Raw genomic sequence first — 558,991 nt, 5'->3', positions numbered from 1 at the left:
TGCAATGAAATCCAGGCCGGATTGGAAGCTGAGAGATGCTAGGAGCGATCTAAAGTACCAAATGTACTGGAAATTTATAGTTATTGTCATTTATAGTTATAGTGACTAATATAGTTAACATTATAATACTATATATAGTTACACGATACTATATAGTGTAAATAACTAATCTAGTTATTTGTGGTTATATAAAATTATAGTTATATATATATATCTGACAAAGTTCCAAAAGCTTCAGCATCTCCTTTCCATGATGGGCCTTTCTAATGTTTGAATAGAAGTCATACTCCACCATCCTCAGAACCTAACGAAGATGATTAATATTGGTGCTGCACTAGACCTGCTTTCATCCCTTGTGTCGTTTGATAGTGACACCCTCCCTTGAGCACTAGTATTATAATTATTAGCCTTTCACAGATGAGGAGGTGAGTTTCGGAGAGGTTAAATGATTTCCCAAAGACTATGAAACTTCAGATCAAAGGAGCAGGAAACACAAGGCTATTATTTCATGCCTTCAGATTTGGGGTGTTCTTACCAGGATACTAGGTGGCCTCCAGAAAACCATTGCAGTATAGAGCAGACAGGGAGCTAGCACTCAGGGAACATCTGCAGATCCCTGATGGGAGAGATGTAACCAGGAAGGCAGTTTCCAGGGCCAGTGCTGACCTGGGAAGCCACTGCTCTCAGAGTCAAGGGCCAGACTGAATGAAGATGCTGCATGGTGGCACAGGTAGGAATTGCCTAGCTGTTCAGGTGTCATCCTCCCAATCCTTTGAGAATGCACAAATGTTTTATCTTCAATGACTTTCGTGACTATGAATCTGTTTCCTCTCCACAACCCACACCTGGATAGGAAGAGCCAGTTTTGTGTCCTGTAGCCTGTTATCTGTCCTCATGTGTGCATTGTGTTCGTTTTTATTTGCCTGCTCCATTAAACCTGAACTTCCTCGGCATCCCTGGGTGGCGCAGCGGTTTGGCGCCTGCCTTTGGCCCAGGGCGCGATCCTGGAGACCGGGGATCGAATCCCACTCAGGCTCCCGGTGCATGGAGCCTGCTTCTCCCTCTGCCTGTGTCTCTGCCTGTGTCTCTGCCTCTCTCTCTCTCTCTCTCTCTCTGACTCTCTCTATCATGAATAAATAAATAAAATCTTAAAAAAAAAAAAAAACCTGAACTTCCTGAATGTTGGGATCTATTGTATGTATCTCAGTATTTCCAGCCTCTACCATTGCGCCTGGTGCATAATGAATATTCAAGAGACAAGATGTTGAGTGAATGAAAGAAAAGAACCAGTTGTGAGAGGATAGGCTTGATTTTTCTTACATACAGAATTCAGAATGGAATAGCCAGTAAGGAGTTGAATGCCTAATGGGTCTGAAGTTTGGGAAAGAGGCCTGAGACAGAGATTTCATCATCTGGGCATACAGGAGGTCTTTGAAGTCTGGGATGTGGAAAGAATTGTCTAGGTAGATGATACAGAATTTTAAGAGATTCAATTACACAGAATCTTATGGCATTTGTGTTCGGATATAACATGTTACCTTCTTCCCCTATCAAGTTCTGTATTTCTGAATATTTATATTTATTTCTACCAACTTAAGTTGAAATGAACCCTCAGCCCCTCTTACCTAATTGGAGTTATTTAAAAGTCCCCAAACCAGGCCTTTCTTGAAGCAGTTCTTTGGGATCTTGTCTATGGACACTGTTTCCCTCCATTTTCCCCCTCAGTCAATATGGGCCAGCACTCCTCTGTCAACTAAGGAAGCTTTTGCAGCCATGTTTCCAGTTCTTGATGTACCACACCAAGAGAAATTAAGTAGCTGTATCAGAACTTTAATCCATTGTGTTATATCTTCAGCACATATCCTATATTCAATGGGAGTGTTTCCTTTGTCTCAAAAGCAGCAAAATGGAGCCACTCCCAATGAAGGCGCCTGCTTCAGGGATCAGTAAGAAAGACAGAAGACACTTTGCATTTAATGCTCCTCAATACTTACCTTACTGGGCAGAAATTCCCCTGGGGAAAGATCTTATCATACTTAAATCCCTTAGACTGGCTGCAGGCTTAAGCTAAAACATCTAACATAAAACTAGTAAGTTGTCAGTATAACCCCCAAACACACAAAAAACTGAAATTGTGTGTGTGTTGTGTAGGTGCTAATCATGCTCATTGCAGATTAATTAAATAGTAGAAAAAATACAAAGAAATAGAATGTCACCCCCAAAGTCACACTATCCAGAAATAACTGCTGTTTCCTCAAGAGGGCCATCATTGTTACCATAATAGAACAGAGATGAATGAATATATGTGTTAAATGTCATTACAGCCATGCCAAATGCTATTATGCTATTTTAACAAAAAAATAAATGCCATTTTAATTTAAAAGTACACTTAATAAAGCAGAAGATAAAGAAATTAAAGTGAACCTTAAAAGATGGCTGAACTTTAGATGTTTCCTCACCTCACAAGATATTTTATCTTAGGGATTCTTCTGAGGTTAAAATTACTACACAAAATGAGATCTGAATTCATTGTTTAACCATATATTCATTTCTACTTTTATTTATATGGCTTATTTTTTTTTAAGATTTTATTTATTTATTCATGAGAGACACAGAGACAGAGGCAGAAACACAGGCAAAGGGAGGAGCAGGCTCCATGCAGGGGGCCTGATGTAGGACTTGATCCCAGGACCCAGGATCATGACCTGAGTGGAAGGCAGAGGCTCAACCACTGAGCCATCCTGGTGCCATGTAATATAAACTTATATAGTTTATATTTAACCATTTATTTGTTTTAGTCAGTATCATTACTGTTTAAAAAGGAGGAAATTAAACATAAATTTAAAAAAATTAAAAGGAGGAAATTAGCTCTCCTATTATGTCTCTCAATTCCCCTTCCTTCTTCCTATATTTTTACTTCTGTATTATTTTTTATTTTCAAGATTTATAATATTTACCCTTATCCTGCAATTCTAATTCCCAGAGTGATCTCAACTTAGTTCTATATTTAAATGGGAATAAACTTATTTAATTATTTTACCAGTTTTTCTACTACATACTTTTTATTTTGATTAATCCCTTCATTTCTTCATTAAGTAATATTTTTAAGAAGGTCATAGATGCTGTAGCATGTAATTGAGCATAGCCATCTCTTCCTTTCCTTGTTTTCAACTTATTTTGTAATTACCCTGCATTTGTTTACCATGATCTTTTCCTCTTTTTCTTCCTGTGCAAAGTACTTTTATATTTATTGTATGTTTGTTTTCTTAAATCAAATATCATATTGTCTGCGATACATAATAAATGAATTCTAATTCTGTACCTACCTTACCTGAGACCTGTTTTTTTTTTCTCTATGGAGCAATGGTTTGAGTACTGAGCATTCCATTTCATCCGCCATCCTAAGATGACAACATCAAGCTAAGAGGAGAGGTCTGAGTTTCTGTGCAGCCTCTGTCAAAGGCTACACGCTCTGCTTTATTAAAGACCCCGTACCAAGATTTAGTGCAGGCAGTCAGGATCGGATATCATTCCAAAGAAAAGATTCCCTCAGGCTTGAAATGGCTTGCCTATTCATTCTTAGAGCCCCTTACTCTCTCCCCTAAGCCATTTCAATGATAAGTGCTCACTCTGTCCCCTCCTCTTGTCAGAAAAGAAAGGATAGTTCTTTAGTTCATTTCACTCCAAATTTAGAGCTGTTCATTCTTGGTGAAAATGATTACCCAGGATTTGATGACTGACCATTACTGCTTCTGGAGAAAGGGCAGTCTATACCATGATCTTTTATTTTTTTAGACAATTCATTTCAAAGTTTTATGGCAGGAAATCACAACCCTCTCCTTGTTTTGTTGCTGCTAATTATTTTTTAGTTAAGGGGGTATTTTATAATTGTTATTGTTTATTTAGCAAGATGTTTGTCAAGGGCAAGTCTGATTGTAGCCACAACTAGACTTTCCCTCTGACTGAGAACTCTAAAAGCTAACCAAAATGTACAAAATAGCTATTTAGAAGCATTGAAAAACAATGAAGGCTGAGTACCAATCCTGGACAGAGGGAATACACTTGGGTCTAGCCCCACATTCATCCAAGCTTTCTCCTTGAGGGCATTGGAAGGGTCCTCATGAAAGCAGAATCCAGACCACAGTGAGATCAGAGTCTATGGCTTCTAATGTAGCTGGATTCAAGGTAAAGTGCCACAGAGGATAGCCCATAGAAAGAGAATTCCAGATATTTGCACAGAAATACCTTGGCCATTTCCTGGGCTGTGCATTGTTTGGTTAGTGTCTTGGAGACCTAGTAGAAAAGCAGATGCCTGGGGTCTGAAAGTCCTTGGAAGACACTGAAGTTGAGGCTAATCAGAGTTTAGAGTCTTTTCTGAACATCCTAGATTTTCAACTGAGGACTCAGAAAGATTATAGGACCACACTTGGGAATAAGGGCAATAATCTAAGGGTAACAGCAAATCTGACCCTCCCCTGAACCAAGATTAAAATGAAGTCTTGACATGGACAAGCTAACATACAAATAAATGTACTGCCTGCCATAACAAAACTCAACACTGTTAAGAAAGATAATATAATCCAGAGCCTCTACAACTATCATCTATAATGTCAGATGCTCTGTATTAGTCTGCTGGGGCTGCCATAACAAAATACCACAGACTGCATAACTTAAACAACAGAAATTTATTTCTCACAGTTCTGGAAGCTGGGAAATCCAGGATCAAGATTCTGGCAAAATAGATTTCATTCTAAGGTCTTTTCTTTTTGGCTTGTAGGCAGCTGTCATTTTACTGTGTGCTCACATGACATCCTGTTTGCACCTGCAGAAACATATTAAGAGCTCTCTGGTATCTCTTCTTATGAAGACACTAATCCTATCAGATTAGGGCCCCATCCTTATGACCTCATTTAACTTTCATTACTTCTATAAGGGCCCTATTTCCATATACAATCACATTAAAGGTTATGGTTTCAACATATTAACTGTGGAGGGACAGAAACATTCAGCCCATAACATCTACAATAACAATTACTAGATAGGCAAGAAAAAATTACCAATAATAAAGAGCTAAAAGTCAATAGTAATACAACACTGGACCACCTAAAGTGAATAGACAAGAAGTTTATAATTTCTAAAATTCTGCACTAAAACCAATAGAGGGAATTATGGATAAAAGATGAAAATATAAAGTATTTTCATTCATTTGTGTATTTCAACAAAACAATAGAAACTATAAAAATGATTTTTTAAAAAAAACCTTTGGAACTATACAATATAATACCTGAAATTAAATTAATTAAATCATTCAATGGGCTAAAAGGTAAATGGAAAAATCAGAAGACAGGATTACTAAATTCAAAGATATGTTATTAGAAAACATTCAAAATGAACCACGGAGAGAAAAATAAATGGAAAGACCATACAGACCATAACAGAATAGGTCTAACACACATGTAATTACAAGTCTAGAAAAAGAGGAAATAATGAGATACAAACAATTGCTGAAGCAATAATGCCTAAAAATTTTGCAAATCTGATGAAAAACAGTAATCTTCCAATTCAGGGCTTCATGAACCTTACTCAAAATAAAAAGAAAACTATACCTAACCATACTACAGCAACTTACTGAAAAACCAGGTTGCAGAGAGAACATTATGAACAGCCAGCAAGGCAAAAAAAGACATTGCTTTAAAGGAAAAAAAGGGGGTGCCTGGGTGGCTTAGTCAGTTAAGCATCTACCTTCGGTTCAGGTCATGATCTCAGGGTAGCCCCTCATCGGGCTCCCTGTTCAGTGGAGAGTTGGTTCACCTTTTGCTCCTTGCCTCCCCTCCCCTGTCCATTTGGGCTCTTGCTGTCTGTCAAATAAATAGATAAAATCATTTCAAAAAAATAAAGGAAAAAAACAAGAATGAGCAGTAACCTCAGCATAAACTAACAGACATGAGACGATGAAATGGCATCCTTAAGGTGCCAAACTAGAATCCTATATTTACTGAAATAAATCATTCTCAAACACAATTTAAAAGAGTTCATTGCCAGCAAAACAATGGGGAAAAAAGATTCCAGATGGAAGCATAAAAATTAAGTAGTAATCAGTAACTTCAAATAGGGTAAGCATATAGGTTAAAAAAAAAAGTGAATATTGGCCTATAAAGCTACAAGCATTAAGATTTCTTGTGGGAGGTATTCTTGGGTGACACAGCAATTTAGCTCCTGCCTTTTGCCCAGGGTGTGATCCTGGAATCCCGGGATGGAGTCCCACATCAGCTCCCTACATGGAGCCTGCTTCTCCCTCTGCCTGTGTTTCTGCCTCTCTCTCTGTATCTCTCATGAACAAATACATAAAATCTTAAAAAAAAAAAAAAGATTTATTGTGGGGATAAAATAATATCTAGGAGAAAAATATATGACAATAGCAAACAGATGGGAGAGTAAAAATGAAGTTAGGCTGTTATGAAGTTCTTCCATAGTTTGAGATGTGGCAGAATTACTAATTTAAGATAGACTACTAATTTAAGAATGCATTTTGCAGTTCCTGGGAAAACACTAAAAGATTCCAAAAGTATAGTGATAGGATAAAAGGAAATTAAAATAATTAATAGTAAATAAGGCAGGAAAAAAGGAATAAAGGAACAAATAGATGGTACAAACTGACAGCAAATGATTAGTTGTAGTCTTAAATCCAGCTATCTCCATAATTATATTAAATGTAAATGTATTACGTACTCTAATCAAATGACAAAATTTGTCAGATTGAATTAAAATGATGAGACTATATCGTTTTTACAAAAAAAAAAAAAAAAAAAAAACCACACACCTAAAGACATAGGTGGACTGAGAGTTTAAAAAAAAAAAAAAAAAAGGAAAATGTGTGCCATGTAAACACTAATCAGAGGTAAAGGGCAATTTTGCAATTGAGCTTCATTCTATACCATTACTTACATGAATGTCAACCAAAGTCCATGTTCTTAATCATTATGCTTTACCACTTTGAGAATACTACTGGGCTCATCTCTCTGGGTAAGATTTCCCTGCTTTGGCCAAGATGGATTCCCTCCGTTCTTTTTTACCACTCTTGGTTCTCCAGCTGGTGCTATTCTGAGCTTGATGACAAATATTTGGAATGAACATGTTTAGAGGCATATAAGTTATGGGTAATGTTCTCTATCTCTTTTGTATAGGATTCTTACCCTGAATCCCCCTCCCTGCCATGGTGGACCGGGATGTTGTAACCTAATAAAAGGAAAGAGAACAGACAGTGAATGCCCATATGAGGCTACAAAAGCAAGCTTCTAATTTAGCAGATTTTTGAACCATAACCCCTGAACTAAATTTAGCTTTCAGGGTCCATTTCTGTTAACTATTTTTCCAGATCACTGGAGATTAAATTGTCTAGCAGAATTGAAATTCTTATTGAATTCTTATTGCCTTTGCCTTTACTGATATCTGGCTGGGCAGTAATGCAAGAGAAAAAGAGAGAAAAAGAAAGGTTGCAGAGGGCGAGGGGATAAGTGGCAGGAGACTATCTGTTCATTGTGAATGCAATTTAATCACCACTACATTTATATAAGCTGGACTCAAAGAATTTGATACATTCACATGGAATAGTAAAAGATTTTACTGGAAGTTAATACTGCTTAGATGATATCAGATGATCTTTACTTCATAAACTAGCAGGAAATTAGAAACATATTCATGGAGTTCTGACAATTTGTAGGAACTAAACTGACATATTAATAATAAAAATCAGCCTACCACGGAGTTAATATGAAAAGTTAAATTTATTTACATAGGAAAGTCCATGTAGTTTTTCACTCTCTAACTTTTTGCCTTGATGATACATGAAAACAATTCTGAACTGGAACATTTTTTGAAACCTCACAAACTAGGATGGAATAATCAGACATATGATCTGTGATTAAAAATAACATTAAAAAACCCATACACACTAGGGGCATTTTCCTAGCTTCTCTATCTCCTAGACAGAGTTGAAAGCAGACACTATTCTTAAATGAAATAATAATGTTATGAATCCAGTTGATAAGATGGTTGTGGACTGGAATGAGAAAACAGTGAAATAGGAAAATAGGTGAATACGGGTTGAAGGCCTAAGAATATTTCCCTAGCTACTAAAAATTCTGAAGTTTAACAGTCATTAACTGATTCAGATGAGGAGCTAACTCAAGAGAACACTGCAGAAGATGAAAAATAGTACAATTTTTTCCATCATTTCTCCGTGGCTTTTCCCACAGTTCCAGCACTGAGATGGAATTCAACTCATTTTTGTAATTGCTGAATAAAATAAATGGAATAAAAGAAAGTAGATGTTTAGTCTGAAAATAATCAAACATAAAATAAATATATAGTCATTTCTAGTTTAATATTTCATCTGGGTATTCATTTCCTGGCTAAGTAGCTCTAAAATTCTAACTAAAACATGTAACATAAGAATTAATAAACATGAAAACTTATACCAAGAGCAAACCCTAAAGCAACGCTATTGAATATCATTTACATATTTAACTACCTAAAGAATACATTGTAAAATAAGAAATATTGTCTATCATCTTTTTTAAATGCCATAAATCTATATATACTGATATAGAGATATTTCCACCAAAAAAACAAGGTGCAATATATAAACTACAATAACATTTACATAAATAAAGTCAATCAATATAATTTCTATGTGGACACACACACATATACACAAGACTTTATAGCAAATGTGTGAAGGATATAAGGCCAACAGGTGAAAACAATTAGTTACCTCTGGGAGGTATCTAGGGTTGATGTGGATAGGTAAAGGCCGTGTTGAGCTTGTCCTAAGGTTTTAGTTTGTTTTATTTAGCTTATCTTATAATAAAAACACAGGTGTGGGGCAGCCCCAGTGGCCCAGTGGTTTAGCGCCGCCTTCAGCCCAGAGCATGATCCTGGAGACCCGGGATGGAGTCCGCATTGGGCTCCCTGCATGGAGCCTGCTTCTCCCTCTGCCTATGTCTTTGCCTCTCTCTCTCTTTCTCTGTGTCTCTCATGAATAAATAAATAAAATCTTAAAAAAATAAAAATAAAAACACAAGTGTGGTATTAAAAAATAAAAATTATATTTTCCCTTAAAAATAAATAAAATATTAACTCAAAGTTAGTGCACATATCTTCAACATGGTTGGGAAAGCTTGTCCAAGAAAATTGGTTCATCTGCAGTGCAAATCATCAATGCAAAACTGAATAAGTAGGTTTACTCTATAGAGTTAGATGTCTTACATGGATGCTGCCAAGATTCCTCATACACTTTTCTCCAGTGTTGGTGGATGATATTTTAGCCAGTTTTTTTCATGAAGGGTGATGACGGGAAAGCACTAGAGAAGTCAAAAGATGCTGCCATTCACGTCAGATGCTGACACTGGGAAACGCAAGGCTCGCTGCCTTCAATCTGGCGGGTTTGGGGTGCATCTGTGCTACCACGGGGCTGAGATCATGGACGAAGGGCTCACTTTTATCAAGGCCTGCTTCTAGCCAGTCACCTTTCGGTTGCCTTGCTAATGGTATGCTCTTCTAAATTTCACACAGAGTTAGCCTTTGCTCCCCCCACCCATTTAGCTAGATGGTAATAATATCAGGAGATAATAATGCTGAAGCTTATAGAAAAGCAAACACCAAAATTCACAATTTACTTTTTAATAGACACAGAACTGAGAATTTCAAAGACACATATAAAAATCTATTTCTAGACATTTACCACAAATGTTAGAAGAAAGCAATTTCCTTTACATTTTAGTAACTTAAAGATCTGTAATTAAACTGGGCTTTTAACTAATACAAGAACTGAGAATTCTTTCATTCTGATACAAAGAAGCGATTGTCACAGCTTTGAATGGAACAAGAATAACCTAAGATTGGCAGAAGAACTTCAATAGAATCTGGGTTATGTAATGAAATGAATCTGGAACCACCGAGCAGGGAGCTCTTTCTCTGAGCTGCCCCCAAAGCTTTTACTGGTCTTCTAACAGGGATGAATTGTAATGCCAAATGAGTATTGTGTAGTATGGACAAATGTATGTAATTATTCCTGAGTTCACAACATAAAACAATCATTCTCAGATTATGTATGCTTGTCTTTGTCATAAAGTCTTAAGTTAAAGTTAACCTCCTCAGAAATTCTAGGCTGGGATCTTACCTAGTCATTTCATTAAGATTCTGCAAATCAAGCAAGCAGACCTCCTATCAAAACTATGTTTAATTTTAACTTAAAAAACAGTTGCATTCTGAATCATTTAGTCTTTTCTTTTTAATTTTTCTTTTTTTTTTTTTTATTTATGATAGTCACAGAGAGAGAGAGGCAGAGACACAGGCAGAGGGAGAAGCAGACTCCATGAACCGGGAGCCTGATGTGGGATTCGATCCCAGGTCTCCAGGATCGCGCCCCGGGCCAAAGGCAGGCGCCAAACCGCTGCGCCACCCAGGGATCCCTCATTTAGTCTGATTAATACACAGCAAGAGAGGACAAATTATTTAGAGGCTTTCGGGTGTGCTGAACCTGGCTGATACAAGAGGAGAGATTCAGTATCTGAAAGTTCGTATGTTATAACGTGAATCTATTATATTCTTACAGCATTCTGCAAAAAGCTCCAGAATCACTTGCTTAGCATTAACTGATTTGCCATCTGAGGACCTTGGCAAGGTTTGGGGTTATGAAGCCCTGGCAGGACAAGCCCCAGTAGAAATATGCAAACGTTAAAGCCTAGGAAGTTGTCGAATGAAAGAGGCACAGAGAGGCAGTTTCATCAAAGTCAAAATACAGAAGTAAGAATCTGGGGTCAGGTGACAAGCAAAACCAAAAGCTGATAGGAACTGACTAAATAAATAAATACATCGGTTTTGACAACTGTTTGTTTAGGAATTCCATCCTGTTTTCCACCGTCTCCCAGATGCCCAAGCCCACCAGGCTCTCAGCAGCAATGATACCATGAGCCTGTATTCTCCAAGTGGGAAATGTGGTCACACTCAGCTCCATCTGTCCTCCTTCCTTCACTGTATGCCTCTACCAAGTGTACCTGTCTGATGACTCATTCCTCTAGGTTCTGTCTGGGTGACAGAACCAGTTTGATAAATTAATTCCTGCCAGATATTCATGGAGGTAATAGCATCATGGAAGAGATCAGGAGCAGGATAGGCTGGAATGGGTAAGTATTGTCACTTACTGATAGATGTGCATCTGGGCAGTAGGTGGTCATGCCTGTAACATGAGGATAATAAGGCTTGTTTTATAAGGTGTCTTGGGAGGGTTGCATTAGATCAGTTATGACATGAGGTCCTCTGGATGGTGATAGTATTCAATTGCTTTTTGGAGGAGTAGAAACCAGAGCTAACATTTGAAGTTGTTAAGTTTTCTGTTTCTAGAGGTGGAGACATCCGTGGGGAAGATCCCTTCTGCTCTAGGATGAACCGCGTAAGAGTCCTTTTGGATCATGTAGATAGAAAACAAGGCATTGTTGTAGGGAAAGAATATAAGGAGAGAAGTTTGTTTGTTTGTTTGTTGTTTGTTTTTGCTAGTCAGGGGCCTGATGTTTAGCCACTGTCCTTAGGGAACAGAAAGAATCATCCCCCTACAGGTCTCTTTGCATCCACAAATTTAAGATAGAGGCAGATGGGGCCTTTAGAGAAGAATGGCATAATGATCTAGACCTCATCCTTTTTGAAGTTGAAAGTTATCAAGTCTGACTGATGGATTGGAGTGACCTCACAGAGGCTAACAGCTTCCAAGGTAAATAAAGGGATCATCAGGTTCTTGAGGAAAAACACCATACAGAATGAGAAAGTCTGGACTAACTCCCTGAACTCAAAACCAGCACCTCACTTATGAGATGGAGATACTGCCTCAAGGCAGAGCGTCTGCTGAATTCCTATAGACTGGGAACTAGGCAAGAAGTAAAATCTCAAATGGTGAGGTGAGGGTTCCCAATCTGGAGAAGCTGTTAATAAGCTAGTGAGACAGTGGAATTGGGCAGGGATTGATAGAGGTGGTTTCACATTATTCAATAGTCTGTGGGCAGAGTGAATATAAACTAGAAGCCATCTCTTGTCACTTAGCTTTTAATGGGCCCTAGGGAAACTGGGAATATTTCCCAAACCAGATTTCTCTAGGGAAGAATAGAGCAGGGGTCTCAGTTCAGTTTGGTGATTTTTTTATATGACTTTGAAGATTTGTGGTAGCTATTTGGTGCAGGTAATAGAAGCTGAATAACTCTCGTGTGTTTATAAAGGTAAAAGGGGGGCAATGAGTTTGGGATGTTATCAAAAGAACTCCAGCTATCTGCTTGGGAAGAGGCCTTTTGATTTATAGTAAACCACAGTCTGGCTTTCAGGTGTCAGTTCTCAGTATTGACTGAGCCCATCTGACTCAAGTTATTCAAACTTAATAAGGGATTAAAGTATACACATCAGGTGACAAATTAAATTATAACAATGTACATCAATTTCTTGTGACCACGAAGTCTGTGTTCCCCATTCTGGTCACCCTCTTTCTCACATATCTGGGAAGTACATAGTATTCACTAGGACTTTAAATAATATAAAATTGGCACAAAGGAGCATTTAATCTGGAGTAGATCATGGGAAGTTGTATTCATTCTTTTTAATTTTCAGTTATGTTTTTATATTATTATTAAATCTCAAAATAGGTACCAGTTGTGTATATGCATTGGGAGGAATTTTTCTAGATATCTAAAATCCACCCTACACACAGAAAAAAAGGACCTGTCTTCTCTTTTCCTTTCCTATACTCATTTGTTGTCTTTTTCTGGAGAGGATGAAATTAATTAGTTAGGCATTTTGGCACTAAATTATAATCAACGTCCACACCCAGTTTGGAGTTAAAATATTTTTCAAAATCCACCCTTCAACCAACTATAGAAACTCTGTTGGTGTCTTCTCATAGCCATTAATTTACTCATATAGATTTCACTAATTTAGCTCTCAGAGGGCAAAACTATTTCCCTCATTCCTAAATTTTCCCTGGGACATCTTGGTGGTGCTTACATAGAAGATTTTCTGTGATCAATCCATCTTTATGTCACGTCATTTCTATGGTATATTTCACTAAGCCTACCTTTATTATGTGGAGGCACTATTAATATAGGATTAATGACTTATTTAAGAAAATCTCTGCACATATTAAATAATTGTTGACTCTATAAATGGTATAAAGTTGTATATTCTATAAATAAGCTGCGTCCTTCTTCTCTGTGTTAAAGTCACGGATTCTGGTGCCCCTGGCTTCTATCCAGAGCCAGTTTGCTGCCTATAGCTGCCGTGTGAAACTGTGTTTCTAAATCTTCAGCTTTCAAGGTTTCTTGAAAACCTTTGGAGAATTTGGCTTTCATCATTCTCCAATACTTAGAAGCATTCCACATGGAATTACTTCTAGTTTTAGGAGACTAGGGTGTTCTTTCTCCACAAAGCTTTCATCTGTATGGTGAAGGAGGTCTTCCATTGTCCCTTCCATTGTTATGGTGAAGGGAGGCTTTCACTGATAAGAAATTCTCTAGGGGTGGTGGAAGGGGAGGAGGGCGGGGGGGGGGGGGTGGGGGTGAATGGGTGACGGGCTCTGAGGGGGGCACTTGACGGGATGAGCACTGGGTGTTATTCTGTATGTTGGTAAATTGAACACCAATAAAAAATTAATGTATTAAAAAAAAAAGAAATTCTCTTGCAACCTTGGGGAGAGAAGAAAAGTCAGATTTGGCTGCCTCCTGGAAGACAATCTCTATTACTGATCCTAAACCTTCACTTGAGAGTGAAGTGACCTTTACTTTAGAGCTGCTATAAAGTTATGGATGTATCCTCAAGCCCATCCTATATAGATAAAAACTATCACTTGATGCTTTACAAGATTTTGCTTTTAATATATTATGACAACATATTTATGTTACTTTTGGTTCATAAGGGAATAGTTCATGAGTTAATTACAAGGATTTATTAACAGCAAGAACAGAATATGAAACTATTTATATTTAAATTTTCATCCCTGCATTAGATAAACCCCATAAAATTTTTAACAGTTGTTTGCTTCTACATTTTGATGTTAAACAGCAGGCTTAGAATCTGAAATACTGTTAACAGTTTAAAATAATTGCCTGTTTCTTTAAATCATGGATACTCTCTTGTTCATGAATAAGAAAAATGTTAGGATAGATGAACTGATAAACAGTAAATTAGAAGCATTTAAATTAATATATGCAGCCCAACCAGGAGGCAGATATGCATTATTCTCATTTTAAAGATAAAGGAAAAATTTAAGTTATTTGCCTGTTGTGCCCATCAAATCAGAGCAGCAAGCCGGGAGATGAGTTCCTATAAAGTCACTGAGACACATTACTTTTTTTATAATGCAATAGGCTTCCAGGTGATTAATATCCTCAGACTGTAGCAACTAGATTATCAACTTCATATTGCCCATATGAGTAAAAACAATAATCTCCAACATTCAGATAGAACTTCTATGACATTTTCATTTCTTTCATACTATCTTGGCTTCATTGTAAAGTTAACCAAGGTGAAACCCAAAGAATATCTTGTCTACGTTTACAAAGTTAGATATTACTTAGTGTCATATATATTAGAATATGAATTTTGTTTTATAATATATGTATTTGATATTTGACCATTTAATCTTTTATTTCTGGGTTATCTGTATCATTTATTTATTTAACAAACATTATTGAGTCCCTAATATCGCCAAGGTACTTTGCTGGATTCTGAGGATATTTTAGGGAATAATATCAATACAGTTTATATTTCCTATAGAATTTACATAATTTATAGAATTTATGTTGGAGGTAGGCAATTATTAAATAAGTTTTAATTTTTATGAAATGTTTTTGAGGAGTTTTATTTACACTTGTACTTTCATTATTCAGAAGTATGGTATATATCTTTCTACTTGCCAGTTGTGTTCTACAACATACTGGTAGACTCAGATACTTTGGGCATTGATTGGGTGGTAACTTCTCAGAAAAAAACAAACTCATCAATTGCACATAAAGATTGCTGGTGGAGAGACACCTGGGTGGCTCAGTGGTTGAGTCTGCCTTTGGCTCAGGGTATGATCCTGGGGTCCTATGATAAGAGTCCTGCATAGGTCTCTCCACAGGGAACCTGCTTCTCCATCTGCCTATGTCTCTGCCTCTGTGTGTGTGTCTCTCATGAATAAATGAATAAGTAAATCTTTAAGGAACAAAAAGAGGGCTGGTGGTGTTCAGGGGGCAGGGATTAAAATCAAATATTCCAAAGGTGCAGTGAAATGTATAGGTTCTGGGGCTGAACTCCTAAGCAAGGCCTAGAGGGGTGAACATGCACAAGAATACAAAGGTGGAATTAACCAAAGCAGGAGAGGGAGGAGGAATACATTGTTGGGATGAAATTTAGCAAGTGAGGGGCCAGGTCTGTAAGTTATATTCAGTAGAAGAAGGTGAGGGGTGGCAAGAAGAGAGTCAGAAGCAAAGGCCATAGTAAATCTCAAAAGCATAGGTTTGGCACAGAAGGTGAGCTGGCTGGCAGATCCTGCCTTCAGTCAGGTGCCTCAAGGCTTCCCTAGAGAACTTTCTATGGGATTATCTATTCTAGTCTAAAAGAGAAGAGTATTTCTTAATAGTGCCTATCTCTTGAATGTAACTAGGGAGTCAAATGAGAAATTCTTTTTTTTTAAATAATAAATTTATTTTTTATTGGTGTTCAATTTGCCAACATACAGAATAACACCCAGAGCTCATCCCATCAAGTGCCCCCCTCAGTGCCCGTCACCCATTCACCCCCACCCCCCGCCCTCCTCCCCTTCCACCACCCCTAGTTCATTTCCCAGAGTTAGGAATCTTCATGTTCTGTCTCCCTTTCTGATATTTCCTACCCATTTCTTCTCCCTTCCCTTCTATTCCCTTTCACTATTATTTATATTCCCCAAATGAATGGCACCATATAATGTTTGTCCTTCTCTGATTGACTTGGTGGAGGGACACCTCTGCCTATGTCTCAGCATAATACCCTCCAGTTCCATCCACATTGAAGCAAATGGTGGGTATTTGTCATTTCTAATGGCTGAGTAATATTCCATTGTATACATAGACCACATCTTCTTTATCTATTCTTTTATAATTTCAATAAAATAAGAAAGGGAAGAGGCAAGTTTTGTTTTTCTTAGCAGAAAAATCCTCTCCTAGGTAAATATTCACGTTTGTTGAGTAAATATTTTACTAATATTGTTGGAGAAAAGGCAAGAGTCTCAAAAGACAAATTGGGTAACAATAGGTTGTTGATAGGTTGACTTTTATGGAGAATAGGAATGGGTATGAGCAAAATGAGTAAAAGTGGTCAAAAGATGCAAAATTCCAGTTACAAAATAAGTCCTGGGATATAATGCACATCATGGCGACTATGTTTAATAATACGTGCATTGTATATTTGAAATTGCTAAGAGAGTAGATCTTAAAAGTTCTTATTACAAGAAATGTCATGGTGATGAATGTTAACTTACTGTGGTGATAATTTTGCAAAATATACAAAGATCAAATCATCATATTGTACACCTAAAACTAATATGATGTTATATGTCAATTATATTTCAATTAAAAAAAAGGAGGATAGGTCCATTTATTCTGAGTAATTCTTTAAGAGAAGTCATTTAAGTTTGGGTTAAAATTTGAATGTGTTGGAACAGTACAAAATAATTTAGAAATGTATGGGGAAAATATCAAAAAAGAAAGACATCTATTGGACAATAGCTTAAAAATAATTCTTGGAGAAAAAAATAAATCTAATGGTGACTATCAAGTTGTTTGCTATAAGGTATGTTAGTAAATTCTCTCTTTTATTTCCTCCAATTAAAACTTTCATTGCTCCTAATGCTTCTCTGAAGTGTATTTGCCTTTGGAGCACATGACCAAGGACTGAGTCTTTATTAGAGTTGGTACAGTAAAAAACTATGAGTTATTCCTTTTTTTTTTTTAAAGATTTTATTTATTCATGAGAGACGCAGAGAGAGAAAGAGAGCAGAGACACAGACAGAGGGAGAAGCAGGCTCCATGCAGGGGGCCTGATGTGGGACTTGATCCTGGGACACTAGGATCACGCCCTGGGCCAAAGGCAGGCACTAAACTGCTGAGCCACCTGGGGATCCCACTATGAGTTATTCCTATGGAAAGTCATATACAGGTGTCAATATTAATAATGATAGATGCTACTATACCTTAATGCTTTCCTTATGTTACCTTACTGAATTTACTCTTTACCCTGACTATATGATTTAGGGTATAGTTACAGTTTTAATTGACTTGGCCTTTAATTGACACATATTACTACTTCTCATCTTCCATTAGCAAAACTCAGTTACATGGTAACATCAGATGTGAAGGGAGAAATGCAGGCCACACCTACCCTGCCTCTTCCTAGTAATAGCCCTGTTGTTTGAAAGAGCACACATTTGATAGATAACCAGCCACACTGGCCATACCAGCTAATAGTATCCCCTCACTCAGCAGAGAAAGTTGAGCCATTTCCTTAATGCCACACAAATAGGAGTGGAAGAGCCTACTCCACGCCAGATATTTTTGTAGATGCTTAATGCATATGTTTTCCAGTTAAATTTAAGGCAAAGACTCTGTAAGTGAAATGAGTTAGAGGATATAAAGTGAAGCAGGCTGCCCAGCTAATTACCAGAATTAAAAGATAACAGAAAGCCATTAAAAGGAAGAACCTGTTTATGTACAGACAAGCAATAAACTCCAAGCCAGGTTGTTTCATGAAAAAGAAACTAAAAGAATACGATACATTTTGTATTTTTAAAAATTGTCTTTATACACATTAGTGAGTTCTCATACATGCCTTGTCTATCTCTAGAAGGAGGATGCTGGTAGAGTGTTTCCTCTGGGGAAGGGAACTGAAGACTTGGAGAGATATTTACCTTTCCTTATGTACCCATTTATACCTTTTGAATATTTTATTATGCCCGCATAATTACCTACAAAAATTTTAGGGAAACCACAAAAAGTATCAGACGATAACACAGCCTTTTGAGAATTGCTGTTCTTTTGCCAGATTGGAGAAAACTCAGTGCCGACCTTCCACCCACACTCTTGGCAGCCATTAGTAGCCTGCAAGTATATCATTCCTGACTCCCTTTGACTTGAAAATGTAGTGACTCCTGGCAACCTTAGGGAACATTGCCCCTGGTACCATTGCCAATAAACAACTCTTTGACATAGTTCTGCTTCCCCATGTCCTGGAAATTGAGCCATCCAGGTTGACTAAGCACCAACCAACCCCCCCCCCCCCCTCAACTTACCACTTGTGCCTGGATCTGCTCTCCCGAGACGGAAAGTCTGGCCAGCCTTTCTGGATGACTGGTCCCAGTGCAGCGCACATGTAAGAAATCAGAAGTAAGCCAAGATGTATGGTTGGCAAATGAGTGATTTGAGAACAAAGGATAATGAAATTTCAAATGTGAATTTCTATGATTAAGGATTTTAAAGAAAACAGGAATCACTGTTTTTCCCCTCAATTCATGTTTATTGGAGAAAATTATTAGTGATTTTTATGCCAATTTATCTAGTTAGGGCAAGCTTTCCCGGGGCCAGAGCTGATTTTCACAAACATGAAAGCAGGTGCAAACAACTTAAAAATAACCTTGAATGGCAATGATTACTGCTTTATATGATCAAGAAAGCATATTTTTGTGCCAGAAAGCCCCTTTCCTACTTGACAAAGTCCTAATTATCACTGCTCACAAAAAGAGTTGATACATGAGCTGAAATTTCTAGATTCCAACGCTTCAAGTTGCTTATTAAAGTTTGGAAAATGCTAAAAATGATCTTTCAGTCCAAGATGGCTTCACAGACAATAATTGTTGTTCCAGTGATACATAAAATATTGTTCAAATCCTTTTGGTTTACTTCTGAGTCTCTCTTTTTTTTTTCCAAGGAGAGAATGCAACTAAACAAGTTAGACATTAATCCTTAGTCCTAACAGCTAAATCTCCCTTTAAAATTATATAAACAAGTGTTGTCTCCACTAGAAGTTAAAATAATTTGAACTACACAGTCAAAACAAAACTTATAATTGAAAAGTTTTTAGAGCATGGGCTATATTAGGATAAGTTATACCACATTCCTCAACTAGAACATGATGCTCTGCTTGGAAAGCAAATGGAGAACATATTAATTTGACTTTTCATACATTCTCAAATGTTTCATGTTGCTTATGGTATGGTCCATTTAACATATATTCTTTAATTCAGTTATATATTCACTCATGCCAGACAAAAAACTTTTTGACTATTGATTTTAAATGTATTTGGACAATTAAAAAATGCAATATACATGTTTATTCTTTTTCAGTCTAAAAATAGATACCTCAGCTCAAATGTCAACTCTTTAAACTAAATAAAAGATCCAACAATTATGTTCTAGCATTTAGATATCAGTATGAACATGAATACTAGCTACTTTCCTAATAGGTTTTTGGTTGGTTGGTTAGTTGGTTGATTGTTGTTTGTTTTTGTTTTTGTTTTCATTTTTTATTTTTTTTATTGGTATTCTCTTCTCTACCCCACAAAACTTGAAGACAGAAATGTGCTCCCTGGTGCTTTCCATTTACTAGGTTTACTAGACTTTGTTACTGATCAAACAAACTGAAAGCAAATTACTTCTATTTAAAAGGTCATTTCATGATATTTTGGTTCACCAATGCTTTTAATCTTATTACAAATTACAGTACATCCCAACCTTAGCTAATGGATTTATGTCCGTCAAAGAACAACAGCAAAAGCAAATTTCATCTCTGGTAGAGAAGGATCCACGTGGTAACACTTTGCCTTTGGCTCTTCAAAATGCTGTCATACCAGTATCTATTTTTTTCCTCTCATCTCTGTCTTCTTCCCTCCTTAAACTCCATTGCAAGTTCTTTCTCTCTCTTACTTCTGAACTTTGAAACTCCTTAGAGCCATTAGGTGAGCCCCTCTTTCTCTTCTCTCTTTCTTCCTAAATTTTCTCAGGCATCCTACAGTATAAATGGTATCTCTGTGCAGATGATGACTACATTTTCATAACTGTCTAGCAATTGAAGTTTCTTGCGTCTGAGGCAGAGGCCAAAAGTCTGAGAGCGACATATATGCAAGGACCTCCTCACATCGGGAGGCCATGCTGAGGGACTGGGAAACCAGCACAAGCAGCCCTGGCCTGTCATCTGCCTTCGGGATCTAAAAGGAAGGCAGCAGATCCACAGGGAGTTTCCAGGAGTCAATAAAATGGGTTTCCTTAGAGGAAATTGTCAATGTAGTCTGTCTGTCCCCCATGTTCTCCACCCAGCTGTGAAGGAGGCGAAAACATCCTTCTCCTCTTTCCCCCAATAAGTTTAGTTAACATCCATCATCTCATATAGATGAAAGGAGGGAAGAAGGAAGGAAGGAGAAAGAAGAAAGAAAGAAAGAAAGAAGAAAAAGAAAAAGAAAGAAAGAAAGAAAGAAAGAAAGAAAGAAAGAAAGAAAGAAAGAAAGAAAGAAAGAAAGAAAGAAAGAATTGATATGTGCATTGCAGAATGTTTTGTGCGGCCCAGGCCTTACCCATGAGATGACAGTTGCATCCTTTCTCCTCTCCCCCCCCCCCCCCCCCCCATGATTGTGCCATCCCAAAGTATCTCCAGCCATTGACAGATATCCCTGGGGTCAAAATTTCCCCCACTGGAGACCATGCCATACTTTATTCATACCAGTTATTCTGTCCTCCAAGTCCTGCAATGATGCAGACGATATAAGCCATTAGAAGAGTTGAAGGCACAGCCCACTGTGCGACTCAGAGAGCAAATATGGGACAGCTGGGGGGGAGCAGAGATTTTTTTTAATTGATGAATATCTGGAACCTTAATAGTTTGGAAATTATACTAGATTTTCATGTTTCCTGGTACTGAGCTGAAAGGCGAGATTTCCTCACTCAAGGAGAGAGAAAGAACAAGGCGGCAGAAGGGAGTTAAAAAGACAGGGTAAGGGGGATCCCTGGGGGTGGCTCAGCGGTTTGGCGCCTGTCTTTGGCCCAGGGTGGGATCCTGGAGCCCCGGGATAGGGTCCCACGTCGGGCTGCCTGCATGGAGCCTGTCTCTACCTCTCTCTCTCTATGTCTATCATGAATAAATAAAATATTTTTAAAAAAAGACAGGTTAAGGAAAGTACACAAAGCTGCCTTCTGCTTTCAATTTAATGGCATACAGATTCTTCCAAACAATGGTTGCAGTTTTATATTACCCGTGGAGGTGAAAGCCTCTGAGCCCCAAGATTAAATACCTCGCCTAACACATGACATCTATATGTAGATGCTTTGTAGGCATCCGTAACTTAGCAGGTCCAAAACTTGGTTGAAGACCCTCTCAAGCTGAATTTGATTCTTTCTCCAGCGTTTTCCATCTCCTTATAAGGCTTTATCACCCATCCACTTGCCCAAGCCAGAAAACCAGGAGAGATCCCTCCTTCTTTCTGCCATGGCATCTAAATTTTAGCAAGTCCTGTTGATTCTGTCGGCAAATGCATAACAAACCCGTCCTCACTGACCCATAACTATTGCTATAACTATCATCCACGGCATAATAACCCCTCACTGGGCCACACAAAGGTAGCCCCTGTCTGGTCTCTCTGTATCTATGGTTATTCTCTCTCAATCTATCAACATAGCAGCCACAGTAACTAATCATGGAGGCATGTTATTAAGGTGTCTCAACTCCTATGGTATAAACATAAAACAGGCTTTTCTTTTTCTGATGCTTGCTGACCAACAGGCTCCCTCTAGGTAGCATCTTCTTGGTAAATGTCTCATCCCAATTTCCTAACTTTCCACTCACTTGTGATCAGTTGGTCTCATTCAGATTCTAAGATTCAGACCTGTTTATCTGAACACTTTACATTTTTTAAAAGATTTTATTTATTTATTCATGAGAGACACAGAGAGGCAGAGACACAGGCAGAGGGAGAAGCAGGCTCCCTGTGGGGAGCCTGATATGGGACTTGATCCCAGGACCCCGGGATCACGACCTGGGCCAAAGGCAGATGCTCAACCATTGAGCCACCCAGGGGCCCCTCTCTGATCATTTTAATCCCAAAGCCAACTCAGCTATTCTCCTCACCCTGGCTGCCTGCACTGCCTGCCCTTGCAGTTCAGTGGCTCCGAGTGGAGGGGCTCTGCTTTCCTCAACTGTTTACCTTTCCGGAGCTGGGGTAAGGAGAATAGACCAGGGTGGCAGAGTGCTCTCCTCTGGGGCTACCTTTGCAAGGTCGCAGCCACCTTGTTGTTCGCTTGGTAACTACTGTTCTAGTTCATTGTCCATGACCTGCAGTGGCAGATGCTAGCACTCTCCTGGCCATCGGCGGTCCCTTGGAATGCTCAGCCATGTCTTCTGCCCATTGTCCTGCCACAGGAGCCCCATATGCATTTGTTATGGTACACACAGCTCTTGCTCCACATGAAAGCCCTGACAAACCTGCAGTTCCATCCTTTCTCCAAAACCTCTGTCACCTCCACAGGGAGATGTGGGATCTGGGCTCCTCACATCTCAGAAACTGGGAACCTTTAAGGGGTCAGGAGCTTGTTTAGGAAGGATGAGGAAAACCAAATGGGGCTATCCAATAACTACATTGCCAGGTTCCAAGAATCTCTGAAATCGGTTCTAACTCTTCTCCCTAGAACAGAACTCTTCTCCTGTATTAGTTTATGTAAATGAATGCATTTCCAACTGAAGCCAATTTAGTTTGGTTTCTATCACTTACAGACCAGAAAATAGTGACGACTACATATAATAGAGCATGGAGATTTATATACATACAAATGAAGCCAAGGACTAATGCTAGAGCATGCTCAGCAGGAGCACCTCCTATTCTTTTTTTATTTTTAAAGATTTTATTTATTTATTCATGAGAGAGAGAGAGAGAGAGAGAGAGAGAGGCAGGCAGAAGGAGAAGCAGGCTCCATGCAGGGAGCCCGATGTGGGACTCAATCCTGGGTCTCCAGGATCACACCCTGGGCTGAAGGCAGTGCTAAACCGCTTAGCCACCCGGGCTGCCCAGCATCTCCTATTCTAACAGGTGGCTTTCTGGGTGCTGCGGTGTTATTGTTTGCTTGTTTTGTTATAATTTACGTGTAAATAGTGCAGTGTTACAACAAACATACCTATGGCAGAATAAGTATAGACATTGAGAATAAACATTTAGAATTGGGAAAAATTTGACTTCCAGGCCTGTGATCAGTAAACTCATATTGCTGCAAAAGGAAGAGGCCAGTGTGGGTGTTTTCTTCATATTTCATTTTGCTAATGACTCATTCTTATGTTTTTATCAAAAGTACCAGTCTGTGTTGGGGGGAAAGGAAAGAAAGAAGAAAGCAAGCAAGAAAGAAAGGAGGGGAGGAAGGAATAAAAGGGAGGGAGGGAGGAAAGAAAGGAGGAAAAAAGAAAGGAAGGGAAAAAAGCTGGCTCTTTATCACAAATAGTTTAAGAATTACAGTACCAGGGGCGCATGGGTGGCTTAATCAGTTAAGTGTCCAACTCTTGGTTTCAGCTCAGGTCATGATCTCAGAGTTGTGAGATCGAGCCCTAAGTCAGGATGGCATGGAATCTGCCTATGATTCTCTCTCTCCCTCTCCCTCCGCACCCCCCACCATCATCAACAACAACAAAACCCCAAAACCAAAAAACTAGAAACAACTCAAATGTCCCACAATATTAAAGTAAGTAAAATATAGTCAAATTTTTTAAAAAAAATTTTAGAAATTTTTAAAATTACTACACCAATGTCTATGATATATTCTCTGTAAACTACCTGAAGTTCCTTATGTAAAGTGGTAGAGGAGAAAGTAAATACATATATAACCACTTAACTCCACAATTTTGATTCTCTGAACTGATAATTCACCCTCCCTCCCACAGATGTTCTCTTTCCCACCCCATCCAGCTATATGCACTTATTCTCTTCCCCACCTACCTGGCCAATTTCCTCATCACCACACTGCCAACCACAACAGCTTTCTTCAATTGTGTTGCTTCAAATGCTGTTTAAACTAAAATGAATATACATTATGGTTCCTAAATGAAAACGCCCTCGTTTGCCACAATGGATCCTGATCCTCAATAGCTTTTTTATACCCTATTGACTTTGGCCTAAATTTCTTTCCAGTTCATGAAATCGCATTCCCACCTTTTCATGTGAAACATTTTACAGGTTATATAAGACCTCTTTTAAAAAAAATTCAGCATGATTAGTGAATCAGTTTGCATTAGAAACCCAAGCACTAAGAGACACAAAGAATTAGATGTTTATATAATGGCACCGTTACACATTTTTCTGAGGGCAATCTGCTGGAAACCCTCCCAATCAAATAATAAAGATAAGTAAATTAAAATCAGCCAGGTTTATCTCAGTCTGATTGTAATGACTCAACACATGCCAACAAGAAAATGCTTCATTAAGGATCAACTGAAGGGTTGCCTTTTCTCCAACACATTTGGCTTTTCATCAATGTTAGTTTGGGGCTAGTTTTCTCTTCCACCTAGAGAAAATATGCCAGTTTTCAAGATAATAAAACAAAATCTAGAACTATGTGGGTTTACAAGATAATAAAACAAAATCCAGAACTATTTGGGTTTCTCATCCACTTGGTTAAAGATTTGGTTAAAACAAAAGCATAGAAAAAGTGTTTGGAATTCTATTATTTAATTTAAAAAAAATAGTTTAGTGTTCAGAAACACATTACAATAAAATTATGGGTACTTCATACAGTTGAAAGATTCCAGAAATCAGAGAAGATAAAGGCAAGCAGCAATGCAACAGGAAAGGTAAGAGCAAAGAGAGATTGTGTGTGTGTAGGAAGAGAAGAAAAAGGAAGAATCTAGAAGCAGAAGGAGGAAGAGGAAGGCTACAGAGAAATAGCTCACGGCAATTTTCTTTCAAAAGATTTAGATTAAAACGTTTATCATCTCCTCATCCTCTAATTTTGTAACTTCTTCAATTTTCTCCACTCCCCTTTGCTCCTTAACATTTATCATCTGAAAAATCATTGCTAAAGGAAGAAATGCAAGCTAGCTTTTCAGTCTCACTGTTATAATAGCAGCCTTCTGGATTTCAGTAGCAGATAACTGAATACATAAACTCTCTAAACCTTTCCATTCCCTCTGCTATGCTCACTTTCTATCTCCTTGGAGTCTTTCCTCTTCTTCTCCCCATGCTCTATAACCCCAAAAGAAAAGGAAAGAAAACAAGCAAACATGCAGTGTGAATTCATACAAATATTTGTTTTGCAAGAAACCTCAGGACCTTTGCATAATCCTGGAGGACTGTTCAGGGTTTAGCAAACGAGATTGGTGGCATTGGAGTTTAGAGTTGGATTTAAATTAATTACAGGAAAAGAAATAAGACATTTCTTGCACATGAAACTCATGTCCACTTTACAAGTATTGTGAATATTATAAAGAGATTCACATAATGGAAGAAATACATAATCATACCTATGAATAAGTATATGATTATATAACTATTGTAAACATTGCATGTGAATTGCATGTGGAAATTAGGAACTCTTTCAAGTAAATGTCTGTCTTCACTTTAAGTGTTATGAGCATCATTCATGGTTACGAATTCTTCCCAAACTTATATGCTTGCAGAATCCTATGCTCTTCAATGTCCACCTAATTAAAAACTAAGGAGAATTTTTTGCTTTGAGCTCTCTGACCTGTCATGTAGTGTGATTCCATCTGAAATATTTGCTACCTTGATTCTCTGAGATACACTAGAAGCCTATATCATATTGTAAGATCCGAGTTCCTAAATCCCAGCAACTGTGAACCTATAGGGTCATGGCAGGATCTGAACATGTATTCTAATACTTTATTCCCCTCATTTAGTAGTGTGTGTGTGTCTGTGTGTCTGATTGCAGAGTAATTCTATTTGTTTTTTTTACAGCATCATCATTTATCATTTTTTAGACACTTTTTCCTGTGTTACTGACCCCTTCCATTCCAGGAATATATTGTTTCTCCTGTCCATGCTGGAGTATAGCAACATAAAAATTTGTAATCTGATAGAATCTCATAAATACCTTGTTTATAGCATAAGAATATAAATTCATATTTATGTACATCTCTGGAAAAATATCCTTTCCAAATCTGGTAGCTATTAATTTGGACTTAAATAGCAGTTATCTATAAAAATATATTGTATAAGGCCAAGAAAGAATATTATGTGTTTGAATAATTTCCTCTGCCTGCTGTAAACATTAGATCAAATTTATATGCAAATTATGACAATGATGGCCCTTTGGATGATTCTATATTACAAGCATCAACTGAAATGAGTTCCCCAGTTGTCACTGAGAAAATCAAACGGATCTTAGTTTGAGGAGTAAATATCTGATTATAGTGATTATGTGTGAATTGTGATTATATTCTTCAATAAAGAAAAAATGCTGGGATTTACAGCTTTCCTCTGAGAATCAATCAATGAATTAACACCTACTGAACACCCACAGGGTCCTTGGAGCTAAACAAACAAATTACTTCATCAACCTGAAAAATGTCGACTAGTGGACTGAGCCATAATGAACCAGCTGAGCAAGGCCCCAGGCAGAACCATTAGGCAGGCGGCATTTATTTTCATTATGGGTAGCATCTGCATTGTGCATTCTAGAAAAGTTTGAGCTAGAAGTTAGAACTGGATTCCGTTCACAGCTCCATCACCTGCTAGCTCCATAATATCTAAGAAACTTTACTTCTCTGAGTTTTCATTTCCTAATTATAAAATGGAAAATCATTGCCCTGCCTTATGGAGAGTTTCAAAGGAAATCAGAAGTGGGAAATTACTTTGAAAATTATTTAATGCACTCTAATCCTAAAATATTATTTCTCTGCTACTTTTTTTTTTCTCTCGAGACTTCCCCAGGGGGTTGTTTGTTCTCATTAAGTCTATTTCCTCACTTCCTTTTTCTTCTAAATCCTCTCTCCAATTACTTCTACATTGCTGAATTAAAACAATGGCTGATTCTCAGCTTTCAGCTTAAGTTATGAACAGTATTTGAAATAATTCATAGATTAGTCCATCTTCCTTGAAGTACTCTCTTCATTTGGCCTCCAGGACACACGTTCTTGCTTTTCTTCCTGGATCACTGGCCATATTTTCTCTGGTGTTCTTCCTCTTATCCTTAATCTTTATTCTTAGACTACCTAAAGATTTAAGTTCTTAGGCTTTTTTTCTTCTCTATCCTATTCTCTTCTTTCTACATTCATTTAGTGTCATGACTTTAAAATAGCATCTGTATTCTGATAATTCCCACAGCAGTCTTGACCTCTGTTGCAAATTCTGGACTTTTATATTCTACTTCTAGCTCCACTGGGATAGCTCATAAATTCTTTTCTGAGAGGAAGAGAGAGAGAGTACAGTGAGGGGAGAGAGGGCAGAGGAAGAAGAGAGAGAATCCTAAGCAGGCTCCATGCTCAGCACTGAGCCCTGTGAGGGGTTGGATCTCATGACTCTGAGATCATGACCTGAGCTGAAATCAAGAGTTGGACAGTTAATGAACTGAGCCACTCAGGTACCCCTCTCATAAAATTTTTAATAAAAACTAGTTCAGTGCCTAACTGCATGTCTTCTTCCCTATATCTATTCCACCCACAATCTTTGTTATCTCAGTTAATGACAAATTCATCTTTCTATTTGCATTAGACAAAATTCTAGCCTTGAATTCTTTTTTCTTTCGCCCCATCACCCATTCCCCTGTTCCATACCCCATATCAAATCCTGTTGATACAGCAATCTATCCACTGACCACTTCCATTTTCTTTCTTTTTAAAAAAAAAAAGATTTCGTTTACTTATTAGAGAGAAGTAGAGCAAGTTAGGGGAGGGGCAGAGGCAGGGAGGGAATCCCAAGTAGATTCCATGCTGAGCATGGAGCCTAACATAGGTCCCAAGACCCTGAGATCATGATCTGAGCCAAAATCAAGAGCTGGTCCATTAGCCAATTGAGCCACCCAGGTGCCCCTGATCACTTTCACTTTCTGTGTAATCACCATCACTCTGGGATAAGCCACCTCCATCTCTCTCTAGATTATTGCATAGCCTCCTAAGAATTCTCCCTAGCCCTCCAAAATTTGTTCTCTTCTTTTTTAACACAGCATTTTATTTATTTATTCATGAGAGATACAAAGAGAGAGAGAGAGGTAGAGACACAGGCAGAGGGAGAAACAGACTCCATCCAGGGAGCCCGACATGGGACCAAAGGCAGACACTAAACGGCTGAGCCACCCAGGCTGCCCCCAAAATTTGTTCTCAATAAAGTAGTCAGACCAACCCCCTTAAAACTTATCTCAGGTCATGTCACTCCTTTGTCAGTACCTTCTAATGGCTCCTCATCGAATGAGGGTAAAATCCAAGACCCTTATAGAGAACTATCAAGTCTTACTGGGTCTTTCACACATGCAGACACACACACACACACACACACACACACACACACACCACCATCCTTGGGATACAGCAATTTCCAAACATACAAACATGCCTTTCTTCAAGGAACAAACATTCTAAAGATAAAAGATAGGCAATAAAAAATACATAACTACTTAACTTATTAAGTGATTGACAGTATTCGAAAAATGAAACATGGAAGAAGAAGACAGACTCAGGAGCAGGGTAGTTTGCAGTTATGAAGGGTTAGGGAATATCTCAGTGAGAAAGTAAAATTTGAGTGAAGGACCTGAAATAGTGAAAGAAGCAAGTCATGTCTATACTGGGAAATAGTATCCCAAGCAATGAGAACAGTGCCTGGCACAAAATAGGCAGACGATGAATTTTTAAATGACTTTTAAATGAATGCATTTTTAAATGCATGAATAAATGAGTATTGTTGTTAGTGAACCTGTCTGTAAATTATTTTAGTTTTTATTATAGGTGATTTTATACTAACTGGAAGTAGGTTTTGATTATTGGTGCCTAGATTTATTTATTAAGCTGAATGCAGCTAGCATACCAGCTTGGACAACTTGAAGACTCAGACAAAAGAGGAATTTTTACACATTTGCTAACTCTTTTCCATGGCCCTCCACTACATGCTCATGACAAAGATTAGGGGGGAGAGAAGAAAATGAAAAAAGCCCACCCCCCTTAACCACTTAATGGTGCAGTCATGGAGGAAGTAATTGGTTGCTTCTGGGATCAAGCACAGATCACCCACTTCCCTGGAATCTTTTCTCCTATGAGATAAAAGAGCTAAGCCTCTGGGGCAGGTAGAAACCCCTTTCATCCCTGACACAGGAAGAGATCCTTGCACTTATTGTAATTGCTTTAATATTGTTATGTTTAAATAAAGCAAAAGCCATGTTTCTAGAAATCCTTTATGCTTATTTCCTTTTCATAAAAGTTACTTTGCTTTTTTGGAGATCCATGGATAGTTTTTTTTAATTTAAATTCTTATCAAAGTAGGAAGATTTCAGACAATTTTGTTCAGCATTTCCGCAACTGCATGTAGACATTATCATGATGGCCATTTTAAAATATCAAGCAAGAGAGATGGAAGCTCTAAGAAATAATCAAATAAAACTGCTAGAAACTTAAAAAAATCATGATGTCAGAACTAAAGAATTCCTTTTGTGTAGCCCATCAATAGACTTGATACAGCAGAAGAAGTAATCAGTGAACATGATGATACATCAATAAAAATTCTTAAAACAAAGGTGCCTGAGTGGCTCAGTTAAGTGACCAGCTCTTGATTCGGGCTCAGGTCATGCTCTCAAGGTCATGAGGTGCAGCCATGGTCTCAGGGTTATGAGGTGGAGCCCTTGATTGAGAGCCTCCATAAGATCAGGGCTGCTTGAGATTCTTCTTATGCCCCATCCACTTGTGTTTTCTCTTTCTCTCTAAAATAAATAAATAAATAAATTTAAAAAAAGAATTTTAGCAGGAGTCTCACAAGAAGCTATCTTGTGAGGATTCTATACTATGCTATATGCCAGAACACAGTCTTTAAAATACTGTTGACTCAGGAAACTATACCCACCTAAAATATAAAATAAAATAATAAATGTCAAAAGATGACATAAACATGTTCTTTGAAAAATAAATCTGAGAAAACTCATTGTCAGAACAGTGTGTTCAAAACAAAAAACTTCTCATAGTAGATCTTCAAGGCATAAAGAGTATGAGACCAGATCAAAAAGGAAATGCAAACATGAGGATGATTAAAAGAGATATTTTAATCTCATTTTCAATTACCTTAATAGGTAACTGAATGTCTAAGGTAAAAACACTAAATATATTGATACATTGTGGGATTTAAAATGCATACAAGACTAAATTGTTCATCCAATTATTCTGTTCCCTGTAATTGGATGGACAGCAATAGCACAAAGGATGGAGAAAGAAACTGAAAGTATGCTGCTATATAGTTCTTACATAGTTTAAATGAAATGGTATAGTACTATTTCAAGGTAGCTCATAGTAGGTTAATGGTACCTTTTTAAATGTATAGAACACACACACACAAAGATGTGTAACTAATCAGCCAATAGTGAAGATAAAGTGAAACCAGCTTAAAAAGTATTCAGTTAATCCAAAAAGAACCCCCCCCCCCAAAAAAAAGAAAGAAGAAAAATGGAATAGAAAAAAACAAATGGCTCAGGGCACCTGGATGGCTCAGATGGTTAAGTGTCTGCCTTCAGCCCAGGTCATGATCTCCAGGGTCTGGAATCAAGCCCCACATCGGGCTCCCAGCTCAGTGGGGAATCTGTTTCTCCCTCTCCCTCTGCCTCTCACCTGCCTGTGCTCTCTCTGTCTCTCTCTCTCAAATGAATAAATAAAATATAAAAAAATAAAAGAACAGATGGTTCAAATAAAACATAACTTGTAAGACTGTCAATACAAACATAATTGTATTAAGAAGCACAGCAAATGTAAATGGTCTTTAAAAACCCAAATCAAATGACTATAATGGACAGATTGGTTAAAACATTCCAACTACTAGCTATCTAGAAGAAATTTAACTTAATTATAAATATATGCAGAGATTAAAAGTTAAAGGATAGAAAAGGATAGAGTATATGGAAACATGAATCAAAGAAAGATTGAGTCATTATGTTGTATCAGATGAAGTAGATTTCCAAACAGAATAGTGCTAAGGCGAAGGAGGATATTAAATAGCGATAAAAGAATTAGTTCATAAGTTAGTTAGTTCATCATAAATAATTCTGTGTATATGTATCAAGCCACACAGTTTCAAAGTGCACAAAGCAAAGACTGATAGAATTATAAAGAAAAATCGAAAAATTCATAATTATTTTTGGAGGTCTCAACACTCCTATTTTAGTAACATAGAGAATAACTAGACAATAACTGAGTAATGACATAAAACCAAAACAGCACCATCAATGATTTGACCTAATTAATACTTACAGACCACTCTACCCAACATCACCTAAATACTTATTCTTTGCAAATACCCATAAAGCTCTTGCCAAGAAAGACTATGTTCTGAGGCATACTATAAACACAAACACATTTAAGATAATTGAAATCAGGTTAGGTTTCCTGACATGTTATCTGACTAAATAGAATTACCATAGAAATCAGTAACAGAAAGAAACCTGATAATGCTCAAATATGTGGAGCTAAAGAATACACTTCTAAACAACCCATTGGTGAAAGAGCAAGCAGCAATGGAATTTTAAAAATATTTTGCCATGAATGAAAATGAAAACATAACATATGAGACACTCCTAAAGCAGTGATTAAATGGAAATTTATATAACATTAAATGTCTATTTTAGAAAACAAGAACGTTTTTGAAATAGCAGTATAAGCTTTTAAGAAACAAGAAAGAAAGAAGATAAAATTAAACCAAAAGCAAAATACAGAAGGGAATAATAAAAATAAGAGCAGAACGCAATGAAATTTTAAAGAGAAAAATAATAGAACTGGAAGTTCTTTGAAGAAAAACAATTAGAAGTGTATCACGGTTTCCCAAGATCACCACCAGGTGGTAGTAGTGAGTAGTAGTACCCTGCATCTACCTCCTTGATTCCTGGATCCATGAATTCAGGCTATCTGGGAAACAGCATTACCTATAGAATACTGATTTCAGAGCACATACAACCCTACTGTACCCCAGCCCTGCAAGGAATTTCCATGTATTTTACACAATAAATGAGTTTCAAAAGATCATTCCACATTCTATCAAGCTTGCTGCTTCCAGATGGTGGAGAATATGGAATATGGTAAGAATAGTCAATTCTACAAGCATGAGCCCATTATAGCGCTTCTTTCTCTGTGAAGTGAGTTACTTAGAGGCAATGCTGTGTGGAATACTATGATAGTGAATAATGCATTCTATAAGTCCATGAATGGTAGTTTTGGCAGAAGCATCATATGCAAGGAAGGCAAATCCATATCTAGAAGAAATGTCTATTCCAGTAAGAAGAAAATGCTGTCCCTTCCACTATGGAATCAGTCTAATGTAAGTAATCTGCCACCAGTAGCTGGCTCGTCACCCTGAGGAATTGTGTTATATTGGCAGTTGTGCTGGTCTTTGCTGTTGGCAGATTGGGCACTCAGTGGCAGCTATAGTGAGGCTTTGGTGAGTGGAAGTCCATACTGCTGAGCCCATGTATAGCCTTTATCCCTGCCACCATGGCCACATTGTTCATAAGATCACCATGTGATAAGGAGAGGTGCTGGGGAAAGAAGTTGACTGGTATTCACAAAATAGATGATTAAAATCATCCTCTTGATTATTAAAATCCTCCTATCCTGAGGTCACCCTTTGGTGAACATTCCCATGAGACACAAATATCTCCACATTTTTTTGCCCATTCAGAAAGATCTATCCCCACACCTCTCTTCATTTTTTTTTTAAATTAATTTTTATTGGTGTTCAATTTACCAACATACAGAAAAACACCCAGTGCTCATCCCGTCAAGTGTCCACCTCAGTGCCCGTCACCCATTCCCCTCCAACACCCGCCCTCCTCCCCCCTTCCACCACCCCTAGTTCGTTTCCCCGAGTTAGGAGTCTTTATGTTCTGTCTCCCTTCCTGATATTTCCCAACATTTCTTCTCCCTTCCTTTATATTCCCTTTCACTATTATTTATATTCCCCAAATGAATGAGAACATACATTGCTTGTCCTTCTCCGATTGACTTATTTCACTCAGCATAATACCCTCCAGTTCCATCCACGTTGAAGCAAATGGTGGGTATTTGTCGTTTCTAATCGCTGAGTAATATTCCATTGTATACATAAACCACATCTTCTTTATCCATTCATCTTTCGATGGACACCGAGGCTCCTTCCACAGTTTGGCTATTGTGGCCATTGCTGATAGAAACATTGGGGTGCAGGTGTCCCGACGTTTCGTTGCATCTGAATCTTTGGGGTAAATCCCCAACAGTGCAATTGCTGGGTCGTAGGGCAGGTCTATTTTTAACTCTTTGAGGAACCTCCACACAGTTTTCCAGAGTGGCTGCACCAGTTCACATTCCCACCAACAGTGTAAGAGGGTTCCCTTTTCTCCGCATCCTCTCCAACATTTGTTGTTTCCTGCCTTGTTAATTTTCCCCATTCTCACTGGTGTGAGGTGGTATCTCATTGTGGTTTTGATTTGTATTTCCCTGATGGCAAGTGATGCAGAGCATTTTCTCATGTGCATGTTGGCCATGTCCATGTCTTCCTCTGTGAGATTTCTCTTCATGTCTTTTGCCCATTTCATGATTGGATTGTTTGTTTCTTTGCTGGTGAGTTTAATAAGTTCTTTATAGATTTTGGAAACTAGCCCTTTATCTGATATGTCGTTTGCAAATATCCTCTCCCATTCTGTAGGTTGTCTTTTAGTTTTTTTGACTGTATCCTTTGCTGTGCAAAAGCTTCTTATCTTGATGAAGTCCCAATAGTTCATTTTTGCTTTTGTTTCTTTTGCCTTTGTGGATGTATCTTGCAAGAAGTTACTGTGGCCGAGTTCAAAAAGGGTGTTGCCTGTGTTCTCCTCTAGGATTTTGATGGACTCTTGTCTCACATTTAGATCTCTCATCCATTTTGAGTTTATCTTTGTGTATGGTGAAAGAGAGTGGTCCAGTTTCATTCTTCTGCATGTGGATGTCCAATTTTCCCAACACCATTTATTGAAGAGACTGTCTTTCTTCCAATGGATAGTCTTTCCTCCTTTATCGAATATTAGATGACCATACATTTCAGGGTCCACTTCTGGGTTCTCTATTCTGTTCCATTGATCTATGTGTCTATTTTTGTGCCAGTACCACACTGTCTTGATGACCACAGCTTTGTAGTACAACCTGAAATCTGGCATTGTGATGCCCCCAGCTATGGTTTTCTTTTTTAAAATTCCCCTGGCTATTCGGGGTCTTTTCTGATTCCACACAAATCTTAAAATAATTTGTTCTAACTCTCTGAAGAAAGTCCATGGTATTTTGATAGGGATTGCATTAAACGTGTAAATTGCCCTGGGTAACATTGGCATTTTCACAATATTAATTCTGCCAATCCATGAGCATGGAATATTTTTCCATCTCTTTGTGTCTTCCTCAATTTCTTTCAGAAGTGTTCTATAGTTTTTAGGGTATAGATCCTTCACCTCTTTGGTAAGGTTTATTCCTAGGTATCTTATGCTTTTGGGTGCAATTGTAAATGGGATTGACTCCTTAATTTCTCTTTCTTCAGTCTCATTGTTAGTGTATAGAAATGCCATTGATTTCTGGGCATTGATTTTGTATCCTGCCACGCTACCAAATTGCTGTATGAGTTCTAGCAATCTTGGGGTGGAGGCTTTTGGGTTTTCTATGTAGAGTATCATGTCATCGGCGAAGAGGGAGAGTTTGACTTCTTCTTTGCCAATTTGAATGCCTTTAATGTCTTTTTGTTGTCTGATTGCTGAGGCGAGGACTTCCAGAACTATGTTGAACAGCAGTGGTGAGAGTGGACATCCCTGTCTTGTTCCTGATCTTAGGGGAAAGGCTCCCAGTGCTTCCCCATTGAGAATGATATTTGCTGTGGGCTTTTCGTAAATGGCTTTTAAGATGTCGAGGAAAGTTCCCTCTATCCCAACACTCTGAAGTGTTTTGATCAGGAATGGATGCTGTATTTTGTCAAATGCTTTCTCTGCATCCAATGAGAGGATCATATGGTTCTTGGTTTTTCTCTTGCTGATATGATGAATCACATTGATGGTTTTACGAGTGTTGCACCAGCCTTGTGTCCCAGGGATAAATCCTACTTGGTCATGGTGAATAATTTTCTTAATGTGTTGTTGGATCCTATTGGCTAGTATCTTGTTGAGAATTTTTGCATCCATGTTCATCAGGGATATTGGTCTGTAATTCTCCTTTTTGGTGGGGTCTTTGTCTGGTTTCGGAATTAAGGTGATGCTGGCCTCATAGAACGAATTTGGCAGTACTCCATCTCTTTCTATCTTTCCAAACAGCTTTAGTAGAATAGGTATGATTTCTTCTTTAAACGTTTGATAGAATTCCCCTGGGAAGCCATCTGGCCCTGGAGTCTTGTGTCTCGGGAGGTTTTTGATGACTGCTTCAATTTCCTCCCTGGTTATTGGCCTGTTCAGGTTTTCTATTTCTTCCTGCTCCAGTTTTGGTAGTTTGTGGCTTTCCAGGAATGCATCCATTTCTTCTAGATTTCCTAATTTATTGGCATACAGCTGTTCATAATATGTTTTTAGAATCGTTTGTATTTCCTTGGTGTTGGTAGTGATCTCTCCTTTCTCATTCATGATTTTATTAATTTGAGTCTTCTCTCTCTTCTTTTTAATAAGGTTCGCTAATGGTTTATCTATCTTATTAATTCTTTCAAAGAACCAACTCCTGGTTCTGTTGATCTGTTCCACAGTTCTTTTGGTCTCGATATCATTTAGTTCTGCTGGAATTTTAATTAACTGTCTTCTTCTGCTGGGGGTGGGGTCCATTTGTTGCTTTTTCTCTAGTTCCTTTATGTGTAAGGTGAGCTTTTGAATTTGAGTTCTTTCCAGTTTCTGAATGGATGCTTGTATTGCGATGTATTTCCCCCTCAGGACTGCTTTTGCTGCGTCCCAAAGATTTTGAACGGTTGTATCTTCATTCTCATTAGTTTCCATGAATCTTCTCAATTCTTCCTTAATTTCCTGGTTGACCTTTTCATCTTTTAGCAGGATGGTCCTTAACCTCCATGTGTTTGTGGTCCTTCCAAACTTCTTGTTGTGATTAAGTTCTAATTTCAAGGCATTATGGTCTGAGAATATACAGGGGACTATCCCGATCTTTTGGTATCGGTTCAGACCCGATTTGTGACCCAGTATGTGGTCTATTCTGGAGAAAGTTCCATGTGCACTTGAGAAGAATGTGTATTCAGTTGAGTTTGGATGTAAAGTTCTGTAGATATCTGTGAAATCCATCTGGTCCAGTGTATCATTTAAAGCTCTCGTTTCTTTGGATATGTTGTGCTTAGAAGACCTATCTAGTATAGAAAGAGCTAGATTGAAATCACCAAGTATAAGTGTATTATTATCAAAGTATTTCTTCAGTTTGGTTATTAATTGGTTTAAATATTTGGCAGCTCCCACATTTGGGGCATATATATTGAGAATTGTTAAGTCTTCTTGTTGGATAGATCCTTTGAGTATGAGATAGTGTCCCTCTTCATCTCTCACTATAGTCTTCAGGGTAAATTTTAATTTATCTGATATAAGGATGGCTACCCCTGCTTTCTTTTGAGGACCATTTGAATGGTAAATGGTTCTCCAACCTTTTATTTTCAGGTTGTAGGTGTCCTTCTGTCTAAAATGAGTCTCTTGTAGACAGCAAATAGATGGGTCCTGCTTTTTAATCCAGTCTGAAACCCTGCGCCTTTTGATGGGGTCATTAAGCCCATTCACGTTCAGAGTTACTATTGATAGATATGAGTTTAGTGTCATCATATCTATTCAGTCCTTGTTTTTGTGGATTGTTCCACTGAACTTCTTCTTAAAGGGGAGTTTTAAGAGTCCCCCTTAAAATTTCTTGCAGAGCTGGTTTGGAGGTTACATATTCTTTCAGTTCCTGCCTGTCTTGGAAGCTCTTTATCTCTCCTTCCATTTTGAATGAAAGCCTTGCTGGATAGAGTATTCTTTGTTGCATGTTCTTCTCATTTAGGACCCTGAATATATCCTGCCAGCCCTTTCTGGCCTGCCAGGTCTCTGTGGAGAGGTCTGCTGTTACCCTAATATTCCTCCCCATAAAAGTCAGGGACTTTTTTTCTCTTGCTGCTTTAAGGATCTTCTCCTTATCTTTGAAATTTGCAAGCTTCACTATTAAATGTCGAGGTGTTGATCGGGTTTTGTTGATTTTAGGGGGGGATCTCTCTATTTCCTGGATCTGAATGCCTCTTTCCCTTCCCAGATTCGGAAAGTTTTCAGCTAGGATTTGTTCAAATACATATTCTGGCCCTCTGTCCCTTTCGGCGCCCTCAGGAACCCCAATTAAACGTAGGTTTTTCTTCCTCAGGCTGTCATTTATTTCCCTTAATCTATCCTCATGGTCTTTTAATTGCCTGTCTCTTTTTTCCTCAGTTTCCCTCTTTGCCATCAGCTTGTCTTCTATGTCACTCACTCGTTCTTCCACCTCGTCAAGCCTCGTCGTTAGGACTTCTAGCTTGGATTGTATCTCATTTAATTGATTTTTAATTTCTGCCTGATTGGATCTCAATTCTGCAGTCATGAAGTCTCTTGAGTCCTTTATGGTTTTTTCTAGAGCCACCAGGAGCTGTATAATAGTGCTTCTGAATTGGCTTTCTGACATTGAATTGTAATCCATATTTTGTAACTCTGTGGGAGAGAGGGCTGTTTCTGATTCTTTTTTTTGAGGTGAGGTTTTCCTTCTAGTCATTTTGCTCAGTGCAGAGTGGCCAAAAACAAGTTGTATTGGGAAAAGGAGAAAAAGAGAGAGAAGGAAAGAAAAGAGAAAAAGAAAAAAGAGAAAGCAGAAAAAAAAGGGGGAAAAAGAGAAGAAAAAGAAAGAAAGGAGAAAAAAGAAAAAAAAGGGGGGGGGTGGGGGACGCAATCAGAAATCAAGAAGAAAGAGAGAAAAGAAAAAAAAAAGCACAAAACAAAACAAAAAAAAAACCAAAAAAACAAAAACAAAACAAAACAAAACAAAAAAAACACGGGGGAGTATCTTCCGATTCTGTGTTCTTTAAGTCCCTTGACTTCCCTTGGGACTTGTCCCTCTAGCTGGTCTTCTGGGGGAGGGGCCTGCTGTGCTGATTCTCAGGTGTTAGCACTTGGGGGAGCTGCTCTGCCCCTGCCTGGTGCAGGGCTCAGTGGGGGGTGTTCACCCCGTGAGGCCCCGGGAGGAAGCCACAGTGGCGGGGGCAGCTCTGGGACCCTGAAGTCAGCCCCCGCAGTAGCTCCGGGGCTCTCCGTCTGCAGGGCCTGGAGGCTCCCAGGCGGGGCCGCTGATCTGCTCAGTTCCAGGCAGGAGCGTCCTCGCTGTCCTGGGCCCTCCCGGCCTCTGCCTGTCCCGGGGGGAGGCCGGATCCTGGGCTGTGTCCCGGCGCCCTGTGCTCCGGGGCCTGCGCTGTTGGATTCGCGCTCCCGGCGGTGCAGCCTCCTCCGCGGAGCCGCCGCCCGAGCCCCTCCGAGCTGTTCCCGGAGCCGCGCCGCCCCCTCCGCGGAGCTTCTTCCTCCGCCCGAGCCGCCGCCGCTGAGCTGTTCCCGGAGCCGCGCAGCCCCCTCCGCGGAGCCGCCGCCCGAGCCCCTCCGAGCTGTTCCCGGAGCCGCGCCGCCCCCTCCGCGGAGCTTCTTCCTCCGCCCGAGCCGCCGCCGCTGAGCTGTTCCCGGAGCCGCGCAGCCCCCTCCGCGGAGCCGCCGCCCGAGCCCCTCCGAGCTGCTCCGGGTCCCGCCGAGCGCTGCAGCCCTTAGGGAGCTCGGCGCACTCTCCGGGGCGCAGTTCCTCTGTTACTGTCCCAGGGAGCCCGAGGGCATCCCCGCCTTTCTGGGGATCCTGCTCCAATTCCCCAGGAGGCCTTTCCCCCGGGAAGGTCGGTGCAGCTCCTGCTCCTCCGGGACGGGGCTCTCCTGTCCTGGGGACACTCGCCCCGGCCTCAGCCCGGCTCCTCGCGGGGCCCCTCCCCCTTGGAGGCCTTTTGTGTCTTTATTTCTTTTTCCCCGTCTTCCTACCTTGATAGAAGCGCGAACTCTTCTCACTGTAGCGTTCCAGCTGGTCTCTCTTTAAATCTCAGGCTGAATTCGTAGATTTTCAGGATGATTGGATGGTTTTCTAGGTAATTTGTTGAGGACAGGTGACCTGGGGACCCTACTCCGCCGCCATCTTGCCCCTCCCCTCTCCCCACACCTCTCTTCAAATTTCTTTGTTACCAATTTTCCAATTCATCTTCCTTCCAAGTCCCAAATCCAGCCAAATTATTGGCCAAAATTCATAAATTAGTTTATAATTGCATATCTGGCCATTTTTCCTTCTAAACAAAGTGAATAACCAGGTGCGCTGCTTGAAAATCTGCCCACTGGGGAGATTTCTCCTTACGGTTGTCTTTTAGGGATGTCCCAGACTGGAATTTGAGGGCTGGCACATCATGCAGAACCATCTGTAAGCCAGACTGAGGTCTTCTCTTCCTCTGTCATCTGGTGGTAGGGAACCCCCTATGAAGTATGAAGCCACAGGTGCAGGCTGGGAGAGAGAAGGCAATGGAGCGTGAATAGAGACCACAGGCATTTGAGCCACTTCTTCATGTGGCTTACTCGTGCCTTTACAGCCTACTCAGGCCCAATCATACATTCAGCACTTCCATTTGATGATGGAGCCTAACTCTGCAGCCCAACTTTATGACTTGGTAGGTCAAATAATACCCATTCATGAAGGACAGCTCAGGTCACACTGTAACTTGGTGGCTCATAGTTAAATGTGATTTGTTTGCTGAAAATGAAAAAATATGGATGAGAGAAATTAATGATCTACATAAATAGGGAGGTATAGGGTGTTCAAGGATTAAAGGACTGTATGTTGTTATAATGTTTATTCTCCTTAAATTGTTATATGAATTCAATACAATCAAAATCCAAATCCAAACAGACGCAAAAATCCCTTTGGGTAAGCGAAGAACCAAGAATAGTTTAAATAACATTTGAAAAGAAATGTATTTGAAGAACCCCTGCTAACTAATTTCAATACTTAATATAAAAATCTGCAGTAATCAAGACAGAATGATATTGTTCAAAGGACAGATGTATGGAAAAATGAAACAATTAGAAAGCCCAGAATATACCCACACATATGTATTCAAATGATTTTCAACAAGTGTCAAGATAATTCAATAAATGTCACTGAATCACCTGAAAATAGAATGCAAAAATATCAGCTGTGATCCTTATATTGAATACAAAAACTATTTTGAAAAGGATCATGGACTGAAATGGAGAACTTGAAAGTATAAAATTTCTAGAAATACAGGAGAAAATATTTGTAACCTGGAATTAGGCAATGTTTTCTTAGAACACAGAAAGACCAAGCCATTTTAAAAATGTGAAAATAAGGGTGCCTGGGTGGCTGAGTTGGTTAAGTATCTGCTTTCATCCCAGGACTCTGGGGATCCAGCCCTGCATAGAGTTCCCTGCTCAGTGGGGAGCCTGCCCCTCTCCCTGCTTTTGCTCTCTCTGCTCTCTCTCTCTCTCTCAAATAAATAAATAAAAGATCTTTTTAAAAAAGTGTGCAGGAACCTGATTATGGACTTGATACCAGGACCCTGGGATCATGACCTGAGCCGAAGGCAGACACTTAACTGACTGAGCCACCCAGGTGCCTGAGATATTTTAAAAAACCAAAATGCAAAGAGAGATATGCTAGATTTATGGACACAATATTTTACAGATATAAATTTTATCAAAATTGATCCATACATTCCTTGTAATTCTATTCTAAAATCTGTATGAAAAGAACCCAGAATAGGCAAGACACTCTAAAAAAAAAAAAAAAAAAAAAGAAAGGAAAAATATTGAACAAGAAAGAACCTCTACCAGAAACCATGATTTATTCGAACCTATAGTAATAAAGATCATGTTCCTTTAGCACAGAGATAAACAACATAGACCAGTGAAACAGATCAGAGATCAGGAGTTCATAACAGGCCCACATACATATGGATGTGATCCATGATGGGGATGGCATAATGTCAATGGGGAATTGGTAAGCATTTCAACAAATGGAACTGGGATAGATAGCTGGCCACATAAATTAAAAAAAAATATAAAAGACATCCAGGTAGATAAAGAACCTAAAAGTAAAAGGCAAACCTATAAGTTTTTAGGAGATAATGTAACAAAATATCTTCATTAAGACAGGGTAGGGGAATATTTCTTAAACAATATACAAAAGTCACGAAGTATAAAGGAAAGATCTATAAGTTCAACCACATGCAAATTAAAAATATGCTGTCCATTAAAAATTCTAGAGAGAGTTAAAAGATAATTCACAGAAAGGGAAGTTATGTTCACAACACATTTTGATCTTCCATACTCACACAAATTCCACAAATCAATAATAAGTAGAAGACCACTTAAAAGAAAAATGATCAAGGGAGACTTAAATAGTTTTTTACACAAGAGGAAGTCCAAGTGGCCTGTTGTGTGTTGAATCATGTCTCCCCAAAATTCACACGTTGAAGTACAAACCTTTATTACTTCAGAATGCGACTTTATTGGGAAATAAGGTTGTTGCATACGTAATTAGTTAAGAGGAGATCGTACTGTAGTAGGGTGGGAAATGTGGAGACAGAGACACACAAGGAGAATGCGATGTGAACATCAAGGCAGATGGTGTGTGATTCATCCTCATGAAGGAATGTAAGGTAAGGAATGCCAAAGATTTGCCAGCAAACCACTAGAAGAAGAGAGATAGTCATGGAACAGATTCTCTTTCAGGACTCTCAGAAAGAATCAACCCTGCTGATCCTTGATCTCAGACTTCTAGCCTCCAGAACCATGAGACAATAAATTTCTCCTTAACCTATTAAGGTTGTGGAACTTTACTGGAGTAACCCTAGCAAACAAATATGTGCTCAGAAAACCTAGGAAAATGTGATGGAATTAACAATTAAGAAAATTAAAATAATGCTGATCTATTTCTATGAATCGACTAGACTGGCAATAACACAACAGTGCCAGTTGACATTAAGAATATAGATCAATAGGACTATCTTACAATATTGCTGACAACCGCTTTTAAAACAGTTTGGGACAATGATTTGATATCATCTAATAAAATTAAGTGTACATAACTCCTTAACCTGGCAATTCCACTGTATATACCAAAGTGGTTAATCAGTGCGTATAATGATTTTCATGTACCGGGATACACACAAAAAAATGAGTAACAAGGAAAATGAGAAACAAGCCAGATATAGATAAGGACAGAAAAATAAATAAACACATCAGGGTATATTCATATAATGGAATACCTTGCAACAATGAAAAGAAATAAACTACATTTCTTTTAGCCTTATACAAGAACATGAATGACTATTCCAGACAAAATGTTAAAAATCAGATAGATGTGGTCACCCAGATAGTTGCTTCATAATCACTTATTATACTGAATATGTGTACTGTGTATTTTTTCTAATTCTATTACACACATTAAAAATCTGGGTTTTTTTCCATTGGGGGGGAGTTCCACTGAATGGCTTCAGTATTTAGGCAGGAAGAAGTCACTTGGCCTCCCCTAATTGCATAGCCTGAGAACATATAAATACAATGACAGTAGCAATGAGATTCCGTGTAAGGAGAAAGAAGAAAACTGGTATCTGGTAAGGAGTTAGAAGTGTCTGCTGCACATGTGCTATTCGTCATTTGAAATACTTGAGTGCAATTGTAATTTTAAAGGTATGTAATTTTTTTGTAAAACAATGTGCAGAAATGAAAGTCAACTATTCCATCTGGGGATCCATCAAAAAATGGAGGTCTGTCCCCTAACTTGAAGGAGAGATTTGCTACATTGGAGTTACTGAGAATCAATATATCAGTCATTAATTCATTTCTAAAGGATTTTCAGGGGAAAGTTTGCATACTTTAGAACTAATTCCTATGTGAGACAGATGTAGACTATCCCACTTTGTGGGTTTAGCTCTTCACCCAACTTGGCGTACTGCTTGCTCTGAAGGATGGGAGCCCCTGAAGTATTTCCTGGCTCTGCTGAAATCCTGCGGATAGAAACAGGCTTATGTTTTTCAAGACTTGTCATTGGATTTTCATCCCTTGCCACTCTTCCTCTAAATTCCAGTGGGTTTTTTTTTGGTATTCACCTTCAGTGGGTCATCTGAGACAATACTTAGCCACAATCCTCTTCTCCCTAATATCATTCTGCCTAAGGGTGACCTCCTGTGAGTGGAGAGAGACATAAGTGGAAGTCTGCTGGGTGGGGAATCCTTGGAGCACTTTTGTTTTCTTGATACATAGGGACCCTCTCCTTGTATGGAGTGCAGTTGAGATGCTGGCAGGTGTTGCCTTCCACTCTGAACCGTAAGCTTGAGGACAAATGCAAACATACCATGGACTGCTGCATGAGCCTGGGACCATCTATCTCTGGGCTCCTGACATAACACACTGTCAATTGCAGAGGCTGAATCCCTAAGACAAAGGATTTCCAGAAGTATTAGGACCCCCCCAATTATTCCACACTCTGTCTATAAGGAGATAAACAGAAACCATTTTTGTAGGGTTCCATATAGAACCCTTGTCCTACAACTTACTGAGCAACAGTTATTTGAAATTCGAGTTAAAATCAGTAATACACTTAAATAAAAAGCAATTTTGAAATTAACTCTTACTGAACTCTAAAATCCTAGTAAGTTACATATTTTCTTAAAAAGCAGGTGAAAGCTAAACCTAAACAAAAATGCTAGCAGTGAAGAAGTCTTCCAGTGCCAAAGAAGTAACCCTGGTTTGGTAGCAAGTGTTTCTAAAATTCATTCCCTACTTTTTTTTTTTTAAATCTTCAAGAATCTGTTTCATATCTTAGTCTTGGTTGTCTCGTCTGTTAACTTAGTTAGCAATACCTTCCTTACAAGACTCTTGGTTTACATGGAAGAATGGCAATTTCAGTCCCCACACGTGGCCCTTATTCAAAAAAAGTAGCTGTCACTGAAGTCTATAAAATAAGACTGGCTAGTCTTATTATCTCTTATCTCTAAGACCTTATCTCTAAGGTCACTAGTTTTGTGATCTTGGGGTCACAAATTCTTCTCTAAAGTAAGTGGATTGAATGAAATGACTCCCTACATTCTACAACTCACAAGACAAAGGTTTCCTCATAAACCACATCAAATGCAGTGGAACTCCAAAGAAAGAAGAAGATCTTGGGTTCTTCTCTCTGCTCTGCTCTTGCCCAGCTTCTTGACCTTGGACAAGTCAACAGAAAAACCTCAGAATTCCTTCTGTGTAAAACTAGAGAACTGAGCCTGTCAGTATCTGGTACTTTTGGTGTCAGATAAAACTCTCTGACACTTATGGTTATGGTGGGCAAATAGACAACTTGGAAGTGAAAGAAATGAGTCATAAATTAGAGGAATTCATTTGGCTGTCCTCATATTCCATGACCAATTGCTGAGACTTGATGTCTGGCACAAGTTTCATCAAAGACTCAAACTTACATATCTTAAGTCCAGTGTCTAGTGTTGGGAACTCTACTGGAGTGTTGGGAAAAAGGTGCTTTCTTTTTCTCTCCAAGAAACAGAGGTACCAAGTTGGTATCAATGGAAAGTGGGGAATTGAGGCACATAAATTATGAAAGCAAAAGGGTTTTAATCCCAATCCCAGCGTAAGGAAGAGGTTCTCAATTCCATCAGGACGTACTAGACCTCATTAGGATATTGCATAATACTTTTTTTTTTTGGATATTGCATAATACTTATAGAGAAGGCTTATAAATATGAGGACCCAAAAATCCCATTTCAATTTAAAGGACCAGCTACTTAGGGCAAAGGATGAGGTGGCAATCATATAAATTTAAGTAACTAGTTATTTTCAAAGGAAAAAAGATTTTTTTTTATTTTTTAAATATTTTATTTATTTATTCATGAAAGACAGAGAGAGAGAGAGAGAGAGAGAGAGGCAGAGCACAGGCAGAGGGAAAAGCAGACTTCTAGCAGAGAGCCTGATGCAGGACTTGATCCCAGGACCCCAGGATCATGACCTGAGGCAAAGGCAGATGCTCAACCACTGACCCAGCCAGGTCCCCTGAAAAAATAGTTTTAGAAAGCTCTTGCTCACACGAAAGCCAGAACTGTGACCATACAAAGGAGCCCACAACAACTTTACTTGGCTTGCTCCATTTAGGAGGGAATCATTATGATGCTGTGTGTGTGGTCCAGGTCTCAAGCTATTTTGACATGCTTAGAATTTGATCTATGATGTTTGTAAGTCTGATTTATTTGATTTACAAGTTCAGTGATTAGCAAGATGTTGCTAGATCTATATTTGGGTATTTAAAATAAAATCTGTTTGTGTCTTAGGAGATGAAATATTTGAGTTAATCCAGATATATTAAAATTGTCATTGTAGTTTAGCATGCCCAAGGCAATTTGATTAAATATATAATGATGTTAGATGTTTTAAAAATAGTTTTGTCTGATATTTAAATTCAAAATAGCATTTTCCCTAAACTACTCTATGTTAAAAATAAATCTATAAAGTTAATTTAAAGTCTTAAGAAAATTTAATTTTCAAATGGTAACTTGAACCAAAGAAATATTGATTAAAGCCCAAGTATTAGATAGAACTTCTATTCTTGTACAATTCCCCACCTGTGTTACTCCCTTCGGTAATTTCCTTCCTCTAGCTCAGGCTAACTGGGATAAAGTCCCAAGGAATAGGAAATTAATGCCATTCTAAATGGGTAGGCGCCAATCGGAAAAGTATGCCAATGCCTGCATTTGTAGTGTCACCTAGTGTTAAGGATGGGTAATAACACTTCGAGAAGTGAAGCAAGGATGGAGGCATGAGACCCCATTTAATGACGCTATTGTCTATCTTAAATATTAAGGTAGGAAACTTATGGAAATCATGGCATCTAAAGCCCTTCCCCTTTTACCTTTATGTTTTATGAAATTTTATTTTCCTTGTGTATGTTCCCATAGTACATTCTTTTCAAATTACAGAGCATAGTTTTTGGCTTTGGAGTTGAAACTTCTGCCTTCATAGATCTTGTGTTCTAGTGGAATTTTTATTTCTGTCACAGTATTTATCACAGGTGGTGGTTCATATCAAAATTATTTATGTATGTCTGCCTCACCTACTATCTGTGAGCTTTGTTTCCTCTAAAGTGCTTCCTTACCAAAAGACTGCATAGAGTCAAGTGTTCAAAATGTGTGTAGAGTTAAATGGAAGTGCAAAAAAGAATGTTGAGCACAATTTATAAATCAAAAATTTTTGTAGCTTGAATAAGATGATTTTCTCCTTGGATCTTTGATCAACAATGATTCTGTTTGTCTATTCTATGCTGGAAGCCACCCTGCTGTGTACTCTGACTAGAATAAGAAATAAGGTAATGGAATTTCCCTTCTTTTGCATGAGAATGATTATATACTTATAAAAGAGAATTTTTAAAGTCTATTTTTTTTTTAAATTTGTTGTTAACTTTTCTATTTTATCCTATTCCTTAACTTGTCAAATGTTATGTCAGATGAGAAAAAATATTCAGGCACTATGTTTTTAAAATATCATCTTCCACAAACATTATATTGTGTATTTTATAAATGTAATTTAAGATTTTTGATCTTGGGGCACCTAGGTGGCTCAGTGGTTGAGCTTCTACCTTTGGCTCAGAATGTGATCCTGGGGTCCTGGGATCAAACCAGCATCGGGCTCCCCTCAGGAAGCCTTCTTCTCTCTCTGCCTATGTCTCTGCCTCTCTCATGAATAAATAAAATCTTTAAAAAAAATCTTGATCTTGTGTATAATTAACTAAAACAAACTATATTTTCTAAAAAGATAATTAACATTGGGTGAGCTGGGGTACAAATAAAGAGGCAATAGAATCCTTTACTTGATCTCCAGAGTCCTGCCATCATATCTGCCATTTTAAGGAATGTCACCTATTAATCTTAAAAATACGAAAACAAAAAAATCCCAACTACATTCAGAATGAAGAAGCTGGTCTGTATAATTTTCACATATTTGAAGCTCATGCAAATATAAAATGTAAAAACACATTATGGCATTTTGGTTCCCAAATTAATGTCTGCATCCTAACTCCTGGAATCTGTGAATATAGCATATTACATGGCAAAGGGGAATTAAGGTGGCTCATCAATTGACCTTAAAATAGGAAGATTATCCTGGATTATCCAGGTGGACTTAATGTAATCGCATTGTCCTTAAAAATGGAAGAGAGAATTAGAAGAGAAAACCAGAGAGATGTTAACATGAGCAGGACTCAGCCTAGCTTTGCCAGCTTTGAAGAAGGAGGAAGGAGACCAGGAGTGAGGTCAGCTTCTAAACAGTGGAAAAGGCAAGAAAACAGATTATCCCAAGAGTTCTCAGAAAGGAACATAGTACCCTGCAGACACCTTGATTTGAGTCCAGTGAGACCTATGTCAGCCTTCTAATCTGGAAAATGGTAAGATAATCAATCATATTGTTTTATGCCACCGAGTTTGTGGTAAATTGCTGCAGCAGCAAAACAAAACTAATACATACCTAAATCCTCACCTAGGATATAAGCTTTGCTCTATGAATATATTCCATTAGATGTTAATTTCATGGATGCTGGTATTAGAGCTAGATTTTAATAGTGGAGCAAAGAGTAAACAGTCCAGCATATATGTGTTTTCACTCTCCTACTTCTGCAAGTTCTGCTTTTTTCAAAGGGCCTCATTACTAAAAGGCTTTTCATGGAGTCAGTGTTAAAAAAATGCACATTGACTTAATTATGTTATATTAATGGCTAAACTATAAATATATTAATGATATATATATAGTGATGTTCTGAAATAGTCTGTTCCTAATAATTCAGAAATGAGTAAAAATATAATGAGGCAGAGAGAAAATCTCAGTTAATTCCTCAGTAATTTGACTTTTTTCCTTTGCTCTCTGAGTGATACTGAATTTCTTCAGGTTTCTTATGCCATCTTCATCTGGTCTGTGTTGTGATGCCATTTTCTTGTATCAGAACCTTTGTCACACTTCGTAAAAGGCTCTCAGTATATAAAATTTTAATTGCTTCAAGACTTCATCATTAAGAGTTTGCTAAGGCTTTGCTTCCTCCAGGAGACTCCAGGAAGTGCTGACCTCTTGCTTCGCCTATTGCCTTAGAAAGTTTGCTTTCAGCTCTCTCAATGCTTCAGCTCTCTGACGCATTCTGATCTCTGTATTTGCCACGTGTGTCCACCTGCACTCACTATGCAGTTGGAAAAGCCAAGTTAAGTCCTTCAATATAATGTCAGGTCAGAAGCATAATCTCTAGATTTCTGTTTTCATGTGATCTGGAACTCTTTGATGTTACTGCAAGTGTGCAGGGTCTTAAAACTTTATATACAAAACCTTTTCCTCTACTTCACCATTTAAAAGACTTGTCTAGGGTATGGGTAACAAATAAGATTCATTGCATTCATCAATATCACTGTATGTGTTATGGCTGATGAAGAAGGGATTTTCAGATTTGTCAATAACTCTGCATTCAAAGAAGTAGGATATTAGCATTTTCCATTCTGTTCACCAACTCCTGAGTAGGAAAAGGTATTGAGATCTAGCTGTCTTTTAGGAGCTCTCACTTCGCTGGCAGGAGGATGGTAGTCATAACAGTTTATGTCCCTCTAAAATTGTCCCATAGGCTTGTCTTAACTGAGATTAATATAAATAAATATCCCTCCTCTACATCTTTATTATCTTTTGGGTAGCAAGCATGTCCTTTGCTTTAGAAGAGTGACCCCAAAGATAATACTTTTGAAAAAGTAGGGCACTTTGGTGCTACTCAAATCATATTTTAGATGTAAACATTTTTATTTGAATATATGTTGAATTCCCAACAAATGGCGAGCACTCTGCGGGTCACTGGGGCATACAAAGATGAATTAGACAAGTTCCTCAATGTGTTTCCAGTCTCTTCTGGGAAACAAACATGTACCTAGATAAAATCTCAATAAATTCAGTCAGTGCTACCATAGAAGTATGTGTTAAGAGTCTCTTTTCTCTTATGCTTTTTGTCTGCATTGTAGCAAGATGACTACCAATAGAGTACTCCTTTTAGTACACCAGGCAAAATTCTGGGATTCTTTCTATTCTGATGGCCCTAGGTTAGCATAGTGCTTCATCCCTCAACCAATCACTGTGTCCAAGGAATATAAGGCCCTTATTGGCGAGTCTGGTTCACATCTCCCTGTGGTCAGGGATAGAGTCAGCTCCATCATAAATGCCACGTGGACTTAGAGAAATATCACTGGAAAGATATGCTGAGTGAATGTTATTGTCATCCGTTTTCTTCTGAGGAGAGGACCACCCCCAACACCATCACAATTCAGTGAGGAGAATTACTGTAGAGAGGGGGATAATTAAGTCTCCAACTGCAAAAATTTCAGGCTTGTTTCTTTTAACACGAGCGTGGACCTTAGTGAGAGAGCTCTTGGGATAAATTGGCACATCACCCCTCAGTTACTGGTGAACAAAGAATGATGCCTATATCTTACCTAGAGAAGTCTGAAGGCAGGACGTCAGTGGACACTTTGTGAAGACAGGAAATACAAGAGGGGTGGTAGATGGTCAAACTTCCCTTCAACCATTTGTCAAGACAAGAAGGTCATATTTTCCCATGGACCAATGAGATATCTTGGAGGATAAAGAGGATCCCAGTCAAAAGAGCATCCTGCTTCAATGAGACAATACCAAAGAGAGGCAGAGAGCATCCTGCTGCAGCCTAGGACCTACAGAGTGTGCATCACCTCAGTGAGATTCCTTAGGGACTGTGTACTTGGAATTGTGTATGAGGGGCACAGAGTCTTCAAAACATTCATCAAAGCAACTCTTAGATATTTGAGACACAGAGGGCATCAATAGTTGAAGACACTAGTTGCCTTTTTCTGGAAACACACCACTCACTTTCCCTTCTACTCAGAGGAGCTGGAAGCAAAAGGGAAAGTGAAGGAGGAATGAAAGAGCCAGACAAATAATGAAGGTGTACTTTACAGTTTGGTTCATTCATTAAGCCATTACTTGTAGGCATTATGGTTTCTTTACACCATTGCTGGATTTACAAATTTGTATAAATAATATATTCATCATTAGATACCCACCAGGAAAAAAAAAGAGTTTCATTTCTCTGAAAAACTGAAAAAAAGAGGCCTAAGCTAATAATTATGACTATGTACACATATCTTCTGTGTTCTTTTTAATGCTCACAGTAATCCTAAGGCATTTCATTATTTTACAGCTGAGGAAGCAGAAGATTCAAGATGGTGAGCAACTCGGCCCAAGTCAAAGCAATAGTAAATGGCAGAGGAAGAGTTCAAGTAATTATCCTATTTTGACTAAAAGGTCCTTTCATGTCTATACTCCATCCTGTGCAAGTCAGAGCAGTTGTAAGACAGGCCCCACCTAAATCTGAACATTTGGCCCGAAGCTTGGAGCACACATGTTGGTTCTTCAAACCTTACTCTGCCTGGAATCACCACACAGCCTTGACCTAGGTCAAAATAAACTAAAACTGAAAGGCGTGTTGTGTAGTCTGGTTTCTAATCCAAACAGTTGAAGAGCAGGGAATGTGCTTGCTTACGGAGCCATAAATCAATGAACTTCATAACAGTTATCCTTTAATGTGGAAGCAGTGGATTTCTTTCATATTTGAGGGGGGAAAAACATCCTTTTTAAAGTTAAATTAATGCATTCAAATTCCATCTTTATTTCTGGGGAATGTGTACTTTCACCTATATATACATTTTCCTCTTCTCTTTGATCCATTTATTTTTTATTTTTTTTTAATTTTTTTTTTTTAATTTATGATACAGAGAGAGAGAGACAGGCAGAGGGAGAAGCAGGCTCCATGCCCCGGGAACCTGACGTGGGATTCGATCCCGGGTCTCCAGGATCGCGCCCTGGGCCAAAGGCAGGCGCTAAACCGCTGCGCCACCCAGGGATCCCTCTTTGATCCATTTAAATATTAAATAGCTCTTTTTTGATATTTAAAAAAAAATGACTTCAATCCTCTTTTATTTCCTTCCTGTCAGACAAGTGTCATTTTCTAGGAGATCGGAGTTATACTTCGCCTTCTATTCCAAACATTCTAATTTCCCCTGATATTCCACTAGAATACTTAAATAATATCTTCTGGCTTCTATTTCAACTAGTTTAAATTTTTTTTTGTTAATTTTGTCAATTATTTATTCCATATTTAATAAGAATTATAGAACATTGCAGGGGGAAAGAGCTTAGAAATTTTCTAGACTTTCTCATTTACTAGATGAAAAAACAGGAAAATTAACTGCCATGTCCCATATTATGTAGCTGATAAGTGATACTGCTTGGAATATTGTGTTAAGAATGATTCTGAAGTCATCTGTAGACATTACTGAAGAGGGTGCCATGACTTGTTAAAATACTTGCCATGACTGTGGTACAGGGTGTGACCACCATATCCTCACTACACCATGTCGTTTTCCAAAGCAGTGCTTCCCAAACTTTAATGTACATGCAGATGATAAAATGTATAGTCTGATCAGTAGGCTTGAGCTGGGTCCCAAGCGTATGCTTTAAGTTCACACCAGTGGTCAGTGAACTCCAGCTGGCAGGCTAAATCCAGCCCACCCCCTGTTATTGTAAATAACATTTTACTGGAACACAATCCACACCCATTTGTTTACATATGATCTATGGCTGTTTTCAAGCTGCAGCAGCAGAGTGGAATAGCTATAGTAGAGACTTTATGGCCTGCAAAGCCTAAAATATTTACTATCTGACAGAACATTGCCAGTCTCTGTCCTGGAGCATGGGTTGTCTATCTTGGTTGCATGTTACAATCATTGGGGAACTTTAAAAAATCTGGATATCTATGCCATATTCCAGGCCAATTAATTCAGAATCTCAGGGGGGTAGGACCAGGCATCATTTTAAAAAACATATATATTTTTAACAATCTCTAGAAAGTTTATATCTACTATTCTAGAGCGTGGGTTCACAAATATTGGTGAGCAAAAGAATCACCTGACCTGATTTTTTAAAGTGCAGCATCCAGGGCTACATTCCAAGTTCTGATCCCAGAGGTCTGGCTTCTGGGACCCAGGAATCCATCTACACAAGAACACCAATATGCTTGACACAGAGGCCCCAGGGCCTCACTTCAGAAGTAACAAAATATATTCTTTCTAATGCTGTAAACACTTTTTTTTCTTGAAAGTTTTACATCAACTCAGGTGTTTACAGAATTATGATTCACAAGAGTGAGTCATTATTATAAAGTACATCCAGTACCAGCAATTAGACTTCTTACCAAGAAAAACGATCCTGCATACAAAATATGTTTCACTGGTGTTCTGATTTTGCCTAACTTCTGAATGTTTTTATTGCTATAAATTATAAAAGAAGAAGACAACAATTTCCCCCTAAACAATTGTCTCTAATTGCGTTTAGGACTTTGTTTTTAAGAGCATGGAAAAGACACATGAAAAACTGCTACTAAATCATTTGAAACACCTGGGAAGATTTTGATTCCTTTGACCAGGTATAAGGTTGTTTTTAAAATTAGCAGGATTGGGGTACTTGGGTGGCTCAGTTGATTAAGCATCTGCCTTTGGCTCAGGTCCTGATCCCAGGATCCTAGTATCCAGCCCCATGTCTGGCTCCCTGCTCAGTGGGGAGTCTGCTTGTCTCTCTCTCTCTCTCTCTCAATCTCTCTCTTTCTCTCTGTTCTTCCCCCATCTCATGCTGTCTCTTCAAATAAGTAAAATCTTAAAAAAAGAATTTAGCAGAGGTGCCTGGGTGCCTCAGTCAGTTAGGCATCTGCCTTCGGCTTGGCTCTTGAGCCTGGGGTCCTGAGATCAAGCTCCACGTCAGGCTCCCTGCTTAGTGGGGAGTCTGCTTCTCTCTCTTCTTCTGCTGCTCCCTCTGCTGCTTGTGCTCCCGATCTCTGTCAAATAAATAAATAAATAAGTAAATAAACAAACAAACAAAGAAACTTTTTTAAAAATAGGATAAATAGCTCATTTTCATTTCCAGTTTCTAGGGTATCAGTGTAAGTGACCCAAATCTCTAATTAAATGATGATAAATATATGCCCGACCCACTGTATTTGCTGGAACCTGGTTACTTATACTCTGCCTCCTGGCAGGGATGTTTTATTAGCAGGTCCCTCTTCACTTTCTCCATGTGCATGGCAGTGGCTTGCAGGGAGAAGTTCTTCCTATTTAGGGGCAGAGCTGGAACAAACAAGGAGATTAAAACAGCAGGAAGATTCCTACTAAGCCTGGCTTTCCCATCTGCTGAGATCCAGGAGTGTGGTCCCATCTGGCTCTTCTGCACCCTGCCATCTTATCACTTAATCTTTTGTTTACTTTCAAGTCTACTAGAGGTATTAGGATCCTGCCTAATATTTGTGTGTTTGGAAATATGTTCAAATGAGAGTGCAACCAGACCCTGAGGTAGGGGAGAGAGTGAAGGAAAACACATATGAGATAATGATTGCCTGCTTTTGTTTCCTAAGATTCAGAGAAACCAACTACCTCATGTGTTTCTGGGGAAATAAAAGGCCTACCATATCCCTTCTAGCTGTAAAATGTACTATGTAGATTGAGGATCTCGCCTTCCATGGAAGAAATATATATTTGGAAAGAGTAAAATCTTTTTTTTTTTCCCAGAAGAGATGCTGGACATCAAAGGACAGAGGTGGAAGGAAGCAGACCCGTTTACCCTGCACAGTGGTGAAGAAGAAGGATTCTAAAGGCCACGTGTGAAATTTTTCCACACTCAAGAGTTTTAGTTTAGAACAAACGCCATGTCTCTGTTGGCCACAAGATGGCAGGATTTCAGCACATTCCTGCCAGCTGGCCAGCGTCCTCTCCCTATCAGGGTTAATGGATGCTGGTAATTTTGGCTTGACTAGATCCTCTCAAGAGATTTCACACTCTCATAAATGAAATATACAAATATGGTTCAACGACTTATGTTTTATAGCTTCAAAATGTCAAGAGTCAGCTCTTCACGTAATATAGTTGGCATCCACAAGTGGAAAGCTATGGAAAAGGCTCTAGTTTTATTTATTCATGGTTTCCCCACTCTTTTGTTGGATTGGGTTTGGGAACTACCTGGATGCCGTGCTCCTTCGCTAAGGCTTTCTCAGAAGGAGGAAGGAATGCTGCCAGTGTGGACATGCAGCTTTTGCAGCAACCAGGGGATCACATGGGGAGAACAGAATGGGAGGGAGGCAAGCTTGGGTGGTAGAAACAAAGGCTGTGCTAGAGGGGCGTGTTTGCCCTACCTGGCAGGGTGGACAAAGTAGAGGGTCCGGCTGGGCACAAAAACATGAGCTCTGCTACAGATCTGCCACATAAATCCACTCATTTACCCGTACTGTCCAACTTCAAAACATTTGATTTCGAGGCAGTGTGAAATTCGCCAGGAATGGAAGGATTAACAAGGCATGGTACTACCCTCTGAGAGCTAGACTATTGGACTATATGTAGAGATACTGAGAAAAGGAAAACCTCCCGGTAAAAACAAACAAACAAACAAACAAGCAAACAAACAAACAAAAAACTACAGAACAATTGGGAAAATTGCAAGTGGGTAGAGAATAAAGAGGATAGCAGCCAGAGGTTAACAAAAAAAAAGGGGGGGGAGGGTCTGTAGGATAGGCTAGAGGACTAGAAAGCATGTCATGCTGGGGATTTGGGGATCTAGCATGGGTAAACTGATGGAGGGCTCCCTGTAAAGAGAAGGGCACTGGAGCTGGAACAAGAAACCAACAACATAACAACAATAACAACCCAACACTTGGGTGTCCACAGTGGCCCGGGGCTGGCTAGCTGTGTGATCTTTAGCAATCAGTCAAATCTCTCTGGGCCCCCTTTCTCGTCTGCGAAATGAAGTCTGCAAAGACTAACCTAGGAAGTAGGTAGGAACACTGAGGGTGAATTGTGAGTGTGCATGGCTCAGAATTATTGACTTCAGGACTTCAGTGGCTTTGTTTCTCCATCAGATCTTTTACAAAACTCAGCAGGAGGCACAAGGAGAGCAAGGGACACCCATGCTAGGCACCCAGAGCAGACATACACTCACCCCAAGCCCTCGGCTCCTCCTCTGCACTGGTAGCTGCCGCATGGGTGGCAGTGATGCCCGGCCATCCTGAGAAAGGCAGAGCGTTTCACTAATGCGGCAAAGAAGCTACTGTTTAGTTTGCTGGTTGGCTTCTTGGGAGAGATGGGGACGAAGGGAGGCAGAGAGGGAGTGGGGACTGCTAACTCTCCTTCCCCCACAGTCTTATGCTCCTCTCCCATCAGTGAACACTTGGAGGTTTGGGCTGTGTCCTTCCAGCGTCGGGGATCTCACTGTGTGTGTGGTGTGTGTCCCCCAATAGGTACATCTCCCCATGCCTCTGGACATGCAATTCAGATGCTGGCTGTCTCCAAGGAAAGATCCTGTCTTCTCCCCTCTCTGATCCGGAGGCTGAATGTAGCCTTTGGCAATAGTTTACACAAAGCAAATTCACACTAAGAGGTATTGGGGATTTATTGATAGTTTCTTCTCCAGGGAGCCTTTAGGTTTTCTTCCACCACCACGCTACCACCAGTTGGGGGTTTGCTTCTTTTTGACCTTCCCGCCCACTTTCTCATCTCTACTGTACTACACCTCTGCTCCCATCCTCATGAACTTTGAACCCCAGCCTAAGGCACTTTCTTAAAGTACATGAATCTTCTCAAAACCACTTTTCAACAAAGATGGTCTCTTCCTATAAAATGGTTCCTGTGCCAGTTATTATAAAGATTAATCATTTTCTCCATATTATAGTATCTATATGAACGCAATCATGTGCATAATTTTATATGTATTAATTTGTTTTTCTAATGTAAAATAGGATCATAGGGTCATACTATACATACTGCTTTGTGACTTTCAGTTACTCCTCAATTTTGTCTTGTTTATCTTTCCAAATCATTATAAATAAATCAACCTCATTCTTCTTAATTACTGCATAAAATTAATACTTCAGTATGAGCTGAGGTAGATTTCTTTGTGCTCTACTTCATTAATGGCAAGATACAACATAATTCAGGGCTATGATGAAAATTCATCAGCCAAGCTATTAGAGGCCTCTGGTTGCTTAGAACAGCAAAGCTATACAAACAATATAAATTATATTAGCAATGTAAATAATACTAATAGTGAAAATTGCTAATACTTAATCAGCCTGTGTCTATGAACCAGGAACCATGGCTAGTCATTTGAAGTCATAGTAGGAGTAATCCCCGATGAAGCAGGTTATCCCCAGTCCATAGATGATCATTCTGAGGCACAGGAAAGTAAGTAAACTGTTCAAGGTAACGCAGCCAATAAGTGACATTGTCAAAATGCACCGAGTCTGGCTCTAGAGTCTATGTTGTTAACCACTAAACCACGGATCGTTATGTCCCACAGGAAATACCTTGTGCAGGCTTGCTTGCCAGGGACCCAAACTGGCTGTCATTGACCAAATTCACTACACATTCCCACTCTGAGTGAGCTCCAGCTGATCCTGGTATGGAACATTCTGTGCTGCTCTGAATTAGACAGCCAAGCCAAAAGAAAAGTGGCATCCAAGAACAGGGTGGTGCAAGGTCTGTAGCGCAAGGCCTGGCATGGAGGGTAAAGAGGGGAAGAAAACAAGAAGACGAAGAAGCTAAGTGGAAGAGAATGAAAGAATGCAGTGGAATACCGCCAGGCACCTGGCCCAGCTGAGAGGGCCTCTGGAGTGAGCATGCCAAACCTCGGCAGCTCCAAGCCCTGCGCCCAGAATAGCTGCAGGGAGGCACACTGCCAGTGAGTCACTTATTACAGCCAGAGCTGGGAGCACTTAATCAGAGGCATCCGGTTTATGTTCATGGGATATTAGGTGGAAATATACGGTCAACTGCAATGAATTGGCATGCCCCGAAGTGGGCCAACCATTGCCGGAAGCCAGGTCTCTTGCAAGTTGAAACCTCATTTTTCTCTCCTCTGAGAGCCTGCCACACATCTAATTGATTCTGCACATTTTATCCCTATATAATAGACTCTCTAACAAAGAGGAAATATTTCTTTCTTGTGATGACTGAACAGAAATTCAAAGTAGAAGCTGGCAGGACCACATCCATGGAATACTCAAGCCAGGTACCCATCACACAAGGCCAGTCCCTGGCATCTGGCAGTTGCAGCGCTGCTAATGTCATCCGTTGCCCTCAGGCCCAAGGGGGCTAGCAGAGAAAACAGAGGCCAGTATGGAGGGGCTCAAGATGACCCTGAAAGTTGATGAGCTTCCTTTTCTGCTGGAACAGCCCACAAATGATGCAGAGCCATTGCTGCTAGTTGCTTCAAGATCTCAAGATGGATTGTAATCTATCAGGGATCTCAGTGTACCTCAGGTCTTTACTGTTGTTTTGAGTATTGTTTTCATCCTGAGATTTTGAGGCTGACGCTCTCAGTATCCCAGGTTCCCCTCACCAGGTTAGAGCACCTGTCTTCCCATTTCTGTGACTGTCACTTTCCTCTCCAGAAGATTACCACCTTGCCAGCTGATGCCTCGGAAATTGTACTGTTCCCCCAAACAGAAGTGGGGTTACAACAGCTCAATCTCCTTGCCTTTGGGCAGGACAACCCTTCTGTTGCATTTACACAACAAAATTCCTTGTAGGGTCAGATCGAAGCCAATATTCTCCTAAAATCGCAATTGGCCTAGCTTCTTTTCCCTCCCTACCTAGACTGTTTCCTTCCCTCCCCTCCAGATTTTTCCTGAAAGCATCCCCTCAGTAAATCACCTGTATAAAAATCCCTGCCTCAGGCTCTCCTTCTAGGAACACAGCCTGAAACAGCCTGTAAAATATTTTGTCAACAAAAACCAGAAGTTATGCACATGGCACCATAAGCTACCCAGTGCCGTGTTTCTCAAACCCTCAGTGATTCACATACCACCTGGACTATTTTACCATATTTGCATATTACTTATGCAATTATTTACCTAATGGTTTGTTTTATTTATTTATTTATTTAATTATTTTAAAAGATTCTATTTATTTATTCATGAGAGACACACAGAGAGAGGCAGAGACATAGGCAGAGGGAGAAGCAGGTTCCCTGTGGGGAAACCAATGCGGGACTCAATCCCAGCACCCCAGGATCATACCCTGAGCTGAAGGTAGACACTCAACCACTAAACCACCCACATGCCCCTTAATCGTTGTTTTTAAATAGTTTTCAGAGCTACAACTTAAAAAAAAACTAACCTCATCCTTAAAAATACCTCTGAAACTCTAACTTTGAAGTGCTAATTAAAATTTTAATACATAGAAAAATACATATATTTATCTAAATATCATTTCATCAACCATTATGCATCATTTGTAGCTGGACCACATCTTTAAAAATATGATAAAATGAAAAGTATGTTTCTGTTTGGTTTATAATTGTTACTTTTTTTGTTGTTGTTGTTACTTGTTTATAGTACTACTCCAGAGCTGTGCTTATATAGGACACGGAATAATTTATTATTGATTTTTAAAAATTCAATACTTTTTAATTTCCTCTTAACCCCTGATTTTGCCAGTCATCCTAAGAGAGGTGTTCATAATATGGAATAAAAGAAGGGTCTGTTTTTAAGAAGCAGAAGTAATTAAAAAATCCTTTGGTATCTGCATTCCCTCTACAATGTCTGAATTTTTCTGACAACATGTTACTGTCACATAGAAACATCTCACTTAATGATTAAATTAAAGTCGACTTACAAGGAAAGGAGAGCTGCCAGGAACTTGGAACACTTTTTGCCAGGAAGATTATCTGACATCATGAAGCTCAGATGCTTTTGTCAGAGGAGGAAGTGGCATTGGTGGCCACCTGCTCAAGTTACTGGTAGCACAGTGCAGACTCTTGATATCATTCACCTTTTCCTCTGAGCTGTAGAAATGCACTGAGAGCCATGGCTCCTCAAAACAGAAGCTGATGTCAAGGATACAATCTTCAGAGACATGCAGTATGGACCACTTTATCACAGGTGTGGGTAACCAAAGGCATACAGAGAACAGGGCCAGAGATGATGGCTCTTTCTCCTGACTTCTCCCATCTTAACTGCATTGGCTTTGGGTTTGTGAATGGCTCCTCTTAGAAACACGGAGTATTTCCATATGGAAGGTGATAAACCAGTTGCTAACAAAATACACTGGGGTCAGGATTTTGGATCTCATCTCCAGCATAATGGTTTTTCTCCACTATTTATTCTTCACACTTTGCTTCTGGAACAATCTAGTACTGAGGAGATAGAAGCTAAAGTCTACAACATCTTGAAAACAAGCTTTGTACACTTGCAAGGATTACCAAAGTCACACATCTTGAACCTGGTGGGAAAAGTTTAAATTTAGAGACTGGGATGCCTGGGTGGCTCAGCGCTTGAGCGCCTGCCCTCAGCCCAGGGCATGTGTGATCCTGAATTCCGGGGATCGAGTCCTGCATTGGGCTCCCTGCATGGAGCCTGCTTCTCTCTCTACTTGTGTCTCTGCCTCTCTCTCTCTCTATGTCTCTCATGAATAAATAAATAAAATATTTTTAAAAACTTGGTCTAAACATGATACCAACAATTCACAGGCAAACAACAAAAATTGGCAGTTATTTCTATTCCTAGTTTGAGCTCTTTATCAAGTACATCAAGGACTAAAAACAATGAAGATGTAATCAGATATGATGAGAGGGAAGCCAAAATAATTCAGAATTATTCAGGCTATTTAAGTCTCACATTAGGTATGTTTTCTGCCTTGAAATGTTAGCTAATGAGAATGTGGAACAATCACAATTAGTAGTATCTCTACAATCTAAGTATCCAGAAAATGCAGATAAACCTTTAGATTTTTTTCCCACTGATGTTTCAAGCAACATGAAAGCCAATTTACTGACCTCTTCAGTGAGAACAAGTGACAATTAGTAATATGCTACCCAGAAGATATGTTGCCCAAAATAAACAGATCTCATCTGTTCTGTCAAGGGAAAGGTGAGATTTTTAACAGTGAAAACCTACCCGTGATGTAGGCCAGGTCTGAGGACCTGATGGGGTTCCTATAGGACCAGCCAAGAGGGTCCTTGGCTTTATGCAGGATGGAAATAAAATGTGAGCCAATGGGAGGTAAAAGCAGCATTTATTGAGGATATATATGTAGAGAGGTACAGATTGGGTGTCCTAGAGATTTGGAAAGGAAAAGAGAGAATCTCATCTTTGTTCAGGGTCTGGGGGTTTTTACTGAGAATGGTGGTCTGGTAGATACGTCCTCTTAGGCATCCAGAAACCGGGCCTTGACATTGAGATGAATAGTGCTGTGGTCTAGAATATGCATATGATAGCTCCCTGTGGTCATTCTCATCTTGTTGTTTCTTAGATGTTATCTATTCTGGAGAAATCATTCCTTACATGGAGGACATATGCTAGTTGCATTATAAGGCACGTGTGGAGTGGGGTGGGGTTGCAGGTCCTAGTAAGAATAAGAAGCAGAAAAAGAAGGAAAAAGCAGATGTTTATACAGTCTTTTAGTTTCTCTACCTTATCTGCTCTTAAAAAGAACTCCTTGTCATGCAGAACACATTTTGAGAACTGCTACTTGCTAATGTTTGCATCACTATTTGATTTTGTTGCTGAAAATGATGTCGGTGTGTCATTCACGAAAACTCTCGTATCTGTGCATGTAAGAATATGATCATAGATTTATTTAAGCTCTCCAAAATATTTCCAAATAGTTGTAATGGATTTTGAATCTTTTCTTAAAATATAAAAATGTAACATATTTCCACTTATTTTCAAGAACAATGATTGGCATCTTGGAAGACAGAAATATAATAGGTACATTTTAACAAAAAAAAAAAACCCTTTTGTGTAATTGATCGATAAAATAGAAAAAGCAATATCATGAGATAATAAACACAGACAACCTTGCTACTTCATTCATTTGGATCTATATGTATATTCGAAGGTGTCTTTTTCAGAGATGACAGCACCATTCAAATCAAATTTTTAAAATAAAGTGAATTTAGGAATTTCCATTCTTGCCAAAGATTGAGTAATAGTAACCAAATTTGCTCTCTAACCTAATTTTTAAAAATAGATATAAAACAATGTTTTTTTTAGAACGCAAGAATTTAGGCATAAATGAACAGCTATTCAGGGGCACCTGGGTGGTTCAGTAGGTTAAGTGTCTGCCTTAGGGCTCAGGTCAGGATCTGGGCTTCCTAGGATGGAGCCGAAGTTGGGTTCCCTGCTCAGCGAGGAGTCTGCTTCATCCTCTGCCCCTCCTCCCACTCGTGTTCTCCCTCTTTCTTTCTCTCTCAAATAAATAAATAAAATCTTAAAAAAAAGAACAGTGAGGGATGCCTGGGTGGCTCAGCAGTTGAGCATCGGCCTTCAGCTCAGGGCATGATCCCAGGGCCCCTGGATCGAGTCCCATATCAGGCTCCCTACATGGAGCCTGCTTCTCTCTCTGCCTATGTCTTTGCCTCTCTCTGTGTGTGTCTCTCATGAATAAATAAATAAAATCTTAAAAAGAAAGAACAGTGATTCATGACAAATGGGAAACAAACAGATAAGCTTATGATTGTCTCAGCTTGCGGCCTTAAGAGAGTTTCCTGGCAGCAGCTCAAGGAGGGTAAACCTCCATGTGGAGCCCAGTGAACTCACCAAGTTGAGGAAGCGAGATAAGAGGCTGATATAACCCAAAGGGCTAGTTTCCCTGACAGAGAACCAGAGAAGAGAGAGCTGCAAAGGGAGAGAATCCCAGAGATCTGGAAAGATACATCCTCAAGTGATCTGAACACTTATTAGAGCATGCATGTGAGGTCACTGCCTTCTTCCAGGAAAGAACCACCTGAAGGTATTAAAAGGAACAGTCAATGCTCATAGAGTTGGAAAGAGTGCACAATGCTCCTAAAATTCTTGTAAATTCTTAAGTGATAAGAGTACCAGGAGCATCTTTGTTCTTATATAACTTCTAGGAGGCAGTAAGTCTGACCATTTAACTTGCTTGTTTGGCTAGTGCAGAAGACATGTTCTGAGAGAATAACGATGAATTATAACAGCCTTATTTAGGAAGTGATGCCAATCACAGCTGTGCTTAGAATGTGGTATCTTTATTAGAGAAAATCAGCATAATCTTTGGATCTTGGCATGCAGCTATTCTGGATATGGAAATGCCTTTCCTGTCCTCAAGGCTTCTATCAAATAACCATTTGTTGATTTAAAGAAACTGTTATTCACTGCTCCAATATCCTATCCAACATCACATCCAACTGGGATACCTTTATTGCCTAGGAAAGGCACCAATGGACTCCCATATTTCACTGGTGTTTCATCACCTAGAAGAATGATGCAGCAGCTAAGGACTCATTGTGGCATCAGTTGGCATGTAGCTCCTTAGATGTTGGGATGCTGTCTTATTGGAATATAGTATGTCTCTTCAACCAACCATTGAACAACATATGGAACTCTTTCCACAATATTCATCAGGGATGTGACTTATGCATGGACTCAACAACCCAGCGGTCCTTTCACCAAGACTGATTTGGCTCCTGTCCCACTGCTGAGTGCCCAACCTGCCAACCACATGAGATCAGTGCTCAGTCCCTCAAATGGCACCATAATCCACATGTATGTATGCATGTGTGTATATATATATATTCTCTTTATGTCATTATCAACATATTCTCTATTCTCCGCAGGATGAGTTTTTTGTTATACTAAGGTGAGGCAGAAAGAAATGCCTTTCACTTCCTCTGGTGGAAAGGGTTACTTCTTTGTTGGAGATCAAGCTGAAAATGGATCCACTTCAGCTGTGTGGTTTTGTGTCTTGTCCTGTGTATTCTCATTATCTAGCTTTCTAGCTGCTGTAGTTCAGGAATTCTCTTACTTCACCTTCATTATATGGTAGCCATAAAAGTAACTTGGAAAGAGTAGCAGGCGGAAATATTTTAAGAAAAAAATAATGGATAAAGATCTAAAATTAAGACCACTCTTTGCATTAATTAAAGTTGTAGTGATTTCATTACTCAACTTAATTAAGAAATGCCCTTGCTAAGGCTCAGTACCACTTAGCCTTCTCTTGCAATAAATAACCATTTGCCATGTATTCACAGAACAGGTTATAGTAAGTATATGCCACATACAAGCACACATAGTAGGACATGCTTGACTACAGTAGTGGAAGTGATATACTCTGTGGAGTTCTGATGAATGCCACCTGGATTTTTTTTTTTTTTTTTTTTTTTTTTTTTTTTGCCACCTGGATTTTTAAATGATGGTTGAGAAGAGTCCTGGGGGAAAAAATCACCTGTGATCCTGCACCCCACCCATTGTGCCCTTGCTTATAATTACTATTGATCTTACCAACATCTTTTTTAGAAAACTGAACTGGGGAGGGTCCATAGCCCAAGAGTATATTAGGGAGCTACAGGAAGGCTTTGTTGTAGGTTGCCAGCCTGCTCCCATCCATGGTGAAGGAAGGAAAAGCAGTTGGCTGACTACATGCACAGAGTCTCTGGCAGAGTCTACAAAGCCAACAAAACTTGAGATCCAAGGCCACTTCTAAAACTCTGGGATGGGTCCTATCAACATGTCATAGTCACATGTTCTTATAAATTTCATAAAATATTTTGAAATGTATTTAGTTATAACACCTGTCTCTTCACACCCTGACTTCCCTCTGACTTGCCCTCTGTCGTACGTATCTGCTACCTCTTGGATGGCTTGGAGCCTCAGGCATTTTTGAGCTCTAGCTAAAGGAAAAGTTAAGCTGGAGAGAATTTAGTTTGAAACAGATTTACAGAGGTGCCTGGGTGGCTCAGTGGGTTGAGCATCTGACTTTGGTTCGGGTCATGGTCCCAGGGTCCTGGGATCGAGCGCCACAGAGGGCTCCCTGTTCAGCAGGAAGCCTGCTTCTCCTCTTCCCTCCCCCTGCTCATTTTCCCTCTTTCTCTCATTCTCTCTCTCTCAAATAAATAAATGAATATCTTAAAAAAAAAGAAACATTTACATAGGTCAGAGCCACTGCTATCAAATATAAAGCTGTTGTCAGTATAGGAATGGCCTCTAAGAATACCTCTAATGTCTACTGTTCTGAGAGTCAGCATCACGACACAAAGATGCAGCACCAGAAAGAAATATTACATAGTGCTCAGCACTAAATATATGAGTACATGTGCAATCTGAAGAATTCTTTCAATCATCAGACAGTAAAATTGCAAGGGGAGGATTTTATCTTCAGTATCTTGTTAATATAGATGTTCTCTCCTGTCAGAAATATTCTTAAAATGTAGCATGTACAATTTGTAAGTATCATATTTTTTTTCCTTTTTTGATGGGAATTAAGCAAAATGGAATCAGGATTTCTGTGTTTTTAGGATCCAAACAAAACCACACACACATGGAGTGAATATGTGTGGGAAGCAAAAGTTTAATGTATGTCAAATATTAATACTAAATATAAACTTTGGGACGCCTGGGTAGCTCAGTGGTTGAGCATCTCCCTTTGGCTCAGGGTGTGATCCTGGGGTCCCAGGATCAATCTTGCTTCGGGCTCCCTGCAGGGAGCCTGCTTCTCCTTCTGCCTATGTCTCTGTCTTTCTCTCTGTGTCTCTCACGAACAAATTATATATGCATATATATAATTTATAATATATATTATATATATTATACATATACATATATGTATATACATATACATACATATATGCATGTATATTACACATATGTATATGTATGTATGTGTACGTATATTGTATAATATATAATATATCATTTATATATATATAAATTTTGATCAACCACATTCGAAGAGAAACTGAATTTTTTTTTTTGAGAAACTGAATTATATTCCCATTCTTAAGTCAAAAACAATATTGCAACAGTATTTTCAAAGGGGCAACCAGAATTAGCACCAAAATCTCAGGAAAAAAATTATAATAAAGATATAGCAGATGAAAGTGTAAGTTATTTTTCTGGATTTTGATGATTGTGACAATTATTAGCTTGAAATTTTGTCATTTGTTAATCTCTTCTCATCCTAAGTATTTAAACACCTAGTTTTGTATTTTCAGTTTTTTATTATTTTTCCTTAAAAAGACTCCTTAAATGGTTTCAACTTTGAAGCCTTGGATCTACCCTGGACACTGACATTGCTTCCCTTCAGATATCAGGATCAATTCTTCCACACTCAGCACATGCTGCCCGCCTGTCATCATATAAAAGGCCTAGTATGGCCATTCTACTTAGTTCTATTGTTAAAGTCACTTGGGAGTTGGATTGTAGTTACTTCTAGAGGACCAGAAACAGAATTGTTCAGCGACAAGCTTCCAAGACCCACAATATAACCAAGTGCTAGAATATGATGCATCACTCACAAGTAAAACTGAGTCCCTTTCAATATAATGTCTAAAGCAATGCATGAGGAGTTTTTGAATTTTATTTATTTTTAAAGATAAAAACCTTGTCTCCATCTCATTTATTTCCTTGTCTGCTTTCAGTCTTCAGCACCGATTTCTCAGAATCTTTTATTAATTATTTAGAACATTTCACATAAAATATGGAAATGCCAAAGTGCTTCGAATTCGCTTTGAATTCTCTCTGATATGATTTGAGACTAGATATAAATGAATAACTTTTTCCCTTTGTGATGGAATAAATTATCATGTTCTGAGATTTAGAATATCAGAAAGGATAAGTGACAAAAAAATGCCCTGGAGTAAAAATTTGTGCTTACTTGAATCAGAAATATAAAAGATGTTTTACGCCTGTATATTTTGGAATAAAATCATGTAAAGATTAGGATGTGTGTGTGTGAAGAGAAATGACCAAGATGTATTTCTTTTTTTCCTATCATCTTCATCTCTGCTAACCAAGGTAGAATAATGGAGAGACATCTTCCTGGCTCCATTATTTCGATACAGATGTCACTAACTTCTCTCAAACATATTTTTTTTTTCTCAAACATATTTTAATTGCTGTTGGTTCCTAATGAAATTCATAATCCTGAGGGAAAGTTAAACTCATTGAAGGATCTTCTTGACTCACTGCAGAATACAAAGCAGCACAAATGTCTGATATTGATATAATTAATAATATTGCATGTAAGGACATTTATTCCAAAGGACCAGTGAAGAATTAGATGTATTAGATACTATACATAATAACACATTTTCTGACCTCTCATCGCTCCAATGTAATATGCCAGAATAATATTGATTTTTTTCAGTATATGGACTGAGAACACAGCTTATTTGCAACTTGAAAATACAATCACTGCAAAAAAAAAAAAAGAAAAGAAAATACAATCATTGCTATAAGTGTATTTTATCATAGCTGCTGAAGTGGAATTGGCCATTGAATATCATGGCATTGTTCGTAGTAATCCAGATCTGGTTTGATAGACTTTTTTCTACAGACATTTATTCTGATAAAATATTATACTCCTGCTATACCCATTTTAGATACATTCATTATGTTCCACTCATATCTCAAATATTTCCATGTCTTTTTTTTTAAAAAAAGATTTTATTTATTTATTCATGAGAGACACAGAGAGAGGCAGAGACATAGGCAGAGGGAGGAGAAGCAGGCTCCATGCAGGAACCCCATGCAGGACTCGATCCCAGGACTCCGTGATCACGTCCTGAGCTGAAGGCAGATGCTCAACCACTGAGCCACTCACGTGTCCCTTTCCACTTCTTTAGTAAGTAATTCATTCATCAATTTTTAAGTTAATCTGTATTGTTTCAATCTTTCCTTCTAATATGCAGGCTTTTCTGCATACTACTACTTTGGGTAAATTTTTTATGTACTATGAAGCCAATGGCTCATCAAACATACACTCAATGTAAATGTTTTAAGAATTATTAAACTATGTACAATAAAATATAAAAACTTCATTTTTATATATATTCTGTACATTGAACTGTCTCCTTCAGAAATCAATAGTCCTGGCAGTTTTTCCTATCCACTTATATGTATGCATATTTTTGTAGATGAGTGAGATGACATCATATGTATTGTCCTCCAAATTGCTTCTTTTCCTTAACAGTATCTTGGATGTCTTTACATTCAGGATATTTAAGAGCACATCATCTTTTAAAACAGATTATCATAGTATGTCATATGTGAGCTATTCCCCTAAGTATTTGATCATTTCCTTAAGACGGAAACTGAGTTGTTTTCCATAATTTACTATCACAAGCAACACTCCTGAGACCTTTCCTTTCTATCCCTCTTGTGTACATGTAGAGAATCTTTAGGATAGATTCATAGCTATGGATTAACTGAGGCAGAGTATGGACACTTAACATTTTGGTTTATTCTTCCAAATCTATACTACAACCAATAGTTTATGACTTTTTTACACCATTAGAGACACTGTATAATATTTTAAATTAGTAAGATATATAATGTATATCCAATACATACATTATAGTTAGCATTTTCCTTAGGTTAAATATCTTACCATTTTTCACTTCTTTTATGAATTGCCTACTTATATCCATTTTCACTTTTCTTATTTGATTGCCTCTTCTCTTATTTTATTTGAAAAACTCTATATATTTTCATAATTTAATGTATTGTTATATATATTACCAATATATCCTCTCAGTTTGCAATTTGCCATTAAATATTTTTAAGTGTGGGTGAGAGACACTTATGCATTAATAATAAGACATCAAAAATCCAGATACATGACACAACATTTTTAAAAACAGAATATTATTATTACCTTTGAAATCCCTTGTATGACCTACCTCAATGTCAATCACTTGCTATCCCAATCACTTGTTCTTTTGCCAGGGAACAACTATTCTGAATTTGTGTCTACTATTCCCTTGATTATGCTCATAGTTTTATAAAATATATTCATATCCTTAAATAATACTAAAGTTTTGTTTAGTTTTAGCTTCATATGAAATCACACTAGTGTACTTTTTAGCCACATGCATTTTCTATTCAAAATTTTATTGCTGAGATTCAGTAATGTTGCTATCATTCATTCATTTTCACCACAGTACAACAAAATTAACATTTGGCATGAACATGCCTATCAATTTATTTATCTAAGATGTTGTTGGTGGACATTTGGTTTGTTAACAGGTTTTTAACTTTTACCAACAGGGTTGTGTTGAACATTTTTGTCCAATGACACTAATATGGGTATTTTCCGAGACTAGTGGTTCTCAAGCTTTCTGATCTCAGGTTTCCTTAATATTCTGAAAATAATTGGAGATCTCAAAGAACTTTGGTCCATGTAGGCTATATCCATCAGCAGTTATCAAATTAGAAATTTAAACAGAGGAAAACTTAAAATATTCATTTGTTAATTCATTTAAAGGTAGTAAATATATTACATGCTAATGTCAATAACATGTTTAAAGAAAAATAACTATGTTTCAAAACAAAAAAATTGCTGAGAAGTGTGGCATTATTTCATATTATTGTATATCTCTTTAATGTTTGGCTTAACAGTCATTGCCTGCATTATTGTTACTGATTCTGCATTTGATCTGATGAAATATGTTGTTTTGGTTGCAATAAGTGAAGAAAATCCAGTCTTATACAGATGTATGCTTAGAAAAGGGAGAGATCTGTAATACCTTTCTCAGATAATTGTAAAATCTTTCTTTGATACCATACCAAAACTTGACAAGCCAAAGGTTTTTTAAAAGTTAGTCCTGGGGGCCCTGGTGGCACAGACCACTTAATGTCCTGCTTCTGATTTCAGTTCAGGTCATGATCTCAGAGTTGTGAGATATAGCCCTCAGCTGGGCTCCACACTCAGCGAGGAATCCGCTAATGTTTCTCTCTGCTCCTCCCTGTGCTCTCTCTCTCTAAAATAAGTAAATAAATATTTTTTTAAAAGTTAGTTGTAATGTGGAACATGAAACTATAACTGGACTTTCATACTCTACTACACTAAAATATGTAGGCCCATCATATATTTTTTCATTAATCCTGATCCACATATGATTTTGTAATATTTTCATTGATCATTTAGAACATATTGGCTCATTAAAACATGCAGATCTTCCAGACATTGAATATATCTTCATATAACATCAAAAAGTTAACGTTTAATATCATCACTAAATTTACCAGAAGCCCTTTCAGTACTGAAAAGCTTTCTAGCTTACAGTGACAAATGCAAATTTCCACCATTTTGGGTGGGGGTAAAATTGGAAAAGCTTATTCTAATACTCTTTTATTTATACTTTTAATGGCAGTAACATCCCTGCTTCCTTCCTCATTTTGGTTATTTATGTCTTCCAAATACCTGTTTTTATGAGAGCCTGATTCTTGGCTTTCTATTCTGTTCCACTAGTCTATTTGTCTATACCTTTTTCAATAACATCTTCTTAATTCTTATAGCCTCATGGACATTTAAAATATAAGATAAGAAAAAAAAAATAAAAAAAATAAAATATAAGATAAGAAACTTCCTTTTTCTTCTTCCTCTCCTTTCTCCTATTTTTCTTCTCCTTTTTCTCCTTTTCTTCTTCTTCTCCTTCCTCTTCCTCCTTCATCTTAGGTATTTTGTCTATTCTCAGTCCTATGATTCTCCATAAAAATGTAGAATAAACTTCTCAAGTTCTACAACAAAAACAACCAAAATGAAGACAAAAACAGAGATGACCCAAGAGAAATGAATATTTATGTCCACAAAAAGATTTATACAAGAATATTTAAAACTTTTTCATAAAGTCATATGCTGAAAGTAACCCGAATGTTTATAAACAAGAGAATGAATAAACAAATCAAGATATATTCATTAAATAGAATTTAATACTAATAACTATAAAAATATGAACTATTGATACACAAACAAAACAGCTGAAATTCAAAAAATGATTTGGAACAAAAATAGTTGGATTAAAAAACCATATACCTTCTAATCCATTTATACTTTGGCAGTGATTGCTACTAGGAGAAAGGTGAGATTTTTAACTGCAGGTGAGCATAGGAGAAATTAGTAGGGTGTTGGAGACATATAATGAACAGAATGGTAGCTCATGAGTGCCAAAAATTACATCGTATCCTTAAAATCTGGCATTTTATTGTTTGTAAATTATTTATTAGCCCAAACTCAATCTACTTCCATGTCATTTAATAGATCCAAATATCATAGAGAAAATGACAAATTATTTTGAACTTAATGACACAATCATAATTTGTGAGGCACATCTAAATTAGAGGGAAAGTCATATTATAAAAAATATACTATACAGAAGGCAGATAACTGAATATTGCATACGTTTTCAAACAAGCTATTTCTTATAACAACCCTTTTAAAACAAAATTTGGGCCTCAAGAATGATGCCTCATTTTTTATTTTCAATGTTTTTGCCTTTATTCATTTTTACTCATAGTCCATTTTACAAAAAGTTGGCTCTTTTATTAGTCTTCTCAAAAAAAATCAACTCGCATCTTGTTAAGCCATGCTATTTTAATATGACTTTTATACATCATTTGAATAACTTTTTAGTTTGTATTTGCTTGTTTATCTGTTACAGTCTGCTTTAACTTTCGTTGGTATCATTTTATTTCATGTTTGCTAACCTTTAAAGGTGCACATGTTGCCTATTGATTTTTTAATGTTTGTGAACACCAAAATTCAGACCAGCAAATTTTAAGACATTTGTTATTTTCTACAGATCAGTTAATAGATGCAACTTTCATGAACAATTTGTGGAAAGTCTTGCTTTGAATTATTGATCTCTTGGCATTTCTAAATATGTCTTATTCATTGAGTGTAAGCAGTGGCATTTGGAATTTTTTTTTCTGGATTGATTTGCATTCTCTGCAGAAGAAATTTCCTATGTTAGTTATTTTTAAATTCCATTGCCTAGACGCATAAAGTTTCTGACTGACTATTCACAATTTGGGGGCTTTTTCAGGGCCTGGCATGTGTTGAAGATTTTCTTTGCACATCTGTAAGTAGACAAATGTTCTTCATGTTCATATGGATCTTCACTTTTAGTTTATGTTCCAGTACCATTTTGTGACTCGGAAACAGGAGGTGGTTTCATGCTTTATGAAGAACTTTGAATGGTTTTTAGATAATTTATTTTTAATAAATGAAAATGCGGATTGTTTAGTCACTGTTGGTATGGGTATTTTGTAAAAATGGTAATTCAGTATCAACTCAATTTTGTTACTATTTTAAGGTTCAAAGGGACATGTGAGTAATGCAAAGGAACCACCTTTCACTGAATTATGATCAATATGGTAACTGAATCTGTGAGACCCTGGAAGTCTAGAAATGATCTGGAATGTAATTCTAAAATCTAGAATTTATCAGAATAAATCTTCTGCAGTTTTTTTTTAAGTTGACTTTACCTTACAGTTATAAAAAAAATTGACTTAAGTAACATTGAGCTTTTTTATTTAAGCAAGTGAAAAATGAAAGGATTTTTTACATCAAAGAGAGGCCTATTTATTTATTTATTTATTTATTTATTTGAGAGAGAGAAAGGGAGCAGGGGGAAAGACAGCAGGAAAGGGAGAGAGAGCCAACTCCCCGCTGAACACAGAGCCCCACATGGGGCTCCATGCTGGGTGTGATCCCAGGACCTTGAGATCATGACCTGAGTCAAAATCAAGAGCCACCCAGGCGCCCCAAGGGGAGGACCATTTATTTAGTTTAGGACCAGGAGCCTAACAGTAGTTCATATGGTTCAGTGGAGACCTATGACGAGTGAGTAACTTCAAAAGTCAGTGAGATTCCCAAGACATTTTTTAGTTCTTCAAGGTCCTTGCCAAAGGACCCATGACTGCAATATTTAATTGGTTTCTCAAACCAAAAGTAGTTTAAAGCACTTGACTTTATAAAATCTTTGGATGTACCAGTAGTGGGATTTTTCTACATCATTTTTTATAACAAAGTTTCTGAACATGAAATTTTGCTGATATTGCTGTCGTTGTAAAACAGAGGGGATGCATATATATTTGATTTTTGCATATCTATTTTCAACTCTCTAAAAATAACAATATTCACACTTGCTTTCTGCTAAAAATCCAAATGCAAGTTTTTCAAAACATAAGGGGTAGAAAAATGATTAAAAGTAACAATGTTTATAATCATAGGATATAGCCAAAAACGCTTCATACATTGTAGACACAGTGAATACCTATTAAATAAAGGGATAGATGAGTGAAACATTTTGCCTAATTAAGAATTAGGTAGTCACAAAATATATACTAAGCCAAAGAAGGATAAAAATACTATTGGGAAAATGTTTAACAAAGCATATACACACTTATAAATTTTTATTTCGGTGCTTATTTCTATGTACATATTCAGGTTGCTCCATTTAGTTTATGATATTTACTTTATCCACTGCTTATACTATCACATAGCTATTGAAGAGGAGCTCTCCACACAGACCTATGTACAGGAGGACAATTTGTGTCTATCTTGATGAAGGAGGACAAGGAGGATGTCCTCTTCATCTGTTTCTAGAGAGCCTACTGCTGCATCCTGTCAAGCCAGAAGATGAAAATCCGACATTTCAGTCCTTGGATTTCTTCTTTCTGTAATGTGCCATCCTCCTTGGTGATCTTAGATGCTTTCAAAGGTTTAAATACCATTTTATATATAGAAGAGGTTTAAATGTATTATCTCAATCCAGACCTAACCCCTCACTTGTAGAATGGTTTGTTTAATTCCTATTCAAGATGTCTAATTAGATATCTAATAAATACTCAAAATTAACAAGTCTAAAACTGAACTCCTAATCTTCCCTCAACACCCACACCACTCCAATCTTCTCTCTTCCAAAAACCTGGGTGTCATCCCAGATTCCCCTCTTTTTCTCCTTCTTTCTAATTCATATCTAATTCCTGAGCACATCTAGTTATCCTTGTGTACAAAAGCCTATGTACACTCAGGAATTCTTAGCATGTCTACTATATATTATTTCTTATCAGCTTTATCTAATAAACTGCCTAACTGATCTTCTAACCATGCTTTCATGAGTGTATTTTCAGCACAGATACTAAGTGTACATGTAAGTTAGATAACGCCACTCCACTGCACAAGCCTCTGAACTGGTTTCATATCTCTCACATTAAAATCCAAAGTCCTTAGGCTGATCTTTATCGTTCTACACAACCTTCCCCCAACATCTCCACACTCCTCTGCCAGTCATGTTCCCCTACACGTTACACTTCAAGCACACTGGCCTCCTTGCTACTCCTTGAGCGCATCAGAAATATCAATACTTCAGGGTGTTTCAGAGCATGAAGGCAGAGCTTGATACATATTAAGTGCACAATAAATATTTGTCAAATAATTTAATGAATATAATTTAAGACCCATGTTCATTTGTTTTATCAAAAGGACAGATTTTTAAATTGTTCATATAGTACCAGAAAGTAAGAATATGCTTAAAGATCAGTGGGTTCCTATGAAAATGACCCAGAAATAATGTCGAAGGGGCCCATATAATTGAAATTACAACATTCGGAACTTCAAAAGTAGTAATTACCATAATTAATGGTAACATATTGAGTGGAAAAAATCTAGAAGCTCTTCAGATGTTTAGCTTTCGATATAACACAAAAAGCATGCCCATGGGAAAAAATTATAAGTTAGACTTTATTAAAATAAAAACTGCTCTGTGAGACAGGCTGTTCAGAGAATGAAAAGACAAGTCACAGACTGGGAGAGAATAATTGCAAAACACCTGTTTTACAAAGGACTTGTTTCCAAAATATACAAAGAATTCTAAAAGCTCAACAATAAGAATGCAAATAACCCATTTTTAAAAGGGACCAAATATTTTTTTGTGTATATTTTTTTATTGGAGTTCGATTTGCCAACATACACTATAACACCCAGCGCTCATCCCGTCAAGTGACCCCCTCAGTGCTCATCACCCAGTCACCCCGTCCCTCTGCCCACCTCCCCTTCCAGTACCCCTTGTTTGTTTCCCAGAGTTAGGGACAAAATATTTTAAAAGATACTTCAATAAAGAAGATATACAAATGGTTAATAAGTATATAGAAGGATAATCAACAACATCTATTATTAGAGAATTGCAAGTTAAAACAATGATACCACTACACACCAAGTACAATGGTCAAAATCCCAAAAATGACAACACGAAATGCTGGCGAGGATGTGGAGCAAAAGGAATTCTCTCATTGCTGGTGGGAACTTCAAATGGTACAACCACTTTTAACATACAATCCAGAAATCTTGCTCATAGATATTCACCCAATTGGGCTAAAATCATGGCCACACAAAGAATGTTTACACATGAATGTATAGAGCAGCTTTATTTGTAATTGACAAAGTCTAGAAAGAATCAAGATGCCTTTCAATAGTTAATGGATAATAAACAGTGGTGCATCTGCAGAATGGAGTATTATTCAGGGATAAAAAGAAATGAGTTATCAAACCACAAAATGACGTGGAGGAAACTTACTAAAGTAAATGCACATTACTAAATAAAAACTTAGTAAATAAATGCACATTACTAAATGAAAGAAGCCCAACTGAAAGGGCACATACTGTGTGATTCCAACTATATTACATTCTGGAAAAGGCAAAACTATAGAAATAGTTAAAGGATCACTGGTTGTGGGTTTGGGTAAAATGGGAAGAATGAAGATGTGGAGCACAGGGGAATTTTTAGGGCAGTGAAACTATTCTATAAAATACTATAATAGAGGATACAAAATATACAAATAGAGGATACAAAATGTGTATACAAATACACATTTGTCAAAACCCATAGAACTTTATAGCACCAAGAGTGAACTTCAATGAAAGCCATAGACTTTAGTTAATATTGAGATATCAGTATTGGTTTATTAATTGTAACAAATGTACCATGCTAATACAAGATGTTAACAAAAGAGAGAGGAGATGGGGAGAGGGATAGGATATATGGGATCTCTCTGTATTGTCTGCTCAACTTTTCTGGTAATCTAAAACTATTCTTAAAAAAGAATTCATTGCTTAAAAATAGTCATATGCTCTTATGATATGACTGAGGAAACCTCAAGAGGCTATCAGATGTTGACCAAGAACTCATGGTTGGTTAATGAGAAACCTATGTCCAGAAACTTGATATTTTGGTTTTACAGCCAGGTACCCTGGCAACCATACCAATGTTATTGGGGCAGGTTTTATTTATTTATTTATTTATTTATTTATTTATTTATTTATTTATTGCCTTGCCAATGGCCAATTCATTATCTCTGCCTTTCTTTCTTCACCTTTGTTAGGAGAATTTTAAGTTTGATTGGCTGGTAGGGAAAGATCCCTTGATCTCAGGGAAGATGGGTCCCTCTACTAGCAGGTAGCAAACCTGATTGGTTGCAGTCCAAACCCTTTGGCTAGATGCTCACTTTCCCAGGCTCTTTTGAAACAAGGAGCCCATGTGACAAGTTCTGGCCAATAAAACATAAGGCAGTCAACTTCAGGCTTCTGGAAAAGATTTTCTTCCTGATGAAATAACAAAGCCTCATGCTCATGTAAAATAGAAATAGCCCTTTCAGAGGTGCCTTTGTACCCAGTGAGAAGATATGCTGGAGATTTGGCAGCCAATTTTTATCTGGGAGATGACAAGCATGAAGTCAAAAAACTACTACATTAGTGTTAAGGTTGGGAAGAGCCTGAGTTTCTGATGATCAGCATTGAAACTTTGCATCTCCAGACTTCTTGTCAAATAAATAATAAAGGTCCTGATAGTCTACATTTTAAAAAATCTAGAACACAGAAATACTAAGAAAGAATAGAGAAGGAGGCAAGAAGAAATGCCTTGTAGAGGACAATACTAGCTAATACAAAAAAAAGAGAGAGAGAGAAACGACAGAATTTTTAAACTCATCATATTGTAAACTCTAGTACAAAAATTCAGGCAAGGATCATCAATGAATGCTGAAAATAATTGAGCAGAAATTTATGAGAAATGGGATACAGTTTTGAAATACCAACCTGCAAGTTGCCTACTAATTATGAAAGAAAAAATGTACTTGTACAGTGGAGAGATTTGCCAAGTGATTGTTCTTAGCAACACTAATAGTGATACAACCTGACACTTTGAGTCCCCTAATGTGATCCAATGTGAAGTATACAGCACATATGAAGTATTTTTGCCAAATATGTTTAGCATCAGTCTATCTAACTTTTATTTTTTTTTTAAATTAATTAATTAATTTATTTATGATAGGCACACAGTGAGAGAGAGAGAGAGGCAGAGACACAGGCAGAGGGAGAAGCAGGCTCCATGCACCGGGAGCCCGATGTGGGATTCGATCCCCGGTCTCCAGGATCGCGCCCTGGGCCAAAGGCAGGCGCCAAACCGCTGCGCCACCCAGGGATCCCTATCTAACTTTTAGATATAACTTATAATCTACAGCAAACAAAGGGTATATTGAAATAAATTGACTCCATGTGGAAACAAATAAATCTAGAATATGAAACATCCTATATGGCAATTGGCTTAGAACTGGGGGAGGGGAAACTTTAACCAAGCAAGTGGATTCCAGAAGTATGAAGTAGAACCTGGAGAATTTCTCTTGGTGCCAACATGTGGCCAGAGCATTGTCTATGGCACAGCTTTTAGGTGAATAGAAAGTTAAGAGTTTAGAGAAGGTTTGAGCTTGTCCTACCTTCAATTTTTTTTTCTGTACTCACTTGCTTCCTTTCCTAGAGTTCAGCAACTACCATTTTAATTAGATTTTTACTAGAAGATATAATCCCTTGATCTTTTCTGTTTCCCAATCCACCTCACTAAAAAAATGTACTCAGGCCAGTTTTCTTAAAGGATCCACCTCTGATCATGTCACTCCTGTTTCAAACACTTCAATAGCCCCATTAAGATTCCTTAACCGGCTTTGGATGATCTCCTGGTCTAAATACACCTTTCCAATTTTTAGATCATGGCCCAGAGTGGAATCTATAACTATCCAACTATCCTAGAAGTATTTGGAAGCTGTATGCTCTCTCTCTGCTTTTTTTTTTTAATTTCCAGATGCCCAAGGATCAAGAGTCCTTCCATCTTAGGTTCCTCTATTCTCTAGGTCTTTAGAATACTCTAAGGATGAGAAAAAGAAAGTGAAGGTAGTCATGGAAGTTTTTATGGATCAGGCCTGAAGGTGTATATGCCTCTGCCACATTTCATGGACCATGACTTAGACTTAACACTTAACCATAAGGGAAACTAGGAAATGAAAGTCTGCCCTATCCTCCCAGGAAGAAAGGATAGACATGGGTATTGGTAAGCAAAGGACTTGCTGCCTGTCAATCTTATCACCTCAGTTCCCCAAACTGTACTCATATTTCAGGGAATACCCAGGCTCTTCAGCTTCATGGATTGTTTCCTGTGTAAATTATTTCTCCCTTCCTTGAATGCATTTAACATTTGTCTCTATTTTTGCTTCTATTTACTACATTTTATCCTGTTTGCAGTTCTTGTAGTATACCACCTTTCCTACAAGATTGTAAGCTCCCACAAGTCAATAGCTGTATCTTAGCTGTGCCCAACATGGCAACGGTTGAAAAATATATGTTTGCTGAGTGACTTAATGAATAATCCATATAAACCTCTCAGCTGAAAGGAGACAAAAGGAAGGATAATTAAGCAATTTTATAAGCTTGATTCTGAGTTTTTATCATGAGATAATCTGGGAAAGCCAATCACATATCAGAATTTGTCCTAAATTACTGTTATTATTAATCACTTAGAAATGCTTTGAAAAATGTTGATGCTTACATATATAAACACAAAGTAATATTGTCTTTTTTAAAAAATATTTTTTTATAGGACAGAATGCTTTGACCATACTTAATTCTTGCCTGGAATATTTTTTACTTGTTTTTTTTTTTTTATAGTTAAAAAACAGTAAAATTTGTCCTTTTTAGGATACATTTTGATGGGTTTTGACAAATACATAAGTCATGTGACTGCCAACAAACTCAAATTTTAAGAACATTTTCATTCCCCTAAAGTTCCCTTGTGTTCTCTTTTAGTCAACCCTACCATCCTCTCTAGCTCTTAGAAACCTTGATCATTTTTCCTCCTAATGGTTGTGCCAGTTCTACAATGACAAATAAAGGACATCATATAGTGTGTGGCTTTTTGAGTCTTTTTTGCACTTAGCATAATACATTTGAGATTCATTCATGTTGCATCACTTATCAGTGGTTCATTCATTTTTTTTCCTGAGTAATATTTTATTAGGTATATAGACCATGATTTGTCTATCCATTCAAACGTTTAAGGATTGCCTGAATTTGAGTCAAATTGTTATCCTAATAAAAATTATTTGTTGTTTTATGTTCCTCTCTTTGATCACTTGCCAATCACCAATCATAGTTGCCACACAAGGTTTTCTAGGGAAATTTATGTGTGAATGTGTTGTTACCTTGCAGCCTGCTATTTGTCATTTCCTAAAAAAAAAGGCGGGGGTGAGCCTGGAATAGTTTCCTATTTTGAACAATGAAACCAAAAAATTAATAAAAATATTTCACATTTTAATTTTTGATAGTATAATTATCATTGGCAATTATACTACTTTATCCATTAAACCAATAGTTCCTGAGTACCTACTTTATTCCTGGAACTGACTTAAGTGCTCTGAAGAAAATGGTAAGTAAATACTTGACATACTGTGCTTGTAAAGTTTACAGTCTAATGAAGGATATATTCATTAAATAAATGACCATAAAAATTAAAATAGAATACCAGTAATAAAAATACTAGATGGGCTATGACACTTTAAACTGTGGGATAGGGCTTAGGAAGTGAAGTTTGAATGGAGATCAGATTAAAAAGAGGAGAACGCTCCAGGAACAGAGAACAGACAAATAAATGTCTCCATGTCTGGAGGGAACGTGGTATGTATGAATTTTAGAAGTTCAAAGACCAAAGGAAATGAAGGTATGACAAGAGACTTGAGATGCAGATAAGGGACAGCTGGCCTTGTGGGCCAGGCTGAGGAATTTATCACTATCCTAGAAGTATTTGGAAGTCATTGGTTGGATTTATGTAAGAGAGTCAGAGTGATCAGATTTAAGTTTCGAGAACTAGTTGCAGCTGGCTACAGATGGAGATATTTTTCCGTTATGTATCAAGGTGAAGTAGAGGGAGTCCCAGAGACCAAAGGTAGGTTCTTGCAATTAATGAAGTATTGTAACAATTCAGGCAAGAAATAATGGCAATTTGAATTGGGATGAAGATGGTTGGATAGAGAAAAGTGAATTGACTTAAGAAATATTTCAGAAGTAAAATGACAAGAATCTGAATCAAACTGGATATGGTGCTTTTGGAGAAGAGAGAGAAGCATCAAGGGTAACTCAGTTTCTGACTTGTGTGGATGGTTTGATGTTCGTATCATCTATGAAGATAGAAAATTTTGAGGTAATTGTATGAGTTCAGTTTCAGACTTTTTAAGTTTGGGGTGTTTTAAACATTCAAAAGGAGTTCGAAACATGAAGTTAGCTGCGTGGATCTGCATGAGTCAAAAGAGTGTTCTATGGGATCCTGTGGCTCATCTGTATAGGTGAGGATTGAAGACATGGCTATAGATTACATTAGCTAGTGCAAGTATATCCTCTGTAAGGTAGAAAGTGAAGCCAAAGCGTCTGTAGGGCAGAGGGTTAGATGATTGAGCTGAGTATAAAGGGCTAGAAATGACTGTTGTTTGTGTAAGATAGTGAGTTAACAGAGAATGGCCATAGGTTTGACATATATTGATCCCTGATTGGATTTCATGAAAAACATCCTATCTATCTATCATCTATCTATCTATCTATCTATCTATCTATCTATCTATCTATCATCTATCTTCACTGCTTACCCTTATAATTTCTCATTATCAGATTGCCAAACAAAACAGATATAATCTGTACATTCAACCCCCTCTCCCAAATTTTTCCTTTTGCAATGTTCATTCAAGTGTACCTAGAAATGCACAGCTTCACAATTATACTTTTTTTGTGTGCCCCCTTATGAGGAGGATATTCTTCCTCTGGATATTGGAAGTTTCCCCACCACATTTATGCCTTCTTCAGAAATTTTCCTCTAGACCCTTCTGCCAAGACAGATAATGATACCAATCCATCAGTGGCTTCCTCTACCCTTCTTTGAACTGTATAAACTTTACCCTTTCTCTTACAGTTAGATTTGAGAATATTATTACAGTTGTATTTTTTGTAGAAAAATTGATTTGGTGTGATTGATTTAAAGTATAATTGTCAAAGCAATATTATTATGCCTCTTGGTAAAATCCCCAGCAGTCAAGGCAGTGCATTTTCAAAATGTGTGATTAATGTTTTCATAGTTTCTACACAACACCTGAAGTCACTATGACCAAATCTTCCATAATTATATATTTGCAACCAAGTGACACATATGTAGACAGTATGTGTGATACATAGTTCACAGTCAATGTTGCATTACATCTTTTATTGGAAGGGAAGTAAAGAATGAAAGGAAGAAAATATCAGTAGACACCATTTCCACTTAACAAATAATGTAACTTGCTTTATCTGTAAAATATATTCAGGTTTTAGCCATGCTTTTTTGCCAAGCTAAAATGAATCCTCCCATGAAGGATCTTAATGCTTTAAATTATTACTAGTAAGGAAACCCACTTATAAAGTAAGGTTAGGTGAACAGATTATAACATCTGGGATGCTCAGAAAACAAATATTATAAAAGTTTATTAGCCAGTGCATCACATGTAAACAAAATATAGGATAAAAATGCCTAACTTATGGTTGCTTAATATATTCTACTTTTTTAAAATTCGAGGGCAATTAAAGGAAATGTTAACAGCACACAATAATCCTAGAATATAATTGAAAGAAATGATGGTATTTAAAAATGACAATCTCCCTTCTTAATTTAAGATCCTTCATTCTATAGCTTGCAGTTTGTGTCAAATGATAAATATCTGCTCATGTTTCTATATAAGTTTTCTTATTTCTTTGAGCAGATGATCTTGTGTCATAAAGCCTAACCCCTGTAACACAGTATTTTTATTTGATTTTTCTTAAAACCATGTAAGAATCAAGTAAAAGAAAAATCCCCGAATAGGACCTATTGAAGAAGGAAAAAAGGCAGTGAGAAAAAAATTCTACATGTAGAAGCAAAAATGACCTTCTGTGGTGAGTTTCACTGTTTTTCAAGTGTGGCAAGAGTAATAAGTCTGGCAGTTGGAACATGCTATTCACCTGAGGGCTGTCAATCATTCTCACTTTGAAAGACAGAATTTATGAATTGTCAACATACCTTTTACGTGAGAAACCAGTGCTCATCAGGAGAAAAACTAAAATAAACGCTCAAATATACTGAAAATCAGAATGTTGCCTGGTTACCTGATCTTAAGAACACCTTACACATCATCTCCAGTCTACATGTTATAACAATGGTTATATGTGTGGTATGCATGACAAACCACATGGCTATTACTGTGATTTTCAAGCAGAATATAGTCTGGAGATCAATGGCTTGAGTTTTTTTTTCCCCTGGATTCTATATAAAGTAAACTATTTGTCATCGAACAACTCCCATAAATACAACTCTAATACCAAAACTGCTGACAGCCTTGTAGGAGATTTCAGGAGTGGAGGCCAGAACTGAACACACTGAACTGCATTAGAGTTGGTCCCTGGAGAGCAGAATTGAACTTCATTGGCAAGAGTACTGTAAGGGTTCCATTTGACTCCTCATTAAACCTCTCATAGGGATTACAGCTCTTTCTCTGTGGCCACTACTGCTTCTCTTTCTATAGAAGAGATAGATGTGAACACACAGGCATTGGCACGTTTTCACATTGTTTGGAAAAGATTGACTTTCTTAACAAAAACGAAGCCTCTTACAGAAATTTAAAAAGATCTTCCAGTCTCTTGTTCATTAACGACTTCATTATCACTTCCAAAGGCAGTAGAGAGCTTTATTTCAATTGGTGCGGATTCATCTTTTAACACCTGCCTTAGAGTACAGAAGAGAGTCTGTTTTGTCCATTTATCTTTTCTCCAGGAAAAGTAGCACCAGGGGTAAAATAGTTGGTGATAACGATCTCTGTCTTCTTTACCTAACAGTATGCTTGTGATAATGAAATCAGAGCATTTTGAAACAATTGGTGAAACACACATGGCTATTTGCACTATATGTTGCCCATGACTATTCTTGCTGATTTGGAGTCTTGAAAGTAGCATAGTAAGATTTACCATACATTGGAAGTATTGCGCTGGGAGATTAGTCAAAAGTTAAAAGAAACAAGGGCATGCTCTGTGGATTGAAAACCCCACACTGCTGATGATCTAGCCCTTACATTCTTTTTGGGAACCTCTCCTAGGAAGATTCCCAAGATTGTTACTGTTTTAAGTGCAATAAAAACAAATGAAACTTGTTTTTCAGCAACAGCTAAGTAAAATACTTTTCTCTGGAGAGAAAATCTTCTGTGGTTGTGAAATAATACTGTCGGTCTTCAGGACATTTAATCACTATGTTACTTAATGGAATATTAATAATGCTAATTACAAATACTTTAATGGGGAATGTTTTACCACTTACTTTTCACTGTTATTGTTCTCCAGAAGTGTATGCATGTATGATGGCATTAAGGGAGAAGCACATTGTGGTACACGTGATGATTTAAAAACAGAAAGACAATATAGCAAGTACGATTATATAAAACTTTACATCAAACATGAAAGTTCTTTTGACATTTACCAGTAGAATTTCCTTCTACTGCCCTACATACATCAGCTAAGCCTGTATCTATTTCTCTACACACAAACTCACATGCATGTACACATACACATAAATATCTTTATATCTACAAAAAACTACACCATGGACACTTTAAAATCAAACTCAGTTCAGAAGAGGAGTTGTTAGTTAGCAACTTGTGATTATGTTTTTGCCACTGACCTAAACATATCTTTAGTTCTAGATGTTCAGTTACTTTAATGCCACTTTCAAGAGTGTGTGGGAATAAAACGTTGCTTTCAGGAGCTTCAAACTAAACGGTAAATATATCAAAACAAAGCCCCTGTAAGTATAGTTCCAAGAATAAAATTTTCAGAGAGCTTATGAGTCTGGCCCAGAGGGAGGGAGAAGCAGCTAATATTATCCCAAGAGAAAGAAAGGTCCAGGCCAACAGAGAGAGGGTATAAAAGCATAAGGGGGAAGAGCAAAACAACAAAAGATGCTTCTAAAGGAAGACACCAAAGAGAGTGTTTTCACATAAATTCAGACCATTATTCTATATTTCTGTTTATGAGCATTTAGTACACATACACATATAAATATATTCAATCTAAACCTTTCTCGGACACGCATATGCATACCAAGCAAGTGATTTGTGTTTGGTCATTAGTTATCTAGCAAAAGGTCAAGTAAACATAGCCCTGGATCCTTTCTCATGCCACTATTCCCTAACTGTGGATCTGAGACAAACTCCTACATTCATAACCAAGGTCACCTTGCCTGTCTCTTGGTGCCCAAGCATGTCTCAAAGACAAATAGGAAGTTCCATTATGAGCAAGGCAGAGCAAGGGTCATTTACATGATAATAAGGAGTGATTTATATTTGAATAGAGTATTCTATAGTTCATTTTGACAGACATCTTTCAAAAACTACACATAAAAACCAAAGGCACATAAATAGTTTAAAAATACACAGTGTGGAAGTAGTTGCCTGAGCTTCTTAAAAGTCACAGATTAGTTACTCATGAATAATGAGTAATTCACACTCCTTAAAAAGTATAGGAGTGAAGGGGGTCAAAGTTACAAATTTTCAGTTACAAACTAAAGAAGTCATGGGAATGTAATGTACAGGACGGTGACTGTGGTTAATACTGCATATCTGAAAGGGGCTAGAAGAGTAGATCTTAGTTCTCATCACAAGAAAAAACATTGTAACTATGTGTAATGATGGATGTCAACTAGTTTTGTTTTGGTGATCATTTCACAATACATACAAATACTGAATCACGTTATACACCTGAAACTAATATAACTAATTTACTGCTATATGACAATGGTATCTCAATAAAAAAATAATTCAGGAAGGTCCTATTTATTCCCCTCGCTTTCTCCAAAGGTAATGTATATATAACTATATTATATAGCTATAGTATGTCTCAAAGCCAGGAAAGTGATATTGGTACAGTTCACAGATCTCATTCAAATTTCACCAGTTTTACAGACACTTGTATGTGTGTGCGCTGGCCCACAAGAACGCTTTTGTGATTCCATGCAGGTTTATCATCTAGGCAGATTTGAGTAACCACCACCACAACCAAGGTATGGAACTGTTTCATCACCACAAAGATTCCTAACATTACCACTTTTTAATTACACGCCTCGCCCCCTCCCGCACTTCCCACCCATTGCTGGTGAGAATAAAACAGTACAACCACTCTGGAAAGGCTCAACAGTTTCCTTAATAATTACACATTTTAAAAAGTGTAGGTTTATAAATGTATGTAATGTACTGTGATCCCCCTCCTCCCTGACTTCTACATTCCACTGCAGGCATCCTGACAGATTTTGGTATCCAAAGACAGCCCTTGAAATGCCTAAGAACTGATTTCAAACGGAAAGTGTATATAGTGGTACTATTTCCTCCTGGGTAGGAGTAGGCTGGAGAGACTGGAATCCTCCCCACCAAACACATGTGCCTGCACCACGCGCTCCATCACTACAATCACAACCACCACTTCCCTCCAAGTGTTTCTGGACTTTTACAACCGCAAGTGAGAGCAGATGTAGGAAGATTGAGAGGAGACTGGGATTCGGTCCCCAAGTTGCTCAAGGGAAACCCCCCCGCACAACTCCTGAGTCCCAGAGACTGTGGAAAGGGCTGGGGCGGAGCCTGGAGAGGGGCTCTCCAGCGGTAAGAGGCGGCAGCAAACCCTGGTGGGAGGGCTGCAGGCTGCTGTCACTTTAGGAGTCCGCAGCGCAGAGCGCGGGTACGGTGCTGCGGGAGCACCGCGGCGGGCCCGGCGCACGGCCCCGCGGACCCCGCATCTCGGCGGGCAGAGCCTCGCCCACCCCGACCCCCAGCCTCTCCAGCCCGAGCTGTGGAGGAACAGCAGCGCCTGGCACGTCTCTGGAGGACCCCGGGCGCAGAAGAGGAAAGAGAGCAGGCGCCAGGGGGACTGGAACGGCAGCATGCGCCCGCCGGGAGCAGCCTCGGCGCCCACGGTCTGAGGCTGCAGCCTCAGTTCGCCATTGTGAGCTGCGGCCGGGGAGCTCGCACGCGCCTCGGTCCCCCCGGGGCCCGGTCCGCACCGCGATGGGGCACCTGCCCACGAGAACGCGCGGCGGCCGCCGCCTCCTGCCTCTGCTCTGGCTCTTTGTGCTGCTCAAGGTAGGGGAGCCCCCCCCCGCGCCCCAGCGGTCCCGCCCGCGTCCGCGCTCTGCCGGGGGAGCGGCGCGCCCCGGGGCGCGAGGGCCCGGCCGCGGGGGCGCCGGCTGTGCAGCCTGGGCGCAAGCTTTGTTGTCCTTGCATGTGCGTGCTCCGGGCGTTTTTGAGGGATGGGGTGGAAGAACGGGGAAGTTTGCTCCCTCCAGCTTTGCACCTTTGTGCTCTTTTACCACAGCTGGTATCCACATCAAAGGTGGGCTTGTTAGATAGCGTTCCACTAGGCGGAATGAGGTCACTTTTCCTTCTGGTCACTACTGCACCCCAATGCTGCTTAACCTTACCTCTCTCTCCCCAGTGGTGTGTGTGCGGCTGCTTTGTCTTAATTTACTTTCTGCTGGAATTAGACACCTGGGGCTGAGCTCCCAGTTTGCAAAAAAAAAAAAAAAAAAAAAAAGACTGCCAGGGTGGGTCGTGAGCATGGGTTGCTTTGAATAAGGAGCGTGAGCTTGAACCTGGAGAGGACCCTTCTCCCCAAGTCTTCATCTTCAACCTGATAATTCCCTTTGCAAAGTCGTTAGACTTTCCCCCACCTTATCTACAAAGGCTGGTACCTCTAAATTCAAATGACAGAAAAATCTGTAAAATTAACTTTTTTTGAGTTCTCTTTGGATCATGGTGCTTTAGGCTGTTATTTTGAGAAAAGTGAAAGGGAAGGGAGCTGCTTAAAAAAAAATCCTAGTTTGAGAACGGTACGGCACATAAAATCTTTAAAATAAATTTCAGCTAGATGTTTGGTTGGAAAGTAGTGTGAAGTTGTGAGATCATTGTCTACCACTTGTGTCTTCAGTGTGTCTAGTTTTGTCATACTCCTTCCTCTCCTGGCAAAGTAGAGTGTCGACAGGTGCCTGGGAGCTATCCTTTCAGCACCACCGTGATAGCTACCTTAGAAATAGATGAAACACTAATGGATGCGAATGTTTCCTTACCAAAGGGTCGCTTTCTGCTTACATGCACCATTAATTATGAATGCTTGACAAGGAGATAGTGGAACGGGACCAATGGGTTGAGAACAAGATCAATTTTAATTATTCCATATTTTTATTTATCTTAATGGAAAACAGGAAAATGGTTGCAAGGAACAAGAGCAACTGAATGCATAAATAAAATTCTATATTACACTTAATATGTTTTTACCTTTTTTCTTAAGTTGTAAATAATAATTTTATTTAAAATCTGGTAAATAATAAGCTTGGCCCTGTGTTTTCATTATAGGAGATTGCTCTTTTATTTTTTAAAAATTTTTTGAAGATTTTATTAATTTATTCATGAAAGACACACACACACACACACACACACAGAGGCAGAGACACAGGCAGAGGGAGAAGCAGCCTCCATGCAGGGAGCCTGACGTGGGACTCGATCCCCGGTCTCCAGGATCACGCCCTGGGCTGACGGCGGAGCTAAACCTCTGATCCACTCGGGCTGCCCGAGATTGCTCTTTTAGCACACACCACAATTATATTACTTATTGAAGCTTTCTATTAATTTTTTTATTTGTTAAATTCTGTCATAACTATTATGTCTATGCAATACTTGTCATGAATCCAAAGTGGGGAACTGCATCACCACACATTTTTCTAAGTAGCAGTTCAGACTTAACATGCATGATATCTGATCCAAACCCAACCTCTAGCACAAACGCAGGTTTTTATCTGAATTCTTAATAATGAAAGACAAATTCAGAAATGGTCAAATTATGAATTTGACAGTGGAGATAGAGTGTTGCAATTAAAATGCAATAACTGTGGCAAAACTTCTAACCAGAACTGGATATAGATGTGAGAAATTGCAATCTGTATTGGCAAAATGGTATTTTCAAGACTGTAATAGAGATTCACCCTGTTCCACCATAATAGGTGTATTTTTGCACACTTGCAGATTGGTGTCAATTATGGTTAACTGCATCACATAGTAAATACATTGACAAAGCTTGCCATTTAAATAAATATTGTAATGGACAACTAATTTTGCAGAGCAAGTCTTTACCCTTTATTTTTGTAAATGCAGTGTTTGTGTCACCAGGATATAAACTATATCACAGGAAAAAATTATATGTATATATACTTAATACCCATGCGCCAGTCTTCCAGGTATTTCACATATGCTATTTCATTAATTTTATTTTGTTACCATTGACAAGGGATATTCAAAGTGTCAAATTAAGCACAAGAGTTAATGCATTTACATTTAGAAATAGTATATTACATGATAAATTGGGTACATTGTATAATCTCTTTATAATTTGGAAATACGTTTGCATTCAATGTATTGAATAGGTATTGGTAAAGTAGACCTAAAAACAATTCCATTATTAAATAGCACATTGTTGATTGGTTCTCAGTGATAAGATCTCTGCGCTGAGTCAGAAATAAACCATTTATCCAACCTCCCCAAAATCTCTGTAGCTCTCATTATGTCAACAAAACTTTCACTGCTCCATATGAAATATCTCCCATATAAAAATGAAAATTCCTAAGGGCCATACAGTTAGATAAACCAACATGGGAGGCTTGATTTATAGTTTTATCTTTTCCACAAATCAGGAGCAAGTAGCTGGGTAAAAGTGATAGGAAAGTCTGAAAAATTGAATCTGTGTAATTGGCTATAATCAATTTCATTGAGATAGCCTAAATGTGCCTGGCAATGGAAGTCTTTATGTATCATTCCCTATGCATAGCTAAGTGATAGCAACATTGGATCAAGCATCTCAGATTGTCTAAACCATCCACTGTATGTTATGAGGCTAATATCTTCACAATTGATGCTGCATAAGCACAATGTTGATTATGAAATTTTAAAATTTCATATCAATATTGATGGCATATGTAAAAAGAGAAAACAAAAGTAGAACTCTATTATCAAGTAGACTGGGAGCCTACTAATCTGAAAGTCCTCTACTCACATATGAATGTGAATGAAGTAATTATCTGATGAGCCTCCCTCTTGTGCATCTTTCCATCCTTCCCAATGAAAACATGTAATTTCTCTCACCTGGCCTATCTTTAATAAACCTCTTCCTGAAAATCGCTTCCTGTCTCAGTTCACTTGATATCAGTATTTTGTCAACTAAGATGCAAATTGTAGAATATGACATCATAGGAATTTAAATTCTGCCTTCCCTGAAATGGTGCTCATTAGTAGTCAAGTGGAATGTTTCACTAAACTCATAGGCTTGGCATGAATCCTTCTTTCTTTCCTTAACCTCCTCTCTATATTTTCTTCTGGGTCTGCTCTTACCTGATATGTAATGAAAGAACATTAAATTTGAAAAAGGCCTTATATTATCTGAAAAGAAGTTTGTGTTTAATTTTATAAAGCATGAGTGTTATGATGTTGGCCATAGTACTCCTATTTAGGAGAAATATCCACTCTCCAAGGTCTGTATGCCTTTCTCCACTTCCCTGTCTCTCTCTCTGTCTTTCCCTCTCTCCTTCTCCCTCACCTCCTCTCTTTCACACTTGTGTGTGCACATGCACACCAGCACACACAGAAGTTTCACTTCTTTGTGGAGGTTTCATTCACAGTCTATATTATACAATATTGGCCAATGAACCATAACGTTTTCAACTTTCTGAAGCAGCCTAAACCACTCCCCTCGCAATGAAGTTTGCTGTCATTAACTCCTCTGTCAACCGAATCCTTTGATAAATGTTGTTTCAACCTTTAATTTTTATCTTATTTTATTTTCTTTTGTTGCCAACCTTTTAGAGAAACCCTTTCACATATGACATCCCCAGCAAGCTGAAGAAGGTTCACTGGGCTGGGCTCCTACTGGGGATTGGCTAATAGGCCTTCCCACTATACTCATGTTTACATTTATTCTTTGTTGTGTGAGAGATTGTTTTTATATCAAAGAATAAAAAATTCACACCATACTTCTGCCTCATTTTGGTCCACAAGAAAATACACATCTATATGCATAAGTAATTTAAAATGACGTCAGGGTGGTACTTTATTTTTAAATGTAGCACTATTTCTAGCATCTAAATAACCAACCTAAAGGTGTTTTAACTTATAAGCACATTGACTCCTGAGCTTTATGAATATACTTCCAGCTTGAGTCTTGGGAATTTGCAAAGGACCTTTGGTGTTGGTTACAGCTGGTGTACTTATTCAAACCATTGTGATTGCTAGCAGTGTAGTTCAGTAGAAGGTTTAACAGGGATATTTATTTATTAATTAATATTAATATTATTAATATTTATTTCTAATTTTCTTCTTAATACCTTCTGGTACACAGTTCCAGTGCTGTTGCATTTCCAGAAGCATAGCCCCTACTGCAATGATGAGCTTTACTAAAAAGCACCTGGTATGCTCATTTTATTACTCCAAATAAATGTATTTTTAAAATAAAGGAAAATATATTATAATTTTTGTCTTCCACTGTGCATAGTATGTTAAATTAGGCAAATAATAGAAGCTTCATAAAAGATTAAAATTTGCAGCATTATATAGTTTCTGACTGAGAAGTGTTAAATACCTTAATATTGACTTGTGAACATGTTTTTAAGGAAAACATTATAAAATTATCATTATGTGAATTAAATCATAATTACAATGCAGTCATTACACTTAAAAATAACAAAGTGCTACCAATTCCTTATATAAAGAACTTATTAAAATCATAAATCAAAATACCAGTGTGCTATTTTTCTTCCAAAAATGTAGCACTCTTGGTTGCTCGTTTATTCACCAGTGTTACCTCAGCCTAGGGGAATTGCTTTCGTTACCTCTATATGTGACCTGCAACTTCACCCAATGCCCAGCTTATGCAGATCATGTTCTTGCTTCCTCTTCCATATCATCATTCTTCTGTGACCACCACAACTACAACTGACAAAGATTTTTGCATGCTTCTAATAGAATCCCCCTCTAATTTTTGCCATAACTTGACCCTTGAGGAGGTCTTTTCTGTTCCCTAGTCTTGGTTCTATCCATAGTAGTGTTTAATCTAGGAGCATAAGTCAAAGCCTTAAAGAACTCTTCTTTTTTTTTTTTTTAAGATTTTATTTATTTATTCATGAGAGAAACAGAAAGAGAGAGAGAGAGAGGCAGAGACACAGGCAGAGGGAGAATCAGGCTCCATGCAAGGAGCACGAGTGGGACTCCATCCTGGGTCTCCAGGATCATGCCCTGGGCTGAAGGCGTGGCTAAACCGCTGACCACCTGGGCTATCCTCTTCTATGATGGCCTCAAAGACCCATTGGTATCAGCTCTTTCTGCTGAAATAAATATGTGAGAGAGTTCTTTGTGCTTGTGCCCTTGGTTTGAGGAGCCAAAACAAAGTTAATATGGCACAAGTAGAATGAGCAAGAAGGTGAATGGGGTAGGATGAACCTAACAGCAGAATACAGAGACTCATCCTCCTCTCTCCTGCTGCTCCAACAGGTTCAAAACTGTTTCTACCAACATTCAGAACAATATGTAAATAACTTTATTAAGCACCTCTGGTGTAATTTACAATCACTAATTACTCCTAATTAGTAACTTAGTCCTTTCACAAGCTTGTCCTAGATCTCTAGAGTGCTGATTGTTAGTTGTTTTTTCCCTTCTGAACATGGCACTTTCAAATTTATTTCTATAAGTACAACTGTATTTTATCCCAGTGTCAGAAAATCATTCTCAACTCTTTCATTTAGAATCTAATTCTCCAGTGAAAGGTATCTACTTTCCTAGACATTTCAGTTACCTAAAAGGCCAACTCCTTTTACTTCTGAATATATTAAAACTACCTAACAAACAGAGGGTATTTGAAACAAGGTTGTGGTGGTTTCTTGATAAGAAAGGTTTCTCCTGGGACGCCTGGGTGGCTTATAGTTGAGCATCTGCCTTTAGCTCAGGGCGTGATGGATCCTGGGATCGAGTTCCGAATTGTGCTCCCCAAAAGGAACCTGCTTATCCCTCTGCCTATGTCTCTGCCTCTCTCTCTGTGTCTCTGGAGAATAAATGAATAAAATCTTTAAAAAAAAAAAGAGAGAAAAGTTTGTTCTTACCTTTTTGTCAGGAAATTGAGATGAAAGAGGAAAAAATGATACAAGTTTAGGAAAATGCTTCAGAAACAGTTGGAAATAGGACTCTGAGTTTCAGGATTGTCTTACAAATTATAAATATGCATAGTAATTTCTGTAACAAAATGAATATAGGGAAATTAGGGAATCAAATGAAAAAGGTTTGATGAAAACAAATGTATTGCCATCCTTCTATTTATATGCAAATAAATGTGTTTCCTTATTTTTGAGTACTCTTCCTTTATTTGGTTTCTCACTCTTCCTGAATAGGAATGCTGTGTAACTCATTTTTCTAACAAAACTGGTCCTATCATAAAGTGAACTAAAACCAAATGAACCTGGTAATTTTTGTACCCTAGCTAGCAAATAAAAAGAATTTCTTTACAATGTGAAGGTCCAAAATCAGAATTGTATTTTGTAATACTAATGTATACGTGATTTAAATGATGAATCTGTGCCTTTTTCTGAAGCACCTCATTTAACTGTTTTTCAGATAAATGACACTTGCATTTAACTGTTTTTCAGATAAATGAGACTTTGTTTTGTTTTTTCTCTTTCTGCCTGCCTATTTTTTTATAATAGATTATTTATGTGTGAGAAATTATCATGGGTCTACCAGGCCCTTAATTCTGTTCCTTCATTATGGCCCTTCTAGCGACCAAGTGAAATGCAGAGAAAATTCTGTCTCTTGTTCCCTTTGCCCTTAACCTGTGTCAGAGGCCACCTATAGTCTTGTGTCCTAATCTAGATTGTGATTCCCTCTTGGGTCCTCCCACAGGAGCTTGTGATCGGCATGTACAAAACCTGATGTTAGAGAATTCATAGAATCTGCAGTGCCCTTTGTATATTTGGTCAGATCTGAGATCTGGTTTCTAACTCCTTTTCCCTTATTTTCCGAAACAGGTTTCTATTTTGAAACTCTAGCATTACTACCTTTTGGTTCTGGATTTAACTTCTGGTTAATCCCTCCCTAGTGTTTAGTTTCCTTGAAAGAGAATCCTGTAAACTTTTTTAGTTGACGAGTCTTTCCCCAAAGCCAGAACTGTCCCATTGAGACATTACTTTTCTTCTTCCACACGAAATCTGTCTTTCAGATTCCAGGGTAGTGATTGATTGTCCAATTCCATTCAGTTAATCAAACATTGATTGCATATGCATTGTGTGTCATGAATTGTACTACATGTTATAGGTACAGGAATGGTTAATAGTCAGTTGAATTCTCACAAGTGACATAGTAGGAAAAATGGAAAAAGTCATTAAAATGTAGTGAGATTTTGTTTGTTTAATGGAGGGAACTATGGTAATATGTTAGAGGAGAGACTCGATTTCATGGTTTAGGAAATGATATCTTAAAAGATGATACCCGAGCTGAGCCTGAGTTAGAAATATGGACATAAAGACAGAGAAAACTGCATGAGCAAAGGACTCAGTTTGCCAAAAGTAAGGCAGAGTTTAGGAAAATACAAGTGTGTACAAAAGGAAAAGGGAGTGATAGATGCCAGATCAGAGAGACTCCTATATGTGCCAAAAACCAGGATCTTTATTTTCTAGGTGAAAAGGATCATTGAAGGGTTAGTCAAGACTTAGTGGGGTAAGATTTGCATTTCAGAGAGGGCTTTTGGCCTCCTGAAGGTGGAGTGGGCCTGGAAACAGTTCAGCTGCTAGGAGGGTATTATAATGGTCCAATTAAGAGATGACAAATGTTGACCCTAGGGTGATAGGAAAAGAAACTAAAAGAAGAGAGACAATGGCTGTTTTTTGTTTTTTGTTTTTTGTTTTTTTTGTTTTTTTAAGATTAAAACTAGCTAAATTGACAAGACTGGCTAGATGTGGGGAGCTGAAAAGGGAATTTTCATGCTAATTTCCAGGTAACTGACACCTTTACCTGAAATATTGCAGTTTTAACAATGTGTACTGGGTAGTGTCCATTCTCTTCCAGCTCAGTTTACCACCTTCTCTGTCAGGCTTCTCTATCTCTACTACTATCCCTGCTCTACACCTTGATTAACAGTCCCTTGATTAAACTTTCTAGGATTCCCTTAAGTGTCCTACTAGGACCTTGACTGATACAGGACAGGATGAATTTAGTGTTGAAGTGCCAACATCTTGAGTTTGAAGTGCCAAAAAAAAATGATACGCAAGTTAATAGATATGCGTCTGATGTCCAAGGGAGATGGCAGGCCTGGAGATGTGAATGAAGATGTCCCAGCAGAGGGTAAGGTTGAGGAAGGGCCACGAGCCAGGATGGACCTTAGGTATTACTAACATTTAATAAGGAACCTAAGAAGATGAAGAAGAAACAGCCAGAGGTGTAAGACGAAAGCAGAATCACGGAAATCTTGGGTCTAGGAAATTCCAAGTGGGAAGGGTTGGCCAATAGCATCAAACACAAGAGAAAGATCTTGTAACCTAGATCTGGAAAATATCTTTGGACTGAAAGAAAGATAGATAGGCTGTTGGTCTCTGTGGCGCTTGGGAGAAGCTGAGGAGAAGAGAACCAGTCACTTCATAGCTAAGAAGAGCATAGGCATCAGGGCAGAGACACTTCATTTGAATCTTGGCTCTCTCAGTTGTGCCATTTATCAACAAGCAGGATGTGGAGAGTTATTTCACTTGAGCGGGGGCCCCTTCGGCAGTCTGTTGTATTTATCTCAGAGGATAATTGTTAGGCAGGAATAAGTGAGATAATGATGTAAAGTACTTAAAACAGAGCCTAGAATACAGTAAGCACTCAATAAGTGCTATGTACAAAATTTTTTTAAAAAGAAAGCAAGAAATAGGATGATAAAAATAGCTAAAGCAAAATCAAAGAGTTAGAAAAATAAAAATGTGTTTAGAGCAGCATCTTCCAAAATATGCTCCATAGAACAGGAGAGACTTGCAATGTCAACAGATGTTATTAAAAATAAACACTTCTGTGGTAACATGAATTTGGGTAGTAATCAATTTAACTTTGTGTAAACTGCTATTAGTTAATTAATTATTGTTATTTTTGTACCAGGGCTTCTCAGAGCCCCTATTACGTTTTTATTTTAGAACCTCTATTATGTTAATATGCATTGTGTTTTCGAGAAGGGAGATCTAGCATGTAGCATATCCCAAGTTTGACTTGTAGAATTCATTTTCTAAAAATAATTAACAGGAATAGTGATTACACTCTAAGAAACAGTATCTGTGCTTGTACACTAGACACTTCCTTTTTTCCTTTATTATGTTTTTTTTTTTTAAATGAGAAATGTAACCTTAATGATAAGAAAAGCATAGCAGCAAGATCAATTATAATTTAAATCTCAGAGTCAGAAGAATTTGCATCAAGAAAAGCAACCATTCTCAACTTTCCTATCAGGGATGTTCAAGAAACTCTTAGAAGAAAAAAAATGTACATATTCTCCTTATTTTATGGATCGTGTTAGCTCTAGTTTTGGTAACTGTATATACAAAAAGGTTCTTTGGTTTTTGGTTATTAAAAAATTGAAAATTTGGGGCATGTGGGTGGCTTAGCTGGTTAAGCAGCTGCCTTCTTTCAGCTGCCATCAGGTCATTATCCCCAGATCCTGGGATCCAGCGCTGCATCAGGCTCCCTGCTTCAGGCTCCCTGCTTATTGGGGAGTCTGCTTCGGCCTCTGCCCCTCCCCTCTACTCATACTCTTTCTATGGCTGGCTCTCTCTCTCTTATAAATAAATAAAATCTTTTTAAAAAACTAAAAAATGGAAAATTCATTTTAACCCTATTCTTCAATATGATTATCTTAATATATAACTTGGGAGAACAATATATTTTGTTCAGCATTTTTTGTCTTTAATATTATTGCCAGTTGGTTATAAATGGTGGAATCACTATCAGCAAAGAGGCAGCTATTCCACTTTTAGACATCTGTTTCATTGTTTGGTTGGTTTGGCTTTGAGATGAACTATTTCTGGTTGTAGCCTTCACACATTACTACTATCTCTGTTTTACTTTAGTTGAGCACTATGTTGTGACTGTTCTTGCTTTCTTGCATGTTCTGAGTAACTGCTTGCTAAAGGACCTGACAGGTTATAAAGATAAAATGTGAGAATCTTGTCATCTCTCTCTGTCCTGTCCTCAGCCGCCCATCATATCACTTTTAGTTTATACCAGCCCCAATTTTCTGCCTGCTACCCTTTCTTCTCTTTCGTGGCCACAATGGCCAGTTGGGTAGAAGGCAGTTCTCATTCTTCCAGTAGAGTCCTGTGGGGAAGGGTTTGAGAATGCTAGCATGAGAAAAATGTACATAATAAGTATTTTATAAATATGGATTTTATTTTATTCCAATCTCTGTTCAAAAGATATTTTCTCAACATGTCATTCATAAACAACCAATCTAAAACCTCCCCATCAGGGGTGCTTGCATGGCTCCGTTGGTTAGGAGTTGGACCCTTGATCTCAGCTCAGGTCTTGATCTCAGAGTCATGAGTTCAAACTCTGCATTGGGCTCCATGCTGGGTGTGAGACCTACTTAAAAAAAAATCTTAAATTTTACCACTTTTACCCAAGTTTATTTTCTTTAAAGAATGTATCACTCACCACGTGATATTGTACTGGATCTTTATTATTACTTGCTTCTCTACTGGATTTCTGGTAGGTTCCATGACAGTAAGGACTTTATCCATTTTGTTCACTGCTATATCCCAGCTTCTAGAAGAGCACCTGGACCTTGATAGATATGTAGTAAATACTTGTTGAATAGATGAACAAATGTTGAATGAGAACGTGGGGTGGGAAAGGTCAAGCAGAAGTTATGGGACAGACTAGAGGAAGAGTAGGATGTGAGCATGCCAAGAAAAGGGAGCTGCTACATAGCAGAGACGAAGTAGGAAGGAGGGTCTATCAGGGGAGTGGTGCTGACTGGGGCTTGGGAAGAAGGGGAGTCAGAAGGAAGAGATGGTCTGGAAATGTTGCTTTGTTGATCTCGTGGAGGGAGCAAAGGCTTTATTATAAATGAAAATGAACTCTTTTAGGCACCAAGATAAGGTTCCTCACATATTTTTTTCTTGCAATTTCATTAGGTTAGAATACACCACTAAGTATAAATGATATATGTGGCCAAGCAACAGATGGGTTATCTTGTGTGATGAATTCTCAAATGCAGTAAAGTTAAAATTTGGATTTAAAAAAATATTTTACTTATTTATTCATGAGAGACACACAGAGAGAGGCAGAGACATAGGCAGAGGGAGAAGCAGGCTCCCTGCAGGGAGCCTGATGCAGGTCTTGATCCCGGGACCCCAGGATCATGAATTGAGCCAAAGGCATACACTCAACCACTGAGCCACCCAGGTGCCCCCAAAACTTGGATTTTTTTGGATCACTTATTCTCTGTCTTATTCACTATGTGCATAATATACTTTAACTTCTAAAACAAAGAAGCTTCTGAGTTTTTAAAATCTGACAGTGTGCTCTTTTCTTGGCTTTACAATTTGAAAATATCAAAATGAAAATAATTTTATAAATAATGTTCTCCCTAATTTTTCTCTTACCTTGCATGTTGATGTACTCAGATTGCCTCTCGACCTCTAAACTCATTTTTTGAAACTCACATAACTAACTGAAGCTAGATGATAAATTATTACTTTTCTATAATACCTAAAACTTATGATTTTCTTTACTCCTAAAAATGATGTTTTTAAATGCAGAGGAGTACTTTATAGAAAAAAATTTAAGTGGATTTTAGAAAATGGATGTCCTTTCGTGTATAGGGTCCCAATAGGTAATTTTATACAGAAATAAATGGTAGTTTTCATACTCAGGTGAAATACTAGGTAATAAATATTTTATTATCCAGAGCATCTGGGTGGTATAGTTGGTTAAGCATCTGACTTAGGCTCAGATCATGATCTCAGGGTCATGAGATTAAGCCCCACCTAGGCTCTGTGCTCAGCTGGGAGTCTGCTTATCCCTCTCCCTCTCCTTCTGACCCTCCCCTGACTCATGAGCATGCATCCACTCCCAAATAAATAAATAAAATCTTTAATATAAGTAAGTAAATAAATAAATACTTCATTATCCATTATAGGCAGTTAAATGGGATCATTAGTGTTGTAGTCCTTAAAATGTTAGTTAGTATATATATACCAAAAACCTGCATTGTCAAGATTTTCAAATGACAAAAACACAAAAGTATGATTAAAACAAATGTTATTACTTATGTAAACCAGTATTTCACAAGAGAATTGAAAGGCATTACATCAGTTTGTAATGTACCAGTCTACATCTATAGTCTACTACTGTGCTAGTAGAGTGGGGAAGTTTGGGTTAGTTGGAATTTTTTTCTATTACTTTAAATTTGGTTATATTTGTCAATAAATTAATATATCCTTTATAACTGAGGAAAATTGTGGTCAGATGTGTACTCACATACATGGCTATAAATCACAATTCTGTGATTAATAAATTTCCTTAAGAGTGATAATCTGCTTTTTAAAATATCAAACCAAGGTTTCTGGAAACCTTTAAGAACACATTTATATGAGTCTCTTTCTGTCTTGCATGGTGATGTCAGAATTAGACTACATCATCCTTTCTCTTAGATAAACCAGGAATTTCTTATTTAAGTCAAGTTGGTGGCCCATAAAATAGACATTCTAGTGATATTGCTATGGCATTTTTATTTACTTTGACTTTGTGTTGAAACCTAAAGTATAGTCATAAAATCGGAGTGTTCTTGCCAAATACTGCAAAGTAAAAACATCATTTTTACAATAAATGCCAATACCATTATCATAAGAAATGCATTATTACTTGGATGCACTTAAAATTCCTAGATTTTATCTAGGAAGAAAAATTGGCTTCTTAAGTTTCTGAATAAGTTGATTAATAAGGTGAATAATAAAAAGCCAAGGGAGTTCTATATTGTCTGTAATGTATTATTAAAAAGTGAGTCATGTGGTCCTCCCTTAAAGGATTATAGAAAAATCCTATATATACATATGAAACGTATCGGTACAATAGAGTTATTTACATATAGACATAGTGATGCGATGTGGCCAGATTCATTTTTTCATCATCACAGAGAAATTCCTCTGCAGTTTCCCCTAATTTATACTTTTTAATTAGTCTCTCGGTAATGAGTACAGACCTCCCTCAAAATTGTTAGGTACTTGGGATTTGTAATATGGAAATTCTAGTGTTATCAAAACTGTGTTAAAATGATTGCAAAGGCTTAGAATTAAGTATTATGGACTTAATCCTAAAAACAGCTTATCACTTGCTTCTTTTTAATTAGCTGAAACTGTTAAATCTGCTAAAAATCAGCCATTCTTTAGTGGTGCTCCATGTTGCTTCCTTGAATTCGTTTTTGTTTTTGTTTTTGTTTTTGTTTTGCATTTTTGCAACTAACAAAGGACATCTGTATCTTTAAGTCTGTTTTCATCTGAGTGATGCACCATCTTCTTATTTATTTATTTTTTTGAAGGCTAATTGGGAACCTAATGAGAATCTTTCTATTGAAATTCTTGTTGCTGTGCTGAGGCCTTCAATTAGCCTTTTACTCCGTGGCTTCTGGAGGTTCTAAAGAAAGGAGTTCTTAATCTGAAATCTCTAAGTAAGTATGAATTCACGTTTGCATCGTCATACACAAGAATTTTATAATAATGGATTAAGAATTCGGAAATTAATACATGTTCACTGAGGAAACTGTGTCAAGTACAACATGCAGAAAAAGAAGAAAGCAGTCATTCCTACACTCTATTCCAAAATAACCACCATCTGGGGATATAGCATTCCAAATTTTTCCCAATGTCTGTGCATCTAAGTATGTTAAAAAAAGTATCAAGTTATCCTACTATTTTAGCATACTCTTTTCACCTAAATGTGTTATGATAATTTTTTCAAGCATTTCAGTGCTCTGCAATTTAAGAAATTAGTCCATAGGTCTTTGGGTCATTTGTGTTCAATTCCCAATTATATTTGATTTAGTTAAGGATGTAGATAATTATACATGTTGATTATGACCACAAAGTGTTGGGGAGTGTCACCTATATGTATGTCTCTCACCACTGTGACTATTTAAGAATTAATCACATAGAGGAGTGCCTGGATGGTGCAGTCCATTAATTGTCTTGACCCTAAGTTTAGGCTCAGGTCATGATCTTGGGGTCTTGAGATTGAAGCCCTGCATGGAGCTCCACATTAGACTCAGAGTCTGCTTGAAATCCTCTTCGCCCTCTGTGCTTCCCCACCACACTCTCTCTCTCAAATAAATAAATCTTAAAAAAAAAATAATTAATCACATGGAAAAACTTTGGACGCTATATTTATTATCCACTTATCCATAGCTAAATACTATGCATAAAAAATTTTAAGAATATAGACTTTTTAGTCAAAAAAATGTAGAATTTCTGATCTTTTTATAGCAGACACAAATTACAGTAACTGCCCAGATCACCATTCTTTCCATGGCCAAGTCTGCCATCTTCTGCACCACCTGTCCTCCTTAGAGGAAACCTCCTTCTTTCTGATCCATATGTGCTAAAGGTAATACCATCCTCCTACTTGGCTTCAATGCCCTGAATAGGGTGCTCTGTCAAGAGGATGAACACCTGACTGAAGATAAGCTCATTTGGGGATGTGCCTCACTAACCATCACCTTTGAGATTAGCATTGATCTAAGCCAAACCTATCAGAATATATCCCTGTAAGTATTTTCAAACTGGCAATGGTAGGGAAGAGTCCTCCCCTCTCAGTTGTGGGGCTATGACAGGAGCTAAAACACACGCTGCTAAGACATGAGCTTGGAAGCTGTCCCCAACCATAAAACTGACTCACAAGAAGACATTTTCTATTTTTATTTTTTTTTTTACAATGTAATTTCTTTTTTTCCCTAAGTTTTTATTTAAATTCCAGCTAGTTAACATACAGTGCAGTATTAGTTTCAGGAGCATAATGCACAGTAATTCAACACTTCCATACATCACCCTGCACTCATCAGGACAAGTGCCCTCCTTAATCCCCTTCACCTATTTCACCCAACCCCCACCCCACCCCTCTGGTAACTATAAGTTTGTTCTCTATGATTAAAAGTCTGGTTCTTTCTCTCTCTCTCTCTCTCTCTCTTGTTTTTTCCTTTGCTTGTTTCATTTCTTTATTTTAAAGTTTTTTTAAAAAATTTACTTATTCGGGATCCCTGGGTGGCGCAGCGGTTTGGCGCCTGCCTTTGACCCAGGGCGCGATCCTGGAGACCCGGGATCGAATCCCACGTCGGGCTCCCGGTGCATGGAGCCTGCTTCTCCCTCTGCCTGTGTCTCTGCCTCTCTCTCTCTCTCTGTGACTATCATAAAAAAATAAATAAATAAAAAAAATTTAAAAATTTACTTATTCCTTTGAAAGAGAGGGAGAGAACAACCAAGCATGAGTGGTGGGGAGAACAGAGGGAGAGGGAGAAGCGGACTCCTCACTGAGCAGGGATTCCCAAGATCTGGAGATCATGACCTGAGCTGAAGGCAGACACTTAACCATCTGAGCTGCCCAGGAGCCCTGTTTGTTTCATTTCTTACACTCCACAAATGAGTGACATTTTTTGACTGAAAAGGAGGGAGGAATAGTAGAGACTTCAGCAAGACTATCTTTCTTTGCGAGACTATTTCATTTCTCAGACTCCAAAGAGTCAATCCACAGGTACTCAAAAAGATTATTAAACAGCAATCTACTAACACACTCATGGTTGCCAAGGGTTAAAGATTAGGGGTAGTGAGGGGAGAGGTATAAATGGCTATTAAGGGTTAGCATGAGGGAGCCTTGTGATAATGGAGATTTGTATATCTTGATCGTGGTGGTAGTTACATTAAGTTATACTTGATAAAAGTGTATAGGTCTATACATACTCATATACAAATAAACACATAGTAACTGGTGAAATATGACTAAATTCTATGGATTGTACCAATGTCAATTTCACCATTTGAATATTTTCTTCTTTGGATATGCAAAACGTCAACATTGGAGGGGGCAGGGTGAAAAGTGCCTGAGATCTTCATGTACATTTCTTTGTGACATTCTATAAATCTGTAATTTTCTCAAACAAAAAAGTTTTTAAAACTTAGTAAGTTCCTTCCTTCCTTCCTTCCTTCCTTCCTTCCTTCCTTCCTTCCTTCCTCCCTCCCTCCCTTTCCTGTGCCTGGCACTTTGTTAAGTATTTCAACTGACTAGTTGACAGATAGAGCCTCTTTCTTATGAGGACTGTCTCAGAAATACAATCATTATACTTGCTAGGAAAGTAAAGATATCTAAGCAAACATGAAAAAGTCAAGAAAATACCCAAGGACCTCTACAAAGGGACATTAGCCACAGACTCAAATGCATTACAAGAAAGGTTCAGTATTGAGCTACATTCTTACAAGATTTATCTATTGAGTTCTCTAAAGGATTACAGATTATTGGCCCTTTTGTAATTCCCAGAACACCAATGTAAGAGACAATATTTTAATGGTTCATCAGAAAACAGTTAAAATGGAGTGATGGAAATTACCATTTGGGGAAGTAAGGACAAAATACTTTTCTTGATTGCTAAAGCTATAGCATTCTTCCTTTCCTTTAGTTGTTATTAAGTAATGTATCTGGAAATAATATACACAAGTTAAAATGAAATAGAAAGTGTAAGACAAGCTTAGGAGGCTTAAGATAAGGGGGGATGAATGAAGGAATAGAAAGGTGAGTAGGTTTTTCACTCTTTCAACCAATCAATCACCAAACATATTAAACTGGACATGTAAGAAAGGTGCTGTGCTCATCGTTTTTAAGAATATAGAACAAAGTTATGCCCTCAGGAAGTCTGTAATGTAAAGGGAAATAATATAAACATATAGCAAATTGAAAGGCAATATGTGACTTACTCTTGTAAGAGACTCCTGAAGTAGTCATACATTTATTTGCAAATGAATGAGACAGAGGACCATATGCAGCAAAGTACACTTGCATTCAGATAAGGGACAGAGTACTTAGGCTTGCAGGAGCACTAGGTTCATGAAGAAGACAGATTTTAATCTGAATCTGGTCAGATAGAGTTAGATAAATAGACGAGGGTAAGGAAAACATTCCTTACCAGGTTGGAGAACCTTTGGAACAAAAGTAGAAATGTGAGAAAATGTAGGCTCTGTTTAGGGGCTTGGGTAAAATAGGGTGATTGGATTAAGGTCCTAAGGAGGCTGAGTGGCTGGAGGTGAGGTGGAAAAGGTAGCTGCGCCCAGCCTACGAGCTGCCTATTCATAACCTCCGTACAATAGTGCTACAAAGGCAAACATTAAAATGAGCTTTAGCTCAGCAGTGGTGTGCAGGAAAAAAATTATCATACCTCATTTTAGCTTTAATTGCTTTTATAACTCTGAATTTGCTGGTAAATGCAAATGCTTAATTCTAAATACGTGTGCTCTGTCTTAATTAGATAAAATAATCCTCTGTTGGTTGGGTAGTTCAGTAAATTAGTCCCTAGACTTAAACTCCCCTGGATCATGTTGTTTATGCATTAATCTGTATGCACTCTTAGAGATAAATGGAAAATAAGTGGATTTTTTCAGAGACAAGTTGTAACTGTCAGCATACTTTTTTCAACCTTAGAAATAAAATAGCCAGTTGGTTTACCAACAAAATGAGTTTATTCAGGAATAGCAGAGGAATTGCAATTTGGGATACGCACACTATGCCAAACCACAGGCAAGTATGGAGAACAAAGGAGAGAAGTATTCTTTTATAGAGGAAAGAGGAATTTGGGAGGGGCTTCTGAAAGAGAAGGTAAGATTTTGGGGTTGTGGAGGCTTCTCATTGGCTGAAATGTGGTGGTTCTCATTGGCTGGGTGTTGCTGAGTGAGAAGAAGATCTTCCCTCCTCCTCCTGGGGTAGTAAAGTAAGCTGCTTCTTATCAAGTTATGTAAAGTTAGCCTAAAGGAGCGCTACATGCATCAGGGCTCCCCCTTCAGGACCTCCATTTTGAATGAGATTTTCTTTTACTTAGTTTCACACTTTCAAATTTATATACTCTGCATGTGACTAAAAATTGCCATGTTTATTATAAAAATTATAATTCATATACATAGTCTGTCATACTTGTAGACTCTCTTCTACAGTTTTAAAACTACAAGTAAAAACTACATTCTGCTAGACACAACTGAGTAAATCTCTCTACCACATATATACAAACATCCTACCAACTAAGCAATCAAGGTCCTACCAACAGTGCCACCCACATTTGTTTGTAAGGTGTATCCAAAAAGAAGCAACCTGTGCAGGTATCTCTGGCAGAAACGAAAAGATATGTTTTCAGAAAGCTCACCGTCTTACTGGAAATGATGGCGGTGATGCTGACAATCACTCTGACTTATTCAGGGGCTGCTGATTATTGGGGACGGTTGCAGGGACTTTACATGCATGATCTCATTGCATCCTTAGATAATCCTGTAATCAGCAGCAACATTTTAATAATGAGTCAGCTGAGTTTCAGAGAAGTATTTAAGGAGGTAGGAATGAAACCATAAGACCTACAGCTGCATCATACCAATTTGTGTGAAAGCTCTGACATGGCTTCTGTTTCTTCGTTCACTAACTTATACCTTCTGTCTCTTCCTCTTAAGAGAGCAATATCCTGAGACATGGGAGACTGAATCAGTTTCTAAGTCATTGGTGGGGATTCCCATTTGGAAAGAAGTGGGGTACAGGTTACTGCTGGAGACAGTTGGTTCCTGCTCACCCAGAAATCTTTCTTGCAGTTTCTCCTTTATGTCGGTCAGCCTGTCAGTCATATGTTCCACCTTCAGTTTAATGGACCAGGGGCTTCTTCACTTTGTTAGATAATTGGACAGGGCCAAATATAATGCAAATGTTAATGTGGAGAGCTCATACCTTCAATTTTTGTACTGACCATTTAAAATCAATGATATAAGCACCCAGGAAGATTTATGCCCTGACTTTGGAAGCCTACAGGAGCTTCTGTGGCTTACTGGCTTTGTGTAGCATCTACACCTCAGACAGGCCTTTCCCTCCAAGAAAGATACCACCTGGACAAAAACAATTTTAACACTAATGTCTTCCTTTTGATTGCATTAGATTTGCAAATTAAACAGATTAATGGTGGTATTCTGTGTTCCTCTCAGCTCTTCTGTTTAATGCTCTTATCTGACAAAGTGTAAATAGAAGACATAATTAATTACTCATGACTTGCGTGTCAAGTTGCATAAAAAATTACATCCCCAAGACACCCATTATTACATATCTGACTGTTCTGTGAAATTGGTTTTGTAAAGAAAAAGCATACCTGATGATAAGAGTTTTGTTTATTTTTAGCTTTCTATTTAATTTACTAGAGTATCTGAAAAAGGAAAAAGGATTTTTTTTCTCCAAAAAAAAAAAAAATAAAACATTATTTTAAGGAGCTTACTTCATTTGTCCAAGTATGTGTTATTTTTGCTTTTTTATATTTTTCTGTCTGGTTATGAGATACTAAGCTCTGTATATGAAAATTATAAAAATGATGATGCTGGGGTGTCTCAGCCCGTTAAGTGTCTGCCTTCGGCTCAGGTTATGATCCCAGGGTCCTGGGATTGAATACCATGTCTGGCACCCTGCTCAGTGGGGAGTCAGCTTCTCCCTCTGCCCCTCCGCTCATGCTCTCTCTCTCAAATAAATAAAATCTTAAAAAAAAATGATGATGCTTGCATAGAAGGACCCAGACTATTAATGCTTTAGAATATGTCCTGCTGAGAAATTATTAACCAAGTACACTGAGCCATACCATCCCCTCCGTAAATTATCAGAACCTTGAGCTGAGAAGTGTACTACCGTAGCTGAAAATAAACTAGAATAATTGTTCAGCCATTTCTTCTGTCTCATCTGTTTGAGTTGATCTGAATGAAATGAGGTCTGTGCTTTAACTGGAGAGCTCAGCATTTCAGATTTAGCTCTCAATCTGTTTTATGATAATTTCTGAAGGAACAGACTGCTCATGACAAAATGTGCTGTACTATTATTAAAGGTGTCCTGCCTTTAGAGATTTCTACCACTTTGAAGCAAAATGATGGGAAGATTTTTGAATGAGCATATTTTCTAAAGTTTTTAATATTTAATAAAATGTAATAGGTATCTCAAGTTGGAGAAAACCAAGTACCTGATGGAAAAAAATGTTAGGGTTATCAGTGAAACAAGGCAGCATAGAGGAAAGATTACTTGCTCACAATCACTTACTCACTTTACCCCTCTGTAAAAATGAAAATTATAATCTCCTCTACCTCACGGGATTACAATGCAATCCAAATGAGATAATCTCTGAAAGGACTTTGTAAATTGTAAAGTACAATTTACATATGTGATATTATTATATTAAAAATGATTATATCTCCTGTTTCATTTGCTCTGATACACGTTTTCTGCTTTCACATTTATGTGTATCTGTCCATGTGGTTAGTGGGTGTCATGGAGGGCTATACTTAATACTGTAGTATGTTCTTTTGCTTTTAAAAAAATAAAATTTGTCCTATCCAAGTTAATTTGGGGGCATCTATAATCACAGCTTGATTATATGACTGGTATAATTTAATACATAAAATTTATTAAATATATATGTCTAATAGCAAGACATTTTCATGTCAGCTCTGCCTCTTGTCTACTGATCAGATCATTCAATAAAAAAAGGATTGTTTTTATCTTACTTTGTACAGGTAATACTGTCAAGCATTCTATTCATAGAGTATTTATGTATATGATCACTACTCATCTTTCATATGTTATATTCCAACTTCATTCATTCATTCTTTGCATGAACATTTATTGAGCAACAATTATATGCTAAATCCTTTGGAATCATTCATTGTTTCTTTAGGTTTCACTCATCTGTAGGTATAAATTGGTACATATTTACAGTAACTCTTAGTATAAAGCAGTTGGCCACATCAGCACACATGAGGCAACAGTCTTCTTCCTCTGAAGTGCCCACTTGGATATTTCTCAGACTATCTAGTGGGGCATTTGCTACAGAACCCCAGTTCCTCTGGCTGCTACCTCCGCCCTTCCAGGCCCTCTGTCCCCTATTAGATGCACCCCCACCAACTCCACTAGGTGCTTACTATTCCTGCATCCTCAACACCTTCCCTGCCTCACTCAACATTTTCTGTCTCCTTGATAACGAATTTTTTACTTGGTCAAGCTTGTGTTTGGTTTTGGTTTTTCCCCTCAGAGCTTGTTAGCTGTGAGCCTGTGGATTTCTGGAATTCTTGTGTCACTAATTCTTCAAGCATGTGTGGATTCCATTTAGACAGAAACTGAGATCTGATGACCCTTCCATCCCATAACACTACAGGAGCAAAAATTAATTATCTAATTTGATCTGCCTCTCATTTACCTCATCTACTTTCTAGTCAAGTCAAATAAACTGGTGGACAGTGAAATAATCAAATGCTTAATAGCATGCAGAAAGATAAACAAACAAACATGAAGACAACCTAACTACAAAGAAAGAAGAAAAGTCGTGTTAAGTACGTTCTGCATTATGGTCTTTATAAAAATATGGGCTCTTAAATTGAATGTGAAAATAGATACAAAGTCAAAATTTAACTCATATTTGATACTCTGCCCCCGGTATTTATTTCTCAATTCCTCTATAGTTGGGATATTACAAATTATTAAAATCCCTATTTATCTCAAAAGTATTTGCAATTTACACTAATTATCCCAAATAAATAACCATTCTACGTGAATTCAAAATTAAAATTTAAAAATAAGCTCTATTGTCCACATGAATATACCCTAAATTGAAGAAGAATTTTATGTGAATCTATATAATCATTATCATGTTCTCACTAGAATAGAATAAAATAAATAAAACATGAAAACCAGACTCTATTTCTTGAAAAAAATAAGAAATTTACACCATTTTGAAGTTACTACTTCTAATTATTATTAATGTTAAAAAATCCCAGAGTTATGGAAATATTGGGAATATGTTATACTTTAAATGTAATACTTGCTGATGACATCATTTTAAGAATCATTAGTGAGCATAACCCAAATGGTTCTAAAATACATTTATTTGAAAATTTAAATTTAAACAGCAGATCATCTTCAAGTATTTCACAAACATGGCACTGATTTATTAGAGCATGCTTGTCCAAAGGAATAAATCAGGATAACCAAGCTCTACTGGACCTCCCTCTATAGAAGTCTTATAAAACTTGGATATGTGCAAATAAATCAATGAAAATAATATCAGTTTCTTCCTTTTAACTCAGTAAGTTAAGATTAATAAGACACTTATTAAAAGAGACAAAAGCAAATGTAGGAAATATTATTGAAGTGGTTTCATATTACAAATTAAAAATATATGATCTTTCAGATCATACAAAATCCATATAACATTTTCTTAATGAAGTTTTCAAAATACAATGTGAAAAAATGGGTTTTAAGTTTGTGATTTCATGGCTCTTTTCATATGCTGATCTCAGTTCAATATCAAGTCTCTCTCTTTTCACAAACCATCTGGGAGATTGACAAGTTGCATCTCACCAGATGGCCTAGCATACCAACCTCTCACTTCCATGGCACCATACCTTCACGATAAATCCTGGAATGCTTTGATACAACATTTCTACTCAGGAAGGATTCCACAGCTCATGGCGTTAAGGGCCAGTTCACCACTACCCACCTCATTTCTCAAGGTTGAGACTGGATATGATTTCCACCAGTGCTAAGGTGTTCTAGGACACAGAAGAATTGATTCCAACCGTATACACCCACCAGCCTCCTATTTTCCTATCTTTCTACAATTTCTTTTCCTGCCCCATCTTTCCCTCTCTACTCCTTGCCCTATACTTTTAGGATTTACACTTTATATAGAGAGAGCCTCCCTCTTTCTTCCTCTTTTCTTTTATATAAATCATTGGGGGATATACATTAAAGCATCAGAAAATAACTACACAGTTTTCAGTTCTGGAAGCGAGGGGCACAGGTCATATCTTTCTGAATCTAGCATGCAGTCTGTTTATATTTTGTAGTAAGAAATTTAATTGCCTGTGTCATTTTATAGAATAACTTCATGTTGCAAAGTTATTGGCTGTGACGAGGCTTTCAAGGTCTTTCTACCTTTCTTTTGTCTTTATAAATAATAGGGAGGCTCTAGAGAAGTCAGGAAGGACAAGGAGGTGGAAAGGGCTTTTTTTCCCCCCTTACAACTTAGAGATCAAATCTGACTTCAATTTTCCCCGCATTCCCTTCCCTCTTTCTTCTGAACCCTTCTCACAAGTTTTATAAGTTCTTCTATCCCCTTAGTATTAAAGAGTATGTGTGAATCACAAATGTCTACACACGGACTCCTGGGTGGCTCGCTCAGTGGTTGAACATCTGCCTTCAGCTCAGGGCATGATCCAGGGATCCCAGGGTCGAGTCCCCTCTGTCTATGTCTGTGTTTCTCATTAATAAATAAATAAATAAATAAATAAATAAATAAATAATCTAAAAAAGAAAAAGAAATGTCCACACATATGATAGGTCTTATTTCTCTGGTGCCTTGAACACCTTTTTTAAAAAACATAATCGATTTCAGCTTTCATTTTCTTGACTCTCTTTTTTCTTTCTTGACTTTCAGGCTTTCGTGCCTCTGTATTCTCTGACAAACATAGAAACTCCTCATATCCTCAGGTCCATGATTTCAATAATGAGCCTAAGTGCCTGCCACGTTACTCTTCTCACTAAGCAGTAGCTGATGGCCATAGATGGGCTGCCAGTATAAGCACAAACCACAGTACATTAGAAGTATATTAGAATAGTACATTAGAACTTGCATCTAGGAACTTTCTTTCAAATCTCCTTTTCTACTTAAGTTTTCAAAATGCTATCTTATGTGTTATTTTGTTTCTCCCGTTTCATCCCCAGCACAGCTATGACGAGAGCATGCTCCCAATCATTTTTATCTGTGAAGGTTTGTTTCTTTTTTTCTCAGATGCAGAGCCATAGAAAATTGTCCACACCTTGCTAGAGATGGGAACAGCCTTTGCTCAACCCAATGGAATATTGATTCCAGGCAAGTTTAGCGGTCCCCTCAGGTGTGATTTTGTAGACTAGAAGAACATTAGCTAATCTTTCCCAGGAATCCTGCATGTTCTGTTTGTTGTGGAGAAGGAAATAAATGAGATAATCAATGAGCGAGGAACTTCTTGTTAGTTTCAGCAGGCTGTGGGAGAACTATTAACTAACTCAGTCAGTCAGAGGTAACGGAATTGGGCAAGATGAAAATCTGTCATGTCACTTTTCTGTTGAAAACACATAAATAGCTTTCTATGGTTCTTTGGATATAATCCACATTCCTTCATGGGCTCAAAGTCCCTTCTTTTTTATTTAAGACTTTATTTGAGAATGAGTGTGACACACAGAGAGAGAGAGCATACACACATGCACAAGTTGGGGAAGGGGAGAGGGAGAGGGAGAAGCAAACTCCCCCACATCCCCCCCCTCCCCCCCACCCCCCGCAGTGCCTCCATGGAGCAGGGAGTCCAATGTGGAACTCAATCCCAGGACCCCGAAGGCAGATGCTTAACCAACTGAGCCACCTAGGCCCCCCTCAAAGTCCCTTCTTGATGTAGTTTATGACGACTTCTCTAGTATCATTTCTTCAAATTCCTCATTTTTTTATGCTGTGTCATTCTGAATTTTTCTCAGTTCCTCACACTTGACACTCATTCTCACCATCCTCCAGTCCTTTGAATGTGCCATTCTCTCTGCCTAGAAAATTCTCTTATCTCACACTCTTCCCCTTAACCCAAGAAGCACGTACTCATCCTCTGGATCCCAACTAAGATGATCATTTATCCACCAATCCATTCCTGACTCTCTCTCTCCTCTAACTGTGAGAAAAGCCTAAGTTTTTCCCTTCTCCCTAAAATTCCTCCCCACTCCATCCCTCTATGTCCATCTGGAAAAGTCTTGCTTTTTTTCTTCAAGACACAGCTTAAAATTTTCACTTCTTTGAAACCATTCCAGCCGCATTCCAAGTGTGATGGGTCCCTTCCTCTTTAATGCATCACTGTAACATGAAGCTATGTCTATCATTGGTTTAGTTGTATCATGGCAATATTTGTCCATGTATTTGTATTTCTGACTGGGCTGTGATATTAACTTTTTGAGGAAAGGGATTATCTTAGAGCATAATAGATCTTTTTTAAAACTTTAATTCCAGTTTAGTTAATATGTCTTTATTATCTTTGCATCCCCCCCAAAATGTTCTTTCCTTATCTCTTCATCCTAGACATATAATTACTTTTTAATTATCTGTCTCCAATTACTCAGTAAGCCCTGGAAGGGAGGAATCGTGTTTTGTTCACCATTCTACCTTTCACAAAGCTTGGCACATACAGACCCTCAAATAATTTTAGAATAAATGTGTGCATTTATATTAATTGCATATAATAGATACATCTTTTTGTAAGTAGTCACAAAAAAGGACAAGACAGGAGACTCTTGATGGCTCTTGATTAGCTTTTACTAATAATATTTATAATTTATGGTAAATCCGAGGTTATAGAAAAACTCATTTGACCTATTTGGGTGTAATTCATTTGCCATGGTCCTATGAAAGGCAAAGATCTAGAAAACTTAATATCTAGCATTCTTATAAAAAGCTATAGCAAGTCAATCAGATAAGAATATCCAATTGTCTAATTTATCTATGATCCTATAAAATCAGCTAATATAATCAAAAGACCTACATACTTCTTGTCATCTGCATACATTTATTTTGTCATTGAACAAGTTATACTAATCATCTAAAATACATTAGAGGCTTCTTTGATAGGAAGAATAATGGTCTCTCAGAGTTGTCTACACCTTAACCTTGGAGCCTATAAATATGTTACCTTGTGTGACAAAGGAAGCTTTGCCGATGTGATTAAGATTGAAGATGTTACCAAGAATGAAATTATCCTGGAATTTCCAATTTGGCTCAATCTAATCACAGGAGGCCTTATAAACAAGGAAAAAGCAGAATGATCAGGATGTACTCAGAGAGACTCAGCCCTTGCTGGCTTTGAAGATGAAGGAAGGAGGGCACAAGCCAGGGTATGCAGGCACTTTCTAGAATTTGGGAACAGTCCTTAGCTGACAACCAGTAAGGAAATGGAACCTTAGTCCTACAAATGCAAAGGAACTGAATTCTGCCAATGACCTGAATGAGCAAAAAGATTCTCTTAGGACTTCCAGAAAGGGAACGCCTGGGTGGCTCAGTGGTTGAGCATCTGCCTTCAGCTCTGGGTGTGGTCCCGGTGTCTAGGATCGAGCCCTGTATCGGGATTTTTTTTTAAAGCATTTGCCATTTTTTAAAAAGATGTATTTATTTATGATAGACAGAGAGAGAGGCAGAGACACAGGAGGAGGGAGAAGCAGGCTCCATGCCGGGAGCCTGACAAGGGATTCGATCCCAAGTCTCCAGGATCACACCCTGGGCTGAAGGCAGGTGCTAAACTGCTTAGCCACCCAGGGATCCCTGTATCAGGCTTTATGCAGGGAGCCTACTTCTTCCTCTCCTTTTGCCTATGTCTCTGACTCTCTCTTTCTCTCTTTGTCTCAGAATAAATAAATAAATCTTAAAAAAAGAACTTCCAGAAAAGAAGCCCTGCTAACAACCTTGATTTTAGCCCAGTGAGATGTATATACCAGATTTCTTATCTGTAGAATTGTACATAATGAATTTGTGTTATTCTAAATTGCTCTATTTGTAGAAATTGGCTATGGCAGCAAGAGAAAACTAATATAGCACTGGACTAACCTCTTAGGAGAGAACAATAATCAAGATATTTTCTTAATTATAGTCTCTTTTTCAAGGTAATCTTGAAGACCACATGACAGTTGGTCAGAAAAACAGATACATGGATGAATAATGCCACTACAGTGTAGTTAAATCTATAGTAGAAATATGTGAGTTTTATACATCAAAAACAGTGATGGAATTAAGGAAGGAGTCAACTCTATTTGGAGTAGGATCAGGGAAACTTTCAGAAAAGAGGAAATTTTAATATGGGTTTGTAAGTGATAAATACTAGTTTTCTAATTGGATGGGTGGATAAAAGATGCGGCACCAATTGGTAAAATGTTCTACTAAGAAGGCGTACACTTTGAGCTGGGGTAAATAGATGGGTGTCACAAGGACTTCTTTATTATACGACATTTTTTTGGATAAATAAGATGGGAGGCTTTGCATTTTAGAAAGTATGATCTAGCCTCAGTGTAGAGAATAGAGAAGAGGCAAGATTGTATGCAGGGCACCTGCTATAGTATTCTTAGCAAGAAAGGATGAAATGTCTACCATTTACCAGAACTTTATTATGTGTCAGCAAGTATCCCAACACTTTACATATATAATCTCATTTAATCCTTGTTCATCAGTCCTGTGGAGTAGATCTTACCTGTCTCACAGATGAGGAAACTAAGACTCTCTTCAAAAAGATGTGTCCCCCCCAAGGGGTAACAGAAATAGAACTCAAACCCTGATGTTAGTGGAGTTAAAACTTGCACTCTAACCCATTTTTCATGGCAGGAATAGGGGCCTAAAATAAGAAGATGGGGAGAAATTTCATAGGTAAGATCAACTGCGCTTGAACTAATTAGATGCGGTGACAAGGAAGAGAGAAGTTAGGGCAACTACCAGTTTTCTGACTTGAATTATTAAAGATGGCACTGTTAACTAAGGCAGAAGCCAGAGTAGAAATGTTCTGGGACAGGGATGGGGTGAGATAAAAGTTAAGTTTTGGATGAATTTAAGAGGTGAACGGGATATCCAAATAGAAATCTCAAGAAGCCAGTTCGATACAAGCTTGGAATTTAGGATTAGGACATGGTCTGAAGGTGACATTTGAAAATTATCTACTGGTAGCTAACTTTAATAAACAAGAATATTTCATTTAAAAATCTTGGAGGAAAAAAAATAAAAAAATGAAAATCTTGGAGAAATCTCCTATTTCTAACGGACAGGATATAAGTCTATCTTTATGTCTTTGAGGGTTGCATGTTCTATCAACTGAGCCAGCCAGGCTCTCATGGACAGAGTACAAATCTATCTTTAACTATTTTCTGAAAGAAATTCTCACTAAGGCTAGGAGATGGCTCTGCCTAACATCAATGTGCTTAATGTCAGACTGGAGTTGATAACCGAATGGCAGATGACCAGCGGTCCACGGATCCTACCCATGTGTCCCGCCTGATGGGGTCAGAGCCCTGTTCCCATGAAAGACCCTCTATGCTGTACAGCTCTGACCTCTGTGCCTTGGCAGCCAGTGTGAATGTAAGCACTTTGCTTTTTTTTTTTTTTTTTTTTTTTTTTTTTATGATAGTCACAGAGAGAGAGAGAGAGAGGCAGAGACACAGGCGGAGGGAGAAGCAGGCTCCATGCACCGGGAGCCTGACGTGGGATTCGATCCCGGGTCTCCAGGATCGCGCCCTGGGCCAAAGGCAGGCGCCAAACCGCTGCGCGACCCAGGGATCCCAGCACTTTGCTTTAGATAGCTTTTTAACCCCATGGTGACCATTTTTACTTCCACCCAACCCCCCAGTTAGTTGCCCATCAGTCAATTAACAGATTGGCAGCTCAGCCAAAGGAATAGCGAAGGCCGGTTTTGCAAAGAATTGTTCAATCTGGCTTGGGCTTGCTAGCGGAAAATGAGAGAAATTTAAGACAAATACTGCTCCCTGTTCTCTGACTAAAATCTTTTAAATGAAATAATCCCCATCAAATATTCTGGTATGGGATTTCTTGAAACTGCCTGGTTACTTTATTAGAGGGGGAAGCAGGCGCTAACTGCAAAAGACTACCTCTGTTGTACCAGACACACAAGAAGAGATTTTCACCATTGCAGAGCTATTTATACACAGCCAGCTTCTGTGCTCAGTTCACACACACACACAACTCCCATTGATACCCGTGGAAGCTCCAGACATGTGGCTGGAACAGAACTTGGCCCACTGAGCTGCTTGGCATTCTTTTGCTCACTATGACAACTTCAGAACTGGATCTCTCAGCATATGAGCTCTCAGAGAAGAGTTCTTGATTTCTTTTTTTCTTTCTTCCTCATTATCTTAGCCTGGAAATACAAAATGGAGATGGGGGAGGCACTACAGGCCCCAGTGACCCCTCACCGTATGAGGGAGAAACGGAAACCTTCCAGGTTTGGGATTCAAAAACTTGATAAAATGCTAGAAGTCCTCAGGGTACAGGCTAGCAGTTTGACTTTGCAGTCACCTTGGAAATAAAGGCAAAAAGATGCCTTGAAACAACCCTTGGATCCATAAAATTTCCACGACCAAAATTTAATTTACAAATGACACGTTCTAATAGATATTTGAAGTCTGTCACTAATATGTCCCTTATATTCTTTCTTATAGAAATTGTTCCTTCTCTAGTCCAAGTGATTCTGGTGGGGAGGTGCAAGACTCCTGTCCCCCACCCCCACCCCCACCATATGGTTACATGTCAGACTAGGGAATCAGGGTATCCAATTCCCTTGGATAGAAATATTGGTCCGGAGGTGAGCGCATTAGCCAAAGAAAGATAATCAGTGTATGCTACTTCAGAGATTATAGGAGTACAGGGAAACTGAGACTCCTGAGATTAGGAATTGAAAGGCTACAACACTTTCAACTCTTTGAAGTCAGTTTTCTACCACATAGAGAAAACTTGACAAGTAATGCAGCTGAGAGGAAAGCAAAAGATATTAAGGGGAAAAAATATTTTTGATCATATCAGTTCAGTACCTGGATCCAGTCATGCCTGGCTGGATTTCCCCAATACTAGAGAAAAAAAATTCTTTTTTATTCTTAAACTGGTTTGAGTCCAGTCTCCATATTTAACAACAAGATTTAACAACAAAAACAAAACAACAACGAAAGACCAACTGTTCACTGTAGAGATTATCTCCCCTAAAATGTAGTTTTTCCATCTCATTCAAACACTCATACTCTATCTGCTCTATACATACTAAAACTTTCCTAAATAACCTCAGGGGAAATATGTAATTTGCAAATCACTGTGGATGTTCCACGCACTAAAAATGAACGTGAAGCACGGCATCTCCATGTCTCTTCTCTATAGGGAAAGAGGCAGCCTTGTGGATGAGCTTTGGGGAATCATTTCATTGTCTTGGCTCTTGCCCAAGGCAGCACCTGATGGAAGCCGAACCCAGCACGGAGCCTCAGGAATGGATCTGGCAACAGGGGGAGCATGTTACAGGGCTCATTCCACTTGACCAGCTACCATCACTAAATCAGTTCTCTCCAAATTATTTGAATGCCACTTTTAGAGAAAGGAACTGTTCACGTTTGGTAGCTACAGAAGCCATGATTTTCCGAGGAGCAAATACCAAGGATAGTGGCATCAAGGATGGGATTTTTCAAAATGTGAAAGCCCAGAGGGATGATGGTGTCTTCTGCCATTGTGAAGTGGTACTGCCCAAGTCATCCCAAAAACAGAGGAAATGTAACTCAGCCTTAATACACGTGAATTGAAAAAAGAGCTTATTCACAAACAGGTTTAGTTATCTTCATGTAGCATAGCAATGAGTCCACACAGGACCTTAATAGTTTCTCTGTGCAGTAGATTGCCAGCAGTCATCTAGAAAAATGTGTTAGGAATAAATATCTCTTATCTACTTCCTGAGGAATCTGATTATTGAAGAAATTGCTTTCAGCAGGGCCTGATTCCTGGCATCATTATCAATGTGTGTTTTCTCACATATAATAACTTATTTTCCAGAAACTCACCTTAATACTACCATTCATACGCAGGTTACAGTATCTATCAGACGTAGAAGCCTCTCTCACCATACACACACAAACATCCAGCGTAAAGCTAAAAAAATGTTAAAGTTTAAGGAGTTTCACTCATCTAAGGGAATTGCAAACATTTATAGAGCTGTAAGGGTAACAATATCAAGCAAGTCTTGAGTCACAACTTACACTTGTCATTTCCTGTGATTAAATCATATTTATGCATTATGTTTCTCTTCTATTTTAAAGTGCACATTTATTACTGAGTAATTATAAGAGGGACCATTTAAAGAGGGCTTGCTATGTGCTATAATAAGCACCTTATATACTTTGTCTTACTGAATACTCACGACAGTAGGAGACAAGTAAAGTGACTCCTATTTTGCAAATGAGAAAAAGAGTCCTCAGAGATGCAAAATAACCCAGCAAGTCAGATTAACTGCAAAGCCCATTCACATATCCACTAAGTAAATTTCAGTTAAGTTGCTGTATATTTTCATGGAACTTTATATAAAAGGATCTCTAAAGACCAAAATCCTCTCTGCATATAGTTACAAGCGCAGCCGTCCCACTGTTGTGCGTGTTTTTCTCAATACATTTTCCTTGAGTCTATACTGATTTACTCAATTCTATTATTTTGAAATTCGTTTTTTATAAAGATTTTATTTATTCATGACAGACAGAGAGAGGCAGAGATGTAGGCAGAGGGATAAACAGGCTCCCTATGGGGAGTCCGATGCAGAACTCGATCCCAGGACCCTGGGATCAGGACTTGAGCCAAAGGCAGACGCTCAACCACTGAGCCACCCAGGTGCCCCTATTTTTGAAATTCTTAGCAGTAAAAGAATGTAGGAGAGGGAAGATGAAGGGGAAGAAAAAGGAAGAGAGAAGCACACAGATTACAATGCATTTAAAAATCCAGGCAACTGTGACCAGTGTTGCAGATTGGGTTGAGTGTTTGTTCCACAGTCTCACTACTTTATCCCCAGCACGCTTTTCCTACAAAGGACTGAAGACAGGGACCAGAAATGATCTTTCCCATCCTTAGTCATAGGTCGGTTTGAGCTTCATGTAATCAACTGTAATCCTTCTCCCACTGATTTCTATGTTTACTTTGCCATCTTAGGCAGATGACTCACTGGCAAACCTCCTTTCTCTGCCCAGGAACAGCCCATTTCTTGCTGGGCAATTTTAGTTCCCACTATTAAGAACACACTTCCAGGGATGCCTGGGTGACTCAGTGGTTGAGCATCTGCCGGGGACCCTGGGATCGAGTCCTGCATTGGGCTCCCTACAGGGAGCCTGCTTCTCCCTCTACCTATGTCTCTGCCTCTCTCTCTGTGTCTCTCATGAATAAATAAATAAAATCTTAAACACACACACACACACACACACACACACACACACACTTCCAGTAAGGAAATGTATTGCCTGGTGAGGCTTCCTGAGAAGCAGCATGGCCCTCATATGCAGGACGAAGGATGTAGCAATGTATTTGTCATCTCTAATGTATTACAAAGGCGAAACCAAATCCTATTCTCATCTTTCTCCCTATCTGATATTAAAAAAAAAAATGCTTGAAATCTAGCCCCACAAAAGAACATTTGAGTCAGATCTGCTTAACCTGATAATCATATATCTTCATTGAAAGTTACCAGTAGTTTAATGTGTGTTAGACTGAAGTGTTAGGATTAAAACTCCTTGTAAGTATAGACTGAAGTTTTCCATGGCTATTCATATTATTATATAAAAGAAAAATAACAAAAAATGCTTTTATTCTTTGGGGAGGTAGCTGGTATTTGCTAGCAAAGGAGAACTGCCATATAATTAACTGTGTCAAAATGTTTTCTTTGTTCACGGTTAATCTAACTGCAGCTGCTAGGAGGCAGAATGCATAAATATGACTGTGTACTTTTAATTACAGAAAATGACAGGCGTAAGTTGTGACTGGAGCCTTGCCTGATACTGTTATAGGCGAAAATGTTGCTCAGAGACTCATTGAATTAATAAGTAACCTTTTGTTTATTGGGCGTCAAAATTGTATAGATGTTAATGGTGGCTAAAATAAAACAAAAATTCAGAATTTTAATCAGCCACTGGAAATGTAAATAAAATCCATGTATCGTATATAGAGAAATCATGGCACACAATAACTAATTTTATGCCAAATACTATTTCACACATGGGACTTTGTCTTGGAGAAAGAAATGTTCTATGTACCTGAAGTCTCTGAAGATACCTTCAAGAAATTATTTTTTTCCAATTTTCCACTCCTTTCCTTGCAAAGAAGTCACTCCCAATTTAAATGTTTATCCAGGGTGTTCTATTAATAATGAAAAAAATGTTTTATATTTGATGATTTTTTAAAAGATTTTATTTATTTATTCATGTGAGACATAGGGAGAGAGGCAGAGACATAGGCAGAGGGAGAAGAAGGCTCCCCATGGTGGGAGCCCAATGTGGGACTCGATCCGAGGATTCTGAGATCATGCCCCAAACCAAAAGCAGATGCTCAATCACTGAGCCACCCACATATCCCTATTTGATGATTTTTTTGGTCCAACACTATATAGCAATGCCCATGCATGGAAAGGTTCATATCCCTGGGCCCTGAGTTCATTCCCCTCTACATGTTTATGCCTACAAGACAGTATGACCAGGAATGAAGTAGAATTTCATTCTTTGGGACATTGTTCCCCTCATCTACCTTTAATAGCTAAATTGTATCGTGGAATGTTCACTAGGCTTTACATTAAACAACATGTTGTATCTTCTTTGTAACCCTGAGCAAATATTTAAAATGTCTCTGAAAGTCAGTCCATTTTTCTACAAGGATGAGATGGGATAATTCATGTTTAAATCTTAAATACAGTAGCTGCTTAAACTATTATTTATAAAAATCTCTTTCCTGTGATTTTTTTTAAAGCATCCTTTTCTTATCTTTTTTTTCTGTACAGTGTTAGGTGGATAAGGGATGCAGTTGTGGTTAGAGAAGTTTCGGGAGTCATGGTCAAGGCTGTGGATAAGTGTTGTTTTCAGGCCTTCTTGTTGTCTTCATTCCACTGTTTATCCCTCTATTCAGTCACTGTGGGGGTGGCTGTCACCTTGGTGACAGCAGTTTTGTGCAGCGCATGTGGTGTGAACACTGGCCTAGCACAGAGTCTAAACAGGTTCTGCTGTCACAAGTAATTCACTCTAAGCAGATAAGCTTTGCCTTTGTTCTCTTGGAGCTCTGCTGTTGAAATACACTAATAATAGAACATGTTCGTTGAAATTGTGCCTCTCCATCTCTAATTACTGGATGCCAACGTATTCTGACTGCTACTGTCAACAACTGATGGCTGTGGGTGATTGTTTCAGACTGTGCTCCGGGGATTGGGGGGGTATGTGTTCCTTCCACTCAGCCTGCCTTCGCCCCCCTGCCTGGTGTGTGCAGTTACTTGACTGATTCATTTCAATATGCCAAATGGTTTCAATGAAATAAAAATGAACATTAAGAAAATATTTTCAAATCCACAGATGCTCATTATGGATTGACTCAAAGGGAACATGGAACAGTCACAGAACTTGCTTAGTTAGGACAGTCTATTCATTCTTGAGTTCAACTTACCTGATGTTGGTGAGGACAACTGTTCCACTCCATCCTCACTCCTTCCGACTCCTCGAAGTCTCTACATATTTCAAACCAGGTCTGAAATCCTGACCTGGCCTCTTTCCTGCTGGAGGTGGTCAACTCTGCTGTTAGGCTTGAGGTCTTAGAGAATCTCTAATCTGGCTTGCACGTTGCATCAATGAAAGGAACTCCACGCAAAATGAATTATCCAAGTTCTCACAGTAGCCAGAGCAAAGGCAGAACGAAAATCCAGGTCTCCCATCTGTTGATCTAATATGCTTTCTGCCTCGCTTTGTTGTCTGTATCTTTTACTGCTTAGTTCATGTCACTGATAAAATGTGAACAGAAGTTGTCGGTGGAGGTACAAATCCCAGGCCGACGTGGAAAGTTTATCACTGTCAGAACTTCTGTTCAGTTTTAGTTACATCTGCTTGGGATTTTGTGCTCAGTTTATACAAATCTTCTAAAAGACCGTTGGTATTTTTGCATCGCTTTCATTTACTGATACATTTTATGGGATGAGATCAAAATGATCATGTACACTGCATGTACTTGTACACTCAAAGTTGAATTTTAGGTGCCCTCAGAATTTGCTCAAATTCTGTATTATAAAACCTCAGTTGAAACTAGACTGTCCTCCAGAGCAAGTAAGTTTTCTATAATGAGGTGGACAAACATGTATTTTACAGAAGATCCAACCTGTTATTTCTGAAAGAAAGAGTATATTACCCCTAGTATATTTATTAGAGGCAAATTGTTTTTTAACAGATAGATTGAGAAGGCGGTAATTGACACTTATTATAATACTGATTCTTATCCCTGGATGAACATAGATGTATTTTCCCGCTAATTTAGGCATTCTTTCAGTGATTCAGGCAATCTTTCATGATTGTTTCATTAATTTTCAGTGCCTTTGTTTGATTCACTCTCAAGTATTAAAATGTTTTGGCTGCTGTTGATCGTGTTTTTCTAACTTGTTTTTGTTGACTTATTGGAACAGTGTTGATTTTTATGTTGATCCTGCATCCAGCATCATGGCAGAGCTCTAATTGGCCCGAAGAGTTTTTCTTCCCATTTCCTGACCTCATTTTGTACCCCCAGCTTTGCTTTAACCATATTGATCTTAAATAGTTCCTAGAATTCTTCAAGCATTTTTCCTTCCTCAGAGCCTTTGTTCTTCCTATTTTCCTGTACAAGTGTCTTCAGCTATTCCAGTGATTAGCTCATTTGTCTTTATCTTTCAAGACTCCATTTTAAATATCAACATATTCCAAGAGGTTGTTTCTGACCACACCATCAAAAGTGGGCTCTCCCTCCATTTCACTTTTCTGAAATCACCAGCATCATGTTTGCTGCATCCTTTGAAAAATGTATCACAAGCTGGAAGTATTTTTATTTGTTTACCTATTTACTTCATAATATGAGTTTCAGTGGGGAAGGAACTTACCAGTGTGGCTCACTATTGTATTCTCTGCACCTAGAATAGAATCTGTCTGACAAATAGTAGCTTCTCTGAACATGTAAGAATACAGAAACAGAGAGCTGAGGTTAACAATAAAAGATTTCTGGTTATAGCATGGAAGATAACATTTCTGAGCATATAATGATACACTTTGTATCCATTGCCCAAGGACACAGATAATATAAAATCATACTGAATATTCATGACAAAGAAAAATTATAAAATTTTCTGTTCCAAGTACTGTCTCAAGGTAATATGCAGGAACAGCAAAAAAAAAAAAAAAAATCAACATGTTATTGTCCACATGGATTTAAACAGTTTGTCATTTTTTGAAAAAAAATATATATCAAACTTTTCAAACTTTTCTTTGGAGAATAATTCCCCCTTCATTATCCCTATTCTCATACCAAACTCTCCTCTAGAACAGCATAACTTATAAGCACAAACTATCCCATGGACCCCATTTATAGGAACATTTCCTTGTGTGTTGCTATTACTGGAAAATGCATTACCATTACATCTCATTCTCCAAGCTTCTGAAGCAGCCATGAAAGTCACTGAGGACTCCAGATTCACCAGCAACTGTGAAAGACATCAGCAACTATTGAGAAAACAATACAAAATGGCATGTAACCCTTGTTAGACAATAAATAAGGAATTGAGTGTTGAGTCTATAGGCGTCATTCTTGGTCAGGCCTCAGAGCTGACTGCCAGGCTTTGTACAATAATATTTACTTATATTTTATAAATGCAATGCAATTCCAATTACAAAACCTCAACTTTCCTTAAAAGTTTCTAAATATATCTTTTTTAAATATTTTATGTGAGATTTACTCAATATATCAGGTTTTTAGAGAGAAAACAGGAAATAGGAAATAACCTGATATTTGCAAAGTATTTTCAAGGATTACTATATCTCATTATCATATGCCTTTTCTTCTATGATATAGCTGATAAAGTTTTAAAAGATCACTGGAAAATGTATTGAGAACTAGAAGTGAGGTCTAGTAAATTAGGAACCAATACACCAAAAGAAGTGATCTCTTAATCCAGAAGTGGCTCCAACTATATTATAAATTCTAGTTCCAAAAAATTGAAATTATGACATGCATGTTCAACAGATATTAACAAACTACATGAAAACGTTTTAAAAAGTAAATCTGAGTTAGGTATTCTCATTATTATAGACAAATACATATAGAATGTTCTAATTCCAAATTGGAAAAGCTAAACTTATTTACCAAAATATTTTCAATGAAAATATTTTAAAATATATGTGTTTTTTAATCATTACTTGAGCTTTGCACAGTTAATTATTTAAACTAATCTTGGGACGCTTTACAAAATGTGATAGAAATGAAACTTACTCGAAGGGATAGCTATAAATTCAAGATGGTGGAAATTTCATTTCCGTGCTGACCTTGAGCATGTCCAGGAGGAAAACTGGAATTCTCTTAACAAAATAAACCAGAGTTTAGTTTCTGTATGGAGTGAGGTTTGAAATGAATATGGAGTGGAAGTAAATATTTAGAAGATTAATTCCTTGAGCTTCCTCAATATCTTAGTTTTGCAAGACTTTGAAACTATCTTCTCCAGGGACAAAAGAAAGTAATTACCTCTCCTCCACATGGTGTTTAATCATGCTCTATTTTTCGAAGAACAGCTGTGCAACCCTGGCCAGGCTACAAATTAAACACACCTCCTTCAACTTGCCTAGATTTAAAAGATAATGAATATGTTGGGTTACAGAATCTGAATTCCAAAATATTTTAATAGGCTGGAGCTGTAGGCTGAAAATAAGATGAAAGTTATCAAGGATAAGGGTAAGCTCTTATACCTGGGACCAAGAAGCCAAATGAGCAAACTCAGTGTTGGGAAGATATGGCTTAATAGCAATGGAATAGCAGAGTGGACCAGGAAACACAAAATTTGGAAGCTTATTTGACAAGAAGCTAAATACGAGTCCGTAGTTTGATCTGATTAACAACAACAACAAAATTAATGTGACTCATACTACATAAGTAAAGGGATTCACAGTTTAAGACCTAAGTTAGGCTGACAAAAGAAAAAAGAGTGTGATATACTTAAGACTCTATGCAGGCAAATGTGATTACTGTTCATTTAAAGTTTCTTCAAACTGAGACCAAAAGATCTGCACTGACATAATGTTCATTTCACTAGTTTCACTAAAATGTGAAGAGTTCCTCTTCTGACAGAATTCATAAACTTGTAGACACTTGGTGGCACCAGAATATTATGTATATGAAGATATTAGCATATATACCATACATAAATCAGTGGAACCAGGTGCAGCAAAAATGAGATTACACTGGAGAACCATCCATTTAACCTATGCCACACTTATTAAATCTACTTCACTTTCATAATTCTGGAAAACACTGACAATTGACCCTTGTACAATACAGAAGGAAAAATATGATATACACAAAAATCACAAAAAGATCTGGAAATATGACATATGAGACACTTTTGAGGCTTCACTCCAGATCATAAAGAGTGCAACATCATGCATGTGCCAGGAGATAAAATAAACCTCTAAGTGTATATGGAAGAGCAAGGTTATTAGTATCTATGTGAATATTCATTATTACAGAATTGGTACATTTCCCAGGTGGAAAAAAGTGTTTTCTTGGCTCCTCTCTCTACAAATAAATCACTACAGTAAAAACTCTCAAAGGAATGTCAGGTGGGCTTTCTGGAAATATTTACCATAATTGATTTCTGTGGGTTCCTAAATGGTTTGGTCCAAAACCTCATTTATCAACTTTCTGTCTATTTCATTGTAATTGCAGAGTTTTCTATTACTATATCCTGACAGGTCAAGGCAGTGCTGACACAGGAGCTTTCATGTTAGATGGAGGAGCACATTCCACTACACCAGCCCAGCAATCCAGGTTCTTGAGTATAATTAAATTTACAGGGGAGTTATCCTTGTTTGACAGGGAAGGAGTGAGATGATTTGCAGGACTCATTAAATCTTAGCGAACATACTGAACCTGCACCAAAACTTTCTTAGAATTTTTACACATTTGACTGAATAAGAAAAGATTAAATAATTTGGTTCTGCAACAGTGGTACAGATGCTATTGCTGAGCCATAGACTTGAATCTTAGAATCACTGGTCCTATTAACTGAACAATTTGAACATGTTGTTTGCAGAGATGGATATACCAAATTTTGCCATTCTAACACCAATTCATTGCAGTTAGAGATGCCTGGCCTGGAATCCAGAGACAGTAACATTTTCAATGCATTGATTACTAAATCTCTTGACTTCTGCATTTTCACCTTTCCTTTACATTTGCCTTTTCTCAGACTTGATTTATTTTCCTTTCTAAAATTAGGCTTTGCCCCTGCTCTGCATAACTTCCCCAGTTTTGACCATTTGCTTCTATCTTTGCCAAGAATTTCAAATCTAATTTTGACTATACTGCTTTTTCTACACTGGACACATCTCCTTACCATTCAGTGGTAGTCTTGAGAAACCCTAGATTCTGGATCTCTTACCCTTCCTCCATTCATCTATCCCTCCCTCCAAACTTGGCCAAGTCACATGATCATTTAATTTATGTATAAATGTATGTATAATTTATGAAATTAAAAGTATAGAAAACTTTGCTTTCAAAAAGTAAAAACCATTCAGACTTTTGAATACTACTATTTGAAATGCATTCAGATCCTTTGGGACTCAAAACTATGCTTCTAGTCACATGGTTTTCCCTTTGCTTGATGAGAGAATCTGGCTTTAGAATCACTGATTTTCTAAAAGAGTCAGACTTTACATTCAGTAAATGGGGATGGGTAGAAGTTGTGTTTTATCTAAATAATACATTTACATTAAAGAAAAAGATTGTTTATTTATTTTTTAAAAGATTTTACATATTTATTCGTGAGAGACACAGAGAGGCAGATATAGACAAAGGGAGAAGCAGGCTCCTCGCAGGAAGCCCGATGCTAGACTCAATTCCAGGACTCTGGGATCACGCCCTGAGCCAAAGGCAGACGCTCAACCAGTGAGCCACCCGGGTAGCCCAGAAAAAGACTGTTTAAGGATAATTTATTAAGCAAGATACAACCGCAAATAGTTTCAAGTAGCTGAGCAAATCCCTAGATGGTGAAATTCACTTTATGCTCATTCTCTTAAGTCCAAGTTCCACCAGATAGGAGGCAAAGACACAAGCTCCACTTGCTAACTGGTACTCTCTCTCCACTCTCTTAAGCTTTCATGGCTACTGCAGAAAGTGAAAAGCCCTCTCTATGAAAAATGGCAAGTGCCAAAATTTTGGCCATTGGGTGTATTATGTGGTGACTACTACTTTTGTCCTTTCAGTAAAAGGAATTGGAAGATTTCAGCATAGAGTCTGAGCTTGAGACAAAGTCAAGAGAAGGGTAGGAAAAGAAACAGGGTCCTCAGGGTAAGATTTAAGGGGAATTAGACTTTCATTGCCTTTCCCACTTCTACTTCTCTTTGATCTCTGTGCTGCTACAATAATTGGACTTCCCGTCCCTTCTTACATCTTCTTTATTATTTCTTGTGTTTTGTTGACTCTTAACTCAAAAAGCATCTTTTAAATGCCCAAATTTTATCTTTATTATTATCCTCATTTTAGAGAGGAAGAAATTGAGGAGTCAAAAGATAAGGTCACACAGTTAATAAGTGATGGAGCAGACCATTAAGTTATACTACCTCCAAAGAAACGTAAAGATAGTGATCTGAACTGGAGTTCATGGTGGTGGTAAACGAAATTAGTAAGTGTGTTAATTTTTTGTGACTTTTCTTATTTCAGGCTATGTAAGACGGCCAGTAAACTAATGTTATTTAAACCCAGAACACAGAAGAGGTTGAAATACTTGTCTCATTTAGACCCAGACTCTGTTTTCTGGATTTTTCTGTAGCTATAGAGTCTTTACTGTAGAGTATTCTTTGGTTGTATAAAACATCTATTTATTTATCTGAAATATTTTATTAAAAATTAACAAAATGGGACTGTTCCTTTTTCCCCATTCTATCAACAAAGAACAACCTCTTCAACATAATTAGCTTTTTTTTTTTAAAAAAAGATTTTATTTATTTATTTTAGAGAGAGAGAGAGTGCACACAAACAGGGGGAGGAGCAGAGGCAGGTTCCCAAATGAGCAGCAGGATGCTGGATGAGGGCTCCATCCCAGGATCCCAGGATCATGGCCTGAGCTGAAGGAGGATGCTTACCCGCTTAATGGACTGAGCCACTCAAGCACCCCTTAACTTGCACACAAATACATGTGCTCAGTATAAAAAGGTTGAAGCAGAATTGGGGGATGAATCAATGTGTATATATCCAGTCATCCCACCAAATGGCTGTGAAGGACAGTGCTTGTTGTTATTAGATAATGGCAATATTTAAGTATGTTAGGAATAGTGCAAATCCTGCATCCTGACCCATCAGACATTGTCTGTAAGCAGACAAGAGTTGCTTACAGACATAATTCCTACCTTCAGCTAACTCATTGCTAGTTGATAGAGTGTGTAAAACTACCCTTAGGTACATCTGCAAAGTCACTTTAGTGATACAGCACTACCAAAACCGGCCAGATGCAGCATAGAACAAGATCATAATGAGGATATCAGGGGCATACTCAAAGCAAAGTCACAAATATCAGGTGACAAATATCATACAAAACATGCTCATATTGTTTTGTTTTGTAATGTTGTGCTTTGTTCCTCTTGAGTTATTTAGTGTGGTGTCTGTAAAGATAAATTACATCTGATCAGAGTGCAGAAAGACTTGGGACTGCTAATTCTTAGCATGATATTTACTGAGAAGGTTGTCACTGATATTTTTCTGGGATTATATAATGGTATTTCACAGGTAAGTTACCAGTGGTAACTAGTGTCCCTTACAGAGTGAGGAGGAAGAAATTAAAATTACTGTTAGACTCTGAGTTAAAATTTTGATTCATGGGGATCCCTGGGTGGCACAGCGGTTTAGCGCCTGCCTTTGGCCCGGGGCGCGATCCTGGAGACGGGGATCGAATCCCACATCGGGCTCCCGGTGCATGGAGCCTGCTTCTCCCTCTGCCTGTGTCTCTGCCTCTCTCTCTCTCTCTGTGTGACTATCATAAATAAATAAAAATTTTAAAAAATTTGATTCATAATGTTTCATCCCTGACATCTAATACTGATACTTTTACCCTAAGAATTTTGAATGGCCATTGGAAAGCATAGTTGTAACTCAGAAGTCCCATTTTTCTTAATATGTAAAAATACTTAATATCTATTAGGGTTTAAGTGAAGATTTTAGTTAGACGAAAGCTGCATGTAAAGATCTTTTTGTTAAAAATGTGTGTGTAACTTAGTTGAGATGGCATCTAATCCATATTAATGCTTACAGAAAAGTCCTTAATCGACTGAAATGTTTCCTTTTTTACCTGCTGGAATGTGTGTGTGTGTGTGTGTGTGTGTGCGCGTCTATGTGTGTGTGTCTGTCTGTGTGTCCATATCTATGTGTCTGTGTTGGTTCTACAAATACTATTCAGTGACCTATAAGCTGATTAGGAAGATGGCAAAAACTAACAAATGTCAAGGTGAGGTCAGGTATTAAACTACACACTTATTTCAGATAATGTCATTTGCATATTTTATTTAACCAATTCACCATTTTTTTCCAATCAACAAATGATTTTGCAGTTAAAAAATTAAAGACATCAAGTAAAACATGAAAAATTACTCATTAGGAACAAAATTTAATGAAGGAAGTTATAAAATAACTCCACTCTTCAGTGCACACAAGGTAAACTTTATTACTGTAAACAAAAGGAAGTTGCAATGGTTTATTTATTCAGAATGGCACAATGTTATCTCAGCTAAATTAAGTCAATACATATTTTCTGACTGTAGACAAGCAATGTTCTAGGCTCCTTAAGGTTCTGGATATTTACAACCTTTGGTATCATTCCTCTAAGAGGAAAATTTATAAAAGACACAATTATGAAGCAGGAATCAAATTATAGTGCAAGATAATAAGAATCATTGCAAACAAGGCAGCAAGCAAATGGTACAAACCACCAGTCTACAGTGACTGAAGGATATTTTATGTAGAAGGAAGGAACTTAAAAACGGGTAGATGGGGCTCCAGGGTGGCTCAGTTGGTTAAGCATCTGACTCTTGATTTTGGCTCAGGTCATGATCTGGGTATGGAGCCTGCTTAAGATTCTCTTTCTCTCCATCTGTCCCTTCCCTGCGTCTCCCCCTGCCACCCATGCATGTGTGATCTATCTCCCTTTCTCTTAAAATAAATAAATAAATAAATTGGCAGGCATCTCATGGATAGAAAGAAGAAGGAGAGATACTCAAGAATACTGTGACCAATTTTATCATTTTTAATTGAAGTATAATTGACATACAACATTATATTGGTTTTAGGGGTACAGCATAATGATTCAATACTTGTATACACCATGAAATGGCCACTGTAATAGATCAAGTTATAATCTGTCACAATACATAGATGCAGCAAAACAGTCTTGACAATAGTAAATAAAGCAATTTGACTAGTAGAGCCACATTGGGGGGCAATATCAGTTTTCTTTTGAAGGCCTATGAGGCGTTTTACAGATTATTGGGGGAAGGTAGTTAAACAGCTGTTGTGACTGATTTTCCCATAAACCATTCCATAACTTTGTAACTGAGGTACCATCAGTCTAATTGACAATCCATTACTAGCAGGCTCAGCTAATAGTGACTATGCCGTAGGTTTTCAATCCCATCTCTAAATTGAAGACCTGTAGGACTCCACCTAGGTCTCCCCCCAGAACTTCAGATCCATGCATAAAACTGTGTACCTACTACCTCCACTTGGATGTCTAATAGGCTTCTCAAATTTAACATGCTGTTCATATTGTCCTGACAAACCTGCTCTTTTGCATTCTTATGCATCTCAGTTAGTGGCAGTTGGTAAGGTCAGACATTTTGAATCTTCCTTGACACCTTCCATGCCCTCTAACACCACGGTGCCCAATCCCATCTCAAATGAGATGAAGCAGACAAAAAGAATTTTTGCTTGGTGGACAGACAGCTGTGTTTCTAACTACATGCTCTGAGCTAAGCCTGCGGTGGCTAGATCCATAACTCTACACTTCCCCAAGCAGCATCACCTGTCCTTCCTCCATTTCTGGCTCTAAGAGTGATGGAGGAGACAATAAAGACTGCTCACTTTACTCATGGAGTCGATCAATCAATGGATCCATCATCTGAGCATGTCTCAGTTAAACACATCAGAGACAAAGTGTTTATAATCAGCTATGAGACCCTTCATGATCTGGAAACCTCTTTCCTTTCTGACCCTATGTGCCCTACTCAACACCTGGTATGCCCCCTTGCACCTCCTTTTTGCTCAGCATTGATCCTTCAACCATATTTGGTAATTTATTAAAAGTCAAACCTTCTCAGTGAGCCTCTCCTGTTCACTTTATATAAAGGCCTACTCTAATATATCTTCCCATCCCTTTCTAGCCCTGTTCCTTCCTTGCTTTACTTTCCCCCTTGCTGCTGAAACACTACATAACTTATTTCTTGGTCTTGTATGTTGATTTGTATTTCTACAATGTAAGCAGATATTTCTGTCTGCTTTAAAAATTGCTGCATTGTCAGCACCTAGAACAGTACAAAATCCCAGAGTAGAACTCAAAAACATATTGGTGAATGAATATATTGTTGAAAATGAAGGAATAAATGTCAAGAGGTGTAGATAAATATGAAGTTTATTCATGAGCCTGGATTTATCCTCTAGGTGAATTTCTCCATCACATGTTTCTCTGAATGTGTCTCCCAAGATTAAGCATTGGAGGATGTCCCAAGTCATGGAATTCTTGCTTACCACTACACCTTTAATTCTTAGAAGTAGTTAAGTAGCCTGTTATGGTTCTGAGATGACAGAGAGGGTTGTCCCTTGGTTGAAAATGAAGTATACCTGCTGTGGGAGGACAGAGATAAGAACTTCTCATTCTCCTCTATGGGCAACCCTCTTGGAAGCCGTGAAATCCTGGGGAGGAGAAACCCTGCGGTGGTAAATTCTATCTCACTAAAGCCTGTAAGACAGATGAAGCTTAGTTTGTCAATGTACTGCCTCATTAATTCTCTAATCATCCTGTGGGTGTGAGGGGGACTGCCGTACACCTGGAAAGGAGTTTTAATTGGGTTTTCAGTCAATACAGTTTTATAAAACGAAAATTAAGAGGAAAAATCCCTCATTGGAAGGATTCAGTGAACATGTAAACTGAAATGAGAAGGAAGATTTCTTTGAGTTGATGTGTATTAAGGAGATACACCCTATAATTAAAAACATCTCACAAATGAAAAGGTGCGACAGGGAAGAAAGTTGTCATTTTTTTTCCTCTTTGACCTTAAAGTCTTCACCTTCACCTTTCCCATTTACCGCTTTTACAGATACTCCAGCAATCAAAGGTACAGAGCTTTAGTGTAAACCTTCCAGGTAAGATGTGAAATCTAAGTACATCCCTATGGCTTATTTAAACAATTCACCCAATTTTATCTCCTTTGAAAGACTTCCTAAATTGGAAAAATATGATGGGTTAGTTAGTTAAAATGTTCCATTGGAATTACTACATTATTAACTAGATACCTAACATAGACTATAAGCTTCACATTGTATTAGCTCATGCCTCTTTCCTCAGCTTACTGGATGCAACAAAGCTACTTATGCAATGAAAGGAGATTTTCAGCCTCTATAGCTTCCTTCAATATGTATTGATAATATAATCTAGAATAGCTACACAGAATATGGAGATTTTTGACAAGTGAAAACTGAGGTATATCAATCAATAATAAAAAATTTAAGTTTATTTTCTCCTCAAAGATTAGTATAAGTATCTATGCTACTTCAATTACTTAACACATATTTTAACAGAAGTCCTTTGAGTAAAATTCTTGTGGACAAAGCCTTTGTATAAACTGAGATCTTAACAAAAACTAGTACAAGCATTTAAAATATTTTAAAGAAAAATTGGAATGTTTCTCACTCTGCTTATCTGCATTCTTAAAATCCCAGCTTCTTTTATGTTTGAATCCATCAGTGATTAAAAATAAAAATAATAGGGGATCCCTGGGTGGCTCAGCAGTTTAGCGCCTGCCTTTGGCCCAGGGTGTGATCCTGGAGTCCCGGGGTCAAGTCCCACATCAGGCTCTCTGCGTATAGCATGCTTCTCCTTCTGCCTGTGTCTCTGCCTCTCTCTCTCTCTCTCTGTCTCTCATGAATAAGTAAATAAAATCTTAAATAATAATAATAATAATAATAATATTTAGTAGTAGCAGTGGTAGTAATAAACAACTCTTTGAACAGCAACTTCAGGTCTGTCATAAAAAATTCAGTGAAAAAAATCTGTAATGCCCAAATAAATCTGGAAGTGGTTGGAGCTTTAAATGCCAATTAAAGCCATAAAATCACTTTTAAAAATAATATTGAATATTAATTTAATTATCATGTAGAGAACTTCTCAAAGCATAATTCTAAAGGCATAAATTTTTAACTTTCTGAATGTCTGATTTGATTATAAATAAATTTAAAAGCAAAGCTATATATGAATGACAAGAGTCTTAATATTTTATATTCTTGTTACTTGTAATACATAAAGTATTTTTTGCAAATCAGTTCAAAAGAGGAATACTTCAATAACAAAATAGGCAAAGGAATTAATAAATGATTCCAAAATAGAGGGACACCTGGGTGGCTCAGCGGTTGAGCATCTGCCTTTGGCTTACGGCGTGATCTCGGAATCCCGGGATGGAGTCCCATATCAGGCTCCCTGCATGGGGCCTGCCTCTCCCTCTGCCATGTCTCTGCCTCTCTGTTTGTATCTCTCATGAATAAATAAATAAAATCTTTAAAAAAGTTATTCCAAAATAGAAAGTATAAATGGAAAAAAAAAGGCATGAAAAAACATTAATGAATATTACAGAAATGTATAAAGAAACTCAAAAGTTTCTTTAGAATACACAAATGTGTATTTTACTTTTCTTGGATAGAATGTTTTATATATATCTTTTAGAGGCATGCATTTCGAAGTATGCTTTAAATAAAAAATGTTCTTGTTGAAAAAAAACTTTAACTGAGGGTACTCATTTAAAATAAATATCAAAGGGAAAGTGGGTGAGGGGATGGATGAAATAGGTGAAGGGGATTAAGAGTACACTTACCATGATGAGCACTGAGTAATGTTGTATAGAGTTGTTGAATCACTATTATTGTACACCTGAAACTAATATAACACTGTATGTTAACCATATTGGAATTAAAATTTAAAATCTAATTTAAAAAATCAGGCACAAATTTAAAAAAAACTTACAATTTTGCCTTTCAGAGTCACAAAAAGATAAAAATAAATTATAATTCTCTATATTGGCAGTGAAACAGGAAAAAATTCTTTAAACTTCTTAAGAACAAATGGCTTTAAAAATCAAAAGCCAAAAAAACATGCATACATTTAATCCAGTAATTCCATTTAGGATTCTGTCCTATGGAATTAATCAAAGATGACACAAAGCCTTTGTCAAAGATGAATGCAATGATACAAATGAAGAATGTTCATTGAAACACTTCTTAGAATATTAAAAAACTGAAGAAGCCTACATTTCCAACAACCAGAGATTGTAAATTGTGACATATTCATGCTAGGCAAACAAAAACGAAAATGTTGCATAAGATACCATTAACCTGAAAAATGTTGATGATGTATTATTAAATAAAAAGTAAATGGACTACTTATTGTGACAAAGATTATAATATGGACATATCTTCACCAAACTATTCATATTAGCTTTTTCAAGTTGGTGTAATAATGATTTTTCAAGTTTTATGCAGTGAGTATTGTATTTATAATTAGAAAGAAATGATATTTTATAAAAGTCGTAATACTTTACAACCACCGAGTAATCTTTTAATGTAAAATAAGTAGCAAAACCTACAAGCTTACATTGTTTTAAATGCTAATTATAGGAGAAAAATAATCCTCAGGCATTATATTATATGTATGTGTGCTTGTGATTTTATAATGAATTAATATATAATAAACATTGAATAATTTATTTAATTATTGATTATTATTTTATTTATTATAATAAATTAACTAAAAACAAATGTTATTGGTTGATATTGTTAACAGACTATATTATTAATTAACATTATCAATTAATGGCTTAATTGTGAATAAATAATAACAAATGTATTAATTTATAATAAATTTAAATAGTCTTTTCAGGAACTTTCACTTTGCAAAATTGTTTAAATTGTGAGCTCTTACAGACATTCTGTACACTAAACGTTCTTTAAAAGTTCTTCTGTGTGGGATGCCTGGGTGGCTCAGCGGTTGTTTCTGCCTTCAGCCCAGGGCCTGATCCCAGAGTCCTGGGATTGAGTCCCACATCAGGCTCCCTGCATGGAGCCTGCTTCTCCCTCTGTCTCTCTCTGTGTCTCTCATGAATAAATAAATAAAATCTTCTCTTTTTTTAAAGAATTTTGTGTGCCAAATATCTGTGATATATTAGTGTTGGTATATATTCCCAATGAACCACTCAATCATGTGTGCTGGGAATGGTTTCTGCCTTCTTAGCTGTTGGGATGTAATTTAAAAATTGAAATCCCTGATTAACATGAATCTTGGGGCCTAACGAGAATTAGACAGAACTTCACTTTTTTCTGTCTATAGCAACACCCATTTATACAGTAATACCCGTTTCTAGTTCCATAATGCCTTTCATGGAATAGACTCTAAAGTCCATTATGAAACTAATTGGGAGATTCCTTGTTATTGTGAAACCCAGCCCCTCTGGTTTGACCACAACTGCTGTATGGCAGTGGAAATACAATTTGATAGTTCCTTATCTGTCTTAAAAGAGGAAATCACAAGTAACTTCTCTAATTAAAACCACTATGATTCGGTGGGATTTTATTTTCCTTTAAGAGGGAGGACAGTATAATTACACAGATTGGAATGCAGCCAAAACAGTGAAGCTAACTACTTGAAAGTGAAACACCCTGCAAGGATTTAGCTACATTAATAAGCTGTTGGGCATGGGGGATGGGCATGAGACGAATACACAGGACTGTCCCTAGTGGTTTGTGAATAGAACCTACCTCTGAAGATAACTTAGATACTGATTTCAAAATATGAAAATAGTCCCTTTTCCTCAGTAATTTAGCCTGGAGGAAAAAAATGGACCGTCTTATCAGTCTCCAGGATTTTCATAGGTAATTCTGCAAAGGATATTATTTTGTGCCAAATTCAGAGTAAGACTGGTACAAGTAGGTGGACCATCTATATTTGTCAGTTGATTAATTAGAGTTGGTTCTGAAGCAGTTAATGACATGACTGCCACAGGGGCAAATCGGAGTGTAAATTTATAGAATAAGCAGTAATTAGTGTCTCCAGATGTTTTACATGGAATCTAGTTAAAACGCATGGAAAAAATGAAAACAGAAGTAATTACAGTACCTATGAGAAGCAGTTACCACATTCAGATTCATATCTAAAATGCTAAATGGGCACAGGGGCTTCATAGAAACAAACATAATTATAGAGCGTGAAGTTGAACATAGGGTTTGCTGCCTTGGACTGTGAATACTAGCATGGTGATGGCAAATCGTCCTGTGAGAAATACACAATGGGACAGGAGAAGAAAGTAAGATTGACTAAGATGCTAAGCTTGGCGCCATAATTGAAGTCCACAAGAGCAAATCTTCATCAGTTGTTTTATATTGTTTCACACCAAAGAATATTTTGGAGAAGCAGATAGTAGGAGAGGTAGAAATTGAGAGGTTTCTAAAGTTTCTCAAAGTCTGTATTGAACCTATCCTCAATTTCAGCAGTATTTTTTCCATCTTTTTTTCCTACCCACTTTACTATTTTATGAGTATAACATTATCGAATTTTTCTAGTTCCTTATTGAGAGCAATGTGTATCTGTCAAAAATTGAGCAGTTAAGGAAGCTAAAATAAAAATAGATGAAGTAGTATTTATTCAAAGTGTAATTATTAAACATCTATTATGCATAAATCATTTATGTAATTTAGTAACTGACATATTTAATCAGCACTCAATAAATGTTGATTTCATCTTTTTATTTACTTTCAAGGATTAAATTCTCTCAGATACAAAGATGTTAGAAAAGATAGAAACAATAATATAACCAAATGTATGAAATTCTAAGACAGGAATTTTTTATCTGTGTTCCAGAGCAATCTTAGGGATTTAGGCCTGTGAATATATTAGAAAAAGTGTATATTTTTGTACTCACATGTACATACATTTTAGGGAATGAGAATCCATATTATATATGATTTTTTTCCTCAAGATTCTATCACTACAAAAATGTAAGGAATTATCAGTTGAAGAAAAAGAATAAGGATACCAAATAAGTTAAAGAATGTGCTGATTGGTACAGATATTTTTATAATTGCAATCTAAAAATGTTTTAAAATACTGTACATTTACATTTATTTCATAGTTTTGGAATGACACAGAACAATTCCAAGACAAGACTAATATGCTTTGGGAGGACTTTCTTTTCCCAATAGAAACTGGGTCGTTAAAATATTGGGAAGAGAATAGGTAAACAGAAGAGTTAATGAAGGGACTTTGAATGTCCAGGATATTATTAGAGCAAAAACTTCCATCAGTCCACCCCTTCATAAAAACAACGAAGATATGGGGGAAATTTATCCAAATCAAATTTTTCAGAACTCTGAAATTAGCCAAAGACTGGCAAAAATCTGAGGTTTATTAAAAAAAAAATTCCTGAACCTCAGAAAGAATAACAATATTTATGGCTTTTGAACTTGATCTACCCCATGCTCATTTCCTAGTTCTTCAATAGCCTTGTAAAACAATAGCCTTAAAGCCATGGAACATGGGGGCAGGCCAAATTTGGAATTCCTCAAATGGTTCCATCCCCAGAGCATCATCACCATTTGATTTGTCTCAATGCTTCGTAGAAAATCCCTGTTCAAAAGACACTGTCATTATTTGACTTGATCAGAGCTCAAAAGCCCTACCTCCAGAGTATGTGTGGAAAACAACCAACAGAAATTGTTAAATATCACAGATACTTACAGCATCTGTTGGGACAAACAAAAGCCTGGACAGGAAAATAAAAGAAAGACCTGGCAAGGAGATGTCCATAGGGGGTCTTTGAAAAGGTCTGACATATTGTCAGGGATTTAGAAGCCACATATAAAAGCAGGACTGTATGCATGTGAGGAAAGACATGAGTGCCCCAATCTCTCATCTCTGGTTAGTCTTGAGGTTCTGTCCAAGCAGGAAGTAAAGGTGAAAGCAGAGCTATCCATTGCCTGAGCATTCCTGGAATTTCTCAATAAAGCATTCCTTGACAAAGGGTAGAAGAAGACTTACTGGTTCAAGGCATTTAAGAAAATATCTGGCTATCTGGCTAATCATTTTCTGACCATTTAGCTAATAAGAGACTTCAATGGCTGACCACCACAGGCAATACAGACTTTTCAGAATCAGTTCCAGAAAGTCACTAAACAAACAAATATATAAACCCAGCAGCTGTAATAACAAAAACCAACAATAACAAATCATGGAGAAGGGATCTGAATTCCAGATTTGCCATATGTATTATCTCAAATATCCACTTTCTAACATGAAAATTATGGCTCAAATGCAGGAAAAAAGTTATCAATTAGAAACTGTCCTTGTTAGGAGGCAGATTTTAGATTTACTAGACAAGGACTTTAAATCAGGTATTATTAATGTATTCAGAGAACTTAAAGGAAATCATATCTAAAGAATTAGAGTATGACAATGATGCTTCACCAAATAAATAATATCAATAAGGAGACAGAAGTTTTTTTTTTTAAAGAACCAAATAGAAATTTTAGAATTGAGGGGTACCTGGCTGGCTCAGCTGGCTAGTGCCAGTTGGTAGACTAGGAATCTTTTGATCTTGGAGGTGTGAGTTCAAGCCCCATGTTGGATGTGGAGCCTACTTTAAAAAATAAAGAAAATGTTTAAAAAAGAAATTCTAGAATTAAAAGTGTCATGACTGACATGAAAAATTTACTAGAGGAGTTCACAGCATATTTGAGATTGCAAAAGAAAGAATTGGTAAACTTAAACGTAAGTTAATTATGACATGAAAAATTTACTAGAGGAGTTCACAGCATATTTGAGATTGCAAAAGAAAGAATTGGTAAACTTAAATGTAGGTTAATTGAGATTGCCCAGTTTAAGGAACGGAAAGAAAAATGAAGATAAATGAACAGGATATCAAAGAGCTGTGGGACATCATTAAACATATCAACATATGCGTAATGGGAGTCCCAGAGCAGAAGAGAGAGAGGGAGGAATAGAAGCAATATTGGAATAAATGGTAGCAACAAACTTCCCAAATGTGATGAAAAACATCAATCTATACATCCAAAAGTCTTAACAAGTTCTAAGCAGAGAAAGTCAAGGATATCCGCACTTATTCAAATTGCCAAAAGACAAAGAATCTTAAAATCAGCAAGAGAAAAATGATTCACCAAGTATAAGAGATTCTTAATAAAGTTAATAAGTGACTGTTAATCAGAGCCCAGGGGGACAAAAAACAATGTTATCAAAATTCAAAATGCTGAAGGAAAGAGTCAACCATGAATTCTTTTTAAAAAGATTTTATTTATTTATTCATGAAAGACACAGAGGAGAGAGAGAGAGAGGCAGAGACACAGGCAGAGGGAGAAGCAGGCTCCATGCAGGGAGCCTGACACGGGACTTGATCCCGGGACTCCAGGATCACACCCTGGGCAGAAGGCGGCACTAAACCACTGAGCCACCCAGGGATTCCCCTCAACCATGAATTCTATATTCTGTATGATCATTTTTCAAAAATGAAGGTTTAGAAACATAAAAACTGAGAGAACTTATTATTAGCAGACTTGCCCTACAAGATTTACCAAAGCAAGTCTTTTAAGCTGAAATGAAAGAATACTAGGTGTTCAATCCACATAAAGAAATAAAGAGCATCTATAAGGGTAACTATACAAGTAAATATAAAAAGCAGTATAATTTAATTTTCTGTAAATCTTTTCTTCTCCTGTATGATTTAAAAGACAACTACATAAAACAATTATAAAACTGAGCCAGTGGGCATATAATATATAAAGATATCATCTGTCCAAAATAGTAGTACCACAAAGAGAAGTAGAAAACAGCTATAATGGAACAAGGTTTTGATATTATTATTCTGAATTAATTATTTTATTTTTATTTTTTTAAGATTTTATTTATTTAAGAGACAGAGTGAGCAAGAGAGAGAACACATGAGCAGGGGCAGAGGAAGAGGGATAAGCTCAGCAGGGACCCTAATGAGGGACTCAATCCCAGAACCCTAGGATCAATGACTTGACGTAAAGCCAGATGCTTAGCTGACTGCCACCCAGGTGGCCCTGAATTAGATTATTTTAAGTTAAGATGTCAAATATAATCTCAGGGTGGCCACTAAGAAAATAACTCAAAACTTATAGTTAAAAAATAATTAAAACAGTACACTAGAAATTATCTACTTAACACAAAAGAAGGTAGTAAATGACAGAATATAGGAATTGTAAAAAAAATGTAAAGAATAATTAGCATAATGGTCTATGTAAATCCTACCTTAAACTCCCTAATAAAAAGGCAGGTATTAACAGAATAGATTTTTTTAAATGACCCCACTATCTGCTGTCCAGAAGAGAGACACTTTAAACTCTAAGACATGTATAGGTTGAAAGTTAAAAAGATCCAGGGGAAAAAATATGAACAGTAGGCAAAAGCTGATAAAATTCAAAGGAAATAGACAATTCAAAATAGTGGTTGGAGAATTCAATATTTCACCTTCAAAAATGGACAGGACACCTAAGCAGGAGGTCAACTAGAAAACAGAAGACCTGAACAATATTAAAATGAACTAGACCTAAAATAAACTTATAGAATACTCCATCCAAAAACAGCAGAATACACATTCTTCTTAGATGCACATAGAATATTCTGCAAGATAGACAATATGTTAGCTTATTTTTTTAAAAACTTTATTTATTCATGAGACACACAACACACACACAGAGAAAGAGAGAGAGAGAGAGAGAGAGAGAGAGAAGCAGAGACACAGGCAGAGGGAGAAGCAGGCTCCATGCAGGGAGCCCGATGTGGGACTCGATCCCGGGTCTCCAGGGTCACACCCTGGGCTAAAAGCAGGCGCTGAACCGCTGAGCCACCCAGGGATCCCCATATGTTAGGTTATTAAACGAGCCTCAGTAAACTCAGAAGAATGGAAATCACATAAAGTATATTCATTAACCACAACAGAATTAAATTTGAGATCAATAAGAGGGGAAATTTGAGGAATTCACAAAAGTGTGGAAATTAAACATCATACATCCATATAACCAATGGGTCAAATAATAAATAACAAGTAAAATTTGGTATATAGAATGGAACACCATATTTGCAATTGTTTGCATTATTCTTTAAATATGGAAAACATAGAAAACTTAAGAAAAAGTCTTGCTTTTTAGCATTGATGTTCAAACTTAATAAAGGTTTTCTTTCAATGCCCTGTTTTCTCAATGCCCTACTCAGGACTTAATCTAAGTAACATCCCTTCCAGAAACCTGTCTTTGTAGCTGTTTTCTATATCCTTAACACAACAGTATGAAGCCATTAATGTTCATCATGTTGTTTATTTTCAGCCAGCAGTGGTCAAATGATCTTTCTAAGGTTGTGCAATAGTGTGTTCTCACCATTAATCCCGATAGTTGCAAACCCCAATTGTTGCTTTACAGATAACCAAGAAGTCAAGAAGACAACAACAAACCTCCCATGATATCCTGCTGCTGCTTCATGGTAGAAAATGATCATGTCTATTGGAACATTTTTTTCCCTGCTTTGATTGGCGCATATTTCCTCTTTCTCTGAGTTCCCATGGAACATATGATAACAGACATACTTGCCTTTGTTAATGGCAAAAATATACTCAATATGTTTAACTGTCTTCTACCTTTCCCTCCCATAAAAGGAAAAGATCTCTCAGGTAGTGTGCAAGCTTCAAAGTCTAAGCTGGAAAAATGTAAACTTCACATTTAGTGAAGTTACATGGTTTTCTAACTTATATGATTTTTAAACTGAACTTAAAATTCCTTCATCTCTAAAATAGCTAATAATAGTTTTTTTTGTGGAAGATAAACTGAGAAAAATAAATTAGAAACATCTAAAAATATTTCTTATCATTTCTACAATCAGCTTTCTGAGCCCAGATTCTCAAGCAAAACAGAGCGAGTGACAAAAGCTCATGTGTGATTATTTTATTAGACAGTGCAATCCCAGGAAAGCAGGAGGAAAGAAAAAGGCAGAAGTAACAACAATAGATGTGTGATTACAAAGCCTGTCACCACTTAGTACCAGCAAACTGCACACATTTTTGACAATCTTAAGACTGGATAAATCACTGAGACTCAGGAGAGCCTGTTTGGGAAGAAGAACAGAGGATAATTTAACTGCTAGCTCCCATCTCCCAAAGCTCAAAGATTCATTCTGAGGGACATTAAGTTGCCTACACTTGCAAGTAAAAGTGCTTGGGCTCTGAGGAAACCCTGATATCACATGTCTCAGCACCAACAGGGAAGCTCCAGGGCAGGAGGGAAGAATCCCACAGCACACATTGTAGAGAGAGAAAGGCCATTCTGAAGCCCATCGGAGCTCTTGTAGAGCTGGTGGCTGTGGCAGCAGGGGCCTCAGAGGCAGGTGATGCAGAAGGGGAAGAGAAGAAGCATAGAAGGTTTGGATTTGCCATCCTTCAAACCAAAGCCTCTGTATAGAAATGTAGCATTATCTTCATTTTCCAGTGACAAATAGGAACAAATATGCTATTGCTCTGTTCTTGGGGAAAAGAGTACACAGGTTTGATTATAAACACTTTGAAAGGACAAAAACATAAAAAAACTTTAGGACATTGCAACTAACCACAGCTTTTGGCTTTCATTATACACATTTGTGTGTGTTCTAATTCTCATTAACCAGCTCACTGTAGTAGTCATCTCAGGCTGACAAAATATCAAAGACTGGGTGGCTTAAACACCAAAAATCTGTTTTGTTACAGTACTGGAGGCTGGAAAGTCCAAGATTAGGGTTCTGGCCAATTCTGGTTCCTGGTAAGCACTTTATTCCTGGTTTATGGACAGCCGTCTTCTTAGAATCTACAATAGAAATAGATGACATGTTTAAATAAATTAAAGCAGAAATAGGGCAAGAGATTATTAAAACTGGTCACTCATTTTTTGAAAAAGAACCAAAACCATTTCTACATATGAGAAAATTTAATGAATATTATTAAAAATTAAATGGAGGACTTGACTAGCAGAATACATTCAACTGACAAAAAGATTATAAAATGGACCTGAACAAATCACAAAGAATGTAGTACAGAGAGCACAGCTATGGGAAGCACAAAAGGATACAGTGAGACAGTTCAATATATATTGAATTAAATTCACATAAGGAGTCGATTTTGAAATAGAATATTTGTCATTATAAACATACTTCTGTTCCACTATTCTTAAAATGTAAGAATCATTTTGTTAGGAGTTAGAAAAATTTAATAATTATTACATCTGGATTTATTATTATAAAACACACTTGATTTTCAGAATAAAAAGCATTGTCACAGTAAACACTCAAGCCAATTTTTTTGTGCTTTCCTATTTATGTTTCTCTACCTCTGTGTCTCTCATTGTCTCTCTGTCTTTCTATATATAAAGATTAGATAGATAGGTAGTTAGACACCTGATCACATAACCTGATATGCATGAATAAGATGATATATATCACCTTATGTGTATGTGCGTGTTTATTATTTTTAATAATATAAAATTGCCATTTGGAGTGTCAAAAACAGTTGCATATGGGCAATTTTATATGGATAAACCTATATCTAGACATATTAGACTGAAGATGTCCTATATGTTACAGCCTTTCCATATAAGGGCTGAAAAAATTCTGTTTCTGTAAGGATTCTCAAAATTCTGTCTCACATTCAGTAACCGTATGACAGTAACATTTAGTCAGAATTGTGGAACCCCCGTATAAGTTATAGAGCTTAGCTCTGCTCATGATAGTGATGCATAGTACTTACCTGACTTTGCCCAGCACTCCCCTCCATCTTCCCATCTTCCCCCACACAGGTAAGTATCTAGATCTAAGGCTCTTATATCTCCATAATCTGCTTGTAGAAATAGCTCTGGCCTCCTTGCCATTTATTTTTGCTGCCAAGTATTAGTAACATCTGATAGTAGATTTATCTAAGATGAAAATTGGAGACGGGCTTGAAATAATCAGAAAACTCTTCAAATTGCATAGTCTATGAAACTCTTGTAAACCAAATCTATTTCAGAACAAAAAGAACGTGAGCAATCTAGAGGAAAATTATTCCATGTATACGCTGCTTTCATCAGGCCACCGCACCTCAAAAGCTTTTAAAGGTCTTCATTGCTTACGTGCTGGATTCCACTTTCCTTTATTCAATGTTCAGATTCTCCTGAAACTTGCCTTCAGCCCTCATTCCCAATCTTACACTCCAGTAACCTAAGCATCTAGCACCTGGCCATCAGTTATCACCTCCAAAGTAAGTTGAATCTTTAGCCTACTCCAAGCAAAATATTACTGCTCCAGGAAAAAAGCCCAAACTCCTTAATATGTTGTTAGCAAAAGGTAGAGCAAGGGGGATGTTCTTACTCCACAGAAATCCTAATTTCCCACACATGGTTACTTGCTGTAGAACATGTCTTTTATCATGCTGTGCCTTTACCTATAAGCTTTTCTCATCTGTTCTTCCTTCCAAATGTTAGTTCCCCAGTGAAACCCTCCCTGAAATCCTTGGCAGAGTTTGATGCCTTTTGCTTTATGCTTTCCTAGTACTTTTTTTTATATCTCTGCCTGCCTTTCCCTCTACAAATTCACTTTATTGGGGGGATGGGAGAGGAGTCATGTTATCTGAATATGTCAATGTCCACAACATACCTGGTACTGTGTTATTTCTGTTGAATGAATGAATGAACTAACAAAGGAATAAAAGGTCAATAACGCAAGTTACTTAGTTAAAGGAAATAATGATGGAATACTGATATTTTACTGCGTAACCAGAAAAATCATAAATAGTGTTTTTCAAACTCAAAAGCATATCCCCCTGATGATACTAGTCTTAGGAGAACAGTTTCTGTTACTATTATTCCAGAATTTAAAGGCTTTTTCTGGTTCCTCCAGAGATGATAGTTGAACATCTACAGGACTGATTAGTCCCCTGATCTCACAGTTTGATTTATGTGAATCATCGCACTCCATAAGGAAAGCCAAAGGAGATCCACTTAGCTGTAAACAGTGCTCATTATAAAACAACCTCCAGCTAGGCCAGTGCAGAAGACCCCAGGGAATGCTAAAGGAAATTGTGGATTTTTTTCTTATAAGGACAAAATATTTTTTAACTATAAAAAGCAAAGTGCATGTCTGTCTTCTTAGTGGAAGTATGATTAATTTTCATCATGTGAGAAAATAATATGTGGATTACCGAAGAAAGTTTTAAATCTTAAAAAGAATTCCAGGAGAAATATAAACACAAAAATAAATATTACACATAAATTTTTTACACTTCTTTTGGATAATATAGAAGAGATATCCGCCTACGCATGCCCCAGTTTTGTCATAAAAATCTGGTTTTTAATTAAAAACACATTGAGGTCCTTTTTCTTTCCATTTTTAAAACCGTTCAGAAATTGTAAGATTTGAAAGGCCTTTGGTAATAGCCAGCGAGTTCTGCCATTAACAAATGCCAAAAGAATAATGAAACACCTAAAATGATAAGGTACTAGTGTCTGAGCTGAATAGCCCTTTAATTAGAAAAAGTTCATGTATTAGGATTCAACATTAAGCAGTGATTAATAGATACACCATGTGCTTTTTTCAGTAGGATAGATAACAACATGTCCAATTTTAATGTAAATTTCATGGCAATATTAGCGTGTTACTCTAAAGTGTTCTGTCTGATTAGTTTCAGAGGAGTAAAAAAAAAAAAAGTCTTGATCTTTATGGTGAACACACCCATAAAGTATTAATAATAAAATTGCTTAAATAATGCTATTCTCTGGAATTGTTGTCATGGCTGACTGGAAGGTTTTCATGCTTAATAAGCACATATTATATCCTTTTAAAAAATGAAATCCAAATGAAGGTCTCGTTCTTTTTTTCCATCCTAGAAGACCATCTTCTCTTGTTGACCTCATTCTTTACTCTTTTTATATCTCTGCCTGCCTTTCCCTCTACAAATTCACTTTTTTGGGGGGATGGGAGAGGAGTCATGTTATCTGAATATGTCAATGTCCACAACATACCTGGTACCGTGTTATTTCTGCTGAATGAATGAATGAACTAACAAAGGAATAAAAGGTCAATAACGCAAGTTACTTAGTTAAAGGACTGACTGATCAAAGAAAATAAAAAGCCTATTTTTTTTCCTGTCTTCTTAAAGTAAGCTCTATTTTGACAGTATTTTTTTTCCTCCAGGGAATCTTTAAATAGCCAGTAACAAGAATTCTCAGAGTGAAAGGTATAGTGAACGTGAAAGCAGAAAATGACATTTGAGACAACTTTTTCTCAAGTTTCACATTCAGGGAGCTCAATTTATTAATGAAAATACTGTGTTTCCCAAATATTGCTGTCACACTTACGAAATTGCTCTTATCTATATTTATCCTTTCTCACAGCTTTATCTATTATCTAGTTCCATCCATTCACCTTAGACCCATGTTTCAATACCAAATGCTTTGTGGATTAATTCCATTTTCAATTCCACAATCCAAGATTAAACTTTTCATCTCCTCATCCCCTAAAGTACCTTTCCTCCCAGGGTTGCCTGTTTCCCAGTGACACCACCAGTTGGCTTCCAGGTTCAAGAAATTTACAAGACTCAACTGTCCCTTCACTTTGGATTTCTAGAGAGTATCCTAATAAAAGTTACCTTCAAAAATTTCTTTTCAGGTTCTGTTTTAATCTAGCTTTCCCCCAAAAGCAGAGCCATAGACCAAAGCTTGTATAAAGGTCATTTACTTTATTTTGGAATATAATCTTAGAGAACAAGCATATATGCAGTGGTTTTGAACAGAGAAAGAGGAAAAACCAATTATTTGAAAATGTGCTTTGTGAGCTGCCACTAGAGCAACCATTGGTTAGTCTTACAAGATTTTCTAAGGAGCCTTATGAAATATGCTTGAGAACTAATGGCCTAGGGCAATAGAGGAAGCAATTCATTCATTGAGCAATTCATTCATTCACTGCTCACTACTCAACGTTACAATTTAATTAATACATCTCTGATTCTGCATGCATGAGGGCCAAGTAGGGTCCCATGGGTATCCCACACCATTGTGCCAGGAAGTCCCATGGTAGGAAGAGTTACATGTTCTTGGCCCAAAATGAGGTACTATGAGGCTGAACCGAGGTGAAGCTGATTAAACACTTAATGGAACTGGTCAGCAAAGCAGGAGTTGAGGTAAGAGATGAACTAAGAGAATAGGAAATGACCAGCCTATCCTTTGCACCACTCAGGTCCGCCAAATTTTCCATCACATAAAACCCGTCACCTAGTCCCCTTCAGGGTAGTGATCACTTGTAATCTCGGGAAAGGCTTAATTCCTGTGATTATTGAGGTGAATTCTAGTCCACATTGTTGCAGCCACTGCCAAGATCATAATCAATATTTATCATCTCATTCTTTACCATTCATTCCCCTCATCCTTAGCTAACACTGGCCTAGTTTTTTGTTTACTGGGATGACCCTGAATTTCATACCTGAGAGATCTGTACCCTTAGTTGTCTTTCCTTTTTTGGACTATATCTACTATAATTATCCATTCACATTATCCGTTGGATCAGAAACACAAATAGTCATTCCTCATGAATGTTGTGGTTGCACATGTACTCCTTCCTATTCCCATTATATATCATCAATCCCAGAACTTCCTAGAAATTAGAATCAACAACCTCTACTAGAATAGAAATTCTTCATCTTGGCTGCTGCAATGGCATGGGCAATCCAAAATGACCAAGTTAGTAGCTATAGTTTCAATTTAAAGAGGAATATAGTGGGCAGCCCAGGTGGCTCAGCAGTTTAGCGCTGCCTTCAGCCCAGGGCCTGATCCTAGAGACCGAGAGTCGAGTCCCACGTCAGGCTCCCTGTATGGAGCCTGCTTCTCCCTCTGCCTGTGTCTCTGCCTCTATCTCTCTCTCTGTCTCTCTCTGGTCTCTCATGAATAAATAAAATCTTTTTTAAAAAAAGAGGAATATAGTAAGAGTTCTACTCTTTTCTGGTGGAAACAATCTGTTTCCACAAACCGAGACCACTGCAGAACCCATATTTGTGGAGATGAAGATCACACAAATTCCACAAGTGGGTTTCTGAAAGGAATGATGAGATAAACCAATGCTACTTTCCCCCTTTAGTTCTGGGACCCATGTATTTGAGCCCCTGGAGAGAGTACCATTTATCAGCCATCCATTTAATGCATACATGGCATCCTAGAGGACAGCACCCCAACCAGACAGTACCTAAGTTTGTGTTCCTTGGGCCTTTAACTGGCCATTCCATTGTCCAGCTCTTAGGTGAGAAGATATATGGTAGAACAAGTGGATTCTGTGTTTGAATGCCCATTATTCGATCCTCTATGTTGTAAAACTGAGATAACTGTGAGAAACCATGAAAATATACATCAGATATTGTACAAGCCCTTGGATGATGGTGTCAGTGGTGCCTTGAGGCATAGAATGCAAATTCATACCCAGAGAAGGTGTCAATTCATTAAAGAATGTATTTTTGTCTCTTCTAATGATATAATTAACCTACTGCCAAGTGGCTGTTTTCCCTAAAGGATGTTACTGAGCCTGCATTGCTATATCCCTGCCACTGTGCTCACTGTCTTCACGGTCCCATTCTGCTAGCACCAAGGTTGCCAAAGAAAGAGGCTTCCTAGCATCTATAGAACAAGTTTTCTTTTCTTTTTTTAAAAGATATTTTATTTATTTATTCATGAGAGACACAGAGAGAGTAGCAGAGACACAAGCAGAGGGAAAAGCAGGCTCTCTGCAGGGAGCCTGACGTGGGACTCGATCCTGGATCTCCAGGATCAGGCTCTGGTCTGAAGGCGGCGCCAAACCCCTGAGCCACTGGGGCTGTCCTAGAACAAGTTTTCTACTTGGTTATTGAATTCCCCTTCTGAGGTAATGCTCCCTAGTGGTCATTAGTATGAGACAGATAAATACATGCTTTGCGCCCGCTTCTAGAGATCCGATTGAACACAACTTTCTAAGATTTCAATGTCTCTTATCCTCTCATTGTCTTTCTTCGGAGTCCTGACCAACTAGCCAAACCACTCTGCCCAGGTACCCCAAACTCCATGAAAAGTGAACTTCCAAATGTTATCTTTGAGGGTCTACTCCATTCTCATATCCTTTGGAGCCAGACCTTTGTAAGCCTCAAGTGTAAGAGTTGTCCAGTAAAGCTAACATGAACAAATCATACTAATTTATCTGTGAATCAGGCCTCAGTTTTTCCTTTGCCGTTAGTCATAGGGAAACCTAAGATGCCACAGCTGTGAGTTGTGACACAGAAACTAATACCACACAGATGGTTTAGGTGTTTTGCCACCTGTTTATTGTAATTTGCTTGTGTCTTCTGGAACTCCTGTTCAGTCCTGAATGGTGCATTCATTACAAATCACTACTCTTCCTGTTCAAACTTATGATTCAATGGATTAAATACACAGCTCTAAGAATCTAGAAACATGGCATGAATTATTTTTTCCAAATGTTGCATGATTCTTTCCTGCAGAAGGAATGGCCTTGTTCTAATACCCTAGGAGTTTTTGTTGTGAGTCTTCTATTGAAGTTTTCCCTCTGGCACATAGGCAGCTTAGGATGCCTAGAATACTTGGCCATTTTCTACTAGTCATGTTAAATTACCATTTATGTCACCAATATAGCAAACCAACATGATGTGTTGTGGAGTATAAAAATGATCAAGGTCCCTGCAGACTATCTAATGACAGAGAGCAGGAGATTTAATGTAGCTCTGAAGCAAGACTATGAATGTATATTGTTGTCCTTTCCATGTAAAAGTGACCTGCTTTTGATTTCTCTTACCATGGGGAATTGAGGAGAACATATTCACCAAATTAGTTGTAGCCAAGTATCAATTACGAGAGGCTGTTACTGAAAAGGGACCACCTCCAACATGGGGTAATTAGTACTACCACTTAGTTAATTTTTGATAGTTTACTGTCATATACTCTGATCCTTCTGGTTTATTCAAGGGCCAGCCAGATTAGTTAAATGGCATTATTAGGTAGGTGAATCTCCACTATTGTAACTTAAGTTTTTAAGCTAGATGGTGGTGTTAATGTGTGAAAATCTTTTTGGCATAAAGTATGATTTCTGATGGTTTTCTTTGCTGGAGGTGGTGACAGATATGCAATTTCAAGGCTTTTACTTTGCCTTTCCTACCATACTGACTGGAACTCCCTAATCAGGTTGCCAATGTGAAAATTCTTCCAAGTACAGAGTAGAGCTACCCATATTACACACCCAGGAGCCTGGGTATAACCATAGGGTTTGTTTAGGTTCCCATTAGATTCATTTCAGATGGCCTTGAACCCAAAATCTCTCACCTGGAGAAGACACCCACAGAAGTAGAAGAAACCACACATAATAGGACAGATGAGAATTCTAATAATGCTAATATTTAAAAGAGAGGCAGGGCAGCCTCAGTGGGCTCAGTTGTTTAGCACTGCCTTCAGCCCAGGACGTGATCCTGGGGTCTCTGGATCAAGTCCCACATCAGGTTCTCTGCATGGAGCCTGTTTCTCCCTCTGCCTGTGTCTCTGCCTCTCTCTCTCTCTCTCTCTCTCTCTCTCTCTGTGTGTGTGTGTGTGTGTGTGTGTGTCTCATGAATAAATAAATAAAATCTTTAAAAAAGAGAGAGACAGAGGAAAATCATGAAGCAAAACAGACAGAGACGGGATCAGAGAGAAGAATGAAGTGACAGCAATATGCAACAAACTAAGGAAGAAAATATTTTGAGGAGCAAGAAGTGGTCATCAATGTGAAATATTGCTGAGCATCACAAAGGAATTAAGAATGAAATGGGGCCAATAGATGAAGAAAATAAGACAACATTCTTTGCCTTTGCTTGAGCAATTTAGGCAGAAAACAGAAGCAGATGTCAGATGGTGGGGGCTTTAGAAGTACAGGGAAACTAAGGAAATTGAGGCATTGAGTTTAAAGTGTTTCGGTAACTTGGCCCTTGAAAAAAAGCAGAAGTGATAGAAAAAAGAAAAAGTGATAGAATGATGGCTTGGAGGAGAGGAAGAAGCAGAATGAGGTGGCAGCTGTTGTCACTGTTGTTTAGGATTGGGACAGCATGATGACGTTTTAGTCAAGATGACAGATAGAAAGCAAAGATACAAGAGAGTGAAAAAAGAATCTTCTTTTCCCTAAATGCCTTCATTCGTTCAGGCCATGGATAATAACAAATCTCATACCCAGATCCCTCTTGGAATAAAATCTTTAGTCTCCTATATTGGCTAATTTTATGACCAACATTTTAATTTTATTTCCTTATTGCTTGTAGCTTAGTACAGTAAGATTTACAAAACCATTAAATGTTTGCAGCATAGAGAAGGAAGGGAATATTTCCACAATTACCTTGCCCAAATTGAAGCTGTCCAAATTTAAATTACTAGTGCTTTTTAAAAGATAACAACCTATGCCCAAATTGAAGCTGTCCAAATTTGAATTACTAGTGCTTTTTAAGAGATAACAGCCTATTTCATTTTATTGTCTCTTAATATATGACAGCACTGCAGAATTAAAGATCACACACGCTGATGATGAAAGCCCTTGTATCGGAAAATGGGATATTCTGGTGTGCCTGAAAAGATTGATTAAGCAATGAACCAAGACAAGTGTATGGTTGTTTCAAAGTAATCTGGCCTTTGGGACTACTTAAGGTTATAAACAGAAGCAGGTGTCTAATTCCTCATGAGTCCTTTTACCATTGAGAACACAGATCACCGCCGATGTGTGTGTATAATACACTATTTTTAGAGGTTCCTATAGTCTATAAAAGTTCATTTCTTTAATTTCTCATTATAAGTTGGGTGCCTCTATGGATGTGTTCCCATAGAAATGTATCTGAATATATGTGATGTCGTTATAAATGTATGTGTGAATTTGCACATAAATACACAGGTTCATATATGTAAATGTATATATTTGGGTGTATATATTTGCATATTTGCATGTGCAATTAAGGCTTCATCATACATGCTGGGCTCATTTGAATCACACTTGGGTCTTCTACTGTGACTTTAAAATTAAACTGTGGGAAAACAATTCAGTTAGGAGTTTATGATTAATTTTGAGAACACATATATCCTAAGTAATACTGTTGCCTTAAACATTACTGAATTACTATTTATTTTAATTGAAGTTACTGGAAAGATTGCTTTGAGTCAGCACTCCTTTTATAGTTAAGAGCTAACTATAAAATTCTGGAACCAAAGTATGGTTCTTAACATGATGTGATAATAATGTCTAATTAGAAGGGTGAAAAAACAAAAAAGGAAACTCTTTATTGAAAAAAGAATCCAGAAACAGAAATACATAGGGCTGGTCAAGTATCTCCAGGCTCACTTACTGCTAAATTTTTCATCTGACACAGGCTCACTCTATAATATTGTATAGACTTTTATGATTCTGTTGAGGAAGAAAATAAAATGGTAGTCAAGGAAGCATTTTTATTAGGTCATTTACGCCTCTTAACACAGTGTCTCCCTTCAAACATTTACAATAAAGCAGATTTAATCCTTTGCCTTCCCATGAGAAGTCTCACAAAAGAAAATAGAATTGTAGAAGGATCACACACAATGTAAGACAAAGTATTTTTAGAGAGTACCCTCCCAGGAAGTGTCTGAGTTACATGATGTAATTAAGGCAATCTCTAGGAGTGGCTCCATTTTGGGATGTGCAGGAACTTGACATTCACATGAGTTATTAGATATTTTTCCTTTGCTTATAATCCATCATTAAATTCTAAGACCATACAATATTTTGTCCTCAATAGAGAAGCACTGTGATATGCTGAAATAATATAATATTTTAGTCACTGGCTTAGCATCCAACTGTGTAATTCAGAGATTACATTTCTTTCTAATTAGATTTGCTTTCCTTAGCCACCAAGATCTAAGCTACTGATAATATTTATATCTCTAACAACTGTGTTTTATTTATACAAAGGAAGAACAGAACTAAACTTTCATTAAGCAACAACTATGTGCCAATTACTGTGAAATATGCTTTCCCATGTGTTGTTTACTCCTTGTAATAACCCTAAGAGATTAATATCATTATTTCCATTTAACTGACAATACAAGCCAGATCTTCCTGATTGAAAGAAAAGCTTTTGCCTCAGGCTGACAGAAAGAATGAGGACTTCCTTCGGTTGGAGTGTTTTAATTGTCCTGTTACCCAGTGTTCAAAATAACCATACTTCTGAACTTGGATTTTAGAATCTTGTGTCGCCTTTAAAAGAGAACTCAAATATGAACAACCTTCAGGGCGGTTCCTTGGGAAGGCCACATGGCCCAGAGGAGATAAGATTTGTGGCTTTGTTCTGAGTTATTTATCCGTCAATAGATCTTTATTGAACACTATTTTAGGAGCTAGAATCTACTATTTTAGGAGCTGGAAACAGAACATAAATCTCTGGACCTCAGGAATCTTACATACTATTGTGTACTATAGGGGGAAAGGTGGTGAAGGATAATGCGGATAATATACCAGAAAGCTCTAAATACTAATTGACCAATATAACCCAAAACATACCTAATTGACAACTTAAATTCTCCCAAGGTAGGCCTTGTGGAAGTTGGGGATATGCATTATTATGGCAATGGACTACCATCCCGAACCCACACTCTGTGTTTAGTTACCCTGAGGAATTAAGGGTAAAAGGAATAAACCCCAAATTAAAACCAGTATCCACAAAACAGGCAGCATGGGGGCAAGGCAAGGGTTAACTGATGCTCCCAACATAGTTTCCTGTCCATCTTTCACTGTGAAGAGAAATAGGAGAGGAATACAGAGAAATCTAAAGTGGCCCCATGGGATGGATGGAGGTGAATGGAGAGCCACTTTAAAAACTAACACCATTCGCAGCACGGAGATAGGCTACTTGTGGTATGGGTAGAATTGGTTGTTCATAGATGTACAGCTTTGTTCAAATGTTAAGAAATCTCTTAATATAATACCTCCTCCCTTTTCTGGCCTACTGTTTTTAAATAATGGTCCTCTGGTACCCTGAAATAATATTCTTTTTTCCGTGTGCATTTTTACTTTCTCTTACTACTTTGAGTCTTTGATCCTCTGGATACAGCAGAAAAAAATGGACAAGAGATAGGTTCTAGTTCCAGGTCTGCTATTTATATACTAGCTGTAGCTATATTTCTTCAGAAAAAAATAACTCTCTGAATCTTGGTTTCTCATTACTGTAAAACTAGTAACACCTACCATAGAGGGCTTTGAGAATTAAATAAGGTTTAAATAGTTTGCCCCATCAGTAGGCATTTAGTAAATTTAGTTAAATCCTAAAATAGGTAATCCTTTGCAGAAACCTTATTTTTTTCATCATGTGCCTGATTCAAACTGGGATCTCAATACATACTTGTGGACTGAATGTTCACATTTTGTATTTCAAATATTTTCAATATAACACAATTAATGTCACTATGTACAACTCAGTAGTGATCATGCATTAGGCATATCAAATTAGTGGCTAAAACTATTGCAAGTTATTTATTGGCATATCAAATTAGTATATTAATTGGAGATGGAAACCCAGTCTTTTTTTTTTTCTTCAGAGTTTGGCTCAACCCTCCGAAGGCTTTCTAACCATTACAGCTGACCCACAATGAAATGGATTGGATTGTTCAGGGGTAGGTGCTACATTTCCACAAATGCTAACAAAGTGACTGAATGGGCATCAATCAGGAAAGTGGCAGGGATTTTTAAATTGTCCAAGATGAATCCCAAAGTCTCTTTTTCTCAATGATGTCATAATTCTAAACAGTATATAGTGCTTTATTTAGAAACAAGTCAGAAAAAGGAACTTTTGGTTTTCCATTATATATTTCACAGGGACATTGAAGCATTATTTCATCCCAAATTCTCTTTATAGGTAATAAAACCATCTAACAATAAGATAACCCTGTCAGGCACAATTCTGAGTTTTTTACACACATTAACTCATTTAATCTTTTTTTTTTTTTTAAGATTTTATTTATTTATTCACGAGAGACACAGAGAGAGAGGAGAGGCAGAGATATAGGCAGAGGGAGAAGCAGGCTCCATGCAGGGAGCCCGATGTAGAACTCGATCCAGGACTGCGGGATCATGCCAAGTCAAAGGCAGACACTCAACTGCTGAATCACCCAGGCATCCCAACTCATTTAATTCTTACAGTAATCCTATGCAGTAGGTACTATTGCTATCACTATATTACATATAAAGAAACTAAGGCATAGAAAAGTTAAAGAACTTGCTCAAGGTCAGATAAATAAGTTAACAGAGCTGGAACTCAAACCCAGGCAGCTCAGCCCAAATCCTCCCGGTATGTAGTGTAAGGGCCACACATACAATACAATCCCTTTTTTTCACAGATCCAGAATTTATCCCATTAACCCAGAAGGCCCACAAAGGCACAGACCATGTATGTTTATACTCATCCTTGGACCAACAGTCCCTGACACATAATAGATAACCAGTGAATGGTTTTTTGTAATATATGGAGATTGATCTGGCTATTTTATATGTTTTGTAGAATGTATACCACAAAGGGATGCCTGGGTGGCTCAATAGGCTCAGGTCTGCCTTTAGCTCAGGTCATGATCCTGGAGTCCCAGGATCCAGCCCCAAGTCAGTCTTCCTGCTCAGTGAAGAGCTTGCTTCTCCCACTCCCTCTGTTCCATCCCTACTCCCCTGCTCTTTCTCAAATAAATAAATAAAATCTTAAAAAAAAAAAAGTATACCACAGAAAAGCGTGCTGCTAACTTTTATATCCAGACCTTATTTATTTGATTAGAGGTAGTGGTTGCTAAATGCTTATTTATACTATAATTAGTACCAAAAAACCTTTAAGATGACATAACATGAAAATATAAATATTCACGGTAGGATGACCTAAATTAGAAATCAGTAAAATCAAAAAGCAAAACCAAGGGCAGAAACGTATCATAGAGATAAGTTAATATAAATACACATACAATTCTATACAGTCATTTCAAATGGGTCACACATTTGACCTAAGCTTTTCCAAGGCACAGGAGAAAGGGAAATTGATCAATTTAAAATTTTACCTGTCTTTAAGACATAAAAAGAGTATTTCTAAGGAGAAGCAAATCTATTCTTAGTCTTAAACCAGGAAGAAATCTCTTCCAAGGATCTTCAAAAGAGACCCCAGTAAGGAAATGAACAATGTTATCCAGAACATTCTGTGTGCATTCTTTTTTATACTGCTTCTTAACATGAAACCAAGGCATCGCAGGAGCCTCATTACTGAGGAAGGAGCTGTGCAAACAGCAGGTCGTCCCTCTGTAACCAGCTGGTGCTTAGTTTTAGTAAGAAGCTTGAGGTAAGTTGCTAAATTCCAAATGATTGTATGTAGCTCTGAGTTGAAGGTAGCGATAAGTTGAAATAATACCTCCCCTAAATTCTTCTCAGTCTGTTTCCCTCACAGCTACCTGAGTGTCACTTTGAATCCCTTTACATACTATCTCCCTGTTTTTAGGCTAAAGTCTATAATCTTTAACAAGAGCCCCAAAGCCTTGTGTAATCTACTCTCCCTTCGCCTCCCAGGGGTCTCACCCACCACACCTTGCACTCCCATGCTAATTGTTCTCTGCCTTTTGGCTAAATCACCTTCGTTTCTCCAGTGGCTCTGCATAGGCCATTCCTTTTGCCTGGAATGTGCTTTCCTCTCCCACCCCCATCCTTTATCTCATTTATTCCTGCTTCTCAAAAGCCTTCTGATTAGATTGTCCCCTCTCCTCCGTGTAGGCTGGGCACCTTGCACCATTACAGATTGTCATCACACTTGGAATATTTCCATTGTGCAAAGTATCAATATTTTTAGTAGCTCATTCCACTTCTTCTCCAGCTGTTTATCAAGTATTTTAGATGAGCATCTACTTTGCACTGGGTACTTTTCGAGCCCTAAAAAACAGCCAGGAACAAAATATGCAAACCCCCCTACCCTTTCCATTCTAGTGTGCAAGGCTAAGTTTCTTCAATAAAATAATAGTGCCATGTGGTCACTCACTCTTTCTCTCGTTACTGATACATCCCCTGTACCAAGTTCAGCATGTTGTGTGGAGTTTGTATTAGAGTAGCCTGAATAATGGCATAGAGACAAAGGACTCTAAGATTTTGGTAGCTTAAAGCAATACAGGTTTTTTATTATTCTGTATGACTAGGATCTCATCACATTCAGGGACAGCTCAGTGGAACAGTCATCATCTTAAATGTTGCCAGTCATTATGCCAGAGATAGAGAAAAAAAACTCTTCAGGGTTTCAACTAGCAGTTAAATGACTCCCCAAGGTTTTAACCAAGAGTTAAATACTCTAGCCCAGAAGTGCACAAAACACTTTCACTACAACTCATTGTCCAAGATTAGCCACCTGGCCATATCTATCTTAAAAAAGCCAAAGGGAAGAACCATAATTATTTGGCAGATGTCACTACTGACTATCACAGAGAGAATTTAATCAATATTTGAGGAAAATATGACTTAATAACAATGGAGAATAGCTATGATGTACATAAAAGCCATGTGTGAATTTCTCTGTGAGATACATATGTGAGGTACATACATAGATACACTATGTGCACTGTAGGGACAAATTAAACTAATGATAAAATGAGTTTGCTTTGCTTCCTCTCACATCACCTACTTATAGTTTGATTAAAGTCAACAAGGAATGATGAAACTGCTCTGCACAAAGTATAAAGTAGGTATCCTATAGGCAAATAGCTGAGAATTCACTATATATTAAAAATTGATTCTTCAAATGAACTATAAAGTATTTAATAGGTTGGATTTTGTTAGACTGGTTCACATGGCTGTTTTCTCTGCAAGGCTTTGCAAGTCAGACTTAGACACATCCTGCAGGGTTGGCTGAAAAGCAAGATCTATTGCACATTTTGTTCTCCTTGCCAACTTTAATTTTGTATTTTGCCTGAACATTCAATTTTCTCTATTTAATTAAAAATTAATTAAAATTCATTAGAGTATAAATTGTATCTCATAATTTCATTGAATTCTAGCCATGGGTCATGCTTCTTAAACACAGAAATGGCCTAGCATTTTATTTCAATATGAAGTGGAAGAATTGTTAGGATTATTTCAATGCCCAGATGGGGATTTGGTATTTGTTTGACTGAATTCTGTCTTTAATTTAGAGCAAGAAAGGAGTTTAGGGAACTTAAATTAGAAAGGTTAGCCAGAGCAATAAGAAAATCCAGTAGGAGTTCTTTCTTAAGATGTAAGATTTTTGTGAAATTTGTTTGCCCCTTTCACAAATTTTTGTGAAATTTGTTTGCTTCATGGGATTTTTCAGCTACTAAATTCTGAGGGTTATGAGCCCCTCCCTGAAAGAACAGGCCACATACTATGTTTTAGAGAAGTAATTCCAGCCTGGAGTCATTGGACATACTTTTGGAGGACTGAGAGTTTCCTATGTAAATGGTTAAATGTTATCCTATTTGATAATAATTCATATGTGTAAAAATAAATATACATACATATAAAAATGTTTTAGAAAATATGAATGATACATGGCTGATGTTTCTTTTAGATCTGACTTGTATTTATTTTTAAAATTGTAGTTGAGAACACAACATGCAATCCATCTTCTTACTATTTATTATTGTTGACTATAAGTGTGGCGATACACAGCACACCACCAGAGCTTATTCATCTTGCCGAACGGGAGTTTTATGCTGTGATTAAAAATGTCCCATTTCACCCTCTACCCAGGTCTTGAAACTACCTTTTTAGTCTTTGATTTTATGAATCTGACCATTCCAGATGCCTCATAGTAGTGAAATTATACAGTCCTTATCTTTCTGGGTCTGGTTTATTTCACTTAGCATAATGTACGCAAAGTCCATCCATGCTGTTGCATGTGGCAAGATTGCCTTCTTTTTAAAGGCTGAATAGTATACCATTATGTGTATATATCAAATTTTCTTTTTTTTTTATAACAAATTTTCTTTATCGGTTCACCTTTCAATGGGCATTCAGGTTGTTTCTACATCTTTGCCATGGTGAATAGTACTGCAATGACCATAGGTATGCTAATCTCTCCTAGAGAACTTGATGTCTGCTATTTCTCTGATACCAAGCAGTACTAGTCTAGTTATTCTATGTATTGATAGATGGAATAAAGAAAATTGTTAGGGATAAGAAAATAGTGGAGTCAAGCCAACTGAAACATAAATGATAAGCAAAGTGAAGGATAGTTTTAAAATAACCAAAATAAGATTGGGGTTAATATAAGTATGTGTTACTAAAAAGAACCTACATGTCACACTTAGTATTAAATACATGTATCCAATGCAACAGTAGAGTCAGCAAAAAACATCTGCCACATTAAATCAATATTGACACTTTAAAACTAATAGGTTTGTAGTTTTATTTCTAGTTGATTGGTAAGCTTTTATTTTATATTCTATATGCACTGTAAACTTTTAGTTTCTTTTTTTTTTAAGATTTTATTTATTTATTCATGAGAGACACACAGAGAGAAGCAGAGACATAGGCAGAGGGAGAAGTGGGCTCCTCGTAGAGACCCCGATGTGGAACTCGATCCTGGGACTCCAGGACCACACCCTGGGCTGAAGGCAGGCACTCAACCGCTGATCCAACCGGTGTCCCAACATTCAGTTTCTTATTAGAGTTTATATCTATTTAGACTTTACAACTAAGAGCAAAATTCAAACCGTTTACCATGACCTGTAATGCCCCGAGGGAGCTAGCTTCTTCCCACCTGGTCCCTTCCCATTTTGCTACGTTATGTTTGGACTACACTACACTTAACCACACTACACTTGACTACTATGCTCTAACCCCTTTGGCATTTCTGACCATTCTTAAAGCACACTCAACCCTCTCTTATCTCATGACTTTTACACTTGGCATTTCCCTGCCTGGATGCCTTTTTAGGCTTGTAATAGAGCTATTTACTTCTAATCTCTCCAATTTTAGCTTAATATACCATTTTTGGAGGGTCTTTGCCTCACCTTCCTTCCTCCTCTACCATAGTTTTCTATCAGAATTCCCTATTCATTCCCTTTATTGTACTGAGCTCATTTTATAACTTTATTTACCTGATAAGAGCTTGACTCCTCTAAACACCAAATATACCCACACATACAAACACACTCCAGAATGTAAGGTGCATAGGTACAATGATCTCATTATCTTAATTTTCATTTTATCCCCATGTCTTAATAAAAGAGTGCCTGGTACATACAATAAATTATATTTGACTGAATAACAAAATTCATCCCCCACTAGTCTCCAGTACTATCTTTCTAAAAATCTTTGCTAATTTTATCAGCAAAAATTGACATGCTATTATTTTAATTTGTCTCTGATTACTTGTGGCATTGGACATTTTTATATGCTTATTGGCTATATGTATACTTTGTTAGTGAAAATTCATATATTTTCCCCAGTTTTCTTTTAGGGAAGCTTTTGATGTATTTGTGTTATTTATATCATCAGGACATTGATCTCTTAACCATTTTGTGTATTAAAAAATGTGACTTTCATTATTTTGTGCGTTTTTGTACCTAATACTTTATGACATGAAAGTTGTTAGTGCTTTTCAGGTGAATTTTAGTAATCATATTTTGTAGGTAAATAATACAAGACTAAGAAAAAAATTTAGAAATAACTCATGTTTCATAAGACCTATGCTGTATGATTTCACTTGTGTATGGAATCTAGGAAACAAAACAAATGAATTTAAGGGATAAACAAGAGAGAGGAAAAACAAGAAACATAGTCTTAATTTTAGAGAGCAAACTGATGTTTACCAGAGGGGAGGTGGGTAGGAGGATGGGTGAAATGGGTGATGGGGATTAAGGAAGTCACTTGTGATGAACATCGGGTGTTGTATATAAGTGTTCCATCACTAAAGTCTACACCTGAAACTAACATTATACTTATGTTAACTAACTGGAATTTAAATAAAAACGTGGAAGAAAAAAAGATCTATCTAACTCAAAATTCATGTTTTTTTTTCTACTTTCTGACCTCTGCACACTTAGAGAGTCAGTATGTCTCAATGCTTGGCAGCAGATAGCTAAATCTGTTTCTGTGCACATGTTTAAGGGAAGAAATAAGTCTAATTGCTTTATTGTCACATTCACATGAATATATAATGAGTGCAATCTAGCAGAAGATCTAAAGACCCAAGGATTCTCAATTTTAGAAAGACTGTTGTGGTATTTCTAATGGAAATTGCTCATTTGCCTGCATTAAGACTGGTTGGGCCAACTGAGATGTTCTGTTTCTGAGCTTTGGACCAATTTTTTTTTGTTGTTGTTACCTAAGAGTGGTATTTCATATTAATTAAAAACTCTAATTGATTGTCCTACATGTATGTTTAACATGAATGGGAAAGTGCATTTGTTCTTAATTAGCTATTAGATAGACAAAAATGTTTAATGATACAGAATCTATGAAGAGAGAAGAAAATCAGTGTATTCTTTTTAGTGAAAAAGTTTGTAAGCCATTATCCAGGATTATCTTTATTTTCATTTGACTATACAGAGTTTTGTACTTTAAGAGGAAGGATTCTGAAGTTACTGTTTCTCATTTTTAATCTATTGGGAGATGATTCATTATTATAATTTTAAATAATATATGTTGAGTGACACGCTTTCTTCATACTAGAAGATAAATTGATAATAAACAGTTCCATTTTATTAAGATTGATGGAAGTATACAGTCTTATCAATGGAGCAGAACAAAAGGAGCAAGCCATGAAGTACAGTGGGGGAAAAAATGTAGAAAAAGATGTGAATATGATGCCTACAATTGTGGGATCAAGTAAAAATTCTAAATATTTTTGTGTAGTTGCTACAGGAAACTTTACTTCAAATTAAGATATTAAAGTCATTCCATTTAAATTTTTATTGTACAATTTATTTTATTTTTTTCTGTAGTTCAGTCAAGGAGTCTTTTGCCCACTGTGCCCTAGGAAGCTAGTGGCAGTGTTGGGACCAGAATTCAGGAGTCTTCTGAGTCCCCTACAATATTCTTGTAACCATATCACTATTTCTAACTCTGACGTGGTTTGACTTGTAATTATCACATATCACAATAACATATGCAATTCATCTTCTGCCGGCCACTGTGCACGCAGTCATTGTACAAGGCTACTATTAAAATAAATCGCATTACACATGTAGAGATATGTGCAGGGAAATGGTTTCTGTAAGCCCAGCAAAGATATAAACAGCCATGAAACTTCAAATGAAATTCTTGTTTCTGGAACAGCTAAATCAATCATAAACCCTGAAACTTCAGTCCAATAACATGTTTTAATCGACATCAATTTCTCTTATGGTCTTATGTACAATATCTGCCTTGAAATACTGTCATTTTTGAAAGTGATTTAGATACTGATTTTTAATCTTCTTCCTTTGGTATTATAGCCCTTCTGTTTGCTCATTTTCTGATTAGGCTGTTTTATATGCATTTCTCCTCCAGTGAGCCTCCTTGGTTAAACAAAGGTAATGATGATATGATCTTAGATTAAGTTTAGTTTTGAATGTCTTCTCAAGGGTTTGAAATCAGGTCAGAGGAAAAAATAAGTGGTGTAAAATCAAAGCGTCCTGATATAATTGTGTTTATAGAGAGTGCACAAAATGCCACATAAATGATAAGACTCAGAAAAGATCATACAATATTTTGTTAACTTTCTAACTCTTAGTTACATTTGACACAGTAAGATAATAACTAAAAAGAAATCATAGTAGGAGAACAATTTTGCACCAATATAAAGTAAAACGCACCATATTTTGCTTTTTAAAAATTTTTTCCTAGTCACAAAAACAGTATGGGCTTAAACATTAAAAAGTATATCATAAATAGTAAATAGACTCTCCTGATTAGAAATAGAAACTCAGGGACACCTGGGTGGCTCTGTCAGTTAAGCATCTGAGTGCAGTTCAGGTCATGATCTCAGGGTCCTAGGGGCCTGTCCTGTGTCAGGCTCCCTACTCAGTAGAGAGTCTGCTTCTCCTTCTCTCACTGTCCCTCTCCCCCTATCTCTCTCAAATGAATAAATGAAATCTTGAAGAAGAAGAAGAAGAAGAAGAAGAAGAAGAAGAAGAAGAAGAAGAAGAAGGAGGAGGAGGAGGAGGAGGAAGAGGATAGAAACTAAAACAAAGATATAGAAATACTGGTTTTGGTACATAAAGTATTTTGCAGTTATTTGTTATTTCTACTATCTAAGTCTGAGTGATTTCCCTGCCTTTTGGAATATAAGAATAAGAATGCCACAGTTCCCTTATCTACCACAGGCCTCTGATCCCCTCATCATTTGCCTTAAAATAAGCTTCATTTCTCAGTGCCAAAATTATACTCTGACGTCCACTCTGGTCTTTTGTTGTTTTGTTTTGACTGGGCATAATTTAGAAAAATCTAAGAACAAATGTCAGTCTAGACCCTCATAGAGCCTCTGATCATAGTCCAATTTGTTTAAAGGCTCATGGAAATTCATTTTGTTCGTAAACAGAAAATTACCAGTTTCTTTTCCTAATTCAGTTGATTTGCAAATCTGAAAGTATTGATTGAATCCCTCCCTAGAACTTAGTATGGTTCCAAAAGGCACTTCAAAATATCAGCCTTTGAGTATTCTGGGTCCTGGGAAAGAAACAGAAAGATCATCAGATGAATTTCTTCCCTTCAGGTAGCTTACCATATGCTCAGAGTGCTAAAGAAGAACAGCTAAAGAACACAAGCTATATGTCCATTGGATAGCTTATAACTCTAATTATTACCATAACCCATGGTGAACTTCCAATCCTTCAATTACAACTGGAATTTCTAATTTCTCTCTTGCAATAATTCAAAACCTTTTTACTTTCTTTTCCTTTTTTATTTTGATTATGTTCATCAGATATGAAAATTAGATCCTATGGGATTTCAAAAAAAAAAAAGAGGAGAAAATGAAAACTAAAAAGAATAAGCATATAGATGACCATTTCTTCACATTTTTCTTTGATCTTTATGTAAGAGACTTGCCACAATCTATTTATTTATCAGGCTCATTCTCTTTGCCCTCCTACCAATTTCAAAGTTGACTGCTCCTACAAAATGAGGAAATTAAATGATGAGAGTGAACAGGTACTGCCAGAACAGTATGGGGGATTTGCTAGAAAGGACTCACTTGATTTCCTTAAAATCCCAGACTCTAGCTCAAGATTATTCTCTTAAATATCCTCTTCTCTTAAGTATTGTTTTCTTAAGTACCCTCTATTATCATTATTTAATTTTGGTCTCTAGGATTAAGATTCTATTGTTCCAAGAGAGATTACAGATTTTATATTAATCATTTGAATATTTTCCTCCTTTAGATATGCCTGGATGCTTCCCTATGGGGGAGCAAGGCCTGGAGGATGGGGAGGGGTGGGATGGATTTTCAATGCTTTTTATAATTACTGATCTGTGCTATAATTATATTACTGTTCTTTTTTCATTATCTGACACTAGAAAAAGACAGATACATTTAGTCATTTTAACTCTAATACTGTATAGAAAGCTATATTATCAAGTATCTCTCCCCAAATAAAATCAATGACATTCTACATCTGACGAAACTGCCACAGTATTGGAGAATAGATCTGTCATGAGAGGTTCCATTTTTAATTTGTCATGTGAAAAAGTTTTTTTTTTAACGTTGATGCTAGTCAGACTTTCTATGTAGGTTTTCTTTTGTCCACAAACATTACCTTTGAGGTGTGAAAATTTTTAGAAATGCACCTTATTTTCCAGTTTAGAAGTGATATAATACAGTGTAATTTCTCTTAGCCCCAGTTTCTTTACCTGAAAATGGTAATATTAATTATCAATTTCCTTGGGCTGTTAGAAGTGGTAGATTTTTAGGAAACATCAAGTTTGACACAAAGGGGTCCAATAAATGGTACCTGCTGCTAATGTTAATATTTAGTCTTATTGGCTTTGAAGTCGAATTCAAGTTCTAGTTCCCTTTAGAACATCTTACCTGAAAATTTGAACTTTTGTGATTATTAACTACTCTAAACACTTTTATCTTTTGATATATGCTACTTTGTACTTATGTTCGTCTTTTTTATGTTTGTCCATCTCCAGCTAGATTGTAAGCCTCAGGAGATAAGGACAACATCACTGTATATCTCTAGGATCCTTTTAACAGCATGCCTTATGGCTAGTAGACACAATAAAAGTTAGGGATAATTCAATTATATTTCCACATTCTTGCTTTCTTGAATAAATGAGATTTCTATATTAACCTCCTAGAGTTATTACTTTTTAAAATAATATTTTAAAAATAATATTTAAAAATAATAATTTTAAAAATAATATTTTATAGTGATAACTAACTTGATCTAAGTCATCCACTTACCAGATTCTAGAAAAAGGGTATTTATCCCAAAGATACAGATGTAATGAAATGATGGCACACTTGCACCCTATTGTTCATAGCAGCAACGTGCCTGAAGCCAAACCGTGGAAGGAACTGAGATGTCCTTTGACAGATGAATGGATAAGGAAGGTGTGGTATATACATACAATGGAATATTACTCAGCCATCAGAAAGGATGAATACCTGCCATTTACTTTGACATGGATGGAACTAGAGAGTATTATGCTGAATAAAATAAATCAATTGAAGAAAGACAATTATGTGGTTTCAGTCATAAATGGAATATAAGAACTAGTTTAAAGGACCAGAAGAGAAGGAGGGGAAACTGAATGGGGAAAAATCCGAGAGGAAGAAAAATCATGACAGATTCTATTTTGTAACGAGTTTATTTATTTATTTGAGAGAGAGAGAAAGAGAAGGAGAGAAAGCAGAATGGCAGGCAGAGGGAGAGGGAGAAGCAGACTCCCTGCTGAGCAGGGAGCCCAACGACCTAGGACTGGATCCCAGGACTCTGGGATCATGACCTGAGCCAATGTCAGATGCTTAACTGACTGAATCACCCAGGCGCCCCTCTAAAATCTAGGAAACAAACTGAGGATTGTTGAAGGGGAGGTGGGTGGGAGGATTACTGGGTGGGTAACTGGGGTAACTGGGTTATGGGCATTAAGGAGAGCAGGTGATGTGATGAGCATGTGTTATAATATATGTTGAATTTAAATTGAATTTAATTTTTTTAAAAAAGGGGAAAAAAAGGATCTCATGGAAGTCAGCCAATGAATATCACAACTGTGTCAAAACACTGTAGCTGATTTCAAAACCTTGCCTTGTCTCTCACTGTGCCAATTTACTTTCCCCAAGATATTCCAAATTTTGAGAGGCCTGACAACAAAGGGCTCAGAGGTATTGCCGTAGACCCATGGTGTGTTGGTTGCTTCTCTGAGAAACATGGGTTTACATAGGAGTTTTTCCCTGGCACTTAGAGAGAGCACAAGCCAAGAGAATATTTTGCTTTCGTTTGTTAAAGCAACATCAACACTTCTTATAAGCAGTAGGCAAGAGTGTAAAAGTAATATTTATTGTAGTGACAACCCACAGAAAGTGTCCTTTCATCAGCTCCTAAGAATCTGTTCCTGTCCCCCTTACTCCCAGAGTAGGGACCCCTGGATTCAACAAGCTTAATGTAGTAAAACAGAGAACCTCATGGTAATCATCCCTGACTCATGAAGGCCTAACAAAGAGTTACTACCTGAAGGATAATGGGGGGAAAAAAGAGATGGACAGATAGATGAGTAGAAAGAAGGGGGAAGATTTACCAATGAAAGGAAAAGCAATACAAGTTTGCATGAAAAGGACACCAGAAGTACAGATTCAATAGACCCAACTAGTGAAACACAGAAGAAAAATAATTCTCTAAATGCAACATGATCTTTGGTCTTTTATGATGTGAGGGCAAATGTTAATCAGATATAGCACAAAACAGTTAAACTCCATGACCATTCTTTTCCTCACTGGTGCATAATTATAACAATAGGATTTTCATTGAATAAATCACCATCAAAAATCAGTCAGGGGAAGAAAAATGACAAAGTATGTGAATAATGTTGGTCCTGAATTGTTAAGCCTCAGTATCCTAATACTGGAGATTCTTGGAGTTTTTTAGTTTTTAATTTTGGAGATTTTTAATTTTTTCACTAATGGCTGAGAATATTTCTGAGTAAATGTGCAGTGTTTGACATTCAAGACAGTGCCTTATGTTATGTTTGTATAGAAGTTTTGGACTTAAAGAATGGTAATCACATTTAGCATTTTATAGATTTGATTATTATTTGAGAGCTGGCAAATAATATCTGATGTGGTGGTGAGCTGGGCTAGTTCTCTGAGGGACAGCTCCAGAGTTGAAGAGCTATCAAGGGAACTTACTCTAGGAGGGTGTCAGAAAGGAGAATCTTGAAAAGTGTGGGAAGAAAGAAGACGTGATATTGGGTATGGCAAGTGGAAGGCCTTGCTGATGGTATATCACTAGGGGATGGCAAAAGATTACTGGTGTCCGCAATGGGCTGAGGCTAGTGGATGGTGCTTTGTGAGCAGTTAGACCAGGCCTTTGGGGCAAAGAGAGTGGGACTGCCAGGCAGTGGGATTAAGCTGGATTTCTCAGCGATGAGGGGATCATCCTCTCCTGGAGGACACTTTACACCAAGCAAGGACAAAGCTGAAAACCTGCATATTTAGAACCTATCCTTTACAGGAATCTGACAGTATCTGAAATGCAAGGACTACCTTCCTTGAAGGTAAGCAATGGGGGATGTGGCATCCCAAACCCCAGGTCCAGACTTGTCCCTATCTGCCTTCTAGTTTGGAGCATGCATGGTATACCCAAGGAACAAAGCCTTGTGGATCCCAAGAAGGATGGTTTAGGAAAAAATTTAAATTATACATCTAAATTACAGGAAAAAATAGCAATGGTCAACATCAGAACCAAAATATAGTACCTGAAGACTTTCTTTAAAAAAAAAAAAAAAGATTTTATTTATTTATTCATGAGAGATACAGAGATAGAGAGAGAGAGAAGCAGATACATAGGCAGAGGGAGAAGCAGGCTCCATACAGGGAGCCCAATATGGGACTTGATCCTGGGACTCTGGGATCAAACCCTGGGCAGAAGGCAGACACTCAACCACTGAACCATCCAGGCAACCCATGAAGACTTTGATCAAGCAAACAAGTTAGGTCTTGGGAGAGGCTATGGGGAAGGGGGAATGATAATGTTTTTGAAAAAATGAATAATAAATAAATAACATTGTATTATTAAATATTCCTTAATGTAATCATATTTGTTTAGTTTCATTTCCTTTTTTTTTTCATTTCCAATGTAAGCATCAGGTATCAGTATCTACCCACTAATTAAACTGAGGTATTATCAAAATAATAATAGTATGTATTGTTTATTAAATATCATTTATATCATATGGGTTCATGGACTTCCCATAGATACTCAATGTATATTCATGACCCAAATATGCAAAAGTGATTCTATGTAAATCACTCCTTTGTAATTCATAAGGATAGTTGTTTTTAGATCCTTTTTACCAACAGAAAAAAAACTGAGAGTGAGAGAAGCAAAAAATATGCTAGAAACCAAATGGAAGTTGAAAGTGATCCTGCCAACAAGTACATGAGAAAATGCTCCGCATCACTTGCCATCAGGGAAATACAAATCAAAACCACAATGAGATACCACCTCACACCAGTGAGAATGGGGAAAATTAACAAGGCAGGAAACCACAAATGTTGGAGAGGATGCAGAGAAAGGGGAACCCTCCTGCACTCTTCATGGGAATGTGAACTGGTGCAGCCACTCTGGAAAACTGTGTGGAGGTTCCTCAGAGTTAAAAATAGATCTGCCTTAGGACCCAGCAATTTCACTGCTGGGGATTTACCCCAAAGATACAGATGCAGTGAAACGCCGGGACACCTGCACCCCGATGTTTCTAGCAGCAATGTCCACAATAGCCAAACTGTGGAAGGAGCCTCGGTGTCCATCGAAAGATGAATGAATAGAGAAGATGTGGTTTATGTGTACAATGGAATATTACTCAGCCATTAGAAACGACAAATACCCACCATTTGCTTCGACGTGGATGGAACTGGAGGGTATTATGCTGAGTGAAATAAGTCAATCGGAGAAGGACAAACATTGTATGGTCTCATTCATTTGGGGAATATAAAAAATAATGAAAGGGAATAAAGGGGAAAGGAGGAAAAAATGAGTGGGAAATATCAGAAAGGGGACAGAACATGAGAGACTCCTAACTCTGGGAAACGAACTAGGGGTGGTGGAAGGGGAGGTAGGTGGAGGGTGGGGGTGACTAGGTGACGGGCACTGAGGGGGGCACTTGATGGGATGAGCACTGGGTGTTATGCTATATGTTGGCAAATTGAACACCAATAAAAAATAAATTTATATATAAAAAAAGAAAGTGATCCTGCATATTCTATATGAATTACCTATATTTCCTTTTTTTTAAGATTTTTTTTTTAAAGATTTGATTTATTCATTCAAGAGAGACACACACAGAGAGAGGCAGAGACAGAGGCTGAGAGAGAAGCAGGCTCCATGCAGGGAGCCCGATGTGGGACTCGATCCTGGGACTCCAGGATCACGCCCTGGGCCGAAGACAGACGCCCAACCACTGAGCCACCCAGGTGTCCCTGAATTACCTATATCTCTGATGAAAATTGGTATCATTAATAATTTCCAGGTATAATTGCTAAGATTAGCATATTCACACAAATAATTGTAGTTTGTAAATTAGATTCATATCTGTTTTTCATCATCAGTTAATGGAAAATCCTGCCAATAGTAAAGATATTATTGCATCCTAATAGAAATGTAAGCAGTATGACAGAGAATACTATAGGTGGGATTGAAATGTAGGGTAATTCGTGGTGGGGACACCATAGGCTCCTTCCTGAAGGGGTGATTTATTACTGACTCCTACATCAAATAGAGCTCGTCGTATTTGACAATAACATTGGAAGGATAGTGGTTTAAATCTTAGCACATAGAAATTATCTGTCCCTGACAGCTAATTTTCCAAGCTGAGATCAGGATGCTATGTAATTATCTTCCTAAAGAAATTGCATGGACAATTATGAAGTATTTTTGGTAATGAGGAAATGTTAGCTCACTAAATTAAAGTCTGAAGAAGTAAACTGCTATGAAAAAAGTAAAGTTATTATAAAAAATTATATTTGAACTGTATCTTAAAGATAATGGTCATTCAGTAATTTTTGATTACTTAATTTAAAAAGAAGGATGTTTTTTCATTCAGAAGATTCTTTTACTTCCAGAGTCAATTAAAACAACTATTCTTATTTTTAATCCCACCATCTCCTAATTTGTTTTATTCAGAAAATTTATATATATGGTCCAAGTTAATTATTTGTCTAAGTGTTTCTAGGTATTTGTTTCCATTGTGAAGCAAAATATAGGCTATCATTTCATATGAACATGAAATAAAGAGTTATGTGCAAGTCTTTTTCCTGGTGACTGAAGTAGGTTTTCTTCAAAGGAAGAAATTTTTAACTTTCTAAAAAAAAATTTGTTTTTCATTTCTTTTTCATTTAAGTGTAATTAATATACAGTGTATATTAGTTTCAGGTGTACAATATAGTAATTTAACAATTCTACACATTACTCAGTGCTCATAGTGAAGAGTGCATTCCTAATCCCCTTCACCTATTTCACCCATCCCCCCACCTCCCTCTGGTCACCATATATTTGTTCTCTAGATTATGAGTCTGCTTTTTTTAACTTCTTTAATCTCCTTTGCTTGCTCCTCCCGGGTTTATGTCACCCTTGCAAAAGGAACAGAAAGGGTCTCAGTGTTGATGGAGAAGCTAAAAGCAAAGTAGCGGGGCTTTAGGATCTCAACATAATCAACAGTGACTGTGGATTCAAAACAGAATGTTCCAATGCAACCTCTCTACCAGTCTAAAGTCTGAACAGAACACTTGAGTACGTTCAACCTTGACCTAAGAGCTTGGTGGACACATTTGATATTTAACATGGAGATTCTAAGAGACAATGCTAAATTCTACCATGGTACTTAACTTAGGCAGTCGGAATATAGCCCCTTTGGAAAGTGATTTCATGTCATTCCATTGATTAAAAACGCTTAATCCTCAAATAGTCTGTGATTTACCCAAAGACTCAGAGCACTATTTGGGGTCATTTTACTATATTTAACCTAGCCCTGTTACAATTTGTGGGAAAATAAATTATCTTGGCTAAGCAGCAAGCAGTCTAAATGAAATCTAAATAATTATCACTGAATAAGGAAAAGGAGAGCCATCAAGACTCCTTGAGAGAGGCATGCTGGAAATTCTGCCAAGATCATTTACTACCATGTTTATTGTTTTCACTCCCTGGGCTCAGAGTCACATGTCAGCAAAATTACAAAATATCTTTGGGGTCACTCACGCATGGTTGACACTATGAATCCTTAACCTGGAAATGCCAGATTTTCTGGTGAGAATAGCATCTGAAAAAATGTCTTACAATATTTTAAAACACACAGAGTTATTATTTCCTGCCCTAAGGGATACTGTTCCTTTAGAAAACCAATTCTTAGAAATTAGATTTTTCCCGATATTTTGTACATTCTTAAATCAATGTACAATGTCAGCTACAACATTTTATATATATTTCAAGAGAAGTAAGACTTTTTTTTTTATTAACAGTTCTATACTCTGGCTGTTAAATCAAATGTTTCACTGTGAGAGGGGCTATAATGGCTTCATTGGATAAGTCACCAAAAATAAGTTTGTTAAGACATGAGTTTAGCTGCTCCTAATGAAGAAAATCCTTATTCAATATTCCTGTAATTCTTTTTTTTTTTTTTTAACTCCAGTTTGGAACTAGTTGAGTCATTGTAAGAAAGTGACTTAATAAACAAACCTAAGTAATTGTCTTGGATAATGTGTTCTGTATCTTCTTATAAATGAATGGTTGGCAAATCTTTACATTCTCCTGAAAGATTTATACTACCAAGTGCTAGCCACTAGTTACTAGAAACAGTATTACATTTTATAAAACACTGTACATGGAGCTTCTTGACTGATACACGCGTGGAGATTTGGGGAGAGCATCATTCTTGGAAAGGGCATGGAAGCTCCAAGCCCATTCCCCATACCTTACCCTATGCATCTATTCCACCTGGCTGTTCCTGAGTTATATGCTTTCAAAGTAAACTAGTGTCACTATGAGAAAGGGACAGAGATTTGACCACAGAACGAAGGAGGAAGACAACTGAAGCCAGATGTTGTGCCGCAGACTTTGAAGATGGAGGAAGTGGCCTAGAGCCACAGAATGCACCTAATCAAGCTCTAGAAGCTGGAAAAGGCAAAGAAACAGACTGTTCCCTGGAGCCCCTGGAAGGAGCATGGCCCTAGGGACATCTTGATGTTGGCTCAGTGAAACTGATTTCAAATTCTGACCTCCAGAACTATATGACAATAAATGGGTGTTGTAAGCCAAAAACAAAAACAAACAAAAAAAAGACACACACATACAAACCCACTTGTTTTAATAGAAAAATACAAGTCAATGAATAGATGTCTTTGATATAATTATGATTGGGTATAGTTTTTATAATGCATGACTGTATGCTTTGAATAAAAATGCACTAATATATTTTAAAATTGCATTCTTTTTGAGATTTCGAAAATATTTTAAAAGATTTTAAATAATTAAAAGATTTTTTTTTAAGATTTTTTTTTTTTTTTTAAAGAGGGAAGAATACTTCATTGGAACAAAGTGCTCCACAACTGAAAAAAACAAAGTTTAAAATTACCATCTTGGGATCAAGAAATATTGAAAATTAAAGTTTAAGTGTCAGTATGCTAAATACATTTTTCCATGAATTTTGAAGTAATTATAAAGGAAACAACCTTTCCATTCATCTACCTTTGTATAGACTTGCATTCATTTATCACAGGCTCCCAAATAATACTAATGCCATGGTTCTGCAGGCCACACACAAAGCATTCCAGCAGCATGCAAATCCTAGCATATGGTCTCTCAATAAATGTTTATTTCTCAATCAGAAGCTAGCTAGGTGTATTGGCATAACAACCTCTCCTTTTCTTTCCTCCTTTATTATTTCTTGCCCTAACTCAATCCTCTGCACAGAAGCTATTTAATTTTTTTCCTGGTAAATCGGGGACTTATGCTTGTTTTACTGAAGGCGTGGCCTTTCTGTATAGTATCCTTCTAAGAGTTAAAAAGGTCTAGTTCAGACTTTCAACAATATTGATTTCAAATTTTAATTTATTTAGCTGCTTCAATTATAATCATACATTATCTTTTAGGATGGCTTCTCTTACTCACAGATACTTTGGCCAGAAACTCAATTATCTGAACACCTGTAAAAGAAGCAAGGAAGTTTTGACTAACAGTTTTAAAAACATCAAAAAGGGGGGTGGTGGTGGTGGTGGCTGTGATTATTTTTTTCTTGAAAAGGGAAATTTAGTCATCTATTAGAGCCATTTGGAAAAATGCCATTTCCAAATCTGTACTTGATTTTGCATGCAAAATTGATCTAAATCTACTCAATTATTTCTTAAGCCTACAATGTTACCACGGAGAGTGCAAGGCCAATACTGCCCATTAATTTCTTCAAGAATAATCTCAAAAGCTGACTCCACCAAGGTGTTATGGAGTCTAGAAGACATTTCATGCATGAGAAGTTCTAATAAGAAAAATTGTGAAAACCTGGCATAGCTAAGGTGGAGAGGCTAAGAAAGAACACAAGGACAGAATCCAGAAGCAGCAGCAATGCACACTTCATAGAAAAATATTCAAATTTTGGAAAATCTGTAAATAACCTAAATTGTTTCCCTTGCTGATCCATCCAATGGCCCAAGGACAAAATACCCTACATAGCTGCTTTGAAATCTCCCAGCTAATCAGCAGCTTGCTCAAGAAAAAGTAAGCAAAACTTGCTGTTCCAAATTGTCCCCAGATTTTCCTTCTTTCTCTCTACTTTTTCTAATATAAATCAGCATTTTTATTAGATGAAATCAATTTATTATACACTCTATTGATATAAATAAAACAACATGCTGAGAATGAACTATATGTCTATTACTTTTTTCTATTATTCTTTGAATTTGAAATAAGTGTTTAGTTTGAAGAAGTATCTACATATACTTATGACAACCAGCCTCAGATATCAAAAGGCTCTCATGAAGAAGAGAGCAAAAGCTTCCTTTTGGCTATAGAATACAAAAATTATATCAATAGGAACTATATCACATGATAAAGAGCTTTATTAAAATCAGAATACCAATAAAGTCTCCCATTTAAGTTCAGGGATCATATGAGAGACATGGGACAAATAGCACTTAGTATTTTAGTCTATAATTTATTTGTCTGTAAGTCCCATAACAGCAGACCACTTGAAGAAAGGGACTATACCTTATTCATTTTTGTATCTTCTGTACTTAGTACGGTGTCTAGTTCACATTGATTGGACAAGTTTTGTTGAGAAGTACTAAAAGGCACAGACTTAAATTTTAGAACCATTTCCAATGCCATGTCCTTGTCAGGTTGAATGAATGATTGGATCATGAGTCTCAAGCTTACTTAATATTTCCTACATGCCATGATTAATGGTCAAGCTAAATCTCGGCTCTTCTCTGTTAAGCCAATTTCCCAGATCCTTATTGACAGCCCTCTGTTAGGAAATTAGTGGGTTTTTTATATCCTGGCAGGGGTTTTACCACTTCCTCTTTTCTTGGCAACTGACATACTCTTTACCGTGACTAAGTGGGGTTGTGCAATTTTTCTCCAAGTTGTGAACAACACTTGAGCTCCCTAGCTTTATCTTCATTTCCTTTATGAATTTGACCTTGTTTCAGTGGTTGACCAGAGACAAATAGTAATAGAAAATCAATACACCATATGAGGAGAAGTAGAAAAGTGGCTTGGATACAAATTTTATATTAATTCCCTGTCTCTACAGGAACTTATACAGATTGGATATAATTGAAAGTTTCTCTTATTTATTATTTACCCCAGCCCTATTTGTACCTTCCTGAGAGCCACAGGACTCTAGATTCCCATGCTTTCTGGAACTATCTGAACAACTTTCTGGAAATGGTCAGATCCTTTATTCCTACACAGACCAACTATATGCAAAGGTAGCAAGTATAGGTTAAAAAACTAATTAACAATACCTATGCATATATAGATATTAAAAAAAGAAATGAGTGAATTCTATGCACATTACTTACAAGTTTTTAATAACACTCGAATATGACATAAGATAGAGGATCTTTCATTCATGTCTGTATAAAAACAGCAAGAGAATACACTGAGAATGACTAAGTCCAGGTTTCTGTAATGATTGTGCAATGAACTCTAAATACTGCAAACACCAAGACTTCCTACTCAATGTGACCCACTGTCCCAACAGCATTGGAGTTGCCTGGAAGCTTGTCAAAAATGTAGAAACTAAGGCCTACCCCAGACTTATTAAATAAGAATTATATTCTTAACTAGTTCCCCAAGAGATTGTATGCACATTAGGTTTGAGAAGCTACTTTAATGAGTACACAGTAAGTACTGATCATTCTACAATTTCTTCTTATAAAGGAACTGATGGTGGAATCTTAACCAGAGCAATTAAAGGAATGTATTGGAAGGACAGGAACATTGGTCTGTTCTACATTCTCATTTGTATCTGTGTTGTCCTCTCCCCCCCAAATCTCCTTCTGAACTGGAATTCTTCAGGACCTAAGATTTAGTTTTTCCTTAAACATGCACTCAAATTACAGCCTTTGTAAACTGAGTCTACAGTTGGTAACTCAACAAAGCAGGAATATAGTCTAGAGCAATCCAATCCAAAGTGAAATGAGAAGACTGACTGACCATCTGTGACTTATTTCTTCCTAGTCTGCAGCAAGATGAGGACCTTGGGAGAATGTGCATGATGAGATAAGCAGCTTGTGCCAGAATGTAAATTACCTACATCACTAGGCACACTGTTCATTTCAGCTATTTTCTTCCTAGAAAGACTTTCAATGAAGGCAGCTGTGTGCTGACTTCCATTCAGGTCAGGCTCATGGTCCTCCTTGTGGACAAGAACACTGAGTAGCACAGGCAAAGAAATTAAATGCTGAGGACCCCTCTACTTGCTAAACGTGCACATGTTTAATCAGTCCATGTTTTTCATGTTATACCATAAATTCATTGCTAATATAGATTAACTTCTACATGACTCTATTGTGTTCACTGGTAGATTCTCAGTACTTGACCCAGATATGGCCTTCAATAAAGCTCTGTTGGATGAATGAACTACTCAGTTCAACTCCTGTAATTCTTGTTGATGTTTTCTTTTTTCTGGCTTGTCTTAAGAGCTTCCTGAGATACAGAAGTTTGGTGTAGATATGGTTAGTCTTGCATAAAGGGTCTTCAGCAGACGTGATTGTGGGGCCCAGTCACATTAGACACACACAAAAATCTTAAATATTTCAATAAAACTAGAAAAAATGTGATACTTTTGGAAGCTTCAAGAGTAAAATCTTGCATGGCAGATGGTACATTTTCTACGATGTAAAACTTAGAGCATTACTAATGCATATTAAATCAGACTTTTGAGCTAGAGTACCCAGAAGACCAAAATAGATGCAGTTTTGAAAGAATAAAGGTGAGTTCAAGGCATAGACCAAATAAGCACAGATCAGCTATGATTTTTTTTAGCAGATATTCCTTTGCTTCTTAGGAAAAATTTCCTTTCCCTTCATTTGTGCCAACAAGTAATTTATCATTTTAAGATGCTCCAGGGAGGCTAATTGATGTGATATAATTTTTTTCAGACCCAGGAGTTTTAGAGAAAGGTCAATGTGGTAGTAAAGCTCCCTCTTAAAAATAGCATCTATAAACTGTCAGAAAAGAGTACATGCCAGGTGATGAAGCAGTTTAGATTGCTTTCCTCCTTTTTCAGGATCCCTGGAAATAAATATTTTTATTACACATGAGAAATGTAACCACATACTTAACTGAAGCTAAAGCAAAATCAGGTTTTTAATAGTTAGAATGAACTTCAAGCCATCTAAGCCACATAATAAAGAGTAGTGACCACAAAGATTGACCTATGGGAATTTTTTTCTCTTTTAATTAAAAAGAAACAGACTATAGTTAGAAAATGACTTGGTGCACCACATTTATTTAATGCCCTTAATGCATTCAAAGCACCCATTAAACAAACCATTTGAGTCAGTTACATATTGGACATGTCCCTTCTGATTCACACCCCTCAGGGCCCCATAGTTGACTTTTACAAAACTAAGTCTGATACTGTTACTTTCTTGTTTATAACTTGATAATATCTCTTTCATAACTTTTGGAATGGTGCTGCAGTTGCCTACCATGTCATGAGAACTTCCAGACCCCATTTCTGCCTGGTTCTCCAACCTTACCCAACTCTTGTACCACTCACTTCACACTTAATTCTCCTCCACTGCAGGCACCAGTGTCTGAACCATCATAGCTTTGTGGAGCTAGGATTCTCCACTGCCTGGAATAGGATCACGTTCTTTCCATCCTAAAAGATAGCCTTTCAGTTATAGATACTCAACTCAGGCATCACTTCCTGCCCATTTTACTAATTCATGCCACCATAATAAAGACCCTTGAGACTTAAGTATTTATATTTTTTCAGAGATCAAGTATTTATCACAGTGCCTAAAAATGCTAAATAATTATAATTATATAGTATAATAGTTACCATATGCTGAGATATGATATAACATGGAGAGATCTCCCAGCTCCACTATTTACCAGTTCTGCGAACCTAGGCAACTTAGTAAACCACTGTCAGTTTCCTCACCTATGAAACACATACAATAATAACTCCTACTTCACAGGGTAGTTGTGAGACTTGAAAAAGTTTGTACAGGAAGAGCACTTAGTACCTTGCACTTAGTAAGTATTCAGTAAATGTTAATTATGCTGATGATGTATTTTTAAACATTTTTAAGATAAATGTAAAATATATACAGAATTGGAGACAATTATATAACAATTGCACACAGATTGAGTATCCAGTTTTAGCTATTATCCAAAGCTTGCCATTATTATTTCATTTACTTACTCCTCTTTTGTCTAAATATTGTTCATGGAGTATGCCAAAGCAAGTTTCCAGACATCATATCAGTTTCCCTTCAAACGCTTCTCTAAAAAATGAAGACTTCTTAAACAGAACTATAGTACCCTTTATACTCCTATCTTCCATATACATCTTGGTAGTACCTACAATCTTTCATTGAACTTATTTATTTTCCTGTCTTTCCATCTAGGCTCTGAATCTTTGAGAACAGTGGTTCTGTTTGATTCACCTTAGTCTCTAGCTCACTGACTAGAATGTGGGAGGAGCTCAATAAATGTACTTTTTTTAAAAAAAGGGAAAGAAGGAAGGATAGGAGGAAGGATAGAAATAAGGGAGAAAAGTGGGTCATATAGCAATGTAAGACAGTTGACATTAAAAGATGCAAGTACAGTTAGTGTCTGATGAACAGTAAGAATCAAAAGAGAAGATTCAAAAAGCCTTTGTATAGGAAGGTAAGTTGTTTCATTGCTTGGGCCAGGAAGGGAGGAAGAAAACAAAAACAAAAGAGTGGGGCAGCACTTGTGGCGCAGTGGTTTAGCGCCGCCTGCAGCCCGGGGTGTGATCTTGGAGACCCGGGATTGAGTCCCACATGGGGCTGCTTCTCTCTCAGCCTGTGTCTCTCTCGCTCTCTCTGACTGAATAAATAAATAAATCTTTAAAAAAAAACAAAAAAAAAGAGTGTGCTATTCTGTATCACCATGGTGTCAAAGTGTTTATTCTGGAATTGTATCTGTTCCCCCTTCCAATAATTTGTATTATTTATTATTATAGAAGGACTACTATATTTAAAGCTTTGTGATATCTAGTGTCAAGCAAAAGTGTGTGCAAAGTTAAAATATCAGATTGCCTCAGGTCAAATTCTAGTTTAGGCTCTACTAATTCAGTAATCTTGGCAAGTCACTCTCTGTCAGAAGATGGAGGAGGGTCAGTAAAGTATCCTCCAAAATGAAAAGGCACTTTAAGAGCAGAAAATTAAGCAGGCCACCCCACACAGTTTACACAGTTTTATTTAGGGTATTGCTAACAGGGAATTCAGCAGATAACAATGCTGAGTAGCTCTTCTCCATAAAGTCCAGACCTCAGTCCACAGATTTTATAGCCTGAGAGATGTGCAGAGGGCACCATGGTGAGGTCAAAGTGTCTACCACTTAAGAGATCTGTGGGGCCACCTGTGTGCCAGGAAGGTGGCTGGAGAAACTATGTTATCTCTACTAATTATCTAAACAACTTTTAAAAAGACCAGAACAAGCCTTCCTAAATTCTGCTCGGGACATACATTAACCTCCAAGAGGCCTGGAAGGCATAACTCTGAGGGAAGTCATCACACAGACATGAACAAGATGGAAGGCCAAAGACGGAGTCAGTATTGTCAGCACTCCTACACCCTTTGTGCCTCAGTTCATTTTTGAAGTGGGGCAGTATTAGCACCTACCTCATGGGATTGTTGAGAGTACATGATATATTTAGGACCATACCTGATTCATGACAATTTTTTTTTAATTTGGCTTGTATAATTACTATCTGGCTATAAGAAAACAATGAAATAAATGTGAAGCTTTCCATTTAAGGAAAAAAAAAAGAATGATTCAATTTAAGATACTTTCTGTGCTGCAGAATTGCTAAACAAATCTTTGCAGCAATTCCAAAATAACTTACCCCAGGGAGCAGGATTTGGATATTGCCAAATCAAGAATTAAAATACTTTTGGGTTGTCATTCATTCTCACTTCTGTTTAACATGATTGCAAAGAGGAAAAAAAAAAAAGAAAGAAAAAGAAATTACCACCAGATGAAATGGATTTTCACTTAAAAAAAAAAAAACTAATTGTTTTTAAGGCATTTGAGGTAATCGACAACTTACATATGGTACCCACCACATAACTATTAAGGTGATGGGTTGGTGCAATATGGCTTTATAATGAATGAAATAGTAAAAAGAATACCTTGAAAAAGAAATTATACTAATTGTATTAGCTATAATTGAGTGTCTACTATGATCCAACTATTTTATACATTAGGTTGAACTAAGTTACACTGTCATATTTGGCATGTTTCACCTAAGAAAATGGCCATGGAATAAGGCTCAGACTAAAAACATTTTTTCCATTCCTCCAAATCAAAGCATTCTAATTTTTTTCAGGAAGGAAAACAGGGCTTAGAAAGATTGGGTGACTTGCCTAAACCACATGGTTACAAAGTGACAGCATGGGGATCTGGGCCCAGGCTTTGGGGTGCATCTCATTAGTGGCTAATTCCAACATCCTTTGCATATTTCTCGGTCATGTCAATAAAAGATGTAAGAAATGTTTGTTATAGTAAATGAGAAACTGGGCAATAAGATATTAAATATTTAAAAGAGGGTAAATATTTAGTGATTAATCAAAGGTGGCTCAAAGATTGCCACTGTGTTAGCAGAAGGTATGGATTAAAGATGTGAATCCCGTGTTGCATAAAACCAAAGAACATTTCTCCTCCATGTAATAATGAGATAATTACCATCTATTGATTTGTGTATCCTATTGTACAACCTCTCTCCCTAAATTCTAAAAGGTTATGATCATACTGAAATGCAAAGGGAATTTATTTTTTGTTTGCTTAACTTTTTAAGATAGAGGATTCACATTCAGGGAGAGGATTATTTTAAAGAAATCGAAGCAAAGACTGGGTGGAAGAGGGGTCACTTGGTGGAAAGTGCCCCTGGCTGGGACACAGGAGAGCAGAGCTCCTGACCTACTTCTAATTGCTGTGAACCTCGGGTAAATCCCTCTTTTTTTCAAGGCCTCTGATTCTGCTTATCTGAAATAAGATGGCTGGACTAGATGCTCTTGAAGTTTCCTAGATTTGCTATAATTTATTGATCCTATAAAAGTAGACCATTAACCATCTTTTTTTTTTCCATTAACCATTTTTTGAGTTTATGCTTTGCAAAGTGCTACGATGGAAGAAATAAAACAGTTAAATATGAATTAGCTTGTGATTGGAAAAATTGTCCATATTTAATTATAGTTTATCTCTTGTAGAAGTGGAAACTGAGGTGGGTTACATACAGTAAACCAATATTGGACTAGTGCGTAAAAAAAAAGAGCTGGAAATTACTAAATACTTAAATAATTTTGGAAAATCAAAGATTATTCGCTATTCTCTGTGTAAACCGAATTTTACTACTTGCTCAAACTTTAAGATGAATGCAAAAATTTTGATTCATTCAGATATATAACATAATTTGGGGGACCTGAAAGGGGTTTTTTTTGTTTTATTTTGTTTTACATATGCACAATGACATCTCAGATTTATTTGGTTTTAGAGTTGCTTCTTTGCTTTCAACATCATGCCAGTAAAGGCAAGTAATAGGATAATCATAGGTTCACTCATATCCTTTGCTTCTGCCTGTCAATATCCTAATTACTTCTCTAACCCACTTAGATGACTCAGAGCCAGTGCCATGAATACTGATAAGAGATGATGCCAGGGAGACAACTTATTGTAGTTTCATCCTGTCTTTCTACTTTTACCCTTCCTCCAACTGAGAATTTAAGGGCACAGTTAGAGAAGCCTAATCATCAAAAGGGAATTCATTAGCCTTTTAAAATATGACAGCCTCGTAGAACAGGCAACCTACAAAAGGACGCACCTCTGACTTGCTGGACAGCATTTCCAATTATTGGTATTTTTTTCTGACACATTAAGTGGTAACTATTCATTCTTAAATAAATACTGCGGGAATATGGGATGTAACATATGAAATCTATCCGTATTTATTTACATACAGCACGTTCTATTTTAAATTTTATATTTAAAGAACATCATAATTCACATATTTGACAGGGTAGTTTTGTCTTGTTTTGTTTTGTTTTTTCTTTCTGAAAAGGCTTTTCCAAACCAGAGTATAAGAATGGAAATATAAAAAAGTGACATTGATTGATGGTGAAAATATCCTATTTTCATTTAACATTTAGCTTTTTTTACATTATATGATTACAGTTGAAGTAGGAATGAATTTGTTAAAGACTGTGGAATCAGTTTATAATTACCCATGAAAACAGAAAGGAAGTATTTTAAGATAAATATTCACTCATCATTAACAAAGATATTATTAAGTCTCTGCTAGGTGCTGGGCTCTATTATGTGCAGATAAATAAACTAGGAATAGCCTTGGTCCTTAAGGAGTTTGCAATCTTTGGAGAGATCTGCACACAGAAGGATAAAACAATCAGAGGATAGTGATCAACTCATAGTTGTTAAATAAACAACAAGAAAATAATGAGTGTGTAGAAGAGGCAACTCTATTGTGAGAGCCAAGGAAAGTATTCCAGAAGGGAAAATATCTGAGCTGAATATTAAAAGATACAGAGAATATTCCCAGATGAAGGTAGAGAAACAGGGCATTTCCACCAGAGGAGATACCAACAGATGTTAAGTCATGTGGAGTGTATAGGGAATGGCGGCCAAGCCAGGGCAGCCCAGTTGTAATGGTGAAGATGAGCCAGGGCCCCGCTTTGTGCGCCATTCCTTGCATATGATTGTGACTCCACAGGTCAGCTGGTCTCATCTGGGAGACTAGATAGGTGTCCCTCTCCTCCCTCAGGCATCAGGGGCTTCCTTCTAAAGCTGCAATCATTTCACTAATGTTTAAGTTTGTGTTTTCCCAATTACTAGAGATTATAATAAGATTGGACCACTTGGCTTTCATTTTTCTTTGATTTTATGTCTTTCATCTATTTTTCCCATCATTCTCCGCCATTGGCTTTTTGACTTATAGAAGCTCTTTACAAATCCAGAGGGCCATCCTTTGTCATTTTTATTTTTCCTTGTGCTTCTGCAGCATTTTGCTTCTTTGTTGTTTTGTCCATAATTTTACCCGCAAATTGCAAGTGGGGAGGCTGAGCCATGGCATGAAACATTATGCAACTTGTTATGTGTAAGTCCAGGAAATGTTCCAGAACCCAGGTTTTGAGCCTATGCTATACTGCTTTCTTTAAAATTTGATCGATTTGCAATTTATTTTGTGCACAAATTGAGTTAGAAATCTTTTCCCCTCTAATGTTACATCATTTGCTGTACTAAGTACTATTTCCCTAGTTGATTTGAAATGCTAAATTTATTCTAAAATAGATATTGATATGCATGTGGGTTTCTTTATAGCTCCTTGATTCTGCTTTATTTTTTATTTTGTTCATTCCTTCACTAATACCATATTGTTCTAATGATAACTTTATGGCATTGGTGCTGATAAATGTTTAAGGTCTCCTTTTTTTTTCAAAATATTTGTCACTCTTCCCATGCATTTACCCCTCCAAAGAAGTATAGAGAATCAGCTTCTTAAATTCTATAAACTTTTTTTGGAGGGGGTGGATTTTGACTTGTCATATAATGTACTTCTAAATTCCTTTAAGAAAACTGACATCACCAGAATGATTATCTTTTTCTTGCTAGAATATGGTGGCTTCCCATTTATTGAAGTTTTTCTTATGCTTCACAGGAGTTTTACTATTTTCTTCTTAAAGGTCTTATACAATATTTGCTAGGCTTATTGCTGAGTTTTTTTTTCCCCACTGTTTTTCACTTTTAATGAGATCTCAAATTCCATTAAAATTTCTAATTGGATCCTGCTGATGTGTTGAAAAACTATTAATATTTACATGTCTTTCTTGTATATAATCACGGTATTAAATTCTTATCTTAGTTCTAGTAGTTTCTTAATTAGTTATCTTAGAATTTTTCTTAGTCATACCTATGAAAATTGTTACCTTTATCTCTTCCTCTGCAGTATTTACACTTTTTAATTATATTGTCTCCTTTTGTATGTATATGATGAGAACTATTGGTGATGATATTCTTAATTTTCTAGTTCCTGGTTTTAATTGAAATGCTTAGAGTGTTTCATCATTAAGATGTTCTTACAAAAAAATTTGGTTATTTCTAGAGTACTTTATTCACACTCACATTTAAATGACTCTTTGGCCAGTACAGGATTTTAGGCTCCCAATCCTTTGTCTCAACTTTCTAGATCTTTCCAAACAGAATCCTGTGTTACAGAGGAGAAGTCTGATACCAATGTGAGAGTCATTACTTTGTGGTGATTCATTAGAGTTCTCCACACCTTTTGGTGCTGGTTTCTAGAAATGTTTCATCCTTGGAGTTCAAAGATTTTACCTCAGTTTCATCTAAATGTATATAGATTGGGAGTTAAGGTGGCTAGACAAGGTACCATGCACCCAGTCTAATTTAATTTCAGGTAAACAATGAATTAAAACTCGGTCTCTCTGTCTCAAATGTGTGTATTTTTATTTGCTAAATCTAATCATCTTTACAGAATACTTATTGTTATTATTATTATTATTATTATTATTATTATTATTATTTTATTCTTTGGCACTTTGAGCGCTTTTTTGAACTAAAGTCTTTTTCAGCTCAGAGAAATATTTTCTATTATTTCTTTGACTTTGTACTGTGTGTGAAAACTGGTTCTTAAAGTCATTGTGTATATTGAATATAGTGTTACCTTTACCCCCCAGACAAGCTATCCTTAATTTAACTGTGTCTTTTGGGATCACAGATGTTTGCATAATAGAATAAAATGAAACTGGTAGGGGTTTTTTCCTCCTTTATTCTCTCTATTCATATTTTCTGGAAAAATGGATACTGAATATCCTGAATTTATTCTCTATTTCTCATAACTTTTCTGCTAAATTTATATATTTTTCTGTTTCATGTGTTGTTTTGGAGATGTTGTCAGCCATAATTCTATTATTTATACCTTTCATTAAAGTGTTAAATTTTAGCTATCATGGTTTTAATTTCTAAGAATTTTTTCTTGATCTCAGATTATTCCTTTTTCATAGCGAATTGTTCTTCCACTATGACTTTTTAAATTCTCTTTTGTCGCATTATTCTGGATTCCTCTAGGAATAGTTCTGCTTAATCACCTTTCTCCTTATACATGAAGATACTGGTTATCCTCAAATTCTGGTGGCCCTTGGTTATCCATTCCTGTTTATAAATGAAGGTTTGGGCTTATCAATAAAGGTAACTAGAGTAGTTCTCACAATAGCTGTAAAAATCTGTTTTACAATAAACTTCTCCCCTGAATAGGAAAGAGACATTTAGGGTTTCTGAGAATGGAATCTGGGCATGGTGGATTTCTTGTGTTATACAAGACAGAGGAGGCAGAAAAATTGGACTCTGTCATTACTGTCAAAGCAAGTGTTCCTCTGGATAGCAGTTTTAAGATCAAGCACTTTAACAAAAGACCATGTGAAATTTAAGACAACAGCAACACTGTTTTTAGAACAAGTTGATCAGAGCCATTACTACAAATGATTGTGTTGGAAGGGTACATGATACTTAAAATAACATAGTGATCCTTAGCATACTCATTGTGTGCTCAGCATTGTCTACAAAAGGCAGGGGAAGTTAAAATGTATCATGCATGGTACTGTTTTTCATCTGTGGGAGTAAAATCTCTTTTCTTATTTTGATACTCAATATAGAAAATAATTAGTAGTCAAATTGAAAATACAGAAACTTATACAGTTCAATTTCTTATAAAAGGAAAGTAGAGCCAAAGTTCTGATAAGATGTTTTTGTGCTTTCAAATATTTTGCTATCAAAGTGTAGGATTACCCCACCCTTTTAAACTACATGGTGCAATTTCCCTGCTATAAAGATTAAAACACACACAGAATATTTTAAGGTTAAATTTTATTTATTTTATGCAACTGCTTTCCTTCTTCATTTTTGTTTTCTTTTAAAACAAAATTTTCAATTTTGAAACACATTCTGAGTATTTCGAGGTGAGATAGTGCTTTGGAATGTCAAAGATGAGAAACCTTGCATCTTTCTACTTGCTGTCTTCAGCAAGTATAAGATCCACCTATTTTTGGTTCAAAATGAAGCTCTAGCCATCACTCTACATTCTAAGCACTAAAGTGGAGAAGAAGATAGGAAAAGATGAAGGGCTCATGCTGCTTATATTTTAAGGAAATTTCTCAATACTTACATTGAACTTACTATCATTAAACGGAATTTGGTCACATGACACACCTTGCTGCGAGGAAAGCTGGGAAATGTAGTCTATTCCAGGTGTCTATGTGCCTAGTTCCAGATTCATGGAATCTATGAAGATATGACAACTAAATGCATGTGTGATTCTGAATAAGATTCTAGACAGGAAAAATAACTTACTATAGAAAACAGTATTGGGACAGTGACTGAAACTGAAATATGGGCTGAGATTTACATAATAGGATTGTGTTAATATTAAATATCCTAAACTTGTTAACTATGTTATGGTGATATAAGAGATTGTCTTTGTTAATAGGTAAATATGCACATGTTAAGAAGTACAGTCATAATTTATGGAACTTACTTTCAAATGGTTTGTTTTTTAAAAATGTATTTTATAATAAAATTATATATATATGAATGGATAATAAAAATTTTATATAGTAAGATTATATATATGAATGAATAGATAGATAAAGAGGTAGATGGACAGACAGAACAAATAAAGCAAAATGCAAAATGTTAACAATTGGTGAATTTGAGTAAACAGTCTCTGGGATTCCTTTGTGCTATGCTTGTAGCTTTCCTATAAGTTAAAATTATCATTAAAAAAGTCTTTTAAAATCAAGGGTTCTAAGAAAAACCTAATTAGATTCAGGTTTGACTTAATGCCACAGAAAATGCAAAGTGCTAGTGTTTCAAATCAGAAAGATTTCATCTTGTTCATCTTGTTCATATAGGTGTGCTCATCTAAGACTGGAATGGTGCCTTCTGGTGCCAGGAATGCAGACTCCTTCGATCTCGTTTCTCTATTCATGGCCTCTATTTTCCCAATCACCTCATGATCCAAGATAAATGCTGGAATTTTGGCATTTCCATCCACATTTCAGCCAGAAGGAAGAAGATAACAGAAAAAAAAAAAAAAAAAAGAAAGAAAGAAAAAGCACATTCCTTTAAGAACACTTTCTAAGAGTTGCACTTTTATCTTGCATCTCAGTAAATAGGAATTGGTCCTATAACCATATATTATTGTAATATATATATATATATATATATATATATATATATATATATATACAAGGTGCATTGCCTCACAGTTCCTGAGGCTGGGGCTTGGGTTTCATTGTATGTTTGTTCCCTGGGGTTCAAAGGGCCCTATTTCTTCCATGGTGGGGCTTTTCCAGGGCTGAGCCCCGAACATTTATAGGGACCTGTTTCTGGACCTCTTTTTGGTTAGATGGGAAACCTGCCCCCCAACGCCATCCCCACCCCATGCACCATCAGGCCTCCACTACCCCCAGGAAGTAGCCTAAACCATAAAATATATATATATTTGTTTGTATGTATATATATATATATATATATATATATATATATATATATATATATACAACCTTACTTCTTCACATTCATATATCCACTAAAAATCAGAGGTTATTGTAGAAATTGGATATTGAGGATAATGAAGAGTATCTGACACACTATCTGAACAGGTCAGTTCAGATTTTTTCAAGTTTTTATTTTAATCTCATAAACCTCTCATTCGTTCATCCATTCATCCATTTCAAAGAAATCTCTTGAGTGCTTACCTTGTACCAGCACTGCACTAGGATTTGTGATCAACATGATGAGTGTATACACATATTCTGGACTAAAGAATGGATGAGGATAAATTATTCAAATTAAATTATTCAAAGTGGTCTTCTGACTCTGGAGTCAGAAGACCACTAAGAGAAGAAAGCATATGCATAAGTCTCAAGGTGGGAGGGAGAATAATCTAGTTAAGAAACCAAAAGTATTCCTGTTGGAGTACAGAAAGCAAGATGGTAAGTGAAAGGAGATGAAGTTGGAAAAATAATCAAGGTTAAAATAATGTGGCATCTAAGGCAGGCCACATAAAGTTATTTCTGTCTTTATTATAGATGTAATAGGAATTCTCTGAAGGATTTGAGGCAGAAAGCAATATGACTAGGTTGGGTTTTTTATTTATTTATTTTAGTTTAGTTTAGTTTCAGTTTGCCAACATTTAGTACATCGTTAGTTTCAGATGTAGTTTTCAGTAATTCATCAGTTGCTTCTAACACCCAGTGCTCATCAAATCACATGCCCTCCTTCCTGTCATTCACCAAGTAACCCTACCCCTTCACCCCCTCCCCTTCAGCAGCCCTCAGTTGTTTCCCAGAGTTAATAGTCAACATGACCAGTTTTATATATTGGAAAGATTTTCTGAATACAGTGTAGAGAATAGTTGGAAGAGTGTAAGAAGATAATACACTCTAGAAATCCATGCAAAATAAGAGAAGGAAATTTGGACAGAGTCAAGACATGTTCAGGAAATAAAAACCTCAGGACATGATAATTTACATTTGGTAAGAGATGATGAGGGGAAAAGAAGTTGAAGGTGACCCCATATTTCCAGAGTATACATTTCTAGATGGATGGTGAGACATTTTCTGAAACAGGGGAATACCAAATAAAAATTAGGTTTAGGGGCAGGTATTTCAGGGAGGCAGTTAAATATACAGGATACAGGTCTAGAGCTCAAAGAAAATGTCAGATTCTAGAGTGTGTGGCACACAGATAGTTGGTAACTAAATCACAGTCCCAGATGAGATCACCTACAGAGATAACAGGAGAGAAAAATGAGAATTTAGGACTTGAATATCTAAAAAAAAAAAAAAAAAAAAAAGGCAAAGCAGGATGGCAAGGGGAGGCAAGGAAGACAGAGGAGTGGCTGAGCAGGTGGCAGCCAAATCTGAAGTTTGTAGTGTAACAAAAGCCAAGGGAGGAGCACTAAACAAAATCACATTCTGCAGGGCTCCTGGGTGGCTCAGTAGGTTAAGTGTCTACATTCAGCTCAGGTCATGATCCCAGGGTCCTGGGATTGAGCCCTGCATCGGGGTCCCTGCTTCACAGGGAGCTTCTCCCCCCTCTGCCTGCCACTCTCCCTGCTTGTGCACACTTTCTCTCTTACATGTGCGCTCTCTTTTTCTCTCTATCAAATAAATAAATGAAATCTTTTAAAAAATCATCACATTCTGCAGAGCAGTCAAGGAAGACAAGTATAGAAAGAGGGTTTTAAAGTGTTATTGCAAGGGCTAAGGTGTAACCTCTTCAAGTCAATGGTGTGTGGGGTGGTGTGTGGGTGTTATGCATTAATACTGGGACCATTCCAAAACTGATTCTCTGATGATCCTAGTAGATTTAGCTTTGTTGAAGACAGCATTTCCATAGAATAAATGGAAATAGTAAAGTCATTTGTTTCTTAAAACTACTCAGTATTTTGATGTTGGCTTCAATAGACTTCAAAATAGGTCTTTTTTCCTTTTTAAAAAATATTTTTGTTTTGAGACACCTGGGGGGCCTAGTTGGTTATGCTCCTGACTCTTGGCTTTGGCTCACATAGTGATCTCAGGTTCTGAGATCAAGCCCCATGTGGGGCTCTCCACTCAGCATGGAATCTGTTGGAGATTCTCTCTCCCTCCTCTTCTGCCCCTCCCTCTCATGCTTTCTCTCTCTCTCTGAAATAAACAAATAAATCTTTTTAAAAAGTATTTTATGTATTTATTTTATTTGAGAGAGAGAGAGAGAGCTCATGTGTGCTCATGAGTAGGAAGAAGAGCAGTGGAAGAAGGAGAGGGAAGGAATCTCAAGCAGACTCTACACAAAGCAGGAAGCCTGACTTGGGACTCCATCTCACAACCCTGAGATTTTGACCTGAGCCAAAATCAAGAGTCAGACACTTAACCAACTGCACCATCCAGATATCCCTGAAATAGATCTTATATGGATGCAACTATCAAAACAAATGAAAAAAAAAAAAAAACAATAAGAAACTCATGGTTTTATTTTTTTTTCATGGTTTTACTATATTGTTACAAACTCAGATAATTTCCAAAGGAATTTGGCTTTTTACTTTAGAAAAAGATATTAATATTAGAAAAACTTTGGGTGAGGGGTTGTATTCTTCCCCAGAATCACCCCATATATTATTTCAATAACTGTTTGCTAGTGTTTAATCATTTCTTTTAAACCTGCTTTCTCAGGGCACCTGGGTGGCTCAGTTGGTTGAGCATCTGACTCTTGATCTCAGCCCAGGTCTTGATCTCCAGGTTGTAAGTTCAAGCCCCTGGAGGAACTTATTTAAAAAATAAGTAAATAACAAATAAATAAACAAATAGAAACAAACCTGCTTTCTCAACCTAGAGGAGCATGTACAGTTTCTCTCCATATTAGTGCTGCATATTAACACATGGCAATGTGTTCTGTGACCACACAAGCACCTCTAATGTGTTCATTTTTTATTTTTTTTAAGATTTCATTTATTTATTCATGAGAGACACAGAGAAAGAGGCAGAGACATAGGCAGAGGGAGAAACAGGCTCACCACAGGGAGCCTGATGGGGGACTCCATCCCTCGACTCTGGGATCGCAATCTGAGCCGAAGACAGACATTCAACCACTGAACCACCCAGGTGTCCCTCTAGCGTGTTTAAATTAATGTTTGTGGTGATCTTGAGCACATTTTTTTTTCAAGACTAAATGTTGTCCTGTATATTAAGTTTCAAAATCCTCCACAACTCTCTGTCCATTTGCTGAATATAGAGCTGGTCTTCGGGTCCAGGGAAGCCACTGAATTCCTTCTGTGTTCCTATACCACGGGTCCTTCTTTTTATCCAGTTTGTACAATGGCTTCTTATTTGAAAATGAGCACTTCAGTAAAAATGTCCCTCACAGAACTATTTCCTTTATTTCTATTATAAATCCTATCAAATTTTAGCATAACTGCTAGAGACCACAAACAATTTAAAAATTACTGCCTTATCGGGTGAAAACAGACATAGACTCAGATGAAATATCTTGTATTCAAATACATGAATTTCCTATGTTCCATCAAATTTCAAAATACATGTTGGTCTCTATTCACCATTGGGGTTTTAATCCAGAAGCAACAAAGTACACTAAATGTAAATTGATTTTGGTGGCAATAAGTAACGGTAAAGCAACTGAGGGCAAGTGCTTTATTTTCTCTCAGGTAAATAGTAAAGTAACAAAGATCGATATTTCCTGGAAGAGGGGGAAACCTTTTGCAAGGGGTCTGCAAATACATTTGAGCATAAAGCACTGTTCGCAGAAACATAAAAGCTATTACTGGTATCCTCTGCTTTTCAAAAGTTCATGTTTTGTCACTTTGCTTTTACAAGAGACCTACATTAGTACCCATTTTCGCTAAGCAAAAGAAATTTAAAGAGAATGTTCACTTTGACAGAAAAAGCCGAAACATAAAAATAGCATTCAGTATTTGTTTTGCAGCATTCTGCTATAGAGGAAGTGCACACTCCGAATTATCTAGAGGGGACCTGCCAACTTTCCTTCCCAAGAGCCACACTCAGCATAGCATCTCAACCTCTTAGCATCAAACCAACAGAGTTTTGAACTGTGTCTGTGAGCATCTGCACTTTATCTCCATTTATTTTGTGCATCCGTTAGCAAGATGGGTCTTGAGGTATCAGAAAAGCCTAAGAAAGGTTATTTTGGGGATCTGGGAATGCTTAAAAAAATTCCATATAAATTATTGCTAATTGCTTCTTCACTTTATGCTATTTCAGATTGCAAAAGATTTCATAGACATGCACTACTTTTGGATAGCCAGGAAACCAGTGTCCCTTGGTTCTAAGTCACCTGCCATAAGCGGAGATCTGATCAGCTTATTCAACCGCTACCATATATGGAGCATCCCCCATAATCATAACTTGTAGGGGCACCTGGGTGGCTCAGTGGTTGAGCGTCTGCCTTTGACTCGGGACATGATCCCAGGGTTCTGGGACTGAGTCCTGCATTGGGCTCCCGCAGGGAGTCTGCTTCTCCCTTTTATTGTGTCTCTGCCTCTCTCTCTGTGTTTCTCATGAATAAATAAATAAATAAATCTTTAAAAAATAATCATAACTTGTAGCTAGAAAATTGAAATGAGGTTATTGACTTCAACTATCACAGAATAAAAGTAATTGTAACCATCAAAAATATAACAAACCTTTCACAAGTATGTAAACTTAGCCATTCAAATAATGGCTCATAAAACATGATTTTATATGATTTGGGATAGTTTTACAAAACACAATTTTGTTCCTATCTTAAAGACTAAAGTGAAGAAAAACTATGAAAATTTTTGTGTAATTGAACTGACATGACACATGCAATTCTGTTTGGTTAGTATTTTGTTATTCTTTAAAAATATGTTTATTAATGTTAACAGCAATGCAGCTTTACATTGCATGGGATTTGCATTTGTTATTCTTTTGAAATTTCAGCTAAGGTTGACTGTAGTTTTTTAGTAAATGAATTAGCAAAGCACCTCTTTTCTTCTTGGCAATCTCTCCATATCATTCCTCTTTACCTCTATCAATTTTTCTCTTTTCCTTATATTCCCTACTTTTATATCACCACTACTGCTTCTGAGAAAGTCTGATTTGGAGTAAACCAGGAAATAAACAGGTTTACTAGTTAGAAGAAATAACCAGGCCCTAGTGAGAAAAAATGGCTCAGCAACATGAATAGCATGATACCTCTTTCCTGAATACTAACCCTTATAATCCCAAATCTTAATTGCTGTATCACTGAAAACATTCCTATCAACCAGCCATTAGCTCAAATTATGATTTCTGAGCCAAGAAGTTCTAGTAAGATTAGCTAGATTGATTTCAGTTTTTTGAACTCTGATAAAAGACCAGGGTTATCTTATCTCCTTCTCTGCCCCCAATCTACACAAACCAATACTTTCATCAAAAATAAGTGTATGAGAGATGCCTGGGTGGCCCAATGGTTAAGCATCTGCCTTTGGCTCTGGTCATGATCCTTGCGTCCTGGATGGAGTCCTGCATTGGGCTCCCCACAGGGAGTATGCTTCACCCTCTGCCTATATCTCTGCCTCTCTCTCTGTGTCTCTCATGAATAAATAAATAAAATATTTAAAAAAAAATAAGTGTATGAAAAATTACATTAAAGCAAACATAAAATGCAAGCCCCATTTTTTTAATTACATGTTAGCAGACATACCACACCTGTGCCACAAACTTCAGTGCTTACTCTCAACTGATGTGCTTTCTTTGTCACAGATTATTAGTACATAGTTTCAGACTGGCATTCTTCTACAGACCACTCTTTGAGAGGTCATGACTACAACGCATAGGACAGCTTGTTTCACTATAGTGTCTGTAATTGGCAAACACTATAAAGTTTCAAACACTCAAAAGTGGGATACTCTACAGTCACTTAAGATAAATGTAAACAGAAAATATTTACTGGTGTGCAGAGATTTTCCTATATATTATTAATTCAGGAGACATGTCATAAAGCAGTATGATCTCATTTTTGTTAAATAACAATAGCACAGTTAGAGAGTCAGCAAGTGGTTACCTCAGGGTGATAGACTTATGACAGTTTTTTTCCCTTTGTTGTTAATGTTTTCTTAGGTATTTGACATAATTTTGGTATCATGATCATGTATTTCTTTTATTAAAATAATATGACTCATGGAACTGATTACTTTTTTATTTATCATTTGAATTTCATTTTTTTTGAATTTTTGAATTTCAGTTCAGGCCTATTACAATGTCACAATATGCTATGCTAAGTGGCTGACTTAAGGCCCCCATAAATACAGTACCCAACCATAGAATGTGACAAAATATAGTTACCCAAATAGAAGGGCTGAAGTTTTTTTGTTTTGTTTTGTTTTAATTTTTAAAGAGTCTAGTTTCAAAAATGTATTTGGTTGAATATTAGCGGTTACATATAGCTCAAGCTAATACTAAATGGAAGTATATCTAAGGATTTCCTCTCACCCTGTTCTAATTTACAATTAATCACATGCCAAACACAAATGGATAATCATGACTTTTCTTTATTTCACAAAAAAAAATTTGGTATCTCCATTTAGGGGAAAAAAAAATGCTTCACTAAAATGAACCAGCTTGAACTGACATGAACAACAAGTTTTGCAAATTTCTGCTTGGTTTCTGCATTATAGGTTTTCTTCAATAAATTAATCCTTATCTCCCAAGGGCAGGCTTTTGACATGCCTGGAACAAAACTCAGCCACATGTCAAAATAGGAGGGACAGAAACAGCTCAACTGAAAACTATCAGCCAAATCCAACTTAGAAGAATTTATTTATCTGGGACAGAGAGCACTTATGAAATTGATATTGGTCAAGTAGAACTTGTAGCATATTAATAAAAATACTAAGCACATAGGTTTTTAAAATAGTGAATCATCTGGCACTCTAATGCCTCATAAATATGGTGTCAGCCTATCTAGAACAATGCATGAGATCAGTACACTTCCTCAGTAGATTATTCTAGTGTTCTTCAACTTGAAAAGGAATAAATTATCCCAAACTTTATCCTTAAACTTTGGGGTTTTGTATTTTAAATTATATAATTTTATGTTACTTGAGGCTTAAAATTTATGAATATGCCCATATCTCTAATTAAAGCCCTCTGGTCAGGGTAAAGGGCATTATAAAGAAAGCAGAATAAAATATAATATAATATATAGATATATATAAAATATATGCTTTATCCATATTATATAACATTCAAAGCAGAATAAATATATGTATATTATATACATATGCTTTATCTATATTATATAACATTCAAAACATTCTATTCTTCTCCCCTGTCCACCAAAGAAATGAGGGGCAAAGAGGTCCCACAAGGTTCTCAAAGCAGCAAGTACTGAAATAGATAAAATAGTGGTAGAATCATTCAGGCCCCTTTGATTTAACTGGGGCCCAAAAGCAAAGTAAGTAAAGACCCCCTCAGGTGCCACCAAGACATCTATATACCAGAAAGCAGTATTGAGGAAGGGAATCCCTGTGTAAACCAAGTTTGGAAAGAGCAGGCTAAGTTGCACTTGCCTTTTTTTTTTTCTCTCTCTCTTTCTTACCACCAAAAAATAGAAATAACAATAACACCCCAGAAAATAACACCCACAAGGATCTCACAGTACTCATGCTTGGCATAATAACCATGTATCATTTGGCTCTGACTTTCCCACGTGCTGACACCCAGGCCCAACCTCCAGTGACTCCTTTGGTATTTGCTTCTTGCAGCCTGTATTCAGCATATGCATCATCAAGTCCCCAGCAGAAGGCTGCACATAAAGCATAAGATTTTAGTTAGAGAACCAGCCTTATGGACTGATGGTTGGTTCTTACCCCACAACTCTTAATGGGAAGTGAAATGGAATAATAACAAATGGCCATGCTTTTCTCTTTGTTAATGGATTTCAGGGGAGAAAGGCAGTAGAAAGTATAAATGTCATAAAAGAATGAACATTCAGATCCAAAATTGTGCTTAAGTAAATAAAAAAAAAAAATCACAGCGGGTTCTTACTGCTCAATTCCAGCCCATTTGCGAAGAATAAAAAGACAAAGCAATGTGAGTGAAAGGCAAGATAGCAAGCTCAGCTGGAATTTGCCACCTTAGCTTTAAATGCTACTACTGAATTTACCATTGGCCTTCCTGCACCTCACTTGACCTCCATCAAGAAAGATGATGACACTTTGGATGAGCAAGACAGCACTGACACAGAATTCACTACAGGAAGAAGATAACACCACCCCTCTCCCTATGACAGAATTACTAAATTTAAAACAGTTAATGAATTCCTTGTGAAATTCCTAAAGGATGCATCCAGCAATTGATTCTTGAATTTGCCACAAACCTATACCTTGTAACTATTATTATCCACAAAGGAAGAATCTAGGAAGCAAAATTTTTGAGAGTTAACTTGCCAGCTACATGAGTGGGTTGCAGCTTATTGTCTTCAAACAAAAAAAGACAATTATAGATGTATTAGATTTCTGGTTCTTTTGAAACTCACAATTCAGTATTTTATGTCAGGTTCATTTCCAAAGGATTATGATTTATAAGAGAGAAATTACAGATTTCATGAAGGTCTTCTCAGGAAATATTTATTTTATTTTGAAATATAATACCAGTTGAGCTGCCTCTTAGAAACAAGTGAAAATTGCTTCTGTCTTCATTGAGATAAAGGAGGATTTCAATTTTCAAAAATTCCAAATTGTGTTCACTCGTGGCAACTGTAACAATAGAGTTACAAATCTGAAGCCACGCTGTAGGAAAATATAGAACTGCTCTGAAACATGATAATTATCTCATTTCTTTAGCCTGTAGCATAGTGTAGTGCCAAATATTTCATGCATATAGACTTTCTCTGCTTGGTCCATCCCAATATAACTTGGTTACAGTGTATGTTAAAAAGGATGCTTTCTAATACTAGGAATGTTCCTTATGGGGTTGTATGTAAAAGGATCTATCCAGGGTCATAGTCTGGTGTATTCAATCTTCCCCTTCTGATTATGCAGAAATGGTGGTAAGGAATAGAGGTTTGGCACCTCCTGGCTGCACTTACAGGCAGACCTTGAACAGTTGGTTCTCATCAAACTTGTTTGAATGGTTTCCTATCAACAATGTTCAAAATCTTAGCCTGGCATTCAAGACTGGTCTTCATTTGCTCTAATCTCACCCTTTGCCTTGTCTCCCATTCTCATGTACCAAATGCTAGCACTGCAAGAAACTTTTGAATTTATCTGAAAAACTCCTGTTCTTCACACTGTCTCAAACTTTCCTCACCATTTTCACCAGCCCAAGGAGCAGACTACATTACTTCTAAGATGCCCTATAATTTGAAATGTAATGACATGATTCAAGGAAGCACTACTTCCTGCTCAAGACCTCCGGCTGAATATAATCTCTCTGGTTGAGCTTCCAGCTCTTACTGTTCATTCACATTTTTTAAAAAATGTATTTTTATTTATTCCTGAGAGAGAGAGAGAGAGAGAGAGAGAGAGAGGCAGAGACACAGGCAGAGAGAGAAGTGAGCCTGATGTGGGACTCAATCCTGAGTCTCCAGGATCAGGCCCTGGGCTGAAGGCAGCGCTAAACCGCTGAGCCACCAGGGCTGCCCCCATTCATATTTTGTGTTACTTACCTATATCCATGCTTATACCCCTATATTCCCTGTGGTATTTGCAAGTTCTCTGAGCAATGCTGCTTTTTTTTTTTTTTTACCTTGTGTCTCCTACAGTCCTGTGACTGTACCTGGCTTTCAGGAGATTGTCTCTAATTATTGAACTGCAGTGAGCACTTAGTAACATCCTTGCCAATAGGGGAGTTTTATATGATGGCTTATTTACTAGCTTTTCCTCTCCTGTGTATTGGAAACCCTCAGCCTGAAGTAGCTCAGGGAAATGGCTGTTTTCTGATGCTAAGTCACTTCCTCTCCTGCCTTTGCTACCTCAGCCTGTCCGCCTGTGTTGACAATGATGATGTGACTTCGCCTTAGAGGAATTTTGCTCTTGCCAAATACAGCAATTATAAGTCTTTCTGTCCATAATTGTTTAATTTAGTTCTTAAAGCCCGAGCTTTCTGCCTCCACCACATGGATTTCATCAAATTTACCTGCTTCTGTTTCTCTAGACCTAAATCTGATTCGCTCTCCATGCATCCCTGGAAACGTACGGGTGCACCACTCTTTTCTGACTCTTTGATAGACCACTGATGTGTGTAAAGGATTACATTGAACTGCCCGATGCACAAGTGCCTTATGAATTTCCCAGACCTAGAAAAAGAAAAAGAATATTCGGTTCCAAGGCTTGAAGATTCCCTCACACGATATTTAAACGTACATTCCTTCAATGCTTTGAACGCCGACTGCGCAACAGTTTCTATGCATATTATCTTGTTAGCCTCTTTGAATAATTCTTTTTTTTTTATTTTTTATTTGTTTATTTATTTATGAGAGTCATACAGAGAGAGAGAGAGAGAGAGGCAGAGACACAGGCAGAGGGAGAAGCAGGCTCCATGCACCGGGAGCCTGACGTGGGATTCGATCCCGGGTCTCCAGGATCGCGCCCTGGGCCAAAGGCAGGCGCCAAACCGCTGCGCCACCCAGGGATCCCTCTTTGAATAATTCTAAACATAAAGTTGACATAAATGGAAGCTTAAGATGTAAAATTGAGTAAAACTCAAGGCTCGAAATCTTTATTGGGTTAATATAGGTCAAGTAACAGGATTTGAACTGAGGCACATAAAGCAGAGCCTACTGCTCCCAGAGTGACACTGAGGGTGTCAAGGAGATTTGTCAGCTATGGTGGCACATGGCTAGTGCTTCTCCTGTTTCAATTAGAGCCTCTGGGACTCATCTGTGTGTCACTCCAGTGGTGGGAATCACCCTTTCCTGAAGGTGGTTTCTCAGTGGAAGATCAGCGAATTGCCTTGTCCACTCAGGGCTCTGTTTCACACTGCAAAGGCCTCCCAGGCAGAGGGACTGACTTTTCAGGTTCTGCTTAACCTAAATGGCTCCTGACCCTGCTCTGATTCACTATTCATGCCTGTTACCAGTGAATAAAAACTGAAAAGTAAGACTTTTCTATACAGAGTGTTTGGTGGACCAGCAACATTAGCACCTCCTGAGAGCTTGTTAGAAATGCAGAATGTTGGGCCCATCCCAGACCACCTGAACTCAAATGCCTTTTAAGTTTGAAAATCCCTACTCTACACAGTGTTATATCCATATCCGATAACAAGTATTGGTAAGGATTTATAAAAAGGAACCCTCTGTGCACTGTTGGTAGGAATGTAAATTGGTACAGCCATTGAGGAAAACAGTATGGAGGTTCCTCAAAAAATTAAAAATAGAAATACCATATGATCCAGTAACTCCACTATTGAGTGTTTGCCCAAGAAAAATGAAAACAGTAATTCAAAAGGATATATGCTTTCCTATGTTTACTGCAGCATTATTTACGATAGCCAAGATACAGAAGCAATCTAAGCATCCATCAATAGACAAACAGATAAGAAAAATGTGGTGCGTATAAATCCATGTATGTGCACACACACACACACAGCAATTCACACAACCATAAAAAGGATGAGATCATGCCATTTGAGACAACGTGAATGGACCTAGAGGATATTATGCTAAGTAAAATAAGTCAGTTCAAGAAAGACAAATATCATATGATTCCACTCACAAGTAGAATCTTAAAAAAAAAACCACACAATTAATAAACAAACAAAAAGCAGAATCAGACTTATAAATACAGAGACCTGATGATTGCCAGATAGGAAAGGGGTGAAGATTTGGACATAATGGGGAGGGGAGATACAGGCCATTAGTTATGGAATGAAAAAGTCACAGGAATAGAAGGCACAGATCAGGAATACAGTCACTGATGCAATAGCAACATAATACGGACAGATGGTAGGTACACTTGTGAACACAGAATTATGTATAAACTTGTCAAATCGCTAAATTGTACACCTGAAATGAGTGTAGCCTTGTGTGTCAACTGTACTCAAAAAAATAAAAAATTGTCTTCCTCTAACCAGCCAGATAGCCTTAGGCAGGCCCCTTCCCACCTCTGAGCCTTGGGCTTCCTTGTCTGTACCAATTATGGATTACAACATAGTCTAAAGCTCCTTCCCACTCTGAACACTTGCAGGCTCTCTAACCCTACTCCCTTACTAGATGTCTCCTCATCCCTCTCATCTGCAAAGCCAAGTCAGTCTTGCTTCAGTGATTACCAGGGCCTTCTAATTGAGCTCCTGCTTTGTGTTACTCTCTGCCAACCCAGGTCCACACCACCACCAGGTCTTCTGTTCTCAAAAGAAAATCTACTTATGGCCAGCTCATGCTTACAACATTTCTGCAGCCCTGATGTAATGTTCAAATACCTGGTCATGACCTTCAAGACCCTTCCTGTTCCTTGAAGGTGCTGTGTTGTCCTCTATCCCTATTTCCAGCCCCTTTTTTCCTGAAATATTCCCCCCACTCCAGCTTCTTTCCCAACTGAATCCTATTTATTGTCTAGGCATCAACTTCACCATCACTAGGTGAGGTGTTCTTGTTTTTGGAGTACATTTTTCTTATCATAATATTTGATGTATCTAACTGTTATTGCTTATTAGAATTAATCCTCCTGAGGTCTGAAACCATCTCTCCTCTTCACAACCATGCTCTTGTAGCTAACACCAAGCAAGCACTGTGAATTATTGTTTGGATTATTCCTATTTGAATTCCTAGTCTTCTACTTCCTAGTTATTGATAAAATAATAATAATAATAATAATAATAATAATAATAATAATAAATTCTAAGTGTTGTTTTAAGGATGAGGCATAATTAATCTAATGCACCTAGAATAAATCCTGGGATATATTAGGCACTTAAAATATGCTAGCTATTACTATTGTTATTCTTTTCTTTCTTTAATTACAGCACTTAGTATGGACTTAATTATAATTACCTGATAACTAAAATCTCTTTCTTACTTTGAATGCTAAAGGGAATAGACAAAGGAGACACATTAATCAACTCCACAAATAGATCAGATTAATGGTATTTTTTATTCCAATGAAATAGAGAATCATACTGTTATGTACTAAATATATAATCATATTTATTATAAATTATGCAGCAATATATTTGGAAAATATTGTATTGAATTATCATAAGCTATGATTAAATTCTTCCAGTAAATGTTCTATGATTTGTTTCCTCAAAGCTTAAGCTAATGGAAAAGGCCTGGGAGAAATTGTCATTTTGAAGAAAACAGATGCTGGATACTTATAACCTAAAAGGAAATCTGGCATGCATCTCTTAATATTCTTAGAAATTACTCATAGGTTCAGCTTTTATTAATTTATAACTCTTCAAAGCTATGAATTGAAAGGGGTCCTAAAGTCCAATCTCCTATCCAATACTTGAATTTCCATGGCACTATCCTAGCCAAGTGGACGGACAGCCTCTGCCTGCGCAATTAGACCATTAAATCTCTATTAGTTCCCATAGCAACATAAGATTTATTAATGGTTCATCTATGAGAATATAGAATATTTTCTCTGCAAATCAGAAACAGATTATAGTGTAGTCACAGGAGCAAAAACAAGGTAGACAGTGGATAAGGAAACAGTTGAGTTATTAATAGAAATGTAGCTGATGTTTTTCTCTGTCAAGTATTAAATAATAACAGGTAGAAGGCACGACCAGCGAAGATACAAATATAAATGTTATTGTGTCACTAGTTTATTTTTGTTCACTGTTTTACTCTTTCCCAATTTGCATATGTTTTTCAGTCCCCCCATTCCTCACTTTTGTTTCCTTAATTGTTCTTCATCTGATTCCTCCTTTCTCTCCTCCTTGCCTATTTCCCTAATACCTCTCTTTGTTTAGCCAAGTATCCTCTTATTTCTAGAATACAAGGATGTATTTTTGGTTTAATAATCCAGAAGCTGAGCTATAGTCATAAATACTAAGACATATTAAGGATAGGCTGGACAGGGATCCCTGGGTGGCGCAGGGGTTTGGCACCTGCCTTTGGCCCAGGGCGCGATCCTGGAGACCCGGGATCGAGTCCCACATCGGGCTCCCGGTGCATGGAGCCTGCTTCTCCCTCTGCCTGTGTCTCTGTCTCTCTCTCTCTCTGTGACTATCATAAATAAATAAAAATTTAAATAAATAAATAAATAAATAAATAAATAAATAAATAAATAAATATTAAAAAAAAAAGAATAGGCTGGACAGAGTAAGAATATGTCATTAAGGTCTCAATTAAATGTAGAGTAGATGGACAGATGAAAGATTTAAGTTTACAAATATCTGTTAAGTTCCAACTAGTAACATACTGTGATAGATAACAAGTGAAATCTGAATGCCTGTCTTTAAGAAGTTAAAATCTAGCAGGAAATTTATATATAGAACTAACCAAACACAGCACAAGCTGACCATGAGAAGCAATACAAAGAGAGGAAAATAAGGAAAGAGGAAAAAAAGGTACAGAGTAAGAGAGAAGGGGAATATTAGTCTGTGGCGGGGGGGAAAAGGGGGATAGAAATAGAGTAATTGGTAAATGGAAAATTAATGTTGATCATAAGTATTATATTTCATATATTTCAAGGTACTTAAGAAAAGTATGTTTCAGAACTTAAAGCATTAATTTAATTTTAAATTAATTTTAATTGATATTAATTTTAAAAATCAGGGGCACCTGGGTGGCTCAAAGGCTTAACCCACCCTCACTTGGGTGGGTTAAGAGTCTGATTCTTGGTTTCAGTTCAAGTCATGATCTTGGGATCATGAGATCAAGCGTCATGTTGGGCTCTGCACTCAGCATTGAACCTGGTTAAGATTCTCTCTCCCTTTCCTTCTGCCCCTCCCCACTTGCATGCTCTCTAAGTAAATAAATAAGTTAATAAAATAAATAAAAATCATATATATTTCACAATCATTGATAAAATACTACATGCTAGGACTTTACTAAATCTTTATTATGAAATTGAATAAAAATTTTGTAAATAAAGATCTTTTGGGGATGCCTGGGTGGCTCAGCAGTTGAGTGTCTGCCTTTGGCTCAGGGCATGATCCTGGAGTTCTGGGATCGAGTCCCACATTGGGCTCCCTGCAGGAAGCCTGCTTCTTCCTCTGCCTATGACTCTGCCACTCTGCCTCTCTCCCTCTTTGTCTTTCATGAATAAATAAATATCTTTTTTAAAAAAGATCTTTTGTTAATGCAAACAGTGAAGATTATTGTAATTTGAACTAAGGTACGTGTGTCAGGCAACCAACAACAGATTCTGCTTTTAAGAACAGAAACCTTAAAATAATAAGCAAAGCTGTGGAAAGAGATTTAAACATTTCTGTAAAGAATCCTATGAAAAATTTTCACCATTGCCATTAGATTCTGTACCATTGAAGTTTTCTAATGGTAAAAACCACTTTTTAAGATCTCAGTGATGCACACATTTCTACTTTTCACCTTTTAAGACACATATTATAGAAGGCAATAAGAAAATGTTTAATGATTAAAAGCCAATTAGCAACAAGTACAGTATGTCAAATAAAAGCAAATAACACTGCATGATTTATATAAATGCCATCCTTGCCCAAAGAATAGAATCCTTTCACTTGATGCAGTAAATTGCATACTGTCTTTTTACAGCTGTTCCAAAAGACAAAGATATTTTTGAGCTTCATTTATAAAACATAAATATCAGATTGTTGTTCTAGCCTTCTTGTAATTCAAAATAGCATCAGTGCTGGCTGAACATATTACTCATGCTGTGGAAAGTAAGAAATGATGACAATTTAAAGCTAACATCCTGAAATGAAGATGAATATGTGAAATGTTCACTTCAAATGGTTTAAGTAGATGTTATGAATACTTAACATGAGTATAGCAGGATCTTGGTAAAAGAGAAGAGCCATTTGAAATCATTTCTACTTCTTACTGCAAAAATAATCTACCTGCTAGTAGATTTGTGTGATCCAATGTACAAGGTGATGTGTCCTAGGAGAGATGTAGATATATTGGGCTGTGGGGTGACAGGAAGAGAGAGATCATTTTTTATGTATGGTTATAAAGGCTTCTCAAAGAAGGTGGCATTTGGCCAACAGACATATGAAAAAATGCACAACATCACTCATCATCAGGGAAATACAAATCAAAACCCCAATGAGATACCACCTCACACAGGTTCAGAATAGCTAAACTTAACAACTCAGGAAACAACAGATGTTAGTGGGGATGCAAACTGGTATAGCCACTCTGGAAAACAATATGGAGGTTCCTCAAGAAGTTAAAAATAGAGCTACCCTATGACCCAGAAATTGCACTACTAGGTATTTATCCAAGGAATACAAACATAGTGATTCGAAGGGGCACCTACACCCCAATGTTTATAGAAGTAATGTCCACAATGACCAAATTATGAAAAGAACCCAAATGTCTATTGATGGGAGAATGGATAAAGAAGATTGTATGTATGATACATATGATATATATATATATATGTGTGTGTGTGTGTATAATGGAATAATATATATATATAATGGAATACTACTTATACTACTCACACACACACACATATATATAATGGAATACTACTCAGCCATCAAAAAGAATGAAATGTCGCAATTTGTAATAACATGGATCAACTAGAGGGTATTTTGCTACATGAAAACCAAATATATTATTTCACTTATATTTGGAATTTAAGAAACAAAACAGATAAAAATAGAGGAAGGGAAGGAAAAATAAGATGAAATCAGAGAGGGAGACAAACCATAAGAGACTCTTAACCATAGGAAACAAACTGAGGGTTGCTGGCGGGGTGGTGGGGTAGCTGGGTGATGGGCATTAAGGAGGGCACTTGAGGTAATGAGTACGGGGTGTAATATGCAGCTGATGAATCACTAAACTCTACCTCTGACACTAAAAAAAAAAGAAGAAGAAAAAGGTGGCATTTGATAGAGATGTCAGCATCAAATAGAACTGGATATTTGAAGTAGGAGAAAGGATATTTCAGGCAAAAAGAATACATAAATAGAATCACAGTAGCAGGAAAGCACCTGGAGCATATGGAGTGGGGAGTTTGACTAGTGTGTGAGGTTCACAGAATTCCTGACAGAGAAATAGTGGCAGATAATTTGGGATAGTAAATCAGGGGATGGACTATGGAAGGGATTGCATGTCAAGCAAAGGAATCTGGTTCTTATTTGATAGTGAATATTAAGCTCAGTGATTCTTTCCCCAAGTTTTTAACACAGAACACTCACACATATCAGAACTGTGCTGTTTGGGGGGCACTTAGAACACACGCAGCTCTGCTGGTAGTTTATAAACATTATCCCGTATAATCACCACAAAAGCATAGTTGCAAGAAGATGAACACCCCCATTTTACAGATGAGAAACTGTTAAAGATTTTATTTATTTATTCAGGAAAGACACAGTGAGAGGCCGAGGCATATGCAGAGGGAGAACCAGGCTCCTCACAGGGAGCCGGACGTGGGACTCGATGCACAAGCCAGGATCATGCCCTGGGCCAAAGGCAGACGCTCAACTGCTGAGCCACCCAGGTGTCCCATAGCTTCACAATTCTGTTAGTCTTCAAAATTTGGTATTTTGAAGAAAAGAGAAAAAAGGAGAAAGTTAGACTGGTGTAGAGTCTATCTTAATAGAACAATAAAAAAATAATATTTCTAGTTGAATTATTTTTGTCACTAGTTCAAGTAACATCAAACCTGAGCTATCATTGTTCCTGAAAAGTACACACTGAGAAATTACATGATTATCAATTTAGGGTTTTATTATCATGTTGAGAGTTCTTATGAAAGTGCAAACTTAACATCCCTTTTATGGTCTGTCTGGTTTCCTGTGATAATCAGAAAGCTTTGCAATGCAGCTAATAAGAGCTTCCTTAACCAGATTCACTAGGTATAATTTCCACTTCTTTTAAACCATCAAAATTAAGCACTAAGTATGTGTAAGGCATAAAATATGGCAAGTTTCTTAACTACATTTTTTTCATTGTATTCTCTTAACTACTTGGTCAAGTAAGCATTCTTTCCCCATTTTATAGATAAACGAAGGGGTTCAGAGAGTTCTGTGTGTAACAGCACTGATATTCATATTCAACTTTATTTGCCCTTAAGTCACTACTCTTCCTGCTACAGCCAAATGCCCTGTAATTCCACATATAATAAAGATGAATAATTAGGGGCGCCTGGGTGGCTCATTTGGCTAAGTGTCTGCCTTCATCCCAGGTCTTGATCCGGGGGTCCTGGGATCACATCTGGAGTTGGGCTTCCTGCTCAGTGGGGAGCCTGCTTCTCCCTCTGCTCCTCCTCTCTGTTGGTGCTCTGTCTCTGGTGCTCTCTTTTTCTCAAATAAATAAATAAAATCTTAAAAAAAAAAAAAAGATGAGTGATTACTTAAAGTGACATTCATGCACCTTGGTTGCAAAAAAATTAAGTAAAGGATAGTTTGAAATGCAGCTCATGGCAGTAACACAGACTTTGGAATCAAAGGAATGTGGATCTAATTCTCTTGCCTACCACTTTAAAGCCATGTGAACTTAGAGGTGTTACTTAATCTTACTGAGGCTCAATTTCTAATCTGGAAAATGCAAATAATAATATCTATTTCAGAGGGTTGGTAAGAAGATTAAGCAAAGTAATGCCTAAAAAGTTCTTAGCACAAAGTAGAATTTTAATAAAAGTAAAGCTCTATTAATAGTAGCAGTTGTATCTCCACACTGTGGTATTTCCTTGATTTCCAGGACCCCAGCTGCCATCTGTGAAACAATCTGCCCCAAATATTTGATGCAGATATCTCTTCTGAATTCTGGATCCATGTATCTTACCACCTACTTGGCATTTGCACTTGGATCTTCCACAGGCATCTCATACTTATTCGATATCAAACTGAACTGAACGAATGATACACATCATCCTTCTGATGCTGCTAATACCTGCAGTCTTTCCTATAGATGATGATGATCATCATGATGATAAGTGTGTATAAAATCAGTACCACAACCAGCCTACAACCAACTCAAATCTTGGGTCACTGAGTTCTAAGGAACATACACTCGAAATTTCTGCTGACGTCACTCTGGTCCTAGCCACCTTCATTTCTCTCCTAGAATATAGTTCGATCACACCTACTTCTGCCTATCCTCACCAAAGAGCTCTCATACTATACCCAGAAGGAGCTTCCTGCACCCTTGAGACTTAAATGAAATTGGCCTCAAATCCCTTAACGTCTCAGATGGAAGTTTAAATTGCTTTGGGATTTTTGTCAATTCAGAGAATGTTTGCATTCTCACTTCCTTTTCCCCCAGGCGCCAAGTTCCACAAATAGCACTTCTGTGGCCTAAAGCAAGGACAAGAAACTCGGCCCCTTTAGCAGGTTTCACAAATGACCCACTTACACAAAGAGTTTGTAGCGAATGCTATTAAAGATTGGAATTTGGGAAGATGGATAAGTGTTTACTATTTAAAACGCTAACTTCAAATGGAACATTAGGCATTTCCAGCTTTAAAATGCTCTTCAACCTCCTCCATCTGGATATTTCCACTGGCTAATTGCCCTTCTCTCTCTGCATCACACCATCTTGCTCGCTCTTCTCTCACTGTTTTTTCTGGCCCCTTCCCTCTTATCTGTCCCTCTTACTTTCTGGAATAAAGCCATTCTTTCTTTGTAACTCGAACGCTAGTTTAGCTGGATTTTTTTTTTTTTATTCTTGTTTTTGTTTGTTTGCCTAGATTCCTCTTCTCACACTGTTAAGAGTGTTTCCTACTATCCCAAGTGGTTCATTATCAAGCACTTTTCTTTTTTTCCCCCTTTTTTTAAATTTAAATTCAGTCAACATATAGTACACCATTAGTTTCAGATATAGTGTTCAGTAATTTATCAGTTGCGTATAATACCCAATGCTGATGGGGTAATTGGGTGATGGCCATTAAGGAGGGTACATGATGTGATGAGCTCTAGGTAATAAGCACTTTTCCATTAAAAGTTCCTCCAATAGGATTTCAAGAGGCAACAATTAAGATAAGATTTTACTTATATTACAAATGCAAATCTGATCATTTCATGTCCCCAATAATCCATAAGTGGCTTCCCATTGCCTTTAGCATAAAGCTCAATTTTTTTGGAAGGACCAGCAAAGAATCCCATGATCTAGTCTCCAGTATTGACCATTTTGATGTTATTCCGGTTTCTCAAATACAAATTGTGCTTTCTCCAGCACCCATGTCTTATATACATTATTCCTCAGAGATCCTCTTCTTTCTCCAGCTCCTCATCATGCTAAGTCTAACTGTACTTACATGTATAGACTCTTACTTCCTCCAGGATAGATCCTCCTGCTGAGGTCTTCTTAACAATGCCTCTTCCACTTGTAATTATTTCATTATTTAAAGTGGTGTAGTTGGACAGCCCAGGTGGTTCAGCGATTTAGCGCCACCTTCAGCCCAGGACATGATCCTGGAGACCCGGGATCGAGTTCCACATCCCTGCATGGAGCCTGCTTCTCCTTCTGCCTGTGTCTCTGCCTCTCTCTTTCTCTCTCTCTCTCTCTCTCTCTCTCTCTGTGTGTGTGTGTGTGTATCCCATGAATAAATAAAATTTTAAAAAAATCTTTAAAAAAATCTTAAAAAAATAAAGTGGTGATTTCCTCTCTCTTGCTGTAAACTCCAAAGACCATCAGAACAGTGACCAAATTTCTTTTCTCAACTTTATATCCCTTAGCACTAAGCATCCAGTAAGCACATAATTTTTTTTAATTACATGAAGGTAAACATTGAACAAAGTTTGTATGTAAAGTATTGCACTTCATCTCCCTTAATTTCTGGGCTTTAATTTATCTGGCAGAGAGAAATAGGTCTTCTAGGAAAACCATAAAATCTCAGTGATGATGGAGGGCATAAGAAATTATGTGTATTGGGACACTTGGGTGGCTCAGCAATTAAGTGTCTGCCTTCAGCTCAGGTACATGGTCTGGGGTCCCAGGATCAAGTCCCATATCAGGCTCCCTGCATGGAACCTGCTTCTCTCTCTGCCTGTATCTCTGCCTCTCTCTTTCTGTGTCTCTCATGAATAAATAAATAAAGTCTTTTTTTTTAAAAGAAACTATGTGTATTGAAGGTCTGGTAGTTCTGTTGCTGAGGATGTTAACAACTCAAGGGAGTTAAAGGTCAATGCTTACAAAAGGTCATGAGGGTCACACCTAAATATGCTGTGAACTACATGTTTGGTAACTAGACTGCCCTCTCTGTTAGCTATCATCAGGATTTAATTAACTGGTGTCACAGTTGGAGAGATACTCCATGCCTGTAGGGAAATTTGAACTCATCCATTCTAAAATAAATGATTAGCACCATCATCTTCCACATTATCTTTCAGTAAATTATCTTTCAGTTACATTTTCCTAAGCATCTTTCTGAGGTAAAACTATTTTAAAACTATAAATACTGGAAGGGACAGAAAACAGATTTGGGGAATAAAAAATTCAAGCAAAACTGTATTTGTGAGTGCTTGATATTATGAAAATAACACTTATTTCACAGACAAAATTAACCTTCCAGGAACCCCCATTTTTCATAACACATTAAGCCAGAAGAATGTTGTGTATTTTTAGAAGTGGCCTGATCGTTGAACTGTTGAAAACAAATGTATTTTGTGGCTTCCTGGATTATGGACCCACCTCCTCCTGAGTCAATCATCAGCCAGGGACAGCTTCCAGGTCTCTAAACTACTCAGCACAGTAGGTCCTGGAAACTGTTCCCATGGTAACCCTCAGTCAAATAGGGCAGCTCAGGCTGTCATACACAAGCATAATAGAAAAAGGAATACTGGTTGCTCTTGTTCATGATGCCACATAAAGGGGTAATACTAATCAGTATTAGTAAATAGACTGGACAAAATAGACTGAGAGACAGGATAGCTACTGAACCATATGTGAATCATGGTGTTAGTGTCCTAACAAGATAGGACTTCGAAAATCTACATGTCCCAAAGAAAATCACTGTGGAAACATAGTCCATAAATTTTGTAGTAGCAATCAGTTATTGTGTTCGGAGAATCTATTACATATCAGGCACTGGGTTAAGTAATGTACACAGCCTCATTATAATCCCCTCAAAAACCTAGTCATTTTAGTGTTTCCATAATTTATCTGGTGCAACAAAATTTGTTTGTAAAGTATTGCCCTTCATCTCCCTTGAAGAATCAAAATGAGAGTATCACTTAAGTAAGATTTGCACCCAGATTTGCCTGTCTCCAGAACTTCCTTCTTTTCTTTCTTCTTTCTTTCTTTCTTTCTTTCTTTCTTTCTTTCTTTCTTTCTTTTGAGAAAGCAAGAGCAAAGGGTGGGCAGAGGGAGAAGGGGAGAAAGGAGCTCAATCAGACTCCCTGCTGAGCATGGGCTCCCCAGTTTGAGGACATTGGGATCACCACCTGAGCTGAAACCAAGAGTCGGATGCTCAAACAACTGAGCCACCCACGAGCCCCAGAGTTTTTTTCTATCTCAGAATTACCTTTTTTAGTGATACCACCCTTTTGGAGTATCTATCAATCATAACCTAGAGGAGTAAGTCATGGTTCATGCTGGAGGAGTTCACCACCAACTAAATACAGATATGAAAAGTAGCATGAGAGACTCCGCAGATAGCAGCATAGTAGAGTCATAAAGTTTGCAGTTAAATAATTGCCTTCAGTGCCAGTTCCTCCACATCATCATAGAGTAGCCTTGAGAAACCCATTTAATTTCTTTGTACCTCAGTGTTTTCATCCATGAAGTGAGATAATAACTTAATGGGATGTTTTGAGGATCAAATGAGAAAATGGGTTTGAAGGTGCTTTGTAAAATATAAAATATGATATATGGCTATTATTATTTTCCTAAATAGCACTTGGAATTTTGGCACATCTCTTCAGCAAACTTCAATACGTTTCTCTCTACTTAAAAATGCCAGGTTAATTTTTTTTTCTTAAGCATGTTTTGTTTAATCTTCAGAATTAAGAGTTCTGCAGAGCTTCTACTGCAAGTCTGCATTAGAAATCAGGAAATAGTGCAGCCCAGGTGGCTCAGTGGTCTAGCACTGCCTTCAGCCCAGGGCCTGATCCTGGAGACCCAGGATCGAGTCCCACATAGGGCACCCTGCATAGAGCCTGCTTCTCCCTCTACCTGTGTCTCTGCCTCTCTCTCTCTCTCTCTCTCTCTCTCTCTGTGTGTGTGTGTGTGTGTGTGTATGTCTCATGAATAAATAAATAAAATCTTTAAAAAAAAGAAATCAGGAAATAATTTCTGCATTAATATATATAATCAAATACCATTAACACATAGACACACACACACACACACTGTAACTTGATAAGGAAATGCCATCTGCATTTATTTTAAATGAATGTATAGTGGGTAAGAGACTTTAGTTATCATTTCTGCATTCTATCTGGGAAGAGCAAAGAGTTTGATCAGAAGGTGAAGGTCCAAAGATAAGGTGTTTGACCAAAGAAACGGCAGTGCGACAAATTCAAGTGCTATAATCTGGCAGCCTCTGGGCTGAGACTGGACTGCAAATGTGTTTTCTTTGGCCAGAGTACTTTTATTTTGTTACAATTGTGTTTTTTAATTATGGTTTTAGGTAATGTATGCATCCTCCCATTTGCTAACGATTTCATCAATCAATCCTATTATACTAGACCACTTACTTCTCACATGTGTATGACCTGCCTGACATGCAAGTTTGGACTCCTTTACCAAAAAGAGACAAAAGAGAAGATGACTCTGTATTATGAAATTATAAAAACAGAAGTAAATGTATCTAGGCATGTAAAACATGGAAAGTTGACCTGTTATGAATGTGGACCCAGGCATGGAGAAAGACACTACATGCTCTACCTGAAATGATACATTGAAGACACACATCAAGAGGTATTACACAGTAGAGTATAACTACATTCATTCAGCAAGCATGTATCAACAGCTTGCTGGATGAGCTTCAAAGCAGTGTCTGGCAGCACTTAATAAGCATTATGGAAGTTGGTGTCCTTTACTGTGATAGCATCCTCCTTGTTATCCTCATTTTTACTATTATTGGTCAGACACAATGTTAGGAAGGACAAAGGCACATAATACCAGTGTCCCTCTTTCCTCCTAAGTAGAGTGGCCCCCGCAGTGTCCCACACAGTCCCTGATATATGCTGGCTGTTCAAGATATAGCTGACAATTGCATACATCATGGGAAATGAGGGGAAGTCCATCCCTAGCCCCCAAGATCAACATCCAAATTCTATTCTGACATTTTCTGAAAGAGAGCTGTGAATAATTCTGAGAAAGTGTCAGGAGAAGCTCTGCCCTGTCCAGACAGCTCTGGGAACTTGATCTTCCTGAAGGAACTGAAATGAAAAAGAAAAAGATCATACTGAAAAAGTTTTCCTGCCGCTGGACAGGAGGCTAAGTGGATGAATTACATAGTGTCTGCAGAGAAATATGGCCATAAGTGCTATATAAGCACGAGACACCATTGATAGTACTATTTAAAAGAATTGAGCATCCCATTATTTCTTATGTGGTAACCTTAGCACAGCAGAATTTTCTAATTGTTCCTTCTAAAATGCCCTCTAATAAGTCTAATCATTGATTGGGTTGCCTGCTGGAGCATTAATAATGGTCTAAATGCATGTCACACAAGCAGATTTGGTGTAGCCACCATTTGCTTAGACTTTTATCGGGTCTTACCTGAGTGGTTGCAATGGCCTTCTTATAGTCTACTGGCCTTAGGTGGGCCAAGTCAGGAAATTCCTAACTATACAGGTCCATGTTCCTAATTATATTGGTATTTGTAAACTGTGATATAATTATGTCACTTTTCTGCATTAAAATAGATCATGATTTCTTTTGGCCTAAGGAATACCCCAGTTCACATCTTGGACTGGGCTGTCAACCATCCTCCCTGGAAGTCCTACCATGATCTAACCACTCCTGAGGACGGTGGGGTCTTCTCCCATTTCTCCAGATGGCTCTCTGACTTTTGTTCTCCTGGGAAACTCCTGAGCATCTTTCAGGCATCACTTCTACCTTGAAACTTTCCCTCATACCCATTGCAGAAGCGTAATTACTTGCTTTCTTCTCTAAACATCGAAAACACTGAACAATTCTCTGGTATTGACCAGAATCTTTGTCAATTTTGGAAGTCCAGCTTACCCGACTTAAACTATAAACTGGGATTTATTCACTCAGGTCATCAGACTCCACAGGGGCTGGGCCTTAGGATGACAGGACGAGGACCTCAGACTGTATCAGGGATTCTCCCTCAAGCAACTGTCTTCATGGGGCAGAAATTATAGACACTGACTTCTCCAGATTTGCATCCATAAATAGTTGGAACCAGAGGAGAAAAAGTTCCTTCCCACTAATTCCAGTATAAAATTTTAGACAAAGCATTCTAGTAGGCTGGCTCAATCCTCAGGAGCATCCCTATGGCTGTCTCCATGAAGGGAGAATGGGGCACTATGATTCACCCAGACTGAGCCAAGGTACCTCCTGCTCTGATCTGGGAGCAGCACACTACCATTAGCAACTCCCATGGGAGTCCTTATTAGCTTGATGGTGGGAAAGAAGCAGTGCTCCAAAACAAGAAGATATAATCAAAGAAGGGTCCCAGATAGGCAGAAAAAAACAGCATCAAACAGACAGCTTTTCAAAGTCTCTAACTAGTAACACTCACATAGTATCTTAATGATGCATTTGGGTGAGTTTCTCTGAATAGAGTCTGAGCTCCAGGGGTTCAAGTCCCCTGTCTTACTCAGATCCTATCACCAATATCCAGCAAGATACCTGACACAAAGTTGGCGCTCAGCTAATGTTTGTTTGTTACTGAGTTGATAAAATGGGTAGCTCTCCAATGTGAATATAACATCAAGTGACCATGAACACAGAATTCCTTAGAGTTGTGAAGTTAGTTCAACGAATGCTTCTAGAACATATATAGTTGACAGGTCATTGAGGGATTGAAAACTTCACTAAAACATAAGAACCTTTGAAATACAACTAATATTTATTGGGTTCATCCTATTAGCATTTTTATTAAAGCCATTTAATTCTTACCCAAATCCCATGAGTTATAGGAATCACCCCTGTTTTAGAAATTAAGCAGATGAAGTTAAGAGATCCTTAAGTTTTTCCACATTGTCAGATAATAGGCCGCAGCAAAGGAATAGAAGCTCAGGCCCTCTGATTCTAAGTCTGTTGCTGTGCTCTTAAGCAGATTATTTAACCTCTCTAAGTAAACTGGGGAGAAAGACACCTATTTCTAAAAATTGTTGTAAGGAAAAAAGAAAAAAAAACATTTAAAATGCCAAGTGCAAAGCCTGGTCTAGATTAGGGGATCAATAGATAACAGTTGCTGTGTTTGTCAGAGATGCTGGAAGACTGCCTACGATGTCAGACTGGAACAGATCTGAGGCCATTTCTCTTTGTCCCACATTCCAGGGACTCGTCCTGCATTTTTCTCCTCTTTAGTGCTGCCCACTCTGTCTTCGTCCAGTAGCTTCTATCCCATAGGACTGGCCATAGGGTAGGCTCCCGGGCTCTCTGTTCCTTGCTAAAGCCAAGCACCCATGCCCCCTTTGCTGCCTTAAGCAGCTTACCTCTAGTTCAGGAAAGAGAAATACCAGGAGACATAAGGATCTGTGGATCCTAGACCTTGTTCTGACATCAATTAGCTTGTGTGACATTTGCACCGCTGCTCTTTCAAGTGTGAAATGAGGGTGTTGAAGCGGAGAAATTTTTATATTAAATTTTAGTATGCAAAGGAAATTTCAGTAAAAATATTTTCATAGCAGAGTCAAGCAATACTATTAGCCAGATTCAAAAAAAAAAAATAAGTCTTAAATATTTCTCTATCCACCAAATAAATCAAGGCTGACCTTGCCAAAGTTTATCCATTTCTCTAACTTTTAACTCTTCCTACTTGCTGTACATCTCAGCAGGGATTACATACCTGCAGCATACATTCAGAATTTTCTCCTGACTGTAGATTCCAGGAAAAGCTGAAGCACAGAGGACAGAAAAGAAATAGCATGATGACATTTCTTTAGGCTCACTGCCTAGACTCACTTGGCCTGCTGCCTTATTCTCATTAGTCCCACTGACTGAATCTGATTAGCCTACCCTGATTTATTTTTGGCGACTGGGGAGCACATGGGCCAATGCTTATTTTCATGGCTGATACGATCATCCCTAAAGCTGTCGTTAGATTTTGGAAGTTTAGTCCCTCTCCCTGGAAGACTGCGCTGTCTAAGAAGCATCATGACCCATTAGATATATATTTCTTAAACACTTTGGAAAATTGAGTCTATGTATCCCACTTTTCATCATCACAAAATTTTGTTGTTTGCTACTAAAACATAGAGCAAAAAGTTCTTAATTAATTCTGAACCTAATGTTTGTAAACTTACTGTTTTCTAAGATAGTGAATCAGTTTCTGTAACCAATAATGAATACAAGCCAGAGTTGATGTTATTGGATATCGGAGGCTTGGTTTAGCCTTATGATTCCACCTGGATCCCTGGCAATATGAGCGGGTCACATTTTTTGTATGTTTGTTTTGTTTTCCAAAAGTACACAGTTTTAGAAACCTACCCCCATGTGTCCGACGATGAGATATAATGTGGATAGAAGGATATTTTAAAAGTCAATTCTTACAGACTGATCTGTATTATAGAGATCTGCTCAGGACTATCCAGATCACAGAGCACCTTACATATGCCAGAAGTGGTCCTGGAGCTAGAGATGCAGCTAGAAATAAGATACAGTCCCTCCTCCTAAAGAACTTAGGGTCTAGTATGGTTAGAATATCATGAACACAATTAAGTCTACTAAATGTTAACAGAATTAAATTTCTGTTAAAGGCCAGATATTCTACAAATACTAGGACCTGTAAAAACTAGATTTCTAAAACAATAAGAAAAAAATCAGTACATTTTTAGGAACATGTTAGCCTCCTTTAGGATACTAATATGTACTGTATTTGGCTACTGACAATATTTGAGCTATCATCAGGTTAATTCTAAGAGGCAAATGTCCACATCAGCAATTCTTTCATTCACTTAACAGAGACTTACCAGTTGTGTACTGTGTGTCAGACTCAGTGTAAGGAAAACAAGTCAAGAGGGAAAGACAAACAGACATGTGGAATAATGGAGCTCAGTTTGGGGACTCATGTAAGTTCAATGGTTAAGAATGCAAACTAGATGTGTGATCTCGGGTGAGTGACTCAATCCTTTTGAGCCCCAGTTTTCTTAACTACAAACTGACTTTGAAAAAAAAAAAAACATATCCTATCAGGTCATTTTGAGTATTAAATGAGATGACTGTATTCATAGGCTACCTAGCTTTGTATCTGGATCCTGGCAAGTACTAAAGAAGTTTTAGCCATTGTTCTGTCCCACTTTCACAGAAGAGAAATCTGAGGCTCAGAGCAGTGAAATAATTTCCCTGGACCCCACATACCCAGAAGATGAATTAAAAACAAAGCAGCAATGATACAAAATATATGAGTCTTGTGTGAAACAAGAGAGCAGAAGGACTATTCTGCTTGTACAGTATGGGGAAGAGTCAGAAAGGAATATTTAAACCACAAAAATGATTTTTCAGATACCATCTATAAACATTTATCTAGACACTTAGAGGAGTTTTCATTCCTCTAGCCGCTGCCTTTTCCAAAGATGGCAGTGATCCTCAGTCTGGTTCTCTCTTCAAAGAGCATGTTAGCCTCTCTTATTAAGGATTGGCTAACCTTTAATAAAAATGACTATCTCAGGATTCTCAGTCCTGACTTTTTTTTTTTTTTTTTTTCAGAACTAACAGGTGAAAAGTGAGAGAGGAAATAACCGCCTTGACATTCTTCTAGAATTCTCCTAGGACTCCCACCGCATTACTCCTTCCAAAGTAAAATAGAGTGTTCCATCCATATAGTTTCTCCAGCATAGCTGAAACCAAGAACTTCTCTGGAAGTTAGGAGCCAAAATGATTTTCATTCATTCATTCTTTATTCATTTCCACAGTGCTTATTTTGTTTTGGTTACATAATACAATCCATGAACCCAGTGCAGCTTTTCAATGGAGAAGAACCAAAAGTAATAGCTTGCTTGAGAAGGTCATAAGGTCATAAGGGGGTTGATCTTTCTCTTTCTGCTTTTCCTTGAACACTAAAATACCCATGTGATGCTTATCACAAGCATTAGTTTTGGAAAAATTAGCTTAGCATAATTTTATTGCTAATTATCTCAATTTGACCCTCATTTCCTTTTTTTCTCTTTTCTTAAACAGAATGCCACAACATTCCATGTAACTGTTCAAGATGATAATAGCATCGTTGTCTCTTTAGAAGCTTCAGATGTCATGAGCCCATCATCTGTGTATGTTGTGAAGATAACTGGGGAATCAAAAAATTACTTCTTCGAATTTGAGGAATTCAACAGCACTTTGCCTCCTCCTGTTACCTTTAAGGCTAATTATCATGGCCTTTATTACATAATCACTCTGGTAGTGGTAAATGGAAATGTGGTTACCAAGCCATCCAGATCAATCACTGTGTTAACAAGTAAGAATCGTTTGTAATATTGTCCTCTGTGTCTCTTTTTTGGGTATATTCTCATGGGTCTCTCACTGAAAGTCAGCCCAGAATGGCAATATCAGTCACCTTAAAGTCGATTGGCATAAATTCAAAATTCTGCTTTATGTTGAGAACACAGTGTCTTGCCAGCATTTGATAATGTTTAACTGTTACCTGTTGTTAAAGGAAAAATCTGCTTTAAACCAAAAAAAAAAGTAAACTTCAGTGAGATAGTATATTTTCCTACTGAATATTAATTTTAGATTCATGATTGGACCATGTAGTTTTTTGCTATATAACTTAATAGTATTATCATAACTAAGCTATTTTTTTTCCAGAGCCCATACTCTCTTATTAAGCAATTTGGGTTTTGAGACAGTGAATTTATTCAAATTTAGCCTGCTCAAAATTAATTGTGCATTTTTAGCTAAGTGAAAATAAAAGATATTAGTTATCAGTTTCTATTCTTGACCTCACCCGCCAAATAACCATGGCTTCCACTGCCCAAGAAAAAATACCAAGAAAAAAACAAATCATTGGCATTTTAACCTTCAGTAGTTGATATCTTAAAGTATTGATGCTGATATTAGGAATTTTTAGGAGTAATTTTAACTATAGGTGATTTTCACTTTTCTCTCTGGGACTTTAATACCTAATCTCAAAGTAAGATATGCAACTCTACCGCATATGTTGAAGTATGTGTTAGAATAAAAACTATTATCTATAAGATGGTAGAGTTTACCACTGAAGCAATTTAATGGCTCAGTGAAGTTCTTTTTGTTTATTGTTCTTCAGTGTAAATTTGCCAGTGGCTGCGATTTTCTAAATACCAGTTATATGCAATCATTTTCACCACAATTAAGGAAAAGGACAATGATATTGTTCTCTTGGGATAAAAGGAAAGAGAAACATCAAGAAGCAAGAACTGAGAATCAAGCTGGAAGACATGTTTTTAGTATGTCTGTCAAAAATTAATTAAAGTTTCCTTTGGCAGAGTCCCAGAATCAGTATCAAATCCTAAAAATTAGGAATGGAATGACAAACCCAAGACCTTCAAGGTTTACAGATATAATGAACAAATCTAGGACCTAGTAGAATTAAAGGAAGAACCTGCCTGTTCTAAAACACTGTTTTAAACAAGTCGCAGAGAAAGGTGAATTGGGAGTTAATAGGTCCAAGGTAGCAGATCTAGGTGTTTGATGGCTGTAATATAATTCCTTTAAATTAGAAGCTCTGCCTTAACTCATCTTCATAATCTTATAAGTACCTAGCATGAACTTTACAGTTAATAAGCAATCAATAAATATTAATTCAATTCAGTTGAGCAAGTAATAGGATAAAGAGCTGGGCAAAAAAGACTAAGGCACAAAGCAAAATAAAAGTATAGTTACTATTGCTGAACTAACATTCATTAGCATGCACTCAGCCACTTCAGATCAGAAAAGCTCTAGCAGTCAGCCCTTTAGCTAATGGTTCATAAAGACATTTGGTAAGTAAGTAAATGATAAGTAAATGATAAGTACGTACAGTATAAGAGATTTCCATAATATCTCATTGATATTTTACTGTGAGCAATGAGTTGCATTCAAAATGTGTTTTATTTTCTTTTGCGATTTCTTTTTCGACATATGGTCCGGGAGGTGTGTTGTTGAGTATCCAAAATTTTGCAGTTTTTTCAGAGATCTTTTTATTAATTTCTAGATAAATGCTGTTGTGATCAAAGAACATATTTCATGTTATTTCAATTACTTTAAATTTGTTGTGATTTATTGTATGGCCCCAAATATGGTCTGTCTTGGTGTGTATTCTGTGGGCACTTGTTGGGTGAGGTTTTGATAAATGTCAATTAGGTCAAGTTGGCTGTTCAAGTCTTCTCTACCCTTACTAATTTTCTGTCTACTTGTTCTAATAGTGACAGATAGTGATATGTGAAAGTCTCCAACTATATCTATAGATTTGTTTATTTCTCCTTATACTTAGTTTATGCTTTACATATTTTGAACTTTACATGAAGCTTAAAGCTTTACATCTTTAAACTTTTAAGATTAATATGTCTTCTTTTCTATTGAGGTGTAATTGACATATAAGTTTTAAATATACAACACAATGATTTGTATATTATACAAATTGTATATTTGTATATTATATTTGTATATACTGCAATATGATCACCACAATAGTCAAGTTACCATTGTCACTATTCAGTCTCATTCTTTTTCTTGCAATGAGAACACTTAAAATGTATTCTCTTGACAACTTTCAAATATGCAATACAATACTATTGACTATAGTCATTATACTGTACATTACATCCCCATGACTTATTTATTTTATAACTGGATGTTTGTACCTCTTGACCCCCTGCACCGATTTTGCCCACTCCACGACCCTTCTCTCCTCTGGAAACTGCCATTCTGTTCTCTGTAACTATGAGTTTTGCTTTGTTTTCTATGCTTTTTAGTTTCCATATATAAGTGAAATCATACAGTATCTATCTCTAACTTATTTCACTTAGCAAAATATCCTTAAGTTCCATCAAGTTGTTGCAAATGGCAAGATTTTATTCGTTTTTATGGTTGAGTAGTATTCCATTGCATATATATACATCACATCTTCTTTATCCGTTCATCCATTGGTAGATGCTTAGATTGTTTACATATCTTGGCTATTGTAAATAATGGTTCAAAGAACATGGAGGTACATCTTTTCAAATTATATACATCTATCTTATATATATCTTTTCAAATTGGTGGGGGTTTTTCCCTTTGGATAAATACCAGAAGTGGAATTGCTGGGTCATATGGTAGTTCCATTTTTTATTTTTTTAGAAATCTCCATACTGTTTTCCACAGTGGCTATGCTAGTTGATATTCCTACTAACAGTTCTCAAGAGTTGCTTTTCTCCACATTCTTACTAACACTTGTTACTTCTTGCCTTTTTGATAATAACTATTCTAACAAGTGTGAGGTGATATCCTATGGTGGTTTTGATTTGCATTTCCCTGATGCTTAGTGATGTTGAGCATCTATTTATGTGCTTTTTGGCCATCTGTATGTCTTCTTTGGAAAAATGTCTAGTCAGATCCTCTGACAATAATAATTAGTAATATAATAATAATAATAATAATAATAATATATATAAATCACTAATTAGTGTCCTTTCTTCTCAGCTTAGAGAAGCTCTTTTAGCATTTCTTGTAAGGCCAGTTTAGTAGGGATGAATTCCTTTAGTTTTGCTTGTCTGGAAATATTTTTTCTCTTTCAAATCTGAATGATAACCTTCCCAGATAGAGTATTCTTGGTTGTAAGTTTTTCCTTTCAGCATCTTGAATATATTTACCACTCTCTTCTGGTCTGTAAACTTTTTGCTAAAACATATGTTAATATTCTTATGAGGTTAATATTCTTATTTGTATGTAACTTCTCTTGCCCCTTTAAAGATTCTCTCTTTCTCTTTAACTTTTGACATTTTAATTATAATTATAATGTGTCTTGAGTGGATGTCTTTGGGTTAATCTTATTTAATTTTCTGGGCTTTCTGGATACAAATATTTGTTTTCTTCTTTAGGTTAAAAAAGCTTTCAGCCATTATTTCTTCTCAAGAGTTTTCTGCCTCTTTCTTTTTTCTGGAACACCTAGAATGCAACTGTTATTCCACTTGAGGCGGTCTTATATGTTCCCTAAGATGCCTTCATTTTTAAAATGTTTTTTTTTTTAATTGTTCTGTTTGAATGAGTTCCACTGCTATGTTTCTACAGATCCTTTCTTCCATTTTATTAGTCTCTGTTGAATCCTTGTAGTGTATTTTTCAGTTCAGTTTTTGTCTCTTTCAACTCTGTGACTTCTATTTGATAATTTCTTCATTGAAATTTTCAGTATGTTCATTCATTGAGTTCAGTGACAACTTTATGATTGTTACTTTGAACTTTTTATCAGGTAAGTTACTCATCATTCATTAAAGGTTTTTTTTTTATTATTTTATCTTGTTCTTTTGTTTGTAACTTATTCCTCTGATTTCTCATTTTGCTTGACTCTCTGTATTTGTTTCTATGTGTTAAGTGAAACAGCTACTTCTCCCAGTTTGGAAGGAGTGGCCTTGTGTAGGGTATGAACATTATTGTTCAACTTTGCCCTGGCCCTTGGTTGTCTCTTGAATCTTTGTGATTGTCTAGGCAGCCTGATTTATTCTTGATAAGTCTCAGTTGGTGAGGGTATGCTAAGATCTGTCAGTGTTCCAGAGGGAGGGATTTCACTCAGCACCTCATTTAAGGCTGATTGAAAGCCATGCCCTCTGGCAATAGCTTTTAAAGTATGAAAGTATGTACTGTCCTGTGGGACTACAGTTGTTAACCCTGCTGTCCTCCAGACCAGGTGATCTGGAAGTATTCTCTGGACAACGGTTGCCCAAATCAGGGCTCCAAACAACTGTATAAGCTCCTTTCTGGACTAGCAAGTGGTAGCATGAATGAAGAAGGTTAAAAAAGCAGTGTTACCTGACCTAAGTTCTTTAGGAGCACCTCCACAACCTCTAGATGTGTGACAAACCTGAAGCCTGCCTCTCAGGCTGAGACAAGTATATAGGCCTGTGTCTGCTGTTGTATTGCAGTGTACTGTCTGTACAGTACAGTACTGTGCAGTGCCCTGAGGTTATTAACCTGCCAATAACTGTTTCTTCAATTGTTATAGTTCTGTAGGACCCAGGAACACAAGTGTCTTGGCCACCAGAGCCAGGTGATTAAAGAACATCCCCTGTATGGACTGTATGAGCTCACTAGCTTTAGGGAGGCAGTGGGGCAACACAGGGCCAATGCACATGCACCAGCTTTAGCAAGATGTGACCTTTTTATCTGTATGCAATGGCCCTCTTTATCCCAAGAAATATGTTTTGTGTTGACATCTATTTTGTCTGCTATTAGTATAGATATTTTCATTTTCTTCCTAAGTTTTTTCATGGTATACTTGTTTTATCCTTTTATTTTCAACTGTTTGTCTTTATGCATTAATGGGTCTCTTGTATTCAGTTTGCTTCTCTTTATAATCTGAAAATCTCTGTCTTTTATTTTTTTAAAAATCTGTTTCTTAATCAGAGTGTTTAGACCAGCACTATCTAGCAAAAATAAAATGTTAGCCATATATGCATATTATGTTTGGGGGTAAACACATTTTAAAAGTTTCTGAAAATGTGAAATTAATTTTAATAACAGCTTATTTAATCCATTCCACTTGAAATATTACTAATTCAATATATAATTAATATAATAGTTTACACATTGGGGCACCTGGATGGCTCAGTGGTTGAGCATCTGCCTTCAGCTCAGGGCATGATCCTGGGGTTCTGGGATCAAGTCCAGCATCAGGCTCCCTTCAGGAGAGCCTGCTTCTCCCTCTTCTTATGTCTCTGCCTATCTCTCTGTGTTTTTCATGAATAAATAAATAAATAATCTTCAAAAAAAAGTTTACACATTTATAACCTTTATGCCTAAATTTATTAAAATTAAAAGAAGTTGCAAATTCCTCATTTTTTAAATTAATTGATTAATTTATTTATTGAAAGGTTTTATTTATTTGACTGTGTGAGAGAGAGAGAGAGAGTGCACAAGCAGGGGGAGGGACAAAGGGAGGGGGAGAAGCAGGCTCCTCACGGAGCAGGGAGCCTGATCTGATGCAGGACCTTATCCCAGAACTCTGGGATCATGATCTGAACTGAAGACAGATGCTTAACCAACTGAGCCACCCAGGTGCTTCACACTAGCCTCATTTTAAATGCTCAAAAGCATATATGGCTAGTGGATCAATGTTGACAGTGCTACTTTAGAGCAATTTATACTTAATGTAATTATTTATACTGTTGGATTTCAATTAAATTTACCATATTGCTAAGCTGTTAGCGTGGGAGGTTGAGTCAAGTGGGGTTTAGGGTATTAGTCACATTCGGTTCACACAGGTTTCACATTTTTCTAATGTTGCCTGCCAGCAATGGTGGAGTGTATTTCTCAGTGTTCCAATTCTATCCTCAGTATCAGCAAGTCCTGAATGCCTGCATCACAGAAAGTCCCCATGATTTTGCCCCCTCCCTCACAATGGATTTCTTTTGCTTTTTACTAGTGCTAAGCTTTTGGTGAAGATAGGTGAGGTTCTTGGTTCTCCTGGTTCAGCTTCAGGCCTGGGCAGACCTTGTGATCCTAAGTGGGAAATTCTCAGCATTCCTACCCCTCACTATACACTGACAGCCAGTCTACTTCAAATCTGTGGAAGGTTTGGGGTTGGAGTTTCCTGCCTTTTCCCCAGTAGTAGAAATCTACTTTGTATGAGTGGATGATCTTAGGCCCAATAGAGTTTCTGCCCCTCTCCTAGGACCAAACTCTTTCACTTCTACCCATCCCTCAGAAGGGGGTATATTTTCCTGAAAAGTTGGAGGGAAAGATGTTTCTGCCCCTCCCCAATGCCTTAAGGCTTCTGTTTTGCATTCAAGGAAGATTCACAGAATTGAATAAGGTTTCAACCTGATCTATCAGTGGTGCAAATTATTGTCTCTTACCCTCAGTATTCACATGAGTACCTGATTAAAGCCCACAATAAGAGCTAGAAATAAAGTGTGGATTCCACTTGTGTCTGAAACTCTGAATCATTCTAAACTAGTGCTGTCCTAGAATGTTTGGATGCTGGAAATGTTCTATATCTGCATTGTCCAGTACAGTAGCCACTAATGTTTAATTTTATTTAGTATTGATTTATTCTAAGTTTAATTAAAATAGCCACAGGTGGCTAATAATTATTTTATTGGACAGAACAGTTCTAAACTATCATTGAAAACACACCCAGCCTTTAAGAATTCATTAAAATTTATCTTCTTTCCTACTTTAATGGAGCCCCTCTCTTCCTGTCATGTTCTGCTAAAGGTGAAGCAGTTAATGTCCCTTCTGCTTGCAGGGGGCTTGTCACTCTTAGGTATTTAGTTCATTTGGTTGCTTTGCAATCTCATATCTCTGATAGACTCAAAAAAATTATCTCATAGATTATTTGGCTTTTTCTTCTTGTTGAGAGTTGAGAGAGTGACATTGACCTATAACTTTCTACATCCTAAGTGGAAGAGGAAATTTGCATTGAACGCTAAAGAGCAAAAATTAATTAATGATGGTTTCTTGTCTCTCATATTCTGTCTCATTTTAAAAACTCAACTATAACATCCAAGATTTTAAAAGGTATAATAGGTTCAGAATATAAGAATTGGGAATTAAGGCACAAGTATTTCTGTGACATTAAGCATTAGGTGACCTTAGATGACATTTGGTTTCAGTGCCCTCCTTTAAGAAAGAAGGTATTTTAAAAACTACATAATGACTAAGATTAGTTTTGAGCTCTAAAATTAACCACTATTTGTCAGTTAATGATGTATTTTTGTCATCTTTAGTTTTATAAGGGGAAGCTTTTTTTTAAGTTTAAGAAACATTCATAGTATCTGCTCAAGGAGATGACACATTGCTCTTGAGAATAAAAGGGTACATTTGTTGCAGGCATTTATTGTGTGTTAGATGCTTATCTTGATGAAATAAGCAGTGACAAAGCAATTGGCCCTGAGGCAGTCCTTTGATAGTTCTCTATACTTGTTCTGACTCTGGTGCTCTTAGAGAAGGCTGAGAAACATGGCAAAAAATAAATTCAGCACAAATAAGTCATTTGGCCAATTCAAAGGAGTTTCACAACACTTAGGCTGCGACATCTGATTAATATTTAATTGATTAAGAACCGTCAGCATATTGCCTGAACTTTAGAGAGAAGTCCTTTCTTAATAAATAAAATAACACATGAAAACAATTGCTTAAAAATAGGAGAAATGTTAGTTACACACTGCTGTCTCATGTATTAGTAAAATCTGAGAGATAGTAGTTGTAAACATTGCAGAACATGTTAGAGAAACCCTACAAATACAGTGTTATGTATTCTATAATATATTGTACAAATATAAGCCTGTAATCATACATTATACAAATATAAATTCATGTATTATAAATAAAAATAATGCACAAATTTTTATTTTATTTATTGTATACATTCTATATGTCATGTCCTTCATACCCACACTGAAAGATGGTAAACTCTAATGTAAAAGGCGAACAAACCATTATAAAAACATGATAAATGGTAGAGGAGAATTATGTGAGAGAGATTGCTCAGGCTTCCTAGAGAATATTGGGAAGGCACCTCAGAAAAACAATCATTGAGAATGTAGTGAAAATTTGCTAAAATAATAAAGAATGAAAGTGTTAAAACAGAGCCAAAGTGAATCATATTTGCAAAGAATGGAGTTTTGCATAGCATGACCCTCTTGTGAATTGCAAGGAGTTAAGATGGCAAGCTTCCATGGTTCTAGAAAATAATAAGAAAAGTAGTTATAAAAATTGGGAGGAACCTTGACTACCTTACAAAAGAGTTTAGACTTTATAAGTGATGAGGAATGGTGACAGATACAAAGAAAGGACATAATAAGAAAGCTCCTTCTTAGAACTGTAAGTCATTGGATCCTCAATTCTGCGTTGGAATGGGCAGCTATTTTGAGTAGTGGCCCAAACTATGAACTTTAGAGCCAATAAAGAAATCTAGAAACCATATGTGATGCATTAGGCAGGTTATTACTTTCTTTAAACCTAAGTTTTTAAATGTTCAGTCTATCTCAGGGGTTAGCAAGCTTTTACTATAAAGACTTAGGTAATAGGTATTTTAGGTTCTGTGGGCTTTACAGTCTGTTGCAAATATTCAACTCTAGTGCTGCAGCACAAAAGCAGCCATAGGTGATACACAAGCGAACAAGCATGGCTGTGTTCTAATTAAACTTTATTTAAAGATACTAAAATTTGAATTTCATATAATTCTGATATATCACGAAATATTCTTTGGTTAATTTTTGTCAACCATTTAACAATGTAAAGGCCATTCTTAACTCACAAGTCATACAAAAACCAGTGGCAGGCCAGCTTTGTCTTGGGGGCTGTGCGTTTGCTGATTTGGTAGAGGGTATTGAAAATAGAGTAGTATTTTCTAATGTAAAATATATTAAAATAAACTCCTTAACAAAATGTGTAGCACTTAATATAAGATTGATAAATATAAACAATGCCAATGATATAAAACAGAAAATTACTCAAAGGATTGGAAGCAAAGGAGAGTCAAAACAGGGCAAAGTCAGTGGCAGATTTAAGGGAGATATAAGGGATTTAAGGGCAGATTTAAGGGAGAGACACTGACACAGAGCATCAGGTAGACTGCAGGCTTAGAAGTTTTGAGCAAAAACAAGTAGAAAAAATTAAGATCAGATTGGAGGCAAGAAAAATAACTTAGCTGTTGACATATTCCAGGAGTGGTGAAGACTTGAACTAAATTCATGAGTGTGATAGTAACCATGACTCTTGGACCACCGGAGGTGCCAGCTCACCTCAGTGGCCTGAATGGATAGAGCTGAGGTTGGGTTCCAAATGACCATTTAAACTTATGTTAGGAGCTCTGGCCTGGGACTTGAGATCGGTCCCTTTTTTCTACTCCTGCTATCAGAAGTGAGGGCCTTGGGATGCCTGGGAGGTTCAGTCAGTGAAGCGTTCAACTCTTGATTTTTGCTCAGGTCATGATCTCAGGGTCATGAGATCAAATCCTACACCAGCTCCGTGCTGAGTGGGGATCCTGCTTTAGATTCTTTCTTTCCCTCTCCCTTTGCCTCACCCCACCCATTCATCCTATCTCACTCTTAAAAAAAAAAAAAAAAGTGAGAACCTAGTCACAGATTTCTCTCCTTTAAGAGGACTGTGTCAGAACAGACACATGTAATATTAGATTACATCAAAAGCAAGAATGCTGGTCACTGATCCAACAGCTCCTTTAATTTTAACCCATCAAAATAGAGCAGTCTCAGAAAAAAAGCACCTCTCAGCTCTTAGCAATTACCAACAAGTACAGCGTTAACTTTGCCTTTTTTAAACAGTATTTGCTCCACATTTGCTTTGTTCCTTCATCTTCTATCTCAGATACTTACTTCCAGACCTTTAAGAATCACTTCGTGATTGTCATGAATGATTCAAGAATAATTAAGAGACATAAAATAGTCTTCAATTTAAACATCAGATTTTATTATGTGTGACACCTAAATGAGAAAAAAAGATGATCATATTAAACATCATTTAAAGCTTTTTAATTAAAATTAAAAAATGGAAATTTAACATTAGGATTTATTGCCAACATAATATAGTAAATATCTGCTTCTGACACACTCTGCTCTTATCACAAAGCAAAAAGAAAACCAGAAGTATATTGGTAGGCTCAAAAATAAGGTAGTTGGGATCCCTGGGTGGCGCAGTGGTTTGGCACTTGCCTTTGGCCCAGGGCGCGATCCTGGAGACCCGGGATCGAATCCCACATCAGGCTCCCGGTGCATGGAGCCTGTTTCTCCCTCTGCCTATGTCTCTGCCTCTCTCTCTGTCTCTCTGTGACTATCATAAATAAATAAAAATTTAAAAAAAATTTAAAAAAAAATAAAAGAAAAAAAAATAAGGTAGTTGTCTGTATGAATCAGAAACTCCAAGTGGGGAGATAGGATGAAGTTCTGGGGCCTCTGTTCTCTGCATCTGGATGAACACAGCCTTGATCTTGTACCCCAACAGAGAAGGATTGAAATGCCCCATACCAGGTAATGCATAGAGCCAGCCCTCCTGCTTACAGCAGAGATTCTTTCTGCTTGTGATAACATTATAGATGGAGGCCTTGGGATGCAGGAAACATGCATTCAGTCTTACTATCAAGGACCAAATTTAGTTACCCTCTGGCTCAAGGAATGAATTTGTGATAGCTGGCTATATTGTCCACAATACCAAGAACCTCAGAATAATATTAAATGTCCTGGTTCTAAACTGGGAGCTGCAGTGTGCTGAATGGATGCAATAGCTAAATTGCCTCAACAACAAGAATAATTAGCAAGAAACAGGGCAATAAAAATCCTAAAATTAGCATAGGGCCTGTATATCAAAACACAAGAAGAATCTATTTTTAAAAAATAGACATCTAAACAACAACTATGACATTGCAGATTATGTTTTGTGTAGCAATTTGAAAAAAATTTACAGTATGTTATGATGTTCAAAAAGATAAATATAAGAATTCCATCCATTCAAAAGGATTAAAACATAATGAAGAAAGATTGGCAGAAATTAAACAAAAATGCATCAAATAAACATAGATTAAAATCTGTTAGAAATGCAAAATACAGTCATTTAATTTAATATTTAATGGATTGGGGCAGGGTGGGGGTGAATGGATAACGGGCACTGAGGGGAACGCTTGACAGGATGAGCACTGGGTGTTATTCTGTATGTTGGCAAATTGAACACCAATAAAAAATAAATTTATTACTAAAAATTAAAAAAATATTTAATGGATTAGATTAGGCAAAATTCACTTAATCAAATTTAAATTAAATCAAAAAACTTCAATTCATGGGATAAATTCTGTACTGATAACAGTTAAATAGTAAATTGAAAGGTAATACTTTGTGATTGCCTCATAGTTTAGCACAATTCTCAAATATGAAGGTGGGAGAGGCTTTAACTAAGGAGGTTAAGGGTTCCAGAAAAAAAGAATGCAGTGACTCAGATGGTTAAGCGTCTGCCTTCAGCTCAGGCCATGATCCAGGGTCCTGGGATCAGAACTCCATATTGAGCTCCCTACTCAGTGTGGAGTCTGCTTCTCTCTCTGCCCCTCCCCCCACTCCCTTTCGCGCTCTCTCTCTCTCTCTCTCTTTCGCTCTCTATCACTATTTCTATCTCTATCTCACTCCTTCTCTCTTTCAAATAAATAAAGTCTTTAATCTTCTTTTTAAAAAAAGGAAAAGAGAATGGAAGGAATAATGGGCACAATATTTCAAGAACTGACTATGAAAATAAGAGGGCTCCTGGGTGGCTCAGTGGTTGAGCATCTATCTCCTTTAGCTCAAGTCATGATCCCGGTGTCCTGGGATCGAGTCCCACATCAGGCTCCTTGCATGGAGCCTGCTTCTCCCTCTGCCTGTGTCTTTGCCTCTCTTTCTCTGTCTCTCATGAATAAATAAATAAAATCTTAAAAAAAAAAAAAGAAAAGAAAAGAAGAGTGACATGTATCCACAGATTGACAAGTGTCCAAATCGCTAGTAAGGTAATTCAAAAATAAGATCACATCTAGATATGTGATGGTGAAACCACAGATTATCAAGAATGAACAAAAAGCTTAGAAGTTATTAAAGGGGAAAAAAAGCATAATATCTACAAAGAAGTAAGTGTTAGACTGACAGAAGTTTTCTCTTCTACAATAATTGATTCTAAAAGACAATTGAGCAATAGCTTCAAAGTAATGAGAGGATATCTTATAATTCTGTATCCGCCTAAACTACATCAAGACTAAAGATAAAGAACCTTTCCAGATTACAAATCCTAGGAGAATTTAACTCCTAGGCCATAACTTAAATAACTACTAAGTGATATGTTTTAATAAGGAAAGTGAATCATAAGGAAGGCATAGGACACAATTGAAATAAAAATGACAGTGATAATGCAGTATATGACAAAAATTGCATTACAAATTATCAGAAAATATGGAAAAAGAGCCCAAGAAACAGACAAAAGAACCAAACAATTTTAAGAAAAAAGAAGCTGAATGGCCAGTAAACATAGATAATCAACTTCTTTTGTGAACAGGAAATTAAAACAGAGGCAAAATTTCAGGTCTCAGAGTGGCAAAAACTAAAAAGGCTGATATTAGCAGGTGTTGGATAAGAATATGAAGAAAGAGGGATCATGATACACTGTCAATAGAAATGTAAACTGACAAAGTTAGAACACATTTTCACAATATCTCATACAATCCAAGATGTGCATACCCTACAGAAACATGTCCCAAGACATTTATTGCAACATTGCAACAAAAGTGGATGATTGTAGCTAACAAAATAACAAATAAACTGTATAGTTTGTATAATTCTAAAGTGAACACTAAAATAAAGTTTCTGGAGATACTTGCATCAAGATGAACAAATCTGAAAAGCACTGATAGTTGGTAAAAGTAAGCTGCAGAATGATTCATATAATATGAGATCATTAACATACTTTAAAACATGCAAAATCGCATTCTGTATGGATGTGGGATACATATATATATATATAAAAGTAAAAATCACATCGAAGATAGGCATCAAATTCAGAGAAATAATTTACCTCTGGCCAGGGTGGGAGACAAATGGGATCTGAGTAAGTTATATGAGTGATTTTCAAATATATTTTGTAATACTTAGCTTTTTGAAAATAGAAAAACCTGAGGACAAAAAAAGGAATAAACAAACAGAAGTAATAAATAAATGATTCACATTTTCTAACAACTCTATTTCTCTATTCAGTCCAGCCTGCTTCCTAAGACAAGAAATGGAAGAGTACACGGTGGCAAGCAGAGAAACAGTTATTGAATTAGGTCAAGATTTAAATCTTGTCATCACTGAAAAACACTTGAGTAATAACAGCTCTGGTTTATAGCACATCACTTAATTTCTAAAAAGAAAAATAATGAGGGATGTCACTGGAGAGAAAGTAAACTATTTTTAGAGAATGCATTTGAATTCTATTGGAAATAGTAATTCTTGGATTGAATATGGCTCAGTAATGCCCGGGCTTGAATTTTAGAATTTACAGCTGACCTAGGTCACTTAGGTTGAAGCCGAGAGAACTGTAGGAAGCAAACATCCAAGGAGGCATTTTGAAAACTCTTAGTTTAAACTTAAGTCGCTTGCAGCAGCAGAAAAAAAAAAAATCACAAAATAAAATATCTATGCTGTAATCCTCATCTCTCTTGTATTTCAAAGTTGGGCCATGGCTTTGATGTGCAGACGCCAGGCCCCAAGGCAGGAAAGATTGGACAGACCTCTCACTTCTCTTTCCAGTAGACAGAATCCTGGTGAAGATGAGATACTAGACAGCAGCCATGGAAGAGTCTCTGCTCTGTGGCTGCTTTTTTTTGTTGTTAGCTTTCATTTTGGTTCCTTAGATCCAGAGGCAGTAGGTGGATTTGTTAGACTCCATGGGTTAGTAATTAGACTGGGTTGAAAGAAAGACATTCAAATAGTTCAAAACTTTTGGGGAGGCTTAATCAAAGACAAATACACAAAAGTCTTCTCGGGTTGGTTGAGTTGTTTGTTTACAAGACACAAGTGAGTTCACTCTGTAAATGTTACCTTCAAGCAAGAAGACCTAGGACAAGTCAAAGATAGAATAGAAACATTTAACCAGAGAATACAGTATATAGCTACTGGGACATAATCACAATATATGCTATAATCTGAAGACTTTTGACAGATGTTGGTTTGGTTTTTAAGAAAATTCCAGGAAAAATCAAAGTTTTAACATGCTGCTTCAGTCCTTCCTGGATCTCTTCAATCAAAAGCAAAAGCTGAAATAGATTGCGATCCTAGAGAGCAAAATAAAAAATATTTACCTACAGATTAAGACAAAGTAGATACTTGATACTCATCAAATAAATTAAATCAAATTTTGGCGTCCTATGGTATTGAAACAAATTTTAAAAGTGTAAAATTTAAAGTAAGGATATTGCTTTCATTTAGGCTGTAGATGATGTCTGAGAATCCTCTAATGATAAAACTTTAAATCAAAATTATTTTTGTCTGTAATACAATAGTTGACTCCAAACCAAATTATTTAAAAGATTTTCTCACATCAAACAAATGCAAGTAAAACTTATCCAACAGCTCCTTCAGAAGGGTGAGGGAGCTCAGTCATTCTTACAAGAATTTTGTTGAAGAATGGGATACAGAGGAGATATGGATGTACAGCAAATTGCAGTTTTGGAAAATGAATATTTTAAAAGTTTTGTGATATATTAACAATTCAAGCAAAATACAAATCCACATTTTCAAAACTTCTGTAGGAAAACTGGTTTGATAAACTATAGTTCTCACAACATAAGGTGGTTTGTGATATTATATTTAATATAGAAAAATAAGTACTAAGTTTACAAAAAGAAATAAATGATCACATAAACATTTATCCTTGGGCAGAGCCAAAATGTATTTTTTGTTACTGGCCTGTTATTGATATCAAGTTTTCTTGGCTTGGAAAAAAGAAAAACGAATTAGGAATTTTGAGATACAAACTCTGCCATGTATTTGTTAAATTATCTCTGCCAAATAATTTGAAGTCTCTGAGTCCTCATGGCTATTTTTATCTATTGAATGACAATATTCATGTTTGTGCATCCCAGATCTCAGGGTTGTTGCAAGAGGCAAATGGAAAAATGAATATGAAAGTTCTTTGAGAGGTACAACCCACCACATAAATGTACTTTGTTAATTATTGCTGTGGAGAACAGTCAACCCATAAGTATGGAGCAGTTTAGCACTCATGGATAATAAAAGTGTGTAAAGTGTTCTGATAGGTGTAATTTTTGGTACTTCAAGCACTGAAAATGGCCTTTCTTCCTTTTTTTCCACCTCCCCTTTGCCCATTTACTTCTCTTTTGCAGAACCCCTACCTGTAACCAGTGTTTCAATATATGACTATAAACCTTCTCCTGAAACAGGAGTCCTGTTTGAAATTCATTATCCAGAAAAATATAATGTTTTCACAAGAGTAAACATAAGCTACTGGGAAGGTAAAGACTTCCGAACAATGCTATATAAAGGTAAGAAGCAAAAGGAAGGGTGATAAATGAGGACTACTCTTTTTACATGATGTTTGCCAAATGGTTTTCTCTCTTGGTCTCAAGAGGTCTTACGATTCACTATCTGACCATGGAAGAACCATTAAAAATAGTTACTAATTTCTGAAAATCTTGTTTTGAGGAATCTTAGAACATCTGGTTTGCTAGAGTCACATGTAATACATAAGCACAAGAAATAGTCAAATTATTATACTTGTATGTTAATTTTGTCAAAAGCAGCATGTCTGGTACAAGAAATAAATTTGAACCTAAACTTAGAAGCATCTCACCTGTTTCCTCCTGAATATGTTAGAAGGTCATATCTAGAACTAAGGAGCAAAAAAGGTACCTTCCACCAAGTTTCGCTTGGAGGTGGTCCAAGATTATCCTCAAATGGGAATGATAATGCTTTTTGGTTCCTTTGGATGTATGTATCTGTAGACCAGCTAAATGATTGCATGAATATACAAAAGTTGGTTTTATTGTTTATACTGGCTTGATAGGGACCCTCTGGGGAGAGGAGAAAAAGAGAATCCTATGGGAATCTATCATTTTGAAAGAACCTGGTCGCCTTCTCTGAGTAGACTGTTGGGGAGAAGATGGAGAGGGAGGGAAGGAGGAAGGCCTTTCAGCTCTATTAGGAGTGAATTAGGATGGAAAGGACTTAGATACTCTCAGGATCCAATACTTTAACATTTCTCTCTGAGAGCATAGATGATGGCCATCAAAGTTGACTGGTTGTAACTGGAAATACATATTGGTGAGATGGAGAATGGGTACTGAAGCACACAAGGCATGATATCTAGAAAAGTGTCACTTTGATTTGCTACTTTTCCAAATTCATTTCTTCCATGGATTTCTTTTTTATAAGACATTGTTTACAATGCACACAGTGAATTTATTGTTTTTGTAACTTAAAAAAAAATCAAATAAATATAAACAGACTCCACAAGTTACGGCATTTTTAAATTTTCAATTAAAAGATATGTGCAGATTAATAAGTGTGGCTTTATTTGCTTATTGATCACATGTAAATACCAGTTTGTGAACGATTGAAAAGCATTCTCTGGAATTTTTGCTGAATTAAAAGCTAGGAGGTTTTTTTTTTTTTTGAATTATTATTATTTTTTTATTGGAGTTCAATTTACCAACATATAGCATAACACCCAGTGCTCATCCCACCAAGTGCCCCCCTCAGTGCCCATCACCCAGTCACCACAAACCCCCACCCACCTCCCCTTCCACTACCCCTTGTTCACTTCCCAGAGTTAGGTGTCTCTCGTGTTTTGTCAAAAGCTAGGAGTTTTTTAAAAAGTCAATCTGCTCTCCATTTTAAGTTAATTGATTTTTAAATTTATTTTTGGCTTTTAGTTCAATAAATGGTACTTTTGGTTTCTTTCCCACATTTCTTTCTAATTTGGATTGGAATCTTAATTTTATTATTTTCTTCAATGTTTTCCAAATGAAATTTTTTTTCTTTCTTTCTTTCTTTCTTTCTTCTTTCTCTTTCTTTCTTTCTTTTTTCTTTTTCTTTCTTTCATCATGTGTAGATAAACCATTCTACTTTAAAAATAGGCCAGTTTTTACAAGTAAGCCTAGTAAAAGCATGCCTTATAAAATTACTTTTTCCTAAATCATAAAATGGCAAAATATCTTTGATTTTTATCATAAAGTAAATGGCTAGCATAAACCTAATGTCTACAATTTCTATATGTTATCTTCTCCATTTAATAAACCAAATGTTCCTATAATAAAAACTTACTTCCAATGGTATCCAATTCTTGCAGAAAAAAAGCTTTTCAGGATTTTGGATCTAAAGATCCAAATTTTCATCTCTAATTTTATGCCAATTTTGTATTACTGACCATGCCAGAAGTTGCAGGAAATAATATCTTATGGCTATTTAATCATAATTGTTTAAAACTTTCTAGAAGTATGTGGCATTTAGGAGACCAAAAGTTTAATATGATTGTCTTTATTCTTCTCAGATTTCTTTAAGGGAAAAACAGTATTTAATCACTGGCTGCCAGGAATATGTTATAGTAATATTACTTTTCAGCTGGTATCTGAAGCAACTTTTAATAAAAGTACTCTTGTGGAGTACAGTGGCATCAGTCATGAACCCAAACAGCATAGAACTGGTAAGTCTTCTGAAGAATTAAATTTGTTAAAAAATAATTAAATCATATATTTGTTGCATGTATACTTTCTATTGTTCTGAGAAAAAGACTGTTCTAGAGCAAAGAAATAAATATATATTTGTTCTACTCTAAAACAAATTATCAGTGTAAAAGGAACTGAGTAAAATATTTAAAAGAAAAATCTAAAATATGCCAATGTAATCATAGATTTATAATATTTAAATGGGAAAAAAGTACATGATACTACCAAAGGTTATAATTAAGTAACTTAACTTGATGAAGTAGACATCAGTCATTCTATAACCTGGCAAAATTCACATATGGCAGTAAAAATGATAGATGTACAGAATATCACATTATTAAAGGAAAATATTGGGATTCAGATGTATGTCTAAAACTTGTAGTGTTTAATTATTGTAGCATCACTAATAGGAAGCACTGTTATAGGATGGATGGATGGATGGGAGATAGATGGAAGAATGGATGGAAATAATATACACATTCTAAATGCCTATCACCAATATCAAGATAATTGACATTACCCATGCCTAATGTGCCCAAATCACTCATTAGGAATGTTGGAGAGGCCTTTTATATGGACATTGGGAATGGGGATTGTAATAGGTCACCCCTGAGACTCTGCTAATCTGAATTCTAAGATTTCATGATTTTCAATAATTAAGCCAAGTCAAAGAAACTTTACAGCTAAATAAGTGACTTACCTCATGGCAACATCTAAGATTCTATTTGTATTTTTCATTATTCAATTTAAGTAAGGAAGCAATATCAGTTGAGTGACTTCTACCTGGAAGTCGTTCTAAGTATGAGAGAGATGAAGACAAAGTCTGGTGAGATTTGTTTCCTGTCCTCAAAAATGATAGAGATACAATACAAATGGCCGTCCTTCAAGGCAGATTGTGATAAATGTCCTAGGAGGTACAAAATTATATAACTGCACAAAGGAAGGAAAGATTAATTTTTTATTAGAAGTTCATGAAAGGGGTGATATTTAAGCTACTATTTGAAGAATAAGTAGAAACTGTTGTAGGTAGACCACACACAGTGCCTTCATAATTTTCTACCTCTAGAAAAGTATGCTTCCATAATTCACAAACTAATTTTGTGCCTATATGTTTCATTCTGGAGAGGTGAGGAGTGAAGCTAAATTTCTAATATTTTGCTAATGTTTCTAAAGGTATATATGCAACTCTCCTAAATATAACTATGTCATAGGGAGAATTTTTATCTTGATAGCTAAGTACACTATAGCTGCTTTTTTGTAAGAAAGATCCAATGGCAGAGACTCGGTTTTTTTTTTTTTTTAAGGTGATTTTGATAAGCTGAAGAATATTTACACAACTCTGCTTTGGACATGGTTAAATTACCACATGGACAAGGATACTGTCATTAGTTAATGTATATCATTAGTTAATGTATCTGAAATATGAGTGGTGATACGCTCATGTGTGCACATTATGCACAAAACCTTAGATAAATGTGTATTTGACACCACAATAGTTCTTGATGTAGGTTATCTTTATACAGTAGAAGTAAAACTGACCTCTACTTTGTAAATCCACTTGTGTATTTGACTCACTTATAGATTAAGTATTCATTATAACAGAATTAAAATTACTTGAAACTGAAAATTCCCTCTCTTACAGCCCCTTATCCACCTCGAAATATCTCGGTTCGTATTGTAAACTTGAACAAAAACAACTGGGAAGAACAGAGTGGCAATTTCCCAGAGGAATCGTTCATGAGATCCCAAGATACAGTGGGAAAAGACAAACTCTTCCATTTTACAGATGAAACCCCCGAAATTCCCTCAGGCAACATTTCTTCTGGTTGGCCCGATTTCAACAGCAGTGACTACGAAACTACATCCCAGCCCTATTGGTGGGGCAGTGCATCTGCCACCCCCGAAAGTGAAGATGACTTTGTCAGTGTCCTTCCCATGGAATATGAAAATAATAGTACGCTCAGTGAGACGGAAAAATCAACAGCAGGATCTCTCTCATTTTTTCCTGTACAAATGATACTGAATTGGTTGCCACCCAAACCACCCACCGCCTTCGATGGGTTCCATATCCACATAGAAAGAGAAGGTAAAGTAATAGGAAGTCAGCAAAAATAAGATATGGTGTGGAAAGGAAAGGACATTGAAATATGTTAAACCTAAAATATTTAGAAAAAAAAAAAAGACTTGATGGCAGGCAGTTAATATTTAAAGAAAAATTGTAAAGAAAGGGAAGAATTTGAGTAGCAATGCCCATGAAGACTAGAAAACAAAATTGAATAGGCAGAATCAGAATTCAAGGTTTGGGTAGTTTCTACATTGCAAGTACTAATAACTTGTGTATATTTCACTACCCAATATATCATGCGCCCCAGGCCACTGAGGAAAACCTTATGTTTGGAAAGATTTTGAATTAAAGTTCCAACCATCACAAATTACAAAATATGCTAGAGAAGTTTTCTGTTTTCTAATACACGATTTATGAAGCATGTAGCAAAACAATCTGACAAGAAGGCTACTTTCCCAAGAGCATCAGCCCTGTGTCCTCATCTAGCCTTAGGGTGTGCCTCTGGGGAACCAGCAGCACTCCACATTTTTCCCAAAAAGGAGCTGGTAGTAAAATAGAAAATGCACAGCCACTAATATTTTCAACATAGCTGCTGTGTATCATATCCATTGATCCAGCATCTGAGAGCCATTCTTTGCATTTTAACCCACTAATTTCTGAAAACCAGGAATCTGGCCTTTAGTTAATTTGGGTCACAAATCACATCTAAATTATTGTTTGTTAGATTTTTTTGTTGTTGTTAGGTTTTTATAGTTATTTGCTGTTTGTTTTGTTTGTACAATAACATATTTCATTTTATACTTTCCAGTCTAGTAGTTAGGGTGGCAAAGTTGTCAGGTTGTCAATATTTGCAGTTCAAATGATAGCTGTTTTTTTTTTTTTCAGGGTAGGGCATTAGTACCATATAGTATAATATATTACATATTGTTTGCCTTTATTTTATTTAATAGAATAAGACACCAAAATCTGTGGATTCCTCTATACTGGATTATAGAGCAATCGACCATATTCGAAAACCGTATAAAATTGAAATCCTTAAAAAAAAAAATTGAAATCCTTTGTCATTTCCAATTATTGAGTCAAAAGTTTTCACATTTACCTGGAATTACTTGTATAAAGATGTCCGTCTTCATCTGCTTTTAATCTTTTATTTTTCTGTTCCACAATATATTCTGTGGGAAATAGGTTCCTGTAACTCACAATTTTTTTTAAATGAGTATTTCCATGAAGGTTCAATCATGCTTTTATCTGACTGCAGTGTGTTCTGTTGAAGGCTCTCGTAGTCACCAACTCCTGAGAACAACTTCAAATGAAGTAATAAGCAGCAGGAGATGGACTTTGAAGCATGTAAAAACCATTTTTACTTTTAGAAAGTAAAATCTGGAAGAAGACAGGTGAACAAGTATTACTAGTGTCAGAAAACCTACTCAGAAGAATTTCCAATAAGAAATAACTCAATTCATTCTAAGGCATTTCTGGATATTTAATACTACCACAAAGAACTGATAAGATACTTAATGCTGGTTATTTTTTTATTCCTTATACTCAGATGAGAAAGTCAACTATCGTAATCTTCTCCTGACAGTCTCCTTCTGTTCTGTGCATACAATGTTGTTGGGTGACATTAGATAAGAATGTGCAGTATATACTCATCTCTAAGTTTTATTGATTTGGATGCTATATTTTAATTTGGTTATTTAAAAGTATCCTGAAAAACAAATTTGAATACTCGATCATGTTTCTTTTCTAGTACCTTTGATGAAGATGTATAATTGAACTTGACAAAAAGGAAACAGTATAAAAAATACTTATTTTTAAAATTAATTGACTTGTCCACATTCAAGGCCCTTTTAGGTTTCAATTCATATATATTCTCCTTTTTTTATATATGATTCAGAAAACTTTACTGAATATTTGACAGTGGATGAAGAAGCACATGAATTTGTTGCGGAACTGAAGGAGCCTGGGAAATATAAGTTATCCGTGACAACCTTTAGTTCCGCAGGATCTTGTGACACTCGGAAAAGTCAGTCAGCAAAATCACTCAGTTTTTATATCAGTAAGTACCAAAGAGACTATTTTGCACTTACAGGGGAGCTAGGACAATGGAACTGGGGAGATTAATGATGCTCGGGCATCAATTATTCATCAAACCTCAGAGACCCTGAGAAATTGTCAAGGTCAGAAGAGGCCCAGATCCATGAGATTTTGACAGCAGAGGAAATATATGTATGTTTAATAGTAGCAAACCTACCCAGAGATTTAACTTACGCATTTTTTTATTATTGTGATAATTGAACATTTATTAGGCTGACCTTCCACACTAGCCAGAACAAACTCTCCAAGAACATGGACACACTGTTTAGGAAATATGACTTTTGTTTGAGGACTTATAGAAAATTGATGTTGTTGGACTGTGGGGAAAGTCTCATTAGAATATTGAGCTGAGATAATTCAAAAGAAAAACAGATTTAAGTGTAGTAAGACCTAGGTTGTCACCATAAATTTGGCATAAGAAAACAAGGCTAGAGCATCCTAAAAGCTCCACTGTCAAGTCTTAGGATGGTTTCTACTGATTCTATGAGGGGCATTAACCGAGCAAATACCTAGCCTCCCAAAACTACACAAATCATGCATATCTGTAATGGTTTCAGCTTATCTGAATATGTTCACCAGAGGTTTAGAAGCCAAACATCAGTTAGCTAGTTTATCAGCAGTTAAATATGCCTCCCATCAGCAGAAAGAAAAAAACCAGAAGGCAATGGATAAAATGGCTCTTCAAAAAAGATTATCGAAAAAAAAAAAAAAAAAAAAAGATTATCGCCATATATACTTTATCACCTTCTCCAAAGGCAAAATACCACCTTTCACCAAATAATTCTCAAAAGGGTAGGTGGGAGAATGAGAAGGGGGACAGAGGGAAGAGATCAGTTTATTTAACAACTGAAAAATGTTCAAAGCGTTCTATGTAGCATTTCTACTTAAGAACCTAAAAATATCACTACTGGTAAGAGGCCTAAAGATCCATTAGATATACAGAAAGAATAGTCATGATTGCTTGCATGTCTCTTGGTTATAGAAGATCTCTGATGTGAGGTCACTAGAGAATGAGAACAAAGTTTAGTATTCGGTTTTTCCCATTAAGTTTTTTTTTTTTTTAAGATTTTATTTATTTATTCATGAGAGACACAGAGAGAGAGAGATTGAGAGAGAGAGAGAAGCAGAGACACAGGCAGAGGGAGAAGCAGGCTTCCCGCAAGGAGCCCGATATGGGACTCGATCCCGGATTCCAGGATCACACCCTGAGCTGAAGGCAGATGCTCAACCGCTGAGCCACCCAGGTGTCCCTCCCATGAAGCATAAAGTGTTTTATTAACAAAAAGATTTCTCTGTCAGTAGCGATCCACCACAAGTGTCAACAGCTCTTGGCAAAGCTCCTTCAGCTATTCTGGCCATGCTGGCCCTTCCCTTCTCTGAATTTCTACTGAGTTTCATAGGGAACAACACAAAATACAGAGCTTATTTGTGTATAATAGTTTTCTAGATTTGTTTTATTTGTGTATGTCTTGCCTCTTATACCAAATTATAGAGTCTTAGCCTAGGGCCCATATTTATACTATTTTATTAATTCTGTTGTACATTTAGCAGATATTCACGGAACTACTTTCATGTGTTGGGCGCTCTGCTCTAGAGTATCCAGATTGACTAGTACTGTTGATAATGTTGTAGAATTGCTAAAAATATGATTATTTCAAAGAGATGTATATTAATATTCATCTAGAAAAGTATAGGGCACTAAAAATTTTGGTTTTTTAAATTTTACTCAACTGAGTAAGCCCCCTCAACATAGTGCGGACTCATGCCAGCTAATTATATTAGCAGCCCATTTTCCTGACCAAACTGTTCCAGTGTTAAGCTGTGACATTAATATTTATTAAATTACATCAACATTTATGTTTGTCTTGTTGCATTATGACTTGTATTAATGCAGTTTTGAAGGTTATCCTCAGAGATGCAAAGGAAGATAGACATTTACCTTAGCCTCCCAACAACCTTATATTTCAGTTATCCCCATGTTTCAGGTGGGAAAAAAAAACTGAGTCACAGAAAGTTTAGTGACTTTCCCAAGTGTCCAAATGAGGACTAGAGCCTAGGAATATTTGACAGCAAAGTCCATTTCCATGTAGCCTGCAGCGACCCATTATCTTGGCTTGATTAGCAGGTTAGTCCTAACGTAAAAAGTCCTAACATAAAAAAAAAAAAAAAAATTGAAGGAGAGAATTCATTTTGCTTCCTCCAACCATGGCTCACTGTGGCCCTACGATCACAGGAATCTTCCTCACAATGATGATAATACCTCAAATTTACATAATTCTCTAACACATGTGATCTCATTTGATGCCAGTGATAGATGGCATCGTGATAAATTGTCACAAAACTTTGATCCAGGAGACCAGAAGTCTGGGTTGGGCCCCAAGCACTTACTAGCTCTGTGACATTGGACAGGTCATACACATCTCTGGGCCTCAGTGCTCTCATCAGTTAAATGAAGTATTGGATCTCTCAGGTGTTCAATTCTAACATTCTATGATTTAATCCATCTGGCCGGTACATTGGCAGAGTCAGAGAAGTTAAATCATTTGCCCAAGGTTACATCATTAATAATGAGCAAAGTTGAGTTTTGGTCACCTTTCCTGTCTCCAAACCAGAATTTTCCCCAGGTTCCTAGTGTCCCCAGAGGTTTCATGCAGGGGTTGAGAGCATGGATTCTGGAAGCAGCCTTCCTGTGGGTGAATCCCAGCTCTACTTACCCTATCTCTGCCCCAGCGCCCTCATCTGAAACTGGGATTAATACTCATACTTATCTCATGGGTCTGTTATGAAAGTTAAAGGATTAAGTATGGAAACATACGTAAGCCGAAAACAAAGCCTACAACATGCCGAATGCTCTCTTTGCCATCATTATTATTATCGTTTTTTTTATTGTCATGATCTCCCTGGCCCCATTTGCTGTGAGCCTGAGATGGCTGTCCCCAGCAGAAACACTTGCTCCTTTTCCCTTCCTGGGTTCCAGCCCAGGAATACAGCTCCCTCTTAAGACACTGAGAAGCGTATCCTCAGTAAATAAAGGAAGGTTGCACATGTGCATTTCAACAAGGAACTTCTGTAGATAATAACCACCTCACCCCTTCTCGATCCTTCCTATGTGTCAGGCACTGGGCTAATAACCACTTGAGCAACTTAAGAGAACAAAGCTAACAGTGGGCACTTCTGTGGAGACACTTTATAATGAGGAACCCACCATGACCCTCAAATTATCACCCGGATCTCAGGCAGCTTCTGTAATTGAGTCGGCCTGCTGCCTACTTCCTCGCTAATATGATCGCACCCCACCTCTTTGATCCTGCTGTTACCAAATTTAAAATCTTTTCACACGATGGCAGTAGAGGCTAATTTGAATCTCAAAGTAATTATTTCTAGAGATGGAAGATCCTAACGGCAAAGGAATTATAAACACTGATGCAATGCCCCCCCTTCCACACCCACGCTTCTTGAAAAGAGAAGTAAATTTTCTCTGGTGGAGAATTTACCAGGCTAACCTCCGAGGCACAGGACAGCTCAAGTGGAGCTGTCTGTCTGTCTGTCTGTCCATAGAATGCTCCCATTGCTGCTGCCACCGCTGGCCTTAGATCCAAGGGTGAGGCCAGCTGGGCAGGGCCAGAGAGCCATGCCGGCCCAGCTGCCAGTCTTACTTTGATCTGTGTAAGGGCAAAAAGGAAAACAACCTGAGTTTTGAAACTAGACTCTGTGATCTCCACCAGCTCAGCATGAAACCTTGTGCTCTTATTTGAAATGTCCAGGCCCTTTGGGAGAGTGGATCGAAGAGCTGACCGAGAAGCCCCAGCATGTGAGCGTCCACGTTTTAAGCTCAACCACCGCTTTGATGTCCTGGACGTCTTCCCAGGAGAACTACAACGGCACCATCGTGTCTGTGGTGTCACTCACCTGCCAGAAACAGAAGGAGAGCCAGAGGCTGGAAAAGCAGTACTGCACTCAGGTAAAGGCGCAGGGGAAAAATAGAAACAAAAAGCAAAACAGGCCGAGGGGCGTGCTCACCCCTGCAGCCCAGGAGACCATGGCAAGAGGGGGTGCCGGGGTCTCCCTGCGTGCTTTGTGAGTGGGAAATGAGTGTGCATGGTTCTCCAGTTGCAGTCCTCTTCCCTCTCCCTCTGAGGATTACCCGCTTCCTTTTATTTTCAAGCCTCGTTCAAGACACCTACAATGTGCCAGGTACTCAGATAGATGTTGGGGATCTAGGCGATTTTTTTTTTTTTTTTTATCTAGGTGATTTCTGTGTCTGCCTCTTGCAGAGTCTGTAACCTAGTGAGAACAATGTGTGAGGGAGCGCACAGTCACTGCTGAGCATAAAATAAGGCCTAGGCTAAAAAGAAATGATTGAGAGGCTCTAGGAGTTCATGGAAAGAAAGAGCTGGGGAGGAGAAAATATGGAATTGGGGCAAGAAGATTTGGAAACTGGCCAGGAAAACTTTTCCCAGGGTAGGAGACAACCAAGCAGAAGGTTCTGGGGAAGTTTTGTTGGCTGGTTGGTTGGTTTTATTCTTTTCCATTCTTTTTCTTGTTACTTGAAATATAAATAGGGTCATTCATGTGCACTGAAAAAATAATTCAAAAATTAAAAGTACTAAGGTAAGAAACTCCCCTTTCACTAATCACAGCTGAGAGGAGCTTTGAAGGATAAATAGGAGTTAGGTAAGCATGAGGGAGCCTGAGGGGCAAGCGAAAATGGGGTGCAAATCAGTAGTTCTAGGAATGGCTACTACGATGAGTTTCCATGCCCAGCCACCAGTCCTGAGCAGAAACCCTGCCACATGCCCCCGGGGCAGACCTTGCTTCCCATTACCCTGAGTATCCATGGGGAGTATGGAGCTCAGCCCTACTTTCCTAAAACCTTGTTTTATTTTTTTTCCTAAGATCAAATTCACTGATTCCCGGTGTCTTAAGGACACAATATTTACTTCCTTAAAGGCAAAAAAAAAAAAAAAAAAAAAAAAAAAAGAAAGAAAGAAAGAAATTATCAACTCGTGTGTCATGCACTGGAAATATAATACTCAAAAACGTTTGGCACATGAAAGCTTTTTGGAACGTTTCCATTTATCCCAGGAAAGTTAGGCAGTTAGTGAAACTCAAAGAATGAGGAACTTTGAGTTGATAAGATGAACTCAGGACTCATGGCCTTTGGAGTGCTAGAAGGGCTTAGGAGTGTTGAGATAAGCCCTTCCTTGAAGATGCAGCTACCCCTTGACTTGAATTAAATTAAGGAGTAAATATGCTAAACCAATTAACTTGTAATCACGACTCACTATGCAGCTTAGTAGATTCCTTTCCTGAGGAGAGGAAAGATGGCTGACTCGTCACATTGGTAGAAAAATGGGTTTCTCTTATAGAACATGACACAGAACTTGACCGCTCCAAGGTGCATTTCTTCGTCCCTCATCTAATGCACAAATTACATATCTTTTGCACAGAAGCCAGAGGCTAACGGTATTGATAGAGATTGTAAATTATAAATGAGCCAGGAAAGAGCAGTCTCAGTGCACTTTGACAATGCCTTCTTGAGATGCAAACATGAAACTGTTCAGGATTATAGGCAAAGAAGCCAATATTTAAAATGGAGGGTGGGATCTAGGACCCAGTGTGAGGTGTTATCTCAATTACAAGAACATTTTGAAGATTGTGTTATTACACCAACATTATCCATTGCCCTACTACTACTACTACTACTACTACTACTACACACACACACACACACACACACACACACACACGCACACACATACATTTTTAGATGAGGAAATATCCATTCAGAAAATCTCAAAAATGAGTGCCTGGGTGGCACAGTTGGTTAAGTGTCTGACTCTTGGTTTCAGCTCAGGTCATTATTTTAAGGTCGTGAAAACGAACCCCTCATCGGGCTCAGCATGGAGTCAGCTTGAGATCCTCTCCCTCTGCCCCTCCGCCTGGCTTGCGCTCTCTCTCTCAAAATAATTAAATAATTAATTAATTAGAAAAAAATCTCAAAAACTGGCCTGCAGTCATGTGGCCATTAATCAAAAGAGCCCAGAAAATATTATCCCAGTATTTGGTCTGATTTGGGCTTATTTCTCAAAGCAACCTTTATCCAAAAGGAAAAAATAATAGTATTTCTTTAATTCTGTATTCAATGGTACTGTGATTACATTAAAATTCAAAATGCAGCTCAAAACTAAGAGTGATTCTAAAGCCAGACACATACAGTAGTATTCACCCCCTTAATTCATGATTTCACTTTCCATGGATACAGTGTCCCATGCTCACCTGTGGGCCAGAAACAGATGATCCTCCACCAACATATAGTCAGAAGGTCAGTAGTAGCCTAGCAAGGGGTCACAAAGTCTATTTCATTCACCCCAATTCATCTCATCATGTAGACATTTTATCATCTCACAACATCATAAGAAGGGTAAATACAGTACAATGAGATATTTTGAGAGAGACTACATTTACATAACTTTTATTGTAGCATATGGTTGTAATCCTTTTTATTATTGGTTATTGTTAATCTCTTACTATGCCTAATTTATAAATTAAACTTTACAGCAAGTATATGTGTATGTATAGGAAAGAACATAATACGTATAGGGTTCAGTACTACTCATGGTTTCAGACATCCATTGGGGGGAGTCTCAGAACAACATATCCCTTGCAGATAAGGGGACACTATAGTATTAACAGATAATATAATGTTTCACTATTTTATACTTTCACTTGCCCTACTTTGCTTCTACCAGTGACTATACCACAGGATCGTTGCTTTATACATTAAATACATCATCCATGAGACTCCCTGCTAGTGCCTCTACTCTTCCTTACACCACCACTGATTTCTGTGTGCTAGGTGGGTCCTGCATAAGATCCTAGAAATAAAACAGATTTGACTTGAACCTTAAGTTTGTGAAGCTTAGAGTCTGACCTTCCAAGTAGGTACATTGTACCCATTAGTTTGAATTTTTCCTCATCATGTATATGCTCTTCACGTCTGGTTGTTGTTTTGGGTATGAGTTTGCATGCAAATGTTCAGAGAAAAGGGTGTTTTGTGATGTATGCCTCCTAACAACCATTTCAGTGCTCTTCATTAATAAATATATGTTGAACATAAAGTCTGTGCTCTATAAGTGTTATATACATAAAGGATCCGGTCAATTCTTCAAAGTAAATGTGCTTTCAGTACTTTCTCCAAAGTCTCACACACAATCATAAATTTCAGGATTAAAAAACCTCATATATGAATGTAAATTTATTTTCACATGTGATCTGCCTTGGTCCCCAAGTGTTTTCTGACAATGTACATACCCAGTTATTAAGTCTGTCATGTATTTCCTATGCTCTCTAAGACATCTTTCCTCCTATTTCTTTAGCTGGGGAGGAACAGGACTGGTGCCTCATCAGAGGGGTGTTGGGCTGAACTAAATTCTCTGGAATGGCGATGGAGCCAGTTGGGAATGAGAGAGAGGAAATAGTGGAATACAAAGGAGGGATGAAAACTGGGGGAGAAGGTGTGGAATGATTCTCCTCTGGAGAATAAAATATGTATTATTTAGGAGGGAGAATTCAGGGGCATTTCTCCTGCCTGCCTTCAGTCTACCTACCCAAAGGTGATCCAGGATAAATACTAGGGTATGGAGGGATGGAAGCTCAGATACAGGCTGGTGGTTCAGTAGATATTCAAAAACAAGATGGCAGGAAGGAATTAGGGTTTATTATTTGTTACCAAGGTAATTTTTTAAAATAGTGCTTATATATATAATATATATATATATATAATATATATATATATAATATACACATAGTTGCTTCTTTATGAAAAAAAAATAGGGGTGCTGGGTGGCTTAGTCAGCATCTGACTTCAGCTGAGGTCTTAATCTCAAGGTCCTGGGGTTCAATACTCTATGGAGCCTGCTAGGAGCCCCACCTTTAGCTCCTCCTCAAGCCCTAGGTCAAGACAATCGCTCTGTATTCAGTGGGGAGTCTGCTTGTCCCTCTCGCTCTGCCCCTCACCCCGCTCATGCTCTCTCTCTTTCTCTCTCAAATAAATTAATAAAATCATCTTAAAAAGAAGTATAATGTCCCTAGGATGAATTTATTAAGATGGCATGTTTTATGTATCAAGGTGTAATTGATGTATATAACATTATATTAGTTTCAGGTGTATAACATAATGATTCAATAGTTGCATGCATTGGGAAATGATCATCACAATAAACCTAGTTGCCATCCATCACCGTACAATGTTACAAAATTTTTTTCTAATGATGAGAATTTTTAAGATTTATTCTCTTAGCAATTTTCAAATATGCAACACAATATTACTGACTGCAGTCACCATACCGTAGGTTACATTGCTATGGCTTGTTTATTTTATAAGTGTAACTTTGTACCTCTTAACCCTCTTGACCCTTATCATCCACCTCCCACTCCACTCCCCTCTGGCAACCACCATTCTGTTCACTGTACCTAAGAGTTTTGTTTTGTTTTGTCTGCTCATTTGATTTGCTTTTTTTGTTTCCACACAGTGAAATCATACAATATTTGTCTTTCTCCAACTGATTTCACTAGCATGATATCCTCAGGGTATTAAATATGATGGTATATTTAAGTGGCTCCGATTTCATGTAATCATTTGAATAATCAGAATCAACCACTTGCTTAAAATATTATCAAACCAAAGAAACTTTACCACCCTGAAGCAGTCTACACTTTTTTTGTCCTGCTATGCTAAACATTCTAAATGAGTGATTAATGAGCTATGTTAGCATTCAGAGGTATGCCTGCCTAGATGTCTATGATGTGCTGTTAAGTTTTAAAGAAAAGTTTGGAGCAAGTTAATAATTAACACCTATATGGGTCAATATAATGTTATTTATGTATATATGTATTGAGGAGGGTCTGCAGATTGCCTACCAAAATGTTGGAAATGAGGAGAGGAAGACCGAAAAATTGCCAATTTACTTCATTTGCTCTTCTACTGTGCGAATAATTTCCACAATGAATATTTACTAGTTTTATCATTTAAAATTTTATTTTAAAGAAGTAAGACAGCATTACTTAGTTTTGTGCAATATACACGTCTTGTTTATGGTTTGTCTCTTTGAGAAAAGCTCTATCAGATATCTAGTTGGCTAACTCTGCCTAGATGACTGCCAGCAGAATTCGCATTTGAAAACATAGGTAAAAAAATCTTATAGGAGTATAAACAGGAAAGAAAGGAGGGAAATGCTAATGTATTCATTCAACTTAATTTTATTTTGCTTAAGTTATTGGAAAAGAAATTATGATATGCTTGTCTCCCTACTTAACTTTTAGAGCAAGTTCTACCAATTCAAATTATACAATTTTTATTGTGTAGAATCAGTTTCCAGTATCAGAAGGTTTTAAAATTCATATCATATCAATTCTGTGTTTATTCTTAAAATTATAATGAAGCTGAATTAAAAAAAAAACCTTATAGCATAGGTAAGCTGTCAACGATACTGTTCTTCATTGATTTATGCTCCTTTCCACAGCAAATTTTATGTTATGTACCCTAGAAGCCAAAAAAATTGCTGAGTAATGAGTTACCTCTATTGGTACTCTAGTTTAAGCATCCTCTGGGAGGTATATATCATAGTATTATCTATAGTTTATCAATCAGGAAACCAAGGTAAGAATTGTAAATAAATTATAAATAAACTTTCATGCTTACAAAAGAGTAGAGGCAGGATTTGATTTCAGGCAGTCTGAATAGAGAAGAGCCTGTGTTCTTCCTACTAAGCAAGACTTTCTTAAATATTAGAGGTACTAAAGGTCAAAGTCACACACTTCTTGACCTGTAAGCTGAAGTATCAATCCTAGTGCACACCAACATTTTAAACTTTAATAAGTACATTTCATTCATCTATCTCTTCTGTCTTTCTCTATATTGTATTTGTTACCAAAACAAAGGTTTTTTTCTTTAAAAGAACAGCAAAAGAGAGCTCATCTAAAGGAGAAATATTTTCTTCAACATTATTTTATAGGGTCACAATAGCCTTGAGAAGCACTTATCAATGTACCTCCGTGCTGAGTCCCGTGACTTGCCCGGAACAGGCGTTAGAGGTCACAATACTAGGCTTCCAGTCCCGGCGCTGAATCTAAATATGTGACCTTGGCCATTTCCTGGCTTTACTTTCTTGATCTATTAAATGAGAGATTTGGAGCAGATAATCTCTGAGGTCATTTCCATCTCTATAATTAGATATTATATGCTTCTAAGTGACGAGAGACTAAAGACATTCCTGCACTGATCTTTGTATGTTTTTAGCTGACACCACAGTTTAGGATGTCAGACTCCCCTTATGGTATTGCTGATTTGATTATGGTTAGAGGCTGACGCGTCTCTAGTGTACATAGTTGAAATTGACATTGATGGGTATAAAGCAGTTCGCGGGGCTTATTAAATCCAGCCATAGAATTTGAATGTTCTGGGTTCCCCTCAGTGTTCACATAAACTATAAATCATCCTAATTTTGAAATCTGACCTTCCCCAGAACAAGCAAAGGCTTCTGGATTTCAAAGGCATCCACAGAGAGTCCCTGAATATGATATCAGCCTTTGTGTCACATTATGGAAGCCCAGCTCTATATAAATCATATCGGGTGTTTGCTTTAAAGGTGAACTCAAGCAAATCTATTATTGAAAATCTGGTTCCCGGTGCCCAGTACCAGGTCGTGATGTACCTAAGAAAAGGCCCTTTGATTGGACCACCTTCAGATCCTGTGACATTTGCTATTGGTAAGTTGCCAGCCTCAAGAATAACTATCAGAGTACTGTTTTGTTTTGTTTTGTTTTGTTTTGTTTGTTTTTTTGTTTTTGCGGCTTGGGGGTTCAATGCCTACGCCCAAATCATTATCATCATAAATGGGGGGGACCCATGCTCATCCAATATTCTACTTTCAGCGTAATAAATGACTATAGTTGTATACCTGAGGATTATCGTTAGCATCAATGACTCAGGGAAAATATGATTTATTCAGTGATCATATCAGAAGAGCAAAAACCCTAGTTATTAAGTTTGAAACCGTTGCTAAGATATTAAATATTCCTTCTTGGCTCTCTCTTTTTTCATCCCGCCCCACTTCTTCTTAAGTTCCAACGGGGATAAAGGATTTAATGCTCTATCCCTTGGGTCCTACGGCAGTGGTTCTCAGCTGGAGCAGACCTTACTTAGGAGTGTTCAGAAAATATGTAGTTGAAATGTTTTATTTCAACCCTGCTACCATGACATCAGAGTGGACAACGTACTATGAAATCGCAGCAACTGTCTCCTTGACTGCCTCAGTGGTAAGAAGCTGTCACACTTCCCTGTGCGAACAGATGAAACTTTCCGTATCAGAAAAATTTACCTGTAAATACACGAGTGGCTTGCTCTTTTCAAGAGTTTGGTGTGTTTTTTGTTTGTTTGTTTCTTTGTTTTTTAGACATTTTTGTTTTCTGGACTCACTTTGTTTTTGAGAGAGGTTGAGAGAGAGAGAGAAAAAAAAATATGTGAAACATGTTTTCACCCCTAATTGCACACAGCCACATTTTAGGAGAGCTATCAAATGCTCATTGTTTCTCTCTGCTTCCTGAGGAGGAAAACACAAAAAATTTCCTTTAGTCATTCAATAATTAGTTGACACTGTTTAACGCTAATGATGAGTATTCTTAACATCCACACATCTGTTAAATACCTCTAATGTCAGGCCGTGACAGGCTCCTCTTCAGGAGAGCAAGTCAAAGATTGCTTTTTCTGGGACTGGCTTCTTCTAAAGTGCAGTTTCCTACAGGTCACACATGAAGTACACAGCTGCCCTATACCCAGCGGACGACTCTGATCTTTGCCACCCAACAAGGACGCATGCTTACGGTCCAAACTGGGAGAATAGAGTTGGGAGAGGTCGGTTTTCTTAGAAATAGGGGGATGCATACGTACAATCACTGACAAGTACTGTTTCACTGTGGAATACAGCTTAGGAAACTGCAAACGAAACCAGTATTGGAAATATTTGACTCTGTACCTGTGAACCACTTTTTAAAAATTATGTTTGTATATCATTCTATTTACACCTTACCTCAGTCCAGAAAGAATTTTTAATGAAAAAAATTGGAAAAGAGAAATAGGCACAGAAACATAAATAAAAAATACTTATTATTTTCATGACCTAATAAAAATAACTCTATTCCAAAAATATGATTTTCCTCCCCTTAGTCTTTTGTCTCCTTGATCTTTTCAGAGGATAGCCAATCTGTTGCCAGCATGGTACTACAACTTCCGAGTTACCATGGTAACATGGGGAGACCCAGAATTGAGCTGTTGTGACAGCTCCACCATCAGCTTCATAACAGGTGAGTGGTGTGCGGGAACTGCCTCCATGGGGAGAGAACACTATTTTGAGGAGTTTCTAAAGAGATACATCTCCAGAAAGTGCTAGTTGTTCACCCAGTAGTGACGGAGCATCAGTTTCATGGATGGCAGTATGCTTGATTCTGAAAATTCATTATTTGTTTAAATGATAGTCTTTAAAAATTAAAATATGTTTTTAATCCTGAGTTATTGTCCTTTATTGTGTGCTCCTGTTTGGAATTGATTAGAACAGAGTTGTAGCTGACAGAGCTTTCAGCTTCACACTGAGATGAATTGATTATACCCATTCGATGATTATATTTGCTAGAGTGCCTCCATCTCCTTATTAATTAAACCATTTTTAAAGTCACAGGCTGATGGCAGTGTTGTCCATTGCGGGAGTTAAAATAGGCTTTGGAGACAGGTGGGTTTCAATCACGGATCTGCCACCTACGCTGTGTAACCTGTGCATGTTAACTTTTCAAAGCCTCAATTTTTTTAAGTGTAAAATGGGTATGGTGATAGTATCTGTTATTTTTTTCCATTTATATACATTACTTAGGGGACACCTGAGTGGCTCAGTTGGTTAGGCAACCCACTGTTTTTGTTTGTTTGTTTGTTTTAAGATTTTATTTATTTATTAATGAGAGACACAGAGAAATAGCAGAGGCATAGGTAGAGGGAGAAGCAGGTTCCCTGCGGGGAGCCTGATGCAGAACTGTCTCAGGACCCCAGCATCATGACCTGAGCCAAAGGCAGACATTCATCCCCTGAGCCACCCCGGGGCCACAGCATCCCACTCTTGATCTTGGTTCAGGTCATGATCTCAAGGTTGTGAAATAGAGCCCGGAGTTGGGCTCCACTCTGGGCATGGAGCCTGCTTAAGAGTCTTTCTCTCCCTCTTCCTCTGGCCCTCTCCCCCTAAAAAAATACATTGAAATATTGGCAAAAAGTTTAAGTACTTAAACAACAGTTAGTTCATTATCATACAGCAGAGATACCAGAGGTGGTCAGAGATGACAATGAAAAGGGGAAATTCATCAGAGAAACACTAACCCTTTTGAACCTTCTGTGAATGAAGATTTTTCTGGAACTTTTGGTTGGACTGCATGGCTATACTTAGTGTTATGTGAGAGAAGAAATGTTAGCAAAATAATGTTAACAAAATATTTTCTTCCCGGGTCATCTAGTTTTACTCTATCAAGCTTTATCAAAGAAAGAAAAAGAAAAGAAATTAATCATGTGGAGGTGCCTGGCTGGCTCAGTCAGTAGAGCATGCAACTCTTGATCTTGGGGTTGTGAGTTCAAGCACTACAGTGGGTGTAGAGAATACTTAAAAATAAAATCTTTAAAAAAAAAAATTCATCATGTGAATTCTTACACTACTGATGTAGGTAGTTCATCTCTTTCTTTTACGAGACAATGTCTAGAGCTCTCTGTGTTCCAAATGTTAACAATAATACTAGAATAAAAAAGTGAAAAAAGTGCCAAAAAGGTAGAAAATACCAATTATGTCATTAGTACTGTATTAGCTTCTTGACTGTGTTAATAATTGCATGTTTAATTTTAATTAAATTTTATGGAGTAAATAATTCATACAGCTTAACTTTATTGACATTGCTTCTCTGAGAACACTCTTTCTTCTCAGACAGAGCAGATGTCTTGGAAAAGCCCAGACTTTGCATCTGAACACTTCATTGAGCAGACCTGGCTCTGCAAAATTCTAGCTGTCGAGCTTTAAGCAAATCATCTCAAATGATCTTGGACTTCTTTTTTCTCATTGGCAGAATTCAAAATGCTACCTAACAACTGGCTAACAGAGCAAAAGCAAGTGTTATAGAACTCATTGCAATAAGGCAGAAAACTGCCTCAATAGGCTCTTTGCAGTGTCTCTGAGTGGAACATCAGAAATGAAAAATTAACAGGATTTGGAGTTCTGGACTCAAGTGGCTTGGGTGTGTCTTTCAAAGCTGGAAACTGACTGGGATGTGGCAAGAGGGGTAATGGGCCTGGCAAATCTGTATAGTCATAAGGTTAATAAGTGAGCTACTTGCCTAGGTGAGCAATCTATTGTCTCCAATAAATTGACCTTTGGGAATTCCTTATCTTTGCCTGGGATAATCAACTAAGTCGTGTCAACACTAGCAGTTCACTGTCTCAGCTAAACATATTAACACAGTCTCAAGTCTCACATCTATAAAAAGAGTACAATACTATTTCACAGGTAGTATGAAAATTAAATTATGTAACATTAATCATTATTAAAATATATATGATAGCTGACTTTTATTTTTATACTTATTTTTAAAAACCAGTTGAAATTTTAGCCTTGCCTTGTTTTGTTTTTCTTCCCTCATTTCAAGTTTAAAGCAAACAAAGATATCATGTTTCTCTTACCTCTGCTTTTAGCTGTGAGTCTAATGCCAAATTGTGTGAAATAAAAGAATATAGGGAAAAAAATCTGAGTAAGGTGTGATTTATTAGGATCTCTGGTCCACCGTCTTTGTTAGGCAACTTTGTCTGCAAGTCAAATGCATAGTCATTATGCTAGTATACCAAATAATGTTTAATAAACAAATAGTGACATCTTGTGGCCTTTCAGCAACATGCTGGATTTTAAAGCAGCAATACGGAGTATAAAAATCTAGACTTGGTTAATACATGTGAGGGAGGAGCTATACATTTCTGGGTTTTAAATAAAAATACACCCCTGCAATTTTAAATGCATTTCTTGTCCTTACTGAATTAAAACATAAGAAAATATCCGCTGAAGAATTATAAGAATAGATACATACATATAGAGAAGTACACAGAAATATAAAAGAAGCCAAAGGTATTATTCTCTTTATTAGATAATTCTGAAATATGATGTGGATTTGTGTTACTTGCTAGATACATTGCTGGTATTTAAAGGTTTTATTGTCAACTATATATATAAATACTACTATAATTTCACATGAAATACATTTTTTAAAAGATTTTATTTGAGAGACAGAGAGAGAGAGAGAGAGAGAGAGAGCAAGCACAAGTAGGGGGGAAGGTAAAGGAAGAGGGAGAAGCAGATTCCCCACTAAGTAGGAAGCCTGATGTGGGACTTGATTCCAGGACCCTGGGATCATGACCTGAGCTGAAGGCAGACCCTTAACCAACTGAGGCACCCAGGTGCTCCAAAACAGAAATGTTTTTTACTATATATATTACAAATCTCTTCAGAGAATAATTGTTCTTGAAAGTATAGTTATGATTGCTTGTTATGAGTACCAGGAGCATATTGGGAAAGTGAATCTTCATGGTTTATAGAAATTCTCCTCCAAATGTTTCAACTGGTTTTGTGCTGTCTCTCAGAATGGATCACCAGCTTGTCTTCAAACTAACATACACATGGACTTTAAATTTCCTTGTGTATGTGTTTCCTAAAATCTTCAGAATTATTGGTTAGTTCAAAAAATAATTAAATATGCTTTCAGAGCTCATGTATTATAAAGCTTGTAATGAATTCTCCTTTCCACTAGAAATAATTTAAATTTAAATGTGTAAGAATATTTTAAAAATTAATAAACTCAGTCTTAGAATTTAACAAAGAGCCCTTCCTGTGTTCCCTTACTACTTGCTTCAGCAACATTTATTAAGAGCCCATCTTTTGCAAAGCACTGGTTAGACACGATCAATGACATTGTCTTGTTATTTTATAGAAAGTTTATAGAAACAATAATTATTTTCTGTCCCTCTAATTGTTGACCCTACTGTCCTTTATTTCCATAAACACCTTTGCTGCATCACAATAAAAAATTTACTTTTACAGGACCCCAAATTTTCCAGTACTGCTTGGAAAATAAGTTCAGCCATGCTTTATATTATCGATGTAACAAGCATATTCAAAGAAGTGAGCATTTCAGGAATCTTGTACCTGTGAAATTGGTATAAAAGACCCAATATCCTCAGGTAGAGATGGGTCTGGCTGCCTTGTGTCTGAGCCATACAAGGTGGGGTCCCAGGAAACAAGTGCCTGCCTTTACCACCAATCTTCACTGTACTACAGAGGTCCAGGGATCTCCAGGACCATCATACAGTGTGAATTTTAATTCTCTAAATTAACTCTGCATGAGATTGGATGCTCTGATGAGAGGTACGTTAATTATTATTAGTCTCTTAAACTAAAGTCCACCTCTTTCTTTCTGTGTAGCCCCAGTTGCTCCAGAAATCACATCTGTGGAGTATTTCAACAGTCTGTTATATATCAGTTGGACATACGGTGATGACACAACTGACCTCTCCCATTCTAGAATGCTACACTGGATGGTTGTTGCAGAAGGAAAGAAGAAAATTAAAAAGAGCGTACGTTTCTTTGAATCCCAATATTGGGCATCTGAACACTCATTTACATAAACTATTGAAAACCATTAAACAAACATTCATTGAAACATTAAACAAAAATCTAATGCCGGTTGGCACTGTTTTAGGCTCCGGTGAGAGGACAGTGAAGAAAAATTGAATTCTTCCTTTAATAGAGTTTACCTTTTAATCTTTAATAGTGAGCTATAATAGTTATAACTAGTAAATTCATTTATATTTGAAGTTATGATTTGAGCTTCTTCTTCAGGTTGTGAAACATTGTCAAGAAAACCACAATTAATGTTTTGATATTTTCTCTATGTATCACCAATGCCTAAATATTTGGGTACATTGGGAATATTGATTTCTTTTCTTCTGCTCTATCAAACTCTTTGACTTTGCATTAGTTAGGGAACAGACTAAATTACTTAAAAAAAAAAAAAAAAAGGAAACACCAAAGATTGGGCTCATAGAAAATAGAAATTTGTTAATCTCATGCTGACAGAGGTATCTCTGCTGTAAAGGTCAATCATCCAGGGGTTCAGATTCTATTTTGTTGCTTCATCTACCACTGTATAGTCTTCATTTGCATAGGTGAACCTTCAGTCAGTATGTCCATATTCTAGCCTGTGGGGAGAGGAAAGGAGAAGATGTGGAAGCCTAGCACTTACAGAGTGTGGACAGAATTATAAGATGCCCTTGTGACTTCCACTCCCAATCAATTGGTCAGAGCTGGGTCAGATGGTCCCCTCTAGCTATAAGGGAGACTGGGAAATTTAGTCTTTAGTAGACTATAGCCAGATGGCTCTTCTGAGCTTCCCAGCTAGGGCTGAGTAATGTACACATCAATAGCAACCTAGCAAATTGCCTCTTCTAAAACTTGTGAATATAAGAAAAATATAAGAGTAATACATATTCCAAGTAGAGAATTCATTACAAAAATGTTCTGATATGTATTATTCATGTTTAGAGCTACCTTGTGTTTAGCTCAGTTGAGGAATTTATATAAATTTCAAAGGAAATAAAGTATCTGTAAGGTTGTAATCAACTGTAGATTGATTGCACAGAACAGAGGGTGAAAGCTGCTACAAACCTGTAGTTGTTTGTAGTGGTATTCTAGTTCAAGTTCATTAGAAGTTTGCACTCTTGATTTTGATGGATCTTGCAGGTCACACGCAATGTCATGACTGCAATTCTCAGCCTGCCTCCAGGAGATATCTACAACCTCTCCGTAACTGCTTGCACGGAACGAGGAAGCAATACCTCCATGCTCCGCCTCGTCAAGCTAGGTAAGAAGAATGCACATGGCAGTGTGTGTGTGTGAGAAAAGTCATGTCCAGAGAACTAGTGTTTGCATCTCTTGATTTGTCATGGTCTTCTCAATTCAATGAAATAGTAATAGAGAAAAATGATTCTCTTTCTAAGTGCCAAATAAACATGTACACTACTAAAAGAGTTGGGTTCAACTTAATATAAGTTTCTGTGAATGGAATTTTGACTATGTTGGGAGACAGGACCATTTACCATCCTTAGTGAGATTAGAGAAACAAAGGAGTCTGAGGAATTTAGAGAAGACAAGACATTGAGATATTATCTAGTGCAATGTTCTCAACCCTGTCAGACACCATTCCCTTTTCATAGAAGTGTTATGTGCTGCCCTCTTTAATACCTCAAATTGAAACTCGAGCATAAAATAACCCAAATATTGGTTTTCTAAGTTGAGATAATGTCTTAACTCTGATATAAGAACAAGATGAAAGAAAAAAAATTATAAGACAATCATATGGGGAAAAAAAAAAGACAATCATATGGGGATGCCTGGTTGGCTCAGTAGTTGAGCATCTGCCTTCGGCTCAGGGTGTGATCCCAGGGTCCTGGGATGGAGTCCTGCATTGAGCTTCCCCAAGGAGCCTACTTCTCCCTGTGCCTCTGTCTCTGCCTCTCTGCATATCTTTCATGAATAAATAAATAAAATCTTTAAAAAAATAAAATCATAGTGATCCCTTATGTGTTTTTTCAGATCCAGTTCTTCTGCAAGTCATAATGAAATTGCCTCCTTACGACAAATAATTAAAATGAACAAGTTAGAGTTTACAAGAAGTAAAGGAATTGGTAGTTCTTCCATACAAATATAAAAGTAAATGAAGGCATGAATAAAATAACTGTGCAAGCATAAGTACAGGTGGACCCTTGAATGAAACCTAACATTATAATAATAAGACATGGGATGTATTTGCATATTATGGGAGAAAGAGGAAAATAACCTTAATTAAAGTAAAGAGAACACTCCAAGAAAAATAATAGGCTGTGGATGAGGGAAAATGTGGAAAATATAATATTCTTGCAAATGAGCTAGAAATTATTTTGTGGTGTCAAAATAATTATTTTTATTATGAAATACAACTAGGAAGTGACACTATTTAACATTTCTAGATTCAACAGTCTTCCATGTAGTGAGGTATCCATTTAGTTTCTGAGACATAAAGGGAACACAGAGATAATATTCCGTAATTAGCAGTAGGCTAAAGAGGATAGATTGGCAAACAGTTGTGGGGTAGTATCAGTGTGAGAAGGGCAAGCTACAAAGAAATGCACTTCAGTGTGTCATTTACACAGCAGAGATCTCTTTTGTATATTTTGAAGATGAAAAGTATAGAGAAGAGCAATAAAAATATTTCAAAACACTTAATGCCACTTCTTGACATCACTGTTTCAGAAGTCTGCTAATTTAGACTCTGTATCTAAGTCTATTCATAAGAGTGTCAAATTGTCGCTGTTACTATGTGTATTCAGATGTGCAGCCATAAGTAAAGACTGATCCAGGGTGAGGGGCATCTGGGTGGCTCAGTCAGTTAAACATCTGACTCTTGGTTTCGGGTCAGGTCATGGTTTCAGGCTCTTAAGATCAAACTCCACCAAGATTGAACTCCACCTCGGGCTCTGCACTCAGCACAGAGTCTGGTTCATATTTTCTCCCTCTCCCTCTGCATTTCTCCCCCATGCACATGCACCCTCTCTCTCTCTCTCTTTCTCTCTCTCTCTGTCTCTCAAATAAAATGAATAAAATCTTTTTAAAAAGAAAATAAGGAAAAAAGACTAAAACAGGGTGTTTTATTAGCAGTTTAAACACCCTGAGTGACATTGCTGGTAGTGACATACCTTTAGAAAACTCTTAGAAAATCCCAAACAAAACAAAACACAGTCTTTCCTCAGTTTCCCCAATAGTTGCATTTCTCTATAATTCAGTGCATAAGACACTAAATCTTAAATATTTTTGTGTGTGTGTCTCGTATTCGCCATGTCAAAAATTAAATTCTTGCACTGGAACCCTCTAAAATTAGATAGGTAGTTGGAAATACATAGTGTATTAAATAGACTCTATGGGCAGAAAAAGTAAATTATTGAGTAACTTGTAAATAACACCTTAATTCTTCTTTGTGACAACTTTCTTCCGAACTATTTTACCTAACTTGAAAAAGTGTTTCAGTATTATTATGTGGTAAAGTAGTTGCAGTTATATTTATGGTGGAGCTATACTGGTGTGACATCATGAAAGTATATGGGATGTGGGACATGGGACAGTTTTTCTGTTTGGGGATTTCTTGATCATTTCAGGACATCTAGCACTTCTGCTTCCTGTCCACAGAAGTCCGGTTAACAGCCTTCCTTGAGACTATAAAAAACATTCCTGCAAATTTACAAACACCCTCCCACTGAGAACCACAAGTTCAATTGCATTCACTGCAGGCAATCTGCTCTTCTTCCCCAGCACTCTATACGTCAATGCCAGGAATGTGGAGATCACCAGCTTCCTCCCTTGTGTGATCTATTAGGAAAAAATTGCCTGCCTATCCATTCCAACTGATATGTCTGATTTTGTCCTCTGTAAATATAAAAATCAGTTCAAAACTTGTTTCCAGGTAACTGGAATTGCTTCAAAATTATGCTTCCTTTTCCCATGACTCTCATTTCCCCAGGTTTATAAGCACGGGAGGCTGTGTGTATTTCTTGGGTCCTAACTCCCTTCTCAAACTCTTTTTTTTTTTTTGTTCTGTTTTGTTTTGCTTTGTTTTTTAAGTCTCCCTGGAAGTTCAAGGTAGGTCTTATCAAAGTAGCATTCAGTGAGCCTATTGCAAGCTTTACCATTATTTTTATTTGACATTATGGTTGATATATGATCAAGAGAATGAGTTAAAGTCATGAGCTGCTACAACTATACTCATACTCTGTAGGAGTAGGAGTAGGAGTAGGAGTAGGAGTAGGAGTAAAAACCATGATAGTTCCCGAATTTATCATGAGATTTTTGACCTTCCGTGGCTCCCTGTTAACAGACGGGACTATTAATCATTTTAGTAAGGCCCTTTACACTTTTCAAGAAGAGAAGGCAAGTTTCCATAGAAATTATTTCTTAGAATCAGTAAGGTTTTCCTTTTTGTCAACTAAATGTCAGACGAAATATTGCCTCTATATTATTCCTCTCTGAAAACAAGACAATCTGTATACAATGTACTTGAACTCAGCCTTTTTGCCCCCCTTGAAAACTAAATAACTCACTTTTTATCTATTTGTCTTAAAGTCTATTTTCTATTCTACTAATCACATTATTGTGTTTTTTCAGCTCTTCCAATTTTCCATAGCACACAAGGCCTTGCCTGCTATAGATGCTTGATAGATACTCATTGCATCGAACTGCAACCACATATCTCACAGCTGAAAATAGTATCGCAAGTTTTACCTTTTGGAGAAGTAAAATAACATTTCACTTTAGTAATAACTGATATTAGTTATTTTTTATTTCATAAAACTTTCATTCTCATCACTTTATGTTTCTTTACAGCATTCATTTGGTATATATAGCAGTCATATTAATTCTACTTTAGAGAAATATACAACTTTGGCACACAGATTATTAGGGCTTGTTTGAATCAGAATGATGTTGTTAAAACTGGAACCAAAACTAGTTGGGCTGGGGTACCTGGGTGGCTCAGTTGGCTAAGATCTGGACTCTTGATTTCAGATCAGGTCATGACTCAGGGTTGTGAGATCAAGCCCTGCATGGAGCTACCTGATGGGCATAGAGCCTGCTTAAGATTCTTTCTCTCCCTCTCTTTGTCCTCCACCCTCCTTATCTAAACAAACAAACAAATAAACTGATTGGGCTAACCTTGAGTTCAGTTTCTCTGTGAGAAAAGCCTATTTGCAGTGGCTCTACTTGCCATCATGCGGGGCAGGCTCTACATCTGTGGGAAGAAACCAGGCTACCAGTGAATCCACTATAATATAAATTAATCCAAGATGGCATGTGCAAGGAGAGAGAGCCCTCAAAACAATTGCCAAGGATTTTCAACTATTATGTCATCAATAAGCATCCACGAGAAGATGTCTACCAACAGTGGTGCTATTTGCAGGGCATTGAGCCAGTCATCCTACTAAGAATTTTAGGTTGCCAGCAGTTTCATGGTACCATGGTGGGATGTGATGACAAGTTCCCTTTGGCAGTCAATACAAATGTCAATCAAATTTGCACTAAGACATGTCATTTTACAAGAACTTATTGGTTTACATGCAAGTGTGGCTTCAACGAGCAACCAGTCATGACTTCTGGTCCTGGTGAATCCACTTAAAACTCTGGGCCAACTTTAAGAGAATTTGGTAAGTTTACATCAGATAATCAGCCATTAAAAAAGAAAAAAGAAAAAAGGAAAGAAATAAGGGTGAAAAGTGTTGGGCATATGACAAAATAGCTCTATGGTAGTAGAATATCCATTCATTCATTCATTTAACAAATACATACTGAGGACCTTCTCAGAATTGTCCAGATGCCAGACTACTTGTAGTAATGAACTCAAAGGGCTACTTTTTAGTTTCTATTCACAAGGAGCTTGTGATATACTGAAAGGGGAGATGGTAAGAAGTGCTGTATAGCATATTAAAACAGGGCAGGGTGGGACAGATTATGTATTCAGCCAAACCTTTCTCTGAGGAAGCAATGATGCAAAATATGAATAACAAGAAAAGATTTGCGATGAAAAGTTTGGGAGAGGGCATGCTAAGTGGAGAGACTAAGCAGAGGCCAGATTGTATAGGATTTTTAAGAAGATGGAGCTGAGGTTTTATGTTGAGTGCAATAAGAAGGCATGTAGGGAATTAAAACTACACATTTAAAATAATATCTCTGGTTGCTTAATAGAGGAAGGATTGTTGGGTCACCAATGAAGACAGGGAGACTGATTAAGGGACCATGTGTCCTAAGTTTAAAAATAGCATTCTAGGGGCACCTGGGTGGCTCAGTCAGTTGGACAGCTAATTCTTGACTTTGGCTCAGGTCGTGATCTCAGGGTTATGGGATCAAGCCCCGTGTTTGGCTGTGCACTCAGTATGGAGTCTGCTTGAGATTCTCTCTCTCCCTCTATCCATCCCCCTGCTCTCTCTCTCTCTCTTAAATAAATAAATAAATAAATAAATATCTTTAAAAATAACATTCTAATTCAATAAGTTCCATGGGAAATGATGGCAACTTTGACTTGATTAGTAATAATGGAAGAGAAAAATGGACAGACTGCAGGAGTTATTTTGGAGGTTGTGTCCACAGAGCTTTCTTGTGGGGTAAAATAAGGATGACTCCTAGGCTTTGCTCTTGAGCAAGTAGGGTGGATGGTGGTGCAATTCACCAAGGCCGAAGACTAGAAAAACTAGAAGAGGAGTAAACTGAGGGTAGGGTGAGAATCACAGATTTTTCTCTGGTCATAAAAAAATTCAGAGGACATCCAAGTACAGTTGTCAAATAGGATGATTATTGTTATGAGTCTGGAGATCAGGGGAGAATTCTGGACTGGAGATATAAATTTTGGAGTGTCTGGATGAGACCACTGACTAGTAAGCAGAAATAGGAAAGAACCACTCCAGTGCTTAGACGCTGAGCAGTAGAGGAGTCAAGAAAGAGACTGGGAAGGTATAGCCAGTGAGGTCAGAGAAAACTAGAAGCAGAATGTATACACCATCTTTGTCAAACGTCTACGGTATTTCAACCACCATTGTGTTCAGACAAGTGCAAGATAAGGAATCAGGTAACTTTAGTTCTTTAACGTGCTAGGAGAGATTCAAAGATAATTTAGTGCAATGTCTTCATTTGAACAATTGGAACCTAGAGAAATTAGACTTTACACATTGCTGAGCCTGGGTGGAGAAACAGTGATTCAGCACTTTTAATCCATCTGCTGCTTATGTTTTGCTGAGCCTGGGTGGAGAAACAGTGATTCAGCACTTTTTATCCATCTGCTGCTTATGTTTTCCTGATTTTGGAGTGTATTTTTTTCTAAAAACTTCTATTTTTTAGTGAACACTTCTAACAGAGCAGGGAGGAGTTTCATACCCACTTGTGTGGCTTTCTCTGTTCCTCTTTTGGAATGTAGGTATTAATAATTAGTTTGATTTTCTTACTCTCAATCATGAAAGGTTTTATATAGATTAGAAATCTTTAAAACATAATTTGACTATAGATAAGAAAGAATACTTTCAGATGTCAGGAATTAGGAGCATTTTACAACCTCTGTCTTTCTCGTAACATTTCAGGTTACAAATTATTATTTATGCTTTGATGAAAAGTAATTTCTGACTTTTTAAAAGCCCAGCTATTACATAGTACTACCCTTCATGATCTCACTCTCAGTTGAGAAAATTTGTTTATTCTTATGTTGAAATCATTGAGTTTAAAGTTTAGAAATAGTTGCTTGGATAGATGCAGTCCTTATTTTTGGTAGGAAGGGAGTTAAGTGAAGTCTAAAATACCTCTCCCTATCCACCCATGTCCTTTTCTTGGATCCTCTCCTAGTTAGTGACTACCTTTTATCCCTCTCACCCCCCAACAGAAAAGAAATGAGTTTAATAAGATACAAGTGTGGATAAACTGTGTCAATGTAGCACAGAGAAGTGGAAAGAAAAATGGATGAATGAATGCATGGAAGCAAAGGGAAGGAGAAAGTGAGAGAAGAAAGAAAATATGCACATCCATTCTATCTATCCATCCATCCAACCATATTTATTTATTTACTTATTTTTAAAGGCTATCAGTAAGAAAAAGTTAATAAATTAATTAAGATACTATACTTTAAAAAGTTAATTTATTCTATCCATCCACAAATATTTATTTAGCATCTACTATGCTACATACTAATCTAGGTGCTGAGAATACAGAAATGAACAACAGGTGAAAAGCTCCAGAAGCAATAGTATATCTCAAAGGCTCAAGGAAAAGTCAGGAAGAAGATGACTGTACACCTGAGCTACCACAGACAATACGAGCTCACATCTGCTACAGATCAGTTAAAGGCCAGTCACTCGTTTTTGCAATACTTTTCTTCCCAAAAAAGTAGTCCAATTTGGATACTTTAAAAAATATATTTATTTGAAAAAAAAAATTTATTTGAGAGAAACAGAAGTAGTGAGAGATATAGAAAGGTCACAAGCAGAGAGGAGAGGGAGAAGCTGGCTCCCCACTGAGCAGGGATCCCAGAGCAGAGAGGCAGATTTGGGTGAAAGGTCAGAAGCTGAGGCTTGGATGTGTCAACATTTGAAGGTCCCTGTTAAACATTTAAGAACAAATGTTGAGTGTGCAGTTAGATAAAGGAGCTTGGATTCTGGGAGATTTCAAGACTGGGAAGTATAAATTTGAGGGTAGTTAGGAAACAGACTTGATGAGATTATCACGGAATGGATTAAGAAAAAAGAATGTTATCCAAGGACTGAGCCTTGGCACCCAAACTTTAAGAAATGGAGGTGGTGTGAGGGAACCAGCAAGAAAGCCTGAGATGGAATGACCAGTGAAGTAAGAAGGAACACAGAAAGGTGTGATGTTCAAAGAACCAAGCGAAGAAAGTGCTTGATTGATCGACTTGTCAAGCCTGCTGGTAAGTCAAGGAAGATATGGAATGAGAATTGACACCATTTATTGAAGAGACTGTCCTTTTTCCAGTGGATATTCTTTCCTGCTTTGTCAAATATTAGTTGACTATAGAGTTCAGGGTCCACTTTTGGATTCTCTATTCTGTTCCATTGATCTATGTGTCTGTTTTTGTGCCAGTACCACACTGTCTTGATGACCACAGCTTTGAAGTACAGCCTGAAATCTGGCATTGTGATGCCTCCAGCTCTGGTTTTCTTTTTCAATATTTCCCTGGCCATTCGGGGTCTTTTCTGATTCCACACAAATCTTAAGATGATTTGTTCCAACTCTCTGAAGAAAGTCCATGGTATTTTGATAGGGATTGCATTAAATGTGTAAATTGCGCTGGGTAGCATTGACATTTTCACAATATTAAATTCTTCCAATCCATGAGCATGGAATATTTTTCCATCTCTTTGTGTCTTCCTCAGTTTCTTTCAGAAGTGTTCTGTAGTTTTTACAGTATAGATCCTTTACCTCTTTGGTTAGGTTTATTCCTAGGTATCTTATGCTTTTGGGTGCAATTGTAAATGGGATTGACTCCTTAATTTCTCTTTCTTCAGTCTCATTGTTAGTGTATAGAAATGCCATTGATTTCTGGGCATTGATTTTGTATCCTGCCACACTGCCAAATTGCTGTATGAGTTCTAGCTATCTTGGGGTGGAGGCTTTTGGGTTTTCTATGTACAGTATTATGTCATCTGCAAAGAGGAAGAGTTTGACTTCTTCAGTCTCTTCCACAAATGGTGCTGGGAAAATTGGAAAGCCATGTGCAGAAGAATGAAACTAGACCACTCTCTTACACCATACACAAAGATAAACTCAAAATGGATGGAAGATCTAAATGTGAGACAAGAATCCATCAAAATCCTAGAGGAGAACACAGGCAACACACTTTTTGAACTTGGCCACAGCAACTTCTTACAAGATACATCTGTGAAGGCAAGGAGAAAAAAAGCAAAAATAAACTATTGGGACTTAATCAAGACAAAAAGCTTCTTCATGGGAACCCTGGGTGGCGCAGCGGTTTAGCGCCTGCCTTTGGCCCAGGGCGCAATCCTGGAGACTCGGGATCAAATCCCACATCGGGCTCCCAGTGCATGGAGCCTGCTTCTCCCTCTGCCTATGTCTCTGCCTCTCTCTCTCTCTCTCTCTGTGTGACTATCATAAATAAATAAAAATTTAAAAAAAACAAATATCCCCTTAAAAAAAAAAAGCTTCTTCACAGTAAAAGAAACAGCCAACAAAACTAAAAGACAACCTACAGAATGGGAGAAGATATTTGCAAATGACATATAAGATAAAGGGCTAGTATCCAAGATCTATAAAGAATTTGTTAAAATCAACAGCAAAGAATCAAACAAACCAATTGTAAAATGGGCAAAAGACATGAACAGAAATTTTACCAAAGAAGATATACACATGGCCAACAAGCACATGAGAAAATAATCCACATCACTGGCCATCAGGGAAATACAAATCAAAACCATAATGAGATACCACCTCACACCAGTGAGAATGGGGAAAATCAACAAGGCAGGAAACCACAAATGTTGGAGAGGATGTGGAGAAAGGGGAACCCTCTTGCACTGTTGGTGGGAATGTGAACTGGTACATCCACTCTGGAAAACTGTGTGGAGGTTCCTCAAAGAGTTAAAAATAGACCTGCCCTACGACCCAGCAATTGCACTGCTGGGGATTTACCCCAAAGATACAGATGCAGTGAAACAGCAGGACACCTGCACCCCGATGTTTCTAGCAGCAATGTCCACAATAGCCAAACTGTGGAAGGAGCCTCAGTGTCCATCGACAGATGAATGGATAAAGAAGATGTGGTCTATGTATACAATGGAATATTCCTCAGCCATTAGAAATGACAAATACCCACCATTTGCTTCAATGTGGATGGAACTGGAGGGTATTATGCTGAGTGAAGTAAGTGAATCGGAGAAGGACAAACATTATATGTTCTCATTCATTTGGGGAATATAAAAAATAGTGAAAGGGAATAAAGGGGAAAGGAGAAAAAATGAGTGGGAAATATCAGAAAGGGAGACAGAACATGAGAGACTTCTAACTCTGGGAAACGAACAAGGGGTAGTGGAAAGGGAGGTGGGCGTGGGGTTGGGGTGACTGGATGATGGGGGCACTTGATGGGATGAGCCCTGGGTGTTATTCTATACGTTGGCAAATTGAACTCCAATAAGAAAATACGCAAAAATAAATAAAGAGAGAGAGAGAGAATTGACTGCTTACATTAGGAACCCAGAAGTCAATGGTGGTTCGGGGAGGAGGTATTTGGGTTGGAGTGGTGATGGAAAAAGATGTTATTTAAAGTAATTCAAGAGAGAATAAAAGGAGAAAAACTGAAGACAGCTGGAATAACAAAACTTTTGAGGAGTGTGATTATAAAGAGGAGAAAAGATGAGCAGGAGCTGAAAATAGAATCCAGGAGTTTTTATTTGTTTCATTGGATTTGTGTGCTTTTTCTTATTCTTCCTATTTTTTGAAGTGGGTTGGAAACAGCTTTGCAATGGACTAATCAACATGATTTAACAGAACAGGGAATAATTAAAGGTGACATTAAAATGACATCGTTGCCTGGGTCAGAGGTGGGAGGACCCTGGGTGCCACTGGAACAGGTGGCCTTAGACTGGGTGAATCTGTAGTGAGGAAAAGTGACAGAATATAGGGGCACCCAAGGGGTAGAGGAGGCTGGTGGGAGCGATCATGGAAGCTTGTGGAAGATTTCTTCCATTGCCTTCTTACAGAAACGTGTTCTTCAGGTTTTCGGAGGATCATGGCTGCCATGCTACCCTTCTTGTACAGTCCTGCAGGACCAGCGACCTCATGCGAGCATTGTCTTCTGGGTTGGGCTGCCAGACATGTTACTGTTTCATGACTCCATCCCTGGTCCCAAGATTAACTGGATGCCTCTTCTTAATCTCTTTCTCTCTCATTTCTCATTGTGGTCTTGTGAGTTTCACTGCCATTTGCCAGCTGCCCACAGCCAAGCCACACAACTTTATCACTTCCTTAAAAGCACTTCTGCATGCCATCAAGTGACTTGCAGAGTCTGTAGGTTTTTGCTCAACATATTGGAAGGATCTGGATGATGGACAATTCGGGCCATGACTGTGATATCTGGCACTGATCTCAATGTATAAGCAAGTGCCCACTCTGAAAAAGTTGGTCTTCTAGAAAAGGGAACTTCTCAGGAGACCCCTTATCTTCAATTATATGGAAATAAGTGCCAAACACCCACAGTTTTAGGGAAGAATCCAGGTGTACAAAGAACCCTTAACTAGATGTCCAGAGGTCTGGATTCCAGTTACTGCTTTCACAGACAAGCTGCGTTATCTTTGAAAAGTGAATTAGGTCCTCTGGATTTCAGTCGCCTCATCTATAAAAATGAGAGTGTGGACTAAATGATCTTCAATATCTCTTCCAGTTTTAGAATTTAATTCATACCCAAGTTCAGAGTAAAAGCAATAAGGCTAATGATACAATAAGAGTAGTGACCTTTTTCTAAGAATTTGGCAAAAATAACTCTTAACCAAATAAAAATGCTAAGAAAAAAAAAAGCCATATTCTTGGAACCAAAGAAAGGAAGAAGTTAGATATGTTGTTTTGAAACTAAGTAAAGTTAAATGAGAGCTTTTTTTGAAAAATTCTACTAATCTTTAGAAGTTACTAGAGCTAGCAAAACCATAAAAACACCCAATGACTCACAGAAGTGGATATTACGCTTTCTATCATTAAACCATAAAGAATTTATTTAAGGGATTCCTGGGTAGCTCAGTGGTTGAGTGTCTGCCTTTGACTCAGGTCATGATCACAGGGTCCTGGGATGTGAGTCCCACATCTGGCTCCCCACAGGGAGCCTACTTCTCCCACTGCCTATGTCTCTGCCTCTCTGTGTCTCTCATGAATAAATAAATAAATAAATAAATAAATAAATAAATAAATAAAATATTTTTTAAAAAGTTATTTAAAATGTAATAGAAATCACAGGTATTTCTAATTTCTGAGAAAATTCTATGTTATGCATATGGAAAGGGCCTGATTAAAATGTAATATTTGCTTGAATATTTTTTAATATCTCCCCAAGATGTTTTTATTCTTTTTTATTTTTATTTATTTATTCATGAGAGACACAGCGAGAAAGAGAGAAAGGCAGAGACACAGGTAGAGGGAGAAGCAGGCTCCATGCAGGGAGCCCGACATGGGACTCAATCCCGGGTCTCCAGGATCACACCCTGGGCTGCAGGCGAAACCACTGTGCCACTGGGGCTGCCCTCCAATATGTTTTTAAATTTTCTCATTACTTATTAAAAGAATCTCCCTAAATTGACAAGAGAATAGGCTTAGTAAACTTTGGATCCAGCACAGGTTTCTGTTATTTAATATAAATTTTCAACTTCTTAATTTCACTGTGTACCAACCTTAACTCACCATGAATAATTTCGCTAACATTTTTTTTTTTTACTTTCAAATAATGCTTTTTTTTTTTTTTTGAAGATGTTGTTTTTGACCAAGTTAGGCATGATTTATGTGGCTTGCACTGTTTAAGTCACAAATGTTTTCTTTAACCAAGTTGAATACAAATTAGGCTTACACTGCTTAAGGTAGAACTGCCTGTCTTGAGGAAAATTTTAAAAATGAATTTAAAAGACCTATAATAACATAGACCTTAAAGGTCATCCTTTGTGTATGAAGAGGACTCTAGCAAATTTCTGTCAGTGATGCTGAGGATTGAAAATAGATTTTATCATATCAGTAATTTTTTACAATATTTTTCTGTTGAATTCCCCTTATCACCAGTGTCACAAGTTTGTAAAATGACTCACCAGGTTTATAGGTATAAACTAGAAACAGAATGAAACCAGTGGGCCCTCGTGGATATAATCTTGGCCTCATTAACATCATTCTATCAGCAGCTAAACTAATGGGTCACATTAAAATAAGAAAAAATGCAATAATTGTCAGAAAAAGATGGATTTTAGACAATAAATACATTCTCTTTGGCTCCAACGTGAAATATTACACCTGACTCCCTTCGGGATTTCCTAGGAAAGGAAGAAATTTGCTGCCAGAGCAAAGAATAAGAGTCAGGCACCAGCTCATACTTTACCCAAGGTCACCTTCACTCCCGCAAGATCCTAGGGAACAGTTTGAGCCTCTCATAATCCAATCTAAATTAAATGTAGAGATAGCCTTACAACTTTCCTTTCTGCCCATGTTCTGGGCCTTGTACTGAATTTCCTTATAAAATTAAGTTGGATTCCCCACTCGAATAAGAGAGACTTGAAAAGGAAAGAAGAGAAAAAAAAAGAAGAGGACCAAATAGTTGAGTATAACCCTGGCAATGTTAGAAAGCTCTTAGAGGGTATTATAATTTTTATTTATTTATTTTTTTTATGATAGTCACACAGAGAGAGAGAAAGGCAGAGACACAGGCAGAGGGAGGCTCCATGCACCGGAAGCCGGACGTGGGATTCAATCCCGGATCTCCAGGATCGCGCCCTGGGCCAAAGGCAGGTGCCAAACCGCTGCGCCACCCAGGGATCCCCTTAGAGGGTATTATAAAGCAAACAACCCTGTATTTACATAGGAGTAGAAAGTGATAGCAAGAGATTGTTCTGTAACTAATATCCACATGGCCATTTATATCATATAAAGTGTTTTGTGCATGTTCTCTTAAAGCTCATTTGCTCTTCATAAATCATTGAGGTCTTCCCACTCCTGCCTTTGATGAGCTGGACTATATTTGATTTTTTTTTAAGATTTTATTTATTTATTCATCAGAGACACAGAGAGAGGCAGAAACATAGGCAGAGAGAGAAGCAGGCTCCCTATGGGGAGCCTGATGGAGGACTCAATCCCAGGACCCCGGGATCACACCCTGAGCCAAAGGCAGACACTCAAACACTGAGCCACCCAGGTACCCTTGTATTTGATATTTTGACTAGTAAGGGCCTTTATTTGTTTGCTAGAGCTGCCATAACAAAATATCGCAGATTGGGTGGCTTAACCAACAGAAACTTATTTTCTTACAGTTCTCAAGGCTGAAAGTCCAAGATGAAGGTATCAGCAGGTTTGGTTTCTTCGAAGCCTTTCTCCTGGGCTTACAGGTGGCCACATTCCAGCTGTATCCTCACTTGGTTTTTCTGTTTCCACTCATCTTTGGTGTCTCTTTGCCCATATGTCCTGTTCTTGTAGGAACACCAGTCAGGTTGGATTGAGGTCCACCCTAAGGGCTTCATTTTATTTATTTATTTATTTATTTATTTATTTATTTATTTATTTATATTTATTTATTTGAGTTCAATTTGCCAACATATAGCATAACACCCAGTGCTCATCCCATCGAGTGCCCCCGTCAGTGCCCGTCACCCAGTCACCCCCACCCCCGCCCACCTCTCTTTCGACCACCGCTTGTTCGTTTCCCAGAATTAAGAGTCTCATGTTCTGTCTCCCTCTCTGATATTTCCCACTCATTTTCCCTCTTTTAACTTACCTCTTGAAAGGCCCTATCTTCAAACACATTCACATTTTTGAGGTGCTGGAGGTTAAGAATGCAAGATAGGAATTTTGGGGAACACAATCATCCCATAATAGAGGTAGAGACCAATAAAAAGGCTTTTGCATGTCACTGCATTCCCTATCATATGAAGTTGCCTGAACAATATTTTAGCCACTACTCCCTTTTGGTCTTCTGCCTGAGGATGGGAAAGAGGAATTATCTAAATCATACTAGGCTAAGGAGTTTAGCTGACTTTGCCTTCTTATGAGAGGAGATAGATAACAGAAGGGGGAAAACTTCAGCCAGCTTCTGTCAAGAATTTCCACACTTCTGCTCTACCAAACGGGAAGGAGTACTCTAACCCTGTACTGTACAATTGAAATATAATGAAAACTGAAAACTATATATGAAATTTAAAATTTTCTAGTATCACATTACAAAATGCTAAAAAGAGAGAGATGAAACTGAGTCTAATATACCTTATTTAACCAAATATATCAAAGTAGTATCATCCTAACATGTAATTGATTTGTGAAATTATAAATGAGATATCTTTATTCTTATTTTATGCCAAGCCTTCAAAATTCAGTCTGTATTTCCCTTTTTTAAGCTCCTTTCAATTTATACTAGCCACATTTCAAGTTCTCAGTAGCTACATGTGGCTAATAGCTACTGTGTTGGACAGTAGAGTCCTAACATTTTAATACGTTTCCTGGGGCAGATGTTGTCTTGAGTAGTGAAATTTAATTAGAAGCCCTTTCCAATCCAATTACACCTCCACTTATGAAATATTGCAGTGCCTTTCTTTGTTTCCCTTGGACTAGCTGAGTGAAAATTCTCTCCAGAACATCTAAGAAAATATACCTATCACAAAGATCCTAACCAGTCCCCAAGCAGGTGATTTGTGTATGTTATTCATTGACCTATAGAACTAATATGCATATGTCTTTCAGAAAAGGATTCAGTGGTAATGGGGAAAGTGACCTTGGCATAATCAGTTGCCCTTATATATCACCTGAAAAGAAAATTCTGTCACGTGACTGGTCAAGGGTCCCAGCCCCTTTGGAGATCTTCCTGAGGATCCTACTTACCACGTAGATCCATATTTTTAGGCAGACCCACAGAAACCATTCCTCTAGTATCCAAGTCACATTCTTTGGACCACTGGGAACACTTGTAATTCATGAGTCTTTGACTCTGCCACAGAAAGCTGATAATTTTACCAATTTGATCACTGTAGAAAAGACAGAGGACATCAAAATTTAACTCCAATGTGTCTGGTCTTGCCTGATGCTTAAATACTAATACCTCTGACTAATTAATCTTGACTATGGTTTAAATCAGTCAATAGAGGGATGTCTGGGTGGCTCAGAGGTTGAGCATCTGCCTTCAGCTCAGGACGTGATCCCAGGATTCTGGGATTGAGTTCCATGTCAGGTTTCCCCCGTAGGGAGCCTGATTCTCTGCCTATGTCTCTGCCTCTCTCTCTCTCTCTGTGTCTCTCATGAATAAATAAATAAAATCTTAAAAATAAATAAATAAATCAGTCAATAGATAATATTTATTGAACAATTGCAGGTGGCTAGTTTAAGGTGAAAGCAAAATAACACATGGTCCCTATTCTTAAAGAATCTAATAGGACCTAGAAGAATCAGGACTTTGTTCACATAGATCAAATAGGGTAATTAATAGAAGGTCAGCGAAGAGATAGATCATCAAGAGACAGAGTCAACAGATAAGGCTTCAGGGAGAAGGGAAGACTTTTTCTTGATCTCAGGATGATCCAAGGAGAAGAAAAAGTACACAGAATTGAGAAAGAGTACTGCTGGTATGAGAAAATTGGCTCTACCAAGGCAAGTATTTCTGATTCGAGAGGAATGGTGGTGAAGCTGGGTGGATAACATGTGGCCCATGTGAGTAGGATCTTTAAAACTTGGCATATTTAGGTTTGGTGCAATAGACATCGATCACAATAGATTATTATACAGATAGGATTTAACATGAGCAAAGTGGTATTTCAAGATTATTTAAGTCCTGGTTGACAAATGAAGAAAGAACTGATTAAACACAGGAAAAAGGATTAAGAGGCTGTTGTAATGATTGAAAAAGTGTGATGACAAAAGCCTGAACATGCAATATAATAAAAAGAATAGATAAAAGGAAGAGATGACAAGAATTATTTAAAAATATGCTGTCTAGGGTCTGAGAAGCCAGAGGAGAGCCTCAAACAAGGAAATGATGGTAGTGCTCTTTAGGAAGCCCAGATGGTAGGTGATTGCAAATACATATGTAAAAAAGTTGGAGCTGGAGATTAGGACTTGGGCAATGTTCAGATCAGATAGCTAAACTGAGTTTATCTAACCATCAGGAAAAAGAAATACATAAATATCCTAGGGAATCTAATCAGTTCAGGAGACTCATGGTGAGGGGCATTTTTGTCATGTGTGATTTGAAAAGAGAAATAACCAAGGTTCAGCCTAAAAATCATCCATCTCTACCCCAGACAACCTCACATTTGCCTCCAAAGATTCAAGATCTGCACAAGTCAGAATCACTGGAGGACCTACCCTCTCTGACTAATACCTAGTGACAGTTGTAAAGGATGAGGGAAATGGAAGCTGACCCCATGTTTCATCAACAGTTTTCATCAGAGGGGAAGTGAGACAGTACAACATTTGGAGGAGTATATGATTCATTGCAAATGAGAAAGGGGTCCTGACATCTGTTGTAAATTATGCCCACCCAAGACTAAACCCCTCTCTTTCCTCCTTCAACTTTTCTGCTTAACCTCATCAAGTTGCCTCTGGAAAGAAAAGAATGTTTCTTTTTTTAGTTGGGCACAAAATTTAAGTTGCCTGTGATAAATCAGGTGAAGAATGGTTCCAACATACTACCTGGTTCTGAGGAGGGCCATGATGATGATATTCTAGAAAGACGTTCCAAACCTGCCCACACAAAGATGCCCACATGTCAAAGAAGTGAAATGGCCTCGAGGGCTTCTTCAAGCACTACTGAAATCCAGGAGCTAGAGAACAGACTTGGGAGCATGGGACAAATAATTAAAAAAAACAAATCCAAGTAACAGGCAAATAGCAGGGATAGTTGTCTGACAGGGACATTCATGTGGGCAAAGTATGATGTTCCATGAACCTGACAGCTAGATACAGTATGTCCAAACAAGTGATGTTGAGGAGGTCTGACAGGATAACAGGGACTCTGGCTGCTGTGCTGGGGTTCATGCATAGTGCTTTGTGTACTGGAGGAATTCAAGGGGGAGATAACACCCAAATGACAGGGCATGGGGAGGAGAGAAGAAGAGATTGAGGAGTATGGGAACAAGACACAAGGCCACTCCCTAACACCGAGGAACAAGCAGGGGTTTGGTCTTAGGCCAACAAATCCCTTGACTCACTTACTGGAAATGAGTATGAAGGGGCACCGTTTATTTGACTAATGGACTAATTTATTGATCAAGATTAATGTCTAAAAGAATATGATAAAGAAATCAGTCCCCTAAACATTTTATTAACTATCCAGTCTCCTTCCATGAATCTTTTTCTTAAAAAAAAAAAATTGTATCTATTTAGCTTTACCACTCTTAATTTTGACTACATTTTCAAGAAGCCATTCCTCTGACTAAATTATTCCAAATGGTCTCCAGAAAAGGAAGACAGGTTTTTGGCTAAGTACCAGACTGGATGTCTCCATTAGGTGGGAGCAAACCATTTTCATTTGTGTTAGCCATTTAAGTACAAATTTTTGTTTCTCTTGCAGAAAGTTCTGTCTTATTAGGGCAGTGTAGCTCCAGTGCAGATGAAACAAAAACTATTAATAGATTATGTATATATAATAAAGCTGAAGTAGAAAACAGAAGTGTTCCAAAAAGAGAAGTATAAAGTGGAAGGGAGAGAAGAAGGCAAAATATTCTGTCTTCCAAGTTAGGTGACAACTGTATTTGGACATATTTCAAAGCAATATAAAATTTCGATGGTGCTCTTAACTACCTGTATTTGGGTTGGGTTTTTTTTTTTTTTGGTCTATTTTATCCTGCCAATCAATGAAAGAAGAAAGGATGCATTAAATTAAATGAAATTTTTAAAACTCTGTCTTTGCTCAGAACCAGCTCCTCCAAAATCCCTGTTTGCCGTGAATAAAACCCAGACTTCAGTGACTTTGCTGTGGGTGGAGGAGGGAGTGGCTGATTTCTTTGAAGTCTTCTGTCAACAAGTTGGCTCTAGTCAAGAAACAAAACTCCAGGTACTGTACATTTTTATTCTCTTTGTCTGAGTTCATTTTGGTTAAGGCTAATTATCTGAGTAAATCGAAGTATTTTATTTGTTTAAACTACAGAAAATGGAAAGTGTTCATTTGCACTTTTGTGTTTCATTAACAGAAATTAACAATAGGCTTACAGCAAGCCTTAAATATAAAAACCAATCTGCCAAATTGCAAAGTTTAGTTTCATCTTTGCATTTATCTTTTGTCCCTAACCCCTAGTCACCCCGGGTCATACTGAGAACTGAAATGGATTCATTTTTCCTATTGCCATTAAATCGATCAAAGGGATAGACACTGCCATATAAAATACAGTTTAACAAATATGAACTGATTGCCAGTTATGTGAAAGGCACTATGTGTGATACAAATGGCAGAATCAATACTTGGCTTTAACATTTTTTTCGTGCAGTTATAGATATTACATCAGTCTAGAAATAATTAAAGTAAAATGCAAGTGCCATAGAGAGATCCATTCTACTAAGAGAATTTAAAGAAGGGACTATTTCTAGTCAGTAAGGAGGACAATTTTGCTTGAGAAAATGAAGGCTGAGAGAAATGATTGTTAAAGCTTTAGAATCGTAAATAACAGATAAAATTACTGCTGAGTTATTCACCAGGTCAAACTGAAGGAAAGGAAAGAGATGAACCAGTAGCTCCAAATGTAACAAAGCCACCAGAATAAAATATTTTTCAGCCAGACATGGAAGGAAAAGGTCAAGTTTGTGAGGGATGTCACAAAATCCAGTGTACAGACTAATTCTATGAACATGAATAATTGATGCTTTTTAATAATGCAGTTCATAAGATTGAAAAGAAGAAAGGATTTCTGGGAGTGGGAATCTTTTCATACGAGTGTTAAGATAATTTGCTTTGATTTCTTTCCCCTTTTGATATTTTCTTGTACAAACTTATCTCTTTTTGATCTATACTGAGCAGCTTATCTTTTTTTTTTTTTCTATTCTAAGAATGCTTTATGGAAATAACTGCTTTGCCAGTAGCGGATTTTCTTCTCTGCAGCTATAGTAATGTCTTCCCCTAAGAAAACAATGGTTATGCAGCTACTTACTACAATGAGAGTCTTGCTAGCAAAAGTCTTTCCTTAGAACCATTCTTTTATAGAACAGTAAAAGAGGTGGAATTGGAAATAAGTGCTGATGTCTCTCTTTTATTTAGGCAGGAGTGTTTCACATCCCTGTTTTGAAAAAGAATGTTATGCTGGCTCATCTTTTTATATTGTACTGTGGCACTTGTCACTGGTCTAACCATTAGCCCATCAAACTAACAATCTGTTCAGCTCAAGAATAGTTTAATATTAAATGCTTTTGAGAACACAAAGTCGCTGTGCCTTTGGTGGATGCTGTTTAAAAGCTGAGAAAGCAGGGCACCTGGGTGGCTCAGTGGTTGAGCGTCTGCCTTTGGCTCAGGTGGTGATCCCGTGGTCCTGGGGTTGAGTCCCACATTGGTTCCCTGTGGGGACCATGCTTCTCCCTCTGCCTATGTCTCCGCCTCCCTCTCTATGTCTCTCATGAATAAATAAATAAAAATAAAATCTTTTTTTAAAAAAAGCTGAGAAAGCAGACAAAGGGGGTAGTGTCCTTAATATACAAAGAGCAATTACAAATAGAAAAAAAATAAAGACCAAGAACCCAAAACAAATATTTCATAGAAAATAAACTCAAAGATTCTTAAACATATGAAAAGATAATCAAGCTCACTAGCAGTGAAAGAAATGCCAAATAAATCTACAATGAGGTGCAATTTCCACTAATAATATTGGAAAAACTCTAAGAGTTTACAAATATATTGGATTGGAAGGAGTGTAGGGGAGAACAGGTGTTGTCACACATTGATGGCAGCAGGATAATATGGAAAATTATAGAAGACAATTTGTCAGGGTGCCTGGGTGGATCAGTTTGTTAAGTGTCTGCCTTTGGCTCAGGTCATAATCTTGGGCCCCTGGGATCTAGCCCCCGCTTCTGGCTCCCTACTAGGTAAGGAATTTGCTTCTCCCTTTCCCTCTGTCATACACACTTGTGCTCTCTCTCTCTCTCTCTCTCTAAAATAAATAAATAAAATCTTTAAAAAATGAAAAATAAAAAAGAAGACAATTTGTCAATAGCTTTCTAAATGAAAAACATAAAACTTTTGGACTCATCATTCAACTGCTGGGAATATGAATACCCATATATAAGTGTACATTCATGTGCATGCACACACACACTGGTTTTGTGTATGAATATGTATGTGTAGGGGATCCCTGGGTGGCTCAGCAGTTTGGCGCCTGCCTTTGGCCCAGGGCATGATCCTGGAGTCCCGGGATCGAGTCCCACATCTGGCTCCCTGCATGGAGCCTGCTTCTCCCTCTGCCTGTGTCTCTGCCTCTCTCTCTCTCAGTCTGTGTTTCTCATGAATAAATAAATAAAATATATTTAAAAAAAGAATATGTATGTGTATATATGCATCACATATAAATATATTAAGCGAGAGTGTGTCCATATATGTTTGTTCCCATGACCTAAAATTATGTTCACTGTAGCATTGTTTGTAATAGCAAGAAATCAGAGACAACTGAAACATTCCTCAGTAGGAGACTGGTTTAATAAAGTATGACCTTTCAGTGAATGTCTACACAGCACTTAGGAATAAATCAGCTTCTCTGTGCTGATGTGAAAAGAGCACCAAAATACACTAATAACCAGGTAAAATATAAGTAGCATGATGTGTAAACCACGTTATCACTTAGGTTTTGTTTAGTTGTATCTAATGTTTTTACATCCATAAAATATAGATGGGAAGGGGAAAAAAAATCCCTAATAACCACAGCTCCTTCCATAGAAGAGAACTGGATACATAGAAGGCAGGAAAAGAAGGAAATGTTTTTCACTGTTATCCTTCTGCATCTTTTAAATGTTTTCCTCTGCTTGTATATTACCCACTCAGCTCTGAAAAAGACTAAAAAAAAAAACAAAGAGATGAAGATGATATAACATCCATCTTATGTTCTGCATCTCCAGGAACCGATTTCTGTTTCTTCTCATGTTGTGACCATCTCCAGCCTTCTTCCTGCCACTGCCTACAACTGTAGTGTCACCAGCTTCAGCCACGACAGCCCCAGTGTCCCCACATTCATAGCCGTCTCAACAATGGGTAATTACTTGAGTTCGTGGATCTGGTGTCTTTGGAAAATTTATCTTTCCAGGTTTTCCTCCCATTTTCTTTTCAAATATATGTACTTTATCCTTTTAATAGAACCATGTTCCACTGAAGCAGTCCAGGCTTCGGAGTCAGGGAGCCCTTCACTGCACTTACTATCTATGTGATTTAGGGAACCATATTTATTGTGTCTGAACCTCTGTGTTTTCATCTGTAAAACTGGAATCGTAATATATGTACCTCGTTGAGCTGTTCTGAAGCATAGAAATGAAGTGTATAAAGCCTTAGCACACGCTGGTGAGCGCTAACTGCTACCATCAGACCCACGGTCCTCATCTGCTTCTCCAGCAGTGACCACAGTGTCTTGATGGACTTGGGCTCATCTGTTGTCACCCTGACCCTTAGCCATCACTGATCAACCAATGACAGTACTAAATTCCTGAGTTAAAGCAGTAAAGTTTCCTATTAAGGCAAACTACAAGTGGGGAAATTTGCAATTAATGAAAGGTCTAGAATAATGGTGCTTCTTTTTTCTTCTTCTAAGTTATATTATATGTGTTACTCCCCCATTTGTTGGGGTCTGACTCTGCAATCTGAGACCCTCCATGAAGTCACCTGTAATATAACTACTCCCAGTGTCACATGATCCCTTTACTGGGTGTATTTTCATTTCTGGCATAGTCATCATGTATTTAGCCACTCTATTCAGTGATAACTAGACTGGCCTTTTGTTTGTTTGTTTTCTGTTTTAAATTTTTATTCTTCCAGAAAAGAGGACAAAAATGGACCTGAAAAGTTTATTAGTGGTCTCTCACCTCTATGTTCTTGTACATCATCCTAAGTATCCTTTCCTGCTCGCTGTTCCTTGTCATTACTAGAGCAACCCACTGAAACAGGTGATATTATTCAGCTTATTTACAAGTGAGGAAAATGAGGCCCAGAGAGACAGACAAAATAGCTTCTCCAAATGGCAGTCAGTAGCCAAATGAACTTGAAAAAGATCTCCTGACCATGAGTCTAATGTTCTTTCTGTTCAATTACTCTGCTGGTGAACAGGAGTCGTGCTGGCCCAAATAGGCCATGGCAAATACAGAAAGTCTTAGAGACTGAATGTACCGGCCAGTTCTGTGATTTTATGATCAATGCAGAGGATGGTATCATGATGCCTTTTTCTGGTCCGTCTCTGATTAGGAGTTTTACAAAAACATTTGACATGTATTCCCTCTTTTAATACTTCGCTCTTCCATGTAGGGTGATGAACTGCACAATGTGCAGGTGCCGTAGCAGTCCTCATATCAAGCACCTGGAAGGGACGCAGTCCCTCATCTTAAGGGCCCCACAACTTACTAATAGGTTTGATCTCTTGAGTTGTGCAGATGGAAAACCTCTCAACATATGGTTACAGATCATCAGAATGCCTGCTGCTAGCGACGTGTTAAGTGCTGCGGCAGATGGTAGCTCGCTAATGCCTTTTTCATACACGTTATTAGTTGTGAGCGAAATATACAGTTGTGCTTTCTGACTTTAAAGTCAGAGGCGTAAAATGAAAAACAGACACTCTAAACTTCTGGAAATATTAAACAGTAATAATACATGATGATGACTTCTAGATTTTTTTAAATTTTCAAATGAATTTAAACTATGGTACAGGCATTATTCATAGTTTATAGTTTTCCTTTATAAGAACATTCTGAATGTAAGCCTTTGATGGATTCATTGTGCCAAGCACCTGAACACCATTTGTCAGTCTACTTTACTAGGTTATATTTGACCAGGAGGAGGTCATTGTCGGCTTGGAGGAACATCATTGTTGCTGTTATTGTCATCATTACAAGTTCAGTGCTGTTGAAAATCAATGGAAAATGATGAGCGGTTCTGTTAATTTCATGTAATGAAAATGCATGGTTTTTCTCTTTAGTTACAGAAATGAACCCCAATGTGGTAGTCATCTCAGTGCTGGCCATCCTCAGCACACTGTTAATTGGACTGCTGCTCGTGACCCTTATCATTCTTAGGAAAAAACATCTGCAGATGGCAAGGTAAATTTGGTTGCTCTTTTACCCAAGGGCTTTAAAATATATTAATTTATCCTACATGTCTGCTTTTGCAGACCTAAATTGTTTAGCAGTAAGTTCAATTTCAGTTTCCAGTGTCTGTTCTGTGTGTTTTCTAAGTAGACTTTTAAATATTATTTGAGGAAACACCGCCACTGAAATGACCATGCAGAGGATTGTTTACACTGATTCAGACAGCTTACTTTCAATCTTGTCGTTTTAGGAAACCCATACAAAGGGATCCATTAATGCAATGGATTATTTCAAACAGATTTTGGAGTAAAATAAAGATCTCTGGCTACTCAGTATGATTAATAAAAGGAGTGAATATAAGAGACCACAGGAAAGAAAAAAAATCCCTCTCTTCATCAGTTCTGCCAAAGCTGTTTTATCAGAAGACATTTGTAGGGTTTATGATTAGGTCCATTTGAGGTCCCCTATTAGTTTTGTTCCTACTACTCAGAATTCAGGCAGTTCTCATTTTTCTTGCAGCTAGAAGAGACTTCTGATTTATGATTTTAGTGATTCCCTATTCCTTTGACCACGGATGCATTTCTTATCAAAGCACTTTCTCAAGTACTTTCCGTGGTCCCCCATATTATCAGAACAATCCATCAATTCTCTTAAAAACTGTTGCTTAGTCGAGTACTACTGGGCTTGGGAAATTTGATTCGAATTTATTTTTACTCAGCGTTAGCCTGCTGAACTGTCAATCAACATCCTTCTTCTTTCTCAGAGCTCTACCTGTTCAGAAATAAATTTATCCATCCAATAATGATCTAATCAGTGTCTTAGATGGCACAATTAAGTAAAAATTAGACATCCAAGCTGTCCACTAGGAACTTAGAATGTAGCTGGAGATATATACAGAAATGAATATATTTAAAGGTATAAGCTGGCCTGCCCCAGAAAGGAGATAAAAGTAGTAATCTATGAATATAGAGAAATTAGTTCTGAATATGAAAATCAAGCTTTTTGAATGTTGGCATTTAAACAAACCTTAGAAGTATAGGGAAGAAGATGGCCAGAGTAGAGAGCTGTAAAATTACACTCCTTGGGATCAAATCCTAATTTACAATCTATGTAACCTTGTGCAGTTCACTGAAACTTCATTCATTCATTTAATAAATATTAATGCACACCTGCTGTGGGTCAGACCCTTCCAGATGGTTGGGATACGACAGTACATAAAACCGACAATAATTTCTGCCTTCATAGAGCTCATAGTCTAGTGGAGGAGATAGACAATAAATAACACTGATAAAAGTAAAAAGATCACTTGGTATGTTAGCAGACAGTAAGAGAAAAACAACAGAGCAGAGTAAGGGAAATTAGCAGTACAGGTATGGAAATTAGCAATACAGGTATGTGGAGTATAGACTGGAGCTCTGAGAGGTGCATAGGTCTCACTGAAAGGATGATATTTGGGAAAATATTTGAAGAATATGAGGAGAGTTAGCTATGTGTTTTCTGGTGGAAGGGTATGCCCAGTAGAGGGAAGAGCCAGTGTAAAGGCCCTGAGGTAGGAACATGTTCAAACAGTAACAGGAAGGTTAGTGTGGCTAAAGCAGAGGAAATGAAGGCAGGAATAGCAGGAGATGATGTCAGATCACATAGAGGTTTGTAAGCCCTAATAAAGACTTTTGCTTTTATTCTGAGTCAAGCCATTGCAGAACTTGGGGCAGAAGAGACGACTTACATTAGAAAACAGTCTGTGTTTTTAGGCAAAGCAGGCATATTGACGGCGGCAGCCATTACAGGAAGCAAGAGATGGTAACGGTTTAGTCTAGGGTCATGCAATAAAGGTAGGGAGAAATGATCAGATTCTGGATATATTTTTTAAATAGAGGCATTTGCTAAGGGGATTTGTTAACAGATTGCATGTGAAATGAAAATGAAGAAGGCTTAAAAGTAACTCCAAGATTTTTGGTTCTAGCAACCGAAAGGATGGAGTTGCCATTAACAGAAATAGGAAATTGCAGATGAGGATTTCAGAACTGGGGGTGGGGGGTGGGGTGGGTGGGGGGAGCAGGGAATGTCAAGACTTTGGTCTTGGAAATGTTAAGTTTAAGATGACTGCAAGTGTAGGTGTGGAGTAGGCAACTGAACGTGAAAGTCTGGTATTCAGGAGCAAAGTCTGAGTTGAAGATCTAAATTTGGGAGTTATTAGCATATAAGTGCTATTAAAGCTACAGACTGGATGAAATTCTCCATCACTGGAGGGAGAGCATGTAAATGAGGGAAGAAGACCCTGGATTAAGCACCAGGACAATCTAATATTGAGATTTTCAGGGAGGAAAAAAAAAGTTAAGAGCAAAGGAGACTGGCCGGAGGCATCCGGTGGAGCTCAAGAAAAACTAAGAGTATATAGCCTGGAAGCAAGAGAAAGAATGTATATCAAGAAGAAATGAGAATAGCCCCTGCATTAGTGGATGGTTAGGAGCAATAATGCTGTAATTGGGAAGCATGCAACAAATGTTAACTTTAATAGTAATTGTGGACGGGGTGGTAGTAGGTGTGGTAATGGAAATCATGCATTTATGAGGGTACTATTGTTACAGGAGCGTTCTTTGTGGTGCATACAGCAAAATACTCAGAAGTGGTTCTACTTCAGCCAGCTGGCCATCAGAGCAGAGATTCTTAACATTTTTTGTGCCGTGATCCTTTCTGGCATTCTGAATAAGCCTGTGGCGCTCTTCCAAGAATAATATTTTCTTTCTAAGTGCATAAAATGAAATACATAGGATTAAAAAGAAATTGCTTATATTAAAATATAGTTATCAGAGTACTTAAAAAGCAAATTCATTACATGCTTTTTTATTAACATGTTAGATAATATGTAGTAGGGTGTCTAATAACTAACTCAAAATTTCATCAGAGTGATAAATGTGAACAATATTTCCGTATCTGCAGCAGGTCCATTACAGAATAACATCTGCAGTTTCCATGGTTAGCAATCTCGCAAGTACTGATGATATTATTGTGGCTTGTTGCCTACTTTAATAATTAAAGGAATTGCTAAATTTCAGTTAGAGGTTGTGAAAACAAGATGTGCTTTCCCCCCAGTATGTTCATGGAGTCCTAAATTCTATCCTTGAACCCCAGAATAAGAACCCTTGAATTACAGGGCAAAGTAAATCTTATATATGGGAAATTGACAGAGAAAAATTGATGATGGGTAGTGTATACACAGCATGATATAGCAATATATTAGCATAATTTTCAAAGAAGAAAACTGTTTTTAGAACATTATAAAAAAGGCACCTGGGTGACACAGTGGGTTAGGGCTCTGCCTTCAGTGCAAAGTCGTCCTAAGACTCTCTCTCCCTTCACCTCTCTGCCCTGCGTGCTCTCTCGCTCATGCTCTCTCTCTAAAATAAATAAATAAATAAATAAATAAATAAATAAATAAATAAATATTTAAAGAACACTGTAATGAGAACAGGCAGATAGCTAAAGTGATTAGCAGATGTGCCAATAGTGGCAAAATCTCTGCTTCAATTCTGAGGAAGTCAATCAATTTCATATTGGGGGAAGGAAATGAGATGCATGCGCCCCAGTGAGCTGTGTTGTTTATCTGTGACGTTAGGCAAAGGGGAAGAAAGCCTGAGAAGATGTTTAGCTTTGTCCTCCACTTCTGGGGAAAAAAAATTAACAATATTTTCTCCTGGAAGCTTAATTAGCAACCTTTTGTGTAAGAGGCATTGCATAAGCCAATCTGTTTCAATATGTATCACTCTTTTCACTCTCGTTTCAAGTGACATGGGCATCCCAACATGAGGGGAATATGTGGGGGGAAAAAATAATCCAACTTGATCCATCATCATTTTAGAGAGGAAATCAAAATGCTTTAAGAACCACCCCACAAAGAATATGTGCTAAAAACAGAAAATCCTCCGTCTAGGAGGCTTTGTAAAAAATATTACATCCCAAGTAGTTCAAAGATTTGTGTTAGGATCATGAGTGCCCTTTGGAAAAGATTGTAAACCAAATCCTCTTGGCCTCAACTAACTTGATTAGGGCATGTGCAACCTTATGAAAAAATTTTTATCTTTCTATTTTGCATTGAACATGAAAGAACAACACATGGAACTTATATTAGCTTCTGAAAAAAATTTTAATGCTATGATGATAAGCCAGTAAAAGCTTTCTTTTATGTCAAGGTCAAAGAGTGCTCTGTCAAGCAGTAACCTTGATTTTGTGGTTCCTTTCAAACAGGGAATGCGGAGCAGGAACTTTTGTCAATTTTGCATCTTTGGAGAGGGATGGAAAACTTCCATACAATTGGTGAGCATTACCTTGGAACAAGCCTCTAGATAGGTTAACTATTCTGTGTGTGCTCCTAACTTTATTTTACTATCTTTTGAGGATAAACGGTTTTGTCTGATTCTCCTTTCACAATTTCGGTGATAGCAGACTTTCAAGGGTTAGATTTTCTTCCCTGAATGTATTAGTATATATAGGTTTACGATAGTTATGAAGTAGAGAAATCTCTTAGTCTGCTGAGAATACGAGTCATTGTTTCTGTTCAAAATCACATAGACATATACAGCCCCAGGCTCTCAGCTCTAACACTTACAGGTAAATAAGTATCAAAGCCAGTAAAGTCCCATAGGGAAAACCCGCCTATTTTTCCCCTATGCTTGAGTATTAAGGACCTAGAGGGAGGAAGTATTTGGAGGATTAAGAAAGCATTGTCAGGAGATTAAATTGCTTGACATTATACCTTAACAATGATACATGAGAATTACCAGTCCTATCCACTGCAATGGATACCCAACAAAACGGCTAATGAAATAACCGTTTAATATAAAGCCAGCACTGCTTACATGGTCCGGTTGGTTTCTTTTGCAAGCCACCATGCAAAGCACATTTACTTAAACGTATACATTTCATGTTAATCTTTGGCAAGTAAGTGATCTCTTTTTTCCCCTTGTTTTCCTAATTCCCCCAAATGGTGATCTTAAAGAAATAGATATGTGAGACTAGAAACTTTATGTAATCAATGAGGGAGGGAGGGCTTTAAATGGAATATAAATTCTGCTTAAGTGGGCATCTAGCAGTGGAAAGTCTAGTTGACCTAGGATTCTTTTTAACAAGACAATATATTGTACTATTTTTTTAATTTTAGCCTGAATGGGATTTTGCTATTAAACTATAACTAATTCAACTGTGAAGAAAGAGAACCCATAAACCCTCAATGGTAAAAAGTTAGTACACATTTCTAGGTGTGTTCAAATATATTAATACCCTTGCCAAGATGAAGAGACTGATTCACTGATCCTTGTGTCTTGTCTGGCTCACCTTTTCAAAAGGCCCAGTCACAAAGCAGGGGAAAACAGCCCATCAAGGAACTGATCCAATACTTGGGACTCAGGATGGCTATGCATTGACTAACTACACAGTCACAATTGATAGAATATGGGAGACCAGCTATAGGAGAGCTAAAGCAAAAGAAAATTCACTTCAGGACCTTTCTAGAAAATCTAGAAAATTCTGCTCCTGTTCTTGGCAAAGGCAGTTTTGCCAGCCCCAGCATTTTCTGGATGACAGAGCAGATATCTCATGGGAATTTATAGTATCTAAAGTGACAAGGTAATAGCATTCCTCCCCCTCTCCCCCCAACTATCAGAATAGCCATAGGTGCAGCCACAGGACATTTTAAAATCTACATTAACGAATCTTCTATGTGACATGTGGTATGAATACCTGAATTGGATACTCAAACCATACTTTTTTTTTTTTTTTTAATGATAGTCACACACACACACAGAGAGAGAGAGAGAGAGAGAGAGGCAGAGACATAGGCAGAGGGAGAAGCAGGCTCCATGCACCAGGAGCCCGATGTGGGATTCGATCCCGGGTCTCCAGGATCGCGCCCTGGGCCAAAGGCAGGCACTAAACCGCTGCGCCACCCAGGGATCCCCAAACCATGCTTTTTAAATCAACAGACTGAACTAGAAGTAAAGAACAACAAAATAAGTTTGTTCCCACTCATCTCAGTATTAGTCAGATTATGGACCAGGCAGTTTCATGAGCTACTTGTCTTGAACAAATGATACCTGAGCATCTTACCATAGCTCTGTTTTTAGGGTTATTTTTCTGCAATGATGTATTAATTAAAACTAAAAATAATATAGGATGTGACACCTAAGAGTGAAATTTTATAAGAATGTGTCCCAGAAGCTTGAGGTCTTTACCAGAATCCGTATAGGCGCAAATTGACCGTTGGTTGATATTTCCTCACACAAGCTGCTGTTAGCGATCAAATGATGTTATACTGGTTCCTTAAAATAGTTTAAGCATGGAAAGGGTAATAATATCCAAGAATAAGACTGGAGATAACTAATGAGGCATTTAAGAGCCTCGTTTAACTGAATGTAAAATGTAATCACCTAATAGCAGACTAATTGACACAAAATAAGTTGAAAGAAATATATCTGATTACAATACGGATGCGTGTGAAGAAAACTGGTGTTGGCAATATGATAGCACTTAAACCCTCACGTTTCAATTTCACAGAATGGAATAATATTTAGTTGTAATTAAGATGCTTGTCATTTTAATTGATCCCAGTAGGTAATTTACTGATATCTGTTCACAGTTTATGTTACTAACTCTTGCCACTTTTTCATCTTTACATCTGTTATATCTATTAATGCTCACAGGCGTAGGAGTATATTTGCTTTCTTAACCCTGCTACCCTCATGTCTTTGGACTGATTATCTTTTGGCATTTTATATTAATCCTTGGTAAGTGATTTTTTTTTTTACTCTTTACCTAACACAAAGTCTATAAAGTTAGCTCTCCAGAAGTAAAACCAAAAGGAAAAATTCTTTTTAATTATTTGATATGTTTGGGCAACATCTAAAATTATTTATCATGTATTGAAATGGATTACAGTAGTTAATGGTACCAAGATGCTAACTAACTATAATGTTTTTCCAATTAAAATTTTCTTCTTGGGTTGTTCTTGGCAAGCTTTTCTTGCACTTATTACTAGTCATTTGTTTCTTCATTCAGTCAATGCATTGGCTTCTCATCTTTGTAAATGATGCTTCCTATTTTCCTTATCATCTCCATCCATTAGAGAGCTCCACGTTTCCAAAAAGGAAGAAATGCATTAAGGTAGAGAAGCCCATAATACTGTACTCTGTGTTTGGGGTCTTAGTGTTTTCATAGTAATGCTAATTCAATGAATATTGAACAACTGACTATTTGCAAGCCTCTTTGTATAATTATCTTACTTAATTGTCCCCACAACTCTACAGGAAGTATCATCAGCCCCATCTTAGAGACATAGAAATAGAGGTTTAATAAGACTATCTTAACAACATACTACTATATAGAAAATCCGAATTCTGACCCCAGGTATCTCTGAAACCTATTATCTTCTGCAAAAAGCAGCTTCCTTTAAATTCTTATTTTCTTAACTTTTAAATCATTTTAATTATCAAATCTCAAAAAGTATCCTTTTCAGTCTGTTTAAAAGCTAATAACAATAATCTTGAAATCTGAGACTGACAAATCTAGGAGGACTGTTTCCTTTCCTGAGGTGCAGGAAAAAAGGCAGTGGTTTCCTAACCAAAAACAAAAATCATTGTCCCGAGTATCCACAGTGTTTAGGTACTAAATTATGTACAGACGGATCCAGATATATGGACAACTTTAGAAGGACTCAGAAAAAAAAATCAATAAAAATAGTTCATGAATTGGAAAAATGACTCATGGGTGGGGAAAATGGGGGAAGAGTGAAAGATGAGATGCAATCTGTAGTTATTTATTCAAAAGAGAGTTGATCAAATGTTCTTTAGCTCCTCCAAGGACAGAATAAATATCTGGCAAAGTTAGGATTTAAAATTACAAAAAAGGACTTTCTCACAGTAGAGTTTGTTAATACCAGAATTTGTGGGGCTTTTTTTTTTTTTTTTTTTTTTTTAGAGAGATACTAGAGGAAAACTGTTGCAATATGGGATGTGTTAAATAATGAAGTCAGAAATGGGTCCTGGATGATGAGGACCCGTTTGCTGTTATTCGAAGTTGGTTTTAGTAACATTTTTGGGTATAAGGCTTCATCATAGTCAACACAATATTTAAAGCATTTGACATCAGACAGTACTCAGGAGTGAGTAGTGCATATAAATTCTGTCTTGATCTTCAAAATATGCATCACTTTTCATTCAACATCTACTAATCATTCTGAAGTAGTCTACCTATCATCAAAATACTTGTAGCCAATACCCTTCAAGTACTCACCACAGATTTCAAACAAAAGAAAGATGCATTTGGAATCATATTAATTTTGCTACTTAATTCTGACTTTCCCACAGTTTTGTTTTTAAGCTTCTATCAGGCCTGTGCTTTTTTGCATGTCTTTCTTAATAGGTCCTCCTGATGAACACATCTTCAAATTCCAATAACCTTTTCAAGGTCTGCTATAGTACTGATCAAATAGCATGAGACCCAAGTTAGGGAGAAAAAAAAACCTTCAGTAGTGTGTTTGTTTGGTTGGTTGGTTGTTGTTTGTTTTTTTTTTTTTTAAAAAAAAAACAAAACCCTTCAGTCATCTTTAGAAGAATGGTCTTGAGACTATAAATGGTTATCTCCAGGTAAGAAGAGAAGGCAAAACAGAGCGCCAGGCTATCACTTTCAGTAAACCATATGCTTATCAAACCAATGAAAATAGACTGAACATAAACTCTGTTTTCAGCCTTCAGCTTGTGCTATGTCAGATATAAAAGAAGTAAAATATATGATCAGCTAGCCTGGTACTTACAAAGCCACCAGGATTCCCTACTGTTCACTGCTTTTCTCTTCATCTAGTAACTTGTGCATGTTTCCACCTACTTTCATTTGCTAGATAGCCATTTTTAATCCTCCTCCAGTTGTGTTTGTCTTCCTATATCACCTAATCTGTTAGGAACCACTAGAAATAACAGAGCCACCTGTCCTACCTTTTTCCTCATGCATGGCCTGGTTCTTCTCTAAACTGCCAACTTCATGGGACTATATGTTCCTGTTAATTGTCAAATCCGCTTGAAGAGTGGTTTGTGTGGCAATCAAGAGACTCTTTCTCTCTCATAGTGTTGCTCAAATCTCTTCCCAGGTGGTAGCAAAACCAAAACAGAGCACCAGTGCCCAAGTGCCTTAGTCTCAAGATGGTACTTTGCCAGGATTTCTGGCTGCAGTCATCTCAAATCATGTTTCCTATTCAGAGAAAAGCATTTCATTCTGACTAGCTCAACCTGATTCATCGTTTCTCTCTTTTTATTAACGCCATAGTCACCTCATGCTCTCTTCAAGTATTTATATACTAGCTCTAAATCCTCAACAGTTGTCATTTTTAAGCATGAAGCCACATTTAGTTCAAACTGCTCATCTTTCCTCCTGGTTATTGCATATTTTATTCCGAAAATGACATAACTCTAAACGCCTTTTTAAGCTTTGGGGATGATTTCTGATTAGCTCATGAAAGAGTAAGTAGTGCTTATGAAATTGGAGACATTTAAGGTATTTGGAGTTTGTGTTTCTGGGAGTTTGTTTGGTTGGTTTTAGTCATTGTAAATCCCATGTGCATATTACCACACCTCTGCCATTACCTCTTTTCATATTCCTCTTTGCAATGAATTCCAGTCTGGCCAGCTTTCCAAGATGTCATAACCATAAAGAACTTACACCTCTTAACTTCTTGAAGTCGTTAGGATTTTGAACCTGACCTAGCTAATACAAGTGAAAAAGAAAATGTAAAGACCCACAAGATTGTGTATACATGTGCATTAACTGTATGTCTGACATGTGTTATCATTTATTCAAAAAATCTTTTGTGATGACAAGATGACACCCTAAACCTCACCTCAAGTGTTCTCTGTAACGTGCATACATACTAGCTCTTTTGTAATGCTCTGAAGTTAAAATGGCTGGCAAAACTTTAACTTACATATGAAAAGCGAATTGCCCCCCTGATTTTAGTCCTAGAATTTGCACAGTAATTGAAAATGTAGGGAAGCTCCAGCAGCTTCCCTATGCAGTTGCTGTGCAGTCTCATAATTCAGTCCTGTCCTTGTCCCACCCCCTGAGGGTATGAGAACCCTATGGAACCTTTGGAAATTCTGCAGAATCTAAGCAGAACATAAAGGCAGTACCCACGTCATGAAGACATGCACTTAAACATACACTCATGGCCATAAGTCATTCAAAACATGTGGTAGAATTTTACATTCTATGGAAAGTTCATTCAATCAGTGAATGAGACTGAAAGAAAAATAAGTGCCTGTCTTCCAGGAATCAGGTTTCTACACAGCTGTTGAATAGTAGCAGTTAAATATTTCAGTGCTGAATTTATTCAGTGTCACTCTCCCACATACATTTGTTTCTTTCCAGTTTCCCTTAGAGTGTATTTGGATAGGAAAGGTTTGTTTTGGTTTTTTTTTTCCCCACTCCCAATCACAAAATATGTTGGCAGCCTCCTGATTTCACCAAACTGTTAGTTCTCTCAGCTAACATTCCTCTGTCATAAAGCACCGAAGTCATTAGCTCCCACTATACAAAGTGAATGTGGCATTTCTAAAGTTAACTACCTTACTCCCATAAGAGCTGAGTAAAAATTTAAAAGGTGTTCTTTAAGGTTCCTAAATGCCTAGATGATACAGCTCTTTCCAACATTACAGTGGTGTTTTGAGAGGATGAGAGTGAGGCAAAGTAAAAACTGGAATGTCTATTCCTTCTCAACCCCAAATATGGATGACAGAGGATGACGGAGAAAAAAATAAGGTGGGAGCTATTAAATGCTTTGTTGTCACTCAGAAGTGGGGAGAGATAAAAACTACCTAAAACCAGGAAGTGAAAACCAGAAACACCACTTGCCTGAAAGGATATTTCCCTGTATTCTCTGCCCTCATTATTTCCTGCCCATCCATCAGTTCCAGTTTCCGAATCTAGTACCAAACTCCTCATTAACTAAAACTGGGGGAACATGGCAAAGATGCTTTGTTTCAACCTGATTAAATAAAAATTTGTTGAGCACTACTGTGTGTCCTATTAACTGCACTCAGCTCTGGGTTGGGGTGGGGGTGGGCAGCGAAGGACTGACTAGCACGAGCACATATGCAACCAACAGGCACTGGGAGAAATACTCCATGAATAAAGTGTTACGAGAGCACAGAGGAAGCAGTGCTTCATTCTGCTAAAGCCTTTCTAGAAATGAAGGTACCTGAACATTCATAGTTTTTTTTTTATTTTTTAAATGATTGTATTTATTTATTTAGAGAGAGAGAGTGAGCATGAGCAGAGGAAGGGGCAGAGAGAGAGAGAGAGACTCTCAAGCAGACTGCACTGAGCTTGAAGCCCAGTTCTGGCGTTGATCCTACGACTCAGATCATGACCTGAGCTGAAATCAAGAATCAAGAATCGGGCACATTAACCGACAGAGCCACCCAGGCTCCCCCACGATTTTCAATATAAATAAATGCTCTGGCACATGAGCACACTCAGATCACACTGGTTATTTACTACAGATTGTTTATTTTCTGAAAGTTTGAGTGCTTCCATCCAATATTTAAAGACCTTGGAAAACTTAATAATAATTGTCACATAATAATATCAATATTTATCATTTATATAAGACAATAAAAATACAGTAATGAAGTGTTTCAGCAGATACCATATTCTCATTCACTAACTTAGGTCAGTTACCTTACTTGTTGGTTGAAAACAATTACCCTAAATATCCCCTAACAATGTAATTAATTGAAGCATACATTAGCATTACATGTGTCTGACTTACAGAGTAGTGATGAATATAGAGCTAATAAGTAATAGGTACAGTTCTTCAGATAACTTAAAATAGGTCAAAATTGAATAAGAAAAATGCCGTAGTAGAATTCTATAAGATACCTGCCTGGACTTCTGGGTGGCATAGTTAAGCATCCAACTCTTGGTTTTGGCTCAGGTGGTGATCTCAGGATCATGAGATTGAACCCCACATCAGCCTCTGCTCAGCACAGAGTCTGCTTGAGATTTTTCTCTTCTTCTCCCTTCGTCCCTCCTAATTGTGCACTCGCTCTCTCTCAAAATAAATAAATAGATCTGTAAAAAAAAAAAAAAAAAAAAAGGAAAAATGATACATGCCAATGCTGATAGGACAAACTTACATTCCTAGGAAAAATGGCCAAAAGTTTCTTTTAGTCTTTGACAACCAACATGCCCACCCTCCCGGGCATTAGTTCTCTCTTTTATTCCCCAATTCTTTCCTTCTTGCATTTAGATCCTAGAGTTTTCAGGCAATAGATGCTTCTAGATATTTATAAAACACTTCAGCAATCTAACCACTAGTTGTAAGAGATTATATTTCTAGAATTCAGCATTTGGCAAATCTGAGACATAAAGTGTAAGTATGTTCCTGTAATCTAATAGAGTTTTTAAAAAGTGAATCTGAAATCATTATCTTCTCATTTAAGGAAAAGTAAACACATCGGAGATATGTTTAATGAAAATTAAATAAAATTGAGGTACCTGATGTAATGATTTGAAGTTCTCCAAGTTTAGTCATGATGTCAATCAATTCTTTTGCCCAGATAAACCTTTCTTTTTTTTTTTTAATTCTCAGGAGTAAAAATGGTTTAAAGAAGAGGAAACTGACTAAGTAAGTTTTTTATTATTATTGAGATATAACTGACATACTACATTGTTTAAATCTAAAGTGTGCAATGTGTTGATTCGATACACTGATGTTAATACAGTATGATTCCCACCATAGCATTTAGCCAACACCCTGACCATGTCACATTAATTATTGTTTCATTTTGTGGTGAAAAATTTAAGATTAATCTTAGAAACTTTGAAGTATATAACACAGCAAGTTTTTATTATTTATTTTTAAAATATTTGATTTTAAGAAGTTCTTCATAAGATCTTAACTTTGCAAATTAAAATGCCTATCTTCTGTGTTTCTCATGAATAAATATATAAAATCTTTAAAAAAAATTTTTTTTAAATAAAATGCCTGTCTTCAAATAGAAGGGATGCTTAAGAAAGAGGCAAATGTAGGGGTGCCTGGCTGGCTCTGTCAAAGGAGCATGTGACTCTTGATGCCAGGGTCATGAGTTCAAGTCCCATTTTGGGTGTAAAGATTACTTAAATAAATAAAACTTTTTTTAAAAAGAAGCAAATGTATATTACAATAGCTAGACTATTATGTGTTGGCATGTATACACATATGGACGGCAGTGACCACTCAGAAAGTGTATCACAGAGAACAAGTCAGGAGTAAGGAAAATTGCCATCATATGAAAACTGAGAAAGAAGGCATTGTTAGGAATTATAAAAAGTCTTATAGAAAGAGGTCTGTCGTTCTAAATCTACAAAAATATCTAATAGCTACATCAAAGTTGTACAAAAACCTTTGCCATTTTATACTTTGAAATGCTGTGCTTGGTGCAGGGAAAGACTTTTACTCTATTTGATATTATAATAAGTACTTTGAGAAGTGCTGTCTCAGGAAATCTCTATAATAAATAGAAAAGAATAATTACTGTAGCTAGCCTATAGTTTCGCTTATCTACCGAACTGCGAAGTCATAAGAATTAAGATTCTGATGGGCGAAAATTACCCATCAGTTGATTTCAAAAGCCTAATTAGACTGTCACCTCCAGGCATATAAAGAGTAGAGCATTTCCATACATAGAGTTCATCCTTGATACTTGCCAAGGATAAAATGTTGGTGAATTAATAGGAGGCGAATAAGAGTTCCGGCCAAATCTGTGGCATTCGTGCTAACGGAGGGCCTAATGCCCCAAAAATGTTGATGCAGAATATTTCTCTTTTTTTTTGTAAGATTTGTTATTTATTTATTTATCAGAGACACAGAGACAGAGGCAGAGACACAGGCAGAGGGGAAGCTCCCCACGAGGAGCCCGATGCAGGACCCGATCCCCAGGCTGGGATCACGCCCTGAGCCAAAGGCAGACGCTCAACCCTTGAGCCACCCAGGAGTCCCCAGAATATTTCTATTTAGCCTTGATGGGCATACAGATATTTTTTTCGGCACATACAGATAGCAATTTTTTTTTCCTAAATATATTTCAAATCAGTCTGTGTTCCATTGACATGCATCATCTGACGGGGGAGAGATAAAGGCAACTAAACCAGAAGAGAGGTCCTGTCACCCGGGAAGAATGATCTGACAGCAACAGAAAGATTTTGTGGCCCCCAAATCGTGGTTGCATTGTTGGGTGAGGCAGAGAGGCATAGACTGGAGCATGTAGACAACCAGCTCTGTAGCCCAAGAGGGGAGACTTCTCTTGGACTTCCTCCTCTCCAGGCCTGGCAAAGAGAAGGAGCAGGAGAAGCAGGACATGGACAGACGTCTGGGTAGAGCATAAGAATGGGAGAGCCTGTGCCCAAGCCACAGCGTCATGTCACGTCACATCAAACCAACTTCCTCCTTCCTTCTTCTCATATTCTTTCTGATCCTCCCTCTTTCTCTAAGAGCCAGTTCTTGAGGGGCTCCCCCCATACATTTCCATTTGCTTCTTTCTCTTTACCCTTTCTCTTTCCTTCCCGAAGCCACCCTCCTGCCCCCCACCCCCTGCACCATATCTCCATGGCTCCTCTTTCCTATCTGTACCCATCTTCATTTCACCCCTCTTTTGCTCCACCTTCTCTTTTCACTCTTCCACCTGAACCTTGGTCCTCTTGACCTCTGTTCCCTCCCAGTTTGCTTTTGCTCCTCCTCACCATCCCCCTCCTCTCCCTGATGTTCAGTCTTCAGTTTCCTGGCCCTTCCTCTGTCTCCCTTTACCTTTTGCTTTTTCTAACACACCAATATTTTCTCAGCCTACCTTCCTATTCGAGCTTCTGTTCTCCTGATAACAGGATGAAAATTGGGATCGTTAAATCAATGTGCTGCTCAAAGACAACAGCCAGAGAGTGCAGGTGCAGGTCTCATGGGGGTTCATTCTAGGATAGGAGCCCCCATGTTTAGCCTTTCTTTTAGAAGGATAGCAATTTTGAAGGGGGAACAGCTTTTTTTTTTTCTTGAAGATTTTATTTATTTATTCATGAGAGACAGAGAGAGAGAGAGGCAGAGACACAGGCAGAGGGAGAAGCATGCAGGGAGCCCGATGTGGGACTTGATCCCGGGACTCCAGGATCACGCCCTAGGCCAAAGGCAGGCGCTAAACCACTGAGCCACCCAGGCATCCCGGGGGGAACAGCTTTTAACCAGAAGTCGTTCTCCCTGGGTGCTAGTCAGCGTTCTACTGCTGAGTCGCCACATGATCTCGGACTATTCACTTGACTGTCTTAGCTTTGGCTGTCTCACCTGAAGCATGGAGCTAATGTTGCCGATGTCTACCTCGGGGAGCAGCCGTGCAACATAACATATGCAAACATGTATGCACTGTGGTGTGTTGACACAAGACATTAATGCTATTAAGTAAAACCATTAGAGTTTAATTATAACTCTGGGAGGTGTAATACCCTTTAAAATGTCCCAAAATCTTACCATAATCAGTGAGATTGGCTAATGAACAACTTTAAACAATGACTATTAAGTACTATGTATTTGCTAATAGACATAAGATCACATCTAGAGGATATAAAACTGAGTAATTTGCAACAAGACTAGGGAAAAGGCCAGCTGTGTGGATACTGCCAAGGTGGAAGGGCTTGAATTGGATGACAGGGTACAGCATCCTGCAGAAGCTGAGGGAACACGTTGGTATAGGAGGCTCTGGGAAGGATAGGCAGCTACAGAAAACTATAGGAAATAAAATATACTTCTTATTCACAAAAAGGAGGGAAGAGATAAGAACTTTGGCTATAGATACAGAAACATAAGCTCAGATGTGTTACCTGATTGTACCTTTGAACCATTTTGATACTTTTATAGATACACAAGCCTCTAAACATGGCTCTCTAAGAGGGAGGCCCTAGGAGCTCTCTAGATATGTGCTTCATCACACTGACTCTGCTTCTGCTCTGAAGACAGTGTAGCTAGCAATACAGTGCCCTATAGTTGCAAAACGGTTTAAACTTATCAGATTCTTGGGCAGCCCGGGTGGCTTAGCGGTTTAGTGCTGCCTTCAGCCCAGGGTGTGATCCTGGAGACCCGGGATTGAATGCCACATCGGGCTCCCTGCATGGAGCCTGCTTCTCCCTCTGCCTGCGTCTCTGCCTCTGTGTGTGTGTGTGTGTGTGTGTGTGTGTGTGTGTGTGTGTGTGTGTCTCGTGGATAAATAAATAAAATCTTTTTAAAAAAGAATAAACTTCAAGGTTTCTTTAACATACTGTGTGTCAACCTTGTAAGGTAAGTATGACCACAGTATTTTATAGATGCAAATGTTGAATCTCACAAGAGTTAGGTAAGTTTTCCACGGTCATAGAGTAAGTAAAGTAAAAGCATGTCTCAAACAGTTCTTCAGATGCCAATCCTTTGTTCTATCCCATAAATCAGTTTTCTAGAGACAATATGCATACATGTATATATGTAATATGTTATTGCTAGCATAAGAGCTGATTGAAAATCTAGAGATCTCTCCCATGTCAAGGAATGTAATATATAAGGCTCTCTCTTTAATCCCAACATCTTAGGGACTGGTAACTTTAACACACCAAAGCAAGATGAGTGCTTAACCTTGGAGAAGTAAAGTTTCTTTTTTCTCCAAGAAAATTGTTCATGTTCAAAAAGTGTGGCATGAAACAGTCAAAATATCTGTCAGCCAGATTTTTAAAACATACATTTTTGTGTGTGTTTGATAAAGCCCAGTTCAACTGGATGACTTTGATGCCTACATCAAGGACATGGCCAAAGACTCTGACTATAAATTTTCTCTTCAATTTGAGGTGAGTGGACCAAGTATTTCCTACTTTCTATGGTAGATGAGGCATGGGACTTGGCAGATGGGCACTGGTGTCATTTCTCTGTTCACTGGGCTGTACTTGTCATCTGGTTCATGATGGTAATTGCACTAGGGGTGTCTCACCTGCTGGTTCAGACTGAGGACATCAACCCTTTGCAGGTCAGGGCTAGGGTGACTCCGGGGGAGGAAAGGAGAACAGATGTGGGTAGCGGGGTGAACAAACACAGTTATAGGAGAAACCATCACTGAACATCAGTGCAATTGAGTATGCAGAGGAAAGCAAGGCAGGGATTTAGGTGTGAAAGAGAATTTCACTTTCAGGGAATTTTTAGTGTGTTTCTTATGTCACTTAGGCCACAGTAAGGGTAGGTGGTGGTTGAAATGGGCTCCCTTTGTCTTCTGGGCACAGAAGAGCCTGGGCAGGCTGGGAAGGGTGTGGGGATCCTTTTATAGCTGTCGGACTCCTGGTGTTCTGCTTCATATTTCTTTGTGAGGTCTCCTTTACTTTTCTTGGGGAAACTGGGAAAAGACTTACACATGATTAATGTGCAAGAAGGAAAAAAATGGCAACACCCCCTTTCTCTGAAGCACGCATATTCTTTGAGTCCAAGACCACGTTTCAGAGTAGGTAGAACTGAGTCAGCCTTGGATCTCAGCAGTGTGAGGACTATAACTGGTCCTCAGGTGTTCTTCCCATATATTTCACAGCTCAGGACAGTCTGAGTGGCCTCATCTTTCAGGGTCCTACAGCAAGGCTCAGGTGGTCTGTGATTTAAGGAAACCAGGGAAAAGAAAAAGATAAGGTGATAAATTTGGAAATGTTTTCTTAGAAGTGTTTTGTGTGAAATGCCAGGTTGTTGAATGTAGCTGCTCTCCCCTCATTATACATATTCATTTCTTCTTTCCCCTCATCAGCTGATAGCCCCTCATACCTTAGGTCTGCAAGAAGCAGCGGAAGTCCTGGTGTGTATGTACTAAGAGGGAATTTAAGGATGAGAAGAGCTTTACACATAACCAAATACAAAGCCCCCAAACTACCATCCATGCCATCAGAAATTCAACAGAGAGCCTGGCTCAGTTATCCACTGCACACAAGTGTGCAAGAAGTTGTAGATGCTACACCAAATGCTATAGCTCAACTTTGGTATGAACTAGAGATCTATGGCAAGGATGGCATTTCAGGGGAAAAAAAGGAGGCTTTCTATAAGAACACATATGCCAAAACTCAGGAAAAAAAATAAATGTCTGGATAATTCTGATAATGGTGAGGAAAATTATGATGGGTATACACTTTCAAATTCATTGAAGCCTCCAGCTCTTAATTCCTACAAGATTCATGTTACCTTGGCGACACAGCTAGCATCTATGCCCTCCCTGGGAGGATTAGGAGTACCTCTCAGTTTATGCCATCAAACCTCAGTGTAATTATTACTGTGCTTCTGAAGTACATCATTATAAAGAAAATTCAATAAGCCATCTTTTGGTAAAAAGAAAAGATGATTTTAGTTGTGAATGACACACCATTCAAACTAGTTTAGATCAAAGAAAGGGAATTTGTTCAAAGGATGCTGAGATATCTAATCAAAGGAATCATATAACCAGAGCTAAACCAGAGGGAGGAAAGGGAACAGTTCAGTCTTGGGAATGACTGGAACCAGAAGCCACACCTTGCACAGACTCTCCCCCCCCCCCCCCCCCCTTCTGCTTCTCTCTCTGTCTTGGCTCTTTCTCTGCAAACCAACTTTTTTCGCACAGTGGAAAACACAACCACCCACAACCCTTGAGTATCACATCCTATAGTTTCCACAGTTTCCAAAGGGAACTGTTGACTCTCCTTCTTATTCAGAACAGGAAGCTTACTAGAACCACTTAGCTAAACCAAAGGAGAGCATTATTCTCGGGAAAAGAAAGGGCACTGGAGAACCAAACAATTAGTGATCAGATCCTAGCTTCAGATGCTTCAAAAATGTGAAAAGTAGAATAATAAATTTTATGTGCTAAATGTTTAATTTATAATATTCTTGGAGCTTTTATCCATTCAATATATAAATGAACACATTCAGGCTTATTCCATAAGAATTATAAAGGAGGTAGGAATGTACTAAAGTGGGAATCCAAAACCTTTTGTCCTCACTACCATTTTGCCATTACTTAATATTGAAAAAAAGCCATAATTCCTCATCACCTCAATTTGTTGATCCATTAAATGAGTAGGCCAAACTAAATCAATGGTTCCCAACTGGGTCAGTACCAAGTAGTCCCCTAGGGTGAGTTTGGGGGTGTGTGAGGAGCATATTTGGTTCTCACAATGACTTGGGAAGAAACTACTCATGGTATTCCATAGAGAAAGGGACAAGGATGATGAATATTCTGCTATGAGTGGGAGTCCTGCACAATAAAGAATTGACCCAGGCCAGTAGTATTCCATTGAAAGATACTGGACTAAATCTGGGACAAGGGTACATCCAAGCTTTCTGACTCACGTGTATTAGAATTCTCCAGAGAATCAGACCAATAGGAAATATATACATATATACATATAAACACTAATACAATATAATATAGTAATATAATTCATCCATAAGTTCATTACATTGTGTAATTACACTTTATAATTCTTATATAATTCTTATGTATATCCTATATATGATCATATAATAGAAGACATATACATAGAAAGAGACAGACTTATTTTAAGAAACTGGCTCACACCGTTGTGGAAGCTAGCAAGTTTGAAATCTGCAGGGCAGGCTGTGAACAGAGGGAAGAATTGAAGTTGCTGCTCAATCCAAAGCAGTCTGGAAGCAAAATTTCCTCCTCCTCAGGGCACTTCAATCTTTTCTCTTAGGGTCTTCAACTGATGGATGAGGCCCACCCATAGTTAGAGAGTAATCTGCTTTCTCAAAGCCTACTAATTTAAATGTTAATCACATCCAAAAAAAAAGACCAAGCACTATATAGCCTAAGCAAGTTGACACATAGAATTAACCATCGCACCATAATTTAAAGGAGTGTTTAGTATCATTATTTATTCCAAAGCTTTTTTTTTTCATATATCTTTGTTCTTAGAACATTGTTGATCATACGTGTAATTTATTTGGTGCCAGAGATACTGCATCTCTGCTCTAGTGAGAAAATTCAAATGATTCTCCAGAAGTCTGCCTTAAATCACAGGCTCAGGCTCAGGCTCAGGCTGTATTTTTTGAGCTAACATTTGCCAAAGCAGTGACCCAGTGATCTAACTCGCTTCCTTTTTCAACCATCAGCCCTCAGGCACTGCCAGCCTCCAGCCCAACCTGCCTCCACCACCCCCATTTGGTGGTTCCATGTCAGGGCTCCTCATCTGTTTTCAAAGACTCATACTCATACCTAATTTTAGGACGCATGTCAGATCTTTCACGTGGCAGTCCTCAAATTTTCATGAAATTGATAATGAATCAAAACTTCTGGGAAGAAAAAGGTCCCCTGCTCTAATAGGAACCCAAGAGAGTATTAATTAAGGTGGCTGAATCAGCTGATCTAGCTAACTTCAGTAGCTGAACAGTTATTCGTTCTGTTTGTATGAATGCTTAATATTTGTATTCATTTTGATACTGACATTGAAAGATCCCACTCATCCTGAGAAATTACATCATTTGTAAGCATTATGCAAATTGAAACTAATGTCTGGATTTACATCTATTACCAATACAGCTATAAGTCATACAAGAAGCAATATGACTTGCTAATTTGCACTCACTAAATACATTCCTTATTCACCCAGCATTTGATTTTGGATCTGCTGGAAAGATTGATTATCCTGATGAAAATGTGCATCTTTTCTTAAGGAGGTTTGGGACTTGGGGATTAGATTCAATTCCTCATTTCGTATGTCTCATATGGAAAGGTTTTGAAGAGCCAGACTTTAGAGCTCGAAATTTAAGAGCCCACGAGACATGCCATATATTGCTCATTCTGCCATTAATTTCTATGTTTTATATTTGTTTGCTCAGGATGCTAGTGAAAAGCCTCAACCATCTTTGTTCAGAAATATGGTTGCAAAGGGAAAAGCAAACTGCATCACTTGCCGTGTAGTTTATGAGAGATGAGCTTTGATTTCAGATAGTAACTCCGATTTGCAGCTGTTCCGGTCCAGTTCGCTGGAGACCTACCTGCAGTCTTTGAAATAAGGCACCTCAGACCCTCTCCAACAGTCTGACACCAGGAGTCTTGCTTGATTCCCAGACCTGAGTTTTCCTTCCTCTTGTTCCTCATCTTCTAGGTTTGGTCTCCGTTTCCAAGTGCCAGTGCTAGCCATCTGTCCAGGGGCTAGAATGGTGCCCCTAAATCCCACCCTAGTGCCCAGGGCCCTGCTACCTACTGCTAGACTTTCCTGAGGTTGGCATCCTTCTGCAGTCCTCCATCACCACCCCCAGATGCCCATGACTGCTGCACCCCATTCTTCCTTTAGAGTATCTGTCATGGGTGGCATCATGTCCCCCAAAAGACATGTTCAAGCTCCCGCCATTCAGGACCTCAGAATATAACCTTATTTGGAAACTCAGTCATTGCACATTTGGTTAAGCTAAGGTCATACTGGAGTGGTGGGCTCTTAGTCTGGCTAGGGTTGCAGCGGAAACACAGTTCTGTGAAGACACAGAGACAAACAGGGAGAATGCCATATGGTGATGAGGGCAGAGATTGGAGTCAAACAGCTGCAAGTAAAGGAATATCCAAGACTGCCAGCAAACCATCAGATGCTGGGAAGAGGCAGGAAGGTTGCCCTCATATTCCTCTATAAGTGACAGAGGTCAGAAGTCTCCACTGACACCTCAATTCTAGACATATAGCCTCCAGAACTATAGGACAATGAACTTCTGTTGCTCTAAGCCACACAGCTTGTGGTACTTTGTTATGGCAGCCCTCAGAAATGAGCCCTCACTAAATACCTTGTTCTAAATCCTGTCTCCTTTTGTGTTCACCTAAAAACTAGCCAGACCTTGCCCAGTTCCACCGAGCCTTCTACTTGGCACAGGTGGCACCACTGCTGTCAACCCCACTGATGACTCCTCATTTGTTCTGTAGTCTACTAATCGAACTCCCCTGACTCAGATGAGTTAGCACATGAGTGACACTAGAGTGAGAATACAGTTTGTGCCCTTCTCAGATTACTGTGCATGCTAATGGACTGAAGGTGCCCTCTCCAAATTGATATGTCGAAGAGATGGAGGCTTGGGAAGGAAAGCAGGGTTAGACAAAAATGGGTCATGTGAGCACACAGCGAGACGATGGTCACGTGCAGGCCAGGAGAAGCCCCAGAATGAAATGAATGAAATCCACCTCGTCAGCCCCTTGATCTTAGACAACTCGGCCTCCAGAACTGTGAGAGACACATTTCCATTGTTTAAGGCATCCGGTCTACGGCATTTTGCAATGCCAGCCTGAACAGACTAACACAGCGCATATGTTGCATGCTTCAAACCCAGCCAACCCAACATAGACTGCCATCGGGCTTTGGTGACTGTATTAGCTTCTTAGGGCTGCCATAACAAATCCACACAGTCTTGGTGACTTAAAACAACAGAAATTTTTCCTCTCGTAATCCTAGAGGCTGGAAGTCCAAAACCAAAGTGTTATCAGGGCCATGTTTCCTTTGAACGCTCTAGGGGAAAAACCCTTCTTTGCTTCTTCCAGCTTCTGGAGGCTCCAGGCGCTCTTTGGCTTTACTGCTGCCTGATTCCAATCTCTCTGTCATTAAACAGCCTTCTCCTCTCTCTTAGAAGGACATTTGTTCCTAGTTACAAGACCCACTCAGATAATACATAATAATCGCATCCGATGATCCATAACTTAATTATATCTGCGCAGCAGCTTTTTAAGTAAGGCCACGTTCACAGGTTCTGGGGGTTAGAATGTGGACATATCTTTTGGGGAGTCACGCCTCAACCCGCTGTGGATGAACTACATGGCCCAGAGAAAAAACACACAATGATAAATCTTAACAGAAACAGAACTGGCAATGGAAAATGCAAAAATGATTTATGTCGGTTTCAGGCCATCACCTCGTACTTTGCCTTTATGAAGATTTAAGCCTCTGGAGTTTCCATATGGTCGGAAAGAGAGTAACTGCAGAGCTACTGAACTGGAAACTTAGCATTTGATTTTTCCACTTAGTGACAGACTAAATTACAAAAGATTGTGAGGCATTTTGTGTATACCCTCTGTTCCTGATTTGCTGAGGTTCAGCTTTGGCAATTTACATTTACAGTGTTCAGCCAATTAAACCTCTCTTACCAACTAAGGGCATTTACAGCAGGGAGGCAACACACAATTAAAGTTCTATCAGTTAGTCGGCTTCCATATGTGCTCCAGCTCTCAATTCCAATCTGTTTCCACACTTTTGTTTTGTATCTGAGGCTTCTTCCTGTGGCTCATCAGTCTGTCCCCAAAGCGGGGGATTTGCAGGGAAAGTTGTTGGTCTGTTAGGACAAATGGCAGAGGAGGAGATCGCATCCAGGCAAAGCAAAACAAAGGATCCTAACAGGAGTATTCCACAGTCATTTTCAATAGTGCTGTATTAATATTTGTTAAGTTTAATCATTCTGTTGTATTGCATGATATGTGGCTGGGAGATGGAAATATTGATAGCCTTATCTTACCGATAACTAAACTGATGTTACCAAGAGTTGAACTACTTTTCCAAGACCCTACAGTTAATGAGTGGTACACCAAAATCAGCCAGATGTTTTGACAAACTATCTCTAAAGACACCCTCTAAAGGAGGTAGACTTCCAAAATATTTTAAGCAATGGAAGCATCATTTAAAATTAGTTTATAGCTGCCAGGAAGAACTAACCTAAAAATAACACTGATTTGGTTGAAGTTTGCCAAAAATAAATTTTGTTACTTCTAAGAACAACAGAGTCAATCTTTGAAAACCTTTTAAAATGGAAGAACCACTTATAAAGTGACAGCGACAAGCTTCTGGTTAAAGGCATTTAGTAAGCAAGGATTTTGCCTGAGGCAGAACAACTCACTTTGTGAATTGAGGATTAAAGGCAGTATAGTTTGTCTTTAAAGTTGGCATCAACTTGAGCCCCAAGAGCCTGAGATCTTGTGATTTCAAAAAGCCCAAAGTATTGCAGGATGAAAGGAGAGAAATCTAAATGATTCAGGTTGGCCCGTCCATCCGTTGCTGACCACAGCCTTGTATCCCAGTACCAGTAAGCGCATTGTGCTGGCAAGAAACTTCTATGTGGAAGCAGTGAAGACCCAAGAACTCAGTCTCTTTAAAGCATATGCTTTGCAAAGAACACTGAAATACCCAGACAGAAAGGCCATGAAAGAGATATGCCTGTTCAGTCTCTCAAAACATCACCAATGTCTCCAAACCCTTTGAAAAGTCTTTCAAAGACGCTCCCAAACTTTTCCCCAAGATACGACGTATTCTTCCCATGGATGATTTACAGCAAGATTTACAGCAAGTAGTTTCTCTACTGCCTCAGTTAATCTTACATAGGGGTGCATACTATATAGGTAATTCCATTTGTAGATGGTTATATACACTGTTTACTCGTATTTCCCTGACATTTGTCCAGGAACATAACCAGATCTGCAGCGCTGGTTGTGCACTGGCCAATTCCAGAGAGCTATTCACAAGCACCACAGAGTGAGCAATGCCTCCTGGGAAGTCCAGGTGGCCTGACCCTAACTGCTTGTTTCCTATAAGATACATGAGATGAAAGCTTAGAAGCCCCCACTTTCCCATAATATAATCTTTTTGAAGTGTGAGGGTTGTCTGTTTGTATAAAAATTGCCCTACCAGTGCACATTCTGATAATAGGATTTATAGGGGTACTGATACGTATATACAGATATTTGGACTTTCCTATTTTCACTGGAGGGTTTTGCCTACCCACTATTGATTCATCCTTACTGTTAAATTTATTTTCAGATATTTAGTGCCTATAGATCTTAATTCTTGTAACGTGGGGACTATTCACTAATCATTCTTCACTCTTTCTTTTACTACTTTTACTAATGCCTATTGCCTGCAGGAGAAATACCTACATTTCCCCATAGAATAGAAATATTTATACATATTGCATAAATTTCAGTTAATATATACCTCCAAAAATCTGAAATGTGTCTCTTGTTTTCAAATTTTCCATACCTTGAATGATACAGATAATTCTTTCCTTCTCTACATGATCACTAAGCCATTCAGAGTATTTACATATGATATTAGCCAGTTATTCCTGCAATAATGCTATATAAGCATCATACAGTGTAAATCTCAAAATCTCAGTGATCTGCTACATTTATTTATTTTCCTCCTCAAGTGTCTGTAGGACAGTGTGCACGTCTGCTTCAGGCAGTGGGTCAGGGTCAGATTTGCTCCAAGCATCTCCTCATTCTGAGACTAGCAAATTCCCTGAGCCTGTTCTTTTCATGGCAGATGGCAGGAGTACAAGAGGGGAAACCAGACTGAGCAAACACACCTAGAGCTTCTGATAGGAATGATTTCTACCCAAGTTCATTGGCCAAAGCAAATTGAGAACAGTGGAGTAGAGAAGTACTCTCCATCCCAAAGAGGAGCAACTGGAACATCATGTGGAAGAGGGAGTGCTAATTTTATTATAGGCAGGGAGTGAGTAATAATCCAATTGTGAACAATGAGCCACCATGGACAATAATCCACACCGAGTGCAGAAATCTCAACTCTATTCTCTGTCCTTTACAGGAGTTGAAATTGATTGGACTGGACATTCCACACTTTGCTGCAGATCTTCCACTGAACCGATGTAAAAATCGTTACACAAACATCCTACCATGTAAGATTGTCACTAGAGCCTACCTTATTCATGTCTCTCAAAGGCTGACAGACTGTTGCTGCAGATTGATCAGTTTCACCAATCTCTGGCTGAGCCCAGTTGTAGTCTGGATCCTCAAGGCCATCTCTGTGATTGCATTAATCCCATTCATGCTTTGATGTTACTAGATCCCATCCTATGTAGGAATATTGAATTTCTTTGCTTGTAACCGAATTGCGTCCAATGATCTGGGAAGACTGACCAATTGGTTCTCCGGAGATCAAAAATCTTAGCCAAATTAGGATAAGATAACCCGAGCTCTCATAAATTATTTTCAATCAAATCCCTGACAAGGGAAGGAGGGCAATGTACTAAAATGTCTCCTCTTTCTTACTTCTGCAGAGTCTCTTATTGCTTAGCATTTGTGATAAAAGCAACATTTGAGAAAAAAGTAATATGAAACACTTACAGGAATTAAAATATATTCCAATATAGACTTAACTGTCCTCTCTGCCACACTGGGTGGAGGTGCGGGCTGGTGCTGGGAGAAGTGGAAAAGGAAGGAGGGGAGCTGAAAAAGCTCTAGAACTCTCTCCTTGATCAGCCTTCTTGATAAAATCACATGGTGTCATCAATATAACACTTCACATCTGTACACATTCCAGAATGTGCTTTTCTCATCTGAAGTCTGTTTACACAAAGCCTGTGCAACTCCATCTTCTCTGGATTTCCCAAAAGTAGTGGGTTCTCTGTATGTACTAGGTGACATGGAAATCATGGATTTAGGCTACAAATCTAGCCTTCCATACAACCAACCAGATATTTTAGTTCTTCTGAATATTCTGCTCCTGCACAATGCCCCCAAAACTTGGAGACAAGCATAGGGGAGCTGATGGAGAGGAAACGGTGATTGAGATGTGTTCCTATATTTATTTAAACAAGAAACTAAGATTGAGGTGTGGCTGTAATATCAGGCTAAAGTAAACTTGATCTACCTTGTCACGGGCTGATCTGACTTGCTATTTGGATAGAGAAGGTCAAGACAATTCTTCTTTCCCTTCTCGTTTTTAATATTTCTTTTCTTCTTATTCTTTACAGATGACTTCAGCCGAGTGAGATTAGTCTCCATGAATGAAGAGGAAGGCACAGACTATATCAATGCCAACTACATTCCCGTACGTAAAAGACAACAACAAATTTCTTAAAACCAGGCATCCAAATTCTACCTCAGCCAGAATTATTAGGGCTCCAGGAATGCATCAAACAGCCCTAAAGAGAGCCATTGTCCACCTGGCTACCCAATTCGCAGGGACCGTTCCCACTATTCCTCTTCTGAATGACAAATGGGGGGAAGAGCCTATTGATGAGTAATGTTCGGATTTCTTTGTAAAGATCTGGTGAAAGTGAAAGTAAATAATTACACTAAAGATCATTTTTCTTGTGTTGAAACTTCAGTCTTGGCAACCCAACTCCAAGGTCTCCACCTGAGCCCCCTGTGCTTTAAAAATAGTGACTGTTCTTGTAAAAAGAGGTGAGCGTGATTTTATCAGCTTCAGAGAACAGTGCTTACAATCACAAGGACCTGCACGGGTCAGTTACTCTGATTACTTCTTTGATGAAAAAGAGAGAGAACATTACCCAGGTGTGTGATCCTTGGCCAGGGTTATTTCCGGTAAATTTTCAGTGTTTCCTCATTCCTGTGGAATGGTATTCGGTGTTGGCGGTGGCTCCTTAGGTGACAACTTTGTCACTTAATCTTTCAGGGATACAACTCACCCCAGGAGTACATTGCGACGCAGGGGCCACTGCCTGAAACCAGAAATGACTTTTGGAAGATGGTCCTACAGCAGAAGTCCCAGATTATTGTCATGCTCACTCAGTGTAATGAGAAAAGAAGGGTAAGTGCCTAATGGGGCTGTCCCCACTGGCAGCAAAACCAGCTGTAGCCATGGCCTGAGTGTTTCCTATGTACCAGAAACTTCCATTTGCTTCATTTTTCATCCTCACAATAGTACTATACAGTTCTTCAGAGGGAAGTACTTTTGTTTCCCCTAAGTAAACACAGACTGTTTCTTCCTTAGCCTGTTTGTTTGAAAAGGTTTTGCCATTGTCACCTCAGGTGAAATGTGACCATTACTGGCCGTTCACAGAAGAACCCATAGCTTACGGAGACATCACCGTAGAGATGGTCTCGGAGGAAGAGCGGGACGACTGGGCCTGCAGACACTTCAGAATCAACTATGTAAGTCATGAAGCACAAGTTCAGGTACTGTCCTCGTGCTGTGGGGACACCCACATGTCAGGGACCAACCAACCCACCGTCAGGTCAGACTGTGAGCTCCTCAGGCTTTGGAATCCTGCTTTCTTCAAGAGATAAATCCCATTTTTAATGTAGTTATTTCCTATTTCATCCATAATGGTGTGGATGAGATGATTGGCCTGGAGAGCACCAGGAAAGAATAAAATGTCCTCAAGTTTCCATTTCAGGTTAGCCCAGGGCGATAGAAGCCAAGGGGAATTATTGATCATCAGGTACAATTGAGGAGAGAAGTTCTCATGACTTATGCTAATTACATGTAAGTATAATTAGGATACATAAGACACACTTAAACTTGAAGCACTTAAAAAAGATTTAGTAGTTTGGGTTTGGTTTTGTTTGGCTTTTTCCCTTATTTTTAGATCTGTTTTTTTATTATTATTATTATTTCAAATGTTCTTCTAGGCCTTTTATATCATGGTTCCATCCCTCTTAAAATACTATTGATTTCTGAATATTAGTGTATCAGAAAAAGTCTATTTTTCCAGGCCTGCTACCTCTCTGATGATCAGCCTTTGAGCTTATGCTGAATATTTGTCCGCTAGGCTAGGTGCTGACATCACCAGTCACCCTGTTGCCTTCTTTCACACACCATAGCCCCAGAAAAATAAGAGGGCAGTTTTACTAGTGGTCACTTGAACATGCTCTCTGTCGAGGGCAATGTTGAATAGGAAAGTCCTCATTACAGTGTTGTCTGCTTAGAAACAACACTTCCTGGTGTCCTGGGTGGCTCAGTCCCGTAAGCATCTGCCTTTGGCTCTGGTCATGATTCCAGAGTCCTGGGATTGAGTCCCGCACCTGGCTCCCTACTCAGCGGGGACCCTCCTTCTCCCTCTCGCTCTGTCCCTCCTCCTGCTGTGCTCTCATTCTCCCTCAAATACATACATAAAATCTTTATAAAAGAAAAAAGAAAAAAAAAAGAAACAACACTTCCTAGCTGTATGGGCTAGCAATTGCCTAGCAATTGACCATTGCTTTGTTTTGTAAAGCCTGTGAGCCAAGAATGGCTTTATATTTCTAAATGGGTGAAAAATCAAAAGAAAAATAATATTTCACCCAAAATATGGAAATTATATGACATTCAAATTTCAGTGTCCACAAATAACATTTTGATACAGAGCCATGCATTTGCTTACATATGGTGCATGAGTATTTTTGTGCTGCATCAAGCTTGAGAAGTTGAACAGAGACCATAGGACTCTTAACACCTAAAATATTTACTACCTGCCCTTTACGGATAATGTTTGCTGACTCTTAATATGGACAATGGAAATAAAGATTGCCCATATCCCTATAGCATCAGCAATCATTAGCTAATTATTTATTGATATTTGCAAGTTAAATCACTTCTTAACCACTTATAGTTAACACTGGCTTTTGCTACAAGGGGAATTTAGGCAAACCCCTAGCAGACTGTGCTTCATGCTGTTCCTTTTTTTTTTTTTTTTTTTGAAATGGCCATCTCTTCCTGTTCCCTAAACACATTCCCTCTCAGAATTTCAGCTCAAAGATCACCTCTTTTGTTAAGCTTTCCCTAACCTCAAGACAGCTTTATTCCTTTCTCCCAGCCTAGTCTCACATAGATTATTCTATCACAGGACATCAGAGATGGTTATAATTGTTTCTCTTCACATCCTCCTCCCCCAGCATGCTGTGAGTTTGGGAAGCAAGTACCGTTTTTTAATAAGCTCTGTAATCCCAACCCTTAGCCACTTATAAAAATCTTTGCAGAATGAATTAATGAGTGCATGAGTGAATGAATGATTTCAAAAACAATAAAGCACTTGGAAAGCATCACAGATATTCCTTAGAGAAAATATTTGACAATCTGAATGTCATTTGGGCCCCGCTTTCTGTCTTGGCTATTTCAACTGGTGAAAACTGCTGGCAAAGGTCGAACAAATATTTCTCTGGGTTTGCATTCAGGAAAAAAGAGACTACAGAGCACAAAATAAGGCCTGTTTCCTTGACACAGTCCCATAGATCATTGTATGGTCAATACTATGCTTCTTGTCCTTCGTCTTAAATGATGACCTTTCAATAACAGTCATGTGAAGGGCTTGAAACATAAGAATAAAACTTTGAGCCCTGGTCTTTTCTGGTCAGATGTGTAGATGGTAGTTACAAGTACTTGGTCCCAGAGTGCCCCCTTTTGGTCATAAACACAAAATCTAAATTTTAAACTTCTGCCAAAAGAAGCTTCTTTTAAGCTATCGCCAAAGAACATTGTGTGAGGCGAATGGGTATATTTTTCTATTTGTTTTGATTTTTGTTTACACTCTTTATTCCCTCCATATTGATATATGGAAACTCTCAGAGTACAACCAGATAAAAGTACATGAGTGAGGAAACCAGGGTAAGAGAAAGTTTGGAATGACTCAGATGTAACAAGAAGGGTTTTCTTGTTTAATAAGAAGGGAAGTAAATGACCATAACACACAATTTGTCACTTTCCAGTGCTTGAAAACTTGGTCTGAATTCAGTAAGAACTGGAGACTCAAGCCAGCAAAAATTTGTTTGTTCCCATTGACGTGTGCCTTGCTATTCGGCTGACAGGGACCACCCTGATACTAAGAACTCCGTCCTGCAGCTATAGAAAGAATAATGACGATTTAAGTGTTTCCTATTTTTGAACCACTTTGTGTATTTTAGCCAGATACATTTTCAGATTGATTATGTATATACGCATAAACATAAATATATGTACAAATATATATTGCCCACAATGAACAAGTCTTTGCACTAAACCTGTAATCAGCCTTTGAAGAGAGTTAATATTTTTGTGAGCTTTTCTGGGCAACCAGAGTTATCTTTGTGCTTAAATCTTCATGGTGTTGAGTTATGGAGTCATTCTGCACAATTTATCATGCTTGGGTTACTTTCTTGCCATACCTCCTGAAAAGGGTAGTGAGAGGAGCCAGCATCTTTGCAGACTTTTGCAAACATGCTCCATGTGTCTAAGAAAGAGCCATTGAAGGCAGCGAGGGAGGCACTGCATGTGGCTGGGGTTGCATAGCCTTAAGCGCCTAGGGGACAGTGGGTCTAGTTGAAGTGCAGATTTATTTATGTTTACAGAACTCTTATTATGTATTTATTCATATACTTTATTTATGCATTTACTTATATTTATACAAATTTTACTTCACCCAAGACCACTGACTCTTTGGAATTCATTTCTCTTGAATACCTGAACCTAACTTTCATTTCATAACCAGGCCAAATTCTTCCAAATTATGATACAGTATTCCATTCATCGAGTGGATTCTAGGTTCTTAGCAAGTTTGAGGGAAGAGGGATGAATTAGATCTTTGTGAGGCCTGGATTTGGAATATTTATGGCAGTTGATAATAAGAACAGAACAAATCTTTATGCTTACAAATTAGTAGAGACTAAAGAGGGTGAATCTTGGGGTGCCTGGGGGGCATAGTAAGTTTAACGTCTGACTCTTGGTTTGGGCTCAGGCCATGACCACAGGGCCGTGAAATTGAACCCTGTGTGAGGCTCTGAGCTCAGTATAGAGTCCACTTGAGACTCTCCCTCCCTCCTTCTGCTCCTCCCTGCTTCAAATAAATAAATCTTAAAAAAAAAAAAAAAAAGGAAAGAAAGAAAGAGTGAATCCTGAAGGCCCACATCCCAAATGATAATTACTCAGTCCAGAGGGGACAAGAATATATTTGACATATGGGTTAATAATATGAATAAGATGATGCAAAATATACCAACCCACTGGGATTCCCAGAACCAACCATACAAATGCACAGAGCTGGATAGGATCGCGTGGTGGTAATTATGTAGCAGCAGCGATGATCAGATCTAACAGGTCCCATCCTTCACAGACATGAGCACAGCTAATCCTCACAACAACCCTTGTGATGGGTTGTTTTGTAACATCAAAAGGACTCATTTTAGACATGCGAAAACTGGTGTTCAGGGATTTTGTCTTGGGTCAGAGCACAAGACAGAGATTGTCATACTGGTGAGTTTTAAAAGCATAATCTTGGGTAAAATCTGTAAGGGAACAAGGGAAGCAGGATAGGACAGGGCAGGGAAGGAGCACACACAGCTGTGGCTTCAGCAGAATTCTGGTCTTGACTGGGTCCCCCGGAGAGTGCCAAGGAAGTGAATGGTGCCAAGCTGATATGGATGCCACCCTGACATAAGGGGGGGAAGGCATTTTGCACCCCAGTATCCATCATTCCTGCTCTCATCAGGAGAACACATCCCTTTGGGCATGCTCCAGCAAGACAGTTCCCTTTGTGGAGGAGAGTGGAGGGGAGGGCACAGCCATATGCTGTCTAGCAGCAACTGGAAAAGAGGTGCAGCCTGGTCAAGGGGACCCAGAGGGGGCACCAAAGCACCTTTCAGGGGATCCATGGGCCAAAGCTGGTGCAATTGCCAAATGACAGAGTCAGAATGCACACCCAGATGCTTGAGCTCTGATCTCTACAAAGACCTGGATTAGCCTATTTATACTATGCTTTGAAGTTTTATACAATTAGTACTTTTTTCAGGGCCTGCTTTGTGCCAGACACAATCCTCAGAGCTGGAAAGGGAAGGGGCCTGGATGGGGAGGGGCACGTGGCTTTAACTTCTTATGCTGTTAACTTGTGAGCAGCCGTGGAGGCCTGCTCTGGGCCGATGCCCTGACAGATTCTAATGCTTGTGCTGGCTTTTTCTCCTAAAGGCCGATGAGATGCAGGATGTGATGCATTTCAACTACACTGCATGGCCTGATCACGGGGTGCCCACAGCAAACGCTGCAGAGAGCATCCTGCAGTTCGTACACGTGGTTCGACAGCAAGCTACCAAGAGCAAAGGCCCCATGATCGTGCACTGCAGGTAACCTCTTCAGCCGTATTTTCTGTTAAGGCACCACGGGCTTTGCTGTATAAAGGGAAAAGCCCACCATTCCATGTATCCCAGTCACACTGAATTAACGATTACATGAACTATGATTTTTAAAAAAATTAACAATTAACTGATATCTTACTAGATACGTCATTTACTTATAATATGGCGTTTCTTATCTCCATTAGCCTATGAGATAGATGTTATTATTCTCATTTTTAGGTTAAAAAAACAAAAACAACTGAGAAGAAGGGAGGCAAAGGGATCCACACACATTCATGCAATAAGAAAGTGGAGGGGTTAGGGCTCAAATCCGTGCCTTTAGGTGCTGTGTGGTATTATCCCAACCTATCAGTGATTCTGAGTGCTTTATAACATGGCCAAATACAAAGTCAGATTAAAAGTAGCAAATCACAACCCTGAACAATATAAATAGACATAAAAACAAGATGAAGGAAAGGAGAAATAAAAGTATTCAGCTCATTAAGATAAACATTTGCTATGATTGCTCCTTGAGATTGTCTCTAAACTTCCAGATGGTTAAAATGAAAAGGGCCTGTATGATCTACTGCATTATCAAAAACAAGGACCACGTGAATTCCTTCGGGAGAACATTCTCTTTGAATTTAAGCTTTCCTTCCTACCAAGTGAACCAAAACTTCATCAAAATCTATCATCGTGACAAAATTTTGTTGCAAAATTTTTATGCAACCTCCAAAGAGCAGGGGAAATGAACATGCTCCTATTGTGTGCCCGAGGCAGGAGTGGGGTGACAATGTTAGGGGAGGCATTGACAACCATGTCAACCTAAGCAAATAAATCTATAATCCTGGATCCTGACCTTGGTGTTTGTGAACTGAATGGCTGGGGGAATGTGTGTGTATTAGAGAGATAGACAGACAGAGACAGAGATAGAGGGAGGAATATGGGTCTGTCTGGAAAGAAAAACACTTGATAAGCTATCGAGTTTGGGATCAGGGAGGATATATACTTGGGTCCATTCACTTCACACATTCACAGGTTAAAAATTTTGCATGCCGAAATGACATCTAGTCTCAAATGATTCTTTCTAAGAGCAGAAAATAAAGCTGCTCAACCAGGTGGTCAAACTCCTGGTTCTTTCCAAGCCGGAAGCAGCCACAGTCCTGGATGGGACTTCACAGGTGCTCACCCAGAGACAGAATGTTTTATCTTAGACCAACAAGTCCTAGGAGGCAAGAGTTGTCTGGTAGAAAAGCAATCTCTGAACTCAAAGCTTTTAGTATTGAGTTTCTCTCCAGCAAATTCTGGATAAGCACTGGTTTTGACTTTCTCTTTTCTCATTTTACATAATCTAGAGTTTGAAACCAGTTGGCACTGCAGCCTCTGAGTGACTGGAAGAGAAGAGCTGACTTGAACATATAAAGCTGGGGGCTGCTGGTGGGCAATGGTCAGCACCATTCATTCCCTCCACTTCCCTCCACTCTCTGAGCACTGGGATATGGGGAATGAAGAGACTGCCTCCAAATATCAAATCTGATTTGGAGGCAACTACCTAAAGGTTGGCTGGGAGACCAAAGCAGGCCCGAGACCCACTAGAAGGGCAGGTGTGCTGGAAGGAAGGTCCAGGGGAGTGAACTCAACCTAGGCTTGACCACATGCAAATGCTATAGCTCCAGAGCAAGCGCTGGTGTGTGGCATCTCAATCAGACTTTCCAGCAGAGGGTGTGCTACTAACTCTGAGGCTGCACAGAAGGCTGGAACTGGTGTGTGTGTGTGTGTGTGTGTGTGTGTGTGTGTGTGTGTGTATCAGCTCTCTGAGAGCACAAGCAACTCTCCACTCTCCAGCAAGCTCAGGCTGGAATCCTTACTTTCTGCAGGAGGCGGAGGGGGTGTGGCTAAGGCAGTGCAGACCTGCAGGTCTTGGAGGTAGCAGGCCAGTCAGAAACGTCATTGAAAGACACACCAACCACAATCACATACTTCAAAATCAGTTAGGAAAGCATTGTCAAGAATATTTCTTCTTTAACCTCAGTGGTGCTACCTGTAGTTTGGGGGCGGGGGGGGTGGATTTAGCTGCCAATTTGTCTGCAACCATGTGAGAGCACTATCTGAGGAATAGGCTGCCTGCATGCTCTTTTGCAGTGCTGGAGTCGGCCGGACGGGAACATTCATTGCCTTGGACAGGCTCTTGCAGCACATTCGGGATCACGAGTTTGTCGACATCCTAGGGCTGGTGTCCGAAATGCGGTCGTACCGGATGTCTATGGTGCAGACAGAGGTAGGAATGGAATCAATATGCATTTTCAGAAATGCCCCGGACTGAGAAACTTCCCATTGTTCGATTTCATGTTTCAAAACAATTGTCTCATTTTTTCCTGCATCTGCTAGTCGCAGTTTCTTAGTGTGCATGTTCAAACTGCTTCAAGGTACCCCCAAAATAGATATTAGCCTCTAGAAATCCACTCAGTGTATAGTGCTTGCACCGTTGTTGGCATCATATGCCCTTTGGTAATCCAGAGCATGTGGATGTATCTATAATAGAATAAAACCTCTTTGAACGGATTGAGAGTTCAGTGAAGGTGACAGCAATCTGGGTAAATGCCACCAAGTGGAGACTGTGGAACCGACATGATTGAATTTAAATTTGAAACGCTAGATGTGATTCAATAAGTTTGGCATTAGTTTGTCCTCCATGTGACTCTGTCCCAAAGCACTTCTGATGATCATCAGGGGTTGGACTTAGCTTTCTGTCCCCCTTATGATTTTAAGGATTTCCAGCTCCCAACTGAGCAGTGCTGCCAAGTCCCTTGATCTAAATGAATGGAGTTACCATTTTAACCACATGGGAGCATGCCCAGAAACATCCAGTACTGTGATGTGCTCCCTCCTCCTCCTCTTTGGCCAAGCCCTCTCCTCCCTGGAAGCCTCAGAATGCACTCTGGCTTCAGTGGTAGCCCGGGGCTGCTGTGCACACAGCATCACACCGCCACCCAGCAGCCCCGGGTGTGCACCTGTGTGCCCCCAAATCTACGCACAATAGCTAGTTCATCATCCTAGTCACCAAGCCGTCCTTGCAACTTCTCAGCTTTGAGCATACAATAATCCTTTTGGCTCCAGGAGTGTGTGTGGGAGGAACACTTGTAGAGAGGAAAACAACCTGGCTTGACCTCTGACTCAGTTTCCAAGACATTAAATGCTACCTTAGTTTTCCCCATGCTTTTCCTACTGAGCACCACTAGATGTCAGTGTGACTCAAAAAGCCTGCAGTCATGGCTGCTATGGGTTTGCCCCACTGGTTTCTCCTCTCCCATTTTTTATTTTTCTCTCCTGCTTCCCCACTCCCATCTGACCTATGCTTCACACTATAGATGATAGATGATTGATGATAGATAGATGATAGATGATAGGTGATGATTGATAGATAGATGATAGATGATAGATGATAGATGATAGATACATGATAGATAGATGATAGGTGATAGATGATAGATAATAGATAATAGATGATAGATGATAGATGATAGATAGATAGATCTTGCTATATAGCAAGATCATACCACTTTGGAAAGAGTGACCCATTCACATGCACCTGTCTCATTGATGATGTGTGTGTTCACTCACTTCCTTGAGCCCACTCACATCCCAGCCCTGCTACCTTCTAATTTACCGTGATGGGGACACGAACATGACCTCGTTATCGTGAGTTTAAAACGTCCTGATTCCCCGGAGAAATGCACTACCTAGTGATTAAACAGTGCTTTATGAATTGGTTCATATTTTTGGTTTTCACTTCCATAAATGTACGTGCTAACGTGTGGTTAAAGCTCCCCATTATGTATACTAATCCCCAACCTTCAAAGGGCCACTCCTTATTTTAAGTATTTTGGATCTGATGAATTGTCTGCCTCATTGACTTAATTTATGCCTCTTACAACTTTATAGACTTTGATTATAGCCTGTTTGCTTTTGGCTTTCCCAATTACAAAATCCTAATGACTTTTTAAAAACTACCTTCACACGGCAGACCCTCCATCCAATTCTCAACACCATTATCTTTCCTGGAGCGTGGTAATCGCACCAAACCAGAGCAGCCACCATGTGCCTCTCTGCAGAGCTGAGGAAGTGTCCTGTGTTCTCCCTGACTTTCTGGCTCCACATTTTGGTTTGTTTGGCTTCTTTGTTTATAGTAGCATTTTTAGGTTGACATCTCCCAGGGAAACAATCTTTTTAAAGTACAATATCCCTTCCCTGAACTCTTGTGGGAAAACTCTAAAGTGAGCAAAAGAGGAGAGGTCACCATAGGTTACTGATTTTTTTCCAACTGTTCCGGCTTCACTCTCGAGTTCCCTCAGGATTCTTCAGTGAATGCTCTCTATTTCGAGTTATTTATTTATGTCTGTTTTGTTATGTCTGGAACATTTTTCCATTTACCTTTGTTCTTCCTGGTTCTTATGCAATTCATGGTTCAACCTGTATTTTGAATATTAGGATTTTCCTAACATCCTCCTTGATCCCATTCATATCGCAGTCCTGCTGCCTTCTACTTTACTGATGCTAATAAGGAAGGAGCAGAGTAAACAAATTTTCTTTGACTTTATCATCCCACAGTGACCCCTTTAACACTAGTGATTTTCAAGAGGCCAGAGTGATTCTTCAGCTGATTTCCGATTTTCTATATAAACCACTCGTGTGTTGTATACCAGGTTCCCTCCCATGATGGGTTTCTAATTTTCCTACCTCCTCTAGACTGCCCATCATCTCGACAACACCACCTTGCCCCACTCTAGAAATAGCAGAGCTAACTGATTAAAACAGCCTGTCCTGAGATGCACATTCCAGGTCCTGGCAACAGGCTGCATGGGCTGTGTTTCAACATGCCCTCTTCCCTTTTCTCAGCTGCCTGGGCACACGGTCTGAGCCTCTCCATAAGAGCAGCAACGGGTAGTGAGAGAGTAGGGGTTGGCAGGCCAGACTCCGTGAGTGGGCCTGGGTCACTTGCGGCCTCTGTACAGCTTCCTTCACCTCTCCTAGCCCCCCGTCCTCATCTGTAAACCATGAATGATGCATTCATGAATTGTTGTAGAGTTTACATGATGTGAATGATATAATCTAGACAAGTACTTTGAAACTGTCAAGTGCTCTATATGGGTGGCATTCACCTCTCTTGGCTCTCTTCTATTTTTATCAAATGTTTTATTTGATTTCCTCTAATAGGCTTTCCCCAGAAAGCCTTTTTGCTTTGAGCAGCCATCATCCTGCTTAGCAGCTTAGACCTCTCGGGGTCTCTCAGGGATATGTCTGTAAATAGTCTTTTATTTACCTTGCCTGTGGTCCAGCTACTTTTTTCCCTTTTTGACACAAAGTTTGGCCACTGAGTAGTTATGGGTTGAAAAACCAGGTCCTCTCTGGCCCGAACCGTGCTCAGTGCTTGACACAACACCAGAAACAGTGGAGTGATGTGTGACAAGAAGAGGTAGGCAGTTATGAATGTGATATTATCACAAAATAAGGGAATGTATTTTCTCCAAAGCTTGTTGAAAATACAGATTAGGCTGATTATCAACCCAGTGAGGTTTGAAGTATTAACCTAACCTTTATAAAGTTGTCATACAAAAGACCCCTTAAATCCTGTGAATAGCATGACTGGCTTTTTTTTTTTTTTTTTAGAGATTCATTTATTTATTTATTCATGAGAGACACACAGAGAGAGTCAGAGACATGCAGAGGTAGATGCAGGCTCCATGCTGGGATCCCGATGTGGGACGTGATCCCAGGACCCCAGGATCATGCCCTGAGCTGAAGGCAAATGCTCAACCGGTGAGCCACCCAGGTGTCCCTCCACGACTGGTTTTTATGTCAAGGTTATTTCTAATGGTATTACTTATAGAGAAGCTCTAGGGAATAAAGAAGAAAGGTAAAGATCATGAGGTTACTTGGATTTCATGGCACCAGGACAGCTACTCTCAATATTTTGAGGTATTTCATCTCCATCTGTGTTCAAGTATAACTTTTATATGATTATGCTTATATGCTATATACGCATATACTAATTTTACAGTGTCGTTTTCCACTTAACATTTTGCTATACATATCATCCCAAGTTGTCCAAAACTCTGTAAATCTCATTTTAAAGACTGAAAAATATTTCAGTATAGATCTGTTGTGTCTTATTTAAACCATCCTCCATTTCTTTTCTTTTTTTTAAAATTTTATTTATTCATTCATTCATGAGAGACACACAGAGAGAGACAGAGACACAGGCAGAGGGAGAAGCAGGCTCCATGCAGGGCGCCCGATATGGGACTTGACCCCAGGACCCGGGGATCATGTTCTGAGCCAAAGGCAGACGCTCAACCACTGAGCCACCCAGGTGTCACCATGCTCCTTTTCATAGGACAATTAGTTGGATCCTTTTCCACTCATTTATTATCTGTGTCCTCAGCTAACACTTTAGTAATAATACCTCCACCACCAACAGAGAAAAATGACAGCTTCAACAAACTCAAGGCATCATCGAGTGTTACCTTTTACCTTTAGCTTTGCCAATGTCATGGATGAAAAACAGTTGTGTCAACTTACATGTTTTATTATGGCACCACTTTTTGGGTATGTTTTAATATTTCCTCAGTTTATTTCAGAAAACATTACAATAAGCACAAACTGAGTGCTAGGCATGAAGAATAAAAAAAGACAGGGGTGCCTGGGTGGCTCAGTGGTTGAGCTTCTGCCTTTGGCTCAGGGTATGATCCTGGAGTCCCGGGATCAAGTCCTGCCTTGGGCTCCCTGTGGGGAGACTGCTTCTCCCTCTGCCTGTGTCTCTGCCTCTTTGTGTGTGTGTATGTGTCTCTCATGAATAAATAAATTAAATCTTTTTTAAAAAAGATACAGTCCCTGTCTTCCAGAAATATTTGGTCTATTTGCCTACATATTTTATTTTTCAATTTAAGTGTGTGATTGCTGATTGAAGGAATTTTAAACAGAAATAAAGATATTGAGATGCATTCGTTAGATGACTCCTTTCTGCCCACCGAGTAAGCATCATTAAAGTCTCCCCTCTCACCGCTATTGTATCTAAGTCAGAGCCTCTCAGAACAGCTGTAGAAGCTCTTCATTGAAGGTTTGAGCTTTGAAACAACTGATGAGAGCCTGAGGAGCCATTTTGAGCAAAGGGCAACACTCTGACTCATGACTGTGTGGTCATGAGAGATCTGAACACCAAGTGCTGGAGGTGGAGGCAGCCATGAATGCAAGGCCACACAAGGTGGATGGAAGAATTGTGCAAAGAGGGTTGTCCCAAGAGAAGATTCTCAAAAACTTGCTGCCCACTTAATTGTGAAAAAGATTCTTGTTGGTAGCATTGAAGAACCCCTGAAGAACATCATCTAAGGGATTATTTTGAGCAGCATGGGGAAATTGAAGCGATTGAAATCATGACCGACTGAAGCAATGGCAAAAAGAGAGGCTTTGCTTTTGTGACATTTGATGACTGTGACTCTGTGGACCAGACTGTCATTCAAAAATCCCATACTGTGAATGGCCACAACTGTGAAGTAAGGAAAGCCCTATGTAAGCAAGAGATGGCTGGTGCTTCATCCAGCCAAAGAGGTCAAAGTGGTTCTGGAAACTTTGGTGGTGGTCATGGAGGTGGTTTTGATGGGAATGACAACTTTGGTCATGAGTAAACTAGTGAGGTGGCCATGGTGGCAGTCGAGGTGGTGGTGGCCATGGTGGCAGTGAGGATGGCTCTAATGGATTTGATAACGATGGAAGCAATTTTGGAGGAGGCAGAAGCTATGATAATTTTGGCAACCACAACAATCAGTCTTCAAATTTTGGACCTTCAGATTCTGAAGGGAGGAGATTTTGGAGGCAGAAGCCCTGGCCTCTACGGTGGTGGAGGCTTTGCCAAACCACGAAACCAAGGTGGCTATGGAAGTTCCAGCAGCAGCAGCAGCTAAAGTGGTGGCAGAAGGTTTTCATTACCTCCAGGAAGCAAAGCTTAGCAGGAGGTGAGAGCCAGAGAAGAGACAGGGAAGCCACAGGTTACAACAGATCTGTGAACTCAGCCACGCACAGCGGTGGCAGGAAGATGTGCTGCAAAGAAGACATGTTTTAGACAATACTCATGTGTTTGGTAAAAAGCTCGAGGACTAGATTTGTGACTATTTGTATAACAAGTTATTTTAGTTTCTGTTCTGTGGAAAATGGAAAGCATTCCAACGAAGGGCTTTAATGCAGATATTTTTTTCACTCATGCTGCCGACTTGCTAAATGTAATAGCCTAATCATGATGCTGATGATCATCATGATTTAAGTGGGTCTTAAATGCCCTTTATTTTATTCATTTTATTTTATATATAGTAGTTTGAAATTTTTATTTGTAATTTATTGCATTGCTTTGAAGTTTAGAAACTCCTTATTAAAACTAATCCAAGAAAAACTATCCTGTATTTCCCCCCTATATTTTTATGGCTTAATTTATTAAACTTTCTGGAATTTATTTGGGTGTATTAGGAGATGAAATGCTTTTTTTTTTTTTTTCAAAATAGGCCCATGATTTATTGATTGGCTATTCATTGCCATATGCATTAAGTTGTGATTACCTAAGCTGTATTATTAATCAAAATATTTTCACAGTTCTCTTGGATTTTCTAGTTATAAAATTATCTCATAAATAATGAAAATTGTCTCATTTGACATTAGATCATATCTAATCCTGCCACAGAGTGAAAATATTATATTTTTGCATGTGTCTTGCACAAAAATATCTTGCTCTGAAACCTGCTTTTGTCTTTTGCTCTAGGAGCAGTACATTTTTATCCATCAGTGTGTGCAACTGATGTGGATGAAGAAGAAGCAGCAGTTCTGCATCAGTGATGTCATCTATGAGAATGTTAGCAAGTCCTAGTCCCGAATCCAGAGCAGTAAGTAAGCTTCTTGGGTGCTCTGTCTGCGAACCATGCGAGGAGACACAAAGTGGGAAGGGATAGGATACAACAAAAGGCAGCACTCACCAGTTGTATTGATTCTGACCCCACAGATGTGGTTATAGGGAGAAATGAATATCATGCCCATCTTAGAGCTTCCATGTGCCTTGGTCAGTGGTATGACACACAGGAGCTTCAGCAACTCATTATGATTTGAACTTCCTTCCCTCTACTTGGAACCTTAAATTGTTCCGATATTGGATCTGTGCCTGAGATATCAGGATACTGCCCTTCAACTCTATTTATCCAGATATTTTGTGCAAATGTTTTATTGATTACGAGGATCATACAAGGGGTCACAAGGAGACATGAGCTGGACATGAGCTGTCTCCCAAAGGCAGAAAACAATATTAACATTAGTCCCAGGATAGTGGAGTTGAAGAATGCTTTGATTCCATCCAGTATGTGAACATTTACTTGAGAGCTTCCTGAAAACATTAGTAACATATTCAATGCTTTGTGCTCGGCTTTGACTAGGGGATCAGATTTTGGAGGCATAATAATCTTAGTTGAAGTCACAATATGCCAGTTCAAGTCAGTAAACAGAGTGTGAAATGCATCTGGGTACATTGAGGTGGGGGCAGCCACTCCCTGGGTTGGGAGAGGACAGGGGTGTGTTCTGGGATTAATATGGAAGGATAAATAGCATATAGACCAGGGGTAGCGGATAGGATTAGTATTCCTTTACAGCTATCAACAGACAGAAAGCTCAAGGAGGCAGGAAGGGTAAAGGCTGAGGGACAAATTCACTGAAAAGGGGAAGATATTTAGATCCACAAAAGGGACTTACAGAGAAAGATGCATAGACAACCTAGGCCCACATGGGCTGTGGTGTTGAGTGTAAAGAGAGCAAGTAGTGGAATCAGGAGGAAGTTTCTCTACCTCCAGCCACAGAGCTGTCAGTGTGCGGCTTGCCCCTCCCAGGCTGCTTACTCTCTCTCTCTCTCTCTCTCTCTCTCTCTCTCTCTCTCATCCACAGGACAGGATATGGTGTGCACCCATCCTCCCTTGCTTCCAGACATTTTTAGGGGCCCTGCTAGCCATTTTGCTAAGAAGAGCCCCTGCTTTGTAGTATGTGGCCAAGGAGATAATCTATCTCATAGAAGCACCGGGAAGACTTAGCCTTAAAGAGCCTACAGTGTCTTTTGGACTCCTTCACTTCTGGACATAGCGGACCAAATTCAACTGAACACCAGAAAAAGTCCCGACGCCCTGCGAAGGGCAGGAAGCACAGCACTTGGAAGAGTTTCCTTGGCCCTTGGCCGGTTGGGCTGAGTTTTTGTTGTTGTTCTTGTTTTTAAGTGCAATAATTTTTGTATGTGTGATTTTATCTGAAAGTTGATTTGTTTTCTACCCACGCGACTGACCAAGCCCGTAGCCCAAGAGGGAACAGGAATTGTCAGTATCAAATTATACCTCATTGTTAAAAAGTGGCATCGCCACACATGAGGACATGTTAATTCTGCTTCAAGAAAATCGAACCAGCGGTATCTGTGCTCCAACATTAAGCTGCTGGATCAGGGGTGGGAGGGGGGGGGGATTGAGAGAGAAGGTTTGTACCCACAGATCAACTGCATATGAAAGAGCTGTGATGCAGCTTCAAAGTAGAGTAGGAAAAAAAAAGTTTAAGTCTTCATTGTTCTAGTTCTTGATGGTTTTCTTCCTTATTAACACTTAAGTGTTTTTTTTTTTTGTTTTTTTTTTTCCTGGGCCCTCTGGGACTAAGGTCACCGTCCAGATTGTTTTTCAGCAAACCAGATCTGCTTCGGAACAGTTTGAAGGACTCTTAAGACTCCATTTCTGTCTGAGCAACCTTGGTGCCTAGACTTTGCCTCCCCTTTCTCCGTGGACCTGCACACAGGCGAAAGCTCTTTCTTGGAGCACTGCGGGCTGTGAAAACGCACTTTCCTTCCCACGACGAGCTGGGGGCCTTGGGACGTTGGGGCGCTGAACTGAGCATGCTGGGGCGACTGTGGGGCGACCGCCAGGCGTCTCTACGGATTCCAACAGAGATTTCTTCGTTTGGTTTTGTTTGGTTTTGGGGTTGTCCGTTTCCTTTTAACCAGTGTAAACTAGTAACGTTTCGTTCTTGGGGTGTTCCTATCACTGCAGTACGGGGGTGTGTGTATTGTGACATAAACGCTGTCAAGCTGGGCACTGCGGGCCCTGTGAAGCCTGTTACTCTGTGTCACCTCCTTAAACAGTCAGAGGTGACGGTGGGCTCTGGGGGGGGCAGGCGGGTGGGGAGGGCGCGTCCTGCTGGGCCCCCCCTCCCCGCCCCGCCCCGCCGCCGTCTCCGCGCAGCCCTGCACCCAGGCTCGCTCAATAATTCATCAGTGACCTCAGCGGCGGCCGAGGGCGCCAGGTGAGCAGCTCCGCGCCCCGCCTCCTGGCCCCCAGCAGGCCCGGCCCCAGCGGCCCCCGGCGGGCTCCTGCAGCCCCTGCGCGCGTCTCAGGTTCACCCTGGGGGTGGGGGTGGGGGTGGGCAGGGGCGCCCCACCCGCCGCTCCACAGCTTGGGCGCCCCAGGCGGCGTCAGTTCTTCCTCGCCCCCTCCCCCTCCGGTTCCCGCCTCCCCACCTGCTCTCCTCGCCCCTCCCGCCGCCCCCCCGCGTGGCCCGCTAGCGCCGCAGCGCTGCACCCTCGGAGCGCAAAGGCCTGGAGCAAGGGGCCAAGCGCACGGGTGATGCACCGGGGCAGGTCGGGGCGACGCGAGCCCCTCGGAGGCCTGCCTGGGTAAGCTGGAATTCCCTTCGGGTTCCTGGGCCGGAATAGTACTTCCCCTGAAACTTAAAGCACTTCATAAATATTTCAGGTTTTTCTTTCCTTTTTTTTTTTTAAATAAATTAATTTTTTATTGGTGTTCAATTTACCAACATACAGAATAACACCCAGTGCTCATCCCGTCAAGTGCCCCCCTCAGTGCCCGTCACCCCCACCCCCTGCCCTCCTCCCCTTCCCAGTTCGTTTCCCCCCAGTTCGTTTCCCAGAGTTAGGAGTCTTCATGTTCTGTCTCCCTTCCTGATGTTTCCCACACGTTTCTTCTCCCTTCCCTTCTATTCCCTTTCACTATTATTGATATTCCCCAAATGAATGAGAACATACACTGTCCTTCTCCGATTGACGTATTTCAGGTTTTTCTTGAGCACCCACCCCTTCAGGGTCGGGATCAAATAGTAGCAGATCCATTTTCCCAAAAGAGAAGATGGAGTGTCCAGAGTTTACACCCGAGACTCCGAGCTTGGACCCCAGGAGGGTCAGCGAAAGCACTTGACCAGATCCTCCCTCCGGGGGTCTCCAGAGCAATCCCTTTGTTCCCCGGGACACAGGTGCTCCAGAGCCTGGAGAATTTGTAGTGAGGAAAGCATCCATCTGTCAGGAGCCTTGGATTGTAAGCCCGGCAGATGCCTTGCTTGGGAACTTCTCTCTCCTGAGCCTCAGCTCATAAACTGCAGAAGGCCCTATCGCAGCCCCATATTTTTCAGATATAAAGAGTAACTGTAGGATGATGCACCCAAAGGTGTTTTGTATCTTGTCCTCTCATGGACGCTAAACCCACTGTAACCAGCTTCATCTGCACTCCAGGACTCAGTTTGAAGATTGGAGAGGCGGCGGCTGCGGCCTCTATATCATTAATAAGGTTTTTTGTTGTTGGTGGTGGTGGTGGCCTTTTTTTTTTTTTTAAGATTTTATTTGTTTATTCATGAGAGACACAGAGAGAAAGGCAGAGAGAGAAGCAGGCTCCCTGGGGAGCCCCATGCGGGACTCGATCCCAGGACCCCGGGATCACAACCTGAGCTGAAGGCAGATGTTCAACCCCTGAGCCACCCAGGCGTCCCTGTTGTCGTTTTTAATCATCTGAGTAGTGCTACAATGTTCTGACCACAGAGGCGCTGGCACATACAGGTCAAAATAGCCTACGTGGCTCATGGAGAGAGGGGAAGACTTTAGAGTCACAAAATATTTAACTTCAAGTGTTGTGGAGATCAAATTTCTTCACTGCAAAGTCAATTTCTAAAATTGAGAAACTGTCATTACAGCTTAATTTATAAATGTAATATTTAGCACCAATATATCCCTCACTGCACATTATATGATTTTATTTAACTTGAAAAGGAAAAAAAACAGTGATGGATGACAGCACTTTTTTGGACAGCATTTTAATTCAGGGCTTATCATTTTCTGCTTACAAAGTCAACATTACCCCTCAAATTGAGACAAGTTAGTAAGATTATTTTAATCTCTTATAAAATCTTTAATCAGATTTTCTAACGTCTCTCCTTTTCTAAAAGCTGTCCCTCCCACCTCCCAACCCCCCCCCCCCCCCCCCCCCCGCCCACTGCTCCAAAAGGCAATCCATCTCTCAAAGAAGGCTATGGTGTCAACACATAAAACGGGGGCTGGAGACTTTGGATCTGAATTTTTTGCAGACCATATGATAGCTGCTTGCTAGAGGATTGGCCCTTAGCCAAAGAGTTAAAGTTACTGAATCCAGCCTCTAAGAGCCAAAATCCTCCCTGCTTTCTAGCAAGGAGGACTTCCTTTCCACCTCAGGAAATGTCTGATGTAATGTGCTTCAAATAAGCTGGCTCGTGTCCTGGCTCACAGCTTTCTAGCCTGGTACTTGGCACAGGCTCGGAGTCCAAAGGCCATGCCCAGGACTAAATATAACATCTCTTTGGGCCAAAGGGGTTATAAAGCAACAAACATATAACACGTGCAAACTACCCCTAGTTTTTCGCAGCCCCATTTGGATGCATTTAGAGAAACAAACAAACAAACAAACCTTAAGCTATGACATCTCTGATGCCTGGCCTTCCAGAATAGCAGGAGTTTTGTTTTCGGTGTCAGCTGATGCTTATGGCCATGCCTGATCCTGGTGGGTCACTCAATTAAAGATAGAGTATGATGTATGGCTCTGGGAGTTGGATCATGAGGGACATTAAGAAACTGAAGGCTGTCCAGGGCAGAGTCAGCAGCACCGGGGGGATGTGCAAAACAACAGGTCAAAGTTACAAGATTTGAGAGAAGTAGGGCTGTTAAGCCTGGAAAGGAAGGCTCTTTTGTTTATTCAATCATTAATTCAACAAATGTTTGCCTATCGAGTCGTGCTGAATGAATCAATCAATTAACCAATGAGAGATTTCTTGACTACTTGCCATATGCTGGGCATGATGATAAGCACAAATGGTGCCATATGCTCCCTTTCAAAAATGTGCCACGGAATCAGTTTTGTTGTTGTTGGAAGGACCAAGAAAACATTAGTCAAGTCTTTTTCACCATTTTTCACTTACATATCTCAAAACTTTGTCAATATATTTTCTGCAGTGCCTACAAATCCAGATAATGGTGTTTGGCTTTTTTCCCTAGGGCTTCTACAACAGTGACACTAGCTTCTCATTGTTCTTGTTGCTCATCAGTCACCATGGACCCTGACATGGTCCGTCTTCCTCGAGGAAGATCACCAAGCTAGCCTACTCTGCTCCTCAAAACAGGGTTCTCCTCAAGCATATAGATTCCTGGCAGGTGGCGAGTTCTTTTCTGCTAAGCCCTTCTGGCATGCAGAATTGCCACCTCACGGGCAGTCTGTCCCTTCACTTGTCAGAAAGCATTTCCTTCTTTTGTGTACACATCTAAGGACTTTATTACTAATGTTAAGAATGTCTGAGTCTATACCCTTCATGGATGTAGGCTTACGGCCCAAATCATGTCCCCATTTGAGTAAAAGGGCAGGTGTGATGTGTCTGCTAGTGCCCAGAGCTGCTTTGAACAGAGGCCTAATTTCAAACCAATTTAAGAAATAGTCAACCTCTCACCCTCTTAAAAAAAAAAAAAAAAAAAAAAAAAAAAAAATATATATATATATATATATATATATATATATATATATATATATATATTTACTCAACATCCCCGGTGAGGCAGGGGGTCTATGAAGATGGATGAGACAAGGTTCCTGCTTTGAGGAATTTATAGTCTAGTAGAGGAAGTTAGGAGTGAAACCATGGGCAACAAAGTGTTACAGGTGCTGTGATAGAAACACATAAAGCATCCAATGTGGGCCCAAGTGCAAGGCAGGTGATTTTTTTTTCTAGAAGGGTCAAAAAAGACTACTCTGCCATCTTAAAGTATTAAAGACTGGGGACGCACATTAAGGAACACTAATGGTGTGCACTCATTCCTGCACTCAGCAAGCATTCATAAAACCCACTCTATCAGTCACTAGGGCCCATATGGGAAACTTAACCTTCAACCCTGCCTTCTGGAAACTTTTCTTTCTGGCTGACTCCAATGTGACAATTTCTTCCCAAGCCTCCACAGACACTCGAGCTCATGTGTTATTCAGCAGAATCCAGTGGATTTACTGTTACTGCAAAAGTAACAGCATGTCAGGGCGACAGTTTCCAGCTACCTGCAGTTAGTGCTGTCCACGGGAAGACAGGCAGCAATGGCCCCCTTTACTCCCTGGCTTGTGACCCCTGAAAAATCACCCAGGTGCAACCTTCCATCTCTGCCTGTCTGTCTGTCTCTGTCCTTCCCTTCCTCCCTCCAGACCGGGATGGTGCCAAAAAGACAGGAGGAGGCAGGGGCTCTGGATCACTACCTGAAGCAGGAATATCTGCTGGCCCACGGTGTGACCAAGTAACACACTTCCATCGTGTTCTCGCAGTGATTCTGGTGTCACCATCTCTGGCAGTCAAGTTGCTCTGAGCTAATATGGCAGCACAAGGACACACCTGACAGCTGTGTGTGGCCTCGGTTACCATGGGAGTTTCCCAGGGCAGTGGTGTGTACCTCCCTGTACAATTCCCAGCAGGCAGGTGAGAAATGAAAGAGGGCAGAGCAAGGTTACCCCACAATGCAGACAAGCGCTCAGGAAAAGGCCACAGGAGCAATGGTGGTTCTTTTAAATAAAGTTTTCTATGGAAATTTATGCATTCTTCTCCAGAAGTGATTTTCTCCCTCATTGGGTCTCTCCTTTGCTTTGTTATCCCTTTTTAAACCCTATAATAAGAAGACCATTACTTAGGAAACCCACTTGAATTCTTTAACCTTATGTGAGGCTATTGGCTCTGATTCAAAGTCCTGGATTCCTATGAACAATAGGCTCCACAGTGGTTTCACATTAATAGAAGCCCAAACGTACAGGAGGCCATGAGGCTTGGCATGTGGGGTGATGCTCAGCAAGCCAGGCCTTAGTCATGTGTGTGTTATAGTACGTTCCAGAGCAGCGGGTAGGAGTTCAAAGCCGGCTGACACAAAATATTTTTGTTCACTCCGAAGAACACCAAAGAGTCCAAAGAGCTTTAACTAGGAAAAGTTCACTGGAACCACTACAGCCTTATAGACACAAAACAGAATGGTCTTGGGATCCCTGGGTGGCACAGCGGTTTAGCGCCTGCCTTTGGCCCAGGGCGCGATCCTGGAGTCCCGGGATCGAATCCCACGTCGGGGCCCGGTGCATGGAGCCTGCCTCTCTCTCTCTCTCTCTCTCTCTCTCTGTGACTATCATAAATAAATAAAAACTTTTTAAAAATCTTAAAAAAAAAACCAACAGAATGGTCTTGGAGGGTTCCTTTATGTCCAAAATGGAACTAGATCACATCCACTCTTAACCCATGAGTAAGCTTGGGAAGCAGGCCAGCCAAGGGTCCAGCAGTCTAGCAGAGCAGAGCTATTTAGAAAAAGAGACTAGATGGAAAGAGACCTAAGCTGAGACTCCACCTGCCTGTGACTCAGTTGTCTCATCTGTGAAATGGACATGGTGGTAGTAGCTTTATGACAGTACAGGGCTTCAAGAAAATAACATGTGGTGGGGCTGAAAACAATACTCGGAAAAACATAGCATATTGCATGACTCCCTGGAAGAAACCAACTTCCCACAGTCCCCAAGGGCCATCTTGGAATTCTTGAACAAATTTGATAAGAGCATCTAAAGTTGGTCCCTGAATTGGCCTGGGTCAGTCTTCCCAGTGTGACAAGTGAACCCCCACCCCCACCCCACCTCAGAATAGAAGGAAGGTGCAACCTGTGATCCAATGTGGACTCTTGTGTCATAAAGACTTGTGGTACCTAAGCAGCAGCTGACTGTCCAGATCAGAGTCCTGGGCTGTCCCGGTCTGGCTCTCTACTTTGATTCTCTATTACCAAGTGCATCAGCGATGTGTGTTCTGTGTCTAGTGCATATCACCCACACTAAACGGTTTCCCAGCAGAGCACAATGTGATCACATCTGATTCACATTCAGTGAAAATGTCTGCAATTGTGCAGGCAAGCTGCGCAAATTCACCACACTAACGTAATGTCTGAAAAGCTGGTTACACCTAAGACAAAGATGTTGATGTGCACAGACTGTTTGTTAGAGGGCCCCTGGGTGGCTCAGTTGGTTATGTGTCTGCTGTTAGCTCAGGTCATGATCTCGGGGTCCTGGGATCAAATCCCACATCAGGCTCCCTGTTCAGCGAGGAGCCTGCTTCTTCCTCTCTGCCCTTCCTCCCTACCCATGATCTCTCTCTCTCTCTCTCTCTCTCTCTCTCTTTCTCTCTTTCTCTCCCCCTCCCCCTCCATGTAAGACTTACAAGTTAATTCTCCCGGTAGAGTCAAGAACAGAGGCTTGGAGTGAACAGGTGCCACTGAGAACACCACTTGGTCCCTCAGAGAACCAGGCTCCTTGTTGGTACATGGGAATAGGAAGAGCTTTCTCCACACTGTTGTGTTGAGGATTAAATGTAAAGCCACTGGCGTGGTGGCTGTGGTTTGGGGATGCAGAGTAACGTAAGTGAAAATGACAGACTGAGTTACAGCAGCCTGTACTCTTGACACTCAGGAGCCGTGAGCCCCTGAGAAGTGACCTACCATCTCTAAGCCCACGTGTCCCCATGAAAACAAAGTAATGCCAACCTTGTGCACTTGTGTAAAGCACCAGCCGAGGGCCTGGCAGAGGTGGCATGGAATACATGCTGGACAATGGGCCAAGTCTCTCAGCACGTCCAGACCACCAGACCTCCCATTCATTCCAGCACCAAGCCATCTCCAGCGCGGGCAGGCGCGGTTGATCCCTCGATCCCCTGAAGTGGGAGATCCTAGCATGCCATGCCCTCCATGAGGCCTGCTCCCCAGATAAGCAGTAACCACCCCCTGTGCCAAGTACTGCCAAACGTGGAGTCAGCAACTCTGAGAGAGGCATCTCATCTGCACACTCCTGTCTGACAGGGGTGTGGGAAACTCAGTTTGACAAATGCTAAAGGAAGTGAGAAGCATCCAAGCAATTCCAATTCCAGATAGCTGTTTTAATTTGCATTTTGTAAATCCATTGTGCTGTCACCAAGGCATAAAATAACAATAGTCACTTCCTCATTTTTTCCCCCTACTGCTACAAGACAAATGAAATGAATTACCTAAATGTCTAAATTCTGCCCTACGATAAGATTGGTTGTAGAGAGGAGGTAATAAACTAACTTCCCTGTGCTGTCTTCCTAATGTAAAATGTGTCTTCACTGACTGGCCACAGGATCCTGGGTTGCTACAAGTTATTAGTGCTCTAGACTTTGTCACCTTACAAAGGGCTGTATTTTGTAAGCCAGACAGCAGGTCATGGCAACTGTCTCAGCCGGTGACTCAGTGGCTCCGCTACTTTCATCTATTCCCTGGTGCAAGTCACACTCTTTGACCACATGCCTCCCTGGAGCTGAAGAAGACCCTGCAGCATTGTTATGTTTATTGGATAAACCACACCACAGATTGATTTGCAGCAAATGTGTACCTCTTCCTGGCTCTGGCCCAGCAATCACAAGGGAAAACTGGGACCAGGGTCAGCTAATATTTGTCCACATATTGGCCTCTTATTTAATTTCTACTTCAAAGCCTAGGTATGAAAGTAGGAGAGGATGTCCGCACGCAATTCTCCTGACTAAACGAAGTGCTGTTTTGAAGGGGTGGTCAGCCACCTGAAATTTCCCAAAGATGTAAATGACTGCTGAGGCCAAGTCTATTGTTGCCATGGAATGATCAGCTCCCAGTCTCCCTTCACGTTCTTTGTGGAGGGGGGAATCTCCTGGGACCCGGGCCAGTGATTTCCAAACGAGGCTCCAAACCTCCTCTCTGCAACTCCAGTGAGAGAAACTGATTTTACCTGTTTTATACAGTGGTATACCATATAAAAATGTCATGTTTTGAAAAGATTTTTTTATGCTTACATTTTTTTATACACTGACCTATGACATCTGAATGCAAAGATTTGCAGGAAATACAGAAGTCCAAGAGAACTGAGTCCAAATTTAGTTCTTCTACGTACTGTGTGACTTTGTACAAGCCACTTGACCCCTATTTGAGCTTAAATTTCCCCACGTGTAAGGTGGGGGTCTTTGTGAAAGATATTAGAATACTGAGTTCAGTTCTTCTTTCCCTTCTCTTAGAATAGATGGGAGGCAGAAGGCCTTAGCACGCCAGCTTTAAAGTAAGGAATGTTAAAACAGAACCAGCAATAGATATTAATTTCTCACTGTGTGAGTATATTATTTCTTGTTTTTCCATTATCTGAAAGAGACTGTGTATTCATTTGGGGGGATGATAGGAATAACTAAAGTTGGAGAAATTGTTTCACTCCATGGCCAGGCTCAAGGGATAAGAAAAGAAGCAGGAATTGGGCCAAGTACCTGGAACAACACTCAGGAAGGAAGGAGCCCATGGGACCAGCCTGGACCAGGACCATCTGGGCCTGGCAGGAGCCCTGATTCATTGCCCACACTGTTCCCACACCAAAGCAAAGGCGGTGTGCTTAAGGCTCCTCAGGAAGCATCTCAGCTGTTAAAATATCCCCAGAAATCCAGATTCAGGACTTTAATCCTCTGAGAGCAATTGATATCTGTATCTTTCCCCAATTCAGATTAGAATCCAATAAATGTAGTTCTTAGCAATTTCTTTTAGCTTATCAGAATTTTACCATTTTATTTTATAGCCTTTCTTTTATAGATTTACTAGATAAACCCAAACATTTGGATATTGGAAGATAATTCTGTGCCTGGTAACTATGCCCCCCACTCCTTCCACTAAAACAGAGTTCTTTCCATAACACTGAGCTCAGAGCATCAGCTTCTTCAGCCTCTTTCCTGTCCTGTCCTCTGAGGGCAGAAAGGAACAAAGAAGCCAGGAAAGGAGGTCACGAGGTGATGTGGGAACAGGTCTTGGAGAGGCCTGCAGAGCAGAGGACACTGAGGAATCGAGGTGGTGGAGAGAGGTGTGGGTAAGGGAAAGATGTGAGTACTGACATTTCTTTCTGTCTGGGACCCAGGACTGCTAGAAATACAGCCTTTCTCTGGGAGTTGCCAGCAGCAACTGCAGCTTTTTGTTTTCTAAGTTTTGTTTTGTTTTAAATAAAGAAAAGAAGATCCCAGAGATGGGTGGTAGAATGAATGGTACCTTCCTATGCCACCCACTTCATTCCTAGGGGCCCTTTGAATAACTCTACAAAGATCTCTGACCAGCCTAACTTGGGGGCACATCCTCTGAGAAAAACTAAATGTCACAGTATAAAATCACAGCCTTTAGAAAATCTCCCCCCTGGTTTTAGGGTATACTTTAGCCCCAGGAGATCTATAAGACTAGCTCCAGGGATAAATACTGCAAGCTGTACAGTTCTCTAGATTATATGTTTCCTGAGGCCAGAGTCTGTATCTAGGATTCCCCTTCATATCTAGTTTTTTTTTTTTAAGATTTTATTTATTCATTCATGAGAGACACACAGAGAGAGGCAGAGACATAGGTAGAGGGAGAAGCAGGCTCCCTGTGGGGATCCCAATGAGGGACTCAATCCCAGGACCCCAGGATCACGATCTGAGCCTCAGAAAGACACTCAACGACTGAGTCACCCAGGCATCCCTTATATCTAGTTCTTAAAGTAGACAGTTAACTAAGTGTTTACTGAATGAACATTGTCTTCTCAGAAACAATTGGTGTTTATATAAACCCCTTTACTGAATCCATACTTTCTAATACTCTTCCAGTCTCCTTGTGTATAAGCATTGAGAAGAAGGTGAGCAGGCTCAGCTCTAGTGAGACCTCTATGTACCCCTAGTGCACCCTCCATAAATTTACTTTTATTTATTTTTTAAAGGCTTTTTTTTTTAAAAAAAGATTTTATTTATTTATTCATGAGAGACACAGAGAGAGGCAGAGACATAGGCAGAGGGAGAAGCAGGCTCCCCAAAAAGAGCCTGATGCGGGACTGGATCCTGGATCCCAAGATAATGCCCTGGGCCAAAGGCAGATGCTGAGCCACCAAGGCATCCCTAAATTTACTTTTAAAAAACAAATTAATCTCATTTTCCCATACATTTTCTTAGTGAAAAATACTGAAAGGAAGAGTTTTAAGTAACTAGAGTATCTCTCACATTTGTTTCCTATGACTCAGTGCCTCTTAAGTGGAGGAGGGAAAGACAGAATTTACTGCTCACCTTTAGAAAGATGACAGAGCTCATAAACAAGAACATTAGGACACATATTTTAACTGTATTTTATGATTGATAAAGTCAAGTATTGAACACATCGAGACATGGAAAAGAACCTTAAAATATTGAAACAAACTTTTATAGATGAAAACTCTAATGTCTAAAATGAAAAATACAATGAAAGAGACTAAAAGCAGACTAGAAACTCCAGAAGACAAGACTAGCAAACTTGAAGGCAGCAACAGAAATGGACTAAAATGAAACAGAGAGAAAAATGACTGGGGAAAAAATTGACAGAGTATTAATAAACCTGGGAAAACTTCAAATGGCCTAATACCCATGCAACTGGAGCCCTTCAATGCTAGAAAAGCAGGAGGGACTGTGCAAACAAACAAACAAAAGTAATAACTGGTAAAAATTTTGCCAAATTCAGTAAAAACTGATCCTGTAATCCCAGGAAGCTCAATGAACACCAAAACCAAGAAAACCACACAGAGGTCACACCATCATCAAATCGCTTCCCACCAGGGAAGAGATCTTCACTTTGGCAGCAGCTATTAATCCCGTAGCAGTAGGTGATTCTAGTTTCTAGTCACCCCAACCCCCTACCTTTCAGAACCAACATCACTACATACCAGTTCCAAGATACCAGCATCAACTGTCCAGATTCCTCTCCTCAAAGCTTTTTGTCCCCGTTCCTCAGGGCATCTCTCCTTTGTGCTCCTGAGGTACCAGCACCAACACCAGACAGCACTTCCCCTAGGGCTTTGGGCCCAAACTTTCTAGGGCCCTTCCTCCAGGCTTCTAAACGCTGATAAAACCAAACCCTCCCTTGCTCCCCTCTCCCAAGAGATGGAAGCTGTGTCCTATTATTACTACCTCTGTGGTAGCTCAATGTTCTTTTTTTTTTTTTTTGCCTGTTTACAAATTATGTTTATTAAATTCCATTTAAATAACAGAGAAGGAGGATTACATCTTGTTAGGTAAAAATATGAGCTTTAAATTTTTTTTGTATGGTATCTCAAATAGGCATAGAAAAGTTAAGCTAAGTAGCCAGAATTGGATTGGGTTGGTTATTGAGCTTTTTCAAATCTATCCCTCTTTCCTCAACTTTGTGACAGGTGTGTTCCCAACAGATTCTGTCCAAAGAGGGTGCTAGGGGGAGACAGGAAGCTAGAGGGAGACAAGGCACCTGTTCTCCTCTGTTTTTATTACCACCACGCTGATCATGGTTCTTCACTCCATAAGTAGCAATTGAGCCCCAGTAGGTTCTAGTTACCAGTTTCTCTTTTCCTACACTCCCAGGGCAGCCTCATTATGCCCTCCCAGAAATCTGAGTACCAGCTGGCTGGCGTGGTCTTCTGAGGGCTGAATCCCATGTCTGTGGGGTTTTCTCAACTGAATTCTTCTCTGAATTTCCTGAGGTGGGACAGCACCAGACAGACTGCACCCCCTTCTCAGAGGTTTGTTTACCAGCTGTGGGGTCTTTCCCTGAAACTTCTCAGGTACCAGGACCAAACTCTGTGGTACCTCTCCCTCAAGATTCTAAAATTCTATTAATCCCAACTCTTCCCTTTGTTCTCATAGCCCAGAAGGAGGCAACCACTCCTGCAACTGCCACCACTGTGATATTGTCCTTTGGGATTTCAGACCATAAAGATATCTCTATGCATTACTCCAATTCTTTTAATACCTTATATATCACATTATATTCAGGCTATTTTAACTTTTCTATTTCCTCTTGTCTTATCCTTACATTTTCAGAGACTTTCAATATGGGCTAAGTTATAAATGTGTGTCATTGCTTATGTCATGGAAAAGATCTAGAGTAACCTTCATCATTCTCATGTTTGTTTCACTTTGTCTGAGGGGCATAGTTATAGGGAAGATTAACAACTCCCGTATCTCTCATAATTGGGGGTGGGGATCAGACCCTAGGAAGCTATTTCCTTGTCAAAAAATACAACTCAAAAGAGTTACTACAGATGCCTAAGGAGGCATTTCTGTGGAACCACTTAGTACTCATAAGTGCTATATATATTTGTTATCACTGTAACCAGCTCTCACTAGATGCTGAACTGTACTGGAAATCAGTTTAAAAATAAAAAATAAAAAAAGAATGGGCCTCTGTTTTTCCCATTCCACCCAACCTGATCCGGAGCCTACATACCAAAGATCCCTTTTGCCAATGACACAGAAGCCATTTATTAACATACAGCAAATACTGTTTATTGCAGACTTTCCAGCTGACTCATGTGAAAAAGGCACTATGAAAATTAATGAATCTAGATAATCTCTCTAAATGGATTTATGTTAAAATATACAACATTCTTACATAACATCTGTTTTATATATGTGAAATAATATAACATTTAATGACAAAAATTGTGTTTCCAAAAATAACATTTGTTGAAGGTTAAGTATCTTTCTTTTCTCTATCTAGAATCTTTCACAGGATTAAAATATGTGTAAATTAAGTGTTTCTTATTACCAGAAGAACTTGACACAGATAAACACATAAAATGGCCCCAATATCCATTTAACTACTTATGTCAATATTTAGAACTGAGGCCTTCATTAAGCAAAATACTGTAATGCACACCAATGCGGGCTACTTTCTGGGACACATTTTGACTGCATATGACCTCTTGTCCACTTGTGCTTTTTCATATATAAGAACACAATATAGATAATAAGCAGAATATAAACTAAATCAAAATACAGGCTATACAAGGAATTGTGATCAACAGAGCCATGACACATAAAATGTCTTGGGAATGCTCCATAGATTTGTATTTGCATGTCCAAGGCCTTGTTGTATTTTACAGTTCATTAAATGTTTTGATTAAAAAAAAAAAAACTGTTGGCATTAAGAACTTTAAATAAATCTAAACATTCTATCATTGAGTATGTCAAGGAAGAGAACTAAGTAAGCAGAGCCTAGCCGAAAGTAAGCTACACTCTGAATGACAGACACCAGAGTCATGGGCAAAAGTGAAATTATTTAGATTTTTAAATCACGGGCAATATCTTTGTTTTGCTGCAATAAATAAATTTACCTCTATCAAAAAATACCTGCTTATACACTGAAGTGGGGATGAAATAATTAATCCAATAAAGGAAACCTCAACCTTGTGAAAGCAGGTAAAATATTTCCCAAGGGCAAAGCATCATTTTACAATTATTCAGTTTTAATAAAAAAAATGGCCCAGGAAAAAAGTCCTCTGCTTACTTATGTTTGCATTGTTTCTTTATGGCGATAACTTAAGTATTCCAAGAAATAAGAATCTGACATTCCCTTCATGGCTTCTTAAAACAAAGCACGTTGGAATAATGCCACAAATTTAAATGGGGTTTAAAAACAAATTAGTGACTGCTTCCCTCATCAAAAGATTCCACCCCTGAATCACTAGCAGCAGCACTGATTTTTTCCTGTCGTCTTCGCATGATTTCTTGCAACTCGGAGCTGCCACTGTTATCCTGAAAAACAAACATGGTTCAGACAAGATGGTTACAGGTTTGTGTGGGCTGCAGGTCATGTAATGAAATGGTTCAGGGTAAGAGTCCTTTGGTTTTCTCCTACTATCTCTTGGGGAAAACTGAAGGCTGCCCTTCATATAAGTGATGCTTCTGGAATTCAGTAATACATCACATTAATCATTTTTTTCATTTATGAGATGTCTTAAGGCAATTCATTCACTATGCCTTTCACTTGGACATGATAAAGATAAATCAATAATGTATGTGGAATGCTCCAGATTCCCTGGGAGAAATAAGATATGTGTACAATAAGCATAATGAGATGGCAAATTATTAAAGAACCCTCTTAAGTCAAGCAAGATACCCATCTGCCATTAGGGGATTCTAAATTAGGCTCAAAGACTCGGCTCAGGGTACACCAAGTTCCTTTCAGGATACATGAAGGTTCTGACCCTCTGACCTCAAGTCAGGTTTCTGTCTTGCCACTCTCTACCTACCATCCCTGTGCACCTTCCTTATTCTGCTCTCATCAATAGAAGTTTCTGGCAACTGAGGTGAGTAATCTAAAAGACGGACTAAATGCAAGAGAAGGGTGTAGTCAGAAGGTGACTGAGGAACATGAAGCAACTCAGGTATTCAGTCTCTGCCTCCATTTATATCCAGAGGAAAGGAAATAAGAACCAAGAGGAATTGGGTGGTGGAGGAAAATCACAGACAGTCTGATACAAAGGAATTCAGAAATTTTGGCACTTCCTATCATACCCTTGAGAAGGAAATATATACTCTCAATAAAATTAAAATGTGTAACGGTAAAATAAAAACTGCCTCAGAGAAGATTCAATCCCTATTCATATTAAATATACAGAAACCCTAATATAGAAGATGCCCAGGATCTACCTAATAAGGAACTCCCAAGATCAATGTTGTAGGAAAAATTTCCAGGGAAGTAAAATTTCTCCTGAGAGTGGTTATAGGGTTGCATATGTGAAGTTACTTCACTCGGAGTTACTTCACTGTTGAATTTAGAGGATATACCTACTAGAGAAAATTATGTATCAATTTTACGCCAAAGCCAATATACTTTCATTTGAGTTCAAGTATAATTTCATGAAAGATATCAAGAGCTGTGAGATATGGCTTGAAATGACTACCCTTACACAGCCCATTTTAAGAAGAGTAGGATATGCGAAGCTTAAGGATAGTCAGTCTAGAAAACATTTCCTCTTCTTTCCTACTGACAACTATGGCTAAGTAATTACTCTTCAGCACTCTCTCTTTCCAATGATTCCTAATATTTTCCCTCTGATTATTTAGATATATGCCAAGATCTAAGACCCACAACCAGGATTTTAAGCCAGGATTTTAACTACTGAGCTACTAGAATCTCCAAACTAAATATTAAGAACAGGCAAAAGAGTTCTGGCCTCTTAAGGCATTTACTCACTCAGAAGTCAATGTCCATTACTGTGTCAAAATTTAAATTCCTACAGAAGTAGTTAATGCATATAAAATGAGAACATTAGGCCTTTCATTAAATGTCCAAAACCATATGCTCCAAGCTTCATATTACAGGAGCATTTATGATAAATTAATCTCCCCTCAAATGGTCATTGATAGTCTCTAGATAAATTATAAAAAGCTGAGTCAAACTTAGCTCTGTATGAAAGGCAAATTGACCAATGTGGACACAAATAGCTGATTTCAGAGCTTTCAATTTTCGGCCCACACTCTTGACTAATGCAGACAAATATCAACTCAGGTTGACAGGTCATACCTCTAATGCAGCTTTTTGTACAGTGATTTGGCTAAAGACTCTGGACCCTTCAGGGCAGACTGTCTTCAGTTCATCTTTGTTGAGAGAGAAAAGTTGTGCGCCGTTTAATACTCCAAGACTATTGACAGTCCTGAAAAACACAGAAGAAAGAAAAAGAAATACAGCATTAAAAATATTATCTAGGGATCCCTGGGTGGCGCAGCGGTTTGGCGCCTGCCTTTGGCCCAGGGCGCGATCCTGGAGACCCGGGATCGAATCCCACATCAGGCTCCCGGTGCGCGGAGCCTGCTTCTCCCTCTGCCTGTGTCTCTGCCTCTCTCTCTCTCTCTCTCTCTGTGACTATCATAAATAAATAAAAATTAAAAAAAAATATTATCTAGATTGGGGCACCTGAGTGGCTCAGTTGCTTAAGTGTCTGACTCTTGATTTTGGCTTGGGTCATGATCTTGGGGTCATGGAATTGAGCCCTGTGTTGGGCTCCATGCTGGGCACTGAGCCTGTTTGGGATTCTCTTTCTGTCTCCTTCTGCCTCTGCCCACCCCCACCCCCTTGCTCGTGCGCTCTCTTGCTCTCTCAAAAAAAATATTATCTAGATAAAACAAGAGAAAAAAATTTCTGGTCCTACTATTACCTCTGTTTTCTAAGTGTTCCATATAATGAAACTCTTATAAAATGTTACTACAGTGCTTCTTCAGGGCAGTGACAAGGGCTTTCATGATGATGATCCTGAGGCTACATGATCATAAGTATCAAAAAGGAACCAATTGTATTTAGTATCATTATTGTTGAGTACCAATTCCTTTAAATATGGTGTTTCATAGTGGGAACAGATAACTTTCTAGTAACCAAGCAACTGACTAACCAATGTATATCATTTTTCAGTCATGTTGGGTATGTAAGTTTATAAAGTTCTCTTAAGTATGTATTATTGAAATAGGCCATTGTATCACATACACATAAATATTTTCAAGTGCTTAAAATGTAGATAGGTTTACCAAGGGATAAGTTATATTAGGTTATATTCTATGATTGGTAATTTATTTTTTATTTGGCTGAGAATCTATATCCTGCAGCAGCAGCATATTCTGCTATATGCCGTCTAAGTTCTGGGGAGTCCAGCTAAGGCCTCAGTCCTACCCTGTGTAACCAGATGAGGGGGGAAAGAAAGCTACCACCTCAAAGCTACTGGCAGTTTGCTTAAGGGGCCAATGAGAAGCAGACATCGTCATCTAAGAAACAGGGTACCACCAGATTATAGCTATTTCTCCTTCTTCCAATTCTTTTTAAGCTATAAATATCTATAGTTATTTCCTGAGCATCGAACAAATGCGGTCTGGCCTCCCCAACATTTTAGAGTCATTTGTGACATCTTAGCAACCAAACTGAAAATCACACATATATTACACATAGAAATGCAAAGTCTTCCCAGAGAGACTTACACGGGGCTGAACCCCTTCGACTGTAACCATGTTTTCACATCTTCTGGCGTGGAGTCATAAGTGATATTGACAACTGGTACATTTTGCCGTGGCACGTGGAATTTCTTCTGGGCGGCACTCCGACCAATGGTCAGTCTGTGGATGAGCTCATCCTGCACTTCCTCCATCTGAGATTTCCTTCCTAGACACCAACATGGAATAGGGTATTTTTAAAAACTTCTAACATATGTTGCTCTCTCTAGAACCCCAATGCCCAAACCCTGTGTCCCCAGTAGGACTTATAATCTAGTGTGCCTACCATCTTTCCTCACGTTCATCCTCACACAGGACAAATTCCATGATCAATTATTAAAACCACTCCTTGGCTCTTCTCTTCTCTTCATTGTACTCCCTTGGCAAAACCCCACCCCTTGTTAAATCTAACTTTCTGCTTATTCTGTGTCTGCACCTGTACCCTGAGTGCAACACAACAATGCTGAATGATCTCATGTTAAATTCATGAATATGAACCTCAACCAGGCTGTTGTTTTCTGACAATCATACTGCATTTCTTTAGGTCATGGTCTCAAGTAGGGGAAATTTTGACCCTAGGGATATCTGCCAATGGCTGGAGACACTTTTGAACAGCACAATTAGGGGGGGAGGAGGAGGAAGGATGCAACTATCATGTCATGGGTAAAGGTTGCACAAAACATCCTACAATGTACCTGTCAGTCTCCTACAACAGAGAATTATCCAACACCATGTCAACAAGGCTCAGGTTGAGAATCTGCCCTAGACCAAATAACTGGCGACTGTTAGACAGGTATTTACTCTCTTCTTTCTCTGTAAAACCTCCAACACTCATCCCCAAATTCTTACCCAGAACTAATGACCTCACTTTCTTAATGCCGAATAAAATAATAAGTTACAAGAGAACCTCTTTAAGTTCCTAGCAGTTTTCCTCACCTACCAGCACTTTCCTCTTGCCCTCTGCCTTCCCTTTCTTCTTTCCCTGCATCCTTTCCTTCCTTTCCATTCTCCCCTCCCTCCCTAATACATTATGGATCAACTGTGTTCATGCTTCTAAGGCCGGCCCCTTTATATGTGCACTAGATCCCATGTCCTCTGCCTACTTAAATACTTCAACAACAGTAATTTCTCCTTTACTTATCTAGGTTATCCACTTTCCTCTTTAACTGAATCGCTTCATCAGCATACAAACACATTTTTATTTTGTTATTATTCCTTTTCCCTTTAAGCCCTTTCTTGACCCTATGTCCCTCCCAGCTACTGCCCATCTCTCTGCACCTGTTTTAGTAAAATTCCGTGAAAAGCTGTCTATCCTAGTTGACTCCCATTCGTGTTCTCCAATTTTCTCTTTAATTTATTGCTAAAAAATTAGGCTTTGGGCCCCAACCCTCCACAACATTTTGCTTAACTGCTACAGTCAGTTCCCAATCATTGTTTCATTTAACTCACCAGCAACATAGAAAGAAGGTGATTGTTCCTTAAAATGCCTTCTTCAAAAAAAAAAAAAAATGCGTTCTTCCCCTATGGCCTCCCCAAGACACCACACTCACCTGATTTTCTTCCTGTCTCATTGGCCTCTCCTTCTCAAGTCTCCTTTTCTGGTTCTTCTCATCTCCCCAGTAAGTAACACTGAAGTACCCTAGGGCATGATCCTGGGACCTCTCCTCTGCCTATACTCACTCCATTAATGATCATTATACCATGTAAAAGCTGATGACTACCAAAATTATTTCTCCAGTCCAGACTTGTTCCTTAGAACTCTGGACACATATACGCCAACCGTCTACTTAATATATCCATTTAGATGTCTATTAGGTAGCTCAAATGTCCAAATCTGAACTTCTTATCTTCTTCCTGAAGCTTGCTTTTATGCTATACGTCCCCACTTGTTTAATAGTAATCCTATTTGTTTTTTCAGTTCCTCTGGCAAAAATGCCATGGAGTTCTGCTAGACTCCCCTTTGTCCTTTTTACATCCAATCCACTGGCAAATTCCGTTAGTCCTATCATCAAAATATACCCAAAACCCAATCACTTCAGTCCATTTTTTCTGTGACTAGCTCCATCTGAGCCACTGGCCTCTTCACAGGTTGCCTTCCTTCCACTCTCAAATACTGCAGCCCTCGCTCTTTCTGTTTTCAATACAACAGCTAAAATGATCTTTTAAAATATATGTCAGATACTGCAACTCTTCTGCTTCAAACCTTTCCAAGTAACACAAACTACTCCCAGTAAAAGGCCTTAGATGACCACTTTCTGAGGTATCTCTACTGCTCTCCTGGAACCCTCCAGTCTAGCTCATAATGGATTCCTTGGTGCTCTTCAAATTTAAGGCACTTTGCTTGGAACGCTACGCCCCCACAAATCCACTTGGCTCATTCTTCCCTTCCTTTAAAATTTCCCTATTTAAAAAATGCACTCCCAAACAGCCCTTCCTATCCAAATGGCTTTATTATTCTCCAAAACCACTTAAAATGTTCCCTATCAACTCAATCATTTATCTACCTTCTTCCATCAAAATATATACTTGAAGAGAAAATGGATTTTTGCCTGCTTTGTTTGCTTTACCTGAAATACCTGGAACAGGGTAGGGATGCAATAAATACTCACTGAATAAACAAGTGACTGAGGCATTCTGCTGACTTTTTCAGTGAGAGAGATTTTGAAAAGAATTGTATATAGACCCCTAAAAGAAACAGTGAAGAGAATGGAGGCCAAAAGAGGGGAAATGATCTATCAAAATCACATTATTAATTAGCAGAATTTAGTTAGAACTGGATTTCCTGACATTCAGATCATGGCTGCTTTATGGGTTCAAAGTCATTGAAACCACCTTTGATTAACTTACAAATTATCCTTTTCCCCGACCCATTTTATGCTTATGGGAAAGATGTGTATATGCATATGTCTTTATGAGAAAAATGGGGAAAAATTAATGTATGGTAAAGAGAATAATGTATTTGTGTATTTAAAAACATTATATGCATATATACACATATTACATTATATATGATTATGTATATATGTATTATGTATATATGCACACACATATACACATAGATATTAATTGTATATAACCTTCAAGGATTAAGTTGAGAACTGATATAGTAATCCAGTTAACTAATTAACTTGGCAAGTGACAATATCTAGCTACTAAAACAGCTTCTTTTTGTGACCACTGTTTTATGATATTTTCTTTTATTGTGACCATTGTTTTATGATCCTTCCATCCATCCTTCCTACCTGCTTACCTTCCTTCCTTCTTTTCTCTTTTTCCTCAAGGGAGAATGTCTCAGAAAGCATTTGATGTCCTTGGGAAGTAAATGAAAATGTGTAATAACCAAATAGTTACTTCATTCTAATTTTTTAATGCCTTAGGTATTCAGGAAATCTTCTGATAAGTCAAAAGACAGAAACAGGAAAAATGAAGGGTGAGAGGGAGAAAGAACCAGGGGTCTAGAGAGGGTGAACAGGAATACCACTGATTGGTTCATTTAAGTAATACACTATATGCACTTTACTAATTAGCTCTTTTAACTCACTGCATCCAACTGCCACACACAATACGAGCACATCTCAAAGGAGTAAAAGAGAAAGAGTATTGCCACACTAAGAGAATTATTTTCTTATCTATTAACTTAGCCACTGTATGATCACCTCTAGTCCATAGTATAACAGAGGAGTACAAAAACCTCTCCTGCTGTGCTCCTGGCTTTTGGTTTCCATTTGCAATGTTCTAGCACAAAGTAACAAACCAGACTAACTTTACACCTCTTGCTGAAATAACACTTCTGATTACAAAAGATTAAATCCAAATAAAAGGCCTAACATTTCAGAGGAAGTGGAAGAAATGCAAAATACCTAAAGCACTGGTATCTTCAAAAGTGATAAGAGGAAAGCCTTTTTGAATCTTGAAATTAACCAATGTGAGTAGCTTAGAAAACAAGCAGCCAGTTTGAATAGGCAACCGTAGTTACCTCAGCAAAAGAACTGTCCCTGTCTCACTCTTACTACCTGCTACATTTTTAAAAACAGGCATGCTGACTTTTTCCTTGTTTATGGCTATTTAGTAACTTTGAGCATTCACTTTCCAATTTCTTCCATTTTATTTTTATCAGAAGTCTAGGCAGTAAGTAGACAATGTAGGAAGCATAAAAGGCTTGAGAGAAACCTGGCTATTAAGAAATATATATTTAGGTATGTCTGTCTGTTTCTAAAAGACGGTTGAGAAGCCCCCACATTCATTCAGAAAAACTGTTCTCCAAAAGTGTGCTCAGGAAAAAGTTGTCATGAAAATAATTGTTTTATAAAAAGGAATACATTTATTTAAATGCAAACTTTTATTATTATAAAGCAACAAGTACAGATGTTAATATGGGGAGAGATGTATACATTTTATATACCAATGTCACCCTTTTACTTATGAAAAACAGATTCAAAAGTGATGAGTCACAATTATCAGGAGAGTTCTCTATCTTTAAAGTATTCAAACTATTCCTCTTTCCCATTAGGTTATTCTTAGTTTCTTAGACTAGGACAAAGAACAAACTGTCCTGATCCACAGACTGTTCCAAATGGGGACTAGATGCCTATGAACTCTGATCTAGGCCTGGAAAGAGTGCCACCGTGTCAAAGATTACTGCGCTGACGTATCAAAGAAAGGAAATGTTACAAACTTGTGGTAAAAATGAAAAAAAGAACAGTCATTTCCAAGAGGAAAGTTTCCTTAGGGAAATCAATAAAAATATTTATAGAACATCTCATCTCAAAACTATGTCTTTAAGTGTCTTTGAGAAAAATAAAAGCATCTTTTAAAAAAATACACAAAATTTAAAAAAATTAGTAGCGTATTAAACTTCTACACACATATTCTCTCTTACACACACACAGTTCTTTTAGCTGCACAATCATTTCTCTAAAACTTCACTTTTCCACTACTTTTTGGTAAGGTCAGGATATGGATATGAAGGTGGTAAATCTGCTCTACTTTGGGGAAGTATAAAATAGCCTATAAAAATAGGTTATTGCTTATTGTATTTAGCCAGAATTTCTAGAACAGGAAGATATCTATATCTATATCTATCTATCTATCTATACTTTATATATATAAATAAACATATATATATATACACACATATATTTATACTGGAAAACTTTTTTGTTTTTTGAGTTTTTTTTTTTTAGTAGAATCTTTTTTATTCAGAAAAGAAAAACCCCAAAACCATAAAAGTTTTCCAACCACACACCGGAGGGGTTTGGGTAGGGGGAGGTGTCCATCCAGCCCCAGCCCCCAGCCCATGTGGTTTTGGCAGCAATAAGGGGTATGGGGTAATGGCCCAAAAAATAAAAATGGTGTACGTGTGTGTATGTATATGTATAGATAGATAGATATAGATATAGATATATTACCTTCTTTTAAAATTTATCAAGAATGACTACAACTGAATAGATGTGGCTATGATTTATTGAGGTAAAAAAAATGTCAGATGAAAATGGGAGTGAAAGATTCAGTAAATTGGTTCTGAATCTAATCATCCAATCTTAGTTTTAAAGTTAATAGTTCAGGGGTGCCTGAATGGCTCAGTGTGTTAAGTGTCTGACTCTTGATTTCAGCTCAGGTCATTATCTCAGGGTCATGAGACTGAGCCCCATATCAGGCTCTGCACTCAGTAGGGAATCTGCTTGAGATTCACTCTCTCCTTTGGCCCCTCTCCCTCTCTAAAATAAATAAGTAAATCTTTTTTAAAAATACAGTTAATAGTTCAATACTTGTATGTGAATGGCAGAGATGAGATCTGATATGAAGACAAATTTGAGAGTCATTCCTTCTCCAACAATACTAAAAGAAATAGAAATAGACTGTTTACTTAGAGTAAAAGTATGTTTATGTGGAGGGAAGAACCCCGAACTGAGCCCTAGAAGAAGGCACACTGAGAGAACAAAAGACACTGTTTATACACACACACACACACACACACTGAAGAAGTATCTTCCTGGTGCTCTAGTTTTTGAAGAATTTTTACATGTCCAGTATAGGTAAAGCAAAGTAATTTAATAATACTTATACAAACATAATTTGAAGATTAAATAATAAAAACTATCTCAGAATTATCCTCAATTTTCAAATTATCTACACTGCTGTTCAACATGACAAACAAGGATAATCCAAAGTTTGCCAGAGTGTCTTTTCTTGCAGCTTTTTAAAATCCGATTTTCAATAAATAAATAAATAAATAAATAAATTCATTCATTCATTCATTCATTCTGATTTTCACAGAAATCATTCATATAAAAAATCAAACTTAATTTTATGAAAATACAAAGCTGAAGTCTAAATTTAAAAAAGCCCTGAATTTAGAAGGCGAATTTGACCTGGTATTGGTAGGTTGACTGTGTTAAGTGAGCATGTGTATGTCACAAATAGAGGAAGAGGAGCAGGACAAAGATGATTATGATGCTGAAGATGACAGAAGGAAATATTTGGACTGCTTATTGTGTGTCATACTGGTCAAAATCAGTTTTTCAACCTCAGCATCACTGATGTCTTGGACTAGATAATTCTATTGTTCAGGGATGGATCTGTTCTTTGTAGGATGTTGCTAAACATACCTGACTTCTACCTGTTAGATGCCAGTAGCATCCACCCAAACTGTGATCAAAACACATCTCCAGATAATACCAAATATTCCTTGGAGGAAAGAGGCATAACCATCTCTGGGTGAGAATGACTGATCTAAATGATTTACATGAATTATACTTCATTAAACCCTCACGATATTCCTAGAAGATGCCATTCTTTTCCCCCACTCTTCAGATACTGAAGTATACAGAGAATTATTAAATGGTTGAAGGTCAATGGCCATAAGTGGTGTTTTACTATACAAACTCAAATATGTCTGGCTCCAGAGTCTGCATTCAACCACCACAATATATTGGAATATGTGTAAAACTATACACAAAAGACAGAGAGTAGAGAGAACTTGTTTCTTAGAATGATTTGAAAGACAAGAAACTAGATGAAAGAAAGTCTTTGCAATCTTTGAAGTACCATGCACGTATGAAGGACCACTATTTATATTTAACAATGTTTAATACCAAGAGAACTAATAATAAACAATATTCTACTTAGCAGTCCTTTTAATTCACAGAAGAAACTGTACATTTTTGCTTCCCTGGGAAACTTACGGTCGACTGGAAGTTGTTTGTGTCTCTGGTTATCTCGCACAATGCTGCCACCACTGTCACTGGAGCTGCTGTTTTGACGGGTTACATTTGCCGGGACCTTTGGCACAGAAACAGGTGCTGGAGTAGAAGGAGGAAGGGGGACAGGAACAGGAGCCGGTGTTGGAGGAGGTGATGGAGCAGAGGGAGTATCAGTTGGTCTTGGACCATACTCCATCCTTTGTTTCTATAAAAAGACAAATAATTAATTTGAAATTGCAAAAATATGAAACCTAGGCTAGGAAAATAGTATATACTTTGACATGACATTGTTGGCTATTTATTTAACTTACCTACAAATCCATAGTAAATGTGTGTACATACACACACCTCCAATCGTATATGATACAATGATCATTAGAAATCATTTAAGTAGTCTACATATTTGTTCAAATTCAAAATGTAAATTAAGGAGTCAAAAAGGTTTACCAATAGTAAATAGTAGTATTGATAATAGTCCTAAACATTAAAAAAATAAGATTAGAACTTGGAATCACACAAGATCAGGGTAGGTCAAAAGATTTCTGATTATAATTTCCATCAATATTAACCTCTAACTGCCCTGGAAATTTAAATATCAGTAACATAAAGCATTAATTACTCCTTAGTTTAAAAATATTTCTAGATTAAATAATGTTTAATTATACTGTTTCCATGCAGTTTGTTAAGAAAAAGTAGTATCTCAGTAGGTAAAAGGACTATGTTTTAAAATAAATAAGTAATTTTTAAATGTTGTTAATGTTTTTCAAGTCATAACACTTTCTGCCATTATCTTAATGTCAACTTATAAAAATCAGAAACTTTCCTTGTTAAACAGGAATGCTGTGGGGTAGGTGGTGGTAAGGATAATGGTATGGTCTTTAAATACTTATTACTGCAACTTGAAAACATGTATTTTAAAAAGTCCATGTGGGGATTTGCATTTAAAAAGGCTAATGTGTTAAAATCCAAAATAGCTTTCAGTAATTTTTATTTTTTGTATATTTTTTTACTGGAGTTCAATTTGCCAACACACACAGTGTGTGTATAGTATAACACACAGTGCTCATCCCATCAAGTGCCCCCCTCAGTGCCCATTTTCAGTAATTTTTAAATAATCATTGTTAGGCTATTAAAAACTGTATTTTTGTATATTCCCTAATTAAACTACGCAGAAGAGTTACAACTTTAAATAAAATAATTTTAACTAATAGATAACTGCATTATAACAAGTTCCAAATTCTCAAAAGGCAGTTTTTGGTTGTTTTTTGTTTTTGGTGTTTTTTGGTAGAATCAAAGATACAGAACAATGACTTATAATTGAGGTAAAGCTTAGATCTGCACTGACACATTTTTAATTATGCTAAAATTCAAGATTAGCAGAAAAAAAATGCAAAAGGTAGGCCTTTTGGTAATCTGGTCCTTTGGGCAGAACAAGATTTACTTTTAATTCCTAAATTGGCCCAAATATAAGGTGATATTGATTTTAGAAGAAGCTTCCCCAATTTCCACAGAGATGAAAAACATAAAACTACACAACACACACATTTTAAAATTAAGTCATTACTCAGAAAGAAAATAACAACAACAACAACAACAACAACAAAAAACCCAAAACCACACCATCATAGTTGCCTTCACAGCAAATGAGTAACACCTGTGGAAACCAGTGTGGGAAGAAACCCTGGTTCTTCTTCTCTGCTGTTTGACTGCTACCACTCACCAGCCAGTGGGGTGAGGCAGGTGGGAAGGGTATAAAGCAGACATGAAAGCAGAAGTGAAAGAAGAGCTTGTAATGCCACTAGATAGATATTGGAGACAGGACAGAAGGGAGAAGAGAAGAGGGAGGGAAGAAATAGAGAATAAGATTTATAAGAGCTCGCCATGGAGTTAGATGGGACAGAAACAGAGACTGCTGGCCCTCATCAGTGGAGGCTAAAAACATTCCTATTATATTCAATAATAGCATCTATTTTATTATTGTGATCTCCCATAAAACAATATTCCTATATTTGGGCCAATAAAGTATTTGAAAGCAACCAAAATACAGCAAATATCACCAAAATATTATACTTAGCACACACCAAAGTCATCTGATTAATGTATATGCAATGTGCCCTTGACAAGAATATCCTTTGCACATAATTTCATAAAGGGTTAGTGAATTCTCACAGTAGGATCTCAAGTGTCAGTTTAAATTATTGTTTTTAAAGCATAAACAAACAAATGCTATCAGCCCTGCATTCCATGATATGATTCATATTTCCTGCTTTCATAAAAACAAGAGCGGCTAGTGTTTTGCTATCCATCAAATGATACTGTGAAAAACGGGGTATGCTGTGTGTGACTGTTAAAATCAAGCCTGAATTGTGTCTCATCTCATTCATCTGGCGTTGCTGTATCACGCAACTTTATCCATATAACCTACCAGAAAAAGGCTTTAAACATAAATATTGGATTAAAGAGAAACCATATGAAAACTTTTCATGAATTTACTTGCATATTTTCCCCTTTTCTTGGTCCTTTCTTCCTGCCTCATGTTTCCAACCCATGGAATGAAAAGGGGAAAAGCGTTTCCTCAAATCATTAGAACCTGCTCAGAAACAGCCACCAAGGCAGCTTTCCTTTGGAAACTGATTCGTCATTCTTGGTGCAGAGGAAACAGAAGATCAGTATTGCCTCTTGAAATCACTTTTCTGTGTCCCTCTCAATCTTCTTCACTTTCCTTTACCCCCCACCCAGCGACTGTTCCTCCCTTCATTATTTGTCTCTTGGTTATTTTTGGTTGGAGGCAGATCCAAGTTGATGGCTCCTCAATAAATGGGAAGTCTTGGAGAGCAGAACTAAACCTGAACTTTCTTCTCCTGAACCAAGGGCTGAAGCTCTAAATCCTGCCCACCCCCCCCGCCCCCGCAAAATCTTGACCAAACTTCTTGGTTTGCCCAGGACTTTCCCAGATTAGTACAGAATAGTCCCATGTCCCTAAAACCCCTCAGTTGTGAGCAAACCAGCATGAATGGTCACCTTGATGTGGACCAACTTCTGTACAGGGACTGTCGCCCTCTTACCTATTGCCTTTCATCTCCCACAGATACATTTAAAGTTTTGTTTAAAACAAAATCTTTCTTTGTCTTTTGTTTCTCTGAAAGGAGTCCGAATTACTAGACTCCGTGGTAAATCTACTTTCTTATTGATAATTAAGTCAGAATGAGTCACTTTTCTTTAGCCACAAAAGCTGAAATTCTCCAGGGTTAAAGAAAGTTATTTAGAGATAAGCTCCTGATTCATTCAAGATACTGCTTCAGAGAGGGAGTTATGCAAGCAAGCCCAACAAAGCCATTGAAATTGAACTGTTCTTAAAATTTTAACCTGCACATTTTTCCTCTAAATTTGGTCTCTTTGGAACTCTGCAGTGGAAAAAAAAAAGGCACAGCTGGAACATTTGGAGGGTGTTAAGTCCAGAAATTGAATCCAAAAAATGATATTAAAAAGAAGTGCCATGAGGGAACAAATGTGGGTTACCTCTGACAGCTCGCCAAGTAATTGCTATTAGGAAAATGGAGCAAATCACATCAAATGAGAAAATTAACACAGGAGATGGAACTAAAATAATATCAATTACAATTCACATCAAATATCAGAACACATGAGCAAATTAGTTTTTGACAGTAAAATGACCTGTCCACAAATCAACCAATGAAGGTGCTTGTAAATATATAATTAATTCCCATTACTCTTATCTAGCCATGGAAAACTAATTATATAGAATCATGCTACAGTGTAAACAGTTTAGAGTAGTTCAGTAACGATATGTATATTAGAGTACTGTGATTTTGAAATATTAAGTAGGTTCATCTTATAGCTTATAAAGAATACAATTGGAACACATTTAAAAAAAGGCTGATTCCTATTTAAAAGTTGACTTTACAGAGGGAAATATATATCATGGTGTGTTTTAGTCATCTTTAGGTTTAAACTATAAGCAGAATTTTATAATTCTGTACATGTGCATGTTGGGCAATCATTACTATATATAAATAGTAACCATATATAGTCATCTATATCTATAGGTGATAGAGAAAGAAAGAAAGAAAGAAAGAAAGAAAGAAAGAAAGAACGAACAACAGAGGGAGAGGGAGAGGACTATTCAAATTATTGCAAGAAATATTTGGGAAAATGTCAACACATGAGGCAAGAGTAAAAAGTAAGTATCCTTATCTAAAAACCATGCCTCTAATTAATAGATGAATAGACTGTTCTGAGATTTTTTTTTAGATTTTATTTATTTATTCATGATAGAGAGAAGGAGAGAGAGAGAGAGGTAGAGACACAGGCAGAGGGAGAAGCAGGCTCCACACGAAGAGCCTAATGTGGGACTTGATCCTGGGACTCTGGGATCATTACCTGAGCTGAAGGCAGACATGTAACCACTGAGCCACCCAGGCATCCCATGAGATTAATTTTAAAAAACACATTTTAAATAAGTGAACATTATCAGGAAGTTGGTCTGCTGGAAGTGAATATGAAAACATCTCTAGTAAAATGGTTACTGTCTGTCTAGCAGTATCTGAATATCTGGATTGAGCTTGAAAAACAGAGCATTCATAACATGGGGTGAAACTGGTACTGCTAGTGGCTTAAAAGTCACCCACAGGAAATATTTCCACTTCTAATTTAGGGCTATTTAAACATACATGGAGAAAAATACCAGAAGTTTCTATCTAGACTGGACTGTGGAGATCATGAAAGTCATTGACCCTCTCCATTTGACAGCTGAGCAAACTGGAAGACAGAAAAACAAAACATTTTCTTTAAGGTCACACAGCTAGTTAGTGGTGGAATCAGGACTAGAATCCTTGCAAATCAATATCTAAATTGGGGCTTTTTCCATACTCTCACAGTATCTCTTGCTAGGAAACAGAGAAGATAGGAAACCTTCTGTTTCATTCACAGGACCATAATGACCAGATAATCATAATTATTTGCACCTTGGTAGAGTAAGACTATCTATGATAGTAATAAGCACATAGACTTAATAATTATTAACAAATGAAAGACTTCTTTAGTCAAGCCTTTGAGTACACCAGAAATAACAGCAGGGAGTGGTTCGGGATGCCTGGGTGGCTCAGTGGTTGGGCAACTGCCTTCAGCTCAGGGTGTGATCCTGGGATCCAGGAGTGAGTCCCGCATCGGGCTCTCTGTGGGGAGCCTGCTTCTCCCTCTGCCTATGTCTTTGCCTCTCTCTTTCTGTGTCTCTCATGAATAAATAAGTAAATCTTAAAAAAAAAAAAAACAGCAGGGAGGGGTTAGTTTCTGCTCTCGTATAGCATGAGAATCTATATGGGCAAAAGGTAATTCTAGTAGATGAACACTCACAGTGCCAGAGGTCTGGGAATCAAGTCAAAAGAAATATCAGGAAACTATGCGGTGAGTAGGTTCCAGATGGGGAGAAAGCACCCTGGATATTAATCTTTTGCCCAGCTAACATACAAAAAGTCTTAGAATGCTCTACAAAAAAATTTTTATTAACAGGTATGTTATTTATCTTTATTTTTCCATAATCTCTCATAAGCACCTACTTCCTTTTCCCTGTGATTTCATTAAATCTTTTTTCAATGTTCCATGTCTTTCTTAGGTTCTTCATTACGTCCTTCCTTTTTATTTTTAAAACTTTGTGGAACCCATGGGGGAAACACATTAGGTGGGAATGGCAGTCTTTATAGAGCTGTGAAAAATCACTCCAAATGTGAGGATATTAAATAACCCAGACTCTCAGGGACATCAGGTGGCAATTCAACACCTATTTACTTCTGTTACCAGTACTAGCATCCCTGCTATCAGAAGAGAATCTTCAACCAAGAGTGTGTGAACAACAGGCAAGTGCAGCTCTTGTGCCCCTCACCCAGGAACCACCATTAGTCTTTGTAGGAAACCCAATGGTATGAAAACTAAGAGTCACAACTGTATGCATTTTAAAACAATTGGTGACTTGTAGATGCCACATGGAACAGTTTACATCTAATTCCCTTATTCCCACCATTCACAAAACGTCTACTTTCTAAGTAAATTATGTAACTTGGATTATTTTCCTAAATGATGAAAAAAAAAAGGAAAGAATTGATGAAATCCAAGGAATGGATGGATAAGGCAAAAATCCCAGTCTAAAGATAGCAACTATCAGAATAACTTTATCACAATATAATGCATGGTAAAGCTATTCTGAGAAAACGTCCCTGAAGCGATTCATATAGTGAAAACCATATGTATATACAAATGAGAAAACAATCTTTTCTAAGCCTGATTCACCACTGGCTCTGAGTCCAGAGTTCTGGGTCCCAATCCTGGCTTTACGCAGCTGTGTAACTGTGGGTAACTTATTTTTCCATACCTTGGTTTTTTCATATAAAAAATGTGCCTAATTTCATAAGATTGCTGTTGGAATTAAATGAATCAGTATTTGTGAAGTCCTTAAATCATGCCTGGCCCACAGCATGAGCTGGCCCTATCTACTCTGGAGGGTAATACCATTGCTATCTGTGCATGTGAAGAGAGCTTAAACAATTAATCACTACGTATCCTTCTGCAGTATATAACAGGGATCTAAAATGGTTTTGCAAGAAGTTACTTTAAATTCCTTCAAAATTTTGATCTCAATGAATAGAAGATACCAGGGCGAAAGTATGCCATCCATTTCAGAGGAGAGAGAGGGCCATAGCTTGTAATACTCCAAGCACAAAGGAGCCAAGCCCTGGCAGATGGGTTAGAGATTCTGACTCTAGACAGCAGGCTTTTATGGAGGATCTGCTCAGTACTAGGCTTTCTGTCTTTCTTTTCATCAAATGCAAGATCCTAGCACTCAATAAATATTTGGGAGGTGAATGAATGAAGAGACGAATAAGACACAGAATTGCTTTTGATTTATTTGTAATCCAGTGGAGTCTTATAATGCAAGGGGTTTAGGAGCCCTGGAGTCTACATAAATATAGTGGTACCTTTATTATAATTTTGAAATAAGACACAGAGTATTTCTTTAGATATTTTAGATAAAGGTAACTAATAATGCTATTCTTACAGATATAAAATGATTGGCATATATTTCCAAAATTGCTCTTATTTTCCAGCTTACTTTATCTAGTCATTGTGTGTGTGTTTGTTACAAATGCTCTGAGAATAGGAATTCTTTCAGAGTATGATTTATGCCAGATAGCAGATTGTCAAGCCTACGTATTAAAATTTTACAAGATTTTGGTGGTTTCGTTGGGCTCAGCCCAAAGTTTTCAGGAGCTGTTAAAAAATAAACTGTTTTTAATACCTTTTAAAAGTAGGGCTCTTAACCTAAACATACACACACACACACACACACACACACACACACACACACAGCTTCTATAATGTTTCCACATGTTTCCATTCAGAGTTGCATCCAGAAATTTTTAGAAGACAGTCAGATAGTGTTGAAAAGCTTAAAAGGAAACAGCCCAAATAAGCAGTACCCACACATTTCTATTTACATAAAGAAGCAAAACAAACTCCCAAAACTTGTGAGCACTTAAAAAATTTCTTGGTTGTGCCAAAGTTGACAAAAATATAAGATGAGGCTCTGTTCAGGAAAAGAGGAATAGATGTTCTCTAAAGAACATCTTATGTTCTCAAAAAGTACTCTCTATACCTATTACATGTATTAATAGTTTTGCTTCAGTTTTAAACAGAAGCAACCATTAAACAGAAATGTCAATTGATGGCTCAGGCCAAGAATCAGAATTGAGGAAGACAAGACTGCACAGAATATAGGCAAAGGTAAAAGAGGTTTAAATTCCTTAGGAAATCTCAGGTGGGAGAAAATACTTAGAATTGATACTGTTTGCAAGTTTTAGGCATTGTACTGGATTTGCTCATTCCTAGCAACCCTGTACACACACACAAAACTTGAGTAATTGTTTTTAACTCTAAAATATAAACTCTTAGATCTTGTTCATATGCAGCATCTAGGGATAGCCTTTGTGGACACTGTTTCCTATAGCTTATCACAAGTTAATTGTTAAAAACATTCCATTAAGTTCAAAGGGCATACACTCTATTACTCTATTATATATTTTAGACATATATTTCAAGCATATACTCTTTAACAGTGTTTAAGGCATTTGGTCTAAATCTCTACAGAAAAGAATGTAAAAGACTGGCATTTATAAACCAGGCAGGAGCCTTTGTTAGGTAACCACATCTCAAAATCAGAAAAGAAAGAACTTAGGAAAGAAAAAGGTATTCAGACTAAGTTGGAAAAATCACTTCAAAAATCCACAGGAAATAGAGCAGACCATACCTTGAATAACTCAAACTCCTTCTTTGGCATCAACAGCTAATGACAAATCATGAACATAAATTAAGTATATGCACATCAGACCAGTCAAAACAAGCACGGCAAACAATCTCTACTGTCATCACTTTATGTTATCAAGATATATAAATTGTACACTAATTCTTTATTTTAAAAGTCTGCTTAGCTTTTGGATTCTAAAAAAAGCCAAAAGTCACTCTGGATATGTAGGGGATCTGTACTCACTTAAATGCCATGAGGAGCCAAAAGTAACTAAATGAAAGGTCATGGCATCAGGAGTATGATCACTATTCTAGGTTTGGATAACATGTATCTTACTAAGCCTAGATCTGGCATGAAAATTAATTATCTCACTGCATATTCTATGTAGGTTCTACTCAAATTTATGACATTATTATGGGGCCAGTTGTGATCTTTTGCTCAAGATTCTGAAATTAAAATAATTCTTCCTAGGAGTATCATACAGAAGCCACCAGAGGTTTACAGGCTATACACAAGATGTTCCATCCATTCTGCCTCTGCTAGCAGACCAGACATTTGAGATCCTGTCATAGGTCAAAAATCCCAAGGGTTTAATAGTAAGTGAGTTCAGATGTTAGGGTGAATGAGATACACAGGGTCAGCAAAGTCCTGAAAATATGTCACTCAAAACTGAAGAAGAACCTGACTTATCTACCCTATATCATAAGTGTATTTTAATCACAAAAATCAAGAGAGGAAAAATATTACAGTCCAACTGAATACTCATGTGTTGGTGTAAGCTGAGAAGAACGCAAGTTCACTGTAAGTCCGTGGTGGAACATTTAAGAGAATGAGGGCAAAAGATGGTGAAGATGAGTGGCTCGACACTACACCACTGTCTCAGTGTCACCCTCCATCAAGAGGAAGTCACCAGATAGGAAAGCTATGGGTAGAAAAGTGAAGAGGCAGAAATACTACCTCTCCAAATGTCAGAAGCATTGTAGGATGGGTCAAGATGGGTGGGTCATGATGGTAAAAATATCATTCAGAGAAACAGTCACTTACTGGTAAACATTTTGAGCAATTTCCTGAAGAAATAAATCAGAAAAAACACATATATAATTATTCCCTATATCTTTCACCATTGCCCTTCAATTACCCTAGGAAATAAATTGTACAAATTGTACAACAAATTAAGTCTCAAAATGATTAATACACAAAAGGTATTTAAGTCCCATTGACAAGTGATGAATCTGGATGTTTATAAAAGTTAAATTTTGCTAAAAAAATAATCATAAATACCTGTATGGTATGTGTATAAGGTGGATCAGCACGCCCTAATCCTGATTCTGGAGGTCTCACAATATCCAAAATGTTATTTGGCACAAATCCAGAGTCTCCACTTGCATTTCGAACTTTCCACCACTGCTTCCTATCATCAAGGATCTGTGATCATGCAAAAAAATAAAGGCATCATTCCATACCAAAGACAATCTATGAAGGAAATTCGATTTTTATTCCTTAGACCAAGGAACTTTTTTCACTTCTAATAAACTGACTTAATATCAATATATTATGGGTTGAAGGTGATTCCCAGGAGTTACACTAATAATTATAATTACTAGTGTAGAACAGACATGGAAACACTATTGAAAATATACTTGAAGACCTCATTACCTGCCAAGAGTGTTTTACTATTTGTATTATCTGAAGTTCTTATACGTGACTAGGAGGACTTGTTTGGACAGGGCTTTGTATACATCCTTCAAACAGGAAGGAAAAGTATGAAAACCACTATTTTCACAAATACTACTGTGACTATCCCACATTATATATCAAAGAAGATTAACTTCCAGTTATGATCTAAGAAAGAGATTTGAGAATCATAGTAGATTATTCCCAGAATCATTAGCTTACTTACTGATGGATACATTTGTGCAGGGTACTAGCATAGGAAGAAATAAATGCTTTCTCTTATTAAAATATTTTGATGCATTTACATAACTAGCCTTGATTCCAAAATAAATAAAGGACAGAAAAAGAAAGAGGACAAAGAAAGCCAAGAAATCCAACTTCTTTCCCCCACCTCATATCCTAGAGAAACCCAACAAACAAAAAATTAGATGAAGCGACTCCCTCTCCTAAATGGATACAGGCATCTATAATATACTTTTATCCTTGATAAAATAAAATAATACTGAAGAATAATTTCTTGACCTCAACTTTTCTTTGAGGTATGTTTAGATATCTATACCAAAAGAGGAATACAATAAATCCATTTTATTAAGGGTATTAAAAAAAAGTAAAATTCTATTACCTCTAAAATATCATCCTTTAGAACTGAGAGCTCACTGTTGTTCCTTGCCACAAAGTCATACTTGGATTTGGCATATTTTTTGGGTTGTGCTTTGAGTGGATCATAATTTCTATAAAAAGAAAGAGAAATTATCATTCAGCTAGCTCTTCCTAAAGGCTGAAAAGAGAAATAAAACATTAAGGCAAGTCAATTCCTACCAGAAAATATTCTGACAAATGATTTCAATAGTAGTTTAGTTTATCATATTTCATAGAATGTGAGAACTAAAAATAACCAGAATTTTTACTATTAAAATGAGCAAACTATGGGTAGGGCAAAAATAAATAGTAGGAAAGTCACAGGGTTAGTGGGTACTAATTAAGGCAAATGTAGACTGCAAATCTATGAATTCTTTGTCCACTAAATGTACTAGGATACTGCTCTGTTAATTAGCATCTCTACCATGAAAGAACTAGGACAAAGATCAATGTCAGCATTTTTTGTAAAATTAAAGGAAACTGAAGATAATTTCCATAGTGCAATTTAAATTATATGTTGGTTTTACTAATTCAAGCAATATTTTCAATTCATCTTAAAAAATTATGACTGTGTCAATTTTTAGGAAAGCTTTGTCCGGTTCCTAAACTGCAAGGGAAGGTATAGATTAAGTATAAGACTAATAACACTTCCTAATTAATTAGTTAATTAATTCCCTAAAAATTTATTTTAATAGTAAGAACAGGTCCAAGAGTCCTATTTTTTTAAAAGAAAGCTTTCTTTAAAAACCAAACATTTCCTTTAATCATTAAATGACCATTAATATATTTAACATAATTTTAAAAATACTTCTATATATAATACAATAAAACTTGATATATCAACAATGTACTAATATTTTCTTCATTTCAAAATAAAATAACCTTAACTTTTTAAAATTAATTTTACTCTCTCATCTTCTCCTTAAATTACCTTTCCAATTTCCTACTCATTTCTACAAGAGAAAAAGCAGAAAGGAATTAAAGATGTTTGTTCATTGTTTCCGTCAAGTGGTCCACCAAGGTCCTCTGGAATACTGAGTCATAGCAGGGCCAGCAGGACAATTGTGGATGCAATGTATCCTGTCATCACAGGTAATGTACAACCTCTTAGCAACTCCAGAAGAGTTAAGGGACAATGAAAAAAAAAAGATGGCCTGTAAGCGATGTTACCAATTGGCTATTTTTAAAACATTAAAAAATAAAAAAAGTGAGAGTAACAGTGTAGCCAAATAATTATTGTATATTATTATTAAGGACCACAATAATAACAATTTAAAAACTATTCCATGGGCTCCCCACCCCTATTCCTTAGTTTATATGTTTCATTCTACTTAGATTTCATTTGGGAGGGATACAAAAATTCACCACTCCAAAAGTCAGAAAAGGAGTAATTTCAGTTTTCTATCTTTTTCTCTCCCCTCATGTTCCCTCCTTCCATGATCTAGATCACTATTAAATATAGAGAGTTGAGTGTACTATACCAAAGGGCAGAGTAACTCTCTGCCATTGCCTATCTGAACCACAAGTTAAAAAGAAAAGTTTGCTGTAGTTCTCCTTGAAGTCTTTGTTATCTTGAGTGTCTCAGAGGTGACTGCCAAGCATGCACTTACAAAGTGCTTTCAAATGTACAAATCTCTATGGTTTACAATGTCTTATCATCTACAGATTACATTTAGCTATGATATTGACCACAGTAATCAATTGGAAAATCAAACTTTGTGATTTTTCAGATATATGGAAGTTTCTTAAAGATCTATAATGTATCAAAGTGTATGGCCTTACTTACTTCTGTTTGAAGTAAGAAATATGCACTTGATAGAGAGCAGACATGGAGTCAGTAATGATTGGAGACGTCTCTAAAACATGAACTGCTTTTGGATAGCAATAAACGGTAATCCCTCAAGATGAGGGCTCTAAACTCAACAGGTGGTTTACCTAATGGCATAGTAAGTTTCACTGCAGAGTGACTATACTTCTCATGGTATTTACTGCCTTCCAGGCATGTAATAAAGTTTAGGGTAATAAAAATAATTACAAAAGCAAATTCCAAACCTCTGTGCATTTCATATCAGACCAGAACTTTCAGATAGCTTTTGCAAATAATGATGACACAACTTCTTAGCAACACAAAACATCAGTGATCCTCGTACCTGTCAACTATTCTGCCACTATTTTGATAGCCAGCTGAGAGGTGAGATCCACATGGATAACTAAGATATACAATCTATCCACCATTCAATTTATTTATTTTTTAATTCTTCCTCTGGCTAAACTTAACTGCCTTCACTAAATTCCATTTATATTTCTTATTTCTCAAAGGTTACTAAAGGAAACCTTTTGATATTCACCACAGTATTCTCTAAATAAGGGGGGGAAATCTTTAAAAATAATGTCCCATCGGGGTACCGGGTGGTGGGTGTCTCAATTGGTTAAGCATCAGACTCTTGAGCCATGCATTGAGCACCACACTGGACATGGAGCCTACTTAAAAAATATAAATAAATAATGTCCCTTATATCATCCCTCACATCCTATATAAAGTTCTATGAGACAAATATTTCTGAGGATTTAATTGTAAAAAAAAAATACCCTAACATTATTTATCCCAATAAATTGATATACACTTCTTCCTTTTTCCTAACGACAGAAAATGGTTGTTTCTTTTTGCTGACAGCTAGGAACTTCACGGACAAATCTGAAATTCAATCATGGTGTCAATCTACACTTCAAAACTTTTAATTCTTATCTCCACTCTTGATTACTTAATTTTGTATTTTTTATTTCATGAGTTTATTTTTAATATTAACATTACTTTAACTGCATATTTTTTTAACGGCACATAATTTAAGTGAGCTGTTTGAATCCATTGGGAAGTAGACAAGGTACAGAGACATAATCACGAAGTACACTTCCCCTGATACTCCATAAAGATCAAAGAAAACTTTTAAAAAACACTTCATGGTAAGCTGCCCAAAATATATGGCAGAGGTTTTTCCATCAGGAATACTATACATAATGGATTTATAGGTAAATGATGCAGAGGTAGGTGGTGTCTCTGAAATGTTGGATACACTATCATGTGCCTATTCAATCATTTAATAAATCAATCAAATGAATCTACAAACAGTTGCTGAGTGGCCACAATGTGCTAGATGTGGTCTTAAGATGGAACATGATCAAAATTTCCTTGTATCAATATGTACTAGAACTCTGTCACGCATGAGGAAAATCACTCAAGTGATTTTCCAGCTACTTAACTGTGAAAAACCACCTTGGTTTAGTACAGAGATGCAACAAAGGTAAGAATTACTAATTTGAAATAATTTCCAGAATATGGACATGTTAAAAAAGAAGAAAAAATAAAATATTAGGATGAGTAATAAGTTAGTCAAGAAGAATTTCAATGATATAATTTTTAAACTTCGAAAATAATTTTCATGTATTATCTACTAAAAACTGAATCTATAATTAAAACTTATTTCATATGTTGGCATTTTCAAAATGTATTATTCATTGCTGACTTTACACTCAATATAATATGTTACTGGCATCTTCAGAGTAATACCTGTAAAATTTTCATACCAGTAACCTATTACTTGTTTTCATTTCTAACAAAAATAAAACATTTTAAATCCCACCTTCTTTAGATTCTGTTAAGAAAAGTGAAAAGTGAAAAGAAGTGAAAGGGAATGCAAAACTCATGGTGAGTGAGGCTTTGAGGTAGGAAGGTACCAGGGCAACTTCTCTACCTCACTTCATCTGAATGACCATTCTTCCATATCTTTTTCACTTTATTTTCTTTCTCTTTTGTATTGGGTTGGCCACAATGTCAACCTCATTTGCAGAGGCTGGAAGACAAGACTGGAAAAGTGAACCTACTCCAGGGCCTGTATTTCTCCTCCTCTCAATTCTCCCATCTTTGCCCACACTGAATTTTTTTCAAGAGTGAAACTATGGGAAAATAAATGAAATATAAAACTGGAAAGTGAAAATACAACATAATAAGATGAACTGACAAGAATGACAAATAAGGCACTGACTCCTTCTAAATACTTAGTTTATATTTAGAAATAGTTTTATCTAAAGGAAGGTTTGTTTTTGTTGTGGGGAGAGAAAGATGAAAATTGTTTCCTTTGAAAGTTACAGAGCTAGAAAGATCCCTAGAGACCATCTGGTATAAACTAATGGAGAGTTTCAAAACAATTCTTCTTTGTTTTTAATTCACAGATTTTGTCAGAGCATCTTTTTAAAAAAGGAAAGTCATCCAAAGGCATTTGCACTAAATTAGAGTTATAGGCTGGAGGTTTTCCAGTAAGATTTATAGACTAGAGGCTTTGTTTATCAAAACCAATACTATAAAGGAACAACTGAAACTTTATCAAACAATTAACAGATGGAAAGTTTAAAGAAGTAGTGAACAATCCAGATGCCAGGACCTCTGTTTGCACTAAATCAAAGCCAGTTATCCACAGGTCTCCAAATGGTGCCCATGAAATGTTACCTATCCATGTGGCGATTAGGAGTTGGCTTAAAAGCCACAGCGGCTTCCCCTTGGTCCAGCTGGGGCCCTCTTGTGTACATGTTGTTGAATGCATACCCATCAGCTGGAGGATACTCTGATACACTGGACTGCTGAAAGAAGAAGATTAAAAGAGTCAGTCTCTAAGACTACTTGAATGACTACTAACATCAAGCAACAAAACCCTCCACCATATTGAGATCAGTTTCATTTTCAAGTGCTTTACCATTATTAACAAATTGTAAAATGGGGGTGGATAAATTTTTGTCAAAGACTTACTTATAATAGGAAAAGTCATTAGTACAATAGCTAAATCATAATTTTGAAAATAAATGGGTATACAAGCAATAAATTCTTTCCTCGGGAATTTCAGTAATAGTTCATTTTGGTATTAGGTAGACTTTAACAGCTTACATAAAATAAAATTGGTTTGAAAACAACAATAGAACTCTTTGCCCTTGAGCTCTATGTTTAAGAAACAGACTTTTAGGGATCCCTGGGTGGCGCAGCGGTTTGGCGCCTGCCTTTGGCCCAGGGCGCGATCCTGGAGACACGGGATCGAATCCCACGTCGGGCTCCCAGTGCATGGAGCCTGCTTCTCCCTCTGCCTATGTCTCTGCCTCTCTCTCTCTCTCTCTCTCTCTCTCTGTGACTATCATAAATAAATAAAAATTAAAAGAAAAAAAAGAAACAGACTTTTACTATTCTAGCATGCTAAATATATCACATAAAAATCATCTAAACTCTGTGCATTAAAATTATACTATGTTCTCATTCTTTAAATGTACACAGACCCTATTTTTTTCATTTTTTAAAAAAATGGCATTTAAAAATTTAGCATTATCAAATTTACTGTTGAGGGAAATACAAAACACAAATACAAAAGACAAAAACTCATTGATCTTGACAGTTAATACTGGAGTAATACTCCAGTTAATACTGGAGTAATTTCTTTTTGCAGTTGACACAATTTCAACATGAGCCTACTGGGTGCTACCAGGAGGGGTAACTGAGGTCTCTGCAACCCAATAAGCACCATGATTTCAAAGCTATGGGGGAAAAAAAACAAAGAAACAAGACCAAAAAAGATCTAAAAAAATTCACGTTGAGATATTATACTCCTTTTGTGAACTGAAGTATGGCAGAGGCACAATAGAACAGGAAGCACGGAGGTCCTTGGCTATTTAAACTTTATGAACTCACTGAGGCAAAATATATGAACCTGGAAATGTTTTAGAAAAGTCTTAGATACATGTTTACTATAGTTCATCCTAATGACAGAGTTGGCAGGAGTAGGGATGTGTTTAAACACAGAGTAGGTGAGGTTTCTCCGATGGACTAGTGTGAATGTCAAAATACCCACACTATATTGCTCCTTTAGAATTTATCTCCCTAGAATATACTGTAACACACAAATTAAAAATAACAATTTTCACCATTTAAATATCTTAGCTTAAATCATCAACAAAATGAAAAGGCAACTACAGAATCAGAGAAGATATTTACAAATCATATATCTGATAAGGACTAAAAACCCAAAATATATAAAGAACTCATATAGCTCAAGAGGAAAAAAAAAAAAACCCAACTAACCAAACAAAAATCCCAATTTAGTTAAAAAATGGGTAGAGCTACTAAATAGACATCTTTCCAGAGAAGACATACAAATGGCAAACATACATGAAGGGTACTCAGTATCACTAATCATCAAGGAAATGTGAATCAAAATCACAGTGAGACCTCACCTTACAGCTGTCAGAATGGCTATCATTAAAAAGATAAGAGATAGCAAGTGGTCAGTAAGGATGTGGGGGAAAAGAAAGGAAACCCTTCTATACTGTTGGTAGGAATTTAAATTGGTGCCGCTGTTATGGAAAACAGTAGGAAGGGGGGCACTTGGCAGGCTTAGTCGGTGAAGTGTCCAACTCTTGATTTCAGCTCAGGTCATGATCTCCCTGTCATGAGATTGAGCCGGTGTCTGGCTCTGTGCTTAGCAGGAAGTCTGCTTGGGATTCTATCTCTCTCTGCTTCTGTTCCACAGCCAACCCAATCTGCTCTCTCTCTGCTCATATGTGCTTTTTCTCTCTCAAATAAATTAACAAATCTTAAAACAAAACAGTATGGAGGTTTCTCAAAAAATTAGAAATAGGGTGCCTGGGTGGTTCAGTCAGTTAAGCGTCTGCCTTCAACTCATGTTATGATCTCCGTGTCCTGGGATCAAGCCGCATGTGGGGCTCTCTGCTCAGCAGGGAGTCTATTTCTCTCTCTCTCTCTCTCTCTCTCTCTCTCCCTCTCCCTCTGCCCCTCCTCACAGCTCATTACCCCCCTCTCTCTCCAATAAATAAGTAAAATCTTTAAAAAAATTAGAAGTAGAACTACCATACTATTCAGCAGCTCCACTACTGGGTATAATACTAAAGGAAATGAAATTAGGATTTTTTTTAAAGATTTTATTTATTTATTCATGAGAGACACAGAGAGAGAGAGAGAGAGAGAGAGAGGCAGAGACGCAGGCAGAGGGAGAAGCAGGCTCCATGCAGGGAGCCTGATGTGGGACTCAATCCCAGGTCTCCAGGATCATGCCCTGGGCTGAAGGCGGCGCTAAACCACTGAGCCACCGGGGCTGCCCCTGAAATTAGGATCTTGAAGAGATATCTGCATCTCCATGTTCACTGCAGCATTTTTCACAATATGGAAACAACCGAAGTGTCCATCAACAGATAAATGGGTAAAGATGTGTTATATATACACAATAAAATTTTATTCAGCTATGACAGAAAAGCAAATCTTTTTACATCTATTTACAACAACATAGATGGACTCTGAAAGCATTCTGCTTTGAAAAGCAGAAATAAGCCAAACAGGAAAATAAAAATACTGCATGGTATTGTTTATAGGTAAAATCCAAAAAAAAAAAAAAATTGAACTTATAAACAATAGAAAACTGGTTGCCAAAGGCTGGGGGAAATGAGAGAAGTTGGTAAAAGGGTACAAACTTTCAGCTATAAATGAATATGGTGGAGGATCTAATGTAAAACATGGTGAGTGTAGCTGATAACACTATATTGTGTAACTGAAATTTGCTAATAGAACTTAAATGTCCTCACCAAAAGAAAAAAAGATAAATATGTGAAGTGACAGATGTGTCAATTAACTAGGGGGGGGGGGATCCTTCACCAGATGAACACCTTAAATATCTTGGTTTTGTCAACTATATCTCAATAAGGCTGAAATTAAAAATAACAAATAAGTAGCTTAATTAATTCAGTTTATCATTTCCCGAGTTGAGAGAAAAGGCACTAGATGATCAGGCAATTCTTTTTTTATTAAAGGATGTTATAGTGGGAGGAGTGCAAGAACTAGAGCCACCTTCACCTTTGAGTCACCTTCACCTTTGGCTAACTCTGAACAGAACAGAGTGAGGTCAGCCAGCATGAGATCACTGGGTCCCGAGACTGACTGGAAATATTGCAAGGGAGGAGAGAAATGATGATGAATAACTGTGATGACTACACAAGCTTGTTTAGGGCTGATGCTAGTTCAGAGGAAATAAAGAAGTTGAGTATCACTATCCATATTTGACACTCTATGTCACCTATGCATTTTGATTCTATACAAAACCATCAGATCCTGAATCATCCAAGTCTTGTCCTGAGTGTATTTATTTTAGTAGCAATAAAGTATAATAGTTTCTCTTCTTATACCCTGAAATCACCATTAGTTTAAATCACCATTAGTTGGCCTCTTTTCCAACAAATTCATAAGGCATAAAATCCCCTAAAACAGCTAGCAGGAACTTTTCACTTCATTTTTTAAACCTCTGAATAACTACTTTAGCTATAAAATGGAAAACAGTTTACAACAGGAAAGTGATAACTTATTACAAGGGAAGATTCTCAATAATTCTTCCTTTAAAACTACTTATTCAGTGAGAGTAGACAACTTTTACATTGGAAGCCCAGAAACACATTACTCTCTCTTTAAATACATAATTAAAAAAAAAAAAAAAGAACTCACGAAAGTGAATTTCTGAGGACATGCATTATTAAGTGGATGTATTTTCTTATTTAAGATATAAAGACTTATGTAAGCCAGAAATTTCTGTGATTTGAAAATAGCTGTAACTATAGCAACAAGTGTGTCATAATTTCATGTTTGATTACATCTATTTTCCTCTAGAAAGGTTGCCCTCTATGAGGAAAGGAAATCCACAGTGATGAGGTCTGAACTAGAAAATCCACAGTGCCAAGGTCTGGAGAGGGACTGCCAACCAATGCAAAGGCTGTGAGGTCATCTTCTTAATCACTCATTTAGAAAGATGGGCAGTTATAGGCTGTATCCTTAGATGCACCAGAGGGAAAAACAATTACATTAGTAAAAAAATATATATATATCTTCAAAGCTTTATTTCTCAAGGTTTGACATTTAACCAACCTTCTATAATATTATGGTATTATCCAAGGGACTGATTTTTCAAAATTTGATGTGTTTCTCCTTAAAAGTGAGTATTTACTCTGGTTGCTAATCATTCTTTCATATCATGTTTGTCACAGTAATTTGAGAAAATTAATCTAAAGAATTAAATAAAGGACGTGAACAGTACTTCAATGAGGGTCTAGTCATCATTTATTGTTTCTTCTCCAAACTAGACCTCATTCATCTAATTCCTTGGGTTCTGATCCTCCTATTTGGTTTGGTTCAGCTTTAAGGAATGCTTGCTTTTCTTTTCTGACAAGCAAAGGAAAATTATTTTTAAGAAATGTGCAGAGATAATTTACCCAGTTTCAATCCCTCAATTTGCTCCCCAATAGGTTACACACTAAAGCTTACTAAATACTTAAAAGGTACAACAAATTTTGTAATCTCTTCAGGGTATAATAGTGTTATAAATTATCTTTTGAGCCTGGGGATTGAGTCCAGAAGAAACTCTGGTCTTCAAGCCAGGTTGAGAGGGTTTCAGGGTTTAGAGAGGTGGAAGGAAGGAACGAGGAAAGGAAGGATGGAAAGAAGGAAGGAGGGAAGAAATGGGACATTTGACAAAGAGCTGCTTGGGACAGGCTTCAGGGACCTAGGTTCAGGGATCTGTCTCAAGGGTCTCACGTGGAGAGAAAAACAAAAACAAGCCAAGCAGCAGTAAGGCAATCCTCTGACAAGGAGGGAAAGTAGGCACTCAAAACTGGGCTCAGGGAGCACTAGCAGGTGGTAGGGGTAAGAGCTGGCAAGACTCTAAGGAGTGATGTGGGCTGCAGTTCAGCTTCACAGGGAAACAGAGCAACTGTCACAGCAATGACAAAGAGGTGAGAGGTAACTAAGGGCAGCAGGACATACAGTCACTGGTTCTAGAACAATCTTAGGATTGATTAATAAAAAGAGAACTCACAATCACAATTACAAAGCAATGCACAGGTGATTGCACTTTCCACAAAAAGTAATGTTAAAGAACCTTACCTCTGTGGATAGTCTTTTAGTCTCCTGTTTGCGCTGATGTTCAGCTACATTGGCCACAGACTCGGCCAACTGATAAAAATCTTGTTCCATTGGTGCTCCCATGAAGTTCAGCATGGGGGGCTCCCAACCGTTGCGGAATCGTGGGACATATGGTGCGATAAACTGTTCTTTTGGCCACTCTGCTCTATAGAGGAACATTAAGGCACAAAATTAAATGTATCCGGTTCAAAATTACTTTCAGTAAGGTTAGCCACAAAAAACAAAAACAAGTAACAACAAACAAACATACCTAATCTGACCTTTCTCCACTCAAAACGAGACCGTGAACATGCTTACACTAGTCTGTAATGCCAATAAAATGAAAGATACTGAATTCTGCTTCAGTGATCTGTTTTCATTATGTTGCCTCAACTCTCCATTAATTCAATTTTGTAACATGGATACAGGTTGTGAAAATTTGGAAAGGGAGCATAAAGCTAGAAGTGTCAAAAGTATTTAGAACATAAACTTCTCTTGTATCTAAAGTAGTTTCAGATTCTGATCTTTCCCTTCCCTCTCCTCCCGTTGGTGTGAAACCCCCTGGTATGATAAATCTTCCAAAAGAGAAACAACAGAAAATGTTCTTAATGTTTATGACTTTTTTAAGTCATAAAGTCCCCTAAATGAAACATTACTGATTTTATAAAGTAAATTTATCAGCAAGGCTTTAATCAGTAAAATCAAGTTAGGACTAATCTGGAATCTTAATCATTACTCATTCATTATTTAATGACTCTAAGAGAGGCTTATTTCTACAAGCTTCTAATCACTCATGAACCACAAAAATAAGTGGGACAGAAATTATGGCTTCATCTCTGCTACACTGTGTTGTTTTATCTTTCACAAGTGAAAGATTAATTCTTCAGGTTATAGTTCTACTGTGATGAAATGAGCCATTTTATTCAAATTATTATGTACCTTCATGATCTTTTAATCTTTATGAATTTTTAAATCAGTATATTAATTTCCTAATACTCTTACCAATTGGGATCTAAAAATGACCATTTCTCATGTCAAGAACTAACAATAGATTTCCTTTTGATGTAGTTTTTCTAATGGTCATTCATTTTCTCATTTTGAGGTAGGATCCAAAACCAAGAAATTAAAAAGCCTGAGCTATTTTTGTACTATGATATCTGATTAACTTAGTAAGTTTCATAGGAAAATACTAAAAATCCCACCTAGCCTTATCATAAGACTGAAAACTATGAAAATCCAATAGATTTAAGAAATCTATTTAACCAAGTTTTTAGTACAATATATAAACAGCATGCTACAGTATATTAATAGATAAATAATAGAAATGAATTTAAATATTGTTTTCAATATAAAAGCAACAACTACAGTGCTTTTAAAAAATGTTGTGCTTGATGAACCATTCAATATGTAAACCATATTCCAACACAAGTTGTTGCCAAAGTCCAAAATATAAGTGGGAACAGTTTATATGTGTTTCAAAAGAAGTAAAAGAGGAAAAAAAATATGAACTCATCCATTACTTTTAGTCTATTCCATTCAAAAGCATTAGGAAGAAAAGCTTCTAAGTGACCACATTGAATGACTTACTCTAAGTAGTGAGGGAAATAAAATGATTTGGGTATGTAAGGAAGGCAAATATTATTTATTCACATATCATTATTTTTTTCACATATCTTTAAATGAGAAATATTTTTATAACTTGCCTTGCTTAGAAAACTTTAGCACTGTGATGTTAAATGATGCAATGTTAATGATCTGTCTTTCACAATTACTTTACTGGCAAAACACAATTTTTAAAATGATCCCCTCTTCCTTTCCATTCCCATTCCTACTGTTCTAGACTCAGAGAATGTTGATTACTAACGAATCTCTACCACAGCATAATCATCCCAAGGGGGGACTTCCTGTCTTTAGTTAATTTTATCCTTGTCCTAGCTAGACTCAACTAGCAGGACAATCTTTCTAAAACGTAGACGTGATTATACCACGCTCCTATTCACAAAGCTATTGGTTCTCCACAGCCTACAGAATCTTCTCCAATTCCTTAGCATGGCAGTGGGAACCTTCATAGCCCATCTGCTCATTTCCATGTGCCTCATTTAACACCATCCCTTTTCATCCCCTTCCCCACGAAGTGCCTGCTATCCAAAGACTATATATGCCAGCTAAGCCCTTATTCTTTCTCCATTCTCTTGACTTCCTGCTTTATGCCCTCATTGTGCTTCCCTCTCTATGAGGAGGGCCCCTTCCCAACCATGGATTTGTGGAGATCCTACTCATCCTGCTGAAAGGCAGCATAGCAAAATAATTATCAACATCAACTCCAGAGCCAGACAGCCTAGGTTCAAATTGCAGAACTGCCACTTACGAGTTATATGGCTGTGAGCAAATTACTTAACCACACTATGCCTCAGTTTTGTTATCTGTAAAATGGGGATACCAACAGTACTTATGTAAAGTTCATGGAAGACTGCCTAGCAAATACTATCTGTATAGCGTGTACATATATATTACCTAATATACTAGTACTATCATCTATTGATTTGAAATGCCAGCTCTTCTTTGAAAGCTAATTACCCCCCCTCTTCAAATCCTATTCCTGATGGCTCTCCCTTGCCAACAACAGCAGTTTCTAAGTCACTCCTGGTACTTACGTGCCTTATATTGTATACATTTTGTATCTTCTCCATTAGACTAGCTTTTTAAGGGTCTAGCCTTTTTCACCTGTAATGCCTAGTCCTTCATACATAGAAGGCTAAATAAATATCTTGTTAGATTCATGTAATAACAACAATACCTGAAGTATTATAGGTTTTAAACTCATACATGTTTACCTGGCTTTCATCCAAGTTTCTCCCAGCGACATCCATAGCTGTCTTTCATCATTGTTGACAGTATAATTTAAGAAATCAATTGTGTCCTTAGTCAACAGGGGGCTAAGTACTGAACTGGCTAGTTCAGGACCCCCTGTTGCTTGCACCACCTAAAATGACAATAAATCATTTTTTAGCAAGATAGTGATACTTGTATATCTCAAAATATGTAAAATCCATGCCAAAAACAAGCACTGTTTTTATATACTCAAATTTTGATGTTGTACAGTGCATACTATTGAATGATAAACAGTTTATTAAGTCAACCTGCCCACCCCAATGCGACTAATAATCTACAATGAAAAGTCAGTAGTTTAACAACTTTCACAGGATCTGTCTATTGGCTGCATATGACTGTATTTTCCCTGGAAAATACTAATGGTTATCCAGAGAATTCTAAATCAGGTGGTTTAACTATCTCTGTTTTTTTGCTTTAAAAAATACATGTAACTTTCCTGGCAAATCTATTATTCCAAACTTGAAAAATATGGTTCTATAAATGAATACTACAGAGAGAAATGAGGCTCAAGTTAACAGTCTATGGCTGCGCCTATGGAGACATACAAAAATAAAAGGACCCAGAGAGAAAAGTGAGAGAATGAGAACTGGTACTCCAAGTTTATGGTATTTTTCCCCAGAATTTAATTGTAGGAAATTGTCCTGATTTAAAGTTGATATTTTAATGACTAGCAGAAACAAATAAACAGGTGCAACTCTTTGATAAACAAAATGATAAGTGTATGTCTGGAAACTGTTCCAAATGGACTTCTCTGAGGCTATTTCCTGGCTAAAGAATGGTAGTTATCTCCCAGAGCAGAAACCAGAGCCCTTTTATAAAAATTTCACCTTCCCAGAGATATGGTACAAGAAAAAAGGAAAAAAAATTTAATGGTTTCAGACCAAGAGTCAGTTTTTCTGCAGTTGTCCAAGTGTTCTGAGCATGCTATGCTCCTATATGCCTCTGTGCATCTGCAGTGCTGCTTCCCAGGTCCCCAAAGGCCCTTCATTTCACTCAGAACTCTACTCTGATATCACCTCTTCCAGGAAGCCCTTCTTAGCTCCACAGCATAGCTTTGAGGCACCTCGGTGTCCCCCAAAACAATTTAGGCAGATTAGAAACACATTACATTTTAACTTATTGCTTATTTTTCAGTTTTCCCTTTTGTGAGGACTTAGAACAAGTCAATTGCAAAAGACATAGTGTTAGAGGGATGACTGAGAATCAGTGAAAGAAAAGATGAGAAATAAGGAGGGAAGCTGACTTTTACTTGAGAACAAAAATACCTGGCACAGTAATTCTCTTACTTCCAAGCCCTATAAGCACTTCTGGTAAATATGTAGGGATGATTAAAAGGGAAAAGTAAAGAGTGAAATCGAGGAGTAGAGGAACTTTAAAACTTTTGGGTTAACAAAGGGAAGAGGGAATGAAACAAAAGAAATGTAAATAAAAAGCTATAAGACATAGTTCCTTCTCAAGAATGAATGTTAGGCATGTATGCATGTAGGGGTGCTACAGGTATGCTTGTATGTGTAGATGCTGAGGGCAGAGGGCAGATCCTGCATGGTTTAAAGCCACTAAATTTTGTGTGGCTGGTAGTAGTCCCTAAATAAATGTTCCTTCTCATGTCTTACCCAAATAATATGTCTGGTACTCTGTAGGGAAAACACTAAAAGGAACAACAGACATATTCTGACTGGAGAAACCACTTATAAGGAGTAATTTTTGATGAAAAAAAAAAAAAGACAAAATAAATCCATTTTCAGATACAGAGCTTGATCACAAAGGCTAATTTCTACATGTTCGGGAAACCACTCCCATTATTTTATAGTTCTCCTCTATGTAATGACTACACATCCACTTATGATCTGTGAGAAAGTATGCAAAAGATGAGGTGGCAAAAACTGCTTTATAGTCAAAACTTCCTAATATTGAAACTAAGACAGTATCAAATGTGCTAAATAAGGAATACAAATTTTGTTAATGAGCTACTATGGGCTTTTTTGCATATGAATGGCCTTGATCTAATTTTTACAAGAGCTTATAAAGCAAGAATTATTCAACAATAACTAGACAAGTAGAAAACTGATGTTCCATATATATAATAGCAATATATGGAAGCATTCATAAATTATTGAGGTAGTCTTGGACTTTCATCTTCTAATCTCTTATTGCCCAGTTCTGATGCAGGTAACATTAATGCAGGTAACATTACTTCCTCATGTTTGTAAGGCAATATTCATTGCATATTCTACTTCAGGTCTTATCTCGTTGCCCTTGAGGAAAAAAGGATATATTATCCCTTTTTGTAACTTGGACCTTTCTTTTCACATTTTTTTTCTGATAATCAAGTAAAACCTATAATAAATGCATTTGAGTTTGCTCCATTTATGATAAATATTAGAGTAATCCAAACATAGTGTTCATATGCCCTAAACCAAAATTAATGAAATTTATCTGCTTCATGTAGTTCTTATTCTTTAAGAGAACAATCACAGGAATAATACACAGGATAATCACACATTACTAACAATTATCATTTTCGCTATTGTCATTCTACAAAGTAATCATTTGCTCTTCTGACAGGGAGAGCCATTCACAACCACTCCACCCATGCCTGCCTTATCCCAGAAAGCAGGAAACTCTGTCTTCCTTGGAGTATTTAAAAGGTATTTCACCTTCTTTCTACTCCTCACTCACTTGTCCTCCCACAAAAATGGGACTGAACTAATTGGTGGAACTGTAGAAAAGGGTAATTTGTAGCCTATTCTCTTTTCACATCTGTATGTGAGGCCAACCATTGTTCCATCTGCTTTTTGTTGCATGCTTTCCCCCCAATCCTGCACTTTTTGGTGTATTATTCTAGTGAATTCTCCCAGCTGTTCTGTAGGACAAGATCGTTGTACATAATACCAGCTTCAAAAAGTAGCTATTACACCATTTGTAGATAGAAGAAATATATAATGGGAAGGGAAGTATTACCATACCATATAAGGAAAGAGCATTGCTGCATATTGAAAATATAGGAAATTAAGATATGTATCTTGGATTCTGGCCTGTGACACAAGTGGTATAACTTTTGCTGGATAAACTCATAGGAATATCCAACTCCTTCACAATGGGAATTGTGCCCAGCACACCCTTTTGTTAGCTGCAAAAATTATGCCTTATGTGAAAATACACACGTATGAGAAGGAAGTTTTCTCAGGAATAATTGTACTATGAGCTTATCACTCTACCTGGCACATAGCGAGGATGCTAAAGACTACTAATTGTTCCCTAGAGTCCATTCTCTTCTTCTTCCTCCTAGAAAGAGAAGCCCCTACATTTTAGATGAACCTATAGCCACAAAGATGTAGACTATATTCCTTTGGTGTTCAGTATGGCCATATGAAAACATTCAGGCCAAATGGACAAAGGCAGAAATTATCTGCTTAAGTTCAGAGTCACCTCCTTAAAGATAAGTCATCTTTCTTCGCTTTTGTACAGCTATAACAAGAACATGGAGGTAAGTCAGCTTCCACCAAAGAGATATCTGACACAGTTGCTCAATTCTTCTATTGGACACATTTTCTTCATTTGGCTTCCAGAATACTATAATATTCTTATCTTTCTTCTCCTCTTATCTTTCTTCTCCTTGACTTGATGACTTCTTCTCAATTTTCATTGTTGGTTCTTTCTATTCTCCTAACACTGAAACTGCCCAGGACTCAACCAGTCCTGTTCCTCTTCTTAATTTTAATTACTACCTTTGTGATAATTTCATGGTTTTAAATGCCTTTTATATGCAGATGATCCCCAAATATATATCTCTAAACTTGATTTCTCCACTGAACTCCAAATTCATATATTTAACTACTAAATCAAAATTTTCCATCTAGATGTAACAAAATTTTGACATATCTAAAACTGAATTCCTTATTTTCCTCCAAAAAGATTGGTTCTTCCTATTGTCTTCTCTATCTCAATTACTAATTGGCCTCCACTCTTAGGCTAAAACCTTTGGAGATATCCTTAGCTCTTGCATAGCACATCCAATCAGCCAGCAATGTTGTTGCTTCAATGGTTTATAATCAAAATAAGACTTCTTGTGACTTTTAATGCCACCGGGTCCAAACCCTATAATTTCCAATCTGGATCATTTTAATAACCATCTCAGGCCCTTCTTCTTCCAGATTTCTAAGTATTATAGCCAGAGCAATCCTTCTGTGCTGAAAACACTCCAAAAGTATAAAAGATTTCATAGCCACTTATAAGGACCAACAAAATATGACCTCCTGTTGCTTTGCTAACCTCTTCTAATTAAGATCTCCCTCATTCTGTTCAAGTCACAATACTTATTTATTCCAAGAACATAATTTACAATTACTATTCAAGAGCATTTATAATAGCTGTTTTCTGTCTGGAATTTTCTTCTTTCAGAAATCCACATGACTCATCCCTCACTTCATTTGCTCAAATGACACCTTCTCACCTTAACCAACCCTATTCAAAAAGGAGAATACACTACCTCACACACACACACACACACACACACACACACACACACGTGTGTGTGCACTTACATGAGCATGTACCTGAAATATTCCCTGTTCTCTGTCCCTGTTGTATTTTTTCAAATAACATTTACTGTTAGCAAAATGTGTTATTTATGCATGTGTTTAGCTCACTGATTGCCCCTTCATACTATGATGCAAGTTCCAAGAGGGTAAAAATTTATGTCTGTTTCGTTCCTGATAAGCTACTGATAATACTAAGCACATAATAGGCTCTCAATTAAAATTTCTGAATAAATAAATGAGCAAAGCCCTCCATCCAGTCAGTACCAGTACCACCTCATGTCTAGCTTTTTTGGGGAGAAAGAAAAACACTTTTATATTACTATAGCCATTTATTTCTATTGTAGACTAGTTAAAACACTAACAGCTGATAAATCTTTATTTTATTTCTCTAGCTCTGTCAGAGACAACAGTTTCCTCAGCTATAAAATAAGGTGTTTGAACAGGATGACTTCTAAAGTTCTTTCAACCTCTCCAACTGCACATTCTCAATGTTAATGTAGATGCCTAGAGAAACAGTATCCATGCAAGGTAAAGAAAGAAAACTGTCAAGATACTCCAGACAGACACTTGGGGCTGAAAAACATACCAAGAGTGATTACTTTCTTAAATTAACAGTCTTACCATATTTAATGGAGTGAATAAAAAATGAACCAAATCTGTAGCACTCGGATTCTGGATGTGAGACTTCAGTTTGGCCTGCAGAATTAAGAAAACAGATGAACAGATTACTATGATGTAATTAAGCAAAAAAACAGACACACATAAAGGTCTGACATAGACTTTAGAAAGACTCTGAGGGAGAGTCCTTCACTACTAGTTTCATTTTTAATATATTCATCAGCCTAGAAAAGTCAGATTAAGATAATTTAATTTTAAAAAGGTTAGGAGTTGATCTTTTGTGATAATTCACTTGGATACATAGGTTTTATTATCTGTTGTCCTAATTAAAAGCAAATCACGACATACATACCAAAAAATCTACAAGAATAATATTACCTCTTCATTTAATTAAGAACATCCTGGCTAGAATTTTATCTCTTTCATTTGTTTCTTTTAATTGTATACAAATAAATTTCACTTACCAGAAGGTTAAACCCATGTTTAAACTTTTGTAAACAGTCAACAAACTCATCAGGAGGTGGAGGTTTTGCCCTCAGAGTTAAAACACCCTCTAAAGGAAATAAGGGGGAAGGGGGAGAGATGAAAGCAAAGTTTTAAGAAAATATATTAAATGAAAAAATAAAGAAGGCACATTTGTGTCTGTAAAATTTGATCATGCCAGATACTATGCTACTTAGCTCCTCTACTACATCTCATAGATTCACTGTCATAAACTAAGATGATCCAACATTTAAAATGGATCCTTCTACCCTTAGGCACTACTAAGGGTAGTGATGATGAGGGTGCCTCCTCAATTCCATAGATTTATGCTGTAGTCCTTTTATGTCCCAATTACTGCACTTATCACTGCAGAGACTATAAAAATGTGTAATTTATAAGCCCTGTCCTGAAGGGCCTCAAAATCTTTAGAAGATTCGAAATGGTAAGTAACAAACATACACCAACGAAGTGCCGTAGAAAGAGACTACACCTGGTTGGGAAATGGGAAAATGGGCACCTAAAAGATGTTTCATTTTTAAGATGGGATTTGAAAGGTCTGTCTCACGGCAATTTGGTAGGAAAATGTCATAGTTGGAAATAGCAGCATAAGTAAAACAAAACAAAACAAAACATGACCAAGGAAACTGCATGTACAAAACAAACAACAAACTAAAGCAGAGAAACATAAGAATGGAAAAGTAGACCAAAGTTGAATTGAGGGTGACCCTGACTGCCAGGGGGAGGAGCAGACTTAACTCAACAGAACATGGAATTAACACGCTATTCAGAAGAATGAAGTGACTGCTTTAGAGCTTGAAGACAACTATCCTTCCAGAATAAAAGATTGAGGCTTGAAGACTACCCAGAGAGCTGGGTAAATAATGATGACAGCTTGAAACACGCACTAGCCATGAAAATGAAAAGGGAAACAATTGGATATGCAACACACTGAAAAAATAAAATCAATTATGGCTGCAAGCTAGAGAATGAAGTCATCCAAGAATCTGTGGTCTCCAATCTGGATGACCAAGAGGACAGTACACCCTTCATAAAGATTACAGCAAGAATAAGTGGTTTGAGACATAGGATGTAATAATACTTAATTTCAGAATATAGGGAGGTGAGGGATATCCAGATGTACACATCTGGAAGATAATTCTATAGGTCACGTGTTTATGTAGACATGAACTAGAGACAGACTGGGATGTTGCATGTCATGAAAGGGATATTTACTTACTATTCTTTTATGTACTTCATTTGTTCCACAATTATAAGTTTTTTGAGGCCATTTTAAATAGCTAACTATAGCATACTCAAAAAATGCATATACATGACATGAATATATTGTTTGGGAGTTCTGTGATCAAAAAATTCAAATCCATTGATATTTGTAACTATTTTAATGAGAAAAATCCTTTTAACAAAATAATGAGACTCTATATTCACAATAAAATAAATCAAAATATGGGAAGAATAGAGCTATGACTTTCTTTAACAGACGTTAATTTTACAGTCACTAATTTCAAGCTATGAAGAGATGGTCACTAGCTGAATCTCAGAGTCTCTGTGATTTAGATAAAATATCCTAGAGTCTTTTCTTACTTTAGCCTACTTGGAACCAAAATGGACTATTTCCTGGGCTCTTAGTTTCTGCCTAACTCCTAAGTGCTATCCCTAAACTAGAAAAGGGACTTTGGCCCACTGTCAATGGGGTTATGCTGAGCAGTTCACAAGGGCAGAAACTCGGCCTAGCACTGGAGTTCTGAATGGTCTTTAGAAGATTAAGAAAATCCAACTTACCTCCTGGGCCTTTCTTTTTACCTTTCTTACTTTTCTTCCTTTTAGAAAGCTCAGAAAATGCTTCAGCTGCTTTTTGGAGTTTTGTGATAAAAAATTCAATGTCATCCAAAATGTGGTTTAATATTTGCTGGAATTAGAAATTACAGAATAAAATATAAGACAAAATAAAAACACTTTTGCTTTGACTGTATGTATACTATTATTAAGTAAAGAAAAATCAGAAAATAAAAACAAAAAGAAATACCTCCTACATGCAAATTTCAAGTTTATTACTAATTCTAAGAAAAAGAATTGAACTAAATATACCTATGCTGTGGCTAAAGTCTGACATTTACATTTTTCTTTAGCTTAATTTTGTTCTACTTTCAATACCATAAAGAAAGCATTCACAATATCTATTCAGATTATTAATTATTTTCAACTACTCTAATTTTCTTCTAGTGTTCTCTCATAAAGTTAGGGGAAAAAATTCTAAGAAACACCTTGTTAGAAGAGCAATGAACATTTTTGTTTTTCTCATAAATGTTCCAATAAAGTACCAACAATATTATTTAATGGAATTAAAGGCATATAGAATGTTGTGATAACCTAATAAACATAGATAATCTAGAATAATCATCATTAATGATAGCTTCCACAAGTCAAAATAGAATTAATGATGAATTATGCTTTCAGGGATTATTGGATCAATTTCAATTATATCATATACTACAGTCATAGCTGACTTTCTCTAGTACGTGTGAAACTTAACATTCTTCTAATTTCAAAGACTAGAAACTGGCATTAGATAAACTTATAAGTATAATAAATAATGGTATAATATAAGAGTTGAATTCCAAACTTCAAATTCTTCTGAGTATTTGTTTCCGAATAAGCTAGGAATGTGTGTATAATACAAAGAGTAATTATATTGAGATCATATTTTATCATTGTATCACAGGGCATTGTCACTCTGCAAGTAAATTACTATGGGCTAATAAAAATAAATATGGCCTTATCCTTTATAAAGAGTATTATCTCCCTTAAAAAAATTCCACTTTGGGCAGCCCGGGTGGCTCAGCGGTTTAGTGCCACTTTGGGTCCAGGGTGTGATCCTGGGACCCAGGATCGAGTCCCGCGTTGGGCTCTTTGCATGGAGCCTGCTTCTCCCTCTGCCTGTGTCTCTGCCTCTCTCTCTCTCTCTCTCTCTCTCTCGCTCTCGTGTGTGTGTGTGTGTGTGTGTGTGTCTATGAATAAATAAGTAAAATCTTTAAAAAAAAAGAAAAGAAAAAAATTCCATTCACTTTTATCTTTCAAGCATTATAAATGTTTTAAATAAATGTTATGAAGAGATATTTAAAAGACATTTTGATTATGAAAGACAAACTGTGAAAAACGTTAAAATCCTTCAAATCTGATAATTTAGTTTAAACTCCTTTGTAAACTAGTTGATATGCTAGTTCTTCCCTCAGAGCCCTATTCTACTAAATATTGTCATAAAAGCAAAACTGGTTAAGAAAAAAAACAATTCAAAGGGCATAACCACCAATGGAAAGAGAAAATACAGTTTCCACGAAACATCTTTATTTAGATCAACTTCATTTTCCCTGCTGATATTTATTTCCTCTTTAAAGAGAAGCCAGTGACCTACGGAGGGATGTGGGACCTACCACATCTCTGTCAATTCGCGCCGCCATCATCTCAGGGGTTTCTTCCTGCTCGTGATACTGCCTTGGTTTCTCAACTAAAGAAAGGAGAATCACAAGTCTTTCACCCTGTTGCCTAAGTAAGATCAATATAGATAATGAAACACAAAAAGTGGCTAGAAAAGAGTGCTGCTTGTAAAAGTAAATGCCTTCACTGGATACGAAACCAAAACTGCTCATCATTTATGAGTGACATGCATCCTTGCCCCCACTAAGAAGCACTTGGCCAGGGATGACTACCTGCCCTCAATCTTTATGATGCTGATTTTACCCTGTAACAGTAACTACCACCCCCCAAAGCCCCCCCCCCCCGCCCCCGCAATTCTCCCTCTTCCCAGAGACAGCTGCTGGCTGTGGAACCAACCCTTACATTTAATAAACTTACATAAAATAAACTTACATTTAAGGACCTGCTCTTCAAAAAGTGATCAACTAACTTCTAATGCAACCTCCCAATTTTATACATTCCACTACTGTGATTATAATAAAGCTTCAGGGGATCTGACAGTAAAGAGCTTTTTAAAAATCTAGTTGCCATTAAGCTTAAAGCAGCGTAAGCTCCAGTGTTGGGCTCACTGGTTTATACTTTATAAATACCTACAGGATTTGCGAATGAAGTAATAAATACCTTAAGAGCATTCAAGATGTTAAGTTAGCTCAGTTAGCTAAAGCTTGATGTCAATCATAAGGTCACTTAAGCATTTTTTGGCTAACAATACTACTAAACACAGATACTTGTACAAATATTTTTAAAGTAGATAAAATTTTTAAAAACCCTATACAGATGAAACAGGAAAATGTATCATCAATAATGGAAATACAACTCATAATATGTCATCATGACTGATGTTCGATATAGAGAACTACAAAAAAAACTGAGAACTCTGTATTGCTTTGATGCTTCTGTGCCTTTTTCCATAAATGGGATATGTGCCCCCTCCCCAAAAGAATAAATTATGAAGTCTTATGAAACTTAATTAGTGGCTATTAAGGACTTTAAGATAATTAGAATTTCTGTTCATGAGGGATGCCTGGGTGGCTCAGCAGTTGAGTGTCTGCCTTCAGCTCAGGTTGTAATCCCAGGATCTGGGATCGAGTCCCACATCGGGTTCCTTGCAGGGAGCCTGCTTCTCTCTCTGCCTCTCACTCTGTCTGCGTCTCACATGAATAAATAAATAAAATCTTAACAAAAAAGGAATTAATGTTCATGAAATCTTGCCAGTTAAATGCTGTTTTATATGGGATTAGTGGCTTTCTTGAGTCTAGCGTACTACAGAAAGCAGCACATTGAACTTGAAATATAGCTAATTGCAACTCCAGATAAGCCCCAAAATATCACTTAGTGGGTAAGATAAAGAGGACATCCAGTATCTTTCAGACATTTTTACAATCTGTGGCACCACTACAAATCATACTGCCACTATCCTATAGAGATCACTTTTGGAAGTCAAGGGTAAGGCTATGTCAAGGATTCAAAGGAGATGTTTAGCCTGAGTTAGTCAGAGTCTTTGGGGGAAACAAAGTGATACTCCTTTTGGGAGGGATTTCCAAAAACTGGCCTGCATCCAGACAGAACCTCACATGGTAAGCATTACATTCTATTTGGCCTAACAGAAAATTAGAAGTTCTGAAAACCCCTTTTTACTCTAATTTAAATAGATGAGATTGCACAGCATATTTCAGACAAAATCTAATGAGAGCCCAGAAACATCCCAATAACAAAATTTTCTCTTTGTTGTAAATTATGTTAGGTTTTACAGATGTTTTCACAAGTTTATTCAGAATATTTATATACTTAAGATGTCTTAGCCTTCCTCAACTTCAAGGAAGATTATTTTGCTCTCTCCCACATCTCTTCCACCAAACCCAGGAGCAACAACAAAAATACCATAAGAACACAAAAAGTAGAAAACACTATAAACTCCTCTTATTTTTTAAATACAAAATTTTACAAAAAAATGGACCAATAAAAATTTATATAAATTCTAAAAACAGAAAGTGTTTTAAAGCTAAAATAAATAATTCTGCTACCTCATTTTTGATAAACGGATGTTTCAAAAGTTTCTTTCATCTGTTTGGTAGCTGGGCTTTTGCGTAAATCTCTAAAAATAACTTCAAAGATACAAAAAAAAAAAAAAAACCCTAAATAAAATGAAAAGCAATTCGGAAATAAAATCAACTCAATTTGGCAAAAATGAGATGAACCACCCATTATGTGTATTACACAGCATTATGTGTAATATACAGGGGCTGTTATAGACATTATTTTCTTTCAAATTCACAGCAACCCGTGAGTTATTATCCCCACTTTATAAGTGAGGTTGAATCACAAAGAGATACTGTCCAAGGTCACACAGCAGATCCTAGTCCTACTCCAGAGTCCAACTTTTGATTCATCAGACTCAAAATAAAGCCGTATCAATCACTTATGGTAGCCAAGTTCTATTGCTTAACTACATTGTTAGATATCTTCATGAATAATGCTTTATTAGATGAAAGATAAGTGATTTGGGATGTCTGGGTGGCTCAATGGTTGAGTATCTACCTTCGGCTCAGGGTGTGATCCCAGGATCGGGTCCCACATCAGGTTCCCTGCAAGGAGCCTGCTTCTCCCTCTGCCTGTGTCTCTGCCTCTCTCTGTGTGTCTCTCATGAATAAATAAATAAAATCTTTAAAAAAAAAAGGGTAAGTGACTTAAGAAGTCCATTAAACAATGAGGCAAAAGAGTGAGGCTCCAGTCTTCAGCATATTTAAACTTGTTGGATCACAATTTTTCACCCTTAAAATGAAGAGATTGGACCAAACAGATTTTAAGGCATTTTCAGTCATAAAAATTTAAGATTTGGTTAAAAAAAAATCTGACATATAAAGTCATGCAAAGTTTTATATTATGATTATTTGTCTTTAAAAAAGAATGTCAAGGTAAAATGATGATGCCCACAAAGGGCCCCTTTGACAAGTATACTGAAATGGAGAATGCCTTTATTCTTGTCCTAATACCGCCCTGACAACCTTCTCATGGAAGCACAACAATTCTCCCAAATAGGACAGTGGAAAGATCATTAATAATGGAAAGAATTTTGAAGTATAGTCTTTACCAAAAAAATCTCATAGTCTTTTCTTTGGTCTCTATTATTCTATTATCATCTTTTTGTTACAGCTGAGTCAAACGTCCCACCTACGACTGCATTAAAAAAATACCATAATATAACACCATATTTATTTAAATGACTGGTCTGAACTCTCATATACAATAGTCTTATAGTGTCCAAGGCTTAAATTTTCTTTAAGGTTTCTTTTTAATTAAAAAAGCTAACCTCAAGCTTCAGCTCAGAAGTCAGCATCAGAATTTAAGAGCAAGAATCACATCATAACCCAAAGTAAAGGGCAGCCCCAGTGGCGCAGCGGTTTAGCACCGTCTGCAGCCCAGGGCATGATCCTGGACACCCGGGATCGAGTCCCACATCAGGCTTTCTGTGTGGTGCCTGCTTCTCCCTCTGCCTGTGTCTCTGCCTCACTCTCTCTCTCTCTCTGTCTCTATGAATAAATAAAATAAAATCTTTAAAAAAAATAACCCAAAGTAAATGTTCAATAAGTAGCAATTCCTAGAAACACTCACAGTCCCCTTGGTCGGCTGCCCATGCAGACCAGGCAGCCACCCGACTTCTAACATCCACCTGGGTAACAGTCCCAGGGGGCACGGGGGCAGGAGCTCTTGGTGGAGGTGGTATACCAGGGTCTGCTTTGGAAATCATCCTAAAAAAGATGAAAATATGTAATTTTTACCATATAGGTTTCCATCAATTCTCTCAGTTTATGGCATTAGTTATGCAACATTAAGAACTATGTCAAGGGGGAGAATAACAAGATTTTCTAACCTTTTCATATTACGTATACTTACAAATGTATATGAAATATAAAAACAAACATTTTAATTCAACTGAACACGAGGTTTAATTTTTTTCTGGGTCCCCTGTGACTTGGAAAGGCTTATGAACTAACTATATTCCTCATATATATTTGTATTCCCCTAGGCTACTTTCCCTTAAAATGCCACTCATCTGACAACACTCATGGGAGAAACCTTCTCAGAGAAAAACTAGAAACACAGAGGGAAGAGGTGCACATCTATACTGACAAACTCAGATAGACAAATGAATTCAAATCATAGGTTGTAATCTGTAAAACAGACCTTCACTAAAGATACCTTTTCCTAAATCTTTAGAGCAAGAACAAGAAAGAGAAAGAAAGAAAGAAAGAAAGAAAGAAAGAAAGAAAGAAAGAAAGAGAGAAAGAAAGAAAGAAAGAGAGAAAGAAAGAAAGAAGAAAGAAAGAAAGAAAGAAAGAAAGAAAGAAAGAAAGAAAGAAAGAAAAGGAAGGAAGACAGACTCAAACAAAAAAATTTAAAAACAAAACAATTCTACCCCTTAATTTCTTTTAATGTTTTTACCTCAGGGCTTCCGGCCGCCTCTTCTGTTTCCCTCCTTTACTGTCACTGATTGCACTCTCAATGTCTTCACTAATGAGGTTTGCCTGCAATGAAAGATAAGTTACCTGGGAGGTCATAGATTTTTCTTGTCTTGGTATGTAGGTTCAAACAACAGCTACAAAAGTGATTATGTTCTTTGTCTGAATCAATAAGCGTCTTGACGCAAAAAAAAAAAAAAAAAAAAAAGAGCATTTTCTTTTTTTTAAATGTGCTTTCAAAACATGACTCTTGTAGTGTTTTGATGAATCTTATGAGAAAAATTTAAAAACTGAAGAAATTATTAAAGATTATTTAATCCAGGTTCTGTTTGTTTAGACAAAAGCTATCCTTGCACGAAGGCACAGAAAAAAGGGATTTGCACATGCTGGAAGTCTAAGTATATGCGGAAAACGTAACAGGGTGAAAATCTCTGTCTTAAAAAGAAATGAAGGAATTAGAAATGCACACATGTAGAGCAAAGCTACTTGCCCTTTCTCTTCTCAGGCTCCAGTGGGCCTCCATTCACCTACTGGAACAAACCATTACATCCCAGCAGATACCCCCAGTTTGGGACAAAAACACTATAATCAAGGGAGGAACCCTAACACTAGGTTGTACCCTTTCCCAGCAAGAATATTTGATTTGGTTTCTTGGGAAACAATGTAAAGTCATTATCTTCTTAAGTTTATTTTGTTTGCTATGAAGTTTATTTATGGCCAGTGATAATTGTTGCATATTAGATTCTTGCTGGGATGTACTCACATTTTCTGATTTTTTGTTCCTGGTTGTTCTCTGTCATTATGTATGTTTTCCTCAAATATGTATGCTGTATATTCTTTTATCATAAGCATAGACAATCATAAAATTTTAGAGCTGAAAGGAAATTTAGAGACTATCTAATCTGTCCTTGTTTTATAATTAATGAAACTGGAGAGTACTCATAGAATGGCTTGGCCAAGGTCACATTCCTAATTAAATGTGAGAGTTAACGCATCCTCGTTCAGTGTTACTTTCATAAGACTATCTTAGTTTTAGGAAGACATAAACATTGTGTCAAAGACTCTCTGTTATGTGGGATATTAAATAAAACTGAAGATGCTTAGGAACCCTGAACTTCTTATGAGGGGGGCTATCATATTTCTAAGAAAAATTTTACTACAAAGGTGGGCTGGAGAGCTGTGTAAAATCCCATAAAAAAGAAAGCTTTAAAACACAAAAGTGATGTTGCAACGACCCATATAACATCATATTTCATTATGTTTACAGTTTCAATGTGCCAAGGTGGGGGGGTCTCATGTGGAATATGGCACTAATGAGTAAAAACATAGAGGTGCATAGTATTATTTGAGGTTTTAGACAAAACAGTAATTCAGTAAATCTGTTTCAAAACCATCAATATCACCATCCCCTAATCAGACAGAACAAGCCTTTTTATTCTCAACACTGAAATCCAGAAACTTTACTCAGCACAATAACACTTAGTTTCAGGTTAAGTTTTAGAGCCCTGAGGCGAACATCAGATTTAAAATGTCTTTTAGCTAATTTAGTCCTCTGTCTTAAAAGTATCTTAATTAAATTTCAGTATATTTTTCAGAGAAAAATATTCACTTTAATACTTACTTAATACTTACCAAATCTAACCTTGCAAAATTCTTAATATCCTTTATGACTTTCAAAAGGTACTACATAAAATTTTGATGAACATCACATATATAAACTATCTAAATGTTCTTTTCAAGTAAGATTTTTAGAAAGTCATCTACACATAAAGAAAAACTATGAAATACACTGTTGACAATTTATCTATCATATCTTAATGTCAAAGAAATACAGAAAAGATCACATGACACTTATCTCTCAGCATATCTTTATAAGATAAAATTACCTGTATATTTTATAATATACAATCACAGTGATAAGTCACTGCTTTGGCAAAGCACCAATCAACTCAACCCAAAATGATTTCACTTTTAAAGAAATCAGTTCATGACATAAAAATATTCAAGGCTGACATAACTTCTAATGTCCAACAAAGCATTGCAAGTTATAAGCATTTGAAAACTACAGGGTACCCTGAATACCAATCTTCAGGATATAGCATGTTTTTACTAGTAACTATGCATAACTACTTTCATATTATCACCTGGGGATTATATATCTTGAGCAATTATTCAAGTCACATAATTAAATGGTGAGCTTTATATCATGGAAAATGTCTAAAGTGTTTCAATGCAATAATCCATGTCATGTGATTACTGCAGAATAAAACAGGAGGGTGTGATTATTGTCCATGAAGCATGATTTTTGAAGAATCAATTTTTAATTATAATCCTAGTCACTCAATGAAGAATTTAATATATTATCTATGCCGTTTTTTTCTTAACAAATAGGATGCCCCTCCCTTTTTTTTAATACCACTCTAGCTCCTCTTTATTTACTGGAACCCATCAGGAAAATACTAAGGTATTAGTTTTCCTTAAAAAATCCTAAGATACTAAAAATCCACTGGTCATATGATTGAAGTGTATAATCCAATGGCTGTCAGAACATTTACTTAAAGGGAAAAAATTCACATTCTTTTACCTTAATCTCATCACACTGGAAAAGATGAAGATCTGGCTTGTTCTGAGTTGGCTCCTTGCATACCAGGGCAAGAACTGAGTCATAGTTACAGGAATGCATCACAGCTTGGCAGTGCTGGATTGTGCTTAAAGGAAAATTCTCTAGTTCATTCTATAAACAAAGTAAAAATATAACTTGCCTTAATTTTTATTGCATATATAAAACCAATTGAACAAAGAGCTCCAGAGCATTGCACAAATAATTTTTAAAGTGTGCAGATCAAACAATCCAATCATGAAATGCGCAAAAGACATGAAGAGAAATCTCACAGAGGAAGACATAGACATGGCCAACACGCACATGAGAAAATGCTCTGCATCACTTGCCATCAGGGAAATACAAATCAAAACTACAATGAGATACCACCTCACACCAGTGAGAATGGGGAAAATTAACAAGGCAGGAAACAACAAATGTTGGAGAGGATGTGGAGAAAGGGGAACCCTCTTGCACTGTTGGTGGGAATGTGAACTGGTGCAGCCACTCTGGAAAACTGTGTGGAGGTTCCTCAAAGAGTTAAAAATAGATCTGCCCTATGACCCAGCAATTGCGCTGCTGGGGATTTACCCCAAAGATACAGATGCAATGAAACGCCGGGACACCTGCACCCTGATGTTTCTAGCAGCAATGTCCACAATAGCCAAACTGTGGAAGGAGCCTCAGTGTCCATCGAAAGATGAATGGATAAAGAAGATGTGGTCTATGTATACAATGGAATATTACTCAGCCATTAGAAACGACAAATACCCACCATTTGCTTCGACATGGATGGAACTGGAGGGTATTATGCTGAGTGAAATAAGTCAATCGGAGAAGGACAAACATTTTATGGTCTCATTCATTTGGGGAATATAAATAATAGTGAAAGGGAATAGAGGGGAAGGGAGAAGAAATGGGTAGGAAATATCAGAAAGGGAGACAGAACCTGAGAGACTCCTAACTCTGGGAAACGAACTAGTGGGTGGTGGAAGGGGAGGAGGGTGGAGGGTGGGGGTGACTGGGTGGTGGGCACTAAGGGGGGCACTTGACAGGATGATTACTGGGTGTTATTCTGTATGTTGGCAAATTGAACACCAATAAAAAATAAATTTATTATTAAAAAAATAAAAAATAAAGTGTGCAGATCACACTGACAGTGAATACTAATAAATCCCACAGATGGTGGAGGATGAGTAGATACAAGGTGGCAGCAGAGAAGGCAGGGCTAGATGGTGAGTGGGAGAAAAAGAGACAAAAAGAAATATTTAGCAGAGGAATGTAGTTATGTTCTTAACAAACAGAATACTGAACTTAGCATTACTGACTTCCTCAGGTTATAGAGATGATGCTTTTAAGAGAAAGTGAAGTAAAGTGAGGCCTCTTTCCAAAATTATTCACCATCTTACATAGTATTTTTTCCCTCTGGCCATATAGTGTCAGAATTTTTTTTTTACTTGAACACTGAATCATCATACTCTTAAATTTCTACCTTCAATGATCAAAAATATTAGGCCAAAAATAATACATCATTTGCACATTTTTTTATTTCAATGAATCTCTCAGATTAAAAAATATATATATACACATATATTCATACTAGCCAAAGATATCAACAGGTAAACCAGAAGGATATCACTATAATACATTCTCTAAATACATTCTTCAAAGTGTTTAAGATGTTTGGTAGTATAGAAGCAAATACTCTCTTGGGTCCTGGGTGGCTCAGTCAGTTAAGTGTTTGCCTTTGGCTCAGGTCATGATACCAGCGTCCTAGGATTGAGCCCCATATAAGGTTCTCTGCTTAGGGGAGTCTGCTTGTCCCTCTCTCTCTGCCTCTCCCCCTACTTGTGCGCTCTCTCTCTCTAATAATAAATAAAATCTTTTAAAAAAATAAAAAGCGAATACTCTCTAACCTATAAATAGCCATCCAAATAAAATACTGACAGATTCTTAAACAAGTGAACTTTCTGTTCACAATTAGAATTCTGTATTTAATGAGATATATTTAAAATGATGCTTATTGATATACTAATGCCTTTATACAAATAGTGAGTGGGGCATAATGTAATTAATGGAAGAAATGGTGATTTTTTTTAAGTAAAGAAAATATAATATCCCAAATAAAAATAAATTAAGTAACAAATAAAAGTAAAAAGCAGCAACTTTTATTACAGACAGCCCATACAAACACACATACATATGTCACACCATAAATTTACTGATTTATTCTGAAACTTTTGATTCCCTGAGATGCAGCAAAAGCTAAACAAAAAGTGCTCGTTCCATGAAAATAAAATGCAATTTCTCAGAGTACCGGAGAAATAACAAATGTTCTTTCTCTGCAAAGTAAATTAAATAATATCTCTTCTCTATAATTACTTAAAACTGTGAGGATCAGAGAAGCACTCAGTTGCTGTTCTCTCACAATGTACGATAGATATGATAAAAGAGAGGACAGATCTTACTTGGAGTCCTATCAGAATACTCTAAAATGATTACAATAGTTGTTTTCTTTATCTTAGCAACTCGAACGCTTATTGGATAATGGGGCTCAGAAAAGTCCTATACTGAGAGCTCCAGCATCTTACCTACCAGTGGTTGTGCAAAATAAAGCTCCCTGGTAAAAATAAAAATAAAAATAAAATAAATAAAATAAAAATAAAGCTCCCTGGTATAGGGCTGGTGAAAGTTAATACACACACACACATACATGCACATGCACACACCCTTTCAGCCCAGGTTACTCATTTACTGGGATATGGTTTGCCTAGTATATAATTAATATATGTCATAAAGAATAAGGCCCCCTGGGGTGCTATGAATTTCTTTTTTTTACTTCCTCTATCTCATAATTTGTGGTTAAAAAAAAAACCCAAAAACACATATCCCTTTATCTCTAGTTTTAGGAACTGATTTTGCAGACATCATGTGTATACAGTATTGTATCTCTTCTTTAAAATCACTGACAAAATATTTTATTTTGTCAAACTTTCACCCCCTTTTAAACAATGTGACCTGCTTGTAAACAGAAATATCTGTGGAACTTTCTTGGAAGTAAAATAGTCTAAATTTTACAAACTTACCTTTGATTCTAAATCAATCAGGCTCACAGCTCTGTCATCCACTTGAAGTATCATATCCTGCGTCCACACTTTGCCCTTAGCATCGAGTAATTTCAACTTCCTTATTCCATCATCAACAGTTATCATAGCATCTTTCCGATCCAGAACAAAGGTAGTCAAGTGCTTATGATTGACAAAAATGAAAAATATTCATAACACAAACATTCTCTTAGCGCACGTTTTCCAACAGAAAGCAACAGTGACCTAACTGAAGCCAGCAAGTAAAGCAGTGAGGAACCAACACAGAGCATCCTACAACTTCATGGCTCTCTTACTGAGATCATAAAGTCAAGCAGGTTTTTGTTGAATTGAGGAAATGGTGCCTTGAGTCATAAAATACCCAAAGCTGTTTAATACTGAGCCATGTTGAGCTACGTAAACAGAACATAAATTCTGAACAGCTTAAATAACATCTCTTAAAACCAATCCCTCCCATCTCATTCCATGTTGGTTACTTAAGTGCTAAGCCACAGCAGCTACTCTTCACTGTGGCTTGAAACTGAGGCACTGATAAATGAGAGCAGTAGTCTGCTACTACTGTAGTAACTGTCAAACTTTGCACTGTCCCGAAACAAAACTTTACATTGAATGAAGCATGCTTGCTATGGGTAGAAAACTGATAATAAGAGCAATTTAAAAATTACTCCCTACTTCAGTGTTTTCTATTATAAGTGAAAGTCATCTAAATAGATTCCAATCAAAAGCAAATGTATGTTAAAAAAGAACAGAGGAAAAACTAAACAAGAAAACTGTTGTTTAAATAGGACTAGTCATGACTTTAGGCAAAACTAAACCACTCAATGAACCTATCAAAGGTGTAATTTCAATAAGATTCTATAATATGAAATATAAGCCTTTGTCCTGTTTTTAACAATGACAAATGAATGCTTAATTTTAATTTATTCTCTATGAAAATAGACCCCAAACTAACAAGATACCTTATTTTAAATTTCAGCTTCACAAAAATCTGAAAGAAAAGGCCAACACAACTCACAGTACATCATAGGAAAAAAATAAAACATAATCCTGATTTTACTAGCAAATTTTTATGTCTCTTAAGGTTCACTCTAAATTTTAGCAAACATCAAAACATCTTACTTCAACACGGTATTGGGATATATCAGACACACTGCTGACACTGTCTCGAGCATAATTCTTCCTTTGTTCTGAAAGAGAAGTTGAAAAAGCCATTATTTACCCACTAACAGGCTAAAGTTCATGTATCAGTGCCTTGTGGCCATCTCTAAAACTAGTCTATCTTACATATAAATACAGTAGCTGACAAGTCACCATTGTGCGGTGTATCTGAAAACACTTATTATTCACATTAAATGAAAAAACCAACAGAAAGTTCAAATGATATGCAAGAACAATTTGACCCAATATAAATTTTCAGAATCCCAAAGGTAAAATCTAGATTATTAATGTACGAAAAAGAGTTATTCAATCTGAGAGTTTTATTAATCCTTTTAAAGATCGTAACAATACATAAATGCCATAAGGGATATTATTAATATCCCTAAGGGTTTTATTTATCAGATTATCTACTGTTTCATACAAAGATAAAAACTGGCTTGTAACTCTCCTCTCTTAATATACTGAGGAAAAAACAGAACTGCAAATACTGTCATAGGTACTGTATTATATGAGTTAGACTACATTATCAAAATAATGGCCACTACAAGGAACATCTTTCACAACATCTGAACTATGGAGAGTGTCATAGGAGATTCAAAATATGATTTAATCATACTGATTGCCATTAAACTTTAACAGTTTTCACACAACTAAGTACAGAACAAACAAATGTGATATCAGAATTGTAGATATCAGTTGTTAGAGCATTAGGTAGAAAGTTACTGCACCACACTATATAAAAAGCAAAGATGAACCTTTATTTTCTTTTGTAAAATGCTGCAAAACCAAAATAAAATATAAAATACGTGGACCCAATATTTTGTATCTGTTGCTTTCTAATCAAGTAACTTGCTTATTTGTAAATTCAGAGATACCTTATTCTTTCTAAAGCAGAATGCTATGATGAAAAAGAATTCTAAGTAAGAACTAGAAGATTATTGATTCTAGCTTTGGCTCTGTCACTAAGTAGGACACTAAATTAGGGCAAGATGCTTAGCTATGGACCTCAGCACTCTTATTATAAAATAAAAGGGTTAAACAAGATCAAACCTCAAGACTCCTACAGTACTAATATTCAGACACACACAGACACAAACACACATGGGTACATGCACACACACATGCACTTCTCAGCTTTCCTGATATCTGTTTTTCAAATATCTGTTTTGCCTGATATCTGTTTTTCAAATATAAACATGTTTCTTTCAGTTAATACAGAAACTTTAAAAATTTTCCTACAACTTCAGAAGTTGAAAAACTCTGCTGAACATGATAGCAAAGCACATACAAAAATATAAAGTACATATACAGATTTAGAATGTTTAAAGAATTTAAAACTCAGATAAATTGTTTCCCAATACATACGAAAGTAATTATCTTCTCTTATATTAACCTTAAAACTTAGATGAAAAATACCCATACTCCTTATATTACATCAGTTTGATATTATTCCAGTATATTCTATTTTTGCTTTTGCAGCATTAAGTTACTTAAGAGAAATAGACACACTACAAAATTCAGTATCTTCTACCTTTCTTTTTTTGTTTGGATGATGACCTGAAGAAGTATGATCCATCTGTTCCTACCAAAATAATGTGATCAAAAAGAAAGATCTGGTTTCACCTTAAATTTTCTATTCCAATGTAACAAAATGTAACTTTCACTTACATGACTGTAATCTACATATTAAAAAATAAACAACTATGATATTTTTATTAGCTGAGAATTAACGTGAGTAAAAAAAAAAAGTAATTATTCTCAGGAGAACCACTGAAATGTGAAATATATAACTAAGGAACACATCTGATAAAAGCATTTTAGAAATAATCACTATTTCAGAATTACTGGTATCACTTCCTAGCACAACTCTCTATGGCAGACTCAGAACATGAAGGTGGTTCTGTTTCCTATGGTCTGACGGAGACAGCAAAAGAAATGGCAGTGGTTGCCATGGTATCTAGTTGTGATATGGCAACCCCAGGACATTCAAATGCTTCACAGTCTTTCAGATAAGTGATTGGCAAACACAATTGAAGTTCAACTGTATGTCTTGTAATTAAAGATTCTTATTATGAAGTAGTAAGAATTTGTTCTCCCAAACTTTCTAATATAGTTCCTTAATCTTATAGAAATGTATTTTATAAGTATTATAGAAAAACACTGCCTATTTGATAGTATTTGTAAAAAGCCATGACATTAACTGATCACTCAGATTACCTAGAAGATAGGTGCTATTTCTAATATACCAAATGAAGAATCCACTTTAGAAATTCTTAAACTGCTTTCTCTCCAATGCTACACAATAAATACAATGCATGTGTAACAAGAAATTACCTTTTAAAGATCCTGACAATAAATGCCATAAAATGGATTTATAAATAAACTAGTAGTTCTAGTGATTTAAGTCAATGAATAAATAAAGTTAATATCAACATTTTAATAGGACATTTTGCAAGAAAGTTCCTAAGAGGCAATTATGGTACATTTCTTTTTTATGAGAATCATATGTACTCTCAAGTACAGTTGTAAATAGTAATTATGCTCCTTAAGCTGAAAATCTCACCAAAAGCTTTAAAAAAGTATGAGAAATATAAATGAAGTTTTAATGATACTCAAGATGAAGTCTCTAATGACATTCCCCACTTTAACAATGGTTTTCAACCTTGGCCACACGCTAGAATGGACTTTGAGAAACAGTGCCTAGGTCTCACCTGCTAGAGATTCTAGAGTAATTGGCTTAGGATGTAGTTTTGGCATTGAGATTTATAAATGGCAATTCTATTGTGCAGTCAAGATTGAAAACCACTGGCCCAAAATCTGTATAAATGCCAACTCATCTATTACCCGCTACCTCTTTAAGTTGAAAATTTTTCTTTCCAGATTAAGAGTGTAAATCATGGTCTAACAGTGTATTAAGTAATAACAATCAATCTGACAGCAGTTCTTTGGGTTTCTTGTATTATAGGCGGCTCAACTCTCAATACAAAATCCTCAGTTTCTATCTCCTTATCTCTCTCAATCTGAATTGATTAGAGCCAGGAATAAACTTTATTTGGTTGCAGTACCACTGGTTGTGGTTTTACTGTTTTTCCTACTAGTTTTTATACTACAGACCAGAATATACAAACCCATTTCTTTAAATGAAATTAGGTGAATTCAGTAACCAATGATGAAAATTCTTTACACATTATTTTAGCATTATTGAATTGATATGCTGCTGCAAAACATGAGAATCAACTTCCAGATTGGGAACATTAAATTCAGGTTTAAGACTTTGGGTAACTATGATACATCAATGTAGGTTCATCAATTATAACACATGTACTACTCTGGTGGGGGCTGCTGATGGTGGAGGGCTATACATATGCAAGGTGGTATATGGGAAATCTCCATAGCTTCCCTTCAAATTTACTATGAACCTAAAACTGTAAGTCTTAATTTTTTTTTAATGTAGGTTTTGGGGTGCCTGGGTGGCTCAGTTGGTTAAGTACCTGACTTTTGATTTCAGCTCAGGTCTTGATATTGGGGTGGTAAGATCAACCCCCAAATTGGGCTGTGCATTCAGTATGGAGTCTGCTTGAATTTCTCTCTCTCCCTCTACCCCTCCCCTCCCCCTGTCTCTTTCAAAAATAAATAAATAAATCTTTTGAAAAAGGGACACCTGGGTGGCTCAGTGGTTCAGCATCTGCCTTTGGCTCAGGATATGATCATGGGGTCCTGGGATTGAGTCCCACATCAGGCTCCCTACAGGAGGGCCTGCTCCTCCTTCTGCTTATGTCTCTGCCTCTCTCTGTGTCTCTCATGAATAAAAATATAAAATCTTAAAAAAAATGTCGCTGTCATTTGCCTCACTTAGTACAATAGCAATTATAACAATACACAAGTCTCAGTATTTAAACATAATTCCCCAACAACAACAAAAAACATAATTCCCTTTTGTCTATACTGCTGTTTATGCATACATGGCAAGATGGCAAGACTTGTAAAAGCTAATATTCAGGGGTGCCTGGGTAGCTGTCAGTTAAGTGTCCTTTTAAAATTTTAAAAAATTTTTAATGTTTTTTTAAGGATTTTATTTATTAGTTTTACTGGCCTATTCAACAAATTCTTGATAACTTATCCCATGAGGAGAAAAGAAACTTTAAAATTTTCAGGTAAAGTGGGAAAACTGCCAAACTATCTTTTTCAGTCACAAAGAACTAACACATTCTACAAAGTTGAATTGTGACTCTAACATTGCCTAACTTGCTGATAATAATTATGGCCATTTACTTCTTAAGAGTTAAAAAAAAATGTTCTTAAAAAAGAAGGATTGAATGTTTTCCCCAAGTAAAAGACACCTTGTAAATGATTAGGATAAAGAAACGAGAAATGGGTTTTAATTCCTGAATGCCATTTTAATGTATAAGAGATTGCCTGGGCTTCAATTATGACAGTTACACAAAGAGATGAACTCCCAACCAAGATCAGAAAATAGAAAAGGACAGGAAGAGAAGATAGGTACAAAAGGAAAATATGTGGGGTATATATCTATTAAGAAAAATTCTACATTCAGGAATATTACTATGAGAGATAAATCAAGCACTATGTAAAATATACAGAAAAGTTTACAGTAAAGTCAATTATTCAGAAAATAATTGTATGGTTTACAGATTACTTATACTCAATTATTATACTCAATTCTTACCTCCTTGAAAAGAAAAAAAAATAGAAGGAACACAAAGATATTTTTCTCCTTGCTGACTTCATAAAAAAGTTCGAACTTAAGGGTGAGCCTGGAGACAGTGCCTATCATATTTATCCAGTACAACAAAACAAATCTAAAAGTTACTATAAATGTCGGTAATGACAACAAAATATTGCCAAATGGTCATTATGTGAAACTTGAGTTTTTCTGGATAAGGGATGACTTTAAACAGCTGATTATTTAAATGGGTATATTACAAATTCGGCAATATCTAATTAAAAGAGAAGCTATTTTTCTAGGAAGTTCAGCTATGCAGAACACAGCAAAGCCCACACTTAAATAAGTTCTCTGAGGAATAGACAGATGTCATAAGGTCTATACATTGAAACTTGCACATTTTAATATGTAGACCTTAATGAGACTCTCAATTCCCCACTCAGAACCTATAGACTCTACTTAAGATTTTCTATGTAGTTTTTCAGCCCATACATATCAGAAGCAATGTTGGAAGAAGGCATGTTAACAATAGAAAAAGTAACAGGCATGGGACACAGCTACATGGAAAAAGCAACCACAAATATTCAAAAGGGAAAAGATTTTGAATGATTTGGTGTAAAGGTAAAGAATACAGCCTATGAGCACACCACAGCACACAAGCTAGTGTGACTGATGATCCTGAGTCATCAACAAGGGATTACAGGCGCCACACCCTGATGGAAGGGAATGTTTAATATATTTTACAAGTGCTTCCTTAAAAATAATGCTAAATTTTAGTGCTTAAAGACTTTAACAAGCAGGCCAAGCTAGAAAAAATAAATTTTTCAACTCCCTCATAACAGTAGCGAAATGAAATGTTACTGTCATGAGATATGTGAAGGAAATGAAATTAATATTTATTTTCTATTTTTTTACATTGTCAGGGATTTTGATGATGTAGAGCTTCTCACATGCTGGCTTTTAAATTTCTTATATCAAAATGAAGAAATGACAAAATAGGGTTATTAGTCTGCAGTATATTTTAACTGCTTTCCTTGAATAAACACATCTAAAAGAAACAAATGTATTGGAATAATTGTATTGTTCACAATGCATTTACTGCGTTTATCAAAAAAAATATTTCTGGTAATATCTGGAATATAAGCTTAAAAATATGATGAAGATTACCCTTTGTTCTTGTCCAAGTACCACTGCAATTACACATATAATATTTGGAAGTAACATCAAAATATTAAATTTGAGGGCCCAGACATAAAGTGACTCTCCCATACTTCTCCTCAATGCCATGACAGGCTCATTATTTCTATTTTCTCATATATACTTACCACAATATTATTACCATGTTTATTTGGTAGATGAGGAAACTGGAGCCAATCGGTTAAAATCATTTGCTCAAAATGGCAGCCCCTTTGGTAGAAGTGCCATGATTCAGGCCCAAATTAGTTGGCCCTCAAAACCCATGCTACCTCTCTGAGACTAAAATTACTGAGTTACTGAAGCAATCTGGAGGGCACATTATGGTGTCAGACCTGAAAAATGTTCTCTTGAAAAAGACAAGCTGTGTGCAGCTCTAGATGCAGTATCTAACCCGTGGCCATGTATAAAGAACAATGGTCATTACTGTAAAACTCATGTTCTAGTGCACCAAATAGTATCTTCATATCCCAAAGAAGTTCATGTACCATCCAGGAAAGAAATTAATTCTTAAAAGATTTATTCTATGCGTTTAATCATTGTGAAAAGAGAAATTTTAAAGAAAATGCATACATTGTGATAAATTACATTAAAAATCTCTCCTTTATCAACTCCCTAGTTAAAAAAAAAAAAGTTACAACTTGAGACTGGGCAGCTAAATACTCAATGTTAACTAACTACAGTTGGAACTTTAACTACAACTTACTTATTGCAAAAGTTTGCTCAAAATCTCAACATATTTTTCCCTGTCATTTATACCATTCATTCCATGGACATTGACTGAGAGCCCCTTTTGTGGGGGGAGGGGGGAGGATTAGATACAAAGAGGAATGAAACATGATCTGCAACTTCAAGGAACTTAAAACCTGCTTACTTCTAAGCCAAATACATTTGCTAAGGCTTCTTTCTTCCTTATAAATATCTCTTGGATTTGTCCCCTTTCTTTCCCTCTCTTTATATCCTCAGTTTTACCTATACACTGGTTTATCTTTGTCACACTACACAAAACTCACATTTTCTTACAATCAAGATTTTTTTTTAAAGTTATGTGACTCAGATCACCTCATCTTAGAAAGGAGCCTCAGCTTGTTCTATAGCTCAAAAGGGGATAACAGAAATTTACTGCTTATAGGCTGAAGATTTTCTTTTTTGTTTTTTAAGATCTTATTTATTTATTCATGGGAGAGACACAAAGAGAGAGAGAGAGAGAGAGATCAGCAGAGACACATGCAGAGGGAGAAGCAGGCTCCACGCAGGCAGCCTGATGTGGGACTCGATCCCGGGTCTCCAGGATCACACCCTGGGCCAAAGGCAGGCACCAAACCACTGAGCCACCCGCGCTGCCCTAGGCTGAAGATTTTCAATCCTCGGGTCTATGATTTTATGAACGTGCTCCTAACACAAAATAAACATTAAAATTTGCAGATGAATTCTACTTTTTATCCCTTTCCCCTTTCTCAGCTGAGTATAGATTTTTGGATATATGGTATTTGTGAGACAATCAATACTTTTCTCCTTAACAAAAGTCTTAGGACTATTATTTAGATGTGTGACTTACCTATTTCCACCCATACTCATCATATCCATCCTCAATACTTCTATGAGTGGCCCAAGACAACAGACCTTTTACTCCCCCGATTACAAAACTTCAGTGGCTAGGCATTCCCTATAAACAATGTCCAAATTCCTAAGTACGATTCTTCCCACTGTGGTCCATGTTTATATTTCTAATCTTATTTCCCAATGCACCACCTTGCACCCTCCAGTTAAGACCAAACTGTTGGTAGTTCATTCACTTATATTCATTCTACAAGTACTTACTGAGTGTAAATTATACATTAGCCACTGTGCTATGCTTGGGGAATGCTGAAGTAAACAAGGCAGATAAGGCTCAACTTCACAGAGCTTACAGTCTAAGTTTACAAAGGGTTCATACTGCTGTTTACAGCACTCATGAGCCTCCCAAATGTCTGGAGCACACCACTTACATTTCTGAGTTCAGCTCAAGGCTTAACTCCTCTAAGAAATCCCTTCTGACTAGACCACCCTCACCCATGCAGAAGAACTGCCCATGCCTACTGCACTTCACACACTGTTATCTAAACTTATTTAGCTCATTATTATAACAATGCATTTACTAGTTTACCTCACCAAAAGAGTGCATAAGCAATGACCATGTCTTATTCAACTCTATGACTGAAGAGACTGCGTAGAAACAGTGACTATGAAGACCTTGGCCTGGCACATGGAAGTACTTAATGAATATCTGCCTAGAAATGAAAGACTGAAGAAATTATTTTATTTTTGGAAAAAAAATACAAACCAAAAAATCCCTTGTCCTTTTGCAGTTCCTTTAAGTCATTCTCTAGACTGTTAGTCCCTTAAAGTCAAGAACCATTTATTACTAACTGAATTTAAATAAAATATTTTTAAAAAGAACCACATATTACTAGCTCTGTTCTGTGTACATATTAATCACAAAATAAGCCTTTGTTGAATATATTCTCTGGATCTACAATTCACAACTACTAGGACATGGTAAGGATGTCATAATATAGCACTAGACAAAACTGAAACCAACACTAATTAGAGTGTTATGGCCATAAGAAAATATATCCATGGATGTACAAAATTCATTTTATGAATATATAGTTTGAGTCTTGAGGCCTAGTCACTCAATACACAGGCAGAAAAAGAGTCACAGAATCTTAGAATTTTTCATTCTTACCACAGCCAAGACACTGTAGATCCAGATAATGTTAAAAAAAAAAAAAAAAAAAAAAAAAGGAGAGCATTCTAAATTTATAAAGGGTGTTAGTTCCTACGGTAGATTGTAATAATGATATTCTCAACAATAATAGCAAATATATACACTACTTTCTGCTTGTAAGGCAGTGCTAGAAACATTTTACATGTACTAATTCATTTAATTCTCGTATCAACTCTATGAAATACGTAGCAAAATGAGGTATAAAAATCTTGTCCAAGATCATTCAGCTAATAAATGACAGACCTCATTTTGAGCCCAGGAAGTCTGGTTCCAGAGTCTTTGCTCTTAGCTACAATACTACTCTTAGTCTTTTAAACATAATACTATTTTTATTCTTTATAATTGTACAATAATGAAAGCTCATGCAGACCTTGTGAACAAAAGCATTTCCAAACATATGAGATATATTTCAGGAATCCTCAATTTATTTTTAGTAGTAACTTCTATTTTATACTAAATTTTAAAAATATATTATTTACACATGAGATAATCTATAGAGGACAAGAGAAGTTATAGAAGAATCAGGGAGAAAGCTTGCTGGTTTTTCAGTGCAGAAAGAAAGGATATATAACACTATTCAAAAGTTCAAGAGCTATAAGGAAGAAGTCCTGTCAACTGTCAGCCCACAATCAAATGGATCATTCATGAAGATCAAAAACCATATCACAGATAATTAGCTGGGAAAACCCACCTAAGGCACTGATGTCATCCAAAAGACTCCTTAGAAAACACTGCAATATGTTTATTTTACTTATTTATTTTTTAAAATTTTTTGCAATACGTTTCATTTATGGTTCTAAATTAGATGACAATAAGCAGAAGTCATGTCTTAGTAGCTTTTATAAAAACTCTTTTTTAAACAATCTTTATCTCTCACTATGTCACTCCAAATAATATAAACAAATCAAATTACAAATTTAATACACAATTCAGAAAATGTGGCTAGAAGTAGAATAATACCTCATCAAATAAACAAACATACCATAGAGGGCTTTTGCACTTGTTTTTGAACTGTGTTCTCTGTCCATTTGAGAAAATGTGGGTGATGATCCATAGCCACTGTAATAATAAAAAAAAAGGTCATTGTGCTGGGTTAAAGTCCAAAGTAAGCAATACAAATTCAAAACTACAAATAAAAGTCCCACGTACCACAATGTCTGTGTGCTTTTTAAAAACATATTGAGTTAATGCTAACTAGGTTTGTCAAAATGAGCCAGACCCTGCTCTGGTCAAGAAATAGAATGTAAGCCACACCATCCCAATATGAATTGACGTAGGTACAAATCACAGCCTCCTCTCAAATTCCAAGTCAGAACTCCAGGCAAGAAGATTCAATAAGGTTGAAACTATCTTAGAAGAGTTTAAGTTTGCCATACTAAATTGAATTGTGGGCAGTGATCCAGTCATAAAAAGAACTCAATGACTTAAGCTACAACGGAATAGACAATATTTTCACAAAAACTCAAAATGCAAAATAGTACTTTATCATTAAAATTGACCAGCTTTATCCAATTTCTGGCCTCTTGTAATATGATAGGTGAAGTAAACATATTACTTGAATTTTTAAAATTTATTCAGTAAACATTCACCCCAAAAATCTATTAGGATAAGGACTATGGCAAGGGACATGGTTCTGTTAATAAGACAAGTAAGTAAAATAGTTACAATAGAATGTGATATCTGGATAAAACTAATAGATATAACATATAAGATCAAAGAAGGATTAAATTTTTATCAGGATGTCCAAAAAGATTTCACTGCCAAATTGGCATTTCAGCAGAATATAAAAGGGTTGTGATTTCAAGTTATACCTGGAACTTCAAGGATTGTTTCATTTGCTTGCATGGTTTTTTTTGTTTTACACAGTGGTAAGTATCTTGACAGATTAGACCAAAAGACATTTAACTTTCCTCAATTGCCAGTATTTTATAAACAAAACATAATGCTCCAGAGAAACTGAAATCTCTGAAGTATATATTCAACCATGGAAAGCAATAATACAAAAATACCAGAACAAACTGTCTTCTATTAGATCACTGTCACTGAGGTTGATAATACTGATCCATCTTTTTCTTACCAGACATAGTAAATTTTTAATATTACCATAACTTAGAAATAGAAAAATATATATATATTTATGAATAAACTACATAAAGAACTGGAGTTAATCTTTAAAAATATTTAACAAATAAAATAAAATAAAACCCCAAATCAAATCCAAAAAGAAACCCAAGAGGGACACCTGGGTGGCTCAGTTGATTAGGATTCTGACTCTGGATTTCAGTTAAGGTCGTGATCTTGGGGTTACAGGATCAAGCCCCATATGGAGCTCTGCACTCAGAGCAGAGTCTGATTAAGGTTCTCTCCCTCTCCTGCTGCCCCTCTTCCTACTCATGTGCTCTCTATCTCTCTAAAATAAATAAATCTTTAAAAACAAAAAGAATCCCAACAAATTAAATATAAACCTCCCAACTTACTTCATTTGAGATGGATACATTCCAAAACCACTGGGATGGTTAGATATATGACCATTCATTGCAGTTTTCACTCCTGTGTTCTATAAAAAGAAAGAAAGATTAAAGGTAATAAAAAGGTCAAGACGTTTCAGTTCCAAGTTATTCATTCAACAAATGCATATCACTGCCAGGATGACAGAAATACAAAGATAAAGATCTCTACCCTCAAAGAGCTCTGCTGCCAGAAGTATAGATGGGGACAGAAACTAAAGATTCAACAAACATTTAACATTAGTGCACTAGAAGTATAAGCAAATTAGGCAAGTAAAAGAAAAATCTAAAATATAGTTCTGAATCCTCTCCATATATAAGGCATAACTGTATATTCTTCTCAAACTCATAATAAATTCTCAATTTTATAAACTGTTCCTCTGTTTATTGTTTCACTATCAAAGTTAATATAGGTCCGTTAACTTTAAAAATTTGACAACAGTAAAGTGCAAAATACAGAAAAATGCAAAGGGGAAAAAATACCACCCAGAGCCCTATCATTTAACAATCCTGTCATTTCCTCCGGTCTTTTTCTTGCATCAACTTTTTTTCTTTCTGCCTTCCTTCAAAGTACATTTGATAACATCCTATACATACACATTTGGATGCACCTTTTTTCCAAGAAGGTGTCCATTTACACGTTCCTTCTGCTTGTCATGAGAAAGCAATTTTTAAAGTTAACACCAGATATGTAACTTCAGAAAACATTTTTAATATGTTACACAAATTGAACAAGTTTCTTCAAATCAGATGAGTAAAACCTCCTCTTCTAAATCCAATGACCTTTTCTTTCTTTGTTCTCCAAGATACTACTGCTTACACCTAATTTGTTTCTATTTACTCCTGGATACTTAGGCCTTCTTGGGTTCTGTGACACTAAACAATATTGGATCTTATCTTACTTTTCTTACTTTTGTATATATTATATTATTATGCCTTCTCAAAGCTGAGAGGTAGGTAGGGCACATCATAGCTTTATTATAAGACAAAGTCAAAGGGAGCAGTAGAATTAACAACTACTGATTGACTATTACGTATCAAATAATATGACTGATACTTCCAAGGTGAACAAAACACAGTCCCAGCTTTGGGCCAATAGTCTAGGGGAAAAACAGTCACTTAGTGAATAAATATGAAATTAAAAGTTGTTGTTTCTATTACAAAGGGTGATTTGGGGGTCCATTATGATAGGGAACTTCATTCAGATTAGGTGGCCACAGAAAGCCTACATAAAGAAATTATATTCAAGACCAGTAACTTCAAATTAATTCTTTCTCATTCTTCAGATCTCAGTTCAATCACAAAGTCCTCAGGGAAACTGTAACAGACCTCCCTGAAGAGATAAAAGCCCACTATCAGACATTCTCAGACTCTAAACAGTTTTTCAAAGTACTTTCTCAGACTATAACAATTTGTCAAAGTACTTATCACAGTTATAATTCTTAATTTGTTTAAATTAATTCTTCCCTAGACTAGAAGTTCCATAAGGGCAGAAACTTTGGTTTAATGATGCTGTTTCTTAAACAGTAAGAACTGTACTAGGCATAGAATAGGTGTTAATTAAATATTTATTCAAAGAAAGAAAAAAAGAAGGAAAGTCCATGTCCCACTTTTGAAAGACTTTACTTCATTCTTTTCTTTTTTAAGATTTTATTTATTTATTCATGAGAGAGACACACACACACAGAGAGAGAGAGAGAGAGGCAGTGACACAGGCAGAGGGAGAAGCAGGCTCCATGCAGGGAGCCTGATGTGAGACTCGATCCCAGGTCTCCAGGATCACGTCCTGGGCTGAAGGCGGCACTAAACTGCTGAGCCACCAGGGCTGCCCAACTTTCTTGCATTCTTAAGGATACAAAATTATTCATATGAAACACATAATAAATAAGCCCCAGTCTATGTGGCTCTATTTTAAATTTACTAAAGAGATTCAAAGGGAAAAGCTAGGCTAACTGCCATAATTTTTGGAGGGGCTGAGACTTGACCTAGTTCTTAAAGAATAGTTAAGGATTTATAAAGGTCCTCAAAACACTTAAGTTTAATTCAAGCTTTCCCAACAGCCCTGCCTATATTTACCCACACCTTAGAAGCAAATTTCTAAATTAAGGAACAAAGAAATATTGACCTCTCCCTGATTTACAAAATTACATTAATTTACAGTATTATCACATTTATAATTTTTTAAAATATTTTATTTATTTATTCATGAGAGAAACACAGAGAGAGGGGGTGGGGAAGCAGAGACACAGGCAGAGGGAGAAGCAGACTCCTTGCAAAGAGCCTGATGTGGGACTCGATCCCGTGACTCCAGGATCACACCCTGGGCCAAAGGCAGGCGCTAAACCGCTGAGCCACCCAGGGATCCCCTATTATCACATTTACAAAATTACATTCCATTTATATTACATTGTTGTATTGTTTTTGTTGTTACTGTTGTTTGATCTCCTTCCATTTATACTTGGATATGATTAGTAGTATACAGGTAAACCAGTCCTCTGGGGAAAAATTAAATCCTAATTTGTAGTGCTTATTGACTTCCATGGTATAAATATTTCCACTATGGTTCATCTCAAGCTATCAATACTTTTACAGCAGCTTAAAAAATTCCTAAATATCTCAGAATTGGTTCTCATACACCTTAGGATCCAAACAGAGCACATCATTGTTACATTCTAGAATTTGGGCCAGGACAGAGGCCTGGAATAACATTCTGGATCTGGAGCCCATGGCTAGACACAGTCATTCATAGAAGCCTGGATCTCTATTTTGGCACTAACTAGCCTACACAAGTCAATTAAGCTTCTGTCTTAATTTTCTCATCAGTATAATAGAGATAATTCAATTCTTGGATCTTTCTAAGTCACACGGCTAGTGAAAAATCAAATGATGAATGTGTAAGTTTCTCCTAAAGTTTTTTTTTTTAAGTACTCTTTCAAAACAAGCTGGTTCATTCAGTATATAAATTAGACCCCCAGGGTTTGTACTGATTTCGATCTGGTTTGCATTTTTAAAAAGTGGCTGGTTTTAATGATAAGTGAGAGCCACAGCATCTCATCCTTTTCATGTTTAATTCTTCATGACAGTCAAATGAATGTGTGGTTTGTGTTTTGTTTTTAAACAGTGATCTGTCAGAATAAGAGAATATTAGAAAAGGGAATAGAAAACGTCAATTTGCTAAATTGAATTTTAAATATAGAAACTTTTCCTATTTGGGAATCACATTGTCACTTGTAACAGACGCTCAGGTTTGTAGTATGGAGTTTTCAAATATTTAAATATAGCAATTAGGGTGCACACCTTGCAAAGGAAACAATTACAAATTCTTGGTTTTCCTTCACGCTTTTAAAAGACATATCCCCATTATAGCCACATAGACCATATATGTAGTATAGAGGAACCATCACGTCTTACTAAAAACATTAAGTGTTTTCATTTTTATTAACTGTTAAGCAAAACAACTTAAAACTAAGGAGACAAACATTTTCTTTATCACTTTACAGTGTCACAAATTCAGTTAACTCTACTAAATTAACTACTTAATACTAAAAGTGTACACTAAAACTATCATAATAGCTTCCACAGATTTGAAATTACAGTTTCTTTCCTTATAAAAACACACTATGCCTTATAAAAACACTTTTACCTTATAAAAACACTTTTACCATAACGATTATAATTTTCTTATTTTCTACAGAAAATAACATTCTTCAGCCAGTAGAAAGATTAAAATGGTATATTTAAGATTTAAGCTAAGCACACCAAAAATGGTAAGCACTAAAATTTTCAGTGTATTTACATTGTATTTAGAATCTTTGAAAATCACTATAAGCAGAAATAAATGAAGCTATCTATAATAGGGCAAAACCAGAAAGTTAAATTTGTATTAGAAAGTGTTAAGATCTGAAATATAAATAAATATTTAGATTCTCTTTCCTTTTCTTGACCCTGCTGGCATATAGTATCAATTTTCCACCTGATGAATGAGTATATAGTCATTAGGCACCCTCTCAATCTGCCTACCAAATAAGGAGTAGCTCCCTGTATACTGAGCTGCCCTCAAAATAACTTGTTCTCTCAGAAAATGTCAGACTTTTTATGGGGTGCCTGAGTGGTTCAGTTAAGTGTCTGCCTTCAGCTCAGGTCCCAGGGTCCTGAGATCCAGCCCAGTATCTGGCTCCCTACTCAGCGGGGAGTCTGCTTCTCTGTTGGTTTCTTCCCCCCCAACCCCTGCTGTGCTCCTTTTCTCTCTCTTTCTCATCCTAATAAATAAATAAAATCTTTTTTAAAAATTCTAAAAAAAAAAGAAATGTCAGACTTTTTAAAAGTTTTTGTTTGCTTATTTAAGTTTGTCAGAGTGTCTTGAAGTATCTCTACTTTGATTTTCAATTTAACTAAATCCATAATCTTTGTCTAAATTATAACCAATGGCAGTAGAGGATGGCAGGGGAAATGTATATTGTCATTATCATTTAGGGTTTTAACTAAAAAAAAAAAATCACTGAACTTTAATTTTTAGCAGTGCTCTGTGACATTTACCAGGGATTGTACTTAAAACATAAAAACACAAAGAATTTATTTTAAACCTTCTGAAGCATCACATGTTCTGTCTCCTGTAGTGTCTTCTAGAGCAGTCATTAAAGATTTTATTTGAGAGAGAGACAGAGAGGGCGTGCACACGTGTGAGACAGCATGAATGGGGAGGGGCAGAAGGAGCAAGCAGGAGAAGCAGACCCCCCTGGCCAAAAAGGGGGGGCGCCAGGCTCCATCCCAGGACTCCAGGATCATGACCCAAGCTAAAGGCAAGAAGCTCAACTGCTCAAGCTGAAGGCAGATGCTCAACCACTCAACCGACTGAGCCACTCAGGTTCCTCAAGCAGCCACTTTTCAATATATGTTACCAGTAATGTCAGTACAGTAGTCATTGTCTATTTCTCTGTCCCTTGGTCTAACATTTAGTAATAAAGAATTTGTGTGTGTGAATAAACTTGGGAAACTAATAAGTACATTAAACTGTTATAGGAATAGAAATAATAATGATGCTGCGCCTGCTGCTGGTGGCCATGATCTGTGTAAGTATCACAATTTCTAGGCCATATGGAAGCACAGTATTTTCTCAATATCAATCAAGAGTAAATCTGTGCCTTTAAATCAACACATAGTAATCACCTAAATAATTATTTAGATTCCTCTTTTTTTTTAATAATGCTGAGAAAATTCTTAGGCTTATGTATAAGTTAGGACAATTTGGGGGCAAATCTATATTCAATCCAGAATGTTTTCTATTCCTTATCTAACATTCACATTAATTTCTGATGAAATATTATTTTCCAATCTCATAGATGAAGAAATTGAGCTAAAGAGACTAGGTGCCACTTGCATGAGATGCTAAAACTTTAAAAAATCATATAGTTCCATGAATGACCACAAGGAACATTCTGTTTATCAGATAATCATAAACAGAGAATTAAAATGGGGGAAAAAAATGACATTCCATTAGCCCCTACTTCATATGATAGTTTAGAAATCTCATCTCATTGCATCCTTAAAACAACCTTTTGATGTAGTTATTAGCTCTATTTTGTAGATGAGATGACAGTCTCAAGTAAGTTAAAACATCTGCCTAAGTGGTAACACAAGAAGCTAGAATTTGAAATGTAGGGGTCTACTTAGGTGCAGATTTATTTCAGTGACTCCAGTACAGTCCTGTAAATGGATTTTCTCTTCCTTATGATTATTTTAATAACATTTTCTTTTTTCTAGCTTACTTTACTGTACTGAATAGAGTAATACATAAAACCTAAAATATGTGTTAATCAACTATTTATGTTATCAGTAAGGCTTGCAGTCAACAGCTACTAATAGGTAAGTTTAGATGAAGTCAACAGTTATATGATAATTTTCTAACAAATAAAGAAATTTTCCAATTGCTGGGGGTTGTTGTCCCTAACTTCCATGTTGTTCGCAGGTCAAGTGTATCAAAGTGAGTCTTCTGAGTAATTCACTCACATGTAAGTAGTATGTGATACCCATAAATTTACCTGGATCATTTGCATTTCTTTCATTAAAATTAAGTACCTATTTAAGGGGGGGGGTGGAATCATAGCCTCCAATTTAGCTGGAATCTTCCAATAAAAATAAAAATACGATAGGAAAGGGAACTAAATTCAGAGAAGAAACTGTCTTAACTCTTCTTTATTACCAGGCCCCCTATCCCAGTGAAGCATACCATGGGGTTGGGTATTGGGAGAAATAGTAGTAGGATCAGATCTTGAACTATTTTTTCAGCAAAGTGTCCACTAAACTTCATAAGTGACATGAGGAATTTTAACAAATCTCCACTTATTTACTCATGGTATATTTAGTTATACAAGGTATATTTTTTACATATACCTTGCCTATATAGGCTAGAAAAAACCTTTTATCAAAGTGTTCATCTACCTGATTGCATTATTTCCACAATTCACAATGGCCTTCCAGTCAGCCTTATATACTGACTGTTGTAATAAACTGACTTTTAAAGGAGCATATGCTTTATCAGTGGAAGTTCCTGATTTAATCATCCTATGACATAATTAATCAGCAAATGCAAGCCTTGGTGCCTGGTCACCACCATCACACCCTTAAAGTGCCACACCCTGTCATTTACTCCATTACATGACTATCGAGGTCTCATTAAAACTGCAGCTAAATTTGTTTTTGATTTTTTTGTAATCAACTTTTTAATTTTTGTATCACTTTATATTTAAAGAAAAGTTGTGAAAATAGTACACAAAGTTCTTGCATAACCTGCACCCCATTTCCTTATTGTTAACATCTTGCTTAGCATGATGAATTTGTGACAATTAATGAACCAATATCAATATTTTATCAACTAAAATCAATACTTTATTCAGACTTCCCTCACTTTTTTACCTAATTTTTTTTTTTCTGTTCCAGGATCCTATCCACAATACCACATTGCATTTAGTTCTCATGTCTCATTAGGCTGCTCCTCTACACTGTGACCATTTCTCATGTTCCCCTTGCTTTTGATAACTATATTAAGTTTTTTAGGGCTTCCATAACAAAGTATCACAAACTGGGTGGCTTAAACAACAGAAACTTAATCTCTCACAGTTCTGGAGCCTAGAAGTCCAAAATGAAATGTCAGCAGAGCTAAGCTCTCTCTGAAGGCTACAAGGAGGAATCCTTTGTTTTCTAACTTCCCATAGTTGCTGGTAATCCTTGGCTTATAGATGCATCACTCAAACCTCTGCTCTGTCTTCATATGGCCTCCCCCAGGTATCTATCTATATCCGAATTTCCTTCTTCTCATAAGGACACCAGTCAGTGGATTGGGTCTACCTCAATCCAGTATGACCGCATTGTGATTCACTGGCAAAGACCCTGTTCAAAGGAAGTCACATTCTTAGGTACAGGGTGGTAGGACTTGAGCATCTTTTTGGGGGACACAATTCAACCTGCAAGAATGACCTTGATAGCTTTTTTTTTTCAAAGATTTTATTTATTTCTTAATGAGAGAGAGAGAGAGAGAGAGAGAGAGAGAGAGAGGCAGAGACACAGGCAAAGGGAGAAGCAGGCTCCATGCAGGGAGCCTGATGCGGGACTCGATCCCAGGTCTCCAGGATCAGGCCCTGGGCTGAAAGCAACGCTAAACCACTGAGCCACCCAGGCGGCCGCCCTTGATAGCTTTTTGAAGAGTACTGTATTTTGATATTCTATGGGATGTCTCCTAATTAGGATCTGTCTGATGTTTTTCTATTGATTAGGCTGGAATTACAGGTTTTGGGGAGAAAGACTACAGAGATATGTGCCACTCTTACCACATCATATTAAAAGCCCATGCTATTAGCTATGACAATTTGTTTATGCTAACATTGCTCACTGACTGAAGTAGGATTCTCATCATGTTTCTCCATTAATAAAGTGACCTCTCTCATCACCACTCTACAGGCCTGTTTGGAAGAAGTCACTATGTAGCTCTTCCTTATGGGGTAGAGAGTTATGTTCCACCTCCTAGAGGAGGGAGTATCTGCATGAATTTTTGGAATTCTTCTGTATGGGAGATTTTTTTAACTAACAGAAAAGATGGAAAAACAAACAAGAGGGGATCTGATTCAGTCAAATAGAAACTCTTGATTATCCATCCCCTGTAAAACTCCTATTTCAGATGGTTCATACAAGATCTGAGTCAAGCTCCCATTCTGTGCTAGGTTAATATAATGCTTAGACAGGGAGAGAGAGAGATTGAGGCAATGAGAGAGATCATAGCCCTTAACACAAAACCTTGGCTAACATCACCAAAAGATTATTGGAATTTTAAAAAGTAAGCATTATCTAAGAAGTTCAAAACTGGGACATCTGGGTGGCTCAGCGGTTGAGCACCTGCCTTCTAAGTCCTGGGATCGAGTCCCACATTGGGCTTCATGCATGCAGCCTGCTTCTCCCTCTGCCTATGTCTCTGCCTCTCTTCTCTTCTCTTCTCTTCTCTTCTCTTCTCTTCTCTTCTCTTCTCTTCTCCCTCTCCTCTCCTCTCCTCTCCTCTCCTCTCCTCTCCTCTCTTCTCCTCTCCTCTCTCTCTCTCATCTCTCATCTCTCATCTCTCATGAATAAATAAATAAAAATATTTCTTTAAAAAAGGAAGTTCGGGGATCCCTGAGTGGCGCAGCGGTTTGGCGCCTGCCTTTGGCCCGGGGCGCGATCCTGGAGACCCGGGATCGAATCCCACGTCGGGCTCCCGGTGCATGGAGCCTGCTTCTCCCTCTGCCTGTGTCTCTGCCTCTCTCTCTCTGTGACTATCATAAATAAATAAAAATAAATCTTAAAAAAAAAAAATAAAAAAGGAAGTTCAAAGCTTCCCAGAAGCAAAAAGTTGTTAAGTGTGGATTTTTAGAAGAGGTAGAAGAATATTCACTATGGGTATTTTCTCCCAGAATAAAAATAAGTACGACTCTTTCTGCCAGTTCAGTTTTCAACTGAACACCTATCATGGAACAACATTTGGGAACAAGAAGTAAAGAAAACCATCCTACCTACCTCACCTCATCCCTACTCTCCAGTAATTTTTTTTCAAATATCTACTTTTTGAAAATCAGCCTTAAGGGTTAGTATTCACTGACATTCTATGAATGTTTTGGAAAGGTTCCAAAATGAAACTTTGTGTCACTAACTCAAAACAAAAACTACTGAGGAACTTAGGATCTCATATGATTATTTTTATTGTGAGCTATTCTTTTTCCATAGTCTTGCCATTAGCTAAATTAGTATAGTTCAACATATTTAACAAAGGCAAATAGATAAAGAGCCATCTGGGCCAGACATAACCCAGCTGGGTAGACAAGAAAATGTGTTCTAAAATCATCTTGAATGAAACTGAAACTCTTGAATTCAAGTTTCATTATGTTGTATTAAATGGCCTCTAAAAATAGTAAATCATAAAACCTTATAGGTACAACGAGAAGAGTTTTAACCCACGGATGAGATATAACACTTTAATATTTAACTACCCTGTTGCCACATGATTACCTTTCTCTGCATTACCTAGAGCAAAGGACATGAAGCAGTAAACAAAACACTGCTGGTGCTTCACTCTGCATTTTTGGTACAGCTCCTTAAGAGGATCAATGGTTTACAAACTGTACAACATATTTTTGTAGTAAATGGTTACAACCTACAAAGTGGCAAATGTCACCTTAAAGCAACTATTATCCTCAATTCATCCTACTTTTCTAAATCATAACTACATCTCCCCAAGATTATTATAAGTAAATAATGCTTAATTTCTAAACTATGCTGGACTTTAAGCAATGTAATTTTGTTTAAATGAAAGTTAAAAAAAGCCTTCTACTATAATATACGTCACCCACAAATTGCTTCCCAGTTATTTTATAAAAAGATGTTACTTTTCATCTCAACCTCATTTCTTTCTGTCTGCCATACTATCAAACTTGATTATTCTGATAAAAAGACATAGAGATATCATATTAAAAACTACTATTTCAATTTGTTCTATTTTCTCAAGATACATTTTTAGAGATCCAAATGTCAGCATAATGGTTATGTGGGGGCAGGTGTATCAAGTTGAACATCTATAGCTTTATAAGCTAACAGAAAGCTCATGACTGGATTAGTAAGGTAAAATTCTCTAATCATTCTTAACTAATCCTTATTCCTATTATTCCACACTGTTTAACAATTTTTTTGACAAAGATAAAAATACAATCCTTTCAAGATACTATTTTTTCCTTATTTTCAAAAGCAGAGGCAGTCCCAATATGCTGTTAGAAAGTGATTCAACAAAGAATAGTCAAAACAAAGCAAAAAAATCAATTCCAGTAATCATCTATATTTGGCTGAATATAAATATAACTTATTAACAGTCAGTGCTACTAAGAAAATAAATCCTAACAAAATCTTCCTTGAAAACTTTCCTATCTTACACAGAAATCTTAGGGGAGGGGGAAGAAAAAGTATATTTAGGAAAAGAACACATTGCAGGCACTGTTAGGACAGCATAGTATCATGTTTAAGGGAAGTCAGATTAGGAGTGGGTCTAGAAAACAAAATCACCTTCACAGAAAGGTTGAGCCAAAGAAGGCAACATAAAGACTTTTAGAAATGTATAGCACAGGAGGGCAGGGAAACATCAACAGGAGCATTTATAGTCCAATGTGGCAAGTAGAAGACAGAATGCAAAGTGGGCACCCTATGTTTGGGACGGGGTGGGAGGGTAGTCAGTTCATAAAAGCCTTCCTCCAGGCTGTGATGCATGACCTGAGTAAGCCAGAAGAGAGAAGAGCAAAGACAAGAGACAGTGTGGTACACTTAGTAAACCACCAGCAGTTCAGAGTCACTGGAGAGTAAGAGGTAGAACACAATGAAGCATGAAGCTGGTAATACAAGACTGCCTAGCACAGAGGGCAAACTTACATTTTTTTTTTTTTTTGAAGATTTATTCATGAAAGACAGAGAGAGAGAGAGAGAGAGAGAGGCAGAGACACAGGCAGAGGGAGAAGCAGGCTCCACGCAGGGAGCCTGATGTGGGACTTGATCCTGGCACTCCAGGGTCACACCCTGGGCCGAAGGCAGGCGCTAAACCTCTGAGTCACCCAGGGATTCCCTTTTTTATTTTTACTTTTTTAAGATTTTATTTATTCATGAAAGACACACACACACACACACACACACACACACACACAGAGAAAGAGAGAAAGAGAGAAAGAGAGGCAGAGACACAGGCAGAGGAAGAAGCAGCAAACTTACATTTTTATCAAATTTTGTTAGATCAAAATTCAGTTTCCTAACTATGTCCATGTAATTGCTATACACAGTAAATACTAAGATTACACTTCTTTCTTTTTACAATCTTGTCTTTAGAATAATCATCTTACCTTCAATCCTTAGTTTTCCTTCATTTTCATTGATTTCATCCCTTTACTCTCCACCAGAAGTAAAGTTTCCTTGCAATGCACTTAAACACAATCTATTTCCATGGTTATCTTTATCTTTCTGCAGGTATCTCTCCCTGATCTCTACGCCTTCCTGTTACAATCGGAACTGATTAATCTCTAGGTCTCCTACACAGCATTTACTGTGGTATCCAAATCAACATTATTCTATTCATTACTTTCATCTCCTCCCCTCTTAGATCCTATTTCCTGCATCCCCCAACTCTCTCTTCTTTACTTTTACTTTTTTATCTTGGAAGAGCAGAGACTTCAGAGTGTAAGAAAGTTAATTTCTGAAACTTCAAATGACTGAAAGTGTGCTTTTTCTACCTTCATAGATGACCGACCCATAGTTCGTCTTGGTTTCTGGTTCTATATTTGTAAATTATTTTTGCCCCAGAATTTGGAAGCTATTGTTCTGTCTTCAATGTCACTGCTGAGACATTAGGTGCCATTAGGTTTCTCAGTGGGCCATTTTTTTTTTTTTTTCCTGCAGTTCTGGAGTTTGGGAATCTTCTTTCCCACCTCCCCCCCCGCCCCCACCTCCACCATGTGAAATTTCGTGAATACACTGGTATAGGTGTTTTCTAAAGATGTGATATATTAGAAACTCTGTAGGTCTTTTCAAATATGAAAATCACTGTCCCTAAATTCTAGGAAATTTTCGTGATTTGCTTCTTCAGTTGTTTCTTCATGACATTTTCTAAAACTTTACTTTTCTAAAAAATTATATTGTTCTATTCTGAGGACTGAATCTCTAATGTTATTGCCTTTTCACTTTTGTTTTTCATTTCCTGGTATTTTTGTTCTACTTTCTGGGTGGCTTTCTTAACATCATCTCCAAAAATAATTTAAAATTTTTCAAATCTTCTATCAATTTTCAATTTTTAGGAGTACATTTTTATGCCCTTCTCTTATAATGTTTGTTAGTTCCAGATTGCAGTATATTCTTTGATTTTCCTGAGAATATTAATGATGATATTTTAAAGTTTTCATCTTCCTTCTTTATTCTATAGCTTTCAATTTCCTTGTTTTTTCCAGACTTGTTTTGGTCTCCAAATTTCTTCAAATGTCTGACAATCACTAATTACTACTCACACAGAAGATGGAGCACTAAAATGCTGATTAGAAAGTCTGTGTAGTAGGGCAGCCTGGGTGGCTCAGTGGTTTAGTGCTGCCTTCAGCCCAGGGTGTGATCCTGGAGACCAGGGATCGAGTCTCATGTCAGGCTCCCTGCATGGAGCCTGCTTCTCTCTCTGCCTCTCTCCCTCTCTGTCTCTCTCTCATTAATAAATTTTTAAAAATCTAAAAGAAAAAAAAAGTCTGTGTAGGTGAGGGGGCTTGCAATAGGTAGGCTTCATTGGGGAACAATCTGGCTGGGCTTGTCCATTGAGAGACCCCAAACCATAAGTATCTACAGAAAGATCATATTCTTCAAAGAAGCATCTTCCAAATGAGTATCTGAGTGCCAAATTTTTGGAGATGAGCAGAGGAAGTGCCCTGGGGGTGTCTCACTATTTAGTATTTCATTTAATTTTCCAGCCTCCTTCTGTGCCTTGGTATTTCCCACTCTAGAGTTCTCTAGCTTACATTCTCCACAGAATTAACTTCCAGTCTTGCTGGAGTGTGTAGAGGCATCTAGGGTCTAACTTCATTTTAGACATTTGCCACTTAATTCTCCTGTTTTCGCCTCGCTTTCTCATTGTCAAGCCCTTCTGAGATTCTGAAATACCTCTCCCTACCAGCTCAGGTTCCAGCTTCTTAGTACTCATAGATTAGTTAACATCATGCATGCCCTTTCCAGAATCACTTCATTTCACTGAGTTTCTGCATTTTTTGAAATCCTTTGCTGTCACAGTTTCAGAAGGAACAGAATAAATGTATGTGCTTGATCTGCCTTTTCCTGTAATGTATTTTTATTGTCAAAACACTGACAAATATTTGTTAATGAAAAACTCAAGAGAAAAATTCAAGTCACCTCCAATATGAACTTGAGAGGTTAAGGCAGACTATGAAATATGAGCACAAGTTTATACTAAAAACAAAATGACCAGAACAGCCAGAGTAAAAGCAACACAAAAATGAAGGAAATTTACCTCACATAAAGTCAGCTGATATTTTGGTAGTATATGTTTAACTACCTGTTGTTATACATAACAACAAATGCTGTTTATAAAACCCAGGAAAGAAACAATTATAGTGTGTAAAAGTGAGGCAATCCCCAACTGATCAGGCATTATTGTTAATTTTAAAAATGCCTTTATTGTTGTTCTAGAAATTAAATCATAGCTTTATTTTTTTAAGATTTTATTTATTTATTCATGAGATACAGAGAGAGAGAGAGAGTTAGAAACATAGGCAGAGGGAGAAGCAGGCTGCATGCAGGGAGCCCGACATGGGACTCGATCCTGGATTCCGGGATCACACCCTGAGCAGAAGGCAGATGCTCAACCGCTGAGCCACCCAGGCGTCCCTAAATCATAGCTTTAAATGGACAATAAAGTTAGGTGACTAAATAAAACTTGAAATCGCCCTTAAAGAATCAGTAATGTATTCATTTTAATTATTCAGATTTTATTTTTTTATAAATTTATTTTTTTATTGGTGTTCAATTTGTCAACATATAGAATAACACCCAGGGCTCATCCCGTCAAGTGCCCACCTTAGTGCCTGTCACCCAGTCACCCCCGCCCCACACCCACCTCCCCTTCCACCACCCCTAGTTCGTTTCCCAGAGTTAGGAGTCTTTCATGTTCTGTCTCCCTTTCTGATATTTTAATTTTTTTTCCAAAGAGAAGCCCTACTTATTTATTTACTTTTTAAGGATTTATTTATTTATCAGAGAGAGAGCGCGCAGGCACAAGAGAAGGAGCAGAGGGAGAGACTCCTTGCTGACCATGGAGCCCGACATGGGGCTCAATCCCACGACCTTGAGATCATGACTGAACCTTTAGATCATGACCTGAGCCAAAATCAAGAGCCGGATGCCTAATGACTGAGCCACCCAGGCACTCCAAGAAGCCCTATTTAAGTGAATATAAGTGGGAATAAATTCTCTGTCAGCTCCCCAAAACAGAAGTCAGAGATATCTGTGTATTAGTTTTAAAAGTCAAGTTCCTTATAAAAGTAGTATGGAACTCTGTTCTTGGGAGGTTAGATACTTACACAGTCATAAAAATTAAGAAGAAAAATATTAAGTCCAATGGGTAAATTTTTAAAAAATATTTTATTAATTTATTCATGAGACATACACAGAGAGAAAGAGAGGCAGAGACACAGGCAGAGGGAGAAGCAGGCTCCATGCAGGGAGCCGGATGCGGGACTCGATACCAGGTCTCCAGGATCACACCCTGGGCTGAAGGCGGCGCTAAACTGCTGAGCCACCTGGGTTGCCCGAATAATTTTTTTTTTTTAATTGAGGCTACTAAATCTCATATTTAAAGGCAGGAAATATAACCTTCAGTTATGGATAACACTACCCTAGAAAAATATCTTACCATATTATAACAACAGAAATGGCAAAAAATAGAAGTAAAATTCTTCACAAGCCTCAAATTATCCATGAACGGGGGTAAATTTAAACACATCGGTTTGCTATTGTAAAAAAAATAATGCTTTTATATTAAGCATTTTACTGTGTGAGGTACTATGCAAGTACTTTATATATATTATCTTACTTAATTCTTACCTAATTTATGAGGTTGTAAGAGCTTATTGATCTGAACAGGCTGAGGCCCTTGCAAAGAGGGTTTGTGACTTTGCGTAAGACGGAATTCAAGAGCAAACATTTTAGAGCAAAGATTTATTAAGTATAGAAGAATGGAGCTACCTCATAAAGAAGTGGTCTCTCCTCCCCAGTAAGAAAGAGGACCCCCAGGGGATCCCCAAGTGGCTCAGCGGGTTTAGCGCCTGCCTTCGGCCTGGAGTGTGATCCTGGAGTCCCAGGATCGAGTCCCAGGATCGAGTCCCAGGATCGAGTCCCACATCGGGCTCCCTGCATGGAGCCTGCTTCCCCCTCTGCCTGTGTCTCTGCCTCTCTCGCTCTCTCTCTGTGTCTCTCATGAATAAATAAATAAAATCTTTAAAAAAGAAAAAAAAAGAGGACCCCCACTTGGCCTCTAATGAAGGGTTTTATTAGTTGTTAGGTTTTTGTTTTGTTTTGTTTTGTTTTTTAATTAGCTAACCTACTGGGAGGGGCTTACTCTAACTTTGGATTTATCATGTACATTAGGTAGTTTTTCCATTGTCTTAGAGCTATGGAATTATAGGGAACATTTTTAAGAATGTCCAGCTTATGTGGCTTTTACTCCTGGAGGGAGTGGAGTCTTGTTGTTTTCCATGAGTTGGATCTTGTGACTCTGTTTATGATCTACTTACTTTTAGGTTAAGAGTCAGCCTAAAACAAAAATGGTTTTACTTTGGTCATCTTGTCTCTTTAGTCTCACTTCCCTCCTGCCTTATCACTATCCCTATGTTAAGGAGGAATCTGGGACTTATAAAGGTTGTAAGTAAAGGTAAGTTGGCTATGACATCTACATACCATGGCTAAGATTTAACAAGTCATGCTTTTAACTATTGTATACTTCCTAATTTAACTACTGATAAATCCAGTGTTTTGAAATTGGTCAAGGATATATCAACACTGATTAATTAAAAGGCAAAATGACCTTTGTAAAGAATTATTCAAATAAGATTCATCCAATAGTAATTGTTACCAACCAATAGTAGTACTGATTTATTCATTCATTCACTCAAAAACATTTACTACGTAACCATTATGGGCCCATCCCTAATCTAGATGAGCACTATTACATAAAACTTCCTGTGATGATGAAAACATGCGATGTCTGATACAGTAGCTAAGCACAAGTGTTGAACACCCAAAGCATGGCCAGTACCACTGAAGAACTGTAATTTTAATTTCATTAAATTTAAGTCAGTTTTGCCTGGGTCACTCAGTTGGTTAAGCACCTGACTCTTGATCTCAGCTCAGGTCTTGATCTCAGGGTCACAAGTCCTAGTAATGGGCTGTATTGGGCTCCACACTGGGTATGGAGCCAGCTTTAGAAGTTTCCTCAAACTGCTAAACTAAAGGTCTACATAACTTAAACTCAGCACACTCTTTTAATAGTTTCAATACATTACACTCTAAGAGAGATACAGGATTGTTTCTGATAAAACATGTTTATATATATTTGTTACTATTTCTTAAAGTAGTTTTCAAACTCCTTATATTTATGTCATGTAAGCAGTAAAAATCTATCACTGAGAGGATTACCAGAATTTTAAGTGATCTTTTTTTTTTAGGGGGAGGGGCAGAAGAAGAGGGAGAGAGATAGAATCTAAAGGAGGCTCCAAACCCAGGGCAAAGTCCAACTCGGGCTTGTTCTCACAACCCTGATATTATGACCTGAGCAGAAATCAAGAGTTGGACGCTTAGCAGACTAAGCCACACAGCTGCCCCCACCTCAGCTTTTTAAAGTAGGCTCCATGCCCTGCGTGGAGACCAATGCAGGGCTTGAACTCATAACGCTGAGATCAAGACATGAGCTAAAATCAAGAGCTGGACACTTAACTGACTGAGACACCCGGGTACCCCTTAAGTGATCTTTTGATGATATAAATTGGAATCATTTCAGAAACTTCCATAGATAAAATCTGAATCAATCTAATACTATTTCTTATATTTATATTTATCATTCTTATACTTAAATCCAATCAATGGTTCCCCACTGCCCTCCAGAAAACATCCAATTCAATTAAATAGCACAGGACTCTTTTGTGATCTGGACTTTTATACCTGTAAAGCTTCCTTTTTCACCATTTCTGCCTTCCTGCCACGTCCCCTATTCTGTCCCCAACCCACTCCTCCACCATGAATCCTCACTATACTTGCATAGGCTATGTATATACTATATATACAACATTTTGAAGATTCTTGCTATCAAGTAACATCTTCTATCTGAATATTCTCTCACCCAATAACCTCTCTGCCACTTCATCTAGTTGGCTCTTACTCAAGCTTTAGATGTCAATCTAGGGAGGTCCTCCTTAATTTCTCCAAAGTAGGACAGATAGGCACCCCTTTCATGTGTTCCCATTATGTTTCAGTCTAACACTAAGATGCACTTATCATATTACAGTAACTTCCTACTTTCTTTTTTATACACAGGATTGTAAGTTTCTTGAAGGTAGGGACTAAATAATTACTAAACACAGGGATCCCTGGGTGGCGCAGCGGTTTAGCGCCTGCCTTTGGCCCAGGGCGCGATCCTGGAGACCCAGGATCGAATCCCACGTCGGGCTCCCAGTGCATGGAGCCTGCTTCTCCCTCTGCCTATGTCTCTGGCCCTCTCTCTCTCTCTCTCTCTCTCTGTGACTATCATAAATAAAATTTAAAAAAAAATTACTAAACACAAAGTGTGAAGTACAGTCCCTAATACCTAGTAAGTTCTCGATAAAAACCTACTTAATGAATGAAAAACATTATGCCCACAATTATTTTTTTACTTGACCAAATTAAGGTGTTTATTTCAAATCTTATTTAAATCATGCTCTAAAAGCAAGAAAAACTAAGCAGGAAATATTTTAGCTAGTTGAAGAGTTACAAACAAAATATTTTGCATCTCTAGCTTCTAACAAGAACCACTCAAGAAAAACAGCAAGCATGGTCCACTATTATGCCCAAGTCCCTCTAAGTCACTCTATCCACACTGTAAAATACACATCTCCCTCTCCATCTTGACTTCTCTTATTGCCAGCCACCTTCTTTATTTTCCCCAAATGAATGGAAAAATAAAAACAAAAAAACCTAAACCTCATCTAACCATATCCTCTTACCCTTTTTTTTTTTTTTTTTTTTTTTTTAGATTTTATTTATTTATTCATGAGAGACAGAAAGAGACAGAGAGAGGCAGAGGGAAAAGCAGCCTCACTGCAGGAGCCCAATGTGGGACTTGATTCCAGACCCCTAGATCAGGCCATGAGTCAAAGGCAGACACCGAACTGCTGAGCCACCCAGGCATCCCCTCTTACCTTTCTAATCCTGTCCCTTCTCTGATGGTGAGCATCAGTCCTATCAGAACCCAGCCACTTTCTGGAAGTGTGAGGAAATTTTGTTCCTAAGCTTGCCATTGGAACATCCCAGATGTCAACTTGATTTAGCTTCGTTGTGAGATTAGAAAACTGAACACCAAAGCTAATACTATTCCTTGCTTTATGGATACCATTCCTAACTCTGGGCCCTTGGACATGTTAAATTCATAGGGTCCTCATTAGTACTGATTAAGCTAGAAACTAGGGTATTTCCAAGAGTTCTTTGCAGTTCCAAAGTCCAGTGCATTAGTTCAGTGACATCAGTCATAGAGGCTATTATCACACTGGCTCAGTGACCTGCTTCAACTAAACTTACTTCTAAAGATCACTTGACAAAACAGAACACAGGAGAAAGTATCCTATTTTCTCATGGTGTTGGGGAGGGGCCAGGGGGAATTAATACAGGAAACTTTGAGGACTGGCTATACGTTACCCTCACAACCTCTAAGCCTGCCTACAAAGAAAGCATGTGACATGATTTTATCTTATTTATTTATTTCTATAATTTTAGTTGGTAAGAAGCCCTGGGAACAGCACACGGCAGCACACAGTAGTATACTCCTCCAGGTTTAGATAGCTAGGAAGAACAAGATGAATGTCCCCGCTCTCCCAAGAACTGAAGTTGCTCTATTCTGGGATGCTGAAAAGGAAATTTTTCTAGGAAACAAGTGTTTGAATTGTATGAGATATGAAATGTTTACAAGAATAGTACTTACTCTTAACTGCCACTGTTGTCGCCTCAGGGAAGGCTAGTTTTGTCAAGAGCCATGTGGCTGCCCCCCTACCATGAAAGAACTAGGATGAAGCAAAGTGGCCTACTCCACAAGTGACTGTATGTGCTGTGACAGAAAAATCAAAGAATCAACCTTAAGATAGAAGAAGTGCAAAATAGCCAACTAATAATCTACTAATGTAAGTGGGCACAGGATAGGTGATCCGCAGCATGGGTCACTGCTACCCACAACTGTGCCTAAACATATTTGACTGCTCTTGCCAACCTTACAAAGCCTCAAATGACAATAATCTACTCTTAGGAAACAAAGCCCTACTACCGCTTCCTGAGAGGGGGTGAGCAAGCTTGCCCATAAGGCAATTTCCCAGCATCTAAGACCACTTTCCTGATCCTAAAAAACAGTAATAGTATATCTGCCGAGAAGAAAAATGCTTTTTGGGATGCTATTTCAGAACTACTGGAAACAATCAAAACATTCTGAGTATATTCCAATGCTTGTACCGAGGTACTGTGGGATAATAAAAAGAGCATACTGTGGAGACAGTCAGCCCTGAATGTAAATCTTGGCTCTACCATGTTTCTGTGACTTTGAATACATATTATCCTCTGTGAGCCTCTGTTTACTCCCGTGTGAAATAAGACTGTTATGAAGACTACATGTAAAAGCACATGTGGGTCACTTAAGATTTATTATCTATATCTACATCTACCAGTTCTTTATCTTCCTAAAGAAATACTGTATTGGTGAGAAATAGCAATGGAGAAGTTTTCTTTAAAAACTGATTGTAAAAATGAGATTCACTGAAGGAAAAACAAATTGCAATCAATCAAATACGACTCAAAAGAAATACATGATAACCAGAGCAAAGAATGTTACCAATTACATACTCACACACATAAAAAGAAATTTCCTTTGCTCACCATTCCAGGCCCACCACAATTTTATCCTAAATAATTTCTCCAGTCCCCCATATTCTCTCTAGCACTCCCACCTATAAACTTTAACTACATCACACTCTCTTTGGAACATACAGTGCATTGGCTTACCTTCAGGCCTCTGCTCTTACCCTAAATAATCTTCCTACCACTTCATACCTCCCATCTAGCAACTGCTCAATTCCACTATTTGTATCATCCCTATTTTAGTCTTCCCAGACCAACTCACATTAACAGTATCTAGTCCTTTGGCAACTATTATCATGTTTAGTATTTTTCAATATAGTTAAGGAGAACTCTGGTTTATTCCTTTGTATCTCTGACACAGTTCTGGGGTGTGGCAAACTAATACAATTTTCTGCAAAATAACTATTATACTAAAGTTGCACTATAGGAGTTCTATATACATGTACTAAGAGTCCCAGAATTTTAGTGACCAAAGGAGATATTATTATCAATATAAGTTCCTCTAAGATTTACACAAATGACTGCCCAATACAAATGAGTTCTGTCTGAGGCAAAACTGATGCAAAATAGAAACTAATTTAGAAGTACAGAAACTGAATTGAAAATTTTTTTTAAAAAATTATTTAACAGAATTTCTGCAATCACAATTAGATGAGGTCCTCGGTGTTAATTCAATGGAAATACCAATAAAAGTACTATTGTTGGTGTGGTCACTTATCAATGATTTTAACATATGATCTAAAAAGCAGAACTTTTGGTAAAAGTAAGCCTATTTATATCAAGGAGGCTCAGAACTGACTCAGAGGAAAAAGTATTACCCTCTGACTCATCAAGACCACTTCCTGAAACACCCAATGTTTTTCTTGGAAGGAAGTCCATACAAGTGCCATTTCATTCAAACACTGATTAGACAAAATTGAAGTCTAACACAAAATGGACAAAAAGACATGTATTTTCCAAACCCAACTAAGTTTCAAAGTAAACCATTTCATAAACACATATTACCTGGTCATAAAAAAGAAGACTTTAAATACAGTCAAAAATGGATAATCCCAGATATATTATAATGAATAAACCACGGACTACCTACACATATTCCTCTTTATACCATAATCTCTTAATGATAAAGAAACAACCTTATGATTTTAATCCACAAAATTAACTAATGTCTTTGGCTTCAAAACAGTCATTTTTTTTCAAGGTAGTTCTTTTCCTCTCTCTGAATCAACTCAGTGGCCAATATTTAATAATAATTTACAAAAAAATAAGTAACACTTATTAAATGCTTATATGTGCCAAGCACTGTTATAGATTCTTAGCACACATTAATTCAGTTGATAAGTACAACTCCTCTAAGAGGTAGGTACAATTATTATCTCAACTTTATAGGTGAGGAAACTAAGATACAGAGCAAGGAAGTACTTTGCCCCATCACACCTAGTATATAAGTAAAGCCTCAAATCCAGGCAGACCAACCCAAGAGCCCAAACTCTGTCTATGCTGTCTGTGCATGTGGCCACACACGTCTCATCAGAAAGCTTGCTAAAGTTTAAACACACTTAAGCATATGCACACAAGACACACATGTAAACATATACATGTGCAAACATTTTATTTACATAATCTGTGCCAAAATTTACTATGCTCTCCTCCATTAGTTTATAAATTCTAACATGACTATTCCAACAAATACTACCAAGTCTTTTACTGAAGAACAATTACTTAGATAAGCTTTGAAACATTCTACTATCCAGATACATTTATGTCCGTCTCACTTGTTTTTTATTTCTAAAACACTGGAAACATCTCACAGAACTATCAAAACACCAAAATGATACTGTGCTGGACATAGCCCTTGGGGAAGAAAAATACACATAACATTTCCTATTTCAAAATAACAAGCAATTAAACTGAATCTTGCCGTTTGTTTCCTCTTGAGTAATCTAGACTGGAAGGAGTTCAAATATCTGACTCTCGCAGTATTTTGCCTTCAGTAGAAAGACCATCCTTTAATATGCCAATTCAGCTAATAACTGTTCACTCATTTCTGTACCAGGTTCATAGACACGAGTTTAAATATTAAATGACTGCATATTTCTATTTCTAAATATTTGAAAAAGAAACTGCTAGTTAGTTAATTAGGCTGAATAAGCACTTTGAAATAAGCCACACTATTCCGCTCTTCAAATTATTAAGGAGCAATATTAGAAGGGCAAATTTATCCCAGAGAGTAAAGCAGCAGCCTATGGAAATATAATATCCCAGAGTCAACACCACTGGAGGTGCTGAAGATGGAGAGGTGCTGTTGGAAGCCTGACTGCCCAGTGTGATTTTAGGCCCAACAGAGTCATCCTGCTTTTTAAAAGTATATCATTTACCCAAGTGACACAGTGAATGAAATTCTACCACTGGAAATTAATTTATTTTTTTTTTGAATTAAGTGTTTTCACGCCTGGCAATCACTTTTAAACTTCATACACCTCGGGAAGTAAAAATATATTATATTACTGACGCATAAGTATGAATTATGAGATACTTTCTGCTAGGACAGGAGGAATTTAAAGTAATGTGAGAATACCTATGAAGTCAGTGTGCCACATTAATTAAAAAATCTGCACAGAAATGGCGCACTAGTAAGCTACTGAGAAAAAAAAATGTGCTTGCTTAATACTTTGGCCAGTGATATCACCAGTTATTAATAATTACTGAAATTATAAGACAAATTCCAGCTTATACATGGCATGATTATTTATTAAAGGCAAACATACTATAGAGTAAGCAAAACCATCCAAGAAACTCATCTAGTATTTTTTGTCTACACCTATCAGGTGTGCTTCACAAGAAAGGCATATAATAAACAATATGGTTTCTCTCTTCTAAAGTACTCAGTTTAGCAAAGATAAAATTACAGTGCAAGTTAGTAAATGCTATTGTCACAGTGTGAACAACATACCATGGAAGCATCCACTTAGGGCAGTTTGTTGGTAGGCTTCATATAAGAGGAGACAGTAGAACCAGATGTTGAAAGACACAGAGGAGTGTGAGTTGGTAGGTGTAAGGGCAGTAAGAGAGTATTCCAGGAATACGCAAAGCATGGTACATGGGAGGACATGAGTTTCAGGGCATAGTGACATACTCAGTGTGGCTGCAATATAGTGTGTATAAAAAGATAATGTGGTTGAGAAAAGCTTCATGACAGATTGTGAGAGGCCTTACAGAACATGTACAAAAATTTGGATTTAATCTTCATGGAAACAGTAAACCAACAGAGGGATTAACAATCACATTACTAATTTTTAATAAAATAATTACAGGGGCATTCTGGAGACAGATTAGATATTCATTCATGAATAACCCATTATTCATGAATAATTCCTTCCTAATTCTCATTTACCTTCCCACCTAAAGTTATCTTCTCTCTTTCCTTGATTGTTATAAATCTCTATTTTGCTTCCATTGTATGGTCAATATTTTGTGAAACTAGTCCTTCCATGGCTGCTACAACTTTATTTCATAGACTTGGGAAATATGCAATCCTCTCCTCATTCTTTCTACTTTATAAATCCCTCAATGCACTCAAACCAAGAAGTGAAATTATCTAAATTTAAAAGTCCAGATATGATTTTGAAGAAATAGGCTCCACAAATAATAAGTATTTGAGTATTTAACTTCTTAATTAAACCTCTAAGCCTGATAATCATTTGCTATTTGGTCACCAGTGATCAACCAGAGAACCAGGGATTGTTATGTATGCTCTAGTACAGAACACCCTTCCCTTCAGGTGGTTATTTTTAGAAAAGTAGCTATATTCATTCTGTCTCAGATTTATTCCTAACATTGTAATAATGCAAATTCACTTTCCTTCTCAGGAAAGTGATTTTAGATCTAGTTAAAATGGTCTATATTCCTTTTTTCTGTGCAGACTGTTTATAGGTCAAAGGTCCATTCAGATACTTTAACAGTAGTTAGTAAGGTTTGAGACACCTGGGCTGCAACTGACCTAGGGTAATCTGGGATTATCAACAATCTGAGTAGTTTTGTAATTATGTAGGCTTCGGAGAGAGGGTAGTAGCCTTCATCCAGGTAATTCCTCTACTTAACAATTATACCATGAATTTCCCAGTAAAATGTCCTTTCATTCTTTGTCCAATCAAGAAATCTTGCTAAGGGCTTTCTATGTGCCAACAGATACTATATGTATGAAGGTGGATATACAAGGATGAACAAAACAGATATAATTCTTGTCCTCAGAGTTGTTAGGGGATACAATGACCTTCTTTGATATTCCTTTGAATATGCCAAGCTCTTACCATCCTCAAGGCCTATCATTATCTGCCTGGAATAATTATCCTCTGTCTTTGCCTAACTCCTGTATTTCAGCTTAAATGACCCAGCTTGGGAAGTCTAGTCCTGACCTTCCAATCTATACGATTAAATCCCTCATTACATGTTTTCACAGCACCCTGAAATCTTCTTCATAAGACCTTATAATTAACATATGGGCCAATATTTGTTTAACACGGGCTTTTCAAAGATAAATTGCTGCCTGGTGCACTTTCTACTGAAGCAGAATAAACTTTTCTATTTTGTACTTTATATTGAAAACTTTTAAGTCTGATCTTTCTTTTAGGTGAATGTTATTTTGAGTTTTTAATATGAGACTTCAAATTTTTCTTTATATTTTCCTTGTAACTCCACAGTTTATCCAAAGATCTTCCCTCATATGTAAATTTTATAATAAAATTACAATTCTCCAAACAATCTTACTTTTTGTATGTAAAATTTAAATGTTTATTTTTAGATACTAGCTAATGTTACTACAAATGTCCATATATGATGATATTTATTTGGATAGTTGCAAGCCAGAATTCTGAATAGTATACACTCAACTTTTACCATTTTCTTATCTGGGAGAACCAAACAAATATATATGAATACCACCACTTATTTAATGAGAAACTTTTGGCTTACTTAGCTTCTATGAGCCTCGTTTTCTCATTTTAAAGTAGTTATATCTTTCAAGGGTATGAAAAATAAAGTATACAAAGCCCCTAGCAAAATATAATAAGTAAATATTAAATCCTTCCCACAAGTGAAAGGGGAAAAAAAGGCACATACTCAAAAATGTAGACCTCTATGAAATATAGTTATCAGTTTCTATGACCTAATCTGATCTCCTAAGAAAACAAGTCTAACTTTTTTTGGACAGTATTTCAGGTCAGGTGTTGACAAATTTTCTGCAATGGGTCAAGTGGTAAATATTTGGGGTTTGCGGGCCTCATATGGTCTCTGTTGATAGTCTTCATTTTTATTTTTAATAAACTATTAAAAATGTAAAAATCATTCTTGGCTTGTAGAAAGGAACAGCCTACTGGTCAGAGTCTGCTAATCCCCTACTCTAAATACATAAATACTCATCAATTCTACCCTTATTTATAATAGTATCTACATAAGATTTAGCTTTCAATAACATTCAACTGAAAACTCTCTCTACTATCTATCAACTCTCTGTTTAACAAATACCAATTAAACACTTGTTTACTTGTTTTTATGTAAGGCCCTACTGGCCACCAAAAGAAAAAGTGATTTAGGACATGCAATAAAAGTACAAATAAAGCCTTCCCGTTCTCAACTCCCCCCCCCCCAACCCCACCCCACCCAATAAAGCCTTTGGAAAGCTTCCTCTAGTGTCACCTCTCTCTTTCTTCTGGTTTTCTTTTTTTTTTTTTTTCTGAGTATACTACTAATCAGGATTTACAGCATAACCAATTTATGCTCATGACCTCAGATTTCTCATATAACCCTGTACTGAAATTGGTGCTAGTTGTATTTCCTTTATGACAATCTGATTGGGCTTCCTGTACCACAGAGTTAGAGGTCCCCCACTGCCCATTTTCCATTAGGCTCTCTCATTTCAATTCTGACATATTGTTACAAATTCAACCCCTTTTATTCCAATTCCCAACACGATCATGTCTTCTTCCATTCAGCTCGGCTCATCTTATACATAAGCTCCAGAAAAAAAAAACCCTGAATTAGATATGAGAATTAATTTCTGTTATTGTTCTGCCTCTGACAATCTGTGCCTTTCTTAACCTGGGTGCCTTTGTTCCTTCATTTATTACACGGGTCGAAACAGCCTGTGATGCCAATCAGACACAGTTAAGGGTTGAGGAAATAACATATGTAGAAGTTATTAACTTATAATCTAGAAAGTACTCTGACAGACCACTAAAATCTAGGCCTCAGAAATCAGACTTGTTTCTAGAACTGGCTCTGCCATTTATATTTATAAGTTATCTACCTTGGGCAAGTTAATTAACCCTTCTAAGCCTCATTTTCCTCATCTGTAAAATAAAGACAGAAATAACATACTTTTTATAGAGTTTTATGAGGATTACATGGCATAATCCATGTCAAGCACTTATCATAGTGCCCAGCACACAACAAAGGCTCAAAAAATGTTAAACATAATTATAATTATTTAGAGGTAAGATATATTTTCACTCTAGAGCCCTCTAGGCCTTATATGTTTACTTCTTAGTCTCTACCTATTTTTGAAGCTGTCCATTTATTTCCACCAGTACATTTCTGCCCCCCACCTTTTTTTAAAGTTCTTTGGCGTTTTGCTCTGTTGTTCCATGTTCCTCCTTACAGGGACTGTTTAGTGTCTTTCACCATCAAAAGAGAGGGAAGAGGAAAAGCAGAAGCGAAGGAAAGAGAGAAAGAGTGCTATCAGTTCACACTCGGCATGTTAATAATTAGTACAGTCAATTTTGTTAAAATGCAACATTTATATTCCTAAAAATGATGATGCTATGCAAAATCACATCATTAAAAACACAGGGCTTATGAAGAAAATGGAGTTAGAAGCACAATACTAAAAAGCTCTCATCAGTGACACTTCATGGAAAAGAAAAAACCTAATTAAGATTGAAACATGGTTTCAATTTAACACAGTTAAATGGCTAGAAATATAAATAAAAACTACAATAAACATGGCACCTGACCTTGAAAAAGACCTAAAGTTTGCTTGTGGCATTGGGTGTCCAAAGGGTTACAGCTTATGAGTTACTATAAAATGGTGGGGAAAGGGTAATCTGAAATTGAGGGAATATTATAAAACAGGATATAGGTATTTGTGGCTCACAGTGTATAATGGAGTAAGGTAGCTGGAAGATGTGTGAAGTCTGAGCCTGTGCATTTCGTGTATTCCTGTGTGGCTCACTTCAACCAGGTGGTATTTTCTGTGTTCACCTACGATTTCTCAGATAAAATCACGTATAACAAATGTGAAATTTACATTATCCTCAAATTGCTCCCTAGTACCAGTAACATAGGAATAAATTCCCATTTTCAAAACAAGCATTACAGCAGAACTGACTATATTCATTCCCAAACTATGGGCATGTGACAAATGTTCTCTGACTCAGAACCATAGTCACACTCTACAAAATCTATGTTACTCTTCAACTTTCTATCAGCCCAAAGTCTTTATCTAGAAAAAGTTGTTCTTTCCTTGTCAGTATTGAGCCATTAAACATGATCTAAAATGTTTCTTAACTGTATCTTTGTTTCTTCAGCTCTCCCTTCTGGGGACAGTTTAGATTCAGAAAGGTATGCTACAACTGTTTAGTTCTCTAACTGATCCCTTGTCCTCACGTGTCCATTCCAGCAGAGCAATAAAATGTCTAGTAGACAATAACTCACTGTCACGTCATTCCATTTATTCAGTCACCAAAAATTTATGAGCATCTACTGAATACAAGGAAAAATAGGAGAAATGTGACGAAACCAACTCCACCCAAACAAGTAAGAAATAAGAGACTTAGTGGATCATTTAAAGTCAGTCAGTGTTATACAGCAGTTATAAAATATTATAACACATGTTGGAGTGCCTGGGTGGCTCAGTCAAGAATCAAGAGTCATCTTGGTTTCACCTCAGGTCATGATCTTAGGGTCCTGAGATGGAGCCCCATGAGTCAGGCTCAATGCTCAGCAGAGAGTCTGCTTAGGATTCTCTCTCCTTCTCCCTCTGCCTCTCCCCTCACTCCCACTCGTGCTCTCTTTCTCAAATAAATAAGATCTTTAAAAAATATAACATATATAAAAATAACTGTAACACAAGATAGAACATGAAGCACGTTAAGAAAATGCGGGAAAAACCAGCTGACTTTCAATGTTGGAAGGGACCAGGAGAAATTTAATGGGGATGATTAGTAGACCTTAAGGATGAGGTGAATTTTGATTAAGAGGGAAAGACTTCCTAATTGCTGCATGAGTAAAGAAAAAGGCAGGAAATGTGAGATATATATAAAGCACAAAGTTCAGGAAGCTTGGGGGCATAAATTAAGACATATATATGACTAAAGATAATAAATTATATAACAACTTTTGAATTTTATCTGATGGGAAATGGGAAAGTCACTGACCATTTTTAGCCAGAAGAGTACAATATCAGTTATGAATGGGCAAAAGGGAGCCCAACTGGCCTTCACAAATCCAGGCTTTGAATAAGTTAAGAGACTTCATTCAGAGTCTCTGGAATGCCAAGCAAGAGCAGCAGGAGGGCTTTCCCCAACAACAATCCCCAGCTTTGTATCCAAGATTGATATTCACAGCTCTACTTAATGGATTCTAACTCTGTCATTTGGTCTGGCAAATTATACAAAATAGCAGAATAAAAAAAATTACCTGCAAAATCAGAGGGAAATATATTTTTAGAAACAATGAAGGGAAAAAAAAGAATACAAAGCAACCTAATAGTAACAATAATATTATAAGATATTTAAATCTGATCATTAGGATCATATAATTGGGGAAGTTAAATAATATGGTTCTGAATTACATCTAAATACCTGACACAATGTATTTTTAATCCTCAAGAAACTGTATATCCAAGTTCCCCAAAACAAAGCCTTCTTGGATAAATGTTCCTGTAAGGTCAAAGGCAAGCTTAAGAAGCACACATTCTAGTGGCTCAATAGTTGAGTGGCTGCCTTTAGCTCACTCAGGTCATGGTCCTAGGGTCCTGAGATCTAGTCCCTCATCAGGTCTGTCATCAGGTTTCTACAAGGAGCTTGCTAATCCCTCTGCCTAAGTCTCTGCCTCTCTCTGTGTGTCTCTCTCATGAATGAATAAATAAAATCTTAAAAAAAATACACACACACATTCCATTTCAGATCAGATTTTACATAGCTAAATACAAAGCGACAGTATTTCACATATTGTTTTAAAATTTTAGAAAATATATTAAGATTTAATACTACCACAAGGATCTTCTAGTCATTTTCCTGAATCTAGTTAACATATTCTATACATAAGAAAGAAATGCTACAAATTTTAACTAAAATAAGAAATATAGTTTCATATAGCTGAAAAATCCAAAAAGCATTTCATGAAAAAATAAAAATACAAACCTAACTCTAAAATTGAAAAAAAAAAAAGTTTGGATTTGGTTTTTTTGTTTTATATTATTGTTGTTGTTGTTGCTGTTTAGATAGGGAGAGATTGAGAGACAAAGGGGCGAGAATGAGCAAAGGGAGAGAAAATATCTTTTTTTTTTTTTTTTTAGAAAGTATCTTAAGCTGTCTTTACAGCCAACACAGAGCCCAAGGAGGGGTTGGATCTCATGACCCTGAGATCAGGATCTGAGCTGAAATCAAGAGTCACTTAACTGACTGAGCCACCCATACACTCCTAAAATAAAAAAGAATTTTTAAAGAGTAATTGTTTAATTAAATTAGAACTATCCTGCAGGGTCAATGATCAAAAGACTATATGAAAAATCTACTTAGTTATATCATCTGCACAAAAATTTTTTTGCACAAAATTTGAATATAATTCAAGTAAACTACTTAAAAAATCTAAAATATAATGAGGTATTTTGTCTGCCAAAAACTCAGAGGCAGTACCTCTAAGTGAAGGTTACACCTACTTTGATGAATTAATGAAACAGGATTTCTCTGAAAAATAACTGAAAAGGAAACTTCTCTAATTTATTTCAGAATTTCATAGAAAATGAATATAAACATCTTATCCTCTCCTAAGTCATTTTCTCTTATATATAATTTACTTAAATGGAAGAAAGTGTTTCCAAGTTTATCTGTAGAAAAATAGAAACCTCCTTTAAAATACACAGGTACAGTAGGTACAGGGATATCCTCCTTAAAGTGAGAACAAGTTCCCCAAAACAAAGCCTTCTTGGATAAATGTTCCTGTAAGGTCAAAGGCAAGCTTAGGACAAAGGACAAAATATTTTACATACCATCCCCAGAGGATATATGAATTTATATTAAACATGACACTGACACTTGCTTATAGAATTTGGCCTATAAGGCTGACCAAAGCCTTGCAACAAGGCTTCTAAGCAATCTCACCTGTGTATGGCCAAACAGCTACACATGATGCTTGTATGGGAGTTAAGGATTTTGGTGTAAATTGATAATGTTCCTTATGGTGAAGTCTTAATATAATAATAGACACATCAGAGGAAAATCAACATATCCAAGAATGTACTTCAAAAAGGATCAATACAAGCATAACCATGGCACCTGAATCAAGAATGCACTACATTTCCCAGCACCAAAACAGAGATGTAACCAGTTATTTACTTTTGTTCTCCATCCAGTCTATTATGATGCAATATTAAAACTCTTGTTTTTAAAGCATAAATCTTAACCTTGCATTTAATCACTAGTAAAAGAACAAGGAAAAGACTCCTCCTGAATAAAATTATATGTAACAAATCTACAAGAGCTACAAAAATAGAACTCTAAATAATAATTATATTTCTCCATAAGCTCATATTTTATATTAAAAACAACATAATTACATAATTGAATTATTTGAAAGAGTTGTTCCTTAAAAATTTCCATTAATTGACTATTTAAATGTTTACAAGTTCCATTAATACACATGGGTGTAGGGGAAGAAAAGGAAAAACTTTAAATACACATATTCACTACATCTTAGGTCCCAAGCAAAATGTTTACACAGAAATTTGGCAGTGTTAAGTCTGTGGACTCAAGGCCAATAACAACCGAAGAAAACTGAACTTGGTTAATACACAAATTTTCATAGTACAACTAACACTGTATAAACAATCTAAAACAGTTAATATTTATACGATAATCACAGTATTTTTCATATCAGAGTAATATAAAAGTAATTTTAAGAAAACTAGATATATTATATCTGTGCTTTCCCAACTATGATTATTAGTCAACAGATTTCTTTTTACCTCAATTTAGGAGGAAAATTATTCTCTTAAACACATGACCTAAGAGAAGGAAATCCTTTAAATCCCCAAGAGGCAGGCGGCAGGAGGTAGGACTCTGAGTAACCTGAGGTACCAATTTCAACAAGTTCAGAATCCACTTGGATACCAAATGGGAATTTAAAATATTGTCAAAAGGCTAACTGGGACTAAAAGTATTACTGCATGTTTCAAGGTCCTCAAATATCCTCTATAATAATTATGCCTTTGAGAGCCCTGCTTAGCAAAATAAATATTCACAAGCTCAAACTTACCTACCCACACAGTCCAGGCAAGACTCCTCTAAGCAATCCTCCAGGCAAAATTGAGAGGACATTCCTCTCAGTTTCCTCTTAGTGCCAAGTGACCTTCGGCACATCAACAGAAAGGGCGGGACGCTAAGCTTCAGTTTCAGCATTGTACTGTAGTGAACAAAGTTTCTCCTTTGGTTTCTCTAGGGCGTTAACTAAGACTTCCTCTTCTGGTTAAGTACGTAAACACAACCACTACTACATTCCAACTCTCCCCTAAGGTGATAAAATAAAGCCTTAAATGGTGCAAATAATAATGGCTAATATTAATTGAGAACTTACTATGTGTTTGTGTTCCAAATTAATACTATACAGATGGACACTATCATTATTCCCACTGGAAAGAGGTGAAATCTGAGGAATAGAGGTTAATAAGTAACTTGTAAGAATTCCAGGTGCAGCAATATGGTAAAATGAGCTAATGAAGACCTTCACTACAGATGCATAGAAAAAATGAGATACAAACTAGATACACAGCTTTACTTACAATAAGGAAAATCCACTGGTACTAAACTAAAGTGGTATGCACAAAAGCAAATACTGCCAGTTATGGCCTCCAGGAATGATCACGGGAGTCTCTTTTGCACTTAAGTCTAGTTGAAATTGGTAAGAAAATAGCCTCTCAAGTAAGGAGATCAAAAGAAAGTACACTCTCAAGAGAAGAGTTAGGCTAGATTTCTGGCCCTGCTTTTCTACAACACAGGATACAACCTACCCAACTGTCCCCTAATGGTCATGTAAGGACAGAAGGAGGAATCTCAGGAACACAAGGTATACAGTTGGTGCTAAGCTCCTTCCTTAAAACCAGAGCTATTTTCAAAAGGCTCTAACCACATTAAAAAATGATGAGGGGAATACGACAAATCCACCCACCACTGTCTTAATAAGACTTCAAGAGAACTTGTCTCTGACAATTGGGATAAAAGTACAAGGGAAATGCTACAACCAGAAATTAAAAACCCTATGCTTGTGTCACAACAGTTCTGAAGTCTGAATTTGTATGAGAATCTTCAAGCTAAGAAATTGAGGGGTCCTGCGGTTATGATCTCCCTGGAATATCTGGAAGAAACAAACACGAAACCACTTTAAAGAAACCCTCCATAAACAGGGCCACATGGGATCTCTATAAGCTGGAAAAACCAAACCAAACCAAAATAAAAAACAGTCCTTGCTGAAGATGAGCCTATAATTTAAAAATTACAAAATACGTAAGAAAATGATTTACTGCTATTGAGCATTAACAAATGTATCAAACAGAAAGTTTAGTACTCAACTAATTTTGTAATATGAAGATAAAAAAACAAAGTTTAATTATTAAAAGATGGAGGAAGAAAAAAAAAAGCCTATAAAGAAAAGGAAAGTGAAAAAAAAAGGTTTTACAACAATCATACAGATTGCAAAGATACACATATTCTCTGCATACAGCACCCAGAGTTTTCATACCAAGTTTCTGTAACTTAAAAAGAGAATAGTGTAAGTAGAGATACATAGGATTTTAAAAACTTACTTAGAAAAACTATAATCAATGCAGGAACTCAATTATATGGTAGGATCTATCCATACCAATGTTCCCTCTCTACTATTTTGACCACTCTGTCCTTGCAATTCTTCATTGCTGGAAATTCTGACCATCCCCCAGGCCACTGTGAACCATCCCGAGCATCCTTGCAAAAAAAGATGGAGTGGAAACTGTGATGTGCCACCCAGATCCCCTTTCAGGACTGAATGATTTATTCCCCTGTTGTACTGCTGCCAGCAGACAGCCCTCAGCTATCAGCTCTCTTGAGAACTGCCTTGGCTGAAGATTCTCCTCCCCCAAGGTCTTGCTTCCTTCCCAGGGTAGCCCACATCCAAAGACTGGATGACATGGGGAATATAAAGACTTGACCCTCTCTCCCCAACTGGAGACCATGATGAAGAGCCATCAAGCCTCAGAACTCCCCGCTGAGTCAGATCTCCATTACAGACCCATGTACAATAGCCTAACTCCCCTTCTGCTTAATACTGGTTTCTCCATTCCCTTCCCTTCCCTTCCACAGGGGTAGATCCAAAGAGCACTTTCTAAGAAACTTATGGCACACTAATTTCCATCTCAGATCTATATCCTGGGGAACCCACACTGCAAAAGAAGAGCATCATAAACAAAAAGGACAGGATATGAGGCAGCACTATCAAAGGAGTGAGAAAAGTAATAAAGCTTTGAAACCAATGAGCAAATGAGCAGAACACCAGAAAGTGTTAATATCTCTTTGGCAAGGAGATGGGTAGCACAAGGGAAAGCCTTTTTCAAAATAAACAGTATAATCACAAAATTCCAATACAACATTTCAATTGTCTCACCAAACTTGAAAGCCAAAAGGGATCTTATGGAGGATCCCAATTCCAACCCATCTTTTTGAAGATATCATCGCTTAGGTCCATGGGTCTGTTAAATGCCAAAAATGTTGCTGCTTAGACTTTAGGCCATTTATACTTCTAAGACTGTCATTTTCCTAACAATAAGTTACCTGGTACATTTAATTCCTAGCTGGAGAGCAAAGTTACCAGTAAAGAGATGTGCATGTGCAATTTCCAGCTTCCTTCAATAGTCATGGAAAAACGTGCAGCAACCAAATCTATCATGTTCCAAATATATAATATGTCTTATGGCTACTTCTGGTAAATGCCCTATCTTGGAAGGTTGAGAGAATCAACAAATACCCATGAGCCTTGTTTAAATTTGTCCCATGTTCCAAGTAACAGGATTTTGATATACCTTTTTGTTCTGAACCATCAGTGAAGATGTTAATGATAGCTTTATAAAAGGTTAATCTGGTTCAGGCTGATATATAACCAATCATTATTAAGAACACTAATAAACATGCATGGACTAACACCATGTTCGTTCATATGCACACTCAGGATGCCAGTGACACGGGACCAATCCAAGCAAGGCTCACGGGTATTTGTCGATTGCCTCACCCTTCTGCGACAGGGCAGTTTACCAGAAGCAGCCCCAAGAAATATATCTGGAACCCAGATTTGGTTGCTGCAGGTTTTCCTGTAACTACTGAAGGAGATTGCACATGCGCATCTCGTTACTGGTAACCTTGCCATACATTCCATACTTAGTAACCACAAATATGGAGGCAGGGAAGGTAAGCTGTAACAAAACATATCAAGTAAGGCCACTGGACCCACAATGACGGGAAGTCATTAACATGACGTTAGTAGGGCAAGCAAGCAGAATGGATCCGGCTGCCACGATCATTCCACCTTGGAAACACAGTAGAACTTCAGTCTCAGTTCCTGTACAGTTCAATCGCAGTTCCTCATCTGTCTTTCATTACTTCCTCTCCCAAGAATCGCAATCTGCTTTGTCTGCTGTAAACCATTCTGCTCCTTCTGACTTTAAAACCCTTTTTAATGGAAGAAACTAAGTGTCACTAATATGAGAAAATACAGAAGTTTCTAGACTCTAAATTGCATATTGCCAAACCTCAATTACATACAAGTCAAGCTACCTAAATTCAGAGGGCAGAACGATCAACTAAATGCTTTAACACCTTACCTAGAGATGAAGCAGCAGTGCAATATAATTCATATTTGGGGAGAATCATGTAACATTATTAATACAAGGCATACAAAAGAGCAAATATGCATGGCACGTGAAGGAGACAAAGAATCAACTTGTCATATGAAGAAACAATGAATGAGTCACTATCATTTTGGAGCTACTATTTGGACACAGAATCCAGAGTTAAGGTGGGAAAAAAATATAACTGCTACTTCTTAGAATTAATAAACAGCAGTACCAACAATATTCATTCTTTACATAAGTTATGTAAATGAGTGGTATCATAATTAAATTTTCAAGTCTACAGATGGCTTGAGTCTCTTATAAGTTAGGGAAACACTGATTTGAGAAAAATGAACTGCAAAATTATGTAACAGGGTATATAAGGGAACAAAATGGTAGTTTCACCTTAAACTGGCAAAGTTTAGATATTCTCATGGAACACTGCACAAATTCATTTGGTTATGGATTTTAAATGTCATTTCCAACCTAGGAATCACCATACAGTTCCAGTCACACTCTTATTTGGCAATTAAAATCAAAAAGAAAAAAAATTAATGGTGAAAACAAAAAAGTGATTTCTCATTCCTATTCATGTCCTGTAACCAAAGACAAGTAGTAAAGTGTAAAGACCTCAGTACTAAGAAACTGAAGGCGTGTGTTTATGCATCAAGTCTGACACTTAATAGCTCTGTAACGTTGGGCAAGTAACTTAACCTCTCTCAGCCTCCATTTCCTTACCTGTAAAATGAGATCAATGAGATGAATTTGTAAGCTCTCATTCAGATCTATTCTAGAACATTTACATAGTTCAAAGTTAAAAACAGAAAATCTACTCAATTAGATTTTGGCTAAAACATAGTAAAAGGCAGTTTTACATTTTAAAATGGTAAATTTTCAGAAAAATGAAATTACCAAATAGTCAGGAAATCTAACAATAAATGAGGAAAAGTTATTAGTTGCTTATGAGGACATCTGTCAATTCATCTCACAAATTATGAAACAACACTTTTCATGAATCTTCAGTTTATGCTGAAAAATTCCAATTTAAATAGATTCTGCTGAAACACAGTATGTTTAAAGAATTTCTGGAAGGCAAGAAAAATGGAAGCTTTTGGAATATAATACCAGTATTTCCTATCATTATTATTAAGATTTCATTCCAAGCCTCCTTATTTCACCTGATTCAGAAGGTGCTAGCATTCCACATAATTGGCTCGGTGAATGCACATCAAAAGAACTGACAGGATGTTCCTTGTAAAACACCATTTGTTAAAACACATCATCCCCCAAACCTGTGCTTTCCACAAAAAGTTAAACTCTGAAAAAAAAAAAAAGGATAGGACTACTTTGGTTTGTTAAAATCATGGGGTGCTTCTGGATTCTTAAGTACCATTTGGAAAGAAAGAGGCATTTCATATAGGCCTACTAATCCTTTCTAGAGTATTTTTACCATAACTCTATAATGCAGTCAAGAAATTATCACATTAGCTAGATGATGAGACTTAACCTCTCCTAAAAACTATAATCATGTGGTATGGCACTGGGAAGAAAGGGGTGTGTGTGTGAGTGCAAATCAGCAAATACAGAAAATGAATTGCAAACACTCAAAAGATACTATCTTATCAAAAAAACTGGGAGAAATGCCCAAGTTTAATTTCAAAGCATATACGTACTGAAGTACTGCAAAGAATCGTCATATATACACTTGAACAAGCTAACCGAGCAAGCTGCCTTGAAAAATTAAATCGAGAAGTATTACAATAGACAGACTGAAATGCGTGTTTTCAGAGCAGCAGTTTAGAAAAAGCTGTATAAATAGCTGTTAGAATGACATAGCTTATGTCATCCTTCAGAAATAAAACCTGCAATTAAATTTACACATCAAATGATCCTTGAAGCTCATATGTTACCAATAAATAGGGGCAGCAGAGGGCACTTAAATCAGACAAGCTGTGCATAGAACTATAGTCATATAAAGAGAAGCCATTACAGCAAAGCTTCAACATGATCTGAAGCTGAATGTCACAGTGATACACTGATATTAAATTGCCAGAGGCTATATCCATTTTAAAAGTGATCTAACTTATTTGAATATCACTGGACTAGAGTTTGCACAGGCAGAAAAATATATAACTATATGGCCTTTGGCTGAAGTGTTAATATAATGAAAGTTGGCCCTGGTTGGGCAAAATATTAAAGATTACTTTCAAGATTATTTTCAGTGAATAAAATATTGGTCTTCCAAACCAATTCTTAATCTTTATTTAGTTTGTAGTTTCAAGACCTCTCAATGACAATTCTAACACTAGTATCTAATTCCTTTGTATTCAGGACATGAGGCTATGGAAAACAGATTAAATAATAAACTTAAGTCAAGAAGTGGAATGTGATGGTCAAAAGAGCCATGGATTTGAAACCTAAAAGCTTAACATTTTCCCCTCAGCTCTACAATTTAGTCATATGACCTTAAGCAAATCATTAATGTAGGCAATAGAATATATTACAATCAACTCAGGTTCTTATGCAGAACAGGCACACATGCAGTGCTCTTATTTACAGCTGTGTGACTTGGGCCAAGTTACTCCAAGTCTGTTTGCTTGTCTACAAAATGAAAATAATAGTATCTTCTTCAGAGAGATTGAAGAAAATGATGCATGTCAAGAGTACAGCATAATGTAAAAAAGTGGTTAATAAACAGCTTAAAAAACGTCACTATTTCTCTGAGTTTTCTTTACCTTGAAAGTAATCTACCTCATATGTTACCTTAGAATAATTTCCTCTGCTGCATGTTGTCTTTGTCAGGTCACTGATCACTTAAGAAAACTGAGTTTTCTCCATTTTAAAAGAATTTTGTTCGCAACTAGGTAACCTTTTCTATTTGCCTTTAAAGTCTTTTTTTAGGGGATCCTGGGTGGCTCAGCGGTTTAGCGCATGCCTTTGGCCCAGGATGCGATCCTGGAGTCCCGGGATTGAGTCCCGCGTCGGGCTCCCAGCATGGAGCCTGCTTCTCCCTCCTCCTGTGTCTCTGCCTCTCTCTCTCTCTATGTCTATCATAAATAAATAAAGATTTAAAAAAATAAAAATAATAAATAAATAAATAAATGAAATCTTTTTTTACTTTGAATAAATAGATAATTAAGTATTATTTCATAGTCACCTGTGATCCTATTTAGTCAACTATCCAGACCTTTTGGTATTTTTGACAAAATCCCCGAAGGCTTTTCAACATCAAATTGATGGTTGTTTCCCAGAAGGCCCTCTGAAAATCTCAAAGGATTTGTCTCTCATCTTATAAAAGAGAGAAATTAATATAATTAAGTTTATTTGGTATGGTTAATTACATAGGAAAGACTGTCAAATAAGTGCGATAAACAAACACCAGTTATATGTTTATGGATACATTTTATTAATAAAGATATTCCAGAAGTTGTACAAAGTTCACAGAAACTGTCAATACACTCCGTCCAGTTATTATCTTAAATTGTTTTATACCACAGAAATAACTAAATTTTCCTATCAAATGAACTCTCATCAGAATTTTAACCATGATAAGTCTTTTGTCATTCATAGAGTTACTGTTCTGCTCCGATTCTTTCCTGAAAGTGTTTACAATCATCTACTAGGAGAATGCTCCATGATGGCATCACTTGAAAAACTCTGAGTCTATGTCACTGGGATGGGTAAGAATTTCCTGAACTAATGAAGAAGGTGATGAACCTGTAAACCTGTAACCAAAGATCTAGCAATTATAAAGGACTGAATGATGTGGATGGTTATAACTCTTGTTTGAAGCAGTACTTTTGTTCTTTAATGTTGTATTTTTCAGATTTAAGGAAACCTTTTCCTCTTTTCTCATGAGCTGCCTATAACACACAGCAATTTGGTAAATTATATTTTTGTAAACAGAATTGAAGCATCGACCTTTTCTCCCTACCTCATCCCTCCGGAATTTGAGAACTCATAGTGAGTATTCTTATTTTCATGGCAATATAGTTATTTGCATAAGTTTAATAAGAGTCTGTCCTTGTAACAAGACACTGTTGGAAACATTGGTTATACTAGAAAGACTTTAACTGGAATGCCATATTTGAGAGTGATACGCACAGAATCCATTATGAGTGGACTGCTTTAAAGAACTAAGGCTGAAAAAAAAAAAAAAAGAACTAAGGCTGACTTTAGGGAGCCAATGCTTATAAAGCTCCCCTCCTAAAAACTGCCTAGTAGCTTGCTTATAGGATTTCTGCCTAATAGATAAGTAAGGAAGGTCACTTCCTAGCAGAATCTAGGAACCTCAGGGTATTTGGAGGACCTCAAAAAGAGAGGAATTCACACATCTGTAAGTGTTGCAGACACAATCTGACAATGAGTTACTGGTTTGGTCTTCTAGGCTCAAAAGGCTTTTAAAAGTCCAATCTGAGATTCCTCATTAGAAATTCCGGCAAAGATGGCTTTTAAAAAGCACATATGGCCATTCTTTTTGCTTCACTGATATAAATAATCAGCCCAAGTTAATGAAATGAGACTTATTTTGCAAACAAATTGGTTTTACATAGGTTATCTTTGATAGAAATGGGAGTGACTAAACACAAAAATTAAGTCTCAATGGGAAACTATAGCACAAGCTCATTGGCATTAAATTCTAGTCCTCTTCATTGTCTTTAAGGTTTTGTTATTTACTTATAAAGTGCCAGATCTTGATTTCTTCTAGTCTCTTCCAATATCTAGCTATAATTCTTGAAACTAATGTTTCCAATTTTTCTCACATCCTTCTGACTTGGAATGACTAAAAATGAAAAATGCCTCTTTCCCAAAGCCCTGCAAGTTGAAGCTGGACAACATGATATCAACTTTAGAGACATTACCACAACAGCTCATGGTGGACAACCTTCTGGCCTTTTGCTTTGTGGGCCACTCAGAAAGTTCACCAGAGCACCTGATGAGATCACCAGAGACATTCAAACTATAAACGAGGAAAACCTGCCAGATTACAACCATCTGCTCTCACCCTATCTAAAGATGCTTTGAGTCAAATATCTATAAACATACCCAATGACTGCACTCTGGACTCAAAAACCATGTTTATGGTTTGTTCTAACTATTAAACATTAACCTTTTTTTTTCTTTTGTCTCCATAGTAATATCCGAGACTGAGAAATTGATTCAATAGGTTATGGGAAAATCCACTAAACCATCTTCTAGACCGTGAAAGTTCTTCAGGAAGTTTCAGACAGGGGAAGAAATGACATGGTTTAGGAAATACTCCCATCCACCCCCTTAAATATGGCAGTTTGGCATTTTGAATATCTTAAGGTAAAAGGGTTTGAGAAAATGGCTGAAGTAGGTCATTCTGACCTTCCCAGCCCTTCTCTCCTAAAACAGGTCACAAAATCCTCATGTGAGAGATACCCTCCCTTCACCAGGAAGAAAAGAGTGTCCTTATCTCTGAAGACAAAGGGACACTGAGAGGAATTGGAACAAATAGGCCTTGTGAAGTTTCTCCATTTATTATACTTATCCAATACTCTTTGTTCTAGCATATTCCTCCATAACTGGACACTCTTCATCAAACCTAGATAAAAATAAGGTCTCCTTCATTTCTTAATGAAGGCTTCTACTTCAATAAAAACTTTTATTAAATAAATCTGACTTTTCTCCTATTAATCTTTGTCACTTTAATTTGCAGACCAGCCAGAGATGCTAAGGTTGAAGCAAACGTTTTCTGCCCCTACACTCCACAGACACTATGCTCTCACCAAAACTGCATGATGTATATCACGTATAAAAATTTATCCTGATTTTATAGGGAACATTTTTTTATACAATTCTTTTTTTTTTTTAGATTTTATTTATTTATTCATGAGAGACACAGAGAAAGACAGAGACAGAGACAGAGACACAGGCCGAGGGAGAAGCAGGCTCCATGCAGGGAGCCCGACCCGAGACTTGATTCCGGATCTCCAGGATCACACCCTAGGCTGAAGGTGGTGCCAAACCGCCGAGCCACCTGGGCTGCTCGTACACAATTCTTAGTTTAGCAGTGATCTCTCATTAAAACCCTTTGCCCATAACTTCAATTTTTTCTTGCTCATTTTTTACCTTTTTCTTTTTAGATCAACAGGATTCATTCTGTTGTCAGAATGGATTTTTTATTGTATATGTATACGGCATATTTTTCCTCTAGACCAAAATAAACATACACCTTGCATTTATGTTGTCAGTGTCAAGTTCTAACTCAGAAACCATAACATAGATCTATTCTATATCTTTAAAAGAAAAAAGTAATAGGTTAGGTCGTTTGGTATTATCAATAATATCAGACATTATTCCCTAAATTAACAACTACATTTGTGTTTCTTTTTATAAATCTGATACATGTAGTAATACTTTCTATATACCTGCCTAGATTATTTTAATTGCATATCTTTTTAAAGATTTAATTATATGAGGGGATCCCTGGATGCTCAGCGGTTTAGCACCTGCCTTTGGCCCAGGGCCTGATCCTAGAGACCCGGGACTGAGTCCCACGTCAGGCTCCCTGCATGGAGCCTGCTTCTCCCTCTGCCTGTGTCTCTGCCTCTCTCTCTCTCTCTTTCTCTCTCTCTTATGAATAAATAAATAAAATATTTTTTTTAAAAAAAGATTTATTTATTTGAGAGAGAGAGAATGCATGAGAGGGGGAGAAGGGCAGAGGGGGAAGGAGAGAGATAATTTCAAGCAGACTCTGGGATGAGCGCAAAGTCCAATGAGGGGCTCAATCTCAGGACCCTGAGATCAGGATCTGGGCCAAAACCACGTCAGACATTTAACGGACTGTACCACCGAGGCACCCCTATGGTAGTGCTTGTTGGCCAATTCCCAAGTTAAGATCATTTTACATATTAACCTAATGCTACCTTTACCATCTCAAAGAGGCGCACTTTAATTTTTACTGCAAACACAAAATTCAGTTTTAAGATAACCAATACACTGACTATGCTAGTACTAAAGCATCACTTCATTTATGTAAGGATGCCTGTTGTCATTCTTTCTGTATTTCCTATTGACTTTGAGTATTACAGTATTCATTCACATATCAAAAAAGTTCTATGGCTTCTTAATAAGAAATCAAAATATTGCATGAGTCAGTCAGTCCCCACGAACTTTCAGAACTTGATGTCAAAATCTAATCCACATTTCAGACTCCCAGGATAAATTGTGCACTTTATGTATAAGGTATATTTTGAATACTACAAAAAAGTCTCCATTAATTGACCACAACAGTAGGGAAGACTAAGATGCAGAAAGAACAAGACAGCTTTTCTGATTGTTATAAATTTTGTCAAAAGTTTTCTATATCTTTAAATATAGAAATTATTTCAAATCAGCTATAATTCTATTTTAAATTTTGGCTGCTATGGTATAGTAAGTACATACTAAACAGTCATAAGGATTTTCAGTAGATTTTTACATGGTTCTTTTAGAAAGACACATACACATGCATAACTCCCACCTGAATTCTACTGGCATTGCTCTATTTTACAAGGGCGCTTGTTTACAGACAACTCAGTATCTGTGAGTAATAGATATTGCTTTACTGTTAAAACCTATCAATCTTCAAGGTTCCCCCCACCAAATTAAAATAGCATAAAATGAATTAATGAAACAAAAGATCACCTAGGTATCCAGTTAGGGAACATGAACAATATCTACTTTGTTTACTTCAAAGCAAACATTATTTCGTATTCAATTAAGATACCACTAGCCCAGGGATCCATGCTAATAAATTAAAATAAGCCAGCAGATCTTCTACCTACCCGCTAGATCTCTAAACCAAATTGTATTCTCATTTAAGGGGACTATCAGTAATTATGGCGACAACATACTTCATCTCTACCACTAACTTTGCACTGACTAAAATCATTTCAGAGAGTTTGTATGCACACATTCCATAGTTTACATAGCACTTTCACATGCATTATTCTTCTTAATTCTTGTACTTTTGTTACCTTATCAAAAATTATACAAAGGGTTACAGTAGTCACACAGTGTCTCAACCACTTCTCGGTACTGACCTTGAACATCAAACCAGTAGAAATCTCATTACAATAGCCCTGATTCACCACCAAAAAACAGAGAGATGGATGAGGGAAAAAAATACAAATGAGGGGAAAATATGAATTTTAAAAATTCATAAATTCTGTCAGTGAACAGTGTCAAACATTTGTTGGAAGTCTGTCTCATGTGAGTACTTAAGGGGAAAGGAAAACTTCTCCTTTGTCCCCTTCCAGGTTCTTTGGCTGATCTAATAATTAAATTGACATAAAACAGATTAACAGGAAAATAACAAAATTAATCCACATATATGGAAGCTCACAGAAATAAGAGTTTCAAAGATATAACCACAAACAGGCAGCTTTTATATCTTTTAGACAAAGAAACAATACATTTGTGAGGAACTGATAAGATAAAGGGGTTTGGGCTTCGGGTAGGAAATCAGTAAAGAAGTAGTAACAAGGTTTATTTATACAGCCTTCTCAAGCTTGAATTCCTTCTTTTTGGCAATAAGGATGCTTTTTACCCTCCAGGTGCAGAGAGGGTACCCTTCCATGGGGAATTTATTTCCTGCTTTCAGAGGGCAAAAAGAGAGTCCGTGTCCTTCATGCATGGGCTATTTCTTAAGTAACTTTAATTCACAATCATCAATGTGCCAAAGTAGTATATTTTGGGGCAGCCTACCCTGAACCCATCAGTATGCTGACTGGTTTGTAAAAAATGTGGAATTCTCCCTTTAGGTTGTATTTGAGATATAGATACATATACTAAATAGAGTTTGCCCTTTAGGTTAACCTGTATTACAGATCTACATACACTAAAAGCATACAAGTAACATATATGAATAAACACAAAACACAGCATAAATCTAATAGACTCGTGTATAAACCAAAGATCAGAAGACTTTAATATGATGGCCAATGAGAAGTCAGTTAGTCATAAAAACTGAATAAACAGAAAGGTTTCAGGAAGTAAAATGCCACTTCATTTCCAGTAAGGTTAGAAAGGATTTTAATATCTGAAGATAATTCCACAACAAAAATTAAATAGCGTGATAAAACAAGAAGGATTGTTTCTTTCACATGAAAGACAAGTTGAGAAAGAATACAAGCAGAAAAACAGCAAGAAACAAGAGGGATTATTGTCAAGGATGATAGAGTGATGGGATTTGGGAAAGGAACTGAGAGTTTCATATTCACCTATAGGATAGAAAATTCAGTCCCTGTGGTTAGTAGGAAAAAAACATCTTAAAAACAAATCACCTGGAGAAGGCAGCACCGGCTCAGTAGAATTCAAGTATGTGCCAAAGTCCAGTAAAAGAACTAGAACAAAAGTTCTACAGTGATATGTGCCAGGTGGATTTATGAAAAACAGTCAAGAGGGAAGTGCCAGGTTTTGTCAAAAGCCTATTTGTTTGTGGAATGACGGCAATGAATGAAGAGAAATGTATATCTATGTATACACATACATACAGGATATTTTCCTGCTGGACAAAGTGATACAGTAGGCATTCCTCTAAACAGTGAAATGGCAGTAAGAGGCAGGTTTTGAAGTGACAATGTAAAGCTTTATCTTTCAAATTTATTTACTGTAAGTTGGTGATTAATTTTCCTGCCTCTCTTTGCCTCCTAAAAGAATGAATAAATAAAGATTTACTAAGTGCCTATTATGAAATCATATAGTTAAAAAAAAGAAATCATATAGTTGTTCTAGAAGCAGAAATGATAATTTTATTAATGATGGAGAAATAAAAGAGAAAAAAATCTCTTCAATTCAAACTAAGTAAATGGAAAACCATTTTTGATTCCTGAGAGTTAATCGGTTAGAGAGGACTTATCATACCCAAAACTATTTTAAAGTTTGTTGCATATATGACTCCTCAGATTTAAATTATTAAATAGATAAGAAAGACTGCAATTCAGTAAGTGATATTTTTTTCAGAGTTTGAAATTTACTAGCTCTCTTAAGTCACCATTCCACTCAGGAAATCTTATTAATTTATATAGTCAAATTTGAATTATACACAAGTAACTACAGTTTTACTGTTTAAATCTCACAAGGTCTGTGGCATCTGGGGTTCTGTTTTCTTGGCGGATTTAACTCCTAAACACCTAGGGCTGTACAGAGCTGGGTTTGCTATAGGAACAGTGATCCCAAGTAGGAAATTCTCATTATACCCAATTTGGCCAACTAGCAAAACACTGTGTGTGTTAGTGTGTGTGTGTGTGTGCATGCATGTGTACACATATATCTATCTACAAATAAACAAATCACTAGGTGTTTTTCTGTATGTTGGTAAATTGAACACCAATAAAAATTAATTTATTAAAAAAAATAATAAAAAAAATAAACAAATCACTACCCCCACTTCATCATTCTGCTTGTATTCATCCCTCCTCATTTCTGTATTATATTTTAAACATAACTGAAACATCTTAACATTTCTTTTAATGTTTGTAGAAACCTACGGGTTTAACTTTACAACAGGTGATCCACTGTTGCGGCTTATGTAAATTACACAAAGTATATGAAATGTTGACTCAGTAAAATTAAGAACAGATAAGCACAGTTTCCTTATCATGGTGTTTCTATAGGTTTTCTTCTCTCTCCTCTATACTGCTTCAACAAATGATGAAAAGTTTACAACTGCAGTACAGGATACTAACTCCCCACCAATTCTGATTACATTGGAAAAGCTTAAAACTGTGAAATGAGTGGGGCGCCTGGGTGGCTCAGTGGTTGAGCATCTGCCTTTGGCTCAGGTCATGATCCTGGGGTCCTGGGATCAAGTGCCTCATCCAGCTCCCTGTGGGGAGCCTGCTTTTCCCTCTGCCTGTGTCTCTGCCTCTCTCTGTGTGTCTCTCATAAATAAATAGGTAAAATCTTAACAAAACAAAACAAAACCCTGTGAAATCAGTAAACTCCTGCTAGTTAGCATGAAAGGAAATAATCCACAGATTAAAAGCACTGATGTAGCTAATTCTACTAAATCACTAGTTTTGCATTCTAACTACTTGCTTTTTAGTGATGGAAATTTAACTGTTGCCTAAAGTGTGGGCAACTGGTAGTAAAAAAACACAGGTGACCTAACCTGGAAGAATCATGCCAACCATAAAACTAAGCAGACTATTCATCCCTATGGTAATACTTCTTAAAAGTGACAGAGAAGTCAATCCATAGACTCCATTTTCAAACCAGAGAGTGTATATACATATATCATTTATACAGTAAACTGTGCCAAATTAATAACAGTCCAAGAGATGAAGCTTAAAGAAACTACAGCAGTGGCCCTGTTAATAATATTGACTGCTAATGCATGGAAAGGTAATCTGTTCCTCAGGCAAAGAACCACAGAGGATGTTACAAAAACACAAAAATAATCAGAAACATTCTCCCGGGTGCTGAGTCATTAACTGAATTTGAAAGGTCAGGCATTCTCCTAACAGCACCATATCTACTTGAGGAGAGTATATACCTTTTGCATGAAAATACAAGTCTGATATTTATGCTTTGTGACTTGAATACAAAAGAACCTTACAGATCTAAGACTTCATACTTTTGTGGGATTTTTTTGTACCTAGTTCCTTTAATTGTTCCCCTAAACTTTGCTTTTGAGCCCTTTGCTTTGCAGGTGGCTCTTCTAAGGAAACTATGGTTTGTCCACATACTCAGATTTGTTAGAATCTTCTGCCTCATATTTATAGGGCTTCTTACTGCACATAAAGTGGGTCCCAGGCTTATAGATTTGGGGTGAGCCTGGAGATAGCCCTTCAAGGAATGATTTATTTCCCTAGCTGCTGGCAGTACAGTCAATAGACAGCCTTGAGCAGTCAGCCCTTTGGAGGGACTGCCTCAGCAAGCTACCATCCCAAAGGTGATGCCCTTTCCAGGGAGGCCTACCACCAAAGAGTGATCAAGGTGCAGGCAGAGATACCTGGCCATTTCACTCCAATGCAGGACAAATTTTACAGGCCACTTTCGCTCCAAAACTCAAGGTGTGTGTATCAACAATCTGTGTCATTGGTCATACAATATGACCTGATTTTTCCCTCTGCCTAATCATGCCATATCTAAGATTCTAAATAAGGTCTACTAAAAAATAGTCATTTCAAAGATACTAATTCCAGAAACAGAGCACAACATATTTTGATATCAAGCTTTGGGAGTAAAATATTTAAACCAATAAAAATATGCTAAAAAACACAATTAAAAAAATAAAAAGACAAGCCATGGATGGGAATATTTACAAATCCTCTTTCTTTTAACATTTCTTTCAAGGCAAGTATACTGGTGACAAATTCCCAATGCAGTATTGTCCTGGTTTTAGCTCATAAAGTCTTTATGTCTCCTTCATTTTTGAAGGATGATTTTAGGGATACAGAATTCCACGTTGGTGACTGGAGGTTTGGTTTTCCCATAACTTCATTATTTCACTTTATAGTCTCCTCATGCCTAAAAGGTTTTTGAAGAGAAGACCATCGCATTCCTCCATAGTTGAGATACTTGGTGTGATGTCAGCCACTGTTAAGAATAAAAGCACAGCCTTTCCCTATAGCACTTGATTCCATATGCCAGTTTAACCGATACATACTCCACAAACACTGAGCTAGGGACTTAGAAATGATCTGAAAAATACAGATTCAATAAGATAAACGAACGAGGCTGTTCATGTCTACAGGAAGCTTAGAATTCAAGGGCTTTAAGTTAGAACATTCTGTTTTGTAAATGAAACCATGAAGTTTTTGAGGGCAGGGACTTTATTGTGGCCTCCTACTGCTACTCAACCTTTACATTTGCTTCCTGGGTTACTAAGGAGAATTACAAACTTGACAACTAGTGATCTCTAACAGTCTCTGACTGTTGGTCATCAACACTTTATCTCTTTTTGATTCCACAACATATTCCCCATAGTAACCACATCCTTAAGTTATAATATAGCACACTCCTCTTTTCCTTCACTCTTCTTCAGAAAATAATTATACTACCCTTATAATGAAAACAATAGAGACAGACTGCATGACCTCCCTTATCTACATGTAAATAAAATAATCTTTTTTAAGAAAATCTTTAATAGCACAAAAGATCTATTAGATGTTAAGTATTGTTTTAAAAAACAGATTCACAAATGACAAGCTTCCATACAACATTTCAATATTCCATTTATTCATTTGAGAAATGCACCTCAGGTAGAAAGTTCAGTCAACAATATATCTTATAGTATCTTAAGGCATGTCTTTATATCATCTGGAAATAAATCCTTTTTGGATAGAATAATCAAAATGTTCTGGGCAACTGTTATCCAAGTTTTTCCACTGATTTAATCAAATCCCCTAAACAGAATCTTTGTCCTCTTGGAAATATTTATTCTCTTTTCAAAATATTTTTAAGGGTTAAGTTCCAAATATAAAACTTTAAAATAAGCTTTTCACCATTTTAAATGTTTCACTCACTAGGGTTTCTTCACCTCATGCAAATTTCACCCTAAAGATTCAAAGAGCTAGAGTATTTTCCAAATAGAAACATCTTTTTTCTAGTATTCTTGCATAAAAAGATTTCATTGCATTTTATGTAAGCATCAGTGATTTCAATCATACCCAAACGGACAGCAAGAAGCCACTTGATGTGCTGTTATCTAACCCCTACAGCTTGTATGCTCACACTCTAAAATGAAAGAAAGAAAATGAAGTGTGCCAGTGTGTAGGCAAAAGGAAGCTGAATGATTAATCACTATATATTTCTGTTCTTTAAAATCTGATTTTGTAGCAGAATGTTTTCATCATATCCTTAAAACAAACATACACTGAAAAGTAAATGTTTTAAGTGCTTAATACTTTTTTGTGTGTTGTTTTTGCAAAGATAAACAGTTTAGATAACTGCCTACTTCTGAGAGTAATTAAATCCAAAGTTAAACTGTGCATTTCATAAAATTCTAACCCTATTCTCAGAAACACCTCAATAGTGACCAATTAATCCATCTCCATAAGTCTGTAGTAACTTCAGTCAGACAGGTTGACCTATCTCTACGTTTAGACTTTCTTGTGTTAACAAAGATGGCCAGTGTATCAAAGAATCCACAACTACACACAATTTCAACAAGAGACCTGATTTATCAACATGGTATTTTGTTACAGGCTTACCTATACATAACTCCCTTTGGGCTTGATCTCATGATCATGACAATGATGATAACAAATTGCGGGAGGAGGATAAATCAGCAATGACAATAATTATCTAAGCACATATTTATGCTCCATATCATCCATCCTGAGCACTTTCTTTCTTTTTTTAAGATTTATTTATTTATTTGAGAGAGAGAGAGAGCATGTGGGACCAGAGGGAGGGAGTGGGGGTGGGGGAGAGAGAATGAATTTCAAGCAGTCTCCCTGATGAGTATATCGCCAGATGCAGGGCTCAAACTCACAACCCTGAGATCAAGACCAGAGCCAAAATCAAGAGTTGGAGGCTTAACGGACTGAGCCACCCAGGAGACCCCATACTGGACATTTTCTGTATGCTATCTCCTTTAATCCTAACAATTCTGTGATGTCAGTAATAGTTATACCCATTTTATAATCATGAGGTTTAAGGCTCATGAGGATACATGCCCAAAATTTTATAAATGTTTGATGGCAAAGATGGTGATCAGGCTTTTTCCTATAGCCTACAATCATTGTCTAAGTAAAAAAGCAACTGATAAAAGCCCTCTACAATTAATTGTTTCTTTAGACTGGTCAATTACCTTTTTTGGGAAACCAAAAAAATGACTTATAAGTGGAACTAAGTAAGCCACTTGTTTACTAAGTAAGAAACATTTCCTAAAATTACAAAAGAATATGCCTTGTGATTGTATTTGGAGAACACAAGGATAGTTGCTAGATGACTCAGCCAAGCAATAAATTCTAGGTAAAAGTGGCAGCAGAATTAAAACTGTTGAGCTGGCACTGGAGATTAAAAAACAGGTCCCTGATAGCTGTGAAGGACCTTGAACACCACCCCCTCAGTCACTCCACAAAGAAATAAGTACATTGTGTGAAAAAAAAATCACATTTTCTTCTAGACTAAGACACAGATATAGCAGCAGCAACATTTGACAAAAGAGGACCAAATCATCTAGCTACAGAGCAATGACCGCCACACTAGAAGACATAGTGTAGAAAGATAGTAATTTTACTATCATTTTACCGATTTACTACTATCTTTCTCTCCCAAGATGTAATACTCTCAACATAGTTACTAGAAAGAAGTATAATAATCACATTTGCTAAATAGTATCCAGGCACCTTTAAAAAGCCTCAGGGTACAATTTGGGAAACTCAGAATAAAAGGTTATGTGCAAAAAGCCCAAAAAGAGGTAAGTCATGACATGTGCCAGGTGAGTTGAAGAAAAAAAAGAGAGAGAGAGAGAGAGAGAGAGAGAGAAATAAAGGAAGTTAAGAAGACAAATGAAACAAAGAAAAACTGATGGAGTTAGAACAAACGCCCATTCAGTTTTACTCAAGCCTCATACAGCAAGGCATCCAGAAGAATGGCTAAAACTCCAGGGAAGAGAAAAAAATCAGAACTAGATTTTTTTTTTTTTTTTCCCACAGCAAGAAAGTAAAATACTGAATATAAAAGCACTGGAAACGTGTAACAGGTTTCCAATAGAAAATACATGCTTAGTAATCCACAGATTAATAATTCCTCCAAATACAAATTAAAGTTTCTTCATAAGACATTTTTAGTTCTAAAATGCCAATACTTTGAGAGCCATCTTATTGGTTTTGCTTTCTTTCCTCTGCCACTTCTTCCACTTTCCCCTCTTCTTTTGTGCTTGCCGGTTCTCTCAGAAACACTATACAAGATGGCACTGTCTTCCTACTGTTCCGCTGGTTAGGCTACAGTTACATCCAAAAATTTCATACTTACACAGATTCTCTGCACATAACTGTTAATTGCCATTTAACTCACTGACAGTTCACAGTATTAATACCTACACCTTACATTTTCATAAGAAGACATTTACATACCCATCCATGATCTCAATTTATTCTCACAACATGTAATCTGGAAGGTAAGCAGAGTCAACAGCCCCATTGTTCTTATTTTAAAAAGAGGTCACCTGACACAAAGAAGTCAGGTAACCAATAAGGGGCATGAAGGTGGAGGGAGCTCCAGATTCAGCCTGGGATAACTGCATTTCACAGATAACTGTAGTATCTCTCAGAACACGTACCAATGTCAAAACTGCCTAAGGAAGAGCAGATGGCTTTAAGTATATTAATTTTTCTACAAATGGACTCACCTCAAAAACGGAAATATGCTCTAATTCTTAGGCTTCTACTTCAGTCCAATGACAGCCGTGTTAAAGATGATCTGTGAATGAAAATTAAATTTCATTTTGGAGCATAGCATGAAAGTAGTAGTTGCTTTTGCTTAATACATATATTTGTTCACTTTTACTTAAATTTTTTGTTCTCTTTTTATGTTGCTTAAAAATTATATGAATGGAAAAGATAAAGAGAAAAAAAATCATCAAAGATCAAATATTATAATGGGCACACTAACATGCCAGCTGATTTAATCTTTGCAGTAACTATGAGAAGCATTTAACTTTTAAACAAACTAAAATTCTAAGACTTATATTAAGATTTGAACATACCAATGCCTCAGAGTTACTTTATTTTGATTTTTTTTACATTTACCTCGCATATCACAAACTATATATGAAATAGGCATTTTCAATTTTTTCCTTTTTGTAGTTGGACGTGTATATTCAGCTCAAAGTCTAAAAACACATAGTAATCTGCGTATTTAAAATACAGACCACTGCTATGAGTGTGTGTTATTAAATAGCATATCTGTGTAACTGACAATATTATAATGTATACATTGTGAATAGGCATCTATCCATTAGAGCATTAAATAATCCATATGGTGAAAATTTTTTTAAAGTTAAATAACAAGACAAAGAAGTTGTACTTTAAATTTAAAAAAATGATATCTAAAGAAAATTAAATTTAAAAAAATGATCACTAATACCATATAATGCTTAAGAACTAATAATTTCAGTATGGTCTTCTTTGTCATGTGACTCTAACAGCAATGAAAAGGGTCTTTGGAGTACAGGAGTTCAAATTCAAATCCCAACTCTATATCAGCACTTCATTCTTCTGTTCAGATCCTCATATAATATAATCTCACTTGCCTAGAGGCCACACATAAATGACAACATCAGCAATGTCACAGAGTAAATTAAAAAGTTACATGGCTAGTTAAATAGATGCCACATAGTCTATGTGCTAAACTTCTCCATTTCACTCAGAAGATGCCCTCAAGCTCAGTTTAAATCTTTCAAAATCTTATTTTAGAAAAAGTTCAAATGAATTTAGTAATCAAATCAATCCACAGCAGGTTAGAAGCACTGGTCAGATGCATTCAATCTGAATTTAAATTTATTTAATTTATTATAAATTATTTAATTGCATTAAATCTAGGTTTGCTAGAGGTAACAGAAAGGAATGTCAGCAGAAATAAATTGGTAGATTATACTACCAATTTCTCTATAACAAGAGAAATAAGACATACAACGGGAAGAAAAATTCGTAAGGCATCCTAAAAATATTTGATACAGAACCATAGGACTGTGCACTATATTACACCATATTACAATCCAAGTAGTATGCACAATGATATATTATCTTCTGTTTAAGAAGAAAGTACTTGACATGTGAAAGAAAAATTACCACCGTAAGAGTTTAAAAATAAATAAATAAAATTCTAATATTTAAAGAATTATACTCCCCAATGACTCCTATTAAAAACTCAGAAAGTGATAAAGAATCAAGCATTTACTCAAACATTTTAATATAAACTGTTCAATTAGCTAAACAAATAATAGTTGCGGGGAAGTTTTTCTTTATAGATAATAAATCAATCTAAAGTAGCAATTAAAATAACATATTCTGCAACTCCTAATGAATTAAAAGTATCTACCCATAACAGCTACTAGTATCAAAAGAAGAAAAAAAAAACAAAACAAAACAAAAGAAGAAAAACCACCACATATTATGTCTCCTGAGAAAAGAAGAAATATCATTCATATATTAGGAAGTAAGAAAGAGAGAGAGAACAAAGGGAGAAAAAGAAATAAGAGAAGGGAGGGGGGAAGGAGGGAGAGGAAAGAAGGAAGGTAGAAAGGGAGCGAAGGAGGGAGAGAGCAAGGGAGGGTATCTGAATTTAAGCCTCTGATCCTTCTACCGCTTTTTAAAAAACATATAGGAGAGAAGGACGTGTTAAACTATACCACAGAGACATCATCCGCAATACCTAGAAAAATACATATTAATAATTATAAAAGACATTATTTTGACACTGAATCATAAAAAGACTTATAAAATCATTAGCAAATTGAATATTAATATTTAACAATACTCAGAATTAACTTCGTTTCAGCTACGATAAATATGGTCACAACATTTTAAGAGTGTTTTTATCTGTTAGAATAACAGACTAAAATATTTATAAATACATTGGTAAACCTACCTGCTTTGATTCACACAGGAGGGAAGAAGTGGGCAGATGGATGAACTAAGATTAGCCAGAGTTAATAACTGCTAAAGCTTGATGTTTGATAGTGGCTACATAGGAGTTCATTCTATTATTCTGTCTACCTCGTATATTTGAAGGTTTCTGAAATAACAGTTTAAAAAATATATATGAGGTATACAGCACATCAAAATAAATGGTACTTCAAGTATTGTAACAGAAGTACTTTTAAGAATTTAAAAATTGGGGATCACTGGGTGGCTCAGCGGTTTAGCGCCTGCCTTTGGCCCAGGGCATGATCCTGGAGTCCCAGGATTGAGTCCCACATTGGGCTCCCTATTTGGAGCCTGCTTCTCCCTCTGCCTGTGTTTCTGCCTCTCTCTCTCTCTCTCTCTCTCTCTCTCTCTGTGTGTGTGTGTCTCATGAATAAGTAAAATCTTAAAAAAAAAATTAAAACTTCACTACATGTTCACATGACAGAAAAAAATGTTTTAACAAAATAATAATGCTAACTAATGTCTCAACTAGTAGGTATTTGTCTCAATTGTTTAGCTAAAATATTATGTTCTGTATGTAAGCAATGATCCACCTCATTATTAAGTACAGCTAGTACACTGAAAACAGCAATTTCTCTGAAAATGGAAAACTAGTGACTTTAAAAATATAAGCAAACTGCCAGACTTCAGATTGTTTACATTCAAAGTTTTTCATTCACTTCATCTGGCACTAAGAAGGCTCATGTTGAGCTAGAGGAGTGCACAGTTTGGCTCAAATCCTTCCAGTTTGGATAATAAGTGTGTAATTTAAATTATTGTATGATGAATCCTGTTAAGTGAGAAACAGTTGTATTCGACACAAAAGGTGAGAGAGAACACAAAGGTGTTCTTTGTTCACAAAAGAACAAAGGCTTTGAAACTCAATTTTTGATCCATTGCTTATGAGTTTCACATCATCTCAAGCAAGTTCTAGTTCCTTCATCTGCAAAATGAGAAAAATAATTTCTTCCATATAATGTTGTGATATATGGATTTGGTTATAATAGATTCAATATATTTTCATCTTTTATGTAAACTACAGAAGTGGGTCCTTACAAACACATTCCTAGCATTGTTCTGTTAGTGTTTCACAGTAGCTAATATTCTAATTGACTACATCCAATTATTATTCTGCTACTTAATAGTATTGTTATGCTACCTAATATTAGACTCACTTCTCTCCAAATGCCAACAGTATTTCCCATTGGTATAAATAATAATTTGGAAAACACATATATCTGATGTACTAAGAAACGCCTTTATACATTGCAGCTATGAGTGTCCTTTATGTAATCAACAGGACAAGAATTTGCCTCTAACTTTCGTTTATCTAAGTTGTCAAAGATTTTGGATATACAATATTGTTACAAATGTTTAAAGACACATTGCTTTCAGTCACAGAGCCAAATTTAAGTTACATCTGAAATATATTGGTGTTTGAAGGGTAAATCTATACTAAAAAATATCAAAGTAAGTCACTGAACTAATGCTTCTAAAAGAAAATTCTTACCCTTGAAGACAAAGTATCAACAAGAATGGGCTTCCTTCCAAATCATCCAATGCCCTAGGGCATTTTGCATGTACCTTAGAGCACTTATCTCATTACAACTTATCATGTTTTATCAGTCATTTCTTTACATTCCAACTATGGGATAAACTATTCCGACTGTGGGGCCGTATAGTTGGAATATGAGCTTCAAAAAGACAAAGGGCTTATTTTCTTTTTGTATCATCGGCATCTGCAAAAAGACTTATTTTCTTTTTGCATCATCGGCATCTGCGTAGGGAGTGCCTGGCAGCAGCAGGTGCTTAATATGCATTTGCTGTAACATACAAGTATACATACCTTCATTCTCTAAGGAATTCTAGATCAAATCATTAAATACCCCTTTGCCATATCAAATACTCCATGATGGGACTGAGCCTAGCACACCTGAGACTAGACCCTAAGAGATTCCATTGTGGTCTTAACCTCACTCCTAATTCCGCAGAGGGCATATCTACTTCAGATCACTCAAATTCAGCAGACTATATCCCTAGGTTCCTCTTCCAGGCATAGCCTACAATCTGTAAGACCAGCTAACACTTACTGACAGCACTCTGTGTGTAAGGTCCTACAGTAAACACAGCATAAACCTTAGTTCATGCGTTCCTTTGATGACCTGGGAGTAAGTGTTAGCATTATTCTCATTTTATAGGTTAAGGTGAAGGCTTAACAAGGTTATGAAACATGTCCAAAGTCCCAATGTCATAGAGCACAGTTAGGATTTGAGCAAGGTCTGTCTGAATGTGGTCCATATTCTTTTTTTTTTCTTTTTTATTACAGATTTTATTTATTTATTTATTCATGAGAGACACACACACAGAGAAAGGCAGAGACACAGGCAGAAGGAGAAGCAGGCTCCATGCAGGGAGCCTGACGCAGGACTCAATCCCGGGTCTCCAGGATCACGCCCTAGGCCATAGGCGGCGCTAAACCACTGAGCTACGGGGGCTGCCCTGTGGTCCACATTCTTAATCACTGACTCCTGAACAGAAGACTACTAGTAAACAAAATTTTTCAAAAAAAGAAAAAGACTCTTAAAGTCCCTTGAGATGATTTTAAATGTTTTTAAATAAGCTTTTAAAAGCGACATTAGTTTCCTTTGGGGAGTCCTTCATTTTTCTCTTAATTTTGTGACATACAAGGGCCCTTCCATTCAGAGCATATTAACCAACAAAAACTACTCTAAGATGGCAGCAGAGTTGAGGATTAAAGTGATTACAGAAAAAAAGATCTGAGCAGTCTAGAAATCTAGTGAATAAGAAAAGAAAAATAATAAAAAGGAGAGACGCAGAATCTAATTGTATAAAGGGCTAAATCACTATTGATGACTAAAATCTCTAGAGAACTTAAAGCTACAAAGCACATACGAATACACACACTAATTCACTAAACAGGGATTTCCTAAGGTGCAAAGCTGCACCAGAACATAGATGTCATGTAGATTTGACATGGACACTTTCATTAGAGCCAGCAGAAATAGTATAGGCTAATGAGTAAGACACTTTTTTCCAAGTTTAAATCTCAGCTTTGACAATTACTGCATAGTTTTAGGAAAAGCACTTCTCAACCACTCTGAACCTTGTTTCCAGGCATGTAAAATAGAAAGAATACCTCCTTTGTAGCAAAATTATAAGAATAACAGTTAATATATCATGCTGTCCAAAGCCATTAACCTAACAATATCTTTGTGGACTGGTAATGACAGGACAAAGGTAACATCCTTTAAGGCAACAACAACAAAAAAAAAATGGTATTTTTAAAGACCTGGATATTCAAAAGTAGCAAAAGCAAAGAACTAAAAGCAATTAGCAAGCTGTTCTCAAGCTTAGATTCCCAGGCAGAACTGGACTACCTATACAGGGGTCCCTACCCAGAAGGGTCTATCTGAAAAACTGTTCTTCACCAGGGCAGGCTTTAAGAGCAAGCAACGAGGCCGGTTAGCACATACTTTTTCTTTTTTTTTTTTTTAAGCTCTGTGTCTACCATGGCACCTGAACTCATGACCCCAAGACCAAGAGTCACATGCTGCACTTATTGAGCCAGCCAGGCACCCTGGTTAGCACATCCTTTCTAAAGTGTAAAAGCTACTGGGAAACTATTAACCACTCCCAACTTAGATTAACCAAATTGCTTTCCTGACAACACCATGTTGGGATCAGTGATCAGTGACTGTCATTCTTAAGGACTAAGGAAAAGTTTTCACCTAGAGCAAAGGTGAGCCAGAATGGAAATAGTACTTGTAACAAAAAGAACTCGCCTCTTCCTGTTTCATCCTACGAGATACCCTGTGACACCTCCTTCTGCCTCCGTCCTTAGTCAATTAATCCTTTAAAAACTGTTATTAAATGCAAACACCGCTCCAGGCCCGAGGCATACAAGCATGCACCATGAACAGAAGAGTGAAGGCAAGAGATCAGTAATAATAACTAGAATCTGTTTGCTTCATGCCAGGCTCTTCAAGTCCTTCCCACTTTTAATAACTTAGTTCTCACAAGTCCACAAGGTAGGGACTAAAGAAAACAAAAACATTCATTTGGGGAATATAAATAATAGTGAAAGGGAATATAAGGGAAGGGAGAAGAAATGGGTAGGAAATATTCAGAAAGGGAGACAGAACATGAAGACTCCTAACTCTGGGAAACGAAGTAGGGGTGGTGGAAGGGGAGGAGGGCAGGGGGTGGGGGTGAATGGGTAACGGGCACTGAGGGGGGCACTGGACGGGATGAGCACTGGGTGTTATTCTGTATGTTGGAAAAAAAAAAAAGAAACATGGAGAACTGTAATAACTTGCAAATCTATTCAGCCACTAAAGCAGTGAAGTTGGACTCAAATCCAGGCAGATAACTAGTGTGATAAATGCTGGAACGCCAGTTATGGGAACATCCTGGCCTCAGAATTTAAGTAAACTGGATGAAGTTAATAAGTATGTTTTAGCAGCATCTGGGTGGCTCAGTGGGTTAAGCGTCTAACTTCTGATTCTGGGTCAGGTCATGATCTTACCACGGCAGACTCTGCCCTCTCCCTCTGTTCCTCCCCCACTTGCTCTCTCTCTCTCTCTCTCTCAAATAAATAAAAATCTTTAAAATGAGCAGGGCAGCCCGGGGTGGTCTCAGCGGTTTAGCGCCGCCTTCAGCCCAGGGCGTGATCCTAGAGACCCCGGATCAAGTCCCACATGGGGCTCCCTGCATGGAGCCTGCTTCTCCCTCTGCCTGTGTCTCTGCCTCTCTCTCTCTCTCTCTCTCTCTCTCTCTGTGTGTGTGTGTCTCATGAATAAATAAATAAAATCTTTAAAATGAACAAATAAATATGTTTTAAAGTCTTAGAAATCCTTAGAAATACACAAAAAGAAAGTAAACAAAGACATAGGCCTCATCTTTAAAATTTTCATGGACCATACAGATAACAGCTCAGGTTCACTATCTCTTGCAGAAACGTCAATAGTTGTTACATTTGGTTTCACTCATTCAAAGAAGTTTAAAAACAGTACATAGTGAGTGATTAGGGCAATACATTGCCCAAATGAAACCAGTTAGCATTATTAAACTAAATTACAATCATAACAAAAACTGATCACATCATAAAATATCATGAAACCACTCCAGGAATGAATGAATGGCTGAAAGGTAAAGCCATCTCCTGTAACACAAGGTTTTCCATGAGGTTACACATCCAACTAATACTTTTATTACAGAAGAAGAAGCATCACACAATCAGGCCAGTAAAGGTCTTTTTGAGGTGAGCCTGCCCACACCAGTTAATTAACCAGATGTTTCATTCAGTGACACATTTAATAGATAAGTTATTTTTTCTTGAAGCAACAGTCTTAAGGAGACTTTCTGGAATTAAACTGCCCTCAGTTCTACCATGTAAAGAGATTAGTCCTATAATACATGTTATCCTACTAGTCAATCCTCATTATCTAGAAGCATAATTTAATATTTACATCAGTCCCATATTCTTGTCTACCTAATAAAACCTTCTCCTTGGTTTCCTAATTTATTCAAAACTGAACGTGATCTTCCCCACAAAACAAGTTTACTCTCCAAATTTACTCATTTATTTTAATGCAACTTCCTTTCTCCTCATCACTCAGCTTGAAACTCTAGTTGTTACTGACTTCCCCATCTCTTTCACTCTGGATCTCCTCATACCAGGATTATCAAAATAAGTTTAATTGGTCTTCCTATTTCAACTAACTTACCCTTTTTCTAAGACTGAAAATTTACTCTTAAAAAGCAACACTTTTACTTTGCTTTCCTCTGTCCCAGAACCAACGATGGCAACACAGAAGATCATATAATAGAAGCAACATTAGGTTTAATAATCAAGAAGCCAGGGTAGCCCGGGTGGCTCAGAGGTTTAGCGCCACCTTCAGCCTGGGACCTGATCCTGGAGACCCAGGATCGAGTCCCACATTGGGCTCCCTGAATGGAGGAGCCTGCTTCTCCCTCTGTGTCTCTGTCTCTGTCTCTCTCTCTCTCTCTCTGTCTCTCATAAATAAATAAAATCTTTAAAAAATAATCATCATCATCATCAAGAAGCCTGGGGTCCAGCCCCAATTTCTCCATTAATTAATCTGAATGATTCACTTTGTTTTCCTTATCTAGAAAACATGAGTCCTAGGCTCTAAGAGCTCTGCAATCTCTTACCTTGAGAGCAACAAATCTCTTGTTTTGGAATCCATGATCTAATTCCAGGAATACCTGAGCTAATCAATCTCATCTACAACTATCCCCCAGCAAGTATTCTCTGATCCAGCTACTCTCTGCATGCTCCCAAATATGTCAGTCATGCTTATATTGTACTAATTCCTTCTCTAAAATGACTTCACCCTTCTCTTACCAAAAACAAACAGGAATTAAACAAGGATTTTTTTTAAGATTTTATTTATTTATTCAAGAGAGAGACAGAGAGAAACAGAGACACAGAGGGAAAAGAGGCAGAAGGAGAAGCAGGCTCCCTATGGGGAGCCTGATGCAGTACTCAATCCCAGGACCCCAGGATCACAACCTGAGCCAAAGGCGGATGCTCAACCACTGAGCCACCCAGGTGCCCCCACAAGGAATTTTTTATACAAGGTTTTAAACGAGGAATTATATTCTTTTTTGTCCTTTTCTGACATTTGCAAATTCTTTACAGTCACTCTGTGTTATGTATGTACTAAATGCTCAGCGAAAAAAAAAAAATCCTAAACCAGAGCTAGAAGGTTAAATTAACTCAACATACAAAGCCTAACCTAGTAATCATCAATAATATATCCTTTTTTTTCCTAGAGATTTTATTCATTGTACACATCTGGCCCTGTTAACACTAAAATTTAACCTATGTAAGCTATGGCTCCAATGAAAGGACTCAATAGTTAATGAACTGATTTTATTTTGGTTCTCTTAAGTGCACAGTCTAATTTATCAGTGCTCAGCTGAAGTGGATATCATATATAGCTAATGTAGTTAGTGAAAGTACCTAATCTTAGTATATGAGTAAATTCACTGTTTCCTAGAAACTCAACCAATTTTTAAAAATCAAACCAAATTATTTTATGAGCAAGTTTGTTCCAATAATATCAATTCACTAATTTTATAAGTTAAATTGTTTTTGTGAGCTGATCTGAGAACTTCCTCAATTACCATCTTCAATACTGCACTGATAAGAAAGTGTCAGTTGATGAAATAATAACCAGGGAGGAAAGTGCAACCCATTCTCCATTCCCCCAGTGGTCATTCAGCTTGCAGAACGGAGAAATCAATGACCCAGAGATATCATACAGACCTGATTTTTACATACAACAGAACAAATACTCATTTACAGAAAAAAAAATCAGTGCCCCATAACATACTAAAAAGAGTAAAGAATGTGCTATCAGAAGGTCTGTGCCAAACTCTACCACTTATTAACTCATAGCCACAGCAAAGTCTCATAAACTCATGTCCTCAGATTTCTCATCAGCAAAATGGGGGATCATCATAATACCAGCCCTGCTTACTACATAAGACCTCTGAGGCTCAAATAACATAATTATGTAAAAGTGTTCTGGTAACTGCAAAAATGCTTCACAATACAAATTATTATGTAAGCAATATTCATAAGTCACTCACTCACCAATTTTAAGTATTTATTATCAAATAAATTTACCTAGTAGGAAAAGTAAAATGACTAGAGAAGAATCATCCTTAATGATACCAATTTTCTAAGTCTGGGTTTTTATACATCTTGCTCTTTAAAGTAGGACACACAAAACTCTAGGCAAACAATTTTAGGCAGTTAAGTGTCTGAACACCTTTTCTGAAAGATCTCTAGGGAGAGAAATTCCACAGCTCTCTTGGTATTTTTCCCTCTGGAACCGAACAACTCAAATCAAGTATAAAAAAGTTCCAATTTTTTTCATCTGATATGAAGAAAATAAAATACACCAAGTTGGTATAAAACAGAATAACTGGCTATAAAAATTCTATTATACAACAAGTTTTATGGCAGAGACAAAATATCCAAGGTATAATGGACCTAAGCTTTTTCTCTTTCATCAAATTTCTCCTTGCAGAGGTAGAAACATACATTGCCTAAAAGAAAAAAAAGCAGATCAAGTTTTCTTAAATTTCATAATGGAACACTAAGCATGACACCTACCAAACTAGAATATAAAACAAGGTCTTCTTTTCAATCCATATCACACAACATCAGAACTTCATACACTTGTCAAATGTTAACATTAAACTCCTCACAAAAGCAAATATTAAGACAATTGATACTAAAAAAAATTTAAAGCTCATTTAGCCAAATTTCACAAGATCCATCCCTGAATTCTCTTGGCAGAGCTGAGTGTAACGTACCCAAAATATAGTACTTTCATTGTTACCAGGATGTTTTTATTACTTAACTATTTATGGTTATGCCTTAGGCTCTCACTGAGGGACAACATAAGAAATTCTTAAAAGAATGTTTTTATTCTGGCTTCCAAACTGTCCAATATGTTATTTCATACATCTTTTAGTAAGATATCTTCCTATAGCAAGCACTCTCTGTCTGCGGCACTTCACTGACAATTCACAAGTTACAATTTATTGAAATTCTTATCTGCTTGTCTATCATCTCCCCTGGACATTAAATGTAAGGGCAGAAACTATATCTTATTCAATACTATTTCTCAAATACTGAGGGCAGTGCCTAACACATAAGGGAGCTTAATGATCATTTATATAATGATTAATCATATACTTCAATTTTATTTTCTTAGGACATATGTTCAGTCCTAAATACAAAATAATCTCCTTTATAAAAAATAAAAGAAGCCATATCTTCATTTATCTTCTCCATTCTTCTTAGAACTAATAGAGGAATTAATAAATATCTGATGATGAAGATGACCATGACAACAATGATGTCAGTAGTACTGGTGGAAAAACAAATTATCCTCATCCAAACAACAGAGAACAAGCACTTTGTTATTCATTAAAATCAAATACAAAAATAGTAAGCAATCATCTTTGTATATTAAAATTACAGATCCATTATTTTCCTTTTTTCTAAGTTCTCCAACAAGGAGATTTCACTTATGCTCTTCTACACCAGTAAAAATTCAGTTCCTCAAGAATCTAAACTGGCTATAGTAATTCATCTAAGAAAAATTAATCACCTGCCATAGAATATTTACATTCCAAAAACCTCAAGCTTCCGCCTTTTGCCCCCTATGTCCATGATTTCAGAGGATAACTTTCCTTGGTTTCCTCCTGCTGAGGATGACTGCTTGAAGAATTGGACTCTATCTTTCTGAACCTGCTGGGTGCTTGGATGAAGATAAAGAGAAAGCAGAGAGCCAAGAATGACAGTGATCTCCTCCTGGAGAGGACACACCTGCCATTCTGGTGCTCAGTGTGCATTTGCCATGGCCCTGCCCTAATTCCAACTCCAGTTTTAGGTTTTACCTGGCAGAAACAATTATTCTTGATTAGCAAGCCTAGCTTTACACAGTATCCTATGCCAGACACCCAGTGCACAAAAAGAGAGAGAGAGAGAGAGAGAAAATATTCCTATTTATACATGAAACTAAAGTTTATCACAATCAGGAATGATTTGATCCCCTAAGCAATCTAAGTACTCAATAAAGATAATACATTGAGAAGAAATTCCTTTAAGTGCATCTATCAAGATAAGCTTTCCTCTTCAATAGAATCATTTGGTTTGTGCTCTGGATAGGTTTCACTTCCCCAGAGAAATAGTATTTGGAAAGTATACATCATTATGGCCTAAAATGGCCCATGCCAGAGTCCAGATATAAGAGCAGATGAAAAGGTGTATTCAACACCTAGAGATACTCACTCTAGCACCCAGATTCAAGAAGCCTAAACCAGTGACTACTTGCTTAACACAACAGGATGCCAAAATAGACCAGCAAGAATGAAAATAGGGATCCCTTTCATTACCTTGTTGAGTACCTGAAAGCACAGCTTTATTCACGACATTAAAAAGAAACAGATTTCTGGAGTTGATGCGCATTAAAGTGTTGGCTATTTGTATAAGCAATTTTTAAAAGCATGTTTTAGAAACATATCTACCTATTAGGCTTAACTCAAAAAGGAGTATCTTATATAACAATAGTCCTCCTTTCTTCAGCATCAAAAGGATTCTCTTTCTGAACCCTTCAGCTCAAATAAGAGTATAATTAGAGAATAAAACTCTTGTTATATTAGACAGTAGATGTTGATAATAAGATCCTGAACTCCGCTGCTTTTCTTGTCATGAGGACCAGATCCTTGGCATGACATTCAAGATTCTGCATTATAAATTTCAGCATTCTAGCCTCTACTCCAGTAATCCCATTATTCATTCAATCAACAAAAATATATGAAGCTCTAGCAATAAACAAGGCTAAAATGATCCCAATCCCTAAAAATTCCCATTAAAGTGCCCTCCAGGCAAACTAGTCAATCAGTGTGTCGAAAACACTCATTCAGCAAATATTGACTGGATAGGTTAAATGCTGGGCACAGTTTAAGACACTCCTATAAAGAGACAGCAGTAAACAATGCGGTAAGATTTCTTTCCTTCACAAAGTTCACAACCTTGTGAATGAGGAAATGTACCTGTCTTTTCAGGTACTTTTCTGCTATGTTCATGTCAATTCCCCCTCCTCCTCTGTATCTCTGGACATCTTCCTTTCTCCTTAGTACCAGTCCTACTCCATTTATACCACAGTTCAGATAACATGTTAACTGGATTGCTGGTGAATAAACAGAGACTAAAGCAAGACTTAAACCGGGATGGTATGGGGCAGTAGCCAGCTAAATTTAGGAAATTAAAGAGAATTGGGGGGGGGGGGGTGCCTGGGTGGCTCAGATGGTTAAGCATCTGCCTTCAGCTCAGGTCATGATCTCTGGGTCCTGGGATTAAGCATAGGGTAGGGCTCCCTGCTCAGCAGATAATCTGCACTTCTCCGCCTCATGCTCACTTGCTCGCTCCCTCTCAAATGAATAAATAAAATGTTTAAAAAAGAGAGTGCGTTAAAGGATTGTGGGCAGGTTTTTAAAGCCAAGACAAACAGTCAATATAAGAAATCTGTGACTAGGCCTGGGATAATTACCATACAAGCAAAACAGAAACCCATTACCAGACTGAGGCACAAAGTTAACACAGAATCAACAGCAACAGTATTTGATATCAAGTAAGAAGCTAATGAGTCAAGGTTCTTAAAATTCTCCAAAGGACAGAACTGGCCCTTCAGGACTGGGCTGAACGTTTAAGCAGAAATCAAATACTCTCAGCAATTAAATTAAAAGGAATGTATCTTTGCAAACCATATATGTGATAAGAGGTTAATGTCCAAAATACATAAGGAACACATACAACTTAAGAGCAAAAAATAATCTGATTTTTTTAAATGAGCAAAGAACCTGAATAAGCATTTTGCTCAATAAGACATACAAATGGCAAACAAATGCATAAAAGATACTTAACATCACTAATCATCAGGGAACTGTAAATCAAAACCACAATGCGATATCACCTCACACCTGTTAGGACAGCTATCATCAACAAGAGATAACAAGTGCTGGCAAGTAGATAGAAAAAAGAGAGCCCTTATTCACTGTTGGTGGGAATGTAAATTGTTACAGCCATAATGGCTGTATGGAAAACAGTATGGAGGTTCCTCAAAAAATTAAAAATGGAAACACCACATAATCTAGCAATCTCATTCCAGAAGTACTCTCTCCTGGGTATATATACAAAGGAAATAAAATCGTTATCTCAAAGAGATACACTCTCATTTTCATTGTAGCATTATTACCAATAGCCAACATATGGAAACAACCTAAGTGTCCATCAAGGGATGAATGGATATAGAATGTGTACATATATATATATATATATACACACTGCAACATTATTCAGCCAATGGAAAGAAGGAAATCTCGCCATTTACAACAACATGAATGAACTTGGAGAATGTTACACCAAGTGAAATAAGCCAGGCAGAGCAAGACACATATTGTATGATCTCACTTAATATGTGAAATCAAAAAAAGGCAAACTCATAAGTAGAAAGGTGGTTGCCAGAGGCTTGGAGAGTGAAGGGTAAAGGGGAGATGTTGGGTCAAAGGATATAAACTTCCAGTTAGAAGATGAGTAAGTTCTGGGGATCCAATGTATGGCATAGAGACTAGAATTAGTAATACTGTTTTGTGTACTTGAAATTTGCTATGGGAATAGACCTCAAGTGTTCTTGCCACACCGAAACAAACATAACAAAAGGTTAATTATGTGAGGTGATGAATGTGTTAAATACATACGATTTTTTATTTACAATTATACCTCAATAAAACCCAGGGAAGAGGCAGCCCAGGTGGCTCAGCAGTTTAGCGCCACCTTCAGCCCAGGGCCTGATCCTGGAGACCCAAGATGGAGTCCCACATCCGGCTCCCTGCATGGAGCCTGCTTTTCCCTCTGCCTGTGTCTCTGTCTCTCTATCTCAATCTCTCTCTCTCTCTCTCTCTCTGTCTCTGTCTCTCTCTCATGAATAACTAAATAAAATCTTTGAAAAAAAACCGGGGGGGGGGGGAATTTAGGAGTTCAGAATCACAATTTTTATTACAATGAGGCCTCAGATTCTCCAAGAAAAACAGTAAAAAAGTCTCTAACTAGAAATTATAGATAACTAAAAAGCATGATGTAACCTCTCTTTCCTCATAAATTTAGTCAGTGAATAGAGAAGATGGGTCAGAGAAATTACACTCCAATGGTGGAGACATTAATAGTGATGTTGGTGGTGAAAAAAGTTAATAGTAGAAAAGTTAAATTGTAGTAACAATAAAAATGTCTCTTTATATTTTTATTGATCACCTAAAATCCTAAAAAATACATCTGAATCTACTATCTTGTTTCATAAGATTCTATGAGGAAGGCAAGGCAATCATTACTTTTCTAATGACATCAACAATATTAGTTGCATCACAACATCACTGAAAGCATTTGTAGGATAAGCATCATTTATTGATGGCACGTCTTACAGAAATGTTCTTCAGGCTATAACTGGATCCTTAAGAAATCACGATATTTCCTAGAGCAGCAAATCCAGTGGCGAACAAGAGACCTCAAGTGTGGGCTAACAGGAATTTAGCTTTATTTAGAAACATTTATACGTTTCAAATACATCTCAATAAAGTTCTTGGGCTTTCTCTGTCACTTTCAAAAAGATTTATTTTTCTGCTTAAATAAAATGTAATTGTAAGAATGCTATTATTAATGCATCATCAGCACAGAACGCAAAGCTAGTGTTAAAATAGAAGACTTAGAAAAATGAAGCTCTGTGAAATGACCAGTCTTTGTTTCTTTTTCAGGATTCTCTCTTGATTTTTTTCATATAACTCCAACTCCATTTGAGACTTGAAAATAAATCATAACAGATACACATTCTAATGCCATTATTCAAATAATGCATACTTAATATTATACTATAATCCAGGCACAAAAGCGTAAGTACCATCAGATTCAGAACATATATATCCACTTGAGGGAGACTCCGGATGCTCATTTGTCTTACATATATCAGAGTGACAAAAAGATAAAAGGTACTAAAACTAATGGAAACCTTGGTATAAGTAGTTCTAGTGAACCAAATAACTTTATATAGCACATGAACTGCACTAGTTCTGTAATTCAAATCTTCACACTTCCTCTCCCACGCTCACTCCAGAAGCTCTTTTAATACTTAAACAGCCTGGTGTTAAATGGATTCCATTCTTGAATTCTGGCAAGCAATTTGAAGCTTTCATACTACTAATAAAGCCATACTGGTAGTACTATAGTTACAAAATTAAACAAAATTATGTAAATACCAAGTAACAGTGAGGGCAATTACTGTTTCCAAAAGGTAAGTCCTGCAAAGGGACAGCTGGACATTTTATCTTAAGACATTGAGGGGGGTTGGGGAAAGGCCAGAGCCAATGGTTCACCCACCAGGTTGCACCTGGCTTGGGCCCAAGCAGAACAATCCAGCCTGGCAAAAGAAGTCACTGTGTTGTGCCTCCAACTGGGCATTAGGTTTATCCCAATGGACACTGTTAGGAGGCACAGTTACATGCCATTCTTCTACTATATGAATTCTCCCCCTGTGCCAGGCGGATGAGGAGAAGATTCTGACAGAGTCAGTGTTGGCCTGACCTCAATTAAGATAGTTGTCCCATTTGGAAAAAAAGGAGTTTAAATGGCTCTTGTTCTATAAACTCCCAAAGAATCCAAAAGCCAAACCAAAGTTGCAGGCAAATGAAAGAAAGGATGAAGTTGGCAAGGGTCACGAGCTTGGCAGGAAAGGGAAAAACAGGAATGGAAATCCTGAATCTCTTCACACCATACCATCATAAATCTGAAATACAGGGCAAAAACAGAAGGATGAGTCATATAATAATATATTCCTGGGCATCCCGGGTGGCTCAGCAGTTTGGCGCCTGCCTTGGGTCCAGGGCGTGATCCTGGAGACCCGGGATCAAGTCCCACGTCAGGCTCCCTGCATAGAGCCTGCTTCTCTCTCTCTCTGCCTCTCCCTCTGCCTATGTCTCTGCCTCTATGTATCTCTCATGAATAAATAAATAAAATCTTTAAAATATATATATATATATATATATATATATATTCCTATTTTATTTAATAGCTCATCTGACAATATGGTAGTTGGCTTAGTAGTAAATGAAGAATAAGTGAATACGTAAGTGTTCAGCTTTAGGTCCTGGGTGAACAGAGTAATAGTCATGTCTGCTAACAGAGACAAAGACATCTCCAAATAACTCTCAAACTCTTTTTCCACAACTGAAAACGATGACTTCTGTCCCCTCAACACCCAACTCCATGTATTCCAAGCAAACTAATGGAAACCTTGGTATAAGTATTTCTAGTTCATAACATTTAGCTAAAAATGTATATGAAATATGTGAAAGAACCAACCCCCCCAAAAAAAATCTCTATAAGCAAGTTATTAGCTTTATTTTCTCCCTGTGTGTTAGAGACAAGGATGCAGGCTGGCTGAGCAGCATGTAATGTGATGCTGCAATGTGAAGGGCCAGGGCAATCATTAGGCTTCCTGGGCATTCCCTATCACTCACTCTCTTCTCTACTTCTCTACCCGAAGGGAAAAGTGCTCCCTGTCTAAACCCTAGGCTCTTGAAACCAAACTTCCTCACTTTACCACCCTCTCTACCAAAATATCTCACTGGCCTGATGTGTACATATCCAGAAAGGGTGTGTCTGACATCGAGTTGGCTTGATCCTACTGGTTAAAGATGTCAGAAGAATAACTGTATACGGATGACGTCTACCAAAGGTCCATGCAGAGGACATCACTCACACGCAGGCACACTTTCAAAGCCTTTCAAAGTATATCAGCCAATGCCTGTCTCAAGATTTTGGGAAACCAGCCCTTCTTCCTAGATACTTAAAAGTATTCATCCTGCTACCACCTGAAGCAGTGGTGTCTGTCTCATTCTGTGGGTTTCCTGCTCAGTAAATCCTTAAATTAGTGTCTGTTTCCTAAGCACCCAAACATACACCTCTACTTCAAAATTTAACAAGCTTACTCTCCCCTCTCCTTTCCTGTCTGCCAAGAATCACACCTACCCCAATGATCTCTCCCTGTCCCTCCATTCTTTACTTTGAAGTTTTGCTCCATTTCTTAAATAATCCCATATTCTCTTGGACATTTATCTCACCCTCCCAGAAGAGGCCTTCCTATCACCACATGCCTCTCAGAATTTTACACAGTACAGGCAGTATTGCTTTTGATTGCTCTTTCCCCAGCTAAATACCATTACTCATATATTTTATATGATTCTGAAACAACTCCAATCACATTTCCCCTCTATATAAAGATACACCATTTTTACTTAGCAAGAGCTGTACTCTGACATCCTTCTCTAAATTGTTGATTAACCATCTCACTCTCACGGAATTTTTCCTGTAACCAAAGTTACATGGAAAAAAATATTGTTAAATATTCAGTCTGAAAGCAAGTAACAAGTGAAACTATATACCCCACAGAGGAATTAAATATTGTGAACTTAATGACATTAGCAATGTAGTTTGGCCAACAAAGTTTCACCAGAAAAAAGACAACAATGAAATACTCTAAAGTGCACTTATAATGATACATGAAGATGATTAAAGCAATTAATAGCAGAAATCAATACTTATTGCAGGACTTCAAAGAGTGTTTTTAGACCGAGGAAATCTCAACATCTCAAATCCACAATGAGATTTTGCTTAACAAGGTTTTAAAACTTTTGGACTCTGTTCTCATATATAGGGATGAAGTCATTCTTTTGGAAAAGCTAACACCATTTCGAAAAATAACCACATGCGAAACTGTTTGATACACAATACATTATTTGGCACATTTGGTACTTTTCACTTTACTTATCTATCAGAAACCCAGTTATGATTACAGGATCTTAAGATGTGGGATTTATTCCTTCTTATTTGTATTAAATTATATGTCCTACCAAGAGCTTTAAATAGAACTCAGAACACAGAAATCTGCAAATTTGCCATGATCAAACCAAAACAAAAAGTGCTTCTATCATCCTTGTGTCCCAGAACAAAACAAACAACTATAAGAAAATGATGGGTTCTTATTGGCAGAACTTTCAAATCCCTATAGAGTTAATTTATATGTACTCTATTCATAATCAAGTAAAAGGGATTGTAAACCATGGTTCATCTGTATAGAACTTACTCTACAACTATTTGGGACACTATATTAGATGCTACTACCATGGTTCCTGAATCCTTTATATCCCGTATTTTTAAATATCATATATAGTATCCTTACAGTCTTTAATAAACACTATTTACTAAATATTTAACAATATGAAATTTGGTCATGACAGACTTCTATCTTAAAACACATACATTTCTATATTTAGAAAAAGATACACACAAATCCTTAAAATACAGGACTCACAGACCATCTAATACAAAAGCGCACTTAAAAAAAAGTTTTTAGGGGCACCTAGGTGGCTCCATCAGTTGAGCACCCAGCTCTTGATCTTTGCTCAGGTCATGAGCTCAGGGTCATGAGATGGAGCTTCCTGTCTGGCTCTATGCTGGGCATGCAGCTGCTTAAGATTCTCTCTCTTTCCTCTCTCTGCCCACCCCACCACCACCATCACCACCACATGCTCACTCAAAAAAACACAAACCAAAAAGCCTGTTTTTAATTTCAAATGTGCCCAATAAAAGTATAATTCAGACAGCACCACTCAACAGTCTCTTTAAGATTTATTTATTTATTTATTTATTTATTTATTTATTTATTTATTTATCTATTTATTTATCTATTTATTTTAGAGAGAGAGCACGCACGCATAAGCAGGAGGGGCAGAGGGAGAAGGAAAGAAAGAATCTTAAACAGACTCCACACCCAGTGCAGAGCCTGACAGGGGGCTGAATCTCACCACCCTGAGATCATGAAATGAGCCAAAATTAAGTTTCAAGAGTTGGAAGCTTAACCAACTGAGTCACACAGGCACCCCTAGTCTTAAACTACAGTATGCAGTTACCATAATGTCATTTTACTCTTTTGGAAAATAAATTGCCTTAGTCGAATCATCTTGGAACACCAAGTGTACCACCCAGTCAACCCTTTTGAATTCCACTCAAGTTAGTTTTCATCCATTTGCTTCAAGGCAGTTAAATCAAATCTTGTATTTCTATATCCCTAGTTTCAAGGCAGTATCTCCAATGGAAACCTAATAAGATTGTTTCCGTTTTTAGATCCCCTCAAAACAACAGTGTAGAGTGAAATGTTGACAAGGAATTTGTGGATGCTTATTATTATTTGCAAGGTTAAACTTTTTCTCAGGTTACTTACTACTTACAAAAGGAAAAATGTATTTATGATGAAGAGATATGATGGACCACCACCTTAACCAAATGATCAAACATCACCAATAAGTCCCACTGACATCCCATACCTCCTGATGTGATGCAAAAGGAAATTCACAATATCACTAATGTAGTACTCTTCCCAAATTGTTTAGCCTGTGTAAGTTATCTACTGCTGTGGGAAAATTCCCCCAAAAACTTAGCAACTTGAAAAAATAACAATAATTTATTAGTTCCCTCTCTTTTTGTGCATCAGTTATTCATACAGACCCCAACTGAGACTGCATATTTGTACTCTATTACATCTAGGACCTCAGCTAGAAGAATTAAATTATTTGAAGGCCCATTACTAACATATCAGCTTGTCAGCTGAGACCTTAACTGTAACTGTGTAACATCTTCATAGGACCTAGGTTTCCTCACAATGTGCTGAGTTCCACAGGTAAGCATCCCAAGAGTGAGTAAATGAGTCTTAAGGCGTATAGCATGACTTCTGCCTCACTGCAGTGGTCAGCTCTCACAAATCCTTGCCCACCCAAGAAGGAACAAAGACTCCACCTCTCAGGTGAAAAAGTGTCAGTCACATTTTAAGAAAAGGACATGAGGAGCACCTGGGTGGCTCAATCATTCAGACACGATTAGCTGTCTGAATCATGGTTTCAGCTCAGGTCATGATCTCAGGGTCGTGAGACTGAACCCCCTGTCAGGCTCTGCACTGGGTGTGGAGTCTGCTTAAGATTCTCTCTCTACCTCTGCCCATGCGCCCCACCCCATGCGCATGCACTCTCTCTATCTCTCGCTCTTTCTTGAAGAAGAAGGAGGAAGAGGAGGAGGAGAAGGAGGAGGAGGATGAAAATGTGAGATGCGCTAAATATATTAATGCAGCTACCTCTGAAAGAAATAATCTGCTACAACCAGAATCTAATCACTAAGACAAGACAAATTCATAATGTGGAATATTCAACAAGACAACCTGTCTGATTGCTTCAAGAAGTACATTTCATGAAAGACAAATGGGGTGGGGCATGTCCTAGATCTGTCCAATACAACTTTCTGTGATCTTGGAAATATTCTGTATTTTTGCTGTTGAATAGAGTGGCCACTAGCCACATATGGCTACTCAGCACTTGAAATGGGCCTAGTGTGACTAAGAAACTAAATTTTTTATATTTTATTAAATTTTAATCTATTTAAATTTAGTCACATACTGCAAAGCAGCTACCTTATTGGATGGCATAGGTATAGATCAGAAGAGGCCTGTCCTGAAGAGACAGGATAAGAAAATATAATGAATCTGTCTTGATAAATCCTAGCTCAAACAAAAAAGGAAAATCTATGAAAGGCAATTTTAGTACAACTAGAGAAATCGGAAAACGGACTATACAACTGAAGATAGTCCTGAATCAGTGTTAAAAATTTTTTATTATAAAAGTGGGATAGTGGTTATGCAGGAGAATATCCTTACTCTTTGGAAGTAATATAGTCACTGATAAAGCACCTTATTGTTGACAACTTACAATGAAATGATTAGGGGGGAAAAAAGAAGCACATGTGTATATATCTCTATATACAGAAAGACACAAAATATATATTGGGGGAGGAAAAATGAATTAAAATGTACTAAAATGCTGACAATTGGGAAATTTAGATGAAGCATATATGGGTGCTTACTGTACTATTCATTCAACTTTTCCATAAGTTTAAAAAATTTTTAATAGAAAGATGTGGGGAAATTAAATTTTCTTTCTTCTCTAATACCTATTATACTTCCTACATAAACTATATATTATCAAAATTAGGTATGGTTTTATGCTTTATGACTTGGTATTGTATAACTACTCCTACATTTTCAATGGATTTCAATAGTAACCAAAAGAGTGCTATGATACACCAAAAGTGTCCCAATAAATATGTTTTGAGGAGTTCCTGGGTGGCTCAGTCAGTAAAGCAACCAACTCTTGGTTTCAACTCAGGTTATGCTCTCAGGGAACTAGGATCGAGCCTCAAGTCAGGCTCCATGCTCAGTGAGAAGTCTGCTTAAGATATTCTCTCTCTCTCTACCTCTGCCCCCGCTTGCTCATGTGTGCACACATGCTCTCTCTCACTAAAATAAATAAATGTTTTCTTTAAAAATATTTATGTTTTGATTAACTCATTAAGTTTAAAAAAGAACATCTGTAGGGGGGAACTTAGCTGGCTCAGTAGGTAAAGCATGCAAGTCTTTGATCACAGAGTTGTAAATCTGAGCCCCATATTGGGTGCAGAGACTACTAAAAAATAATGAAAAAGGAACATTTGTTAATTCAATTGGGAAGCAGAATTACTCCTTGCCAAATAAAATTATATCATGGTTTAAAATTTTTTTTTTACTATTTCCAGATATTTTTATTGAGGTATAGTTGACATATAATATTAGTTTCAGGTGTACGACTTTATGATTAGGTATTTGTGTATGTAGCAAAATGGTCACATTAAGTCTATTTAAAATCCTACTAATATCATGCTTTTAATCTAGGAGTTTAGCAGCTGTACTTTCAGAATGATGATCTGATTCAACACAGAAATGATTTTACATAATAAATAATACGATACCAAAGGCCTAAAGTATTTACTATGAATCAATTAAATATATAAAAATAGAATTATATTGAAATGAAAAATATATAAAGATACAAGCATCAGCAAATTCAATCTCCACATACTAAAAAAATCTCAAGCTCTTTTAAATTTCAGGTTGTGTTTTCATTATAAAATTATAATTAGATGTTTCTGATATAGACATATTTTAAAACAGAGATTTTTTTTTAGGAAGAAATCATAATGTCTTAAGCATAGCTGGGTAATAATAATAGGGATGTATGCTACTGATACCAGATAATGACATCTGACTGGTTCACACACCCAACTTTCCAAGTTGGTTACAAAAACATAGAAGGCAATAAATGTGGAATATAATATTTAACAATCCTCAAGGATGGCACATCTGGATCAGTTCCAAACTAAATGGAGAGCCTGTGCCTATTAGAGAATACAGAAATAGCCTGACAGTTGCCTACTCTTCCAACAATGGATCCTTAGGGCATGAGAATAAGAGACAGGAACAGACTTGACATGCAAGGCAACCTACTATCTTGCACCACAGTGACTGTGCTGGATTTACAACAAGGGGCCTCTGTTCCTTAATGGAAAATACTCAAAGATTCTAAACTCTAAATGGCTTTGTAAAGGTAATTATGTTCCTCTTCACTAGATGCTAAAACTAAAAAAAGATAAATTCACAAAGCTACACAGGCATATGCTACATGGCAACCTCCTTTCTCTGTCCCATTTTAGCCTGGCATAAAATTTTAGTGTGGCTCTTCCATACCATATTGCCACTGTTCTAGTTTAGACTTTAGAGTCACAAATTCCAGTCACATTTCACACTCAGGACATACTTGTCCCATACCTCCTCCACTAATTTATGTTTCCATAATTTTTTCTTAAAGCATATAATATTATTTATCTTCAAAATAATTTCCCTGCTACTGTGAAACAAATCATGACTTACTCATTTTTATATATTACAAATATAGCACAGTATTTGTACAAAGCCAGAGTATAAAAGGTATTTTATCATAAAAGTGAGCAGTAGCTAGATAAGAGGTCAAGAGATAATCTATTCAAATCAACATATTTCTAGGAAAAGCAAATTAAGAAGCCTTCCAGAATCAGTAGGAGAGAGGACAAATGTCAAACAAAAGCTATCAGGACCAAGGATTGATTTTATGAAAACTAAAATGAACAGCCTTTGAAGATCTATTCTCTCTCAAGTCTGTGATGCACTGTAAGTCATAAAAGTTGTATTTTCTGGGCTTGGCAAAGCTCCAACTAGACAAATTAGGAAAAAAGTACGAGAGATTATTGGGAATGGGAGAGGGAGAAATAAGCAAAAGGAGCCAACAAAAACAAAAACTGGAGATACAAATTTCTTCAGAAAAGAAATAAGTGCCTGGTGGCACAGTTGGTTAAACATCCAACTCTTCGTTTCAGCTCAGGTCCTGACCACGGGGTCATGAGATCGAGCCCAGCATCAGACTTTCCATGGAGTCTTGGGAAATCGCTCTCTCCCCCTCCCTCTCCCCCTGCCCTCCACACTCTCACTCTTTTGCTGTCTGAAAATAAATTAATTTTTAAAAAAAGAAGTGTAATCATCAGTATTACAAACAAATGCTTTTCAAAATGTCTACAGGGAGTTAAAGGAATTACAAAAGTCTCATATATTAAAACATTTTTGTTTTAGATACATGTCTATACCTAAAGAAAAGTTTTAACAGAGAAATGAATATTCTTCTGTGATTTGTTTTAGTGTTTAAAGAAGATACTATGAGACCCCTGTCCAAGTTAAAAGCTAAATGAAATTGATTTTCATCCAGGCTCAAACTTGATCCTCTGAAATAGGCAAAATCATTCAATCATTATAACCAAAAAGAATTTGTCTTAAGTTGTAGCTATTCATACATTTCCTCTAACTTCAAACACCAGGTCACATTTTAAGATTCTCAAATTTATACTTTTCACAAATTCTACAGATCAATCAAACAGCAATCTCTGGTTTTCGACAAAGGGGACAGTGATGATAGCCATGATAGTAGTGGACACATACAATGGCAGCTGCTAACGTTCAACGTAAAGTGAACAAGAGATGGCATGATGACTTCTTGTATTCCACTCAAAAAATAACAGTGTGTTTATATAGATAGTTAAGGAGCATCTAAAGAATATTATTTGAAATAGACATTCATGCTAACGAGTTTACAAAATGGAAAGAGAAGGAGATATAAATAGAACAAAGAGAGTTCAGGTCACCTTTTGCCCAAATTAATTTTATAAAAATTCCACGGAGGTCTGGAGAATACTGCTTACCAGTGGTATTTTATGAAAAAAAAAAAACCCACAAATTTGTTTTCTGCTATAAAATTTTCTGGGAAGCTTCCTGTTCTAATGCCACAGGTTGTACACAGAACAAAACCAATAAATGACAGAGAAGAGTGGTACAAATGAAACCCTCCTCTAGGAACATCTACTGAATGGGACACACGAAAATTCACAAAAACACGTCAGGTTTGATCCACTAAAAAGTACTTTATGCCAATATTGTGAGTTTCTTCCTATGAAGAGCAAACTAAATTTAGTTCTATTTTTCCAAGACATTAATAAAGTTTAATATTCACCCATCCCCCTCAACACTAAATACTTGTTTCAAACTGTGAACTGTCTTAGTCTCTACTAAAAATAGTTGTTGTAATAAGGAAATTGACATGATTGGTGTCTACAGCTCTCCTTCCAGGAATACCTGTCAAAATGCCCATTTGTCAGTTTCAAGCTGTCTGAAAATGTATTTTCCCCATAGGGTTTCCCAAAGTAAAAACATATCAAGTAAAAAAATATATTATAGATTATCTTTCTTCAGAGAATAAAAGCTAGATATTTGGGGGTTATTATTTTATAAACAAGGTTTTCCATTTGACTTAGAATAATGTAAAGAAATAATCAACATTATCCTAAAAATCAGAATGTTGCTACTTTTCCACTGTAGTTGAGAAGTAATATAGATTAAAATCAAGGACTTCTAGAATATTAGAGCTGGGAAGGAATCTTGGAGATATCTAACTTTTTAAGATTGTTCTGAGTTACACAATTAATTATTGAATAATCCTGGAGGAATGGGTGAAGATTGGGATCTGTGAATTTTAAGATAGACAATACCAGTTTCCCAGCAAAATACACAAGGTCAGTTGTATAACATTTACCAAATATTAATTAAAGAATACCACTTTAGGGACACGTGGGTGGCTCAGTGATTGAGCATCTATCTGCCTTTGGCTGAAGGCGTGATCCCAAAGTCCTGGGATCAAGTCCTCCATTGGGCTCCCCATAGGGAGCCTGCGTCTCCCTCTACCTATGTCTCTGCCTCTCACCCTGTATTTCTCAAGAATAAATAAATAAAATCTTTAAAAAAAAAATACCACTTTAAAAGTTGGATTCTTTAAGACACAAAATTCTCAGAAGCCAATTTTTTTAAAGGGGAGAAAAAAATCTTAATGTTAATATCAAGCAAATATAATCTCTTTCTATCATAGCAGTGGTTTGTCTATCCACACACACCCATATTGAAAAACTTTTTTCCTACCCCTTTAGGTGGATAGCTAACATTAAGCGATATTGACAGTTGTCTCATGAAGTTATCTTAAGAATGATACCAGGTAAAATATGAAACAAAGTGAGAAAAGACAGAAAGAGAAAGGTCTGGCCCTCTCTGCAGGTTTTCTAGGTTTACATATCTTTTGAAAAAAAGGGAAAAGAAGTGAGATGGACCAAAACTATTTCTTAGACACATGCTATTTTAATCACAATATACTTCTAACATTTTACAGATGAAATTAAAATCACCTGAGCATTTAAAATAGAAAATAAAAATTAAGCACAGTTACGGTTTTCATAATTGCAGTGGCAAACAGTTCTCTGCAAGATTCTTAAATTCTTTGTGAAAAAATAGCCCATTTTCTTTCCCCTATGACCCCAAGTTAAACCAAACATTCTCTGTCACCTCATAAGGTCCCACTTTATGTTCCATTAACCAAGACTGCATAAAATAACCTCAAAAAGAGGACAGGAGTTATCTTTCTATAGAATGATGTTGGTAAAATAAATTCGTGTGTACTCAACTCATCAAAAGACACACAAAATAAGAGATATAATCAGTATTAAGACAAAATAGCTATTTTACTTATGCAACTTTTATCAGGAGACTCTCATTAAAATACATAAAACAAGGAACATCTGGGTGGCTCAGCCGTTAAGCATCTACCTTTTGGTTCAAGGCATGATCCTGGAGTCCCGGGATCAAGTCCCACATCGGGCTCCCTGCATGGAGTCTGCATCTACCTATGCCTATGTCTCTGCCTCTCTCTATGTCTCTCATGAGTAAATAAATAAAATCATTTAAAAAAATACATATAACAAGGCAGAAATAAATGAAAAATGTATTTCTATGGAAATATTTAAGGAATCATTCAAAATTTCAGCTAAAAGGGGCACTTGGGTGGCTTTGTCCGTTAAGCACCCTCCTGATTTCAGCTCAGGTTATGATCTCAGGGTGGTGAGACCAAGCCCTGTGTCTGGCTCTGTGCTGGGCATGGAGCCTGCCTAAGATTCTCTCTCTCCCTCTGCGCCCTGACCCCACCTCCCTACTTGTGCTCTCTCTCCCTCCCTAAAAAAAAGAAAAATTTTTTTCAGTTAAATAAATTAACATTATGGTTATCAATCAACTTTCGAAAGTTCAAACAAATATGGTATATTACTGTTAGAACAAAACATTCCCACAGAAATACCTTAAATATCATATCTTGAAAGCAAAACACATTTTAAGACATTGACATATAAAATGCACTTCTGATTTAAAATAGTCTCTATAAAATTATTCCATACATGTCATGAGAATATTCAAGATTCTGTTGAGTTTCTCCTCAAACAATGAACATCTCTAAATAGTAACCATATTTTCAGTCCTTTGTCTAATGCTAGCATTCTCTAGAATCTGAGTACACAGCAAAATGAACTGAACACAGCACAGAAATTTCCTGAGCATTCGGACCAAAGCCATATTTCATTATTTTTCCAATGTTTTTTCAGTTTTGTTTTACTCTCAGCAGCTGAATAATATCCAAAATGGTTCCACTGTCATAATTATTTATAATTTTCATATTTTTAATTGGATTTGATTCATTATAAAAACCTGGATTAAGAATCACTTAATAATATCTTCACAAGCAACAATGAATCTAATTCACTTTACCACAGAAAACTGTGCGAAATGAATTAGAAATAAGCAGGAAAAGAATGGATAGCATTATTCATACTATTAAAAATATTCATAATTACCATGGAACTTGATAAAATCAATGTGCTGATGCATGGCTTTTGAGGCCTTTTTCATGAGTGTTTTTTTTTTTTTAAGTGAAAATATCAGAAAGATCTCATTGTCTTACTCATAGGTTGCTATTTTACACAAACCTTGAAAACTGTACTCTAATGACAGGAATGGGTAGAAAAAGAAGGTGTAAAATTGAAATACTCTCACCTTTCTTGGCCTTTTATTTCAGGAGTTCAAGTTTCTTCATGGAGTAAGTTATAAACTGCTTCAAGACAATGGTTCAACTTATTAAATCTGTGAGATGTTTAAAGGGAATAATCATAGCCTACATTTGAAAGACTAGGAACTTGAAAAACAGGCATGTTTGCCAGAGGTTTTATTCTAAATAACAGAGTACATCCTGATTGTCTCCATGATTAAACTTTTTTCAGAGGATTTCAACTTACACTCAGTAAAAATTGTGGCCACTGTTACATTTTTTTTTTTCCTTTTCAGACAGAGAGTTAAGGTGTTACTGGTACAAAACCCACAATGGAACATACAAAAGTTCATTTATTTTATCATTTAACACATGTATATTGAGCTCCTATCACACACAAAACCACCATTCTAGGCCTTGCAACTTGTCTAAAAGTAGAAACTAGATATGGAGCCTACCTTGGGGAAGGAAACTTAATACCTGTTGAAACGTAAGACATTTATATATATGCATACATCTATATAAATTCCAGTACATGTTAGAAATAAATACCAAAGGATCCTGAGAAAACATATGGGGAGAACATTTATCAGAAAACATAGATTATTCCATGATGGCATAGAATAAATTTGCCAAATGACAGATTAGAATTTGGACATGAAGATAAAGTCAAACATATTCCAGGTAAAAAGAGGGAGAAACATTAAAGGCAGAGAAGCCGGAAAGACAGAGGTAGGCAGAAAGAAGTGTGCAGTACTTCACCTTGGCTAATCAGCACATAGGAAAGAGAGTAGCAGGGCTAAACTTAAAATGAAGGGAAGTCACCAGGTTATGGAGGGCCTGAATTGAATTTGCTTCCCTTGGCAGTGTTTTACGTAACAGACTGATAAGATTTAAGGTCTGTTTTAGCAAAACTGATCTAGAAGTAGTAATTAAGGATAAAATGAAGTAGGATGGAGGCAGATGTAGAGACCACTTGGAAGGTAATAGTTTAAGAAAACAGTCATATGACCTTAAAACAGTGAAAATAGGCCAGATAAGGCAAAAGCAAGGGTAAACTTCAGTTTGAAAGTAGCAGTACTTGGCAACCAAGTGTATATGGCAAGAAAAGGAGAAGTTGTCAAAGATATGTTCTTCAAGTGGGCTAGAAATTCTCCCTAGAATTGAACTATTTCTGGAGTTTACTCATTATAAGGATTATTTGTACCAGTACTGAGAGCTAATTTCAAAATACAAAAGAAAGGGGGGAAAAACTTATTTTGTACGATTTCATCATGAATTCAGATGAGATATCGTAAAGACATTGTTATCTACATTTGCTTCACTCTTCCTTTTATTTTTATACCTTTGGAAATGAATTGGAGAAAGCATACTCATCAAATACTAGTCATTCGAGTGACAAAGAAAACACGAAACTCAAGTGTTATCCAATTATAACTTTATTTTCAAACTCCAGGCAATAAGCCACTGAATAGAAGAATAAGCTTTGCCTAACCACCAGGTGAGGGCTGGAACAAACACAGGGTTAGCAATTTAGAGTGGAAAAGCTTTGTTTTCTAGAAAGTTGTGGAGTTCGATCCACTCTCCACCAAAACAAGAGAGCTTAACTTTTAGATATCAACCAAAAGACAAGTCCTAGCCCAAGCAACCCAAAATAACACAATATCACCAGACAGAGCAAAACTATCCCATGAAATAGTAAATTTTTGTCCTTCAAGCTTTTTACCTTCATGCTTTAATTGTGGAATATTTTACCACCAGTCTTTAACTCAGTTTAATTTCAGCCATATCACTCAAGTAGATCTTTTAAAAAAAAAAAAAAGTCAATTTAGAGAAGCTCCATGGTAGTTGGCAAGAACAAGTGCCTTATGAAAGGTGGCAAAAAGGGAGCCAAGAAAAAAGTGGTCGATCCATTTTCTAAGAAAGATTGGTATGATGTGAAAGTGCCAGCTATGTTCAATATAAGAAATATTGGAAAAACACTAGCCACAAGAACTCAAGGAACCAAAATCACATCTGATGGTCTCAAGGGTCACATTTTGAAGTTAGCCTTGCTGATCTGCAGAATGATGAAGTTCCATTTAGGAAATTCAAGCTAATTACTGAGGATGTGCAAGGCAAAAACTGCCTAATTTCCATGGCATGGATCTTACCCATGACAAAATGTGCTCCATGGTCAAAAAATGGCAGACCATGATTGAAGCTCATGTTGATGTAAAGACTACAGATAGTTATTTGCTTCGTCTATTTTGTGTTGGTTTTACTAAAAAATGCAATTATCAGATTCCGAAGACCTCTTACACTCAGCAACAACAGGTCCACCAAATCTGGAAAAAGGTGATGGAAATCATGACCTGAGAGGTGCAGACAAATGAGTTGAAAGAAGTGGTCAATAAATTGATTCCAGACAGCATTGGAAAAGATACAGAAAAAGCTTGTCAGTCTATTTATCCACTCCCTGATGTCTTCATTCGAAAAGTAAAAATGCTGAAGAAGCCCAAGTTTGAATTGGGAAAACTCATGGAGCTTCATGGTGAAGGTAGTAGTTCTGGAAAAGCTACGGGGGATGAGACGGGTGCTAAAGTTGAGCAAGCTGATGGATATGAACCACCAGTCCAAATATCAGTTTAAAATTCTGACATTTAATGGTGACAAATAAAAACGCATTTGTGATGTTTAAAAAAAAAGCCAATTTATCAGGATATTAGAGACTTTGGGGGAATAGTTTATAGGCTAAACAAAATACAGTTGAACCCTGAACAATGTGGGAGTTAGAAGCATCCACACATGCATAGTCATGTATTATTTTGACTCCCCCAAAACTTAACTACTGATAACCTACTGTTGGGCCAAAGCTATATAAATATAAAATATATACCTTTTTCTTACAATAAAGTATGCTACAGAAACAAAAATATTAAGAAAAACATAAGGAAGCAAAAATGCATTTACAGTACTCTACTGTATTTATCAAAATAAGTCCACGTATGAGTAAAGTGCAGTTCAAACTCATGTTGTTCAAGAATCAACAGTATCTACAAAACAAGAACTTAAATAGTATAAACATAATTTAATATCAAGAGAGCTGAAATGAAATAAACCAACTTAAACCTCTCTCATGGGGAGAATAGGTGGGGGATGAGGGGTATAGAGTGGAACAAACTGGTTAAACACATGAGAAAGGCTAGAGAGAATATTATTCAAGAGGTTTTGGCAACAATAAAGGTAGGATATGTTTCTCAGGTTCCCAGATGGATTTTATGATTCTTGTTCCTATTATGAAAACAGAAAACTTTAGTCCCTATAAATCAGCTCTACTGTGGATTAAATAAACTTTTGCTAACTCACCTGAGAACATAATATTTTTCAGAATGTCTTGGGAGAATAATTTCAAGCATGAGGCTTTATTTCAGTATTCAGCCAACACATTTATAATCTCTACAATAAACCAGACCCTTAACTTCGGCACTGGACAAAAAAAATTTTTTTAAAGTTACCACCTTCATAAAGTTATATGTATACCTCAGGTATACATATAAATGAATAAATAATAGCCTCTCAGTATCATGAATGATATAATAGATCAGTCTTCAATTCATTTCAATTATAACATGCAGCTTTTCCACACACATACTTTTCTAGATAATAAAGTACCTCTTAAAGTAATTTTTAAATTATTTTAATTACCTTTATTTCCATTTGATACAAATTTAAAACAGTTTACTGTAACAATTTCTATATTTTATAGCATTTTATAAGATATTTCTTACTTAATCATTTAAACAATCTTCTTAATGCTTCTATTTGTCAATCTTTCCACAGAAAATTCTGAATATTACAGCCACTTCTCTTTCTTTCAGCTTTATAGAGATATAATTAACATATAACATTATGTAAGCTTAAGATGTGCAATGTGATAATTTGATATACATATTGTATATTGCAAAAAGATTACCACATTAATTTTAGTTAATAACTCTATAACCTCAAGTAATTACCATTTTTGTGTGTGTGGTGAGAACATTTAAGATCAGCTCTCTTAGCCACATTCAAGAATATAATACCATACTATTACCTATAGTCACAATGAAGTACTTATATAAGATCCCTATAACTTATTCACCTTATAACTGGAAGTTTGTACTCTTTGGCTAACATCTCCCCATTTGCCACACAACCAGACAAGGCAACAACTACTATTCTGTTTCTGTAAGTCCAACACTTTTAGATTCCACATATAAGAAGGATCAAAGAGTATTTCTTTCCCTAACTTATTTCACTTAGCATAATGCCCTCAGTCTATTTACATTATCACAAATGGCAGGATTTTCTTCCACTGGCTGAATAATACTCCATAATTAATTAATTAATTAATTAATTCACACACACACATTTTCTGTAGCGATTCATCTGTGGAGGGATTCTTAAGTGGTTTCCAAGTCTTTCTTAATGTGCATATGTTACAGTGAACATGGGGGTGTAGATAACTCTTTGAGATCCTAACCTCCCATCCTTCAGTTAATCAGTATTGGGATTTCTAGATCGTATGGTAGTTCTGGTTTTAATTTATTAAGGAACCCCCACACTGTCTTCCATAATGACTGTACCAATTTACATCCTCAACAACAGCTTACAAGGGTTCCCTCTTCTTCCTTTTCATCCTCACCAACACTTGTTATAGCTTGTGTTTTGCACCAAAAGAGATATTTGGTACAATTTTAACCTTAAATTGACTAAGACTTGTTTTGTGACCTATCATGCAATCTATCCCAAAAGTATTCCATGTTCTCTTGAGGAGACTATTTTGCTGTTTTTGGATGGAATGTTCTACATGGTCTGTTAGGTCCATCTGATCTAAAGTATTGTTTAAACCCAATGGTTCCTTACTGATTTTCAGTATGGATTATCTATCTTTTATTGAAAGTAGGGTATTAAAGTTCTCCACTAATATTGTATTGTTTTCTATTTCTCCTTACAGATTTGTTAGTATTTGATATATATATATATTTGCTATATATATTTATTTATAAATATTATATTAAATATAATATATAAATATATTATATTTAATTATATATAAATATATATTTATATATAAATATATTTATATTTTATATATATTTTTTTTTATATCCTCTTGATAAATTCACTTATCATTATATAATAACCTTCTTTATTTCTTGTTATAGTTTTTTACTTAAAGTCTATTTTGTCTGATATAAGTATAGCTGCCTCTGCTCTCTTTTGGTTTCCATTTATATAGAATATATAAAATACATTTTCCAATTCTCCAGTTTGAGCCTATGTGTCTTGTTAAAGCTGAAGTGAGTTTCTCATAGGCAGCATATAGTTAGCTCTTGTTTTGTTTTTGTTTTTGTTTTTTAAGATTTTATTTATTTATTCACAAGAGACACAGAAAGAGAGAGAGAGGCAGAGATACAGGCAGAGGGAGAAGCAGGCTCCATGCAGGGGGCCTGACCTGGGATTCGATCCCAGGTCTCCAGGATCATGCCCCGGGCTGAAGGCACTGCTAAACTGCTAAACCACCGGGACTGCCCTTGTTTTGTTTTAATCTATTCATCCAACTAAGTCTTTTGATTGGAGAATTTAATCCATTTACATTTAAAAGAATTACTGATAGGTAAGGACTTACTAATGAGTTAGACTACTCATCTAACTGTGTTTGACTATTTAGTAGTTCCCTTGTTTCTTTCCTCCGCTGTTTTCCTTTATGAATTATTTTTGTTAATGCTATTCTTTGATTCCCTTCTCTATCTTTTATGTACCTACTGTAAATTTTTGCTTATGGCTACCACAAGGCTTACAAAATATCTTATAAATAGAACAGTGTATTTTAAAGTGGTAACTTTGATCATAGACAAAAACTACACTTTTACTTCCCCACCCCCATACACACATTTTAGGTTTCTAATATCACAATTTACCTCTTTTTGTAATATATATCCATCAACAAATTATGACTATAGTTTTGAATTTTTTTGTTCTTTAATCTTATACTAGAGTGAATAAATTAATTTACCACTACATTTTAGTATTAGAGCATTCTGAATATGGGTAAATACTTAGCTTCACCAGTGAGTTTTATATTCTCATATGTTTTCCTCTTACTAATTAGCATCCTTTCATTTCAGTTTGAAGAACTACTTTCAATATTTCTTATAAAGCAAGTATACTGGTGATGAATTCCTTTAAATTCTGTTTGGGAAAATATTTCTGAAGAACAACTTTGCTAGATAAAATCTTGGGTTAGCAGTTGGGTTTTTTGTTTGTTTGTTTTTTTCTTTCAGCACTTTAAATATACCATCCCACTCTCTCCTGGCCTGCAAGGTTTCTGCTGAGAATTCCACTAATAGCTTAATGGGGGTTACCTTGTATGTCAGACTTTTTTTCTCTTGCTGCCTTTTTCTCTTTTTCTTTTTTCTGGCGGGGAGCACATGTGAGCAGGGTGCAGTGGGGAATGGAGAGAGGGTATCTTAAGCAGGCTCCATACTCAATGTAAAGCCTGACACAGGGCTCAATCTCACCAACTGAGATTATGACCTAAACCAAACTCAAGAGTCAGATGCTTAACCAACTGAGCCACCCAGGCACCCATCTTGCTTTCTGTCTTTGATTTTAGATCATTTTAGTATGTGTCTTGGAACAGATCACTTTGTGTGGAAATCTTAGGGAGATTGAGTTTCATGAATTTAGATATCTAATTCTTCCCCAATATTTGATAAATTCTCAGCTCCATTATTTTTTTTTTTAAATAAGTTTCGTGCCCCCTTTCTCCCTCTCTTTTCCTTCTGGGATTTCGGAAATTTGTCAATTGCTCCTTTTAATGGTATTCTATGGTTCAAGTAGGCTTTCTTCACTCATTTTCACTCCTGTTATTGTTCTCTAAACCAGATAATTTGAAATAATCTGTAATCTACTTTACAGATTCTTTCTTCTGCTTGATCCAGTTTGATACCAATGCCTTCTATTGCATTTTTCATTTCACTCATTGTATTCCTCAGCTTCAAAATTCTTTTAGTTCTTTTTTATAATTACTATCTCTGTTAAACTTCTCATTTTGTTTATGTATTGTTTTCCTGATTTCATTGTCCTTTCAGTGTTTTGTCATTTGGTTGTTTGCAGTTCTCCAAGATTCCTTAAAATAACTATTTTGAATTCTTTAATCAGGAAAATTGAAAATTAAAAAAAAAAAAAAAAGGAAAATTGAAAATATCCATGAGAGTGGAGAGGATGTCAGCTACTGGAAAACTGTCTTCCTTAGTAGTGTCATTTTTCTTTGATTTTTTTTTAGGTTCCTCAAGTTCTGCATTGCTATCTTTGCATTTGGAGAAACAGTCATCTTCTCCAGTCTTTACTAACTGGTTTCAGGAGAGAAAAACCTTCCTTCAACCCTGTTGAAGATTCTGGGGCCTTCTCAGATCTTTTCTCTGGATATTCCTGCTGCATAGTTCTTATTCCCTGTTCTGGGGGAATTCGTAAGATTGTATACCTTCTGTGGATCCTGCAAGTCAGGTCAAATGCTGATAACCTCCCTTTGCTTTCCTTAGGGCAATACTGAATGCTCAAGTTTGTGTAGTTTCTCCCAATTCTGCAGTCAGGCTGGCTTTCTGCAAGTGCTCGCTAACTATCTGCAAAGGTTCATCCTCACTGCTTCAGGAGTATACCCAGGAGCCGCCACTATGGAAGAGGGAGGAGCAAGGTAAGGTACATGGAGTGTTGGATCAGTTGTAGAGATCCACAGGGGAGGCATCTCCAGCAGCTCATGGATCGGCTTCCTGATACAGTCTGCAAAGCTATTAGTAGGATCTGCAGCCCTTCTACACATTCCACCTTGAGCCCTAAATGCTGTTTCCCAGTCATGCAATTCACTACTTGATATTTCGGATAGGGCAGAAAAGAAATAGGTCTCTTTGGTGATACTGGGGAAGCTGAACATTCTCTCATGGATGCTCACTTTCCCCCATAGGATAAATCCTGGGCCACAAAGGTCTTTCTTGACATTGAGTTATGCCTTGTGGGAAGAGCAACACAGGTAAAGTGAAATCATTCCTGTGTCTATTCTTGGATTTATTTTATTTTCATTCTTTTTGCTCCAATAATGTGTTGGAACTTATCTGCTGGATTCCTAGGCTTCCATAAGGGCACTACTGTCCATACGTGATCGTCAAAACTGGTGTTCTTTGCAGGACGGAGAGGGAAAAATGGTAAAGAAAAACAAAACAAAACAAAACAAAAACACTTCTTATTCCACCATAATTAAAACATCAGCTTTCAGTAGCACAAGGGGTATTCACCCACCAACATTCTGCCCTGGTTGTGGCCTATAATCATTTCTTAATGGTCATTTTATGGTTGGACACTTTTACTATCAAGTAGCATAATATGTTACAACATTCTCACAGTGTACTGAGGTGTAAAACATAATTTTTCCCCTTCATTAAATGGACTTAGTCTATAATGATTTTGGTTCTTTTACTTAATATATATGGCATATAAAATATATAGTATATAATGTGTGCAGTCATTTTTTCCCCCTCTCTCTTACCAACCTGTCAGGTGTCCCTTCCCCTTGTTGTTTATATACCTCTTCAGAACCACATCATCAACTTCTATTGCTTTATTCTTCTGGGATTGGAAATAAGCTGAGCAAGTTAGTTCTAAAATTTTAATAAAGAGATTTTGAACAAAAGCCTAAGTATTATACCTGTGGTTTGAGTTGATGAACTACCATTTATATCATTTTAATAATTTGTTTACCCCTCCCTCACTCCAAGATTTACTCCCAGCCAGGGAGGGCTACATTATTACCATCTCTACTGCTTAGATATTTTTTTAAGATTTTATTTATTTATTCATGAGAGGCAGAGACATAGGCAGAGGGAGAAGCAGGCTCCCCATGGACAGCCTGATGCGGGACTAGATCCTGGAACCCCAGAGTCACACCCTGGGCCGAAGGCAGGCACTAAACTACTGAGCCATCCAGGAGTCCCAGGATGCTTAGATTTTAAGACTAACTCTGTGATGAACTAGTTGTATGACGCAGGACAAATCATTTGACCTGTCTTGGTTTTACTTTCTTCATTATAAAAATATGAAAACTAGACTACACAGTCTTTACATATATCATATATTTTAAGATTTATCATATGTTTTCATTACTCATAATCTTTTTTTCTTAAGTAATTAAGATAATTACTCCAGAGAGGTGTTTTGATTGAATACTGATCTACTGGCAAATACTGTAGGTCTATTTTTAATGGAAAGGAGAGTTATGAAGAGTGGTGGCAAAAAGCAACAGGTTCAATTCTAAAGTTTCCCATACTGGCCCAATCTCAGCATTTTGCCTATAAATCACAGGCTCTCCTGTGATTAACTTGAATGCTAGATATAACTTGATATAACTTGAATGCTAAACACATAAAAATAGAGGGATGGCAACAGTGACATATCTTGGGCAGCTGGAGGACAACCCTGTGACATCCATGGTGCAAAATATAGAATAATGACAGATAAAGAAATAGAATGATATTGCAGATAAACTGTGTCTACCTTACAATTTCACCTCCAGAACACTCTGGATGAGAGATTAGGTAAAACAGTCAAACGGAACAAATAAACCGTGTTCACTTTTTCTATCATACTTTGTTTACATGTAGAACAGATACTGGAATCTCACTAACATCAAAAAGCATTTTAAGCATTTATTCCTTCAATATGTATTACAACAAAAACTGAGTACATACTGTACACTTAGCATTGTGCTAAGGCTCAAGAAAGACAAAGTTTACTCAGACACATTTTCTACTGGCAAGAGTTCATACTTGTTAAAGGGGAAGAAAAGTAAATAAACCATACAATGCAACTTAATTACTACTTTAAAGTATAAGGCACCACTTGGACACAAAAAAGGAACTAATTTTTTCCAGGAAAGTAGCCTTTAAGCCACATGTAAAATAATATAGACAAAATGATGAGGCTGACAGAAAGAACAAACTCCAGGCAAAGGGAACAGCTTGTGCAAAGTCATGGAAGCATGAAGCTAAGTGTATTCAATTACTGCAATTATTATAGCATTTGTGGAGTACAAGAGTCAAAGAATGAGACCTGAAAGTAAAGGAGGGAGACTGTATCACAGAGGGCCTTCGTTGTGTGCCACTACAAAGAGGAACTGGACTTTATAGAGAGAATATGGAAGGCACTGTAGAATTTTAAGCAAGGTAATAATATGATTATCAGTGATGACAGAGAAGAGAGGAATGCTCTGTCAGCCATTCTGTAATTGGAATCAAGATTTGGTGACTGATTACTTAAAAGTGGGACAGAGTGGTGGGTAAGGCAAAGAGTCCAGAAAGATTCACAGATCACTAATGTTACCGTTTCATAACAGTGGCTCTATTCAAAGAATAGGAAAAGAGGAGAGGGGTGCAGGTTTAGGAAAAATGCAAAAAATATATTTTGGTAAACGTAAAGTCTAAGAGGCCTGTGCAACCTTCAGGTATAGTCAGAGATAAAGGAATAGAGCTTCGGAGAACGCTACCAGCAGGAGAAAAAAAATTGAAAGTCACTGTTATAATGAAAACAATGTGAAGTGCTGAAGTCATCTTGGAAAACAATAAAACATGAAATGAGATGAGAGCTAAGAAAAGAATTCTGGAAAACTCAGAAACTTCTCAACTTGTGAGTGTTCAGATTATGAACAAAACTATGAACTAAGCCAAAAAAAAAAAAAAAAAGAAAAAAGAAAAGAAAAGAAAGAAAAACAAAAACCCACTGGCTTCTCTGATACCAACAGACAGAGCTACAATTTACCTGAGGAGATTACCACTTTGGAACAACTTTTGGATACATATTGAACTCCTAGGAGCAGAGCTTCTGAATGAACATCTAAGTGCAAATAAATAAGGAAAAATAGGTAGGGTGTAAACCAGGGAAGAATAACAAACACCATGGAAGCCAAAGGAAGAGAACATTCTTTTTATTTTCATGACTGGAGAGATATTTATTAAGATAAAAGGGGAAGTGGTGGGACTACAGATGTTTGTCAGTCTTTCCTTTTTGCCCATTTTTATTTTCCAGATTTTTCAACAGTGAGCACATATTCATTAACAATAATACAGAGGGGATCACAAATTTATCTCAGATATACAGAGAAGTAGTAGTTTCGCTATTAGATCTATAACTAACCCATTCTTCTTTACAAAGCCCATTTGTTAGAGGAGAAACATTAACTTTTCATCCTATCTACTTAATTTGGCTCAATTTGGTGCATTAAATGGTCCCTCTACATATTTGCTTTCCAGTATGTTAATTAATCAACATTTAAATTTCAATTCTATATAGATCTATTCTACTTGATTTTCCTTTTGATTCTTTCAAATAATTCTCAAAAAATATATATAAAGCAAATCTTTATTTTCCCTAACCTTGAGTCAGAAATATTTTAGCTCTCCTCCGAGATATCCTTAGAGGTAAAGTAACTAAAAGGTAACTTTTAGGAACATTCTTTACAAAAAAATAAAAATAAAAAAGATCATTACAAGCATGCATTCCTTCAGTAAATGGACAATCTACAAAGTACTACAAATTCTAAGCAATAAAAAATTCAATAGTGAACTAAACACAGTCCGTGTCCTCTAAGAGCCTGCAGTAAATGCCACAGCAAAACCAAGACAAAAACAAAACATTTGCCTTTTGGCGTGGCTTTTACAAGACAACAAATGACCTAGAGGCATCATGAGCTCAGACACTAGACTACAGTGGGTGGACTACTACTGTAGGAAAAGTGAGAAGAGGAAACAACTGGTAATAAGGTTCTCCTCCAGAATCTCAGCTGGGAACAAGACAGAAATAAGGCAGCAGAAAAAGAACATTAAGAAAATAGTTTCCAGATACGCATAACACCACATCAAGAGAATTAAGAGACACATGGACTCTAGGAGTTTACAATACAAACAATCTGACATAGACCCATACATATAAGACAAAGAATAACATTTTAAATTGATTCCATAATACATTCTATAAGAGACAGAGGCCTACATTAAAATTACATTCTACTGTTATTAATTTTGATTCATAATGATTCTCTTACTACAATGTGGCTTAAGTCAAGTTGAAAATTAGAAGGCGATCCTGAGGCCAATGAAATTCAGTCACATTCCCAGAGGGAGAAGGAAAATGAATGAGATACCTGAATGCAGTTGAATATTAAAGATATGCACGGGACCAATTACCTGGTAAAGGGAGATGCATGAAATCTTTTAGAATTGGGCTTTCTGGCCCTTTCAAGAGATGCTGGAGAGAAATCAGAAAGTGTTAGGGGTGGAGAGAAACAATGACCTACTAGAAAGCAAGTAAATATTCTAAGTACTTACTAGAAAAAATCGTGTGATTTATGTAAGTCCAATGGATATAAGTCTGTATCAGTTTTATAATCCCAGCTGGTTCAACATATAGCATATGACATGAACTATATACATACCATAAGAAGAAGTAAGTTCTTATCCACATCTAGCTAACATTAGAGGCAAGATGGCAAGTAGAAGTCAGTGTATGACCTAACAAAACTGCCTCACAACAGTACCTAAAATTCTCATTTTTGCAGTAGCAATTTCTAAAACTTAAAACAAAGGTTAGAAATCTTATGTAACTTTACAAAACATAATCAACTACATGTACTCATTAATATTTGTTTAATGAGAGGAAAACAGTCTCATCATCCTGGGATCATAAGGAACTGCTACCAGAAATACACAGACTAATCTACTGCACAAGAAAAGCATGGAAACAATTCCATCTTTAACCAACACATTCTCATACTACCTTTTTCTTTATTTCAAAAAAAAAAAAGTCTTCAAAACACACTTCAAAAATAACTGAGTCTGCTATCCATCTTTAAAAAAAGACATAAGATCCTCCAGTAATGGAAAGAAGAAATGAGGAAATATTGTATTAAGTTTTTTTTAACAAAGTGCTTTAATGTTATGGACCTGGCAAGATTAGAGAGAGAGATTCATATATCTATTCCTTTTTTTTCTCCCCAACCCCCAAATTTGTATACAAGCCTAGTGTTACTTAAGCTAATAGCATATAGCTCCAACTCTACAGTTGGGTAGACAGTGCTTGGAAAATTAGGTCACAAGCTTGCCACAGGGACTCCAATCATCTGTCTGGTAAGTTTGTATGACTTCCTCCTCCCTATGATCCTGTTATACACTGCCCAAAAGGCAAGATAAGGGAAAGGTTATCAGAACTTTCTATAATAGCTACAAAAATATTTGGTACACATCACTAACAATGTGGGAAAACTTAGGCACTTTTATCCTTCTACAGTCAACATAGTAATCAGTACTTTGATAAATATTATTGAGAACCTTCTTTGCACAGAAATTTTGTTTTTTAAAGTTCAATGCCAATAATGGCCCAATCCGTACTTGCTGACTTACAGCTTGAAAGCAATTCTTGATCTGGTTTCCAAACAATTAAGGTCTTTGCAATGCAAATAAAGATGTTTTTTGAAATAGATAGTTATGAATCTTTCATTCTTAGTAGCTAACTAGAAACACATGAGCCAAACACATTGCGGGGATCGCTTCAATGGTGTGTAATTTGAGAGGTGTGTCAGAAAGTGCTTTGCTCCACTAAAGGAGTCCACATTTTTCTCTCTTGTAAGTAAAATGCAAAGGCAATGTTGCTTCATACAGCAGTCTTAAAGTTACCCACATTCCAAATTCAAGATAAGAACTATTTCCCCATCTCTAAAGATTAACACTTTACAACCAGTCTTAAGTCTTCAGCATGACTTCATTTAATGAATAATGGCGTCTTCATTCCTAAAAGTTTCCAAGAAAAGAATATTGAATAGGGTCTATAAAAATAACACAAACCATGCTTGTCCAAGCTGATCTTAAATTAACCTTAACTGCTGGATATCTTTCAAAGGGAGTACTGGCATATTACAATTTTTCCCAAAACTCCCCATAAATAAATCGACCTTTAGTGGAATTATTGTAAAGTCACACTTAATTTTGAAGTACAGTATGAGTAGATGTAAAAATTATAATACAAAATGTGAATATCTTCACTCTTAGAAGGGAGGAGGGAGAGAAGGGTAGAAAGGTTATTCTTTATTTTCCACATTTTTGATCATTCACCTAGAATCTAATGCTTACATTTTTATGCTTCTTTTAATTTAGGCTTCTGGTATTTGCAAATTCAGTAAGGATAGAAATCTTATCTGTCTCAGTTGCAGTATCTTTATTATTTAGTAATATGTCTAGCACTTAACAGATATTTAGGGGTTTTTTTTAGTATTTCTTAATTGACATAAATTCCACTAACTGAAACAAAACTATCTCTATTAAATAAAACTATATATGTCCAAGACTATGATATCAAGAAATTAAATTGGGTTGAATTAAGCCAATGACTTTACTAATAGTACAGCCAAATCCCTAATCTTACATAACTATCTCATATATGCATATTCTAAGAACAATGACTAAAGAAAGTTGAAATGATCAAACAAGCTCCATCACCATTACAACAAACAATATTCACCCTCATATATGAAAGACAGTTCCAGGTGCATTTTATTGAATTCAGTATGCATTTGTGTACATGTCCCTCTTGTACAATTTTCTTTTAAAAGAAATTTTGCCCAAGTATTTTCCTTCCCAGTGACCCACAGAGTTGACAGCAGTAACAAAACCTTGCTAAGAGTAATTAGAAAAGGAGGAATAGGAAGCTGAAAGATTATAGCTATAAGTTTTTAGAAGATTTCAGGAAAAAAAAAAACACACTTAGCTGAATTAGTTTCTTTGGCCTTAAAAATTAAGCTATGTTCTAAAATCAATCCCTTGCAAAAATCCCTTGTCTTCCTTTGGAAGAGAAGAAAACTCAGCAGGCTTGGATCAGCTACCTAATCTAAAAGCTTTCCCCCAAAAATCATGTCTACTATCTCAAGAACATGTAACTATATCAGCCTCCATATATAGAAAGCATTTGTTACACCTAATATCTAAAATCCAATTAATGTCCACATTAGCCTAATAGAATCGATGTTAGCTAGAAAGATCTGGCTGTTAAATCTTAAATATTAAGACTATCCATGTTCGGAACTGAAAGTCTTTTTTTGTGTTTATTTGAAAAAAAATATTTAATATACATTTCTATCACATAATACATTGCGCTTTACAGTATGCATAATCCAAGTTCTCCAGATGTAGCCCAAGAACAGCACAGTGATGGTAAAAATGGCTTATTCGTTTCTGTGAAATTTTAGTGTTTCTACTTCTGTCACTCCCAACTAGTTCTATGGTCTGTCAGATACTACTAGTTTTCCCAATCATTTTACTACTTTATCCATTAGTTTGGAATCTTTTAGTTTGATCATATGAATGCCTTTTAAACCACAAATATAAAACAAAATATAACTGGTAGCCATTAGGTTAAATTATCCCCTGTTCTCAGGTCTTCTATTCTGTAATAAAGTAATACTCACAAATTCACACTTCGAATATTCCATTACCTACATGGCAGAGGGAGAAAATGAAAATAACTACTGGTAACAGATATAGATGGAGGGCAGAAAGTCTTGGAGATAAGATAAAGAGACTTTTATTCCGGTTTGAAGACCACTTAGAAGGCCATGGAGTACTCCTCCATGTAAAATTATTTTTTATATGACTTCACTTGAGATGTATTTGAACTCAAATTCTAAAATTCCCTAGAGTGTTAAGGGGCTCCTGTAAAACAAAATGTAAAAAGGAAAGAGAAAATGAAAAAAGGAAGGAAGGAAGGAAAGGAAGGAGGGAGGGAGGGAAGGCGGGAGGGAAGGAAAGAGGGAGAGAGGGAGGGAAGGAAGAAGGAAGGAAGGGAAGGAAAGAGGGAAAGAGAGAGGGAGGGAGAAAAGAAGGGAGGGAGGGAGGGAAGGCGAAAGCCAGTACCATAGATTCTAATATACAAACAAAGCCATAGTGGATCTTTCCTAATTAGTACAAAAACTGGTGTTAAAAAGTATTCCAGCTCAAGTTAATCACTGTTAATGTATTCAGTCTGAACAGGATTTCATTATCTTCATAATGAGACTTAGTACTTCTAAAATAATTTATTTACTACTCAAATAAGATGAAGGTGATGAGGGCTTCAATCACTCCTTTGTTTCAAACCCTCTAGCAGCCTAAACTTAACCTTCACTGTCATAACCACCATGAATGCCCCCTTTATTCAGACTTTGCTCTCCATGACTGAGATCTCACCAGGCAGTGAGAAAAAGTTAGAACAGTAACTGGAAAGATAGCAAAGTAATGAAAGATACATGTTTCAACTAAGTCATTGGAGGACTGAAAAAAGCAGTCAGATACCAGGGCTAGAGGATGGGGTAAAACAAGGATAAGGGAAGCAAAACGGAGAAGGTGTTCAAGGGAAAATCCACAAGATCATTTATTTGTTTCAGGATTTTTATGAATATTTTCTTTATGAGACAATAGAGGTAGCAAGTCTTAAGACAGTTTTGAAAAGTGTGCAATAGGGCCAAGTGCATAGATCTTATAGTGAATGATGCTGAAACTTTTTGTCCCAATTGTTTGGATAAGAAACATAAAAAAATTAAAATAATATAAAAGATGAAGTTTTCAACATTGTATTCTACAAAGACAGCAAGTATACGAGTATATAAAAAATATAGAACTGTTCATTCCTAAATTTAAATGAGGTTACAATTTTTTATATTATTTTGTTTTATTATTCTTTACACATTGTTATTCAGGCTTGGCTATCATGGATTAGTGATTTAAAAATAGAAGAGATGAGGGGCACCTGGGTGGCTCGGTCAGTTAAACATCCAACCCTTCTCTTCCACTCAGGTCATGATCTCAGGGTCATGGGACCAAGTCCCATATGGGGCTCCATGCTTAGTGTGGTGTCTGCTTGTCCCTCTCCCTTCCCCCATTTACCCTCGTGCTCTCTCTCCCTCTGTGAAACAAATAAAGTTTTCAAAAGTAAAATTAAAAATAGAAAAAAAGGAGACATTAAATCTGTGAATTAATGTAAATCTAGTTAAAATCTTTGGAGGGCTACTTTCCTCCATAATTAAAAACACCGTCTTTAATATAAATTCTTTAGATATACATATTAATTCCACATCTTGACATGCATAAGTATCATGTGAATAATGCTACAAGATTTGGCCCAATGACAAGATTTTTATCACAGAAAGAATTCCATTGCTTTTAAATCATTCAGAACCTAACAAGGTCCCACAAAAGAACTAAATAAAAGAACTACCAATAAAATTACTGTTTACCCTTGACTAAAATGACCCTGAGATGTAAAAAAAAATCAAATAAATAACACTAGCTGTAGTATATAGCACTGAAAAGAAATAGATTATACATCACAAGTTTTAATAATGAGGATAAACATGCTAAAATAAGACAACTCAATGTAAAGATAGGGTTTCTAATCAATATTTTTTCTGTATTAAAATATTTTAAAATTCCAATATATGGTTGAACATAAAACAGTTAAGGTTTTGAAAACACAGTGGAAAGGGAAATTGGAAATTACTTACAAACATACATACAAATACAAACAAGTTGAGCATGCTATTAGGTGGGTGGGAGAATTTATACAAAGATGTAGTAATGTTCTATTTTCTTCCATTTATCAAAGTTAAATACATCTTCTCTATCATCACAAGTGTATCTTCAAATTTAAGAGTCAACATATTTAAAATCATCTTAATGTATGTTCATGTCTAAAAATACCATTAACTTCAAATGTCAAAATTATTACAGAAGATTAAACAAATTGTATGCAATGTATTTTCAAAAGTGACAGATTTCACACATATTTTTCTTTAGGGACTTGTTTTGCTACTTGTGCTTTTTAAAATATTTTATTTTCTAGTGAAAATAGAAACAATTACAATATTACAAAACATTACAAAAACTAGAATTAGCAAAAAAAATTACAGACTGTTTAATGATCATAAACTTTATTTTAGACACTGGAAACATTCTATTACTGCGCTAAGCAAATAAATATATCAACAATACACATGTATTTCTAAAATAAAGAATAATATTCTAATGGTGATATTTTAAAATATTTTATGGTGCTGATAAATGACTTTCTAAATAAAATAAAATTCATATCAATAGCCTTTAATAGAAATTTAAAAATATGTATTCCCTCTTTTTTTAAGTTTTTTGTTATTGTTGTTGAAGAATAGCTGACATACAATATCCTATTAGTTTCAGGCATACAATACAGTGATTCAACATTTACATATATTATGAAATAATTACAATAAGCCTAGTTATCACCTGTTACCATATACAGCTATTACAATATTATTGATTATATTTCCTATACTGTATCTTATATTCTCCTGGCTTATTTATTTTATAGCTGGAAATTTGTATCTCTTAATCCTCTTCCTCTATTTTGCCCATCCTCCCATCCCCCTCCCCTCTAGCAACCACCAGTTTGTTTTCCATATTTATGAATTGTTTGTTTTGTTTGTTCGTTTGTTTTTTAGATTCCACATTTAATGGAAACCATACTTTGTCTTTCTTGGTTTGATTTTTTTCACTTAGTGATAAAAATAAGTACCCTTTAGGTCCATCCACAATGTCACAAATGTCAAGATTTCATTCTTCTTATGGCTGAATAATATTCCATTGTGAGTGTGTGTGTGTGTGTGTGTTACATACACACACAATACCTTTATTCATTTATCTATTGATGGACACTTAGGTTGCTTCCGTATCTTGGCCACTGTAAGCAATGCTGCAATGAACATATGAGTACATATATCTTTTCAAATTCATATTTTCATTTTCTTCAAATAAATATACCCAAAAGTAGAATTGCTGGATCATATGGTATTTCTATTTTTAATTATTTTAGGAAGCTCCACACTGTTTTCCTAGTTGGCTGAACCATTTTACATTCCACATTCCATCCAATAGTGCACAAGGATTCCCTTTTCTCCACATCCTCGCCAACATTTATTATTTCTTGTCATTTGGAGAATAGACATTCTGACAAGTGTGAGGGGATATCTCATTATGGGTTTGATTTGCATTTCCCTGATAATTAATAGTGATGTACAGCATTATTTCATGTGTCTATTGGCCATCTGTATGTCTTCTTTGGAAAAATGTCCATTTAATTGGATTGTTTGGGGATTTTGGTGTTGAGCTGTATTTTTTTAAAGAATTTATTTATTTACTTGTAAGGGAGATAGACTAGCTGTGGGTCTGTCACTTACAGCCTCTATTAGGTTGGGGTATGTTCCCCCCAATAAAGTATTTATCATTAATGAATGTTAAATTCTGTCAAATGCTTTTACTACATCTACTGAGTTGATAATACAATCTTTACTCTTCATTTAGTTAATGTGGTGTATCACACTGAATAATTTGCAGATATTGAAATATCTTTGTATCCCTATAATAAATCCCACTATATCCTGGTATAGGATCCTTCCAATGTATTATTGAATTCAGTTTGCTAAGATTTTGTTGAGAATGTCTGCATTTATGTTCATCAGGGATACTGGTCTGTAATTTTCTTTTTCTTTCTTTCCTTTTTTTTTTCTTGTAGTGTCTTTATCAGGTTCTGGTATGAGACTAATGCTGAACTTAGAGAATGGATTTGGAAACACTTCTTCAATTTTTTGAAAGAGCTTGAGAAGGGTAGATATTAACTCTACTTTAAATGTTTGGTAAAATGCAACTGTGAATTAGTCTGGTTCTGGACTTTTGTCCTTCTTTTAAATATAAACTTCTCTTCCCTCGAGTGATGTTAATTTTTTTTTTCTATTTTGTCTTTCCTTTTTTTAGTTCTCCCCTCATATTAAAAGCAGTTTTTCAGTTGCAGAACTCTAACCCCAACAAGCACATAATTCATACACTTAACAAATTATTTTAGCACACTGGTAAGTATTATGTTCAGGTTCCATTCAGAAACCAATCATGGCTCTTAGAATTCTGGATTGGCTCAAACAGGACTAGATAGTGCCTTTACAGGATGTTACGTTCTAATGTTGCTATGCTACTAAATATAAGCATGGTTCAAGACAGAACCTCTGATTTCACCCCAAAACACACAAGTCCTCTTTCTTAATAAAATCACTTGAGTATCATAGGACTGGAAAAAAAAACCCACAAGAATTTATTCACTAGATAAAGGACTATATTTAGAAAGTCATAGGATTAGAAGAGGAGATTCATGCAATTCTTAAAACAGGTTTGGGATCTTTATCCTCTCCTACTATGATGCAATGAATACTGTATTGTATTGTTACTTAAAACATGAAAAATAACTGGTTATTCAGTTCTAATATCCCTATAGGCTCTGTGAGAATGTGCAGAATTTCCTACTACTCCTGTCATGTCCACCCATTCTGTACGTCAAACACATTCATCTTTCTATCTGGAATGCCCTAGGGTCCCATCTCATACTCTTATTCTTGACCTCACAAATTCATCCTATAAAATTCAAATGTCATAATCTTCAATAAATATTTTTGTGATTGCCTAGCCACAGTGAGCCTCTCTATATTGTAAGATATAAACATAAGGTTTTTTTTCATTTAACCTACCCCCAACAACTGTGACAAATAATTTCCACTTCCTAGATAAGAAAACTAAGGTAGGTAAGGTCTTTCTGATTTCAAAGTCCATTGCTTGCTTGCTTGTCTAATTTAATATATACTCTCATTAGGGACGCCTGGCTCAGTGGTTGAGTGTCTGCCTTCAGCTCAGGGTGCGTTCCCAGAGTACCGGGGTCCAGTCCCACATCAGGCTCCCTGCATGGAGCCTACTTCTCCCTCTACCTATGTTTCTGCCTCTCTCTCTCTCTCTCCTCATGAATAAATAAATAAAATCTTTAATATATATATTAATATATGTGTATGTGTGTGTATATACTCTCTCATTAGTTCCATACTCTACTAAAATGGTTGTCCCATTCTCTGTGTTCTCTGAAGACAGAAAGCAGAGATTCTGTTTCATTCATCTTTGTATTTCCAGTGTCTGGCACAGAACAGATATTCCACAAATTTTCAATAAATGATGAATGAACGAATAAATAAAATGTAACAATGTTCAACTTCTTCTGGGAGGAAAATTCATCCCCTCCTAAATATTCTTTTGTAAAGAGTATGCTAGTAAGTGCTTATTTCATTCAGCAAACATTTTGTGAGTGTGTATAATATGTGATATGCTGTGCTTAAAGATAATTGAGTTTAGTTCCTTGTCCTCAAGAAACTTAGAATTCAGTGGGGAAAAGGTATAAACAGTTAGCTAATTCTACTGCTACAGGTTTTATTTTTTTCTAATCCCTACAAGTTCCTCTCTTTAAAGGAACCTCATTTTTTATAACCATGTTCTAATAACTCACCCCTCCGGGCAGTAAGATACAGATCAGTCAAAAGGGGAAAAGAAAAAAAGAATCTCCATGTATCTCCAAAATTGTATTTTTCTTATTTAACTCAGTAGTCACTTAAATAATGTTTATTCTTATTTCGCTCAGTAGTCATTTAAATAATGTACAATTTTAAATAAAATAATAAAATAAAGGACACCTGATACTAACTATCCTTGCACTTTTTCTCTATGACAGATCACATAGCCAATTGGAAAGTTTTGGAGTCAAAACGATCAAAGTTCCCATCCAAACTCTGTCCCTTTCTCCCCATATGGATCATAGACAAGCCATTTTACCTTTCTGAGCATATTTCTTCCCTTTAAAATGGATATATGGAGAACTGCCTTAAAGAGCTTTTGTAAGAGTTTAAAAAGACAATGTATATAACACCTGCCACACCATAGCTGCTACTTTTCCTAAATCAGACCTCACTAGATGCTTTTCAGAAGTTTATGATTCTATATGTAGCATAACAATATAAAAATTCTGGCCCCAAGGCTGATAACACAAAGTGTTTATCAAAAGAAAGATACTTTAAAAAACCCACTTCTTTCTGGTAACCCACTTCTTTTCTGGTAAGAAGAGTGGCATGGGATAAGATTCAAGACCCTAGTGTTAAGTTTCTAGACATTACATACACCATCTACCTCTTCTCAGGACACACTTTACAAATCCCTTATTTCAGATCCTCTTTGTGAAAAAGAAAACTTTATTATTTCTTATGGTTAGATCTGAAAGAATTGTTAGATATTACTCTGTATTAACAATCCCATTGTCCACAAAAGTCCAGGAACTAATCTCAACATAGAGTCTATGTATTATTACATTTTCATTTCCAAGTCATTTCTCAACTGTTTCCTTTAAGCAAATTCACATAAGGTTTTTAAAAATCAAAAACACTTTCTTTTCTATCCTAAACCCAATTTATAATCTACTTGACTTAAAAATTTCATTTACTTGGTACTGGTACAACAGAAAATCCACGGGCAAAAAAGTGAGTCTAGACACAGACTTTACACCTTTCATAAAAATAAACTCAAAATGGATGAGAGATCTAAATGTAAAATTATAAAACTTCTAGAAAATAAAAAAGAAGTATAAAATCTAGGCGGCCTTGGGTTTAGCAATGAGTTTTTGAAATACAACACCAAAAGTCTATCCATGAAACTGACAAGTTGGGTTTCATTACAATTAAAAACATTTGGGGCACCTGGGTGGCTCAGTGACTGAGCATCTGCCTTTGGCTCAGGTCCTGATCCCAGGGTCCTGAAATCAAGTCCTGCATCAGGCTTCCCATGGGGAGCCTGCTTCTCCATCTGCCTATGTTTCTGCCTTTCTCTGTGTGTCTCTCGTAAATAAATAAATAATATCTTTAAAAAATAATAAATAAAAACATTTGCTCTGAAAAAACACTGTTAAGAGAATAAAAAGAAAAGCCAGGCTGGAAAAAAAATATCTGCAAAATACATAAATGATAAAGTGCCTGTATGAAAAAGATATAAGGAATTCTTAACTAAAAAACAGACAACCCTATTTAAAAATGGGCAAAAGTTTGGAACAGATATCCCCTTAAAGAAAATACACAGAAGATATTAGCATATGGAAAGATACTTAACATTAAATGTCATTAGGGAATGGCAAAATAAGCAACAATGAAATATTACTTACAATGCATAAAATTCAAAAAACTGACAATATCAAAAAATTGACAAGGATGAAAAGCAACAGGAGCTTGCATTAATTGCTGCTGGGGATGCAAAATGACAGAGCCACACTAAAAAACAGTGTGGCAATACCTTACAAAGCTAACAATAATCTTATATGATCCAGCAATCGTGTTCTCAGGTATTTAGCCAAATGATGTGAAATTTTGTGTCTACACAAACCTTGCCCACAAGTACTTATAACAGCTTTATTCATAGTTGCCAAAAACGGGAAGCAACCAAGATGCCCATCAATAAATGTATAGATAGACAAACTGTGATACACTCACACAATGCAATATTAAGTGATAAAAAGAAATGAGAAAAAAAAATGAGCTATCAAATCACAAGAAGATATAAATGAACCTTAAACACATATTCATAAGTGACAGAAGCCAATCTGACAAGGCTGTATAATTCCAATTATATGATGCCTAGAAAAGGCAAAACTATAAGGACAATAAAAAAAAAGAATCAGTGGTTGTCAGGGGGTGGGGATTATAGGAGGAGTAATAAATGAAGCACATAAATGGGTTGTTTTTTTTTTTTTACTATTTGATACTATAATAATGGATACATGAAATTATGCATTTGTCAAAACCCAGCAAACTTTACAGGACAAAGAGAGAACTTTAATGTATGCAAACTTTTAAAAAATTATTGAGAAGGTCAAAAGGATTCCAGGACAGAATGAAGATTGTGACAAAAGGATCTGACACTGTTATTAATGTATACAACTACCTCACTAAGTGAGATAGGAGAAAAAGGAATGAAATCCACAAAGGAAAAGCAAAAGGAACTCCAAACAAGAACTGTACTCTGGTTGATAAAGTTGTTTATCACTCTCTGTAAAGAGAATATAAGTTAACAATTTCAGTAGTACTATATGTATACAATAGGATTGAACAATTAAGTAAATGGATGACAGATGGTGGGAGCCAGGTTTCTTCTCATGGTTGGAATGAATTTACATATAAGCAAGAAGAGAAGGCCAAAAGATACAAGTCGTCACATAATAGGTAGAGTTGTAGACACCCATATGAATTCATATTCTGCTTAATATGGATACATATTAATACATGGAGAACTATGTATAGACAGATGTGTACACATGGATTTGTATACATACATATATTTCCTGCTCTCTAGATAAGTAAAGAGGCAATGACACCCCACTAGCAAGAAGAACCCAGCACCCAAATCTTGGCCTCTAATATTATTTCCCAAGAAAATCAAACAGGTTCTTTCTCCCTGATTCTAGGACAGGAAATGGAAATATAAAAGATGAACCTGGAACATCGTTTAATGCCAGAAAGTAAGAAATGACTTAAAAAAAAAGACCTCTCACATTGATGGAGACATGTCAAAGGGGCACAGGAGATGACTGAAAGAGCTCCCTGTGGCCAAAGCTGAAACAATTTGAGCAAAAAAATAAAGTAGTACTGGACTATAACCCAAAGTATATAATGTATATCCATGAGTACAGACCAATATAAGCAAATCATTGAGTAAATACATAATGGGAACAAAAAAAAAATCTGCCATGCAGAATTCTAAATAATTTATCTAAGATGCCCCACCCTCAGAGAGAAGTAAGATTATCCACTCCTTGAATGTGTTCTGTGCACAGTGACTTTCTTCTAAGAGTATCGCATGGAAAGAAGAGGAGGAACTTTTCAGGGCAGACACCTAACAAACACTAACTCGGCCAGGTGATGAAGATCAGTATCAATAGTGTTAAGTCCTGCTGACAGCATGTACCCTTTACATAATGTAATAAAAATGGCATTTTACTTCTGTGATCTTTCTTACAAAAAACTAAAAGCCCAGTCTGATCATGAGAATGAAAGTCACACTAACTCCGATGGAAGGGTATTCTACACAATACCTGACAAATACTCCTCACAACTGTGAAGGTCATCAAACACAAGGTCTAACAAACTGTCACAGCCAAAAGGACCATAAGGAGACATGACAACTCAGTGGTATCTAAGATGGTAGGGCCCTGAAACAGAAAAAGGACATAAAAAAAAAAAGCTAAATAAAGTATGGATTTCAGTTGGTAATACTGCTTCATTAATTAACATAATACTAATGTATGATGTAATAAGAGGGAATGGGGTAACGGTGTATATAAGTACTGTACCATCTGCACACTTTTCCTGTAAACCTAAAACTCATCGAAAAAATAAAATATATTTTTTAAAATACCATCTAAGAATGTATCTAGAAAATGCTAAAGAGGCTGTAGTGAAGCACTGAACACCTTCCCTGCATACATTAAGGTTTAAATGTTGACAACTATGTTGTTACAGAATTTTCCTTAAGAAAATATTTTCAATCACTAACAGCTGCAAACAATTTCATGCAGTAATTCCCAGCAGGGCTGTACTATAGCTAAAGTACTTTAACTAAAATTCCACTCTTCCCCTTACATACCATTGCAGATGTCTGAAAGTTTGTAACCTATCATTAACTTATGTTGTTTCATGATGATACGAATCTGTTTAATACAACTCACCAAAACTAACCTAAATTGTATATAAATGAAATCAGTGCTAAAACACTCACCCAACAAAACTTCAAGGATCTAAAAAAAAGATCTTGAGAAAAACTATCATCTTGTACTGTGGATATTATATTCTTTTATAAAAACCATGGTTTAAGTGATCTGTTGCATAATTAAAATAGGTAAATGAAGAAAACAGATCAGCAGGGGAAAAAAAGGGCAGTGAGTATAGCATAAGAAAAGGGTCTAGGACTTAAAGTCTATCAAATAAAAACTAAAAGTAAATAAAAAGCCTATGTTATAGCAGAGAAAAGGACTGATAACTGAAAAGTATCAAAAAAAATCGAAAATAGGAAAAATTAGAAATGAAAACAAAATGAAGTATTTTCATTCGATCAGAAACAAGCAAAGTGTTGAAAATTAGACATTGGACTACCGACAGAGAACAAACCTGAATAAACCATGCTGAAGAATCACCCTCAATACAACTTCAAGTATTCTCCCATCATTAATAAAAGACTGAAAATTATTATCTAATGAATGATATTCAATGACACTGGAAAGTGGAAAGAAAAAAGATTACAAAGAGAATGTACCAAATATTGTGAACAGTGGTTATTTCAGAAAAGTGGAATTAAAAGTTTTCATCTTTTTTTTTTCCTGCTGTGTAGTGAATGACCTGTGGAATTTTAAAGTCTTAATCTATGAATTCTGCACTAAAGGCTCTCTATAACATGTTATTATATTTGTGACACCCTTTAGTGGCAATTCTATAAAGCTCATCATTTTTCCATTCGTAAGCCAAAGTGTGAACACATGCCCCCAAATTTTCCACACTAGCACCTTAAGAACTATAACAATCTGTCCGAAAAACTCCAATCCCAAACGGAAACTCTATACTAGGTGCGAGGCGATGACACTGACTTTAATTTCAATGACCACAGACAGGATTTACATTTAGTACCCACTTTGCAAAAACCCTAGTCCCTTTAGAACGGTATCCTCTCAGGAGAAATAAATTAGAAGCAACACACAACACAGCTACTTTGTTACCTGTGTATATCCATACAGGTGTGTGTATATGGATGTACATGTAGATGTATGCACATATACATACGTGTATGTAACTATATGAATATAGATATGTGAATATATATATTCATTTCATATAAAGTTTTATATATATATATATATATATATATATATATATATATATATGAAGTCTCCCGGGAATCCTAATTCTTCTATCTCCCAAAAGAATAACAAAATCAAAATTAAGCTGTTCATATGCATCTTAAACAAAGTTTTATCCGAACTCTTGAGATATCACCTACTCCTCTTATTATGAGGCAAAAACTGAAACCTTCCAAAGAAAAGCACTAATACATCCCACTGAAATATGTTTTGTAGGACAGAATTCCAATTCTTACAAGCTCTGCCGCCCTAGACGCCTATGGAGTTCAGATCCTAATTGCACAGGCGTCCTCCCCCAAAGAAGTTCCGGCAGTTCGATGGGCGCTTAGGAGGGGGCAAAGGAGCATCTGAGAAACGAGGCAGAGGAGGAGAACAATCCGTGCAGTGATCTTTGCACACGGATCGCCCTTGAAAGGGAAGCAGGCAGGGACCGTCGGGGAAGCGAGCCTGGTCCTCACGCGCGGGGGACCCCCTCCGCAGGCATGAATCCACAAGGAACACCAGGAAGGCCGTCTGCCTAAAGTGAAACGGTGAGTAAAGTGGAACTACGGACGGAAAAGTCGACGACAGGGATCGGGAGTGACAACTCTCCTGATTGGACGGGAGCTGCGGCGGTGGGACCTGGCCCCGCACCAGTCCGAGGAGACGGCGTCCCCGGGAGCGCGGGGCGGGCCGGCCCGACAGACCCCAGCCGAGGGCGGGCGTGGGAAGACCTGCCCTGCGGTCGCCCCGCGGACCAGACGGGCGCAGGTGTCCGTGCGGAAGCTCGGGTTGCCAGGAAATACGGCGAGGGCACCGGGACGCGCGGGTGCCCACGGCTCCCGGGCCCCGCGTGGGCGGGCGGTCGGGCAGGCGGCGCGGCGGGGGTCTGCACCCGCCCGCTCCCGGGCTCCCCGCTCCCCGCTCCCGGCTCCCGGGCTCCCCGCTCCCGGACGCGCTCCGCCCGCAGCGCCCGCACACCTGGCTCCCGACACCAGTTGAAAGCAGTCAAAGTGAATGCGAGCGGACGCGGCGCCTGGCACCGCTCCATCCCGGCACACAAAGGCGGATTTTTAAAATCGAGGCTGAGTTCAAGCAGCTGGACCCCCGGCCGGCGCCGTCCGCCCGCGCGGCTCTTACCTCGGATCCGCCCTCGGGGGCCGTGGCTGTCCACCCCCCGGACGCGCCTGGAGCCGGGACCCGGCAGCGGGCGGCGGGAGAAAGCCCCGACCCGACCCGGGCCACGCCCTTCCACTCCTCCCCGAGCCGCAGAGCCGCCGCGCGCGCCCCGCTGCGGAGCCGCGATCTCCCGGGCGAGCTCAGCGCGGACCCCGCGCCGGGCAGGACCGCCGCGCCCGCCGCCGCCTGCGAAGTCTGGAGCCGCCCGCCCGCTCGCCCGCCGCCGCCGAAGCCAGCCGCGCGCCGCGCATGCCCACTGCCCCGGCGAGGCGCGAGCCAGAGCGCGCGCGCGTGTGCGCGCCTGGCGCGGCGCGGCCGGAGCGGGCTCCGCTCTCCGGGTCTTGCGGGCGGCCGAGCCGCGGAGTAGCTGGTCGACCCCAGGGCTGCCGGCGAGCTGGGCTGCGGGGCCCCGGTGGGCGGGAGAGGGGCGGGAGGGAAGAGGTCAGGGCGCCGCGCTAAGTTATCGACGCCATCAAAGTCGGGCCAAGGTGCCTGGCCGCGGACGGGTCTGCAGAAGTGCCCCAGCAGGACCGACGAGCCCCGGGACACGCGGGAGGGCGAGCGGCGCGCGTGGAGGGGGCGCCCCCGGGCGAGGCTGGACGCCCCCGGGCCGTGCGCGCCCCGTGACCGCGCGCCGCGTGGCCGCTCGACCCGCCACACTTCGTCGCCCTTCCCGCGGCCCTGCCAGCTAGTCTCCCCCCTTTTGTCACTGTCTTCTTTTTTTTGTTTCAATTCGTGCCATCATCCGGCCACAACCGAGGGCCCCACTGGGTCCTTGGCTGCGGCCAAGCAAGCCCAGACCCGCTAGGCAGGCCCGCCCTAGGCCCGCGCTTCGCGGAGCCCTTGCCAAGAGCCCGATGTGGTTTGAAGCGGTGGAGGCTTCTCGGGCTTCATCCCTCTCGTCGTGGCGTGGAGGTTACCCCTCCGCCGGCAGCTCCCCGGGCCACTCCAGGGGAAGCCCCCCAGTCTCCCGCGTGGTATTTTGTTGCTCTTAAAGCCCTCCTCGGTCCCAGCTCCGCCCCCTTCCTGCTCTAACTTCTTTAAAGCCAATCGACTCTCAGAAATCAACCAAGATCATCTTGGTTAAAACCCAGTGGACCTGCTTGATTTGTGAAACAAGGAGAAGGACAGCGCAGGTGCAGGCGGGAGAAAGGGAGGCTTCACACCAAGGCGAACGTTAAAACCACGAGGCTGGAAGTTCACATAGATCTTTTTTTTTTTAAATTTTTATTTATTATTTATGAGAGACACACACACAGAGAGAGAGAGGGGCAGAGACACAGGCAGAGGGAGAAGCAGGCTCCATGCAGGGAGCCCGATGTGGGATTCGATCCCGGGACTCCAGGATCGCGCCCTGGGCCAAAGGCAGGCGCCAAACCGCTGCGCCACCCGGGGATCCCCTCACATAGATCTTAAGTCCAGTCCCCCGTCTTAAGTAGAAATGCCCTGTTCAGTATTTCCATCGAACCTTCGTCCACTTAAACTTTTACAATGTTGGAAATCTCTATTCTTATTAGTATTATGTCTAATCGTGGTTGTTTATTCAATTTTTACCTGTACCAGGAACTAAGCAATTGTTAAATATTACTTCTAATCTTTAACATGAGATACGCCTTATTATACCTATTCAATAGGGAAATAAAGCTCAGAAGTATCATCCCTTTTTACCACAGCCAGTGCTGGTACCAGAATTAAAATTCCCTTCTGCTTAGAAGATCTATAATCATTTGATTTGTGAACATCAACTCACTTTCCCTTAGCTTACACCATTGGTGCTGAATATGACCCCTAGGAATTAATGAATCTCACTCTTTATAAACATAGCAAGCCTTAAAATATTTGAAGCAAGTACTAAGTAGCTATCAGAATATCTAATATTTTTCTATTTTTCAAAAATTTTAGATCCTTTCATTATTTGTCAAAAAGAATGGTGAGCCCTCATAACCACACTATATACCCTGCTTTGAATGTCCTTTGACTTTTCCTTTTCCTTCTTAGATTGTGCACTCAAAAGAAAATAGAACATTCAAATATGGTGGACCAAGAACTTTGTTAGAAAAGTGATCAGTAGCCCCTTTGATCCAAGCATACCCTGTCAATAAGGCATCCCAAACTTGTGTTAGGCTTTTCTTTTAGCAAAGGTATTACCTACAGTTGAATAAAACACCCAAGTCTATTTTACATGGACTGCAATTAGACCATAGCTTCCACCTTATATAGTCTGTTTCTTTAATTCTATATGTTTCAACCCAGTTTTTGCCTTTAATCCATATTAAATTTCATTTTGTGTGTTTTAAGACATAATTTCAGGTTTTGAAATCTCATTAGTGGGATGTCTGGGTGGCTTAGTGGTTGAGCATCTGCCTTTGGCTCAAGGCGTGATTCCGAGGTCCTGGAATCCAGTACCACATCAGGCTCCCTGCAGGGGAGGGAGCCTTCTCCCTCTTCTTGTGTCTCTGCCTCTCTCTGTCTCTCATGAACAAATAAATAAAATATTTAAAGAAAAAAAAAAGAACTTATTAGTGATTACTTTTATAGTATCTGTGAAGTTAATGAACATGCTTCTTTGTTTCCACTTAAGTCGAATAAAGTTAATAAAACAGGCTTAGAAAAGAGCCTTGTAGCCCACCACCAAAAATAATCTCCAAGATAATAATTTATGAACCAACACTTTTCAAGTTTATGCAATCATACTATAACCAACAAGGATTTCTTGAATGGGTTTCTAAATGTGTTACTGAAATGAAAATTCACTGCCTCTAGCATCCCTAAATACACCAGTCCAAGTTTCTATTAAAGAAAGGAGAAAGAAAGAAAAAAAAAAAAAAGCTAGTTAAACAGGATCCATTTTCAAATTAACCCATCTGGTATCAATGATCCCCATTACCTTCTCAAAGTGCTTAGAACCGATGTTAATAGTCTCTTTTATATTTTTGCTGAGAATTGGTCCAGCTTGCCTGTTTATAGTGCCACCATATTCACGTTTCCTCTTTTTAAAAATCTATTTGTTAATGTTGGTATGGGGATGAACATAATGTAGGACAAAATGAAGATATATGGAGTGAATAGGGGCTTTCAGGTGTGGAGCGAAGTTGCAAAATTTGGGGAACAGGTTAAATCTACACTGGGTGTAAAAGATACAGAAAATGTGAAAAATTATAGTGGTGGAATATATGTAATCTGAAAACGAGGAGCTTTATCTAAACTACTGAGGAGTTAAATATACTCTTCAAATACCCCTCCCCATTCCAATCCTGCCAAACTAATGCTTGAATATCATTTAGGGACTGCTGTATATAGCTTTATAGGCAGTCTTAAGAGCAAATAATGCAAAACATATCTGTAGATAAATTAGAAAAGGTATACAGGCATTACTTGTTTTATTGCACCTCACTTTATTTGACCTTCAAAGAGACTCGGTAGGTTTTGTTTTTTGTTTTTTGTTTTTTTGTTGTTGTTTTTTTTTTTGTTTTTTTTACAAATTGAGGGTTTGTGGCAACCCTGCATCCACCAAGTCTAAAAGCACCTTTTTTCCAACAGCATTTGATTACTTCATGTCTCTGTGTGTCGTTTTGGTAATTCTTGCAAGATGTAAGACTTTTTATAAAACTTATATTTGGCATGGGAATCCGTAATCAGTGATCTTTGATGTTACTATTGTTATTGTTTTGAGGCTGCACAAACTAAAAACATATGACATATCAAGTATAAAACAATGAGAAGACTGAGGTAGCTATACTAAAATCATACACAGTAGACTTAAGATAAAAAAATATTATGAGAGATGGACAGGGTTACTACTTAATGATAAATCTGTAAGGAGAAATTTATAAATCCACCATTATGGGGGAATATTTCAACATCCTCTCACCTATTGATAAATTTTTCACAATTCCATGTACATAGATAGATATAGATATATAGATGTAGAATTATAGATATACAACATTTAGAGAATGCGCATTCTCATCAAACCCATAAGAAATATTTTTATAAATTTGAGCACCTGGGTGGTTCAGTCGGTTAAGCTTCTGACACTTGGTTTCTGCAGGGGTAGTCTCAGGGTCATGATATGGAACCCCCTCTTGGGCTCTTCTCAGCAGGGAGTCAACTTGGGATTCTCTTTTTCTCCTTCTTCTGCTCCTCCCCCACTTACCCACATGCAGATGCACACTCTCAAATAAAAAAACCTTAAAAAAAAAAAGAAACATTTACATAAACTGACCAGCATACTCAATACATTTCAAAGAACGTTTATTATCTAGACCAGGTGTTGAAAAACTTTTTGTGTGAAGGGCCAGATAGTAAGTACATTTGCTTTGCAGGTTTCTTACAACTACTCAACTCTGCTATTGTAGCGCGAAAGCTACCATACATAGAAGATATGCTTATGCAGTTCAACTATCTTTTCCTGCAGGAGCCAGGTCAGTAATTAAGTTAATGCCCATGACTGTTTTCCAATAAAACTTTATTTAGGCACATTGAATTTGAAGTTTTTTAAAGATTTTTATTTATCTATTTGAGAGAAAGAGAGCACATGCTCGAGCTGGGTTGGGGGAGCAAAGGGGGATCAGACTGAGCTGAGCACAGAGCCAGAATAGGGGCTCAGTCCCATGACAGGGAGATCATCCTGAGCCAAAATCAAGTCGGCAGCTTAACCAACTGAGCCACCCAGGTGCCCCTGAATTTGAATTTTATATCATTTTCACATGTCTCAAAGTATTATCCTTTTGTGTTTCTCAACCTATTAAAATGTGCCAACCATTCTTGGTTCACTAGTATAGAGTATAGAAAAACAGGTGGCAGGCTGGGTTTGTTGATCGCTGATTTAGACCTGGTAATCTCTACTAAAATCTCCTGATAGATTTAGAAATTAATAGACTACTTTTTTAAAGATTTAAATTTAATTTAAAATTTAAATAACAGTAAAAATTAATAACAGTAAAATTTAGAAATTTTAATTTCTAAAGATTAACTTAAATTAATGGGATTTTAAAATAGACTTCCAAATAACTCATAGGTCAAAGAGGAAATGATGAATGAAAATTTAAAAGTACTTAAAATTGAATGAAAGAGAAATAAATTTTGATATATCCAGATCATGAAATATTCTATAGTGAGGAACATGAGGAAATTACAGGCATGTTCAGCAGCCTAGATAACTCTTAAAAACATAACACTGAGTGAAGTTCGCAGATTATGTACAAGTTGCCCTTTTACAAAACTTGGACACACGCAAAACTAAGTGGTATGTTATTATCTAGGAGCACATATACCTTTGTTTAAAACAAGTGTGTAAACAAAAGAATGTGAATCATGAAATTCAGTACAGTGATTACGTCTGAGGGACAAGAAGGGAAACAGAACAGCAAGGCTAACATAGATAAATTGTAATAGTGAGTCATAGGTGTTCAGCTTACGTACTGTCCTCGCTCCTGCAGGAGGAAACGATTGTTGAATTGCATACAGCAAGGAGAACATTAATGCAGGAAGATAGCTCTAGCTACAGAGAGTCTGAAAGAGAGGAGGCAAAATGACAGGAGGACAAGGCAATTGTTGATTTGTGATGCAAGTGATCCAGTTACTATTCTTTTATTTACCTGGACACAAGTCATAAGAATGCCTCATTGTTTATTATCCCCGATATTTCAATGACTGATGAGCTCTGTAGATAAAAACACTGCTTTCTGAGCGGGACCACAGATATTCTGTTCCTAATTTTAAATGTGAAAGTTTATTTTTACAGCACAATTTATTTCCCTCAGAAATTCCTCTGCTTCTACAATTGAGGGAAATTTAATTTTAAATCTGGAGGGATATTGATTGATCCATTTACTAGTAACATATGAATATTTTTTTATTTATTTTTATTTTTTTCTGAATATTATATAAATGCAAAACAGACATCATTTGTTTTATCTTTTTGAGAACATTGTACTGCTTATTCCACAGAACTGGAAATTTGCCATTCAAAAATTGCACTTGTTTCAGTATTTGCAACTTTTTTTTTTTTTTGCAAAACAAAGCTTTTTATTTTTCTGTGTGTCTAAGCAGAAGAGATTGAAAAGAGAAAAATAAAATAACCCTGAGAAAAAGTAAATAATCACCGATTTTAAATTACAGTTTAGGCATTAAATGGAATCCTATCTTACAATTGAAAAGAAAGAAGTGGTAATTAACTACTAACTTGAATGTACATCAAGATATATAGTTGTTGGGGTGCCTCAGTGGTTCAGTCTACTGAGCATCCATCTCTTGGTTTTGGCTCAGGTCATGATCCCAGAGTCCTGGGATCAACCCCCACCTCTGGCTCTGCACTCAACATGGAATAAGCTCGAGATTCTCTCTCCCTCTCCTTCTGCCCCTCCCCCTGCTTGGGCTCTCTCTCTCTTTCTCTCAAATAAATAAATATTTTTTAAAAGATGTATATATTTATTAAGGGGGGAGGCAAGTTATAATGCACTATACAGTATGAATTAATGCATATAAAAAAGACTAAGAAAAATACAAGCCAACATTTTAACAGCATTTTTATGGGGAGACAGATGACAGTATAGTTAGGAGTTACTTACATTCTTTCGGTTAATATATTTCTATAATATTTGAATTTCTAACCGTGGACCTATATTATTAGGGGGCAGAGAAAATAACACAGTAATACTTTATTGTGAATTTGGGATGTTTCCAAATTCTTTACTCCTTCTACAACTCAGCTAGATTTTTTAAATTTTCAGCCCTAATGTCTGAAATTACATTTTTATGTCTTTAGGTTACTGAGCTATGATAACCCTCAAGCTATTTAACAATTCCCTTTGGGTACACTCATTGGCATTGCGAACACAGACTCGGTTTCCTTAAGTTGGCACCCAAAATTTGTTCTTCATTGGCAGCAGAATCCAGAGGGGAGAGGGAGGGGATAAAACAAAATAAAAGAAAACTCCTATTACAAATTTGAAAGGTTTTAAAAAGCAAATTCATTCAGATATCCCTGTGCTCAAGAAAGCTCCAACTACCTTAGAGATAATTTTTCTGATATCAATGTATAAATCCAAGTTTTAGCAGGACAAGAGCAAATATATCCCCCAGATTCCATGTCTAATTCCATCTTAAAGGACTTGGAAACACACACACACAGAGGAAAACCTCTAAACCTCTACGATAAAGGCTTATTGACTTTCCAAATACACTGCAACTTTCCTTTCCTTTAATGAACGCTTGCAAATACAAAGCTTTCAAAGCATTTCCCACACATTTTTTACCATATTCAGCAGAGCATTTCTGATCTTATTAACCATAGGTAGCATTGTGTGCATTCATGACTTTACTACACAGAGGCATAACCGCCCTTGCGCAAAGCTCTTGCAACTAAGACGTTTAAATCTTGTGAAGGTACTCTAAAGATACAAGTAAGCTTTACAGGATCTTGCGTGGTGCTCATGCCATATATTCATAAACTTTGTAAGTAACCTTATGCCAGTTTAGATCAGATTTGCTGCCAAACAAATGCAAGTCAAGTAAGGCTTTGTCAGCACATGAAATCTGAAAGACAAATAAATAATTATTTTTAAAATTCGAGTCTTTCAACTCCACATTGCAAAATAAGTCCTAATGTACCTGAATGGTGGTGCCACAAAGAGTAACTGTATTGTTATTCATTGTTATTACTTTGAATACTTGATGTTTGCTTCTTTAAGTCTTTCTGTCCTTTCTATGCAGTTGGGCATCCCTCCATTCACTTTGTTGCTATGACTTTCTCTACCATCTTCGTCCCTGATGATTTATTACTTTTAATCTGCTGTGGCTTCAAACATAGGCAACCAAATTATTATAGTCGTGTATGAAATTAAAGAGTAAGTAGGTTTGACATCGGGAACTCAAAAGTTACTTCATGATAAGATGAACAAATTTTGCTCACATTCTTGACAAACCTTATTTCAAGATTTAGAGGCTTTTTTTTTTTTTTGCTAATGATTATTGTATTCACAATCTTTTAGATTGCTATCCTTTAAAAATTGACTCCAACTTCTTGCTCTAAAAAAAGTTTCATTTTATAGATGTCACCTATTTACAGGAACTGATATCTTGTGAAGCCATGTTATTCTAATATATGCAAACATGTCCGTTTGGTCATATCAAAGTAAGGTAAGGTCTAGTGCTTATTCATTCTTGCACCAAAAAAACTGGGTTATGGCAATCAACATCAAAGTATTCATAAAACCTTAAAGTACAATTGCAAGATGACATTTCTAAATAATCATAGTCAGTTGACTGTCTTTGCTCAACTTGCAAATTCTTCCATTTTCTGACCCCACCCTACCCATTTATCCTCATTTATTAGTGCCCTGGTGAGCCTTCCCACAGCTCCAATCATCAGAGCCCTTTAACCACACAGGCCCCATTGATCACTGCAATACATTGGAAACCTGGTGAAGAGTAGAGGGTCATGACTGGAAATCAATACAGCAATGTCCATGACGCAAGGTGCCAGGACAGAAGTAGCCAAAGCTGGCAGAAGATTAATACCAGATGCTAAGAGAATGAGGTGATGAAAAGAAGAGTGTTGAAAACAGTGGGAACCAGAAACCCAGGCAAGTGACTCAAACATGAGAAAGCATCTTAGGGGCCTCTGATTCATCTTTCCAGCAAAGGTTCAAACACCTAGATAGGCCCTGGGGATACAACAAGGAGTACAAAATTGTCTCCACCCTTGAGGGCTTGCAGTGTTAGCAATTAAACAACTAGAAACAAATAGTGACAACCATATGCCATGTCATGACAGCACAATGTGATAGCAAGCATTGTGTGAACACAGAGAAATGGATTCTGCTCTGCAAAAATCAGGCTAGCATCACAGAGATTTGCTCTAAGGCATTTCACTGACCACCTTCCAACTTCCTTGCTCGAGCACTCTGGCACACTTCCATCACAGCATCTTAGTGCTTGCTATTCCCATGCCCTGGAATGCTCTCCTTCCAGATATCTACATGGCTCACTCTTTCACCTCATTCAGGGCTCTCAGCTCAAATGTTACCTCACCAAAAAAGATTTCTCTAACCAATTACCCTATTCAAGACCTCCTAACTTGTCTCCACTTCCTATCTTCTATTCCACCAATCAATGCTCACATATTCTCTAAGATGAAAACCTGTCCTTAATTCAATCATGCATTCACTCATTCACTTAGTCTTACTCAATAACATGTAATGAAAACATACTGTGTGCCAAGTACAGATTATTTTATTTTCCCTCTAAATAAAATAAATTTTATTTTATTTTCCTCAAAGTGCCTTGACTCCTTGCTATTATCCTTGCGCCCGTGTACATTCTGTGTCCAAACCCCGAGTCCCCCACTCCAAGTTTTTTTGACAAACTGCTGCATGTTCTTCATAACTCTGCTCAATTTTTTCTCATTAATTCATTCAGTTCTGCTCAGGCACTGGGGAAGCAGTAATAAATACAACTTACATCCCTTCTTCCACGGAATTTACATAAGGGAAATAGACAATAAAGATTTGAACTAGATTATTTCAGACTGTGTTAAATGCTATGAATAAAAGGCTGTGTGAGGCTATTGTAAGGGAGATTAAGAGAGAAACAGTGTGCGTGTGTGTCTGCATTTACATACACTGACGCATGTGTTGTGGGGTACAATGATCTGGACTTGGCACACAGTAGATTTTCATTACATGTTATTAAGTAAATAAGTAAGTGAGTAAATGAGTGAGCGAGTAACTACATGATTGAATTAATGATCAGGTTTTTATCTTGGAAAATATATGAGCATTTGTTGGTGGAATAGAAGGTAGGAAGTAGAGACGAGTTAGAAGGCTGAGCTTCTGAAGAGAGAAAAATAATGAAGGCCTAAACTAAAAAGTGGGAATAGAGGAGAGAGACTGCACTTGAGACACGAGTAGAATTGTCATATGATCGAATATAGAAGAGGCCAGTGAAGGAAGAAGATGCTGATGTGGGTGTCCAGATGGGTGGTGGTATCATTGACCACAAGGTAAAACCAGTTTGGGTGAAAGGAGACTGCACTAGGGGGATAGTCCATTCTGCATTAGACATCTTGGGATTGAAGTATTTTGGTAATAAGTGGAGACAGCTAATCTGTAGTTGCAAGTATAGAGCTATGAGTGAAGGCAAAGCAGAAGACAGGTTTGGAATAGCATGGATGCCTTCATCTTCAGGAAGATGTATAGAGTAAGAAGACAAATTTTAAGAACAATTTAAGAGGTCAAGAGGCAGAGAAAGGCAAAGGAATCTCTGCTGAAAACAGAGAAACAAGGTAATAGGGTGGAAGAGGACAATTAGGGGATGAGCTCACGGCAAGTTAGGAAAGAGGGAGGGGTGGCAGGAAGCTTGGAAAGAGAGACTTGGTTAGCAGTAAGACTCCAAAAGGTTCAAGAAAGATAATGATAGCTAAGAATTCAGATTCATTTTATTAAGGGATTATAACATGCCAGGGACCATTTTTAGCAGCTGGCACGGCTTGATGCATTCCATTCTCACAACACCCTTGTGAAGTAGAGATTATTATTATTATTATTCCTACTTTATAGATGAGAAAATTAAGCAGAGAGAGGTGAACTTGCTGCCCAGGGTTACACAGGAAAACAAGCAACAGAGGCAAGATTTAAAGCTCAGCCATCCTGCTCCAAAGCCCACGTTTGCACAGATGGAGGAGGAGGGCACTTTATGGCTGGCTCCATGAGGCCAGTTTCGATACAGTGGCAGCTTTGTGGCCTGGGGAGGTGAAAGGAAGGTGAGACAGTGGAGAGTGCAAATGTAGACAGACTGCTGTTTGCAAGCCGCTTAGCTAGGAAGAGGGTTGGAGTAATAGCTGGAAGGGAGCACAAGAGTGGCAGAAGCTGTTCCGTGCTTAATGAGCAAGTCTGGAGCATGTGGACTTGATAGATTCTGTTTACATCACACTCTAGAATTGCTAGAAGAAAAATGAGGGGGTTGGATGAAAAGACGTGCAGGTTACTTCCAGCTCTGATTCTACGATTCCACAACTTTGAAATTCTCCCTCAGTGCAGCCAGATGGAAGATTTCACTCAATAAAATTAGTTGGAAAAATAATTTCATACACTTCTAAAGAGGGATCTAACTAGAAACCCAAGTGTCTATTTATTCTTGTTTCCTTATACGTCATGAGCTTTTAATATTTTTCCTCATCCTGCTCTGTGTGACACTTCTTGTCCTCACAAGAGAGCCCTGAAGTTTTTGCTGTCTTTGGATTTGGCCTGTTGATATATTTTTTGCTTTCTTTTCAAAGCTTAGGAAAAAAGGAGTCAAGGTCATCTGGATTCATATTCTTTTCCTCCATTGCCTTTCATTTTTGTGATGTGCCCTTCCTTCCACAGGAAAAAATTAAAGTCCAGGAAGTTATAAGAAAGCCATATTGTTTCTTTTACAGTATGTCCTCGTGTAATCATTAGTGTGATTTCCTGCCATTCTCTCTCCACTAAATCCCTTGAAACACCTCAGCTCTTCCCCCAACCTCCTATTTTTCTCTTATGCTAAACTTCTCTCCTTCTCGTCCTGTAAGTGACAGCAGTAGACACATGCCAATTCCAGAAATTATACTAGCACTTCATTTTGTCTCTACCCTCATTTGCACAAAGCCCTTTCCTGGCCCACATCCTTCAGTTACACATATTCTTGTCCTCTTCATACCTGTGCACAACCTTTCTAGCTCCAACCTGTCCAGCTTTCCTATCCACACAAAGTTAGTTTTTCAATTATCTTCCATTAGAGCTGTAAGATGGGGGAGAGATTGGCTGTAAAAAAATAGAGAGCTCATTTCTTTTCTGGCTCTCTGATGTGTTTTCACACTTACCAAAATTGGTATATACCCACTTTTGGAAAAATCACAACATTTCAAACAAAGTAAAGCTATCCTTGGAAGACATGTCTCGAAAGGAGTTAGAAAGCTGTCCACTTAGCAAATCTTTGCTCCTTCCTCATTTCTGTTCTGGGCACCCCTCCATACAATGGATGAATAGCATTATCTCCCAGACAAATGCAAATAATCTTCATAGAGCGATCTTCATTTTCCTCCCTTAAACATGGTATGTTTCTAGCTCACAATTCCCCGGAGCAAAGTGATAATTAAAGTGTTTCAGGTTCAAAGGCATTCTCTGTAAAATTCCTGACGAGCTAGCTTCGCACAGGACCGAGGGTAAACAGAAACAGCAATGATATCATAAATGAATCAGGTTATAATGTTAATAAGAAGTTGAAAATAAGAAAGTGTCTGTCTAGTATCAGTGATTGACTCTATTCGCATTTTCCCTGACACTTGTGAATCCAAATCCCATCATTCATAATAGTAGTTATTTTGGCAGGCTTATGCACCTAGCAAAGATGAACGGAGTGCAGATAAAGAATCTCTGTCAGAACTGTAGCCTGTCCCATGATAGCACCTCATTATAAAGAGACTTAAAGCATTCTGTGACAGTAGGCAATACTTTCCTAGATATAGCAGAAATCTTCGTAGCTCTGAATCCAAATAATGATTTGCACTCTTTATCTTTACAGGCTGTGCTTTTGTAACTATAAAAGATTTTCAAATAGTCAGCAATGATCTGGAGCAACCCAAGTATTTTTTAAACAATAAGCAACATTATCAAATATTAACAATTCTGATGATTCTAAACCAATTTAATCGGCTTAATAGGGCAAGTGTTCTTTCATTTTTCTCCTGGTAAAATTTCTTTTCACATTATTTGAAACAATAAAAAATACTGCTTTCATTCTATTTTTCCTTATTTCTAATTTTTCATGATTTAAAAAAAAAAAAAAAAAAAAAAAAAAAAAGCCGAGCAGCCCCGGTGGCTCAGTGGTTTAGCGCCACCCTCAGCCCAGGGTGTGATACTGGAGACCCAGGATCGAGTCCCATGTCGGGCTTCCGGTGTGGAGCCTGCTTCTCCCTCTGCCTGTGTCTCTGCCTCTCTCTCTCTGTGTGTCTCATGAATAAATGAATAAAACCTTTAAAAAAATAAAAATAATAAAAAATAATTTCAAAAAGCCAAAGATGGATTGTTAAACCAGGAAAATGTTACATTGGCTAGGAATATGGAACTTCTTAGGTTAAAACAATTAAGTGGCAAATAACCCATGCAGATGCTTTCTGTCTATTAAAATGTTATGTTTATATTTAAAAAGCTAAAAAAATCCCCTGTAATATGTGCTTTATGCCCTCCAATACTGAGAATTCAACTGTATGTGAGATTCATCTGTGAAAGAAACAATTTCCCCCATATGAGTTTCTGCGTGGATCCATTTCCTCTATTCCTGGGACACAACAGTTTCTGATTTTTTGACAAGACCCATGTTCTACAGCTTCTGATATTCTGTCCTAATGCTCAGTGGGAAGAAGCTTCTCTTCGCTTTCTCTAGAAGAAAAGGCCAACACAATTCCCCTCTGCTCTTCTCTAGGGACCTACTGTCCTTCCCGGCTTTTAGCTCCCAGGGGTTCTGCCAGTTGTTTGTAATCCAGTTCCAACTTTTTAACTGCAGGCTTGGAAAGGCAACTTCGATTTTTATAACTTGTTTCTCTTATTTTATAAAACATGAGATTAAAAGATTATCATAAAATAGTGACTTTCAAACAACAAAATGGCCTTGGCCATGCTTTTATTGGCAGAGTCTAGGAGAGTACTATGGTACCAAGACTCTCTTAGAGATAGAATCTTATTTTTGAAATGGATTTGGACCATATGCAATACGTATAAGAAAGTTGTGTTTTCCCGCCACAGTGGAAAACATCTGTTTTGCTCATGGATTTGACTCTGCTTGCCAGAATAACTTTCCAGATGTTTTAAAAGCTCTAAACAACTGCAGACTTTTTGATCTGCTCTGGTCCAAAAATTGATTTACTAGGAAAACGTGTGGGTCTGTGACATAAAGGAAAACAAAAATATTTCTCCTAACCACTCCATAAAACCCAAATATTTTAGATATGGGCTTAGATTAATGGCATTCTGTAGATTTTTTTTTCCCTAAGACATATATACAGGCATTTATACACATAACCTTTCGGAAGGGATTATGGTGTCTGTAGAAAATTCTTCCCATTTTTTTCAATGCAACTAGTTGTTACGGCTAGACTATGCTTCTTTGTCATTTCCCCAACTTTTTTGTTGACTTTGAGTAAATGATGTCCTGGTAAGATATGAGTATGCCCAGCACATATTTGATGTGCCTTTCTTTAAGGGCTCCTAAAATGTGTGAAAAGTATTTTATATTATATACTATTCAGCCTACTTCAGCTTCCACAGTGGCCATTTCTTTCTAGTTAGTTAGCTTCCAACAATGTTTTGTTAGTGTTATTTGTTTGTTTAATATTTGCATAATTTAAATAGACTATTTTTATCGTATTCTTCTATGATCATCTGTCAAACAATACTTCTTTTTTCTGCCTTATTATACCTATTGACTTCACTCTGTGCTATTTTTCCTAGACTTATTTGAATCCAAATCCTCTATGTTTCAGTTTCATTTCTGTGTTCTACTCCACTTGCCCCCTTCCTTCTTACAAAGTCCTCCAGGAGATAACACTCTCATGTTTATTACAGTCCTGAACTGCAAAGATTTTAAAAGGAAATTCTAAATAAAACAGTACAAACTATTGTGTATTAGAATTCAATATGCATTTTCCTTTATAAATATTTGTCAACCTTTTATGTGTTTATTTCATGTTATGTATAAGTTTCCAAACATCAAGAATCTGCTTTGGGTATCTTTCAAACACTAAACATAATCAGTCATTTCTATTTAACAGTTTTAAAATTCATCCCCTAGATGTAGGCTTCATCTTGTTCACCTTTGTATGACCAGCGCCTAAAGCAGAACAGCTGGTAGGCACAGAAATTACCATCAGCTAAATAAGTCCAACATTTCTGGAGGGAAGTTGGGGCAGGTATTATGTCTAAGGCACTATGCTAAGTAATTTTAAATATATACATGAAAATACACACCCCATATGTATTTCATGTAATTTTCTCAAAACACTGCAAAAGAGGCATTATTATCTTCTTTTTACAATCAAAGAAACAGAAACCCAGGAAAGGAGGGAAGTAATTTATCAAGTTTACGCAGGTAGGAAGTTGCAAATTATTAAGTTCCAAAGACAGTCTCTTTTAATAACAAAAAAGATAAACATGACCCATACAAATTCCTTTCTTTCCCATTTCTCTCTACTGTGGCTGATCCTAAGGAAAAGTTCAGAAACAGAATCAATATTCAATTCTTTTCTTGCCCCTCAAGACCTAAGTTTTGGTGCCCAAACCTTTTGATTTATCCATCCCAGCCAATCCCAAAAAACTTCTACTGTGGAAATTCCCTCAGTCATTGTGAGCCTACGTGCCTTGATCTGTTTCCCTAGCTATCTTCAGCCATACTAACATCTTGGTTACCCTTCATCAAATCTTGTATCTCATTGCTTCATAATACTTGAAATTTTGAGGTTGAAAACTTACTCATTAGGTAGCTTATTCCTCCCTAACATTGAAAGCTAGAAGTGTCCAGAATTACCTGGTCATGATTTTATGAACAAAATGTCACTGCATTAGTTGCTATTAAAAGAAATGAACTTAAATTGGGCTGAATAAAAGTTTAGGGCAACCAGGGAACCTGGTTTCCACCTCCAGCAAAACTTTGGGAAATTAGGCTGACTGACCCTCTTATTCCCTGCGAAGAGTCCTACTTGAGATATACAAATGGCTTTAAATTTTCTCATGTAATTCCCATCTTAAAGTCAAGATTAAAATTATATTCAATGATAAGGTCCGAAAGTGAAAACAAAAATAAACCAACAGGAAGTTCAGTCACTATTGTGTTACTTCGTTAAATTACATACACACACACACACCTCAAAGGTACAGTTTTCCTTGGAAATTAAGATAGTTGCTTTTTTTTTTGTATGTATGTAATTTAAATACATTGACTTAATTACTAACACATTCAATACAAATAGTTTTTGAATATCTACTCAATATAAGGCTATCGATGGTACAAAGATTACAATCCAGGAGACAATATAAAACATGTACACAAATGATTCAAATTTAAAGCACATATGATCATAGTAAAAAAAAGGGGGGGGACAAAATAATTTGACATTTCAGAGTGAGGAAAGATTATGAGCACCCAGTAGGAATCAACGCTATGTATGATTTTAGATAATTACCTTGGTTTTTAAAATTTTTTATTTATTTTTTCATAAGAGACACAGAGAGAGAGAGGCAGAGACATAGGCAGAGGGAGAGGTAGGCTCCCTGTGGGGAACCTGATGCTGGATTCAGTCCCAGGACCCCAGGATCATGCCCTGAGCCAAAGGCAGACGTTTAACCACTGAGCCACCCAGGTGCCCCACCTTGGGTTTTGAGTATTTGGAAATATTTGCTCATTCAGAACTGATATTAATAACAATTTCTAATTACGGCATCTCGATTTTTTTCTAAGTCTTTTTTTGTGATATCTTTACTCTTTCTTACAACATATACTGGAAAGTTATGTTTACCATGCTTTTTAGACAACAAAATCAAAGCCTGCTTATGTTAATTAATTTTTTCAAGATTATCAAAAATATTAACAACAGAATCAATACTCAATTCTAGTATCTAACCAATGCTTTTCAAAAAAAAAATAATAAAATAACCAATGCTTTTCTACCCTACTAGAAAATTGGCCAAATTTTAACCATGAAGCAATATTTAATATGGTGATCATAGTTAAAAAAATGTTCCTTGCTTATACTTCTTTGTTTAATTAAATAACCAATTGGGTAAGGTATTTTTTCTTTTAGAAAGCAATATTCTAATGATATAATCTATTAAATATTCTAAAATTGTATTTTCATATGTAGTTATAAGAAAGTGAACTAGACTAGGAAGTTTATATGGAGTTATGTGAAACAAAGAAGATAACTTTTGATAGTAAATAAATGAAAAATATTATTTTATAATGAAAGTATAGTATTAACTCCATCTAAGGCACACTGAGGTAGTTTTCTATTAACTCTTTATAAGGATGATATCATTGGATTTTATAGAAGTTGAAAGATTTCATGATATAGCAAATGACAAATCTTACAGGTTTTTCTTCTATTTATTCTTTTGCTGCTGAAGAGAACTCCTCTTTTGGATTTGAAAGAAAACTCTATGTTCTCTAGTTTTACAGGCATCATTAATATTGCTTGTCAGTTATTGTTCAGCGACAGTGTGCAAGGTTAAGCATGAGCAGTCAAAGTAATAAAATGAGAGACTTAAAAAAAAGAGTAGGTATTTGCACTGGTAATGTCTTTCCTTCCAAGGACCATCTATTCAGAGTTTCTACTACCATCAGTCAGATGATCATTTCTTCCTTGAACATTTTGATGATAGTGCTCCCACCCCACCCATAGCCGTATTGCTTCTTCTCAGTCTCTGACAGTCTTGTGTCCTCTCTCTAAATGAAGAGTGTTGGTATCTGCAGAGTGTTGCTCCTGGTCCTCTTCTGTTATGATTCTACATTTCCTGTTCACAGATCCCAATATTTATATCTCCAGCCCAAGCTTCTCTACTGAATTCCACACTTGTAAGCCAACACTCCTATTTGTACATTTTACAAGAATCTCAACTCATCAGTCCCAAATTAGAATCACCATCCTTCTCCCTAAATAATTGAGAGTTTCTCCCCTTCTCCCACATCCATTAGCTCAATACGATCTTAGGTCAATTTCTTCTTAAAACACATTCACCTTTGCCAGATCCTTTTCATCATTGTTATTACCAACATACTTCAGGCCCTCATTTCTTTCCTAGGTGATTACAAGGGTAGGTCAAACTACCTCCAGTTTCACCAAGCCATCCTACAAACTGCTGCCAGACTGACTGTCCCCAGAATACAAATAACATGTGACTTAAAATATCTTCCTTCATTGCTTACAGAGTACAGTCCAGTCTCTGACATCAAATACAATAAAGCCTCCATGTTACAGCCCTGTCTTCTCTGTTATCTTCTTCCTCTACTGATTTCCCAGACTGATCCAGTTTCCTGAAAAAGCCATCATGTTCTTTCATGCCTTCATGCCTTTGTGTGTGCATGCGTGTACGTGTGCGCGCGTGCACACACACACACACACACACACACCTCCTAAGAATGCCTTCCCTCTTTTCATAAATATAGAAAGTATCTTTGTTTGCCAAGATCCAGTGTAAACATGGCCTTCTCTTTGAAGCTTTCCCTCACCCCTCCGTCTCTGCTGCAGGTGGTTTATTACTAAATGCATTGTGTTACCAATTTTGCCTTAATGACACATAACTTCTATTATTACACTTACAATGTTGTATTTCCATTATCTTTTGCATGTCCATCTTCTGTAGAAAAGCATAAGTTCTTAAAGAGTAGGAACCATGGCTTTTTACCAACAGCATCTGGTTGCAGGACCCTCCACAGAATCTATCCAGTAAACTGTAAAGTATGAATGGAAAAAATGTAAAGATAAACTGCACTAAATGTGAAATCCTTACTAATTCCTGAAATTATGTGGAGGGAGTGAGAATCACATTCTACTGTAAGAGAGAAACAGCATGAAAATCAAATATCCAGGGCAGCCCTGGTGGCTCAGTGGTTTAGCGCCGCCTTCAGCCCAGGGGGTGATCCTTCAGCCCAGGGCTTGATCCTGGAGACCCAGGATCGAGTCCCATGTCGGGCTCCCTGCATGGAGACTGCTTCTCCCTCTGCCTGTGTCTCTGCCTCTGTGTATGTGTGTGTGTGTCTCATGAATAAATAAATAAATTTCTTATTTAAGAAAAACATCAAATATCCAGAAGAATTAACACTTTGAAATCCAGTCGCAACAAAAAAAATTCAGTCAGGTTCTAGTAAGTAGTATCAGATGCTTTTCTATGTAACAAAGTCAGAATTTAGAAGCAGACATGATTAAAAAGAATGCAAATGAAAATAATTGATATACCAAAACAATGGCAGAGGCAGAAAGGACTGAAAATTATTTACTGTAGTATAAACACTTTGATATTAGGAAAATAATAATGAAGAACAATGTGAAACACAGTCAGTAGGAAAAGAAGAATTATAAAGGAAAATTATAAATCATAATAATAATCTCTACTAATTATTGCTTATCTCTAATCTCTACTTATATCGCCAAGCACTATGCTATAACTTTGTATGTATTATCTCATTTTATCCTCACAACCATCTTTGATATAGATATTACTATTTTTGCCATCTTACAGATAAAGAACCTCCGTCTTACAAGGGTTAAGAAACTTAAATTATCAAAGTCACGTAGTGTAGTGACAGAGTCAGTCCTTAAAATCTGACTTGAAAGCCAAGTTCTTATTTACTACACTAAAACAGAGAGAATTCTTTACCCATGTTTTGACCATGTTTCTCTAGTCCCAGAGTGGGAAGACATTAGGAATCACATCAGATCAAAACTTCCTTTGAATTGCAGTAGCTGGATTAGACTACATTTTGTGATCATGGTCTTGGGATGATGAGAGCAACAGTTGAGAACGGTGTTTTCTCTACAGGGGATATATATTTGCCACATCAATCACCTACCCACTAAGTCAATCCGTGTGCATATCTGAGAATCAGACAGTAGGTGATTGTTTGAGATGGGAAAAAAGTTTCCTATTCCTTAGACTAGAAAGCAGATGCTTCTGTCTCTCAACAAAGGAAATAATGTGAAATGGTTTTGATGGACACCGATGAGCTGCCCCTGGCACATAGACTTAGTCAAGGTGTCTGCATGATCAGAGGAGGGGGACAAGAAGAGGGATTTGTGCAGAAGTTGCATTTAGTTCTTAAGAGATGCAAAAGCAGTGAACAGAGGCAGCTGTGCCCAGAAGGTGGATATTTCTTGAGGGTCAGGGGTAACAGGAGCAGGCCTGTGGATTCAAAATAGAGAAAGCTGGGTTGAACAAATAAATAAACAGCGATGTGTACCAAGAATAGCAGCTGCTACACAGACAACAGTATATAAACGTTTGTCATTATGATCAACATAATTCGGTCACTGAAAGTAAGTATGATTTTTTTTGTTTTGTTTTTTTTTTGTTTTTTTTATTTTTTTTTGTAAGTATGATTTTATTTTTAGCCATAAGCTGTGAAGGCCTAGACCTCTAAATTACATTAATCATATTAAAGTGCCGCTTTAGGACCATTACTACCTCCTGCCCTCTTCAAAAGGAAGCTCAAGTTCCTTAGCATGGCACCAACAAGGCAATTCATGAACAGCCCTATCACTTAAGTCCTATCCTACCAGCCTTCTGCCTCTACACAACAGGCCCTCAAACTCAAATATACTGAATTATGAGCATTTCTCCAAGGATGCTGTTCTCTTTTACCTCTGGACACATGATGCTGTCTCCACGTGTAATTCACTTTCCCAAACCCTTCACCTGGTTGTGTCTCTGAAACTCATTCTTTGGGGTGCAGCGCAAGAATTGCCTTTTCTAAGAAGTCTTTCATGACTAGAATTCAGCTTAGGTACCTAGCTTACTCTATTCCCCATTCAAGCCCTACAGAGCCTTATATTAGTCTTTTTCACCCTGCATCATTATGATGTTTACTTAACTGCTTCCTTTTTACACCACATGCTCCCAGAGTGCCTGGCCTATGTAAGTAGGACGCAGTAATATTTGTTGAGCAAATGAATGGCCAATAATCCTCTTGATCCTGTATAGTCACTGCTCTGGTCCTGGGAGATTTGCATGTGCCCTTTCCTCTTGGAAAGTTATGTGAGCTGGAGGCTGGTTCTTCCTTTAATTTGCAAATAAGTTTGACCAAGATTGAAATTAGTGAGGAAAGCAGAATAGGAGTTAAGAAAAAGTCGACACATTTTATTTTCCTTCCTTAGTTATCGTCACTGAAGTTATTACTGATTTTTTTCATGTACTACATGAATTAAATTGAAAATACTTAGAACATGGCCAAATGTTTAAAACATAGATATAATACTTACTGTTTCCAACATGGCTGTTAAAGGTGGTCTATCTTTTTATGTGCTCACTAAGTAGATTTTCTCACAATGAACACTATCTAATGCTCCTTTCTCATACATATAATAATAATAATAATAATAAAGATGTACTTTCCCCTTAAGCAAGGTGCAGTATTCGAAATGAATGAGAGTACTTCAGTGAACAAAGATTTGATTAATTTTCCCAATCCATACGAACCATGATTTCACAGCTGTTTGTAAATAAGTTTTTCACCATCCTGTCATTCTCAGGCACTGTCATCTTATTCATGGAGTAGAAGAATGTGTTGCTCTGATCCTTGACCTAATAATCAAATTTCAGGGCAGCCTGGGCGGCTCAGCGGTTTAGCGCCACCTTTAGCCCAGGGCCTGATCCTGCAGACCCAGGATCTAGTCCCACATCAGGCTCCCTGCATGGAGCCTGCTTCTCCCTCTGCCTGTGTCTCTGCCTCTCTCTTTCTGTCTCTCATGAATAAATAAATAAAATCTTTTAAAATAAAAACAACAACAAATTTCACCAAACTTTTAAACAAATTTGATTTACAACAGTCTATAACAGAGATCAACTATTGCTTTTTAACTTAATATATTTTTACTGAACAGACTTTTTTCTCTAGAAGTTTCTGTCCCAGATCTTATGATCTCTCTATTTCAAATTACCAAGGGACAGCACCCACTACCCTCTCTGTCTCACTGTGTTCCAATTCTATTTTGTTATTAGTTTATTGCATAAAAATGGATACAGATAATGACTTTTCAATATTGTTGACATGTTGTTACACTCCTTTCTTTTAAATGTGAAATGAAGGTTTTATACTTTTTATATAATTACATTAATATTCGACTAACAGCTTTTCTCTCTACCATTGATTGAATATCGCTCTTGCTTTATGTTCTGTGAGGTTTTGTCACAAATATGTGTCTGAAAAAATATTTAAAGCATTATTCTTTTTCAACACTCATCCAAATCAATGTTAACAGGCTTCATATGTCATCAGCCTCCCTATCAAGATTTAATCTGCAAGGCTTATCATCAACTCTTTTTAGTTATAAAATATTTCATACATTCAAAAAGGCAGGGAAAAGATAAACACATGCAGTGAGGATCCACTTCACACTCCATAAAATGGCTATAATCAAAACTAAAGACAATAGCAAATGTTGGTGAGGATGTAAAGAAATTGGAATCCTCACACGTTACTCATGAGAATGTACATGATGCAGCTCTCCGGAAAATAGTTTTGCAGGTCCTCAAAATGTGGCATACAGAGTTAACAAATGACACAGCCATTCCATTCCTAGGTAATGTGAACATATGTCAACATAAGAACTTGTACACAAATGTTCATAGCAGCATTACTCACAATGGTTGGAAAATGGAAATATTGCAAATGCCTACAACTGATGAATGAATAAACAAAATATGATATGCCCAAATAATAGAATATTTGGCCATAAAAAGAAATTAAGTACTGATACATGTTACAACATAGATAAACCTTGAAAACAGTATGCTGAGTGAAACAAACTAATCACAAAAGAACACATATTGTATAATTTCATTTATGTGCAATGTACAGAATAGGAAAATTATCTACAGAGCAGGACGGAGATTAGCATCTACCTTGGGTAATGGGGGGTTTGGAAAAAGTGAAAAGTGACTGCTAATGGGTACACAGTTTCATTTTGGAGTGATGAAAATATTCTAGAACTGATTATAGTTATAGTTGTGCAACTCTGTGAATACACTAAAAAATCGTTGAATTGTATACTTTGAATTGGTGAATATATATGGTTTCCAAATTATATTTCAGTAAAGCTGTTGGAAAATACATAGAATGAAAAAACCCCTGCATATTACACACATTACATTACAATATGTAGTAGACCCATAAACTATCTTCAAGATTTTAAAATATGTTGTTTGGCCATTTTTGCTCCAAATTTTTTTTTTTTTTAAGAAATGAAAGGCTACAAAATAAGTTGAAATCCCTGGCCTTCACATTTGCCAGCTTGCAGAGAAATAACCACTGTCATAAAGTTGGTAAGCATTGTTCCTATACATAGTCTATCCTTTTCTACTTATGTGTATACACATAAATAAATATGTATCTGTTTTGAATGTTTTGGACATTTTACATACATGATATAAAAATAGCTTTCAAAGCCGCTTTTTAAAATATTTAGCATGGTGTTAAAATGTAAAACTGGGGCATCTGGGTGGCTCAATCATTGAGCATCTGCCTTCGGCTCAGGTCGTGATCCCGGGGTCCCGGGATTGAGTCCTGCATCAGCTTCCCCATGGGGAGCCTGCTTCTCCCTCTGCCTATGTCTCTGCCTCTCTCTGTGTGTCTCTCATGAAAAAATAAATAAAATCTTTACAAAAAATAAAATAAAATGTAAAACTGTGTCCATGTATACATATGTAGTTCATCTATTTAAATTCTATATAGTCTTCCAGTATGTTAAAATAGCACAATTAATTTATCCATTGTTGGGATCCCTGGGTGGCGCAGCGGTTTGGCGCCTGCCTTTGGCCCAGGGCGCGATCCTGGAGACCCGGGATCGAATCCCACGTCAGGCTCCCGGTGCATGGAGCCTGCTTCTCCCTCTGCCTCTCTCTCTCTCTCTCTCTCTCTCTCTGTATGACTCTCATAAATAAATAATAATAAAAAAATTAAAAAAAAATTATCCATTGTTCCAGCGATAAAAATTTAAGTTGTTTCCAAACTTTTACTATTATAAAAAATATTAGAACAAACATTCCTTGAACATATTTCTATGGTGTGTTTACAAATATTTATCTAGAAGTATGTATTTAATTTCACAAGTTTCTGGGTTAGAGGTTATGATCACTTTAAACAAAGTCTATGGGATCCCTGGGTGGCGCAGCGGTTTGGCGCCTGCCTTTGGCCCAGGGGGCGATCCTGGAGACCCGGGATCGAGTCCCACGTCGGGCTCCCGGTGCATGGAGCTTGCTTCTCCCTCTGCCTGTGTCTCTGCCTCTCTCTCTCTCTCTCTCTCATGAATAAATAAATAAAATCTTTAAAAAAAATTAAAAAAAATTAAAGTCTAGGTTAATTTCCAAAGGTTTTGTACCAATTTTTATCCTTGCTGACAGAATTTGAGAATATGAATTCCTCCCACCCTCGCCATCACTTGGTATTACCAATCATTTCAAAGTTTTGCCAATGTGATGGTGGTAAAATAATATATCCTATTTTAGGGTGCCTAGGTGGCTCAGTCAGTTGAGCTTCCTACTGTTGGTTTCAGTTCAGGTCATGATCTAGTGGTTTTGAGATCCAGCCCTGGGTCAGGCACTGAGCTCAGTGGGGAGTCTGCTGGAGATGCTCTCTGCCCCTCTCCTTAAGTGTTTCCCCACTGCTGGCTTGTGTGCACATGTGCACACACTCTCTTTTTCTAAAATAAGCAAATAAATCTTTAAATATATATGTGTATATATACATAGATACATATATATGTATATATCACTGTATTTTTTTTTTTCTTGAATTTGGGTTTGATTGAACATTTCTGTCTTTATTACCTTTTGGATGTTGTTTTTATATTTTTTTTCCCTATCCATTGCTTATTTTCTTATTGAGTTATTTATGTTATTCTTACTGACTTGCAGTGACTCTTCATGTATTCTGGATTGTAATTATTAATCAGATCTACTTTAAACAATTTTCTCAATTTTGATTTGCATTTCAAGTTTTTAAGTAACGTCTTTGTCAAATACAGTTTTAAAGTTTTTACGTCATTAAATATAATAACCCATTTCCTTATTATGGCCTATGCTTTTAGTGACATAAATGTACTCTGCTATATTTTTTCTAAATATTTTCGGATTTCACTTGTCATGTATGAATCTTAATCCCCCTGAAATTTATTTTTTGCATTGCATTAAGTAGAAAGATACTTTTCTTCTTTTCTTTAAAGGCCACTTATCCTAGAGCCCTTTTCTTGCTGATTAATAACTGTTATACACCAAGTTCCCTAGATAGATTTTTATGTATTTCTGATTATTGATTATTTCCACTTGGTCTATTTTTCTTTTCTTGTGTTAATACAATGCCTTTTTTTTTTTTTTTTTTAGATTTTATTTATTCATGAGAGACACACACACACACAGAGAAAGAGGCAGAGACACAGGCAGTGGGAGAAACAGGCTCCATGCAGGGAGCCTGACGTGGAACCCGATCCTGAGACTCCAGGATCAGGCCCTGAGCCAATGGTAGGTGCTAAACTGCTGAGCCACCCAGGGATCCCCTACAATGCCTTTTTAATTACTATACCATATAAGTCTTGCTGGTTGGCTATCTTTTCTTGAACCCTATAAGCATTGCTTTGACCAGTCACATAATAAACTTACAAACTTGTAGAGCAAAATATTTGGGGAAATAAATTTCCCAAAATGATAAGATGTTGGCGTTGATTCTGGAATGTTGTTTGGAATAATTCACAGTGGTGCCTGTTACTGATATGAGCAACTATCTGAAAATGTTTTGAATCATGGCCAACTGCCTCTGGGTTTTGAACATTGTATCTACTATGGCAAACAATTTTCACCTGAAGCTGCATAGAACTCTATTAAAACATTGGACCTATGAGAAATACATTAGAGCCTTGTTTTCAGTTTTTCATATATAATATAAACTGTGCGTGGGAAAATAATTTTAAAAGCAAAATACCTAAATTCTGGAATAGTAAGATGTATTAATCATAATATAAATTTTATGGTGTATTACAAACATCCATATATACTTTATATTGAAGTATTAATGTATGGATTATTGAATATACTGAAATATACATATAGAACAATTAAGAACATGGAAAATATCTTACCATAGTAGTAATTGGCAGTAGTCAAATAGCAACTTTTCTAATACTGATAAACATTCTCAATAAAGTCTGTTAGGAAATTTCATCTGAATATAATACTAATTAAAACTCAACATTTCTTTTTTTTAAGATGTTATCAATTTATTCGTGAGAGACACAGAGAGAGAGAGAGGCAGAGACACAGGCAGAGGGAGAAGCAGGCTCCATGCGGGGACCCCCATGCGGGACTTGATCCCATGACTCTCGGACCATACCCTGAGCCAAAGGCAGACGCTCAACCACTGAGCCACCCAGGCTGCCCTTTTTTTTTTTTTTAATTAAGATGATTTGCCCACATGTCAGTTTCCTTTCTCAACTGCCTTATTTCTGACATTGGTATCATTTCCTTTACATTTTTCCAGGTCCAAAACCTTGGAATTATCCTTGATTTATTTTACCTCCATATAACCTATACATAGTGGGCAGAATAATGACACTTCCCTCCTCCAAAAAGAAGTTCATGTCCGAATTCCTGGAATCTGAATATGTTGTGTTACACAGTAAGGGGGAATTAAGGTTGCAAATGGAATTAATGTTGCTAATAAGCTGACCTTAAAATAAGGAAATCATCCTACTTGTATGGATGAGCCCAAATGTAATCACAAGAACCTTTTAAATGTTGATGAGGGAGATGGAAGAGTCAGTGTTAGAGTGACTTGGTTTCAGGAAGATTCAACAGGCCATTTCTGGCTTTGAAGGTGGAAGGGAGCTGCAAGCCAAGAGAGGCGGGCAACCTCTAGAAGCTGGAAAAAGACAAGGAAACAGACCTTCCCTTCAGCTTTGCCAATACCTTGATTTAAGCTTGGTGGAACCCCTTTTGAACCTCTGACCTTTCAGAATGGTAAGATAATAAATTTGTGTTGTTCTAGACCAACCATCAAGTTTGTGGTAATTTGCTAGAGCAGTAATAAGAAATGAATATGCTATCCAATCACCAATCACACCTTCATTGGTTCTTACCTTACACTTCCTCTCAAATGTCTTTTTCATCTCAATTTCAAATGGCAGTATCTAGTTCAGGCCTTCATTTGTTACCTCCGGATGTTGCAGTAGATTCCTAACCATGATATAGGGGAAACAGTCCTAAGTTGTGAGTGAGGATACTTAAGTCCCAGTTTGTCTCTGTTATTGATTAGCTTGTGACCTGAGAAAACCTTTGTTCCAAACTTTCTCATCCTCCACTCTAACGCGCGCGCCACACACACACACACACACCCCACATTCACCTTATCAGAAAAAGAGGAAGTTGAATAAGATGATTATTTAATTCATTTCTAGCTCTTGTTAGGGCCACTGTATAGTCTACCTCTTAGCTCCTCATATCTTTAACCCATCTCAGATATCAATTCAGAATTCTTAAAACCTACTTTGAATATATTACACACTTTGAATATATTGCACACTTATGTCAACTTGCATTGGCTTTTCATTGCTTATAGGTTAAATAAGTCCCTATTAAAGATCTTTCACAAGGGCCCCTGGGGGCTCAGTCAGTTAAGCATCTGCCTTCTGCTAGGGTCATGATCTCAGGGTCCTGGGATCAAGCCCCACGTCAAGCTCCCTGCTCATTAAAAATTCTGCCTCTCACTCTCCTTCCTTTCTCCTCTCCCCCTACTCATGCTCTCTCTCTCTCATAAATAGATAGATAGATAGATAGATGATAGATAGATAGATAGATAAATAAAATATTTTAAAAAAAAAGATTTTTCACAATTTGCCTACTGCCCCATATCTCTCCAACATTATTTTTTCCCCCAGAGTATCTTATCCTACCTACTTTAGCAAAACACATCTACTCATTTATTCTTCAAACATGGGCTGCCTGGGTTCTTCACCTTTCTGCAATATCTGTTCCCCATATACATAGTTCTCTGGGCCCTGCTCCTTCTGTAAGAGGCCCAGCAACTACCACCCCTCACAGTTAACTGCCACATTTATTCCTCCTCCACAATTACTACCTACGCTGTGTTTCTCAAATTAAGTTATGATAAGAATCTATAAATGATCTAAATTTTCCAGCTCCTCAAGATTGAGAATGATGGTGAAAGGATGATTGAAGAGGAATAAAGGAAAAAAGAGAAACTACTTCAAAGGGGGTAAAGCTTTGCCTCTGAAGTTTCTGGAGAGTGAGGAAACACATATGTTCAGAGATAATCGGGTGCGATCTTGTGTTATTAGTTCTCTTTTTATGGATATGTCTTGTCTCCCAAGGTATAAGCCCTTAATAACAGGGTCATTTCTGATATTTCTTTTTATTCCCACCACCTAGGAAAAGTTTTATGTTTTACCAACAAAAGTTACTTCCTTGTTTGCTCGATGTTGGAATACATATATGATAATGATACCAACACACCAAATCCCGTTTTAGCCTCCACAATTCATGAGGGAGAGGAAATACTTAGAGAAGATTTAATCAATGAGTTCATTAATCATGTATATATCAAAAGCTCACTGGAGCTCAGTGTATGTTATTCAAATAATCCCCAATGCTGGACTATATAAATTCTCACTTAATCTCCTTCATTTCTTGGCTTCCAAAGCCCACCCTTTTAACAGCACTTTTTGGTATGTGCCAAACATGACTCATAATTCTCAGATCCCTCTCGAGTTTCTCTGGTTTCTGGAAGGGAGTTCTTCCTACTTGTGGTCCAAAGCCTACTTCATGGCAAGATAGAGTCACAGGCATTCCCAAAACACTCAGCTGCAGCCAGTGGGCAAGGCAGTGGCTTGAACGAATCCAAAAGGCGGCTCATTTTCCAAAACGAAGGGCAATCTCTTAAGAAACTGGGGATCTGTGGAAGGTAATATAATAAATGTATTCCTATCCTGCAACTTTATGAAACATTTTTAGATTTCCTTAGTTAACTCATAATAGCACTTAGGTTCTTTGCTTGAAAGTCTATGTTGAAACCACCCTAAGCCAATATTTGCAATTCCAAATATAGCATCATCTCCATGGGGGTGCCACAACTTTGTCATTTTATTCTGAAACCAGAAAGACTTTTACCTCATCAACTTACACTCCTGTACTCCACTGCACTAACAGCTGAGCTGCCGTGACAGAGGAAAACCCTTGGCTCAAGTCTGGGGTAATGATTTTAATCCAAAGTGAATAGAGCACTTGCTTGGAAATCCTAGACGCCATGTCAGCACAGATCCATCACTGAGAATCTAACGTGATGATATTTAAAGTCATTACACATGTCTAAACATTTTATTATTTTTACTGGTGTTCTCTATAGTATGTTCTCTTTCAGTTTTCTCATTCCTTTTTTTCCCCCACAATTAACTTCATTTCTGCATACGTATTATACCAATGGTTGGTAGCATCCAAATGCCTCTTTGGCTTGTCAATGACATAAATTTTCTTTAGTATATCCTGACAAGGGAATTTATTCAACGTCATTTCCTTCTCTCAATTAGTCACAGATTTTAAGTCTCTTAAACATTCTGTATCTTTTTCATACAAATTCTCTTACCTATACAACATTTTTTTCTTTCCTACACAGAACATGTATTTCTGTACAACATAATGAATCTAGTAAAGAGATGACTACTTCAGTCTTCCAAAACCATGATATCTTGTACCTAACATACTATGAACTAGTTAGTTCAGTCATGCATATGTGTGTATGTATATATATATGTATATATAACATATGTATATGTTACACAGAGCCCCGTGTCAGGCTCTGCACTTATAACATATGTATATGTTATAAGTATATATATACACCTTTAAATGATGTCATTAATCACCTTTAAATGACGTCACGTACAGACTCATTTCACATACATAGTCATACATATATATTAACTGTTGCTGTTTTAGACTTACAACATAGGCCTATCCATTTAGCCATAATCTCTTGTACTTCTATTTTCTCCTTTACCATATTTGTAACCACCAGGACCATGGTGTACTGATAGGTAACCTGACTATTGTGCCCAAAACTATTCGGAAGAGCATTCAGATGAAGTACTTTGCCAGAATAACATAACTGGATTTTACAGGATAGTGCAAAATATATCTTTATTTTTATATCACATCATCTTATTTGAGGATACAGAATAAACTTCCTATGGGCATCGTCAAGTTACCCTTTCTTCTATGAAACTACATTTCTTTTCTATTTCTTACCATCATTGCTGCCTCCTCATAAAACTATCTCTATCTTGGGAGAACAAAGATGAATTTATGACTCTTTACAGTCCTTTTGAAAAGTAGATTAGGGAGTGCCTGGGTGGTTCAGTTGGTTAAGCATCCGACTCTTGATTTCAGCTCAGGTCATGGCCTCAGAATCGTGAGGTCAAGCCCCGTGTCCGGCTCTGCACTCAGCACGGAGTCTGCTTTCAATTCTCTCTCTGTGTGTCCCTCCCCCCACTCACACAGACTCTTTCTGAATAAATCAATAAATAAAATCTAAAAAAAAAAAAAAGAAGAAGAAGAAGACTTAGATATTTCATATTCTTCAGATTCTCCAGAGCAGAGCAATGATAACACAAACTCTTGTCTTTCTAATGCTGGTTATTATTTAAAACAAAATTTGGTGCACAGTTATGCTATGAAGAACTGGAGTTGGAACGCCTGGGTAGCTCAGTGGTTGAGCATCTGTCTTTGGCTCATGGCATAATCCCAGGGTCCTGGGATCAAGTCCTGCATCAGGCTCCCTACAGGGAGCCTGCTTCTCCCTCTGCCTCTCTCTCTCTCTCTCTCTCTCTCTATCTCTCTCTCATGAATAAATAAATAAAATCTAACAACAACAACAACAAACAAACAAGGGATGTCTGGGTGGTTCAGTAGTTGAGTGTCTGCCTTTGGCTCAGTGCATGATCCTGGGTTCAGGATCGAATCCCACATTGGGCTCCTGCAATAGGGCCTGCTTCTCCTTCTGCCTGTGTCTCTACCTCTCTCTCTCTGTGTCTCTCATGAATAAATAAATAAATATTTAAAAATAAATAGAAAATAAATTAAAATTTAAAAAACAAAAACTGAACTGGAGCTGAGAATAAGAAGAAAGTACAAAGAAGAGGCAGCCCTCTCTAACCACAAATATGTAACAGCTAGCTGGACATACCAGGTACAGAGGCCCACAATCTTGAGGCCACGCTCAGGGTGACCCAGAATAAATAATGGCCTGGTCAAAATTCTCACTGACCTGAGTCCTCAGGACTAAATGGGACAATTGCTTTAGGCAAGAGAGATACTTTGAATGGGTAGTGAGGCATCAAGGAAATTGCCTGGGAATATCTCGAGGACCTCAATCCAGTCTTGATGACAGCAGTTGGCTCTTGGGACATAGGTACAGGCAAAATCTGACAAACACCTGAGACTTAATATGTAAATAATAACAGACGGTGGAGCAACAGGGAGTATAAAAACTAAAAACAAGGAAGAAACTGGTGAAAGCTTCAAGGTAATATTTACAGTAATTCAGGAGTAAAATAGCCGAAGATTAAATCCCTTAAACCAGTGAGAATCCTAACCTCAGAACATAAGCTCTGTAAGGGCAAGGATCTAGGTCTTTTGTTGAAAGAGGCAATCTGCTCATGGGCCCTGAGAATCTCTGTACAGTCTTACTAGATATGACAAGAATACAAGACCCTCAGTGGTCTTTACCTGGCCATTTTTCAGGGTTACAGTAGTATCAAGAAACTTTGAAGAGAAGTAACATCTCCCAAAGAACAGGTTTGTTACCATTCATTCTAAAATTGATAGATTCTCCAAGCACAATGTTCTTCCCCTGCAATGCATTCCAATGAGTGTGTCGGCACCCGCATATTTCCCCATGTGTCAGCCAGTGGCAACTAACACAAGTAAATGTGAAGCTTATTCTGCCTACTGTGCCATCAGCAATAAAATCCTGTGTCTCCAACTCAAGAGTCTCTATCTTTTGCCAGCATCATGACACAGTAACAGACTACTTACTAGCTTGACAGTAAAGTGCCAGACCCTTCACAGTTCTTTTTAGCTCTAGTCCCAGAGCCCGGAATAATATCCAGCAAAGAAGGGTCAATCCATTTGTTAAATGAGTGCTTTACTTTAATTTGAATTTCATTATTTCACTATTAACTTCATGAGCACTAAATTAGTCAATATATTCTTGTGAAATCACATGACAGTATAATTTATTCCTGGTTAAAAGATCATGCTAGATGTTCACTGCTCAAATTCAAACTAAATGAAATTAGTGGAACTTCTATTAAGAAATGCTGCTAATAAAAAAAAAAAAAAAGAAATGCTGCTAATGATTCCTATACACTAGTAATGAAGCAGCAGAAAAGTAAATTAAGAAAATAATACCATTTACAATTGCACCAAAAATAATAAATTACCTGAATGAACTTAACCAGGAAGGTGAAAGACCTGTAGTCTGAAAGCTATAAAACTTTGATAAAAGAAATTAAAGACGACACAAAGAAATGGAAAGACATTCCATGTTCATGGATTGGAAGAACAAATACTGTTAAAATGTCAATACTACACAAAGCAATTTACAGATTAAATGCAATCCCTATCAAAATACCAACAGTATTTTTCACGGAACTAGAACAAACAATCCTAAAATTTGTGTGGAACCACAAAAGACCCCAAATAGCCAAAGAAATCTTGAAAAAGAAAACCAAAACTGGAGGCATCACAGTTCTAGACATCAAGTTATATTACAAAGCTGCAGTAATCAAAACAGTACAGTACTGGCACAAAGAAAAAGATGCATAGATGAATGTAACAGAATAGAAAGCCTAGAAATAAACCCATAATTATATAGTAAATCTTCAATAAAAGAAGCAAGAATATGTAATGGGGAAAAGACAGTCTCTTTGACAAATGGTGCTGGGAACACTGGACAGTTGCATGCAAAAGAATGAAACTGGACCATTTTCTTACACCATACACAAAAATACACTGAAATGGATTAAGGACCTAAATGAAGACCTGAAACCATAAAAATCCTAAAATAGAGCATAAGCAGTAATTTATCTGACATTGGCCATGGCGGCATCTTTATAGATAGACCTCCTAAGGCATGGGAAATAAAGGCAAAAATAAATTATTGGGACTACATCAAAAATAAAAAGCTTCTGCAAAGCAAAGGAAACAGCCAACAAAGCTAAAAGACAACCTACTGAATGAAAGAAGGCATTTGCAAATGACATTCAATAAATGGTCAGTATCCAAAATATGTAAAGAACTTATCAATACCCAAAAAACAAATAATCCAATTTAAAAATAGGCAGAAGACCTGAGCAGATATTTCTCCAAAGAAGACATCCAAATGACCAACAGACATATGTAAAGAAGCTCAACATCACTCATCATCAAGAAAATGCAAATCAAAATCACAATGAGATATCACCTCACACCTGTCAGAATGACTAAAATCAAAAACACAAGAAACAAGTGTTTGTGGAGAAAGAGGAGTCCTTGTGCACTGTTAGAGGGGAATGCAAACTGGTGCAGCCATTTTGGAAAACAGTATGGAGATTTCTCAAAAAGGTAAAAATAGAATTACTCTGAGGTCCAGTTAATGCACTACTGAATATTTACCCGAAGAACACAAAAACACTAATTAGAAGGAATATATACACCCCTATGTTTATTGTGGCATTGTTTACAATAGCCAAACTTTGGAAGCAGACCAAGTGTCCATAGATAGATGAATGGATAAAGAAGATATGGTATATATGTACAATGGAATATTATTCAGCCATAAAATAGAATGAAATCTTGCCTTTTGCAAAAATATAGATGGATCTAGAGAGTATAATGCTAAGTGAAATAAGCCTGTCAGAGAAAGACAAATACCATATAATTTCACTCATATGTGGGATTTAAGGAACAAAACAGTGAGAAAAGGGGGGAAAAAAGAAACAAACCAAAAAAACAGATTCTTAACTATAGAGAACAAACATGGTTACCAGAGAGAGATAAGTAGGGGAATGGGTGAAATAGTTGAAAGTGTTTAAGAGTACACTTATCTTGATGAGCACTGACTAATACATGGAACTGTTGAATCACTATATTGTACACCTGAAATTAATATAATCCCGTATATTAACTACATTGGAATGAAAGAAAAAAAGAGAAAAAGAAAGACAGGGAAAGAGAGAGAAAGAAATGCTCCCAATAATTTCTGAATATTTGTCAAATCATGCTAATCAGTTACCACAAATATTTGAGAAAAGGCATCAAAATCTTAAATTATCATATTTTAAATTCATGTGTTAAATATAAAACTGCATTTTATTAAGATAGTGAGTGCCAGTTAATAAAGGAATGAAAAAAAAAAAAAAAAAAGATCTCTCACCATCAATTTTTCATTGTAGCCAGACCAGAATCCAGAATAGGAAGCTTTGGAAAAATAAACAACATAATTTTCCCCTTCACCCAGGGAAGACTTTGTTCTCAGATCCTCTGAGGCTATTTCCGGTAAGGCCTCAGGGATAATCCTCTCACTTGTGTCTATAATTGATTTGTCAATAAAATGAATAACCATTGATTAATGATACCTTTCAATGGAATCTTTACCCTCTTACATACTAGAGAATAAAATGGCTTAGACTTGAACTAACATTTTCAGGGCTCGTGTTGTGTACTGGTCTCTTTGTTATGTCCTTTCATATCCACAGTGATGCATAATCTCTTTGCAACACACAGCCAATATTAAGTCTCTAAAACAGGTTTGTTGTATTTTCCTCAATATGTTGCAATCCTTTTGCACGTGGGCTCCAAACCTTTCTCAATACTTGGTAACTTATGGGAAAGGCAACTTTTTTTTTTTTTTTTCCTGGTGAGATGTTGTAGAATTTGTTTTAGCTGAAAAGAACTTCCTGGTAAGCCACCAGCAGTGGCACAAGTAACATTAGAACACAATTTCAAAGAGCAAAATGGATCATAAATATTTAATCCAAATCTTTAAATACGGTGATTGCCTTGAAATAATCTTACTGCACAATCTTCTCTAGATGTCTAAACCTATACTGGAGATGAAAAGTACTTTATTATAAAGAATCAAATCGGTCTTTGTAGATAACCTCATTACTTTTTTTTTTTTTTTTTTTGCCACGGATCTTACTCTAAACAATTCACTTATATAGGATTCTGGAGCCCTAAGAATTGGACCAACACCCATTAAAATCCCATATTTATAAATAAATGTCAAAAAAACCCATTTAGATTATTCAGAGTATCACATTTGGCTGAAAAAGAAGAAACTGGAAGAAAAAGAAACATGGAGATATGTGAATTGTTCTAGCAGGTGTTGTACCAAATAATAATGCAAGACTTTGTAAAATGTATATGTATTCTCTATGTCATCACATCACCAATATGACAAACATTAAACAGATTTGCCTCACATCTGCCCAGAAACAGATTTTTCAAAGATGATCAATGATCTTGTTATAGGCAAATAAAATTGTTTTCCCTTTGTCTTCATTTTTTAAAAAAGATTTTATTTATTTGAGAGAGAGAGAAAGAGAACATGAACACATGCACCTCTCCCTCACCCCTCCCACAAGAGTAGGGGGGTGCAGAGGGAGAAGGAGAGGCAGGCTCCCTGATGAGCAGAGAGCCTGATGCTGGGCTAGATCCCAGGACACTGGGATTGTGACCTGAGCCAAAGGCAGCTGCTTAAACAACTGAACCACTCAGGTACTCCTTTTTGTCTTCATTTTTTTTGAAGACATTGGTAGTCACATCTACCTTCTTGAATATTTTTTCTCCATTTAATATATATTACAACCATCTCCTTACTAGGTCTGTCACCATCACTGGAGGACTGAAGATCTTTGATTGAAAAGACTATTTCTTATTCCTTTAAGTATATTTATATAGTTATGCATAGCTACATGTTTAGAACATTCTAAAGAATTAATAAATGTTGACTGAGTAAATGAATATGTATCCTCTTATATTTATTTAGTCCCTAACTTAGAGGTTTATATATCTCTATAGATACTTCTTTGGCTTTCACCCATATATGGAAATCATCCAAGTATATCTGTTCATCCATCCATTCCCTCTGACCATTGGCTCTTTCAACTCCAGCTGATTGCTGGGTATTTCTCACCAGATGCCCTGGAAGTCTGTAATCTCAACATACGTAAAATTCTTAATAGTCTCCATTAATTCAACTCATCTTCAAAACTACAATTCAAAAGTTATTTCTTGACATCCTTGTGTAAAGGCCACTGCACTAGATAATGCAAGTGAAATGAATAAGAGTGAATCACAATGTCTACCTTCTAGAAGCTCACAGGTTAGTAACGGGGATGAGCATTTCAAAATGTAGCATCGTAACTATTACAAGAGAAGTACAAACTAAGGACTGAAAATTCTGGAACTACCTCATAACCACTAACTCTTTGGGAAGCAAGAAAGATTCATCTAGGGGGCGCCAGGATGGCCCCATCAGTTAAGCGGTCGACTCTCGATTTGGGTTTAAGTCACCATCTCAGGGTCATGAGATTGAGCCCTAGGATGGGCTCTGCACTCAGCACAGAGTCTGCTTGAGATTCTCTCCCTCTCTCTCTGCCCCTCCTCTGCTTGCACTCAGATAGATAGATAGATAGATAGATAGATAGATAGATAGATAGAATTTAAAAAATTCATCTAAAGCTAGATGTGAACTTCAAATATTATCCAACATGCTTTGCTCCATGTTTACCCCCAGATCATTCACTGATTCTTTACATTGGCATCAATGTTATAATTATATCCAAAGTTTTGGCTACAATTTTTGGATCTTGATCAGCTTTCCCACTTACTACATATTCTTATCTTTAACATGCTAGAAATGGTTTATGTTATCTCTCCAATCTAAACCCCTACTTGCTATCTAGGAATATTGGCACCCTGACTCTCATCCATTTGGCCTTCTATGCTCTCATCCTGTCTCAGGGTGCTTCTAAATCTGTATGATGTATGTCAAGAAGAAGTGGGGAAAAAATGTATTTCAGGACATACTTTAAGAATTAGCATTTGACTTAAATATTAAAGGATAGGTTTAATTTTAATAGGTTGAGAGTGAGAAAATTAACCAAGGTAGAGGGACTACTATGAGCAAAGACACCAGAAAAAAACCCAAAGGCATATTTCAGAAAGAGTGAATAGGTTAATTTGGTGTGCTTCAGTCTCTCAGGTTCCCAGCTATTTAACTTACTCCTCTACTCACAAGGACTATTTGACCACATTATCCTCAAACTCAAAGACTAATCTTGATATCAGAGAAAAGAACTAATGATGCTAGAAAAAAGGCAGTATGAAGATGGGGAAGAAAGTAAATACACAGTAAAATAGAGTGGGAAATAGCTCAATGGGGTATCAGAGTTGCACAAAAGCAATTTGGGCATGTTGGTGGTTGTGCATACTATGATTTCCCCATTCACTAGTCTAAAGCAAGACAGTCAAGAGGTTTTGAATAACAGAATTTTAAAGTAGTAGATACTCTACACAGTCTCTGGATGAGTATCCACTAGGTGAAAGCTGTCCTAACTACCCAGATTTCTTTTCTCTTCCCAGTCAGTATCCAAGGGATCGAGAGCTGTCCATGTTGGCCCATGAGCATGCTAATGACAGTAGTCTCTGCTGGGAGTCTAAAGATTGAAGTGGTGCTGTTCTTTATGATGGATACCTCCTCTCCTCACCTTGATGGCTTTGCCCAATGTCATTACTGCCACCAACTTCACCTCTACTCCAAATCTGTCTTCCTACTGAGCCTGCCACTCCACTCCCACTAAACCCAAGCCACTCTGCTCAGAAGTCATAAGGTCGTTTGCTATAACCTGGACTCTGAGCTGTGTCAAACCAATTATATGTTATGGAAATGCACAGATATGCTAGAGGAATACTCTAGCATAGAGAGAGAAAAGTGAAAAAGTTTTTGGAAAAGGTAGAACTTGTCCTGAGCTTTGAAACATGGGGGGAGGGGAATTTTGAATGGCAGAGAAGATAAAGGAGAGTTTTGTGAGTCTGAAGTAGAATGTCAACTATAGAATTACAATGTGTATTGGGAGTCACACCATAGAACTGTTCAGCAAGTGTCAAGAATTCGTGTGAAGGACTAGTGACATTATATTTTATCTTGGACCCAAATATTTTCCTTTACATGTCACAACAGAAAGGTAGAATGAACACACAAGAGCCTTTTATGAAGCTGAAATATCTTTCTCTTCTCGACTGAGGAGAGTTGAAAGTAATCTTTACGAGTTGAAAGTTTTCTTCCTCTTCCCATAGTCTTCACACAGAGAATGAAAAGTACATACTTTTAACTAGAAAAAGCAGAGTGAAGACACTTATCACAGTGGTTCAAGTTCTCCAGGTACAATTAGTACATTTGCTTGGGTACCAATAGGGTGGGTGGCCTTCAGTAGGTCTACCTACTAGAAGGATGCCAACTTCATCCAAGCAGATATATTCTCATATGGGCACATAGATCGGCGAGCTAAGTGAGAACTGAATTTAACCCCACTCGTCCCTATAGCCAGATGTCCTTGGGTAGCACACACCCTGAAGTAAAAGAAACAAACAAAAAATAGGCAATCTTCAGGTTCTAGCTATTTTAAATTGAATGTGGGAGGCCCCATTTCTCTTTCCTGTCTGACTTGAAAATAGATCAAGGTTTCAAATGACAATTAATTTATTTTCTGGTGCAATAAGACATAAGCCTGGATTCCTCACCCCAACATCTATTTTTCCCCATCTGTTTCCTTGAGGTTGCATTACTTGTAGCCTTGAGTGCTTAAAAGGGAAGGTTCAACCCATTTATTCAATTCAGTGTCACGATATTGATCCCAGGGCTCTCTACTGGAGGGGATTCTCTGTAGGCAGTGCTCACTGTGACTTTCAGGAGTTCAGGGAAAATTTATGAGCACAATTCTTTATTTAGTTAAAAAGGAAGCACATCCAAGATGTACTAAAACAGCTGAAAAGAAGTGTAGTGCCTTGCTTTACGAGCACAAGATGAACTTGTATTTACTAGACAAAGAATTTATGGCTGGGAGAAGTAGACTTCAGCTCATAAGAATTTCTAGCTATCTTTCTACTTACTCCAATAGCTCACCATAGAAAATTGGTTTCTGAGAGACTCTGAAAAATGATAAGGTCATAAACAATTGGATAATAATATTCAATTACTAGCTTCCTCAACTAATAATACTGCCTGTATGATTTAATGCAATTTATAAATAGCCATTTAAAATACATTCTCCCATTACACATAGTGAAATATAACGTTGAAGATATTACATAGAATCTCTTCTATTACACAGAATGTACGTCGCTAAAAATCATGCTTTCTATTCAAAGATTTGTTGTGGGAATCTAAAGAAAGAGTGGACCCGAAAGTACTTTTTCAACTTACCTAACTGTAAGACAAGATAGGGCATTTCATACTTTGTGAGATCTTTCAATTAGATGAGAAATTAATACCCTGTTTTGTTGTCTCTGATACTTACATGCAATTTCATCTAAGGCTACTCATATTTTTCTAAGATGTGAAATATTGAAAAGTTAATGATAGAGTTTTCTATTTCAAACAAACAAAAAAACTAGACAACAGGATCCTATGTTAACACTTCACAGTATGACATTGATCATGTCACTTCATATTGTGGCATTTTGTTTTCCATGTTTCAAATGGATATTTTAAACCCTCTACTCTGACAAAACGAGAGCATAACCTCTCATTTCAGTATCCAAATTCTACGTGCAATTCAAACCTATCTCAAGCCTCTGTAGGAAACCACCCCGATCCATCCTCTCTCCTTGAGATCCTATATCTCTTTAACCCATATACTCATTTATCTAATTTTAATGCAATCCCATGCAATCTTATATTATGTCTGTCTAATATGTATGAGCTTTGTTCCTTAGCAACACTATAAGCCCCAGAATAAGAAATGAGGCTTATCTCATTTTTGTTCCTGTACAGAGTTTGGTGTAGAGTTGAGCACAGAATTGGTGCTACTCAGTTTAATTCTGTAAATTTGAGACAGATTCCCCCCAACATACAGATTGTATAAATTCCCAAGATGTTTGGCTCTGTGTGTGAGCATCCCCACATACAGATCTTTACCTACAGTACAAACTATGTATACAAAATATGTATATTTTCTTTTTTTAACTACCAACACTCACCAGATCTTACTAGCTTTTACCTGTGGTCTATCACTCAACCTCAACTAAAGAATACAAAACATATAATTAAAATTTGTTACATAAAATTTACATTAATATTTCCTTCCTTCAAGAGACTTATTAATAGCTTGGAAATGAAAAATGTTTGTTAAACTGTAATTGGCACCATAATATGTGAAGGAAGATAAAGTAATGTCTAATACTTACTGAATCTCAGGCTCCATTTTAAATGGTGTCTTCTTCATCCTCATAATGACCCAGAAGTTGGGGGTACTATCATCTTAATTTTTCAGAGGAGAAAACTGAGGCATAGAGGTAAAGTTGCATAGTTAATCCATGACAGAGCTGGGATTCTAAACCACACAATTTAACATAAGATCTAGGGTCTGAAGATAAGACATACTTTTATCCATTTGGATCGACGTTCTAGTGGCAACTACTGCGCTCAACATAGCTAAATTTGCTCTTTCCCCCCAGGCCCTGTGCACTGAATTTTTAAAAACCTGAAAACCAGTTTGATTTGAACTTCTTCCACAGTCACTCTGAGTGTACTCTTCCTGGAAGACACATCATAAGATGACTCTCAGCAAGTCACACCCCTGCATAATTTCCTTTCCTTGAGTGTTGGATAAAAACGATAACTTGCAGGGCATCTGAGTTGCTCAGTAAGTTAAATGTCTGCCTTCAGCTAAAGTCATGATCCTGGGGTCTTGGGATGGAGACTCACATCAGGTTTTCTGCTCAGCAGGGACCTAGATATCCTAGATTATCCTAGATATCCTAACCTAATCAGGTGAGTCTATGAAAGGCACTAGGACCTTCCTTGAGAGATCTGAAGTGTGGGGAGTGTCCAACCCAAGGTTGATTCTCTATTGCTGGCTTTGAAGATGGAGGGGGCAATACGGCAAAGAATGCAGGAGGTCTCCAGGAATTGAGAGTAGCTCCCTGCTGGCAGCCAGCAAGGAAATGTAAGCCTCATTTCTATAGTCACAGGAACAGAATTCTGCTTGGAAAAGGACCTTGAGGTCCAGATGACAATGTAGCCTGGTGTACACCTTCATTTTAGCTTATTAAGACTCTGAACAAAAAAATCCAGTCACACCATGGCCAAACTTCTGACATACAGAACAGTGAACTAATACATGCCTGGTGTTTCAAACTGTTAATTTGTGGTAACTTGTTTAATTTGTTACATATCAGTAGAAAACTAATACACTACTCATATTTGGAATTGACATAAATTGAGTCATTTCAAGTAAGTAAAAGTGAAACTACCCAATGCAGTGCCTGGAATATAGAAGATGCTAAATATTTGTGTGACATTTTTCCTAGTGAGCCTCTGAAATACAAAATTCTTTCCTTTTTTGTCGGAGTGATAAGTAACATTTGCAAGGGAAAATGTTCACTGTGAAGAATAAGTGAAAAATACTATAGCCATTACAGCCAAACTACCCTGTGGACATCTATAATTACTCAGGAACTGAAACAAAGAAAATAAAAGTCAGTAGACTTTACCTGCACATCTCAGAATTGGAGGAAAAATAATGTAAGTTACTGTCTTGGCTCTTAAAAGGTAGACTTTTGGTGTTTCATATGTTAGTTATTCTGTTACTTATTATTTCTCCAACTTGCAACCATTCGCTTTCTAAAGTCTGAGGATGTTGAGATCATGGAAAAAATTTCAACAAGTTGTCTCTTGACTGAATCATAAAACTTGGCTGCTGTGGATTTGTTTGTCATCTATGTAAAAAGATCTCTGTGCTGAGAATTCAAATGCTTAAATTCTGGCCTATGTGTCATAGATAATTTGAGTATCAGTTCCAGGGTTTGGGGATAGATTCCAGTGTAAATATGTGTTTTCTGAAATTTAGCAATTCTCCAACAGTTTAAAGCTTTTCACTTTCTGCTTTAAAAAATGTTATACATCAAGTTGGTACAATTTGAGATGCTTTGGATGGCCCCAGAGGTGGTTTCATCTCACTGGTAAAAATAAATGATTCTCACATATATGTCTGTTAACCCACTGTGTTTTGAAATTTGTACGTGATCCTGACCATTTCAAGATCCCAAGTATTATGATTGAAATGAGTGCATTTAAGAGTTACTCTTTAACAGTGAAGAGTCAGCATGTAACATGTTGATTTCAGCAAGGTTACAATTGACATTTGAGCATTACAGGAAGGTACCTTATAAAGAATAGAGCTCTTTTTGTTAAAAAACACACTTGAACAATGAATAAAGTTACTTTTCCGAGTTTGTGCTGGTAAGGGGAGGTATGGGATGAGATGGCCCCAAATTTTTACTTATGTAAAAAATTTACTTATGGCCCCCATGGATGTCAATTTATCCTTAATAAGCTCAAGTAAATTATTTGAGACAATGCGCTGTTTATGTTGATTGTGAGTTTGTCATATTTATTTTATTTTTTAAAGCAGGCACTTTCGCTTTTGAATGGAGAAACAATTTGATATTCAGCTAAACAAGAATGTTTTCTCCTCTCTCTCCTTTTTCAACTTTTAAACATCAGCTACCTTTGCTACTCAAACTTGCAGTCCTGCCCTTAGAAATAATTCTGTTTTAAAGGGTAATGTACTGCTGTGGAAAAGTAGAGATTCATTTTTTTAAGGAGCCTGACATATTTTGCCTATGAAAATATTATCTTCAGGGATTCTGATTAGTGTTTAAGAATTTACAGATTCAATCTTACAAGGTTTTATATTTCTGCTCACCAAAAAGTCTTATTCACAATTTGATACAAATATATATATGGGAAATGTTATTCTTTGAGGGTTCTGGAACGTCCAAGATGTTCCTACTATATGTTGAAAAAGTAATTTCCTGTTAGAATGACCTAGTGGCCTACTAAGGCTCTTCCTAAATTTTACCCCTGGAGTAGTAAGGATGGGGAGGGTTTTATAGGATCAGTGATACATAAGGAATATCCATACACTGGATCAAAGGAAAATAGGGGATCCTGTTAGGGCTCTTCCACATATTGTATGAATATTAAGAGGTTCTGAAAGCCTGAGCAAATGATTAGAAGAATGATGGCCCTAGCTATAAAAATATAAAGCATACCATTATATACAACTCTCTTGGTTCTCCAGCTAGCTCTTGAATCAAATTTTTCTATTTGCTTTATGAGCCCCATTATTTTCCTCACCTCGCAGGTACCCAAACAGAATTCATTATCTTTCCTAAAGCACCACTGTCATGGATGGCACAACCACTGAAATATCTAAGAGTTGTCCTAAACATTCTCTCTTTTATTGCCTGTGTACAATTACCAGCTCCTGTTGCTTAAAACTTCGAGATATCAGATCCCTCCCTCTGCTTCATTCCCATTGCTTTGGGATTAGGACAAACCCCAGTCATGTCTCGTCTGCGACATTGTTAACAGCCTCCTTATAATTGGTCTTCCTGCTTCCGCTGTCACATATCTACCCCTCCCTCACACCCTGAGCCAACTTCTATGGCGCCAGAATGATCTTTCAAAAATATAAGTCTTGTCTTTTCACTTTCTTGAATGATTTCCGATTCCCTAAAGAATCAAGTTCAAACTCTTTAACATGACATGTGGGTTTTTCATGATTTGGCTTTGACTAGTTCAACTTCTTTTCTCAGTTTCTCCATACACAGAATGTGCTTCTTACGCTTTGATTCCTTTCTCAACACTCTTCTCTCAGCCTACAATCTATTCCCTTTTCTCCCTGGTCCATATGATCAGCCTTTACTTTTCCTTCTATTTGTCTGGTTGTCTATTCAGTTGATTTCATTTCCTTCATTCATCCATGTGCAAATAATTATGAAGCTACAAAGTTGAATTAACATATAGCCCACTTTCAAGAATCTTGTCCAGTGGAGTTCAGTGGAGCTATATTAGGGTGATGTGTGTACAAGCAGCAAGATGTTTGGGACAGTGAGTGTTCAGAGAAGGGAAATAAAATTGCAGTTTTTGCATTTGCATCCTTTTGGCATCTTTCATAGCAAAAATACAAACAGACCATGGTGAAGTGGAGGACAGTCAGGACACTGGGCTGGGCCGCCAGCAGGCTGCTTTTGATGTCAGCCGGATTGCAGAGGTGCTGGCATCTATGGTGGCCCACCCCGACTTCCAGAGACTGGACACTAGCATGTTCACTCCACATCCAGAGGAGCTCTTGCAGCAGCTGGAAGAGGTCATGGTCACCACCGCTACCGCCTCTCTTTAGCGAATGAAGCCTGGATCAGGCGGGACCCTGAGGCACCAGCCTGGGAGGCAGGCAGTCTGTTCTAGTGTCGCTTCCAGAAATAAAGCTCAGTGCTTCTGGAAAACAAAAACAAAACAAAACAAAAAAACAGGATCTCATCCTTGGTGAAGGTCAGACAGTCTTGTCCTGGTCTCTGTCCTTCATCTCAAAATCATAAAGTGCTTTGCCCTGGGGCAAACCTACAGACCACAGGTTGATCCAATGTAGTGTTTCATTTATTCCTCAAACATTTCATATTTAAAGATACTGTCAACATGAATCATAACTAAATTCAACAAAGGCCTTGCTGTACCCTTACATATAAGCTGATATATTTACCTAATTCTTTTTACTGTTTTTCATTAGGGGCTAATATTCAACAAATACTCATTTCATTTATTTATTTAAGGTGTTATCTATCTATCTATCTATCTATCTATCTATCTATCTATCTATCATCTATTTATTTATGTCTTTGAGTGAGAATAACAGCATAAGCCAGGGGAGGAGTAGAGGGAGAAGGACAAAGCAGACCCCCTGCTAAGCACAGATTCCCAACTCTGGTGATCTCACTACCCCAAGATCATGGCCTGAGCTAAAACCAAGAGTCCCACACTCCTACGACTGAGTCACCAAGGGTCCCCAACAAATACTTGCTTTATTTACAGACATGATATATAAATTTGTTTAAGTTTGTTATTGTGCTTTATATTTTTTTCTGGTTCTTTTTTTTTAAAGATTTTATTTATTCATTCATGAGAGACAGAGAGAGAGAGAGGCAGAGACACAGGCAGAGGGAGAAGCAGGCTCCATGCAGGGAGCCTGATGCAGGACTTGATCCTGGGACCCCAGGATGATGCCCTGGGCCAAAGGCAGGTGCTAAACTGCTGAGCCACCCAGGCGGCCCTTTGTTCTGGCTCTTAATAAAATATTTTTTCCTGCACATACTTCAGCTACCTATACAATAATTCAGCCAAATTATGTTTACTGTGGATGCATATTTAGTTAAAATGCTCAGTGAAATACTGTAGTAGCTTTGCTTTACTGTATTATGTGATTTCCAACTGTCAGTACATTTACTGTGTACCTGTCTGCTACATGTCAGCATTCCATGACACCAAAACATTTCTTTTGAAATCAATGATTTCCATTTTTCAGGACTAAAGCTTAGAAGTTCTGCCTACCCAGAATTTATGCCTTCCTGCAGGATTTAGTATTTACATAAACCAAAAAATACATGTTTCCTCACAAAACCAATTTCAAAACATGTTTGCTAGTGTTCACTCATCACCACCTCCCATAACACAAATTTTATAAACTGGTAGTATGTTTTACCTAGCAGAAAACGTCAACAGTTAGAATACTTCCAGTTAAGGGATTTGGGGAAGGATCTGTGGAGGAAATAACATTTAAGCAGGGCTGAGATAGATGATTTGGAAGCAACACAGACAATACTGACAGAAAATGAAAGCAAGTCTTTGAGGAAATTTCAGGAAGATAGGAAAGTTCAGAGCATAAGTGTAGTATTGCTGTAACTCAAGAAGACTATAACTGATGTGATAAAAGGAATTTAAGAGGTAAAATTGAAAAGTTAGATTGGAGCCAGATCATGGCAGCCCCTGAATGACAGGATATGGATATAAATGTTCATGTTTTAAGCAGTTGGGCGCCACTGAAGGTCTTTGTTTCTTTCTTTGTTTTTTTTTAAGTATAGTAATAATGCAGGGAAGGTTGCAGCATTTTAAAAGTACTACAATGGGGGTGCCTGGAGGGCTCAGATGTTGAGCATCTGCCTTTGGATCAGGTCATGATCCCGGGTCCCAGGATAGAGTCCTGCATTGGGCTCCCGGCAGGGAGCCTGCTTCTGCCTCTGCCTAGGTCTCTGCCTTTCTCTGTGTATCTCTCATGAATAAATAAATAAAATCTTTTTTAAAAAAAGAGAATACTAGGATGGAGAGCTGGGAAGTGGAGGACACCTGTAGAGAAGCCAACAGTGCAGATGATATAGCATAAAGGTAAAGAAAGTCTAAACTCTAGCAGTAACATGCAGCCTACAGAAGTGACAGAAAAAAAAAAGGCAGGGGTAGAGATTCAATTAATCTGATTCATTAGTTATTTGAATCTGGAAGGCAAAGGAGAGAAGAGACAAAGATTGCCTTTGGTCCTTAGGGGAATGGTGGTATGACTTAGGACAGAACTGATGTATTTATTTGGGAAAGCACTGAATCACTGAATGTCAGATGTCACCAGATCATTTGAATTGAGCTTTCCAGTAGGCAGTTTACAAGTTAGAAGCAGAAATCATGCAGAAGGCCATATTTGGAGGTGCTGATTCAGTGGTTGTGGTAGCCCATGTGAATGTGCCTGACAAACTTCCTACCTTAGGCAAAGTAGCTGAGGGCTCCAGCTATCGGACTTTAAATTCACCTAGACTCCAGTTTGAGCCGAGGCCATGCATATTACAGGTGGCTTCCAGCCAATGAACAGGTGCGGGGGAATAATATTAAGGCAGATAGCCTAAGAAGACAAAGTATTTCTTTGTCAACCAACTTGAGCTCAAGGATTCACCAACAGCTTTTCAGAGCCTTCTATCCACTGTGATACAATCGATAGGGCTCCTACCCAAATTTCCTTCTTCCCAATCTTCTCTTTCTCTCTCCTTTACTTAGGATCAGATTTGCATTAGGGTCTGACCTGTCTCTCAATCTTACTAGACTCTTCCATTTTTTTAAAAGATTTTATTTATTTATTCATGAGAGATACAGAGAGAGAGAGGCAGAGATACAGGCAGAGGGAGAAGTAGGCTCCATACAGGGAGCCCAACGTGGGACTAGATACCGGTCTCCAGGATCACGCCCTGGGCAGAAGATGGCACTAAACCACTGAGCCACCCAGGCTGCCCTAGACTCTTCCATTTCACACCAACATAAACTCTCCACTTAATGCTGTCTCAGAGAGGCACCTGGGTGGCTCAGTGGTTGAGTGTCTGTCTGCCTTTGGCTCATGTCATAATCTTTTTTTTTTTTTTCATGTTATAATCTTGGGTCCTAGGATCAAATCCCACAACTGGCTCCTCAATGGGAGCCTGCTTCTCCCTCTGCCTATGTCTCTGTCTCTCTCTGTGTCTCTCATGAATAAATAAATAAATAATCTTGAAAAAAAATAATGCTCTCTTGGCATTTGCTTCTCAGAGCACCTAGATTAACACAACAGTTATTTGACAAGAAATGATAAATATTCCATATGTCGCTTTGCATAATTAGAATTAATGTTCCAAATACTGATGCTAAAATTTTCTAAAATCTTGAATCATTAAAGCAATATTAAATTATTAAATTTAACTCAGAAAATATAAAATTATATTTAGTAGATTTTATCTTTAAGTGAGGATGTTCTGCCTTTATATCTTAAAAGTTTTTTTTTAAGATTTTTAAATTCATTTATTCATGAGAGGTACAGAGAGAGAGAGACGCAGAGAAACAGGCAGAGAAATAATAAAATATTATTTTAAATGGAAAGGTGGAATCATTATAAAAAATTCTAGTTGGTGGATATATTAACCCTCAACAAATATTCCCAAGTTATGAATTATTGAGTTGAAATCATAGATAAGAATGACCTTTGAGCAATGCAAGACTTTAGGTAAGTAATATATATATATATATTGTTTGTTTGTTTGTTTTGTTTTGTTTTCCAGATACTCAGAAAGATGTAGATCTGTTCATGTTGTTCTTCAGGACCCTTCTGCTACTTTTTAAAACGTTTGAGCAACATTACTGCTTCTAATATTAAAAAATAAATTCTGGTAACATATTATCTCATAAATAAGATGAGTAAATACATTAAAAGTTATCTAACCATTCACTATA

The 558,991-nt window shown here is 37.3% G+C and overlaps 2 protein-coding genes and 1 pseudogene across 19 annotated transcripts; 2 read left to right on the top strand and 1 right to left on the bottom strand.

Annotated features, from left to right (window-relative positions):
- The first annotated feature begins 84,802 nt into the window (after nucleotides 1-84,802).
- On the top strand, nucleotides 84,803-323,623 carry PTPRO (protein tyrosine phosphatase receptor type O). 4 transcript variants are annotated; one of them, XM_025995172.2, is made up of 27 exons: nucleotides 84,803-85,587; nucleotides 215,699-215,972; nucleotides 231,519-231,677; nucleotides 233,684-233,836; nucleotides 235,501-235,944; nucleotides 237,821-237,982; nucleotides 241,785-241,981; nucleotides 248,670-248,790; nucleotides 249,146-249,339; nucleotides 250,272-250,383; nucleotides 254,565-254,716; nucleotides 255,882-256,002; nucleotides 274,298-274,437; nucleotides 277,473-277,605; nucleotides 279,530-279,650; nucleotides 283,884-283,952; nucleotides 286,334-286,417; nucleotides 292,270-292,305; nucleotides 296,426-296,507; nucleotides 305,247-305,337; nucleotides 306,415-306,491; nucleotides 307,080-307,214; nucleotides 307,436-307,558; nucleotides 312,318-312,472; nucleotides 314,606-314,741; nucleotides 321,267-321,387; nucleotides 322,430-323,623. In XM_025995172.2, the coding sequence occupies exons 1-26, from the start codon at nucleotides 85,513-85,515 to the stop codon at nucleotides 321,369-321,371; spliced, it is 3,651 nt and encodes a 1,216-aa protein (XP_025850957.1). In that variant the 5' UTR covers nucleotides 84,803-85,512; the 3' UTR covers nucleotides 321,372-321,387; nucleotides 322,430-323,623. The 4 variants fall into 4 exon arrangements, with proteins under 4 accessions (XP_025850957.1, XP_025850958.1, XP_072622052.1 ...); XM_025995173.2 differs by lacking the exon at nucleotides 286,334-286,417; XM_072765951.1 differs by lacking the exon at nucleotides 215,699-215,972 and having other exon boundaries at nucleotides 85,155-85,587.
- A 12,475-nt stretch (nucleotides 323,624-336,098) lies between these two features.
- EPS8 (EGFR pathway substrate 8, signaling adaptor) lies at nucleotides 336,099-511,084 on the bottom strand. 15 transcript variants are annotated; one of them, XM_072765957.1, is made up of 23 exons: nucleotides 510,824-511,052; nucleotides 454,537-454,607; nucleotides 402,887-402,966; nucleotides 401,392-401,468; nucleotides 393,293-393,343; nucleotides 391,723-391,790; nucleotides 390,586-390,747; nucleotides 387,485-387,634; nucleotides 384,884-384,966; nucleotides 384,053-384,189; nucleotides 380,398-380,471; nucleotides 378,749-378,875; nucleotides 376,930-377,018; nucleotides 376,469-376,543; nucleotides 371,249-371,397; nucleotides 368,397-368,580; nucleotides 362,931-363,061; nucleotides 358,413-358,521; nucleotides 357,398-357,541; nucleotides 347,785-348,007; nucleotides 340,589-340,769; nucleotides 339,150-339,279; nucleotides 336,099-337,375 (listed from the first exon to the last, which is right to left on the bottom strand). In XM_072765957.1, the coding sequence occupies exons 3-23, from the start codon at nucleotides 402,943-402,945 to the stop codon at nucleotides 337,262-337,264; spliced, it is 2,517 nt and encodes an 838-aa protein (XP_072622058.1). In that variant the 5' UTR covers nucleotides 402,946-402,966; nucleotides 454,537-454,607; nucleotides 510,824-511,052; the 3' UTR covers nucleotides 336,099-337,261. The 15 variants fall into 15 exon arrangements, with proteins under 15 accessions (XP_072622058.1, XP_072622054.1, XP_072622055.1 ...); XM_072765953.1 differs by lacking the exon at nucleotides 454,537-454,607 and having other exon boundaries at nucleotides 510,824-511,084; XM_072765954.1 differs by lacking the exon at nucleotides 454,537-454,607 and having other exon boundaries at nucleotides 362,931-363,058; nucleotides 510,824-511,084.
- On the top strand, nucleotides 484,678-485,467 carry LOC112917251 (small ribosomal subunit protein eS1-like; annotated as a pseudogene).
- Nucleotides 511,085-558,991: the final 47,907 nt, after the last annotated feature.

This window comes from Vulpes vulpes, chromosome 8, assembly GCF_048418805.1.
Source record: "Vulpes vulpes isolate BD-2025 chromosome 8, VulVul3, whole genome shotgun sequence".
NCBI classification, from domain to species: Eukaryota; Metazoa; Chordata; class Mammalia; order Carnivora; family Canidae; genus Vulpes; species Vulpes vulpes.
The sequence above is the reverse complement of the archived record's forward strand: the minus strand, read 5'-3'. Positions and strand labels throughout refer to the sequence as shown.

What these genes read in the sequence shown, in the direction of transcription:
- EPS8 (XM_072765953.1), bottom strand. Translation starts at nt 402,945, where the DNA reads ATGAATGGTCATATATCTAACCATCCCAGTGGTTTTGGAATGTATCCA. An exon ending in TAAAGGATGATATTTTAGAG is followed by an intron (nt 357,542 to 358,412) that starts GTAATAGAATTT and finishes GCATGATCACAG; the next exon opens with ATCCTTGATGATAGGAAGCA. An exon ending in CAAACAACTTCCAGTCGACC is followed by an intron (nt 340,770 to 347,784) that starts GTAAGTTTCCCA and finishes GTTGGTGTCTAG; the next exon opens with GAAGGAAATCTCAGATGGAG.
- PTPRO (XM_025995172.2), top strand. Translation starts at nt 85,513, where the DNA reads ATGGGGCACCTGCCCACGAGAACGCGCGGCGGCCGCCGCCTCCTGCCT. An exon ending in AGAAGAAAATTAAAAAGAGC is followed by an intron (nt 254,717 to 255,881) that starts GTACGTTTCTTT and finishes TGGATCTTGCAG; the next exon opens with GTCACACGCAATGTCATGAC. An exon ending in TTACACAAACATCCTACCAT is followed by an intron (nt 305,338 to 306,414) that starts GTAAGATTGTCA and finishes TATTCTTTACAG; the next exon opens with ATGACTTCAGCCGAGTGAGA.